The 576,716-nt window shown below is 36.6% G+C and overlaps 6 protein-coding genes, 1 long non-coding RNA gene, 2 other non-coding genes and 1 pseudogene across 10 annotated transcripts; 4 read left to right on the forward strand and 6 right to left on the reverse strand.

Moving 5' to 3' along the window:
* Nucleotides 1-28,961: 28,961 nt before the first annotated feature.
* Lrrc69 (leucine rich repeat containing 69) lies at nucleotides 28,962-133,233 on the reverse strand. Of its 2 annotated transcripts, XM_047530761.1 has the most exons (8): nucleotides 133,051-133,233; nucleotides 113,709-113,835; nucleotides 110,839-110,911; nucleotides 105,140-105,335; nucleotides 100,136-100,207; nucleotides 52,688-52,789; nucleotides 47,523-47,702; nucleotides 28,962-29,072 (listed from the first exon to the last, which is right to left on the reverse strand). In XM_047530761.1, exons 1-8 carry the CDS (start codon nucleotides 133,231-133,233, stop codon nucleotides 28,962-28,964), a joined length of 1,044 nt encoding a protein of 347 aa, XP_047386717.1. The 2 variants fall into 2 exon arrangements, with proteins under 2 accessions (XP_047386717.1, XP_047386813.1); XM_047530857.1 differs by lacking the exons at nucleotides 100,136-100,207; nucleotides 105,140-105,335; nucleotides 110,839-110,911; nucleotides 113,709-113,835.
* Nucleotides 125,923-126,029, reverse strand: LOC124968967 (U6 spliceosomal RNA). The gene has a single exon (XR_007105899.1). It is a non-coding gene; the product is annotated as a U6 spliceosomal RNA (small nuclear RNA).
* Nucleotides 133,234-149,227: 15,994 nt separating the features above from the next.
* Nucleotides 149,228-164,372, reverse strand: Otud6b (OTU deubiquitinase 6B). The gene is made up of 7 exons (XM_047521836.1): nucleotides 164,203-164,372; nucleotides 163,272-163,423; nucleotides 160,583-160,663; nucleotides 155,453-155,765; nucleotides 153,438-153,499; nucleotides 150,550-150,656; nucleotides 149,228-149,877 (listed from the first exon to the last, which is right to left on the reverse strand). Exons 1-7 carry the CDS (start codon nucleotides 164,282-164,284, stop codon nucleotides 149,793-149,795), a joined length of 882 nt encoding a protein of 293 aa, XP_047377792.1. The 5' UTR covers nucleotides 164,285-164,372; the 3' UTR covers nucleotides 149,228-149,792.
* Nucleotides 149,259-149,333, reverse strand: Trnag-ccc (transfer RNA glycine (anticodon CCC)). The gene has a single exon. It is a non-coding gene; the product is annotated as a tRNA-Gly (tRNA).
* A 235-nt stretch (nucleotides 164,373-164,607) lies between the features above and the next one.
* LOC124987449 (uncharacterized) lies at nucleotides 164,608-165,990 on the forward strand. Its single transcript, XR_007109190.1, has 2 exons — nucleotides 164,608-164,736; nucleotides 164,845-165,990. It is a non-coding gene; the product is annotated as an uncharacterized LOC124987449 (long non-coding RNA).
* A 13,503-nt stretch (nucleotides 165,991-179,493) lies between these two features.
* Pip4p2 (phosphatidylinositol-4,5-bisphosphate 4-phosphatase 2) lies at nucleotides 179,494-228,630 on the forward strand. Its single transcript, XM_047544142.1, has 7 exons — nucleotides 179,494-179,692; nucleotides 201,532-201,680; nucleotides 205,975-206,081; nucleotides 207,155-207,278; nucleotides 214,414-214,466; nucleotides 225,005-225,095; nucleotides 225,977-228,630. The coding sequence occupies exons 1-7, from the start codon at nucleotides 179,587-179,589 to the stop codon at nucleotides 226,118-226,120; spliced, it is 774 nt and encodes a 257-aa protein (XP_047400098.1). The 5' UTR covers nucleotides 179,494-179,586; the 3' UTR covers nucleotides 226,121-228,630.
* An 8,246-nt stretch (nucleotides 228,631-236,876) lies between these two features.
* Nucleotides 236,877-257,906, forward strand: C1H8orf88 (chromosome 1 C8orf88 homolog). Its single transcript, XM_047519918.1, is given in 7 exon segments — nucleotides 236,877-237,163; nucleotides 243,110-243,208; nucleotides 244,913-244,969; nucleotides 244,972-244,985; nucleotides 248,104-248,179; nucleotides 253,924-254,030; nucleotides 255,847-257,906. Coding segments are annotated over 6 exon segments (351 nt in total). The 5' UTR covers nucleotides 236,877-237,163; nucleotides 243,110-243,135; the 3' UTR covers nucleotides 255,871-257,906.
* Necab1 (N-terminal EF-hand calcium binding protein 1) lies at nucleotides 255,479-417,359 on the reverse strand. Its single transcript, XM_047519916.1, has 13 exons — nucleotides 417,103-417,359; nucleotides 410,141-410,165; nucleotides 389,802-389,910; nucleotides 352,999-353,024; nucleotides 344,829-344,926; nucleotides 298,230-298,366; nucleotides 291,524-291,645; nucleotides 288,550-288,626; nucleotides 283,948-284,001; nucleotides 269,871-269,983; nucleotides 264,407-264,484; nucleotides 262,916-263,007; nucleotides 255,479-259,168 (listed from the first exon to the last, which is right to left on the reverse strand). The coding sequence occupies exons 1-13, from the start codon at nucleotides 417,199-417,201 to the stop codon at nucleotides 259,140-259,142; spliced, it is 1,059 nt and encodes a 352-aa protein (XP_047375872.1). The 5' UTR covers nucleotides 417,202-417,359; the 3' UTR covers nucleotides 255,479-259,139.
* A 36,335-nt stretch (nucleotides 417,360-453,694) lies between these two features.
* Nucleotides 453,695-454,293, reverse strand: LOC124981150 (U8 snoRNA-decapping enzyme-like; annotated as a pseudogene).
* Nucleotides 454,294-504,815: 50,522 nt separating this feature from the next.
* Tmem64 (transmembrane protein 64) lies at nucleotides 504,816-524,785 on the forward strand. Its single transcript, XM_047555963.1, has 3 exons — nucleotides 504,816-505,804; nucleotides 519,304-519,459; nucleotides 522,815-524,785. The coding sequence occupies exons 1-3, from the start codon at nucleotides 505,007-505,009 to the stop codon at nucleotides 523,004-523,006; spliced, it is 1,146 nt and encodes a 381-aa protein (XP_047411919.1). The 5' UTR covers nucleotides 504,816-505,006; the 3' UTR covers nucleotides 523,007-524,785.
* The last annotated feature ends 51,931 nt before the right edge of the window (nucleotides 524,786-576,716 follow it).

Raw genomic sequence — 576,716 nt, forward strand, 5'->3', positions numbered from 1 at the left:
CTGATTTCTGGAAGCTTTTAGAATAATAAAGTGCTTGGATCTCTTGACTACTTCCCTGCAAGTACCTTCTCACATTGTTTTTAAAATGAAAGTGAAGAGCTACTTTTTTAGCCTCAAAGATGACACTTCTTGCTTTGTATTTAGTGCAATGATATTTTTCCCCAATTCAATGAATTCTAAATAAATGGAGGGAAGGAAGAGAGAGAGAGAGAGAGAGAGAGAGAGAGAGAGAGAGAGAGAGAGAGAGAGATTTTATTTCTATCTGCAAAAGAGTTTGATTAGTATTTGTCTAATTATTGACATTATATTAAATTTCCAAACTATTTTATATTCAGGTTTGAGACCTACAGAGAGCTTCATTTAGAAACTAAGTTGTAGTATTTTAATCCTATTCTTTTGGCATAAAGAGTGGAATCACCAGATAAATGTAAATCCACTCTTAATAGAGAGGTGATATTACTTTTCCTTTACAAATGCTACCTTAACTTTAAATATTCCATTCAGTATATTCAAAAACAAATTTAGAAGCTATATATGTACTGATTATATGAATTTCATAATAAAAATGAACACTGAAGATATTTTTTCCCAAACATATATGGGTCATAAATTCACATCTATGCTGCAAAATGAGAAAAATAATTGGAAGCTTGACTGAAATGATTAGTCAACACCTAATACATTCAGAATTTGTATAATTTCAATCACTTTAAAATTCATGTTTAGTCTTTATAACAAAGAGTTCACATGAAAAGAATTTTCAGAATTGAAGGTGAATCTGCCTACATGTACCCTAAATCACATCAGGGCTAGTGATTGTTCTAAAACATATCAAGACTGGGAGGGAGGAGAAATTACTATAATAAAATAGTTCTGAAGTCTCTCAATCAAAATATTCCTAAAAAATTGGAATAAATGTTTCTTAAATTTTTTTTCTAAAGTTTAAGTCTAGAATTCCAGTTCCAGATTTTTTCCAATTCCATATGCAGATACATTATTTAAAACTTGCCCACATCTCACTCTAGAACATGGTATCATTCCTATTTAGAATCAGTAATATCAAATAAAGAAAATCTTGTGAAAGAATTTCTTCATGCATATGAAATAAGTGGTTTGTCTGACCTATGCAATTCAAGAAGGCTAAATATATGTATTAAAAGTTTTAGTAACTAAAGGCAGTTTAAATATCAATATTACATACCCTCTGTAGGGGGCACACCTTTCTAAATGTCCAGGATAACACCTATACAAACAAAAAGACGAACTTACTATCTTCCATCTCACACATGAACTGACGGTAAAGTTCTGAAAACATCATTGATGTGTTTGAATTTCTGTTATCTTCAAACTCAAACTTAAACCTTTTAGGAAAAATCACGTGACCCTTCTCTCTTCCCCTACCCCACTGACAAGCTTCTGATCAATCCTACTTAACAAAGCAGGATTTTTTTTTTTTTTTTGAATCGGTGATGATTTGCTAGCCTCTGTGTGAGGAGCTAGAGAGGAGGAGGGGCAGGAAGAAGATACTGTTTCTATATTTGAGGAGCTATCATTTAATGAAGAAAATAGAAAACTAAATGACTAATTCAAGGCAGAATGGAATAAAGTGATAATCAAGTCACATAATAAATGATAGGGGAGGGGCTGGGGTTGTGGCTCAGTGGTAGAGCAAGACTTCCTAGCATATGTGAGGCACTGGGTTTGATTCTCAGCACCACATATAAATAAATGAATAAAATATAGGTCCATCAACAACTAAAAAAAATTTTTTAAATGATAGGGGAGCTTAGAAGAGAAAGAATAGCATTCCCACTGAGAAAACAAAGGGAAGGGGTTTTTCATTCTGCCTACATTTTCGAAATATTTATTCAGTATTTACCTCTTCCATGAAACCTTCCAGGTTTCCCAGAGTTCCGCCCATGGTGTATAATCAACATTCAAGGACTCCTCAGGCTATTCAGAGTGTAGTGCTGTAGCTATTTTCAGTTCATTAGTTTTCTTCGTTTAAATCTATTTCATGTGATTTTATTCAGTGTGGCTCATAAGATTGAATTCCTTATGAGAAGGGATTAGTCACATACTTTGCTTTGTCTCTTTCCTTAGGATCTAGAAGGAACTACAACCAAGGATCCACTCAATAAGTATGAACATACAATGTTCCTACTACTGAAGTACCCAAGAATCACTTAGTCTGTCTCGGTCTGATTTCTAGGCTGTGCTATTAAGCTGTCAGGAAAATAGATGAAGAGAACAAGAATTAGATACAGTAGGGGGAAAACAAAGAGAGACTTTATCTTTGATTGCTCAATTTCTCCCTGTTCTTTCCCAATCTAAAGAAAGTTCTTTCAACACAGGTCTGTCTCCTTATATGATAGAATCTGGGGAGAGGAAAAACTAAATGGGAAGTGCAGGAGAGAGGGAGGAAGCATGAGAGAGGTAGAAAATCTCCTGAATTGAGGTTACAGAGTTTTGGGGAGTTGACCTGTGGGAGCCCCTAGAGCAATCAAGAAGTGTAAGGGATTGGGCCAGGTCTGAGTGAGTAAGAGTCTTTTGAGAAATGTGCAGGGTTATAAATTGGATCTCATTTAATGGTTTTGAGAGACACATGTAAAAGATTGACATTCTTTTGATTTTAGCATAATACTTCACCTGTGCAGAGACTGGAACATTTAGAGCATTGATTTATACCAGAGTTACTTGGAAATAAAGGCTAATAAACCTTGGATGTCATCGATTTTTAATTCATATCTATTCAGGACATTGATCTGTGGCACATCTAATAAGAGGACAGTGCAAAAGGCTTCCATCTAAAGGGGAAAGTGGAAGCTGAAAACCACTTCTATTCACTAAGCCAGGGTGCACCCATACAGAGAGAGCAGCTTTATTATTAAGTCTGCCAGACAGAGTACCTTCTCCTAATTTACCCAAAGTTTCATATAGATTGGCATAGACCTGAATTCAACCTCCATTTAAATTTTTCTGATGACTGAAATTAACAGGCTTAGAAAAACAGCCCATTCCAACTTTCAGACATTCTGATTATTAGAACATTTTTTTCCTAATTATTGAGCCAAGATCTGTTATTCAGATGTCTACTCTTCAGTCATTATCCTATTTTCATTACAAACTCTTCAGCTCAGTTCTGATTAGTTCAGTGCTAACAAAAATAATAATAATAATAATAATAATTTTATTTGGTGCTATTCACTTCATAAATAACTGTCAGATTTAGTTGTGGATGCACACTTATACATCAGTTTTAGTCCAAAATGGTACAGTTAATATTTTTCTTATGACAGGCCAACCAGTACGATACATTGAGAAAAATTTATGCTCTCAGAAATAACTGTTAATGGACTTTATTATTCTTTCTTTGGGTTAAATAGAACTTTCCATTTCTGTTTTTTACCATTTTTTTTTTATTCTTCTTTCATTGTTTTATATTCGGTACTTTTTAGGGAAAACATACACACACACACACACACACACACACACACACACACACAGACATACACATGCATAGTTAACTATACTGTACTTTTTGACTCATGATAGGGACCAAAGGGAGATAGCACTATTAAAGTAACAACAAAAAAAAAAGCCTAGCAAAAAAATCACTCATACACTCAAATACATATTTTAAAATGAACATCAGATATTTTCAAAGATATACAGACTGAAAAAAGGGAAGGAGAAGAAAAGATTGAGAAAGAGGGAAGAGAGGAATAAAAATTAGCATTTTATTAAGTATTAGAAAAAACCTTTCTCATTTCTGACCAAAAATTATAAACAGCAAGTTAAGTAAACTATGACTGGGAACCCATCACAACCTAAGAACCTTTTAAGAGGTATTCTTCCAGTAATGTTGGAAATTTACCTTCGTTAAGTACTGCATGATTGTGGGCCTGAAACTGCTGCTTTAGTCGTTCTATATTTAGGAACATTAACCCTCATGCTAAAGGAAAAATGTGTATAATGGAAGATTGTGATAGTCCTTTTGTGTATTCTCATTTTCCAGCTACATATCCTATGTCCCTTTATTTGTTCCATATTCTTTTTTCATCTTTTTACTTTTAACCTATTTGCATCTTTATAGTTAAAGCAGATTTTTTGTAAACTGCTTATATTGGGTCTTCCTTTTTTAATCCAACATGACTTATTTAGGCCATTTACATTTAATGTAATTATTAACATGATTGAGTTTAAATCTAACATCTTGCTTACAAGATTTTTTACCCCGGCTAATGAAAACTCTGTGAGCTCCTAAGATCACTTCTTCTAATTATTTCCTCATATTCATGCACTGATCTTTACTTAGTAAGACATTCTGCATATGCAGATTTGCTCATACACTCTCACAGAGTGTATTTGTGAGAAATACACTCTCACCCAATCTATCTTCTGTCCCCACCCTCTGATTTTCTTCTCTGTGAAATCTACCTGCTATGTCCTCTCCGGATCTTAACTCCTTCTCTTCAACTTCTAAAGACTGCCAACTTCCAGGCTCCTCCTGGTTCCTCCTCTACCCCCACATTCTGCTCCACATGGCCTGGGAAACTTCCTAACAGAAGTCAGGATAATTGTAAGACTTGTTTTGTTTACTTCTTAGAATCTTAGAAATCTCTCTAAGATTTCTGTCCACCATTGACTGATGTCAAGAATATTGACACCATTGTTCCATATATTGTGTCAGTTTATTTTATTAGTTACAGGTAGGAAGATATATCTATAGTCCATATTACTCAAAACTGACAGGACACAGAGGTTATTCCTTTTATAATATGAGACAGTCCCGTGATCACCTTGCCCATGACTTGCATCAGTTTATCAACTTTCCTTTCATGTGTGACACCAAAATTTAACAAAACATTTAGCTGTATTCTGACTTTTAAAATAGAGGTTGGGGAGATAGCTCAGCTGGTAGAGTGCTTGCCTCCCAAGCACAAGGCCCTGAGTTCAATCCCCAGTACTGCAAAATAAATAAATAAATAAATAAACAAAAATTTTTTAAAAATGTAAATAGCACCACAAGGTTAAATTCTAACTTTTCCCAAATACACTTCTGTTAAGCAATATATTCTCTGATTTTTTTTTCTTCATTTTTTATTTGTGTATTATAGTTGTGCATAATGCTGGGATTTGCTGTTACATACTCATACATGCACACAATATAGCAATATAATTTGGCCAAAATCATTTCCCAATATTTTCCCTCCCATTTTTCTTTATGAAGGAGTTTTTATACAAATCTGAGCATTGCATTTTGTATTAAACCTCTTCTGATACCTTGCAATTGGGGGTTACAGTTTCAACATATGAATTTTGAAAAAAAAACAATTGGTTCATAGGATTACCCCAAAAAGTATTAAGTATCCTTGTATAACTGTTATTCAAGTCATTATAAATAAGAAAAACAGACATACCTTCTAGTCTTTATACTTCAGATTGAAATTCATTTTTTAATAGGAATTATTTGGGAATAGGCAGATATTTAGAACTTTTTTCCATTGTGTCCAAAAGTTATCTTAAGAGCTCTTATAAAACTTATTTCTTATTTGATTTCTTAATCAAAAATAAGTCATATAACTTATTGAGTCATATAACTTTTTGATATAGTGTTTCTATTTTCAAAGGATATTTGAGTTTGTCTAATAACTTCATTAGACTCGCCACCTGGATAGAGTCCCCATCCAGAAAAAATGATAATAGCAAAACACTAGATTATATAGAACCATTGTGTTAAAGAAAAATGGATAAAATATTCCATATAGCCCTTTTTTCTATAAGAATTAGTCTCCAAAAACAAATTTTCCAACATCATGGGAAATGAACTTATGAAATTACTGTTTTGGGAAATTTGAAGCTAATGTGCATCTTGTGTGTTGGTCTCATTCTCACTTAGAGATGGTATCTAGAGGTCACCCCTAATTTCAAAAACTTAAGCAATGTAGAAATCATTTACATAGCATATATGAGAGATGGTCATTTTGATTTTTATGCACAAAGTAGAATACTCTTATAACATTCAGAACTTGTGATTACTTTTAGGGTTCTCACTTGCAACAGAATATTTTTATCAAAAGGCAGCTAAGGTATAAATAGAAAAATAAACTCACAAAACTGAAAACCAAACTGCTCTCATGTGTGTTCTTTAAATTTTTAAAAATTTAGAAGTTTCTGCTCATACACTGCTTTCATTTTAAAGCTCCCTAGCTTTGTATTATGTCAGTATGAACAGGGCAAAATGCAAAGTGCTCACAATCAGATGTGATGTATTTTTGCCAATAGTTTCTTCATTTCTGGCTATTAAGCAATCAAATTACTATTATAAAATAGAAGATTTTGAAGAGTATAGGAAAGTGCTGAAGAAAAAGAAAAATATGTCTCACAATCACTATTGCTATTCTAGTTTTTTCCTATGGAATGTTTTTCTCTACATTGTTTAGGCATTACTGTATACATAAATTTTTTCACCCAGAATATCAAAAGCCTTTGCCAAATCATTCAAAATCCTTAGAGAACACTATTTTTAAATGATTGTACCAAATTCCTTTATGAAAAAGTACCCAAGTATATATACCCATTTCCCAAGAAGTAGACACTTTGGTTGCTTCCAATTCTTTTATTATTATAGATAACACTAAGGAAAAGTCTTGGAATAAATCTTCATATAGATTTATGATTATTTTTTAGAAGCAGAATTATTAGAGTTCCAATGTCAAAGAATGATTCCTAATTATGTCATTTTATTGGTAGATATTTTCCCATGCTCCAATGAGGGTTTTCTGGATCAACATCTGACAGGAGCCCAGATCTATAATAAACTCATGTTTGAGTGGTCTTACTCAAGACTGTCACGTGCTGACTTCCACAGCATCTCATGATTTCTGGCTTTGAGGATTAATTGACCCTCCAGTAAAAATTCATAGTACTCATGCTTAGACTTTCCTGGGACCATAAAGTCATGGAATATTTTCAGGTTATTTTTACTTGCTGATTTACATTCTACAACTGACAATGTAATTCAAATATGAGCTTCTGCTAATGTCTTGGCCCCCTACAACACACAACAACATCCAGAATTTCTCAGTGCTCTGTCTTATTTGTCTTGGGAAATGAAATTGGGTGGCTAAGTATAACTCAGACAGTGGAATGAAAGCAGTAGGAAAAGAGACGGTGAATGATTACAGCTTTATCATTTATCGGAAGATGTAGAGAAGTTCTCAAGTCACTTTAGTTTATTGGAAGTTCAATGTCTTAAGGGACTTTTTATACAAAGTGTTTCTTTAACTCCAAGAAGTAGCATATAGGGAATAGCACCAGGGTTTTCATTCTCCTCATTAATAAGTGGCATAACTAAAATTTACTCTGGAAGTGTCAGGAGTTACATTACAAAGAGATTGCAATGATATTTAGAACTATATTACCTATACTACCCATAGGAAAAATATACATATACTAGAGCAGATAAATCAACCCCAAGAAACATTATTTGTATTCACATCAGAAGGAGCATAGCAGAAAGGAAATATTTGAAGTGTTATACTATGGAGACAGACGAGCAACCAGCACATTGGCAAGCAAAACTGAAACTTAATGCCAACTTTTCAAGGTCTTTGAGGGAAGGACTTAGATAAGAAGAGTACCAAGGACATTGCTTGGCATATGAGAGAGGTATTGATAAATATTAGTTGTTAGCTCCCATAAATTGCTCCCATTAGTTGCTAAGAAAATTTGAATAATGTTCGAGTCTCTTGAGAGTTTTAAGTTGAGCTTTAAATATGACTTTATACATATGAAAAGCATAAAGAAATAACCTTATAAGTCTTACTTCCCATCATTATCCAATTTGAATGAAATATTTTCTTTTTCTCCTGGGATGGACAATCTTACCTAGTTTGTAATTTTCTGCAAACTTATTTCTTTAATTCAATCTATAAAATGAATAATGACCAAATCTGTTTCTATCTATGTCAATCCTGTGTCAATCCAGTTGAAATTTCTTGTGTTGAAATACCAAAATACATGACATAACGAGGAATTCTGAAGTAGTTCATCATGTTCAGTAAGAAAATCTGCATAGACCTATTAGTAACATCTGCCATGGGCATTAGTGGGAGTGACCACAAAAACTTTGAATTTACCATTACTATTCTAGGAGCTTTTAATCTAACATAATTTTCTTATGAAAATGCCTTAACAGAAATATTCTCTCATATTTTTTTCAATTGGTCACTTAACAAATTGACCATGAATCTCAATCCAATCAGTAGAAATAAGGTTTTATTACACTTAAGAACTTAAAAGTAGCACAAAAGAGTAGAGCAATGATCATGCTCAGTGGCACATAGTTCCTTACATCTGTCAATCCTTTTGGCTATCTATACAGAAGGAATTATTTTATGGGTTATCTACCAATCTGTAATTAAGTGAAAAGCTCCCTCTAATTAAATATCTATTGCTGAGGTCTTCTATCCTATGAACATTCTTATCATTTGGAGTCATTGTTCCAATAGGTTGCTTCAACACTTAGTATGATCCGAATGTTTTCTGATATATCTCTCTGAATTACCCATATTCAAGGAAGTCCTAAAAATGAGGGATAGTCATAGTTCAAGAGTTTTAGCATGATTGGAATTGTAAGACTCTTTCAAACCAAGGATCATATACTTAAGAGTTCAAGGTCTGGACTGCCCTTCTGCAACTGGTCATTGAAATTAGGAATAAGGCAGATTTGACCTATGATCTTTTCCACATACTAGTGAACATCTTGAGCAGATAATGGTCCAAAACGTGAATGCAATGAGAGTAGTTATACCATATTTATCAATCAAGCAGTTTCTGAACTTACTGACCCACTTGAGCATAGGATAAGAAAAGCATTGCTCTGCCCCACCTCCACACTCACAAGCACCATGAAAGAGCAACCAGTTGAAGGCAGAGAGTTATCAACTTAATCATAAGTCCTGAAGAATAAAAAATTCTATCACAGGAATATGACTTATTTCTGCAAAACCCAGTAGGATCATCAGTTAAGGAGACTGAGGTAGGGAAGTGAAAATACCATTCCTTTTCTGTTTATCTTAATTTTTTAAGAATTCTCTTCCTTTTGTCAATAATGCAATTGGATTATAAATCAAGAGAGAGATGCAAAAATAGAGGTGAAGCCATGTAATATAGCAAAGTACTTGAGACCAAAGAATGTCAAAGAGGAATGTTTTCATGTGGTTTGGTATGTGATGATAATATTATTACAACAGAGGTCAAGATTGGGAACCTTGGACTCTCCTGCAAAAAGGTGATTAAGTCATGGGAAATAATACCAAGAGTGAAATAAGGGATTAGAGATGGAACACATCAAATAGAAAGAAAATGAACAGAAAGATGAGGGCTTAGAAAAGCATGGAATTTAGCAATTAGAGAGTTGTTGAGAGACCCGTGAGAGAGGGGCTCTATTATAGTAAAGAGTGGAGGAATCAGACTGCAGTTGACTGAAGAGGGAACAAGTGGTAGGAAAACAGGGTCTGCTCCTGAAAAGAGGGTGTGCTCTTCGAGAAGTATAATCAAACAGGATGCGGAGGGTTTTTAAGGCAGAAATCTCTAATCATTTTCATAGATGTGAAAAAGACATGGACACAAAAAGAGTAAAAATGAGGCAAACATGATGGTACCAGAAGGAGCAAGTTGTTCCAAAGAACATGATTTCAGGAGCACCATTAAGAGGACAAGTGTATATTCCTCAGACAGGAGTGGAAGGGGAAATACAGAGAAGGGAAGAGTCTGAGTCAGAGAGGAAAGAAATTATGTGAATTTTGTTAAACTGGCTCAAATTAGAGTTAATCTGGTGTTTACAGGAATCCTGTAAAAATACAGGACCTAGTTAAATTGAAATTTTAGATAAAGGATGAACACACACACACACACACACACACACACACTTACACACACATCCATATAGTTTTGGAATGTCCCATGCAATTATGGGATAAACTTAAACGAAATTTAATGGCATTGTTTATCTGAAATTCAAATTTTTGTAAAATTCTGCATATGGGGTTTTTTAAAGTCACTTATCAACTGGATGTGGTGGCACACGCCTGTAGTCCCAGCAGCTCAGGAGGTTGAGGCAGGAAGATCAGGTGTTCAAAGTCAGCCTCAGCAAAAGCAAGGCACTAAGCAAGTCAGTGAGACCCTGTCTCTAAATAAAATACAAAACAGAGCTGGGGATGTGGCTCAGGGGTGGAGTGCCCCTGAGTTCAATTTCCAGTACCCACCTCCCAAAAAATAGTCACTTAACAAAAACACAAATTTAAATGAGCATTCCGCATATCATTGCAGAGTGAACTGGATATGTAATACCATTGCAGAGTTCAGATCATGTTCTCCCCCTGGCCGTGAGCATCTGTTGATGAAAGAGCCATAGTACCAGTCAGGGTTTTGCTACTAGTTTTGCTGCTTTTTGGCTTTGTCACTGACAGCAAATTTGGCTGATCAAAGAATTTAATGAAATAATTTGCTAAAGTACAAAGAACAAGCGTTGTTACAGAGCAAGCCATTGATAAATATCAGACATCAGTGCAGTGGTGAATGATTCTAAGAGCAGAAGCAGCAGTAGTTTGTTTTATTCTAAGTATCTGTACATTTTACATAGTAGAAAGTGTTGTCAGAATTGTTTGTAATAATAGTGACAATAAGTAATCGTTTGATTTCAGACTGACAAATCAGATTCATATTGAAACTAAACAATATATTTATAAGAAATAGAAACAAGAGTGCTTCCTGTGTGACTTTGGTAGGGGTAGTGGTGCTTCCTGCACTAACTCTTGAAGCAACAGTGTCACCTAGTGGTTATGAAGTCAATAACAGTAAGAACACCTGGATAAAGGTTTCTAGGCTACATCTGCCCAGAACTCTGTAATACTGATGGTAGGTAATAGTCTCCATCACATTAGATCAACTCATTTCCCTTTGCCTTATTAAAGTGACTCATATTCCACCAACACGAGGGCCTGGTACCTGTTGCCCTTACCTCCCCTTCTGTGGTAGTCTAACTGACTGTGAAAGAAACCTACTCATGCTGCTGGGAAAGTTTAATTATGAAATTACTCAGATGGATTTGTGACTTCTGGTAGCTTCTCCCAACTCTTACTCCCTGAAAACTTTGGCAGAGGGGTGAGGGAAGTGGGCAGAGCTGGGACTATGAAGCTTGAGGCTTTCTCAACTACCAGTTTCAATTTTTTTTTTCCTTCTATTTAGGTTAGAGGTTTCTATTTTCTCTCTCAAGCAGTCAAAAGGATGTAGGATTTTCTTTTGAAAAAGGAAGGAAACTTTCTTAAAATTCAAATTAAGATATAAAAAATCTATTACCAGTTTTGTTTCTGTATTAATTGGGGACCAGTGTCTATTAGAAGAGATGTGTAGCTTATAGGGTTATTCATGAAAGTAAAATTTTCAAAAAAGGAATGAATCAGTCAGTTTTTGTTCCTTTCCACAAATGTCAAGAGAAATTAAGAATCCCAAGTAGCCTCTGGGGGAGGTTTTACTCTGGGCCTATTTAATATACTTCTTCCATGAGAATATTATGGAAGTCCCAAGCTAGAATCCCAGGGCCTAGTGGTCAGCAGATGGTTAAATTGAGTAAACTTGGCATTAAAACAAGTAATTTATCAACTCAGATATGGCTTGAGAGTTATTAATCAGTGACTGCTAGAAGCACTTCCTGAGTTGTGAGAAATATATATATATATTTATATATATATATAAAACATAAATATATATATATTTATATATATATGTATATAAAACATAAGTTAGGAATAAGTCCTTTTAAAGAACCACTTTTATATATATATATATATATATATATTTTTTTTTTTAAATCCCCAGATGACGATTTTCAACTACCCAGTATTTCTGTGACTCCCAGACCTTTCACAGTTTTTTCCTCCCCCAAATTCCCCTTCACCCAAAATCTTTCATAAATATTTCACAGCTGACACTGTTTCACAATGTCCCTAGACTGGTGGGAATTCTGATTTTCTCTTTTTCTCTTGATAGGAGTGAGTGAAGATATGAACATGAATAATTCATTAGAAAGGGCATGCTGGAGTTTCTAAAGCCCTTTCTAAACATGAGCAAGAGTACATCTCCTGCAATATTTCTTTACATCTCCTGTAAGTCTTTTCCTCAGGGTGCTTATATTTGGGGCTTTAGGGACTACACTTAATGACCAGAGGTAGACAGCTTGGGCACAATCCTGCCCCGCAGAAATCCCAGGTCTAACAATGGAGCCAGAGCACTTAATCCCCCAAAGAGCTCCAACTACGTACTGCACACCTGGGAAACCAGCTGGCCAGTTCATCTCATATCTGTCTGCAGGGTCTCAGTGACCACTATGGTAAGGAAAGCTGCAGGTGTAATGACAGGGGACACGGAGCAGTCCTCCAGAACTCACTTATAAGTCAGATGAGGAGAGCGATGACATCCTTGTCTTTGGTTGTACTTCCTAGCTGAACATGTCAGAAAACCAAGCAGCAATGCAATGAGAGCTTAGCAATAACAGCATGTCAGCTCACTGAATGAGAAGACTATTTGCAACCATGATCATTTTCCATCTAAGAACAACAATCTAGGATTCAGGTTTGACTGTTTCATTTAAGAGCATTAAATACTCATCATTTAATTTCTCAGCGACTTCATAAGACTTAAGAATGGACCAGGCAGTTAATGAAGCTGAAATGAAGGTACACAGGTGCCCTTCGCTGCCAAGTCTCTCTGCAACATTTTCATAGAATGTAACAGAAGTGCCACCCAACAGTAATACGAGCAATATTATGGCTTTCTTAATTGCCAATTTCAACATTTTAGTACATGTGAACTTTCTGTAATTGTTTGGTGGTAAGCAACCACTCTGTTTTCTAATAGAACTCAAAGAGTTTCAAAAACCACAAACCAGTTTACTGAAGCCTTGCAGAGACCACCCTAGAAAATAATGAATTTGACCCTGTGAGCAAAAATTAAAAAGAAGTTTGTAATATAACCAACAGATCTGGTTAAATCCAATTGAGTTATAGAGCTAGTGACTCCAAAATATGTTCCTGACCAATACTCACACCCAGAGGGACAGTAGTCTTGCTTTGCAGAGCAAGAGAAGAATAGGTATCAGAACTTTCAGAGAACTGAGGATTATACCAGTTAGAAAGAAAGTAAACTAAGTATGCAAATGAATTCAGGATTTGCCACAAACCAGCAATAAATCTATCTTCTTATTGTCCCAGTCTCCTGCTTCTGCCATCTGATCTACTCTGAATAAGCAGGTGTTACTGAAAACTCCAATTTAGAATGTCATCCTTAAGAGTGTTGGAGAAGACATGTGGAAGCTAGAGAGAAATGGGAATTAAAAAAGGGAACTCATGAAAATAGAAGGGAGATCAGTAGAGAAGAAGCAGGGGACCAAGGGTGAGAGAAAAGGGGAGGCAAAGGGGAAGAAGTGGAGAATTGAATTGACCTAATTACACTATGTGCATGCATGACTGTATCCCAGTGCATTCCAATTTTATATGTAAGTATGATGCACGAATTAAAAAAAAAATAAACAGAAAGAAGACCAATTGAGGAGAGGAAGGGGATCAAAAGAAGGAAGGAGAAGAGGGAAAGGGATAGTACCGGGGATTTCAATGGAGAAAACATATTCATTTATGAATATGCAAAATATTCAATTATTATGTATAAGTATAATGCACTGATTTTTAAAAATTTTTAATTACAGATTTTAAAAAGGGTGTTGGAGAAAAGTTCAAGGACAAAGTAAAGGAGAGCCAAAGCTCTGTTCTTTGACAGGATTGGGGGCAGTAAAGATATAGTGTCTAAGGAGTAGTACTTGTGTACATGCCTGTAATCCCAGGCGCTCAGGAGGCTGAGGCAGGAGGATCAAGGCCAGCCTCAGAAACTTAGTAAGGCCCTAAACAACTCTGTGAGACCCTGTCTCCAAATAAAATATTTTAAAATGGGCTAGGGATGCGGGCCAGTGGTTAAGCACCCTTGGGTTCAATTCCTTGTATCCAAAATAAAATAAAATAAAAAGAGTAGCACTTGCGTAGCAACAAGGAAGCTAAACAGAGATAGTGTAGAACTCTGGCTCTGAGGACTCTGTGAGGAAGAGGGCACAGGCCGCTCAAAATGAAACACATCCAACTAAGCCAGGAACTCAGCCCTATGCTTTGCAGCTGACACTGTATGATTTTGAACAAGTTGCTTCACCCCTTTGGGTTTCAGGAACACATTTACCTGAAGAGTGAGGTGAGGTCGGTTAGAAGTCCCTCTGCCACATATTATATGGAAAGTCCGCCTGCTGTCCTTTCACACAGCCTCTGCAGAGGCCAACTCCCTCGCTGCTTTTTTCCTTCCTGTTTTCTCTTTTCCCCTCTGGGCTTGTCCTGTTTTGGATTATTGCAAAAATTGAACTCATGAATCTTAACTAGGCTAAAATAAATTACTGTTGGAGGGTTTCTTTGTCATCAGGGTCCCTCAAGGATACCCAAAAAAGCACAGTTTAAATATAATCAGGCCAGCTGATAGAAGCATCTTGCAAACCCAGGGTATTCACCAGCTTGGAAATATTCCCATTCTACTTCAGTTCTCCCGATGAACATTAAGCAGCTTTCTTGGCTACAACTGTCAAGCCTTAATCTGTTGGTAATCACCGGCTTTCAGAAACGCATAGCCTTTCTTGGAATCACAGGACTAAAAGGAGCCCCAAGAGATCACTTCATTCGGTCATCAGTATTCTCTGAATGTTTTTTTCCTAGAAAAATCAACGTTTTGTTTAGATTGAAGCTTCATAGAGATATATTATAAGCCTTCTAGGCATAGGCGGTACCTGATTCCCTTACAATACTTAGAGCCTTGGGGATATTCTGGCAACAAGTACTAGCCCCACAAAATAGGCCCCTTTAGGCTGTTTGGCAACATAGTCACTAGGCCCCCCTCCTTGTCACCTACTCAGGCATTCTGGAACTGAATTCCAAATCAAGTCACTTTGACTTCCTTAGATTCTCCTGAAATCCAGCAAAATATGCTCAACCAAAAGAACCAACTGGAGTATATTGTTATAATTTGTGCATATGTAAATATGTAACAATGAATTCCACTACTATGCATTATTGCAAAGCACCAATAACAAAAGAAAGAAAAAGAGAAAAAAAAATACAGTGAACTAATTATGGAACATGTGTCCTGGAAAATCTATCAGTACTAAGCAACTGGGAATATCCACAGTACTGTAAGAAATGTAACATAGTGGAAAAGTACATTTCTAAAAACAAATAATCCCTTTATGAAAAGAGAAGTTTAGAATTAACAGTAAAATACCTGGTGTCTCTTCCATAGCATAGTCTCTCAGTTTCTCTATCTCTCTTAAAACATTGTATCAGGCGATCCAAGATGGCGGCCTAGAGGGAGACTGCACCCCCAGTCGCTCCAGAACCCAGGAGGTAAGAAGGGGAGGCATTGAGAGACTCGGACTGAAATAGAGCCACGGGTGAGTCTGCCCACTGGGTAAAGCTCGGCCTGGGTGGCAGGCCCAGATAGAGGTGGCTTATTGGAGCCGGGCAGGGCAGCTAGAGTCATCCACAGGCAGCCCTGCGCACCCCTGCGGTGGGCCCCGCCCACACAGCCAGCTTCTCCAGGTTCTCGGAACGGAACTGGCCCGCTAGTGAGAGCCTTTCTGACCAGAACAAGCTCCGAGTCCCGGAGCCACTGCAGCGCAGCGTACTCCGGCAACGAACCAGTGGAGAGCCTCGATCTGCAAGCAGCCTCTGGGATCAGGGCAGGGCAGCCAGAGACCTCTTCAGGCGGCTCTGCCCACTCCGGCTGCAGGCTCTCTTCACAAGGCGATCAAAGATGGCGGCCTAGAGGGAGACTGCACCCCCAGTCGCTCCAGAACCCAGGAGTTAAGAAGGGGAGGCATTGAGAGACTCGGACTGAAATAGAGCCACGGGTGAGTCTGCCCACTGGGTAAAGCTCGGCCCGGGTGGCAGGCCCAGATAGAGGTGGCTTATTGGAGCCGGGCAGGGCAGCTAGAGTCTTCCCAAGGTAGCCTTCCACACTCCAGCAGTGGGCTCCTCCCACACGGCCAGCTGCACGGTGCAGGCCCACAGTGAGAGCATTTCCGCACAGAGCCAGTTCCAAACCGTGGAACCAGTAGGGGGCTAGGGGCAGTTTTCTTCGGATGAGCTGCTTTATCAGATTCCTCCAAGACATCAGGCTACTGAAGGCTGGGAGGTGATACACTGGAAATCTACCGGGACACTATAAGCCAATAGTGGAAAACTGCAATATCTCAGGGTCCCACTGACTACTGACCAATATGAGAAAACAAGGGAAGAAAATGTCCCAAACAAACCTAGATACTACATCAATAAAACCCAATGACAGCACAGCAGAAGAAATGTCAGAAAGGGAGTTCAGAATGTACGTAATTAAAACGATCAGGGAAGCTAATGAGGAGATGAAAGAGCAAATGCAGGCATTGAAGGAGGAGATGAAAGAGCAAATGCTGGCATTAAATGATCGCACCAATCAACAGTTAAAAGACCAAATACGGGAAGCAAGAGATCATTTCAATAAAGAGTTAGAGATAATGAAAAAAAACCAAACTGAAATCCTTGAAATGAAGGAAACAATAAACCAAGTTAAAAACTCCATAGAAAGCATAACCAATAGGATAGAACACGTGGAAGACAGAACCTCAGACATTGAAGAAAAATTATTTAATCTTGAAAGCAAAGTTGGCCAAACAGAAAAGATGGTAAGAAATCATGAACAGAATCTACAAGAATTATGGGATATCATGAAAAGGCCAAATTTAAGAATTATTGGGATTGAGGAAGGCTTAGAGAAACAAACCAAAGGAATGAACAATCTATTCAATGAAATAATAACAGAAAATTTCCCAAATGTGAAGAATGAAATGGAAAACCAAGTACAAGAGGCTTATAGAACTCCAAACATACAAAATTACAACAGACCCACACCAAGGCACATTATTATGAAAATACCTAACATACAAAATAAAGACAGAATTTTAAAGGCCGCGAGAGAAAAGAATCAAATTACATTCAGAGGGAAACCAATAAGAATATCAGCAGATTTTTCAATCCAGACCCTAAAAGCTAGAAGGGCCTGGAACAACATATACCAAGCCCTGAAAGAAAATGGATGCCAACCAAGAATCTTATACCCAGCAAAACTTACCTTCAAATTTGACGATGAAATAAGATCCTTCCATGATAAACAAAAGCTAAGGAATTTACAAAAAGAAAGCCAGCATTACAGAACATTCTCAGCAAAATATTCCATGAGGAAGAGATGAAAAACAACGATGCAAATCAGCAACAGGAGGCGCTAGCCTAAAGGAATAGCCAAATAAAGGAGAAACCAAATCATGTCAAAAACAAATATGAGTCAATTGACTGGGAATACAAATCATATCACAATAATAACCCTGAATGTTAATGGCCTGAATTCATCAATCAAAAGACACAGACTGGCAGATTGGATTAAAAAGAAAAATCCAACAATATGCTGCCTGCAAGAGACTCATCTCATAGAAAGAGACACCCATAGACTAAAGGTGAAAGGATGGGGAAAAACATACCATGCACACGGACACAGCAAAAAAGCTGGAGTATCCATCCTCATCTCAGATAATGTGGACTTCAAACCAAAACTAGTCAGAAGGGATAAAGAAGGACATTACATGCTGCTTAAGGGAAGCATAAATCAGCAAGACATAACAATCATAAATATCTATGCCCCGAACATTGGCTCATCCACGTATGTCAAACAAATCCTTCTCAATTACAGAAATCAAATAGACCACAACTCAATAATACTAGGCGATTTTAACACACCTCTCTCACCACTGGATAGATCGTCCAAACAAAAATTGAATAAAGAAACTATAGATCTCAACAACACAATCAGCAATTTAGACTTAACGGACATATATAGAATATACCATCCAACAAAGAACGAATACACTTTCTTCTCAGCAACACATGGATCCTTCTCTAAAATAGACCATATTTTATGCCACAAAGCTACTGTTAGCAAATACAAGAAGATAGAGATACTACCTTGTACTCTATCAGATCATAATGGATTGAAATTAGAAATAAATGACAGAATAAAAAACAGAAACTTCTCCAATACCTGGAGACTAAATAATACACTATTATATGATGAATGGATAACAGAAGACATCAGGAGGGAAATAAAAAAATTCTTAGAAGTAAACGAGAACAAAGACACATCATATCAAAATCTCTGGGACACTATGAAAGCAGTACTTAGAGGAAGATTTATTTCATGGGGTGCATTCAAAAAAAGAAGTAGAAATCAACAAATAAACGACTTAACACTACAGCTCAAAGCACTAGAAAAAGAAGAGCAGACCAATACCAAAACTAGTAGAAGACAGGAAATAGTTAAAATCAGAGCCGAAATCAACGAAATCGAAACAAAAGAAACAATCGGAAAAATTAACAAAATAAATAGTTGGTTCTTTGAAAAAATAAATAAAATTGATAAACCCTTAGCCACACTAACAAAGAGAAAGAGGGAGAAAACTCAAATTACTAAAATTCGGAATGAACAAGGAAACATCACAACAGACACGAGTGAAATACAAAACATAATTAGAAGCTATTTTGAAAATCTATACTCCAACAAAACAGAAAACCTCGAAGACATCAACAAATCTCTAGAGACATATGAACTACCTAAACTGAACGAGGGGGACATACACAACTTAAATAAACCAATTTCAAGCAATGAAATAGAAGAGGTCATCAAAAGCCTACCAACAAAGAAAAGTCCAGGACCAGATGGGTTCTCAGCCGAGTTCTACAAAACCTTTAAAGAAGAGCTCATTCCAATACTCCTCAAACTATTCCATGAAATAGAAGAGGAGGGAACCCTACCAAACTCGTTCTATGAAGCCAATATCACCCTGATACCTAAACCAGACAGAGACACATCGAGGAAAGAAAATTTCAGACCAATATCCTTAATGAACATCGATGCAAAAATTCTCAACAAAATTTTAGCAAATCGCATACAAATATATATTAAAAAGATAGTGCACCACGATCAAGTGGGTTTTATCCCAGGGATGCAAGGTTGGTTCAACATTCGGAAATCAATAAATGTCATTCACCATATCAACAGACTTAAAGTTAAGAATCACATGATTATTTCAATAGATGCAGAAAAAGCATTTGATAAAATACAGCATCCCTTCATGCTCAAAACACTAGAAAAAATTGGGGTAGTGGGAACATTCCTAAACATTATAAAGGCAATCTACGCTAAGCCCATGGCTAATATCATTCTAAATGGTGAAAAACTGAAAGCGTTCCCCCTAAAAACTGGAACAAGGCAGGGATGCCCTCTTTCACTGCTTCTATTCAACATCGTCCTTGAGACTCTAGCCAGAGCAATCAGACAAACCAAAGAAATTAAAGGGATACGAATAGGAAAAGAAGAACTCAAACTATCCCTGTTCGCTGATGACATGATTATATATTTAGAGGAACCTGGAAATTCCACCAGAAAACTTTTAGAACTCATAAGTGAATTCAGTAAAGTAGCAGGTTACAAGATCAATGCTCATAAATCCAATGCATTTTTATACATAAGTGATGAATCTTCAGAAAGAGAAATCAGGAAAACTACCCCATTCACAATAGCATCGAAAAAAATAAAATACTTGGGAATCAATCTCACAAAAGAGGTGAAAGACCTCTACAATGAGAACTACAGAACACTAAACAAAGAAATTAAAGAAAACCTTAGAAGATGGAAAGATCTCCCATGTTCCTGGATAGGCAGAATTAATATTGTCAAAATGGCTATACTACCTAAAGTTCTATACAGATTCAATGCAATTCCAATTAAAATCCCAATGATGTACCTCGCAGAAATAGAGCAAGCAATTATGAAATTCATCTGGAAGAATAAAAAACCTAGAATAGCTAAAGCAATCCTCAGTAGCAAGAGCGAAGCAGGGGGTATTGCAATACCAGATCTTCAACTCTACTACAAAGCAATAGTAACAAAAACGGCATGGTATTGGTACCAAAATAGACAGGTAGATCAATGGTACAGAATAGAGGACATGGACACAAACCCAAATAAATACAATTTTCTCATACTAGACAAAGGTTCCAACAATATGCAATGGAGAAAAGATAGCCTCTTCAACAAATGGTGCTGGGAAAACTGGAAAACCATATGCAATAGAATGAAATTAAACCCCTATCTCTCACCCTACACAAAACTCAACTCAAAATGGATCAAGGACCTCGGAATCAGACCAGAGACCCTGCATCTTATAGAAGAAAAAGTAGGTCCAAATCTTCAACTTGTTGGCTTAGGATCAGACTTCCTTAACAGGACTCCCATAGCACAAGAAATAAAAGCAAGAATCAACAACTGGGATAGATTCAAACTTAAAAGCTTTCTCTCAGCAAAGGAAACTATCAGAAATGTGAAGAGAGAGCCTACAGAGTGGGAGAATATCTTTGCCAACCATACCTCAGATAGAGCGCTAATTTCCAGAATCTATAAAGAACTCAAAAAACTCTACACCAATAATACAAATAATCCAATCAACAAATGGGCTAAGGAAATGAACAGACACTTCACAGAAGAAGATGTACAAGTAATCAACAGATATATGAAAAAATGTTCAACATCCCTAGTATTAAGGGAAATGCAAATCAAAACTACCCTAAGATTTCATCTCACCCCAATTAGAATGGCGATTATCAAGAATACAAGCAACAATAGGTGTTGGCGAGGATGTGGTGAAAAAGGAACACTCATACATTGCTGGTGGGGTTGCCAATTAGTGCAGCCACTCTGGAAAGCAGTGTGGAGATTCCTCAGAAAGCTTGGAATGGAAACACCATTTGACCCAGCTATCCCACTCCTTGGCCTATACCCAAAGGACTTAAAATCAGCATACTACAGAGATACAGCCACATCAATGTTCATTGCTGCTCAATTCACCATAGCCAGATTGTGGAACCAACCTAGATGCCCTTCAGTTGATGAATGGATAAAGAAACTGTGGCATATTTATACAATGGAATATTACTCCGCAATGAAGAATGATAAAATTATGGCATTTGTAGGCAAATGGTCGAAATTGGAGAATATCATGCTAAGTGAGATAAGCCAATCTCAAAAAACTAAAGGACGAATGATCTCGCTGATAAGCGGATGAGGACATATAATGGGGGGTGGGAGGGGCTAGCATTAGGTTTAGGGTTAGGTTTAGAGTTAGGCTAAGGAGAGCGGAAAGAATGAAGGAAAGAAGGACTGTGTAGAGGGAAAAGAGGGGTGGGAAGGGTGGGGGGAGGGGAAAAATAAAATAAACATCATTACCCTATGTAAACGTAAAAAAAAGAAAAAAAAAAAAAAAACATTGTATCAGAACTTGGGTTCATTACATTGACCCTCATACAAAGGAAAATACAAATGACAAATGAACAGATTCATTTGGTTAGAAATAAATAACCTTGAAAAGCATTTCATTCCATAAATATTTGCATCAGAATGGTGACCCTTTACTTGTTGACCATGTACTTTAAAATGCTTTTGGAGAAAACAAATGTACCTCAGATCAATTTCATTTTTCTTAAAGAGCAATTCTATTTCTCAAAGAACTCAGCTTGGAAATATGGAATCATTTATGTTCCATTTTACTCTAACAAAGTTATACAACAAAGCAGAAGAAGATTACATATACCTAATTTTCTAAAAGATGACATAAAGTCCCAGCACTATATGTGGAAAATTTTCATTAGAGAAGATGAAGACCATGATAGTCAGGCATTTCTCTGATCTTCAGTTCCTATCAGTGGAAATGAATCAAAACATGGAATTAAGACAATGTGTGTGCATGCATACACGCACACATGCACACACACACACAATTTCCCTGCATCATACATACTTGCCTCTTCACTGGAAATCAGGAAACTAATGACTACCTATTGGTTCCAAGTTTTTCCTTACAGTTTCAGTATTCAAAATAATTTATTCTAAGCTGCAAATAGGAACCGTGATTCAAAGTGCCAGAGTCTTAATCCTTCAGAAAAGAAGAAAAGGAAAAGGAAAAGAAAGGCTTTTCATGGCAGAGATAGCCCAACCTTATGAAGTGGTCCTCTGCAGACAATGCTGCTTCTGACTTAAACAAGTTCCTCATGTGTCTTTGACCTTCTCCCCAGTAATAGGTCCACCTGTATGTCTGCTGTCTGAGGCTACAGCATGTGAGGAAAAGGGTTAAATTTTCACTTGTTAGAATCCCAGTCAGGACAAGGCCAAAAGAGGATTTAGAATTGTGAGAGAGACCAAAGCATAGCATTATCTAAACTATAACAAGAAAAGCACTGCAGTTATCTTCTCCCCCTTGGAAACATAGACATGGGATAATAGAACAAAGTAATTCATTCCTTGTCAGAATCCATGCCTTTGATTATATTTTCCTTTCCAAAGGCCTGCTAGACATTTCCACCCATGCCCAGTTAGCACATCTTAGTTTCCCACATCTCTAATCAAACTCATCATTTCCCTCCACATCCAGCTTTTCTTGACTTCCTTACCTTGCACTTGGTACTCCAGATCTCTCCAGAACTCTAGGACACAAAGCTGACAGACATCTATGGTCCCTACACTGTGTTTAATCAGGTGTGCCATTAACTCAGCTCTCATTTGGTGCATGCATGTAGACTAATGCTATGAACCCTGATCTGCATTTTTCCTCTTTGCTTGCTTCCCCTTAATTCATCTTCCACACCATTGCTGTTATCTTCAATCATTCTCTGTTCTTTAGTATATAATATATGTCAATTTGAATACATTTCTAGAAATTCAAAGTTCTCCATACCATTATTTACAAGCATTGGCTGAACTCTCACCATGGTGCCAGGCTAAATGCTTTCCATGTACTAATCCATTTAATCCTCATGACCACCCCCTGAGAAGGGAACTTTTACTCAATGTTATAGATAGAGAAGTTAAGTCAGAGGCCCAGAGAGGCTAGAAAACTTGCCTCCAGTCACACTTCAATAACTAGAGAAGTGCGAGCAGGAACGAGCAGTTTCAGTTAGGAACCAGTAAGAGAGTTCCAGTTAGGGGGATGTGCATATAGCATATGCAAGGTGGAAATAGCACAGAAGCTTCCGGACCCCAAAAGGAAGATGACTAGAGAAGAGGTAGCTCAAGCAAAGAGTGACAAGAGGTAAGACCTGGGAAGAGGTAAGAAAAGCTAAATTCCAAAATGCCTACAAAGCATGTGGCATATGTCTAGAACTTTATTGACAGTCATCAGACATTTCTAAGAATGCTTTGTTCTTAACAGCTTATTCATAACATACAAAAACTGGGGGTGGAGGAACCAAGATGGAGAAAGAATGGATAAACTGTATTACAGCTACACTGTGGAATACTACTCAGTAATAAAAAAGAACAAACTTGTGATATATGCAACGATATAGATGAATCTCAAAAAACACTATGCTGAAAGAAAAGTCTTACAGAAAAGAATACATATTGTACGATCCTTTTATATGATACTCTAAAACAGGCAAAATCTATAGTAGAAAATCAGAAGTATGGTTGACTACAGAAAGTGGGGTAGAAGTTTACTATACAGTATGGGTTTCCAGATAAAATACAGGATTCTCAGTTAAATTTGAATTTAGGATCAACAACAAAAAAAATTTTAGTATAAATATGTTCCATGCATTTTTACTTATAAAATCTATAAATCCTATCAGAAAGGAACATGAGTAAATTTTCTAGGGTGGTGGTAATGCTCCACATCTTGATAGAGGGTTAGGAATGTATGTGCCAGAACTGTGTAAGTTTGTGCATGGAAACATATGCGAGTAAGAATAATAAAGAAGTAAAACAACTGTTAGACTCTGCTTAGTGATATTCCTATTGAAACATTAGAAGGGAAATTTACTGATGTTACTGATGTGCTGAAAGTGACTTCAACATCAAAAGGAAGATGGATTGATGACTGAATAGATGAATGAATGGATACACAGTAAGGCCAATATAATAAGTTGTTAATTATAGAAATTCATTAATGAACACATGGTGCAAAAATTTTCCAACTTTTCTGTAGGTTCGAGAAATTTTATAATAAAACAGAAGAAAAAAAATCTGCTCTGCCCTCTTGGAGTTATATATTATAACAGAGCATAATATACAACAAACAAAACCAGTAAGCAAATTATAGATTGAAATGGAAGATGATGAGGATTGGGAGAAACAGAATGGACATTTGTGCATGCTGGATGGGACTCAAAATATTCAGTAGAATATCATCTGAGAGGGACTTCCTGAAGAATGTGGGGAAAGCAGCCTGCAGACCACAGGGAGGAAACAGAGATGTGAGACCATCACATCATCACATTGTGTACCCCATAAGGGTGTACAATTATCAAGAAAGAAAAAGATGAGAGTGATGATGGGAGATGTCAGGTTTTGAGCAGAGAAGAGCTTGATCTGACTAATCTTAAAGGACTCCCTTCTCTGGTCATGGTCTAAGAGATGATATCTCATCCACTCTAAGTTCAGATAATGTCTTCCTTGTGGTAGGTATTGAAAAATACTTGTTGGATGAACAATTGTAAGCACAAGATGAAAGTCAGAGGAATATAGATTTTCTTTTAAGTGCTTACTTTTTCAAACCAGAATCATTTACTTGATGGGGGCATTTTAATTGATCAGTTTAAAAATGTAGTAAATGTACATTTTGGTCCTCTCAATGAAAAGATAAAATAATAAGCCACACACATAGCCCCGATTTCCTCAATTACAACAAAGAAACCATAAGCTCCTGTTATAATTGAAGTGACTAGGAGAGTGACAGCCAAGGTCCAGGTCCACCACTCACCAATACAGATATCATCTTCCTCTCTCCAAGCACTGTCAGCCAACTCAAGGGAATAAAAGGCTGTGATTTTCCATTCGGTGGCCCTTATGAAACTCCTGCCCCAAGGAGCCCCTGCATGGGGCTCTGTGCCTGCAAGCCATGATCCAGGGTCATCCTCAGTGTGAGTCTACAGTGATACTGAATGGCCTGGCCCCATCTCTCCCCTTGAGACCCAGTCTTGCCTTTGAAGGTGCCAGATCTCTTGTTGCCCTTGGATAGTGTGACTCTATGAAATTATAGATCCTTTTGCTTCCTCAGCTAAAAGACTTTCTAGGTAGCTTTGCTCTTTTAGCATTTATTGCTCATTCACTCACCTACTGAAAGCTCCCAAGTTTACATCAGTAAACCATCTTCACTCACTCCAGCCCCACACAGGCATCCTGGACTTCCTTCACCTCAGTTGAATTCTCTGGTCCCTCAGCGTACTCACGCTAGTGGGATGAGAACTATTAAGAAGTCCCCTCATAACCCAGTGTGCATGGTCACTCTCTGAGTCTCAAGGTTACTTTTGAACCTCTGGTCAGAAGTTATCATACAATTTGGAGCCCTGTTGCCTGCAGAAGGCCCCCAAAGTTCCAGTAGTGGATTTGCAAATTAAGCTGTCCTAGAACTTTCTGTGGCAGGAGACAAAACAATTCTTCAGCAAGAGCAAGTGCTGACTTCCAGCTATTTATTTATTTATTTTTTACTACTGCAGTCAGAAAATAACCCAGACAACAAAGTTTTGGTATTTTCAGATGTTTTATCAAGTGAAAAAAAAAAAAAAAGTCTACTATCATCATTTAAAACTTTTTCAATTTTAAGTGAAATATACATTAATAAATATTAATAAGTTAATATAAATATAAAATGTGCATTAAAAGTTTTTTAACATAAAAATCAAAAAAGCATATATCTTTAATTACTTATTGCTTAGATTATAGAAAAATAGTGTCAGTTCTCTAGTCATACCAATTGACTCTTTACCCTCAGGATTCAATTAATAACTTTCTGAAAGAGTGTCAGAAATTTGAAGCAACTAAATGGGAAAAATTCATCTTGGATCATGTATTCACATAAACATAGAGAATTAGAAGCCACATTTGAATTATGCATAATAACTAGGGACATAAATAGATTTCATTAATGATCCTAAAATAATAGTCTTCTATTTGAAAATACTTTCCCATGGGTGATAAGAGTTTACAACAAACAGTAAGAGACACATGAGTTTCTCATTTTTTATTCTCCTTAAGAGGCAAATGTGAGTGAAAATGAAAATTCCCAAGAATACTCACAGGAGTGACCAACAGGGAGAAAAAAATTGAAAGTAGATAATTCACAAAGAGTTAATGTCCCAGTTGCTTCAATTTCACCTAAATAAAGGTTGGTTGCAATTGTTGAATAATAAAAATATTTTGTTCCAGATCCCAACAGCAGCATTTCAAATGGATTACAGTTTCACATCCACATGGAATAAGATATTATTTCTGATTTAATTAACCAATGATTCAGGACACAGGGTAGCCCTATAGGGTAAAGGCAGATATGTATCCTTCCCTAGTATGATTCCCATTGGAGACACGTGATACTGACCATGCAGCCAGCAATACTAAACTTTCTGACATCAGAATCATGGTTTTTCCTTCAGTACACTTTCAGTTATTTGATGCTTTCTGATATCAACCTAACTTTTAGCCTTTCAATTACTTTTATTATGGAAATTTCAGACCTCTGATCAAATATTGCCTTATCAAACCTAGACTACCCTACATAAAGAGTATCCCATCATTCTCTACTCCTGAATCCTATTTTATTTCTCTTCAAAATTCTTATCACCATATTATTTGTCTATTGTTTATCATTCACCTCCCCCCATTAGGAAGCAAACTCCGTGAAAGCTGGGCCCGTCAGTCTTCTTCATTGTTATATCTTTACAACAGAGAATGGTGCTCAGTGATAGTAGCCCCTCAATAAATATTTGTCTAATAAATGAATAGATGGAAAATTAACAATTTAGTAGAAGACATTCTGTTCTATTTTAGATAGATTAGAATTAGAAGCTAGGAAAGAAACATGGGTCAAAAATGGAGAGGGAGATTGAAGAGTTGCCAATTCAGGTATGGTAAATGATACTGAATAAAACTGGTGGAGTAGTGAATTCATTCACTAAAGAAACAGTGCTAAGAGAAGAAAATGAGTAGAGAATCTCACAGAACACCAGTTTTTTCTTTTTTTTAAAGAAAGGTACAAAAGAGAAGTAGGGAGGAGAAATGAACCTAAGGCACGTAGCTTCAAGGAGACCACTGATCAATCATGCCAACCTGCAATGAGTACCAGCTATATTAAGAGCAGGTAGATAGGGAGGAAGTCACTGATGACCTATGAAAGGTCAGTTGTAGTAGAATGCTGGATCAGAGACCAGGCTGCAGTACCTTCAGAGATAAAGAAAATCAGGAAGAAAGGGAGCAAGCCAGGATCCTCTCTCACATCACCAGAGCTTCAAGGAAATATTTGTTGAACAATTAAGTATATACATGGTTGGATACATAGAATTTTTTCTTCGGAACCAAGAATTTTTTCTTCGGAACCAAAATGGCACATAAGTTCTGACTGAGGTCATGGGTTTAATATGGTGAACAAAACATTTTAATAGCATAGGTTATATTAAAATATTTCCCTAATCAAAATCAACTTAAGAGTTTTTCCTCAATAAACACAGTGTTTATTTCTGCAACTCATTATTAATGAGCTCTGGTCTTTCATTTTGATTCTGTTTCTAATTTTTGTTTAAAATTCATTGTTGGTTGATGGACTAGGGCCTGAACCTTGCTCTTTGGAATGGAGAGCTTCTCTGCTTTATGCCATGGATTTAGCTTCTCAGTTATGCCAGAGGCAACTCTAATACATAAAGAAGCATGTCCTGAATTGAACTCCCAAAGGCCTAGCTGTGAAGGTAACATGATAATAAATGCATGGAAGAAGAGACTGTGCTTTCCACTAGAAGAACCAAAAAATAATTACATGGAGAAATATATTTCCAGTGGAGTTTAAATATAAAATTATGATTAAATTTCTTGCTTTTCTGAATACACAGCAAACCAGACTAAACTGTGGTTCTCAAACTAGGGCACACAAAGAAATCACCCAGAGGGTTGTTGAAACGGAGATTGCTGGGCCTCACTCCCAGAGTTTCTGATTCAGTAGTTCTGAGGTAGAGCCAAATCATTTGCATTTGTAACAAGTTCTCAAGTGTTGTGTATGATGGTGGAAAAAACACACTCCCAAGAACCACTGGTCTATGCAAAATATACCATGCATTTGCATGACTTCTTTTCCTAGTTTTATGTTTTCTCTCAAAGAAAGCACTACTGTCCTGGCTTTCCTAAGTTTTCCTTGTTGAAAATTTTTTTAAAAATTGAAACTTTATAAATAGTAACAAAGTGATGTTAGGAGTTAGCATATCTGAGATTCAACCTTCCACTCATTTTTGGGTGGAATGAAAGTTTGATATTAGTCAATAGATGTTAGCACCTCAAATGAAATCATACAAACATAATACAAGTATCTAGCACTAAAAAGTGATTATCTTTCAAATGCAAAACATGCATCACATAAACACTTCTCCCCATCAAAGTCTCTTAATACTTTTCTAGAAAAGGAGAGTTGGTGGTAATAAAGTGATGGAAAAAAAATAACTCTGTGCCACACAGATTTTTTCCATTTTGCATTTATTCATTTATTCTTTTGGAGCCAAAAAGAAAAAAAAAAAAAAGCACACCTAGAAGGTGAACAATCTAAAGGTGTAATACTTAAATTGGGATCTTTGTAATTGAATTATTTGTCTTCCTTTGATTAATGTATTGATAAAGAGACCCGGTGCATTCTAAGCAAGGCATGAGCAGCCTGTGTGCAGAGCTGATAGAGTTGTCTAGTGAGGTTCTGAAAGAACGTCTCACCTGCTCTACACTTGAGCAATTCCAAAGAGGTCAGGGTCACGCCGATTAAAACATTTGTAAGAACAAATTAATACCTGGAGAGGTACCAGCTGTAGATTTCTGCTTATCTTCCATCTCTAAAAAGTAAAGATTAAAAATTAAATTAAGGCAGGACCCAATAAATATTTTTGATTAAAATAAATATGCATTCTCTCAGAGGTTTCAGAACATTGACTTCTAAAAGACACACTCTTTCCTTTATGCTTGATTTGCTCTTTTCCCATACACAAATAAACAAACTTAACGAGCTAAGAAAGGCATACTCAATACCAAACAAAATTCAAATGATAAAGGGTTATATGTGCTTTTATCTATATTTCAGCATACAGTACAAGCATAAAGTGTTTGGATGAAGGTGAAAATAGTGCATAAACCTGACTCCTGTTGGATGGGGCATCAAGTTTGTCAATTAGCAAACACTGACTGAACTTCCCTCTGGGCATCTCAGTTCTGCCTGTCCAGTAACCATTCCCTATGGAAATTAATCATCCTAATATTCTTTGTTCACTATCTACAATGTTCATTAAGAACTTCACTGGCTGGATTTCCAGCAAACTATTCAATGCATGACTTAAGTTTTTACACTTCAACAACCTCCATTTTTACTTCTCAATGTACAAAATAGGTAGTCAAAACGCTGCTACCCTGAATACTCAGGATATCCTGAATGCCCTTTATCCTGAATACTCATGTTTGAAATAATTGTAACAAAGCCCTGGGTTTGATTCCCAGCACTGCCAAAAGGAAAAAGAAAAAGAAATATTCACAACCTCAAAGGCTTACCATTTATATGCTTTGTATTCAATTTCTGAAGTCGACATAGCTCTCAGTGAACAACTCCAAAACAGAGATATAGAACAAGCACCTTAGTCAGTTAACAATGCTAGGTTGCTTTACCATGAAACAATTTGGCCAATATCACAAACCACAATGAGAGATTTGATTACTATTCTGTTCACTCTTCTGCAAAAGAACTTTGAGATCCTATTTAGAAGTTTGAACACATAAGCTTAGTTATTAATCCAGCCTTGAGGGAATAACAACCTTCTTAATACTGGTGAACTTTCAGTGAGAAACCAAAACCATAAGGCACATCACCTTCACACCCACCTCCAGAAAGGACTGTGAAGCACTATCTTAACCACAAAATATTTTTGGTGAAGGTAAAAAGATAGACTATCTACAAACCTGACTTGTTCTTACAAAGATGTTTAGCTGATCCATTAGCAAACATTTACAGAACTCCCCAATGGGCATCTTGGTTTTGTCTGTTCAGGGCCCACTGCCCATTCTGCTAGCACAAAAAGTCACTCTTTTCTTTCAAGAACCATTCACCTTCCAATTCCAGTGCCCACGTTGAGTAGTGACAGGGCCACTGATCCCAATCCCTGACCCAAGAAATGACCACATAACTCAGACTCAGCCAATGACTCAATCACTTCCTTCTGACAACACGATTAGTCTCAGTAATCACATGATCCAAAACAACCCAATAAAGTCAAGGAGCATCAACACTTGGACTTTTTTCTAGATCTACTGAGAGAAGAAAACTCTCTTTCTATTCCATGGGGAACAATTTAGGGAACTCCTACCTAAAAATGAAGCAAAGACAATAAGCAAAAAAAAAAAAAAAAAAAAAAGACAGATTTCAGATGATAAATTTGGAAACCAGATATAGCTATGACTAAATAATCAGCCAGACCCACCCCTGGCCTTCTTTAGTTGAGTCAATGTGTTCATTGGGTTTCTTTCACACACAACCAAGAGTCCTGATCAATTATAAGTAACCTAAAATCTGCATGACATTAGGCAATGTGCCATGAAAACAAAAATATGCAGCAAACAATCCCTCCCTTCAAGAAACTTTTTAGCAGTTGGAAAGACAATAACTAAACACAATAAATAACTAGAAACATATGGCTAGTTCTATAGTGATAAGTTCTATATGAATGCAGAGAATGGAGAGATCACCATAGGCTGTACCTTAGGTAAGATTTCATAATATAAGAAAAAGGCAACTGCATTTGGAAGGAAGGAGACTAGATGTGGCTGCCTATAGAGGAGGCCAAAGGACATTTTTAAAAGGGTAAACTTGAGAGCAGAAATTCAAGAATGTACTTAGAGTACTGGGGAAACAATACAGTACAATTGATAAATACACCATAAAATGTTAAATCATGGGATGTCAACAATAAATACATTAGTCCAGGAGTAAACAGAATTTGTAAGTATTTTTGTAATGAGAGACATGATATGTATCATATTTTGAATGTACTCTAAATGAGATAATATTGATTACTTAACTATAACTGCTAAGTGTTGAAATTGTGCTTGGAGAACTAATGGCAAAAATCAAAACGGAATGTAGTCTTTCCACAGTAGACAGCCCTCTCATCCAAACGGCTCTCCTGCCCACTTCTGTAACTTATCTCAGCGAGAACTACAGGACTATTGAAAATAAACAATGCCACATCAGTTTTACTCAGTTCCCATTTAAGAAACCAGAACAAACAACAGAGCCATGAACCAAGAGGGGCAGTTTAGAGAAAGAAGCAAAAATAAACCAAGGGAGCAAGTGGGGCCACACTGTTATCCAATGTGCTTTGTCCGAGTTTCTTCATGAGATGAAAAGTTTATAATAGAAAGTATTAAAGGCATTTTCTATTTCCACTGTGGTTTTAGCCATCTCCCTTGTGTCATTTAGAAATTGCGAGGGCAGAGTTTGGGTTGGCTCCTGTTGCAAGCAGGAATGCAAAGTGTCTGTGCCCTCTTTCCTCTTCTGGGGAAGATTATTATTTAGTTAATGGAACGAAATGTTTTGTTTCCATTTTTATTTTGCACAAGGCCGTTATCACTTTTGTAGTGAACATGTAACTTTGCAGGTTATTAATCTCTAAATTAATAACTTTTGTTTGTGGTATAATATTTCTCAGGGCTATGGACTGTTTCCTGGAAATTTTACTGAATAAAAAGTATCCAACATAACTCCTGAAAACACAGGACTCTTCATCCTCAGTAATGTCTGCACGAGAAAAGTTCTCTAACACCTCACTTTTGTATGCTCAAATTTCTATTTTCACTTGTGGTATTGCCTCACTTGTTTCTACTGGAACAACATATGTCCATTTGAAATGAGCATGTTACAAAGGAGAAGTGATACTCTCTCCTTGGAAGACCACTCCTCACAAACTTCAATTAATAAATCATCATGACTATCAGAGAAAGTTACTACTTTGTTTACAGACAGAAATTAAAACACAGAGCAAAATATCCTTTTTGCCAAGCCAAAGTCAGAGAAAAGAGTTTATAGGCATGCTTTTGTTTCGAAAGGATATCATTTAGTAAAAAAGCTTTAAAAAGTGAAATGCTATACTTGTTTAATTTCTCACTCTTCAACTATTTTTATTATTTCTTAAGGCAAATAAACTCAATTATATCCTCTTTTTACTTTAGGAAAAAGTAGTTTTCCATTTAAAATTTAAATATGCATGTTTTCTAAGTTTTATGTTTGTTGAATGGTAGTACTGGGATACTTTTTAGTAACTCAACATATGACTTGATGACAATGACTTCCACATTTTAAATGTTGAGAAATTAAAAATTTTTGAAACATATATGTAGAGCACACAGTGTAAAGTTCAGATAAGATTTCAATATTATGTGAAGCATAAGAAATAGAACGAAGAGTAAAATAACTCCCTGTTTTCTCAGGAAAAGATATCGTGGTAGATGAAACAATAACCCCATCCCAACCCTAGCAAAGATATCCACATCCTAAATTCATAGAACCTATAAATATGCACGTCACCTTACATGGCAAAAAAAGAATTTTGCTGATGTGATTAAGTTAAGGACCTTGAGATAGGTAGGTTATCCTGAATTACCCAGGTGGACCCAAAGTAAACATAAGCATTGTTAAAAGTAGAAGAGGAATGGAGCTGGAGAATATCATCTAAGTGAAATAAGCCAAGACCAAAAACCAAAGGCCTAATGTTTTCTCTGATATCTGGATGATGATACATAACAGGGGGCAGGGGGTGTGGAGAAGAAGGGAGGAACTTTGGATGGTGTAGAGGAAAACAGGGTGGGAGGGGGGTGGGGGATGGAAAGATAGTGGACTGAGACAGACATCATTAACCTATGTACATGTATGATTACATGAATGGTGTGAATCTACATCATGTACAACCACAGAAATGAAAAGTTATACCCCATTTGTGTACAGTGAATCAAAATGCAGTCTGTAAAAATTAAAATTAAAAAAAAAAGAAGAGGGAGGCAGAAGAGAAGGTTTAAATGATATGATATGAGAAGGGCTAGATCTACCACAAATGACTTTGAAGACAGAGCAAGAAGACTGTGCCTCAAGGAATGGTGGACAACTCTAGAAGCTGTACAATGCAAGACAGTGAATTCTCTCCCATAGCTTCCAGAAGGCAACTTAGCTGGCTGATATAATGCCTTCATTTTAGCCCAGTGAAACTGTCATTGGATTTCTGACCCACTGGACTATAAGATGATGAATTTCTGTTGTTAAGTTCCAAGTTCATGGCAATTTGTTACAGCATGAATAGATAACAAATAGTGGCATCATGTTCCAAATGAGCAGGATTTGTTACAAAGGAAGAGTGACACTCTCCTTGAAGGACCACACATGAGGAAGGCAGCTTCCTTTCCCCTATGGAATCAAGGCACCTGCAATTTAGAAGAGACTTTGGTCTATTCCCTTCATTGTCTAGATGAGGAAACTAGGTGAGATACAGCAAAAAAGTAGGTGACCTACCTCTGGCCTCAAGGTTCAAGACAGAGACGGGACTAGAATCTAAGTTCACAAGACTCTCTTAATCATAGTGTGTCTCCCAGCCCTTTCACTAATGAACAGTTCTGAATGCAGTGGATAACACTGCAGAACAGTTTGATAGAACGACCCATCGTTGGAAAGTGTGTGTTTTCAAATAATGTCCAGGAGAAAGAAACTGCTCTACGGTTCCTGCCTCGAGTAAATGATTTCACATGTTCACTTGAATCATCCAGCATCACTTGAAACTCCACATGTCAAAGATGAAATGGAGGTCCTACCTCAAAACCAGCTCCCCTTTGGATCGTCTTTCCCCTCCTACTCCTCAGAGGTGGCACATTCTGTCATCTTCCTTCCTTCATGGCGCCTCCCTTTGGTGCCCTTCCACTGCTATACCTTTTCCCCACACGAGACAACCATTCTAACTTTCCTTCAGCTTCTCTTCAGCCTTCAAGCACACTACTGCCAAATGACTCTAAAACACACATTTTTTTATATCATTGACTTGCACCCACACACTCAGTGGACTCCACTCAAAATTGGGTCAGTTTCAAACTTCTTAGTCTATTCTGTAATAGGTTTGTAGAATTTTACCCCAGCTTTTTTTTAAAGTCTGTTTCTTCTTCCCACTCCTGTACACAAACCAACTTTATTGGTTCACCCTGTGAGAATGATCTGTTCTCCATGCTGTTCTCCTCTCCTAACAGGTCCTCTCACCTTCCTTCTCCATCTGTCTAAATTCTGCCTCTTTAAAGGTCTGGTGTGTAAGTCCTGACACCTTTCTGGGTACTTCCCAAGCCAGACAACCTGCAGTGATCTCATATTCCACTTGGAAGCCCTAAATCAATTGGTCTCTATTACTCGTTTAGCTGTTAGCTTTGACTGCTAATGTCTTTTACTTTTTTAGACCTTAAACTCAGATGTTTAAACTGCTGGGGAATGAGTAGGTCCTCTGCTTATTTACATTGTACTTATCACCCAGAATTTCCTGCTTGAAGTCGGCCCTCAGATATTTATGGAGTAGCTAAAAGCAATTTTTTAAATCCAAGATGGAGATTCAGAATGACAACTCCTCTGAGACTTCAGTGACAGTGCCGGCAACAAGCACCACTCTACAGTTACTGCTCCATTTAGGAAGGGTTGCCATACATTTGGAGGCATCCGGGACAGCCCTGGTTTCTTGCTATCTTTCCAGTTATTAATAATGTTCACTTTTACTCCCAAAGCATCTTGGCTTAAATGACAAATTACATGGTCATTCTGCCCTTAGAGCATTTTGGACTGTGGTAAAGGCAGAAAATAGAAAGAAAATTCCATCCATGTCCCAACCATCCATTCAGCTAAGTGGCATTCTCTTTCCTGCAGACTGGTCCTGCTCACTGCTACTACCCCCTGCAAAATCAGTGACCTCTGAATTTCACATAGGAGGTTCAAACATTTTGATGATGCACAGCTTCAGATAAATGTACTTAAGGTGAATACATTTTTAAGATCCTTTAGAAGAAAAGAATCATAGATGCTGCATATAACTATGACTCTATCTAGTAGTTTAAGAACAAAAGGGAGAAATTTTTAAAGGGAAAAGAGGATTCAGGGAGTTCTCATAAGAGTAGAAGTAATCAAAACACAGCGTGTGAGTTCATTTATACTATAATTGTCTTTTGCTATTTTCTGAATAAAATAAGGAGAGTATAATACCATTTCAATTTTTCTGAACAATAAATACATATTACTTTCACAGTCACTTAGTATTCAAAATGTGATGCCTTCTGATCTTCTTAGTGTCTAATGTACATTAAATTGACTAACTGCTGCATAAATGTTTTAAAACCTACATTCATTTTCACAGTTGACTGGTTGAAATGATCAGTTTCATAAATGAATGTCAGTGGTATCTTAACAGTAATAACTTTTTACTGCAAAGTAAGATTTTACTCTGTAAGTAATGAGTAAAATTATTAAATGTAATCTTATATTATGTTTCATTACTGGCAGCTTGTCATAAAAAAGGGATTAAGGTTACAAATTTCATAAAGTAGATGAACGTTTTCACTCATTTGTAGTGAGACCTATTCAGTCTAATCTCTTTTGAGGGTAGTTTTAATTACATTACATCATTCAGTACAGGGTTGAGAGTTCATGTCCAAACTGTTCCCTCCCTAAACTCTTCAACTTTAAAGGAATCTGGGGAAATGTTAAGTTCAGCTAATGAAAACTATAAGAAATGAAAACTATCAAATGCATATCTTGGGCACAGGATCACTCAAGTGTTTGGAAAGGATTTTATGAAACTATTTAGGTTACTAGTCCAAATGTGGCCCAAGTTAGTAGTAACTAAAAAGGATTAATTTTTGTTGCCGTTTTAAAGATGTACGTCCTTAGTAGTTAATACTGAAATACCAATTACATTAGAATTATTGATAATTCTTTAATTGCTAAGGGCTAAGAACTCGGATGGCAGGATTATAATATCTGGAAAAAGACAAGAGCACCAGATGAATTATAGTAATGGTTAATAGTGGAGACTAAGCAACATTTTTCACCATGTGTTTTCCAGTCATCACGCTACTCTTACAGAAAGCAAGAATGATATAATTTCACATTCGCCTGACTATAAGCCATTCCAGTTGATACCTGGCTGTTTCAGTGTTTTATGTCAAGAATTAATGCCCCTCTATCACCCATGTTCTCCCTTCTTTGAATGCAAGCACTCACTGTTGGAGGCAGAACATTCTGTAAAGCACAGGGCAGTGAGACGCTGAGATTATCAAGTGGGATCACTGATAAAGTATTTACTGTAAAGGTCAGGATTCCCTACATTTAGTTCCCGAAGGGATAATCAAGAAGTTGATTTTTTTTTTGGGGGGGGAGGCTTCTAGGCAAACTAATGTTTGTATAATGCCTATCTTGTTAAGTGGAAAAGCAGCATAAAACCCTAAAGACAGATAAAAGTGACTATTTACCAACATGATGGCTAACTGATTATCATCCCCAGATATTCTGTGCATGTTTTCACTCTGTAAACAAAGAACTAAGCATTACAAACGCATGTTTCAGTGGCTTCTCACCTGGTAATACACATTCAAATCTCTTCATCAAGTTTTAATAGTTTCAAATATCCTTAAATTTGCTTGTAATAAGTTCTATTATTTGATAGATTTGACACTAAATACTCCAATTTCTTTGCCATACTCTTGCACTATCATATACTAACTAAATATTACCAGTTTAACTTTATAGATATTAATAGTGTTAGAATCTATGGTTATTTCAAAGCAAAACAATTTTCCTTTTCAAAATTTTTCTTCTCATAATTGTCTTACACTCCAATGTCTTTTGCCAATCAACTTTTAAGTCTAGATTTTTTAGTTATTTTCCCTTTGTGCTTTGCAGATATTATTCCATTCTTTTCAGCTTCTATTACTGCTAGTGAGAAATTTGCTTTCTGACCACTGTAATTTCTTTGTAAGTGAACAATATATTTTTAAAACATTTTATCCTTAGCTCTTAATAGTCTATCTTTGGTGGTATGCAGTTTTACCAAAATGTGCTTACATATGGATTTGTGCTTATTTATTGTACTTGACATTCATCATGTTTTTTCAATCTGAGAGATCATGTCTTTCTTCAATATATTCTGCCATTAACTGGAATCTACACCCAGGTGTCTGGCTTATTTATTTTAACTACCAAGTTTTTAACTTATGATATATCCTCATGCACTCTGTTGTTGTTTTTATAGTGCCCTCAGACATATTTAAGTAATAAAAAAAGAATTCTAACTTCTCTCTTAATTTTTAAAATAAAGTTATTGGATACCAAGAAGTCTCTTTATTCTCCTATTTTTCTTTCTTCCATCTTTATTGATTCTTCAGTGATAGTATTTACCACTCCACTGTGTGTGTGTGTGGTTGAAGTTTTGTAACAAAATTCTTCCATCTACCTTTTCTGACCTGTATACCTGTAGTTCTATGTTCCCATCCACAAATCAGTAGAAGAAAAGTTTTATCTCTCTTTTATATGATGGTCTTTCAACTGCATGAAGGTAGCTACTGGAAATAACTATATCACCATCAATTGGTGAATTTATTTGCATAGTCTCCTATGGTTCAAAATAAAAATGTGTATGCCACAGTGTGACAAAAAGAAATCTGAAGGTGATATCACAAGGAATCACATAAGCTTAAGTTCTAATTCTGTTATTTGATAGATTTGAAACTTGTGAAAAAAAAAAAAAAACTACTAGATTTTGTTTGGCCTTAGTTAGTTTTCTCATCTGTGACTAGAGACAATGAAAACCACAACAAAAAGTTAATATGAGGATGGGGAACTCAATTTACTCAAATGTTACCTCCTATGGAAAATTTCCTTTAAACCTCCTACATAGATAGATGCTCACTGTCTGTGATTCCATAGCATGCCTTATAACATTGCATTTAAAATAAACAGTCTGTGATCTGCTCAGTAGAGTGGACTGTGTCTGGGATCTGAAGAGCCCAACACAGCACCTTGAAAACAGTATTGAAAAAAACAAAAAGTAAAATTATTTTTAAGTGGAAAAGTACTACCACTGGTCATTTTCTAGCTATATAAAAACTTTGAAATCTCCTCTTCAGTGTATTCAATTCCTTAATGTAATAGAATATCCAAGGTCACCAAATTCTAGCCCTATTTATTCCTAAATGCATTAGGACACAATCAAAACATTAAAATCTTACTGAACTGATTTCAAGCTTCACCTTCTACTAGTTACTTCCACAGCCTATACTCAGGCACATATTCCCTCATCTCAAAGTCTTTCCTCAAACCTTCCCCACTCTCCAGGAAACACACTGTAGCTCTCCTGCCTTTTACCTCCACATTTGACAGAGTTTAGTAAATATTTGTATCCTTTGGGCTTCTGGTTAATGCAGCCTACTTCTAACCTTGCCACTTAGTGACACTAAGGACACCATGGTCCTCCTCCAATTGTCCATCATTTTCTTGTCTCACCTTAGCACATTTAATGATCTCATTGTGACGGGTTGACATGTTTGACTCCATGGGAATACTATAGGCCAGGCTATGTGGACAATGACTAAACAGACTCCATTTTACCCTGAGACTCCATGTTATGTAGGAAATGCTTCTCCCCACCTCTGTACTCATCAACAGTTGCTTAGCATAGCATGTTTGACAAGACAAAATGTCAATTCTTATATAATATAAAATCATTCTCTTTTTGATTCCTATTTTTCTTAGGCAATGTACCATGTCAACAGTGATTGTCTAGACGTTAGTAACCATTCTTTAACTTGTACCCAAGAAGATCATTTTAACCTACTTCCCCCTTCTGCTTATGATTTTAGATCTCATGATGTTAGTTTGTAGTTTTGAATCATAGCAACAGCTACTTATGATTGATGTACTGCAACCTTATGGTCAGGGCTGTGTGAGACAGTCAGCCAGTTAATAGAGACTCTCAAATTTGGACTTCTCAGTGGTGATCGGCCTGTTCTTAAGTTGTGCCCTACAACATCATATTCGAGCCTATGTGGGAGTAAAGAAAAATTTTCTCTTGTTCAGAGCATAACATGGACATGGTTGAAAGAAGACCATCAAGGGGACTTCAATGTCAGAACAAGAAGACGTGGGGAAACTGATGGAGAGACAGACATCAATGGGAGCAGACACCATCATGGAGCTATGACCATACTCAGGGTCTAGACAGGATAATCATACACCTCAAGGGATACCCACATAGAACAAAGGACACTGGCAGAAAATTCTGCTTCCACATCCTAATGCCATGACACTATTTAAGAGCTCCAAAAGATGGATAATACAGGAAGAAAGGGAAGGGAAGGAAATTGTTAATGATCAAAATTAAACCTGAAATAACTAATAACATCCTAAAATCAGCACATAAGCCTGGAATTAACTAGAACAAATTTTCCAGTAGAATGAGAATCCAAATAGGAGGAGAAAAAAGAAAGTCCTATTCCTTACACATCTGCATTTTAAAGGTGGACAATTAGTACACTTTCTACTAGTTTATGCGCTTCTGTCCTTGTCTTTTCTTTCTCATCCTCCTTTGCTAACTTTTCCCACCTTTTAAAAATAGTCCTTTTTTCCTGGTCTCTCTCCTTATTGGGTAAGTCTCCTTGGGCAATCTTCATTCCCATGACTTTAATAAGTGGTTTACTTATATGAAACAATCTGAAATCCACATCACCAGATTTGATCTCTTTTTGTCAAACAAACAATTCTTTTTGCTACAGCACCTATAACTACAGGCAGCTGTTAGGGACTAACACTGTGTCACCCAAAAATCAATATGTTGAAGTTTTAACCCCCAGTAGTTCTCAAAGAAACTGTATTTAGAGATAGGGTCTTTAAAGTGATAATAAGGTTAAAATTAAGTCAATTATGGTGGGTTCTAATAAAATATTACTAATATGAAGAGTAAATTTGGACACACGCATATACAGAGAGAAGACCATGTCAAAACAAGGGGAAAATCGTTCTGCTACAAGTAAGGGAAAAAGTCCACCAAGAAGTCAAGCCTTCCGACACCATGGCCTTGAATTTTCAGACTTCAGAATTCTGAGAAAATAGATTTCTGTTTCTGAAGGCCCCAAATCTGTGGTAGTCTGTTGTGGTATTCCTAGCAAACTAATGTAGTAACTTTCAAGAGTTAAGTTCCAACTTGACGCACAAGAGCCCACCCCCTCAGCCTGCTTGTGTTTCCAACCTCATCCCCCATACCTCACCTTCAGCGAGTTCCAGTTCTCCTGGTACAATTTATCGGCACAAGGTTAGCTTTGTGCAAGCAGTTGCTTCACCCAAAATGACCATCTGCTGGCCCATGATCTACTCTAATGCCTCCCTATTCTTCAAAACACATTTCCAAGAAATGCCTTTTAAAATAAGTTTAAACCATTATTGTGTATCCTCCATGTACCATATATAATCACTACACTAGGCCCCAGGTGTAGAACAAGGAACATCCCATTTAGCTGAGGTGCTTTCTTCTCATAGTACCTTGTGCACCTCCACATCTACTTATTACAAGAATGTCATCATTCTTTCCTGTTGAAGGCCTTCGATTTTTTTTTAAAGAACTCCCCTTATGAAGCATTTACTGTGTTACCATTATTAAGCATCTGCTATGCTAAGTATTGTCTATACCTTACCTTATATATCCCTCACCACATCCCTGTGAGGTGGACCCTATTATTATTATCATTCGATGGTTGAAGAAGCTTTGCCTCAAAGAGGAAATTAAGATTTCACTGCTAGCAAGCATTGGGGCTGTCCTTCAGGCCTAAATTGTCAGGTTCCAATCACTTTATTCTAATTCCACTTCTCCTAGGAAGATGAATTTTTCAAGGGCCAGGGTTCTGCATTCCCATCTGCCTGTCAAAGAACCTGACTCATAATAAGAAAAGGTAAATGAGTCTTAGTGAATAAATAAATAATGATGGCAGGCTTTTCAACATAAATGTCTTAAATTTGGTTGAAGTAGATGAGGAAAAACTGGGTTGCAAAACCATGAAAGATGACCCAAATCATCTGTTTGAGAACAGGAAGTCATACACCTGAGTTTCCTCCTTAAGAGTCTTTACCTGGTAGCTTTGAAGTTGGCAAAATTTCTTGACTTCTCTGTACTTGGAATTTCTCATTAGTGTCCTTGGTTGGTTGGACACTAGTGCTAAGTGTTAGCTGTCATTATTTTTATGAGGTTGCAATTTCTATAAAGGAGATTTGAAATGAGACTAGCAATTATTTATCAGATGGTTTTGAGATGGAATCTGTTAGAGTAAAAATGAATAGGGCAACTTGTCCAAGGTGTTCAGAACATGGCCAGTGGAAAGCAGGGTTTTGGACAACTTTTGCCAAGTAATCTGACATGTTGTAATCATTAAGTGATTCTTGACTACAATAATCCATACCAGATGGTAATGTGAACAATTCACAGATAAGTTACACATGTGCTCAGGATTACATATTTACTCCCATCTTGAGGACTAACATGAATTTCTATCTTTACTTTCTCACTGATGCTTTCTCTTTACTCTTGCTATTTAATTCCAGCTGGTTTTAAATTTCTCCTAACCCATTATTTCAATGTCCTCTTTGGCAATACGGTTAGTTCTGGGTCCAGGTTTTTTTTTTAAACCTTGACATTAGCCCTCACTGGTAGTAGCTCTGCCAGATTGTGCTGTATGATGCATTTGATGGAATACATCAATAACCTAATAAAAAGAAAAAGAGGAGCTAGTATTCAAATCCAGATCTTCTGATTCATCACACATTTAGTAGAAACCAAATATGTATAAGACTCTGTGCAAAGTTTTCTACATATGAAGAAGGGACCGAAATGGTCCCTGAATTCCTAGAGCTTAGGTTCATTGTAGACAGAGTCATTGAACACCAAGGAAATAAATGAATTCAACTTTTCTAAGTGCTATGAAGATTTCAAAACTTCTTGTATAAACGTTGACTTAACTTGGACAAAGACATTTCCATAGCAAGAGGATTAAAGTATTAAAAGACAGAACAATTGAAATGGAAGTTTCTTATTCAAAAAGAACTTCTGTAAGCACAGAATCATTAAAAGAGAGACTTATATACATGTCGCTGGTTTGAGGATGCTTTCTTTGATTAAATGTTTCCTCTTCTCAAATTTGTTTCTCTCAAGCACAAGTAGATATACCTAATACAGACATGATTTTTTTTTCATAACTGGATTAAAGGAGGGTGTGACTTAGCCTTTCTTTTAGGCTCCCAATTCCTCAAGCAAGTATTTGCAAATCTCTTGCCAACATGGAATATGGTGATGGTACAAATATCTTAAAATGATTTATATGAGGAATGAGACCTATATGCTTTCTTAATTATTTTAGCATCATTTATTTGTAATGAGTGAAAGATCATTCATAAAAAAAAAAAGTGGGCTATCATGTATAACATTTTTTTTTCTATTTTGGATAGTAGTCTTTGTTTCCTTTATTTATTTTTATTGGTGCATTATAATTATACATGACAGTGGGATTCATTTTGTGATATTCATATATGAACATAATTGGATCAATCTTGTACCATTCTTTTCTTTCCCCTCCCCCCTCCTCTCCATCCCCGTCCAGATTCTGTTTGATCTACTCCACTGATCTCCTTTCTATTATTTCTGTTGTTATGTTCATCTATGCATTATACTATATACATGAAATTCATTGTGGTATATTAGCACATAGACATAGGAGAATTTTGTAGATTTCATTCCCCAGTACTTCTCCATGCCCTCCCCCGTCCCTCCCTCTCTACTCTATTTGTGTTCCTCCTATTTTTGAGAGATTTCCCCTGCCTTTTTATATAACATGTGTAACATTTAAAAATATTTGCTTGACTCAAAAAAATATGGCAAAAGACATTGTGACAAAAATTTTAGAAGGTCTATACCACAACCATAGCTGGATTAGATCTCTTATTCATTACTTGCTCTGGGATCCTGTAGCCTGCTAGACAGCTTTCCAGAGTAAACACCTAACATCAGGAATTCTGAACTGCAATGAAAGTCCCCTGATTTCATTCTACAGAATTATAAATGACCTACTGAAGTGGTTCTTGTGAAATCTGTGTTCTGGGGCTCGGGTTGTGCTTGCCTAGCACATGTGAGGCCCTGGGTTCAATTATTAGTACTGTAAATAAATAAAAGAAAGGTCCATTGGCAACTAAAAAATAAAATAAAATGAAATAAAATCTCTGTTTTGCTTCTTAGAGTTGAACAGTTAGTACTGGGAACCTCTACAGCCTATTCACAGGTTACTACAGTTAAAATAACCTATGTATTTTCTGGAGGTTATTTCACCGTCATCTGGAGTTACTTTTGATAAAAGCTCTCTACTTGATATGAAGCACAGACACTTATTTATTTTCCTTTCTTTGAATCAGAATCTTTTCTTTTTATCCTAGAGAGTAATACAATCTCTCTAGGTAAGACCTTTTCTTGGTTTTTGTCATCCAATTTTTTCTAGACCAGATGAATTTTAAAGGCAAAATACAAGTGAAGAAACCCATGAAACAAAACGCTGAAAATTGATGACTTAGATTGAGAGTATAAAAAATGTCCACTGTATTATTCACTCAAGTTTTGTGCTGCTTTCAAATTCTTCAAAATGAAAAGTTGGTGGCAAAAAGTAGTTGTCCTTACTAGACTTCATCATGAACAGCACACACAGTTAATTTTATAAAAGAAATTCCCACAATTAACAGTTTTGAGACAGCTAATATAGCTCTGAAATATAAGTAGTGATGATCTCATCCAGCAGTTAGAAATGTAAACCTATGAAACAGCAACTAATAACACTAGTGAAAATATATTATCATCATCCACATAAGCTCCCCAACTGTCCTTGGGGAAGCAACAGCTGTGAGAGGCCTAATCCTGGCTCCACAGACACTCAGGAACACAGAACTCTGCTTCAGGAGCCTTTGTTCTGCTTCCAACAGGATAAATGAAAAGTCGTTCAGCATGACTTCCAAGAAGCAGACAGATGGAGAGAAAACTCTACAATGTGCTCTCAAGCTGCCTTCCTGGGGACTTACCCAGGTTCCCAGGTGGAGGCCATATGAAAGTATGTGTTTGTGGCCCGTACACACAGTGGATTTACCCCTTCACCATATCCCTCCTTTTCTTTTTTACTATTATTTGTATCTCACCCTAGTCACTATAGATCATTCATTAATTCATACGTTCAACCAATGAGTCTTCCTCTTAGCTATGTATAAGGCACTGAGGAGTCCTTGCTCACTAAAGAAAGACAGGTCCTTACTTAGTGCAGGAAGAGCCCTAAACAGGTAGGACAGAGATTCTCAGCCCTGACTGAACATGAAAATCAACAGAAACACTTGATAAAATTGTGTATGGCCAGGGCTCTACTGCCACAGATTCTGATTTAGTAGCTATGGAGTGGGATGCCTCTATTCTTTAAAAGTTTCATAGGTAAATTTGTTAAGTGACTAGTGATAAGATCCACTGAGACAGATGTAAGCAGATTCAACTGAGATCCTTTATTGGCACAAAGACTACTTGAGTTGAATGACACTTTCAGGCACTAACACTACAAAGTTTAGAATCAGATGCTGTAGAAATGGTGTAAAAGGTCATGTATTTAGCTCTGTACCAAACTCTGCCTCCCACTCCCCAACACACACACACTCAAACTCACAAATGCACAACACTGGATTCCCAACACACTGGATCAGTCTATAGCTTCATGTTGCTCATGGTCCCTGGTTGTAGGAATTTCACACTTCCCACACCCAAACAGAACTTGTATCTCTCCCTAACAAACCTGTTTCTCCCTTAGTCATTCCTATATCAACAAAAAGTCATCTGCATTCATGTAGTGATACAGGCCAGAAAACTGGAAGTCTAATTACTTCTTCCTACAAATATATATCAGATCCATCTGTTTCCATGATCACCACCATCATCATCTCTCACCCAGTTTGGTACAATAACCTTCTGCCTAATATCCTCGCCACCTTCTAATCCATCCTCCACTCAGAAGTTACCTTTTTAAAATATAAATCAGAATATGTCACTCTTATTTAAAATACTTCAGCTAAGTTTCACTGGATATTGAATAAAAGTCTAATTCCTAAATGAGGACTGTTTGATATTCTGTGAAACAACTCTTGCCTACCTCAACATCCCCATCAACTAATACTCTTGGGCTGGGGAGATAGCTCAGTCAGTAGAGTGCTTGCCTTACAAGCACAAGGCTGTGGGTTCAATCCCCAGCACCGGGAAAAAAAAAAAAAAAAAAAAAAAACTAATACTCTCCAGTCAGACTGAACTGTTTTTCAGTTCCTCAAATCAGAAGTGATCTCCCTTCTCAAAGTCTTTTTTTTTTTTTTTTTAAAGTGGGTTTTTTTTGTTTTTTTTTGTTTTTTTGTTTTTTTTTTGGTGTGCTGGGGATTTGAACCCAGGGCCTTATGCTTGCAAGGCAAGCACTCTACCAACTGAGCTATATCCCCAGCCCTTCAAAGTCTTAACACACACTGTTCCCACTCGCTAGCTGGACATGCTCTTCTCCACCTCTTTACTGGACCAACTCCTTGTCCTTTGCTCAGTGAGGTCTTCCTCTATCCCAGATTTTTAAAAAGGGACCTCTCTATTCCCTGTTTATGACATCTACATGTTATGATTTGAATTGTATCCCCTCCCCACAAAAAGTTGAATGTTGAATCCTTACTCCCAGTTCCTTAAAGGTAATCTTATTTGAAGACAGAACCTTCGCAAAAGTGGTCAAGTTAAAATGAGGTCATTAGGCTGGGGATGTAGCTCAGTGATAGAGCATTTGCCTACCATGCTCAGGCCCTGAGTTCAATCCCCAGTACCACAGTGGGGAAAAAAAAAAAAGAGGTCATTAGTGTGGGCCCTAATCTAATATGACAGATGTGAGAAGGAGAAATTTGAACACAGATACACACAGAAGGAAGACAACGTGACAAGACATTTGAATGAAGAGAGCCACTTACAGGTCATGAAGAGAGGCCTAGAACAGACTATGCCTCACAATTATCAGAAGGAAAAAAAACAACCAATAACTTGACATTGAACTTCAAGTCTCCAGAACAGTGAAAGAATAAATTTCTTAAGCCACCCAGTTTACGGTACTCTCACATCAGCCTTAAAAAACTAATATACTACTCCTCCATGTAACAATATTTGTCACAATTTTTAAAATTACATGTGTGTTCACTTGTTTAATGTCGGCCTCTTTCACCAGATGATGATCTTCAGAATGCCAGGAACTGCATCTGTGTTTGCTCAGTTATTTAACATTATCACCAACCATTGCACTATGTGCTGTCCCAAGAAAGGCCAGTATTCACCAAAAGTGGAGAGGAAATTATGACATCAAGAACAAATGTTGGATGGCCTAGAACATAGGAAAACTACAGTCCCCAGTCCAAATCTGGCCCACATTCTGTTTCCATAAGACACATGAGCTGGAGTTTTCACATTTTTATACAATTAGGCAAAAAAATATTTAATGATATGTGAACATTATATGAAATTAAAAATTTAGGTTCATATATAAAGTTTTATGGGAACATAAACATGTTTAATTACACATTGTCCACAGATGCCTTCATGCTACTAAGCATGAAGTTATGTAATTGTGATAGGAACCACATTGCCTAAAATTTTTACTATCTGGTTATTTACAGAAAAAGAAGCCTACTGAACACTGCTCTAGACCCTGAGTTATGAGCTCTAAACTGGCCAGGGGTGCTCAATCAACTTCCAGGTGACATAATGCTGTAGCTCACATCCTGGCAAACTTGGTGTTCTATAACATCATTAAGACAAAGAGTAACTTGTTTTCCATCCAAATGGCAATACAGACTACTGAAAAATTCTCCTCTCTGAGGAAACATAGTTTAGGTTTTATTAACCAGGTTGATGAACAAAAGGGATTTACTGATAAAAATTTTTCAATTTCCATGGAACTTTGATAGAATGTATGTGATCTCATAGAGAGTTTAAATGTAAATGGAATAGGTCATGATGATCATTGCAGATATCCAAATTTGTCTACCCCAAATTAACATTATAATATCATAGACATCAATTCTTAGATATAAATCTATTTAGTAGAGGTTGACTTCAATAAGGACAAAACAGAGTGGTGGATCAATCTTATGCTTATGTTTACACAAAAGTACCATTTACCTTTGGTGGAGGAACAAACCGAACACATTCCAGCCATATGGATAAAAAAAATTCTCCACATATTGGACATTTTTTTGCCTGAGAAATTAAGTTCCTGACCTCTGGATACTGTTCTATGGCACGTGTTAGGAAAGGATGTTTTCCTGCTAGCTGATTCATGACATATCTTGATGTTATTTCCTAAATTAAAAAAGAAGAACATGGTTTCTAAAATTGTTTTTGTTAATTTTACATTACATTGATTCCCATTTTACTAACTCAAATTTCTATCTCATTCCTTAGTTTTTGTTAAATGAAGATTCTTCAGTATAACGAATTATGTTGTAAATGACTGGCATTGTAAATACATTTGGTTTTAAGTAACATAAGTAAGCTGCTTCCATGGTAATATATTTATGTCTCTCACATATAAGGAATTAAAGTCACAATAAATTTGCATTACCTGTTTTATAAAGTAATATATAGTTTAAGTTCAAATTTGTTATATTTTATTACAGTAAGCAGGACTGCACAAACATTCTGACTAGAATAAAAAATTGAGTGTATCACATTCTCTAAGGTCTAAATCATTTTTATAATTATGGCTTACAAGTCAGTATCATCTGCTTCACCTGGCAGCTTATCAGGAAAGAAGAATCCTGGCTATATCCCAGTTCTGCTGAATCAAAATCTCAACAAAGTCCCCAAATAATCTCTCTGTGTGCATGTTAAAGTTTAAAAAGGGTTGGTTTAAGTGATTAGCTGTATTAAGTACCTGAACAATGCCACCTTGTTCAAGAGCAATAACCTCCATGAACTAAATCTCTGCATTCAACCTGTTTTAGACCTGTTCAGAAAATTGATTTGTGCAATCATAATATAATAATATTAAATAATAATAGAGGTAAAGGAAATGGAAGCTGCCTTTCACCAGGACCATCAGCAAGGTATCATCATCCTAAAGTAAAAATGTATAATATATAACATTGAATCTTCACTGACTGAGCAAAGAACACAAATATTTGCCTCATTCCCTAAATGCTGCCCATTGTCTATGCCAGTAGGATGGAAGTCCTGTATAAATGTTACACAAACACTACTTGAAATGCCAATAGTACATGGGGACACTTTTTTCCTGGCCGAACTGAAAGATTTCCCAGTGGGATCAGAATGGGCTCTGATCAGGCTCTGATGGGAATCTTTGGGAATATATGCATACATACATGCATACATACATACATATTCTTTCATTCATTAACCCCAACTAAAATCTAAAATTTTTAAAATAAAAACAAAATCCTACAAATTGCTATAGGTCTGTTCCCTGTTACCTTATCCCTCCCAGTTAACAAGAGTCTAGGGAACTGCTTTTATGCTGCAAACAACCCTGAGTGTGTGTTCCTTAAATGTCCGATCCTTCAACAGCACAACATTTTACCCACTTCAGCTCATTCTCCTGGATGGTTACAGGACTGAGGTCAGCTGGAAGGATAAATTTGAAATCACTAATATTACCAGGACTTCTTAACTCAGATGTGTTCAATGCCACCCTTTCTTAAACTATTTAAGCAGAGCATAACTGGGGATTCTAAATAAAATACTCACTTTAGAGTTACATTGTTAGCTACATGAATTCAGGGGCTAGGTCTCACTGTAAAGCTGCAGAAAATTCATGGACAAGTATTCACTACCCCCAAATAGAATTTGTTGAAATGCAGGGGACCTATAAATAGGTTTATATAGATCGCTTTTCCCGTTTACGATTGCTGGACCCAAACTTGTTTGTTGCACTTGGTATATCTTGACAATTTTAACATCAGCCTTTATTTATGTTCTTCTATTTACTGCCAATGTGTTACTTTGGAAAAATAAATGTATACCATTAAAATACAAAGTAAAGTTATTACCTGGAAATGCAAATATATGTAAAGTAAAATACTGTTTACCTGAACAATAGTATCTTTTAGAATACCTCTTAGAGATACATTCAATGAATTTTGGGGGCAATAAACAATTTAATAATGAGCCAATTACAGGGTTATTAAAAATTAGGAAATCTTATACGGGCAAATAAATTGTTCATTTTGAACAACTTACATGTTATTGTTAGAATATTTGTAAGCTAACTATATGCAGGTCAGTTATTCCTATTTCTAATCCATCATAAATTGGAATCATTTTCATGGGAACTTTTTTTTTTTTTTTTTTGCAGTGCTGGGGATTGAACCCAGGGCCTTGTGCTTATAACGCAAGCACTCTACCAACTGAGCTATCTCCCCAGCCCGCCCATGGGAATTATTTTATTTTTTCTCAACATGTTGATTATTTAATTTTTGTTATGAAATTTCACATCTGTGCATTGCATTTATATAAGGATAAAAAATTTTAAATGTAGAAACAAATATGAAATCTTAGAGGGAATGATAGACTTTGTAACTATTGTAAAAAAGCTGTCACTTTGTGTATGACGGGCATTAAGGCGTTCAGAAAACATTTAGTGTCAGAGTCAGACAAATACAGAGGTTCAAATCCTGACTCTAGGATTTATAAGCTATGCAACCCTGTTTGGACAAGTCTTTAACTTCTCCAATCTTGGATCCCTCCTTTAGAAAATAAAGATTTTTTGTAATACCATCACATAGAGTTTTTAGAACCAATTAGTTAACACTGGTAAAAACAACCTGGCAGCTACTAATGAAATATATTCTGGTTAATATATAATCTAGTTATGAACATTCAATTTTAGTTTACATATCTCTGAGGTGAAGAAGTTATTAAAAATTCTCTACCAATTCATAGACTATTTCCAAACTCTATAATTCTTTCACACCCAAAGGCATTTGTTTAATCAATAACAGTAACCAAATACCTAGTTAAAGTGACTGTGACTTTAAGTACAAATATAAAATGTGTAATCAATTTAAGTCACCTTTCTAAGAAAAATTCTTGGAGATACTTTTAAAAGTACCCAAGTAATTAATACATTGTAAGAACATAGTAATTTCTTATAAATATAAGCATGTATATATATATATATATATATATATATGTGTGTGTGTGCGTGTATATATATGTATATATATATATATATATATAATATGTGATACTTGTGTGCAAATAAAATTAGCTCTTGTGCTTCTGGACCTTATAATTTTGAAAATTAGAGAAAAAAATATTGCTGTGTCACCCTGAGTGTTAGAAACATTCTTCCCCTTGAGGGCTCTCTCAGAGATTACTGCCACATTGGGTTACCTGATGATCAAGCCTTCTCCACAAACCAGAATATCCTCCAACACAGAAATACCCAGTCTCCATTTCTCTCACCTTTTCATCCAATCTGAGGCAATATTGCAGTAGAAGTTTAAAGTTCAATTGCTTAAGTTGATATCACTGTCCCAACACTATTTCTGTGAACTTGAACAGGTTATATACCCTCTCCGGGTCTGTTTCGCTATAAAAAAGGGACCCTAATGATACCTACCCTTTCTAGTATTATTGAAGAACTGCACTATCCATTCCTGCTAAATACTTAGGACAGTGCCTTGCTCACAGGAAGCTTAAATAAGTATTAGTTGCTGATACTACTCAGAAATACTTGATACAGGAGGAAAAATCAGTTATAAGGAATTAAACAAATTGAATACTACAGTTTTTTAATGATTTAGGATTGAGTTTTAAAAGGGTATTTTTTCCACACCAAAGTATGAACTAATGCTTTTTTATGTAAACATTCTCTGTAAGGGCATTTGAAAAGAACAAATATGTAGAAGAAACCAAATCTTCACCACACCAATTTCATTCATGGAGATAATGTGGACATAAGCTAGACATTTACTCTGAGTATGGTCATTATAGCCTTGTCTATGAAGACCAAAAAACCAAAAATTAATAACTCAAATGAGGAAAAGTTAAAATTATATGATAGGACAGAATATCATATTTCCATCAAAAAAGATGTCTTAGTCTCTTTTTTCCTGACTGGAAAGAAATTCACAATATTTTGAGTGAAAAAACACATCTCTAATGTGTAGAGTTTGAATTCATTTTTAATTTAAAACTCACTCTATATGCATAGGAAGTTCTAAAACAATAATGTCACAGAGAAGAGTGGTTATATCTCTGAATGCCACAATTCTGAGTATTTTTATCAATTTCTAATTTCTCTACTCATGGTAAGAATCTTTTCCTAAAGCAGTATATTATTACTAATTTTTATTTTCTTCTTTGTCCATTTGTTATTTTCTAGTTTTCAGTAATAAGCATGCATGACTTATGCAAAAACGGGGAAAATGTATTTTAAAATAAATTAAGCCACTGAAAAGGGTTGTTTGTTTCCTACAGCAGGAAATGTGAATCCTATACAATTCCTGAAAGTCTTATGATGATCTTGCATGCTCAGCTACAGACCCAAATTGATCTGGGGGAAGTTCAAATTCATGATGCCCAAATATGAGAGCATTTGCAATCCATAATTTGTCAATTATGAATGCAATGCTCTACTATGCTTTCCTATTTCTTCTTTTACTATCACCAACATGGAGCTGGGTATGGTGGCACAAGCCTGTAATCCCAGCAACTCAAGAGGCTGAGGCAGGAGGATTGCAAGCTCAAGGCCAGCCTCCACAGTTTAGTGAGGCCCTCCACAACTTAGCAAGACCCTGTTTCAAAAATAAGAATGACTGGGTATGTGGCTCAGTGGTTAAGCCCCCTCTCCCTCTGCCCCCAGGGTTCACCCCCAAGTGCCAAAAGGAAAAAAAAAAAAAAAAAGAAAGAAAGAAAAAAGAAAAGAAAGTAAACTAAAGTAAACATGAGTTCTGAATCACATTCATTCATTCATCATGAATGGGGACGGATGAAAAGGGATGAAGACTCCACTAAAACAAATCAAATGCATCTTTAAATGGTACAGAAAAAGTAGTTAGAAGGCCAAAGTAAAACTAAAGTCCACTCTTTTCTTTTCATTGAACAAAATATTTCTCTATGTTTAGTCACTCTAGAAATCAGATAGGATTACACTGGATTTTGAAAGCAAGTCAAAAAATTATGTGTAGGATCCACATTGCCAATGGTCTTGGGTTACATAAATCATTTGCTGGCTTGGCCATAATGCTTTAAAAGAAAAGCCTTTTAAACTTTAAAACCATGGATTTAGTTCGAAGACTTATGTGAATGAGGTAAACCCTCACCTGTAGACTCCAGACGTCCTCCTGTTGCAGAGCAACAGTTGGCTGCTTCAGGAAAAGTGGGTTTCCCTCACAATAGAATTCTGTCAGCTTCAGATTGTGAAACTTTTAAAACAAAATAAAGAACAAAATGACAGATTTCACCTCCAAAGCTACATCTTCAATAACATTAGACTAAAATTATTTAAGATATTCTGAATTCATATTTTTAAAATGGGACATATTCTAGTCATTAGAAGCATAAGAATTTTAATGCTGGCATGAATGGGCAGGATCTTAAAGGTCACTGGTCACATCCCCCAGGCTGAGTGGCTGAGAACACAGAACTGGTGAGTGCTAGAACAGGTTTAATAACTCAAATGCTGAGAATATTTTGGAAATATATGTTAGAAAACCAAAGCATGAAGAAAAATATTCTGAAACACACCATACTCCAAATTTCAAAGATTATCTTATCATCCATTTATGTTCAGTGAGGAGCCCAAGAACTTATGTGGTTTTTAAAGTAAAACTCATTCAGAGAGTTACATTTCTGAACCTGAATCTCAGCTGTAAAATGAGAACAATAAGAATCTATCTTCAGTGTACTTCTGGTCAACCAGTTCCCTGGGAGAAAGAAAGGTTAAATAGGGGAGGGAGAGAAGGAAAGAAGAGAAGAAGGAAGGGAGGAAGGGAGGAAGGGAGGAAGGGAGGAAGAGAGACCCTGAATGCAGAGTTGGAAAGACATGTGCAAAATCTACTCTTGCGAGCCAGGATAAGTTGGCTCCGTCACAACACAGCATCTCACAAAATTTATGGGAGAATTAGATTTCTGTGATTTCAGCCCAGGATTTGAAAGATAGGGAGCACTCAACAAATTACAAATAATTGATTTAAAACATCTTTCCAGGGCACCATGTCATTAGGTTTCAAAAGTTACAGTAAAGCTTGTACAACACAGAAAAGACTTCTAAATAAAACATCCAGCTCAAGTCCTCTTTGGTATCACATTTAATCCCAGTTTCACCACAAGCATTCTAGTGTTCTTAATGCAGTCTTGCATGTTATCCTGCTCAAGGGAACAATCTAGAGAGTTGAATCCAATGGCAGTCATACATAAACGCTGGTTGCTGAAATTAAAAGGGGTACTTCCTGCACTTAATGTTCTACAAGACCATTTTTCCTTCTCTGTCTTAATTAGTATTATTCTATGACTTGTACCTAAACTCACAGTCCTTTTAAAAAACAAAGATTAAAAAATGAGCATCCTGGATATGTGAACAGCTTTAATATATGTAAACTTCATTCAAAATTGACCACATTTCAGAGGACATGCATTTCTCTTCAGGGTCATGTTTCTCTTCCTTCAGGTCCTGTCACTATTCCATCAAGCACAGTGAAAAGAATTCTCCATCTTGTCCCCCAGTACAAATAATATCTGAAAGAGTTTACCTTAATGGAAAGAAAAGTCAACGGTACATGTCTTGCCACAGATATGCTTCAATAACCTAAAGTCACACTGTTATGAATTAGATGTGAGGTGTCCCCTACAAACTCACACGTGACAAAAGGCAAGAAAATTTAAAGATAAAATGATTGGATTATAAAAGGGTTAACCTAATTAGTGCATAAATTCCCTGATGGGGATTAACTGTGTGGTAACTGGAGGAGGAAGGGTGTGACTGGAGGAGGTGGTCATTGGGGGCGTGCCTTTGGGGTTTATATTTTGTCCTTATTGAGCAGGGTGTCTCCCCCACTTTCTTTCTCTCTCTCCTTCCTCTTGGGTTGTCCTCAGGTGATTTCCTCCACCACACTCTTCCACCAGGATGTTCTGCCTCACCTTCAGCCCTGAGGAACGGAGCTGGCTGTCTATGAACTGAGACCCCTGAAACCACTGGCTCCCAAATAAACTTTTCCTCCTCTAATTAATTGTTTTTGTCAGGTCTTTTAGTCACAGTGGCAAAAGTTGACTAAAACCCACATAGGTCTCTTGATGTCCACTCTAAATATTCCCCAGAGTAACATCTTTCACATCCTCTTTCTTTATAACTACTGGGCTTCCCATCAGCATAGCTTCTGAAGAAAACAAAATCATTTGCTATCATGGTCACTCTAGTAGTAAAATCAGCTACGTTCTCCCCTGATTAAAAAATATATATATATTCCTAAGGGTTGTTCAGAGTCCCCGTGCATGCCTATTTAAACAGCCAGTGTTCTGAGTTTAGTCTCAATTGATACATTTGCAGACACACACCTGGCAGTGTCTATAGACATTTTGGTTGTCACAACTGGTAGGAGAAGTGCTAGTGGCATCTAGTTGGTAAGACCAGGGATGCTGCTAACCATTCTTCAGTACACAGTGCCCCAACAAGGTATTATGAAGCCCAAAATATCAACAGTGTTAAAGTTGTGAAATTTGGTTTAAAGGTAGAAGAACATAAGAAGACACTGACCCATTGGATCTGCAGAAGGGATTGGCAACTGGAGGATGCAACTGAGGATTTTCATTTTTTTTAAGAAGTCTTGAGCATGGAGAAGGTAAGCTTTGTTGTTTAGGTATGAGGAGTCCCTCAAGAGCCCCCATGTTAGTGCAAGAATATTCAAAGGTAAAATGATTAGACTGTGAAAGATGTAACCTAATCAGTCCATCCTAGTTCGAATGGACTGACTGGGTCATAACTGTAGGTAGGTGAGATGTGACTGGAGAAGGTGGGTCATTGTGGGTTTGCCCCGGAAGGGTGCATCTTCCCTTCAACCTCTACCCCTCTCCTTCCTTCCAGACCACAATGAGGTGCCTCTGACATGCCTTTCTTCCATGATGTTCTGCCTCATCTCAGGCCCAGAGCAATGGACTCCGCAAATCATAGACTGCACCTCTGAAACCATAAGCCAAAATAACCTTTTCCTCCTCTACACTGTTCTTGTCAAGTACTTCAGTCACAGCAAATGCAAAACTGAGAGTAAATGACAATATAGATAGATTGATGTAGAAGAGAAAGAAGGAATCATTGAAAGAGAAATGATCAGGAAGAGAACACAGATTGATCTTTGAATATTAACATCCTTAGTTATGTTCTTCTCTGTGGCCAGAGGAAAGAAAGTGTAAGGGCTCCCACGGATACATTTCAAGGTGTGGTATTGTATGGTTGAAGGAGTTTGACATTCCTTCTATTTTGTCTTTGAAATGGAAAGACTGTTAGTCAAGTTTGCAGCATGGTATCAATGTGGGAAGAGTAGGAAGAAAGTGGTGAACGTTTGGAACATGCTACAGATTTAGAAGAGGAATCTAGTTAGGGTAGATGGAGTTATGTAGAAATTTTACACAGAATTGCTGAGGAACCCACTGAATCCACACATTAGAGGTGGCCCCTGTCAGCATAATCGTCACTTCCCTTTAGCACCCAGTACCCCAGATCAAACACTTAGAATTTGCAGAATGGGTTTATCAGAAAATAAGGGAATTAGAAAATTATATGTTCTGAACAATAAAGGGTAGGACTGCTGTTTTATGGTCTAGACTAGATAGAGAAAGAAATAACACTACAAAGCTCTACTGGACAAAGTTTAAAAAAAAAGTAGAGGGACATTAAATCTTAATGACCTAAATGAAAAGACATGGCTATAAAGTAGTTACAGAGCTTGAACATAGGAAGAACCAGGGGTCAGATTGCCATTGGACTTTAATTCCTCAAATTTAGATCAGGTGAAGAGGATGTCAAGATTTAGACAAGACTATAGATATAGTTTGGGGAAGTGAAGACTGAGGAAGCTCATTGAAATCAAGAATTCAAGGAGTTAAGGGTATAGCTCAGTAGTAGAGCATTTGCTTGGCATGCATGAGGACTTGGGTTCCATACCAGCACCATGGGAAAGGAGGGAGGGAGGGAGAGAGAGAGAGAGAGAGAGAGAGAGAGAGAGAGAGAGAGAGAGAACATCAAAGATTTAAGGAACCTTAAGATTAAGATGTTTATCTCAATACTTTTCTGTATTAATTGTCTCAAATCTTTGGCTATCTGCTGGGACTCTGTAGCTAGAAGTCCCACGTGCACTTGAAATTCTAACATTTAAAAACTGAATTCATCTTTCTCCCAAATTTTACTATTTTCTTTTCCTTGTTACTCACATGAAATCTCTCACTCTGTCCTGTCAAGTGACCCTTCTTAAAACTTTGAAAATCTATGGAAGACACAGAGACAAACCCACATAAATATAGTTATCTCATACTACACAAAGGTGCCATAAACATACATTGGAGAAAAGATGGTACTGAGAAAACTGGAAATCCACATGTAACAAAATGAAATTAAATCCCTATCTCTCACCCTCCACAAAACTTAACTCAACATGGATCAAGGACCTAGGCATTAGACCAGAGACCCTGTGCCTACTAGAAGAAAAAGTAGGACCAAATCTGCATCATCTCAGCTTAGGAAACAAATTCCTCAAGACTCCTAAAGCACAAGAAGTAAAATCAATAATCAATAAATGGGATGGTGTCAAACCAAAAGCTTCTTCACAGCAAAAGAAATAATCAAGATGTGGGGCGATCCAAGATGGCGGCCTAGAGGGAGACTGCACCTCCGGTCGCTCCACAACCCAGGAGTTAAGAAGGGGAGGCATTGAGAGACTCGGACTGAAGTGGAGCCACGGGTGAGTCTGCCCACTGGGTAAAGCTCGGCCCGGGTGGCAGGCCCAGATAGAGGTGGCTTATCGGAGCCGGGCAGGGCAGCTAGAGTCATCCACAGGCAGTCCTGCGCACTCCGGCGGTGGGCCCCGCCCACACAGCCAGCTTCTCCAGGTTCTCGGAACGGAACTGGCCCGCTAGTGAGAGCCTGTCTGAACAGAGCACGCTCCGAGTCCCGGAGCCCCTGCAGTGCAGTGTACTCCTGCAAAGAACCAGCGGAGAGCCTCGATCTGCAGTCAGCCTCAGGGATAAGGGCAGGGCAGCCGGAGACCTCTTCAGGCGGCACTGCCCACTCCGGCTGCGGGCTCTCTTCGCGGGGCGATCCAAGATGGCGGCCTAGAGGGAGACTGCACCTCCGGTCGCTCCACAACCCAGGAGTTAAGAAGGGGAGGCATTGAGAGACTCGAACTGAAGTGGAGCCACGGGTGAGTCTGCCCACTGGGTAAAGCTCAGCCCGGGTGGCAGGCCCAGATAGAGGTGGCTTAGCAGAGCCGGGCAGGGCAGCTTGAGTCTTCCCAAGGTAGTCTTCCACACTCCGGCAGTGGGCTCTTCCCACACGGCCAGCTGCATGGTGCAGGCCCACAGTGAGAGCATTTCCGCACAGAGCCAGTTCCAAAACGTGGAACCAGTAGGGGCAGTATTCTTCGAATGAGCTGCTTTATCAGATTCCTCCAAGACATCAGGCTACTGAAGGCTGGGAGGTGATACACTGGAAATCTACTGGGACACTATAAGCCAATAGTGGAAAACTGCAATATCTCAGGGTCCCACTGACAACTGACCATTATGAGAAAACAAGGGAAGAAAATGTCCCAAACAAACCTAGATACTACATCAATAAAACCCAATGACAGCACAGCAGAAGAAATGTCAGAAAGGGAGTTCAGAATGTACGTAATTAAAACGATCAGGGAAGCTAATGAGGAGATGAAAGAGCAAATGCAGGCATTGAAGGAGGAGATGAAAGAGCAAATGCAGGCATTAAATGATCGCACCAATCAACAGTTAAAAGACCAAATACGGGAAGCAAGAGATCATTTCAATAAAGAGTTAGAGATACTGAAAAAAAACCAAACTGAAATCCTTGAAATGAAGGAAACAATAAACCAAGTTAAAAACTCCATAGAAAGCATAACCAATAGGATAGAACACCTGGAAGACAGAACCTCAGACATTGAAGACAAAATATTTAACCTTGAAAACAAAGTTGAACAAACAGAGAAGATGGTAAGAAATCATGAACAGAATCTGCAAGAACTATGGGATATCATGAAAAGGCCAAATTTGAGAATTATTGGGATTGAGGAAGGCTTAGAGAAACAAACCAAAGGAATGAACAATCTATTCAATGAAATAATAACAGAAAATTTCCCAAATCTGAAGAACGAAATGGAAAACCAAGTACAAGAGGCTTATAGAACTCCAAACATACAAAATTACAACAGACCCACACCAAGGCACATTATTATGAAAATACCTAACATACAAAATAAAGACAGAATTTTAAAGGCCGCGAGAGAAAAGAATCAAATTACATTCAGAGGGAAACCAATAAGAATATCAGCAGATTTTTCAATCCAGACCCTAAAAGCTAGAAGGGCCTGGAACAACATATACCAAGCCCTGAAAGAAAATGGATGCCAACCAAGAATCTTATACCCAGCAAAACTTACCTTCAAATTTGACGATGAAATAAGATCCTTCCATGATAAACAAAAGCTAAAGGAATTTACAAAAAGAAAGCCAGCATTACAGAACATTCTCAGCAAAATATTCCATGAGGAAGAGATGAAAAACAACGATGCAAATCAGCAACAGGAGGCGCTAGCCTAAAGGAATAGCCAAATAAAGGAGAAACCGAATCATGTCAAAAACAAATATGAGTCAATTGACTGGGAATACAAATCATATCACAATAATAACCCTGAATGTTAATGGCCTGAATTCATCAATCAAAAGACACAGACTGGCAGATTGGATTAAAAAGAAAAATCCAACAATATGCTGCCTGCAAGAGACTCATCTCATAGAAAGAGACACCCATAGACTAAAGGTGAAAGGATGGGGAAAAACATACCATGCACACGGACACAGCAAAAAAGCTGGAGTATCCATCCTCATCTCAGATAATGTGGACTTCAAACCAAAACTAGTCAGAAGGGATAAAGAAGGACACTACATGCTGCTTAAGGGAAGCATAAATCAGCAAGACATAACAATCATAAATATCTATGCCCCGAACATTGGCTCATCCACGTACGTCAAACAAATCCTTCTCAATTCCAGAAATCAAATAGACCACAACACAATCATACTAGGCGATTTTAACACACCTCTCTCACCACTGGATAGATCGTCCAAACAAAAATTGAATAAAGAAACTATAGATCTCAACAACACAATCAGCAATTTAGACTTAACGGACATATATAGAATATACCATCCAACAAAGAACGAATACACTTTCTTCTCAGCAGCACATGGATCCTTCTCTAAAATAGACCATATTTTATGCCACAAAGCTACTGTTAGTAAATACAAGAAGATAGAGATACTACCTTGTACTCTATCAGATCATAATGGATTGAAATTAGAAATAAATGACAGAATAAAAAACAGAAACTTCTCCAATACCTGGAGACTAAATAATACACTATTATATGATGAATGGATAACAGAAGACATCAGGAGGGAAATTAAAAAATTCTTAGAAGTAAACGAGAACAAAGACACATCATATCAAAATCTCTGGGACACTATGAAAGCAGTACTTAGAGGAAGATTTATTTCATGGGGTGCATTCAAAAAAAGAAGTAGAAATCAACAAATAAACGAGTTAACACTACAGCTCAAAGCCCTAGAAAAAGAAGAGCAGACCAATACCAAAAGTAGTAGAAGACAGGAAATAGTTAAAATCAGAGCCGAAATCAACGAAATCGAAACAAAAGAAACAATCGGAAAAATTAATAAAATAAATAGTTGGTTCTTTGAAAAAATAAATAAAATTGATAAACCCTTAGCCACACTAACAAAGAGAAAAAGGGAGAAAACTCAAATTACTAAAATTCGGAATGAACAAGGAAACATCACAACAGACACGAGTGAAATACAAAACATAATTAGAAGCTATTTCGAAAATCTATACTCCAACAAAACAGAAAACCTTGAAGACATCAACAAATTTCTAGAGACATATGAACTACCTAAACTGAACGAGGAGGACATACACAACTTAAATAAACCAATTTCAAGCAATGAAATAGAAGAGGTCATCAAAAGCCTACCAACAAAGAAAAGTCCAGGACCAGATGGGTTCTCAGCCGAGTTCTATAAAACCTTTAAAGAAGAGCTCATTCCAATACTCCTCAAACTATTCCATGAAATAGAAGAGGAGGGAACCCTACCAAACTCGTTCTATGAAGCCAATATCACCCTGATACCTAAACCAGACAGAGACACATCAAGGAAAGAAAATTTCAGACCAATATCCTTAATGAACATCGATGCAAAAATTCTCAACAAAATTTTAGCAAATCGCATACAAATATATATTAAAAAGATAGTGCACCACGATCAAGTGGGTTTTATCCCAGGGATGCAAGGTTGGTTCAACATTCGGAAATCAATAAATGTCATTCACCATATCAACAGACTTAAAGTTAAGAATCACATGATTATTTCAATAGATGCAGAAAAAGCATTTGATAAAATACAGCATCCCTTCATGCTCAAAACACTAGAAAAAATTGGGGTAATGGGAACATTCCTAAACATTATAAAGGCCATCTACGCTAAGCCCATGGCTAATATCATTCTAAATGGTGAAAAACTGAAAGCGTTCCCCCTAAAAACGGAACAAGGCAGGGATGCCCTCTTTCACCGCTTCTATTCAACATCGTCCTTGAGACTCTAGCCAGAGCAATCAGACAAACCAAAGAAATTAAAGGGATACGAATAGGAAAAGAAGAACTCAAACTATCCCTGTTCGCTGATGACATGATTATATATTTAGAGGAACCTGGAAATTCCACCAGAAAACTTTTAGAACTCATAAGTGAATTCAGTAAAGTAGCAGGTTACAAGATCAATGCTCATAAATCCAATGCATTTTTATACATAAGTGATGAATCTTCAGAAAGAGAAATTAGGAAAACTACTCCATTCACAATAGCATCGAAAAAAATAAAATACTTGGGAATCAATCTCACAAAAGAGGTGAAAGACCTCTACAATGAGAACTACAGAACACTAAAGAAAGAAATTCAAGAAAACCTTAGAAGATGGAAAGATCTCCCATGTTCCTGGATAGGCAGAATTAATATCGTCAAAATGGCTATACTACCTAAAGTTCTATACAGATTCAATGCAATTCCAATTAAAATCCCAATGATGTACCTCGCAGAAATAGAGCAAGCAATTATGAAATTCATCTGGAAGAATAAAAAACCTAGAATAGCTAAAGCAATCCTCAGTAGCAAGAGCGAAGCAGGGGGTATTGCAATACCAGATCTTCAACTCTACTACAAAGCAATAGTAACAAAAACGGCATGGTATTGGTACCAAAATAGACAGGTAGATCAATGGTACAGAATAGAGGACATGGACACAAACCCAAATAAATACAATTTTCTCATACTAGACAAAGGTTCCAACAATATGCAATGGAGAAAAGATAGCCTCTTCAACAAATGGTGCTGGGAAAACTGGAAAACTATATGCAATAGAATGAAACTAAACCCCTATCTCTCACCCTACACAAAACTCAACTCAAAATGGATCAAGGACCTCGGAATCAGACCAGAGACCCTGCATCTTATAGAAGAAAAAGTAGGTCCAAATCTTCAACTTGTTGGCTCAGGATCAGATTTCCTTAACAGGACTCCCATAGCACAAGAAATAAAAGCAAGAATAAACAACTGGGATAGATTCAAACTAAAAAGCTTTCTCTCAGCAAAGGAAACTATCAGAAATGTGAAGAGAGAGCCTACAGAGTGGGAGAATATCTTTGCCAACCATACCTCAGATAGAGCGCTAATTTCCAGAATCTATAAAGAACTCAAAAAACTCTACACCAATAATACAAATAATCCAATCAACAAATGGGCTAAGGAAATGAACAGACACTTCACAGAAGAAGATGTACAAGTAATCAACAGATATATGAAAAAATGTTCAACATCCCTAGTAATAAGGGAAATGCAAATCAAAACTACCCTAAGATTTCATCTCACCCCAATTAGAATGGCGATTATCAAGAATACAAGCAACAATAGGTGTTGGCGAGGATGTGGTGAAAAAGGAACACTCATACATTGCTGGTGGGGTTGCAAATTAGTGCAACCACTCTGGAAAGCAGTGTGGAGATTCCTCAGAAAGCTTGGAATGGAAACACCATTTGACCCAGCTATCCCACTCCTTGGCCTATACCCAAAGGACTTAAAATCAGCATACTACAGAGATACAGCCACATCAATGTTCATTGCTGCTCAATTCACCATAGCCAGATTGTGGAACCAACCTAGATGTCCTTCGGTTGATGAATGGATAAAGAAACTGTGGCATATTTATACAATGGAATATTACTCCGCAATGAAGAATGATAAAATTATGGCATTTGTAGGCAAATGGTCGAAATTGGAGAATATCATGCTAAGTGAGATAAGCCAATCTCAAAAAACTAAAGGACGAATGATCTCGCTGATAAGCGGATGAGGACATATAATGGGGGGTGGGAGGGGCTAGCATTAGGTTTAGGGTTAGGTTTAGAGTTAGGCTAAGGAGAGCAGTAAGAATGAAGGAAAGAAGGACTGTGTAGAGGGAAAAGAGGGGTGGGAGGGGTGGGAGGGGTGGGAGGGGTGGGGGGGAGGGGAAAAATATAATAAACATCATTACCCTATGTAAACGTAAAAAAAAATAAATAAATAAATAAATTAAAAAAAAAAAATAATCAAGATGTGATGAGAAATCCTACAGAATGGGAGAAAGTCTTTGCCATCTGCACCTCAGAGCATTAATCTTCAGAATATATTAAGAATTCAAAAAACTTAACGCCAAAAAAAAAAAAAAACCCAATCAATAAATGGAGAAAGGAACTGAACAGATACTTCAGAAGAAATACGATTGGGCAAAAATATGAAAAAATGTTCAACATCTCTAGCAAACACAGAAATGCAAATTAAAACTACACTGAGATACCCTCTCACTCCACTCAGAATGTCAATTATCAAGAATACAACTAACACGTGTTGGTGAGGATGTGGGGGAAAAGGCACCCTCATACTTTGCTGGTAGAAGTGCAAATTGATGCAACCACTCTTGAAAGCAGTATGGAGATTCCTCAGAAAACTTGGAATGGAACCACCATTTGACCCAGTTATCCCACTCCTTGGTATATACCCAAAGGATTTAAAATCAGCATACTACAGTGATACAGTCACATAAATGTTTATAGCAACTCAATTCACAATAGCAAAACTATGGAACCAACCTAGATGCCCTTCAACAGATGAATGGATAAAGAAAATGTGGTATATATACACAATGAAATATTACTCAGCCTTAAAGAAGAATTAAATTATGGCATTTGCAGGTAAATGGATGAAAATGGAAAATATCATGCTATGTGAAATAAACCAATACCAAAAAACCAAAGGCTGAATGTTTTCTCTGATAAATTGATGCCAATTCATAGTTGGGGATGGGTAGGGAAGAATGAAGGAACTATGGATTATACAGAGAGGAGTGAGGACAGGGGTGGGGCAGGTGGAGATGGAAAGAATGGTAGACTGACATAGACATTATTACTCTATATATACATGTATGAAAAGAATTTTTTTAAAAATTTATCACAAAGATACCTTTTATACATCAAAATAAATAAATAAAAGTTAAAAAAGAAAAATGTAAAATTAAAAAGAATATACCCATTTAAAAAAAGAAATCTTAATGAATATTTTTAAATAAATAAATATAGCTCTATACTGTTAAAAAAAAAAAAATTCCAGAATCTATCCTTTCTTTCCATCCCCCATCCCACCCACATCCCCACCAAGCTGCACAGTCTCATTCTACTCTTTGCCCCAGATCCTCCCCACCTTTATCAAGGACTTTCTATTAAGTGAGTGACTGTGTAGTATTCTGGGTTCAGTGCAACTGTCTGCAATCCTTTAAAATAAAAATACAGTCATAATGCAACCCAGCTTAGAGCAGTTCATGGCTCCCCTTTGCCCACTATCTCTTTGACCCCAGCTCTTATGGCATACCTGGCTCTCTCCTACATACAACCTGGTAGGCCCCACCCATACTGAAGTATGTAGAGAGCTCACAAACAGGTCTGTGTCTAATGGCACAATTATTTCTCATGCTGTACCCTTTTAATTCACTCCAAGTCTGGATCCTCTCCTTAGAACTAAAATACCATCCCTCTGAATTTTTCCAACCTCCACCAAATGTCTTCTTGTCTCCTCATTGATCCTTGTGTATAAATTAATCACAGCTCCTATAAACAGTTGAGATATTCATTGTTGAAAAGTCTGTCTTCATCTAATAGGCTTTGGTGGCTTTAAAAATTAAGTCTTAAGTGACTACAACATGTCCGTACCAAGTACAGAGCTGAGGGCCAATAAATAATTGATATATGAATTAACATCTTCTCAGAAAATCCTGCAAGAGACAACTCTCCTTGGGCACTCAATATTTGCAAAGGCCTTCTTCTCTAGACGTGGTAAATTACGATGACTGTTGCCCAAGGCCTCAAGAACTATATACACAGCCATCATACTTCAGACTAACCTAAAATCATGGAGGAGTCAAAAGGGAGAGAGTTTAGAAAGAGCATTTTTTATGTAAACAGGTGGGAAAGAGGCTGAGATTTCACATGGACTCAAAAATAAAGTTTATAAGTAAGTTACATCAAATGACTACACACTATTCAAACCATCTCAAAGCTCACAGGGTTACCCTTCAGGGAGAATTGGGATTTCTAAATAGGCTGATGGTTGAGTTGCAAGGAGGATAAGATTTAAGTGCAGGGAGTATGGCATCCAAAGTACAGATTTAAATACGAATTCTAAAAAAAGCATATGAATAAGATTTATGGCCAATGGAAGATTAAAGATGCTGAATGATAAACTTGATATCTAATCAGAATTGTGGAATGATTACGCTGATGACATCATTTGAACATAAGAAAGCCAAAAACTCTGTATTTGGAACCCCTCTCTCACACACCCTGCATGAGTAGGAGAGAAAATAGGCAGAAAGTGAGTTAGAGACACAATCCTTCAGTATCGGCCAGATACTTGTCCCAAGAGAAGATCGTCAGAGGGAGTTACAGAGCGGAGGCTCAGAGCCAAGCCTGGGAGAACAAGATAACTGGACTCGTGGGCTATAAACACACACACACACACACACACACAAACACACACACACTTTCCTAGTTCTAGTCATGAAGCAGCAGCTGAAGGCTCCCAAGCTCAGGCCCTACCCTGCCTTCAACATCCTGGGTCTTGAAGTTGAAGGGACAAACCTCCAGCATCCTCTTTGGGCTTCTCAGCTTACACATCATTGTAGAAAGAACAGACCTGGAAGGGTTTATTTGTATCATGTCATAGTCCTCAGTCTATACCTGCTTCAGATCCCACCTCTGCCCTTGAACTACTGGAGAATTAGTATCCAGAAGAGGCTTCTGCTTCTGCTCTGCCCTGTATATGCCTCTCCAGCAGTGTCAGCTCTTTAAAGTCAGATCACATCACTCTTCTGTTCAAAATCATCCACAGGTTCCTCATCTCACTCAAAATAGAATGCAAATTCCTCACCCTGGTTTCAGGGCTGTTATATTTGGACACTGTACTATCTCTTTGACCTCATCTCCTAGCATTTACTCTCTCACTTTCCCTCTATCTCCCTCTCCCTGCTCAGGTAAGACTGGCTTTCTTCCCAAGCATTCTCGACTTTGGGACCTTTGCATTATCCTCTTCTTAGAACACTTTGGACTCAGATTTGTTGAAAAAGTCAGATTATAATGTATTGGTTTGCAAGAAGTGCTTATGACTCCGAAACTCAATAACCAGATGAGGTTTCATTACTCTGTAAAAGCAACAGGAAGGGCTTCTCATATGTCCATGAGATATGTATCTTAACCAAAGAAAATTTATCAAGACACACAGTAGCCCCAAAAGAAAATAACAACTATAAGAATTTAAAGGATACATCCTTTTTGCTTGTCAAAATGCAAAGAATGAAAATGAGAATACCCACTACCCCACTGCAAAGAAAATTAGGGAAACTTCTTTGGAAACAAATTGGCAATGTCATTAAAAACCCTTTTGAATGTTGTTCTTACTGTTTGAGTAATTCTAGGAATTTATCCAAAAGAAATAGTGGAAATGGGAACAAATATTTCCGCATAAAATGTATCTCTCAAAATTGTTTAATTTTTTTAAAAGTCTTTTTCTTTATTATTAACAATTTTGTGCTACATTATGTTTTGTGCCTGAATCCTGGGATCCTCTGCCTTTCACTCCACATACCTTGAAAACAATCCTGGGTTGGCCCTGCCATTAGCTTTCTCTGCATTTGCACCCAACTAAACAAGTGCTGTTTGCAGTCACCCCTCAAGGCACACAGTCTCACCATAAATTCATGGTCACCAACTTCCAGTATGCCTTCAGTGGTCACTGGCAACTCTAATGTAGCCAGCCTGTCTCCTAACAGCATTTTCTTTGCTGGCTCACAATTCTTTACCCAGGCATGAATAGTGCTTCCCAGAGACTAGCGGACTCTATTTACACTTTATCTTCTTTCCTAGGGGCAATTTTATCTGTATCTACAACTATCTCTTTGGCAATGACTTTGGTTCCACACCCTATAGCCAACTGTGTAATCAAAATCTTCATTTAGATGTCTTAAATACACACCAAAATCACAGTGGCTAAGGAGGTGGATGCAGGAGGATGGGGAGTTCAAAGCCGGCCTCAGCAAAAACAAGGTGCTAAGCAACTCAGTGAGGCCCTGTCTCTAAATGTGGCTCAGTGGTCGAGTGTCCCTGAGTTCAATCCCTAGTACCAAAAAAAAAAAAAAAAAAAAAAAAAAAAAAAAAAAATACACACCAAAATCATTGAGTACAAGATTAAACTCATGATTTGCCTTCCTAGTTTTGGTCTTTTCTAGTGTTTTCTATCTCAGCCCATAGAAAGCTTATGAACCCATCACCATTTCAAATTTATCTCTGAAATAGCCATTGAATTTACTTAGGTCTTTCCACTGCCTATTACCTCACTTTAGACCAAATTACCATCGTTTCTTACTTGGCTTCAGCAAAAATCTACCCAGAATTCCACCCACATGTCCTTTGGCCTCCGTCTAGCATATGGACCACAGCACAGGGAAAGAACTTTACAAAATTCAAATCTGATTATGTCACCCTCTACCTAAAACACTGAGATTTCTATGGACCTTAATATAAAGATCAAAATCCTTAGAACACCCTACCTTCCTTTGCCCCAGTCCCCTCCCACCTGATCTCTGAATTCCTATTGGCCCCTTAAAATCCATTTCCTCCCACTCTCGTGTTTTCCATGTGTTCACTCTATCCAGAGTGATCACCTGATTCGTCATTACTTATTCTTCGGGACTCAGTCTGCATCACCTCCTCCAGGAAGGTTTCCCCAAGCTGTTTAGTCGGGCGTCTATCATCTTTCACAGACCCATGACCCTGTCTTTGAGTATATTGATTTCAGTTTGTAACTACAAATTCATGATGACAATTCCTTGGTTAATATCTATTTCCCTGTCTGTATAGCTTTGAGGGTGTGGAGACCCTTGCTGTTTCCTCACCTTATGGCCCCAATACCCAGTGGCAGGGCTTAGCATATGTTATAAAATGTAGGAACTTAGGAAGATGGATTTGGGAGTCAAATTGTCTTTTTTTAATTCCAGGTCCATACTTACTAGCTGTGAGAACTTGAACCATATTACCAAACCTCTTCAAATAAAATGGGAATAATAATGATAGCTTAATCATCTGGTCAATGTGATTATTAAAGGATACAGGCTCTGTAACGAATTAGAACAATGCCTCTGATAGAGTAAATAGTTAATATTGGTCATTATCATATCAGGTAGTCAACAAATAATTTTAACCAATTAATACTTTAAACATCTATTATTTAGTTCATACTTTTATTATAATAAGTTTTAGTAAATGTTTAGTTTAAATATCATACACTCAAATTTTATTCAAAATTAAAAACTAATAAATTTAATTAATGACAAAAATTTTCATTATAAATATTCAGTAAAGTAAGCAATATGCAAAATTGCTCTAAAAAGATAACTTTTAAGATATATCAAATATTAACACAAAGCATAGAAGTACTGAAATATTAGTAATTGTCATTGAAGGGAAGACTTTTTATGCACCTTTACATTTTCCTGTATTTTCCAATTTTTTCTATAGAAAACTACTTTACAACCAAAAGAAATAATGGAAGAGCCTTTCTTCATTTAAATATTGACAAATAGACCAAAAATTGGCCTCCTAATGTGAAATAAAAAATTACTCTGTCAATTTTCTAGTAGTCTTTTAATTTTTTCACCTTTTGTGGAAAAGATGATCATTAATTTTCTCTGTTCTTGGTTAAGACAAAATCTCCGTTTTGGGTCACCACTGAGTTTCTTTAAAGTCTGTGCTCGGGCTTTTACAACCCCTGGGCATCCTTATTTTACGTAGCACTCCTTTCTCATGAGGACCACCATGGCCAGCTTAGCATAGAGCTGATTCATTCACCTGATTCTTTCTCCTATTGGTGTTCCTAAGTTATACCTCTGTTTACTTTTTGTATTATCTAAATTCTGCAATGCCTTTCTTCACACAGAACTGATAAAATCTTGCCAGTTTATTTTTATGGGTTTTGACTCTTTCACCTCTAAATATTATCTTGGTCACACTTTATATTATTTTTCTCTGTGTAATTGTGCTGACCTACAAAACTAAAGCAATACATCCATTTTATCACTTAGTTTACATGTACTTTATGTCAGCTGTACATCTGATTGTATCCCTGATATCTAAACATGACACAAAATCTAATGAAATTGCTCTATATCTGCACTTTATGAAAGCAAATGACATCAGTGGTTTTATCTACCCCCTAAGTAATTCATGGGGGAGTAAGGCAATGTCATTTTAACCCCTGGTTTCATTATACATTTATTTTCTCTTTCTCATAGCTAAATCTGTTTATAATTTGACCAGCAATAATTGTAGTGATACAATTAATTGTTCTGTCTCTCATAACTATTTTATTTCTGAATAATTCATACAAATAACTTACGGCAAATTCTTAGATTTTTTTCAGAGATTTATTTTAAAAATCATCGGCTTTGCTCTTAAATCTTAATTCATTCTGTTCACCACTGATACCTTAATCACTACAAAAATGTCTAAAGTAGTCATACTGAGATACTATACAACAAAGACTTAAAATATAGTCCCTTTGCACACTCCCAATAAACCTGTTTGTTCATAACTAGTCAATAAACTGGTTCTACACCCTTTTTGTTATTGTTGTTGTTATTCTTTTAGATATACATGACAGTACAATGTGTTTTGACATATTATACCTACATGAAGTTTAACTTATACTAATTAGGAGCCCAATCTTCTGGTTGTACATGATGTGGAGTTTCACAGATGGGTGTATTCATATATGAACATAGGAAAGTTATGTCTGATTCATTCTACTTTCTTTTCTATTCCCATCCTTCCTCCCTTCCCTTCCTTCCCCTTTGTTTAGTTCAATGAACTTCTATTCTTCCCTCCACACTTCCTTGTTGTGTGTTAGCATTCACATATCAGAAAGAACATTTGATCTCTGTTTTTTGAGATTGGCTTATTTATTTAGCATGATAGTCTCCAGATCCATCCATTTGCCAACAAAAATCATAAAGTTATTCCTTTTTTATGGCTGAGTAATATTCCATTGTGTATATATACCACACTTTCTTTATCCATTCATTGTTGAAGGGCATCTAGGTTGGTTCCATAGTTTTGCTATTGTGAATTGAGTTGCTATAAACATTTATGTGGCTGTATCACTGTAGTGGGCTGATTTTAAATCCTTTGGGTATATACCAAGGAGTGGGATAACTGGGTCAATTGGTGGTTCCATTCCAAGTTTTCTGAGGAATCTCCATACTGCTTTCAAGAGTGGTTGCATCAATTTGCACTTCTACCAGCAATGTATGAAGGTGCTTTTCCCCCACATCCTCACCAACACTTATTGTTAGTTGTATTCTTGATAATTGTTATTCTGAGTGGAGTGAGATGGAATCTCAGTGTAGTTTTAATTTGCATTTCTGTGATTGCTAGAGATGTTGAACATTTTCTCATATATTTCTTGGTCACTCTCTACAGCCTTTTCCTCGAGTTATTTTCTTTCCTTCTCTTGCCCTTCTACTTTTTACACAATTATTCTAAGAATATCACTTGCTTTTTCTCCTTTTCCTCTCAGTGATTTCTTTTTGCTCTCCAGTCTTTCCCTACTGCCATCCTTCATTATCATTCTTTTTTGCTTCCTTCTTATGATTACCTAAGACCATCAGCAAAAATATCTCCAGGCTGTGGACATTCTTGCCCTACTCCAGACTCTTGTTCCCTCTAAACCCTTGTGCATTTTTACAATTCCTCTATCTTTGTTTTCCCAGTCTTCAGGATTTTATACATTTTCTGAAGTTCTGCTCTTAATCTACAAATTTCAAGAAGAAAAATATGACAGAACAAATTCTGTGCTGTAGTGCATTGTAGTAATTTTAAAACGTACCCACCAATTATTCCATACTCTTCCTTCAATAGATAAGCCCTAATCCTCTTCCCTTTGACTGTGCCCTGGACTTAGCATTTGATGTCTAATGAATAAAATAGAGATGTGCACAACTTCAGGGGCTAAAACATTAAAAGCACTGCAATTCCTGCTTGCTCTCTCTTATTCTTGGATTACTTAATTCCACAGAAAACCAATTGCTGTGATGTGAGTACCTATGCAGCCCACATGGTAAGAAACCTAGGCTTTCTTCTGGAAGTCACGTAAGTGTGTCATTTCGAAGCAGATCCTCCCACTCCAGTGAAGACTTCAAATGACTGCAGTCACAGGTGCTAATTTGATCACAACTCACGAGAGACCCTAAGTCAGAAACACAGCTAAGACACCCCCAGCTTCCTAATTCTCACAGCCTGTGTACAACAACAATATCTGTTATTCTAAATTGCTAAATCTTGTGACAATTTGTTACATGGTAATAGGCAACTAATAAAGCAAAACCAACAAACACCTTGATAAATCCCAGCATAACTAAGAACAAGACAGTATGCTAAACACCAATGGAAAGTGGCTTTCCTCCACCCCACCCTTCTGCTGTGATGTTCTGCCTCAACTCAGGCCCAGAGTTGAAGCTGAAGACTGATTCCTGCTTTTAAAAGTTTACCACTCTGTTGGATTCAGATAACATTAACTTGAAGCTCTAGAACTACACGTGTATTGCATTATAATATCCCAACTTAGAAGGGTACAGTGGCATATGCCTGTAATACTAGCAATCTCAGGACACTGAGGCAGGAGGATCACAAAAAATCAAATCTAGTTATCTGCTTATCAAAACATATGCATCAATTTTTTGTAAAGACAGTCCTTTACTTAACAATGGTTTACACTGCAATTTTTTTCAACTTCACAATGTGCTAAAGCATGCCACACAATCATTCTGGATTTGTTTTCAGTACTCAGTAAATTACATGAGCTACTTAACACCAAATTATAAAATAGGCTTTATATTATATTTTGCCCACCTGTAGACTGTGTTTATGTTAGGTTAGGCAAGATTATAGATTAGACATATTAAATGTTTATTTGACTTCTTATATTTTCAGCTTACAACAGAATGTAACCCTATTGTAAGTCAAGGAGCATCTAGATTAATTGTATCATCTGCAAAATCATAAATATTTTGTTGCATTATTCCTATGTCTCTTTCCTCTATTAGAAAGTCATCTAAGTTAATTAATTAATGAGAACAAAAGATCAATCAGATAAAACAAGTTAATAAGGGTCAAAGAGCTTATTTTAAGTGGTCCAAGAAGAGAAGGGGCCATTGCTGATTGCAACTTCTCAGCTGCTACAAACACAAATGAAATAGACCTCCAGTCCTGGACTCTTTCCAACCCATTTCACTCTTTCATCCATCATATTTCAATCACATTTCATCCATCATAGAAACTTGTGAATCCAGGGCACCATCTTTAGTGTTAAAAGACAATTAAACTTAGGATATTCGAAAAGATAAAGCAACACAGGCTTTTGTTAGCATCTACAGCTAGACATTACAGTCCCTTATTCTTCAAGAGTAATAGATTATTCTCTTTTCCATTTCTTCTTGTTCTCTTGCTTTCTGCTTTGAAAATAAAATTTTCTACATTCCAATTGGATTGTTTATGATATGTTGGGTGGCATGCTCACTGTTTGAAATATGATATAGGACTCTAGTACAACTGGCATCAAAAGAGCCATTCTGCTTACTGAATTTAAATGAACTTAACAAAATAAATAACCTTCAAACAACTGACTTACGCCCTGATTCTTATTAAATTTAAATAATTACTGTCAATTCCTATCATGTCTGATCAAAATAAAAGTTCACATGTAATAGCCTTAGATAAGGCTAAGTAACAGGTGAGATGGTGTTACGGTTTGTGTATGAGGTGTCCCCTGAAAAGCTCATGTGTGAGACAATGCTAAATGATTGTTAAATGATTACACTGAGAGTTGTAACCTAACCAGTAGATTAACCCATTTGTTGGAGTAATTTGAATGGGCTACTAGGTGGTAACTGCAGGCAGGTAGGATATGGATGGAAGAAGTAGGTCACTGGGAGTGTGGTCTTGGACTGTATATTGTCCCTGGTCTGTGTCTGTCTGTCTCTCTCTCTCCCTCTCTTCTTCCCCCTCCACCACACCCAGCCACCATAATGTTCTGCCTCACTTCAGGCCCAGAGTTGGCTGACCATGGTTTGAGACCTTTGAAACTATGAGTCAAAATGAACATTTCCTCCTCTAAGTGGTTCTTATCAGGTATTTTGGTCACAGCAATGAAAAGCTGACTAACACAGATGGAAAAGAAGTATACTTTATTGTCAGGCCCTTCATATAATACATTCGCTAATAATTTTAAGAGAAAAAAAATTATTTTAAAAACCTGTTAAAATATACCCTTTTACAATTAAGGTTATTCCTTAATTATAAAATTCCTTTATAATTAAGGTTATAATTAAGGTTACCTCACAACTCATTTAGGAATAACATATATAACATATATATACACACATATATATAAGTATGTGACAGAAATTCTGATACTCTTCATTCAATTTACCATCTATAGCACTAGACAGTACACCCTTTGTCTGCTAGTGAATCCATTATTGATTAAAGAATATTATAATTAGAAATAAAATAATTCATATCTGATTTCTCCCCCCCAAAATAAAAACTGTGGTAACCAATTTTTAATAAAGTGACCACATAGCTAGCTATGAACATAAGTAAACCAACATAGAACAATATAATAATGTTTCTAATAGTTTAAACTTATTTATTGTAATGGTTAATTGTATGTTCAATTTAATTGAGCCACAAGGTACACAGATTTTTGGCTAAAGGTTAGAGTGTTTATTTTTGAGGATGTTTGTGGAGGAAATTATCAGTCGAACTGATGAACTAAGTGAAGCGGATTCACCTCCCCACTGTGGATGGGTATCATCTAATCCACTGAAGATCTGAAAAGAACAAAAATGTGAAAGAAGGCACATCAGCCTTCCTGTGCACCTGGACTTGAACCTATTCTATTGGGCCTGAACTGAAACTATACCACTGACCTTCCTGGTTTTCCAACCTGCAGATGGAAGACCATGGGACTTCTCAGCCTCAATAACCATGTGAGTCAACAATTATAATAAATCTCCTCATAGATGTAGATAGATAGATAGATAGATAGATATCCTATTGGATCTGTGTCTCTAGAGAACCCTAATATATCTATTTCAGAGGTATCATGGAGAAGGATGGTGTCAGAAACGAGAGGTTAAAGAATCCACTAAGGAAAATGGCAGTGAAAATGTGAAGATAATTAGCAGATGAAAACAAAGTGCCATGCAATGAGTTCTGCAATAGAGATCCCACCAAATGTTAAGTCATCACACACGAGAGGTCAAAGGATGTTCACAAAAGAGGAAATACAGCTAAATGTAAATAATGCTCCTTTCCAAAGACCATCTAGAGTGGTCCTTTAGAACATGTCAGATCATGTCACCCCTCAGCTCAAAGAACCAAAGTGGTATTACATCTCACTCAGAATGTAGGCCTAGCTCTCAAAGATATTAAAAATTAATCAAGAATACAATTAAACATACACTGAGACCACTAAACTTTTCTTACTTGGCTAAAGCTATGCCTCCCTATGTACATGTTCTCTCCCTCCCCTGGCCTTTCCTTTTCTTTCTGTCCCTTTTTAATTTGTTTGTTGGTTGGTTTGTTTATTTATTTATTTATTTATTTATTGTGATACTGGGGATTGAATCCAGGAGGACTTTACCACTGAGCCACATCCCCAGTTCTATTTATTTTTTTATTTTGAGGCAGGATTCTGCTAAGTTGCTGAGGTTGTCCTAAAATGGGATTCTCATGCCTCAACCTTCCTAGCTGCTGGGATTGTGACATGTACCACCACACCCAGCTCCCTGCCGTCTTCCTAAGTGCAACCACCCACCCAGAGACCTTGTATCCTGCAGGTTTCGTATGAATCATCTACCACCATATGATTCTTCTGCCTGGAAACTGAGCTGACTGAGTGAGGCCTCGTCTCTTGAGCCAAAGAAAGCCAATCATAGCCTGCCCACAAACTCTGATTCAATCCTCTAGAATCAAAAGGACTGGCCTAATCATATACTTTTTTGGGACTATGATCCAAGAAATATGGAAATAATTTTCCTTTTATTTCTGGAAGCTTAAATAGAACAGCTGTTACGTCAGGGAATGAAGAATTCACAATGGGCTATATGTGTGTTGAAGCTATAAGGCAATGGAAACAACATTTGGAATATGGCTATGTATACCAATACATGTCATGACTAAATGTCCATGCAGCTGAGGATTCCAACCACATACTAATTCCGGGACACCTGATCCCTGCCCAGTTTTCCCATATTGTCTGTTTAAATTCCCACGAGATTCTCCTTACTCCTCCCATGTAACCTTAATTAAACTTCACTTATGGTATAACCAAAGAACTAGTTACATAACAATTCCAACATGTAATAAAAAATTCTCTTACCCCACTTACAGCAAAAAGACAAGTTTTTCCAATCTTTGGATCTCTCCAAATAACCTTCAAAACTGATTTCTTACAAACTTTCCTTTGTAAAACATACACATCTACTTCCTCTCCATCTAACTAATATTTTCATTCTTAGTCAATTACTCTTTAGACAGTCTTGTTTTTAGACTTTGCGAGCCACTTACATGATGAGTTCTCTCTCTGCTGGACAGGGGAGTGATATACCTAGAGACAGTCTTTCATCATATTTCAAACCCTCCAAGATATGGTTACAGAAAGAAAAAGCAAGAAGCAGTAGTAACCAAATTCTTATCAAGGGCAGTTTCTTCAGGGAATGCCAAAAACAAAAGTTCTCAACCTCTGGCCTGGGATAGTAGACAATTTAAACTGGAGAATTCCATTTTAAAATTTATTCAGACTAGGCAACAATTCAGAACAATGAGCTAGAAGAAAGATATTCAAGGATTTTGTAAAAGCTGTTTATGTTTTAAAAACTAATTGTGTGATCTTTGGTCTTCCATTTTTCTTATCCTGACAGGAAATTAAAACTTGAATGGCTGGATTCACAATGGAAAGTGCAGAAAAATGTCAATTTGTAGCTCCTAACTTGATTTCCACCCCGACAAGTCCCAATGTGATTAGGCCTCTCAAAAGCACAACACTTTTAATTGCACTCACTTTGTTCTTCTTTATTCAAGCTAGATATCAATGCTTTTCTTCACTTCCTCTTAAATTACCAAAATAACCCAAAAAAATGTTTTTAAGCTTTTTATATATCTTAATCTCTATGTAATAATATACTAGAGAAAGTCCTGGGCTAAATGGAAGGGCCCAAGTTAAAATCCATTTCTTTTTCTTTGTTTTTTTTTTGTTTGTTTGTTTTTTATTTGTTCTATAGTGACACAGCCACGTCAATGTTCAATTCGCAATAACTAGATTGTGGAACCAACCTAGATGCCCTTCAACAGATGAGCGGATAAAGAAAATGTGGTCTATACACACAATGAAATCCATTTCTTATGCACAACCTCTCTGTTCATGTCATTTAAAGCAACTGAACCTATTCTCTATAGGTAGAATGAGATCCATCTCATTATATCATGAAGATCAAATGAGGAATCATTAAAGTACTTGGTAAACTCTAGAAAATGGGGTAATATAGCAATCTACAGTCCATTAAAGTGAGAAAGACATATTTCTTTTTTCTTTCAACAGAAAATATTTGCTAGAATCAACCATTATTTTTCCTTCCTTTTATCATTACCATTATGATCTGAATATTCATGTGCCCCTCATTCCCAAATTGATATGTTGAAATTTAATAAGGCAGTATTAAAAGCTGGGACCTTGGGAAGTGATGGGGTCATGAAAGCTCTGCCCTTATAAATGGGACCAGTGCCCTCATATAAGAGGTTCACAGGAGCCAGGCACAGTGGTACATGCCTGTAAACCCAGGGGCTGGGAAGGCTGTGTCAGGAGGATTCCAAGTTTAAGGCTAGCCTCAACAACTTAGCAAAGACATGAAGCAACTAAGAGAGACCTGGTCTCAATGTAAAAAAATGTCTAAAAAAACTGGTGGGGATGTGGCTCAGTGGTTAAGAGCCTCTGGGTTTAATCCCTGGTACAAAAATAAAAATAAAAGGCTCAGGGAGGTTATTCACCTTTGCCACATGAGGACAAAGCTAAGAGGCACCCCCCTTGAAACAGAGAGCAAATCCTCACCAGATAACAGATCTGCTGGTGCCCTGATCTTGGACATCTCAAATTCATAAGTTACTTCTGTTGTTTATAAATAATCCAGTCTACAACATTTTGATATAGCAGACCTAACCGACTAAAACAATTACTTTGCTTCAATTCATTTTTACCAGAAGAGGATGAATTTCATATACTGAATGTGTTAGTAAACAGATAAAAATATTTACAGTTTCAAGATGGTTAAGCTAAATGCATTTAGTACTCTCCCTCTCCCATGAAGAATCCTAGCAATGATGCTACTTTTAAAATGGTAAATAAAAAGGCACTTAAAGACTGGAAGAAAATTTCCTACAGGAACAGAAACCATGTGTGGACAGTATCGAGTGAAGAAGGGAGCATCAAACCAAAATGAATATGGAAGCCCAGAGAAGAACTCTCACCAAAAAGTTATTAAGGGGATTCAGGGCACAGAGGCAGTAGAGGCCAGAGGAGGAGGAGGAGCTTGAAAAGCAGGCACCCTGTGGATTCCACGCCCACCCTTCGCCCCCAGAGTCACGCTCACGCCTACCAGCCTACTCTCTTCACCTGAATCCCACACACCCATAATCTGGAAGGAGCAGTGTTTTGAAGAGAGATGTGATGTGCCCCTGAGTGCTGGTGACACCAGATCAGCACGTGCTATACCTGGTGGCATTTTTCAAGCATTTCTGCCTTTCAGAGCCCTCTGAGTCACAACTCTGTTCTCTCCCACAACACGAACTGCCAAAAACAGTTGCCAAAATTTAGGGAACTCTCAAGGGCTCCAAATTAAAAAAAAAAAAAAAAAAAAAAATAGGTAAAAAAATTTTAAGTGATATTACCTGATAATCACTGAGTGACAACACCATTAGAGAAAATAGAATTTATACCAGAGGAAGTAGAGATGATAGAAAAATAACAAAATAATTAGTGTAATTAATATCTTTGGGGAAGTAGATTGAAATATTACGGAAGCAAGAAAAGGCAATTTTTAAAAACAACGAGAAATGTTGATTCCTGTAAGCTTTCTAAAGCTAAACTTGGTAACATTTATAAAAATCACTGTGTGCATGATTTTTGATTCAGCACCTACATAACTAGAAATCTTTCCTAAGAAAATCACTAATGATCTATATGAAGATTAGCTACACTGAAATTCATGGAATCATTTTCATTATGGTAGGAAGTCTGAAAATTTTTACCTGTCCAAAAATAGGACTTATTTAAATATATATACACATCAATACTACACAGACATTAGAAATAGTGATGTAGGAAATGTTTATAAAAAATTGAAAAGGCGTGTGATAAAACAAATATGTATTAATAATACACCAATATGTGTAAATAATATTAATAATATTGACACACAAACATGAATATACACTTTTTAAAAAATACCTATATGTCCATATTATATATGCACTCATACTCAAATATATATTTTTTAAAAACTAAAACAATAGTAAGAAATAAACCAATATGTTTATGGTGTGGATCCTGCCCCGATGGTATTAAGATTATAGATAATTTTTCTTTTTTATTTATCTGTATTTCCCAAATAATCCATAGTGGAGAAGAATTTTTAAGTTTTTCTGGGAATAATTAGATTCACATCACCTTAATTTTGATTAACAATCTGTAAACTTTCAGAAGAGAAATTTGGGAGAGAGCAATGGGAGTCCTATATTGGGGTAAAAGACTGAAAATACAATTTCCCAAAGTAGATAAAAATTTTCCCAGGGCTAAAAATATTGCAAGAGTTTCATGAAGTTATATCAACATCTGGGTGCTGATTCTAAGATTTTTCTCAGAAGTTTGCAAACCCTCCCACATATCTTGCCCATGAAGTAAAAAAAGTAGGAAATATTTTTTCAAGGTCTTTTTTGGGTTTTGTGTATGTCCATGAAAGGGGATAAAATTCCCAAGGAGTTGAAAATTGGTTTCTGGGAGAGATTAAAAATTCACAGGTATTATAAAGGTTTAGGCCCTCCAAAGTTCAATCCTACCTAACGGTACAAACGTATATAGAGAATATCACTGATATTAAAATTTCCTAAGGAGTTTGGAGAAGTTATTTAAAAAATTACTAAAAAGGCTTGAGGGTTCAGGTAGGGTGGGAAAGTAATGATAAAACTTAGGAAACTCTGATTCAGTTATGGGAATACAAAACCCAAATTCTTTTTTTATATACCCTCTCTTTTGGTTAGGTTGCAAAGAGCCTCAGCTCTGATGACTTTTTACACACACAAACACACACACACACACATTTCCTTCAGGAAACTACCCATTAACTCTTCAATTACTTGCTTCTATATTGAAGTCTCTATGCTAAAAAGGATGAGATTTTATAAAGTACTAGATTTCTTTCTAATTGTATTGTTTGCTATTTTTAAATGCAGCAGTGTGAAGCTTTGATGAACTGTGTACAGATAGTTATTAACATTAATCCCAAGATTTTAGATCAACAATCATTATTTTTATTTTATTCTGGAATCACTCATACTACTATGATTCTTGTTGTAAGGCACTGATTAGGGGCTCAGACTATGTAATTATTCTTTCTTACTTGAGTCCTTCATAATTTATAACATTTTTTTGTGCATAATTTCTTAAATTCTAGCAAGGGTTTTATATGACATAACTCAATTCATCTTCATTATTATTCCTATAATATTCTTTTTTTTTTTTCCTTTTGACCTGGCTTGCTATATCAGTTCCAAAAAAACAGACAACACATAGAATGTAATGTGTCATTATGTTGTGGAACAAGTCTGAAGAGGGCCAGTCCAGGAGATTTGACCAGGTCATACAGCAGCCAGAGACCCAAGCTTTCATCCATCATGCACATGCCTGACAAGCAAGCCACTCTTCATGGTTGCCACTTCACAGTCCTAGAATGGCTGCTAATTCTCAGTCAAGTCCAGGCAACAGAAAGGATCACATGTCAGCCTCCAAGAGAACCTTCTGGGGTTCCTTCTTGCAGCATTGAAAGCTCTGAGGATACAGCAGTGTCCATAAGACACAATCTCCTCTGCAGGTTTGTGGTGCTTTGTGTATTTCTTCAAAATACTGCCTAAATTTTCTGTCTGTTAACCTGTTTATTATCACTCTTCCTTAGAATATAAGCTCCAAAAGGTTAGGGAGTTTGTTTTATTCTCCTCTCTATCCTGAATTTAGAACTAATAGTTCCTGGCATTCAAAAGACCAAAAAAAAAAAAAAAGGTAGGCCACAGTGAGAATATTTACACCTTGGAAATTGGCAGATGCTAATGAGAGCCCCCAGCACCACCACCACCAGCTGACAGCTGGATGTGAAAGGTGGACCAGCAAACTGCTGGATATTTCCCAACCCACTTCCTTGTCTGTATTAATTGTGGAAGCACTCATATGATTGCCCCAGTTTCTCATCTTTCAGGGAGCGGTGTGCTATTTCTGTGGTACTCACCAAGTCTCCCGCTTAGTGCTCTCTTACTTCCTCCACTGTCCAACTCTCCATTGAACAAGAACCATAGCCCAGCAGGGGCAAGGCAAAACACTCACTAAAAACTGTGACTATTCTGCAAATAAATCTGGCAACATCATGAGGGTGTAGGTGGGGAAAGAGGACAGAATTTATTACCCAATCTGTGTCTATTAAAATGAGCTAGGACAGAAACTTTATTGTAAACAGCACCTGGGTGGCAGTTCTGAGCTTGTTCCTTGGAGGCATAAATCCCCTTGTTCTTTTTATATGAGGACAGGTAGTGCTGGATTGACTCTGCTTGTTGTTCCTCAAGGGTCAATCAATGGAACTTGTATCTAAAACTGAATACATAAATGAAAAATTGTGTATACCATAAAATATTTTCATAAAGTGACTTCTCCCACTCTCATATTTAATGCAAGTTACATGTTTACATTTTGACTTTTTGTTATTTTTATTCTTAGTTTATGGAGTATATATTTTATCCAGGAACATACATTATAATTCCTCTTCTTGTTACAAAGTTTTAAAAGGTCATTGCTAATATTAATTAAATTTCCAACAATACTCTTCAGGTAGTCATAGATTATGCTTTTTTGGTTTACTATTTTCAAACTCCCTTCACCCATTCATTTTCTCACAGTCTAGGTCATATTACTACAGAAGACTCCTAGATATTTAAAGGGCCATCTAAGGGAGAAAACTGGAAGAGGAAGCAATAAAGTATCTTTTAAGCACAGCCTGCTGAGGGTCCTGACATCACAGTGGCTGTCCCTGGGAAGACTAATTTGTAAATTCACCCCCCAAAAAATCCTGTCTTCTGTGAACAACTAAGAGATTTCTTGCAATGGGCTGTTATCTGAAGGAATCATAAGAATCAAATGCAAACATCAGAATCAGGATTCAAACTAGGTTTATCTAGTCCAGATATGTCTGCCTTTCTGCTATTTGAACCAACACAAATTCTTTCATTGACATAAAAAAATCAAAATAGATCCAATAATACATAAAAATGGAAAGTTCATTAACTACATGCATTGATTAAAGATGAAGGGGGAGAGGTGTGATTTTATGCTGCTATAATTCTTATGACAGAAATGCATGGAGGAAAAAGTCTCGGGTTCACAAAAGCACCCAAACACCTGGGGAAATCACTCCACCAAGGGATTCAAATTGATAGGCACCACATCCCTATCCACAAATATAAGAAGGGAAAAGTGAACAAAATTGTCATATTCTAAAATAAACAAACAACTACATGATTTAAAGCCTCACAGTTCCCCCATAACACCACAATCAGCTTCCCTCAATGTCACTTACTCTCCCCTTTCATAAGTTGGTTCCAGGACATCCACTGTGCAGCCTGTGCCTTCTACTGGCCAAGTGTCTTCTGTTCTATTTGGAATTATTTTTTTTTTTTAGTTATAGTTCTTCTCTCTGTAGTATATCCTCCTAGAAAGACACACTTGTAATTTCAATATCTACCTTCTGTCCTGGACCACAGGAAGACCAGTAATAGAGTCCAAGATGTGGAGCCTGAAACACTCCCAACCCCAGTATGCTTCCTTCTCTCAACCCTTAGGTTGAATGTTCCTTTTGTAGGGGGCCTACAGAGACTGCCAATGTTTCTCCTAATTACCAGGCATAAAATGTTCATCCAACAAGAGCTTTCAGAGTCAGCTAATATCAACTCCTCACCTGAAATGTGCTTTTAATAGCCCTAAAGAACACATTTCTGTGGGGCTTGATATCTATGTTCTAAAGTGAGCTAGGACCTATAGAATTAGGAGATATGAAGTGTTAGGAGGAAGCCTCACACATCAGTCCCTTCTCTGGCTACTTCAATTCATCCACTCCTTCCTCAACAATTAAAAGAACATGCAGTGAGGAACAATATATGACAATCAGGAACTTATGCAAGTTTGTGTATTTATTTATACATGTGACAGGCATGTATGTATATAAGTCACTCTAGTAATTAAGAGTATTTTGATTTGGAAGCAACCTAGGTTTGAATTTCAGCTCTGCTCTATAATGTTGGCAAAATACTTTAAATCTCTTCTCAAAGCTTCACAGTATTTTAATCTCTCCTCAGATCCTTCACATCCATAAAATGGGAATAGTAACAGTAACTGGCTCATGGAGCAATAGTACATTTTAAATAAAATGATATATTTGAGTGCTTAAAACAAAACCAAACATATAAAGTTCAAAAAATATTAGTCACTATTGTTTTTATATAGTAATTTTTACATAGCCCCTCAGCATAGTCCCGTTTCCAGTAAGCATCTGTGAACCAGAAAGAGGAAACCTTCACAAACCATCCTGAGCATAACACAGACTAAAAATTTGGCCCTCAGTGGCCTTTGACCAACTCCAATAACTGCCTTGAATCGTCAGTCCTCTGGTCAATGAAAATTTCTTGCCAGAATTTCCTGAAGAAAAGCTATCCTGGCTCTGAAAAATATAAGTGTTATTTTCCCAGGTCTAGTTCCCTAACACCTCTGGGTGGTTGTCTTCCTGACACAGAAGTGAGTCCCCACACACACATTATGTTGTAGAATTTTAGTATCAATAATCACTATACTTATCTTACCACTCTCTATACTTCTTCCTCAATCTACAGTGTGCTTTCCTGTACCTAAACACTTAGAGAAAAAAGCCAGAGAAATTTAACATTTATAAAAGAGCAGGTAGTTTTCTCTAAATTTATTTGATCTTTACTCATAAAAATCCTAGGAGTAATGGGACAATGGATCCCTCTGTCTCCTACCTTTACTGCTGACAACAAATCAAATATAGTGAAATATCCTGCAATTTAAAAATAGGGAACTTTAGAAGTACCTTGAAATATCCTCTCAATCAGAAGCTGTGTTTTATTTTTTTGTTTGATTTGCATTTAAACATATATTTTCCTATCCAAGAAATGTAGGTAGTTTACAGTGAAAGATACATAAATTGTGGCCCAAAAAAAAAATCAAAATTTAGAAAAAGGTGAGGATTCTAAGATTGCAAATTCTTAATTTTTTCTGAATTTATTGACAGTTAAGGCAAAAATTAATACTAAGTGGTTTATACAACTTTAATTATAGGATAGAAATTGAAAAGAATATAACTATAATATTAATGCATCATAGCTTTTAAACAGAGATTTACCTTTGAGTCATCTTGGAAAAGTGACGAACAGAGTCCCCATAAGGACAAGTGGAGCAGGAAAGCAATGTACAACCAAGCAAATAAAGAAGAAGTTGGGGGAGGTAGGGTCAAGATGGAGATGCATTCTTACATCAAGGTCAATGATTCCTGAGACCCTCCTAATACTTGTGATTCTTGGGCATGAGATTTTAAAAAAAATAGGGAAATCAGGCAATGGATTTGATCAGCCATTCATTTATTCATTCATTCAACAAATACTGCAAACTTGCCATTTGTCGACTAGTACTCTAAGCAATAAGAATATAGCAATGAATAAATGGGCAAATACACTGTTCACATAAGCCGAACTCTGAAGCTCAAAGGTCAAATGTTATCTCTCATCTGCAGAGCTGGATTAAAATACAGTAAAGGGAAAGGAAGGATTGGATAGGATAACATAAAGATAAAGGGAAGATTAATAATGTAGAAGGAGATCAAGAGGCAGAGTGAACAGATGGGTAAGAGGAGGCAATGCAGAATGAATTCTTAAAACATCATGCCACATGCATATGTAAATATACCACTGGGAGCTTCACCTTTATGTGTAGATAGAAAGAACCAATCAAATATAAATAGACTTGTGAAAAGAAGTCTAGTAGAATGAAGGAAGGAAAATGTTAGAGGGGAGGGAGGATGGTAGGGAAAAAGAAGGGATCATAAGCTAAAATCAAATTCCATGCATGTATAAGTTTGTTGGGATGAACCCAACTACTATGTATAATTATAAAGCTCTAATAAAAATAAAGTAAAATAAAAAAAACATATATATTGTTCTCATGATGACTTGTATTCTATTGGGTATAAAAAAATGAAGGATGGATACATATAAACAATAAGCAAGTAAACAAACATCTGTTTATAATAGTGGTAACTTTCAAGAAAAAAAAAGTTTATTGTGATGTAATAGAGTGATGGCTATTTTCATTGGTTGATCAGGAAAGACTATTTCTGAACAGTTGATATCTGAGCTGAGATCTAGAGGATTCAAAAGAACCAGCAATGGGAAGATCAAAGGAGAAACTATTCTTCCTGAAAGGCAGGAAATAAGGAGACCACCATACCGCTTAATCAGAAAGTCAGATCTCAGACCTATACATCAACAAGAGAATGGTTTGATCTAGAGTTAGAATGTTTTGACATTTGTAAGAAGAGTCCTAGAAATGATCACAGGTGAATTTTCATTAAGGAAAAGGAGAAGAAATGCATTGGTTTTTGAAGAAAGAAAATGGGTTTTTCAGAATAAAGTCACTCCAATTTTCTTAGTGTCTTAATGAAATCCTACCAAGTACTTCCAAGTCTAATAATAGAAAACCAAGTTAATTCAGACGTACCTCCGAGTAAACATAAGTAAAACATACACTAAAATCTTCATAAGATCCACAAGGACTTAAAAGATCATCAGGTATAGTCTAGACAAGATCTAGGAACAGACAGATATCCAAAGAAATGAGTCTCACCTTGAAAATCACTTTGGTTCCATGGAACTAAAAGGTGTTTTCACCTAGAAATTAAGGGTACATCAGAAAGTGTCCAGGCTTTCACAGTTAGCAACCCAGTGTCAGATCTTCTCGGTTCTCCTTGAACACTGAAACTTGATTAAATTGGTAATAAATAATTTCTCCACTGAATTAAAGTGATGCCACATTACTTTTTCACACAAAGTCAAATAAAAACTTCTCTAGGAATTTGCCTCATCTGAGACTGAAAATTCTTTTCAAAAATATTTTTAATTACAATGTCCAAGGCATAAACAAAGGTAATAAATTACATAAGAAAAAATGATGGTGCACTGGCTTGAATAAGGTTTCTGTGGATAACTATGACTGATATGGATGAATGAAACTGCACCAATAATAGACAACAGAAATGACCTAAAATGCACTCTGAAATATTGGATTCATTAGATTCACACATTAAACCAGTATACTTGCATGTTCATCAATTAAAAACCAAGTTTAATCATTACCCTATGTACACGAAGATTACATGAATGGTGTTACTCTACATCATGTACAACCAGAGAAATGAAAAGTTGTACTCCATTTGTGTACAATAAATCAAAATGCAGTCTGCTGTCATGTATAACTAAATAGAACAATTTTTTTAAAAAACCAAGTTTAAATTTAAGAAACTGAAAAAATACTTAAAAGTAATAATATATTTGAAAAAGAACCAAACAAATTGAATAAAATTGAAATAAATAATATAATGAATGGATTTAGGAGAACATATCTATAAATGAAGCATAGAGAGACAAAAGAATGGAAAATAGAGGAGAGAAAAGGATATGGGGCAAAAAATATATAGTGAGAAAGTTTAAATTTAGAGTTACAAAAGGAGAATGGGGGAGGCAGAAGCAATATTGGAAAAAACAATGACTAAGAATTTTTCAAAAAGGCCAATGTGATCCTACAATATGTACAATCAGGAAAATAAGAAATTACAGTCCCTTTATGTATGATTTATCAAAATGTATAAATGCATTTTACTATTATGTACAACTAATTAGAATAAATTAAGAAAATTATTTAAAAAGTTAAATACACACCAAAAAAATAAAATTAAATTAACTCTCAGAAAAAATAATAATAATAATGGAAATCATTGATCCCACATATTTAAGCAGCCCAATAAACTCCAGGCAGAAAAAGTAAAATGAAATTTATATCTAGAGACATCATAAGTGAAATGTATTATATAAAGGACAATGAGAAAATCTTAAAAGCTTCCAGGTAAAGAAAAACAGATTAGCTGAAGAGGAAAAACATGCTAATGTTTTGAGGATGGGACCAAGGCAGACGGCAGACCTCTCAGCAGAAACTGTGGAAGCTAGAAGATAGTAGAATGAAATTTTGGATATGGTAATATATGATATCGTCAATTTACAATTCTACACCCAGTAATAATTTTTTTTTGAGAATAAATCTAGAACTTAAATCAAGAAAAACTGGGTTAATGAACCACAAGTTGACTCATTGCCAAAAAGAATAACGAAAGACTAAAGAATATATTTTGAACTGGAGGCAAATGTAGAATCCCAAAAGAAAGATCAGAGACACAGGAAGAAATGAATAACAATGAAAATAGTAAAGGGAATGATAAATCTAAATGAACACCATCTATGCAAAATAATAACTTTTTAAAGTACAAAAAGAATTATAATACACAACAGAAATTATTGAAGAATGGAAGCAGGTAAAGTTCTTTCATTTTCTAGGATTGGGGCATAAGTATAAATTAATAAACATCATTAAACAAGGAAGAACTTTTTAAAATTTTTAAGGTAGTCAGGTAAAAACAGTAAAATTGTATAAAAACTTTTTCCTAAGATTTTAAAAATGAAGTCATAAAAATATCCAATCACTTCAAAAAGAAGAGAAAAGGGAACACAGAACAAGTAGAACAAATTTAAAATATATAGATACTGGGTTAGTTCTAAATAAATCAACAATTATGTTAGATTAAGATGAACTAATCTACAATTTAAATGCTACAATTTAAAGACAAAGATTATCATACTGAATTTTTAAAAATGAAGAGTCATGTGCTATTTATAATAGATATATCTATAAAATGCCAGGATATAGAAAGGTTGAAAGTAAAGGAGTGAAAACAGATATGTCATGCAAACATAAACCAAAATAGAGCTAATATAACTGTATTAATATCAGAAAACTAAACTTTAAATCCAAAAACTTTATTAGAAATAATTCAAAATATATGAGCACAGAGCCAAAATATTAAAATTTTAATAATCACCTATACTAATTCTTTTGCATCTGAAAACAAATTTCATAAGGTCTGGGAAACATAAAGCTTAAACCAGGTTTCTCAATCACAAAACTGACATTTTAGACCATATAATACTTTTTTAGGGGAGACTGTCCTATGTATTACAAAATGTTTTACAGAATTTCTGGTTTCTACTCCCTGGGTATCAGTAGTACTACCCCTCAAGTTTAGATAACCAAAATTGTCTCCAGACACTGCCAAATATCCCTAGGGTACAAAAATCTTTCCCAGTTGAAAACCACTGCCTTGAACCAATTTTTTTTTTTTATTACTAATAGCCACAAATCCATTTTGGGTTTCCAAACATCGCAAAGCAGTCATGTTTGTTATATACAATTCATATTCACCCATCCATTTACCCATCCTTCCATGTCTCTCCATTCATTCAGCAAGTATTTATTGGGTGCCTACTCTGTGTCAGTCATAGATCTCTCTGTTTGGAATACATTAGTGAAATGAAACAAAAGCCTTACCTTTGTGGGGCTTATCTAGGGAGGGGTGGTGAGAGAGAGAGAACTCAGTACCTAAATGAAGATCAGTGGTTAAACAGGCCACATGAGAGCCACATTACTGGATTTCAATCAGATCTACTCTTGAATAGCTGACTGGCTAATTGATTGATTGATTGGTTGATTTTTAGTTATTGTTTGTGGTGCTAGGGATCAAACCCTAGGACGCTTGCTATGCAAGTGCTGTACCACTGAGCTACATCCCCAAGACCCCCAGTCTCTCTTTATTTTATGTTTCATTTGTTTCTGTGTTTATTCTCTGAAAAATACTGACTATGGGTTTTGAAATTGTTTGAACTCCACTTGTGTGACAAGACAAAAAGGATGGAAGTTCTGACTCTGATTTTATGAGCAGATAACCATGTCCTTCTATTCTCTCAGCAAATGTAGTGGGTATTATTTAAATCTTGGAATGTTCTTTTATCTCCTGAATCATCAGTTCCCTTTTATCTCTGGAATCATCAGACCATTAACTACTTGGCTAGAAGAGTGAAATTTCCAAGTGTTTAACTGGTAATAGCTAAACACTATTCACTAACCACCATACCATGTGGCACAGGGTCCTTTTGCAGCACATAAGTTTTATAGGCACCCAACACTAGACTCTCTTCAGTTCCAATAAGATCACATATACAAATGGAAAGTCAAAATCCAGATTATTTAATTTAGCTAAGCAGAGAAAACCTGTTATAGCCCCTGATGTAACTGGGCACTCAATTCTTAGAACAGTTTTAGCAAAAAAAATCATCACTGCATCCAGAGTAATACATTTTCTCTTTGTTTTTCATTTGAAAAAGTCTAACTTGTGAAATTTTAGAATTAGTATAGTAAAAGAAGCAATAACATATAATCCAACACTCTCCTCTTTACCCACCCCCAAATAAGAAACAGCAGAAAACATGATCTCATTCTCATAAAAGTAGTGACAGGGAAAGCATTTAGTCAAGTTTTGGAACTCACTAATTCTATATTAGCTAAGCTTACATCACTTACATAAAACCACAGAGCCCACAAGGGGTTTCCATTAGGAAAGCATTGGCTTGCATCCCATTTTCTTAAAGGTCACTTAATGTTGTTCTAAATGTATGTCTCCTAATAAACTCAGCCACTGAAGGCAGCATTGACAACCAAAGAAAAATATACCATTTTCAAATCAAGGTCAAATTTTAGAGAGGCATTTAATGAGTTTCAAGGATAGAGTAGTAGTTTTCTTTAATATTCAACAGAGACAGAAAATAAATTATCAATATGCAAATAAGAACAAAGTTGATCTTTAATGTTGTTACTCCAGAGAAGCAAAATAGCAAACGGATCAAGTAGACAACTAGAATATCTCAGGGCTCTTTGAGCAAAATGAGTACTTCAGTCCAAACTGCTAGATTGTGGAGATATTTGGGGGTGTTCTTGGTCTCAGCCTTATGGATATTTTCCTGTGTCACGTTTTTAAATTTTAAGGGCTATTCTTAGCCATCTTATAAAGGAGTATTAAAAGTTTTGATAGTTTTTTTAATTAGCTTTAATTAGTTATACATGACTGTAGAACACACTATAATACATCATACATAAATGGAGTATAATTTCTCATTTGTGCTGCTAGGGATCAAACCCAAGGATGCTTGCTATGCAAGTGCTGTACCACTGAACTACATCCCCAAGCCCCCAAGCCTCTCTTTATTATCACACCAGTCATGTAGTCATACATATACATAAGGTAATGACGTCTCATTCATTCTACCATCCTTCCTAATCCTGTACCCCCTCCCATCCCTTCACTCCCCTCTGACTAATCTAAAGTAATTCTATTCTTCCATAGCTCCCTGCCCTTATTGTGAGTTAGCATTCACATATCAGAGAAAACATTTGGCCTTTGGTTTTGGGGGATTGGCTTATTTCATTTAACATGATATTCTTCAGTCCCATTCATTTACCAGCAAATGCCATAATTTCATTCTTGTTTATGTCTAAGTAATATTCCATTGTGTATACCACATTTTCTTTATCCATTCATTTGTTGAAAGGCACCTATGTTGGTTCCATAGTTTAGCTATTGTGAGTTGAGCTGCTATAAACATTGATGTGGCTGCATTACTGTAATATGCTGATTAAGTCCTTTGGGTACAAACTGAGAAGTGGGATAGCTGGGTCAAATGGTGATTCCATTCCAAGTTTCTGAGGAATCGCCATACAACTTTCCATAATATAATCGATCGAGAACTACATGAAAAAATGTTCAACATCTCTAGCAATTAGAGAAATGCAAAACAAAACTACTCTTAAGATTTCATCTCAATCCAGTCAGAATGGCAATTATCAAGAATACAAGCAATAATAAATGTTGGTGAGGATGTGGGGAAAAAGATACACTATACACTCATACATTGCTGGTGGACTGCAAATTGATAGAAGTTTTTGATAAAATGCAAGCATTACTGTTTCATTTTCCCAAAGGGCTTCTTCCCTACAATGTGCTTTCTAGACCACTCAAAGACATATTTGATCATGAACAGGTTGAAATTTGTAATTGTCACTCTCCAAGTGTTCAATTTCACAGGAGTATTTCTCTTAATCCAAAACTAAATGGTCTCCCTAGGAATGCCTTATAAACATGTCCTGCTTGTACATGGAAATGGCAGGTGAGGCCATTTGGAAATGGAAGAGTCATTCAAATATAAAATGGTTTTCTTTGCTAGACTTTTTATTGAACACAAAAAGGTGAAATAACAAGACACTAGAAGTATTTGTGAAACACTTAGGCTTTCTGAATTAGACAAGGATCGAGCAGAGATGACAGCAAACTAGTCTGTACCATAATAGATGTCAGCCCAGAATCTAGAGTCAAGAACACTATAGCAAGGAGTGCTTAGACTTGAGTGAGTCAAAATCAGTCAGCATTGCTTTAAATTAAAAGTACCCAAGAAAAGAAGAGAGACCTCGGGATAAGTAGTAGGAGACAAGACAAATAAAGTGCCTAAGACAAATGGAGATCAGTCATCAGGGTCCCCGTTTTTAGAGAAATACAATCTAGCAATCAAAAATCAAGTGAGCTGCCGGGTGAGGTGATGCACACCTGTAATCCTAACCGCTAAGGATGGTGAGGCAGGAAGATCACCAGTTGAAAGCCAGCCTCAGCAACTTAGTGAGGCCCTAAGCAACTCAACAAGACTGTCTCTAAATAAAATACAAAATAACGGGCTGGGGATGTGACTCAGTGGTTAAGCACCCCGGGTTCAATCCCTGATACCAAAAAAAAAAGGAAGAAAAAGAAATCAAGTGAGCTGAGAGAGAGAGAGAGAGAGAGAGAGAGAGAGAGAGAGAGAGATGAAAGGGATAAGACAGAAATAAACAGAGAATCAAAGGTGAAGATCTTGGGGAAAAGGAGACAGTTTGTTAGTTCTGTTTATTACATAATCAAGGTAGATTAGAAGAATATAAATGGGTCTGCAGAAAAAAAAATAACATGGAACAACTACTCAGGGAAGAGCACATGGAGGACAGGAAGCAGACCATGCTAGCAAAGCTATGTTCCCCTTATACACCCTTAGCCGAGATCGATGTTTACAATGAGAGTTGCACAATAGAATCACGCAGGTGATCATAGCGTTTTGAAATCCTGCAAATACAACCCTGAATTGGGGATGGGTTGAGTGATAGGTAGCTCAGATCAATCCTTAAAATGAAGGTAACATTTAATAAACATCTGTGCCAAGACACTGGTAAAGGGTCTATATACCTTATCTCATTTTATTATCTACTCATTCTATTTTTGCTAACCACCAACTGCTGCATCAGACACTTTCCCAATGGTATGATACAAGTGTTATTAATATCACAAACATACAGAAGAAAAAAGATGAGACATAGTGGAATTGGCTTATATGTCCAAGGTCACAAAACTGGTGAACTGTTAAGCTAGGCAAAATTGATTTTTGTTTGGGAACAGTGAATTCAAATCTTCTCTTCACTTTTCAAATGATTTGTGTTTCTGGGAAAGTCATTGCATTTTTTTTTTCTCCTGTGTTTCTCATACTTTAAAAGGGAAAAATGCTTTCACTATTCTCAAATTTGATTTATGGCAACATTAAAGAATTCTTAAAGGAAAAAGGGAGGGCGTTGATGAAATGGAATAGGTGCTATAACTATTATTCCCCATAAATAGTCCAAGCATAATTTTTCTCATGACAACACCATTGCATGAGACTTTTCTTCCTTGTATTTTTTTCTTGCAAAAACACTATGTTCCTGCAAACCTTAGGGATATAAAATTCTTAACTTTGACACAGAATCTGTTTAGGGAAGCTACAAATTCGAATGAACATTAATATAATGAATTTGAAAATGAAAGAAAGCAGCAACTGTGGAAAAGTAGTATTGGCTGTGATTTACATCTCTTTAAGCACATTTTTCAAGTCTATTCTCAGCAAAGACTATTATAAGCTGTCACATTGATCTGTATCCATGTAAATGTTTCAGTTAAACCTGAGTTTCATTTCGAAACTACAATGTAAATGGGGCACTTTATAAAGACAAAATTCATAACAGAGCCAGACATGGTGGCACATGCCTATAATTCCAGCTACTTAGGAAGCTGAGAGAGGAGGATTGCAAGTTTGAAGTCTGCCTGGGCAATTTAGTGAGACTGTAGCTTCAAATGAAAACTTAAAAAAGGATTGGAGATGTACTTCAGTGATAGAGCACTTGCCTGGCATGTACAAGATCTTGGGTTTAATTCCAACACCACAAAATAAATTTTAAAACATGGTGAAGATTGACTTTCCCAAAATTTCTTCAAAATAAAATTTAGCATTAAAGTTCCATGCAAAGAAATAAAAACCTTCTGATGATTACACAAATGGTATGCCTCTACTTCATGTAGAAACAGAGAAATAAGTTGTACCCCATTTGTTTACAATAAAAAAAAAACCTTCTGATGAATAAACTTTTTACAAGTTTTTTTCAGTGGCATATGAGCAATAAATACATTCACAGTGTGGCTAAGAGGAGTAAGTTAATTCCATTAAGCAACATATAAATCTCAGTTTCTAACTGTGTAGGCAATTCCTTGTTTTCACATACCAAAATCTCAGTTTCTAGGTGAAGCATTTTTCACAGTGCAGAATTCGATCGTTCAAGGAATGTTCCCTGAGTATCATTTTAGTCAAGGACGCACTGTAATTCTCTGAATGCAAACTCCCACTGAGATAAAAAAAAAAAAAAAAATGTCTTATTTGTTTGTGTAGCATAACAGAAACTGACCTACTTATCACTCCTGAGACAAAGCAGAGTGCTAAGACAGGAGGGCACTGAGCTTGCAGTTCAGTTTTCAGTGCAAGGTCCAGCTCTGTAATTCAGGTTAGTGTTTCTCCACCTGTGGTCCCCAGACTTGCAGCCTCAGCATCACCTAAGAACTTAATAGAAATGCAAGTGCTTGGGCTTTCCCAGCCTACTGACTCAGAAACTCTGGGAGTGGGGCCCAGTCTTCTGGGTTTTAATTAGCCATACAAGGGATTCTAATGTGAACTCAAGTTTGAGGGTAACTGCTTCAGCAAACTACTTCTCTGCTTCTCTGAAACCTCAATAGCCTCAGTTCCAAACAGTAATAATGAGACCTCTCTCTTCAAAGGATTATCTGATATAAATAGACTTTATAACATGCAAAACTTTTTGCAAAATTGCAAATTACTAGATAATTTCAAAGTATTAATCCAAAATGATAACTTTTAATGCTATTTCTCGATCCAAAAAGTGGTCATAATAGTTCAGGTGGCTAGATAGATTTCTAGTGGAGGATTCTGAGACTGTTACTGCAATGTGAAGTTTTCTGTTAGGTTTACAATGTTTTATACATGATATTTTGTTATAAACTTCACATCAAAGACAAACCTCACGATGCCCCCTGGTGATGATCATTAAAACTTTTCTCACTTTTGTCAGCTCAACTTTTTCTTCAAATGATTGCAGTTTGGAAAATAACTGGGCTCCTGGGGGAAAGAGGAGCCAGAGAAACAAAATCTGTATTTAAAAGATTTTTTAAAAAATTGTTTCAAAGGAACCAAAAACTCGGTAATTCATTTTTCTCCCTGTTGAAATGACTGACTCATAACTTCTTCAAAGACTAAATTTCCTACCCCTTATTTTAGAATCCAAAGAAAAAGACTGGTAACTCTTTCCTCCCAGAAATCCCAGTGACACCCTGTCCAAAGCTCTTCAGCAGTAAATAACTATGTTTTTCTTTCCCCATTGTCAAAAGTTGTGAGGGCAATTGGTTAATTTCTCCCTTTGAACTCTACAATGACATTACCACCTATCTACTCCCCATCTTTCTCCAAGTTAATTTATGTCAGTTTGTCTAATTTTTCTAATGTTAAATTTCTGTGTTTCTCTCTGTCTTGTGATCTCTCCAAGGTCCACTTTAATTTCCAGAGACTTCCTCAACATGAATCCCAAAGTTCCTCCAAAGCCACATCCATATTTCTTACCTCCCAGTGTCCCACAAAGGTGGGAGTTCTTGAATCTTCAAGCTCAGCACTTGAGAGACAGGTAATCACAGAGGAGAAACTCAATAAATATTTGTTGAATTCAATTTTTATATAAGCCTCACATAGAAAATTTGTATCTATTACACAGATACTAAATAGAATACAAAAATCTCAATATTCTTACCAAAGCAAATGATTGAATAGTACTCCCCAAATTTGTCTAACCAGAACCTCAGAATGTGACCTTATTTAGAAACAGTCTTTGCAGATATAATCAGCTAAGATGATCATACTGAAAAAGAGTAAAATAAAATTCAAGATGTTACATCCTTTCAAGACAATAAAACAGAAGCATGTTACTTTAAGCCCAGTTGGTGTACTTTGTTATAGTTTTTGCAGAATACCAATATACCAAGGATCAATGTTCCCTGTACTAACTAAACAACTGAGAGTATTTCCATAGACTATCCACTGTCCACCTCGGGCCACATTTTGCTACTGTTACTCTCCCAAAGAAAGATGCAAATAAAAGACACTTTATTTCAGATCACTTTTCTCAAAGGTTTGTTTACTCAAAATATAATCTAACTCCAGTAATAAGTTAAATGTAAGAAAAAGTAAACCATATGATAAGGAAAGAGTTAAACAGTGAATGGATAAAGAAAATGTGATATACATGTGATATATATATACACATATACACACACACATGCACATGCACACACACATGATGGAATATTACTCAGATTTTTAAAAGAATAAAATTATGGCATTTGCTGGTAAATGGAGAACACCATGCTAAGCAAAATAAGCCAAAACCAAAAAACCAAAGGCCAAATGTTTTCTCTGATATGCGGAAACTAATTCACAATAAGGGGTGGGGGATAGGGAAGAACATTTACTTTACATTAGGTAGAGTGGAGTGAAGGAAGGGGAAGGGGTATGGGGGAAGGAATGCTAGTAGAATGAAACAGACATTATTACCTCATGTACATGTATGACTGCATGACTGATGTGATCCTGCAATATGTATAATCAGAAATATGAGATTATACTTTATTTATATATGAGCTATCAAAATGTATAAATGTATTCTACTGTCATGTACAACTAATTAGAACCAATAGAATTTAATTTTTTTTAAAACTTAAAAATAAAAATTAAAAAATAATAAAATAAAATAAAATGGCAAAAAATAAAATATTTGAAAAATATTTGATTAAAGAAAGTGCTCAATATATACTGTTAAGTTAGAATAATAAGATACATACTCTATGAAGTATACTTTCAATTTTATTTTTTAAAGTGAACATATGAAAATGAGATGCTTGAAGGAAACATCAGTGTTACCACTTGGAGGTAAACTTAAAGTCACTTAGCATTTTCCTCTTTCTATTCTTATTTATTTTCTACATTTTGTACAATGAATGAATGATTTCTATAATAAGCTTCCAGAAAACTTCTACTTACTAAATGACATAGACAAGCAAGCTAAATGAGTAGAAAGACAATAATTATCTTAAAATAAACCTTAAAAATACCTGTTCATCCAAGAACCAAGGAAACTTTGCAAACTATTAAGGTGAACAATTTTATGTGTCTTAGAAAGCAATTTGATAACAAATAACTTTATGTGAAGAATTGAGAATGTACTAAAATTGCGCAATGATAAATCATATCAAATCAACCTAAGTTTTGGCTTCTCTCAATAGTAGATGGCTTTTTTTTTAAGATGACATCTTTTGAATATTTGGATAGTACATTTTTAGAAAAAAAATTATTTAAAAAATTGAATGTAATGAAACTGTTATGGGTTAGATATGTGGTGTCCCCCAAAAAGCTCATTTGCTTCTTGGTGCAATTTTCCTGAGCCACTTTCCTCCACCACATGCTACCACCATGATGGATGCTCTGCCTGAGGAATAAAGTTGGTCATCTATGGACTGAGACCTCTGAAACCACAAGCCCCCAAATAAACCTCTCCTCCTTAAAATTACTCTTGTCAGGTCTTTTGGTTGCAGCAGCAAAAAAACTAAAACAGAAACTAACCTACACATATTATAATATTTTAAAGACTTAACAAACTTTCCTAAAAGCATGCACATAGAGAGATCCTGGAATGAAGACTTTCATTTTAATTCTATATTTTTTGTATTGCTTGAAATGTTAAGAAAGATGCATTAAATTTATGTAATACTTAAAACTTTAAAAAAAAAGAAAAGAAAAGAAAAAAAGGAGATAAACTAAAGTCTTGATACCCTAGATTTGATTACATGGTAAAGAAGAACCAATTTAATTCCAAAACAACTACTTTACTATGTGATGCAGGGCAGAATTTTCTTAATAAATAATCCAGAAAGTGTTTTGATTCAACAGGTATGAACAAATATTCATAATGTCCCATTTTCTTGTTGGAGATTTCTACTTAATATACATTCTTATACAAAAGTCCTGATGAAAATTCAGTTTCAAATATTTAAAAACTATGTGAGTAAAAAATAAACTACTGTGAAATAACTGCATTTTCCAAGTGGCACACCAAATTTTAGGTCATAAAATTGTTAAACACTCTTAAGTAAAGATCTGTCTTTTTAAGAGGGAGTAATTGTAATGCAACAAAATAAACCATGTAAAGATAATTCTGCAGAAGACAGTTTCAAGTCTTGGAATTAAAGAATGTTTCAAAATAATGGCCACATAGATTTTCACTTCACTCTTCTTGCTGTTTTTATGTATGTTTGGATATTTTTATAGTAAAAACAAGTCTGAATTGTATTTTACAAGGTTAATGCTTCCTATTATCATCAGTAGATAGTGAATGATTGCTCTAATTATATATTACTGATTCATATTTAAGTATTGGTATATATTTTATATGCAATTTATAATAATGTTTCCCTTCTGTAGACACTATTTACAAGATGCTTTATAAACATTATCTGATTTAATTACCTGTGAGGTTAGTGGTTTAATATACCCATGTAATAGATGAGGAAACAGCAACTCAGAAATTAAGCAATTTGTTTAAGATTATAAATTCAGCAAATAAGATATTAGGCCTTTAAACCTATGTAGGTATGATTCCAAAGTTCATGTTCTTCATTTCTATACTATTCTGAAATTTAAACAAAAAAAAAGTCCGTGTTTTTAAAGTTCATTACTGTTCCTTTGAAACTTCTCTTTCACTGATAATCATGGGTTACAGTCATTTATTCTCTGTACTTGTCATATGTCCCATTAGTAACTCCATCTATCGAATGTGAGAAAATTATTTTGCACCAGTTGGTCCAAAATAATTTGAAGAAAATTATTACTTTTTATAAAAGAAAAATCATTTAGAATATTTTGAAGCAAATTATTTTTGCACCAAAGCTTGGATAAGTTCAAAGACTATCTCATTTTAGAGTGCTTATTAAAATTTCTGGAAGAGGTGCTCTAAAGGCAAAACTGACCTAATTATCTAAATTATTGGAACCTAACTCATGGTGTTTTATCAAAATTGTGACTACAGAATCACTTTGAAGAACAAACAATTAATAGCACTACTAAGGCGAACACAATATAGTTAAGGAAAATTATTTAGATTATTCTTTTAGAAATATATGTTGAGCTGATATTCAAGATTCTTCTAGGATAAAAGCTTTTAAAAATGTATTCTTCTTTTTGAAGCATACAGTCTAATTGAAGACAGATTTATAAAGACTCACTCCATCGTGTGATCCAAACTGCAGTGGCACCATGGGAGAATGGCACCACAAGGCTCCTTTGGAAGTCAGGGAGGCATCACAGGTACGGAGAGTTGAATTAAGACCACAGGATGAATCAAAGCATGTGAGATTTACCAGGTCAACATTAACAACATCCAATTGTTACTACATATTCAAAACTGTAAGTTTTGGAAGCAATGTAATAAAACCTTAAAAAATTCAACATGGAATTATGATTAGTAATACTACTTCTGAGTATATACACAGAGGGATTGAAAGTAGAAACGACAACCAATATTTGTATGCCTATGTACACAGATGCTTTAGTCACAATAGCCTAAAGGTAGAAACAACCCAGGTGTCCATCCACTGATGAATGAAAACAAATCATGGTACCTACATTCATGTGATTGAATGTTATTCAGTCTCAAAAAGGAAGGAAATTCTGATATGTTACAGCATGGAGGGACTTTAGAGACATTTTGAAATAATGAAATAATGAAAAATGAAATAATTTACAAAAGGGCAAGGGTCATATGACTACATTTACATGCAATGCGTAGGGTAGTCAAATTCATAGACACAGAAAGTAGAGGTGGCCGCCAGAGAAGGGGGAGATATTTTTAAAAGACAATTATTTTAAAATATGCATAAAGGCTTCTGAAACAGGTCCTACACAAAGGGAATGGGGACTGTCCAATGGACACAGAATTCCAGTTGGGGAAAGTACTTCATGTCACAGACTATACATTTAAGACAGTTTAAACAGTAAATATTAGGTTTTTATAAGTATGTGTGCATATATGTACAAACATACACATCACAATAAAAAGCACATATTTCCAACTCATTTTTTCATATTTGAATCACCTCAATATAAAATAATTTTCTCACAGGTGAAAAAGACTGAAATCTCAATTTGTAGTCAAGCAATCAGAAAAAATAATTAGTGGATCAACAGTTATTTATGGAGCACTCTCTGGATTAATGGACTTCTGATTGTCACCTTGAATGTTCAAGTATGTTCACTCAGATACAAAAAGAAAAAAAAATAAAATATGAAAAACTGGCATTTCTCTATCCCAGAAGTTCAAAGTTACCAAGTGTTTCTCAGTTATTAAAATAAAACAAGTTCAAAATTCACTTCCAAAAGGAAAAAAATGAATGACTTAAAACAACTAACAAAAGTGTCACTTTTGGACTAATTACAAGGGATAAAAAATTATGCCCTGGAAAGTAGTATTTTCAAAAAAATCCAGGTGATCAAAAGCAGTGTAATAACCAAAAAAATTAATCATAACTGATATATTAAAATATTTACAATAGCAATCAGAGTTCATTTTGTTCAAATAAGTTCAGCAGGCACAGACCACAAAGAATCAGAAAGAACAGGTTTTGAAGTTCTAGAACAAAGCAAATCTTTGAGTCATTTGTATACTGCAAGGTTCCAGTTACTGCAGCTTTTACCAGCTGCCCATATTTTTCTATTCCCAATAGCATAAACAAAATTATTTTCAATTATAATAGAAGTTGATTCTACTTACTCTTGGTGGAAATATCTGAATATTATTTCCAGCTATGTCTAGGATGCTTAGCTTTTTAAGATTACAAATTCCCTGTGTCAGAAAACAAGAGAGAAATGTTTTAAAATCTAATATCTAAAATCATAAGAATTTAATCTCAAACATGATGAAAGTATCTTTTCCAATTGCTTGATCAATTCCTCAGTATACCTTCCCTAAGAAGATCCCTATGGGATGCAAAAGAACTTTGAATTCTCCAGTTTTTCTGACCACTCCAGAGCAACACAACATATTATGAGTTAGACTATTTCTAGGTTCAGATATAACCTCTGATGGTAAATAAGTGTAACTGTGGGAAATTTTCTAAGTATGACTTCTTCATTTCTAAAATGGAAATGCTAATAGAAATCCTTACTTCAAGTAGCTGTTGCATAGACTAAATGAGTTGCTTGAGTGCTTACTAAAGGACCTAACGTGGTGAGCACTCAATAGTCAGTTATTATTAAAACAGAAAGAATCTGAGAAACAAAACAATCCTGGAATGTTTTCTCTATTGATAATGCCACCAAAAATGCATTATGAATATTTCTTTTGGTTAGCACTGGGCATACAAAACCCTTTTCTTACAAAGGAAATAAAATCTGACACTGTATCTATACACCCAATGTGACTGTGCATTGCCATAGTAACCACCTTGTTGTTATGGTGCATCCAAGTTCTAGTATTTCTACTAATAAGCAAAGGATAAGTAGGATTATTTTTTAAACTAAAACATCAGAAGCTTTTTTATCAATTGAAAAATATGGGTATAATTTACTAAATGATTTCAACCACTTATCAAGAAAATTCTGAAATGACCCTGTTATTTTAATAACCAATCTCTTCCTGGAGAATGGTATGTCTCTTTAGTTGTGACAACTGTCTATCTCTTTGATCTTATCACAGGTTTCATTCCCTGAAAGCAGATGTTGATGGAGTTTGGGGTACCAGGTGTTTTTTAGGGACCCAACCCTATAAAAGGCAGGGTCAATAAGTAGAATTGGCAAATGGAAAAATTGAGGTAGGTCATCAACACAATAACCTCCATTCAACGTGTAGAGAGCTCTAGTAGGTATTGCCGTCCAAACTGTTCTCCATCAGACAGAAAAAGCCATCTATTCATAACCCTGCCTTACTGTCAATCACAAGATTTATGATGTTCTGGGAAGAACGTGAGCTTGGAGAAGAAAGGAGGCTCTCTGCAACTTATAGCCAACAATTGAGGCTGTCTGACATCCCCGTTTCAACAGCAGGGTAGCAGGTCCTTGAAGGGAAATCTGCCATTTATTCACACAAAGTTCTCTTCCTAAGTCCCTTTCCATTGCCATGAAACTGTGGTTGTTGTGTTAGCTACAAAGACTTTCCAACTCTCAATATGCCCTCTGTATCTAAAAGTTAAAATAAAAGGGCTTTCCAACAACTTGAAACACTTGAGTGTACTAACTCTACGGCTCTTGACTTTCTTTTCCATTTGTTTGCTGTTGCCCTTCATGACTGCTGCTGTTGATCCCTCTTGATATTTTTGTTCTTGACTTGGTTTTGTCTTTACATATGCACATCCTCCATAATTCCTTAATCAAGAATTAAAAATTCACAAATAGGTGATGACAAAGTTGTGCTATGTGAATGGCAAGTATTCTAAAGAGTTAAAAATACAGAAATATGAGGAAAAATAATAGGGCATTTGGTATTATGAGATAAGACAAGTCTTTCCAGAAGAAATAAAGTTTAATCTGAGATTCTGTGATATCTTTGCAATAGAGAGTCTTCCATTAAGGGAAAAGAGTCCCTAGGATAGAACCATAGGGCATTTAGTTTGACCAAAAAACAGTAAGCAAAAAGGACTGAGGAAAGAAGTCAGATTGTGAAAAGTCTTTTATGCATGTCATATGTATTAGTTTCTTGGAATTCTTTAGATTGCAAGTGAATAGAAACCCAACCCAAACCAACAAATGGGTAAATTGAGGAAAAAGAAAAATTTTTAAATGTTGACATTGTATACAGCTGGTTCTAAGTATTCACTAGTGCCACTGTCTCTTTCTTTTGTGATAACACATAAAAGTCAGAGTCTCCTAAAAAAATGGCAAAATAGATACTAGCAGATCTGAGCTTGCATTCTCCCAGTTCACCAATCCCAAGACAAAGAATGCATTTACTTCCCATGAGTCCAGCAAAGTTCCTTCTCATTGGTGTAGCTTAAGTCAGATGCCTACCATTGACCAAGTCACTATGTCCAGTGGGATAGAATATTGTGATTAAGTGGACCTGACCTGACCCATGGGACAGGTCAACACTAAGCAAACCTCACAGAGTGATTGGGGAAAAGGGGATTTCACAAAGCTAAATGATGATACCATTATGAGAAGAATCATAAATTGATGCTAGGAAGAAAAAAGTAACCACATATTTAATGCCAGCTACATAATAATCACTGAGTTAAAAGATAGTATTTATAGTATTCATTATGACGAATAAAAACATATGAATTACATTCTTAAATTTTTAAACAATTGTCATTTGTCCAATGTCCCAAAGGCATATTCCATGGAATACTGTTATCAGGTGGGAAATCTAAGTTAAATTCAGGAAATTCTACATTAACAAAGTTAAGCAGCTTTACTGCAGGACTTCTCAATACTTTTAATATAGTAATACATTTTGTAACTCTCCAAGAAGGGGTTAATACACTTGTCTAAATTGGGTTGTTATGACAAAGTATCACAGGCTGGGAAGCCTATGAACAACAGAAATTTATTTCTCACATTTCTAGAAGATGTAAGTCAAAGGTCAGGATTCCAGCATATCCTCTCGTGAGTTGCAAACTGCTAACTTCTCAGATCCTCACATGGTGGGAAGAGAGCTAGAGAGCCCTCTGAGCCCTCTTTTATAAGGGCAATAATCCCATTTATGAGGGTCCACCCTCATGACCTAATCACTTCCCAAATCCCCACTTGCTAGTATCATATAGTATTGTAGGTTAGGGTTTCAACATATGAATTTTGGAGGGGCACAAACATTCAGCTTATGACAGCATCTTTGAAAACATATGTTCTCAAAAGAATACACAAGACTTGTACCCTTTGAAGAATGGTTAGGAGAAAGATATATTAGATCTTGTGTCGATCACTCTTATTTTAGTTCCTAATTATCTATCTTTGTTTATGAACTCTGAAATTCTTTTTTTGGAGTTTTCAAATTCTATTGCCATTGTTGCCTTATGAACTAGCTGCCCTACTTCTAACGCCACAAGAAGTAGCAGTCTACATTTAAGTAGTGCGATTCAAACATATTTCTCTGAATTATGATTGTTTAATTATCTAATTTCACCTATAAAATCTGTTTTATGAAAGCCAGTTCTGGAAAGCAAATAGAATATTTTTCTCTCTAAAGACCAAAGTATATAACATATGCTGTCTCTTTCAACTCTTCTGCTTACTAATATACAAACTCAAATACAAAGAGATTGTTCTTTGACTTCAACGACAAATAAAAGTGGTAAAGGTTTTTTCTTCTGAACACATTTTTTAAGTCCTAAGTCCATCATTTTCTCAGAGGATCATGTGCCTATCCTTCAAACTTCTTTAAGTGCCTGACCTACTAGGAAAGTGGTTAAAAACATACATAAAAGTGCACATTCATGACTGTGTGCAGATATATACATCATTTATAATGTACAAGAAATGATTCATAAGTTGTTCTTTATCTAAACAAAGTATTTTGGTAATACCTTATCATTTATAATGCAAGCAAAAGAAAACAATGATAGATTGAATCAAATTAAATGTCCAAAGATACAAATTATCCAAGGCATTATTTAGATGTAAGTTCGTGATAGGACTAATTATCATTTTAATTTTAAAAACTTATACTTCTTGGGATTTATAAAATTGCAATAAGAGGACAGATGTTTAAATCAGATAGGTATGGGCATGACCCCTTTTTCTGTCCTTTCTATACTGTATCCAAGTTACAATTGTTCCTGTTCCTTTTTCTACTGGTGATTATAAGAAGTGCTGTCATAGAGCTGTTATGAACACTAAAAAAAAAAAAAAAAAAAAAAATCCTTCATATGATCATGCTTGACTGCTTTTATTGATTTTTCCCTCAAATAAAAATTTATTTTTCATAGGTTGATTTTATAATTTTAACATTTGTTTTACATGTTTACAGAAATTGGAATTTTTAAGAAACTGAAGAATAAAATTTTTGAAAGATACTCATATATAGCCTACCACCATATTGTCACATCATTTTATAGTATAAATAAAAATTTTAAGTCATATTCTTGTAAATGAAAAATGAAATGGTAGGTATTTTCCACTTATATACATGACTAATCAGTTATTTTTTTATTCCTTGAGTTACTTTACAGCATGCATTCCCTGTCAAATTGTTTCTAATTTTCATGAGGAAGGAAGGTAAATGTTCCTGTAGAAAAGAACTCTCAAATTGGGAAATCTGAGGATAGTTTAGTAAAGGCACCATTTATAAAATTTAGACTAGTTTTAAGGAAGCTAAGGTTTCTCCAAACTAAGAAAAGTGGCTCCCTAAACCCATGAAGCTAGAAGCACTACTCTACCTCTAAAAAGGCAAAGGGCGGTATACATGGTTTATGAGAGGACCACCTGACAGGAGTTACAGTCTTCCAGGAAGATATGCACCCAGTCCACCCTGCCAAAGAGGGTGCCATGGTAATGGCATCTGGTACTCTCTCTCCTTATGCCCTTTCATTCCCTGCTAATGGATATCATTGGCCATATCCACAAAGAAGCCAGAGGACAATGGATGCCTATAAAAAATAAATTGTCCAGGCACAGGGCAGGTTGTAAAGAATTGACGACAGATAAAGAGGAAAAATGGAAGACATCCAGCACATATTTCAAAATCAAAATGAACCTGTAATTCATTCTATATAGAGGGTTACGGATAAAACATATAATTCTCACTTAAACAAAACAAAAAGATGAGGCTCCGTGTTTTGCTTACCTCTGGCAAAACTTCGATGTAGTTCCTGACCAGAAGAAACTTCTGGAGCTTCTTCAAGAACTTAATCTCTTCAGGTATGCAAGTGAGTTGATTGTAGTTAAGTTGAAGTTCACAAAGATCCTTAAGGAAACAAAGTTCTATAGGAATGCTGGCTAGCTCATTGCAGTTTACACTCAGATGTGTAAGACTTTTTAATCTAAAAAAAAAAAAAAATGAAGTTCACAATAAGAGAATCCACAGTATAGGCACAACTCATCAGAAGCCATGTGTCAGTTATTTTATGTATCTCATTTGAGGTTTACTTTAGTCAAGCATTTGCATCTACTGTAAATCATTTTAGCAAAAAATGTCTTTACTGAAATTTAATTTTTAAAGATTTTTTATAATCAGATGACTATGTCATAAGTATGTTATGTAATAAATATCTAGATTTAAAACAATAAAATTCTGTTTTCAGTCTTTACACATATACATTGGCTGTATCAAAAAGGAAGCCAGAGGACAAGGAAAGACATGTACATACATGTGGATGGATAGAAAAGATATAGGTATAAACAGATATAATTATAGATCAATATAATAAAGACATATCCAGTACCAAGCAGATGTGAGTATTAATTTATTGTTCTGGAATACAGAAAAATGAATCAATCCACAAATCCTGCTCTTCTGGATATTACAGTTTCGAAAGAAATATTAGAACCAGAAAGTGAAGATAAAAAATAAACTGGAGAACTAGGCACAGTACTGCACACCTGTAATCCCAGAGGCTCTAGAGGCTGAGGCAGGAGGATCCCAATGATCCCCAATTCAAGGCCAACCTCAGCAACTTAACAAGGTCCTAAGCAACTTAGTAAGACCTTGTCTTAAAACAAACAACAAAAGGGCTAGGGATATGACTCAGTAGGAAAGCACCCCTAGGTTCAATTCCCAGTAAAAGAAAGAAAGAAAGAAAGAAAGAAAGAAAGAAAGAAAGAAAGAAAGAAAGAAAGATAGATAGATGAATATTAAGGAAATCTGAGTCTAATATGGCAGATATTGTACTTGAGGTATATCACAAGTTTTTATGGAATTAAAATTAAAATTAAATTAGTTAAATTTTTATTTTATTCTGCCATCTCCTTGAACTCGACTGCCTAGCTTCTAGAACTGTAAGGAATGAACTCTTGTATACGAGCTACCCAGTTTATAGTATGTTGTTAGAGCATCCCAAATGGACTAATAGATAGAAAAATAAATCAATGGAACAAAGTCCAAATGACCCATAAATGATCATTAGGTTTTTGACGAAGGTGCCAAAGCAATTAGACTAAGAGGTAGTCTTTGAACAAAGGGTTCTAGAAACTGAATGAACTTTAACCACTGCTTCCCACCATACATATACAAACATTCATTCAAGATGGGTTCAAATGAAGATGGGTTCATTCAAGATTCATTCAAATGAAAATTAAAACTACAATCCTTGAAAAACAGAAGATGGAATACTATCTGAAAACTTTGGGAGAGGAAAAGATTTCTTTTAAAAGACTCACCAAGAGCACTAATCATGAAAGAAAAAAAAAATTATAAATTGTCATCATCAAAGTTCAAAATTTCAGTTCATCAAAAGTTACCATTAGGAAAATTAAAAGATAAACTGCAGATTAGAAGAAAATACCTGCAGTATATGAACTTGTCAATGTACTGGTATCCCAAATACATTAAAGAACTCTTACAACTCAATTCTAAGACACGACACAAATATTTTTAATGAACAAAATATTTCACAAAAGAAGATAGTGAACAAGATCATCAAAAGGTGCTTAAATCATTAGACATCAAAAAATGCAAACTGAAACTATGATGAGACTTTACTTCACACCCAGAAGAATGGATACAATTTTTAAAATCCTGATTAGAATGTAAAAAGGCATAACCACTTTACTAAAACATTGGCAAATCTTTCAAAAGTATCATAATACCTACCCTTTTACCTTTTGATTCTATAATTCCACTCTTAGTGATTAAAATGAGAAGTAAACATAAATTCACAAAAAGACTTGGATAAGAATGTTTGATAGCTTAATTCATTACAGCCCCAAACTAAAAATAACCCAAATGTGCATAAACAGAAGAAAAATCAAATGCTTTGAGGCACATTCAAGCAATAAAATGCCACTTGAGATAAAAAAAAAAAAAAAAATGAGCTATTGATAAAAGCACCATAAGATGAATCTGAAAAAAAGTATGTATATATGAATGAATATATATATATATACATATATATATGAGTTAACTAAAACAATACAAGCAAAAGAATTTGTAGGGGGCTGGGGAGATAGCTCAGTCCGTAGAGTGCTTGCCTTGCAAGCACAAAGCCCTGGGTTCGATCCCCAGCACTTATAAGAAGGGAATGTGAGGAAATTACTGGATGGTAGGAAATATTCTATATATTATTGGTGTTCGTATTTTTGCCAAAACTCATTTAAGTGTACCTCATAAATTTTATGCAATTTTTACTCAGCAGAGAGAAAATGCCATAAGATTTGGCTACCTTAAAGACATTATTGACCTTTGAAAATGATGTACGGTAAAATGGAGAGGGCAGGAAAGAATTTACAAAAACTATGGAAAAACAGCACTTTAGAGAGACAATGAGAGAGCTGGAGAGAACAGAGTTGACCAATGAAGATAAAGAGGTTGAAAGAAGGGAATTGAGACCCCTCAGAATTTTTAGTAAAATAAAAAGCAAAGTCATTTGCAGGGAGTATTAAGAGTCTTAGACGGCAAACTCAGATTGAAAGGGAGTGAAATTGGGTGGGTAGGTCCTGCGGAGAAAGGGACGAAGAGTTTTCTTCATTAGTCATTGTTATAATAATTGAAGGTGAGATAAAAGACAGTCAATGTAGATAATAAATAATTGGGTCCCATCAGGAAGATGGGGGGTGGTTGGAAAGGACAGGAAATCAAATGCTGACATTTCCAAAGTCCTGTACCAGGGATTGTTCCTCCCTGCAGGGAGTTGTAGGAGTTGTTAATTAATGCCTCCTGGGCTGTTACCTTCCAACCTGGATCAGTCTACCTTTTGGTCCACCTTTTGGGTCACTTGTCAGATACGTAGGATGGGGGAGAGGAGAGATGCAAAATAAGGGGAAAAGGAGAACATGCGAATAAAGGAATTCTAAAATGTATAAAAGGGACAAGACACCCCCACATCTCTGGATATCCAGCTCTGGGGTTCCTTGTCTGAGGAGAAGCCTATTTCTGTTCTATCCTTTAAATAAAACTTGTTTTCTACACTTGCCTTGGCGTTTCTCAGATGTTCAGTCTTCACATCTGGGGAAACGGAACTGGGCACTGTGTGATTTTCATCACCAGCAGTATCATCATTTGTTTAATTGACTTTACTCTGGATTACTACATGGGAATTGGCTTTTCTTCCTTTCTTTTTTACTTCAAGGCACTAAACTGAACTTGGAGTCTATTATAAATGTGTCCATCATGCACTTAGGGGAGTGAAAATGAGAGGGAGGAAACAAGTATCCATTACAGTTCCATTTCCACAGAGCAGGGAAACTATTTTCCAAAGGAAAACTTAGAAGGAACTACACTTAAGTTTCTTGTCCTCCTTCCTTCCCAGTGAGTTGATGAATGACTCACATAATAACCTCACTGATGGTGAATCTGGACAAAATTGAATCCTTTGACTTGGTCCCTTTCACTCTGCCTCTCCTTCTTTCAGAGATTCTGTCTCCAAAATGCCTACATTCTCCTGTTCGTGAAGCTGTGAAGCTCCATCTGTGATGGAGTCCTTCAGTGGTAAAACTCTCACCTCCCCGGGTTTGACTGCAAGTTCACAAACTGTACTTTGTAGCTTAAGCAAGCCAAAACACCACACTCTCTCTCTGCTCCTCCTGGGTTCTGAATACATTGAGAGATAAGATATGGGACTCAGAGGAGAAGCATAGAGTGCCCTGATCCCTCTCAGACTCCTTACTAGCCCTCTTCTGAATTGAACTTAAATTCATAGCCTTCCCTGCTGAGGTGATTTCTAACCTAACAGTGTGGCGAAAGGAGGTCACCAAGTCATGAACGTTCAGCACTTTTCCCGAATTCACTGAGTCACTCTTTTGTCTTGCCTCTGGAAAGAGGTGAATAAAGGGAACAGAAAAAGAGCTAGAATAAAAATACCTTCTCATAATAATAAAAGCTAACATCCACTGAGCACTTACTGAGTCCTAAGTCCTTCTTATGGATTAGTATATTTGAATCTCAAAACAACCCTATAAAGTAGGTACTGTTATCATCCTAATTGTGCAGAGGAAGACATTTAAGGAATGGGAAAGGGAAGAAACTTCCTCTGGGTCAGGAAATGGAATTCTGCTTGGGGAGATGACTGATAAGCTTGCATTTAGGGTCAAGCAAGAATACAGACAACCCAGAATCAGCTAGAAACCAACCTGGACTTGTACAGTTTACCATCCTTCTTTTCAGTGAAAGCTTTCTTTCACTTTTCCATCACCTGAGATTTATGATTCCTTGAATATTGTACATCCTACTCCAAACAAAAATAAGCTTTATAAATCATGAAATTACAACATTATAGCTGCAAGGACTTTGAAGTTCAGATTGTCAAACTTCTTCTATTAAGAGATGAGAAAAATGAGGTCCCAGGCAGTTAAATTACTTGCCCAAGGTCATATGGCTGGTTGCACAAAGATATGGCTTAACCCTCATTCACCAGATGGTTTAAGGTAACCCTGTTTTCATTACATCATCACCAATACATAAACCAGTTGATGAATAAGAGAAAAAGAAAGTCAGTTACTGGCATTTTAATTACTATATATATTTCTCCTCTATACAAATTAAATCAATTCAATTTTTTTCTAGGTGCCTGCCTTAAAATATTACTTTCCTTATAAAAGTCCCTTTGTAAAAGATAATACCTCAGCTGGAGGTATATACAAGTGAATTGGAACAGACTTTAAGTAGTGCAGAAAGCCCTGTGTGGAGGCCTGTTCATAGTTTCGTAACCTCCCATAAAATCTGGATGCTCTTACTTTGTAATGCATCTGTTTCTGTTCAACAGGCAATAAAGAGAGTCTCCAAAGTAAACCTGAACAGAGTTCTCTCTCCATCTGTCAGAGGAAAAGCCCAAGAGGGTGTGTTGCCTGCAGAAAGATGAGACCCTCAGCTGGCTCCAGAAAGTCACTGTAATGGCAGCTTGTCTGTGCAGATGTGCGGGATAGGAGAAAACAGCATTTTTGTTGCTGTTGTTAGTGATAATAAAATGGATTTTTTTAAAAGAAAATAACATTGTAGTTTTAAATCCTTTGCTTTTATATTACCTTTTCCCTCAAGCTCAAAATTGCTTATAACACTCATATAAAATAAAACTTAATGCCCCCAATTCTGTGGCTGAGCAAGTGCTAAGAACCCCAGAGTTGAGAAATCCATAACAACATCGTTTTTAGAACTTTGTTTCAAACCCCCACTTTTCCACTTAGACTACCAAGTCATGCTGTTTCTCAATTCTCTGAAGTGTTTGGGGGAATCATCTGCTTAAAATTATCAGTTTACTTCAGTCCTTCAGATACCTTTGTGCTGTGTATAAATCCCCCAAGGACATGAGGCCAGGCACAACCCTTTCAGAGGATACGAATGGGAATGGAGAGAAGGGCGCAGTGTTTAACCAAGTCTTGCCATAAACAAATTACCTGCCGATGTCTTGAGGAAGCCACGTAAGATGATTGTCGTTCAGATTAAGCAGGATCAAATTTTGTAAGCCATCTGTTAGAAAATAAGGTTTAGTTACTTATATATACACCTTTGTTTTCCCTCTGATTTCTTGCTTTGGACAAGGTTCCTTTGGTTGCTGGTGACAGATACCCTCATAGAGGCCAGGTCAGGTGGCACATGCCTGTAAGCCCAGCCACTTCAGAGGACAACAAGTTTGAGACCTTAGCAAAACTCTCAGGAACTTAGCAAGATTCTGTCTCAAAAATATAAAGAAAAGAACTGGAGATGTAGCTCAGTGGTAAAGTGCTCCTGGGTTCACACCAGACCAGAAGCTAAGTCATCGTGTCTGAGGGACGGAAGGTATTACCAGGCTCTCCACAAACTGGAACCAGAAACTAAAAGTCACTCAGATCCAAGGATGTACTCTTCCAATATCTCTGTAGAAGCTTTATTTTCTCACTAAAGCTTCTCTGAGTTTTGTAGTTTCATGTTTATATCCTCTCTCTTTGTCTCTGTCTCTCCCCACCTAATACATTCTTTCTCTTTTGAAGAGATTTGCTCTATTTTCCCATGTTGGACCATTCCACAGCTCCTGCATTTGGATGTTCACAGACAGGGCAGAGTTCTGCATCTCAACTGCCTACAGGAATCTAGAAAGCCTTATGCTTTGTCAGTGAGGGCCACCACCGTGCAGCCAGCTCCTTGCAGTTGTCATGTGGGAATGTGATTGCAGTGTTGTTTCTTTTAGAAACAGATAGAAAAAAGTTAGGTCTAGACTTTTTTGCGAACTTTCCTACTTGAAAATTTTGGCACCTACTTCAAAAGTTTGAAATGGCCAATAAAACAGAACCAACGTATTTATTTACCAGATTCAGTTCATTCAGTTTGCCTCAGGTCATGTGATTTTTCTCAGATCAGTTAAACTGTTTTAGACTATCACAATCCTCAAGAAAGAGAGTGTATGACTAACTCAACTTGGGGATGCATGTTTACCCTGGTCCATCTGCTTTGGTTAGGGGGACAGATTCCCATGTAACACAGCAAGGTTTCTAACCCACACTGGAAAGCACTCAACACCCTGATACCAAACCACTTCTACTCCTGGATAATCAGGGTCTGACATAGAATATCATTTAAATAAATCACAGGCAATTTTTCGAAGTTCTACCTTGAGAGCTGAGGCTATAGCTCAGTAGTAGAGCCCTCCCTAGCATATTCAAGGCCCTGGGTTCCATCCCCAACCTTGCAAAAAACAGAAATAAAGAAACTTGTAATTGTTATGTGAGAAAGTGATTGCAGATGATGTATGGCACCCATTCCCCCAAATTCCACAGAAATTCATAAATTCTATAACCGATCTCTAGTTTTGCCAATTAGGAACTGTTATTAGGAATCTTGAATATTCCCCAAGGCTTATGTGTTGATGGATTGGTCCACACCTGATGGTGCTATTGGAAGATGGTAGAACTTTCAGGAGGCAGGACCTAGTGAAAAGAAGTTAGGACAGTGGAGGATTGCCCTTGAGGAGGGTATTAGAATACCAGTCCCTTCCTTTCTCTCTATTTGCTTCCAGGCCACCGTGAGGCCAGCAGTTTTGCTCCTCACATACTTTCCACTATGATATGCTGCCTCACCACAGACCCAAAATAGGGCCAGGTGCCTGTTATGGTTTAGATATAAGGTGTCCCCCAAAAGGTCATGTGAGAGATGAGGCAACACAGTCTAGAGGAGAAATGATTGGATGATAAGAGCTTTTGCCTAATCAGTGCATTAATCCACTGATAGCAATAACTGCCTTGAGTAACCTAGGCAGGTAGGGTATAGCTGGAGCAGGTGGGTCATTGAGGGTGTTCCTTTTGAGTTTATACTTTGTCTTGTTGAGTAAAACACTCTCTGCTCCTTGGAGTCATGTCTTGACCCACTTTCCTCTACCATACTCTTCCCCCACAAGGTTCTGTCTCACCTCAGGCCCCAAGGAACAGAGTTGGTCATTTATGAACTGAGACCTGTGAAATTGTGAACCCCAAAATAAACTTTTCTTCCTCTTTTCAGGTCTTTTGGTCATAGCAGCTGACCAAAAAGCTGACTAACACAGTACCCATGGACTGAAGCTTCTAAAGTGTGGACCCAAATAAATCTTTCCTCCTTTTAAGTTGTTTACCTCAGGTATTTTGTCACTGCAATGAAAGCTAAGTAACACAGGAACTAATATACAAGGTAGTGAAGTACCTTACACAAGTTAAAGCTATACAGACCACCTGGTTCACTTTGTCATAAATGTGCCCTTAAACCCACTGTACCTATATTAACTAAGAGTGTCATATTGAATGGTGAACTATTGAGCTTAAGACAAACACAAAGAAAAGACGGTAAATCATTGAATCTCATATCTTTCCTTAAAAATTCTCCCTAAATTGACTTATATTTAACACCTTGATCAAAGATTGTGACTTAATATCTGAGGCAGAGAAAAAATGAAAAGAACAAGGAGAACAGTAGAGAGCTTCCCTCAGGTTTTCAAAATATTTCACTCTAGCTCAGGAAAAAGACCCCCCAAGAGTCTTAATGTACACCAATTCTGAAAAGGAGAAAATTAACACTAATTTGGTTTAAGCCTAACACTAACATTTATTTATTCTCTTAGAGTCACATGTAAATAAATGTTTGATATAAAAATTGAAAAGCAAAAGTGTTACCTCAAAAATGTCTTAATTTCAAGAACAAAAGTAAATAGCTCCAAAAACAAAAAGTGATTAAAGCATGAAAAATTCTTTCTCATTTTGGTCCAATATTGTTAAATATGAGGGGTTAAATTTGAAACTATAATGTCATTCTTTGACTAACTTACCACATGCTCCAGATGCAAATCTACAAATCCTATTTCCAAATAAATGAAGCTTCTTCAAGGAGGTAAGGTATTTCATCTCTTCTGGGACTTCTTCTAAAAGGTTGTTTCCTAGATTTAGTATTGTCAACTGCAAACATATAGAGATTTAATCAGCTCATACATTATCCACCTTAGGATGTAAAAATAAATAATTTAAGCCCCTTTGCTCAGATCTAGCTAACCTAAGGAAACCAAGATAGTCTAGAATTACTTCACTTACTCCTGAAAACATCTTTATAGAGTTCACTTGAGCTTCATGTTCAAATGCTATGCCAATTAAATCACAATTTAATTTTCAATTAAAGCACTCAAAATCATATTACAAGCCATTCTAAGGGCATTTAAAAATGCAACTGATGACCCATTCATAACTCACTTGAGCAACCTAGCAGTATCCTAACATTGTGACCCATAGAATCAACCATTAAAATCTCAGCAAAAGGAAATCAGAAAAGCTAAAGATCTGAGGTCCTCCAGCATACTATTCCCAAGTGAGCTATCCCCTTGGGTCAATAAGACTGCTCCAGTAGGTGGACATAGTAGAGGGTCTTTAACTTTGATATTCCTCTGTGTGATCACAAAGTTCACCAAGGCAACTACTAAAATGGTCTGAGTAAAGCAAAGAAGATGTGTCCTGGAGGTACCTGTCCTACAAATGACAGATTGGTCAGACATAGGAAGAACCACACACAGAAAGAGTTTAAAAGTTCCCTCTTGGTCCCCCAGTTCAATAAATCAGTGATACAGGATTGTTTTCTAAAACATGGCAGTTTTCTTTTTATTTTTATTGGTACATTTTAATTGTACATAATAGTGCATTCATTGTTACATATTTATACATGCAATATAATTTTGTCACTTTTGATTCTCATACCTCCCCTTCCACTCCCCTCCTCTCTCCCCCTGGTCCCCTTCCTCTACTCTACTGGTCTTTTCAAGAGACAAAAAATCTTTTCTTTCACTTCCAAATGTAGCTTACCATTCATGGATTAATTACCAACTTTGTGTAGTTAAGAATTTTTATACTAAGAGTAAACGAAAATGAATCATGGGAGCATTCTTTAATGTTTATTTTTCAGACTGCATTTTCTTTCATTGTATACAAATGGGGTACAACTTTTCATTTCTATGGTTGTACACAATGTAGATTCACACCATTCATGTAATCATACATATACATAGGGTAATGATGTCTGTCTCAGTCTACTATCTTTCCTTCCCCCATCATGGTAGCATTGACCAATGAATTTATGCAAGAAAAATAATTAAGGAGCAATTCGGGTAATTTAAATTTTTATTTATATTTGGTATAGATTTTTTCAATGATTTAAATTAATGTAAAAATGTATATAGACATTTTTACAATGAAATTTCTTATCCCAAGAGTTCATGGTAAAGGTTTCACTTCCATATGTGTTCTCACCTGATAATTGATGTTGTTCTATACATGTATACATATATACTAAATATATGCATATATATTTTCAAAAATGTATATGGAGAGAGTATATATGTGTACATGTATATATGTGTACAAGTACATTGCATTTATTAGTTTGGGGACTTTATTCTATGGTAAAGATGAAGTTCAAATACATTCTTGCAGTCATTTGAATGAAAAGGTTTATTCCAGAATCAGTGACTAAATTAGTTTCATATTGTTGCTGCAACAAATTATCACAACCACATCTTTGCTCTTTTTAATTTTTTTTTCCCCCGTCCTGTCCTTTCTTTACTACCTTACAGGTTTCTCCTGAGATAACTGCCTCAATCGATTACAAAAATCTGTATCTTGGGCTTTCCAGGGTATGCAGTGTTACATAAGCCAAGAGGAAAGAAAACTATTTCAAGAAGAAAAATGAGGGTCAAATCCCAGGGGAGGGTTACATTTAAGAAAGCACAGAAAAAGCCACTGGATTTAGCAACATGAAGGTTATTAGTGACCTTAACCATAGGGGTGAAGTGCTGGGCAAGAAAGTCTAATTGAAGTGGGCTGTGGAGAAAATATAAGAAAACAAAGACAATGACTAGTAGAAAATCCTTGTAAGAACTTTTGCTGTTAAGAAAACTAAAATATGAGGAAGGAACGGGACGGTTTTTTCCCCTCTCAATTCAAAACTAAAAAGGTAGTACAGCCTATTTTTATGCTGATAGAAAAAAAATCCTGTGGAAAATGAGAAACTAATTATATAAGAAGCGGGATAAGCACAGAATCAAATAATTTAGAAGATGGGACTCAAAATACAAGTGGGTGTTGGCTGGAGAGAGGAGTAGGAACTGGAGAAGTAGGAAGGTAGAGAAAGCAAGGGCAGGTAGGGAAGGGAATGAGTTTGGTAATGGAAAGATGGGGTTCCTGGCTGGCGGTGTCTCTTTTCCACATGGAATATGAAGTGAAGTTATCTGGTGGTGTTGTGGGAATCAGGCAAGAAGCGGCAAAAGGGAGAAACCAAACTTTATTTTATGCTGGCGAACCCAGGGCAGAACAGTACTCCAGATCCTGAGTGCCCTTTACCAGTTTTTCTCAACATTTATAGGCTATCTAGTGTCACAAACTTTTTAGTCTAAAATGATAAACGGTTGTGTGTTAAGGTTTCAAAAAAAATTGAAACATGATTTTAAGAGTTTTCAAGTGGGAAGCTGTTTACAGAAGCAGAGTGAGAAAAGGGGACTGGCTTCTCTTACAAGGCCTTCAACTCCAGCCTTGGGCCCAGAGCCTTCACAGGGGCGTTTACACTTCAAAGGAAAGGAGTTAGCTCCTAGGGAAAGTCCTTTACAATCCAAAAGGTAGGAGCAGCGAATGGTGCTAATTAGGTTCCCTGAAAACCCGCAGGCGGAAAGGGGAAGAGAACTCTCTCTCTCTCCCTTTCCCAGGAACTAATTTTCACCGTGTCCTTAGTTTATTTTGTATCCAGTCCTGGGTTAGTTACTACAGTGGGAGGAAAAGACATAAGAGTTGAGGAAAAGAAAAAATATATATATCATTGTAAAGAGTAAGCTAGAGGGCTGGGGTTGAGGCTCAGTGGAAGAGCGCTTGCCTACCACGTGTGAGGCACTGGGTTCCATCCTTAGCACCGCATAAAAATAAATAAAGTAAAGGTATTGTGTCCATCTATAACTAAAAAAATATTTTAAAAAAAGAGTAAGCTACAAATAAAGCAGGGCGACTGACCACCATGGTTGGTTTTTGATTCAGCTTAGCTCCCAGGAAAGTGTTACAGGGTTCGATGACCCAGAAAGGCCATCTTTACTTGACATAAATTAACTACATAGCCCTTCTGCTAGAAAAGTTTGCAAAAATTCTAAGCTCTATAAACAAGATCACAAAATGTAGAAGATAAAGAGGGTTTACCAAACACCTGAAAATGCAAAGGATTTCTAAATTTAAAGTGAAGAAAATGGAACTTGAGGCTCTTCCTTTTCTGTCTTCCTGTACTGGGAATAACCCAAAGGAACTTAACCACTGAGCCACATCCTCAGGGCTTTTTATTTTTTATTTTGAGACAGGGCCTCCCTAAGTTGCTGAGGGTCTAAACTTGCAATCCTCCTGCCTCAGCCTCTGGAGTCACTGGGATTACAGGTGGTGCCCCAGCACCCAGCAAGGTTATTCTTCATAGAGTGAGATAACAAAAGGAAGTCTCAATGGTGGCCTTTAAATTTATACATTTCCCTTAAAGGACAGGTGACAGTATTCACAGTCTGTTGCCTTGGCACACATGCAGGGTTCAGCACATGTTACTTAAATTACACATAAGGTGCACAGACATTGAGGCAAGGACTGCGTTACCTTGAGCAATGTCTCACAACCTAGATGGTTCAGGGGTTAAATTATATTTATGGCATGTTTATTGCATACCTGGAACTCTCTTCTGAATGCTAGAAGTACCACTTTGAACAAGACCCAAAAAATCCTGCTCTCATAACTGCTTATATGTTGAGAAGTGGGGCAGTCAACAAGTAAGTAAACAAACAAATCACCAACTCCCTTTTGTGTTAAGTGTTCAATATGAAGGAAAGAAACCAGGAAAATGGGATGAAAAGTAACGTGGGGTCAGACTGGGTTGTAAGGGAAGGTCTCTCTGAGGAGGAGATGTTTGAGGTGAGAAATTTAGGATTCCTTGATGAGGTTTTTCCAAATATTTTACTGAAAAGGTCTTCAGAAATAGCAGCCCCCTGCCAGGTGTGGTGGTGCACACCTGTAATTCCAGCAGCTCAGGAGACTGAGGCAGAATTACCAGTTCAAAGCCAGTCTCAGCAACTCAGTAAGGCCCTAAGCAACTCAGTGAGACCCTGTCTCAAATAAAATACAAAAATGGACTGCGGATGTGGCTCAGTAGCCAAGTGTCCCTGAGTTCAATACCCAGTACCAAAAAGAAGGAGGAGGAGGAGGAGGAGAAATAGTAGCAACACCCCCCCCCCCCGCCCCCTCACTCATTAAAGAGCTTTTGCTGTGTTTTATTAGTAACACTCCATGGTGTAGATAGTTCCTAAAGAAGGGTTTTGGTCACATAATATATAACCTAAAAGTTTTAAAGCCTGCTTTACTTCAATAATTATCTAAAGAATAAATTTCTGTTGGTATTCTTAGAAACTCTTCTGTCCTTTGGAAACTAGCAGGTAGCCTTCTGCTAATAATTTCTTATAAACCCATGACACAGGAATTAGAGCATCTCACAATTAGAAGTCATCTAGTCCAACCTAAAAACATAGTTGGGTATTTCCTCATGAATACATCAGTAACAGGTAACTCTTTTATCTTGTTCAAAAGTTCCATCTATCTATTCATTATCTTTTGTATTTTGATTTTCTGTAATTTCTACATAATTCTTCCACATCAAGAACAAAAAATAACTTTATTCCCACTCCTCTCTCCCACATAATAATCTTACATTTTTGAAGATTGCTATCATATTCTTCCTAAGTTTGCTGTATTTTCCCCTAACCATTTCCCTCAAGACATAATTTCCAGACCCCGGACCATCCCAGCCACTCGCTAATCTTTGTTAGTGCTCTCCTCTGAAGACATGGTGCCCGGGGTGAGGCAGGAAGTGAGAGCTCATAGCACAGATGCTGGCGGGACCACTGGGTCTCCCTAGGGCAGATGATCACACTCGTATTAATGCATTCTAACACGGCATGCACTCTTTCAGCAACAGGGCACATTGTTGGTGCGTAATTAATTCTGCCTGTGGCCGACAAAAACCCCTAAGTTAGCTGTCAAGCAGATAACCCACATCCTGAACTTGCGCAACTGAATTCTTTTCTTAACCTAAATGTACGATTTACATTTAACCCCGTAAAAAATCATATCTTGTTGGTTTTGGCTCCTAAGTCATCTCCAGAGGGTCACTCTTAATTCAAAGTCTTAAACCAGACAATGCTGCAGAACAAGCTAGATGTGTTTTTTCCCATCTCCACTATGAATAATACACCCATTATTCTGATAACACTTTGATGGTCGAACTTTGGAATCACCTAGAACTTTTTTTTCTTCTTCCAATTAATCAATCTGTCACCAATTCCCACCAACAAAATTCCTCTTAAAAGCATCTTTTCACTTCTATCGCTTAGTACTAGTACTTGTTATACCTGCCTATGGCATTGCATAGCAGAAGATGCAAAGAATGGGATGTATTATCACTTAAATCCCTCTTACCCAACTCCACTAAGTGATATCTAAATAACTGCCCAATACTTAATCTATGAGGAAATTTTCTACCCAATACATCCAGTTTCCAACCTCCCTATAGCCTTTTCTGGGTTTTATACACTTGCCACAAAGAGTCTCTCTCTCTCCCAACTCTTCCTAAATTCGTTTAATTCCAATGGCCCCCTCATAATTCTAACTTAACCTTGCTGTGACCTGCCTTGAGATAGGTATAGTAGTTCTTTCAAACTGGATAGGAGGAAAACATCTCAGTGTTCATTGATGCCTTTGGATTATAAAATCTAGGTTCAATATATAACAGTAGTCTTTGTATAAGTAGGAAAGAAGAACATACAAAATTTAAGAAGAAAAAGTAGCTGATTAATTTATTAATGACAATACTAAGAGCTAACACTTAAATGGAATTTATTGTGTGTTGAACAGTCTTGAACACTAATGTGGACCTCACAATAATGATGATTTTACAGAAAATTGAATCTGAGGCCCAGGCTGTGATTTAGAGTAAAATAATGCAGCTTCCCTCTATGATTTATACTCCTAACTTGAATGTTATACCATCTACACTGCCTATTTTCAAGAAGAATTTACTATTGCTCAAAATGTTCATACATGCATATATACACCTACAAACGCACACAAACAATGGAATTGTCTTGCATACGCTCATGGAACATACACTTTAAACACTCTTATTTTATTTGTGTTCATATTCTTTAGTCAATATTGTGCAAATGTCAATGCACAGGCTTTGGAAACCATCCCCTATGCAGTGTACTAACTACCTGATCTTGGGCAAGTCACTCAAGTTTGTAAGACTCTGATTCTTTTGTTTCTTTTCGAAAATGAGGATGTTACTAGTATCTTCTTCTTAAAACTCTTTAAGATTAGTGACAGTACTATGAGGTGCCTGGCAAACAGCAGATATCATTAACTACTAACTAATCTTTTAGGCCCAGGAGAAGATTCTGGGAGAAAATGTTATACATGGTGCAACTTTTTCTTAAAAGGCACGGGGCACTAAGTTTAATACGGTTAAAATCGTGATTAAATTACAAACACACGTTAATTATTTAGTTCAAGGTAAAGAACCATGCCTGTGAGGTTTAGGGGCAGGTACAAAATCCATAAATATGGAACAAGATCAGTAGGATCCTCACGTGCAGCATCGGTCATGGGTATAGGAGCAGCTCTGAGGTCAGCCTGCTTCACCCTAGTAACTCTCTGATCATAGTTGTGGGCCATAGTTACTAATGACAATTCTATGTTCTCTTCTAGTTTGACTGCATTTAGAAAACCATTTGATTTTTAAAATTACTAAAGGGGAACTGTCTAAAACTAAGAGACACTTAAGAAACAATTAGACTGAACAATTGAGAGAAACATTCCTGCTCAGTTTAACACTTAGAGAGCAACAGATGCCATTTGCAGAATTATGTCTAAAATCAACTTGAGCAATGGGTATGACTCATAGATGCTTTTCTAGGTGGTGTTGATCACAACAAAACCTTCAAATACAACCCAGAAGAGACCATAATCCACTAGAGTTGGGTACTGACTAGACTGCCACTATTGACTATGTGCGAGCCTGCAGTTCACACAGTCCTTCCATGGTCCCCTTCTCACAAATGTGGTCCTGCTGGGAAGTGAGTTGTCAACTTCCGATTAAAATAGATGACCCACAAAACACAATCTCATTCTACTATTTAGTATCTTTTTGTATCCATGGTACTCAAACTCTTTCTTGCAACTGTGATTGTGTGTGTGTGTGTGTGTGTGTGTGTGTGTGTAGAAATGGATGATTGACTCTTATCAAATTTCAAATATACAATATAATATTACCTTTAGCAATACACAATTTACAATGTAAAACTGAACATTTTACCTTTTAACCTACATTGCTTCATCTCCCTCTCCCCATAAACCCATGTAACTACTATTCTACACTCTATTTCTAAGAGTTTGAGTTTTTTAGATTCCACATAAAGCGACAGCATATAGTATGTCTTCCTATGTCTGGTCTTTGTCACTTAGCTTATCTATGAGTTTCATCCATGTTATCACGAACAACAGAATTTCCTTCATTCTAACACACACACACACACACACACACACACACACACACATACTTACCCATTCATCCAATGATGAACCTTTAAGTTATTTCCATATTTCATCTTTTGTGAATAATGTTATAATGAACATGGGAGTGCATATGTGTCTTCCACATACTGATTTTATTTCCTTTGGATATATACTCAAAAATGGGATTACTGAATTATAAAGGTAGTTCTATTTTTAATTTTTTGAGGAAATTTCATACTGTTTTCCAAAATGGCTGTACCAATTTACAATCCCACCAATAGTGCACAAAGATTGTCTTTTTATATCCTCACCACAGTTGGTGTCTTTCATCTTTCTGGTCATAGCCATTCTATCAGAGATGTAAAATGCAAACCCATTTTGGTTTTGTTTGCATTTCCATGATGATTAATGATGGTGAGCATATTTTTGTGTACCTGTTGGCCATTGGCATGCCTTCTTTGGAGCAATGTCTATTCAAGTCCTTTTACTCATTTTTAATCAGTATATATATTTGATATATATTTTTTTTGCTATTGAATTGCAAAGTTAAGTTCTTTAGTTCTTTACATATTTTGGATATTAATCCCCTGTTATGTACAGGATTTGTAAATATATTTTCCCTTCCATAGGATTCCTTTTCACATTGTTAACATATCCTTTGCTACGCAGAAGCTTTTATGGTTTGATGTAGTCCTACCCATCTGATTATTTTACTGTATGTTGGTGTCATGTTCTAAAAGAATAAATGCCCAGAGCAATGTCAATAAACTTTTCCCCTATGTTTCCTTCTAGTAATTTTACAGTTTGGGGTCTTATATTTAAATCTTCAATCCATTCTGAGTTGACGCTGGTATATATGATATGATATAAGGATCCAATTTTCTCATTCTCCACATGGATATTCAGTTTTCTCAACAAATTTAGTAAAGGGACTATCCTTTCATAGTTGTGTGTTCTTGGCACTATCTTCAAAGGTAAGTGGTCTACAAATGTGTGGATTTATTCCTGGGCTCTGAATTCTGTTCCATTGTTCTACATGTCTTATTTTATGGCAAAACCATGCAGTTTTGATTGCAATGACTTTGCAATTTATTTTGAAACCAGGAATTATGATTTCTTCTTCTTGCTCAGGATTGCTTTGGCTACTCAGGACCTTTTGTGGTTCCATAAGTACTTAAGTAAAATATATCAATGGGGTTTTTTGTTTTTTGTTTTTCTGGTACTAGGGATTGAACTCAGGGGTGCTTAACCACTGAGCCACATACCCAGTCCATTTTATATTTTATTTAGAAACAGGATCTCACTGAGTTGCTTAGGGCCTCGCTAAATTGCTGAAGCTGGCTTTTAATTCACAATCCTCCTGCCTCAGCCTCCCAAGCTGCTGGGATTACAGGTGTGTGCCACTGCTCCCAGCTACCATTGGAATTTTGATAAATATTGCATTTAATTTCTAGACCGCTTCTGGAAATAGGAACATTTTAATATTGATTCTTCCAATTCACAAACATGGGATGTCTTTCCATTTATATATCTTCTTTAATTTCTTTCATCAATGTTTCATAATTTTCAGCATACACACCCTTCATCTCTGTTATGTTTTAGATATGAGGTGTCCCTCCAAAAGTTCATACATGGAACAATCCAAGGATGTTCAAAGGTGAAATGATTAGATGATCAGAGGTGTAACCTAATCCATGGATTAATCCACTGATATGGATTAACTGGGTGATGACTGTAGGCAGGAAGGGTGTGACTGGAGGAAGCATGTTGCTTGGGGCATGCCTTTGGGATTTGCATTTTGTCTATAGTGAGAGGAGCTCTGCTTCCTGGCTGTCCTGTCCTGCACATCTTTCCTTCACCACCCACCTTGACATTCTGACTCACTTTGGACCCAGAGCCATGGAGTTGGCTGAACCTATGAAACCATAAGCCAAAATAAACTTTTCTCCCTCTGAGTTGTTCTTATCAGATCTTTTGGTCACAGAGATGCAAAACGACCTCTATGGTTAAGTTTATTCCTAAGTATTTTACTGTGAGTGGAATCATCCTCTTGATCTCCTTTTCAGATAGTATATAGGGTTGTTCCACATCACCCTGGAGCAATACCATATCACTAAGAAGTAAGTCTCAGGTGGAGTGCAGAAGCCTTAGTGTAAGCCCGAGCATAGAAGCAGATATAAGAAAGGAATGAAAGTAGCTTGGAGAAAAGGAACTCACTAGGTGTCCCTGTACCAAAATGGGATACAGTGAACCAGGATAATGAATCCCTGCTCTGATAGCCAGGCTTAGAAAAGAAAAGGAGCTATCTACATGATGGAGAAAGAAGAGTTTTTCAGTGGGTTGCACAAGAGAAAGACATGATGCTGATAAACCATACAAATACTATCAAATCCTCTCTGTTTAAAATTAGCATACTACAGTAACACAGCCACATCAATGTTTACAGCAGCTCAATTCACAATAGCTAGATTGTAGAACCAACCTAGATGCCCTTCAATAGATGAATTAATAAAGAAACTGTGGTATATAGACACAATGGAATATTATTCAGCCGTAAAGAAGAATAATATTATGGTATTTGCAGATAAATGGATGGAATTGGAGAATATCATGCTAAGTGAAATAAGCCAATCCCAAAAAAACCAAAGGCAGAATGTTTTCCCTGACAAGTGGATGATGATACATGATGGGGGTGGGGGGTGGGGAGTAAGAGAAGAATGGAGTAACTCTGAATTACATAGAAGGAAATGAGAGGGAGGAGGGGGCAGGGGTATGAAGGATGGTAGAATGAGACAGACATCATTACCCTATGTACATGTATGATTACACAAATGGTATGAATCTACATCATGCCCAACCATAGAAACAAAATGATGTACCCCATTTGTGTACAATGAATCAAAATGCAGTCTGTAAAAATAAAATAATCCTCTCTGTTTTGGTAAGGTTGAAGATGCCCAAGGAGGGAAAATCTGCCTACCATCACCCTTCCCCTATTCCTCTAACTCTTTACTCCATTATCTTAGCACTTCCACCTGATCACCTTCTCTGATTCTCTGAGTCAAGTCTCAAATAGCACATAGCAATTCTCTTTCATAACACTTTTCACAATTACAATTTTACACTTATCTATACATTTATTGCCTTTCCCAACTAAATCTGAGAACAGGGACACATGGATGTTTTGTTCCTTTTTGTATTGCCACTCCCTAGTAGAGTACCTAGACTCCTGCAGGAACTAGTTTTCAATTATATGAATGAATGAACAAAATAATTGGGTTGGGGTGATAAAGGACAATAAACATATGAAATAAAGAGATTGGGGACACAATAACAAATTTATGAACTATTCAACTCTGCTTTGAGTTGGTCTTATTTACTGTCAATTGTTTATGGTCAAATAAAAAAATTGGCAGACCATGTCTTTGTCCCAGGCAATCACTCATGTGAGCAGCTTAAGGGGAGTATTGCCACACTGCCGCTGAACCTTGTGATGCATGTCAACAATGCTAACACAATTAGAGATGATAGCTATTTGTGCATTTGGGGATTTTAAAACAATGGCTTATTTGCTTTTTTTTTTTTTAAATAGTCTTATTTATTTATTAACATAAGACCTTAATCTACATATTTTTTTATTGTAAACAAATGGGATACATGTTGTTTCTCTGTTTGTACATGGCATAAAGGCATACCATTTGTGTAATCATAAATTTACATAGGGTAATGTTGTTTGATTCATTCTGGTTTTTTTTTCCCTTCCCCACCACCCCTCCCACCCCTCTTTCCCCTCTATACAGTCCTTCCTTCCTCCATTCTTGCCCCCCTCCCTAACCCTAACTCTAACCCTAACACTAACCCCTTCCACCCCCCATTATGTGTCATCATCCACTTATTAGCAATATCATTCGTCCTTTGGTTTTTTGAGATTGGCTTATCTCACTTAGCATGATATTCTCCAATTTCGACCATTTGCCTACAAATGCCATAATTTTATCATTCTTTATGGCTGAGTAATATTCCATTGTATATATATACCACAGTTTCTTTATCCATTCATCAACTGAAGGACATCTAGGTTGGTTCCACAATCTGGCTACTGTGAACTGAGCAGCTATGAACATTGATGTGGCTGTATCTCTGTAGTATGCTGATTTTAAGTCCTTTGGGTATAGGCCGAGGAGTGGGATAGCTGGGTCAAATGGTGGTTCCATTCCAAGTTTTCTAAGGAGTCTCCACACTGCTTTCCAGAGTGGCTGCACTAATTTGCAGCCCCACCAGCAATGTATGAGTGTATCTTTTTCCCCACATCCTCGTCAACACCTCTTGTTGCTTATATTCTTGATAATCGCCATTCTAATTGGGGTGAGATGGAATCTTAGGGTGGTTTTGTTTCGCATTTCTCTTATTACTAGAGATGTTGAACATAAAAATACGGAACGCTTCACGAATTTGCGTGTCATCCTTGCGCAGGGGCCATGCTAATCTTCTCTGTATCGTTCCAATTTTAGTATATGTGCTGCCGAAGCGAGCACGGCTTATTTGCTTTTAAAGAAAGTTTTTCCTAGATGATTCCATAATCATGATAGTACTGTTTTTGGTTAAGTTGGACTTTTGAAAATTTCTTCCATTGCATTCCATTTGAGGTGACATTACATGGCTTACTAGGTACCCGGTACTAGGAACAAGACAGTTTTGCCCTCGAAATTCATTAAAAAAAAGTATTTATTTGTAAATTATTGATATCTCAGCATTTCAACAATCATAAGCTAAATATATTCAGCACAAATTATAAGAAATCAACTTATTTTTTTCTTACCTCTACAGGTAACTGAAATTTTCCAGATCTTCACTAGTCACATTAGCAAAAAAGGGGAGGACAATGAGGACAGGGATTTGTTTTCTTTAAAGAACCCACCTCCCATTTTTTTCATTATTGTTAGTTACATCATAATGGCAATACCAATTATGATAGCAACTAAAATGTATTGAAAAGTTCCATGTGCCAACTATGGAACCTTATATATATTAACATTTAATTTAGTCCCTAAACATGAAGGAAAAGCCACAGGTTTCTCACACCTGTGTTCTCAGGACCAGCATAAGCCCAAGAAAGTGAATGGGATATATTTGTTAAAAGAATGAGTATACAAATAGGAAGTGAGGACAATGCCACATAGTGTCCAAGCTAACCATCTTTAGGCAACCTGGTTCTTATTTTTTTTAAGAACTATAGATAGAAAACCATACTCTGGTAAATTTCACACTAAATTTATAGAATAATAAGATAATAGAACTGAAAACAACCTCAGAAGAGACCTCATTTGATTAATGCATTCACTGGTCGGGTGACCTTTGACTTGTGACTTATCTCTTCCTGAACTACACATTTTATTAACACCTTGAGAGAGCAATTCCCTCGAAGGATTCCATAAAATGAATGAAGATCTCCTACTGTTGTACCTGGCTCTCAATAAGGGGTTGATGTTGTTATTTTACGGGCTCGTCAGTGTAGAAAAGTAGAAGTATTATGGTTGTTTTAAGAACTAAAGAACTATCAAGACTATCTTAATATTTTGTATTCTGCAAAGGATATAACAAAAATCATTATAAATTACTTTAAAATTAACCTTTTTTTTCCTAGTCATTACAAGTGCTTAGAATTTTTCAGAGTTTCACCAAATTAGCAAAAAAAAAAAAAAAAAAAAAAAAAAATCAAAAAGAGAGAGAATTGGAATTCTCCAAAGAACTGACCTCCTTCATTTTATCATTGTAATAATTACATCATAATGGTTACACCAATTATAATAGTAACTAAAATGTATTTTAAAATTCCCATGTGCCAGCTATGGAGATTTACAAATACTGACATCTAATATAATCCCCATAGTAAACTGGACTTCTATGGTGATTAAAGAAAAGGTAGTAGAAGACAAGCACAGTATCAGCAAAAGTAGTAGATGGATGGATATTATTGAGAAAGGGTACAACTTACAGCAATGCAGGAAAGTGTTCAAACTTGTAACGTATAAAGTTGCTCTCCCTGCTCTTTCCGTTGCAGGCATTACCCGCCTCCCAACTACTGTCAGTCTGTGAATATCCTAGCTAGCTATTGGTTCATCAGTCAGCTTGCAAGTATCCTCTTCCATTATTGGTCCCCTGTTAGGCGGAATTCAACTGCTTCACGGTAGCTACCCCGCCATCTTTTCTCATCCTTCTCTCTCTCCTACTCACTTTCTCTATCCTCCTTGCTTTCACACTCTTTCTTGCGCGCGCCCTTTCTCGTTCCCTTTCTTTTCCTCTCATGAGAAAATATTACAATAAGAATTATTATGTTTACTGAAGTATGGCAAGGACACTTTGCAGCACATGGAACTCAACATTTCAGAAGGCTACCCAGGCCCCGCCCCTTTCCCTAGCTTTATATTTCTTCTGAGTACTAATCACCACCTTGCCTCCTAATTGGCTTGTTTATTACAACTCTTCTGATGAGAACGTAAACTCTGTGAAGGCAGGATTTCCATGTTTTGCTCATTGCTGAATTACCAGTTTCCAGGGCCTGAGGCACAGATGGTGCTCAAAACTGTTGTGGATTGAACAAATAAAGGCAAAAACTGAGGTTTTAAAAGTAGTCAGAATCAAAATGGAGTCAATTTGTGAAACCCTAACAGAAACATAAACAATAATAATAAATAGAGCTGGGAGATTATGAAGGAGAGAATTCTGTGCTTGGATGCCTGATAACAACCACCATTCACAAAAGACTACTATTAGGTCCAAAGCTTAACATCCATGCAACCATTTTAAATCCTTACTGCCATTTTATAAAATGTTTCATTTTCCTGCCCTGGAGATAAGTTTCACTTTCCTGCCCTAAAGAGGTGCTTGCAGAGAAATCAAAGTTAAAAGATAGCTTCCCATTACCCCTCCCCTTTGCCACCTGTTAACCGACCTAACTAGGATCATCTCCTCACTTTGTCCTATTAGCCCATCACAAGGCTTTACACAGGCAGCTCATGCAAGCTCACACAAGCAGCCCTATAAAATACCCCAGAGTTAGATTTTCCCTGCCCTCTCTCACCTCTTCTGAGAGATGGCCTTTGTCAGACTCTGACTGACAAATTTCTTAACTATGGATGTCTCTGCCTGGTTTCTGTGCTGATTGTGTGTGTGTTTCACTTTCCTTTCAACTATCAGAATCACAACCTTGCAAGAGAATACTCTGCCAGGATTCCTGTTCAAGAGTTGTCTGCTCAACTTTGGTGCCAGTCTTCTCATTAATCCTTGTGGCCAAGAATTATTCTATCAAAGTTATTTACATAATCCTCCTCATTTTGCCTTCTAAATTTTCCCTTTGCCTCAACTTCTTTGAAGACACAGTTTACCATGTCACGTGTATTTCTATTACAATACCCTACTATTCCCAGATAAATGTATTAATTTTTGAAGACTCTTTCTCTGTATGCTCTTCAGGTTAGCAAGACCCAGAGGGATTAAGTGCCTTATATTTAACTGTAAAGTGGTTGAACCCATCAAGTTATTGCCATACTTGCTTATTGCAACACTTCCAAACTCATTCAGGGCTCTTATTTTTAATTCTTGTATCTCCTCCCTCTCCCTCTCCCTCTCTCTGTCTGTCTCTCTCTCTCTCTCTCTCTGTCAAACCTGCCCTTTCTCTTAGCAGTTGTACGACTGAGCAGTATTTCTGAGTTGTGTCATAATCTATATTCATTCTTCAAGGATTTCTTGCACATTCTGTTGGAGCTGCTTCGAGAACTTCCATTACAAAAGAGAAACAGTTTTGTATTGCCTTTAAAATTCCACAATCTTGGAGACCCTATTAAGAAAAACTACTAGTTCTTGCACAGCTAAACTGCTTAATGCCATTAGCCTGAATCAGACTTGTAAAGTTCTTTAAAGATGCCAAAAAGTAACCTAGTCTCAAATCAGTTGAATTCATAGCAGTGTGATTTCTTCTTTAAAAATAAGAATTGATCTAGTACCCTATTGAAGAAATTGAGAGGGATTAAATTGAAGTCAAAACTTAGAGTGACTCCTGAATAGTAGACAGAATGAAGAAAGAAGCAACAAGGGAGTCACAAAATGAAATCAATGCAATGGGTAGTCAGTCAGACTCTTGCCCCCTCCCCCACGTAAGTATATTCTAGAACATGTAAGTCTTTACTACATAGCTATTAATTAAACGTAAGGCAAGAACACAGACACTTTCAGATATGAAAAAGATCAAAAAATTGAGCACATATCCAGGATAGGGTAATATCTAGAGAACTACTACCAAAAAAAAAAAAAAAAAAAAAAAAAAAAAAACAAGAATATGGGCTGGGGTTGTAGCTCAGTGGGGTAAAGTACTTTCCTAGCACATGTGAGGCACTGGGTTTGATCCTCAGCACCACATAAAAATAAATAAAGATATTATGAAAAGAGAAAAGGATTAATGGGACTACCTCTTGATAGGGTCCACTGAGGTTGATGTGAAGCTAGGAATTATGGCTCTAAGTGTCTCCAATTGTCTAGGAAGGAAGATTCCTTTAGTAGTGCTGGCACACTAAGGTAACTTCTGACCAGCTACTGACCCCAGTGCCCACATTAACATGGAACTGACTTGTAAATGAAGTCCCTCTAAATAGGATGGCCACCATGACAATCCTGAGAGGACCAAGTATAGTCAAACACTCCACCACCAGATGGGAAGGAGGAGTTGAACACCTGATTGACAAAGAGTAGAGAAGGTGGTCCCCAGTTCTCCTGGTCAACATCAAACAGTAATAAACTTGGGAGACAGCGTCGTCTCCTTTGTCTTCTCTGTTTGGAGATGGCCCACTCTCTTGGAAGTGCTCTCTGCTTAAGCCTTACTTTACTTTTATTTTACTTTCACCTATAATAAAGTTCTCTTGCATAACTTTTGGTGTCTGACTTTAAATTTTCTTTCGTCAGAACACAATAACTGAGGTTTGGAGTTTCAGCTCCCTATTTTTCTGTGACAGAACTATAAAAATGTATGTATAAAAAAACAAGAATATGAGGAAAGTATGGAATACAGAAAGCAATGGGTCCAATTCAGGAGAGCAGTAAGGGTGAGCCAGGGCAAAAGGAGAGTCGATGTAGGTGATAATGATTGTGTCAGGAAGATGCAGGCTGACTCAAAAGGAAATAAAATGCTAATATCTCCAGAGCACTTTCCCCTCTTCCAACCTGTTGCCAAGTTTACCTGCCTCCAGGGAATTGTTCCTCCCAGCAGGAGTTGTCAGTGAGTACCCCCTGGGTGACTCCTTTCCTGCCTGTACCCCTGGACCACTCCTTTCCTGCCCTTCTACTCAACCTTTAGGTCACATAGCAAGATAAGGGGAGGAAGGGGCAAAAGAAGAAAGGAAATTTAAAATCTATAATAGAGGCAGAACACCTCCACTCCCTGGGGCACCAGCTTTGGATCCCCTCCTCTATGGAGAAGGGTCTCCCTTCACTCCCATCCTTTAAAATAAAATTTCTTCTCTCGCCTCAGCATTTCTCGGGTGTTCAATCTTCAACACTGGAGAAACTGGACCTGATTCTGATTTATTTTCAACACCAGTTATCAAAGGGATGTTCTATCTTGACAGTGTCCAGCAAACCCAGATGGCACTCAACTCATATGGGGGCAGGAGTGTTGCCCTTGTCGTGCCAATCCAATAACGACGACACGGTTTTGAGAAAAAGGAAAAAAGAAGTTGTATAGCTTTCTTAGCAAAAGAGAAACACAAGGGACTCCTATCCCAAAGGTTGTGATTCTGCCCATCAGCAGGAATAGGGGAAAGGGGTTGATTCAAAGGCTCTATTCCATGTGTTCTCTGTCTGGAGTTGTAATTAGCTTGTTAATTTGGAAAGTAGTCACTTTTGAAATCTTCTGGTACCATCCCCAAAGTCTAGATTAATTTGTTCTTATGGTGGGTGTGTACTCAGGGACAGATAACTCTGCCTGAGGTAGAGAAGAAAAGTAAACCTGTTTCCCCTAAGATTAGGGAGGGGTAGAGATTAGGGAGGAGCCCGGGAAGAGGAAAAGAAAGAAACATGTTCATTTTAAAAATAAGTTGCAGTGGCTGTATTCAAAGCATAAAGTGAACCACTGTTACAGAGGATGGAAGCTATGGGGAAGACAGCATTTGATAAAGTATCTAACATGACTGAGTTTGAGATAAAATGAGGACTTGTTAAGGCAAAGGTAAAAAGGAAAGGAAAGGCAATTAAAAACTTCAGGAAAACAAAAATGATATCTAAAGAAAATACAATCTTAGTAGATTGACTCCATCTGAAAGGCATTTACTTATTAAAAATATACATTTTAGAATTCTCCGAGAGGGAAAATAAAGATTTGGTCAGGGTTTTAACTGAATAGGATGTAAACAACACAAATAATAAAAATAAGAAAAGTGATATCTAAAATGGGTAAATCAAGAAAAAAGGCATTAAAAGTGATTCTATATAGAGGTTACCATTGGGGATGGGGGAGCACAAAAATAGTTTTATATTTTAAGCTCTGTTTAGAATTTGATTTTCTTGAAACAATGTACAGTATTATTTCAATGGAAATAAATTCAAGCAGAGAGAATCCATTCATGGTTTAGGCAAACCCCAAATTCTTTTGCATAGAAAATCATCTGCCCATTAGAAAAGCTCAAATCCTTGCTGCCTTAGAAGTGTGCTATTTGAAGTTACTACCAAAGGGAGTAACTATTTCTTACAAAGATACAGTCATAGATAACAAGCTCAAATAAATTCTTAAACCTAAAAGGGCAATGAGGTAGAGTGAAGATAAGGTATTTATTTTTGTAATTCAAAGATCAGTGGGCTAAAACTGATGACACTTTAGAAGTGAACAAAAAGAAAAAAAACAAAGTTAATATCCCTGGCCTTCTCTCAACCTCAAAATTTTTCACAGCTGGAGATTCACATTGTTAGAAATATTTAACACAAGCATCTGGGATTCATTCATGTCGATTGTTGTTCCTTAAGAAGAGCATTCCTTATTTAAAATATTAACCTTCTTTTAAAGACTATTTCAGAAGAAATCAATGTCCCCTCCTTCCTATTCCTTGCCAGTACTCCATTCAAAGTTTTGACCTGCTCCAGGAAATTGAGAAGGAACTCCCTTCCTACACCCTAAATGTCTCTGCATTTCTTATGTAAAAGCTTCAGGACAGTCCTCAGGGTGAACAGCATTTCCTGGATCCTCAAACTTGTTTCCAGATGTGAGACCCCAAGGTAGAGAGCAGACCCAAGTTTCCGGCCCTTTTCCAGATGACAGCCTCCAGAAAGATGAGTGTGGCAGAGACTGAATCCCCTGATTCCAGATGTGGGCCAAAGAGCACATGAATAAATTGAAACATCTCTCCCCACCATGTGTAATTCCCTAAGCGAGAAAACCTTCTGATGCCTCTCCAACAGCACTCCACACTGGGTCTCCAGAGAGCTATGTCATCATCGATCAAAGTCTTACTGTGTTTCTCACCACTTGCCTCTCTTCCTACTTCCACCCTCAACCCAAAAGACCGTATTCCTCACCTGGGTCAAGGCGCTGATCTCCGGGCACACTTTGGAGATTAGGTTATTTTGAAGATACAGAGTTTTCAGGTCAGGCAATTTTTCTATGGTTGAGGGTATCTTTATTATCCTCTTCCCACTCAATGTAATGATATGAGTGTTTTTACCACCCTTTATTGCTCTTAATAATAACTTCTCAGCCATGATCTTTGAAGTAGAAAAAGAAGAAGGTAATGTCACATCAAAGATTAGAGTTCTTTATTATTCATCTTTAGAACCTTTAACTGTAGAATTGGTGTGTCATGGAAACAAAAACATTCTGAGATCCACCATGCTGAAGGTGGAGGCACCAGATGGTTTCCTATACAAAAGGCAGTGAGGGAAAATAGTTGGTTCAGGTTTGAGGCAGGAAATTTGCAAGATAAACCTTGAATATCTCAGGCCAGAGACATAGAAGTTATCAAAGACTAAAGAGATCACATCAAAAGGACACAGAAGCCAACTTCTAAGAGCTCCACTAGATTAAGATGAAAAATATTAAAGATCTGGGGCAGGGGATTAGAGTGGATTGAAACACATCAAACCATACATCAAAAGAGTTCCAAATGAATGTTTTTTAAAAAGAAACTCATTAATCACACTGGGAGTTGCTAACTCAATATGAAAACTGATAAGGGGGAAGAAATTAAGCTTTATTCTGCTCTTCCAGTACAAACTGCATTGGTATAATCTAATAATTAATAAAGCTGTTATTCATGGAGAAATTGAAGCTAATAAATAAGAAAATAGCTTTAGAAAATTAACTATTTTGCAATTTTTAAAGCAATAAAGAATCTATGTAAAAATCAAAATTGAATGCTAAAAGTATTAAATGAAAGGTTGCTAAGTGACTTTATAAGGAAGGGACCAAGTTAATAATTTAACTAACTAATCAATTTTAGTCATCATTAAAACTGGGGCAATCACATGTTATAAATCCTAAATAGGATGTAATAAAAAGTACACAGTACCACTGAAGAAATTTTCTTGGCTAAAACAAAAATTGAACCTGAATCTAATCATGGCTTCAAGATCTAATTAACTATTTTCTAGAGAGCATATTAAAATTCTTTTTAGGAAAGCACAAAGTCAATTCTAGAACATGGAACATTCTATAGGGCAAATGACACAAGGTTTCATCAACAAATCAATGTCTTTAATAAAAATAGAGAAAATCACTGTAAAGAAAATGAAACATAAGATGAATAACAGAGAGATGCCATGTCAGACCTGAACTGAATACTCATTTGAATAAAAATATCTTGGAGTCAATTGAGCAAACTTATTCATGAACTGGGTATTAGGTAAAGGAATTATTAATCTGGTTTTCTGTAATAATGATAAGGCATTATCACTCAGTTTATATGAACTTAACATTTAGAAAGGCATACTGAAATTTCCAGGTGGTATAAGATGATGTCTTGGGTTTTCTTAAAATGGTCCGGGGGGGGGGGGGGGGGAAAGAGTGAGGGAAGGAAACAGGTTGAATAAGACTGAGAAAACATTGACAATTATCATTGCTGAGTAGTAGGTATGTAGGAGTTTATGATATTAGTCTTGTTATTTTTGTGTACAATTGAAAAAACAAAAAGAAGGATGGGGGAGCTATAGCCAAAGACATTTGATTATTACCAAAAATCCATTTTCATCCAGATAGGAGGAGACTTGGAGTTATTTAGGTTACACATATATGTGACACATTTAGATTGCTGATTCCCAAAAATGTAAACATTATAAACTATATTCCACCCTGAAAATATTATAATTACAAGTCAACTGTTCCTTTATTCAGAAACCACTTTATTCATTTATTCAACATTAAATTTATAGCAATATCATAACAAACATTATTATCCTAACAGTAAAATAAGAGGCACTGATTAATAGTGACTTTCAGTTGTGAAAAGAACAGATAAAACAATTTTTAGCTACCTCATTACTATTGTCTTATCTCTTCCAAATCTTTCAAATAAAGTTTATAAGAATCAAGTTGTTATTTCTAAACAAAATTTTGTCTTCATTTAAAAAAAAAAAAACTCCCTTGACACCAATCACCTCTAAAATGACTGTGTAGCCAGCACCCCAGTTGACACTAACCACCACTGGCAATGTGTTAACTGTCGTGAGTGGGTAGAGGCCACTCCAGACTGATTGTTTTCTGTTCATTTGCTAAACCTAGAAACCCAGTTTGACTCCTTCTTCTCCCTTAGGTCTAACATTCGATCAATACTATTAATGCCATCTCTTCCAGTTATCAATGACTAGGAAACAAACCACCACACAACTTAAAAGAACATTTATTCGCCAATTCTAATTTGAACAGAGCTTGAACCTGTGGCAGGTCAAAGGCTGGGGTGGAAATCATCTCAAGGCTCATTTCCCCACATCTTGTGGTAGATGCTGGTTGTTGACTAAGACCTTTTGGTGGTCAGCCTTGACATGTGGCTTGGCCTTCCTCCCAACAGAGTGGCTCAGCTCTAAGGGTGAGCATTCCAAGATAGAAAGTGGAGTGGTTCCTTCCATAACCAAGCTTCAGAAGCCATGGACTGGGTATTAGGTAACAGGAATTACTAATCTGGTTTTCTGTAATAATGATAAGGTATTATCACTTATTAACCAAGCTTCAGAAGTCATGCAGCATCATTTCTACCAGAATTTTTAGTTAGAAGCAAATCACTGAGGCCAGCCCATATTTAAAGGGAGACAAATTAGACTCTGCTTCTTGATGGCAAGTGACAAAAAAATGTGGACATGTTTTAAAACCCCCACAATCCATCCTGTGGCCATAAGGTATTTACCTTTCTCCTACATGTAAAATAGAAACACTCTTTCTCAGCTCCCCCTTTCTAAATTTCATCTATTTAGAGCATCATGTCCAAAGATCTTGTCACCTACGTTAGGTCCAAAGGCAGACACAGTTCCAAAGGAGCATTTTAGTGAGTCCAGCTTGAATATGGTTCATCTTGATCTAAAAACCTATAAACTAAAGAGACAAGTTGCTTGTCCTCACATCAAAATACAATAATGGGTGAAAAACATGGCAGGCAAGACAGTCCCAATGAAAAATACGAAAAATCAGAGGGACAAAGTAGTCACTGGTTCATAGTAATTCTGACATCCAACTAGGAACAGATTTTCAGTTCCTTGGTTAGGGTTCAGCCCTACTGCCTGGGATTAGCTCTTGAATCCTCTTTGGGTTCTTGATTGTGCCCTCTGAATTTCTTTTCCACTCCATAAAATGTAGCCCATGTTTTCAAGTAGTTCACACAGATTTGCTTCCTGTTCGTAGAAACTCAAGGGTCCAAAGGCTTCTTCTCTTCAGTGTTTTTTCTTTTTTGGTAGCATAAATATGTTTGTGAAATACAATTCACATACCATACAGTCACCCATTTAAAGTGTACAATCCAATGTTTTTTCACCAAGTTGCATAATCATCACCACAATCAATTTTAAAAAGTTTTCTCTCCAGCCCAAAAAGAAAGCCTATAGCATTTAGCAATCACTCTCCATTCTTTCCACCCACCCCAATCCTAAACAACCACTTACCTACTTTTTCTCTATAGATTTGTTTATTCTGGGCATTTTATATAGATGGAATCATAAAATATGTGTCGTTTGTGACTGGCTTCTTTTACTTAAAATAATGTTTCTAACATTCATCCATTTTAGAGTACATACCAATACTTCATTTATTTTTATTGTCAAATAATACTGCCAGATGGTTTTCCACAGTGGCTATACCATTTTACATTTCAATCAACTGCACATAAAGGATTATTTTTTCATTTTGTACTGTCCCTCTCAATTCAAACTGATACAAATCCTTTACAAACTTCATGGGTCTCTTTTGAAACAGTTTGTAATTTCCTCCATCTGACAAAAGCCATATGCACAAATCCCTTTGGCCCTTCTGTATCTTGTATTCCTTTGTGAAACTGCTGGTACCATATCCTTAAAATTCTCAGAAGCCCTAAGATGTTGGCATCTTTAATTTTCCTGAGGTCTAAACAAATTATTACATAGTCATACCTTTCAGCTTCATCTTTAGACGTTATTTTCCTGACAGTTCCCTGAAATTGCTCTATCTAGAACACATTTCTTAATTCTAGCATAATTTACTGTCTGGAGAGGCTAGGAAAGAGAAACAGTTTCACTTTTTGTGGTTTAAATATGAGGTGTCTCCCCCAAAAGCTCCTACTAATGAAGGAACATTCAGAAGTAAAATGATTAGATGAGAGTTATAATTTAATCAGCCTGTACGATTTTGAATGCACTGAATAGGTGACAACAATAGTAAGGTGGGGTATGACTAGAGGAGGTAGGTCCTGAGGGTGCCCTTCCAGGGTGCATCTTCCCTGCAGTTCCCCCCCACCTTCCTGACCTGGCCATGAGCTGTGGTTTTTCTCCCCTGGACCCTCCCCCATGATGTACTGCCTTACTTTGGGCTCTAAGCAATGAAGTCGACTGTATATGGATTGAGACCTCTGCCTCAGTAAGCTCCAAATAAACTTTTCCTCCTGAAAGTTGTTCTTGTTGGATATTTTTGTCACAACAATGAAAAAGCTAACTAAAACACTTCAATTCTAAAGTAATGGCTCCTTTATATTTAACAATTCTTCCTCTGCTCACCTCTCCTCTTATCTTTTACTATAGGCAGTTTGAAAAATCCTAACAACACTTTAAACACTCTGCCTAGAAAGCATCTACCATCCAGTTGATGAGATATATTTTTTATTTTCCACTATTAATACTGCCAGCATTGCTAACTTTTTGCTACTATGTAATGAGTCGCCTTTCTTCTAGCTTCCAACATTCTCCTTCCTTTAAACCCTCACTGACAGCCTCCTAGAGTGATATGTTACCTTTTAATAGTCTCTCCAAGGTCCTTCTAACTTACATTCAAGGCCTGCTCCCCAAACTATAGCTACATGGCTTAGGTATTTTGCTGTTGCAGCAAATTCCTGTATCACATTTCAATCAGAAAATAAAAACAATTAGAAATTATATGGAATATAGGATTTATTATAGGAATTTGACCATATATATGGCTATTGCTTTTGTGCCTACTGCTGTGCCTGCCCCAACATTCAGAGAAGCTGAAGATCTGGCAGAAGTAGGGAGAAACTGCATGCTCAGCTGTGAATTCATTCCAAGGAGTGAGTTAACAAATCAGCAACAGAGGGCATGTTATTAACAATTGATGCCTCTGTATCTATTGCACTGATTTTCCAAGCTGCCACTTCACTTAGAGCTTCCAAATTTTGTGCATTTTGTCTCCTGTATCCAGGATTGGCCTGAAACTATTCAGGCCAAGAAGATCCTGAGACAAATCCAAGCTTAGCTAACAGATGCAGTACAAATCCACCACAACATCACCCTTCACATCTGTCTGCTTTCTTTCCACTACTAATGATAATCCAAAGTCTCATCATTTCACCAGCTTCCACTAATTTCTCCCATTCTATTCTCCCTGTCGTTCAGTCATCTTTCTATATGTGTAACAGAAAATCTTTGTACTGTCCCATATTACTTATTAATTAAAATGCCAGCTACTGAATTGAGACTGAAGACTCATGACAGGATAGTCCCAGGGACATCACATACCACTTCCTTACACAAAACCTGTACTCTGCTTTTAGAAAACCACTTGCTAGTTCTCAAGGACATCAGATATATTTACCCAATTGCTCATGCTGCTCATTTTGCCTATATGACTTTTCCTCTAGTCTACCTGCCCAACTGCTCCTGATCCTTTGAGGAACTTAATCAAATATTTCCACACTTGTCCTGGAACTGTGACCTTCTCTCCGGGCATAAATGCTTCTATATCTTTGTTTAAAGAGGACTTTAGACAAATTCCAATTGCTAATTTTGTTCTTTTCATATTTCTCCCTGCTATACTAAGCCATATTTGAATGGCAATCTCTAACAGTATGCTTGGCATAGAGCAGGCATTTAGTAGATGTTTATTAAATTGAAATGACAGTTGAGTCTGAGGTGTTATCTGAAAGAGCATGACATATAAAGTCCATCAGTGGCATAAAGTTCATGTGAACATAGGGAAAAAAAAACCCCTGAGAGGTCTAGAAATTAAAAACATCAAGTGAGTACTATATGTCCAAGATGCATAGTATAGCATTCTCTCTGGGTCTGCAGGTTTTACATTCATAGATCCAACTGCAATCACAAGTATTCAGAAAAAATAATTTTGTCTACACTGATCATGTACAGAATTTTTTTGGTCATTATCCCTAAGTAATACAGTAATAATAACTATTTACACAGCATTTTCATTGTATTAGTTATTATAAGTAATCTAGTATATGGGAGGGTATGCATAGGTTACATACAAATAATACAATATTTTATATAAGGGACTTGAGCAAACACAGACTGTGGTATCCACGTGGGGTCCTGGAACCAATCCCCTGCAGATTCTGAGGAACAAATGCACTGCCCTCAAGATGCTTAAATATCTAGATTGAAGGTATAAAAGTAAACAGATCAATTTTTTATTAAATACTAAGTACCATTACATTCCAGGAACAATTTTAGCACTGAGGCACTGCAAACACGCTAGCTGGCTTTTCTCATGAAGCCAACACTGCAATACAATAAACTAAATGCTACTTTAAATAAGTAAAAAAGTGGCAAAGAGCCTGATCCTGTTGGTTCAAGGACAATTTATTGCTATTGATGGCTGAGTGCCAGCATAACAGATTAAAAACAACTAACAAGTTGATGAAATAAATGTGGAGGAAACTATTTAATTAAAAGAATGTAAAGAAAAAGTTGAGAGGTCATGAGGAATATAAATAACTGTAGCACATACATAAAAAGAAAGGGGTGATGGGAAGCAACATCAGAGAGGTAATGCAGGACTAGTCATGAAAGGTCTCCTTTAAATAGCATAAAAATGGGTCTCATCCTATGGGAATGGAGAACCACTGTAAAGTCTAGGTTAGGAAGTATATTAACATATAATCAGGATTTGTTTTAATCGGGTATGGTAAGACTCACAGATATTAAAGAGAATGCCAGGAAGAAAGAAGCTTTATACTTAGTCCTTAGAAATAGGAAGCATGACGTGCCACATAGGGCCACATCAGAAGGGGCCAGCATGGGTGAGGAGGTGGTAGTATAGAACGGTAAAGTCTCAGAGCCTTAACTGGGATTTCCACTTAGAAAGACGAAGTAACCAGGGTAAATAGTTTAGGGTTGGTAGTTTGAAAATTTCCATTAATCTTTGGGTTATAAGGAGTGATCCCCAGTTCTGTGGTACCTGGCTCTGGGATGATTAAAGCAGAGGAATATTGCCTATTGGGGTGCATGGGCCAGACACAGGAGGACTGGTTAGTCTGAGAATCAGAGGCCCTTTGCTATATCTAAGAAATGGCTAATCCCAGGAGAAGAAATCTCTCCCAGCCAGAAAGGTTGTGGGTTTTGTTTGTTTTTGCACCAGGGATTGAACCCAGGGGCATTCAACCACTGAGCCACATCCCCAGCCCATTTTATTTTGAGTCAGGGTCTCTCTAAGTTGCTTAGGCCTCGATAAATTGCTGAGACTGGCTTTGAACTTGTAATCCTCCTGCCTCAGCCTTCCAAGCCACTGGGATTTCAGATGTATGCCACTGCACTGGTTCAGAGAGGTCTTTTAAGGTGACAAACAAACACAGAAACTTTTTTTTCATGTAAACAGTACAGGAAGATGGTAGTCAGATTTGCATTTCTGGCAATTCACTTTAGTAGCATGATGGAAAGAAAGAGCTGAAGGGAGTAAGCCTGGAAGCAATTGTGAGGATTTTGTGAACAAGAAAAAAGGGATGGAGATGAAATGATAGGTTGTATCATTTCTGGGGTAAAACTGTGACTAGAATGTTCTTTTCATAGGTAGATTAGATAGAATAAACCACAATTTAGGATGTGAAATGTGGAGATGAGAGTATTTGAAAGGGTAGGGCTGTGGCACACATCCAGGTTTATTAAGACATTAGAAATGAAGGATGAGGGATGAAGAAAAATGAAAGAGTTTGTTATTTCAAACTTTTGAGTTTTCACTTGCATCTGAAATTCATTCCCAATGGACAGGCAACTGCTAGACTGGCGACTGCAAATGCAAGTATTGCTAAACTCTCTGCTCTATAGACTGGTGGAATGTCAGCATCCAGAGCTTTCCCAGTAACCAGAAATCAATCTATTTGGCAGGAAAATTGAAAAATCACCAGGTTTTGAGATAACACTAGCCTGTAAACTTAGCACAGAACTAGGAACTAAAGTTGGATGCCAATCAACACAGTGACTTATGTAAACTTGTCAGTCAGATTGGCTATATCTACCTTCTCATCAATGAAACAACAAGAAAGAATAACAATCTATTCCTCTGAGATTGCATGGAAAATAGCTAACTAATGATTATAAACTACTTTGGAAGTAGAAGTGCTGTGAGAATGTGAAAATATGTAGCATTCTAGAACCTTAAAGACTTTAAAGTAAAAACAATCATTAATTTTAATAACACAGAAAAGACTTGTTTCATTTATTGACAGTCTATAATACAAGAGAATCTGGCTACTTCTGACAATAACAAGGGCTCCTGTGACAAATTAAAGGATTTTGAAAGCTGGAAAACTTCATGAAGGAGTTCATAAATATGTGTTATGGTAGAGACCAATGTACTTATTTGATTTGTTTTGGCAAAACTATTTTATGATTAAAGTGTGGTCTGAGACGTGGGGCAAAAGTTTTCAAATAAGCAGATACTTCATGTACTTGAAAACTGATATAGAAATTCTGTCCTGTAATAAAGAAGGGGATTTGGTTTCTCTTGGTTCATTTTTTTTTAAATAGGGAAATAGAATGTTTGATTATTAAGACTTTGGAATCACAAAGGCCTGACTTCTAGGGTTAGCCTTAAACTTACTAGTCATGTGGCTCAAGCAAGTTAGTCATTCTCAATCTCTTTCAAGTCTTATTTTCTTATCTCTAAACTAGGATTGAAAATGCCAATCCTTGCTTTCTGTGAAGAGCACAAAAGCCCACAAGCATATGTAAGCACCCTGGCTGGCACAAAGTGCCCAATGAAAGATAGTTAAGTTTTCCCTTGTATACTCTCACATACACAATTAAATCAAGATCTCCACCCTTCTTTTAACAAGTCCTGAGTGTGTAAGCACTACCCCTAGGCAAAATAAGGTGCTAACATGCCCACTACACCAAGGACCTGCCAACTGTGTGTCACTATCCTCTTCTTTATCCATTGCTGCTTCAACTTATTCCTTAGATATCCAAGTGCTCTCTTGTTAAAGGGGTTCAAATGGTAGGTTGGTGAGCATCTGTCAGAAATGTTACATAAAGAATACTTACACTGGCTATGAAGTTAGAAATCTATTAGTGGTTAAGACTTTAAAACAGGAAGTGATTTATGGGAAATAAAGTTACCAACTCTTAATTTTGCCAAGTAAGGTCATTTAAAAAACTACACTCCCAACTACTACCAGCATAATTTCAAAGAAGAAGGAACATTTTAAATCTCTCTGCTAAAAGAACATAACCTCCAATTCCATCCATTTATCTGCAAATGCGAATCAAAATGCAGTCTGTAAAAATAAAAAATATGGGGGGGTAATATCGCCTAAGAGTAAATTTAAATTGAATAAATATGCTTCATGAAAACTTCCCATCATATAATAAGTTTTGTTGTTTTGCCGATGAGACTAGCTTAGAGACCAGCATTTAATTATCTCAACTACAGGAAATTCTCAAGATTCTACTTAAAAAACACACAATACAGACACATATTTTTGTTTTTGGAAACTTGCACCAAATACTAAACACCAGAAGAAAGTAGCCAATCAAAATAAAAAGTAGCAATGAATAGATTAGAAAATTGAACACTAAAATAAAATCAAGACCAATAAGATAGCTAAACACACAGGGTCTAATTATGAAGGAATAAGCCAAAACAGGGAATATAAGGGAAACTATGTAAGACAATGCCAACATTATGACTGAGGAACTGGGCATTTTGGACTGAGACAAGAAGTATAGGTTTGCAGACCACAAGGAGATGGTTGCAGGTGAACAGAAATAATACACGTCCTATTCAAAGCAGACCACCAGTACTCGGTTCCTGTGGAGTGTTGCTATGAGGAAATATTTTTTGAATTTTTTTGAGAAGCTGGAAATATGGATTTTTAAGTGAAATCTCTCATTCTTTAATGCTACCTAGCAACATTTTTTTTTCTTTTAATAAGTACACGAGCCAAACAAAATATGCCATGAGAACGTTTACCTTATTTTATCCGTTACTCCTTGGTACTTCCTTGGTCTCATAATGTCACACTAGCTACTAGAAATTCCTTTGTGCTGACTACCAGTGGCAATAGTGAAGCCCCTCTTTCTAGCATCTCAAGGCTCTGCTTTATGAACCACCTTGACAGTTTCACTTTTTCAAAAGAGATTAATGTTCAACCTCCCTCCTAATAGCATATAGGCCAAAAAATAAAACACAAACACCCACAAAATAACCATTATTCTCAAAAATATATAGAGAAAATGTTAAATGTTAGATGGATTACCTAATCTTCCCTATTTATCATTATAGTTCTTCTCCTAGGAAAATATTATTATTCCCATTTCATAATAAGCCAACCAGATCTCTGAAAGATTAGTAAGCACCAAGGTCTAGATGTAGATGCAAGTCTGATCCCAAATGCCACTATTTCCAGCACATGTGACAACACTTAATAATGTTCACCAAATACTCCAGTTCCCTGCCTTCAGGATACATGGAAGGACTACTCTTCTGAGTCTTTTCCTATTTGTGCAAGGCCATGTAATTGCTGCAAAGCAATGGAAATGAGATATGTTTCTTCTTAGTCAGATTTGTTTACTGAAGTGAGACTCTCCAGAATGCTCTTCTAGAGAAATCCGAGGGCGATAATGCCAATAATTTGGGCTCTAGAGTATAGAAACATGGAGTAGAGTCCAGCCAACTTGCAAACTGTAGCAAACAAGAAATATTCCTTTGCTGGTATAAGACCTCAAGATTTTTAAGTTGTTACCACAGCATAACATAGTCAGTTCTGAATGCTATAAGTTATCTCAGAAGCCAAATAAACACATCCTACTGGAAAAGGATATGGAAAAGGAAAAAAAAAATAAGTTAAGGACTACTGAACTTTTCAGAGATTCATCTAAAGTCTGTCATTAGATAGTTGTCAAAGTCATGAAAAGCAGATGAATAACTAATGTGCTCAAGTTTTGTTCTGAATTAATTTCCTTAGAATTTTGCAGCATCATTAGCAACAAAACATATGATCCAATAAGTGGTTCTCAACTGGGGCAATTTTATCCCCAAGGAACCATTGTTTGCTCTTAAAACTCTAGAAGAGGGTGCCACCGGCATTTAGTGACTAGGGGCCAGGAATGCTGCTGAACATCTTAAAATAGGAAAATCCCTATTACAAAGAATTATCCAACTCAAAACATCAACAGTGCCACTGTTGAGAAACTGATCTAGGTGTACAAAGCCTTTGTAATTTCAGGCAGGGGCCACAGGGTGGGAGTGACTAACGTCAGATTCCAAAACAGCAAGTACTTTTCAAAAATGTGGTTATAATTTTTGTTCATCAAACTCATGCATTAGAATTCCTATTAATCCCCATGTTTATACTGTATTGATTGAAATTATAAAGAAGTCACAAAAAAGCTACTACAAGAGACAGAATAAGTCATCCTTATTCAGAGAATTGATCAGTTGAGCACCTCACAGAAAGGTAGTGATTTATTTCAGTAAGTTATATTAGTCATCCTTAGTACACGAAAATAAGACAACTATAAACATTATGGTCAGTCTATTAAGGCCTTTAACTTTGTAAAACACTATACTTATTTTGGATGATGCTCATTTTTTTGTAGATTCACTGAAATCAGACATCGTCTTAATTGATGCATAAAAGTAAATCAATGGTAATATGCCAAAGGTTGAAGCTTCCTTATCTGAAATGCTTGGGATAGGAAGTATTTTGGATTTCAGGTTCTTTCAGATTTTGGAATATTTGCCTAATCATGAGATATCTTGAAAAAAAGACTCAAATATAAACACAAGATTCATTATTTCATATATACCTTCTTACACATCTTATATAGCATGAATGTAATTTTATAAAACATTTAATAATTTTGCATATAAAACAAATTAATAATGTGGATTTTTGCTGGCACTCAAAAGTTTTGAATTTTTGGAACACTTCAGATTTTGGATTTTCAAACTGGGATGCTCAACCTGAATTAGAATAGAAAATACTTTGGGGTTCCCTTTCTCCCTTAAACTGACCAAAAGACTTGAAGAATTCATCCAAGTACATGCTAAATTAGAAAGCAGCAGCCCTTTTGTAAGGAAGCACAATTCTGTCATTTTCATCTCTCTATTCCCAGCCTAATGGCAATTCCTCAGTCATAAACTTTCTTCTTTAATATCCTAAGACTGTCAATGAACATTTATTAAGCACCTAATGTGCTAAATATTTTAACACTGGTCCACAAGAAGTTCTTTTTTCTAAGCATTTAAAAGACAGGGGAAAAAATGGAGAACAGTTCAATAAAAGTAACTAATTTATAAGTATATAGGTACTAGGAAGAAGCATGCATTAGACTGCCATACTTAACCTAACTTTGGTGGGAGGCATGAGGGATGTGTGCTTCAGGGGGTCCTTTTTAAGCTGAGACCAGGAAGACAAGTAAGCTAGGTGAAGCAGATAGAGTGAAGCATTCAACTCTGAATGAATGGTATGAACTACCATTTGAACAGTTCAAGGCCCACAAGTATGAGAGAACAAGTTGGGTTCCCAAAGCATCACAATGGTGCTTCCTAAAACTTGCATTAAAAAAGAGCTGGGAGTGGTGGTATGTGTCTGTAATTCCACCTACCCCTGGAGGCTGCAGCAGAAGGATCTTAAATTCAAGGCCAGCCTGGGTAATTTAGAGAGACCCAGTATTTGAAGGAAAAAAAAAAAAAGATGGAGTATCATAGACAGACCCCAGGTTCAATCCCCAGTGCCACACACGTACACACACACAAAACCATGAGTTTAAAGATGGATAACAACTATTTTAAATTAGACAAATTAGGAGAAAATAAAAGAAAAACCCGTAAGAAACAGGGAGAAAGTCATTCACATTTGTTTAAAAAATTTTTTTGAAGTATGAAATCACCAATTAGTCTCAGAAAATCAATTAATCTGCTTCTTCAACTAGTTCATGTCAACCTGTACCAGGAATTCTATTAACAATTTTGGGGGGCTGGGGTTGTGGATCAGTAGTAGAGCACTTGACCAGTATTTGTGAGGCACTGGGTTCCAATCTCAGCACCACATATAAATAAATAAAGGTCCATTGACAACTAAAAAAGTATTAAAAAAAAAAAAAAGTTTTGTGCCAACATCAACTGGGGGTTAAACCAGGGGTGCTCTACCAATGAGAGACGTTCTGTGTTCTTTTTACTTCTTATTTTGAGACAGGATCTCACTTAACTGCAGGTGCTGGTCTTGAACTTGGAATCCTGTCTCAGCTTCACCAGCTGCCACCCTGCTTGGATTTTCTTTTTTGACACTTGTGAATCTCACAATATTCTTAGAATTTATTCATCCTAAACAAATCAACATTCTAAAAAGTTCCAAGCTCCTACCTGGCTTCTAAGAGCCACAGAGATTATTGTATTATCTCTCTCCACCCTGTGCATAATTCTATGTTCACATGTTTATTGTAACTCCCTTAAATGCAAGAATCTGTGATTGCATTATTCTTAGTTATGTTATATGTGAAGACAAAAATAAAGGCTGAACAAAATTCCAAAGCAAAATGTGTTTTCTGTTTCTGAACTCTAAAATTGTTAAAGAATTACAATGTAAACAAATATTGATTTAATTCATTCATCTTTTATTCTTTTGGCAAACAGTTAACATGAGCAAAACTACGTTGCTCACAATAGTTACACACATTCTTTTTTTGCTTTATACAAGCTGTAAACATATTTAAGTGGATAAAATTCTTGGCTAAAGACATATTCCAGAAATCTGACATATAATTTTCCAAGTTAGGACAAAAGAAAGCTTATGTAATTTCCATTAGACCATCATCATACAGCAAACCAAATTAGTATAGGCTGCTTTCCCCCGCCACCCCACTCAGTGCTGGGGATTGAACCAGGGCCCTGCATATGCTGTGCAAGCCCTGCACCACTGAGCCATATGCTGCTTTTAAACTAATATCTACCATTTGGAGGGGGTGGATCTTGTTTTTTAGTCATACCTAAAATATTTATCTGTAGTTTTATAAAAGAACAGCTGACCAAACAAATCTTGTTCAGAATGGTACTGGCCCTTTAAAAGGTTTTTTTTTTTTTTTAAATTAAGAGGATTAGCAGGGGATAAGATAAGTTGGGGATATAGCTCAGTAGTAAAACACTTGCCTAGCATGCTCTAGGCCCTGGTAATTCAAAGAATAAAAATTAAAAATTAAAAACAGAAAAACATATAATCAAGAATATTTTAACTCTTCTTGTTTAAAAAAAAAAAACACCAGTTATTTTAGAATACTTTCGATGACAACAGAACTAATAACAACTAGGTTTCATAATATTTTATTATTTCTTAATGCTGATACTTTAAAGTAACAGACTCACTTCAAAATAAACCCAAAGCATTTAGTATTCATGGTTTCCTTCTTTTATAAACTTCAATGCCCCCCAAATTCATATTAAAGGTAACAAAACAGGTAGCCTTCAGAATACATTGTTTGGCAGGCAAAATGTACAACTTGCTCTAGTTGACCATGGTCCCAACCAGCTTCCCATAATGTTACTTGCTGGCCAGGTATGACTAAAGCCTTTTTTTTCTTTGATACTGGAGATTGAACCCAGGGGTGCTTAACCACTGAAAGCCACATCCTCAGCACTCTGTTTTATTTTGAGACAGGGTCTCACTAAATTGCTATGTCTGGCCTTGAACTTGCAATCCTCCTGCCTCAGCCTCCCAAGCCACTAGGATTACAGGCATGTGCCACCAAGCCTGGTGTGAAGTCATTTTTAATATTATAAACCCAATATTTCCTCATAAAAATTATACAATGTTATAACATTATGAGTTCCCAGATGCATGTTTGATTTTCTCATAAATTGTCATTCACCTGGCACATGATAAATGGTCAATAAATACTTAGTAAATGAAAAAAATTCCAAATGTTATAAATTTGATGCTAAACTTACCCTCTTATATTTCTAACTTGGGAGAAACAGGTCAATAGATTTCATTTTCATAATATTCCATATCCTTACCTAATAAATTATCAGATACATTTGATATATGGGTATTATCCTCTTAGAAAGAACACTATTATGACTGATCTGAAATTTAAATTAATCATTCACACAGAAAACTACTGCAAACTTATTTTACTATGAAATTCTTGGTGCCCAAACAGTGGCTTTCAACTTCACCCATTTACACAACATAAAAATTCTCAAATATTTGAGTTGAAGAAAAAGTGGCATTAATAAGAATAACAAACTAGTGACAAGGGCTTTCTTCCAATCCTAGAGAAAGAGCAGAAGAGGAGAGATTTTGTTGGACAAATTGGAAAAGAGGAAGAATGTGAAATAAATGTGGCCTTGGCACCTTTTGCACTCAATATCCTCAACTTGCACAAGGAAAAGAATGAGAGGCCACAAATTGTTACTTAGTGGAAAAAGTTGCAGGGAAAGCAAAACAACTGAGTCGTGAACAGAAACCACACCAGAAAATATAAAAATAGGAAGTTAGAAGAGAATCAAGATATGATGGCACTAACTCCAGTCTGAAGTTCAAAAACAGTAAAGAGTAACAAATGAATTAGAAAGACAATGCTCTGTTACATCTTGTTAAAGTTATACGCAAATAAAAGGCAAATTTCTAATTCTTTAGAGTTTAAATCTGATAGTGAACATCTCTTTACCTTTGACTTTGTCTCATTTCTTTAAACTTAATAACTGAGTTCCATCTGAATAAATATTTTAAAATTCTTAATTATTAAAGCAAGCTTCCTAGCTGCACTGACAAGGAATATAAAAAAACTTCACCCCACTAATTCCATCAACACTAAAGTTATTGCAATCAAGTTCACATTTTATAAGAATTTTTTTTTTTTTTTTTTTTTGCAGGGCTGGGGATTGAACCCAGGGTCTTGTGCTTGGGAGGCAAGCACTCTACCAACTGAGCTATATCCCCAGCCCCATTAATTAAATTCACCATACAATACCCCTTTATTACAATGACAGAAAATAAGTCATTTTACTTCCTCTAGAAAAACTACACTGAAATGCTTTCTTTGGAAAATTTTAGTAGTGGGGTGAAATTTTTAAACATTAAAAAAATATATTCTAAAATAGAACAAAATATCCAGAATACCATATAAATAAAAATGATAAAAATGTATCAGTGAATAGGGTATCACCTTGGTCTATAAGTGATATTCTCCACAATCAATTTATAAGTTTTAAAAACACCACTAAAAGGACACTGGTTAAAGTTTATCTCTGACATATTTCTAAAAAGCCTGGTAGTAAGCTTATTCTTAAAATTGATTTAAGGTAGTTGTGTTTTCAGTAGCATTTAGAACAATCTAGCACTTTGTAGGAATACGCAGATCAGCACACTGTACTAAAACCTAACTGTGTAACATTTTTTAAACTAGCTGCAATTTTCAGTAGCTGTGTTCACCAACCGTGCAACAGAATTATAATGTTCTCCTAAGCCATATGCATGTCTCATATATCTGAAATGAAAAAAAGAAATGAGTGATTTTGATTAACTTATTGTATATAAATGCTTATGCATATAAAACCAAGCACTCTGACAGTCCACAGAGGTATCATTCAATAGACTACATGAACATATTAATTGAGTTCAACACTATTTGCCAAGTATCAGCAGTCAGCAAGTGGTTTAGTCACAAGAGGGAAAATGGAAAGGCTGAGGTGCTAAGCATTCAATAAGCTTAAATTTTTACCTAGATACAAGCCAGTAATGACTACCTTAGTAGTTTCAGCTAATAAATACTAAAGACAAGAATAAATCCTCCATGCTGTACTTCAGAGATTACTCAATCATCCAAAATACTCTCACTATGAAGGGGAAAAAATCTATAAGAAATAAACAGGAAACATTTAATATATCTCAGCTTTTGCATGTGTTGAAACTTTAGTCTTAAAATTTGTAGCCTTTAGAAATGACTGCTCTTAACTCATATCCTAAATAAATTTCTTAAGGTTTAAACAATTACCTAAATCACATATATGGACAACACTTGCCTTTAATCTAAGATAAGAAGAATTAATTCAGTTAAAGACAGTGTTGATTAATCAACAAACATAACCTAAAATCTTTTCATATCACTTTTTGTCTTCATTATGAAAATATAAAAGAGTAAAAATTTCTAGGTACTTACACAAGTATTAATGGTTTCTTGGAATATTCTTCACCAACTATAATAGCAGGAGAATCTGCCTGTATTATCTCTATTGGTGTTTGTAAAATGTGAGACAGAGCTCTTAGCTATGGGGAAAAAATGTATTAGTAAGGAAAATAAAAATGTAAATCTTACCCCAACCATAAACTACTAAAGTACATGCATATAAACAGGGCAGGCAATCAGAACCAGGATGTGCTCTATTCCTAACCATACACCAAGAGTGGACAAATAAATATTTGTTGACTAAACAAATATATTTAATATTTATTAAATAACAAAAAGGGGGATTCCTTAAGCTCTGCTACATAGCAGCTCTGTAAAAACATCAACGTCAAAGTTGGTGAAGTGGTATGATGGGTAAATTGGGCTTAATAGACTGGTCTCTATTTTTTATTACACTTGAATATTTCCATAATAGAAAGATTTTTTGCATACCAATGCTTAAACACCAGACCAAAACTAACAACTGGGGAATGGACAGACAACCCAGGAAGTTTAGTTTTTAAAAGCTTTTCAGATGTTTCCAACAGAAAACCAGTGCGAGAACCACTGTTCTAAAATTTTCAAGGCAAGGTAGAATGATATGTATATAAATTGTATGACCCCAATAGAATTTCCATCTGATGAACACATAAAAACTTTTTAAGTAATTTCATAATGTACAATGTGAGATTAAGAGTTTAAAGATTGATGAATAAATTACTAATGAAATAAATGCTAACATTTTGTAGACTTATTATGACTAAGTACTCTAAGCACTTAAAATACTTTGTGTACTAATTCATTCAATCCTCACAATAACTTTATGGGCTAGGTACTAGTGTTGTTGTTGTTGCTGTTTTTGTTTTTGGTTTTTTAACCAGGAGATTGAACCAGGGGGGCTTAACCACTGAGCAACATCCACAGCCCTTTTCATTTTTTATTTTGACAGGGTTTTGCTAAGTTGTTGAGGCTGACTTTGAACTTGTGATTCTCCTTTCTCAGCCTCCTGAGCGGTTGCTGGGATTACAGGCATGCACCAACACGCCCAATTACTAGTATTATTTTAAAGAGCCAGAATCTAAGGCAGAGAAAGGTTAAAAGACTCCTCAAAGTCAAACATTAGGGAAGGGGGGTATAACTCAATTGGTAGAATGCTTGCCTCACATGCACAAGCACCACAAAGGGAAAAAAAAGTCAAACATTAGGAAACTAAGTAACCTGTGCTGAAATTAAGAAGTCTGACTCTAGAAAGCAAGTTCATAAACAAATTAATTATTGCCAATCTTTGATCACAGTACCCTGCTCTCTTTATTTGCCACTTTATAAGAACATTAAATCAAGAACATAGCCCTTGTATAACTTTTGAAAAAATGTAAGAAATTCTTCCAGGAATATGGAAAGGATTCGATGCTACACAGTGGCAAATATAATCCCATACTCTATTTTGTAAAATGTTCATTTGAACCACATTTCTTAGGTCTAAAGTAAATTTTTAAAAACTAATATGGAATGAAGGGTACAAAGCAAGTTCTAGAAATTTTAATATCCCTTCTAACTCTTCAGAAATAATAATTTGTTTTTAATAATGTAAATTTATTCCATTGTAAAATCAGCAATTTCTATTTAAAATGAATTCACAGATAATTCATGAGTAAATGTCCTTCAATCAATGTTTTTAAAGTTCTTCTCAATTTAAACAGTTGATTAAATCTCCAATACTCATAGTAATGAGTGACACTATAAGAAAGTTCAAACATCTTTATTCCTAACAGTCACAACAGTACTATGAAAATTTCCTGAGTTTCTGAGACCCAGCAGAGGCATACAAAACTAATGAGCACAGTTCCCTCTGGTGGAGAGGTACAAATATAGCACTGCTAAGAAAAAGATTTGAGAAACACCCCTTTCACATCTTCAAAAAATACAGTTCCTAAAGTGAATATTTAGAGTCGTAGACTATTCAAGATGACTATCACCATTATATAATACTATTAATAATACTGCTAGTTTCATCTACCTGGCACTTTATTTACAAACTTTCATGCATGTACTCCTTTATTTAATGATCACAAATGCTTGATGGAATACACACAGGAATCATTAGGCCTATTTGATAATTAAGAAATAAGCGGGTTGGCTGACAACCCAAGGACACAAAACAGAAATAGAAGGGAAAAATGAGAACTTGAAAACAGGACTAGACTTCTGAGACTGTCTTTCTGATATCCCAGATTGTCCCATCACTACTGGGTCTACTAGATGTTTTATTTTGTTATAATGAAACAAATTTAACAGTAAGAATTAAGAATTAGTGATAAAAAGAAATCTCAATGGCTCTTTATAAGTGACCAAACATACTGTTTTCTTATACATCAATTTTAATGCATCATCTAGTACTTTCAAATAAATTAACTATCAACTATGAATCCAAAACACAATTTTAATAGATGTGTTGTGGTAAGAGTTGTCCTGTAATTTCATATAAAAGTGTCATTTTTTATTTCTAATGTAAAGGAGAAGTTATTGTTCTAATACTGATTTTCATCAGCTGAGTCACTAGGGCAGATTTTATTAAACTTGAGTAAAATATTCATTTTTCTAAGTCCAGAATATCAAATATATTGCATTACAAATGAAACACCATTTCATCAGCTTCTCCAAGACAGAGATCTAACACTGAGCTCTTCTCTTACTTAAGGTAGATACCTTAATCAAAGGCAAAAGAATGTTAACTCCCTATTTCTTGGTCAGTTGAGAAATGGCAAATATATACAGAAATCTTCAAAGAGAAATTGGGATCAGGTAAAAAATGTCTTAAAACTATAGAAGGGATTCACAAATAATTTAACAATGCCAATCACTATAAATAATTACAAACTTACCTCAAGCTGACCTCCCCATGCAGCTGTGTTTACAATATCATCACAGTACTTTCCAAATTCTTCTGTAGAGAACAGAACGGAATATTTCACTTAATATTTTTCACACCTCGTGTTACAAGGATTTGTTTTTTTATAACTCCCACAATCCCTGATGAAAATGCCCAAGACATGAACACCCTTCTCTACCACCTCCCTCCACAATTTAATCTACTTCCCAGATGGAGATTTAATTCATCCCACTTTTCCACCACCATTCCATCCAAGAACAAAACAATGCATGTCTGCTTTTCTCCCTCAACCCAAGGCCCAGAGACCAACATAACAAACTTACTTCTTTCTTTTCATCTAATGCAATAACCCTCACCATATTCACTATCTTGACATGTTTTGAAGCCCAAACCTGTACCCAAAAAAACACTAGGGAAGACTAAAACATGTAGCCTCTCTATAACCATGCTTAACCACAGTTAAGTGCAAATGAGTTTAAACTCCTTTCTGGAGATAGTATCAAATAGTACCTCCCCAGTTATTTCAGAAGCACTTATATTATTTACATCAGTATCAGTATTACCCAAGGAAAGGGATTTTGGGATTAGCCCTGGGAGAAGAAGTAAAAGACCTAATCTGAATTTACAATGGGCATGTTTTATTTAGACACCTTTTTCTACAGCATGTTGAAGTGGGGCACAAACATCTTTTCTGCTCAGAGAGAGGAGGAGAAATTACTGCCATCTAAAAGAAAAACATGTTCATATGCCTCAATCACTATTAAATTCTTATGCTCAGAATAGCACCTCACATACTGCCTAGCATATACTGGCTTCAAAGAATATCAACTGAATGCAGATAATGAAGTCTTTTGTCTTTTTCTCTGATCAGTATAATGAATTGCTACCTCCTGTCAAATGTCCTAGTACAGGAAGAGTTATGGAGTTTCAGTTACTCAGTCATCATGCTGAAAATAAATTTATATGGCAATTTCTTTATATCAAAATATAAAGAAAATGTGTTCCAGTATCAAGGAAATTCTGGTTATTTAGAACAAAGCAATGACCTAAAACAGCAAGAGATATGAGAAATTAGTTGGCTACAGAATTTAATCCACTTATAATCGTATGTAGGCTATACTTACTAAAGGAGACCTAATCAACTGTCAGTGCTCATTCTTATCCATTCTGTATCATGCTCTACCTTCCTCTCTGGAGGGCAGACTCCATTAAAGGAAAATCAATCCTAATCTCCCCCTCTCCAACCTATCCTAGCCATATGATTTGCTTCCACTGGACACTATCAAATCTGCGATCTTGCCTCTATTCTGTTTTTTGAGGTACTGGGACCGAACCCAGGGCCTCATGCATCTTAGGAAGCACTCTACCACTGAGCCACAACCCATCCCCTATTTTTACTTCCCTGAAACCCTTTCAGATAATTTACTTGCTCTCCCCTTCATTTGAATGTACCTTTTTAAACTTCATTATAAATATTTTATATTAATTATCAGGAATATTACAGAAAATAAAGCAAGTTATTAACTCATTTGTTTTTGGTCTAGCAAAATCAAATTTTTCTCAAATAGTAATCTTCCTAATTATAGTTCATTGAGAATAACACAAATTTTCCAAAGTACAAAATAAAAGAAGAAATTAGTTTTCATAATCATTCTCTGCTTATAGTCTTAAATTCCTATACATATGTACATCCAGTGACTGTCAAAACTTACCTCCCATTCTATGTTTAACTTTATTAAATATGAACTTAACACATTATTTTCAATAATGATTAATCCTATTCCTACTTTTATCTCTCATAAAAAAATAAACAAAATGATCATGTATGAGATTTGAATAAAGTAAAATGTAATAGCATCTATTAAAATTACAGAAAGTTATTGTGCCTAAATTTTGTGATGTTTTCTCCTCATTAGGGCTATATGGGTTCTTTTTATGCTTAGTACCAGGAAGTGCTTTATTAAAAACAATAACCATTAATAAAACATAGTAAAGAAAATAAATTACCTGGAGTATACATATTTCCTGAATTAGGATTGGTTAAAAATGGCAAAAAGTCTTCCACATGGCTTTGCATATATTCAGCAGTTTGACTTCTTAAGGCAGCCACAGTCAGAGCACAGTCCTGTTCTTTCAGTTGATCCTCAATGGCTCTATACATACAGTGGCCATCAGATGGAATCTGTTTAATTTCCAACTCTTTGGCTGCCAATATTTGAGCAAGTTTTTCACTTTCTACATGTCTGGCTCCAGATAAGTTCTCAATTTCAGCTTCAGCTATCCTTTCTTCTCGTTCTTTTTCCAATGCAGCTTTCTTTTCCTAAGATGAGAATGTAGGAAAGTTAATTTATAATAATCAGGACTGATTCTCCCTTATTAAGAGGATTGAGATATATGATTCTCAAAATTTTTTTGCAATTTTTCTCCCACAACCATTATACTGACTATCCTATTACTTGTAGAATTTTCTACACTGTAAACTCCTTTAAATGCATACTATTTTACTCACTTATCTGTGGGTTCCACCATCTAGCTCTGTACTGGGACAAAAGAAAAGTCCTTCCTATGAAGTCTATTTAAAAAACACATGCCAAGGTTCTAAAAACTTTACCTGCTGATTTTAAAGTATTGTCTTAAGACTGAGTTATCCTAGGCCTTAAAGGACTTCATCATATTTAAGCCCAGGTTAACCTAACCTTCTTAACTTATTACTCCATGAGTATGACATTAATATGCTCAAATCTTTAGAAGGCAGACATTCTTTTTATCTAGCTTAAAAAAAAAGCATATGTATACATGTATATATAGAGAGAAATGTATATATAAAAACCTATAGATATCTACATACATATCTACAGATACCTATACCCAAATACATAGATCTGTAGATATATCTATATATACATACACATTTAATAAAGTAAATGATTTAAAAAGCTCATATTTACAAAAATTAAAATACTACAGATAGATCAAAGTGCTCCTGAAATACTTGTAGAAAATGTAAAACAAGTGTTTTAAATAAATGTTTTATTAACAAATGTTTTATTAACACTCGCAATTTACTTTACTTATTCAAACAACTAAAGGTATATTCCCAAAGCAGCCTGTGTAAGGATGGGATAGGATGAGGTCAATGAGAGATCTGTGACATGAGTGCTGAGGAAAGGTTGGAGGAGGAAACAATTAGCTAAACCAGTAAGGATCACAAGTCGACAGCACTGTGTTTCACAGGTAAAAACAGTTCACAGAGCTAAAGTACCACATAAAAGTGTCAAGAGATGATATGGAAGCTAAAAAAGATAGTGATATAGTTAATATATATAAGTCTATGCTTATAAAGCATACAAAATACCCCTAGAAATATATACCAAATATCTGGAGTACTTTTTTCTGGATGGTAGCATTATAAAATACATTGTATTTTAGTGTGTGTATATGTATCTATGTGCTTTTCTTTAGTTTCTAATTTTCTACCATGAGTTTCTTTTATTTGTACACTCAAGGAGGAAACCAATTTCCTATTTAAGAGAATAACAACAGTTAAATCAAATTCTACAAATCTTGACATTAATAGTGAATTACAGTGAAGGAATCTTAAACCAAGAGTAGAAAAAGATAAAAGACATTCCTACTTCTAGATTTAACTCCTCTTGGGGCTAAAGAAATGAATGGTAAGCAAATTTCAATTAATTCACTGCCACATACTTGTACCATCTGCCTATTATGTACCATGTTAGATGATCCTGAATTGATTTCTAAGTTTCCTGAATCAAAACAGTAATATCTCTCTAATAAACATAAGCCTGTTTAGGATTTTCCTCCCAACTTTAACAAAGACAGAAGTAACAGGAACTGCTTATCTACAATTCTGAATCACAGAGGCATAATATCTTAAAACACAAGATGGCACTATTAGTTTATAACAAACAACAGTTGCAGAGGGGAGAGGAAGAGTAAGCACCTTGGATATCTAATCCAAAACCCCTCATTTTCCTCTTTTGAGGAAATAGGTGCATAAATACTTCCAAAGCTATACTGCTGGTTAGAGCAGAGCCAGGACCAGGAACAGAGAGGTCCTTCTATTCAGGCACCTGTATCAGAATAAAAGTTGTAGAGGAATAGAACTATTCCCAAAACCCAAGAAGTTTCTAAAATACTGATCATTTCATTGTTTTTTTCCTTGTGTTTTGCTTCAGTACTCCAAAGTAATTGGGTTTCCTCTCCAGTATACCGGGTGGGAAATCCATTGCATTCTTTTCTCTGCAATTTAGTTTCCCAACAGCATGAGCCACTTTGTTTTCTAACATCATATTGAAGACAGAATGGTACCAATGACGTCTAATGAAAATGTATATAAAAAATAGCATGGAACTCAAATATATTGATTGTTAGTAGAACTAGAATCATGTTGATACACTAACATTGCAAAAACAACTCAAGGGGAATCTTAAGAACAGGAAAATACTCCTGAGTTTGTATCAAACTTTCAGTATGCTATTGGGGTAAACTGGGTCTTGTCTTTCCCATTTGTATAATAAAGAAATTGAACTAGATCTCACTCTAGGTCTCAAATTTCATATTTTTAGAGTTCAGTTCTAACTTCCACTTTGGACTTTTTCTACTACACCAAAAAGCATCCAAGGTCTTTGAGGTACTAAAACATTCCTGTCTTTCCTGATTAAAAGTAAATGATGTGCTCCACAATATTCTACAGTATTCTTATACAATAAATCTTCATGCATTTTTGCTGTGTCATCATCCAGAACTGTATCTTTTCCAAAAATAAACACCATTTAACTAAGTGGCTTTTTTTTTTTTCTTTTTTAATGGCTGGTGAGCACTGAGACTTTAATACATGGCATGATGCTCAGAACAACGGTAGGGATGGGCAGAAATGCAGGACAGCATATCCCACAGCCCAGGGACTGTTGCTCAGAAAGTAGACTTGCATTTCTCCAGAATATTCAGTAGTAAAGCCTTCTGGGGTTGTTCACAGGATTGGGCCAGAAGTGGTGTGTCAATTAAGTGGCTTTTATTCCTTGGTACTTCAGCTAAAAAAGAGGTTCCAAATAATATAATACCAATTGTCCATCCTGATTTCAGACTCCATTTCCTTTAGTATCATAAACTTTTAGTGTTTTCTGTTCTAGAATTCCATTAATATAAAAAAGTAATAAGAAACTGGGTATTATTACTTCCAGGGCATTTTTGCTGCCACGCATAAAGCAACTGACTATAAAAGATACTAAATTTTATGAGAGTATAGCTGAAAAAGGTATTAACTTCAGTTAAGAAAAAAGCAAAAAATTTTTGAGAAAAGTAAGGGACTTTGTTTTTGTTTTGCTGCCAAAGGGTCCAGGTGGGGATGAATAAGAAGAGTTATATTCTTATGTTTTCCAGAATTAAGTAGGCTACTATAGGATGTATCAAATAGTAATTAGAAGTAATTCCAAAAACAGTTATGCTACAGGTACACAAAAATTCTGACCTTTGTTTTTAATCTATAGAAACTAGATGACAATTGTGAAGTCATCACAAAAAGAAAACCTACTACAAATAGCAAGCTGAACTAGATAATCTCCAAGAGAGCATGAGATCTATATTTCATTATTCTTTAAAATCACAATCAAAATATTTACTCTACAGTCAAATTCTATACAAGTATGAAAAATGTTTGACCATGCACAACTTAATCAACTTCCAAACAAAGACAGGGTAGGGTTCTCAGGTTTCACTTTATGAGACTTACTATACTATAGTTAACACAGTGAACAACACTTTTGATTTGCTGACCCATTAGTTCTCCAGGCCTTGTGTTAAGGGTTCTGGTAGCATATTATTTAATATTCATAATAGTCATAGGAAATAGGTATTATTTCCCCCCATTTTAAAAATGTGAAACTAAAGTTTAAAGTTAAGACTCTTTTGTAAAGCAACAATAGTAAACGAAATTAAAATCTCACCTGGAACTGGACATGAGCCTCAGCTGTGGAGTCTTTTCCCAATATGCATGAGGCCCTGGGTTTGAGCCCTAGTTTAGTGTCAGGCAGGGGTATCTGTGCAAACACACACATACACACACACACACACACACCCCTGCCTGACACTCAACTCCATGCTCAACTAAATTACATACTACTACGATGCAATGTCAGCTTTAAAATATGTATTTCAATCCTAGAAAACATCAAGTATTAGTAAAATAATATTTGAGACTATAAGGATTGGTTTTAAACCTCTTTTTTTGTTTTTTCAAAGTAAAAGAGACTTACCTATCTAATCTCATTCCCATGTTAAGATCATTAAATCACTAATTAAAATTAATCAGTTTCTCTTAGCTCTTGATAATGCAAATTTCATTCACACGTTTGTTTTTATGCATCCTATTTCTCCTATTTGGAATATCCTAACTAAATAACTGTATTTTCTTCAAGTTCTAACTCATCACTTAACATAAGGAACTCTCCCTCCTCTGAATTTTTACTGTAATTAACCATTATGTAAATACCCACATAATTCTGTAAGGATTTTGTATACCTATATCTTGTTTAACTTCTAGATTCAGATCCCTCCTTCATCACTCAGTACTATAGTGTTTTAACCAGGGTTACACATCAGAATCACCTAGACCCACACTCTAAAGATTCTAAATTAAGCCTGGAATAATACATTTGTTAAACAAACAAACGCAAATTCCTTTGCACTCCCACTCCCCAATATCACTTTCTTAGAGAAGTGTAGACTAGACCATCTTATTTTAGGCCTATTTTTTTCTCTATAAAAAGGGGATAAGAAATCCTACTTCATAAGATTATTGTGAGGACTAAGCAAGCCTGCATGTTTCACATGAACAGCTTTACACAGTATGTGAGACACAGCAAGTACTTTTTTTTTTTTTTGTGGTGGTGGGGATTGAACCCAGGGCCTTGTGCATGAAAGGCAAGTACTCTACCAAATGAGCTATATCCCCAGCCCAGTACTTTTTAATGTTAGTTCTGGTCCACAGACAAGGAACTACTTCATGTTTTTTTGTGTGCTGTTTTGTTTTGTTTTCCATTCCCTTCTTATACAGCACCTAAGACAGTACTGAGCATGCAGCACTAACTTATGTACTTGGTGACATGGCATTCATACCCGTCTCTTCTGTGCTTTTGATATCCGAGGTGGCTGATTTTCAAGTACCAAGTTTGAAATGTTAACTGCAACAGAATCAATCTGAAGAAAACAAAAGTATTTACAGGTAAGTTAAAAATACTTTAAAATTATTAAAGGATTAGGTCACTAAATAATTAATGAAAATCACATATACTTCCAATTCACATTTCAAATTTGAATAGCAGCAGTAGATGCTATATTAGATAATATGGTTTGTCCTCTTTCTCTATTTTTATGGGAGAATTCATTAGATTCCCAAGAAATTTCCTTACTGTTCTTCAAAGATAATGTTCATTCTGTATGCTTTCCTTCCTTCCTGGAATGTCTACTCCATTAATCTAAATACTGTACTTCCTATAAGTGCCAATTCATTGAGCATTGGTACTGCTCCCTTCTCTGAATGTAAACAGAACATGTAAAATATATGTCCTATGCTCACTTAGTTCATTACTACCTTCATAAACTTAAATGTGGCAGAGGCCCTTCTCCATCTTAATTAGCCAGAACTTGATAAGCACTCATTCTTGACCCTACTAAAAAATGAGCTTTTTCTAGCTTTTGCTATCTACAAGTTGATAACTACAGGCAGAAAATGTTTAGTGTATCATTAGATATTACAACCAATTTTAATATTCAAATGGCTACACAGGTATTTGCTGAAGTAAGAAAATTAGATTCTTGACTTCTATTAGGATGAGTAACTAGTATTTTATTACAGTATCTATAAGTTAAGCTACTTTTTAGTATGACATATTCATAAAACAACTCAAGGCCTCTATGACATGGAGACAAAAATCTTCAAAGGCTGTATCTCCCAACTGATCAAAATATCAAAATCAGAGAAAGACTTCAGAGAGTGGTTACCAACTTTACTGGAATTAGAAATCTCAAAAAATTTTTCAGAAGATTCTGCTAAAAGTCACAATCATATTGACGACAGGCAAGATACAGAGAGGCATGTGAAAAATAAAAAGCAATGATATAAGAATTTAGGTAGGGTTCAAAGAGAAAGCTAGTTTAATTTAATGAAAAAGATAAAGTAGAATGGGAATTTTTACAGTTAAAGAATATGTAGTTTAATAATCAAACATTTTTATACTTGGAAACCTGGAGAAAAATCTAAATATTGAAGGCCTAAGAGAGCACACAAAATTATTTTGCTAATAGAAAAGATCAGAATAGAATAGTATAGTAAAGACAATTAGGAATATCACAATCATGACAACACAATTAAACACCTACAGCATCATGTCTTATTTTCTGTAGATAAAAGGATTTTCAGGACAAGGAAGCCCAGGATCCTGCTGACCAGCTAATAAAAGTTAAAGAAACTGAGACAACATTTACTAAAGACTATTATAAATTAGTACAGACAAGTTGTTTTCCTTGTCAATATCAAACCAAATATGAATCAAAGAAAATTTGACTGTGGCAGATAAGATTTTACAAAGACAATAAGAACTTCCTAACCACCAAAAATGGAGAGGTTTTACAGTCTTTGATTCCTCATATGCAAAACCCACGCATATGAGGGTTTATACGCATAAAGTGTAGCTCTGCTACACTATACAGAGCTATGACAATATTCAGAAAGAGTACGATGGTTCTGATTTTGACTTCTGGCATGGCACTTTATAGCTGTTGTGACTTCACAACAAAGTTCTTAAATCTCTCTAACCATGTTTCCCACAGGAACTGTGGGATTATCTACACTTGCTTCACAGATAATATATGATGTTATCAAGGATTAAACAGCAAATGTAATTTGTTAAACAAAGTGCTTGGCACACATAAGTTAGGTACAATGATAAATATTAGTTAAAAGGATGGAAGTTAGCCTGTTTCCATTTACCCAAGAAATAGTAACATTTCCTTTATTACAACTTGTTCATAAAGCACTTTGATAATTTAATAATGATTTCACATTAGTTGTCCCATTTGATTCTTGTAATGACTTGTGATTAGACAGAAGTATGTCATATATCATATGGGGAAATTTATACTCAGGGGGATTAAGGAACTTTGCCCAGGTTACAATGCTATTCTGTGCTAATTCTGGGACAAGAAGTCTGGTCTTCCAACTTTCACTTAGTGAAGCTTTATCAATCTATTCATCTTTTGGGTAAGTAAATAAAGCAGTGTACCCTTCTTGCTGATTTCCCTTACAAAAACTCATTCACATGTTATCCTGGCCTCAAAAACATTAATAAAAGGTTATGCATGAGTATTACTGAGTGATTCATTTCTTTATCAACTTCATGATTTTTTTAAATTTATTTTTATTATAAACAAATGGGATACACGTGTTTCTCTGTACATGGAGTAAAGGCATGTAATTTGTGTAATTACAAATTACATTTGTGTAATCATACATTTACACAGGGTAATGGTGTTTGATTCATTCTGTTATTTTTTCCCTTCCCCCCCACCCCTCCCACCCCTCTTTTCCCTCTATATAGTCCCTCCTTCCTCCATTCTTGCCCCCTCCCACCCCCCATTATGTGTCCTTCAATTGATGAATGGATAAAGAAACTGTGGTATATATATACAATGGAATATTACTCAGCCACAAAGAATAATAAAATTATGGCATTTGCAGGCAAATGATTTTTATAATGAACAGTTGTTTTCAAATGTTGTATACAAAGGTAAACATTATTTCACATACCTTATTTTCCTTGCAGGTCAGTCTCAATTGCTCCAGTTCCTCTTTATGTTTCTGCTCCATTTCTTTTTCCAACTTAGCAACGTCTTCAGTGAGTTGCTTCCTCCTTTTTTTGTCATTCTTGGGAACAGCATTCTTCATGCCCTGAATTTTGGCTACAAAGCCACCAAAATCATTAAGTCAAGAACAAGAGAAAATGGGAAACAGTAAACAATAAAGGGATGGGGAGGGGAGATGGGTACTGAAAAAGTAATTATAGAAGCATGAGGTCATCATATAAAAATCAGCTACAGAAAAGAGCCCAGATGAAGCTTGAGACCAGATAAAAAACAAAACACAGCCTTAATAAAATTTTGGATTGGTCTGATTTGTTTGGTGGGGCAGGAGGAGAAAAATGAAAAACAAAAGTAAGTGAAGCAAGTTTTCAACCATTCAAGTATCCATTTCTGAGACCTCCAACCTGAGGTGAGGCAATTCAAAACGTATCCAATCCGGGCCTAGGGCCGTAGCTCAATGGTAGAACCCTTACCTAGCATGCGCAAGGCCCTGGGTTGCATTCCAAGCACAGTAAACACACACAGAGCGCTCATTAAGATGAAGCATCGGTAACCAGGGCAGAAAAGGGGAAAGGAGGCAGAGGGGGGCTGGGAGGGAAGAAGGCTTGGTACAAGACTTTGTCTTCCAGGTATTCTCAGACTGGCAACTGGGGAGGCGCAGACTGGTGGTAGCAGGGTTCAGAAGAGAAAGCCTCTGAAGTCTTCGGGATTAAAGGGCCTCTGGGCAGGGGAGAGGGGGCAGAAGAAGCTACTCGTTACTTTGGGGAAGTCTGGGAGGATCCAAGTAAAACACGCCTTTAGATTCCCAAGAACCGACCCGACCCGCGCCCATCCCTGGGTGTGGACGGCTTCTAAATTCCTACTTCCTATCCCATCACCTTGCAATTCCTTCTTCTCTTTGCGATGCCTTCTCACCAGCTGTTCCTCCTCATCCAGCTCTTCGGTCAAGTCTGACTCCATGACGACCGGGTCGCCGGGCACACGCGCTGGAGAAAACGAGCACCACGAGCTAGGAGACACCTTCCACCTCTCAACCCTCACCCAGGGTGCCATTGGTTACCGCTGAGACCCAGCCCCGCCTTCGAGGCGGCACCAGATTTGAGCCCAGCCATTGGAATAAGGAGGAAAGTTAAGTGGGACCCTGCGCACGCGCACTACCGTGACCCAACTCGATGGGCGGGGCAGCGAGCGAGGAAGCGAGGAAGGGTGGCCCCTAATTGATTATCGCGCCGGAGCCCCGGCTGCCGCACAGCTACGTGCCACGCTATTGGCCCTCGCGGAGGCGCGGGGAGATGACGTAACGGGAGCCATTTTGGATGTTATTCAGTTTTGTGTGGTGCTTGGAAAGAGCTTCGTCAGTTTTGAACTTCGTTAATTTTTGATCTCCTTTGCTCAGAAGAGCTGTTGGAAAGGTAAGAAAAATAACACATTTCCGTAAAACTGTGGGTTATTATTAATGGGAATTTTGGGGCTACGTCAATTTTACGATAGAGGATTAAGTTCGATTTATTTTTTTCAAGGTCGTAATACCGCAGTTCAGAAGAACAGACCAAATCGGAGAAAATGCCTCCTCTTGAAGCGGATATACCGGTGATACCGGTGGAAGTACAAGATATGGAAAGTATTAAGCGTCGTATAATAGAGGAGATTAAAGACCTGTGCTTAGTGATGAAGAAAGTAATGTCAGAGCACTTGGAAGGTTTCAGGGAGTTCGAGTTAACAAAAATGTGTAAGCCGGATTGGCCACCAAATGAGACTACTGATGTAAATGCCAAACAAGAGGATATAGAGAAAAAGGGAGATGAAATCAAGATAAGAGGAGAAAAAGAGAATTAGAAGGGTGGTCCCCCAGATGCAGTCTACGCATAATAGAAATACCTGAAACAAGACAAAGCAAATGAAGCTGAAATAATTAACTAACTAACTGAGGACATTTTTCCAGAGTTGAAGAACAAACTAGGTCTGCAAATGGAAAAACTCACAGGGTTCCTTTAAATTTTAATGAAAAGGAAACAACGCCTAGACATATTCTGGTGACTTTAAATTTTCAAGGATAAAGAAAAATTTTTACATGTATTCAGGGAGAAACCAGGTTACCGATAAAGCGGCAAAATTCAGTCTGCCTTTAGGCTTTTTTCTTTTGCAATTCTAAATGCCGGAAGACCATGGAACAGTATCTACAAAGTTTTAAGGGTAAATCATTTTGAACCGAGTCACATATACCCTGCCAAGTTATTTTTTCTGTTCGCAGGCAATTGGAAGATAGTTATGCAGAGGTTAAGAAAATCTTACCAACTAAGAACCTTCTCTGAAAATCTTGCTGATTTACTGCAGTCAATAGAGAATGTGAGTTAATATAAGTAGGGAGGCAATTGTATTAAAGAATTAATGGTAAGCATTAAAACTAAAGAGCATTGCGTTTCAGTTGGTGCATGTAGGGTAATAAAGTTTAATACAAAAAATAGATTTGTAAGCAGCATGTAAATTTTTTAACTTTATAGTTTTAAGCTGCCAAAAGGCTTGCCAAATACTCAGATGTATTGGTCAAATAAATAGTTTTATTTTTGCCATGTAGTATTGTAGATAAAAACTCTTTGTTAAGCTAAGAAATACAAAGGCTTTGTCATTGTGGAAAGGAGATGTACAATAAAGACTGTACTTGTTAATCTGACAAAAATTGGAAAATTGCAGTTTTATTTCCCTAATGTTTAATTATAGAGAGTAAAAACAAAAACTCACAAGTTTTTCCTTATGTTAATAGTGATAGTGTAAGAAGAGAAATTTCAAAGCACTGGTGGGAAGGATGGAAAAAACCTTGTTTGTTTAATATGCTGGATTGAGAAAAACAAAAGTTACTCTGTCATACAGTAGTTGATATAAGTTAATTTGTCATGGAGTTATGGACAAAAATAGAATATATACATTTCAGGTCAATCTTTTATGCTGATGCATTGCCTGCAAACTTACAAGAAGTGCAGTATGCCGGGTCAATAACATTATGGTATTAGATTATGAAATACTAGCCAAGTATCTACAAGATTTCTCCCTTTGCACAATGTATCTTATGATACGGATACTCGATAATTATTAATCACTTTTGGTATTAAAATCTAGAAACAGTTTTGCTTAAGTACTAGTATTGTAGAAGAGATTCCATTCTTAAATTCTAAATTATTCCAGTGTTCAAATCAAAGATTGGGTCACATTTTCCAAATATTCCAAAAATAGAATTAGTAACTGGATGCAATGGTGCACACCTACAATCCTAGCAGTTTAGGATGTTGAGGCAGGATGATCCCAAGTTCAAGGCCAACCTGGGCAATTTAGTGACAACCTGTCTCAAAAATAATGTAGCTCAGTGGTAAAATGCCTCTGGGTTCAGTCCCCAATATGGGGGCTGGGGAGTGGAGGACTATGTGGAATTACTACTGAATCATGGCAACTGGAAGAAATGCAGAATTAAGTTCCTGGGAGACTTGTCATGTGATTTTTGTCAACCAATCAATGCCTTGTTTCAAGATACCTTAAATATGTTTTTGATTTATTAATTTTGAACTCACAACCAGCACTGTAACTTAGTCCCTAACACTTTAACAAAGTTTAAGACATAACCACCTCGTGCTTAGGGACAACTAGACAATACTGTGCTTGAAGGGAACATTATAAACAGCAAAACCACCCAGAAAAAACACAAAGTTGAAAAACAGTATTTTAAGATGATGTTATGAAAAACTTCATGTCATTGACTAATACAATTTCAGCAGTAAGAAAAACTGTTTGCCTTGTATCCTGTTAGATCTCTTGAGCTACATACATTTCTTGAAATACCATAGGTACTAAATATGTGTTTATAATCCATAAACAAAATAACTAAGAGCAGAAATTCTGCTTTAAAATTAAGAAATATAAGTGTGCACTAAATATAATGTTTATCTTCCCGAAATGTACATTTGGAAGTAGAAATTTACTTCTTATTTTTCCAGTAAAATATCAACCAAATAATCAAATCCCAGAGTCATGATAAGAATTACAGCCTTGTGTTTAGATTTTTCAAAATTTAGATTTTAAAAAATTCTCCCAACTCCACTGATGGGGCAGTTATTTGCAAAAGAAACAACTCACTCCTGACTCTGTTTATTGGTGTTATCTTTTGTTTACAGCACTGGGAACTGAACCCAGGGACATTCTATCACTGAGCCACTTCCCCAACCCTTTTTATTTTTTGAGACAGGGTCTCACTAAATTGCTGAGGCTGTTCTCAAACTTGAGATCCTCCTACCTTAGCTCCCAAATCGTTACAGATGTGCAGCACTGTGCCCAGCAGTGGTGTTACTTTGAACAAGGATTAGCAATCCATTCTGTGCCATAGGAGTTTACAGAATAGTTTGGAGACACCCTTGCCACCAAGAGTTGCAGTGTGAGGCATTGTTTAAAGCAGATGATGGTGAATTTCTGGTCCTAATATCGTGAAACGAAGAATGAGTGGCAAAGGAAAACAAGTCATTACCTTAGGTTAGTCTGCTAAAAATACTTCCTTATCAATACCTGAGTGTCCGCCCTAGTCAAAACTGCAGATGAGAGGTGGGTTTTGTCTTTAGTATTGTCTCTCCTCCCCTTTCATGTCCCTGCCCTGCCTTCTCATGCTCTTTCCTATAAGCTGCAGGCAAATAAAGTGTGTGCTACACTTTATCCAGAGGTGTTCTCTTTACTTATACTAAGCAAATCTCATGTATCCCAATTGTGTACACCTTTCTTCCTACCTAATCTCACAAACAAAAGGAGGAAGAAAAAAAGGTTCAGAGAAAAGGATGCTCCTACAGATTCTAGTTAGCTGTGGTGATCCCAGATGGTGAAAAGTCACTAAACCTATTCAGGACAGAATGAATGACCATAGCTAATAAATGTAGCCTCAACTTTTCTGTAACCTTTTATTTTAAGAATGATTGTTACTGAAGGTACCTCAATTTGGTAAGATTTTGAGAATTTAAGTGAACAAGTTTACAGAGGTAAGATAAATTATAAATTTGGGTGGTAGTCTTCTTGCACCCCTTCTTACACATGCTTTTTCATTCATGCTAAAATAGGTAAGAGTATTGACAGCAATAACTTGAAATTTTGATGATCTGTGAAAAGTAAATCCTAATAAAATTTTTTAAAAATAAATCCTTTCTAAGCACACTTTGGGTCAGATGAAAATGATATTAGCTGAATCTCATTATTTGCTTATTCCCTTCTCTTACCTCCCTTAGAAACCCAATTGACTTAACCTTTCTAAATGTAGGGCTTTTCCCTTTATTCTTCCATTTTTAAAATGTTCTCTGCTAGTGTTCTGAGATTTGTGATCAGAGACATGTCATTGTTACTGCCATTAATGCCCTTCACATCTGATGGGGAATACACATGGAGTAAAAGGTAGAAAAGAAGTGAGATTATACAGAAACCTGAGAATTTGGAAACAGTGATGAGGCAGAATACATTAGATCACAGAATTCATAACACAAAGAGTAGCAAGGATTCAAATAAGAAACAGAGAATTGTTGAAAATCAACTTCATTCCTTACAAAAATTAAACATATAGTGTAAAATTAGGCTTGGAAAGTATTTCTGACAGTCAAAATTAAGAGACAAACAATAAACTAGGAAAATATTTGCCTTATTGATTATAGGAGTATAACTTCCAAGTTTTCCAAGATTCAGGCTGTGCAATGGGGAGAAAATTCAAAGGGAGATTTTCTGAAAAACTGAAAACAAGTTTTTTAAAATATATTTTTATAATTTTATTTTATTAATTTTTATTTTTTTTATGTGGTGCTAAGATCAAACCCAGTGCCTCACACGTGCCAGGCAAGTGCTCTACCCCTGAGCCACGACCCCAGCCACAACAAGGTTTTATATGTTACAGAAACTGCAAGTTTGATGAGCTTTTGTAAGGCAGGTGTTGCAGTCTTTCAGAAAAGGAGTGAGAGAGAGATTTGGGTCCAATATGTCTTGTTCTTGGAATTATTAACTTCAGGAAAGAATTCAGAAGAGTAGATCAGTCTCAATACCAGGAAGGCCCTGGGTCACTGCAATCAGAGAATAACATCTTACATTTCTCCACACAGCAGTGAATATATGAAGATAAATTCTTTATAACTCTCTACATATTTCTTAGTAAGGAAACCCACTTCCTGCTGTAACTGATAAATCCCCCCAAATTTCAGTGGCTTAACACATAAAGTATTTCTTGTTCACCAAATCCTTCAAAATTACTGTTCTTAGTGGGCAGTTCTCCATAAGTAGGTAACTTAATGTCCCAAGATCCTTCCTATTTATGTCATTTTCGACAAGTGTGTTCCATCTCGTTGAGGGTCAGCTGCTGCTACCTAGCTTAGAGAAGGAGAGAGCATAGAGGATCCTGACCTTCCACTGGACAGAATCCAGAGATACTACCCCTATCAATGATTCTACCAATGATGGCTGGAAAATGTAGTTTATTGTGGTTCCCAAGAGAAAGAATAAGTTTTTATTGACTAAACAATTTAAAAAGAGAATTGTAATTAAAAATTTTAAGTTACAACAAAAAGACAAACTCCCCCAGTGGAATAAATTGCCAATATTAATGATACATAAAAATGTTAAATAATATTCGGAATCAGTAAGGATAAAATTAATTTGAAAAATAATGTACGTAAGGGTCAGTCAGACAAGATAGAATCAAAAAACAAAAAGTAAAACCAGATGTTCTATATGTCACCCGAGGAAGTGCTAGGAATTCCAATTTTAAAAGAGGTAGCAGTTATTTTTCTTACCCAATTGGTTTCTGAAGTCATAGGAAAAGGAAGTTTCTTCTAATAAGATGTGTTTGGACATTTATCAACGGCTTTTATGGTCTCAGTTTCTCTATGACATGTGTACATATGTAGGTATATACGTATGTCTTCAAGGACCAAAAGGCTTTTTAAAAAAGTAATTTTAGAAGCTGGGGTTGTGACTCAGTGGTAGAGCACTTGCCTAGCATGTATGAGGCACTGGGTTTGATTCTCAGCACTACATATAAATAAATGAATAAAATAAAGGTCTATCAAAATCTAAAAAAAATCTTTAAATAATTTTAGCCAGTTGGGAGACTGAGGCAGGAGGATCTCAAGCTCAAGAATAGCCCTAGGCAACTTAGCAAGACTCTGTCACAAAATAAAAATGCAAAAAGGGCTGGAAGCGTAGCTCAGTGGTAGAGCACCCCTGGGTTCAATTCCTGGTAAAATTCACACACATACACACACACACACAAGCACAAAGTAATTTATTTTATTCTGCTTGTGCTGCCATAGCAAAATATCACAGACTACATAGATTAAACAGTAGAAATTGTCTCACAGTTCCAGTGGCTGGAAGTTCAAGATCATGATCCAGCAGGGTTTGGTTGCTGACTGGTCAGGACTTGCTTCCTGACTTGTAGGTGGCCACCTTCTCATAGTGTCCTTGTGTGACATTGAAGGCATGCTTGTAGAAGGACTGAATGAACAAACTGTCCTCTCTTCTCATAAGGACACTGATTATGACTCACTGATCTAATAACCTTCTAAATGGCCTGTCTCCAGATACATTCACATCAGAGATTAGGCTCAACATATGAATTTTGGGTGGAAGTGGGGAGACACAATTCAGTGTATTTACTCTTTTTATTAAACAGGAAAAGAGTATTTTGTACCACCTCCACTAATTTCCAATTGTCTGAGCTTAATTTCCAAATGTTTCTAAAGATCCTAAGAATATACTGAGTTAAATTAATAACCAAACGTAAAGCTATTCTAGTTGAGACCATTAGTTTGGAAACATTAGCACAGAGACTTAAGTGGTAAAAATATTAACATCAAAATCACACTTTGTTAGTAGAAAGAACACACTATTCAGAAGGTTAAAACCTTCAATAAAGAATCGGATTACTTCTTAAAAACTCTTTGAACACTTAAACATACAAACACGCACATATTTCTCAGAGAAATTTGTTTGGGATAGTGAAACTACCTGATTGACACCTTTCAAGGCAGCAGCTGTAGTACTTAATTACATACCAAATCTAGCAGTTTAGGTTCTCTATAAATTAAGATGTCATGAAGTTACTATGCTGAAGTATTTTCCTCATACACAGGCAAAAGTGATTTTGACCAAAATGAATTGTTACAATGGTGACATAACAAATGGTCTTATTTTCAATGTATACTGGCAATCTTCCCAATCTCTTCTTGCATTGGTATTTACTGCCTTCATAAGAAGGAATAGTTTCTCTCAATATTGCTTCTTTTTTGTAGCCCCAGCATTTAATTCCAAATATTTATATTTATTAGTCAGAAATGTCTGAATCAAGGAGAGCATGACATGTGTATTCCTACCTACCCTCCTACTTACATATCTATTTCCATAGTTTATTTTCAAACTTTTTTTCAAGGTACAAGTTAGAGCTGTTTATAGTTTTCTCCAAATATTGCCCTAACAGAACCATTTTAAAATTCCCCTTGCCTTCTGTAGCAAATAGTTTATAACATCATCATATCTTAGGAAAACTCTAATTCCTGGTCGGTTTTGGTGATTAAAAATCCCCTAGACCTGTCTGGTGGTAGACCTGCAGTGGCCCATGTCTGTGATCCCAGCAGCTCCGGAGGCCAGATGTGGCTCAGTGGTCGAGTGGCCCAGAGTTCAATGCCCAGTGCCAAAAAAAAATTCCCTAGTCCTAAAAATCCAATTTCTTAATCAAAGATTTCTGATTTGATCACTTGCAAGCCTTGTGACTGGAGAGATCTGAAGTCAGAAAGAGATATACTCTTCTTTTTCTTCTCTCATTTCCTACCTTGGGGACATGAGTACATTTTGCCTCTGATTCTGAGCTTCTTCAGTCTTCTTCTAGATTCTAGCTTTTCCAGTGGGGAAACTCCAGAAGGAGTTAAAAGAATTCACTGGGCACTATGACAACCTTTCTTTTGCTATTTGACACTAATTCTTGACCAATATCGGCTATGGATAATGCCCTCTTGATGGCAGGTACTCACATACTTGACTTCTAGAGGAAACCCAATTTTGAGTTCTTTCAAGAGTCCTGCTTCAACTCTCCCAGCTCTCTTCAGCTCTACATTTACCGGTATATTCCATGGAATTTCTGTTGTTTTGTTTTGCAGTACTGGGGATTAAACCCAGGGGTGGTCTACCACCAAACTACATTTCCAGCCCTTTTTATTTTTTATTCTAAAAAGAGTTGCTAAGCCACTGTGGCTGGCAAGAACTTAAGATCCTTCTGCCTCATCCTCCCAAGTCGCTGGGATTACAGGCATGTGCCACCATGCCCCACAATGGACTCTTGTTGCTGATTATTCTTCACCCAGTGGTTAGCTGGGTGGTATCAGCACGATGGCATGAGCCCAACTGTATTTTTGTTACTCACTTGGCCTGCTGGAAATTCACGTGTTCTCAACAAAGCAGAAATGATAGCTGAGCTACCCCACGGGCCTCTCTGATTACCCAGCCATCATTTTTCACTTTTTCCTTGTTCACATAAACTTTGAGAAGATCATAACGTTTAAGAGGACACCCATAACCTGTGTCCTAACTTGATGTACAACTAGAAAATGAGATGCTAGTTTTCCTTTTTCCCAAATACTCCTAGACTTTGCAAATGACTCCTTCAGAGTCTTTCTCACCTGGCTTTTAGGAGGAGGACAGGAGAAAGTCACAGCAGTAACTTTTAAACAGGCAAATTGTGACTCCAATAATTCCCCTTTTTCCTTTTTTCTCATTCTTCTGCTTTAAGTATTAGAATAATTGTGTTTATCTAAAAGCCAGTTCTACTGACTTAGTATAGGGTACTTATTCTTGGTCCTCATCTTTAGACCTTAGCTGTGTTTTAGATCAACAACTTCCATTTATATATCTTCTATGTAACTTTGCATTCTACTTTTTCATTGCACTCCTTTCTCTCCCTCTCTCCCTCCCTCCCTCCCTGCCTCCACTCCGCCCCGACCCCACCACACACCCTCATGTTGGGGAGTTCTTAAAGAGTTTTAAATCTTATTTTACTCTTATTAACATCCTGTGAGACATAGGGCAGCTACCCCATTTTGCTGATAAAACTGATAGAAGCTGCAAGCTAGGACTAATTAATTTTAAAAAATTTTATTAAGCACCAGCTATGTGTGTGTGCTACCTTCAATGCTAAGATGGAAACAAGTAGTCTTTGTTCACATATGCATGTCAAATAGAATGACAACTATTTTTAAGTGATGTGAACATGGTTAAAAATTATCACAAAAATAGAACAGAGAAAAAATAATTCCAACCTAGCATGCATATGGAACTTTGAGGGACTGGCAAAACAACAAAGCACTGAACTCTGGACCAGCAAGACCAGAAACTTGAACTATCCAGCAATTTCCTGCAACATTAGCGCCAACAGAAATCCAGTATCCCTCTGGGAAAAAATTGCTTAAGTGAGAGGGAATCATGTAGCCTTGCCTTTTCCCATAAGTCTTGAGGTAATGGATTTCTTCTAATAGCCACTGGTTCACTTCACACCTTTACCTTAGCCTTCTTGAATCACTTCCTAGGATACTTTGCTGCTGCTCCAGGCTGTGGACTATCTCTAGCCCTCTGTCCTCCTTCCTGGGATTTCTGTGACTGCAGTTTAGTTTTTGAACCTTTCTACTATTTCTGCAAAATGTTGCACCCTTTTTGACTCCTGACATGACTTTATTCTCTTAGGATTGTAACTGTGCTGGAAAAGTAGATGGAATCCTTTGGGGCTAAGGGTAAAGCTATTCCCCTGGGCAGTTTCCCTAATGTAAGAACAGATTTCTTGCCTTTCCAAGGTATGAATATAATGAAGGGGCATAGCTCACCTTTTTTGTGAAAGCTAGATCCCTGTGAAATCTAGAATTCTGATTCCTTGGACTTGACAATGTCCTTCAAGACTTCTTAATAGGTATTTCTGAAAGACCAAGGAATCTTCACGTTGAATATAACCACTTAGGCCTGCTATGACAAACTAGAGTTTTTGCATTAATCATGAAGGCTGCCCACTGAGATCCCACCATATATCTGTACGGTAAGTATAAATACATTAATAGGCTAAAAATATAAACATATTCAAGTTCACTGTGTTCTGCTTTAATGATGCTTATTCCCTGATTTTACTTTAAATAGAATTAAAAAGAGAATGTGGTTAAAAAAAGTTCATGTAAATCTATGTGTTAAGCACTGGTGGTACATTCCATATATTTCCTTACTGAGTAGTCATAAACACCTCAAGAGGGAGGTATGTTATCTCTGTTTTATAGACTAATTAGACAAATAGCATGTAGAGTGTTTATGCTAACTTAACTCTACTACTCAGAGGTAGTAGATTCAAATATAAATTTATATTTAAACTTTACCGAGACGAAATTCCCTCCATCACATAAGAAAAAGAAATGTCAGGATTATAAAGTAGAAGCTGCATTTTTTAAAAAAAATTTTTAGTTGTCAATGGACCTTTATTTTATTTATTTATATGCAGTACTGAGACTCAAACTCAATGCCTCACACATGCTAGGCAAGTGCTCTGCCACTCAGTCATAATCCCAGCCCCAGAAGCTGCATTTTGACAGGGAAGCAGATATAACCTTTAGAAGAACATATACTTTATATTGCACAGATATTCCTAAACATACACTTCTCAGATGAACTTTAGAAGTTTGTATTAAACTTCTTCCCCAAACCATGGTGTCCCATGAGTAACTCCCCTTTTTCTTTCTCTATACTTTCTTTGCATGAAATGTCATTTGCATCTACAATAGTTGACTATGCAAGCCCCTCATGAATCCTACCTCTCTGTACTATACCTCTCTGCATGTGGCATTGTCACACCTTCCATCAAGAGACTGAATTTATCTTTCTGCTGCTTGAATATGAACTGGTCCTATGACTTACTTTGCCCAAGACAAAGTGTGGCAAATGTAACCTTGGGCATATTCCAAACTTTGGACTTATGAGACCTGCAGCCTCTGTTTTTGCACTCCAGGGACCCTATCCTGAGACTGCCATGCAATGAAGAAGCCCAGGATGCAAATGCATTTGAAGGGAGGTTTAGTCAACTAGCCTTCTCAGCTGAGTCCAGGCCCCAGCTGATCCACTGGCTGAACAGTCTGACTAAGAGAGTCTCTGCAGGCAAGACTTGGCAAAAAACTACCTGGTCAGCCCTCATAATTGAGAATAAAAATACATTGTTTTTTTAATCCACTAAGTATTAGGATAATGGATTCTTACAAAGCAATCCATAAACAGAATGTGGTACTGAAAGTACCAAGCAACAGATAATTTAACAGAAATTAGTACTGAAAGGACAAACTAATAGATAAATGTAACAGAAACTGGTATTGCTCTAAAAAAATCTAAAATAAATGGCATTGTCTTTATGGACAGCTATCAGGCCAGTGCTAGAAGGCAAGGAGAGGAGATAGTGAAGTTCGAAGAGCCAGAAGGAAATGATACTGGAAGCTAGAAAACAGGTGGTCCAGTTAAGGGTTTCTGTGGCAGAAAATGTACTGATGAACTTACTGATTTTAGTAAATTAATTTCCATGGAGAATTTTATAAAAAGTGATAACTTGCTTCTTTTAGCTGTGTTTAATAAGGTATTGTAACAGAAAGGTTGCATTTTCTACTGATGCCATTAAAAAATTACCACAAATTTAGCAGCTTAAACAATGTACATTCATTAGTTCTGTGCATCAGAAGTAAAATATGGCTCTCACTTGGTAAAATCATCATGTTAGCAGGGTTCTAGGGGAAGGTCTGTTTTCTTGCTCTTTCAGATTATTTGCAAAATTGAGTTCTTTGTGGTTGTAGGCTGAAACTCACATGTTCTTGCTGCTATCAGCTGAAGGCCATTCCCAGTTTGTGGAGGACATTTATTCATTGGTCCCTTTCCTCCATCTTCTAAGCCAGCAATAGTAAGTTTAGTCCCCCTCACACTTCAAATCTATCCTTCTGTGAATCTCTGGGGGTTCACAGCTGGGGATGGGTTCTCAGCTTTTAAAGACTCATCTGATTAGGTTTGGTCTATATGGATCATCCAGGATAAATTTCTCATCCACAGGTCTGAACACTATAATCATACCTGAAAAATCCCTTTTGAATGCAAAATGAAATATTCACAGATTCTGGGATTAGATTGTGGATATCTTTGGGGAGGCATTGTTTTGCCTTCCACAAAGGTGAACTAAAGAAGCTTTCAGTTGGTAATCAAATTTAGAGAAAATATAGAGGGTCCAAAACATCTTTCACGTAGTAACAGATTCTCAATGTAAGAACAGGCTTAGGATAAAATTCAAATCAAGGATGGATGCAATACCCTCCTGAAGACCTCTGAGAAATCCAGGGCAGTGACTTGGAGACTTCCTTAAATAGAGAAAGGACATCTAAGAACCACTGAAGTGTCCCAAATGTGGCCCGAATGTGGGTGATGGTGGAAGCCAAAGAACCCTCTAATGTCTAGGTCTTGGTTCTCAATCAAGGTCACATCTATCACATTTTTCCACCTTTAATTGCTTTCATGTTATCTATTGTGTATCTAGTAGCCATAAACCATAGTATTATGGTTTTAAGCTAGAATTTAAATTAGAATGAATTTAATAAAACTTTTTTGTTTTGTTTTGTTTTTACTTTTTGTGGAACTTGCCATGATTGAAAATATAACCTTAGTATATCCACTACATTTTATAGTGTCAGAGTAACTGCTATTAGCTTGGGATGAGTTCTAGTATGGATAGAGAAGCTATAGAAAGAAGGGGAAAAAATGTACAAATCATTATCTGGGCAAGAGAAACAGGTGTAGAACAACAAAACATGGAACAATAAAAATGTTGGTGAGTCAAATGGCAACACTGTCTTCTTCATCAAAAAGTCATGAAATGAACTGGGCATGGTGGTGTGCACCTGAGGCTGAGGCAGGATGATCCCTTAAGCCCAAGAACTCAGGGTGCCAGCCTGAACAACATGAGGCTCTTTTTCTAAAAAAAGAAAACAAAAACCTTGCTTGAAATGCTCTTAAACTTTTTCATGCCAAGGAATTTTAATAAGATTCTGGGACTCTGGGAGATTTGTGCACTCACTCATTAGTTTGTTTATTTGGCAATAATGTGCTAGGCATTATGCTACATACTATAGACATCATGACGAATAAGACACATATAGTTTTTGACCTCATAAAGTCAGTTGGGAGGGAAGGTTAGATGGGGTAATGCAAAGACAAATATTCTGTTACAGTGGAGTACAATGAGTGACATGATAGACTACTAGATTGTATTAGTCACCTTCACATCATGATAGCCAAATACCTGAGGCAATTAACTTATAAAGAGAAGTTCATTTAGCTTACAGTTTGCAGATTCAAATCGAAGATTGGATTGCCCCTGGGTTTAGCTTTTGGTGAAGGCCACAGGTGGCAATGGCAGGAGGTCACATCATGATCCAAAAAACAGAGAGAGAGACCGAGAGACTGGAATCCCACACTGCCTTTCAGGGTCTGTCCTCAATGTCCTACGGATTTCCCATGAAGGCCCAACTCCCAATGCCACCCTAGGGACTAAACTTTTAAATAGAGATCTTTGGGGACACCCACCCAAAGCAATCTGTTGATTCTTATAATTTAATTCAATAGCCTCTAGTCTGCAACTGTAAAAATGTTGCTGTTCATGTTGTAAATTACAGACATGACTGGAGGGAGTGCTACCTCTGGCTCTTTCACTTACCAGGTTTCAGAGACCTATACTGTGCCCTTGAGTTACATCATATGGGGATCCTTGTATCTTCATGCGACTATCCCACAAAAGATGCTGCATAAGAGAAAACACCATTCTTTAATTTTTCTCATAGGATTTACAGCTGATGTCTAAATGGATTTTCTGGAATAAATAGTATGTCTTCAGAGAGTAAAATGAGGACCCTTTTTAATGTAATATGAGAAGTAGTTTCAAATGTCTAAAGTCTGTTTCTCCTCATGCCAATTGAAATCTATAGCTAAGACTACCAGCCTCATTTTTGATTTTCAACTGTAGTACCTGTCAGGTATCTTGAGGACTGAGACCATGGTCCAGATATCTATGTAGACCCAGTAAGCAAGTAATACATATTTCTTGAGTGGCTTAAAAGAATCATTGCAGAACTGTTTTTCTATTACATTTTTATTTGGCATGTTCAAAGCTTCGTTTTGTTTTTGCATTTATATAAACCATTTTAGAATAATAGGAAAAACAACTCAAAGGCTGGGGTGGGGTGTGGGTGGGGCTTAAAAATAAAGGAAAAAAAATAAGAAAACAAGGTAAAAACTATGAGGAGCTTTTTTTTTTCAACTTTTGATGAGCAAAAGATTATTTTAAAACATTATCTTTAAAAACTTGTTTTATTTGCATAGATCTCGTTATTATACATATATCAGGAACAATACAGTACAAAAACAAAACTAAAATGGCAACCTGTTTTGTAAGATGAAATTTGTGAAAAGACAACACATATGATAACTTTAATAAGGTACTGTTAATAGATAGAGTGCCAAATGGGTAATGCCAACACTCCTTGTTAGAAACAATTGCCAAAGGAAGTAGGGAATGCCAACACTCATGCAAAAATCTGCTTTCTCTTAGACAACTGAAGTAGAACAAGTATCTCCTAAAAAAGGAAGAACCCCTCAAGAAGAAATTGATAACCTTAGCAATAAGCTTTATATAATTGCTGCAAAGTTTGACAGCAGAGTCAGTTCCTCCTCCTCCCTAGAGGAGCTAAACTTGATATCTGTGTTTGCTCCAGTTCTCCTGTAATCAAGTCATAGGCCTTTTCTCTTAGCCCCTTTCAAGCTGCTCTTTATCCACCTTTTCCCTGGAGAAAAAGACTTGTCATCCCCCAATCTCATTTACCCTCCGCCTGGTTACTTGGCCCCTCTCTTTTCCCGCATTTCCCAATCAGTTCTAATTTGCTCCTTTTTCTCAGGCTGGCTGAGCTCCTGATTCTCCACTTCTTCCCCTCCTCCTCCTCTCCCGGACTCTTTCTTTCTGCCTCCCCTCCCCTCCCCCTGCAAGCCTCCCGGCGTGCTTCCCTTCCCCCGCCTCTCCGTCCCGCACCCTCCCCTCCCCCCGCCTCCTGCCTTGTGACACATCCCGGGCCCTCCCGGAGGCGGCAGCAGCGGCAGCAGCGCTAGCCGCCACCTCCACTGAAGCCGCAACCTGGGCTCAGCCTCCCTTCAGCCCCGCAGCTGCTGCAGTCATGGCTGCGGATGGGGTGGACGAACGCTCGCCTCTGCTGTCAGCATCCCATTCTGGAAATGTCACTCCCACCGCCCCGCCGTACTTGCAAGAAAGCAGCCCCAGAGGTAAGGCCAGTGTAGACCTTTCTGCTTGGCAAGGAAAAGCCTAGAATATAAAGACGTGGGAGCTCTAGCTTAGAGGTGGAGGCGAGTCTCTCACTGGAGCTGGGGAGGAGGATGCTGACCATGCCTCTCAAGCAGTGTCTGCCTGTCAGATAGCTTCGCCGCAGGGCTTTCCTGCTGCTGCTGCTGGTGGAGTGTGTGTGCATTTCACCACTTCTTACCCAGGGGTACAGGATGTGACATGAATTTCCCAAGCTGTACGTTGCTGTTTTCAGAACAGCCCCTCAGTGCAGCGGCGAGGTGGTGCAAATCTTTCACAATCATTCACAAATCCTTTCAGGTTGCTGAGAAACCGGGCAATACTGCTCACCTTGGCATCTGTCCTTGAAAGGACTTGAGGTTGAAAATATGCATCTCTTACATTCACCCCACCAGCACTTTGTTCAATCAGGAAATTGCCCTGCCAAAATGAATATAATTAATCAATATTTCTAATATGTCTGAAATTCCTGCCCTTCAGTATTACTCCTGCTTGTAAGGAGTATGTGTTAGCTTTAATTGTGAATAAGAAGGAAGAAGCTTACTTCTGATATAAGGGAAGATGGGATATTTTTGATGCATATCTGGGTGAGGTTGAAAATAACTTCTAAAAAGTAACTCAAGTTAATACTGCATATATTTCCATTTTCTTCTCGTTATAAAATAAATGATTTGATCAAATGAGGTCTGAAGAAAGGGGGATCTGTTTTCCAAACTATTCAATTTATGTAAAAGATCTGTCTTTGTTCTAATCCTTTTGGATGATTACTCTAGGAGAAATAAGGTGGAGTCCAGAGTTATAGAGAATGGAAGGCAGGACTTGGGAAGATCATCAAATATGGCACTTGCAAATATAACTTAAGAGCATCCTCTATTTTTGCTGAATGTGAGTGAAGTTTAAAAAAACCAAGGAGGCAAAAGGTAATGCTTTTGAAAATACAGGCAGGTCACATTTCTTGTAACACAACTTTTTCTATGTTCAAGTCTGAATTGGAGTAGCCTTAGAGCAGGTTGAACTTGTCTAGTATTTAAAATTTCCATCTCACACATTATAACTTGAAAATTAACTATCTGGATCTTAATCAAAACTTAACAAGATGCAAGACAAAGGACAAAGATGTTTAGCTATGAATAATTCAGTGTGATTGATGGCTTGAGAAGTAAGGTGCAAAATGGAACAGAAACTTCCCCACGAAAAACTCCAAAGTCATGTCTGTTGGTCAGCATTAATTAAATTTGTATCAGAGGACATCAGGTAGGGGGATTTCTTGTAGTGGGCCAAATTGATTTTAATATTTTCCTGTTATATAAATTGTTATTCATTAATTTCTTTTCTGTGGTGCTTAGGATTGAACCCAAGGTCTCTTGCATGCTAGGCAAATGCTGTCACTAAGATATACTACTCCCAATCCTGATTTGTTAATTTCTTTGTGAATGTTTCTACTTAATTAAGTCAACCTTTTAAGACAAGATATTTGACAATGAATAAGTTTGGATTTAAGTAACTGATCTAGAACCTATTTTCATGCACTTTCTCAGACCCATATTTTTGTATTTATAATCAACTAGTGGTGATATTATTACAAAAAACAGGAATATTCATGGACCCACTTGTGGACTTTGGTATTATTTTCCATAGATTTCTTTAACCTGAACAAACTCCTCAAAGTACACAGTAAGTAGAATTTCCACTTTCAGCTACTGAGAAAAAGTAATTTTGTTCTAACAACAGAGAAATAACAATGGTTTAGAAAAAAGTTCATTCTGCCTTATGATAGGATGAATTTTTTCTTACTTGGTGAATGAGGTTGAATAATTAGTCACTAACTTCATATGATATAAAGCTATGAAACCAGAAGCATAAATGAGAAGTAAAGCCATTTTGTTTCCATTTTTGATATAATATCTTTTCTTGATGAATAACAAATAAGTTCTTCATAAATATTCTGAGTAATATACCAGATCTAATTATTGAAGACAGCTGCTATCCATTCATTCAATAATTTATTGGGCAGCACATTGCTCTAGGTGGAATAAGACTGACCAACCACGTCCCTCATGGAGCTTATGTTGTAGCAGGGGAGAAAAGATAAATAAATGCATGACTGAATTGATTCTGATTCTAAGAAAAATTCTAATTCTGTCACTAGATTAGAAGTTAATGCTGAAAACATTGGAGTTCAGAGTTGGAATTCAGAAAACCAGAAATAGAATGTTCCTTTTGATAACAAACTTTTAGTTTATAATACCATTTATAATTACTAAAACTTATATTAAAAACAAGTTAAGAGCCACAACTAGTGAACATTTTCTCCAATCTTATTCATTGCTCTTTGTGTCACTTTCTAAGAAACATAAATATTAGTTCTCACCCTCAAGGTGAAATATTCCATTCTGGGTTGAAACTTGTTTAGTGTTTTTTTTTTGGGGGGGGGGAACTTATTAATATTGTAGTAAGGAGAGTTAGCATTGTGCATCAGGTTTTAACCCAAGAAGGATCACATGTGTGTGGTTTGTGGTGGGTCCACTGTCAGCACTGGATCCCTGAATAGAGTAGGCAATCACCTTTCTCCTGATGATAGTGCTCCCTTTGGTATACCTGCCTGCTGTTGCTTAGGCTTATAAATTAGAATCAAGGACAAATTTATGCTCATTTGAGAAAAAATTAGAATAAAAATATCACAAATTGTGCACCATTTGGGTATATAGTTGATTCTTTTGTACATCTAAATCATATTATAGGCAAGATATGCAAAAAAAAATGACCTTTGCACTGGTTTCCTCTGTAAAAATGTTTTATATTTGGTGTTGTCTAATTATCTATGCATGGTACTGAGTATGGAAATGTAATTATATACTTCACTGTAATTCATAAGGAAAAAAGTACTTTGTTGTATAGCGGAAGATAGTTTGGTTGTCTTAGTCTCTTTTTCTATTCATTCCACATATAAATAGTTGAGCACTAGTCAATCTCTGTGTTAGTGGGGGGAAAACATACTTGTCTTTTCTTTCAGTGCAATGGGGGATATTGAAACATTAATTCCATAATCCCCAAATCAATGCAAAATGAGGACCATGCTGGAAATTTGTCCAGTACTGTGAGGGTATATATAATGATCTAACCTAGTTAGGAGTCAGGGAAGACTTTCCTGAGGCTTGATCAAGATCTGAAACTTAAGCAGGAATTAATTTGGCAAAAGGGATATTGGATGAACATTCTATGCAAAGAAAGTGCAAAACCTTGGCAAGATGGAGTATGGCAGGATGGAGTATGAAGGAAGTCCCATTGGCTAAGGTGGAAGCCACATAGGGAATGTGCTGTAGAATGGATTGGAGAGAAAGGTAAGACTGACATTCTTCAAAGACTCTCTTTCTCCTCAAAAGAACTATGCTTTCAGATATTCATGCCTTTTTCACTTTCTCCCTTTGAATCTGGATTGAAAGTATGACTTGATTTTGAGCTGTAGAATAAGGTAGAAGATGGAATGACCTTGGAGGCTGAGTCAGAAGAGGTCTTACAGTTTTTGCTTTCAACTTTCTCACGAAGAGCATTCTGGAAAAAGTAACTTGTCATGTAAGAAATGAAATATCCTGAGCCTTTCATGCGTTGAGGAATCTAAAACCAGCCACATGCAGAGGATACATGGAGAGAAAGATGCCAAACTAACACTCAGGATGTGTAGGTGAAGATGCCATCTTGCATACCAGCTCAGTTGAGCCTTCAAGTAACTCAAGCACTAGCCAAATTCTTAACTGCAACTGCTAAGAGGCCATAGGGAATAATACCCAACTGAGGCTGAACAACCCACAGAATCATGAGTGCTAATATTAAATTAGTCTTTTAAACCATTGAAATTTTGGGTAATTCATTCTGCAGTAACAGATGACCAGAATAATAAGTACAAATAAATCCATCTAGGGCATTGTTAGTCATGCTAAGGAATTTTCCTTTAAGCAAAGGGATGACTGGGTTAGATTTTTATGCTTTTTAAAAATCACTCTATAGATTAGATAATGAATTCCAGGTTTCACTAGAGTAGATGAGGAGAGATGACTTCCTTGGCAAATTTAGTGAATTTTGATGGCAGCTTGGACTCGGTGGTATAAATGGCGAACTGAGGGAGGATGTTAAGGAGGTAGACTGAAAGGGGCTTGATGATGAACCTCACATGAGAGTAAGAAGAAGGTGTCAAGGATATCTCCTAGAATTTTGACTTATACATAAGACTATGGCATGCTTACACACACTAAGACATAGATCATAGATCAATGGTATGAAGGTTTTAACAGGAGAACAAGTTTTGTAGAGTACATTATGAGCTTAGTTTTAGACATGGGTACATTTTCAATGCTTTCAAATATCCAAAATGAGATATGGCAGTTGAATTTTGGTGGTAGCCAAATAGATGCATATTGATTTAGGGTTTCACAGGGTTTCACAGTGTGCTGGGATGTCTTGTAGTGGAACATACATGTGCTAAGATGTTGATTAAAACCTTCATACCATTGACCTCCGGATCTGAGTAGCCATACAAATGTTGTCATTTTTCCTGTGTACCACAGCCTGATATGCACTGGGAGGCTCATGCAAGATCACCTAGAGAGGAAAGGGTAAAGTAGGAGTAGAAGAGAGCCTCAGCAAAGCTTTGAAAAACCACCATGTTTAAAGACTAGATAGAGGAAGATGAACCTAGGTGCCAGCCAGATGGGATGAAAACTAGGAGACAATAACAACACAGAATCAAGGGGAAGAAAATACTTCAAAAAAGAAGAAATCAAACATTTCAAAAGCTTCAAAAAAGAACAAAGAAGATAAAGGCAAAACATGTCTTTCAAACTTTGTGTTATTGGAGCTCATTAGTTACTTTACTGAGAATTGTTTATAAATGTTTATATTAAAGGCCTTTTTTAAAAATTGAAGAAATCTTTGTTTGCATCTAATGTTAATATTCTAATATACCTTTGCTTTAAGTGCAAAATTGCCTTGAGGCAGTTTTTAACATCAATGAGGAGTTTAATATTTCATTATATTTAGGATTTCAATGAAGTATAATTGTGTTTTAGAATGCACTGCCATATCTTTTCCACCTTTATTTCACTTTTTAAAAAGCATAAATTTGAAATTGCTTGAGGAAATGTCTTCAGTGACTGAAATAATAAAATAAATTTTACTGGTTTGAGAGATAAGTTATTTAATATGTGCTTTGTGCTTTCTTAGAAATGCTGCAATAAATGAGGTATATGTTTGGTGACCCCTTACACTCCACACCTGGAGATAAAATTTAAGTGGTTGTGAAGTCTTAGTTCACTTAGAATTATATTCTACATTAGACTATCCTTTTACTAATTTAGAGTCTTGAATATCTATTGGAGTCTTACAGTAAATTGGAAGAATTTAAGATTGGCTGTGAATTGTTAAGAAGAAATGATATAGACCCAAGGACCCATAACATGCATATAGTGTGCTGTGAGGCTAGATTAAATTTTCATGCTGTTTGCCAAGGATTCTGAGACCCTTGGAGCCAGGTTGTCACAATGAGCAAGAGAGATGCAGTATATTTGAGAGCTGCTTCCTGAAGCTCCTTTAAGGCCTCAGGAGGGTGTGTACCAGCTATAATTCTCAGAAGTCAGGGTCTTGCTGCATATGAGAAGCTTAATTTTGTGCTAAGCTAATGCTAGTGCTTCATTTAAAGGAATTTTTTTCAAACTGGTTCTTAATCAAAATTTCTTTCATGAGGCCACATCTTCATGAAGGGAAAACAGGACCTGAACATTGATGAAGTGTATCTGCTTTCATCTTTCCAGGAGGGTGACAAGCCCATTTTCTATTAGAATCCTTTTCCATTATTCTGTAGGCATCAGGCTCCAGGATTCTTTTATTCTGCTTTATAATGGCCACATTTCCTTCTGGCTTTATCCAGCATCTTTAAAACATTAATCAAGAAATGTTTCATTCATTCTGTCTTCCTTTCAAATATTTGAGTGTCTATTATACTATGCCAGATGCTGGGGAGCTTACATTTTTATGAGAGATACTAAGCATTGTAATTTCAGAATGAAGAAAATAAAACAGGGTCAAGGATACAGACTAACTGGGCAAAATGGGAGTGTTTCAGATGGGAGTTCAGGAAAGACATCCCAGGGATAGCATTGCTCTGAAAAATGAGTCAGAGTCAGGCACTGAAGATGTACGGGAAGAGTGTTCCAGGCAATGGGGATGGTAAGTATAGCCCTGTTGTTCTAAAAACAAGGAGGATTGGGGATTAGGGTGAGGACCTATAGGAACTGTGGTAAAGCAATCAGAGGAGTAGACCAGGGGAGACCAGATGAACTTTGTAGGCCACCATCAGAAAAAGGGACAAAGGATAATAGGGAATGGAGGTTTTGGAACAAAGGAGAGACAGGACTCATTTTACTTTTTAAGAAGATCACCTTGGTGGGTATATAGGGAATGAATTTATGGGGTGAAGATGAGAAGATACTAATGATTAAGTCATGAGACTAATCAAGAGGACTTCAAATCAGTAAGAGGTGGTGGTGGTCTGACCTAGGACAGAAGTGACGAAAGCATTGAGATATGGGTGGATTCAGGATTATTTTAAACACAGAACATCAGGACTTGCTGATGGCTTGAATCAGTGGAAAAGAAAGGAGTTACAAGTTTCCAAGAACGGCATAAGTAGTTAGGTACAAGGTTGTGCTTTTGTCTGAGGTAGACAAACAGGAGAATGTGACGTGTTGGGGGAGGGCTGTGGAAATCAAAGCTATTTTAGATGTATTGAGTTTGAAACATTTTTATTCATCATTACAGTGGAGATGTCAAATAGGCAGTTAGATGTACAAGAATGAAGGCTGAGGAAACATTGGAGCAGGAGGGTAAACTTCATTCAACAATTACATATTCAATGTATGGTAACGTTTCCCTTTGGTGTGGGATGATGCTCTTGACTTCCTGTTTATTTCCAAGGATCATGTAAACTTTTTCCAGGAATGTGAAACTTTTAGGGTAGAGCATTCTGCTAAAATTTTGCAAGATTTACCATATGGCTATAGATATTGGAGAAAAAAGTTAGCAGGATGAATGTTCATAACTATGCCAGAGGGCGATATACCACTATTTGGGAAGTGATCCAAATAGAAACCCTAATCCTTCCGTTTTGGAGAAAAGGAGACAATTCTGGTTGAGGCTTTGTGCTCAGCTGTTTTGGGTTTCATTTTTATGATGACTGAGAGGTTTAGAATAGATGAGGAATGATATCTCTTAAATAGCTCTTCAAAGGGAGTACATTCTTCTTGCAGTTTTTTGTTTTGTTTTGTTTTGGGAGGTCTTTTGACCTTGCTGGGTATCAAACTCATGGCCTTGAGCATACAGGGAAAGCAAAGAAAGCCTTCTGCAGATGACTGCACACTTGGTCTTTTCCTCTTTCCTTCCTACTTCCCTTTCTTTCTTTGTGGTGCTAGAACCCAGGGCCTTATGCATGCTAGCCAAGTGCTCTCCCATGGCTATACATACTCAGTCCTACCCTCTCTTCTTTTGAGAGTAGTTCTGTGGGTTTTTGTTTGGTTGGTTTTTATTTTTTTAGGGGGGGATACAGAGGAATTTGTGTTGCTTTTGCACTTTTCTTTCCTCCAGTTGCTGTTGTAAAGTGTGTTTCTTTTTTCTTTTTTTCTGTAAGAATAAACAAACAAACAAACAAATGTGAAAAAGAAGTGAAAACCATGGCTCCTTTTCCTGGACTTTGGGTGAGTTTCTCCAACATTGTTAAGTGAATCTCTTCATAGTCAGAGAAAATCTGCTATCAAGTATTGTTGGGCCTGGAAGAGTTAAGATTTTTTACTACCTGTTTGACCATGGAATGTTACTTTCCATTTTAGGGGAGTAGTTTCCCACAGTGTTATATTACATTTCTTTTGGTTTTCAGATTTTATGACACAGTTGTTTTTGTAAAGAATTTGGATGCACCTAGGAGAATACATCCATGGGTTGAGTATTTCTTAAATGAAGTGCTCAGAACTAGAGTTGTTTCAGATTTTGAAATATTTGCATAGACTTTTTACTGGTTGAACATCCCTAATCCAAAAAATCCAAAATCCAAAATGCTACAAAAGTCATGTCAGCACTCAAAATGTTTTGGATTTCAGAACACTTCAGATTTCAGATTTTTGGATCAGGACTCAACCCATATAACTTTAAAACGTAGATATTTATCATTCTTTCTTATTTCATTCCTTTGCTTGCAGTGTCCCCTTTTCAATGAAATTACTATTTCTTCCAGTTCATTTTTGGAAATGAGAAAGATAGTGTATTGAACATTAGAGAATGTTATATAAATTTTTTTAGGAATTAAAAGCCTACCAAGCATGCAGTGTTTTATTCCTCTGTAGAATGTATTTGCATTTGCTACATGACTGAATAGGGCATTTCATTCTAAACATAATTTCTAAAGTCAACATTAAAAATTTTCTTCTTAAAGCAGTATGGAGATTCCTCAAAAAACTAGTAATGAAACCACCATGTGACCCAGCTATCCCACTCCTTGGTGTATATCAAAGGATTTAAAATCAGCCTACAACAATGTTACAACCATATCAATGTTTATGACAGCACAATTCATAATAACTAAGCTAGGGAACCAACCTAGATGCCCCTCAACAGATGAATAAATACAGAAAATGTGGTATGTACACACAGAGGAGTATTACTCAGCTATAAATAAGAATGACTTTATGCATTTGCTGGTAAATGGATGGAGCTGGAGACTATCATGCTAAGTGAAATAAACCACAAAAAACCAAAGGTCAAACGTTTTCTCTGATATGCAGAAGCTAATCCAAAATAAGTGGGGAGGGGGATAAAAAATAGAAGATCAGAGGTGTAGACAAAGGGAATGAAGGAAAGGGTGGGAAGACAAGAGAGGGAGTCAGTGGAATGAATCTGACCTAACTTTTCTATGTACATATATAAATATACCATAGTAAATCTCACCATCATATACATTCACAAGATATTAATTTTAAAAAAAAGTACAAGTAAATAGCAGAAAGATTAGTAAAGAGAGGGGAACAGGGCGTAGGAGGAAGGGACTGGAAGTGGGAATACTGAATTAGAACAAAGTATATTCCATGCTTTTGTAATTATGTCATAGTATATTTTATTGTCTTATATAACTAAAAAGATCCAATAAAAATAAATTTAAAAAGTTTTCTTCTTGGCAGTGGGGGTGTCAGTCAGTGGAAGAACACTTACTGAGCATGTGTGAGGCCCTGGCTTCCTTCCCTAGTGACCCCTCTCCCCACTGAAAAAGCATTACTCTAGGGGTATAGAGTGTAGCTCAGTGGAAGAGTATGTGCCCGGCAAGTGCAGGGTCCTGAGTTCAAGTCCCAGCACACCCCATCCAAAAAGTTTTCTCCCTCCCATATTTTATAGAGATATTTAAACTGGGTAGACTGATAATATGGATTTCAAAGTAGTTTAAAAGAAAGTTCTTAATGGTTCAACATTGGAACATGTGATTTCTACAGAGGAAGAATTTAGGGAAAGACATATTTTACATGATGACATTTTATAATTTCAGAAATTAGTGAAGTGTCATGATTAAGTATCTGGAGGAGAAAAAGTATATAAAAATTACAATAAATAGATTTAAAATGAGAAGAATTTCAGATACTTCTCATGTCACAGGACATTTCCCTAATAAACAATGGTTTTTACTAAGCTGTGTAGATTCTACAAACTAACACAAAATTATTCTAAAATTTTTGTAATGAAAGCATTTTCCAAATTTATGGTTCAGGGGTCTTGTTCTACTCAATATAGAATACATTTTCAGGTTCAACTAACTCAACTACTGTAGTATTTGGATTTGATGCCAGCCCCCAGGATGACAAAAGTCACTGTTAAAACTATTTAGATAGTCTGAATACAAGATGATCTAAGTTGAAGTCATATTTTTTTTTATGAACTAGTCTCAAAAGTCAAGTACGCGTTGTCACTTCTGCTACACGGGTTGGTAGAAACAGTTGTAAACCACCTGGACTAAAAGTGGAGAAAATTTCGTATTCACCTCTCTGTGCAAGGAGTGATCAAGAGTTTGTGGTCGGGGCTGGGGATATGGCTCAGTTGGTAGTGTGCCTGCCTCGCAAGCACAAGGCCCTGGGTTCAATCCCCAGCACTGCAAAAAAAAAAAAAAAAAAAAAAAAAAGGTTTGTGGTCATGTTATAAACTACCACAATAAATCAGGGCATATGCAAAGTGGAACACTATGCTGCTAGAAAAGAAATAAGACAACTCTATGTATACTGTTATGGGAAGATTGCTAGGATATACTGCAAAGTAAAAATGCAAAATGGAGAAGAATGTATGAGGCACACTCTCTTTTGCATAAGAAAGAAGGAGAAAATTAGAATATGTGTATGTGTCTATTACCTGTACTATCCTAAAGAAACACTGGAAGGATAGATAGTTAAGGCAATAATATAAGGGGAAATCTCTGATATAGGACGAAGTGGGTGGGCACAAGCATTGGAGTAACAATTCTGAGCATGACTTTTAAACATTTTAGTTTAAGCCATGAAAATATATTGCTTGTAAAATTCAATATATCAGAAAAATAAATTCTGCTTTAGTCCCATTATACTACTGATCCTTGTAGAGTTGATCCTCAATTAGGATACTCAACACATACATTAATGAAAGCCAATTTTAGTCCATGTTTCTACATCTATGTACAGGTTCTTGAAATTTTACCTAGTACATTCCATTGTGTTTGATTTCACCCACCACTGTGGCCTGTCAAGATCTTAAGAGGAAGAATTGTGTTTCCAAACAGAAAACTTATCACTATATCAAACACTTTTCCTTAGGCTCTTACTCCAGTATCACTTATTAGCTATCTTTAGTCTTTTCCTATAGATAAACAAACAGGAATGGATTCTGGAAATTGTAATATTCAATTTTATCCATTCATCAAGGCCTTGTCTTTGGTGTGATCTCTTCTAATCTCTGTTGCTGAAAGATATGTGTTCTCAAAGCAATGTCCTGCAACATTTCTAACACGTATCTTTTTCTTTTTAATTGATTTGTTCACTTTTTTTTTTCCTGGTGGGTTTTTCTTTTCTTTTTTTCTTCTTTTTCCGGAAAGGGGTATCAGACCCAGGGTTTGGCAAATGCAAGGCAAGTGCTTTGCCCCTGAGCTGCATCCCAGCCCAGCCCCTAACACATATCTTAATACTTGTTTGCATACATGATCCAGGAGAGACAAGGAGGGAGATAGGGTTCCTGTCTCTTTCATCTCTCTTGCATCTGATCTCCTACATCTAAGTGATCAACACCTATCCACTGAATGATAGACTGAGAAAAAGGATGGCATGATGGTGATGGTGAAGTAACTCAGGGAGGGATTGATTGACAGGGAACTGGAGAAATGTGAGAGCAAAAGACAGAAGTGATCCAGCAGAGGATGGGGGCAGATCCCTTTAGAAATCTGTGAACTTCATGGCTGTAACCTCTGCTGGCTACAATGGAGAACTGCCATTTTAATAATTTGATTTCTATATTTGCAATCTCTGATTTTGAAATGAAATTTAGTTAACTTATTGACAGAAAATATGTAGGAAAGAGAATTTATAGGGTTTATTTGTTAAATATCTTTTAGCCCTTATTATATACCTAAAAATTAATTATTGATTATAACAGGCTCATGAGATCCCATATATGTATTTGATTTTGCTCAAATTTATGGTGAATATGACTAAAATTCCAAAATTAGTAAACTTTGAATTTTTATCTAAAATCAATTAATCCTTAGGTCTTTTGAAAAATGAGTGAAATATTTCAAGTTAGAAAAATGTAGATTATAATATACTAATTCATGTATTTTACCATATAGAATACCAGATCTTGGCATTGTATTATATCGTTTCATATATTGAAGCAAATGAAATATTACAAATCCATTGAGTCGTTCTCCCCTTTTCACATAACTGAAGTCTCTTTCTCATATTCTCTCTTATGTAAAATGTTTTAAAACAAATTTGGTTGTTGAGATTGTAGCTTAGTAGGAGAGTGCTTGCTAGCATTCACAAGGCCCTGGATTTAATTCCCAGTAACACACACACACACACACACACACAATTTGTGATCAATTATATATAAGTACATCTTGTAACTGTGATTTATGAGTACTTATAATTATTTAATGTGAATATCTAATTTTATCAAAGCACTGTCTTACGCCTTGGAATACATGCACAATCTGTGTTATTAGTGTAATGAGCTGCCTAAGAAGAGTGAAAGAATAGGAAAATAGGAATTCTTTACCTCTTTAGGCTATAAGAGGAACTTCTTCATTTCTAGGCTAACATTGTTTTCCCCCCTACACTAAATGAGCATCTACTTTTCTCGAAACATTCTGAAAACAGTATTATAAACTACAAACCTAGAATCTATCCATGCAAATTAGCAATATAATTTTAAATAAGACAATGTCAGAAATTTTTGCATTTTAAAAAAATAGAAACAAACCCAGTAATAGGTGAAGTGAGAGAATGAATGTAAACCAGTGCCATGGTGAAATACAGTCTTAGAATAAGGTTGAGATTGCCTGGTAAGAAATGGAAAATTCAGCACAGAAGCTGTTGCCATCCAGGAATTGATCATTGGCAGGTCATTGTGTATTTCTTGCCAGTGTCTGCAGACATATGGCAGTTTTTGATACAATCCAAATGCCTGGGATCACTAAGGTCAGGAAAGATAGTTGAAGAATAGCTTACAGTGATACTCTACCTGCTATATAAGCACACCTGGTTTATGGAGTCCTTAGGGTCTACCCTGGGTTCATGTGAGCTTCTATAAGCAGGACTGGAAGTGTTAGGCTGTTTAATGATTCCAAGCTGATATTACAATATTCCAAGCCACATCTGAGGTATGGCTATTTTTCTAGAACTGCTGTTTGGAGGAAAGCCCTAATGGTAAAAAATATATGGAAGCGTTGTTGTACTCAAAGAAATGCTAAATTATGTCCAGAAGATGATGCCAACAACTTTCCTCTTCTCTCATTCCCCCAAACCCAGACACATGCTCTGTCTTTGCCAGATTTAAATGCTGTTGTCTGTACTCCCGAAGTCCCCTTTGTCATGTTCATTTGAGGACACTGAACACACCAAAAATCAATGTAGCTTTACCCTCTTTGTTATGTTTATAGAATGTGAGCTCTCTGAGCCCTGGTAACTGTGAGAGACCCCAAAGTAAGCCTCATCCTCCTTGGTATCTCTGATGTGCATCTAGCCCAGTGGCGGGCACAGAGTATATGCCTGGGTACTTGTGATACACTGGTATGTTAAATAACTCCTAGGCATTCTTCCTGGAGTACCTGGCAGACCACTGCTTCTCACCTACTTGCAGCTAAAGGCCTCTCAACTTTCTCTGGCAATGGAACTTATAACTTCTTCAGTTAAGAAACAAGGATTGCCCTGTAGCAGCAGTCAAATTTACAGTAACAAGTGTGTTGAAGGAAGATGTGATAGCTATCACCACCCCTGCAGCTTTTTAATCTTTCATGGTGCACTAATGTCTGACATTCCCCCAGGGATGTAATGTTGTCTTTGGTATAAGTTCCAGGGACTTCCCCTTGGTCCCCATTCCTCTTGGGCCAGAGAACCAAGTTGGCAGTTTTACTGGTTGCCAAGAATGTCTGTTCAAATTTTATATCTTTAAGGGACTAGGATAATAACTTCAGGGTGTGTCCCCAGATCTATTGGATTGGAGCTGGACCTGAGTTAAAGTGAGTTGGACCTGAGATAAGACTCCATCTATCACTTGATGGCCATTTTTTTCTGAAATTAGCACTATTTAAGAGTCAGTTTCAGCCAGGCACAGTGGCGCACGCCTGTAATTCCAGCAGTTTTGCAGGCTGAGGAAGGAGGATCTCAAGTTCAAAGCCAGTCTCGGCAAGGGCAAGGTACTCAGTGAGACCCTGTCTCTAAATAAAATACAAAATAGGGCTGGGAATGTGGCTCAGTGGCTGTGAGTGCCCCTGAGTTCAATCCCTGGTACCAAAAACAACAACAACAACAACAACAAGAGTTTCTAGTAATTGTTGAACAATATGGGTATTTTTTTTCCCTCGGTAAGCAGTCTAGCTTAGGTCTATTTTTGGAAGGTTTGAAGGAAGGTTTGCAGGATATATTATGGCAGTGCTGCTGGATCCTTCCTCCATCCCTTCAAATAGAGATGCTCTGAGTCTATGAACCTACATTGCTGGGAACTCGTTGAAAGAGTATGACTATTGCGTCTATTCAAGTTAGGTTGCTGGTTAATATACTTGGAGTTTTTTCTGTCATATGCAATCAAATAACATTTTTGCAGGTTACCTATTTATCTAATCCCAGGTTAATTTCAATTAGTTACTGCCAATGGTCCTTGTGGGTAAAAATATTTGAATGTATACTATTTCCCATTATAGGAAATGTACCCACTTTGTCTTTGATGTTTAAATGCTACTAGTTGACTTATTAGTACAGAATCTCATAATCCCCATAGATATCAGGCACTATGACTCAAGGTAGTCGTCTTGTATTGTATGCTTGGTCTACACTGGACAGCAACCACAGCAGGATGTACGTGTTCTTCTAAATTATATATTTATAGATGCCTCAGTGAGAGAGTATGCTCTGGGCCTTCTCAGGGGATGTAGTGGATTGTTGGTATGCAACTTTCATGTGATAAATCCACTCCAACATTCTCTACTCCCTAAGCATTTGATCACTTCTCCTGAATCACACCAGGGATATTTTGATATCCTGGACTCATTAAATGTAAGACCACACCTCTTTAAACAAAAAATAAAGTCTTAGGATCACTTATTTATTTGTTTACTTTTAAGTACTAGGAATTGAACCCAGGGACACTCTACCATTGAGCCACATCCCAGCATTTTTTATTTTTTATTTTAGATAAGGTTTTGCTTAGTTGCCTGGATGGCCTTGAACTTAGAATCCTCTTGCCTTAGCCTCCCGAGTTTCTGGGATTACATTGTGCTCGGTTTACAGTGTGAACCAGTGTGCTCTTGTTAAAACAAACATTTAATCCAGAAACTCTAGCTAGTATTATGTTCTATTTTCCTTAGTTTGTCATCCTTAGAATCTACTCACAAATATTTTCCAGGTTTCCAGATATGCATATTATCAAAACTTTGTAGTTCTCTTAATGAGTACATTTCTTCCTAAATTAGACTTTGTATTTGTCTTTGTGGAGCATGTTAAGATTTGACCCTAATTGTGGATCTTGAGGCAATGAAGGGTCTTGATGATTAATCTTAAGGAAAATGGTCATCTCCTTCTAAGGCAACCATCCCAGTGAGATCATTGCAGAGTTTTCCAGCAAGGGAAGACTGGACTTCTCAGATACAGAGGGAAGGCTATTTTCTTTTGGGAGGGGATCTCAGAGTGACTCAGGGATTTAAGATTCTCCACTCTGCTTGGGTACAACCACATGGCTTCGTTCCAGCTTCCAGAGTTCCACTCCTTTGCAATTGATGTCCTGGCTTTCAACAAGAGATTTAGTAAGGCTGTGAATTTATCTAACATGATGATCTTGCAATTTGCAAAATGAAATTTTGCTTGATTTCTAGCAATATAATCCCTTTCTTAATTAAAAATATATGATAACTTTTAAGACTTTGCTGGGGATTCTTTTGTTCTCTAACCCATGTCTTGAACTGAGAGTTTAAAGACCTATGCCTCATATTTTCTTTCTGTAAGGGTCAAGTGCATTCATGAGGATCCAACTACATCATAATCCATACAGTAATTTGTTCAGTAAAAGAATCACAAAATCACAGTCAGATGCAAAGTCTAACCCGATTCATCAGGACAGCACCATATGTTGTGGCTTACTACCATCCTATTTCCCATTGGTAAGAAGCTCCATATGACATTCAAACCCAAGTTCACCCAACCACTCCTCCAGTGCTATCCTTGTTTCCTGGGATCACTTTCCATATGAGCTTCTGTTTCAAGAAGGACCTGATCAGAAGAAAGAAATCACAACATAGAATTTAATGTAAAGAATTGTTAATTAGGCATAAGGTTATTAACTAGGTAACTGAAATGTAAACTTGTTATTCCAAGGTATCGAGGAAGCAGCAAATCAAAACTACACTGAAATTTCATCTCACTGCAGTTAGGATGGCAATCATTAAGTATATAAATAATACTAAATGCCGGTGAGATATGGGGGAAAAGGTACATTGATACATTGTTGGTAGGACTACAAATAAGCAGTATGGAGATTTCTTAAAAGATAGGAATGAAACCACCATATGACCCCGTTATCCCACTCTCTGGTATTTATCCAAAAGAACTAAAATCAGCATATTATACTGATGCAGGCATATTAATGTTTATAGTAGCTCTATCACAATGGCTGACTTATGGAACCAACTCAGATGCCCATCAACAGAGGAATAGATAAAGAAAATGTAGTATATATACACAATGATGTTATAGTCTGCCATAAAGAAGAATGAAATTATGGTATTTGCTGGTAAATGGGTGGAACTGGAGAACATCATGCCAAATGAAATAAGCCAAACTCAGAAAATCAAGATCAAATGCTTTCTCTCACAGCAGAAGGTAGAATGAAGTAAGGTGGAAAAAAGGGAAGGGGTGGATCTTATTAAAATAGAGAGAGGATCAGTAGAGGAAGAGGATTGTGGGGGAGGGAAGAGGGACTGGAAAAGGGAGGATCTGCAGAATGAAATTGACCAAATTATACTATGTACATATATGAATATACCACAGTGAACTCCACCTTTAAGTGTATCTATAAAGCACCAATTAAAAACAATAAATAAATAAATAGAAGGGATACCAGTAAAAGAAGGAGAATGGGGGGAGGAAGGAGGGAAAGAGAAAGCATTAGGGACTGAAATGGAGCAAATTATATTTCATGCATGGATGATTATGTCAAAATGAACCCCATTATTATGTATAACTATAATGCACTAATACAAACATAAAAGAAAAAAGAAAGCAGCTGCCACTGCTGCAGTGAGGGAACAAAAAGAAAAAAAATTGGAATTTACAACTCAGTCACCGAGAGGAGGAATCCTACAGAGTTGGCACAGGACTTCTGATGAGGCACCTGCCAGCTGGTTCTGATATCTCTAAGAAACACTCGTGCACTTGAGGAAGGAGGACTGGCTAGCTGTTACTGGGTTTTTGTTGGAGGGGCCACTGTGAAGTTGGTTCTAGCAAATGTCGAAAATTTGGAACTGGATTCAGTGTTGCTATGGAAACAAAATGCTACTGCCAGGGTGAAGTAGTACTCTCGAGGTGATATTTAGAGAGACAACAGGTAGATCAGAAGCTCATAGGAAGCAAATAGAAGGAACATGTCTTTCCTTCCTCCTTCAGCTTTGCAGGATCACTCTATCACCTATTAATGGATGGTTAAACCTACGCATGGTTTGCAGTATTCCAGCGTCAGCATCCCAGAGCAGAATAGAGAAGGGTGGATTTGGAGTTGAGCGTCAGGAAACTGATCCCTAGCACATTTACATTCTAATCTGAATATTGCTAGGTAGAGCATCCTGGGAAAGTCATGGGTCTGGGAGAACCCAAGAGTGTCTTGGAATGGTTTTATTTCTTTGGTTTCAGATAAGGGGAAAAAGAGAAACTAGTTTGGCGTTCTCTGTGTTGAGCTGAACTGGAGAGGTCTGACACAGGAAGCAGCTACCCCATAGTGGCCAAACTCGCTCCATCTCTAACCCACATTTTCCCAAAGCTCCTAAGGGAAAATGAATTCCTATAATGAAAATTGGAGGAGAAAAAAAGCCAGGCTTTCCTCACAGGCTGCTCCTTCTATAACAGTATCCTAAAATATCTCTCATTTTAATCTGATGCCATTTTTCCATTTTGATACATTTTTGTCAAGGGCCTAGAGGACTGAAGATAGAGAGTATGCAAGTGAGGTAAGTAAATTAAACTGGCAAATATTGCTGTGGAAGAGGCTAATATAGGTGAGAGCAATGCAGCAAAACAATTTCAACCTTTAAAATGCTGGAGGATGTATCTGTGGGAAAAAATGAATTATGGATTAATACCCCAGGATGAATTAGCAAGACAGAGGGGCTGTTTGGCATGAAATACATAAATTATGTTGATGTTTGTGATGATGGGAAAATGTAATCTGATCACTTGCGGGTTTATGGAATTGTAATGGTTCCTTTTGAGTGTTTTAGGCAGAACATTATGAATATCTGTGATCCATATGCCTTCATTCTGCCCCTTTTTTGACTCAGTTTTTTGATGAAGTTTCATTGTTGCACGATGGTGTGTTTCATACCCTGCTCATTGTTTTCTTTTCCCCAGCTCTGATTTTCCAGACCTGATTTTTCAGAAATCTTCACTGCTGAATTCTTGCCTGTTTCTACAGATTCATCTCATTAGTTCTCACACTTTGCCCTGCATTAAGTCATTCCTCACCAAGGGAGTTGGCTGTTGTGCAGAGTTCTCTGCAGCAGGGGTCAGATCTTGGCTTTGCTGAATGTGTAGCCCTTCGAAGTTCAGGACTTTGGACTCTGGGCTTTAGTTTCTTTTCCATAAAATAAAGAAATTGGACAATATAATTCCTAAGATTGCTTCAATTTCTAACGAACAATTCTGGAGATTTGAGAGAGCGCTTTAGGATGAAGGATTATTAGTCTAACAAACACGACCCACAGGGAGGAAAAAGATGTTTTATTCTTTTATTTATTTATTAAGATTATTTATTGATATTATTTATTAAACCCCATAGAGAAAATGACCATTGTTCAACTAATGATTAAGACTCTTCAAAATGAAGAATTTTTGTGAATCTTTACTATCTAATGATACCAAATTCTGAGATTGCAGTGGACTTTTCATCTAGTGCAGAAAACTTAAAACAGGAACTATGTTGGTGATCTCTTGCCTGTTTTAAAGTGAAAACAGACCCCACGAAAGAATATAAGTTGCTGATTATTGTAGGTCTGCTAACTGTGGAACAAATTTCTGGAATTACAAGTCATTTACAAGAGAAGATAGATAAAGGTTTCCTTGGGGTAAAGTCCTAGTGTTAGGGCAGGGCCAGTATAAGAAATAACTAAATTGGCTTAGTGCTGAAGTAATGGGCAGAAAATTGAAATGAAAGGCCTAGAGGCAGTGTTTAGTGGAGCAATTATGCTACAACATCTGTCATTCTATTGATCTCTTGGACTGATTCCATGTATCTGGTCAGCCAGACCAATATCCCCTGCCGACCTCACCTCTTTCAGTGCATGATTTGAAAAAGGGTTCTTCCATGAAGGAGATAGCCATGTTTTTCAGTCAAGTTGCCCTCTTCTGCTAGGTCTCCAGCTCCTCTACAAGGAGACTAGTAGTAATATTCTTAATGTTATTTTTGGAAAAGGCATAGATGCATCTGAAGAATTCCAGTGATTCACTCAATCATTCAATCATTCAAAAAATATTTAGTAACCATCTGTCATAGAGCAGGCATTATGACAAGTTCCAGGCATGCCCTCGACCTCATGGGGCTTATAGTCTCTCCCATTTTATTCTTCCACTCTTCTCTGGTTATACCCTTCCTCCACTTCCCAAGTCACCAAAAGGGTAGATTTGAACATCCTTTTGTCATTAAAGGTTTTTCTTTTTTGACAGATCAAAAGTGCAAATCTTTGAGGAAATATCCACGGGGTTCTGCAGGGTCTGGTGCAATTCAAATGATTCTTAAGATCAGCATCTAAAGTTTTCCTAGGGAGTCCTTTGAGCAATCTTTTTGTTTGTTTAACTGGATGAATTTTAGTGTCCTTTGATTTCCTAGCCATGTATTGACTCCTCCCCTCACCCCCAGTGTATTTGGCTTCATTATTTTTTTTTAATGAAATAATCGTGACCTTAAATTGCTCTTCTGTTCCATATGTAAAACAGAGACCTGGGATTATAGGAGAATTAGTTCATTTGACTTTATAACTCAAAGGGAAGATAAGATTCCAGGTTTATTAATAATGCTAATAATTGTTTGCATTAATAATTATTTGAAACGAGTCAGTGAGTCTTGAATTTCTAGTGAGTTCTGTGTTCTTTTCCCCAGGATAATGGCTTCTTTATTGAGATCTGATAAAGCACTTTGCAAATTGCAAGACCTTAAATGTATTGTTGACTCATTGTTCCTTTAACCTGTTTTTGTCTTCCTAACGCATTACAGGTCACTCTGTATCAACCTCACATTCTTTCAAGGATTTAAGCTATTTTTATAATTTAAGGCATGTACAGCTTCTTTTCAAATTCAGTGTTTGGCAGTATTCTGGTATAAGCTTCCCAGAAATGTAAGCATATTGTCATTTCATAGTGGCCTCTTTCAGAGTCTTGGTTGCTGCAGAAATTTGACTTATGAATTATTTGAGTGAATAACACTTGTTGCTAATCTTTTGAAGTCTGAAAAACAAAGTGTGTGATAAATCCCAAGGATGCCTCATAATAATATGTAAATAATATGTAAATTCTGTGATATTAAAATACACAGAATCCAGAATCTAATAGAGTAGATAGAAAACCTCTATTTCATAAATAGCTCTTTTCGTGATTAGGTATTGTGCTTGTATTTTGTAGTGTTAGAACTGCTTCTTGAGATATCATCAGTTCTTTTTAGTGGCACTTCAATCATGTGAAAGGGTGTGGCCCTTTCTAAATGTCCTAAGATGATACCTTACATCAAAAGGACATTCTCTGCCTATAATTGAGATATCTACACCGAGAGATTAGACAGTGTCCTTTAGAAATCACATGCTAGAGTAGTTTATCAGGGTTCTTTTTCTCTGGTTTTTCTAACAATAGACACTTCAGATGCACACTTGATTCTGAAACCAGTCCTCACCCTTTACCCACTCAGTCAAACTTAAACTTCTCAACAAGATAAACAACAAACCCAGCATGTGTGCATTTGTCTGTGTTTTGGAGTTATGGGAATTTCCAAACATCCACAAAAGTAGCATGAACAAGATGACCTTCTGTGTCATTATATTCATCAGTTATCAGCATTTGCTACTTCGTTTCATCAATTTCCCCATTCTTTTCATTGTGATTGTTCTGCTAGGGTATTTAATACCACCATCACATTTTTTTTATCCATAAATACTTAAGTGAATTTCTTAGATCTTTCATGGCAAAGAGAAATTTGAGACTAAATATTGTTAAATTTACTTTATATCTGTCTTGTGTCTGCAATTAGTATACTTCCATTTTTGTTCTGCACCGATCAATTTAATTTTCCTAGATTTATTTTTGTCTCTACTTGACTGTCTCCAAAATCTCCTTTTATTCTTGTCATGGCCATCCTGGGTCCAGAACAGAGAAAAAAAGCATGGCAGTATACAATTTATGTATAAGTGATTTTAAAACTTCACTTTTGGTGACCACTTTTATTTCTTGGTAGTCAGATCAATAGTGTGAGATTTTTAGTTTAGGCATAGAACTCCACTCTTTTGTGAATTTACCCAACAGAATGGAGTGGAGATTTTGAGTGTACGTTAGTAAAAGGAAGTTGCGTCATTGGAGAAGACCTAAGCAAACATGATTTGGATTTTATCAGAGTTAAGAATTGTTCTACTTGACAACACAGTCCCATATGTGTTTATGCTCTGAAACTAGGGCGAATTGAGCAGTTTTAAAACATAAATATGGATGAAATTTTTGATAGTTTCTACTTCTATTACTTATATGCTCAATTTAGCCATAGTCTTTTCCCAGTGACTCTGATTCAGCAATTCATTTCTTTTCAGCGGAACTCCCACCCCCATACACCGCCATTGCTAGCCCAGATGCCAGTGGTATTCCTGTAATCAACTGCCGCGTGTGCCAATCGCTAATCAATTTGGATGGCAAACTTCACCAGCATGTGGTTAAGTGCACCGTTTGCAATGAAGCTACAGTAAGTGGAAATTTCCATTAACAAAAGCATAAACTGTTACCTGACACCTTATTCCTAAAAAAAGTTCTTCAATAATGTTACTTAAGAGTGGATGGATACAAATAGAGCAATCTTTTTTCTTTTGTCTTTTTTTTCTTTCTTTTGTCATATAAGAATTTCTATTTGTATTTAAGCTAACCCCATTAAAACATATTTTGGGAGAATTTACTTTCTAAAATAGAACTGGCAGGTATTTATGATGATCTTTAAGTATCTGTTTACATCACAACTAAATCCCTTCTGGCTTTCATTAAAATGTAAAATATATTAGACTTTAAGGCAAATGTGAACTTTGTCCTTCTGATGTAGAAACAATTTTAACTTATTTTATGTCTGCAGGATGTCAGTATTATTTTCTCTGAGCTTTTATGATTATGTAATTATTATTAAAATCTGAGTCAAAGTGTTTATAAATACCTTGACATTTTATTCCATTTGCTAGATATTAAGTCAGTGAAATGTTAAAAAATTTGAAAGACACTTCACTTTTTAAAACTGGACTTTGGGAAGAACAAATACATTTTAAGCAAAAATTTTATAGTTTCAAATCATATACAGGTAAATCATATACTTCCTTAGATGAAATGTGTTTCTACTTTCATTGTTAGACTTTATTTTAAATATTTCAGTCTCTCAAAATCTGAAATTAAATATTAGTTTAGCTTTTGGAATTTGCACTTTTTCCTTTTTAGAAAAGTCTAAAAAAGTCAGCTAGTGATACTTGTGTCTCACAAACTACAAATCATGAATACTGGTCTTCATATATTTGATAGAAAAGTCATAAAATAAACCCAAAATCATAAAGCAATATATTTCATTGTAAATAGTTTTTTTTCCTCCATAAATGGTATCATTTGGAGAAAAACTTTATTGTGTAAATTGGAGATACCTACAGAACTAGCAGTTTTCTTTATAAGTTGAACACTGAGTAGCGAATTTTAATTAGCATTAACTTCTTTAGTACTCTTCGGCAGAGTTGGCAAGAGAGTAAGAGTTTGTGAGTGGAATAAGAGGAATAAGAGTTGGTAGTCCCATGAGTCATAAAAGCAATTAAAATAACAGTGCCTTCAAGGGTTCCTTGAATCTCATGTTAGTGTTAATATCTTATCTGAATCCTTCACCCATATCAACTCCTGTTCTTTAGTAAATAGAAAAAGAGAGTTATAAAGTTTTATAACTCTTGGAAGTGAACCGAACAGCCTAGTCCATTTATGCAGAAATCTCAAAGTGCAGATTTAGCAAACAGGGTCACTCTGGCTACTTGGAAGTGTTGAATTCATACAGGATCAGTGGGGTTGGCTATAAGAAAACTACCTCTGAATGTGAGGGAAATTTTGCTGAAATTGTTACATGATTATTGCCTCCTGTGAAGTAAAGATATACAGTGGTGAAGACTCCAGAGTGAATAGTATTTAATTTAGATTGCCTTGTTTGGTATTAGTAACATGCAGAGGAGAAAAAAAAAAAAAAAGACCTTGAGCATGCAGCTTGCTAATATTTAAAATGTAACTTGATCTTAAATTCTAAATGAGGAAGTGTTAGGTGACTAGGAGCTTCTTTGGAGATATTCTAGGCTGAAAATACAAATATAATGGGCTAGGTCCAGTAGTCCCCTGTTGAGTTTCACTGTGATTCATTCTCCTCATGTCACCTAAAACGGGTATCAGTGTATCTGTTCTCTTTAATGGCAGCCACTCTGATAGAAACCTGATAGGACTATGAAGATTAAAAACAGAAAAGAAAAAAAAAAAAAAAACGGGAGAAAGAAATCCAAGGTTAATAACAGATGTCCTTTTTCAGCAGACTGAATAGGGAAGTAAGGGGCGCATGTGTGTGTTATGTGCCTGTACACATGTGCTAGCAAGACTTGGAGAAATACAGAATTAAAAGTTAAAGGAGAAATGATTTCTAGGACAAGTTAATGGAAAATCTGAGATGTCCTGGAGAAAGAGTGGCACTAGTGTAACTGATGGGGAACCTGCAATTCAGAGACTGAGGCCTGGTTTTGAGTCCTAGCTCTGTCATTTAGTAGCTCTATTTCCTTGGGAACGTCACTTCTCTAATCTGTGATTTCCGCATATAAAGTGGTATAGTAAGAGCAATTCCTGCTTCCTGGATTTGCTGTTGGGACACAGGGGTAAAAAGCCTAGCACAGTGCCTGGCACCTGTAAATCTATTTTGCTAAGTAAGAATTTTCGCACTTATGCATAAGGACATGTCTTTTTTTTTTTTTTTTTTCACTTCACTGCAGACTGAACATGACATGGCATAGGCTGGCACTGAGGACTAGTGCTTGAAATCTTCTAGTTCAGTTATCTGGTATCATAAGTGAAGGAACTGAGGTCTAGAAGTAAGGTGGGAATAAGATATTTAAAAAAAAAATCCTGTGATTTGTCAAAAAGTTTTTTAATGACAAATTTTGGATATACACAAATTAACTTGTCTAGTCTATTTTTCTCAAAACTTAAGATACTATAGGTATACATTCTGGATGTTTGTGAATTTTAGATATTCAGAGTTATGGTTTAGTAAATCATAGGTGGTTTATTGTTAACTTTCATATATTTCTATCAAGGTTATTTACTTAAAATTTTTTAAGCCCTTTAAAAAATATTATACACAAAAGATTAAATAGTTAAAAATGATAGTATATATTATTTTTGTATTAATACTGAATATAACCTGAACTTCCAATGAGATTTTGTACCAATTATCCCATTGGAAGTTTAACATGTGGGCAATTGAAAAAGCAGTAATACACCTAACCTACCAAATATCTCAGATCAGTCGCACAGTTCACTGAACAGTATGGGTTGTTTCTTTTTTGAGATTGACTGACTGACTGGGAGCTACAGTTCATTGTCACTGCCCAGCATCTTAAAATATCATACTACATATCTGTAGCCCAGATAAAGCCCAAAATTCAAAACTCTAAATATGATTTCTACTCAATGCACATCACTTTCACACCATTGAAAAATCATTAAGTAGGACCATTGAAATTCAGGGGCCATCTGTGGACAGATGAATTCCTATGTGTCTATCACTCACAAACTCCCCAGATATTGGCATTATACTACATTAGCTTTTCCTAAGTAAACTTCTAGTCTAAATTTTCTAAAACCAAGGGGAGTCACTTAAACAATTATAGAAAAATTATCAAATGTAAGAAATTAATATTGATACAATATGTTATCTAACATTTTGAACTAATTCATGTTTCCCTGATTGTCACATTAGTCCTTTATGAGGGAAAAAGAAATTTCTGTTCCAGGAGTCAAACCAGAATCACATGTTGTGTTTGGTTGTCATGTCTCTTTACTGTTCTTTTATCTGAAACTTGCTCTTTGTCTTTTATTTTTTGAAGATTACAGGCAAGATATTTTGTAGAATGTCTCTCAGTTTGGGTTTGTCTGATGTTTCCACATGATTAGCTTCAGATTATACTTTTTTGGCAGGAATGCTACAAGAGTGATGTTCTGTTGTATTCAGTGTATCATAGATTATTTAGTTTAAAAAGCTTAAGTTATTGCAAGTGATGTTTCCTTTGATGTTATTTATTCTCATTTTAAAATTTACTATGAAATTTTTTTTAAAGTTAGTCTTTTTTTTTTTTTTTGGTGGGCTGGGCATTGAACCCAGGGCCTTGTGCATGTGAGGCAAGCACCCTACCAACTGAGCAATATCCCTAGCCTAAATGTTAGTCTTAAGAGCAATTACAAGATTTTAATTTAAAGTATGTTGTAAAATTAATCACATATTCTATTGAGTGAAGTTTGAGAAAAGTTCAAATGTATTCTGAATTCTTCTTTTCCCACTGTTCTTACTGAGCTGGCTTTTCCTGGAGAGGGGCAGGAATCTTCTGTGAATGCTTGCACCTGATGAGAGAGAGAGAGAGAGAGAGAGAGAGAGAGAGAGAGAGAGAGAGAGAGAGAGAGAACCTTGTCTTGTGAAATTTAAAGAGGAAAAGAACTCTTGGTGTGCTTTAAATATTCCTCTCATATTAAAAAGTCAATATAAACTAATTTTGAAATATTCCCTAAAAATTAATCTCTACAGCTCCCAAAATGTCAGAGTGCTTTGCCAACATTTATGCTATTTGAAACCACTTGCAATGCACCTTTTATTAGGTACTTTGGTAGCATTTTGGGGAACTTTAGTTTTAAAGGAATCATTTCCTTGTTAAACACAAAGAAGTTCTGACGATCTGTATTTTGGTTAATTTGCTGTGTTTGCATTTTGTTCCCTTATGTAGCCAATCAAAAACCCCCCGACAGGGAAGAAATATGTTAGATGCCCTTGTAATTGTCTCCTCATTTGTAAGGACACATCTCGGCGAATAGGATGTCCGAGACCCAACTGGTAAGTGATAAAGATTCATTCATTTGTTCATATGTTCATTCAACAATTATTTGTAAAGGCTCATTATGTGCCAGGCTTTGTGCTAGACAGTCTTTGCCCTTAAAGTGATTATAGCACCTAAATTAGTATTGCTTTTTTTTGTTTGTTTGCTGTTTGTTAATGGAATGGCATGCTTAGAACTTGATGGTCATGGATGTTTGTAGGATATAATATTTTTGAATGCACAATGGATGTTTGTTGTTGTGTTATGCAAGCACTTAATGCACTATAACAAACCAATGACTCATTGAACTTATTTAAAAAGAACCAGTACCTTTGATGTAGTCAATTTTAACCCAGAAATGCATTTGGTTGTTATTGTATATCTCATTATATGCTACACTAGTCTCTGCTGAGCATAATACATGTAATAAATTTTGGAATTATTTGCCTGTGCCAAATGCCATTATGGATGTGCTTAGATATAGATAAAGATATAGACATAGACACACACACACTTACCTGTTTTTTTTTTTTTTCAGTAATTTCTTTGACTCTTTGATCATTACTTGAATCATTACAGGCCCATCTGATGATAGTCTGGAGAATAGAAAGGAAAAGTGGTTCTCATTTTACTTTCTTTCCAGTTCTGATTAAACAGGTATCAAAGAATACTGGACTTTCAGGGAAATTTAGTTGTAACTCAGCACTTCGATACTTTTACGATATACACATTTTTGTTGATGTAGAATATTTCTAACTTACTTAGTCTTGTATAAAATGCAATTTGTGTTCTAGAATAAGAACTGTATTCTGACTTGGAAATGGTAGTTAAATGGTTCCCAAGATTGTTGATTAGAACCTGTGCAATAACACATGGTTTCTATTCCAAGTATAAAAAGATTTTTTAAAAAACTTTTCAGACTACTGCTACTTCCTGTGATTTTGACTCTAAAACTGGACATTAATTCACTTAATTTATAAAAAAGTATATTTTCACTGATAATATTCCATGTTTTTGGCTATATATTGCAGATTTCGCCCTCAGTCCATTTGTGGGTTAGTGAAATACTTTCCTTTTTTTCATTCCACAGTAGACGCATAATTAATCTTGGCCCAGTAATGCTTATTTCTGAAGAGCAGCCAGCTCAACCTGCATTGCCAATCCAACCAGAAGGAACAAGGGTGGTATGTGGACACTGTGGAAATACGTTCCTTGTAAGTAATCGGACGTTTGTCATGGGACATCAATCTGTAAATAGGGGTCATGATCTTATAGCTTTCACAACTGCTCATAGTCTTAGAGTTTGTCCATGAGCAAATTTTTCAAAAGTAAAAGAGAGCCTTATTTAGGAAGATAGTCAAAGGCACAGCTAGGATCTACTGCATCTTTTGTGAATTAGACAAAAGATTCATACTCTGATTGGTCTACCGAATAAAGAGGAGCTTCACTGGATAAGTCAGTGAGAAACAGCACCCTCTCCAGGTTTAACTCTTTGGTATCTTTTTTTTTTTTTAAATCTGCGAGTATCTTGATCTGGTGAGCAAAAGAATCTTAGCTCTCCTCCCACCTACTTGGCAGAACACAGAGTGCACAATCTCACACAGTAGCCCTGCTTCATGGCTTCAAGATTCAAGAACAATTCTTATAATTTATCAAAAGTGTTCTGAATTTTAAAAATTAACTTTGGTATCCATAGATAGATAAACCATTGGATAAAAACTAAGAAAATATAAGTAATTTGCTATGAGCAAAAGTTATTGAAATTATTGTTTTACTACTTTTAATTTCAATTCAAAGTTTGATGTCAAAAAAGTTAATTTCATAGTGACTTACCCTATCAGGAAGAATAAGAACAGGTTTTCTTTTGTTGCTTAGCCTTTATGGGAGACAAAAGATTTTCTTCAGAACCTCAGTATTAAAGGTCCCTTCCAGGATATAAATAAGACTTGCTGTCATTAAGAAATGAGTATGTTGAGGAAAGTGTGGGTGATTTGGTTTTTCTCCCTTTAAATTTTTGCTTTTATTAAGATAACTCACATGCACAATTCTAAGTGTCAAATTAGACTGCAGTCTCCTAATTTGGCTGACCTCCAGTTATCATCCTCCAGTTGCTATACTGATACTTACTTCCTTTTGTTTAAAATGTTTGCTTATTCTTTTTCTTTTTGATTAAGCAATTTTAGACATTACCTACTAACAGGTTAACCTGTAGATTTTAGCTCTCAAACCAGCCTCCCATTCTTATTCCTTTACCTGTTTCCATATTCCTAGTAAAGTTATAATGTTAGTGTTTACTTTTTTGTGCTTAGGTAAATTATGTTCACAGCCTAGCCAAGTAATATGGTACATTTTTCTCATATGGCTCTAAACATTTTCTTGGATATATAGATAACTGTAACCTCCCCGTTGAATTTGTTTAATTTTTCATGTACAAATTATTAGTTCTTCCCATATTCTTTTACAAAACTATAAACTTCCCATCAACATAGTCCAATGGGTCAGGCAATCTTTTATTTAGGGTCCCTGCTAATAAGCTGTCAATCTTGACCATCATCCTAAAAATTCCTCTTTCTCCTTCCTGGTTTAAATCCCACACTGACCTGATTTTTCTTGGCTTATTCCTTTAATCCAGTGGAGTAGGGTCTCTCTTTGCTTTCTGAGAAAAGAAGCAGGGAAATGAATTTGAACCCTTTTATTTCTTACCTGATTTTTGATCTGACATCACATTGACTTTGTGATTCTTCAAGATGTAGAATTTGTGGTTGCTAGTTGTTTCCTCTCAGAAACTTGAAGGCTTTGTGCCACTGTTGGAGAGAAAAGTGGCTGTATTATGACTCCTGATATTTTCTATTTGTTTCTTTCTCTTTATTTTCTCTTATTTTTCCATTCTCTTATTTCAGTGTTTTCACTGTCCCAAAATTCCATGAGAATGTGCCTTAGTGAGAGTCTTTTTGAACTCACTGTCTGGTTCCTCAGTGGACCCATTTTTAGTCCACTTGATGTTATCTGTTCCCTTCCAGAACTCCTTAGACCACCAGAATTGACCGTTGACTTTCTCTCTCCCTCTCTCTTTTTTTTTTTTTTTAACATTTTCTTTTTAATTTTGGCTTTTTTTTTTTCATTTACTAGGAAACTTTTTCAAAATTATTTTAAATTCTTCAGTCTTTCTAAACTTAATTAAAACTTTTAATTTTAGATGATCTAACTTATTTTTTAATTACCAATAGCCTTCATTCTTGGATTCCTCTCTTTTTCTCTTTTTTTTATTTGTAGAATTCTCTTTTTTGTGGAAATTTTCAGAAAATATTAATTGTATTTTTCTAAGGCATTATTTTTGCATATGCTTTGTCTCTGTTTCCTTCCCATTTTTCTATTGGTTTTCCTCTTATGAAGGAAAGAAGTTTTACTCATAGTTCATTTACATTTAAGAGTAATTCACTAACTGGATTCTCTGAATAGGCAGACAGGGGCTAAACTACTTCTTTCTTTTCCTCCTGTCCCTTTTTCTTTGAAGAGCTGTCACCTATTAGTATCCATAAAGTTTTTGTTGTTGTTGTTTTTTGTGTGGGAGTGAATTTTCTGGGGAGGGAATCCTCTAATCTCTTGTGATAGATGGTCCTGGAGGACAGCATTCTAGGAGCCAAGAGAGGTAACAGGGTGAAGCTCTTAACCATTGTTCGGATGTGGACTTTAATGCCTTTGCTTTTAGAGTAGTATTTTATTCTTGCTTTTTGCTGTGTCTTGTATTCCTAAGTCCACAGGCTCTCCGGTCCAATTTCTCTTCAGAGTAAATTACCTTTTTCCTAAATGTTTTAGGGGTGAGGAGGGGCTTCTGGTTTTGTGTTATGGAGGAAGAATTCAACCAATACTTTGGTTATTAGTTTTTTCTAAACTTCCTGGGGTATGAGTCACAAGCAGGAAATTGTATATATTTAAAGTGTAATGTTTTTATATATGTTAAATATAATGTTTTTAATATTTAAAACTTAATGTTTTTATATATGTATATATTATGAAACGATCACCACCATCAAGCTAATTAACATTTTGATCACTTCATATAGTTACTTTTTTGAGGATGTGTGGTGAGAACATTTAAGATCTACTTCTGAGTACATTTTGAGTATGTAATACAATATTTTAAACTGTGGTTGTCACACTACACATTAGTTCCCCAGAATGTATGCAGCTTGCCTTACTGAAGCTGTGCACCCTTTGGCCAACACCTCCTCATTTTCCCTGTCTCTTTTCCAACCTCTGGTAACAAAGCTCTCTTCTCTACAAGTTCATCTATCTGAGATGCCACACAGAGGGGTCATCACAGTGTTTGTCTTCCTGGGTTTGGATTTTTTTTTCTCTTAGCATAATGTCCTCCATGCTCATCTGTGTTGTCACAAATAGCAGGCTTTCCTTTCTTTTCTAAGTTCAATGTATGTATGTAGCCACAATTTCTTGATCTACTCATCTATCCACAGACAATTGGAGTGTTTCTTCCATTTCTTGGTTTTGTGAATAATGCTGCAGTGAACATGGCAGTGTGATGCTCCTTGCTTCTATCCCTGCCCCTAACCCCTACCTTCGAAAGTACCTGGTGGTTCCAGCACTTGAACAAGTGTGGGGCTCCTCACTGGGAACCAGCCTTCATACATGGCATGTCCTCTTGACAGCTGACACTTAGTCAGTTGTCAAGTCTTTGTCTGCTTTCCACTGTCCAAAAATTTGAAGACAGAGGGTATAATTCAGTGGTATAGTACTTGCCTAGCATGGGTGAGGCCCTGGTTTGTCCTTGACTCTGCAAAAAGAAAAAAAGAGAATGAGAATGAGAAAGGAAAATTCAGTGTAATGAAGAAAATATTGTCTATGAAGCTCTTCGTTCTAGTTTGCAGCCTTATCCTTATTATTAGCTGATCACAAGTAATCTTATACTGTATAGTATGTTCTTTGTCCTTCAAACTTTTAACTATGAAGAATATTTATTTACTCATTCCCTATTTTGTTTCAGCTTTTCAATCAATTGTGGACTTACATAACCAAATAGCGAATAGTTAAAAAGATAGTTTAATAGAATTGAAAATAGGAAAAAAATGTAGAGAATGAAAAATGGGGCAGAAAAAAATGAAACGTGTAAGAATGTAAGTATGCATAAATTTAGTCTGACACAGTTGATCAAACTAAGCTGAATCTTAGTTATACATTTTCTAGAGTCAATACAAGGAGGGAAACAATCTACTGTAATATATTTATGATATTTTAATAGATAAGTTCACATAGATACAGCTGTTTCTGAAATACTGAGATATGAGAGAGAATTCTCCCATGTGTTGAGATAAAATAATAATAATATCATGTGCTGTGTTTTCAACAGCATTCTTCTATTTAGCCCACAATTTTTTAAGTATATCAATATTATCAAGTTTAATTGACAAGGACTTCACACTTTAGTACAGTTTATTGCACAACCTGGCTAGAACCAAAAGTACAGTTTAGAAAAGCTCTATTTGTGTTTCAAAGTACATTCAAGGGCACATTCATTTAATAGGCTAATCAAAGGATTATGTGAGTAAAGAGTTCCACAATCATTGGGAACTTCAAGGATAAACAATAAACAAATTAAACAGAATTTTTTTAGTATTCTTGAGCACTTTTAGTATGCATCATTGTTAATATCTAGAGGAAGTTTTTTTTTTTTTTTTTTTTTTTTTTTTTGCTGTGCTGTGGATCAAACCCAGGACCTTGTGCTTGTAAGGCAAGCACTCTACCAACTGAGCTATCTCCCCAGCCATGAGAGGAAGTTTTAATGTCACATATTGAAACAATTTTTATCCTCCAAACCATTTGAGTGGATCATATGACCAGAGTAATGTATTGAGGGACATTGTTTAGAAATAGCTTCCCAGAAGAATGAAGTAAACAAAAAGACTCTAGCTAGTCTACCATGAATGTAAAGAAGTTCCTTCATGTGCTGAACAACAGAGTTGGATATTGCTATTGCATGCTGTTGAATGAAGGGTCTGTCTAGATGCTTTGTTAGGCAACACCTATCTGAGGAGTTGGTGTTCTCTAATAAAAAACTACACAACTCACAAAATGTGCTGGATCAAATCTTGCCCTGAAGTGGGCCAAGTGACCCTTACACTCAGGAGGGTCAGATTTTCTTCATTAAAACACAGACAAATGGGTGGATGCCATAGCAGAGAGGGACAATAGCTTTAATGTAAATATATTTCAAAGTAATTGTTAACCATTGTCTATTATGTCTATTAAAATATATTCTAGTATGGTACTATTGAATTATTAATTTTAGATAATATATCTTTTTAAGCCTTTTAAGATAAATTTATATATATATATACATATATATGGAAACTGTCTATTAAAAATTGGTTAGAAATAAGTAAAAATGGGAAGACCTCTAGAAGTGATTGGGATTGAAGAAAGTTGCTCTTGAACTTTTTTGACAGAAATAGGTTTTGTTTGCTTATTGAGACTTCAAGGTTTGGCAATTAAATTCTGAGTGTAAAGAAACAATGTTTTAGATAGGGAAACAGTTGTAAGTCAACTTTTTTTCAAAAGCGCAGTTATTTGCATTCAGTTGAGTAGATTATGACAAAATCATTTCTAATAACAAATGCCTTTCTGTTCTTAGTTTGCTGCATTTAAGGGAGTATTCAAAGATAACAATAAAAGCAAATGTGTGGATTCAAAGTTACTCTTGACTCAGGGGTTTTGCAGATGCCTCCCCAATCTTTTTGCTTCTTTTAACTATGAAAAACTGAAATTTGTTATATATAGGTAATATCTGATATAATATTAGAAATGCAGCAACTATGCTAAATGTGGAAATATAAAAGAGCACTTAATATTTTTATATTCTTCCCTTACTTAAAGTTCTGTTCCAATTTCTGTAAAAATCTTCATAAATCAGTTTGGCACATTAATTCTAGAGCTATTACTGATAAAAATAACTTCAAAATAAGTCAAGTTGTTACAAAGTATAAGTAATGACAGGAAGTTTTGCTGTTGTTTCAAAGATTATGTTGCCTTGGGTTGACTTTCTCAGATGTTGAAAAACAGTAATCTTGAAGAAAGTGAACACTCATGTGAATTTTTACTTCTAGTTTCCTTGTCTTAGGACTCTATGTTCCTACTGCGATTGAGAAAGAAATTATCAAAGTTCACTAAATTTCGTGAGATTTGACATAAAAATGAAGGAGTTCAAGAAATCCAAAATTTTAGTTCTTTTCTTACATCTAATCATGAAAGAAGAAAAAAGCATGTTTCATATATTTTCTGAAAATTATATTGTGTGGAAAACGTTTAAATATGCATAAGCTATTGAAACCTTGCTACCTACAATTTGTAAGTCTTCTGAAAAGAAAAATTGGTGACCTAGAATCCTATATAAAATTAATTTTGATAGAGGAAAAGTTGTTTAATGATAAATTACTAAAGTACTTAAAGAAATTCCCCTAAAGCTATAAAGGAAATAATATTCTTACTTTTTCTAGAAGATATGTAGAAAAATAAAGAAGGTGGAAGGTTACAAAGCCATTTTGCGCAGGGAGTGGGAGTGCTTCAGAGTGAACCAAGGGCTTTGCACATGCTCAGCTTATATGTTCCACCACTGAGTCACAGCCACAGCACCTTAGAAAGTCACTTTAAAAATATATATTATGGGGCAAAGATTTAAATTTTCATTACACTTAAACCTACTATCAGCAAGTCATTTTGAATCTCTGAATAATATTCCTGTGAAGAAGGTAGTGCATTCTGTCTCCTACATTTTTAGGAAAGGAAAGGAGAAAATTGTACCAAGGAGTATTGTGTTTTTGTTACATGGTGCAAACAATGACAAAGGAGAAGCAGTTTCCTGGTTTCAGTTCTGCCAGTATCTCGTTTGTGTGGTTTATTTACTTTGTGGCTATTCACATAACTAGAATAAATAGTTGCATTATAATAATGAATCTAACTATTCAGCAATTTCCCTTAGTCTGATTCTCAAGACTAAAGGAAAAAATCTTGGAAGGTACACGAAATACTCTGGAGGTGAACTGGAAGGTGAAGAGCAAAGAGATGACCCTAACTACCTCATTGCATTCAGCTTTCATTGTAAAACTAAACTAGATTGCGTCAGAGCCTTGGAAAAGTCATGGGAACTGTTTCAGAGGGGGATCCCAAACTGTATTTTGAGGGCAGGAGAGAAGTGTTGGAGGGAAAAACTCATGTAACCATGAGAAGGCGACCGCTTCTGCTGTCGTCCCTGATGACATTTAAACTAAAAGAAGCATTTTATCAGATTGGATGGTTTCCAGTTGTTTTTCTTTTCAATCCCTCTTATTTATTTTACAGTGGATGGAACTGAGGTTCAACACTCTGGCAAAATGCCCACACTGCAAAAAAATGTAAGTTTTCTGCCATTCGAGATACTTATTGAGAAGAACTTGAAAATAGTTTAAGGAGTTCAGAATTCTCACTTAAGTAGAGTTGATTTTAAGACAAGGTATGAAATACGCATATGCTTAATATATTGCTGCTTTTCAAAACTAAAAATAAGACATTTTTAAACTAATTGAAATTAAAATGATCATACTGGATTATCATTCTCTAAAGGGAAATTGATTTCTAAGAATGTAAAATTGTTAAAATTGTCAATTACCTGGTAAGGATTTTCAAATGTCCTAAGAAGTTACAATACGAAAATAAAGAAAAAAAAAAGTAAGTTACAATCTATTGCTAATAATTTATAAAAGGAACTGTAAACTAGGAGAAAACCTAGTTTGTTTTAGAATTCATTGTTAAGTAATATTAGATCTTTTCATTCCCTGTTGATAAGTTTATTATTGATGGCAGCTTATTTAATTATTTCTTTATCTCAGTTATTTGGTTTACTTCTATTTCTAAATCATTGTACTTAAGGAAAATAACAAAAACCAATATAAAAGGTTGAAACAACAGGTGATATTTTGATTGAAGGAATTTTATGGTCTCTATTATTGGGAGTCCACAAGGCCATGCCAAGATTTTCTAGGAGAACTGAGGAATTACTATATAGTGGTACAGATATGATTTTTTACAACAAAAATCAAATAAATAAATAAAGCAAAATCAATATAGGGAGAAGGTGAAAGAGGCAAAATCCATAGGACACCAGGGCTAAGCTTCCAAGAGCCCTCTTCCGGTGGAGTCCTCAGTGGTGAATTGTTACCTTGCATGCAAAATCTTATCTACTGAGAAACATGGAGCTGGTCACATAGACACCCATTACCTCACACGTACCAAAATTCCAAACACCTAAAGGAAAGTGGATGTTCAGCATAAGCCATATTGTTTATTTACACGGACAATTCATATCTAGTTAGTTGCACTGATCCGTCAGGGAATAGTGCAAACTCTCTCAAAATCTTAAGTTAAGGGCCAAAGTTGTGTGCAGGGCTTTCTAAGGACAGCAGACTCAGGCCTGCTAAGTTAATTCTTTAATGCACAGCTTGTATTTGGATCATGAATTTTCAATTAAACTATCCTCTACTTATATGTGTGAATTATAGCTTAAGCAAAGGAAATTGGAATGTTTCCAAAATTCAATTTTTAAAATTGAGAATATAGGGATAGTAATTTTATTTGTCTGATCATTCGTATATGAATATCTTATCTAGTTTGAGAGTAGAGAAATCCCAAGAATGGTTCCTAGAAGAAAAGAATTAAGTGGCTGAAATGTAGACTATATGTAATAAAATGCCTCCATTTATCTGTTAGGTCTGATTCCAACTAAATTTAGCCCTAAGAGAATGACTTCTTTACAGCATATTTTTAGCTTCCAAAGAACAGATATTTCCTTTTCATTTGTGAAATTAATCATCTAAATTATTAATTCAGTAGAAATCTTTACATGGAGAAAAAAAGTAGATGACCCTGAATAAATACACAGAAAAATTCTTATTTGAGGGACATACCTACACACCCCCAACATATGAGAATATGCATGTGAACGATACATATTTCTGTATATTATCAGCATTTTCACAAAAACGAACAAAACTAAATTTCAGATATCTTTCAGATATCTAAATTGCAGATACCAAAAACATTAAATTGGATTAAAAATGATAGACAATAGAAAGCAGAGACTTCTTGTGATAGCAGAGTCTGTGCCAAGCACATAAACACTAGCTCCAGTCTTTACAGCCGTCCTGGGATGCAGGGATTTCCATACTCATTTTACAGATGAGGAACTGTTAAAGAGAGGTTAAAGAAGTTGCTCAAGGGAAATTATTTTGTTAATTATTTTAGCACAATGGCAATATTTTTGCTGGTAAAAAAAAATAAGTATTGAATGTTTAGATGCTCTGATCACAAGACAGTGGTATTAATATAAAGAAGAATTTGTAATAATTACTGGGGAACAACTTGCTTAGAAACTCACGTAGAATAAATCAGCTTACACATCATTTGAAGAGGAAGGTTTATGGCCTCAGAGTCACATGCTAAGCATGGGAGGACTCAGGGCAGTCATTACTTGTTTGAGGGCAGATGCTGTTATCACATGAACATTCATAGCTGATATTTAGATTTCTTTTATTTTTTTATGTTTTTCTTCATAACAAAGGGATGGGTCAGTTGGAGTAACAATATGAGACAGAATTTTATTTCTTTAACACAAATATCCCAAATTTACTTTTGAGTTACAGGAGGTCATAAATCATTACTTGGAAACTCATGCATCATTTATCTGTCTCATGAACATGTAGGGAAGCTTGCCCCAGAGGTCCAGAGATGGAGAAGCATTTCCTCAGTTACTGCTTCTTCCTCACACAGTGGCTGGGGTGCTGTAAGTGAAGGTGATGTTTTTCTTTTAATTGGGCAGATCATAGCCACTATCCACCTGGAGAGGTAGATTTAGCATTCTGAAAAAAATGCAATCATGCAAAGGTTATAATAGACCTAAGACTCACAGAAACATTGTTTTAATCCATGATAATGCTCCTTGAATATTGTTTCTTCTACATCATTGATGAATAGCAGACTATTACTCTCAAATGCTAGCCTTTTAATTTGATTTTGGGAGGGGGGTACTGGGGCACTCGATCACTGAGCTACATTCCCAGCTCTATTTTTTGTATTTTATTTAGAGACAGGGTCTTACTCAGTTGCTTAGTGCCTCACTTTTGCTGAGACTCGCTTTGAATTAGCGATCCTCCTGCCTTAGCCTTCCAAGCCCTTGGGATTACAGGCATGGGCCACTGTGCTCGGCTTAATTTGCTCTTTAGTACTATCTTTTAGAATTATTCATTAATTCAACAAACAGTCCTGCGCTAGGTACTGGCTGCTCAAAATAAAAGACATAATCTGGGGCTGGGGAGATAGCTCAGTCGGTAGAGTGCTTGCCTTGTAAGCACAAGGCCCTGGGTTCAATCCTCAGCACCAAAAAAAATAAAATAAAATAAAAATAAAATAAATAAATAAATAAAAGACATAATCTTGCTGTCAAGGAACTTAGTTTTATGGGCAAAGTGAGAGAATAGATAATTACAGTGAAGTTTTAAGTGCTTTCAAAGAGACATGGCCAGGATGCTCTGCTCTGAAGATGGGAAGAAAGGGGGAGTGTGAGTGAAGGCTTTCAGGAGGGAGTAATGTATGAACTAAGTTATGGAAGATGAGGGGGAATCATGTAAAGCAGGACTTAGATGGTTTAATGCAGAAGGAGCTGCTGTGCAAATGCACAGAGGAGTCAAAGCACAGAGGAGTCAAAGCGCAGGTGCACCATTCAGGAAACAGGATAGATGGGACTGAATGTGAAGGCGTAGGGGAAAGAAACTGGGGTCTAGGATGACCTTATTTCAGAAAGGCTATGGAATCATCCACTAAAATGGGGAATTCAGGATCTAGAAGAGGTGTGTTTGAGAATGATACATTCATTATGAACACAGATATTTTTGAGTCTCCTAGGTTTGCTAAAGTCTTTGTCCCATCTATTTTTTCATATTCTTTTTTTTTGCACAATATCTATGTTGATAACAATTATCCATTCCCCTACCAGGATACCTGAAAACTGAAAAATTTGGTATTGATAAACTCTTTATAAAAGTACAGCTTCACCCTTTAGCTAATGCCTTACTCTAGATTCCTTTTTTTGTATCCTTGATTAACTCTCTGCACTATTCCTCAAACAGCTATCTCTACATAGTTACTCTTCCTCTTTTTTTTTTTTTTAAAAACTCCCTCTTAGTCTCTCTGCTCTCTCGGTCCCTGCTGGTAAGTTGCCTTCTACTGCTCTGAGATGACTGGGACTCTCTGTGACTCATGCAACTTCACACTCCTACCTATAAACCTAATTCTGTCTATGCTCACTTCATTTCCTCTTCTTGGACAGAGGTAGGTCTCTTCTTTATAAGGCTTTTGCCTTTATTTGATTGTGTCTTTCCACTCTCTCTGGAGTAAAACACCACTAAGCCACTGAATTTGCCCTGAGGAAAGTCACGTCCAATTGCAAGGTCCTATAATAGCTCAGTCCTTATCTTGCTTGTTTGCTCTGAGTACTGTTGGTCACCGTGGGTGTTTTTTCCCTTAAAATTTGTTCCTTTCATGGTTTTCAGATACCATTTTCTCCTGAGTTTTTCCACTTCTCGGAACACTCCTTTGTTATTTCCTTTGTTGCTCTGGTTTTCTTTTCCATGTTGTTAAACACTGCTGTTCTCCAGAGTTGGAGCTTGACCACGTTGTTTCTGGGTTCTCTCATGTTTCTATGTCACTTGTATGTCATCATATCATTACAGACCCCTCTCTGGAACTGCAGATATAGATATATGATCTCTATTAACTATCTTACCTGTATGTATTTCAACCTGTTATCTCACCAATATCTTAAACACACCATGGACAATTTCCCTACCCTATTCTCCAAACTAATCTTCCTTGTGTATTGATGAATATATTATACTAATGCATATTTTCCCATCTACCTACCCATCAGAAATATGGGTATATTTTTTCTACATTGCCCATATCTAAATGATAATATTCTATCAATGCTGTCTTTTGACATTTACTTTTGTCCTCTTATTCTTGCCATTCCTATTTTAGTTCATGCATTCAGCATCTCTCAGTAGGACTAATACAGTGCTTTTCTAAATTATCTCTTGGCCTCCATCCTTGAAGTTCTTCATCCATTATTAGAATAATGATGCCCAAATATCTGTATGACTTTAAATTCTCTGGCTTCAAATTTTTCAGTAGCTCCCAAGTTGACTGCAAACCTTACTACTTGTGTAGATTGCATACTGCATAACCCAAGAATACAGTATTTCCATTTTTATCCTAGGATTGCCTATTTAATGGCACATAAATTATTCTGAGAAAAAAGCTTATTTTTTTGGAAGAAATATTCTACATGTTGTACCATAAGCATATTGCAGAAAGTCCTAGATTAAACTCAGATATTCTTAGCAAGACATATACTGCTCTCCAGGTCTAAGTCTCTGCTTAACTACCCTAGTGGTATCTTTTCTGTTCCACCTTTATACAGAACCCCTGTGTTCCAGTCTCAATAAATTCTTATACTTCCTTGGAGACGTTAGACAGTTTCTTTCTAATGTTCTGTAATCTCATCTTTCTAGGTCTGGGACAGCCTGGCTATTCCCTTATTATCTTCCTCACCCTTGCACACCTAGAAATCACTCATGTGACTTCACCGATTAGCTGAAATATCCCTTGCTTCTACTGTTCACCTGAGAAACCTCCTCTAGCTGAAAGGTTATTCTGCTTGTTCCTTGAACAAAATTCTTTTCTTTTTTTTTTTCGTACCTGAACACACTATTATCAGCTAAAGTGACTTACTCCTCCATCTATTCACATCTTGCTCTATCCTTAAACCTCACTGAATTACTGTTTTCCATTACTGTAAAGAAATGCCTGAGACTTCATGCTTTATAAATAAAAGGAGTTTCTTTTAGCTCACATTTGGGATCCAAGATCAAGAGTCCACATGTTGGGTTGGCCGCCTTTCTCTTAGAACCCTGGGGCATTGCAGAGTATCACAGCAAGGGACAGGGAAGTCTGTCTGACCTTTCTCCCGCCGCCCCTTTTTTTTGGTACTGTAGATTGAACTCAGGACCCTGTGCATGCTAGGGTACTCTAGCACTGAGCTGCACCCTAGCCCTCTCCCAGTCTTCATAAATCTACCAGGATTCAATTATAGGGTTCTACCATGATGACCTTATCTAGTCCTGATTGCTTTCCATAGGTCTTGACTATGCATACTATCCAGATTAACTTTCTACCCTCTTTCTTTCTACCACACCAGAGAGAGTAAACTCTAACATCAGTTTCCAAGGGGCTAAACTATTTGCAAAACATAGCACCCACCTAATGGAGCCTCCATGGTTTCCTCATCTGAATATTAAGAGAATATGGTGACTGTTCCCTTATAAATTTCTACAGCCTTAGCCACACTAGCATTTTCCAGGGCTCCCTCATAATCCTTGTGTTTTATAGGGTATTTTCATGAATGAGAATATAAGTAATTTGGAGAGTGAATCATTGGATCTTTGAGACCTTTCCTCTTGGAAATTCACTCTTTTCATTATTGTATATGCTTTTGCCTTTTAAATCCAATAATATGAAAAAAACAACTGTAACAAACATCAAGATGTATAATTCAGTTATATGAGAGCTAAGATTCCAGGGCCCCAAAGTGAAGATGAAATGATAACTAGGAGTATGCCAAGGGTGTTCCAGTAAGAATGAGAGAGGTGGCCTGGCCTTGGGCTCACAGAAGGTGGAGAGGTTGGAACACTCCCTCCTCATGGTAAAATCCTTCTAGTAGTATTCAAGAAAAGAGTAGGTCAGGAAAAAAAAAAAAAACCTACCACAAAAGGAAGAGATGAAAAAGGTAAATTGTATCAGCAAACACCTCAACAACAAAAATGGAAAGTCAGAGAACAAGTTTAAAAATACTGAGAAAGTATCTGTTGAACTGGGTTATAGACCTATCTAAAACACACAGTAAAAGGAAAGTAAAATAAAGATCTTTTTAGATACAAAACCAACCAACAAAGACACTCAGAAAATACCATCTTGATGCATCACTTAAAACAACAACAACAACAACAACAAAAACTTCTAAAAGGTGAACTAGAGAAAATGGAAAAATATTCCAGAAGAAATTTCTGCAATGAAAGAAGAAAAGGAAAACCAGAAAATTACAAATATTACTGGGAACACCAATTGTATAAAGTAGTAAAACATTAATACTAACAAATTTGGAGAAAATACACATAGAACTTAAATATTGCATAATAATAATATGCAAGTTGGGACTGGACTGTTTCAAGTCATGCTTTCTAAGATCCTTATATTTACTGTAAGGTACTTACTAGATGGTTTTCATTTTTAAAAGTATATTAATGTTAAAATTTTAAGGGCAACTTGAATGAAATTGTAAAACTTTCAAAGTAGTAAGTGGAAAGTGAAATAGAAGAATCATAATTAATCCAAAAGAAGTCTGGAAAAGAATGTGGAAGAGTACAAGAAATACAGAAAAAATCAAAAGCAAAATAAGGTGATAGAAATACTCCATACATCAGACTAATCTTGACAGTAAAATTTACTTGAAATTATCAGGCCAGACTTAAAACACTTATATAAAATTTAAAGAAGAAACACAAAATATGAGAACATAGGATAAAAGTAAAAAATTGGAAAAAGATACATATTGTGAAAGATAAAATCTGAACTTGAACACACCAAATACTATAACTTGAAAATGTATAAAATTAACACCAGGAGTTATAAGGACTATATTATTGTGGACAAAGACATAAATACATAAAGCAAAATTTTAATACTTTTAAAAGATAGAAAGCTTTCTTTGTGACAGATGTTAAGAAAGAATTTACTTAATAAGCCACAAAAAATCAAAAACCGTAAAGGAAAAGATTAATAATTTTGACCATATTTGAATTACCTTACATTACATTTTTTTAAGTAAAAACTTCATCAAAAGATGTTATTAAAGTAAATTTAAAAAACAGACTATAAGAAGATATAATCAGTATATACAGGCTGCCTGGGATAGTATCCAGATTATGCAAATGTCCTCTGTGTATCAGTAAGTAAAAGGCAGCACAAGACAAGGGGCCATAGATAAAAATAAACAAGTAACAGTGAAAGAAAAGGAATAGTCAACTAGCATTTGAAAAGATGGTTAACTTTGCTAAAAACCAGGGCTTTACATACTAAAATCACAATAAGATGTCATTTCACCCATGAAATTTTAAAAAATGAGAACAATACTAAGCGTTGAAGTGTCATGAGAATTTGAGTGACACAGTGGTACCACTCACATAGTTTTTCTGGGGATATAAATTTGATACTTATTAAAAATATGCTATGATATAGCATATTCCTAAGTATATGTTTGAGAAGTGGCTGCAGATATAAAATGAAGAAACATCAAAGAGTGTTCAAAGTAGCATCGTTGCCAGGTGTGAATAGCACATACCTTAATGTGAATGACTTGGGCGACGGAGGCAAGAGGATCACAAGTTTGAAGTCAGCCTTAGCAACTTAGCAAGACCTTGTCTCAAAAATATCTTTAAAACTATTTATAAAGCAACATTGTTATATTAGTAAAATATTAAGAAAAAACCTGAATGTATGTCAATAGGGAGAATGACTAAACTACATTATATTCATAAAATAAAAGGTAGTTGTGAAAATGAATGTACTACACCTTCATATACCAATACGGAAGTCTTATGCAGAGACATTATAAAAAGGGCAAATCACAGATGCATATACTTCAACACACATACACATAAAGTTTTACCCACACACAACAATTCTAATGTTGTGTACAGATACTACATCTGTATTAAACTTGTAAAAGATCTGTTATTCAGGCCTCAGTGTTTGTTGGTCATAGTCCCGTCTCTGGGGTGACATAGCACTTTGGTTGTGGAGTAAGAGTAGATTCTTTATTTTCTAGGAGATTGTTTTAGTTAATTTTCATACCCAACAATAACACCTTAGAGGAGGGAAAATGTATTGGGGGCTCATGGTTTCAGAGGTCTCCCTTCATGTATGGCCGACGGCATTGCTCTGGTTTCAAGGTGAGGCAGCACATCATGGGGGTAGGGCCCAGTGGAGAAAAGCTGCTCAGCTCATGGTGGGGTCAGGAAGGTGAGAAGAAAGAGAGAGAGAGAGAGAGCGAGCACTTCCAGGTCATGCCTCTAGTGACCCACCTCCTGGTTACATGCTCATAATTTGATCATTTAACCTTCAATATTCCTGTATTAGCAGGAACTTTGTTTGAGGGGACATCTTATATCCAAACCATAATGAAGACTTCAGAAGTAGTGACTGAGTGATGATGAAAGGGCACAGGTTTTCTAAGCAGAATTCACAGTCTGAAATTGGTGCACTCAGGTTATTCTCTTGGTCCACAGAAAAGATGCTCTACTATGCATTTAGAACCTTTGACTTTTTCAGTACATAATTCTAAGAAGCTTAGGTGGTTTCTGATGCATGGTAGATTAGACTGCCAGAGGGAGGTACACAGGTAGTAATGAGAAACAACCACCAGCTATAAGGTGTAAGGCAGGAAAACCCACTAAATGGTTGGACAGAAATTGGAACCAAAATGAATCTAAGGCTAAATAAAGCATAAAACAGTAAATTTTGCATGCCCTCCTAACTCCTGATAGAAATCTGTGCAACACGGTAATTAATGATGACCGCTAGGTCATCCAGATGTTTATGTATGGGTTTAAATATTCAGAAAATATATGATCTATATTTGTAGCAGATTTCACTGATTTTAAAAAAGATGTAGGTATTAAAGGAAATGGTTTTGTTAGGCAAAATTAACCTCTTTGGACTAGCACATTTCTAAATGATAGCTAGTGAATGATACATTTCTGTTTTTCACTTATTCAGTTACATTCCTTAAGAGATTACAGTGGATTGGGCATGATTTTGACAGTGGCTATACAAAGATGATACTTCATAATGTCTTTCACTAACAGTGCCTGGCAAATGGTGTGTTATTAGATGTGTGTATTCTTAGAGAAAAAAGTGCTAATTTGGTTATTTGATCTCTGTTATACTTGTATCATTTTGTAAACTACAAATATCAGAAAGTGAGAAAGCTAAATATTATTGCATTTGGAATTTCATTTGAGAAGTATAATCGTAGCATATGCTTTTATGAATTTCCTACTGGCTTTTTGGCAGAATATATTAAAAGTCTTGAAAAGTTTAATTCCTTCATTTTTGTCATCCTAATTCTAAAAAAATTTAGGAAAATGATGAAAAATAAGTACAACTCTTAAATGAAGCTTAGCTGGCATAATTTATAATAAAGCGCTCTAAGTATGTACTTGTAGGGAATAGGCTAATTGTTCAGTTATCAGAATTAGAGTTTGAGAATACCTAATGACATAGGAAAATGCTTTTGCTATATATTGATAAGTAAAACCAATCACAGGAGGATATGCCAGATTGTTGATTGGTATATTGTGGTGGTGTGATTATAAGTAATTTTCCTTTTCTTTTTTATTCTTTTCTATTTTTCCTACACTAAACATAAAGCATTACAACTGAATTAAAAATCAAATGCTATTATAAGACAGTAAAACTTTTCTATTCCTGAAGAGATTCTTTGCAAACAGATTATCTTGTTATGTCATCAGGGGTCACGGTGTTAGATACTGTCAATGACCAAGGCTTGAATTTTGTTTAAAGCATAATTATATCATAAATGCATTTGTATGACTTTATCACTCATTGAAAATGACATTTTCATGCATATTGTCTGTCCAGGTGAAGAAATGAATGAAAGTTTATAAATTAGTGTTACTAAAGCCAGAGGTAAGAACTCACAAAGCTGAAAGAAGAATTTTGATGTAAATACTAAATGTTCTCTTTTGCTGTCGTGAATTTGCAGCTCTTCAGTGGGTAGTGCACTTCCACGAAGACGCTGCTGTGCATATATTACCATTGGAATGATATGTATTTTCATTGGAGTGGGATTAACTGTGAGTACTAATTTGCTGTTAGAATTCTCTCTTAATTTTATCAACATAAACCAGTGATGAGGTCTGGGACAACCTTTAGTGACCTCTGAGAATGCTGCCTCCGCAGGCCCAGGAACTTCTGAGGGACTATGGGCAATCAGAGGCCCATCCATTGACCTGGTGTTTTGTTTTGTTTTGTTTTGGTTTGGTTTTTTGTTTTTTCCATGGACCAGATTTTAATGACGTTCTCCCATCCAGGTAAAAGGATGTCTTTGGACCCCTCTGAAAGTACTTAACATTGGGAGATTTACCATCCATTAACAAAAGCTCATTTGTTTTTATTCAGTGACAGAACCAACTTTGCATGGCCATGGAATATCTTATATTCAAAACAATAATCATTCTGCTATGGAAGTCTGAAAAATCATTCTTCTCTTAATCCATATCAAGCAGAGATTTATTACCAATATGAGGATGGATTCTTTTTAGAGGACACTGAAACAGTTGGCATGGGGATTATGCCAGGAGAAGAGGAAGGAACTGATCTGTTTTGTGATCATTTGCTTTTCATGCTCCTGTGTTCTGCAGTTAGTATACTGTCCCATATTACTAGCAATGTTCTACAGTGTCACAGGACAGTAAAGAGTCACATAGATTAAATACCTCGTGGAGGTAACATATTTAGTGTGGTTTTTTTGGTTTATTTCATAAAATTTATAGTTAATGTAAGTCGTAGTATGGTTTGTTAATTACATTCAACAGATACACCTTGTGTTTTATAGAAAATTTGTGGCTTCAGTTTGGGGATGTACTTTATATGAATCACACATAAGTTGATGCAGGGTGAACAGATAGTTTCTTGAAGTTTCTAATCTTTTGTTTTATATTGCTTTTTATTTTAGGTTGGCACCCAAGACTTTGCGAGACGATTTCATGCAACCTATGTTTCTTGGGCAATTGCTTATCTTTTAGGTTTGATCTGCCTTATCCGAGCTTGTTATTGGGGAGCCATAAGAGTCAGTTATCCAGAACATAGTTTTGCATAAGCTTGCTTATGATTCAGTGATGCAGGTGAGAGCGTCTAGCAGTTCTTGATAAGCTATTCTGGACATCTTTCAATCGTTTATCCTAATGGATTCCATTCTGGTTTATGTTTAATAGTTTCAAGACTTTGGGAGCCTTTTATGAGTAAATGCTCATTGCACTGCATTTTATGCAAATAGTTTGTTTTGCTGCTAGGTTTTCAAATTCAAAATAACAAAGCTGTGTTTTTATGTTCTTTTAAATCAATTAAAGATATTTTTGGATGTCACCAAACATAACATAATATCACTCTTTCTTATGTTCAAATGTGTTATTCCATTAATTGCTGATCTGTAAGTATTTCCAAGAAGTGTTTATAAATGTTTCTACAATCATTTCACATTTATACTTACATCTTAATTAAACAGCATCAAAATTGCTTGCTTTAAAATGAAAGCAATATGCATTTGCTTGAACTGCTTACAGTAATTTTAACCTAAGATTATAGTGACCTTATTCAGGAAAAGAATTGAGTGTACTTTCAAAAACTCAACATTGTTGTCAGAGAAACATTTCTAGATAACCGTATGCTTGTTTTTTGTTGTTTGTAGAAAGATACAATATTTTGGTAGTAATTTAAAATACAAGAATGAAAATATTTATTTGTTCACAGTTGAAAATGTTGGATAAATGTCTTTTCTCAAAGATCACAGGATTTTTGCCTTTCTTTTTTTCTTTTTATTTACCAATTTAAAAAATTCTGCATTTATGTAATTTAATGTTAATCCACTGTATGTATTCCTTTATAGAGACTTGAGGAAGTATTTCACATGACATATTTTATAATACTGAACCATTTAATCAAAAATATTTACATTGGGTTATGTTTCTTTTCATTAGATCATGGGGAATTTTTCTTGTTGGGATAATTATGTACCACTTATATGTGAAAGGAGCCTATGACATTTTGCACTAGCTAAAATGTTAAGATTAGAGGTACTCTTATCACTCTTCTCAAATATAACTGACTAGACAATTACCCAATTAATTTAAGAAAACAGATCACAGATAAAGAGAAACATAGTTTCTAAGAATTCACTAGGACTTTCGGAATCAGCTCTTGCACTGCCCATCTTTGCAGTTTTGAAAAAGAAATTGCTTAATTGAGAAGTAATATTCTGAAGTCTTTCATGTTATAGAATTAGCTAATGAGATGATCTGAGTAAATTAATTGGTGATACCAGGGATAAGACTAATATTTTAAATTATTTATGTTCCTGATTAGTATAAAAGTGTACTCACCAGAGAGTTTGGAGCAAAATACATGTAAACTTCAAAGAGTAAATGATAAATGTATAAATGCAGTAGCTCAGGATTATATGTACCTTTGAAACTACACTAATAAAGATTATTGTTCAAAAATTACTTTGTTCTAGTCCATTTTAAAAATTAAGATATCATTTCCAAAATTGCCTTGAGATCCCACTCTAAAGTTTTCATGTTTAAGAAGATATAGTATTTTATATATTTGTTTTTTCTACTGTTTTCATGAATTAAAAAAACCATATTTTAAATTCATTTGTAATGTGCTTGATGTTCAATATGAAATACTCTAATTTTTTCTTTTCTTAATGATTAACTAGTTGCAACAACATCATATATTGAATAGTCAATACCTTCTTTCCCCTTAGATTTGAAATCCCACATTAAATTATATAATACACCATCCAATTCCTTCTGGAATATAACTCCATGAGAGAAGAAACCTTGCAAATGTTATTCACTGCTTTATTCCCATTTAGAACAGTTCCTATTATATATGTGCTCAGTGTACATGAACGAATGAATATGCATGAATGAATAAATGACTGAATTTTATTTTAAACATGTGTGTGTTTATGTTTTGTGCCAGAATATATAGGTAAATATTATAATTTCAGGTTTAGGAAAAGCTTTCTAAGTAGAACCTAAAAGCAGAAATCATATAGTAAAGGACGGATAAAGTGGGTGACTGAAACCAAATGAACACCTCAGAAACTACTATGTGAAAAATAGATAAATAAAAACCAAAGAAGACAAAAGACAAACTGGTGAAGATATTTTCAAAACAGTGTTAATCTATGTAATAAGGGAAGGAAATAAAGGCATGAAAAGCAATTCATGAAGGAAGAAGTATAAATAATCAAACATGAACTTTTTTCAATTTACTAATAATCAAAGAATGTAAACTAAATAAAGTATTTTTTATCTACCACATTAACAAAGAATGAAAAAGAGCAATAATATCCTTTTAATTATGGAGATATGAGAAAACATACATATGTGTGCATGTACACAGTCACACACACACACACACACACACCTTCTATTTTCTTTGGAGTAGAAGATAATATATGCACAATGAGGTTTATCACATTTTAGTTTATTGTATGTATTAAAACAAAAAAATAAAACCATAATGGGGGATGGGTAAAATAATTTGGTATACTCATACTATGTAATAATATGCAGACACTCAGAATATGATGAAAATTTTTATCTACTAAATTGGAAATGGTTAACAAAATATCATATGACAAAATCAAATTATAAATTAATATGTGCAGTATGATTCACTTTGGATAAAAATAAATTTTGTGTATGCATTAAAAACTAAGGAAATAAAACAACAAAAGTTTCAGAGTAATTCTCTTTATGCAGAGATAAATTTTAAAAATTGTTTTGTACTAGATTTGTAATTGGAAAGTTTGTTTTGCTCTTGATAAATAGGTAAGAATGATATGTGATGATCCCATCATTATTTGCTATCTTTTCATTTAGATTTGGAAGTTTTAAAGTAAATTTTCTAAAATTCAGACTAATGAATTTCACTAATAAAAAAATCTTGAGGTTCTGTTGTTGTTGTTGTTGGTGGTGGTTTTGTTGTTGTTATTTTGTTGAACTGGGGATTGAACCCAGGGTCACACTACCACTGAGATACAATCCTAGCACTTTTTATTTACTTTGAGATGGGGTCTTCTTACATTGCCCAGGTTGGCCTTGAACTTGGGATCCTCCTACCTCAAACTCCCAAGTCACTGGAATTATAGGCTTGCTCCACCATACCCAGCTGATTAAACCTTTACAGTTACCAAATACATAGTTAAGCTTACTCCTATATAAGGACATAAAATTTTAATTAAATTCAAATTTATGAGACTTTATATTCAAAGTTGCTTTTAAAAATAGAGCATGTCTTCCAATGCCTAGTAACATAAAAAGTGCTGGGGAAAATGTTATTTGAAATAATACACCATAGCCACTAACCATAAAAAAGGAACAATTAGTCCTCTCCTGTCCAATGTAGAGAAAATTTCTTTAGTTCTTTTAGAAAAGAGAAAAAATGACACCAAAATCAGGTATTCTTGATCAAGGCATTTGTGAATATACATATGTCATTTTAGAAAAAAAAAAAAGTAAAGGAACCTACTAAGGACATGGGCCAGGTACAATGCTACTAGTTTCATAAAATGTACTGTTTAAATATTCACAGTATCCAAGGAAGTAAGTATCCTTGTTCTCTTTTATAAGAGGATATGAAGGTGTTTTTTTCATAGATCTGAAAAGCTAGATTTAAGTAGGACAAGAATCTGTCTTTAAAACCAATCACTCCCAGATAATTATATTTTCTGGATCATATCCTGAAAAAACACTGTCATTATATACCATGTTGAAAGAATATGCATATGTTTACCTTTACTTTCTCTGACACTCATATTTTCTCATATAGGAAAAACTGCTTGCATTTGAGTAAAGAATGCCATTTATTTGCTTAGTTTTATTTAGTTTTGATATGGCTCTTCTGTCTATAATCATGTCCATGTTCATGATCTGCATATATTGCCAAAAAGTCTAAATTTCCATTTACTCATTGTATGTTCTGGTGTACACATACACATGTGTGTAATAAGAAATAAAGAAAAAAGCCCTAGTGTTTATTGAGCCATGTTACATATGTTAACATTTAATCTCCATCATAATTATTATTCTAAAGAGGTTAAATCATTAAATAAAGATCACTTAGCTTATATGTGATGGAGTCAGCTGGAAACAAACTGCTACTTCCAAAATCTATCTGCTTTCCACTATAAGAGATTTTATTGTGCTTCACTTTATAGTAACTTACTTTTGAGTTTTGTGCCCCCTGCTGTTCATTGTCTGTAGCTCACCTGTGAAAAGAAAACTAATAGAAAAATTTATCCTAAGTATTCATTTCAAAATAAAGAATACTCAAAGTATTTTTAGGAACTTGATATTATATACATTAATTTAAAATATGTTAATTTATATAAATGTTATATACCAATTTTCTTCTTAAAATTAACAAAATCATAGACAATAGTAGTATTATGTATTAAACATGAGGAAATTGACATGCAACGAACATCAAATAATATAATTTCTTTTTATCTTGTGATGGCAAATTAATTAACATGACTGTAAAATGCACAACATACTAGTAAAAAGATAAAGGCCTTTAATTTTTAATTCATTATACATACAAATTTAAACACTATGCTCTCTTTATTTTGCTTTATGTGCATGTGTTTAACTTAGGGTAGAATGTTACATAAAAAGCAGGAAAATAAAGAACCCATATTTTTTGGAACTTCCCTGCAAAATATGGTATCAGATCTAGGAAAGGAGTATTTTGTAATTTAGTAGATGAAAATCTTCGATCTCCCATAGTCCTTTCAGTTTTGTAATAGTCATTTAAGGTAACTTAGTAAATAAGAAATTATCATACACATTTCTCCAATTTTTTTAATACCCTGAGTGGATTATGTGTCAATAACAGCTGAATATAGAACTTTAAAACTTTTTTCTGAAAAAAAACTTTGCCTTTTCTGATATTTCCACATCAAATTCAACTTTGGCTTGAGTTATTAGACATTTCAATAATTATGGACAAAATATGTTAAGATTTTTATTAATTATTAAGCCTTTGTCTAGAATTTTAGAGATGTATGGAGAATTCCTTAGCTTATATAATGCTATTTTTTCCTGGTCTCTTCCTTCATGCTTGCCTTCTTCCTTCATAGCTTCCTCTTTCCTTACCATCTTCCATCCACAGATCTCTTTTTATACCCTCATTATCAATGCACTTCAATTCCTGATTTTCATTCTTATCATGTGTCACTGATTTAAATGGAAATGGCCTACTGCTATAGTCTAGACTCAATTCTTTGACAGTTAAAACCTAAAAGTCTTGCTGCTGTCCACAGTAGGTGTCTTTCTCCTATATCCATTCCCTGATGTCTTCTCAGGAACATCACAATATCTTTTAATTGAGACCTATATCCATCTGGGTGCCCCAAGTTAATAGCTGACATTACCATTTTCACTTCTCATTCTCATACTGTTTTTTTTTTTTTTTTTTTTTTTTTTTTTTTTTTTGTACCAGGGATTGATCTCAGGGGCACTTAACCATTGAGCCACATCCCCAGCCTTATTTGTATTCCTTTTAGAGACAGGATCTCACGGAGTTGCTTAGCACCTCACTGTTGGTGAGGCTGACTTTGAACTCACAATCCTCCTGCCTCAGACTCCCAAGACACTAGGATTACAGGTGTGCACCAATACACCTAGCCTCATTTTCATACTCTTTACACTCTAGCAGTTCTCCCTTATGCTTTCAGCTAGGTGCACTATTCTTTCTTCATGAAAACTGTCTACCTCCCTTATGGCACTCATATGCATTGCCTGGATTACTGTTAAACTTCTGAACTAGTTTCCCTGCCTCTCTTCTTGCCTTCCCTGCTTCCTACCCTCTTCCAAATCCATTTTCCGCTGTTACTTAAGTAATTCTTTTCCAGATGGACATGTCATGGCTTGGATATGAAGTGACCCTCCAAAACTCATGTACTGAAAGCTTGGTCCCCAATGCAACAATGTTCAAATGTGGCGCTCTTAGGGACTGATTGGATCATGAGGGCTCTGACCTCATCAGCAGAGGGATTAATTATCTGATGATATTATTGGGAGGTGATAGAAACTGTAGGAAATAGGATGGAGTTGGTATGAAGTGGGTCACTTGGGGCATGCCCTGGAAGCATATTTCTTGTGCCCAGTCCCTTCCTTGCTCTCTCATGTTTCCAGCTGCCATGGTGAGCAGCTTCCTTCTTTTATGCCTTTCTGCTATGATGTTCTGCCTCACATCAAGACCAAAGCAATGCAGACAATTGGTCAGAAACTGGGTGCCAAAATAAATCTTTCCTCCTTTGTTTTTCTCAATTATTTGTCAATGAGACAAAAACTGACTAATACATATATTATTACACCCAAACTAGAATCCTTTAGTGTTTTTCCATATCCTTATAAAAGATATAAAAAAGGCTTCATCCTTTTTTTAGCTTAATATTAAGCTACTACCAAGCAATCTCTTGTATATTAATGTTTCTGTAGGATAGAATCGCTGGTGTATTCTTGTACTGACTGCTGTTTCATTCCTATACGCCTTTGGGCTTGTCTTTCTGCCTTCAAAAGAATATCCTTTCCTAAAAGTGGGTAAATTTTTTATTCTTGAACATCCTGCTTAGACATTATCTCTTATACAAACCGTCCTGTGATCCCTCTTCTCCCACCATTCAATAGAATTATGTATTTCTTTGTGATACTTTGGTTTTCTGTAAAAACTTTCACTACATATACTACCCTCTGTTTTAATTATTAGTTTGTAGGCACTATTTTTTTTTTTTGTGGTCTGGGGACTGAACCCAGGGTCTTGTGGTAGGCACTATTATTAGACTATCATTGTCTTCTTAATTGTGCATCAATCATAATAGTTTTATTTCAGTTCCTCTTTGTATCCTCAATTCCTAGCACATAATAAGTGTAGGCCTTCAAAATTTTTTTTGCTTAACTAAGCTGAACTGAATCATACCAGCTCTTTATTATAGCATTTAACACACTGTTATTCAATAATACCTATCCCTTTATTTATGGGGGATATAATCCCAGATCCCCAGTGGGTTTCCTGAAACTGCAAAAATCATTGGATCCTATGTATACTGTTTTTTTTCTTATACATACATATTTATGATAAAGTTTAATTTATAAATTAGGCATAGTAAGAGATTACTACTAATAGTACTAATAATTAGAACTAGTTTTATTGTTATAGTTTATAGGAATAAACTATAACAAAACTTCAAAATCATTACTCTTATGCTTTGGAACCATTATTATGCAAAATAAAGGTTATTTGAAAACAAGTCCTGTGATACTGAGAGCATCTGGTAAGTGAGACAGAAAGTGATTAATGGGCATGTAGGGTGTACAGCATGGATACACTGGACAAAGGAATGATTCGTGTCTGAGATAGAACAGAGCACTGCTCAAAACAACATGAATTTGAAACTTACGAATTATTTCTGGAATTTTTCTTTAAATCTTTAGATCACTGTTGACCATGAGTAAACTGAAATTGTGGAAAGAAAAACTGTGAATAATTCTAATTACTGTAATAATTAAAAGTGTATGTGTGTGTTTGTGTGTACAGTCTCCATAAATTGTTTTGAAAATCTTTGGAAATAAATGAGAGGCAAACTTGGTAGGAGGTTGGTAAGAAGATAACTTGGTAAATAGAGGGCTACCTCTTCAGTTTTTCCTGAACCCCTAGGTTAAGACAAAGTGACTTAATCATAACATTGGGATTATCCATTTGGAGCTGTTGGTTTGTATATTTGGACCCTCACTAGACAGTGTGTACCAGAAGAGTGAAGAGGTAACTAAATGGTGTGTGTGTACGAGTATGTTTGTGTGAGCATGTGCTCATGCTACTAGTTCTATGTACTTTGTAGTCCTAGGTACTTTCTATGAAAATTTGTGAATAAAATACTACTTACAAGTACTGACACCTGTTAACTGTGAATTATTATCCTTCTAACTGGGAGTCCTATTTTGACTCTTCCTTTTCTTGCATTCTTCTCCAAGTCTTTTTTGTGGGGGTGGAGGGCAGAGATGGTGAAGAGGCAAAGCAGATATCCACTTAGAACAAGAAAAGCAATGAAGCCAATTTTTAAAAGAATGACAAATGCCACAAACATAAAAAATTCAGAAAAGTATTTGAAATTAATTGCCTGAAACACCACTGTTTTTTAGCTTTAAAATTGCTGATTGCTTTATCATTTGATAATTATCTCTAATGAGAAAGGATAATTTAGTATTCTACCGAAATTATTTTAAGCTTAGAAAATTTGATTTTCACAATTTGTTCACATTATTTGTCAGTAATAATGTCAATTTTTAATGTTGGTAAATTTGGGAAAATCTGTCATAAATTTGTGTGAACTCTGATTTCAAGGCACTTCAAGTCTTCTTGGGCAGTAACTAACCCTGAGTACTCTTTAAATTGCTAAGGGTCATTAACCTGTTTGTCAAGTTCTTGTTGTAAAGAATTTGTTGTATTATTTCATTATCCTTAAAGATGCCAATATTTCTAGTTTCAATTATGGGGTTCATTTTCCTTTGTCAAGTATAAAAATTGAGTCTATTATTTCTATTTAAAAATTTATCTTTTCCCTTCAATAAATTACTGATTTTACCTGAATTTTTTACAATAATATTGTTAAAATAATTTCTATTAACTTCACATAATAATACAAAATAATTTTATTGTAAAACGTAAAATGTGATGCATTGTTAAACATATTCCTGAAGAAGAAAAACATCTATTTTGACTAGATTGATGAGAACTGAATCCTGAGCTTACAATTTTCTATAGCTGGGGGCTGGATGAATGCATTGACTCCACTGTCCACTGACTTCAGGTACCTTACTCTGCAGGATAAGTTCTTATTAGGACCCATCACCTGATCCTGCTCTGTAGGCTCTGATGCCAGGTGAGTGGTCTCAATAGATAGCAGGAGTCTTTCTCGGAGCCACTTCTACACCAAGATATCTAGCAATAACCTGACCACACGTGGAAGTGCTTTGGAATGCCACAGTTTTAAGTACTAAACCCTATCATATCAGTGTCCCACTTGGGACCCTTCAATGCATCCCAATATTTTTTTTTAAGTAAAATTCAACTTGCTTAGTAGTGTCTATAAAACACTGCATGATTTTGGCTTTTCCCATTTCTCCAAACTCACCTTCAACATTTCCTTTTTGCTTTCTCAAGCCCAGTCATACTGGTTTTACATTAGTTTCAAGAAGATGCCATATTTCCTTTTTTTTTTTCTCACCCAGGCCATGAATGCCTACCATTCCTTTCAACTTAGGCTTTGTGCTTATTCTAAACCTGCCTTCAAGACTAGAGATCCCTTTTCAGAGACCTTCTTCAGTCACCCATTTCAATCAACCTTTCTTTGCCTTTACATATCCTCCAGGTTTCTAGTCTTCTTTAGAAGTTGACTTTTGACAACTGAATGATTTTTTTCTGGGATGTGTAACTTTTTCTTAATCACCATTCTTTTCCTAATGTTCCAATGCATCTATAATATGCCTATGACAGGTGTGTGTCTATATATGCTATATATGTGTATTGATATATATATATATATATATATATATATATATATATATATATATATGTTTAGAGCTTTATGGATAGCTCAAACATCCTATGTATAAGTCCCAAATTGAACTCATATCCTTGCCCAAACCTGTTATGCCTTTGGTGTTCCCTATTTTATGCCATCACCACTGATTAGCTTGTTTGCCCAAGACAGAAACCCAAGTCACCCTACCTTCTCATTTGCCTCTGCCATCCAATCTGTCACTGAACTGTATTGATTTTCCCTCACTAACATCTCCCAGATTTATCCCTTCTTCCCTACTTGGCTCAGGCATCTCATTTCTTCCTGGAGTGATCATAAATGTCCTCCAGGAAGTCTTCGAGTGGCCTGCTTAATTTTGTAGTATCTTTCACCCTATCGGAACGATTTTTCAAATACTCAATTTTGATCATGCCAATACTTTAAAATTCTTCAAATATGGGACTTCACTTATAAGACGAATTACAAATTAGGGCTGGAAGTCGGATTCACGCTCACATCTCTGCTCAGCACAGTTCACCCAACTCCACTCCACACCAGACAAGCTTTGTTTCTTGTTGCACTTGCTATGCTTTCCTTTTTCTCCCAGCCAACTGCAACCCAAGGGCCGGGGCAGGCGTTCCCTGCCCTGTGCCCGTGCGCCTCCGCTGCTCCGTGGGTGCCGCGGCCCAGGGCTGCCTTTTCCACCCCTGTGCCGCCCGCTCGCCCCCCAGCACCGACCCACGGGTGTCCTCAGGGGGACACTCAAATGGAAGAATGACCAAAAGAAGGAAAATGAAGCTTGAAAACAAAGAATGTGGATTCGGATGAGCTGCTTCAACTGATCCGAATGGTGGTCCTTTCGGGACTGTGCCCTGTGCGAGGCAGTATTCCTGCCGGACAGAGACCAGGGCTCCAACGCCAGCCTCGGTGCCCACGCGAATCCCCGCACGCCTCGCCGCGTGGCGGGAGTGCGGGCGGCCGGCCGCTCTGACGGGACCGGTCGTCAGCGGCGCGCGGCCTGGCTCACAGAGGCGGCCTGGCTCACAGAGGCGGCGTCGCTCGCGAGGCGGCGTCGCTCACAGAGGCTGCCTGGAGCCCGCCGCCCGGCCCGGCGCAGCGCAGCGCAGGCGGCCGGCCTCGCGCCTCCGGGACTGGGGTCCTGAAGGCTGTGGATGCGGGCGCGTCCCGTCCAGAGCCAACCCGTCAGCCGCTCGGAGAGGCCGTCGCCGCCTCCCGCGCACGCCGCGACGCTCCCGCCCCGCAGGCCCCGCACGCCGGGCCAGCGCGCGCCGTCCGTTTAACGGTTCTGGCCCCTCCGGGGTGCTACCGCCCTTGGGGCCCGGCGCCCCAGGCCCCGCCCCGGGCCCGCCCCGCGCCCCCCGCAGCCGCCGCAGCCCCTGTCCGCCCCGCCCCCGCCGCGTCCCGGCGCCGCGAGCCGACGCGCGGCGGGAGCCGTTCCCCGACGGGCAGCGGGGCGCTCGGCCGCCGCGTCTGGGCTGAGCGCCGTGACGCTGCTGCCCTGAAGTCCTCCCGGATCTTGAGGCGGTAGGTCCCCGCGGAGGATCAGCGACACCCGGGCGAGAGTGATGAGGCGGGTGGGCGCCGTCTCCAGTCCTTCACGGGGAGAACTGGGGCCAGGGAGAAGCTGGAGTGGTGGGGACGGGTCGCTGGGGACCCCCAGGTGGGATATAGAATGGGATGGGATGAGCACGTCGGATGAGGGCGAGAGACAGCGCCGAGGATGGGGCACGGCCGGCTGGGATCCAGTGGCCCAGGGACACTGGGGAAGGGACCACCCGAACAGGTGAATTGAGTGCGCATCGACCTGTCTGTGCCCGGAGCGGCCCAGGTGCCAGGTGCTGACTCCCCACCCTGCCCCCGCATCCCGCGGCAAAAGTTGTTCTTTGCTGGTGATTCAGACGGATCAAAAGATAGGGATCGTTTATATTAGGGTAACCACAAACAGTTTTGCCTGAACAGTTATTTTCCCAGCTGAATGTTAAATAGTGCTTGCACTGAAAAATGCTTCGAAAAAAACTATTTATTTAAGTTACAAAGAAAAGGCATGAAACCTGCGATGGAACTTACAGCATTGTGATATTTTGCATTTTGATTCTTCCTAAATGTCGCAGCCAGGCTTGTAGAATGTGAAATGACTTTCAATTCCTAAATCATGATTGGTTTATCTCTAGTTCTGTATTTCCTCCGTTGCTTCTCACCTCTAATTGTATATGCACAGGCAGCAGTTTTGTTTTAGGAAACACTAACTTTGTAAAAGTGATGTTTACAAGTTGGAAATTGAGATTAAATCTTATCTGGTTACCACATAGCAAATATACACGAGGTAAATGAAAATAATCTTATTTGTTATTTGTAGCAGAACCATCAGCACTTTCCAAAGAAGTCAGAATTAATTATTTTAAAATTTTTCAGTTCTGGGTTTCAAGCCCAGGGCCTTGTGCTGTACTTGAGCTGTACTACTGAGCTCTACTCCTCTAGCCCTAAGAAGTCTAGAAGTTAAATTGGAAAATTTAAGTAGAGTAACCAGTTTCTAAAATCAGTGCATAGTATGTTTCTTATGTCATGACCTATAATTAGTATGGCAGTTGACCATAAGGAAAACATAATACCATAATTTATTTAATATTCTAAGAGAAATTGTAAATTGAAGGTAAATGTAAATTTTTTAATTAAAAAAGTATTAACTTTTTTTCATCAAGACTTTATGCATAAATATTCCTCCTCATAATTGATTTTTTATTCATGAATGCAGTGCCTACATGGAATAATGGATAGTCATGTGTCTTACAAAACAGGCAATTTTAGAGACGATATAAACTTTGTAGTCACATTTTCACTTCTAGGCACTTACTAGTTGTGTAGATTTGGGTATGTCTCTTTATTTTTTGAGCCTCAGGTTTTTCATTAGTAAGGTGGAACTAGTAGTATTTTTTCCCCCCAAAATTATGTGTGGCTCAAAGTGTAATGAGATAATATATGTAAGAAATTTAGCATGTGATAGGATCTAAAAAGTGGTATTTTAATTAAAAGATATGTGCTCAGTATTAAGATTGTGTCTAGATTGATCACTTATGTGCTTATTATTCCCCATTGTACTGAATTTGAGAAAAATCTAGGTTCACTTATAATTTCAGAATTGGTGGGGCCAATTTTCTTAAAACAGAAAAGGATCCTAAGATATAGCTGATATTGCCCTATGTTTAATAGCAAGTACAACTTCAGTTTCTTAATACTCCTGACCAATATTCTCTTCGTACAACTTGGCCTTTTAAGATGATTTGTTAAGTATGTGTGAACTTAGGGGAAAAAATCGCTTTTATTCAGCAACCATTTTTGTATTAATACATGAATATTTCTGATATATTAAATCAAAATATTTTAAAAATATGCCACAAAAATATATATTTATATTTTAAAAGACAACTTTCTGATAGGTCCACTACTTGCTACTAAGTGTTATAGGTGGGATTCTGTTTGTTTTGCAACTGTTTTCCTTTTTTAGCAGTTAAAATAAATGCCTACTCCAGGTGGTACCAGTAACATTAGGGAAACTTTGAGGGTGAGGCAGGCAGTAGAGTTTAAGAAGTTATTTTGTTTACTGACTGTATAGTTCAGTTAAGCCTTTAGGTTATAGTTTGTGGAGTCCTGTTTTTATTAAAATCCCATAAGTCAATTTTATAATTATATCTTGTGACTATTTAATTTTTTCCATTAACACACTATGATGGTACAATCTAACTTATTCTGTATAATGTCAGTGTTTCTATGCAGGCATAGTTTACCTTTTTTTAACATAATAAACAAAAATATTGTATGGCACCATCTTTTCTATTTTTCTTGATGTGGATTTATGTATGGGGAGTCCTAGCTGTTTCTTTCCTATGACAAACTGAAAAGTTAAGTGGTACTAAAAGAACTTTAATTTTTTGTTTACTTGTTTTTCAAAATCATATAATAGAGGTCTGTAACATCCCAACTCATGAAAATCCCTAGTTTGAATACTCTGGATTTGCCTTGCTCAGCAACTGGAAAAGACTTTTCAACCTGCAATTCAGTTTCAGCTGAGCAATGAAAAACAAGGAACTCTGTGCCAAAACACTCTATTCTTTTGTATTCCAATTCACTAGTTTCATGAAGGGAAACAGGATGGAAAGTTACTGCATACTAGTATTAGGGTACTCATTAAAATGGCTAGGATAGCAACATATATTAGATCACTTTTTCGTCCTTAGTTTAAATATTCCTTTCCACATAGAATACATTCAGTAAATATTTGTGAGGGTTTTCTTTATACTTAAGCTTATAACTGTTTTTGGTTCCTGTTACATTAAAATTGTCTTGACAATAACTACAACTTATGTTTTGTTTAGCAGGTTATTAATAATCATAGTAACCAATTAACAGACATATTACAAAGCTAGATTGTTATTAACTTATAATTCTGACTGACTTATCTCCATATTTCAAGAAAAGGTTAGTTTTCCTGAATTTAGTTCTCATTGCTAACTTTGAGAGGTCATTTTTAAGTTTATGTTTTTAACATTTGGATTATGTATACTCCAAATTAGGTTTTAATAGTATATAAAGCATTTCTTGGAACTGAAAGGGAGTTACTAACCCTATCTTATATTGACCCTAGGTTTATGATTTGTTGAGGTTGATATGATTAAAGTTAATTTTGAATGAACCAGTACAAAGCTAAGTGAGGTTTTACTTTTGACTTATCTTGATGGACATCAAAATTTAGAAAGTGTGTGTCCCACATAGATGTCAGAAAATTTTAGTTGAAAATTTTATGTGGAAGAGGTACTTATGCAGCTTATTTAATAAAACCAGTTATGTTGCAGGTACTAGAATACAAAGATAAATAAGGTATAGTTTCTGTGGCATCACCTAACTCATTCTAATTAAATAGGCATGCAATATATTTATTATGGTATATTTAGAGACACTGACACTGATAATGGAGGATGAAAGTAAGAAAAGAGAAATTATTATTTTACTATTAACTAATTTTTAAGAATTACAGAATTTCAGGTAAGCTATTTTATTTAATGTTAGCTGTTGAGACATGAAGATATTTTCTAAAGCAATAGCAAGAATTTGACCTTGGTCTTTAAAGATCTATGAATAGTTATTTGGGTCAAGAGCAGGAGGGAAGATGAGGGAACTCCAGACAGAGAACCTAAATGTCCAGATATGTGTAAATAACCTTAATTTAACAAGTTTTGAATATCCACTGTGTACTAGACACTGCTGCACACTGGAGATATGAACTTTAACTTGTGCAGTAAGTACCATATTGGAAGAGGATGCAGGGTTGTTTGGTAAGATATAAAAAGATACTTAACCAGAACTTGAGTAGGTTAGCATGGGTATGATATGGAGAGAGGTTTGGGGATAGTTAGATTGTAGGGTGGTATCAAGAAGCATGGATATGAGCCTACTCCTCACTTCTTAGACTCTTGACCCTTGGGTAAGTTACCTTATTTCTCTTAGCTTCATCTGTAAAATGGGGATAGTACTATTAACTAATGTTGACTGAATTCTTATTATGTACCAGGTGTTGTTAATTGCTTTTTTGTTAAACGTGTTTTAGTTTTTCATCGTTGTGACCAGAATGCCCAACATGACTGACTTAGAGGAGGGAAAGTTTATTGGGGGTTCACGGTTTGAGTTCATACATGACTCCATTGCTTTAGGCAGCACATTATGGGGGAAGGACCCATTGGAGAAAAGCTGCTCAGCTCATAGCAGGGTCAGGAAGCAGAGAGAGGAAAAGGAAGGAGCCTGAAGGGCAGATGAACCCTTTCAGGGTACAAACCCAGTGACCCACCACCTCATCCATGACCAACCTGCCCACAGTTACCACTCAGTCAGTTCTTTCAAACTAGGATGGACTGATTAGGTTTTAACTCTGTTAATCTAATCATTTTACCTCTGCATATTCCTGCAGTACAGAGGAGCTTTTGGGAACCACTTTATATCTAAACCATAACAATTATTTAGCCTTCATATCAAGCCTAGGAGAGACTGTTGTTATCCATAGTTATATAACTAGGTGATAGAACCATGGTATGAACCCAGGTAGGGCTGACATGAAACCTGACCTCTGTTAATACTACCTGCTTTATAGAGCTGTTCTGAGTAATATAATGTGGGTAAGTGGTATTATGCATACTCTCCATGGGATATTACCTGTTTCTGTTATTAATAATCCAGGAGATATTGGTGAACTAGAGTTTTTAAAGCAAAAATAAGTATAATGAAGTCATGGTTTGAAGAGAAAAGATACTGTATTTATCCATTTGTTCAGGGAGTGCTTGTTTTATCCATTGTGGACTCAGTCTAGGTACTGTGTTAACTGCAGGGATGTAAGGTGAATAAATATTGTTCCTCACTTTAAGAAGAATCTGCTTTTTTCTTTTGTCGCATGGAAAATAAATAAAACAAAGTGTAGTACAGTGTTCTATAACTGTTTTGATGTAAATATATCTTGGGCCTCAGGATCATAGAGTGGAAGCATTTAAATACACTTAAAAAAGGTGATCAGAAAGATGAATTAAGAACTACTGTGGAATTAAGAAGGTAGATGATGTGGAACCATTTGCAGTGGTGCACACCTATAATCCCAGAAGCTCGGGAGGTTGAGGCAGGAGGATGGCAAGTTCAAAGCCAGGCTCAGCAACTTAGTGAGGCCCTGTGCAACTTAGCAAGATCCTTTCTCAAAATAAAAAAAATAGAAAGGGCTGGGGATGTGGCTAAGTGGTTAAGGGCCCTAGAAATAGAATAGATGGGCATGAAGAAAATATGTGAGATATATTTTGAAAATAAAATGGACAGGAATTAGAGACTTAATTATAGAATGGGGACTATAATTTAAACTGTCACATTGAAGGTGTGTGCCTTTAATGAAGGGTAATCTAAGACACTTGGTGATGAATTTAAGAAATAAAGGAGGAGGGGCATATTTGGGATCAAAGTAATTTGATTTTGGATGTTTTAAATTTGAAGTACGTATTGATAATAAATTGAAATAGCATGAGGCAATTAGAAAAATGAAGCTGAAACTTAAGAGAGGTAAGTGGTGAAAGTCTACATTAGATCATGTTTATCATATGCATAGGTAGTTACAACCATGAAAATAGACGAGATGAGCTAAGAAAAAAACCAAACTTAGTCATTCTTACATTTAATTGGAGAGCAGAAGAGGCAATCAAAGAAATAGGAAACAGCCAAAAAGGATAGACTCAGGGAAGTTAAGGGAGGAAACTGTTTTAAAGAAAGTTCAGCTGCAGCAAATGCTGTTAAGGAAGTCTGCATATCATTTTAAATGCTTTTTTAGGTTTGTACTTTCCACCTTAACTTCTAAAAAAAATCTTCAAGTGAGGGTTTTGGTGAATTGTATATATGTAAAATATCTTGGTTATCTTGTCCAAATGATAAAAATTTGTTTTTCCCCTCTAAAAGTATGGAACCTCAAGGTCTTTGTGACAATGGAAACCAAAAAGTTGATTGGTAAGCCGCTTCAACCAGCAAGACCTGTTCGTCATCTGACTTCTCCACCAGGTAAGTAACACAGTGAACAGTTCATTAAATAGTAGCTTGTTGATGCCTAATTAGTATTTAAAAGACTAAATAATATATAAAATAATTGTCTGAGGTGGATATTTAAAGAAATAATAAAAACTAATGATCTGTTGAAGAGTTTACAAGTATTACCAAAAGAAAAAGATTTCTTAATCTACTCATCCAAAGTCTACCAGACTGGAAAGGATAGGAAGAGTATAATAGTCCTTGATTGAAAGTAACTGTGTGATTTTTTTTTCCCCTCAAATATTATTTTCATAGTTAATGGCTTCTGGTCAAAATGATATTCCCAATACAAATTGTGCCCTGTGATTATTACCATGCAGAGTGGTCATGCTGGAGAATTAACCTTTTGAAAGATGTACCTATGTGCAACAAAACAAAACAAAACAAAAAACTCAAAAATTTAACAAACAGATTCTTTGGTGGTCATCTCATACTTGTACACTAATAGATGTTATGACTGTGCTTGAGTTTGAACATATCTAATTTCAGAAAATCTAAACAAAACAACAAATTAAAATGTTCTTGTGCCCTTAAAGATACTCTTGAACAAATTCTTAAAATACTTGATATTTAACTACTGAGTTGAGATATTAATCTTTTTATTCTATTCATTATTTTTTGCTAGAATGTCTTCTATATTCTGACTTAGGTGATATACATATAACCTGTTTGAATTCTCTTTAGTCCATTTGTTCAACTGAATTAACTAACAACTTAGAAAAGAAAAAAATATAACCCCTTTTGTTGGTACAAAAATGAAACAGAAAAGGTAGAAACAGAACTAGTTCCTATCTCCTGTTCTCTCATCCTTGGTTCCTACAAGGAACATTATCTCCATTTTGCTTGTTTCCTGTCAACGTAGCTGTGATTTAGGATGAACAAATGAAATTAATGGTTTTCCTGGACTGTACCTACAAAATGCTGATCCTGTGTCCTTCTGGTGTACTAGAAGCGCAGTGTAGGGTCATGTCTCAGATTTTTCCTTAAAGGAAAAGAGGACATAACACCATTGGCAGCACCTCCTTTCTATCACCATTCTTTTGCCAGCACCCCTCTCTGTGCTCATCTCTGCAGATCCAGGTATTCACTAATCCCTTTCTTCCAAGGCTGTTAAATAGGTGAATGTGAATGGATGTGGAATGGGCGGGTACCCCTGCTCTCTCATTTAACTATAATCTTCTTAAGATCAGACAGTGGAATAGGGGCTTATTAAATAGAAGATTTAGTAAATTAGAAATTGTTTGACCTTTCTCAACACACTCTATTCTCTCTGAACAACTCAGGTCCCCAGAGAAATCTTGGACCTATATTGAATTGCACCCTTTTCATAAGCCTTCCTGATACCCCCAAACCAAATCTGCTCTCTCCTAGTACCTTCTCTAAATATCACATAACTTACCATATGTCAAATTATAATCATTATTTAGGAGTTTATCTTTTAAAGTAGACTGTGAGACCTTGTATCTCTGAACTCTTTTCATGCTTGTGTACCCATCCACTAATACAGAGGCTGACACCTCATAGGGTTAAGTAAATACTTGTTAAATAGATGAACTATCAGAAAACATTTTAAGACAGTGCTGCAGCTATCCTAGATACTTAAGCTTTATAGGTGATGTTGTGTTATTTATTGACATCATGGATATTTAAAATAGTTTTTTTTTCCTTTCCTGACAGGACCAGTGTTTCCTTTCAACTTTCAAAATGAATATCCATGCAACACTCAGTGCTTACAAGTGGAGTTAGCAGAGTAAGTCTTAGATTATAATAAAATAAGCCTGGAAATGTAGCTCAGTGGTAGACCACATGCTTACTATGCATGAATCCCTGGGTTCAATCCCCAGTGTGCGAGCACAAACACACGAATAAAATCAAGCCTTGTAGACTGGAAAGTAACACTTGCTATATGACTGTTAATGTCAGATTCTGTACAGGCTGATTTATATATTTGTGAAAATTTTTGATGTATTTCAAATATATGCTAAAAATAGTATATCATCCTTGTACCTGCCACCTGCAATCTTCAAATGTAAACATTTTTGCTACATTTTTTTTTAAATTTAAAGGAAAATCTAACATAGTTTTAAAATAATTGTATATCTTTCACTATCTCTTTTCCTTCCCATCCTTCCCAGAAATTACTGTCTTCAGGTTATTTTTTTCATGAATATATTTGGTCTTGTTCTGTTTTATAATTTTTTACAAATAATATTGTACCCATACTTGGTTTTGCATGTTTTCCTTTGCCATTAGTTTATATTAAAAATTTAAATATTTTGACTAAGTAAACTATTTATGAAGTGTAAAATTCAAATATACAAAATGATATTAGGGGGAAGTTTTCCTCTAGTCTCTATCCCCATGTCACCTGTTTCCTCTGACCATAAGTAATCATTCTTATTCAGATAATACCATAAACTGCATGTACAAGCATTAGTATATTCATAAATGGAATACTAAGCAATTTTACAATGAATAGACCAGTTCTATACAGAACTGATACAGAAAAATATTTTAATATAAGTGAATGCTATGTTATTTTCATTTTCTGTTGAAAGGCATTTGTTTCTATTTTACAATAAATACTATAATGATTATCCATTAACATGTTTCATTTTATACAAGTTAGAAAGGTTCCCTGTGGTGTAAAACTAGAATAGAGTTACTGTGTTAAAAAGTGTTCTACCTTCATTAGGTACTACCAAATTACTCTCAAAGTGATTTTTGTGTGCAGCACATGAGGGTTCTACTCTGACTATTCTGTATCCTTACTTTGTTATTGTCAGATTTAACATTTTTTTCTTGTCCAGAAAATATATATATATTTATTTATTTATAAGCTTATATATAAATATATATATATATTTTAATTTTTAGTTTTCTGTTTCTTGTGAAGTGGAGCATCTTTTAATGTATTTAGTTTGGCCATTTAGATTTGTTTTTTGTGAATTACATTCCAATTCCAGTTATCCAATTATTGTTCTTATATGCACAGCTGATATTTTCTTTGTGAGGAATTCAGTCTGTGAAAGTCATTTTTTTTTTTTTTTTTTTTTTTTTGGGTGAGTTTGTGAGTCTTGAGAACAGATACTGGAAAGTCATGTTTATCCTTGTATTTCCAATACAAAGAATACCACGGGCACTCTGTGTTAAATAAATGTATTCAACAGGGCCACTGCTGCCCATTTGGTATGTACAGTGCAAGAATTAAGAGGAGGTACAAAAATTTTAGAAAAATACAGATTTTATTAGAATAAGATAGTTTGTTCCCACCTGCTAAAAAGTCTACACCAGTGCTGTGAATGGTACCCTTTTAGATGTACCACCTACATGATAGCCCCAAGTTTTAAAACCTAGCTCAATTCTTTTTTATATATATGTTTTGGGTTGTTTACCAAGCCCTTCTGGTATTTACTTTTCTCATCTGCAATCATATTTTTCTTATCACTTACATGTTAATTACATAATTATGATAATTAACCAAGATAACATATAATTACTTTATGAAAGTTTTAGTAAGTTTACTCTTCTACTTGCTGTGAAAGATTTTAAATGATCAGTATTTTCATTTTTTAATGTCTGCAGACATGACAAAATATAGTTTTACCTTTGATTTTGATTTAAGTAAAATGCCATATAGTTAGCGAAATGTTCATCTGCTAAAATTTTCAGATATATGAAATTTTTCATGCTTAAAATGTCCTATTATAGTTAATTATATTTAAGAGTCAGAAATAACTTTGGGGAACCAAAATCTCTGGCATTTCCTAATTTTTTCCCATCCCTAATTAAAAATAAATTAAAAAGCTGCTAATGTTTTCTTTTTTTCTGAAAACTTATTTTGACGTCTTAGTGATGGAGAATTATCATTCCCTTAGTTTTTGTTGTGTCATAGCACTAGACAATTAGTCCAGCCTTTAGGCACTGCTACTTAGGTAGCAAGGAATGATTTATAACTTGTCAAGAGAGCAATTGAAGCAAAGATATTTATTTTTCAATATAGATGTCTCCAAAGAAATCATCTTAGTGAGTTATAATAGTTAGGGACTATTTGTCAACTGAGTTTTTCAACTACAAGAGGTCATCTCTTAGGGATTGGGTTGACCACAGACGGTTGTGAAACTGATTTATAAGATCAGAGAATTATTATTTTATAATGAGCAATCTTGTTGTTTTGTCTTCTGAGATCAGTCTCTTTTTGTTATAAATTTGCTGCTTCTAGGGAGATTTACAGGAATATAAATTGTAATTGGAATGTTTCTTAATTAACATGTAATCAGAAGAAAAGCAGTAAAAATGAATCTTTAAAATCTCGATTAATTTAGCCAGTCTCACAATAAAGATAGTACTTCAAGTAGGATCAGGAAACACTGGATTTAGCTTCCCTCCCCTCAGGACAACGTTTCTAATTTTCTTTTCTTCTTTGGATGAACTAGTTGTTTTCCCCCCTATTTCCAAGGTGTTATGGGAAACAGTTCATTTACTTACAAACTGACATCAGCATCTACTTTGCATGAGATCAAGAAAGTAAACCTCTAGTAATTTTGCAGGGTTTTGTGAATACAAATGTGTTGTTTTCATCAATTAAAATAATTTAATGACTTTGGATCTATTTATGACCTTATAATTCATCTTTTAACTTACATTACCTTTCAGAAATAACCATAATTATAGCAAAAATTGTTTATATGTGAATATATTTTGAAAAATGTTTTTGTTATTTATTTTTATTAAGTAATCCTACAGTGGTTGCCTATTCTTTGGATCCAAATATTCCTCAACAAATATTTTGATTATTGGGAAAATATTTTGGGATGGCAAAAACAGGTTATATAAGTTTAAAAATGTATGTACTTCTTGTTCAACAGTGTAAGACGAATGGAATGCAAGCCTTTTCTCAAGGTCTTAATGAACAGCAGCAACATCAGTCTCCAGTTAAAAAAGGTAAAAATTTATCATAATTTCTAAATTTTATCACAGAATATCTTAGTATTTATTAAAGTTGATGTTACTTTGTTGCTTACCTGCATATATACCTAATGTACTTACAAATTTTTGTTATATTCTTTTGAGTTGATTTCTGTCTGTATTAGTCAGGCTATTGGTTTTACAGCCCAGAAGGAGACCAGAATAAGAGTGGCTTGAACAAGATGTAAATGTATTTGCTCTATCCTGTAAAATTGTGAGCTGGTGTACAGGCTCTGCTCTGTAGAGTAACTTCTGCCCCAGGGTTCTCTGCCTTATTTCTGTGCCATCCTTGACAAGTAGCTTCCTTCGTTTTGCCCAAGGTAACTGCATCTGTTCTCAACCTCATATTCTCATTCTAGCCATCGGGAAGGGGGATTGATCTCAAGGACTCAACCACTGAACCACATCCTCAGCCCTGTTTTGTATTTTATTTAGACACAGGAGCTCACTGAGTTGCTTAGCCTCACCAAGTTGCCAAGGCTGGCTTTGAACTCAAGGTCCTTCTGTCTTGCCTTCAGAGCTGCTGGGATTATAGGCGTGTACTACCATACCGGACTCATACTGTCTTTTTTTTTTTTTTTTTTTCTTGTATTTTTTTTTTTTAAATTTTTATTTTTACAGACTGCATTTTGATTCATTGTATGCAAGTGGGGTACAACTTTTCATTTCTATGGTTGTACACGATGTAGATTCACACCATTCGTGTAATCATATGTACATAGGGTAATAATACATAACATTTTAAACTTTGAATGTAGCCTGATTTATCTCTTTTTTTTTCTTTTGTTGCTCGTGCTTTTAGTGTCATATCTAATAAATCATTGCCAAATCTCAGGTCAGGAAGACCTGTTTCCTTCTTAGAGTTTTATAGATTTTTTTTTAGATCTTACACTTAGGTCTTTGATTCATTTTTAATTAATTTTTATATATGCTGTGAGAGAATAAGTGCAGCTTCTTTTATGTGGATATACAGTAGTCCTATCACATTTGTTAAAGAGACTATTTTTCCATTGAATGGTTTGAAACCTTTGATAAAAATCTGTTGGTGTTGGAATAGATGTTTATTCCTGAATTCTCAATTTTGTTCCCTTGTTCTGTATATCTGCCTTTGTGCCAGTACTGTTTTAATTGTTGTAACCTTGTAGGTTTTGATACTAGGAAATATAAATACTCCAACGTTGTTCAAGATTGTTTTGGCTATTTGGAATTCTTTGCAATTCCATGTGATTTTTTAGGATTAGCTTTTCTATTTCTGCAAGAGGTTATGGCATTTTGATAGGTACAGCATCGAATCTATAGATTGCTTTAGGGAAAATGTTGCCATCTAAACGGTATTAACATTTTGCACCACACAACAAGACGTGCTTTTCTTCTTTAGGTCTCTAACTTCTTAGCAAAGTTTTACAGTTTTTAGTGTATGAGTCTTATATCTCCTGAATTAAATTTATCCATAAGTATTATATTATTTTTGAAGCTGTTATAAATGGAATTTGGGGGGATTGTTCATTGATAATGTAATATAAACTTATTTTATATGGGGATATTGCTATGAATTTATGGAAATAAAAATATAAGAGAATATTATGAACTATTAGTTGTATGCTGTATTAGTCAGCCCCCTATATCATTATAATAAAATAACAGATAATCCTATAAAGAGAACACGTGTATTTTGGCTTATAGTTTGTATGGGGTGTTCCAATACATAATTATTTGGCCTCATTGTGATTAGGACTCTTTTGGGGGTGCCAGATGATAGTAGTGGAAAGCCTTTGATGGAGCAAACTTCTCACTTCATGACCAGGGAGAAAAAGAGGAAAAGGGAGAGCGAGGCCAGCATACCATATTCTTCTTTAGGACATTCCATGGACCTTCTAAAGTTTCTACCACCTCTCAGTAACACTGCCCTGAAGGTCAGTTCTTTAACACATGAACTTTGGAAGGAAACCATAGCACATGCCAAAAAGTTAGGTAACCTAGAAGAAAAAGAAAAAATTATTAGAAAAATTACAAAACTAACAGGAATAAATAAAAAATCTAAATAAAATATAAATTATATGATTAAGTTAGTAATTAAAAACCTCCCAACATAGAAAAGTCTAGGACTAGATGACTGCATTGTGAATTCTGGTAAAAATTTACAGAAGAATTAACATTAACTCTGCTCAGACTCTTCTTTCCAGTTATCCTGTGAGGCCAGTATTATCCTGATACCAAAGCATAAAAAATATAAAACTACAGGGCTAGAGTTATGGCTTAGTGGTAGAGCACTTGCCTGGCATGTCTGAGGTCGTTTTCGATCCTCAGCACCACATTTAAGTAAATAAAACTAAAGATCCATTGACAACTACAAAATATTTAAAAAAATAAAACTACAGATAATATCCCTTTGAAAAAAAAATATATATGCACACACAAAGTCCTCAAAAAAATAGTAGCACATAAAACTTACTAACATAGTAAAAAGAATACAACATGACCAAGTGGGATTATTCTCAGGAATGCAAGGTGGATCAATATGAAAATTAAAAGTAAAATACCATATCAACAGAATGCAGGAGGAAAAACACATTTATCTCAATTGATGCAGAGGAGCATTTATGAAATCTAGCACTCTATTCCAGATAAAACTTGTTACTAAGTGAGTAGCAGAGGTTCACTAGCGAGGAACAGATGGGAACTTCCTTAATACAATGCGGGGTATATATAAAAACCTAACACTAATATGCTTGGTGGTGAAAAACTGAAGTCTACTTTCTAATGTCAGGAACAAGACAAGGATGCCCACTTTTACCGTTTTTATTTAACATAATACCAAAAACAATTAACCAAGAAAAAGAAAAAGAAATTTAAATTGGAAAGGTTAAAATAAAATGATCTATACTCATATATAATAAAATCCTAAATATAGAAAATCCTAAGGGAATACTCATAAACTGTTAGAGCTAATTAATTCAACAGAGTTGCAGAATTGTTTATCATTGTTCATGATTTTAATAATTGGGTCATCTCTTTTTGTCTTAATTGGACTAGGTAAGGTTTGATAGTTTTTATCTTTTCAAATAACTATTGGTTTTGTTGATTTTTTTGCCCGTTACTTTTCTCCTATCTACATTTATCTCCACTCTCATCTTTATTACTTCCTGCATTCTTCTAGCTTTTGCTTGAGTTTGCTGTTTTTCTAGTTCTTTAATGTTAGAAATTTGCTTTGATATAATTTCCCTTTTCATTGTAAACTTAGCTCTGAGCACTGTTTTGACTATATACCATAAGTTTTAGTATATTGTGACTTTGTTCTCATTTGTCTCAAGTATTTTCTAAGTTCTCTATTATTTATTCTTCAATCCATTGGTTATAAGAGTATGCTTTAATATCCACATAATTTGCATTTTCTGGTTTTACTTCTGTTACTGATAACTAGTTTCATTCCATTTTGGTCACAGAAGATATTTTTTATGATTTCAATGTTTTTAAATTTATTGAGTCGGTTTTACAGCCTAACTTATGGTTCAAATGTGGTTTTTCCCTGCCAAAACTCCTATTGAGACTTAAATTCCCAATGTAATAGTATTGAAGTGGTGGAGCCTTTAAGAGTGGTGGGTAGGTCTTAAAATGTGTGAATACTGTCTCTGTGGAGTTCTAGCTACTGTGGCGCACTAGATTAGTACTCAGGACAGCAGATTGTTAAAGTGAGCCTGTCATGTCCCCTGCATCCCTCTAATGTATGTGCTCTGGCTGTTTGATGCTACTTGCCATCTTATAATGCAGCCAGGGAGCTCTTGCTAGACACCATGCTGTTTGTACTTTCCAGCCACAGGACTCATGAACCAAATAAACGTTTTTCTTTCTGTGTTACCCAGCATCAGGTATTCTGCTAAATCAACACAAAATGGACTAAGACACTTAATAAGAATTTGTTTCCCTTGAAGCCATGTTTTAACTGTACTCCAAAAATTTTGACATGGTGTATTTGAATTGTCATTCAGTTTAAAATAGTTTTAAATTTTCTTGTCATTTTCTTATGAATTTTTTTGAAATGTATCATTTAGTTTCTAAGGTATTTTTTTCTGAGTATCTTATTATAATGGATTTCTAATTCAATTTTGTTTTCAGAGAATATAATCTATATGAGATTGAGCCTCTTTAATTTATTGAGACTTATATACTAGTATATAGTCTATAGTCTGTTGACTGTACCATGAGTACTTGGAGAGAACTTGGATTTTGCAATTATTGGTATAGTTTCTTATATTTTAAATGAAAGTCATTGATAGTATTGTTCAGATTTATCTTTTTACCAATTTTGTGTGTCTAGTTCTATAAATTGCTGAGGGGGAGAGGTTTTTTATATTAATATTATTGTGAAATTCTCTATTTCCCCTTTTATTTCTCTTAATATTTGCTTCGTGTATTTCCAAACTCTGTTATTGGCACAATACATTGATAATTATATCTTTGATATTTATCACTCCAGCCTTCTTATTCGTAGTCTTTGCATTATCTTTTTACACACACTTAGTTTCAACCAAAATGTACCTTTGTATCTAATGTGTGTCTCTTGCAGACAGCATGCATTAGGGTCATCTTTTTTTATCTACTCTGTTAACTTGTAGGCTTTAATGCAGTAGTTAATGTAGGGTTCAGAAAACTATGGCTTGCAGGCTAACTGGCAGTTTGTGTAAATAAAATTTTGTTGAAACAGAATCACACTCTTCACGTATGTTATCTATGACTGCTTTTGTACTAAAAGATATAGAACCAAATAGTTGTGACAGATTTTATGACCCCCAAAATCTAAAATAGTTTTTGTCTGTTTACAAAAAATATTTACTGACCTCTGGTTTAGATTAACATTTAATGTGATTGTTGATAGAGTTGGAATTAGACCTAGTACCTTATTATTTGTTTTTTGTTGGTATTTTCTGACTTTTATATGGTGGTTTTCCTTTTCCTCTTTCGTGCCTTCTTTTGGATTTTTTTTTTTTTGACTTTTGTTAGTATTTCATTTTAGTTTATTCATTGGATTTTGGCTATGTTTCTTTTTAAGTGGTTGTTCTAATATCTCTCAGTTATATAATCTAGGATTTATAATATATCATCTCACTTTTCTCCTTGTGGTTAATATTGCACTACTTCTAGCATATTGGTGATGGTGCAATCTTGCAACCATCTGCAGATCATTTCCCTTCCCCACACTGCATATCTCTTACCTTGAAAACCATACCTGACCATATTAGAATTTCTGCCCTCATTAGTAATATATATTTTAATAAAATGTAGGAAAAAGATTAATATCATGAAAATTATTTTTACTGTTTATCGGGATTGGATAGGTTCATTAAGGCTGCATTTTGGCAGGATCTAAATTGACCAATAGATGTAACTGCTGTTACACTTTTATAATACTAGTTTTTTTTACTAGACTTGAGTAACCATTTGAAAAAAGACCTGCATTACCAATTTACTCAAACAATTCTCTTTCTTCCTTTTTTTCCTTAATTACTTGGCTTCCTTTCTCAGTAAAAGGGAAATTAGAGGTGTCAGATGCTTTTCAAAACTTTTCAAACCTTTCTAGTCTTTGCGTAGTCTGTTTTGCATAGATGCTATTCATGATTTTATAAAATAACAGGTAGTTCAGGGACAGCTAGAAAGAAGTGAGCCAAATAGTGATCTAGAAGAGTTTTATATTTTGCATCATTACAAATGTTTAATATCTACAGAGAGAATTAAATACAGCAGAGATTTCCTGTTGAAGCTCTCAAGTGTTTCCATCTGCAGGAAAAAACCAGACTTTCTGCCTGATCATCCCATTGTACTTCAAAAACCAGTATGTAGTTTTCTAATTTTATATTGTATTATTTATTGTCTTTCAAATATTTGTCTTTAACATTTTCATTTGATCATAAATTTTTAACTTTTCTTATGGCATAATATTAGTGATCCAGCAAAAACACAAAAAATCTAAATGTACATTGTAAAATAAATACCATTGTTCTCAAGAACAACAGTGAAATAATTATATTTTGTTCTTGAAATATTTTTCTATTGGAAGATCATGAAAATATCATTTCATATTCTTAACATTCTATTTTGGTTTTCAATTAAGTTCTATAATCCACTGTATGATATGGGGTGGGAAGGTCAAGTCTTTTTTTTTTTTCTCTATGAATATCTAGTCTTTCTGGCAATTTTTTATTGAAAGAATAGTCCTCTGACACTAATGTGGTGGTATATGCATAGTCTCTTTGTGGACTTTCTAGTCTGTTTGATCAGTTTTTAATACAATAGAACGAGTCATACCAGTTATTTTTCTTCAATGTATCTTTGCTGTTCTTAGCTCTTTATATTTCTGTGTAACTTATCAAATTCCATCAGAATAAATACACACAATAAATATGCATCATTTAGGATATTTATAATAAAGGACTTGGGTTTTGACATCATCCCTAGGTTCAAATTGTAGCTCCACTCTGTGTACTAGTAATTCAAACTTGGACAAGTCACTTAATCTTCTTGAGCCACAGTTCTACAATTACAGATAAGGATGTAAACCTCTCCTAGTTAGAATTTAATATAATAATGTATGAGAGGGCTTAGTATGATACTTCTTATTATGTGTACAGTAATCATTTCTACCACTATGGTCTCTACTGATGTTTGACTGAAATTTGAGCTTTTAAAAAATATTCTTATAGACACTATTTTGTACAGGTAAAGATAATGATGATTCTGTTGCAGTGAGTTCACAATATGGGTGTGCTAATAATGGCTCAAATATGAGATTGAGTACTACCTTCTATTTCCATTTTTTGGGATTCTTACCCTTGAAAACCATAGTGTTTATTTCCTCAGTTAAATTTTTTTAAAGTTTTCTGTTGTCATAGTTTATATTAATATTTTATAATTTAAACTCCATAGAGACCACTATCCATTCTTCTTAAAATTAAATCAAATCTAAATTTTTAAAAAATATTTTTAGTTGTAGATGGGCACAATACCTGTATTTTATTTATTTATTTTTATGTGGTGCTGAGGATCAAACCCAATGCCTCATACGTACGAGGCAAGCTCTCCATCACTGAGCTATAACCCCAGCCCAAATCAGTAAATATTTTTAGTGATATTGCTCATAACGGAATGTTTAATGAGGAAAAATGTAGTTGATGATATTTGAATTTTCTCACCTATTCGAAGATTTTAGGGACATATAGTCCTTGGTCCATAGAATAAATATAAACAACAGCGCTATATAAAATAACTTTTTCATTTTCAGACTTTCCAATTTAATAACACTTTTATTTTATAAATAAAAGTTTGACTTACATTTTCTTATGAACAAACATACATTAGAATAAAGTTTACTTTTCATTATGCATTAATAACATTTATAAAACTAGCAACTACAGAAACCCAACAACAGACTTGGAATACAGTTTAATATATTTAAAAATGAATTACATAAGTTTAGTGAAACAGACTTTTTTTTTATTTGACAATTCTGGTTACCTTACTAGTTTCAATAGTAACATGCATTTAGAGCTGTAAACACATAAGTGGATTCACAGTATTTGGTTTGATAAACTAATTTGTAAAAACTATTAAGTTAATGTAGTTGATGATTTAATTCTTTCTTTTTGTTACAGGAAAACAACCAAAGTTTTAAGTAGCATTTTAAGAACAGATGAATATGAAGATAAAGAATTATTCGTTTTATATTTTGGACACCTGAAAATGAAGTGGATCTAGTAACAATAACTGTAATGGACTGTGACAATTCAATTTATTTTTAATTTTGATGGTTGGCTATTTGGCTTCTCCTAAAATGAAAAAGAGATATTTTAATCTATAAAGAATTTTCTAATCAGTTTCAGCTTTGCAGGAAGTTTCCTGCAAAAATTGGGAAGTAACACTGGAAAGTAGGAATTTGGTTAGTGAAGTGGGAAGACTGTTTATAATTTGCATGCTACTTGCAATTTTTTGTTTTTCATCACTTGTAATAATGGAATGGAAATGTAAGCTGTAAAGATTCTCAAATATAAAGTATTTGCTACGATGTATATATGGTACATAATTTCTTGTTGCTTTTAAAGTTGCTTTTGTTCTGTTTTGCACTGATTTCCTACCAGCGCTTGAACAGATCATTACATTCTCTCCAAAGGCCTAGAATGATTTGGTGTTGGCAATACATAGTTGTCAATGTCAGGAGGGAGAATTTTTTAATAGACATTTCTTTTCAAATATGATTGATGTCTAGGTTTTTTATAATAACATTGTCTTAGATTCATAATTACTAGCAGAGATTGACAGTCGAAAACAGTGGTAGTGAATGAAACTGAAGTTGAAAAATAACTGCTACTGTTTTGACCATATGAACAGTGGAAGTTGAGCAATACAAAATAAAACTCATACTTTTATTTCCAAATGAGGAAAAATTTAGGCATTTGAAAATAATTGAGGTGCATTAAGTTTCAATTCTATAATTTCTTATAATAACATATATGGATACAGAATTTGGGGGTTTAAACTTTTAATTCCTAGAAATTTTATACAATAAACCTTCTGCAGTTTTTCCACTCTGGATGTTACTGTTATAAAAAAATAAAGTTTCTCCCAGCATAGTGTCAAAAAATTTGCTGATATAAAGGTAAGTATAAACTTTCTTTACTCCTGTTCTTTCAGATCCCTGGATCTATTGATGTTTAAGGCCATCATTTGGCAGTAAGTTTTATTTTTCTCTGAAATGTGAACTCCTAAAACCAGAACCTTTTTCTTTAGTGGTTTTTGGGCTTGTCATCCAGATTCAACTTTTAGTCCATAGGTCCATCTTGCTCTTTCAGTATGCTTTTTTTCATTACTTTGTTCCCCAGAAAAAGGATTGTTGTTTAAATAGGAACAAAAGGCCTTTTATTAACCATAAATATATTGCTTACTTTTAAATGAGATATTTATTCTTAGGGCCCAGTTTTTTAATTTGTGTTTTGCCCTACTATATTCCTTCTATACTATAGGTCCAATATATAATGTATGTGAACACACATACCATGCACACACACACATACACACATTCACACACTGACAAGCATACAAAAATATACTTCTAAAAACTGGGGTCAGAATTACCATACAATTAAATTGGTTTGCTTTATTGTTTGCCTATTCTCAAGTCTTTTACATTCTAGTTTTAAAAAGCTGGTAGAATGCATTCCAATTTGCAATCTAGAGAGCCTTTCCACTTAGCACTGTTATCAGGCAGAATTCTTTTTCAGTCATACTACCAAGTTATTTTGGAAACTGCCTTATACCCAAAAGACGTTATATGCTTTTTGAGTTGGATACTGAAATGGACCAACCAAAGCAATGTTATTATTTGATTTGTTATAATTTGTATTTTTGAAACTATTTAAAACAAACATTTTCAAGAAGCATTTGTATGCCAGAAGTCCCTTAAATTTCAAAGTCTTGATCCTTTCTTACTACGTATAATCAGAGTAAGAGCACAAAGACTGTTTTATTATTGCCTTTGTACATATGTATAACTTGTTTGAATAATCATTGTACATCTCCATTAATGTTGTTCTCTGCTTTGTATATTTATTAAAAGAGTTGAGCCAGGTGGTGTTTCCTAGTGCTTGTCATCTTTAAAACTGACTAGAAAAAAAAAAAAATGACCAGAGACAGATGGACACACACACACACACACACACACACACACACAAACACCCCCCCACACACCCACACATGCATGCACTCATGCATGTGCGTGTTCTAGGTCATATTTTATATTTATGAAATAAAATTTTAACTCACTTTTCTCCTGTATTTTCCAACAATGAAAAAATAGGAAAATTTACCTTATAGCTTCTTTCCTTGAAGACCCAGGATTTCAAGGAATTTGGACTAAGAATAATATTTGGTAACACATTTCTAGTTGTGTTGTATTTTTATAAGCAGGATTTATAACCAGAATAGGAGATTTTTACTAAAAAGATTTAATTTCTGAGCTTTTGTAGAGAAGACAATGTAAGGTTCATAGTTTCAGTGTGGAAACTTCTGCCCTGAAGTTTTGTGCTTGTTTTATATTTCCTTTTTATTCATTTGAGTTAAATTTTTATTTTTAAAGCACTGTATTTTGAAATACTGATTCAAATGTAAATATCTATTTTTCATAAGAAAAATTAACTATATGCCATAAAATTTGAGCCAGATTTTGCCAAAGTAAAACTCTCCTCTGTGCTTGATAATGTTTAACTTACATTCAGGGAATTATGAAGCTAATAAATGACACTATAGTGTTATATTACTAATTGATTCCCTAACTTGTCACAGAATCATACACTCATGAAAAACTAGTTTATAATCTGATACAGGGATAGAGATTCTATAGGTTCCAGCCAAGGTTGTTTTATGCCAACCTATTAAATTTTTAAATAATGTAAAGAGAATAGTCATAGGATCATGTGTTGGGAATAGAGTAGATAACTATTGAAGAATAAACCTCACTCAAGAAAGTGTTACTAAAAAAAAATGGCTAAACATTGATGGTAACCCTTTATAGTATATAACAAACTACAAAATCTGCCCTATGAAGCAATATTCTAAAAGTTCTAAAAGTAATGTTTTATAAGTTTTTTCTTTACAATTTCTTTTCACAACTTTTTTCTATGTATACTTTTTTCACATATTAGGATTTTGTCACTAGATGACTTTAGGTTGGGTAACAATGTAGCAAAGCAATTACCATCAAATATTGAGAATACTGAACTTTGAAAATTGAGCTAAAATTCACATGAATGATTGATGAGAATACACTTTTGAAGAGTGCACTTAAATATATTAAACAAAAGTATACAGTAGATTAACAAACAAAATTTTCTGGCACTTTCAATAGTAACACTTGTTTTTCACTTGGAACCATAAAGAAAATGTCTAGGAACATCTAGTTGTTGTTCAGGACCCACCATGAAGCTGAAAAAGAGAAAAACAATTTTTTAAAATAAAGAAAACAATTTTCACAGCAAAGCAAGTTCAAGTTGTAAAGGGATCACTTCCCCTACCTTTAGTCTGCCTAAATACTTATCTTTCTAGTCACCACTTTCAGACTCCTTCAGTTAAGATTGAATTCTCCCTATGTGATTGATACTGGTATCACATCTTTTAGCACTTTGGTGCAGTCTAAAACTTTTTGTTGCATACAAATAGGGCTTGTCTTTGCAATGAGATTATAAATGCCCTGATGACAAAATCATGGTGCTATTTTAATCTACCCAGTACTGACAGTAGTTAGGACAGTAGTATACATGAGATACTTCTATATGTAATTTCAGAAAATTGAGTATAAGCAAGTGGAGGTGTTACAAATAGAATTTTTAGTGTATCTTTATTTTAATATTGCAATTGTTTTCCCCAATGAATATAAATATTCCAAAGACAAACCCAAAACAAAGAAGTATGGTTGGTAGAATGATACAAGAAACATAAATAGAAAGGAATGAAATGTGCTTTTAAAGCTGTTTAAGTAATTTGCTGGCAATAGGATTTTACTTTCTTGTGTATCCTCTTTTCTCATAACCAAAGACCTTTCTCTTATGCCAAGGAATATTCTGCCTCACAGACCAAGTTTTCAAACTCTTTTTGTCTGAATGGTTTGTGATAGCTAATGCACCTGTGCTGCCATATTACCATGATTCATTTGATGCATTTTGCATTTGAGTGTTCACAGGAATATATTTTCATTTATATTTTTATATCTGGATGCGGACTGGTTTAGTTGCTTTATTTCTTGAGATGTATCTTAGGTAAACTAGTAATCTTAATAAACTATCTGATTAGAAATTATAATTTCTGAATTAAGTTAAAAATAAAACCCCTCTCCTCCCATGTTTCTAAATGTAATAACTTTTTTCTTTCAGATTTTAATTTTAGGGCTAAGTATGGGCAGGTAATATATTTTTAATTGTGTTTTATTAACTCTAAAAACCCATATAACATGTAATATGCACAAAACTGATTATTAAAATAGTATTAAAAGTCATGGCAATTAAAACCCATAAATAATATTTGTGTGCTATTTCTAGAGTTTTGTTCAGGGAAGTGTCCTGCTGTTGTATCCATGAAACTTTAAAAATAGAGTGGAATGCCCCATTAAATGTTAAACTCTTGTTTGAGGTAGATTTAAAAATTGTATTAGAAAAGCCTGACTTCTTTTTGATCTATCAAATTCCAGTTATCATTTTTGAAATTAGATGTAATTATGAAAATTAATGCAAAATACAGCAGCAATTAAAAGTCATCAAATTGTACTGAATTTAGTTCAGAGAACAATCGATCCAGTTTTATTTGTGCTCAGTTTTTCTAAGTTAGGAAATTGCTCTGAAAGAGGATAGAATTTATGAACCATGGACACTAATAATGCACAGGAAGTTAATCCAAAGTAAAAATGAAGTGACCAAAGTTGGGCCAGAAAAATCCTATCAGATTACATTTTCAGTAATTGCAGTAGCATTCCCTCAACTGTTAACTCAATAGCCTCCCCTCCTATACTCTCTATTTTTGTTCAGATGTTTTCTGATCCAGAAGGACTTAGGACACCAATAAGAACAATCTTTGTCCTTTCTACATTGCTAAACCAGAGCTTTCAGGAGTGAGACAGCTGAAAAATGGATATAATGGCAGATGTAAAAATGATAAATGTAGAACTTTTGGGAGATTTTTGTGCCCGAAAATCAGTGCATTTATGATGTCGTCAAAAGTTCATATTCATTCCTTCACTTGGGAAACATCGATTGTTTTGTGCTATCACTAATACGTGATATGAAGATAAGATTTGTATCTCATTTTCCTGCATTCTTTGTACAAAGGCTGCAGCAGTCATATTTACAGATTTAATTTATTAAGCCTTTTGAAAATCCCCACTTAGAACAGTCTGTTCAAACCTGGAATAAGCTAGAGCTAAGCTAAAGCTTTCTTGGGTAAATTGAAGGCAGTCACTGAAATCTGTTCCTTAATAACTTGCAGCCTTGCCCACCTGCACCTTTCTTCAAGCTATGATGCCCTCTAATAGAAACTGCACGAATCAGTGTCTATTCAACCATGTCAGACATTTCAAACATTCATAACTTTTTATTGGAGGAAAAAATTTCAGCTCTAAAGTGAGGGAAATTCTACAATTCTTAAGGCCAGACAAGACCCATCCTTAAGAGCCAGAGTAAATATACTACTAGCTCAGGCTCAGACTGTAAGGGCCAAGGTGTAGCCACTCACACCTGATCTCCTTGTGTCCTCACCCTGCACCAATTCCAGAATACTCTTTTCGCTTCCTATTTGTTCCCCAATCCATCAAAATCTACTGTTATTTTAAATTCTTACCACTCTATTAAAATTACTCTCATGAACCATGATCTTGTCAAATTCCATTTTCAGCCCTATTTTCTCAGTCACTCTACACACCCCCATGGAGCACTGTATCCCTGCATTTCACTCTTCTATTGACACCTATTATTACTCTGATTCTCCTCCATTTGATTGGTGCCCATCATTATTCTTAATACAAAGGAGTATTTTCTCTCTCCTGCCTTTTAGAGTAAGGCATTTCCCCAGGGTTCTCTTAGATAATTTGTTTTTAGCCACAAGCCCAGGCTTCAAACTTCAGTCTCGTGGTTAACTCATGAAGTCCCAGACTTACTGGTAGCCTGTAGTTTGGGTGCTTTTCTTCCCTGGGGCAGCTCATTGCCCTGCCTGATTAATTTCTCTCTGGCCCACGATGCCTGCCTTTGTTCCTGTCAGATAATGCTGACTAGAGCATGCTATCATCTGTCTCAGCAATCTTCAGTTGCTCTAATTATTATTCAGATACTTCATATAAGATATTCTCAGTCTAAAGTTGAGGCTCCATCTCCTTAAAAACTGTTAGATTAAGGTAGTAATCACTTCTCCAAGTTCACAAAGCACATTATTACCTTTAAGGGTAACTTCTGTCTTATGACCAGAATCAGTTTTTGTCCTGCACACAATTCTCTTTGCAAATATTCCTATCAAACTGGACAGACAGCACTTTATAAGTACCCTCTTTAGCTCCCAGCACAGTGCTTATTTAGAATTAGAGCTCAATCAGTGCCAGGAAATAGGCCAAGCACCCCAGTAACCCCAAATTTGTGTATATTTGTCAATTGAATGGATGGGTAAGATGAACAAATGAATTTTTTGTTCTTAAGATTTGACTAAGCCAGATTTCTTAGACAACTTTATTTTAAACTTTCCCTCTTTCTCTTTTTCTCTGTCTCCTCCAGTTCTCCTTTCCCCCAACTATAAAAATTATTACGTTATTCTATTATAATAAAAACATTTTTAATCTTCAGCCTGTGTGTCACTTATTTTTAATTGTATTAATACACCAAATTATAGTATGGCAAAGCATTTGAAAAAAATTTTAAAATATTATGATTTGACTTGTACTTCAAGATTGTTCAAGTTAACCACAAAACCACTAAAAACAGGTTTAATATAGCCAGCAGTACAAATAGAGCCAACCAAGAACTAAAGACTATACAACGAATATCTCTTCTTCCCTCTTCCAATTCCCAATTATAACATATATAAAGAAATGGTAAAGAGAAATACCATTGATAAAGTGTGATGGAAAAGAACATAGGATCCTAGGGAAAAAAAAAAATACAATACACAAGGACCCAAGAATTTTGAATCCAGTATAATTACCAGGAACTAGCATAGTAGATGTGAGTTCTGGAGTTTCCAAGAAATCCACATTACTTCTTTGGAATGTCTTGCTGTAATTCGTCTGAAGGTGGCTGTATAAATGATCACAGGTTAAAGCTCTGTATTTGCAACCTTCCTAAACAGAGGGCAGCAAAAATCAAATGCAATCAAGATGGCAAGCTTTTGCTTGATGTGGATCAGAAGTAACCTGGTTAGGCTTAATAAATGAGATTAACTTAACAATTGTCATCAGAAGATAAAACAATAGGAAGTAGACTTTAATATCTGCAAAAAATTTTAACAGAAGAAAGAGTATCTTGGCCATATGGGTGTTTAAAAAATAGCATAGCTAAGGGTGTAAATTTTCCATCCAGAGTGGATGAATGAAAACTATCTTCTAGTGTAGGCCTGGAAGCATGGAGTTGAATAAGTTGCCTTTAAGGTTCCCTTCTACATCTGAAATACTAAACTACTATTGGTATCATTTTGCTTTCATGAAAGCACAAAGTGCTACTTTTCTTGTTATTTTGTCTGCAGTGCTAGGGATGGAACCCAGGGCTTGCTAGGCAAATGATCTGCCACTGAATTTATCTCCAGTCCCTCAAAATGTCTTCTTGGAGGCCAGAAAAATAAAATTTTAAGGTGAAATATGCATCAATTTAATTGCCAGGTGTTCTGTTACTTCCACTACTATATTTAATACACTCACAAAATAGGCTTATTGGGGAGCTATATCTTCTATACCATTTAAAACCATCTGGAACTCTTTATATGTGAATAGAAAAATTTTCCTTTATTCCATTTTTTATATATTAGTTATTGGTAATCACTTTCAATTAAAAGTTTGTTTTTCACTTTGCCAAACAGTACCTTTAATTTTCCCCTTTATTTGTAGTATTTAAAGACATTTGGGAAAATGATGGTGATCTTAGCCATTTTATGTAGTTTTATTATAAAGTAATAACTGGTAGTGCACATCTGTCACCAGCAGCTCAGGAGGCTGAGGCAAGAGGATCTCAAATTCAAAGCCAGCCTCAGCAAAAGTGAGACACTAAGCAACTCAGTGAGACCCTATCTAAAATACAAAATAGGGTTGGAGATGTGGCTCGGTGGTTAAGTGCCCCTGAGTTTAATCACTGGTACCCCACCACCACCAAAAAATTAAGTAATAACCAAAGAAATTATGAAGCTCCAACCTCACCATCACCTCCACCTTCCTTAGACACCCCTGTCCCTAATGTAATTCTCATCTGAAAGCATCGGTAAGATGGTAAGACTCAAAGTCGGGTCAATACTAGAAGTATCTGTCTGTGCTTAGAAGTGGTTCCCAATCCGCCAAATAAACTGAAGTGTGGGAATCAGGGTAAAGGTCAAGACCGTTTTTAAAGTGAGGAAAACAGAATGAAGCTTTTCTTCCAAGTCTGAAAATTTCGTCATGTATATAGCCACCTCCTGGCTTCACGAAGCAAATCTGCCTTGCTCACAACTTACCTATTCCACACACTACTGTTCTCCCAGAACTCATAAATCATGTAGCGGGGTTCATTTGAAAGCTTCTGTATAGAAATACTGAAGAGGAAAAGAAAAGGCGTAATTTGCCACTGGAAATTAAAGAATCACACTAATTTTTCTAATCATCTTTATATGTGTTATGAAACAATCGTCCATTTGTATTAGGTGGAAAAAAAGAACCTGAGGTGCCTGCAGAAAATTGAACAGGTTTGTCAAGAACTAATTTAATATGCTTTTTAATACCCTCACCCCACAACTTTGGATCAAATTTGAGAGGCCGCATTCTGGCAATAATTGCAGGTTTTTTAAAATTACTTTTTCAAATTGAGGAAGATAGGTTTTTTCCTTCTACATCTTTGTTGATCTTGAAGGTGGGTCAAAGTCTATACTATGTTTTAGAGGAGTGAAGAAAGGAGGTTAACAAAAAAGAACTAGATTTAATCTTGTATCAAGAGGAGTCACTGATACAAAGGCAGACAGTGCCGTGGTTGCAGTTGTGTTTTAAAAGATCCTGCTGATGGCACTGTGGGGTGGGAAGGAGAAGTCATGCAAAGCAGCGAGAACAGCAAGGAAGGTAGTGAAATAGCTTAGGTGAGAGGTGATGCAGACCAAAATCATGTTGAAGTGGAATAAAGAGGGACACATTCATAAACTTATGAAAAAGTGGGAAATAAAAATATGCCTTTAAAATCTTAAAATACAGCTTTTTTAGCCTAATGTATCATAATATATTCAGATTGAAAAGCAAAACAAGGAGTTCGGAAAACAAGGATTTTGAATTTACCAGCAAAATAATGAAAATTTAGGATTTTGCTAAGTGTGACCAGCAGGTGGCAGTAACCACACACAAGACTTTTATCACTTTTTTTCCCCCTTTAGTTTGTACTTGTGTTTTTCATAGTTATCATCTAATTTGGTTCATTAAGGTATGATGTTACAGATATTGTAATTAACGCAACTTTAGATTTTTCTGATCAAAGCTTTACTATAGGGTCATAAGCATTGAATTAAAAATGAAGTTTGTGATTTTCTCATCCCAACCATTCATGAAAGAGATTTCTGCAGGAAGATTTCTTAAAATCTCTGCAAATTAATGTGCACATGGGCTTTTTTCTTGGGGAGTCTATAACTTCCATCAGAGTCTTAAAAAGGAGCCTATAATTCCCAAACATTACTTAATAAGTAATGTAATGGACAAATTTTAATCCATGTCTGTTTTCTTTAGGATAAAGTTTAAAGTACTCAAACTTGCATTTCAAGATCTTCAATTGCCTCTTGCAAACTAATTTGTATTACTTATTACACTGAAGACCCACTTATTATGCTACCTGAGCCTTTCATTTTCTGGAGTAGCCATGAGACCATAAGAAATTCACAAAATTTTAGCAGAATTCTGAAATCTTTGAAGGATTCAAGAGGATATCACAGTGTGATATGATAGTAGTTCAAAAAACGGCTCATGGAACTACCACTCTACTACGGATTAACTGTGTCACCTCAGACCCTTTACTCAACCAGTTTCCTCATCTGTGATGACGGTTTTATGAAGCTTATGGGACCCTCCCTTCCTCTCACCTTCCTCCTGTCTTTGTGTATGTACCCTGCCTCAGCACTCAGAGCCTAACTAATGAAGAAAAGACAAAGGAAGGACAGTCCCCTCACTCTCCATAACGAGCTCAGGTCACCAGTTAATTTTATCCACCTATTGACAAATAGTTAATTGCTTAATGCACACCCATTAGTTCTTAAGGCTGTCTCAGGGCTGGTTGTTACAATATAATCCACATTCATGACATGGAGTTTTGAGCACATTGGAGTTCTAGAATTTTTTAGCTGAGAGTGATTTTGGAAATCATTTTGTTTAACAACTATGAAACTTTGGACAAGAACATGGTTTTCATTGCTCACTGCCTTCATAAATGGAGATTAGATTCTAAGATCTTTGAAAGCAGAAACTTTTGTTTTCTGGTGTTAAGCTGGTTCTGAGAGTATACGGTGTATACCACATTTCTTCAACACCAAAAGAGGGGCTAACCAGCTTTAGTGATTACAAAAATAAGTGAAGAATAGCATCGTGTGTGTGTGTGTGTGTGTGTGTGTGTGAGTGTGCATGACACGCGCCTGTGTGCGTTATACACTGGTTCACACAAATGACGTGCTTGTGTGCTGAAGTCTTTCAATAACTTGGCTTTCTAAAACCTCAGTCGACTCTTATGACAAAGCTTCTGTCATTTCTCAAATGTCCAAGTCTCTTAGTCAAATACGTAAGAGGCAAAAATGCCTCTAAATCATTTTCCTGAGTTTAAGAAATCAAGACCTTGTTGTAATTGGAACAGGAAGGATACTGTGTATTCTACCACCATTCGAGAATCTCTGAACTTCACCAAACACTGACAAGTATTAAACATAGGTTTCAGAGTCAAACTTGGTCCTTGTTTCTTTCTAAGCTGGATGGAATAAATACCTCTTATGATTGCTGGGAAGACTTAAGTAATGGATACCAGATGCCAATCGTACATCCTCAGTAATTTCCATTTTTTATGATGGCAGCATTCTGTGTCTAACCATGGTGAGACTAAGCTAAAAATCATGAAAGAAGAAACTGCAAAAGTCTGATAATCCACTGAGCTTTATTTTGTCAGTCAAATACTAGTTAACTGAACTGGCCACATGGAAGCACAACTGATGTCATGAATGGTGTTTTAGTCAGCTTTTTGCTGCTGTGACTAAAAGACCTGACCAGAACAATTTTATGGGAGGAAAAGTTTATTTAGGGGCTCACAGTTTCAGAGAGCTCAGTCCATAGCCAGCAGGCTCCATTCCTGGGACTTGAAGTGAGGCAGGACATTATGGCGGAAGAGTGTAGTAGAAGAAAGCAGCTCATGTAATGATCAGGAAGCAGAGAGAGACTCTGCTTGCCAGATACAAATATGTACCCCAAGATCACACTCCCAATGAACCACCTCCTCCAGCCACACCCCAGCTTTCAGTTACCACTCAATCCCATCAGGAGATTAATTCACTGATTGGGTTAAGGCTCTTGGAACCCAATCATTTCTTCTCTGAATCTTCTTGCATTGTCTCACACATGAGCTTTTGGGGACACCTCACATCCGAACCATAACAAATGGCATTTGATTTTTCATTGGTTGATACAGGTAGAGGATTGAATTTAATTAACCAGGACAGCTGAAAACTTGACTTTAGACAAGCACACTGGCATAGCATGTTCCCCACATATACCATTGTGTGTGGTAATTCTCTGATGCTCATTCCATCTGGCAGTCTATACTCTGGTAATTCCAGTCAAAGAAAAATTAGTGGAAGCATCAGCAATAAGAAGTGAATGAAGAACCATTAAGAAACAAAGCAGTCTTGCAAAGGAAAAGGAGAAGCTGAAGAGTCTATTTATCTTACAGGAAAAGGATGCTCTCCTTCCCTCTCCTTCACAGCAGGAGCTGATGGAGCAATTTTTCATGGTTATTGAGAGAACAGAGTTTGCAGCAGGCAGCAGAAATCTATCTACTCTCTTACGCTCCCACAATCTGTTTTCCTCTCCCTGGGGCCATTCTAGTGGCTTCAGGTCATGTTCCCAACGCACATTAAAATAGTGCTTCTGAAACTTAAAAAATGAATCTTGTGCCCTTTTTATAAATGTAAAACATCTCATCAATCCCTGGAGACTGTGATATACTAAAATGCACTTACCTTCTTCATATCCTCACTAACCAAAAAAAGAATTTACTGAGCTCTGTTTTCCGCAGTTTACGCTGTGGCAAGTACATGTAGCCTCCTTTTGCATTTTCCAAATGTTGATTTTAAAAACTGCATATATCCCTGTGTTGGCAAATCTCTAGTTGCTTAACTAAAAGAATTAGAATTGTGGTTTTTTTCATTTGTGACCTTCTGAGACTGATGTGAATCAGGATAACACAATAATGGAAGCTCAGTATTTCCCATGTCCTGTTACAAAGGGACTGCTGGGAAGATGTGAGCTGTCAATGACATCAAGCAAATACTCATACTCCAGAGGGGTCAGCACAGAAGCAACAGCACAGTGACCCTGCTCATGTTCCATGTCTTCAGTGGTGGGAGGCATGGAACTGAGCACATGGACTATCTCTCTCCTTCATGCTTATAGTCATATCATGGGGCTCTTGATGAGGAAACAGGCTGGGAACCAGGAAAGGTCTTTCCCAAAACCACAAAATTAGGGCAATCCTATGTTTAATTCCAGAGCCAGACTTCTTAGCTGGGAAAATATTCTGCTTTAGTATGAATAAAATATAATTAATCACTAGAAAGAAGAGCAAAACATCCAGAGAAATAAAGTATGTGTTTATATGCACACACACAGAGATGTACACCCACATAAACACACATCTGCTGAAAAGCTTTCCCAAAGCAATATTTGAAGAGAATTATGAAATGCAGTTTAACAGGCTCACAAGGTAGGGGTAAGTTTGGGTGAGGAAACTTTCTAAATACAGGTGATTTGGGGCAAGGTTTTGAACTTCAAACAGAATGCAGACCAGCAGAGACCTGCAGCTGGTTGCTCATCTCTGGAAGGGCAAGTGACCAGATCTAAGGCACAGTAAGAATGAAAAAATATGCTGGAAAGTCAATAGGCAGATATAGGTAAAGCAGAGTATTTTAGGTAAGGGGAATAAATGATATCAGGCATATGGATTCCTGGGTTGGTTGCAGGGTAAACATAAGGTCAGGACAAATACCTACCATTTATTAAGATATTCATTAGAGAGTCACTGCAGGTTCCTGATTAAGGAAATGCTATAACTGTTTCTGAGAAATTATTCTAGTAGCTGTTTATTGGACTGATTGGAATAGAAAAACTCAAGATGAGGAATAGTGCATTTTAGTGGTCTCAGATAATAAAAGTCTGACTTGAGTAGTTGCTGTGGAAAGAGGAGAGGAAGGAGCTGCTGATGCTGTGTGAAAGAATCAAGATCTGCTCTCTTACTCCCCCACAGTCTTCTTCCCTCTCCCTGGGCCTCTTGCATGGCCTCAGAGACCCCTGCAGTTTCACGACAGTGGAAATAGTCATTAGTCCACAGCGCATGCTGCAGTCAAATCTAGAAGCCCTGGAGTTGAGACCTCATCTACAGAGATGATTTTAAATGAATGCTGGCTGCCTGATGCAAAAGGGGAGAATTTCAATCTATTTGAAACTCCTCATTCAAATAGTTCTCCATCTGATGTCCCTTGGTGTCTTTAATGATTAAATCAAAGTAAGGTCCAAAGATCAAAAAGAAAATACACAGTTAAACTCTGCAAAGGGCATCACCCAGAGGGCTGGAGGCTCAGCATAATTTAAAATAAAGATTCTCAAATGCCTGTCTTCTGGGCTGCACCCTCATCTAAAGCGGGAAAAGCTTTAACCCGACTGGGCAGGGTCAGGCAGGTCTTGTGCAGGGGTGCTCACCGCAAGCATCCACTCTGGGCTGAAGCGCTCTCCACGTAGTGTTTCAGAGCAAGCTGGAATTCTTCCAAGTCCTCTTCTATCACAGACATTTGACGCTGCACAAGCATGATATGCTGGTGAGAGGAAAGGGTAAGGTTACTGAGGTGGCTGTCGGAACTTCATTCAAGCTGACCCCTGCTGCCCAGCCCACTCTCCTCACAACAACCACCATCCAAAAGTGTGACCAAGGAAGCCCATGACCATTCCAAGTAAAAAAATTATATCAAGGCTATAATACAGGGGGATGTTTTTCTGGCCTCTAGTAACAGAAGCTAAAGACAGCATCCTTTACAATGATGTATTTTCCTTTTAAAAGCAGTGATGCAATTAGAATCACTGGAGAGGTTTTAAAATTATTTTTATATCAAAATCTCTGGGATTGGGGCATAGGCACGATTTTTAACGACTTACTTAAGTTCCAACATGTAGCCAGGCTGTAATCACTGGCCTAGAGTCACTTGCCTAAATGTACAGAGAAGTCCTATTGTGTGCTGCACAGCTCTAGCTTCTTGGGTTATTTTATGATACTAGAGATATTGTAAAGATAATCACAAACAATCAAATTTCAAAAACAAGTGTTTACTGATGCATTTGCCATGGTGCATCAGCTGTAAACAGAGTTCTCAAACATATAACCCACTTACAAGAGGCCCTGTTTGAAATGCCATGGCTTTAGGTAGAGGCCCTGTTCAATGGTCACACTGGGTCTGATGCCACCTGCTTCTGTAACACGCTATTGCCATTATAGCAACTGTAGTTTGAAGATTTCCCTAAATATCTGCCTCTGGGCTTCTAATGGAATTTTAGATTTCAACATGCATCCTTTCTTTTTCTTCAAGGTTTGGTAAAAAATTATGAAAGTGCAAATAAATATAAGAATAGGCATCAATCATCACAGTAAATAAAACCCCACAACAAAGCAAAAACAATCTAGAATATAAAGAAAATCACTTTCAAAGTACTATCAGCCACATAGCATATAAGACCAAGAATAAGCTCCCGGCCTACCATGCCCATTTTCAGTGAATTTACCACTTCATGTTAATAGCTATTTGTTGAACACCAATTATATTGCAGTCACTATGTCAGGCACACAGTGTGTTTCAACGAATGTTTCCAGTTGTGACAGAGAACTGGCTGTTGGGTTCTGGGTATACAGTGATAGATCAAGATAGAATTCTCATGCTCACAGGGCTTAGTAAAAGAATAAATCAGGCTAGAAAACTTAAGTAATAACATTCGGTGTGGTACCTGGCACATGTAACTTATAAACTGATCAGAAGTCTACCAAATTTTTGAGACAACGATATTGTTAAAGCTTGACCTCAGTATTAGAATTCTTTGACTGTTCAGGCCTTGATATATATGAGTAGGAAGCAGGTTATGAATAAAGCATTCCCCACCAAGAAGGGTAGTACCCCCCAGTGGGCTATTTCAGACGGTCATGGAGGATAATGGACCAGGAAGAATCTTTCAAAAGAACAATGGGCAGCAGGGGTCCTCCCAGAATAGAGATCCAGCGTCTAATCAGAGAACTCCCTCACTGAAAAATACCTTCCCAGCAGGAATTCATCATGGCAATCAACCAGTGAGTGCTGTGTGTTTCCCATTCATCCCTTTTCTGAATGGCAGTTTTTGCAATATTCATTATGGACCAGGTTTATTATTGTGTATTCTCCCCCACCACTGTGTGTGTGTGTGTGTGTGTGTGTGTTGGGTAGGGAGCACTTACCTTGTTCTTTATTAGTTTGTCAGACCTCAAAGACTGCATCCTGACCTCACAAAGAAGACTAAACATCATCCAAAGACTCTAGATTTTGAGCTAGAAATAGTAACAGTAGGAAACTTTGGATGATCTCCCTCGTAGTGGGGTCTCTGTGTGTGCTCTATATGTGAAAAGAAGGATGCAAATGAATAGTTGGTGATTAGAAGGCAGGAGGTGTCAGACTCCAAGCTGCTCATTCCTCTTCTCTAGGTGTGCTCCTGGTCTCCATATTATATCCTCCCTGGCAAGTTCACTGTGATCAGATGAGTCTTACCAACGGATATGACCAGACATACTGTGTGCCACCTTTGAGCCAAGACTTAAGGATATGAGCTTTGTCCATGCCCTTTTTTTCCTTTTCTGCGGAGGGATGAAGGCCTACCTGAGGAACTGGTGAACCACAAATCAGAGGACCTTGGGGGCTCTGAATCATTTTGTGGACTATTTATTGGACAAGGGAACAAAGTTTTATTGTATCAGAACCATTCCCTGTGTTTGGATCCATTTATCTCCGCAGTCTACTTGGATAGGTTCAACAAGTTAACTGAGCTTTGTTTAATTATCTTTCAGGATCAGGGATCAAGAATCAGAAGACAGAAATCTAAAATCACCTCCTAATGTTTTGTGGTAAACAATCAGCATTCCCTGTAAACTCTCCCAGGCTCAGGGTTTTAATATTAAGAACTAAGCAGGGTTAAAGTTAATCTCTGCCAAAATAATGTGAATATGTCCTTTTCAAAGAAATTGGCACATTTCTTAGTTAGGCATTTGTGATTAATAATGATTAAGCTGGTTCTCATGGGCTTTCCTAATAAGACATATAAATATATCTACCAAACCACCATAATTCTTTTAGTCTGAAAGCAATACTTATGTGATCCAGTAAGAAGGGCTGTAAAAATGGTCAGAATCCTTTACTCACTCAAAGGGTTGAACCCAAGCCCTTCGAAGTATGAATTTCCTGCTTCTGTTATTAAGACATGAATTCTATTCCCACCCTTTAGATCTGGGTTAGTTTTCTAACTTGCTTTAGCTGATAGAATGTGGCAGAACTGATAGTGTTCCAGTTTCAAGTTTAGTGCCCAAAAGACCTATTAGTTTCTACTTTTTCTCTTGGATCCCTGAGACTGTCATGTGAACAAGACCTGCCGGAACAAGGGTCAGGAAACTTCTATAAATGAACAGATAGTAAATATTCTAAGCTGTGTGCAGGACCTGCTTCCTGTTGTAAGGACACAGATCTGCTATTGTAGTGAGAGAGTATATAAACAAATGTGGATGACTGTGTTCCAATACAACTTTACGTACAAAAACAGGTGGCAGGCTGCTGTTTGCCAACCTTGGTACTAAAGAATTAACGACCATGTAGAGCAGAGTCCCTACACATATGAGAAAGCTTCATCAAGATCAGCAAGACTGACATGTACCTGACTACAAATACCTAAGAGGCCACTGAGACTGTATGAACCATCCAAGGTTAAATTTTCTACCTGCAAAATTGTGATTATTGTTTTAAGTCATAAAGAGTTTAGGGTGGGTTATTATACAGTAATAGCTAACTGATTTTCATTTATATGTACTGTTGAGAGTATGGTTTGGAAAATTTAAACTCTTGGCTTCTAGATTTTACTTTGCATCCCAAACAAGACATATCTTTCCCTTCCCTGCCTCAGATTTTTCACAAGAAATCAATTTGTGAAGCACAGATATTCTGCCTAAGTTTGACTTTTTATAAGTAGAGCCTTTTTAGTTGTGGGTTATGAGGTTGGGAGAGGGAAAATGTCCTGCTGTCTTGTTGGCATTTCTGAATATCTCTTCTGTCAAACAGACAGCCTTCAGTTTATCAAAATCTGGTATCCCAAGGTGTGAAGGGTCAGTCCAGGGCACTCAACCATGGTAAGATGCTCTTTCATGATGCTACATTTTTGCTTCTCTGCTACAGAAGTATATCTTTAGTATTTACCTTATGGAAATTTGTTGCACTGGAACTATGATGGAATGCTTGGAAATTCTTGAACTTAATCTATGTTTGCAGAATTGTACTTGCCATAAGGCATAAGTACCACAAGGCATCTGCCTTTGATTTCTCGGGACATTTCAAGAAATTTTACCTTTTTAATCTTAGGAGACAGATATCTTAAGTGCAACTTATTTTTAAATGTTACTGGCTCTATTTACTACACTTAAAATTGTGTTCCAAGTGTGTCTTTAGAGTTATCACAGCCATTCCTGTGGAGTCTAACTGTATCTCTTAACAGCTATTGCAAAGCAAGGCCATCTTTTGATAGTCCCTGATAAATCAGCTGGCAATAGCCCCAAACACTTAAGGGGTATGGTGGAATTGATTAACTTCACAAGACATTCTACATTGGCTTGATGAGGGTTGTGAAGCACCAACAGACATTAGATTTGTAGGCAGACTTCTACCATGTGATAAGCTATTTTAGTGTGTAATAGCAACATGTAAAGAAAAGTTTGAGTTTCTGAAAAGCACAAGAATGTGCTCAAACTTTGCTTAAAATTATCATGACTTTAAAAAACTCCTTTCAAATATGGAATATATCTGAAAAGAGTCCTTTGATAAGAAGGGCCATACAAGGCACACAATAGCAATAGGCAGAAAAGATCCAGGTAGATCAGTACAGTGGGCCAGATCCTGGGTGGTTGTTCTGGTTGGAGTGATTCCTTTAAGAAGCTCACATTGACAGGTTGATTCACAACCTGTCAATTGCTTACTGCTTGACAGCTTCAAGACCATAAACTATCCCTGAATTTTCAACAAATATTAAAATCATGGCCTAGATCTTCAGATTCTAATTTCTCTCTTATTTATGTTTATTTCTTATTTAACTATAGCAAGAATAAAATTGTGAATTATCAAAGTTGTGGTCTCTATAATATGCTTATTTATAAATAATTTGAAACATGTTAATGTTTTTGTGTATCATTATAGTGTTCTTTTGGCACAATATTAGAACAAGTCAAAATGTAGTAACAAATCAATGCTAGAACAAGTCAATGTTCTTCATACACATACCTATATATAATTTTTCAAAAATCCTACATACTCTTCCTGGTTTTGTCTTAAATATTTAATTCTAAAAGCCTTCTTTGGACCCCTAGGTTGGATTGTGTCTCTTTGTTGTGCAAAGCTATACTTTTCCATAGTAGTTTCCATCACATTTTAGTATAGATTCTTCTTCTTCTTCTTATTATTATTTTTGGTACCAGGGATTGAACTCAGGGAAACTCAACCACTGAGCCACATCCCCAGTCCGATTTTGAATTTTATTTAAAGAAAGGGTCTCAATGAATTGCTTAGCACCTCACTTTTGCTGAGGCTGGCTTTGAACTCGAGTTCCTCCTGCCTCAGCTTCCTGAGCAGCTGGGATTACAGGCATGCACCACCACACCTGGCTTCTTTTGCTTTTAACCATCAACTATGATTAGAATTTTTCTAATAAATTTTATTTATTCATTCATTTTAAAAGAGAATTTGAAATGGTCTTGAAAACTCTAGGGTACTGCACAATTTTTGTCTATCTCCATCATCTCATTCTCTCTTCTTTCTTCTTCTTTCTCAAGAGCATGAAGTATAAGTTAAAAATTAAAAAAGAATCAGCTTCACTTTTACTAGCTACATGACCTTGAACAAGTTACTTAATCTTTCATTTTAAGTCTTCTGATACAAAAAATTGAAATAATGGCATTTATAACACAAAGTTTGGGAAGACTAGATAGAATAATGTATACAAAGATCTTGTGTGTGACAGGTTTGCAGTAAGTGTCACTTCCCTTACTTTGTGCTGAGAAAAAGAATAAGTGGGCTTAAAAAAAGAAATCACATCCTAGACTCATCATTATATAACGAATGGTTCATTGCTCAGAACACTAGATACGGCAGCTCCTAGGGTTCAGGACTTTCACTATGTGTTCAAACAAGCTTATTGAATAATCTATTCTGCTCTCATTTGGGAAATCTCAAGGAACCATCATGTTAGCCCACAACCTCACTAGCAAAGCACGGCTCCACTGGAGTGGCTAGAAATCTACAGAACACTTGGGTAGGAAGTGAGACCGGGGGTGGTAAGTGTAGGTGTTGGACAGTTGGGGATCAGCAATAGTATTTAAGCCTCTCTGTACTTTAATTTCTTCATCTGTAAACTGAGGTCAACCATAACAGCACCTCATTCAGCCACTGTGAGGATTAAGTGAGGTATAGGTGGGAGCGGTCAACCTCGCATTGGCACATAGCGAAAGCTCAGTGAAGATTTGCTTTTTTAAAAAAAATGTAATACAGATTTATTGTTTGCTTTCTAATGTGGAATTTGTTTTTCAAATTCTTAGGTATTCATTAATTGACAAGGAATGATTTCTTCAGTCAATAAATTGTAAAACTGGGTTTTGGCACCAGGATTAACCACTGAACACTTAGTGAGATATAGTTATCAGTATGAGCTGTGAAATAAGAGTGAAAAATGGAAAACTGAGTATAAGAGTTTTTATAGGGATTGATGGTAATGTATGTACTACATCTAATGAAAAGATACATATTTTTTCATAAATATCTTATTGGTAATTCTGAGAATCTAATCCCAAAGAGCATTATTAGTTTTACCTCTATACATGATTGAAGATAATTAAGGAATATTCCTTCCTGCTTCTAAACAATATTGATAACTAAACCACTTTGTCTAGTGTCAGGAGTGGTGACTGAATTATGGATCCCAAACTGTCCTGTGACAGAGGCGATGCCCCTTTAGAGAACTCTCAGTGCTCCAATTGAGATAGCCAGGTTGCTATGTCTATGCCCTGTTCAAAGGGAATTCTGTGCCAGCCTCAGAATTTTATCAGTTTCAATCTTGGGTTCAAATGCTAGCTGCCCAGAGGCAGAGAATCATGGGAACAAGCTGATAGTCTTAATTGGGCTGCTTTTACTTCAACTTCAGTTCTGTTTATCTTGAAGAAATTTTAAATCCCTTTGATGTTAAAACCTATATAATTAACATGCTGAGCTAGCTCTTGGCCCCTACTTTCCTAATAGGTTTATCAGTGATCCACTAAGTCCCAGCTTTTTCTCTATTTTTGTGTCTGTTTGTCTTTTCTTAATCCCCCTCACTGCCTGGTCCTGCCAGCCCTGAATAAACTGTCATGCAGGATGCGACAGTCTCATTCTATTTTTCTTTTTTTTTTTTTTAGAATTTTTCATGATCATGCATTTTATTTTATTTTATTTATTTATTTATTTATTTATTATTGTATACAAATGGGATACACGTTGTTTCTCTATTTGTACATAGAGTCAAGGCATACCATTTGTGTAATCATACGTTTACAAAGGGCAATGATGTTTGATTATTTTTTTTTCCTTCCCCCCCACCCCTCCCACCCCTCTTTTCCCTCTATACAGTCCTTCTTTCCTTCATTCTTACCACTCTCCTTATCCCTAACCCTAAACCTAACCCTAAACCTAATGCTAACTCCTCCCACCCCCCATTATATGTCCTCATCCGCTTATCAGCAAGATCATTCGTCCTTTAGTTTTTTGAGATTGGCTTATCTCACTTAGCATGATGTTCTCCAATTTCATTCATTTGCCTGCAAATGCCATAATTTTATCATTCTTCAATTGCGGAGTAATATTCCATTGTATATATATATGCCACAGTTTCTTTATCCATTCATCAACTGAAGGGCATCTAGGTTGGATCCACAATCTGGCTATGGTGAATTGAGCAGCAATGAACATTGATGTGGCTGTATCTCTGTAGTATGCTGATTTTAAGTCCTTTGGGTATAGGCCAAGGAGTGGGATAGCTGGGTCAAATGGTGTTTCCATTCCAAGCTTTCTGAGGAATCTCCACACTGCTTTCCAGAGTGGCTGCACTAATTTGCAACCCCACCAGCAATGTATGAGTGTTCCTTTTTCACCACATCCTTGCCAACACCTATTGTTGCTTGTGTTCTTGATAATCGCCATTCTAATTGGGGTGAGATGAAATCTTAGGGTAGTTTTGATTTGCATTTCCCTTATTACTAGGGATGTTGAACATTTTTTCATATATCTGGTGATTACTTGTACATCTTCTTCTGTGAAGTGTCTGTTCATTTCCTTAGCCCATTTGTTGATTGGATTATTTGTACTCTTCATGTAGAGTTTTTTGAGTTCTTTATAGATTCTGGAAATTAGTGCTCTATCTGAAGTATGGTTGGCAAAGATGTTCTCCCATTCTGTAGGCTCTCTCTTCACATTGCTGATAGTTTCCTTTGCTGAGAGAAAGCTTTTTAGTTTGAATCTATCCCAGTTGTTGATTCTTGCTTTTATTTCTTGTGCTATGGGAGTCCTGTTAAGGAAGTTTGATCCTAAGCCAACAAGTTGAAGATTTGGACCTACTTTTCCTTCTATAAGATGCAGGGTCTCTGGTCTGATTCCGAGGTCCTTGATCTATTTTGAGTTGAGTTTTGTGTAGGGTGAGAGATAGGGGTTTAATTTCATTCTGTTGCATATGGTTTTCCAGTTTTCCCAGCACCATTTGTTGAGGAGGCTATCTTTTCTCCATTGCATATTTTTGGAACCTTTGTCTAGTATGAGAAAATTGTATTTATTTGGGTTTGTGTCCATGTCCTCTATTCTGTACCATTGATCTACCTGTCTATTTTGGTACCAATACCATGCCGTTTTTGTTATTATTGCTTTGTAGTAGAGTTGAAGATCTGGTATTGCAATACCCCCTGCTTCGCTCTTGCTACTGAGGATTGCTTTAGCTATTCTAGGTTTTTTATTCTTCCAGATGAATTTCATAATTGCTTGCTCTATTTCTGCAAGGTACATCATTGGGATTTTAATTGGAATTGCATTGAATCTGTATAGCACTTTAGGTAGTATAGCCATTTTGACGATATTAATTCTGCCTATCCAGGAACATGGGAGATCTTTCCATCTTCTAAGGTTTTCTTGAATTTCTTTCTTTAGTGTTCTGTAGTTCTCATTGAAGAGGTCTTTCACCTCTTTTGTGAGATTGATTCCCAAGTATTTTTTTTTTTTTGATGCTATTGTGAATGGGGTAGTTTTCCTAATTTCTCTTTCTGAAGATTCATCACTTATGTATAAAAATGCATTGGATTTATGAGCATTGATCTTGTAACCTGCTACTTTACTGAATTCACTTATGAGTTCTAAAAGTTTTCTGGTGGAATTTCCAGGTTCCTCTAAATATATAATCATGTCATCAGCGAACAGGGATAGTTTGAGTTCTTCTTTTTCTATTCGTATCCCTTTAATTTCTTTGGTTTGTCTGATTGCTCTGGCTAGAGTCTCAAGGACGATGTTGAATAGAAGTGGTGAAAGAGGGCATCCCTGCCTTGTTCCAGTTTTTAGGGGGAACGCTTTCATTTTTCACCATTTAGAATGATATTGGCCATGAGCTTAGCGTAGATGGCCTTTATAATGTTAAGGAATGTTCCCACTACCCCAATTTTTTCTAGTGTTTTGAGCATGAAGGGATGCTGTATTCTATCAAATGCTTTTTCTGCATCTATTGAAATAATCATGTGATTCTTGACTTTAAGTCTGTTGATATGGTGAATGACATTTATTGATTTCCAAATGTTGAACCAACCTTGCATCCCTGGGATAAAACCCACTTGATCGTGGTGCACTATCTTTTTAATATATATTTGTATGCGATTTGCTAAAATTTTGTTGAGAATTTTTGCGTCGATGTTCATTAAGGATATTGGTCTGAAATTTTCTTTCCTCGATGTGTCTCTGTCTGGTTTAGGTATCAGGGTGATATTGGCTTTGTAGAATGAGTTTGGGAGGGTTCCCTCCTCTTCTATTTCATGGAATACTTTGCGGAGTATTGGAATGAGCTCTTCTTTGAAGGTTTTGTAGAACTCGGCTGAGAACCCATCTGGTCCCGGACTTTTCTTTGTTGGTAGGCTTTTGATGACCTCTTCTATTTCATTGCTTGGAATTGGTTTATTTAAGTTGTGTATGTCCTCCTCATTCAGTTTAGGTAATTCATATGTCTCTAGAAATCTGTTGATGTCTTCGAGGTTTTCTGTTTTGTTGGAGTATAGATTTTCAAAATAGCTTCTAATTATGTTTTGTATTTCACTCGTGTCTGTTGTGATGTTTCCTTGTTCATTCCAAATTTTAGTAATTTGAGCTTTCTCCCTCTTTCTCTTTGTTAGTGTGGCTAAGGGTTTATCAATTTTATTTATTTTTTCAAAGAACCAACTATTTATTTTGTTAATTTTTCCAGTTGTTTCTTTTGTTTCAATTTTGTTGATTTCGGCTCTGATTTTAACTATTTCCTATCTTCTACTACTTTTGGTATTGGTCTGCTCTTCTTTTTCTAGCGCTCTGAGCTGTAGTGTTAAGTCGTTTATTTGTTGATTTCTACTTCTTTTTTTGAATGCGCCCCATGAAATAATCTTCCTCTAAGTACTGCTTTCATAGTGTCCCAGAGATTTTGATATGATGTGTCTTTGTTCTCGTTTACTTCTAAGAATTTTTTTATTTCCCTCCTGATGTCTTCTGTTATCCATTCATCATATAATAGTGTATTATTTAATCTCCAGGTATTGGAGAAGTTTCTGTTTTTTATTCTGTCATTTATTTCTAATTTCAATCCATTATGATCTGATAGAGTACAAGGTAGTATCTCTATCTTCTTGTATTTGCTAACAGTAGCTTTGTGGCATAAAATATGGTCTATTTTAGAGAAGGATCCATGTGCTGCTGAGAAGAAAGTGTATTCGCTTTTGTTGGATGGTATATTCTATATATGTCTGTTAAGTCTAAATTGTTGATTGTGTTATTGAGATCTATAGTTTCTTTATTCAATTTTTGTTTGGACTATCTATCCAGTGGTGAGAGAGGTGTGTTAAGATCGCCTAGTATTATTGTGTTGTGGTCTATTTGATTTCTGGAATTGAGAAGGATTTGTTTGACGTACGTGGATGAGCCAATGTTCGGGGCATAGATATTTATGATTGTTATGTCTTGCTGATTTATGCTTCCCTTAAGCAGCATGTAATGTCCTTCTTTATCCCTTCTGACTAGTTTTGGCTTGAAGTCCACATTATCTGAAATGAGGATGGATACTCCAGCTTTTTTGCTGGGTCCATGTGCATGGTATGTTTTTCCCCATCCTTTCACCTTTAATCTATGGGTATCTCTTTCTATGAGATGAGTCTCTTGCAGGCAGCATATTGTTGGATTTTTCTTTTTAATCCTATCTGCCAGTCTATGTCTTTTGATTGATGAGTTCAGGCCATTAACATTCAGGGTTATTATTGTGATATGATTGTATTCCCAGTCAATTGACTCATATTTGTTTTGACATGATTTGGTTTCTCCTTTATTTGGCTATTCCTTTAGGCTAGCGACTCCTGTTGCTGATTTGCATTGTTGTTTTTCATCTCTTCCTCATGGAATATTTTGCTGAGAATGTTCTGTAATGCTGGCTTTCTTTTTGTAAATTCCTTTAGCTTTTGTTTATCATGGAAGGATCTTATTTCATTGTCAAATTTGAAGGTAAGTTTTGCTGGGTATAAGATTCTTGGTTGGCATCCATTTTCTTTCAGGGCTTGGTAAATGTTGTTCCAGGCCCTTCTAGCTTTTAGGGTCTGGATTGAAAAATCTGCTGATATTCTTATTGGTTTCCCTCTGAATGTAATTTGATTCTTTTCTCTCGCGGCCTTTAAAATTCTGTCTTTATTTTGTATGTTAGGTATCTTCATAATAATGTGCCTTGGTGTGGGTCTGTTGTAACTTTGTATGTTTGGAGTTCTATAAGCCTCTTGTACTTGGTTTTCCATTTCATTCTTCAGATTTCGGAAATTTTCTGATATTATTTCATTGAATAGATTGTTCATTACTTTGGTTTGTTTCTCTAAGCCTTCCTCAATCCCAATAATTCTTAAATTTGGCCTTTTCATGATATCCCATAATTCTTGTAGATTCTGTTCATGATTTCTTACCATCTTCTCTGTTTGGCCAACTTTGTTTTCAAGATTAAATAATTTGTCTTCAATGTCTGAGGTTCTGTCTTCCAGGTGTTCTATCCTATTGGTTATGCTTTCTATGGAGTTTTTAACTTGGTTTATTGTTTCCTTCATTTCAAGTATTTCAGTTTGTTTTTTTTCAGTATCTCTAACTCTTTATTGAAGTGATCTCTTGCTTCCCGTATTTGGTCTTTTAACTGTTGATTGCTGTGATCATTTAATGCCAGCATTTGCTCTTTCATCTCCTCATTTGCTTCCCTGATCATTTTAATTATGTACATTCTGAACTCCCTTTCTGACATTTCTTCTGCTGTGCTGTCATTGGGTTTTATTGATGTAGTATCTAGGTTTGTTTGGGACATTTTCTTCCCTTGTTTTCTCATATTGGTTAGCTGTCAGTGGGACCCAAGATATTGCAGATTTCCTCTATTGGCTTATAGCGTCCTGGTAGATTTCCAGTGTATCACCTCCCAGCCTTCAGTAGCCTGAAGTCTTGGAGGAATTTGATAATGCAGTGCATCCGAAGAAAGCTGCCCCTAGCCCCCTACTGGTTCCAGGGTTTGGAGCTGGCTCTGTGCGAAAAGGCTCTCACTGGGGGCCTGCACCGCGCAGCTGGCCGTGTGGGAGGAGCTCACCGCTGGAGTGTGGCAGGCTACCTGGGGAAGACTCTAGCTGCCCTGCCCTGCTCTGATAAGCCACCCCTATCTGTGCCTGCTGCCCAGGCCAAGTTTTGCCCAGTGGGGGAGACTTGCGTTGCGACTATATTTTTGTCCAAGTCTCTCAAAGCCTCCCCTTCTTGAGTCCTGGGTTCTGGAGCGACTGGAGATGCAGTCACCCTCTAGGCCGCCATCTTGGATCACCCCATGGAAAGAGCCTGCGGCCGGAGTGGGCAAAGCCGCCTGGAGAAGTCTCTGGCTGCCCTGCCCTGATCCCAGAGGCTGCTTGCGGATTGAAGCTCTCCGTTGGCTCAGGGACTTGTGGCTGGCTCTATGTAGAAAGGCTCTCACTTGGCGGTCTGTTCTGAGAAGCTAGCCTTGAAAGGCACCTCCTACCGCAGGGGTCCAGGCTGCTTGGGGAAGTCTCTGGCTGCCCTATCCTGGTCCCTGAAGCTGCTTGCGTGCCGGAGTACGCTGCTCTGGCTCCGGGACTTGGAGCTTGTTCTGGTCAGAAAGGCTCTCACTAGGGGGCCTGCTCCGAGAACCTGGAGAAGCTGGCCGTGTGGGCGGGGCCCACCGCCGGAGTGCGCAGTACTGCCTGTGGAAGACTCTAGCTGCCCTGCCTGGCTCCGATAAGCCACCTCTGTCTGGGCCTGCCACCCGGACCGAGCTTTACCCAGTGGGCAGACTCACCCGTGGCTCTATTTCAGTCTGAGTCTCTCAATGCCTCCCCTTCTTAACTCCTGGGTTCTGGAGCGACTGGGGGTGCAGTCACCCTCTAGTCTGCCATCTTGGATAGCCTATTTTTCTTAATGTATGTGTCACTGAATTAGTAATGATAGATGTGCTGATCTTTTAGAAGTGGTAGTGACCTCTCTTCTGTCAAGGCCAGCAAATGGCATGACTGCCACCTCTCACAAATGATCCTTGGATGATTTTTTTCTCCCTCATACACACAGACAATAATGTCACATTAGGAAATTATTTTAAAATAGATCATTGTCTCTCTCAGTGTAAGAAAAGTCACATTCATTTCTTTTTGACTGGAGTATAGTTTTCCCTCCCTGCAAATCTATGAGATGATAACAGACACATGATCACAAGGTTAACAGTTCCTGTGTCTATAGACTGCTTAAACTGGCTCTTCTTGGTATGGGTGTTCCATACCTCACTCTTACTTTTCCACTGAACTTGATCACTTTAAAATTCAGGGCTCCTGATGAATTAACACAGATCACATACTTGTCTTGATTCAAGTACTGAAAATGTGAAAAAAATATAGCTTATGTCAGGTGAAAGTGTGCACATCTACAGGATTCTGATGATAATAACCATTAGTAAACTTTTATGAGAATCCCCAGGGCTTCCTCTCAAGACTCCCTTTGTGTTCTAAGTTATAGCAGATGGGCAGGAGTCAGAGACACGGGTCAACAAGACCTTCTCTGAAGTACATATTAGGTTTCCATAAGTCACAATTTATGCACGCAAAATAAAACATGTCCATGTGCTATTTAATTTTTCAATAAGATAATAGTTTTTGAAGAAATTAAATCATACCTTGAAAATATATATTTCTAAAATTTTAACCTGGAAATATACTTACAGATTTAGTATTCCCTTCAATAATTTCTTCTTCCAGTGGTTCCAGTTTGAGATCCTTCAGTTAGAAGAAGAAATAGCAAGAGAATAAAACCAGAAATTAGATAATTGAAACCAACATTATATATTCATAAGGTAGTTCATTCATGATCAATATTGAACCAAAAGAACCTCATTCCCTGAAAGGAGATGAAAAAATTCTGATATTTTAAAAATTGAACTGTTTTAACAAAGACTTCTTCCACCCATTTATATATCAGTTGTAAGGATTTATTTTAGATGTGTTCAATTTGTTATTGCTTTAAGTTTACTTCAGTGATGTCATTAGAGAGCTACGTTTAGGAGAGAGATATATGAATACAGAGAAGGGAAGCACAGAAAGGTAAAAAGAAAAAGTTAGAATGACTAGACCTAACAGGATCGTTTCTTTGGCTGTGAGTATTGCCACATTTCTACATTTCTAGGGAGGTCATTATAGACATTAGTCTATTGTTCTAATACATTTACACAATAGCACACATATCGCTATATTAAAAAGAACAGTAATTAAGAAGTAAATGAAAATACTATTGATAGTCACAAAATAAAGGACTTCTATAAAGACCTTAGCATCTTCTGAGATCAGCAATGGATAAGACTACTGTCCCCTATGAAACCACAGAACTTCATTCTGTGAATATATATTCTAGCATTTCTTCCAAGTGAAAATTATGCACTATAATTCTTTCAAATGGATAAGAAATTCATTTGAAAGTTCTAGAAATTCTATCTGTAATAATAAGCCTGTTAATAATGGTGCTATGTAGCTCTAGCTGTGTGGCTGTCCTGTGGTGGGACTTCAGGTAAGTGATTTAACTTGTGATTTTGAACTTGGTATTTACATTTACTATTCATTCTGCCTTAAATTCTCCTGCCCTAGGACTTCCTCTAACTGCTGCTTCTCACCCTCTGCCATCTCAGTTCAAATGTAACCTCCTTATAGAGACTTTCTCAGATCACTCACTTTGAGGGTTCTGCCCTCCATCTTGATCTTACTGTCCTACTTTTCCTTCACGGCATTTCCCCCTATCTGATTTTACCTTGTTTCTTTTATTTGTTTGTCTGTCTCTCCAGATACTAAAGATCCTACAAGTTTGATCACTGCCATATTCCCACTGTCCGAACAGTGCCAGAACCACAGTAGATACTCAATGAAAACTGAAAAAATGAGTGGCTGGTTACATGCCCTATCTAAGTCAGAACCTTTCCATGAGGGAAAAATTAAATAATAAATATAGATATAAATTCAATATTCAAAATCATTCAACAGATGGAAACTTTGACATAGTAATCACCTTGAGTATTTTCCTGACACCACCTACTTTTCAGTTCTACCTTCTTTGATCTAAGGTAAGAAAAGCTTAAAACAAATTGTATAAATTGAGGTCTTCTATTACTCCCCTTGAAGTGAGAATGTCCTAGGATCTGATGATAGGCTGAGGACTTCATGAAGAAGAAAGAGGTCTTATTATTGTCTTTGTCCCTGTTTTGTTCATTTAACATTAAAGGAGTTTTCTGCAACATTCAAGCAAAACTTAACATAAAACCTCAGTATATCCACATAAATACAGAGGCTGGAGAAGACAGAAGGAAAATCTGAAGAAAACCTGGAGAAAAAAAACAAGTGTTGTTTTTCTGCCACATGAATGGAATTAGGCTTGGTTTACAGTGTAGAGAGAATTAGTCATAAATTCTTAATGGACAGAAAAGACAGCATATGTTCCACTGCAGGGACACTGCTTTTTAATGGGGAGATTAAACCCAGTGTTAACAACTGCGGAAAACAAGGCAGCGGTGAGATGACATGCTCTTGGCCACAGATGGCAATTGGGTAGTTTTCCTCTGAAAAAACTAATTCAGCACAGTACAGAAAAAGTTGTAGAAGAAAACTGGACTTGGACTGCTTCTCACTTGTTAAGATGGCTCATGCTGAGCTCCACACAGCTGGAGCCCAGGGCTGGAAACCATCCCCTTCTACTTTCAGCAGGACTCCCAGACACAGTTCTCCAAATAAAACTTCCTCATAGGAAGGGAGGGAGACAAAAGTCGGGGAAAGAAAGAGACACGACAATACCTGAATTTAAAGTTGGAAGAAAAGAAGTAGAACAAAAGAGAAGACCTAAGCGTAATCCATTCCTTTACAAGTAACTGTATAAATTTCAGACACCAAATAAAGGCAGTTTTGCAAAGTATTTCAAAATCACTTTAAAAAGAGGTATGTCTGCTCTTTAAATTAATCTAAATATGTTTAACAACAGAATGTTTATATTTTAATAGGGTTTCTTTTTCAAAAAGGGGTCCGAATTTTCAGGGCTTCCAACAGTAGAAAACTAATTTTCATAGCCAGTGTTTTTCCATTTCGACTCATATATCGATTAATGAAAAAGAAAGAAGGGAAGTTGATTTGCATTGAGCTCATTAGTTTAGGCATTTTTTCTAGTAAGTGTCCAAACTTAATTAATGAAGATGCCCTGTCAGAGGGACTGGAGCTCTCCACAGTAACTGGTCACATCCCCTTGACCTGGCTCTTCTTTGACAGAATCTCCTTTTCAGAAGCCTTTCCCTTCCTTAGGTTCCTGAGCTTTCATTTGTGTGAAGTTAGCATTTAGGACCTTAACCTGTTGGCCTGACTTCTCTCCTACTAACCGGGTACTTCTGTCTGAGTGTCTTACTACACCTTGAAACTGATGCATCTGAAAAACTAGTTTTCCTTCTCATGACCTAAGAAATTATCTTTCACTTGTCTCTCCCTCTTCCATTAATGGAATAATTATCTCAGACATTCTGGTCAAATCCTCAGACTCTTACCTGAGTTCCTACCATGTCCATTCAATGGTGCTGTTAATTCACTTCAAGTCTTTCAAATCTGCTTTGTTGTTGTTGTTATTATTTTGTTTATCTTACTAACTTGATCTGGGCCAGCTCATGCTATCCCTGAGCCCAGTGGGTTTAGGTGCACAAACTTGCTCTTTCATGCCATAGTCTAAGCTGGTTTCAGGGGGCTCTTAACCTAGTCTTCTCTTGTTTTAATCTGTTCTCATTTTTTTGATCCAGTTTGCATCTTCCTGCCTAATTTTCTACCTAAAAGATCTTTTTGGCTTGTCACTTATAATAAATGTCTCCTGTAGTCTAGACCACATCTACTTCCCTTAGTCCATTACACAAGGCCACTCATGACTGGCTGCACTCTGTTCATACAGCTTTCTTTGTTACTACTTCCCCAGATAAAGACTCTGAACAGAGTGGATCTAGTTGACTGCTGTTCATGCCTTCACTGTAGATCAATGTTTTACTTCTCCATAGAAAGTATTAGTTTTTCATCAGTTTTTCAGCTGATCAGCATTTATTCCAACCTTAATGATGCTTTTCTTGGAGTGGACTCTCCTCTCTGTTTCACCTAGTGCTCTAGGACTGTTAATTGAGGTGTTCTCCCCTCCTCTATACAAGAGGCCAGCATGTGACCATAATGAGACCAAACTCTCCCTCCTGGGAAGTGGAGTCTTGAGCAGAAGGTGGAGAGACTGGAAGTGTCTAGAACTCACTTACTCCAGTAGAGGTAAACTGAGAGGTTAAGTATTTCTTGTTACATAGGTCTTAGGAGTTATCTTCTGACTTTTCCTGAATTCAGGTCTCTAGACTATCTGTTGATTCTGTGGGAAATTCCATATACTTCCAGAAAATTCTCAGTTTTATTAAATTACATTGGTGATTTCTGTTGCTTGGAATCAAATTCCTAATTGATTCATCAATTTTAAAGCTCAGTTTAAACTTTCCTGCACACGAGACCTTCCCAAGCTTGCAGTGACATTCCCTTGGGTGAACACCTGTAGATGTTAGCATCTGATGCATTCCTTGGGCACAACTCAGACAGTCAGCAAGTATTTACTGAGTATTATCTATGAATTCAGTTTTGTGCTACCCACACATTTTTAAAAAACACTATCTTTTAACTCTGTGTCTTTAAGAATACAGCCTTTTTTTTTTTTTTTACAAATATATTATGGATTCTTTAAAGTTAGTGATTCTCTCAAACATAAATATTCTTCCTGGGTGCCTAGCATTCGCAGAAGACACATTTTATTACTGATTTACAAAGGTTGCCTCTACCATAAAACTGTACTATCACTATACTATCAGGACTTTTGATATGAACTAAGACTAAACTAAAGACTCTCAGGACTTCAACTAGGTCATCTCTAAAAGCTGCCCTAAGCATCATTCAAGGTATCCAGGTCACTTGATGACCCAAGAACCAGGAAGTGTAGCTCATTTAGTTAATTCCCAACCCTGTATCTTATTTTAGATATAACTGGCAGCAAGAAGAGTAGAGAGAATTAATGTGAGCATTTGTATTTGCTTTAACAAATAAATAAACCACCACCATAACATCATCATCAACAACAACAATAAAACAACAACCATAAATTACTACCAAGCAGTCATTCTTGATATTGCTGGAATCCTGTTATTCTATTCTTCAGGCACCCATGAATACTGAGGCAATGAGGAAAACTGGGTTAGAATAACTTGAAAAGTAGAAGAGAGAAGAAATAAAAGAAGCACACACCTTCTTTTCCAGTCTATCAATTAATTTCTGGAGTCTGTTTATCTGGGTCATCCACTGGTTGTCTTCTTCTAGCAAGCCTTGGGAGGAATCGGGAGGGTCACATGTTAAATGTTAGCGTAGAGATGCTTGGTTATCTCTCCTTTTACCCAGAAGGAGAAATGCAGTGTCACTGACTTGTAAACACATTTTAAAAAATGTATTCCTGTGAGTATTTTCTTAGCTATTGATTCACAGAGGTGTGCGTATTCCAGTGGATTAATTTCTACAAGACTGTATTTTTTTGCTTTTGTTTTTGTTTTTGATGTTGTTGTCTGTATTGGCCTTTGATGTTCAAAAGCACAAATCCTGCTGAGCCAGTTTTACTACCCCATAGGTAGTTATTTTTCTTTTGGAAAAAAAAAAAAGGGAAAGAATCAATAATTCTAAACTTACTTGTAGGGGCCTGGCAGGAACCAGGAAAAACAAACCTCTGACCACAGAGGGTATAAATTGCTTTAATCAAGAAGGAAACACAAGAGCAAGATAGCTGGTGCCTCCTTTCCCAGGGACTAATTTGAGTACACAAGGACTCTGGTCCCTAGTCACAGCTTGTCAGTTCAGTGTGCAGACTGGAGACTGATGCTTTATAATCATATATATGAAACATATATGTATGTGGTATATATTACATACATATATGGATGCATGTATATATGCATATATATTCATACGGAATATATATTTGTGTATCTAGCACCAGGTTCAACATTACAGAAACTCTATAGCTATTATTATTATTACTTTGCAAAGACTCAAAGGGAAGAGGTGTGGTCTGAGACCCCTGCACAAATATCCTGGCTCCGTTGTGTATCCTTATTTTGACTCAGAGTATTTTCACAGGGGATTGCTGAATTAATATTATTTAATATTTCTTGAAACGAGAATGTGATTGAATCCAAAAATATAAAGCCTTGTTTCAACCTGGAAGGAATGAAGACAAGACTTTATAAAGGGGTGGAGCTTTACATCAGAATTTACTTCTCCAGCTAACATCTTGGGGGAAATACCCCTCAAAGAACACCAAATAAATTATGATGCAAGAATGAGCATTAAAACTGCCACACAGGAGTGACTACGGGGGGTGGGGTACACGTGGTTTAGGTTTACTTTTTAATTCACAAATTAGTTCACGTATTTCCAATATAGGTTGTTCCTAAAAGCATTTAAGGTGGCTGTCATGTCAATGTCCCTGATTCCAAATGGTGAAATGTGAAGAATGATCTGTTTTGCCTCAAGAATCTAGCATTGTCATTTTCAAATTAGGCTTGGCAGACTGTATTTTTCCCAATTCTTCAATTTTTTTTTTTTTTTTTTGATACCAGGGATTGAACCTAGGGGTGCTTAACCACTGAACAACATACCCAGTCCCTTTTTAGATTTTATTTGGAGACAGGGTCTCGCTGAGTTACTTAGGGCTCTGCTAAGTTGCCGAGTCTGCATTTGAACTTGCAATCCTCCTGCCTCAGCCTCCTGAGTCTCTGGGAGTACAGGCATGAGCCACTATGCCTGGTTCAACTCCTCACTTTTTTCCTGCTGTGTATATGTATTACATACCCTTTACTGGCAATTTTTTAGTACTTCCCAATACAATGGCAGAACATATTTCCCTCCCCATTGTTACTGTGCTGGGTATGTGATTTGTTAGGCCAATGGAAAGTTCGCAGACGAGATGTTATCTGTGGTTTTAAATGTGCTTGTGTTTTGGTCTGGCTTCTTGTGTTTCTGACACCAGTAATGAAAGCTCTCCAGCTGTCACTTATCCCAGAAAAGGGCTAAGTGAAGAGCAGAGCAGAACTCAACCTACTCTCCTGGAGCCATATACAGCTGTTCACAACCCAAATCACAACCTACCACAGAACCATGAGAAAGTAAAACAAGTATTCGCAGTTGTAACCAAGGAGATTTTGGAGTTGTTTCACAATAAAAATGGCCTGATATTCTATGTGATCTCAGACAGTTCATTTAACTTTCTGAGCATTGGTTTGACCAGCTGGAAAATGGAAATGGATTACATCTATCCTATAAGATGTTGGGGTAAAATAAGACTGTGTTCAAGAAAGCAACCTGTTAACTTTCAAGTGCAGCCAGAATAATCAAATATATATACTTATTGGTACTTTTATTTTCTAAAATAAATTGCAGTTATTTAAAGATTCATTTGTGTTAAAATGACATGTTCAAGTGAAAAATGCGCAAGTATATATGCCTGCCTTATACACCTCACTCCAGTATTTAGCAACGTTTAAGTTTCTTACCTCAGGTTGCTTTAAAACAATTAAAAATGATATGCTTAAAATGTAATAACCTAAGAATGAGGAAAGCGTTTTTTTTTTTTTTTTTTTTTTTTTTTTTTTTTTTTTTTTGTGGTGCTGGGAATCGAACCCATGGCCTTATGCTTGCAAGGCAAGCACTTTACCGACTGAGCTATCTCCCCAGCCCCTATAACCTAAGAAGTATTAGTAAAAATTAACCCAATAAATCTTATGTTGTTTATGAACTTCATAAATACCAGCTATAACTAATCTTAATGTTACATGAGACAAACATCCTTTCCCTTAGATGAACTGAGGGCATGCTTAGGGAGGCCTGGAGATCTGGAGCACATTAGGGTGGAGCCTAAAGAGTACTTCTGGGCATCAGTTGTAGAACTAGAGGACACATCTTTGGGGTATGAGCAGATGGAGTGCCTTCCTCCTTGCTCAACACCTCTGTGTGCTTCCCAGGCCCAGCCACTAGGGTCCGACAGAACTGGGGGTCAGGATCCCCACCCACTTTGCAATGCCCTGCACACTTTACCACTTCAGGGTCAAACTTATTTGGTAGAAAGGCTGTGTTCCATTTCTCCTGATGTCTGAGCTGTTGTCTGTTGGATGATCCACTGGTAAATGCAAATTACATGGAATATAACAAAGAAAAACAACACAGGCTGCATTACCTGGACCACTGACATTAAACTGAGGGCTGTTCGGAGAGAAGCTGTTGTGTCTCTGGACTCGACGGCTGGATCGCTTGCCAGGCCACTGAATGGACAGGACTTCTGGCTTGGCTGGCCCTTGCCTGGGACAACAGAGAGAACATTGAGCCTCATTGTCAAGCCTTCAGCACCTTGCTTCCAGGAACAGTCTCGAAGCATCCGTCACAAAGGTTTTCTAGGGCACTGAAAGCTTATGAGAAGTACTGTTTGCAGTTGTGCTCCAAAGACACAGGGTGATTAGGACTATAGCATGTGAACCTGAGGAACAGAATTCTGGGCATTTTTTATTTTTAAATTTAAAAACTCTTAAATAAAAACAATTTTGTCATTTGTAAATTAAACAAAACTTTTCTTCATGGACCAAGTCATTAATGGGGAAAGTAAGTGTGCATAAGCTGCTGTTGTATTTTGCTCAAATTGAGAACACCTATGGAGTTTTCTTTCCTTAATCCATTTTTTAAATTTAATTTTTGAGCCAAATTATCTATCTGCATATTTTAAAAAAGTCTTATTTCAACAAACAGAAGCTCATTCCTCCTATGTCTAAACCTTACCCCTAGTCCTCTTTCACAAAGGCAAGATTTTTTAGCAAGTTTATATATTGTGTTTACTCTTTTATCGGTATGTAACATGCTTAAATTTCCATCAATTTTTTTAAATTTTAGGCTTTATCTATTAACTTCCCAATACATAAAGCTCAGGCCAATGATATATACATGGAAATGTCACAGGAAATTGCAAAAGGTCTGCTTCAAAGGATGGATTCTGCTGGGAGAGAAGCCTTTTTCTTTTCCTTATTCTTTGCTGATTAGAATGTAGATATATTGGTTGGAACATCAACAACCATCTTGGATCATTGAGATAAACTTGAGAGTGGAGGGCATGCATTCAAGATGTGAAAAAGAAAGAAGGTTAATGATAAATATGTAGAGATGCTATGCTTGCCTTAGGCTGCCCTTACAGATTTCTTTAGTAGGAGATAATAAAATTTTAAGTATCTAAGTCACTCTATATAATATTTTCTGTTATAGGTAGACAGATCTAATACTAATTTACTCATCTAAAATCTTTATTTTCTACCAGCTAGAGAGTACACCTTCAGTTATTCTACTCTGTTGGCTTAACCCTCCCTCCTTTTCCTGAATGCCATTTTTCCCTTGTTTTGGTGGAAAATATCCTTTAATTGTTTTATAATGTCACTCTTTAAAAATCTGGTGTTTCCTTGATAACTTGTACATAACCTGGTTTTTCTCTCTGTGGAGTTTTGCACACTTATCTTTGTCTCTAGGATTCTGAAATTTCATAATGTTATGCTTTTGTGTTGTAATTTTGTTATTTGTAATAATGGGCTCTTCAGTTCTATTAAGCTGGAAACCAATGTCCTTATTCTGAGACTTTTTCTTCAATTATTTTATGATTTATCTCCTTTGTTCTTTGTCTGGAAATGCTATTTTGAAAACACTGGCCCTCTTGGACTGACCCTTTAGTTTTCTTATTATATCTTTCCTGTTTTTCATTGCTGTGTGGAGATTTTGTTACATTTTTATTCTGAAATCATTCTCAGAGAATTCCATTTTTGCAATTGTACTTATAATTTCCAAGGGTTCCTTTGTGAGTTCTGAATGTCCTTTTTAAAAACATCATCCTGTCCTGAATTCATAAGTGCAGTATAGCTTATTAGCTTTCTGAGGGTATTGATAATTTTCTTTTCAAAGTTTTCCTCTGATTTCTGGAAAATGTTTCCTCTGCTTCTTTCTTATGTTTGATTCGTTCCTTTGTTTGTTCCCACACGTTTCAGAGGGAAGAACAACAAGCCTGACTGGAACCTTTGTGTGTATGGTGGGGATTGCCAACTCATAGCTTCCATGATGGAACGGACTGGCTGGGTCCATTTATCAGAGGAACCTGATCCAAGGTACCATAATATCTTTTCTCTTGGATTAATCATGTTCTTTAGAATAACATCCCAACTGGAGTGCATGAGCCTAGCTATTAATGATTTGGAAGCTGAACATGCAAAGCATTATAGTATAGCTCTAGAATGTCCCCCAAAGGTTTATACATTGACAGTTTAGTCCCCAGCTGGTGGCACTATGAGAAAGTGGTGGAAAATTTAGGAGGTAAGGTCTAGATTTTGGAGGAAGTAGGTCACTGAAGATGTGTTTCAGGGTTATATCTTGTTCCCACCCCTTCCTCTCTTTCTCTTTGCTTCCCAGCTGCCAGGAGGTGAGCGGTGTTGCTCCACCACACTCCCTGCCTTGATGTTCTGCTTCAGCACAGGTCCAAAGTGACAGCAACAAGTGACCATGGACTGAAACTTCTGAAATTGTGAGCCAAAATAAGTCTTTCTTCTTTGAAGTTGATTTTCTCAGGTGTTTTGTCAAAGTGGCGAAAAGCTGAGTAACATAGGAGGTTTCAGATCTACTATTCAGTATCAAAGTCTTCAGCTATACGGTCTTACTTTTCAGTATTGTGCCCTGAGTCCCAATTGTGCCAGGTTTACTTCTGCCCACCTTCTTCAGATAGCTCAGCTCCACAGTTCTTTAGATTGGGGAGGGGTGATGATTTACGGCTTTTAAAAACTTGTCCATCCTTTCACCTCACTCTCAGTTGCATATGGCATGGTCATTTTTGAGCTTTTCTAGAGTTTCTGCGATGCCCATTGCATTGCATTGGCTCTCATGCCACCTACTTGTTTCAGCTTTCCAAGAACTTTTAAATCAGTTTCCAATAGATTCATCTTCCTTCCAGTTTTAAGTTTTTACTCCTCGGCTCTTCTGTCCTGCTTATTTTTAAGGGATGATGTTTTGTATCCAGGTGCTTTTAATGTCGGGTTGTGAAGGGCTAGGGAGGGAGCAAAATAAATCATATATGTTTGATCTCTAATCTTTTAACTAAATCTCCCTATAGATCTTCCTGGTGCATAAGAAAACCCAACTTTCTGCAGCTTTGGTGGTCACAGGAATAGGTGATTATTTCTTTATGTTCAAACTACAATAGTACTGTGTGAGGCTTTATAATCACTTATAGGGGAAAATAAAGCTTTTCTGTCTTTCTATAATAGACAGCTATTGAGAGGAGGAAAATAACTTCTAAGCCCAGAAGGAATCATTCATATCCCTGGATAGAGAAGAACTCTGGAAAAGAGATCAGACTTGTAGATTCCATTACACAAAGGAAATCTACATGTAATTAAACTGGGTTCCCAGGAATGTAGCTTGTGAGAAAGAGAGGTTTATGTAAGAAGACAGGGGTCCTCTAGAGAGAAACTTCAGTATCATGTAATGATTATTCTTGTCATTGGCTATTAAGTTCTTCCAAAAGACATGGAATTAAAGTGGCTCCCGCTTAGTCAATTTGCCAGTACAGATACAAAGATCGTTATAGGATGCCATCTGAAAATCTCACCTCTGTGGCATTCCAGCTGCACACATCCCTTCTCTCTGAAATTGCCATTTTCACATGAATAGACACAGACTTTTTGCCCAACACAGCATGTCTAACTCATTACCGCAGGATGAATGATACTGCGTGATTCTGCCCTGGGGCTGATAGATAGAATAGATGACTTCTCCAAATTTGCTATATCCCAGTAAGTCTTTGTATCTCTAGGTTTCACAGATATTAAATCCCAAAGTAATGTTGATGTTGAAAGGGAAGCACATTATTACAACTGAAGGGATTTTAATGAAGCCTGTGGGTTACATCCCTTGACTGTGCAGAACATCATGGAATCTTCCTTTACAACATAGAGACTGATGAGTTTTTGGATACACCGATTTAACTTCTCTTTGCCACATGTGTTCTCTGTCCTCTTTCTTAAGTGTCTCCCACCTACATATCATAGTTAGATTAATTTTCTTTAAAACTTGGTTTCATTAAATTGCTCTTTTGCTAACAACTACCAATGACAATCTCTGGTAGAATTAAGTCTGAATGCATCTGGCTCGTTTTTAAGATCTTTTAAAATCCCTGAAGCCAGTTACATTAGTCCCCTCGCTGTCCCAGGTCCTTACCAACTGCTCCTCTGAAAGGTTCCCTTTACTTAGAATTCTCTTGAACCAAGTGGAGTAGGATAATGTAAAGTCCCTGCTATCTGGAAACTCAAAGTCTAATGGGGGAGATAAAGAAGTAAGGGGCTGAGTAGATTTGAATAGAGGATACCTTGGAAGAACTTGCTCATACAGTGGGAGACATGAAATCCTATTTTGAGAGCAGTAAAGGCTTCCAGAGAAAGTATTGTCCAGTGACCCAACAAACTAGGAGGAGTTAGATGAGAGGTGGGTAAGATGGGATGAGTGAAGCTACAGATCACCTCAGATTATCATTGTGCCATTCAAATTCATCCTATTGACCCAGTGTGTCTTTAATCCCCATAATGCTTTCCATTGGCATCTTGATGGACATCCTGGGAAAAGGACAGCTTTGCTCTCTGTTTCACTGGTGTGGGCCATGGTGCTCTCTTCACTTTGGTTTTGGGTAACTAGCCAATAGGAAGTCGTAGCCGTGGGAAAGGAGACACAACTCCTTTAGGTTGGGGTTAATTCATGTGCTTCTGGTTCATTAAAGACTTCACATCTGATGTTAGGGTCACAAACCCAGAGTGGTACCTTTTTTGTATTTGCTTATTTATGCATTTATTTAGAAACCTTCAAGAAGGAGTAGCACAGATTTGGGGTGGAATTTGGGCATCCCTGGAAGCCTTAGTCAAATAGCATACAATAACACTCTGTACACTGACATTAGATCTGCAATAGTTCCCATTTGTTCAAGTTGGCTTTGAGTGAGAAATCTAGAAATAAAAGGTTTATTAATCCTCTAGTTTCTTCCACTTTCCTTAAACTTTGTATTATTATTCTCCTCTTCAGTAAGCACAGCTGATATGCAGCTGTTGGCAGCAATCACAAGAGTTCAAGGCTAGCCTGTGGCCTAACACAAAGAACAGTTGCTCATTAAACATTCATTGTGTGGTGATAAATGCACAACACAAGTTTATAGGAGAAACCAGAGAAGGAAACCAAAAGTGCAGATGAAGAGGAGGGCGGAGGCTTTTTCAACTTCTTCTCAGGTGGTAAATGATTGATTCTAAAAAAAGGAGAATTAATTTTATTTCCAGAAAATCTAAACAAAAGAAACAACAAAAGAGGCGTCACTTTCTTATTAGGAACATGAAATCAATTTCATTGTGCTTCAAGACATTCAGTTATCTTCTGCTCAAAGCTGAGAAGTTGGGTTGTTGCTTTTCTAAAACTAATTGTTACTTTTTGCCATTTGATATGAACTCACCCAACACAGTGAGAATAGAGTTTGTACTGTGAAGAATGATGTACAGATCCATTGAAGGGTACATCCCTGTGTTCGTCAGCTGCACAAGCTCATTAGATTCTGGAATTATAGGCTTTTTTGTTAGAATTTGGTGGTGCTCACTCATTTTGACACTGTAAACACATGGTTGAAAATTTCACTATTTTCTGGAGATGTCCTAATAATTACGTATCCATTAATTTGTTTAGAAAAATTGGTCCTACAAAACAGTCTATGATCAGCCTGTTCAAAAACTTACTGTGTTGTTCTGCACAATTTAGGATGCAAAAGTTAGATAAGGCACATCTGTAGGTTTAAAGGGACATATCAGCTAAAATATGTTGCAAGAGCAAGAGTTTGCTATGCCCTTTTCTAGCTTGCAAGGTATGAACAATAACTTAAGAAAGCACCAACTGTTGGTTAGAATTATTTTCATGAGGAGGGCAGAGGAACATGGCAAAATGTAACAATTAGTTTTAGAAAAGCAACAACCCAACTTCTCAGCTTTGAGCAGAAGATAACTGAAAGTCTTGAAGCACAATGAAATTGATTTCATGTTCCTTTACAAACTTATTACATAGATTTCTCTTTAGTATCATTGTCTTTATTTATATAGCTATTATAATATCATTCTTATTCTCAATGAGACCTATTGGTGGCACTGAATTTTAAAATCTTTCCTATCATTTGTTTTTCTCCATATTCTAAAATAATTAGGTTTATTAAATTCTCAAGTCTCCATCAAGGTTTACTTAATCTGTAATGACCTTTCCCATCATTTATACTCATTTGTAAGACAAGTCTCATATTGTACAGAAACTCTACAAAGTGGATTTTCATTCTCTCTCTATATTTAATCTTTTACTTTTCCAAAACTCACTGGCAATTTCCCTCCCTTTCTAAATATTTATGACTTGGTACTATATAGTTTTGGTGTCTGTGTCCTATTTATATTAGGTTTTAGACTCCTTAAGGATTGATATCATGTTAAATATATCTTAACAACGTCTACATTTCTTTTAATGTCTTTTAATGTCTTCTCCATCTATTTTTTTTTTTTTTTGCAGTGCTGGGGATTGAACCTAGGGCTTTGTGCTTGCAAGGCAAGCACTCTACCAGTTGAGCTATATCCCCAGTCCCATCTATTATTTTTTAATGAAAAATTTTTGGATAGATGATGAACAGAGGAAAAAAAAAGTAAATGATTTTTTAAAAAAGATAAATAATAAAGCAAGCACCCAGTAGAGGTTCTTGTTATTCCTTTTAAATCTATGAATTCTCAATTTAGTTTTCACTAGTATGAGTATAATGACTGTCTAGTTTTCCACAAACACAGAGACATTGTATTGAAACATTTAGTTGCCTTTCTTGACGTGTTTGCTCCTCAGTAGTTTCCATGGCACATTCCAGGGAATTCTGGAGAGACTGCAGCTGATTCAATGTCTCCTTCAACAGAAATCGAGTCACGAATTGTTCCAAATTGGAAGCTTCTTGATAGTCCTAAGGCAACAACAACAAAAAAGGCAATCAGAAGTATGGAGTGGGAAAAATAACCAGGGATAGCTTTTCCTCTGTGTACCTTTCGACCTGAGACAAATCCTGGAAAGGGAGGGTGGAGAGGAGAGAAAAGATGTGGTGCCTTGGAGGAGCTCTATCCATCTATCAGAAAAGGAGTCAAAGAGCTGCAGAAAAGACTGGATTATATCACTGCTCATTGCACCTGCCCCTCAATTAAGTAAAAGAAACAAAAACCAAAAACAAAAGAGAAGAATTATGAAATAGATATTGGTAGAAAAGGAAAACAATAATCTGTGAGAAGAAAAGATTGGAGCATGGCTGCCGTGTTTCATTTAAATGATCACCATGCCGTGTTTTTTTTTTTTTTTTTCTCTATTACCAACAAAATGCAGTCATGTTTCAGCAATTGGCTTAATTCCATCCTGATATATTTATTATGCTTGATTCGTATTATGATGAATCCAGAGGAAATGAGACTGTTTACTTTAAAATTCAGTATGTAAAGTCTTGGAATATTCCAATGGTTTACTAAATCTGCTCATGTCTCTCAGTAATTTTACCTGAAGCTCATTTGCAACTGTCTCAGCCAGGAAAGCATCATTCTCTCCTGCAGCCCTGGGTCTACAGGCAGATCACTGCAGTCTTGGTTGCTGTACTTGCTGAGCTCAGCAAGGTAAGTGGGGGTGTGAATAGTACCACCAAACAACTCTACCACCCTTTAAAGTCTCAGGGAGAATCAAGGAAGAAAACCTGATTAGCAAGAAGGAAAGGGCAACAGAACCACTCTTTCTGTTCATGGGACCAGTCAGTTAAATCTATTTTCTATTGTTAAGTGGGAATGGTATACATTCAAGTTCAGCCAAGGAAAAAAAGATTTATTTGGCTCTGTTCCAAACAAAAATTAATTTCTTTCTTTCTTCTTTCTTTTCATTTATTTATTTTTTTGTGGTTCAAAATACAAAACTGAAAGGAATGATTGTGACAAGGTAATGCCATGAGTCCTGATGTACCGAGGCATAGTTATAAATCCAAAAAAACAGCATTTAGTTATTTAACCTCTGTAGGTCTCAGCTTTCTCACTTATAAATCAGGCTAAGTAACTTCAGCATACATTCCAACTCAATAATATCCTGTTTTTTTATCAACTCTAAATTATAAAATATCGGAACATGACTTCTTGTATAAATTTCTTTGGAATATTTTCTTTTAGCAGAGAAATTTAATGTCACAGAGAAATCTCATTTCTTTCTTAATTTGAAATAGAAAAAGGTTTCAATCATCAGTCTCTCTTTTAGCCCTTTCTTTTCAGGTAAACAACATAGGAATTGTCTTATCTACCCTACAAATAGTTTTATTTGAAAATTAAAAATTGAAGTGTCTAAATTCTATTTAAGAAAATAACCGTAAATGGTTATAAGGATTTTTGGTGAGCTAAATCAAGTTAAAATATACAAAATACTGAATTTGATTACACAGCTTGCTATTTATTGGCGATAAAAATTTCAAAAAATCATTTCTCAATGTGTTTTCTAAAATCAAGGAAAATTTTACTTTGAGATAGAAAGAAAATATGTTGATAGAAAAGAGCCTGTGTTTGACTCTTTCCCCACAGTTATTTCCATTTGACCAATGTATATTTTTAAAAGAAAATTTGTTAAAATGAAGACAAAACATAATTGCATAGTCAGATATTATGCCAAACATATTTGCATCTCAGCATACACTATGACTAATCCTGAGTAAAAGGTAGAGAGTTTTATACCTGTTGGTAGAAAGCACTGAAAAGTGAAGGAGGCATACATCTACTGAACAGAGAAACATAGAGTTTGCCTTATTCATTTTTCTTTTAAATGTTAAATATCTGTCATTGTTATGTCACAGCTATAGAAATTAAAAAACTTCTGTCACTGCAGCTAGATTTTGGCTTCTTAGACCCAAAGGTCAGGTCTTAAATGTCTGTATTCCTCATGGTGCCCTAGGTAGATCCTCATTTCATACCTGATTGTTTTGCAGATAAACTTCAGTCCTAAGAATTTATCACATTACTATTGTGCTTTTAAATAAAGAATTTGATTCAGATAAAGTCAGATATTTAAGAATAAAGTTAACAAACAGAAAACTGGTTACTCCATCATTGCGCTATGTAGCAAAACAGGAAATTATCATCTTGACGCTTTTATCTCACTTGGGTGAGAGTTTACTCTGCCCATTTGTGACTCTCCAGATAACATTAAGAAATACCACATCCCCGTTGGTAGATGTATTCGACATAAATACTGATGCCTTGACATTGAGAGGGATGTTAGGTGGGGATAAGGCTCTGGGGGATTAAGTTTTTTGAATCAATTATGAAGGTTAGCTGCTATGTGCTGCCCCGTGGTGATAAGGAGAAAAGAGACTTGTTTTCTAATATTCCCACTTATCCTTTGCGACTTAGCTCATGGCACCGTGTCTACACCGCCTTTTCTTCTCAGAACTGCGTGAACCACAGTTCCTTCCCCTTCTGTACATTTCTGTAATACCACTTTCCTACCTAGGACATACAATTTGTCATTTTCTATTGTAACCTGTCGTTTACTTGACTTTCTTCCTCATTTTAGGTCAATGCTTTAAGGACAAAGATTATGTCATGTTCATCTCTGTTTCCAGAATGCCCAGAACAAAGTCTGGCACTCAGCAGCTGCCTCATAAATGCTTAAAGAATATGTGAGGAACGGGAGACCATGTGGAGATGAAGGCACCGGAGGGAACGTCAAGCCCTAGGAGCTGTTCTTGCTGCTCACCAATCACCAGCTGTGTCCCTGCATCTGGCCCTTGCTGTTTGCAGACGCTGTTGCCCAGCTTGCCTGGTCACATGGACTCTGCAATAAAGGGAAACACAGCTTTGCTCTTAACAGACTGTTTGTCCTCATTTCACTTCCTGGACCATTTGCTGGTCTTCTCCCCTTCCCTTACTCTGGATCCCAAGCTTTGGGACTGCAGACGCAGGTGGCACAGATCCAATCTGCTTCCCTTATTTCAGATATGCAGCAGATGTTCCTTTGGAAGGCAGTGGTGAAAGAGGCAGATGGAAAATTAAATAGATAGCAAGCTGGAAAATGTCAAAGCCGGGTCCTTTTTATTCTCAACAAATGTATTGGTTGTGAAGGTACAAAAAGAGATCTTTGGATTGCTAACTCCCCAGAAGATTGATACGTTGGTGTAAGATGCATGTTCCTTTGAGAGAATGGTAGAAAGAACTTCTAGTGGTCTAAGAAAGCACTAAAAATCAAATGTACAGATGAAATTTCTTTTTTATTTTTTCTTTTCTCAGTTTAGTCCATTATGCTTGTTAGAAAGGATATGGCCAAATGAAAGCTAACAGGGTATTTCTCAGATCTCAGCAATGTTTATTCAAGTCATTGATAAGGTCAATTACAATTGACAATTGATATATTGGTTAACAATGTAATATTAATACTTCTATTTTTGTCTTTGAAAAGCCAAAATGTAAACATTTCAATTTTTACATTTCCTTTTACAGACCTGGAATAGGGCTAGCATTTGTTCAAGTAAAAATCCTAGCATTCAAAACATAGTACTTTGAAAATGAGGTTTCTTGTGGGGACTGCCTGTGGGTCTTAATTGTCAGATCATTTCTCAGGAAGCAAGCTCTGCCCATCTGGTTGATGGAAGAGTGGAGATCTTAGTTATTAACCCACTATGAATCATCTGAATTAATTAGGAAAATCAGAGCATCAGACTTCCTTGTTTATATTTGCCCTATCTGAAAATTAATCAAGCTGGTGACAGCCAGTCTAGTGTCTTCTTGTTTACAAGGTCAGATACAATCATGTTTCACTGGGGGCAATGCTTCTAAATGCCTGTGGATCCATACTCCTGTAGCTCTCTCCAATCTCCTGTGAGGCATCTGTGCTAGATTCCATAACAGGAAAGAATCACTCTGCAAAGATAAGGTTATCTTTTTATCCTTTTCTATCCTTCCTCAAATTGTTACTTTTTTTTTTTTAAGTCTAAACTAGCTTGCACACATTACCTATGTCCTACTTCTTTTAAATATTCTTGGGTTTTCTTATTTTAAATAGCACATTTTTTTTTTCTAAGCTGGTAGGACACCATATCAAATTTAAGACTTAAAAAAAGAACAAATGAAGAACTGGTCCATAACTGTTTTCAAAATGGACTGAGGTTAATCCCAGATATGCCTTTGGAAATCTTAGATGGCAAAACAAGAGATCAAAATAATTTCAGATTACAGATTCCCAAGGATTAAGTGAATTATGCAGCCTCAAATTAGAGCATGAACAAGCTTATAATTTTGGAATAAAGTATTATTAAATAATCAATATTTGAAATCAGTCAAATATCCCATTGTTTGAAATCTGAAAATACTTTAAAGATAAGTTATATCATTTAAGACCTTCATATTGACATACTCCATTGTAAAAGGCTCATCTCAAGGTTCTCAAGGATTGATTTTGTGTAGGTTTCTTTCCTCTAGATCTTTCTATTGCTGTTTCACACCAGGAGCTGATAGCATCCTAGATGTCTTTCTCTAAAGAATGATTCCATTCTCCTGAGGTGTAATCCTCTTCAAACAAGTGGATCTTTAGGAAAATGCACTTGTGTGTAAGTATGTAGACATTCTTGGTATCAGCCCACATCTGGAGATTAACAGGCAATAGGTGAAGACCCAGGTCACATTCACAGGCACCTAATAACATTGAAGCGAATTGGCTGGGAGCAGAAGCAAACTGAGCAGTACAAGTTCGCAAAGACAAAGAAAAGAAGACTCAGACAAAAAGTGGGGAGAGGGGTTTAGGACCCCAGCCTGCCTGTGCCCCACAGGGAATCAGTGGCTATGCTGTGGCTCCCTACCTACCAGCACGTTTGGAAGCAGGTGGAGCCATCTTGGATTATCTCCAAAGCAGAAGTTGACATCTTTAGGTGGGGCATCCACCTAAAGGGTGTCCCATCCTGAGACACCTGCTGGAGTCTGGAAGTTCATTGTCAGGTACCTCTCATGTATCAGGCTACTGAAGACTGGGAGGATTGAATAGTATATGACTGTTACAGTGTAGATTTTTTTCTTTTTAAATTTTAAATTTAAATTTTCTTTGCTCTATTTTAACTGTTTCCTCAGTCTCTTTCTTCCTTTTCTCATGCTAATACCCAACTTCTTTTGATTTCATTTTAATTCTTCCTATGATCAAGTACCCCTATATACTCTCTTCTTATCCCATTAACAGTTACGTCCTACACCTCTTCCCATTCTCTTTGTCCACCATTAGAAATTGTAGACCTCCTTGCAAACCTATTGGTTATACTGTTGATAATAATCGAACTCATCCTCTGTTTATTACAATACTATTAACGTCTTCATGGGGCTATTTGGCTTATGGCTGCCTATTGTTTGTATTGGGTGTTGCTAATATTGATCTCCCCCTTAAAGGTGAGGTATCGGAAACCTGAAGGGTCACTATAATCTTGAAAATAAACACAGAAGATGGTAAGAAATCATGAACAGAAATTCCAAGATGAATGGGATATCATGAGAAGACCAAATTTAAGAATTATTGAAATTGAGGAAGGCACAGAGTTACAAACCAAAGGAATGAACAATATATTCAATGAAATAATATCAGAAAATTTCCCAAACCTGAAGAGTGAAATGGAAAATCAAATATAAGAGGCTTACAAGACATCAATGTACAAAATTACAACAGATCCACACCAAGGCACATTATAATGAAAATGCCAAACATACAAAATAAAGATAGAATTTTAAAGGTTGTGAGAGAAAAGATCAGATTATATATAGCAGAAAACCAATATGGATATCAGAAGATTTCTCAGCCCAGACCCTAAAAAAGATAGAAGGGCCTGGAACAATGTATTTCAAGCTCTGAAAGAATATGGTTGCCAACCAAAAATCCTATACCCAGCAAAACTAAACTTCAGATTTGATGATGAAATAAAAACCTTCCATGATAAATGAAAGTTAAAAGAATTTACAAATAGAAAGCCTGCACTACAGAACATTCTCAGCAAAATATTCCACGAGAAGGAAATGAAAAACAACAGTGTAATTCAGCAAAGAGAAGAACTACCCTAAAGGAAAAGCCAATCAAAGGAGAAACCAAGTCAAGTTAAAAGTAAAAAATAAGCCAAAATGACCACAAATATTAATCATATCTCAATAATAATCCTGAATGTTAACGGCCTAAACTCATTAATCAAAAGACATAGACTAGCAGATTGGATTAAAAAAATAAGACCCAACAATATTCTGCTTTCAAGAGACTCATCTCATAGAAAAAGACATCCACAGACTAAGGTAAAAGGATGGGAAAAAACATACCACTCACATGGACTCGGTAAAAAAGCAAGAGTTTCCATCCTCATATCAGATAAAGCGGGCTTCAAGCCAAAGATAGTCAGAAGAGATAAGGAACAACATTTCATACTGCTTAAGGAACCATAAATCAGTAAGACATAATGATCATAAATATTTATGCCCCAAATAATGGTGCATCCATGTACATCAAACAAATCCTTCTCAATTCCAGCATCCAAATAGTCCACAACACAATAATACTAGATGACTTTAACACACTATTCTCACCACTGGATAGATCTTTCAAACAAAAACTGAATAAAAAAAACCATAGAACTCAATAACACAAGCAATAACTTAACAGACATATATAGAATATTCCATCCATCAATGAGTAAATAAGCTTTCTTCTCAGCAGCACATGGATGCTTCTCTAAAATAGACCATATGTTATGCCACAAAGCAGTCCTTAGTAAATACAAAAAAATACAGATACTACCTTGTATTCTATCATATCAATGGAATGAACTAGAAATCAATGATAAATAAAAATCCGGAAACTACTCCAACACCTGGAGACTAAATAATACACTATTGAATGATGTATGGATAACAGAAGACATGAGGGAGGAGATAAAAAAAATTCTTAGAGGTAAATGAGAACAATGACACAACATATCAAAATCTCTGGGACACTATCAAAGCAGTACTTAGAGGAAAATTTATTGCAAGGAGCACATTCAAGAAAAGAATAAAAAGTCAACAACTAAATGACCTAACATTACAAAGCCCTAGAAAAAGAACAGATCAACACCCAAAGTAGTAGAAGACAAGAAATAAAAGAAACAATTAAAAAAAATGATTCTTTGAAAAAGTTAACAAAAGTGATAAACCCTGAGCCACACTAATGAAGAGAGAGAAAACTCAAATTACTAATATTGGTGATGAAAAGAAAATATGACAGACACCACTGAAATACATAACATAATTAGAAGCTATTTTGAAAATCCACACTCCAACAAAATAGAAAATCTCAAAGATACTGACAAATTTCTAGAGACATATAATCCTCCCAAAATGAATCAGCAGGACATACACAATTTAAACAGATCAACTTCAAGCAATGAAATAGAAGAACCCATCAAAAACCTACCAACCAAAAGAGCCTGGGATCAGTTGGATTCTCAGCTGAGTCCTACAAGACCTTCAAAGAAGAACTAATACCATACTCCTCAAAGTATTCCATGAAACAGAAAAGGAGGGAACCCTTCCAAACTCATTCTATGAAACTATTATCACCCTGATACCAAAACCTGACAAAGATGCATCAAGGAAAGAAAACTTTAGACCAATATCCCTGATGAACATAGGATGCAAAAATCCTTAACAAAATTCTGGCAAATCATGCACAAAAACATATTAAGAAGATAGTACACAATGATCAAGTGGGATTCATCTCAGGGATGCAAGGTTGGTTCAACATCTGGAAATCAATAAATGTAATTTATCACATCAATAGATCTTAAAGTTAAGAATCATAAGATTACTTCAATATATGCAGAAAAAGCATTTAATAAAATACAGCACACCTTCCGGCTCAAAACACTCGAAAAAATAGGGACAGCAGGAACATTCCTCAACATTGTAAAGACTGTCTATGCTAAGCCCACAGTCAACATCATTCTAAATGGAGAAAAATTGAAAGCATTCCCTCTAAAAACTGGAACAAGACAGGGAAGCCCTCTTTCACCACTTCTATTCAACATAGTCCTTGAAACACTAGTCAGAGCAATTAGACAAACTAAAGAAATTAAAGGGATACAAATAGGAAAAGAAAAGCTCAAACTATCGCTGTTTGCTGATGACATGGTTCTGTATTTAGAGGATCCAAAAAACTCCACCAGAAAACTTCTAGAACTAATAAATTGATTCAGAAAAGTAGCAGGATATAAAATCAACATTCATAAATCTAATGCATTTCTATTCACAAGGGATGAATCCTAAAAGAAATTAGAAAAACTACTCCATTCACAATAGCCTCAAAAAAATAAAATACTTGGAAATCAATCTAACAAAGAGGTAAAGGACCTCTATAATGAAAACTACAGAACACTAAAGAAAGAAATTAAAGATCTCCCATGTTCTTGGATAGGCAGAATTAATATTGTCAAAATGGCCATTCTACCAAAGGTGCTATACAGATTCAATGCAATTCCAATTTTAATTCCAATGATGTTCCTCATAGAAATAGAGAAAGCAATAATGAACTTCATCTGGAAGAATAAGAGACCCAGAATAGCCAAAGCAATCCTGAGCAGGAAGAGTGAAGCAGGAGGTATCACAATACCAGACCTTAAACTCTACTACAGAGCAATAGTAACAAAAAAGGTATGGTATTGGCACCAAAATAAACAGGTAGACCAATGGTACAGGATAAAAGATAGAGAGACAAACCCACATAAATGCAGTTATCTCATACTAGACAAAGGTGCCAAAAACATACAAAAACATACAATGGAGAAAAGATAACTTCTTCAACAAATGGTGCTGGAAAAACTGAAAGCCATATGCAACAAAATGAATTAAACTCCTAACTCTCACCCTGCACAAAACTCAACTCAAAATGAATCAAGGATCTAGAATTAGACCAGAGACCCTGCACCAAATAGAAGAAAAAGTAGGCCCGAATCTTCATCATGTTGGCTTAGGACAAGACTTCCTTAACAAGACTATAGAGTGCAAGAAATGAAAACAAGAATCAATAAATGGAATGATTCAAACTTAAAAGCTTTTTCTAAGTTAATGACACAATCAATAATGTGAAAAGAGAGCCTACAGAATGGGAGAAAATCTTTCCACATGCCCTTCAGATAGAGCACTAATCTCCAAAATTTATAAAGAACTTAAAAAACTTTATGCTAAAAATACAAAGAACCCAATCAATAAATGGGCTAAGGAATTGGGCAGACACATCACAGAAGAAGATATACAAGCGATCAACAAATGATATGAAAAAGTGTTCAACATCTCTAATCACTAGAGAAGTGCAAATGAAAATCACCCTAAGATTTCATCTCACACTAATTAGAATGGCTATTACCAAGAAAACAACAATAATAGTTGTCGGAGTGAATGTGGGGAAAAGGCACACTCATACATTGCTGGTGGAATTGCAAATTGACAAAGCCACTCTGGAAAGCAGTATGAAGATTCCTCAGAAAACTTGGAATGGACCCACCACTTCAACCAGTTATCCCACTCCTCAGTTTATACCCAATGGAAAATCAGCATACTATAGTGATGCAGTCACATCAATGTATAGGAGCTCAATTCATAATAGCTAGATCATGGAACCAACCTAGATGCCCTTCAGTAGATGAATGAATAAAGAAACTGTGGTATATATACACAGTGGAATATTATTCATCTATAAAGAAGAATAAAATTATGGCATTTGCAGGTAAATGAATGGAGTTGCAGAATACCATGCTACATGAAATAAGCCAATCCCAAAAAGCCAAAGGCAAAATGTTTTCTCTGATAAGCGGATAATGATACATAATGGTGTGGGGTGGGGGGAGTCCACAGGGTGGGGGGTGCCATAAGAAAAGAATAAGGGTCCTTTGATTGTGTAGAGGGAAATGGCGGGGGAGAGGAAAGAGTGGCCTGAGACAGACATCATTATCCTATGTACATGTATGATTACATGAATGGTGTGAATCTACATTGTGTACAACCATAGAAATGAAAAGTTGTATCCTATTTGTGTACAATGAATCAAAATGCAGCCTATAAAAATAAAAAAAAAAAAAGTGGGGAGAGGAACAGAGCCAGGAAACCTGAGAAGGAAAACCACCATATTTTTCAGTACTAGAAAACACCCACTTCATTTTTTTTTTAAATTTATTTTTATTGTAAACAAATGGGATACATCTTGTTTCTCTGTACATGAAGTAGAAGCATACCATTTGTGTAATCATACATTTACATAGGGTAATGGTGTTTGATTCATTCTGTTATTTTTTCCTTCCCCCCACCCCTCCCACCCCTCTTTTCCTGCTATACAGTCCCTCCTAAACATCCACTCTTAATAAGAAGTGTTGTGAAGTTAGAAAAACAATTCTGAACACAACCACCTTTGAAAAATAAAGGAAAATAATAATAATAGCAATAAGAATCATAAAATAAAATGTACAACAGAAAATTACTAAGGTCAAATTCCATACACTGTTGTAATAAGAAAGAGGAAAGTGAGGAACAAGTTACCATCCCTGCTGACAATAACAGCATACTGAAGGCCCACAGATCAGATCAAAGGGGAACCAAGTATTTACAAATGAGGTAAAAGACCTTATGAAAAAAAATTCAAGAAATGGAAAAAGCAACATATGTCCAAATTAGACATAAGGTGATAAAATTCAGGAAAGAATTAGAAATAGAAAGTAAAAAATAATTTCGTTAAATTGAATTAAGAAGGAACACAGAAGAAAAACAGATAATACCTTAATGAAAAGGAGAAAACTTTAAAAGATAATAAAGAAACAAAGGAATTTGAGAGAAAGTGACAAATACTGAAGATAGTCAAAGCGTATCCAACTCATTGATAACAGAATGCCTGAAGCAGCATAGAAACTCACAAAGGAACAGAACACTGTTTTCCTGAAACAAAAAGACTCGATATTAAACACTGAAAGTGCACCATCTATACAGAAATATAAACGCAGAACAAACATATGAGGACATATTTTAATAAAAAAAATTGAACTTTAAACAACAATGTAAAAATTCTTTGTGCATTGAGACATAAAAAGCGAATGATTTTTTGTGGGGCTAAACACAAAACAAAACAACAACTAGATTCCATGACTTTCCAGAAGCAATGCTGTTACATCAGAAGGAAGTATAGTTTACACATTTAAGGTGTTTAAAATAAAATGGATCCAAGGATTTTCATATCAATAACATCCGACTTTTAAGATAAAGGTCTTTTTCTTTTACCCCCACAATTATCAACATGCAACAACTCAGGCAGCAATTTTCGCATGAGCCCTCCTCACAAAATCTATCAGGGTGGTGTAGTGGTGCACACTTTTAATGCCAGTGACTGGGGAGGCTGAGGCAGGAGGATCGCAAGTTTGAGTTTGTCTTAGCATGTTGGTGAAACATTTAGCAATGTTGTGAGAATGCTCTTTAAAAAAAAAAAAAAAGACTGGAAATGTAGCTCAGGGGTAAATCTTCCTGGTTTCAATTCCTAGTACAGAAAAAAAAAAGTGTCAGAAAGCCAAAATGACCAGAGTAACTGCAACATAAAGATTGATAACCTAGGCTGTAAGTACAGGCAAACCTGTAGAGACCTAGATAGCACATATTCTAGCCTTCGTGAACAAAGACCACACCTCCTGCTATTGGAGTTATAGATTATTCATAAATGAAAGAGTGTGCTGTATTCATAGACCATATAAAAGACATGGTTGGAATTTGGTCAACAGCTGGAGTTCACTGGCCCCTGAGCCAGGTCTTGAGCATCAAAGACTGCCAACGTCAGAGACAACTGATACTATGTGATTCCTGAAGAGAAAATACACTTCCACATACAAGTCTATGAAATAAACCTCTGGATTCAGTTTAGAATTTGTGGCCAGAACACAGGTCAGAAGATCATGCTGAATTGTGCCATGATAGACAATCAGCAAGGTTGAAACTGTGAGCACTTCTGTGGGTTCTGCCACAGATAAATTGTATAAATAAATAAAAGTGAATTGTGGTAGTAACCTGAAGATTAAAAGAGTTGTAACAGATATAAAATTAGATACAACTCTAATTCTAGGAATAGACATTTGTGTGATAAAACCATAACAAAATGCAGGGAAGTGATTAGTTCAAGGACCAGTTAGGAGAAGAAGGGGTTATGATGGAGCACACTGAAGGTGGTGATTGGTTGTTTTGGTTTCTTGACTCGGCGGTAGTCTGAAGAGTATTTGCCCTAACAATCATTAGGTTTTACCTTTGGTTTGTATGCCTTTCTTCATTTCTGTCTTATTTTACATTATAAATGTTAATGTATGTGCAGGAACCAGTCTGATAGAAATAGACTATCTTTATATGTCTGAGAAGCTGTGGGTGTAGTTAGATATAGGCACTAAAATACAGGACTCTGTGTCAGGCAGAAGGATAAGAAAGTCTGTAAACACTTCCAAATTAGTAATTTTCATCACTTTTCATATACTATTTCCTCACCTGCTCCCCTGACCTCCTCCAGAGTGTAACACAGAACTGAATGTTACATTTTTCTTCATAAGAGCACAGAATCATATTCCCACATAAAGTGGCCTCAATTTATGTTTGTTGATGTTGATAATAAAATATCACCAAAATTTCTTCCCCATAACTATGCTATTTCCCACACATTTTTCTTTGAGTATTATCTTTAAGGTCATGAAATAGATATAAGACAGAGTTCAAGCAAATGATAACAGTCCCTTGTAATTGGAACTCCCTCTTAAACAGTATATGTGTCAGATGGATAGTTCTATTTTAACCATATTTCTATAATATGTTGAGTCAATATGACCACATTACTGAATTTGTGTGGGATAAACACATTTTAGTTCATATCAATCAATGCTTTCGATGACAAATCCTTCTCTTTGATCTAAACAAATTCTGTAAAAAAAAAAAATTGAGTACTAAAATATTATGAGAATTCTGAAATATCATAGTGCATGGGAAATAATAGAAACTTAATAAATATATGAGCACTGACACCTTTAGGGATTTAATTTGCCCTTTGAATTTATGAATATAATGCCATTTATGAATATAATGCCAATGAAGTCAAGTAACATTTTTTTCAGGAAAGAAAAGCCTTGGGAATAGATAACTTTCTTAGAATAATAAATAGCCAAGAGTTTTTCTAAACAACAAAATAGTATATTTCATCAATATAAAACACTGTTAGGTGCACCCTTATTTTGGTATTTTGTACACCACTTGTATATGGTCCATTGAACTGGAAAACAAAATTCAGTATTAGAAAGGCAGGGTATCAAAATTTCACAGGCAATCAGCAAGAAGGAACCACTGCATATAAAATTCTCATTTTCAAAATGAGGTACAGACAGATACTTGTTCAGGATCCTTAAGAAGTACACTTGCTCAGGACCAGTCTAGATAAGTATACAGGTCTCCTTTCCTGTCTAAAGGTATTTAAAACACAAAAATAAAATAATCTTGATCATTCCTAGGTTGACTTTAAACATCTTTGGAGGAACAGCAGGTGCCAGTCCCAAGAGGCTGTAAGGGCCATGATTATAAAACTGTCCCCTAAGGGCCCCACCGAAGGGAAGATTTTCAGGGCTGCAAACTAGCAATTAAAAAAGGAAGGGAGACATCATCTAAATTGCATCTGAATTTATATTTAAGCTGAGAATAGCAAAAAGGCAGCTCAATTTCTATGAACCAGTTTGTTGTGAACAGGAAGACAAATCATATCAGCTTCAGAAGGTTTTCCTCAGAAAAGTTATGACTTAGGCAAAGATTTATCAAAGCCTATGCTGGAAGGAATATCTCCAGACTGCCAGTTATTTCCTTATAAATTTACCTTCTTCTTTCATATTTGAGAAAGGCATTCTGTGTTCTGTATGGAATCAAGCACTCAAAAACATTAAGAATGAAAGGTAAACTGCAAATTCTAAAAGAAACAAATGTAAGTTATAAACCTGCTATCCATCAGTCTATTTTTTTCATCACTGAAATCAAAACATTCATATATTTAGAATGATTAAGGCACATTTATGTTATGAAAAAAATCAGGAAACTGATGGGAACAAAATTAATTCTCTTATTCTATAAACAACAAAAAGCAAATTTCAAGTAGGCACTTCACGCTCCAGGCTTGGGGTACTATGGAGAGTGAAAAAGACTATAAGACAGTGATGAAACCCTGATAGGGATCTTGATTATTTCTTACAAAAGTATTCATTTTAATCAGAAGCTCAGATTTTGCTCCTTTGCCATGGCAACAGATGTAGAATCCTATACCTGGAAGGTTACAGTGTTAATCTTCATTTTCTTGGAAGAGGCCTGTGGTAATAGTTAGTGATTGGACTGGAATGAATTAATTGAGTATTTCTGAATAATATTTTTTATCTTTCTGGAGGATAAGATTTTATGTGCAGTGACAGGCTTGACCATAAACCTCTAATGTGACTGCAGGCAATCCATCAACGGTCTGTGTTTGTTTCCTCAAATCCATGAATGGGAACACAGATCCATTTTCATCTCAGAACAGGCCAAGAATGTTTTTCTGTGGTTCATCTGGAAGCCGGGTGGGAAGGAAATAACCATTTTTTCCTTTGCTTTCTTTGAAGGCAGCAGTTTTATGGTACCCTGTCTATTCTTCTCTTGCTGTTATACGACCTCAACAGAGACCAGCACCGGGGGACAAGGAGTTCACAGAATGATGCTGTTTGCATCCTGACATTTCATGGGACCCTTGAAGTTTCATATTTTAATGCATAAGGACCAAGGCCAGCTGTTTGTTCAACAGCAACTTATTTTTTCAATGAAACAAATATGATTCTAATAATGAAAATGCAGAAACAATAAGCAGACTACAAGAGAAAGCCGGGAAAAGGTTTAATTCTTCTGTTCAAAGAGGGTGCCTCTCCAGGATGGAATTAAGCACTGAGGTGTTCCTCGAGGCTCCCCCGTTGAATATCCTGTGTCTATTTAGCAATGTTTCTCAGCTTTTCTTGTGTCTTTGACTCTCCAGAGGAAGGAATTTTGGGTTCCTTCTTACACACAGTCCATCCTGAGTCCCAGAAAATTTCTAGAACATGCCAGGAACGATCATGCTTAACCTTATAAAATACTTGGGAATCAATCTAACCAAAAAGGTGAAAGATCTCTACAATGAAAACTACAGAACATTAAAGAAAGAAATTGAAGAAGACCTTAGAAGATGGAAAGATCTCCCATGTTCTTGAATAGGCAGAATTAATATTGTCAAAATGGCCATACTACCAAAAGTGCTATACAGATTCAATGCAATTCCAATTAAAATCCCAATGACATTTCTTATAGAAATAGAGAAAGCAATCATGAACTTCATCTGGAAGAACAAGAGACCCAGAATAGCCAAAGCAATCCTGAGCAGGAAGAGTGAAGCAGGAGGTATCAGACCTTAAACTCTACTATAGAGCAATAGTAACAAAAACAGCATGGTATGGGCACCAAAACAGACAGGTAGACCAATGGTACAGGATAGAAGACATGGAGACATACCCATATAAGTACAGTTATCCCATACTAGATGAAGGTGCCAAAAACTTACAATGGAGAATAGATAGCCTCTTCAACAAATGGTGCAGGCAAAACTGGAAATCCATATGCAGTAAAATGAAATTAAACCCCTATCTCTCACCCTGCACAAAACTCAACTCAAAATAGATCAAAGATCTAGGAATTATACCTGAGACTCTTCACCAAATTGAAGAAAAAGTAGGCCCAAATCTCCATCACACTGGCTTAAGACCAGAGTTCCTTAAGAAGACCCCCATAGGGCAAGAAATAAAAGCAAGGATCAATAAATGGAATAGATTCAGGGGTTTCAAGATGGTGGACTAGAGGGCGGCTGCATTTCATGTTGCTCCAGGACTCAAGATTCAAAAGAGGAGATAGTGAGTGACTTGGGACCAACTCAAAGCCGCCGGGTGAGTTTCTCCCATTGGGGAGGTGTCCTAGATGGGGCGGTAGCCCCGGAACGCAGGGAACTTTGTGAAGTAGAGTGGCTCGGCGAGACGCCCCTCCCCCCGCTGGAGTGGTAACACAGACAGCAGGGAACATTGCAGAGGAGGCCGCGCAGCACAGCGCTTGGTTTTGGAGCAATCTGCCGGGGCTTCAGCAGCTGCCAGAGGAAGAACTGGGCGGCGAGCTATTTGGACTCAGCAACCGCCTGAACAACGGGGAGGGGGCTGTCCTGAGGAGGTGGAGGTGCGCAGTGAGTTGCTTGGTCTCCAAGCGCCCACACAGAACACCTGGTGGCTGCCTGGAGGAAGAGACAAGCGGCGGGTCACTGGGCCTTGGAGCATATGTACGAAGCTCCAAGTGACTGCTCAGAGGACGGGTCGCATAGCCAGGCGATTAGGTGCAAAGCACGGTCTGGTCCGGGGAACTAGGCACCTTTTGTTGAAAGAGCTACACAGAGACAAGCTGAGGGGTGGAGCGAAGGTTCCAGGACTGCAGGCAGCTTCTTTGAGGAGGTGCTACCTAAGGAGACTCGTCTGCGAAGGGCAGGGCTCCCAGGCCCAGGAGGTAGGTCCAGGCCCCTGGGAACGTTGCCTGGGAAGGCTGCCCTGCCCAGGTGGTAGTTGTGGATTGAGGGGAACCTCTAGGAGGGGAACTGACCAGTGAGACCTCCCCATCGGGTGAGTCTTCCCCGCCAGGTGAGGTTTTCCCACAAGGACGGTAAAACCAGAGACACAGGTCCAAACAGGCCTTGCCTCAGCCCGCAGCCTAGTTCCCCTTTGGATGATCATTGGTCAACAAGTAGAGGCACCTCCGCCCACTAGCAGGGAATATACCCCATCTGAAGACCACCACCCCTAGAGAGGCAGCTTCCTTGGGGAACACCGCAGTATCAAACTTCCTCTAAGACTTCAGGCTACTGAAGGATAAGAGGGGATACACTAGCAATTTTCAGGGACATTACAAGTCAGTAGAGGAAATCTGCAACATCTCAGCAGTCCACTGATACCTGAACGACATGAGAAAACAAGGGAAGAAAATGCCTCAAACAAATCTGGATGCTTCATCAATAAAATCCAATGACAACATGGCAGAAGAAATGACAGAAAGGGAGTTCAGAATGCACATAATTAACATGATAAGGGAAGCAAACGATGAAATGAAAGAGCAAATGCAGGCATTGAATGAACGCACCAATCGACAGTTAAAAGAGCAAATACAGGAAGCAAAAGACCATTTCAATAAAGAGTTAGAGATACTGAAAAAAAACCAAACAGAAATCCTTGAAATGAAGGAAACAATAAACCAAATTAAGAACTCCATAGAAAGCACAACCAATAGGATAGAACACCTGGAAGACAGAACCTCAGATATTGAAGACAAAATATTTAACCTTGAAAACAAAGTCGAACAGAGAAGATGGTAAAAAATCATGAACAGAATCTCCAAGAACTATGGGATATCATGAAAAGGCCAAATTTGAGAATTATTGGGATTGAGGAAGGCTTAGAGAAACAAACCAAAGGAATGAACAACCTATTCAATGAGATAATTTCAGAAACTTTCCCAAATCTGAAGAATGAAATGGAAAATCAAGTTCAAGAGGCTTATAGGACTCCAAATACACAAAATTACAACAGACCCACACCAAGGCACATTATAATGAAAATACCTAACATACAAAATAAAGACAGAATCTTAAAGGCTGTGAGAGAAAAGAACCAAATTACATTCAGGGGGAAACCAATACGGATATCAGAAGATTTTTCAATCCAGACCTTAAAAGCTAGAAGGGCCTGGAATAACATTTTTCAAGCCCTAAAAGAAAATGGATGCCAACCAAGAATCTTATACCCAACAAAACTTACCTTCAGATTTGACGACGAAATAAGATCCTTCCATGATAAACAAAAGCTAAAAGAATATACAAAAAGAAAGCCAGCATTACAGAACATTCTCAGCGAAATATTCCATGAAGAAGAGATGAAAAACAAAGAATCAAATCAGCAAAGGGAGGAGATATCCTAAAGGAACTCTCAAATAAAGAGGAACCAAGTCGTGTCAAAAATAAATAAATAAATGAATAAAATGAGTCAAATGACCGGGAATACAAATCATATCTCAATAATAACCCTGAATATTAATGGCCTGAATTCATCAATCAAAAGACATAGACTGGCAGATTGGATTAAAAAGAAAGATCCAACAATATGTTGCCTGCAAGAGACTCATCTCTTAGAAAGAGATACCCAAAGACTAAAGGTGAAAGGATGGGAAAAAACTTACCATGCACATGGACCCAGCAAAAAAGCTGGGGTATCCATCCTCATTTCAGATAAAGTGGACTTCAAGCCAAAGTTAGTCAGAAGGGATAAAGAAGGACATTTCATACTGCTTAAGGGAACCATAAATCAGCAAGACATAACAATCATAAATATCTATGCCCCAAACAGTGGCTCACCCATGTATGTCAAACAAATCCTTCTCAATCTCAGAAACCAAATAGACCACAATACAATAATACTAGGTGATTTTAACACGCCTCTCTCACCACTGGACAGATCTTCCAAACAAAAATTGAACAAAGAAACCATAGATCTCAATAATACAATCAATAATTTAGACTTAACAGACATTTATAGAATATACCATCCAACGAAGAGTGAATACACTTTCTTCTCAGCAGCACATGGATCCTTCTCTAAAATAGACCATATATTATGCCACAAAGCTAATGTTAGCAAATACAAGAAGATAGAGACACTTCCATGTATTTTATCAGATCATAATGGATTGAAATTAGAAATAAATGAAAGAGTAAAAAACAGAAATTACTCCAACACCTGGAGATTAAACAATATGCTATTATATGATGAATGGATAACAGAAGATATTAGGAAGGAAATTAAAAAATTCTCAGAGGTAAATGAGAACAAAGAAACATCATATCAAAATCTCTGGGACACTATGAAAGCAGTACTTAGAGGAAAATTTATTTCATGGAGTGCATTCCATAAAAGAAGCAAAACTCAACAAATAAACGACCTAACACTACAGCTCAAAGCCCTAGAAAAAGAAGAACAGAGTAACACCAAAAGTAGTAGAAGACAGGAAATAGTTAAACTCAGAGCTGAAATCAACGAAATTGAAACAAAAGAAACAATACAAAAAATTGACAAAATAAATAGTTGGTTCTTTGAAAAAATAAACAAAATTGATAAACGTTTAGCCACACTAACAAAGAGAAGACGAGAGAAAACCCAAATCACCAAAATTCGGAATGAACAAGGAAAAATCACAACAGACACGATTGAAATACAAAACATAATTAGAAGCTATTTTGAAAATCTATACTCCAACAAAATAGAAAATTTTGAAGATATCAACAAGTTTCTAGAGACCTATGAATTGCCTAAACTAAACGAGGAGAACATACACAATTTAAATAGACCAATTTCAAGTAATGAAATAGAAGAAGTCATCAAAAGCCTACCAACAAAGAAAAGTCTAGGACCTGATGGTTTCTCAGCCGAGTTCTACAAAACCCTTAAAGAAGAGCTCATTCCAATACTTTTCAAAGTATTCCATGAAATAGAAGAGGAGGGAACCCTCCCAAACTCACTCTACAAAGCCAATATCACCCTGATACCTAAACCAGACAGAGACACATTGAGGAAAGAAAATTTCAGACCAATATCCTTAATGAACATCGATGCAAAAATTCTCAACAAAATTTTAGCAAATCACATACAAAAACATAGTAAAAAGATAGTGCACCATGATCAAGTGGGTTTCATCCCAGGGATGCAAGGTTGGTTCAACATCAGGAAATCAAAAAATGTAATTCACCATATCAACAAACTTAAAGTCAAGAATCACATGATTATTTCAATAGATGCAGAAAAAGCATTTGATAAAATACAGCACCCCTTCATGCTCAAAACACTAGAAAAAATAGGGATAGTGGGAACATTCCTTAACATTGTAAAGGCCATCTATGCTAAGCCCATGGCTAATATCATTCTCAATGGTTAAAAACTAAAAGCATTCCCCCTAAAATCTGGAACAAGGCAGGGATGCCCTCTCTCACCACTCCTATTCAATATTGTCCTTGAAACTCTAGCCAGAGCAATTAGACAGATCAAAGAAATTAAAGGGATATGAATTGGAAAAGAAGAACTCAAACTATCCCTATTTGCTGATGATATGATTATATACTTAGAGGAACCAGGAAATTCCACCAGAAAACTCTTAGAACTCATAAGTGAATTCAGTAAAGTAGCAGGATACAAGATCAATGCTCATAAATCCAATGCATTTTTATACATAAGTGATGAATCTTCAGAAAGAGAAGTTAGGAAAACTACCCCATTCACAATAGCCTCAAAAAAAATAAAATACTTGGGAATCAATCTCACAAAAGAGGTGAAAGACCTCTACAATGAGAACTACAGAACACTAAAGAAAGAAATTAAAGAACACCTTAGAAGATGGAAAGATCTCCCATGTTCCTGGATAGGCAGAATTAATATTGTCAAAATGGCCATACTACCAAAAGTGCTATACAGATTCAATGCAATTCCAATTAAAATCCCAATGATGTACCTTACAGAAATAGAACAAGCAATCATGAAATTCATCTGGAAGAGTAAGAAACCCAGAATTACTAAAGCGATCCTTCGCAGGGAAAATGAAGCAGGGGGTATTGCAATACCAGAACTTCAACTGTACTACAAAGCAATAGTAACAAAAACGGCATGGTATTGGTACCAAAATAGACAGGTAGATCAATGGTACAGAATAGAGGACATGGACACAAACCCAAATAAATATAATTTTCTCATACTAGACAAAGGGGCCAAAAATATGCAATGGAGAAAAGATAGCCTCTTCAACAAATGGTGCTGGGAAAATTGGAAATCCATATGCAACAGAATGAAACTAAACCCATATCTCTCACTGTGCACGAAACTAAACTCAAAATGGATTAAGGACCTCGGAATCTGACCAGAGACCCTGCATCTTATAGAAGAAAAAGTAGGTCCAGATCTTCAACATGTCGGCTTAGGACCAGACTTCCTCAACAGGACTCCCATAGCACAAGAAATAAAAGCAAGAATCAACAACTGGGATAGATTCAAACTAAAAAGCTTTCTCTCAGCAAAGGAAACTATCAGCAATGTGAAGAAAGAGCCTACAGAGTGGGAGAAAATCTTTGCCAATCATACTTCAGATAGAGCACTAATCTCCAGAATCTATAAAGAATTCAAAAAACTCAACACCAAGACTACAAATAACCCAATCGACAAATGGTCTAAGGAAATGAACAGACACTTCACAGAAGAAGACCTACAAACAATCAACAAACATATGGAAAAATGTTCAACATCTCTAGTAATAAGAGAAATGCAAATCAAAACCACCCTAAGATTCCATCTCACCCCAATTAGAATGGCGATTATCAAGAATACAAGCAACAACAGGTGTTGGCGAGGATGTGGGGAAAAAGGTACACTCATACATTGCTGGTGGGGCTGCAAATTAGTGCAGCCACTCTGGAAGGCAGTATGGAGATTCCTTAGAAAACTTGGAATGGAACTACCATTTGACCCAGCTATCCCACTCCTTGGCCTATACCCAAAGGACTTACAATCAGCATACTACAGAGATACAGCCACATCAATGTTCATTGCTGCTCAATTCACCATAGCCAGATTATGGAACCAACCTAGATGCCCTTCAGTTGATGAATGGATAAAGAAACTGTGGCATATATATACAATGGAATATTACTCAGCCATAAAGAATGATAAAATTATGGCATTTGTAGGCAAATGGACTAAATTGGAGAATATCATGCTAAGTGAGATAAGCCAATCTCAAAAAACCAAAGGAAGAATGATCTCGCTGATAAGTGGATGATGATACATAATGGGGCGTGGGAGGGGTTAGTTTTAGGGTTAGAGTGAGGGTTAGGGAGGGGGGCAAGAATGGGGTAAGGAAGGACTGTATAGAGGGAAAAGAGGGATGGGAGAGGTGGCGGGAAGGGGAAAAATAACAGAATGAATCAAACATCATCACCCTATGTAAATTTATGATTACACAAATGGTATGCCTTTACTCCATGTACAAACAGAGAAACAACATGTATCCCATTTGTTTACAATAAAAAAAATAAAAATAAATGGGATAGATTCAAACTTAAAAGATTTTTCTCAGCACAGGAAATAATCAATAATGTGAAAAGAGAGCCTACAGAGTGGGAGAAAATCTTTTTCACACACACCTCAGACAGAGCACTAATCTCCAAAATTTATAAAGAACTTTAAAACTTTACACCAGAAATACAAAGAACCCAATCAATAAATGGGCTAAGGAACTGGGCAGACACTTCACAGAAGATATACAGGTGATCAACAAATATATGAAAAAGTGCTCATCATCCCTAGTAATTAGAGAAATGCAAATTAAAATCACCCTAAGATTTCATCTAACTCCAATTAGAATGGCTATTATCAAGAATACAAGCAAAAATAAATGTTGGCGTGAATGTGGGGGAAAAGGAACACTCATACATCGCTGGGGGAGTTGCAAATTGGTGCAGCCACTCTGGAAAGCAGTATGGAGATTCCTCAGAAAACTTGGAATGGATCCACCATTTGACCCAGTTATCCCACTCCTCAGTTTATACCCAAAGGACTTAAAATCAGCAAACTACAGTAACACAGCCACATCAATATTCATAGAAGCTCAATTCACAATAGCTAGATTGTGGAACCAATCAAGATGCCCTTCAATTGATGAATGGATAAAGAAACTGGTACATATACACATGGAATATTACTCAGTCATTAAGAAGAATAAAATTATGACATTTTATTCTGGTGAGGGCACTGTGGCTGCCTTATAATGGATGAAGTCAGAAAATATCATGCTAAGTGAAATAGGCCAAGCCCAAAAAACCAAAGGCCGAATGTTTTCTCTGATAAGTGGATGATGATACATAATGAGGTGGGGTGGCAGTGGGTGGGGGAGGGGGGGAGAAGAATGAACTTTGGATGGTGAAGAGGAAAGTGGGGTGGAAGAGGGTGGGGGATGAAAAGATAGTAGGATGAAACAGACAGTTTTACCCTATGTTTATGTATGATTACATGAATGGTGTGAATCTACATTGTGTACAACCATAGAAATGAAAAGTTGTACCCCATTTGTGTACTGTTAATCAAAATGCAGTCTGTAAAAATAAAAAAAAATTTAAATGTTGGTATCAGGAATATGAACTCACCTGAATTATGAATTTCCTATAATGAGGAAAGAAGTGCTGTAAACCTTTCTCGATCAAAGCATACAAAATCTCAAATGTGCTGTTCATTCAGAGGCTGAGGCAGGAGGACAGCAAGTTCAAAGCCAGCAACTTAGCGAGGTCCTAAGCAACTCAGTGAGACCCCAAGTCTACATAAAATTGAAAAAAATAAAAGGGGCTGGGAATGTGGCTCAGTAGTTAAGGCCCCTGAGTTCAATCCCTGCTACCAAAAAAATAAAAAAAGGTGTTGTACATACATCAGTGTCAAGATTTGAGCATATCACGAGCTATGGCAGGGCTACCTCTAGGTGACTGGTTTTGCGGCAGCACTATCCCTTTCTGTACCCTTCTCTATCCCAGAGAGTCTCACCTTCCTCAAACTTAGATAAACTTGAGTTCCACCCTTTTACTCCTAGCAAGCTTTCAGTTTTTTTCTGTGCTATGGTTTGAATGTACTCCCCTGAAAGTTCATGTGTTAGAAACTTTGTTCCCAAAATAATGTATTAATAGTTCTTGGAGGTAGAAGGTAATTAGGATTACATGAGCTTATTAAGGTGGGATCCCCATAATGGTACTACTGGCTTCATAAAAGACTAAAGAGAGATCAGAGCTAGCACACGTGTTCTGTCTTGCTATCTGATACCCTCATCTTTTTTTTTCTTTTCTTTTTTTTTTTTGTAGTACTAGGAATTGAATACAGGGCCTTTGTACATACTAAGCAAGGGGTGCGATGAGCCACATCTCAGTCCTCTTTTCATCTTATTTTGAGACAGAGTCTTACTACGATGCTCAGGCAGGTCTCAAACTTGTGATCCTATTGCCTTTGACACCTGAGTGTCTGGGATTACTGGCATGCACCACCACACCTGGCCCTGCATCAGATTATAAGGCAGGCACGGTACCTTCACCAGATGCAGAGCAGATTCTTGGCATCATGCTCCTGGACTTCCTACCCTCTGCAACCATGAGCCAAAAAACCCCAATTCTTCATTAATTATGAAGATGCAGGTATTTTGCTATAGCAACCGAAACTTATTGCAATAAGAATCAATTATAAAATACCACAATGATATATTTTTCAAAAATAAGAATTTTAGTTCTTTTCCTTACCAAGGATATTTGCTTTTTAAAAAAGCATAAATACTGGACTCTTAAAGACTGAAAAACCTTTAAAAGTAAAAGAACTGCATCTTTAAAAGTGAATTTCCTAGGATTCTTGAATTTTTTCCCATGTTCCTCAAATCATATTCTAATATATTAGAGGGACTTGTGCTAGAAATGGAGGTGCCTTGACTTCCTTAACAAGATCCCTCAAGTTCAAGAAATAAAACCAAGAATCAGTAAGTTGTATGCCGCCAAATTAAAAAGCTTCTGCATAGCAAAGGAAGCAATTTGAGCGTGAAGGGAGAGCCTACAGAATGGGAGATCTTTGCCTGCTACTCCTCCAACGGGGGACTAATATCCAGACCATATGAAGAACTCAAAAAGTTTAACACCAAAAAAATCAAATAATACAATCAATAAATGGGCAAAAGAACTAAACAGACATTTCTCAAAAGAAGAAGCACAAATGCTCAACAGATATATGAAAATATATTCAACATCTCTATCAATCAGAGAAATGCAAATCAAAACTATACTATAGGCTTACAGGACCCCAAATATAAAAAATTATACAAGACCCACACCAAGGCACATTATCATGAAAATGCCTAACATACAGAAAAAGGATAGAATGGAAAAAAAAAAAAAAGTGACAGGTCACCTTTAGAGGGAAATCAATCTGGATCTCAGCTGATTTCTCAACCCAGACTCTCAAAGCTAGCAGGTCTTGGAATAATATATACCAAATTCTGAAAGAAAATGATTGCCAACCAAGAACATTATACCAGTAAAATTAAGCTTCAGAATTGTCAATGAAATAAAAACCTTCCATGATAAACAAAAGTTAAAAAAATTCACAACTAGAAAGCCTGCACTATAAAAAATGTACTCAATAAACTATTTCATGAAGAAGGAATGGAAAATAAAACTGACAACCAGAAAAGGGAGGAACTACACTAGAAGAATAGTCAATCAAAGAAGAAACTAATTCAAATTAAAAACAAAAAATAAATCAAAATGACAGAGAATAAAAGTCGTATCTCAATAATAACATTGAATGTAAATGGCCTAAACTCATCAATCAAAAGACACAGACTGGCAGATTGGATTACAAAATAAGACCCAACAATATGCTATCTCCAAGAGACTCATCTCATATGCAGAGACATCCACAGACTGAAGGTACAAGGATTGAAAAAAAACATATCATTCATGTGGATCTTGTAAACAAGCAGGGATTTCTATTCTCATATCAGATGAAGTGGACTTCAAGCCAAAGTTAATCAGAAGGGACCAAGAAGTTCATTTCATACAGCTTAAGGGGAATTATAACAACAAGATATAACAATCATCAATATTTATGCCCCAAACAGTTGAGTACCTACATACATCAACCAAACCCTTCTCAATTTCAAGAATCAAATAGACCACAAAACAATAATACTGAATGAATTTAACATGTCTCTCTAAGCATTGGAGAGATCCTCCAAACAAAGACAAAAAAAAGAAGGTATAGAACTAAAAATATAATTAATAATTTAGACATAAAAGATATATATAGAATATATCATCCATCAATGACAGAATACACTTTCTTCTCAGCAGCACATGGATCCTTCTCTAAAATAGACCACATCTCAGGTAACAAAGCAACTATTAGAAAATACAAAAAAAAAAAAAAAAAAAAAAAAAAAAAGAATAAGACCTTGCATTCTACCAGATCATAATGGAATGAAATCAGAAATAAACTATAAAATAAAAAAACAGAAGCTATTCTAACACCTGGAGACTAAATAATATGATTGAATGACCAATGGATAGTAGAAGAAATAAGGAATTAAAAGAAAAAAAAAACTTAGAGGTAAATGAGGATAGCAATACAACTTATCAAAATGTTTGGGACACTATGAAAGCAGTTCTATGAAGAAAGTTTATTGCATTGAGCACATTCTTTAAAAGAATAGAAAGTCTCCAAATAAATAACCTAACATTACATCTCAAAGCCCTAAAAAAAGAACAAATCAATAGCAAAAGCAGAAGACAGAAAATAATTAAAATCAGTATCGAAATCAACGAAATTGAAACAACCTCCCAAAAATATTTCAAAAAAAATGATGAAACAAAAAGTCAATTCTTTAAAAATAAATAAATAAAATTGATAAACCCTTAGCCAAGCTAACAAAGAGAGAGAGAGAAAATTCAACTCAGTAAAAGTCAGGATGAAAAAAGAAATATCACAATGGACACTGTTGAAATACTGACAATAATCAGACCCTACTTTGAAAATCTATTCTCCAATAAAATAGAAATCATGAATACATCAATAAATTTCTAGAGACATATGATCTGCCCAAATTGAATCAAGAGGACATAGAAAACTTAAACAAAGCAATTTCAAGCAATGAAATTGAAAACACTATCAAAAGCCTATCAAGAAAGAAAAGTCCAGAACCAGATGGATTCTCAGCTTTCTGCCAGACCTTCAAAGAAGAACTTACACCAATACTCCTCAAATTATTCCACAAAATAGAAAAGGAGGGAATCCTTCCAAACTCCTTCTATGAAGCTAATATCACCCTGATACCATAACCAGACAAAGACACATCTAGGAAAAAAACTTCAGACCAATATCCCTGATGAAACCAGATGCAAAAGTTCTTAGTAACTAGCAAATCACATGCAAAAAGATATTAAAAAGATAGTGCACCACGACCAAGTGGGGTTCATTCTAGGAGTGCAAGGTTGGTTCAATAGATGGAAATCAGTAAATGTAATTCATCACATCATTAGACTTAGGGACAAGATCCACATGATTATCTCAATAGATGCAGAAAAAGCATTTAAAAAATTCAGCATCCATTTATGCTCAAAACATTAGAAAAACTAGGGAAAGTAGGAACATACCTCAACATTGTAAAAGTTACATATGCTAAACCCAAGGCCAACATCATTCCAAATGGAGAGAAATTGAAAGCATTCCCTCTAAAAACTGGAACAAGGCAAGGATGCCCTCTTTTACCACTCCTATTCAATAGTGTCCTTGAAACTCTAGCCAGAGCAATTAGACAAAAGAAAAAAGTTAAAGGGTTACTTAACAGGCAGTCTCTAGCTGCCATGCCTTGGGATCCTCTGCATGTTCATGCTAAAACCATATTCTCTTCAGGCAACTCCCCTCCAGGGACTGGGCATGGAAGTTCTGGGTCTAGGACATTTCCACCCGAGCTGGGATTTCTTTTATGGGCTGTTTTTGCTCTTAGGTACTCTACTGGCCAAGTCAAGACTTTCCTTCAGGCTCTTCCTGCCTCATTTCTTCTTCATTCTCAGGTAGCTGACCTTCACGGCAGGTCAAAGGTTTTGGCTACTTCTCCTGCTCCCTCTTCCCTGCACCCCCATATGCATTTCTCCCAACAAGTCTCTTGCACTCTTATTTCCAGCTTGGCCTTTGCTTTCCAGAAGATTCAAGCGGACACAGTACTTCATCAATATTTGCTGTGTCAGATGAAGAAATCTCCACTGGGATGAGACTAATGAAACACGGGAGGTGAAGAGAGAGAGACATGAGGAAATGTGATTGAGCACCTACTGTGTACCAGGTGCTTGTCTATGAGTGACTCAGTGCAGTTGGGCTTAAAAATTGAGATGTATTTGCAATGGATGATATTAAATTCTCAATAAAGAGCAGTTATTTCTATTAATAAGAATTACATTGCGTTATGGACAGGTAGGCATGAGAGATGGAATATGCAGAGAGCCAGGCAAGAGAAGAGGTCAGGAGTTTGGGACCAGGGAGCATGTTTCAAACAGCAAATTTGGCCTGGAGGTATGTCCTGGGAACTGCTATTTCTTTTGAAGTTTAAGGTTTTTGGAGTCCTTCAGTCCTAGGTGGCCTCAGATATTGTACTTGTTCATTTTTTAGACTCTGTGGTTTCACTTATCTCTAAATGGTTAATAGACTATCTGGTCTCAAGAAATAGGGAACATTGATATTGCTCCATAAGTTGTTCTACTCCAAATCTAAAGACAAGGTTGTATTTTCCATTTGGATTTGGGGTCCTGAGTGATGGTGGGTTTAAGAGGGAAGGTTTGAGCCACTAGGGCTGTGTGGGGAGGCCTTGACTTCCTCCCTATCTAAACTTACTCTCACAGAGGACAACTGGATTTACAGCTTTTCCATCTGCTCAAAATGCAACCAAATATTCAACTGATTATGGGTTTTTCTGAACTGTAATTGGATTAAAGAGACTTTTTACATGTAAGACACAATTTTGAAGCCATATTTTTTACCTCCTCTGATGATACAGGATGTAACTAGGAAAATGCAGAAAATTACAGAGGATAAAAAGCTTAAAAAGAGATAACAAGTAATTAATCTCATCCTGTAGCAATAGTAAATATAAAAAGGAATTATTTTCTAAATCAACTGATTATTCCCAAAGCCATCTCAACCATCTGTCAGCGGTGACTTATGGGAAGCAGCCCCTGACGTCTCTTAATAAATTAAGCCTACAAATGAAAGCATTCCTAATTCATTGCATGCCAGTATGTTCACCACCAACAAAATTAGTTATCTTGCAAGAGTGTCATTTTTGAAAGATCAATAAATTCATCCACATTTTCGCCAGAGCTCCAGGTGTTAATTTTCACTTGTCTATGCATGATATAATTCTACTGTTCTTTAAATGCAACAGACTTATCAGAATAATTAGCAGTTTGTTTTGGTTTTTAAACATAAGATAGTATTGCATTTTAGCATTGCTGAGGCATACAATCTGATTGTTTGAAAAAAAAAAAAAAAGAGAAGATCTATTACCATACCATATATAACAAGATAGCTATCAAAATTAAATCTTTTATTAAAACCATTTGGGCCAAATGCATTTCAAAGTTCAGAACTTTTTAGAATCAAGAGAGGTAATAACCAGCATATGCCATACATCATGCCCACAGCAGGATCTAGACCATATTGATATTTTTTGCAGTAAAATCCTGAAAATTAAAATAGGTTTCACTATGAAATGGATTTTGGTGCTAAGCTTACCAAACAGCAGAAGTAACAATAACAACATCAAAACTAAAACATTCTGTTTTCAGAAGTTTGGGATTTTGGAATTTCAGATAAGGAGTAGGGGAATCGAAGTGAATTTGCAGTCTAACTACCCCTTAAAGAATTCTTGCAAGGATTATGGGAATGGTAGAGAGAATTGCCAATATTTTAGCATGCGATAGGGCATTTTTACTGTTGCTTTTTACCTGTTAATTCTTTAAGATGCATCCATAAAATGTCTCTTAGGCTACATAAAATACAGACTACATAACACATTGTCTAAAACAAGTAAGTTGGGAGAATTATCCTCCTACAATGATCAGCTCATTGAGCTTTAATTGTGTTTCTGATCTGCATGAGAAAAATATAAAATAGAATAGAGAATAAGAAGTAAAGTAGGAAAACATTTCCTTCTAATTGCTACCACAGGTTGACTCTGCATAGTACTTCTCTGTGAGGTACTTTCCCTGTGGCTACAGCTGATTCCTTAGAGTACTCTCTGCAAAGAAGCTGAACACCCAACTACTTTGCATTAAACCTTGCGGGGTAGGGAAGAGGGTTCACATAACTTCCTAGTCTGTTTCTCAACTTGATAATCACTTGTTCTATCTGCTGAAGAAAAACCTGTAGCAAAATGACAAAGACAGTAAAGTTGCCACTAATAAAAATGTTTTTATTATCATATCATTTTTAGAGAATAGTTGCTAAATTTGGATGCCTACTGTGTTCCTTGTGAGTCAATCAAATTGGGTTGTTGGAACACCTGCCCTCCACATACACAACTCTTATTTGTTTATTGCTTTTGAAAAGGTATCTGTGCTTCCTTGGTGCAAAGACAACCTTTTCTGCTTTCTCTTTGAGTTTCAGAGGCATCAGATTCTGTTCCAGGAGCTATTTATAACTCTGGTAGCTAGGTCCCACATACCGCCTTTGTGCTTCCAAGGGAGTTGTAGGAGTATATATTCTGTCACTGCAGATGATCTGTTTTGATCACATTAATAGGAAGATGGCTGACTAGCAGTTTTGCTTCCTTTTCAGTTATTCCCCTATATTTTATGAATTAATTTCTGTTGAGTTTTGATAATTCTCTTATTGATAGACATTTGCACCTCCACACTATCTTATGTCTCTCTTCTTCTCAGGGGCAGCTCGGTCAATCACTCAGGGAAATGCATGACTCTCTATGCATTCACCAGACGGAACTTTTCCCAGAAACAAGCCTGTGTGCTTCAACTACTGACTTGGTTTTCCTAAGTCAGCTTCGATATGGATGAGAGCAATGAAAGAAAGTTTCATGAAGCACTCTGTTTTAAGTATTCACTTTTTACAAGAAATTTAATGGTCAACTTCTGGTTTAAAATTTTTTCCAGAAGATGAACATTCCAAACTCTTATTTAAATTATTAGCTGCCTGCTCTTTTGAGTTCTCTCCTTTACTTTGTAGAAAAATATTTTGATGGTTACTCTAAGAAAGAATCCATCCTATCTGTATAAAGCACCAAGTCACATGCTCAGCAATAGTTTCCAAAAACAGGGCTGAAACTTGGGACTGAACTTGGAAGTAACAAGATTTAACAGGTCTAATTTGGTTCCCTCTTATGGCCCCTCTGCAGTGCTAGACCTCCTACATATATTTTCTCAGTTTATACTCCCAACATCTTTGAGAAGGAAACATAATTATTCATATTTAAGAAAGAAAGAAACAGAGGCATACACTAGCCTAGCAGAGCTAGGAACGAAACCAAGTTTTATCTGAATATAAGATTTGTTCTTTTCAGAAACATCACTGCATTTATTCCACGTATCCTGATTTGCATTAGTTGCAGGGGGTCATTTTCTATATTGGATTGGAGAGTAATGACCTATGCAGAACTCAAAGGCAGAACTAACAAGGAAATAAAATAGGTTTCACTCTTTTGTAATATCATGTATTTCTTTATAGACTAAGGGAGAATTAGGTTCTGCTTAGCATCATCATTATTGAAAATATTTATCTGTGGAAAAATGTAACCGTTGATAATATACAACTAAATATGTTATCAGTCAATTTTATACGATATTTATGCTATATATGTCTTTCTTTTTCCTCCTTGCTCTTTAGATTATCAGCATAAAAATGAGGCTTCTGTTTCTGAGAAATTCTAAAAATATTACTCACCTGCGCCTACCATGTTCTGCCACATTATAATCTTGGTTACAGCTCTCAAAATGTCAGAACACAAGATCCTGAACTGAAGATGTGTCATAGTCAAAATTGTCTTAAAGGCAAATTCAGCACAACGGACTAAGGAAAAAATTCCAACTGTGAGAAAACTTGATGCTGACCTACAATTTTTAAAAATAGCATCCTTTACAAAAACACTAAATTGCATGAGAACTGTGATTAAAACTGCTAAACTTTTCTCTTATCCTGACCTCTGCAGCTGGGCACAAGATGCATTTGGACCCTTGCAAGTGTCCCTCACTGCCTCTAGCACCAGTAGAATCCAGGAGGGCTGGAGATGGACAGTTTTCACTCCATGAGGTAGTGAATTCAGGAGTATTCTTTTTGCTTTGGGCAAGCAATCATTCAAACAAATTGAAACAGTCTTGGATGGAAATTCTAGGAATCTGCTCCCTCTTCACATTCTCCTTGGTTTCTTGGAATGGACGCCCACGTTGGCTCTTTAACCTGTTTGGAATTGAATTTTGCCCACCCAGTGTCCCTTTCCTTCCAGTTGATTTGTGTTTGGCAGTGATCTGAAACATATCCTCAGTTCTTCTGGGAACCAATATATATTTTTAAAATTTTCTGAGTGCCTTCACTAGCACTGGGAGTAATTGTTGATGATACAATGAGATACAATACTTTGTGTTAGTCAGTTTTCTGTTTCTAGAACAAATACCTGAGATAATCAACTTATAAAAAGAAAAGCTTATTTTGGCTCATAGTTTTAGAGGTTCCAAGTTTATGATTGGGCAGACTCATTGCTTTTAGGCCTGTAGTGAGGGAGCAGCACATCACAGCAGAAGCATGTGGCAGAGCAAAATCATGAATCTCATGGCTGCGAGGTAAAAGAGAAGAGGAATGGGGTGGGTTCCTAGCATCTTCTTCAAAAGCATGCCTTCAATGACCTAAAGACCTCTCACTAGGCCTCACCTCTTAAAGATTCCACTGCTTCCAATAATGCCACAGGGTGGAAACCAAACCTTCAACATGCACTTTTTTGATGCATGTTCTAGATCCACACCACAGTTCACTTTAAGACAGTTGGGTGACATACAGATACAAAGTGAAAGGAGCTGCAATGGTAATATGCATGAGATACTTTGAGAAAAAACATCCTTTCCTTGGAGGATCAAGAAAGTCCGTCCAGGGGAAGTGAAATTTAAGGAGAATCCCATGGTGTCACCAGGAATATTGCAGGACCAGACAGATGAAGAGGGAGTGAATAACTGGTGTCCTGATTAAGGACCTGGAAAGAGGCAAGGAATGTCATCCACAATGAAGGACCACTATATGGCAAGGTTCAGTTGGGAGAGAGATCATGGGGAACTTGGAATTCAAATGGCCAAGTATGATGGGACTGAAAACACATGGTTAAGACTGGAAAGAAGAGGGACTAAAAACATGGGCATATGGGCATATGGGTACCAGATGCAAGAGGTGGGCTCAAATTTTGGTGAAGCTTGTGTACTATGAGCAGTGACTCTGGACTTTCTCCTAAGGGTACCAGGGAGTCATTGCAAAGCTTTAGGCGGATGAGGTTTTGTCTTATTTTTTTAAAAAACATTTCTTATCCCACAGGGTGGAGCATGATCTGTAGACATGTAGATGATCTACAATCATCAGAATCAAAATAATGAATTAATATCTGTGATCAGGAATCCTAGTGAGTCAGGGTGACCCAACCTAACATGGTCCAGACAGCAGGTTGGGAGGGAAGAGGATGGATGGGAGCACCATTTAAAAGATGAAATTATTATGACAGAGTGATTGGTTCAACTACAGGGAATAAAGGAAAGAGTAGAAGGAGAGAAGAATCTGAAGAGGACACAAACATGGAAATGGCCCTTTTATTTGGGTGACAGACGTATGAGTCATTTCTCTTTCATTTAAAATATTTCTGTATTATTATATTCACACTATTGTACACATTACAAAGAAAATTTGACAGGCATGATATTTAATGATTTTAAAAAGATATATATCATGATAGCTTCAAATATTTACTATAAATGAATAGTTATTGTTGCTCATATTTGACTGATCATCAGGTAATGCATTTCTCTCCCACAATAGAGATAACATGTATGAGTTAACCCCTCAGCTGCCCCAATTTCATTTACTAAAATACTGATATTCAGAGTCACATTAAAAAACTACATGACCATGTGAGGAGAGAAGCATGATGAGCTATGTATTTTGATTGTTCCTGAGAAAAAAAGGAAAATCTTTGTTTAAAAAATTTTCTGAAAATTTTGCATAATAGCTGTTTTGTTTGTTGTTGTAAGCCAAAAATTCTTGGCCTTTATCTGCTGTGTTTGAATCATGTATAAATATACTTGCACAGAAAAACACTCAGTCCTGGCAACCTTGGCTTTGTGTTTCTCAATTCATTCCATGACTGTTAACAACCAAAGGAGAATCAGATCAATAGTGATATTTTTAAAAATGAGAAAAATTCATTCTACTATGTATTTTTTTTTGTAGAAATAAGTAATTTTTGTTGAGAATGGTGAATTCATAAAAATGCCAAGAATAACATGTACTAAACATACATGGAATGTGCACAATAACCTTTCTTTCATAGAATAAAGATCAACATGGTGACTGGAATAAACTTTCCCTCATTTGGGGGGTGCCTATTAGGAAACAAGCAACCATGAAAGAAGTAAAAGTTGTGACCAACTGTCTATTGCTTCTTTTTAAAACTCTCAATATCCTGCTGGGTTCAAAGATTAATCTCTAAATTTCCAAGAAAATTTGCCTTTCAGCCTGAACACGCACATGCTCAAAACTGCTGCTGCTTTAAAGATGCTGTATTCCAAAGATTTCCACAAAGATGATTGTGTTTCTTAAACTTTTGTTTCTATTACTTCTTTTCCTTAAAGTGACTTCCTTTCCTACTCTATCCCAGCAATCTTGACCCATAGACCTTCTTTCTGTTCTTTGAAGCTAAGTTGAAATATTGTTTCCTCCATCATACTTTTCCACGTTAGCTGGACAAACTGATGCTTTCCTAATTTCTATTCTTACTTCCCACTGAACCATTCCTATCAAATCGAAAGTTCTGTGTTACACAGTCTTGTATCACCCATTCTGCTCTATGGTGAGACTCTTGAGTGCCCTGGATTACAAAACTGATACTCCTGTGGTTTGGAACTTGAACATCACTCAAGATTCTATGTGTTGAAAGCTTGATTCCCAGCTTGGCACTAATGGGAGACAGTAGAACCTTTAGAGGGTGGGGCTTAGTGAAGGTCTTAGGTCATTGGAATCATGCCCTTGAAGGGGATACAGGAACCTTAGCCAATCCTCTTCCTCATTCCCTTTGCTTCCAAGCTACCATGAGGCTAACAGTTCACTCCACTGTGTGCTCTCTGCCTTGATGTACTGCCTCATTATATGTTCAAAAGCAATAAGTCCGGCTAACCACGGACTGAAATATCTAAGATTGTGAGCCAAAATAAACCTTCCATCTTTTTAAACTTATTATCTCAGTTAATTTGCTACACCAATGGAAAGTTGACTAATACACCTTTCAATTTCCCAGTGTGGTATTTCTGCTGAGTCAGTGACTGAACTTAGGCATTCTTCAGGGACATGGATTTTTAGTCATTGAAAATCTGGAATCCTCTTTGAAAGCCAATCTTCAAAGTATTTCTTTAAAAACTTTTTAAAAGAATAGATGTCTTTAATATTAGCTTAACTCAAACTCAGGAAATGTATTTTTAACTCATTATATATGTTTTTGACTCTACTGATAGCTATCTCATTATGCATACATTTGTATATGTAGCTTGGGGCATAGTTCTAAAAAATGAAAGAAAATTGCTATTATCTTTCAGCATTAGTAGAATTCAATTAACATAAGGAATGGATATACATGTCAGAATTTTCAAAATAAAATTTACTTATTTTAATGGGAGCAGATTTTAAAGGAGAAAATAAAAGATAAAGACTTCTTTCTACCACTCCACCAAACACACACACACACACACACACACACACACACACACACGGGAGAGGGTCGGGAGGGAGTTAAAAGTTGACTACTATGGTGGTTTTAAAGATAGGTACACAGAAATGGAGTTTAGTCCCCTGCTACCTGGCTATGGACTGGACTTACTGATGTCCTTCTAATGAATAGCATATGATAGGAGTGATGGGATGTTACTAATAAGATTATATATGTCCTCTCTGATCTCAGTCTTGCTTTCTCTTTATATCTCTTTCTCTTTTTCTCCCTTCTCCTTCTCCTTCTCCTTTATAATCACTTTTCTTGAGAAAGGCAAATGCCATATCATATGAACAGCCTTACAGATAGGCCCATGTGTGAGAACCTGAGCACACTTGGCCAACTCTGCGTTTCCCTGGAATGTGCTAATGACTAGATGAGTAAACTTGGAAGCAACTCCTCAAGTCCCTTCTGATAACTTCAGTTTCAACTCAAGCTGGACTGTACCACTGGACAATCTCCATCAGAATCACTCAGGTAAACTACTCCTGGATTCCTGGTCCTCAGAAAACTGAATACAATAAAAATGTTGGTTGTCTGAAGCTGATAAATTTTGGGGAAATTTGTTATAAAGCAGTAGATAGCTATTACAACCAACAAGGTCTAAGATAGTTTATGTCTACTCAGCCATTATTTTTGTTTTCTTTTAAAGAAACTGATTATAAATCATAATAACTTCAAACCAAGAAAGGCTAGACAGCAATTCACAGGGCATCAGTTTGAGATCGCTATCTAAATATCTGTATGGCTAGATGTGTTACCAAACTTTCCACCTGTTTATATATCCTTTACAGGGATAATCACAGAATCTAATAAAAGATTAAAATAAAATATGTTAACAAAATAAAAGATTTGAGTGTCTTTTTGGTGAGTAGTAATGGTTCACTCACCACTGAGTGAGTTGTATTGATTGCATTATTACGTTATTATTTTGATTCAACAAGAAAAAGACATCTTCTGAATAGAAATCCAGTCTCAAAGAGTAATAATATGTAGTCAGCATTCTGATATCCATTTGTACAACTAATGAAATTATCTCCTTCCCATACACTTGGAAACCAGGCTGCTTGCTTGTAGGACAATTGGTAGTCCTGAAAAGTGACTAAGATCCAAAACACAAATTCAAATGGAAGTTTATCCAAATTTAAAGAAACTAAGAGTGTTTCCTGGAGAACCAAGACCTATGCAATAACCCTGCAGAGCTGATAGAGGTGCATTCCATAAGTCATTACACAACTGAGAGGTCACTGAATGAATCGCTCCAAAGGGAACATATTGTACACCATTCAGTGGCCATGAGCTCTCCTCTTCTGTAGACTCACAGAGGGCATCTATAATAAACTTTTGCATACATTTATTTTCCTTACAAATGTACTATCAAAATCATGACCTTGGTAAAACTAATTAATCCTCAAATAATATTTAGTATTTTTTGTTTGTGATGGCAAACCAGAAAGAGAAAGAACAGCATTAACATGATAATTGATGTGTATCAGATCTGAGAAATACAACACAGACCAATTTTTAATCTTTCTCTCTCCCTGCACTTTTCTACTTTAGGCAAAAAAAAGAAAGAAAGAAAAAGAAAGAGCCATATCAAACTTGATTCTCATGACAGAAGGAATGATATGCTGTGTTGGGTATCCTCCTGATACTTTGTATTGACTTTTCTTTCCTCTGTCTAGTTTTTAAAATTTCAAAGATCAGTTCTTTAGAAATAGGGCTGGAGTTCATTTGGGCAATGTGGTCAGAACTATACCCTAAGGCAAAGTAAACCAACTCTTCTGTTAAAATAAAAGAGCATACTTTGTACTCGTCACTTGATTAAGCAGAAAATTAACAATCATTTTCTGTTAAGAACATAAGTATTTCAGGTAGCAATTTAAGAAAAATAGAGTAAAAAAGATTTCCATGAAGAAAATAGCTATTCGAAATCATAGGTATGTGATAAAATAAAAATAATTTATCACTGTCTTATTTCTGATTGGGGTAGGGAGGGAGGAGGAAGGTTGAGAGTATTGTCTAAAACCGGAAAGCAATCATGAGAAAGTGATTATTAATAGGGACCCTGTGGCTTTGGGGTATAGCAGATATCCACTTGGAGGCTCTAATTGTCACAGCTCTAGTTGGTTGAGTTAGTCACCTCAATGAACAGTTATTTGCAAGATCACTGCTTGGTATTTTATGCTCATTCAAGGAAGAATAACAGGATGGCATCCTGCAAACTACAGTCAGCCTGACCTGATCCACTGTCCACAAACCACTGCTCTTCTGAACCTGAAAGAGTACTTCTGGCAGAACTAGCCCTCAGAACTGTAGTTATTACTGCAGGCTCTTCTATCCTCTCTTGGTTAAAAATCTACCCATTCTTTGAGGCTTATGGAAGTTCCACCCCTTACCTGAAGTTTTATTTGACTAATCAGTTAACACTGACCTCTGCCTTTTTTGAGCATCCATTAATCAAGTATTAACAATTAGTTTAATACACTATTTGTCCACTGTTTTATTGTTTTGTGCCTTTCTTCATTGGATAAAAATATACAAAGAATCTATTAATGCTTTATAAGTTTGTATTTGTAGTACTTTGTGACTTATCCTTTTTTTCATTTTTTGCTCCTGGGGATGAACCCAGAGGCACTTTACTACTGAGCTGTATCCTAGTATTTTTTATTTTTTATTTTGAGACAGGGTCTTGCTAAGTTGCCAAGCATCTCACTAAGTTGCCCAGGCTATCCTTGAACTTTCTATCCTCTGGTCTCAGTCTTCAGAGTCACTGGGATTACAAGTGTGCACCACTGTGCCAGGTGTGAATTAACCTTTTTGAAGCTAATTTGGTATTGTAGAAAATGATTTTGTTCCTCTAAGGTATAATATTCTAAATTGTAGAGTCATGCTTTATTATGGCCTATGTACTGAAGTAGAATTTGAAACCTTATGAACAACAATATAGTACCATTTCAAAGTTCAGATCAGAAAAATAGGGAAGATGCCTCAGGAAGCTGAAAGCTGTGTACAGATTGATTGACTGATTTCCCTGGAAGACAGATTGAGGTGGGTTGGTTCCTACAGTGGCAATGGATCTCCATGTCAAGCCTGGATAATCAGCAAAGGAAGATAAATGGCATGTCATAGATGGAGCAGCTACTCAAGATGGTAGCTAACCTGGTTACTAATATATGCAAAAAATCAATCATTTTCCAATATCCCACCAATATTAAGTTAAGAAGATGAAGAAAAAGACAATTCATAAGAGCAACCAAGATATAAAATATTTGTGGATTGATTTAACAAGAAATGTTTTGAAACTGTGTCAAGTATCAGAAAAATTTTAATGAGACATAAAAGGAAGTTGAATAAATGGAGAAATATGCATGTACCTGTAAGGGAAGAAATAATAGCATAAAGATGAAAATTCTCTCAAAATTACTTGATAAATTTAATGAAAATCCAATAAAAATTCCAATGAAAAATTTTCTTAGAATAAGGAAAAGTAATTACTAAACTTGTGTAAAAATGGCAAAACAAAAGGAAAATATTTTGGGAAAGTAAGAGTGATCAGGGAAATCTTGTACTTTCACATTTTCAAACATATCTAGGTATTCACAAATTAAAGCAATGTGTTATTGATACTGGAGACAAAATCACTATCACTAGTAAACCTTGACACAAAACTAGTATAAGTATTAAGCAAACAGTAAATGTGGCATTTTAAGTGAGTGGATGAAGAAAGGGTTGTTCAAGAAATAGTAGTGGAATAATTAACTATTTGGAAAAAACAAATCAATGGGACTCCTATTTGGATGCTTTCAGATCCCTTATAAATCTATCCAGAGCTCAGAAGGACACTGATATTTTTTGCTTATTGCTCTTGAGTGTATTAGTGTTTCTTTTTGTGATATATTTGACTCTTCTAGTATACAGGAAAGCTCAATATTCCTTGTTCAACATGGCATGTAACTTCTCTAATTTTTTAAAGTTCCATCTATTCATCATCTGACAACAAACTATGTATAAAGAATGTATAGCACGCCCTTCCTAGAACTTTGCTTACATATTTAATCTTTTGATTTTAACATTTAATTATTATGTCAGCACTTAATTATCATCTATTTCAGTCCATAATTCCTTTCATGTTTTTCACATATTATACTGAGCTTTGGACACCTACTTATTTGTCTAAAACACACCTTAAAACAATTCTAATTAGGAAACTGTAAATCTCTGTGACTGTTCATACATAACTTGGGAGAGTTCAATTATTTAAAAAAACAAAGTTATCTAACACCAGAATTGCTTGTGTGGGTCATGATTTCAACTTGGAAATGCATGTGTATAATATGTTCAATGTGGAATCCCACATATCTTAAATAAGAAATTGGAATTACTTCATTTCAATGTCACTATCTTTATGATCTCAGTAAATCAACTAACCATGTTGTGAATCAGTTTCCTCATTTTGAAATGGGAATATTACCATTTGTCTAACATTCTTCTCTAGGAAGTTATAAAGAGTAAATAAAATAATGTATATTAAAGCTCTTTGACAATGATACACCATTTAAGCACTAGTTGGCATCTTTTGTTATTGCTCATCCCTTCTCTGTTCATAGATACTCAAGCCCTAAGCTAGCAAGAAGGAAGAGTCACTAGGTTTTGTCTGATACCTTGACTCAGGGAAGTCACAGATCAGCTGCCAGGAGTTTGGTGGGGCTCCAACAGTGGCCAGGAAGAACAAATGACATGGTTGCCAGGTGGGTGCCAACTCGTCCTGAGCATGACCAGATTTTGCTATGAGACTCTGTCCTCTATCCCCCAACCCTAACCCCCTAACCTCCACCTTGCTGATCTTCTCATGAGCCTTGCAAACCCAATCAGTAGCCTCAAAGTGGCCTCTTTTTGCCTTTAAGTTACTCCCAAAGCCACGTTCATATGCATTAGAAGGACTTTGCCCACTCCTTGCCCAGTCAGATGTGGTAGGTTCCTTTGCCCAGGCCCTGAAGAGTTCTTCAGGAGAGCACCAGTTCTCTCTGAGAGGACAACATCCTTGTGATTTTATTCAGCAGCCTTTCCTGAGGCCTGGCATTCCCCTTTGCTAGATGCTGGGAAGAAGCCTGGCCAGTATTACAGTATTCTAAGGCTTAGGCCCAGCTCAGGGCTTCTCTCCAATTGGGCCAAATTAGCAGCCTTAAGACCCTTCCTTCCTGTTTCCCATGCACTCTTTACCTCCTCTCTCAGCACCCTCATATCAAAGAGAGATTGTTCCAAGGAACAAATAGATTCTCAAATAAGCTTTTTAGAAAATGTGTTTTTATGGTTGCTCTGAAGTTCAAGAATTATTTTTCCTTTTATTTTTGATGAAAACTTATAATGAAACTAAAGATTGTAATGAAACTACAACAAAGAATGAAAATACCTGTCTTCTGCCGGGCACAGTGGAATACATCTGTAATCCCAGCAGCTCAGGGGGCTGAGGCAGGAGGATAGTGAGTTCAAAGCCAGCCTCAGCAACAGTGAGGCACTAAGCAACTCATCAAGACCTGTCTCTAAATAAAATATGAAAAGGGGCTGGGGATGTGACTCAGTGGCTGAGTACCCCTGAATTCAATTCCTGGTAAAAAAAAAAAAAAAAAAAGCAACCACCAAAAAAAAAAAAAAAAAAAAAAAAAAAACCCAAAAAACAAAAAAACAAAACAAAGCAAAACAAAAAAAACCTGTCTTCTATAAGCCTAAGAGGGCATTTCACTCTGATACCATTTTAGTTCTGATATTTTGCCTGAAAGAAAGGACATTTTTCATGGTAAAGCCTACATAAACTTGTAGCAATTAATGATATTTTCCCCATACAGGAGTACTGAGATCTACCCGTATTTCTTCTTTTTTTATAGTAAAAGTCATAAAATAAACAATTTTTACCTTTACCTAGTAAAAGGCATATGGGACCCAGGGAGACCTGGATGTCAAACACAAGGAGACAATGGTGGAGGAGGGATGGGAGGCTGAGGCGAAGAACTAGAAAGGCCAGCCCATGAAATCACATAGATCCCAGAGAGCAAGAGTGATGATAGAGGCCCAGTTGGGCTTGAGCTCTGATCTGTTTCTTCCCTTACATTAAAATGGATTATAAGATATGCTTGTTTGAAAAATAACTTTAGATAAAAACTATACACACATTTAATTTTGGAAATTTTCATGTCTCTACTCAGTCAAGTGACTATTGAACCCTAAATAATTATTTAAAGAACACCATTCTGGGGGGGTGGGAGGGGTTAGCGTTAGGGTTAGGGTTAGAGTTAGGGTTAAGGAGGATGGTAAGAATGGAGGAAGGAAGGACTGTATAGAGGGAAAAGAGGGGTGGGAGGGGTGGGGGGGAAAGGAAAAAAATAACAGAATGAATCAAACAACATTACCCTATGTAAATTTATGATTACACAAATGGTATGCCTTGACTCCATGTACAAACAGAGAAACAACATGTATCCCATTTGTTTACAATAATAAAAAAAAAAGAACACCATTCTTCCCTTAAGTTATAATGACCTCCTGCTACGTTTTACCAATAAATGGGAAAATTCCATTTACGTGTACATAGCATAGCACATAATGGAACTTTATCTTTAGCACCAGAACTCTACCTTTATTTTGAGTTACAATCACCTCATATACTGTAAGTTCATTTATCACCTACTCCATAGAAAGAAGAAAATCTGACAAACCTAATGGGTGTGAATGTGTGTGTGTGTGTGTGTGTGTGTGTGTGTGTGTGTGTGCGAAAATCTGAAGTTAGACTTTAGGGTTTTCAAATGATCATTTGGAATTTAATCTATGATGTTTGTTCCAAAAAAGTAAGCAAAGTAAAATAATCAAGGCAGCCCTTGAGGATGTGTCAAAAGTCTTGGATTCAGAAGGAGGAGAAGGGAAATGATGACACGTTATTCCTGTCCTGAGTCACCTCCTGGGGTTTTGGTCGAGCAGTTGGAACCCTTTTAATCTGTTCTCTGACACAGCAAATAGATGTACTGCCAGTCGAGAGAGACCACGAATGGCTTGTATTTCATTTTTCATAAAAGCCTGGAATAGTCAGCCCTTCCTATTGAGACAGGACTTTTCATCTGGGTAAAAATACACCGAGATTCTCGAAAAGAATCTCTCACGCAGAAGGCTTCATTGTCTGGACGGTATGGAGAAGGCCACAGAGCATCAGCAGCTTGAAAAATGTCACAGTTCCTGCATGTAGCTCATCTTTGAGCATCACACTGAGGGACCTGTTCTAATCTTATTTGCTACCATTTCTTCTTTTTTCCTTTTTTTTAAAAAATCAAAGACACATGTTTTCTTTAATTAAGCTTAATTAAGCAGTAAGGCAATATGAATCAAATGCATTTCTAGGCATCAGTACCACCCCCAAAAAGATTTTTGTAGCTTCAGAGACCAAAATAACAGGTTGACCTCAATTTAAATTCCACCAAGCCTCATCGTATTCATACAAAGAAAATTGATTCAGTACACATCTGTGAGAAAATAAGGAAGATCACATATTTGCTTTTCCTTCATATTAAAAGAAATCTTAAAGTTTCATGAATGGACTTAGGGGAGATTTTTCTTGAAGGAGCAAAAGTTTTAGCTTTGGGAGTTGCATGAACATTCATTGAGTGAATAAATTTATTTAAATCATCAATAAATTTTTGAATACATTTTAATTGTCAGGTGCTGAGATAGGCTGAGGGTAAATGTGTTCAGCAAGAAGTGACACTGTTCTTCTTTCTCCCTACAAAAAATAAATAAGCTGTGTAGTTACTCATTCTGACAATTACAAGAAAAAAAAAATGAGATCTTCCTAGAAGATGAACTTTTTAGATAGGTGGGCAGAGAAGACCTTTCTGAGGCCATGGTATTCAAGATGAGACTTAAAGAATGGGGATAAGAAGCCAGCTGCACCAAAAAGAGTTTTTAGTTTGTTTGTTTGTTTGTTTTTAAATAGCCATTCCTGGAGAGAAATTCCCAAGAGAATTTATGCAATTTCCAAATTATGCAATTTCCAAATTCTTTTTGTTTTTTTGGTACCAGGGATTGAATTCAGGGGCACCCGGCCACTGAGCCACATCCCCAGCTCTATTTTGTATTTTATTTAGAGACAGGTTCTTACTGACTTGCTTAGCACCTCACTTTCGCTGAAGCTGGCTTTGAATTCTTGATCCTCCTGCCTCAGCCTCCAGAGTCACTGGGATTACAGATGTGCACCACTGTGTCTGTCGCAATTTCCAAATTCTTGAAGAACTCAAAAGAAAATGAATTCTGATTCATCTTTTGTTCTTCCTCTCTGCAATTTGGTGTTTGGGTACAGGGCATCCTACCCTCAGTCCTTGATTTTCTGTTTTGCTTTAAATTTTGGGAAATGTTCTAAAGGATAAAATAATATTAAGGATAATATTTTTTGAAGTTTTCATCTTCCCACATAATCCCCTATGTCAACTCCTTCCTCTCTCCCTCCCTTCTTTTCTTCTTTCTTTCCTTGTTTGTTTGTTCTTCTTGGTCTCTGCCCTTCTGGACAATGCAAATTTACTGGTAGGTGGGCTAGGAACTGATTGATCAGTACTAGAGAGGAGGAGAGGGAGATCTGGCCAGGCTCTCATTGTAGGAAAACCTGTAGATTTTTTTTCCTTTTGTGTTGTTAGGATTTCTGAGAGACATCTTTCTATCTACCTGAAGGATGTACTGCCAAAGCTCTGGGAGTTTAGTAAGAAAAGAGAACTGGAGATCTTTTCATTTACTGCATAAATTTTTACTTAATTCCTCAATAGTGTCTGATACACTGCCCCAGAACACAGACCTTCTTTACCCTTTTCAGAAACTAATCTGTTTTCAACCTGGGTTGACAAAAAGGCCATTGATCAGTGGAGTGAAGTAGAAGAAGAGAGCTGGGGATTTAACTGCTTCTTACTCAGGTTCCAGCAGGTCACTCCACTTTAGCCTGTACCCTCCTCTTCTGGTGGCAACCGGTGCCACTGAATCTGGAGCCTTCCCACGAGCTAAGCTGGTGACTTTCTCTTTCCCACTGCAGGAAAAGTAGTTCAATGTCTCAAGTCTTCTTCCAGCTATCACTTGTGCATCTGCTTTCCAGTTTCTAAATTTTGTTGCCTTACCCTTGCCCATTTAAAGAATCTCATTCCAGCCTTTTTCATGAGGCTTCATAAACAAGCAGAATTCGATGGATGTATAAATCTGTTGTCTTATTTCAGAAATTCCATCTGTGCTTTCAAAATTTATATTTGTCATACATCTTACATGCTAAAATGTTACTTGATTCACTGATAACAGGAATTTTAATTTTCATTTCTTTTAATCTCTACATAGTAATCACCACTACTGACCATTCTCTACTTCTTGAAATATTCTCTTCTTCAACTACTGGACACTACACCTTCTCGGCTTTTCTTACATTTTTCTGCCCAATTCTGACTCTTTTGCTGGCTCTTTCTCCTCCTCCCACCATCAAAATTTCAAATTTCTTATGACATAGTGTTATATTCTCTCCTCAATGTACTTTTTATTTTCTCTCTTGATAGTAGCAATCAAGTCTTTCACCCTAGTACTGGTAATTTATAAATCCATATCTCCAAGTCTAGACCTCACCTATGAGATCTAGATTTCTGTAGCCACAGGTTTATTTGACTCTTCTCAGATGCCTCTCAGGGAGTTTAGATTCAATATGTCTAAAAGAGAACTAATGATCTTACCTTCTCAAACCTGGTCCACTCTCAGTAATCTCAGGGTAGGGTCATGGCTCTGGTACACAGGTTAAAAACTAGGATCCCTCCTAGACACATTTTCCCCTCATTCCCCAGCTTCAGTCCTCCTTCAAATTCCGTTTTGTTAAATATATATGCACTTTACTCTCTGTTCCCCATATCTTCTTCCAGAATCTCCAAATGCCAACATCTTTCACCTGGACTTGTGAACTAACCTTACTCATCTTCCTGATTCCTCCAATATTCTCATCCCAATTCCAAACTAATTCTTACATGGACCTTTGAAAGACCACATACATTTCATATATCTGCTTAAAATATTCACTATTTTTCTTTTGTTTTGTTTTGCATCCAGGATATAGGCTTCAATCCTTAGCTTTGTTGACATAATGAAAGGTGTGTCCTCTTTTCACTCCAGTTTCATCTCACTTGAAGCCATTCTTTGGCTTTCTTTAATACATTCTTTTGTCCATTTTCATTTCCTTGAGTGCCCTGTGTCCCTGCGGGTACAGACCGTCTGCACATGCTCTTCCAGGTCCAGTTCTCCTTTGCCTAGCTATAATATTTTCTTTATCTCTACATCCACAGGTGCCATGCTTTCAGCATGATTTAGGTATCCCGTCTTGTGCTCCTCTCTGCATACCGTAAGGTTATTATTTATTTACACAAGTGTGTCCCCACCAGACTAAGAGCTGCCTGAACAACTTCTTGTATCTTTGTATCCTCGGTACAAAGCAGTCTCTTGCACATACTTTGTGTTTATAATTATGCCATAGTAAATAAAATAGAATCCTTTAATATCAAGAAAAGTAAGTTGCCCATGATAAAGAAATCTATACTTTCATGACACATTAAGAAATAGGTATGATTTTTCAAGAAAATTATTTTTCAAAGAAAAATATTTTTATAGAAAATAAACAAATAAACACTGGCATTTCCTTACTTTCTTTGTTTTTCCCATTGCCTTCAGGATGGAGAGATTCAGGTCTTCCAACGCGGCTAGCACATTCTCATACTCGCCCAAGTGCTGAGAAAAATATTCTGAAGAGGGAAAATATTGAAATACATTCATGTTTGAGTTCAGATTATCATAAAACAGAAAAAAATCAATTGATACTTTTCTTCATAAACAAGTAAAACAAAATATTGACTATAAAGGAAAAACGGAAGGTTTTCAAATGAGACAAAGGGACTGATATACTAGATACATTTTAAAAAAAGAAAAAGATAAAGACAACTGGATGGTTACCATTATCTGTGCAGCAATGTTCTTTCCCATGAAAAACAGGGGAAAAAATGAATCTGGATTTATTGACAGGGCTGTTTCAATAAAAAAATTGTTCTTAACAGTATATTATTGTAGATCTCACTGGGATAGTAATTTGAGAATAAAGTTAAGCTATATCTTATTATTTCTTCTGGGAAACATTCAAGGAAGCTAAGCTCTCTCCAAGGTTAGGAATCAGTGATGCTGCAAAACCCAGGGGAGGCTTCCTCTGGCACCGTCATGAAACTGTTCCTGGCACCCTGTGATTTTTTTTTTTTTCCAACCATCTTTTTCAAAGAGCAGAAGTTATGTTTATGACATTTTTCAGTTAACAGAAATAAACAGTGTATTGGATATTATGATGAAAATAAAAAGTATGGCACATAGACTAAATATAGCAGAAATAAAAGCAGACCCTTATATTTACTTTTGGAAATATGTACATTTCTAAAACAAGAGATCTAAACCTAACAGAAATCCACATGTTGAAAAAAACATAGACATTCTAGCTACTAGAAAATAAATAACCCTCACTGACTTATCTTTGGATGAAAGTGTAGATTATTATTGTTTCTCTTTGTTTATTTATTCATTTATTTATTTTAGTACTAGGGATTGAACCCAGAGGCACTTAACCACTGAGTCACATCCCCAGATCCTTTTTATTTTTTATTTTGAGACAGAGTGTCACTAAGATGCTGAGGGCCTCACTAAGTTGCTGAAGCTGCCTTTGAACTTGAGATCATTCTGCCTCAGCCTTCTGAGCACTGGGATTACAGGCGTGCACCACTGTGCCTGGTTATATCATCTCCCTCTAATGTGCCATAAATATTTATGAAATTAAATTGAAAGGATAAAAAAAGAAACCTGTAAGCCACCTGAGATCATGGGGATACATTTCATTACGTTTGATGGAAACTGCCTTGATTAATGTAGTTAATGCTCCAAGTGTAATTATTTGTTGACACTGATATTAATAATAAATAGTGCCTTTGACACATTTACTAGTCAATGTGAAGACTTCCCTGAGAAAAATGAAAACACAGGTAAACAATGATTAAGATTGTCAAAATATAGTCTGTGCACACATAGGTTAAAAGTAAAAATGCTGAAAGCAAAAATGCGTTCTTGATTATAAAATCCTTAAAAACCATATTGGTGCATCTCTTGAAAAGATTTTTTTTTTTTTTTTTTTTTTTAGGAAGGATAGAGTTAAATGTGAAATAAGAAAATACTCCTCAAATGTCTGCTTCACACGGCATTTTAATTCCTGGTTATGGTGTTGATTTTCTGATAGGGTCGACGATGATGCCTAACCTTGTCTGTGCAATTATTTGTGATAAATGAAGTCCCCGTGGACAACACTCTTAGGAACCAGCATGAGGTTAATGTGGTTGCAGAATATTCATAAGTTGGAAAAATAATAAATATCAGAATAAAGTCTAGAATAAGTTGAAGGAAGCAAAAAGTGTAAAGAAAAATACAAAAGGGCAAGTTAATATATACATAATCTCAAAGAGAATTATACAGGGGTTTTAAATGCAAGTAGCAGAAACATACAAAGTAGAAAGGAGAATTTGATAGTAAACAAATCTTATAAAAATAAAACGAGATAATGCCACCTTTTAAAATAAATATTTCTTCCTGAAATAGACAAGATATTTGGCCTAGGTTAAGGTCAGTTAAGGTTTCAGCAGAGAATTTAAGTTGTCTTTCCACTTGGAAATCATATGTATGCCAGCACATACAGACACGTGCTGATAGAGCACATGAGAAAAACAATGAATCGTGGCTTTGAAGTTAATTCATCTGAACTTCATCCACTTGCTTATCTCAATTCTTCAAGTAGTTAGGGAGAAAACAGCAATTTCCCAAGCAATAGCCTAAGAAGCAAAGAACATAATTCTGAGAAGGGAGAGAACTACAGTATCCAAGTCCTAGATTGCAGTGTAAACTAGAAATCTACAGGTCAGGGTTATTTTGAGGAGCTGCAGCTTAGTGTGACTCTAGCTCTTTGATGGCTTCCTCACTGAGGGATATGTGCCAGGGATATGAATGGCATTGCAATGACTCTAAGAGGGATGTTAGATGATAGAGTCAGAGACCTCTAACATAGTTACAAGGAGATAAATCCCTTCCACTTTACTACAGTTAGTGTTCATTTACTCATTTGAATATAGAAAGCATTTATCCAGTGTTTCTTATGTGCCAGGGGCTGTAGTAGGAGTTTGAATGTGAGATGAACAGGCAGACCCTCTACCTTTGAGGAGACTACAAACAGGTATAGGGGATGAACATTACAACAACTGAAATATACATGATCATTGTTCAGGACAATGACTCAATAGTTCAGGTATAAGATACAATCCAAATAGATGGCCAAGAATGCCTGAGTCTACCTGGGTAAGTTGGAGAAGATGACATAAGAGTGATCAACAATAGATCAGTAATAGCTAAATAGCAACTAATCTGCTGGCCAACCAGAGGGGAGGCAAGGAAGTACGTGATATCTTGTCATGTTGACTGGACTACATGTATTTCAGCATTACTAGTACATGAAAGGCTGAACTGGGGGTATTTGAGGATGGGAGATAGCAAGATACTAAAAATCAGTGGTAATAGAGGAAGCCAGATGTGCTGGGAGCATTCCTTGAAAGGTTCTCTAACTTTATCTGTAGGTTGTGGTCAGTGTTTTTCACCATCTCCATCAGAATCCTCTAGTGTCTTTGCTGTTCAAAGTGTGGTCTATAGACTAGTAGTTTCATGTTAGAACTTACTGGAATATAACATCTCAGGTCCACCCCAGACCTGCTAGATCACAATTTGCTCATTTAAAATGTACTTATTTATTTGAGATGGCATCTTACTATGTTTTCCAGGCTTGTCTCAAACTTCTGGGCTCAAGTGATCCTCCTGTCTCATCTCCCAGGTAGCTGGGACTATTGGAGTACTGGCTCTCACCACTGCTCCAGGCTACAACTTGCATTTTAATAAGTAATTTGTAGTACATTTAAGTTTGAGAAGCACTGTTCTAGGATATTTGTTGGGAATTAAGATCACTTATAAGGTGATCTTGATTCTAAATCAGAATCAGAATCTTGGTGTTAAGGTCCAGGAATCATCATTTTTACAGGTTCCTAGGAGATTATGATATGTAGATTAAATTCGAGACTGTTATGGGCAATGGGAAGTCATGGAATAATTTTGAAAAGGACAGTGATTGTCTTTTTAGAAAGATTACCCTGGATACAATGTGAATGATTTAGCGTACATTGGTGACACCATCAAGAGAGACAAGATTAGCAATGATTGCCAGGACCACTTTCATCACAGGACAAGGACCATGGCCATGCTATGGGGTAAATGGAGAATAGTGGTTTAGAACTTCAGCAGTCTCTCTATACACCCTAAGATGTAGTAAACAGGGAGAGGAGGTCAGAGATGGCTTTGGAATGCAGAACTTGAACTAATGGTTTATTCCAGTTATTGTGCCTCAGGTTTTTCATGTGAATCACAAAATGTGAGTCAGGAAAAAGTGTTTTGTCCTTAAGTCATGGCATTAGAGAGAAATAAAGATTTGGAACAAATATTGGTTCTTTGGAATTGTTGTCTTTGGGTAACAACCACTTTCTGGCAAAAAAAAAAAAAAAAAGACCTACTTTTATTGAAAACTGCATGTGAGTTCCAATTATGGGCCTGGGCTTAACAAAGTCATATTGCACTTATGGAAATGCATGAGAATCAGTCCTTATCAGTTTAAGTGAAAAAATCTTTAGAAAGTAAAATGAGTCTGGATACTGAATATAATGAAAGAGTAGAGTACAATTTATAAACAGATGTATTAAACAAGTTATCTGTCAGAAAGCAAATTATCTTCTCATGCATATTCAATGAGACATCTTCTGTAGCAAAATGCTAATGAGAGGTTAGTCTCTCCCTTCCTTACTGCACTTAATCAGTGGTGTTGTGTCATCAAATGACAGGTTTTATTTATTTATTTTTTGTTTTTATTCTGCACCTTGATCCTCAATTGTTGAGTTTTCAGGTTTGGCTTGAGAACTGCAAATCAGAACCAAAGGACCCAGGGCTGCCACAAAAGTTGCACTGGCAACTGGCTCTTACAAAGCACTTTCAAGAATTTAAATGAATCCCACAGTGCCTTGTTGGAACACCTGAAGTAGTAGACTAGAGAGGAGAGAAAATAACTAAGATGACAGGGAGTTAAAAACTCCAATAATCTGAAAGAGGCATTTGTTAGCAATCCAGAATATGGGTTATTTTGAGGAGGTGCAGATCACTGTCACTCAATGTGTTTATGATTCAATCACCTAGTGGCACCTGCCAGGTAGAACACCAGCTCTAACAGCTTGGAAGAGGACAAACAGTTCTCCGATTTCCCAGCACTCAGTCTCACTGACACAGGATCTCTCAGCACAGCCCAGGCTCTGGAAAAGTAAGCTCGTACAGTTGTGCAGTATGACCAGGCGTTTCCAGCGCTCCAGTGTGATCAGGGGTTCCCAGCACTATGGCATGATTGGGGTGTCCAGCACATCACTACTAAAAAGAATATTGCCCATGAAGCTACTCAGGTTTTATTCTGGGAGTTTCCTATACCATCGGCTTTTGTTTTTCAACAGCAAAATCACAGACTTCATCTATCTTTCAAAATAATTTAACATTTGGTAGGTAACAACCAACTAGATGAGAAGTCACAATAGTAAATATATTCTACCTAGGCCACAAAGTTTTCATGCAGATGATTTCAGATCAAGCACCCTAGCTATGTGAACTTTCTTTGCAAGTATTCTTCACTCATCTATAAATATCTCAAAAGTCTCAGCTACCAAGTTCAAGATTTGTAAAAGGGTTCAGTCAAAATGAGAAGGGTTGTGAAAATAGTCATCAACTGGGTAGGACTGGGAAAGTAATGATCATACTCTCGATTGTTCAGATTGGAGCTAAAGATGGCATGAATATAAAACCAAAGACTCAATGTTAGAATTCAGACACAATTGTCTAAGTAAAAGCAAGTTGCTTATTGATTGATAGAGGTGAGAGGGCCAGAAGCTGCACTCAGAAAGGACTTTGTAATTTTATGTGAAAAGTGAATAATCTTGGCACTCCTATGGACTGAGGGTGTGTGTGCATATTGGAAAAAGTTTAATTAGGAAATTACGCTTTGCGGAATCCAACATACAGAACTACTTGAACAAGAGTGCAAAGATAAGACATATGGGACTATTTACTTCGATACTATTGTTCCAGTGAAGAGTTGGAAATAATCCAAAAATCCATTAAAAGGGGATTTAATCCATTAAAAGGGGAAAAATTAAGGTAAATGGGATTCTATGTACATTTTTTAATAAAATGAAGTAGAAAAGTATGCAATTGTATCCATCATATAATGTGATTTTGATGTTGAAAAACAATAATATATACATACATATCAGTGTCAACATATGCATAAAACCATTTGGAAGAATATGTTTAAAGCAGTTAGAACAGATCAAAATGGGGGAAGAGAGACTGATATTTTAATTTATACACCTACATGGTTCTATGTTGTTAAAAATTTTAAATAGTAATTAAATCTTACTTTCATAATTAAAATCACAAAGAAATTTTTTAAAAAATCAATATTTTAATAGATTTTTATTTCTGGGCCCATAATTGGGTAAGCTGATGAATTAAGCAAAAACCTCAAATTAAAAGTCTTAGATACCTGGAATTTTTAATTGGCTTCTAGAAGAAAGTACATGAAACCTCCTTTCTGTGCCAATCAAGCACTCCCGCTCCCACGCGCATGAGGGAACTTGTGCAGGGTGTGAATCCACATATTTCACTTGCTAGCATTGAAGCATTTGGCTTTGATTAGAATCCAACTTAAATATTTACTTTATATTCACAAAATAATGAGAAATGAAACTACACTCTGGAAATTAAAATGCATATTCTTGAACAGAGAGGGGGAGGATTATAACATGATTGGGAATACAATCACTGGATTTTAAAAATATAGAGCAACTCTATTGAATTAAAGCCTCATCTACTAGTTTCTTAACAAGAACTAAGGAGGAAAAATCATAGTCTTCTTCTATACATACAGGGTAGCTTCCTAGTCAAGTTCTTTATTATGGAAAAAGAAAATTCCAAAAATTTTGTGGATGATCAAGTGAAGATACACTACCATACTTTAAAATTTGTAATATTTTTAAGGGAAGATAGTTTAATAGAATATTCCTTAATGACAATAGATAGGCAAGATAGCAAATAAGGAAGAGATACTAAATGTCTTTATCTTAAAATTCCCCATAACAATCTGTTTTCTCATCAGCTGGGTCAACCAGAAAAAGTTAAATGGAAAATAAAATGAATTATGTAAATGATTTGAGGAAATGATTACTTTGGTCTGACATATTTTGATATTTGCAGGACAAAGGTATCCCATACCTTTGTGTAATGATCTAGATAATTTTCTCAGTTTTCCACTTTATTTCCCTGGTAGGGGTCTTTTACACATGGATGAGAGTGAACCGTGACTTGACCTTTATGGTGATTGCTGTTCAACATGAAACTGGTGGCATGGCCCACAGGGCTCTTCTGTCCCCTTGGCACATGTATTGCCATGCATGAAGGGGGTCACTGCCCAACCATGTGTGAACACTTGGCAGGATTTTCCCTGCTGGTGTTTCATAACTAACTAAAGAAAGAACTGCTTAAATACCAACGTACCTTGCATAACCCTATCTTGCTTTTTCAGATGGATTCCTCTCACTGAACCTGGGATGGACACTATATCCTTCCTACAGGGAGCACAGTTTTTTTTTATGATGATTGGAAAGTCTGAAAAGTTCATAGTTGGTGATAAGGGTCTTGTTTTGTTCAATTATGGTCCCAAAATCCTGCATTCCAAACTTCATTCCAGAATCACATCTCTTACCTTTGCCCAACTACTTTGTTAAAACAGAAGAATACCACTTCTGAATTATAAAATGCCCTTTTTAAAGGTTTTGATTACCTCTAAAATTATAAGAATTATAAGACTCTGGAAGTACTTCTGATTTCAATTAGAAGTTCCAGAGAAATTCACTTCTAACCACCAAAAAGTTCCAGACTGCCTAAACAATAAGACCAAACATGAACAAAAGTATTATCTTATCCGTTTATCTTAAAAGTGTAAAGCTTCAGACCTTCCAGTATTCAGAGATAAGGCTATTTCACATTGAATACTCTCATAATGCTCTATAATTGTGCCACAACAAAGAATAAATTTGAGATATGTTTACCCTTGCACATTTCTAATCTTTGATTTTTGTTCCCAACTACAAAGATGAAGAAAATAAATGAAGAGGCCATTAAACCAGGCATTTGTAAAGATTCATCTCTCCCATCTGAATCACTTATTTTCTAAGTGACATTTAAAATTCTAGAACAGTTTAGGCAGGTATGGGACAAAGTTATTTTTACCTTTCAAGGAGACAGCTTTGCAAAACAGTAACAAAAGGCTCTGCACATTATATTGTGAAGAGAATAATGAAGTTGTATTAAACACCAATTTAAAAATATATTCAAACTAGTGGAGACTTAGCTCTTGTGAAAATAATGCACCGATTACAATAACAATTCTCCTTCCATGAACAAATTAATGAAGCCCAACTCTTTTTGCAGTGAAACGCACACTTGAGAGAAACTCATGGTTACAGAAAAATCCCTTGAGATCTTTGATTTACTTTGCAGAAGAATACCTAATATATAACATTAATTTCAAGGTGTATAGAAATATATCAGATAATTTTTTCCCCTTCTAAAACAAGTAATGGATTTGATTGATCTAAAAGTAACTTACCACATAGTTCCTCTGTGTCAAGATTGCTGAAAAGATGAAAAGAAAAAAGGTGTTATTACTTTGATAATATTTTTCTTATAAGTTTTCTTTTTTGTGTGATGCCTGGGATTGAATTCAGGGCCTTGCTCTTGATAAACAAGTTCTACCACCAAGCTATACCCTCAGCCTTTCATTTAAATTTTTTAACAGTTAAATTACACTCATTCTCAAATCTATATTATTATATTAATAAATAGCATGTATTTAGGATATTGCTCTTTAAGATTTTGCATTGTTTATAAATAGTCATAGGTTATTAACAATACTATATCAGATTCTATCTTTGAAAAAAATAATTCCTGGAATTTATGATTCTCTCTGTAACATCCTGACCAGATAATACATAATGGTGGAGAATATAAGCCTTGGGACCTGAATACCTGAGTTCCAATCCTGCATCTACAATTTACCTTCTCTGTCACTCTGGGTACTTTACATCTCTGTGTCACAGCTTTTCTGCCCCAAGACAGAGTTAATAATAATATTTCCTATGTTTTAAGTGAGTTAATACATAATAAAGAATTTGAGATTCACTGGCACAAAGTAAGCATTTGATAAATGGTAGCTATCATGATTCCTTATCTGACAGAACTTCTAGAATGTCCATACCTAAATGCAGTGTCCGAGATAAATTTGATTCAATTGTATTTCAAGTGATTTCTAACACATAAAGGAATTACATGTCTCAATATTTAGATGTGCATATTAGAAACTTTTTACTGTTATGAAGATAAATGCAAAATTCCAAGATGAAACATTAGCATATATAAAACATTATTATCAGAACACTCATGCCATTGACCAGGAAAAGGATGGTATAGGAATGTAAAGATGGTTCAATATTAGTCAATATAACAGACTGCATCAAAATTCCAAAAAGGATAAAAGTCACCATATTAATAAGTGCTAAATTTAATAGTTTAGTAAGAATTTAATAATACAATAGTAATTCATAATTTTAAAAAAGCTTGAGGGACTGGGGAGATAGCTCAGTTGGTAGCGTGTTTGCCTCACAAGCACAAGGCCCTGGGTTCAATCTCCAGTACCGCAAAAAAAAAAAAAATAAATAAAAATAAATAAATAAATAAATAAAAAATAAAAAGTTTGAATGGAATAAGAATAGAAATAAAACTCCTGAAGATGCTAAAGTCTATTAAAATTCAAATGCAAAATCAGTTAATTGAATGTCTTTGATTTATACAGTTACTACATGTCAAAGTTCAGTGTAAATAACCTTTATAAACCAGTTCTCCTTTCAATAGCAGTAGGGTTGCTGTACAGAGGGACAGTGGGACGAATATTCCAAACTGGTACTTTAACCAGTTCCACCAATCATATTGCTACATAATTTTAAACTCAAGGTATCATTCTATGTTGCTGAATATTTGATCTTGGATAAATATCTCCATACTTTAGTGAACTTTTTTGTAAAGTAGCATTTGCCACCAAATAGAATATATAAAGTCTTATGCAACAGTTTTGGTGGGTTCCTAGACATTCATTCATGTAATCCACAAACATTTATTGCTATGTGCTAGGCACTGATCCAACTGCCATCAATATATGAGGTTGCAGTGGATACCAAAACTATATCAGATTGCTACTCTCTAGGAGCTTAAATAACAGGTAGACTCAGACAATAAATAACTATTTAAATTATAATGAAATAGTTGATATGGGGAAAATGTGGAACTGGCAAAAAGTGTCAGTAATAGCTCATAGAGGATAATACATCTGAGCTAAATCTCAAAGGTTACATGTGAATAGAAAAGGCAGGCAAAAAAAGAACTTTCTGCTTAGAAAAAACAAACAAACACAATTTGCAATAAAAATTAAAAGTGTGCAGAATATGCCATTCAATTCCAAAATACAGAGTGGTTCTTTTGACCAAAAGGTAGGTCATTAATGAGGAAAGTGGGACTAAACAATGAGAGACCTGATGCAATAATTTAAGAAGTTCTCCTTACCTTTTTATCAACTTGCAATCAAAGAAGAATTTTAAGAAGGTGAATAATATGGTAGGATTTACTCTTTGAAAAGGTCACTGACAGGTGAACTGAGATTGGACAGAAAGAGTATAAAAGGAGGCCAGGAGTCCACCTTGCCTTATTACTACATTCTGGGCCAGTTGTTGAGTGGTACATACAACCCAAGGGGTGTGCAAGGTCATCCCTGGGGGTGGGGGTGGGGAAGAAGAGATATTTGAACTTCTGTTTGTATTGATATTTAATCTTAAACTTCTAAATTCATTTTTGTGTCATTAAAAATGTACAAATACTAGTACAAAGGTCCATTTATATAATTTATTTAAAAAATCAGTATATCTATATTTGCATTAGAAGCTAAAAAACAGTACATAATAACAGAGCCTGGGAGGGAGGCAGAAAAGAACAGATATGAAGGATTTTGAGGTAAAACCAATAAAACTTGAAAATGTATTGGCTGTAAAATTAGACAGCTTAGATATTTTTAATAGTTCTACTGCAAACCTTTTGGCCATTAAAATACATCTTTTGTAATCTTAGTGTTTTTATAGAACTTCAGACTTGAGAAAAACATTAAAGGTCACTTTATTTTTCTGTTTTCCTCAGAATGGCTCAAAGGTTCATAATGAGAATTATTTTGAATTTTCAAAAGAATGAAGAGCCTCGATCCATTATTGAAAATTAAATTACTTGGATTATAGCATAAAACAGCAGTTCAGAATAATGTGCAAGACAGTAACTCTGCTTGTTTCTCAAGATGACTGTGTCTGTCAAATGCTAGTGTGTGGTCTCAAACACGCCTTCATCCAGCTGTTTTTGTGCTGTTGTTAGTAGCAGGTAGCAAGACAGTTCTTTTTACAGTGGGCTCACATGAATGAATTCTAGTAGAATTGATTTGGGGTGAATTCTAGTAGAATTGATTTCATATGGAGATTTATCTCCTTCCTATGGTAACATGGAATTTCCAAGGAATAGTAAGCCATAGACATACTTAGAGCATATCTGATGACTGTAGTATTTTACTGTTTTTTATCATGTTTACAGCAAAAAACCCATACTATTTTAATAATGCCATTGTATTACATGAATTAGAGAAAGTGTGCTAAATGGAAAGAACAAATGCTAGCTTTATAAGTCATCATGTTCTTACTGAAACAGAACCAGAGGGACTATACTCTGGGAATGAATTCTCTGCTAGATACCAGAGAGAGGTAAAAAACAAAGTTATTTACTGAAGCCTGATTGGCAGTAGTGAAAAAAAAAAAAAGAAAAAGAAAAAGAAAAGCAAAACATACTAAATGTTCATTAGATTAGTAACTATGTAAACTGTATACCATCATAGAATCATTAAAATGTATCCAAAAAATTGCCTGTAGCTTGGGGACATGTTTTTGCTAAAAATTATATAAATTCAGAAATAAATGCTATATATAAATATAAACAGTGCATTTTTTTAAAGCCCTGGAAGAAAATAAGTAATAATATCAATAGTAAACTACTTTGCTTCTGGATGTGGGACTTTGGCTGGGTTTGTTTTTCAGTTCTTCATAATTTCCTAAATTGTTGTTTTCTTTATTATTAGAAAACTTCATTTATAATGGGAAAATAAAATAACTTTGTGGTTAAAAATGGAAAAAAATCAGAAAAAGTAAGAGGTGTTAAGGATAATAGGTAAGGTTCATAGTGATTGTGTTCAGATTACTTAATTTCTGATGAATCTATCTAATATAAATTGCATTCAATCTATCAGTTGAACCTGGTGCTCAACACACACAATTCAACACTATTCATTTACAACACTTCGGGGTAGTGGAAGTTGTTTTGACTTGACTTTTCTGTGTTGGGCACTCTAAATTGTGAAGAAACCAAGTTCCTGTCTTAAGAACTGTGTTTGCTACTCAGGAAAAGAGAGAATATTGGAGATAGGCAATCTGATTTCTGTTGGGAATTCAGAATCTCTGCTCTCAAAACAGTTTCATACTGAGCCCAACTTTCTTAGTTATCTTTCTGACATATTTTCCTACACACTTAGCTGGCTTTACCCTTCCAACTTATTATAAATAAGAAAAAAGAACTGTGGCTTTCTTACTCAAAACCCACCATTTTATACTCCTCCTTTGCTGCTTCTTTTTTTTAGTTTTCCCTTCCTTTTTTAGTTTTCCCTTTTCAGATTGAGATTTCCATACACTGTGGATCTTTGCTGAAATCTTTAAATTCCTAATCCTAGCTCATGTTATATTGAGCTCCCTGATGCCACTCACCGGTCTGAAAATTACCAGTGCAAAAGAATTTCTTGTTTTCAGTTGGCAAAGTAGTTTGCTAAGCACTGCTAGACTTAGTAATAGACTGAAGGAGTTAATTTTGGTTTATAAAGATATTTATTTCTCAACAGTATTTGAGACAAGAAGAATCTGACTCAGTGAGCAACACGCTTAGATATTCTGATGAAGTACTATATGCTGCATACATTGGTTTACTGGCAAACTAGCAGACTAAGCAACAGATATGCTCAGCCTTCATTGTGTTCTTCATTTTACAAAGTCACATTATGATCTCTCAATTCACTAAGGATGATCTGAGTGCGCGCACGCACACACACACACACACACACATACACACACACAGAGATTTTTTTTTAATCATCAGGGCAAATGTCTTGAGGTAGTTCCAGTTTTCCAAACAAAATAGTAATGAAAATCAACAAAAGCAAAGTTGGGAGATTAGAAGATACTTGACCTTGAAAATATTTTTGACTGACATTTAACTCTATGAATTATATTTCCAGTTGGTTACACAAGAATTTGGTTATAGGAAAAGGACAGGGTGGATTGTGGGAAAGGCTAAGACATGGGATTAAATGTGCCTCTTGCAATAGATAGATGCTGCAGATAGCATCTAAACTGAGTTGAGCTCTATGAACTGGAAGACTTTAACCCAAAGGAATGTGGTGACATAACAGATAAGGGCCAAAGGGATTTGAGGAACAGATGTGATTCACATAACCCAATAGGCAGGAGCCAAATGTTTTAGTTACCAGAAATCTGAGCTTGCAGCAGCATGAACACAAGCCTTGTGTCTTGAGGGATGGGGATCCTACATGCGTTATCAGATAGGGGTTTGGACTGGACTGCTCAGTGATCCCAGAAAACCAGAGCCAGGGCAGAAGTTGAGATTAATTTTTATAATGAAGACAAGTCCTCAGTTCCAGATACAAGATGATATATAAGGCCATACTGTTGACATAGTGTGACTTGATACTGGGCCCCAGAATACAAGTAACACCTGGTGACAGCTTTTTAAATACCTTCTGTGAAGACCATACTCATTCTTAGAATGCAGAGTGGGTGAGAGACTGTAATCCATAGGTCAAATGACCTAAGTGTATGGAGATGAGGGCTATAGAGACTTGCATCAGACAGCTCTGGGCAGCCAGTTAGTTTGAAGTGTGGGCTATGGAGTAGGAGTTCAGTCTACAGGAGGTACTATAAGCAAGAACTTCTCTAATACTGAAGTCAGTTAAGGTAAGGCTATTTTTCACACATAAACAGAGGCTCATATATGAGAGACAAAATGGAATTAGAAAAACATATTTGTCTTAAGCTAGAAGTAATTCATTTTCTCATCCAGGATATATTAATCAAACATTTTCTATACACATTGTAGTGAGTTGACTGATTTCTCCCATAAAGACTTATTCAATCTTAAACCTGGTACCTGCGGATGTGATCTTATTAGATAGCAAGGTCTTTATAAATATAGCCACGTTAAGATAAGGTCTCTTTATAAGAGAAAGGAGAGATTTGGATACAGAGACACAGAGAGAAGGCCACGTGAAGAGGGAGATAGAGATCGGAATTATGCAGCCACATGCCAAGGTACACCAAGGATTGCTAGCTACCGCCTGAAGCTGGAAGAGGCATGGGAAGATTCTGCTTTGGAGACTTCAGGGGAGCATGGTCCTGCCAAAACTTCTTTGTTGGGCTTCCAGCCTTCAGAATTGTGAGAGAATAAATTCTTGTTGTTTTAAGATGCTCAGTTTGTGGTACTTTGTCACAGCAGCCCTGGGAAACTAGGAAAAGCATGGTCCTATGTGCTGAGCAGTTCAAGCAGCTATACTTAGGGATGGCATCACCTTTTGGCTGTGCATCACTTTGCTATCCTTTCAGCACTCTGTGAACTAAAGAGCTAGTTCAAAAATTGTAAGTTACTATGCTGCATTAGATCAACTGACATTTGGTAATTCAAAATGAAAACTTTGGTATATCCTACAGGGTCCATTATGGGGAAAAAAAGAAAAACACATAAAAATTCATAGTTAGGGGCTGGGGAGATAGCTTAGTTGGTAGAGTGCCTGCCTTGTAAGCATAAGGCCCTGGGTTTGATCCCCAGCACCTCCCAAAAAGAAATTCATAGTTAAATGCAGCTAACATGCATGGACAATGCTAGATATGGTGTTGAGAATTTTATATGATATTCCTGTTTCTGCAAGGACTCTAAGACTTAGAAACCATTAATCCTATTGTACAAGGTGGGGGGACTAGGCCTTAGGTCTAAAATAAATTGTCTGAGGTCACCCATCTAATGAGGAGTGGGTCTAAGATTCTAAACCAAGTATGTCTGACTTAAGAATTCTCTTATTTACTCATAAAGAACTGGGACTCAATGATAGATATTTGGAGTCAGTGGCACATGGGTCCTTGAGCCACAGGAATAGTTAAGCTACATAAACTGATTCAAGTGAGGACCACAGGGGGGTCATGGAAGAACCTACCATTAGACTCTTTATGCCACATCTCCAACTCACATCTCCATCATCATTACTAAGATGAAGATAGTGAAGTCACTCTGTCCCCACCGACTCCAAGTTATACCAGGGCAGGGACTAGATCTCACTCACTGGATATACAAATATTGAACAGAGCAATTAGCACCAGGCAGGAACCTGGCCGATGCTTTTGGAATTGAATCAATCACTTCAGACACTGGTGGAGGAAGAGGAGCTGCAAAAGAACTTCAAGAGGATGGTCAGAGGACTGGAGTCTCAAAAGTCCAGGAGGAGAGCATTCTAAGACATCTAAGTATTGAAGAAAATGCATGGTAAGGACTGGAGAAGAACTACTGCAATTTACATTTAGTACTTTTGGCAATTTTTGACACAATGATTTCAATCCTTTCCTGAAATGTTGAGCCTTGGCAATGCAGGCAGAGCCTAACAATGACTCTGAGAAACAAGGCATGAGAGCAAGAAATGAGGCATGACTACGGAGACAGAGGGAGGCGGGTTCAAATGAAGGAAGAAAGTCAGTCATATTTACAGGCCGGAACCAAGAGGCTTAGAGGAGAGAAGGTAACTGTTGGAGAGGCCACAGCAGAGAGATGGGACACCATTGCCAGACTCCACCTCTTAATATTATCGCTCCACACTATGTCTTCATGCAAAAAACAGCATCCCTTCCTTAGCAATGAAACATAATCTGTGAAGAATATCTGCTGTACCATAAGTGGAAACTTAAATCTATTATAATTATACACTCTTGTTAACAGCAGTAAGTTCAATAATTATATACACAATAATATACTCTGTAACTCCTCCATTTGGCTCTTTGGAGATCTTAATTACATTCAGCAGAGGAACAAAAACTGTTTATGCAAAAGGTCAGTCTCCAAGTGACCATAAAATATTTGACCTTACTCTCTCTTAAGTCAGGCATGAAGCCTAACATAAACATGTGGTTTTCGTGGAAATTTTTCTAAGGTCTCATGTTAAAGTACCTCTGCATCTTTTCCCTTAGAGCTTATTTTCAACATTGCATCAGTTACAAATTGATGATAATCTTTTTATCTTTAGTCCTGTCTTTTCCCTCCAACTCCCATCTTTTTTTTTAACTTGGGCATTCTGCCATTAGTTATACCAGTGCTTCTCAAACTTTGTGTACATAAAAGCATTGTGGAGGGCTTGTTGAAATACAGGTTCCTGAGCCCCATGCCCAGAGATTCACCATTGTGAAATTTCTCTCAAGCTTCCAATGCTGCTGTTACTGGTGATTCCAAGACCACAATTTGAATGGCAGTGGTTGACACTTCAATAGTTTATTGGAGTTCAGCATCTTTCTTCTTGGTCCAAGTTTGATTGACAGTTTCTATAATCCCAGCATCATGAAACACTAGCAGCACCTGTGAGATCACACTACCCCTGCCTCATTTGAACCAACTCACTCATGGCATATAAAAGAGAATCTTCCCTAATTATTTCAAGTGTTTACAAATAGATGATTCAGGAGCCTACCTTGAGAAGATTCAAATAAAAAGTCAAGGTGCAATTTTATCCAAGGCTCTGGCTTTGAACAGATTTCTAAATATAAAGTTAAAAACTGCATCTTGAATGTTATGTTAGTTATAAAAGTTGGACTTGGCACCAGTATAATGGTCTAACATTTAAAGATATTCTTTTGCAATGGTATGTCATATTCAGAAAATAAAAGAAGCAGTCTGAATTTACAGTTATACATTAAGGTAATTCTGGAGAGAGGGCAAGGAGAAATAAAAATAAAAATATACTAGATACTGTTTTCAATAAAATATGCTGTATAATTGCTGATGCATGAAACAACTGACAAGGAGTTGCTGCAGCTTAGCATTGTATTCTTAATTCTTTGAGAATTTTGCAGTTCTAGTTGGCTATTTGATATCTGTTGCCTTTCAGAAGTGAAAAAGCCCATCCAGGAGTTGATGCTCTCAGAGGACAATATGACTTTCCATGCACCCTCCACTTATTTTTTCTGTTTTCTCTCTTTAGTTCTCTGCTGCTCAACACCTCCATTCTCAACCAAATCAGAGCTTCCAGGAGTGCCATTTCCTTTTTCTTTTTTCTGATTGACTTTCTCCTTATTTCTTCCACCTTCTGCCTCTCCTCACACTTTGCACTAGGTAGAGCTTCCCTTCTGCCCCCACATGGTAGTGGAACAAAACAGAAAAATTCTGAGAGAGAAACCAAGAGAGAGGATAAGAGAAGGATGATTGGATAAGAATGATGGCCCCAAATCCACAGAATCCCCAGGACAAGCTTCACACCAGGAGTCTTCAGTTACACAAGTCAGTGTTGTTTCTCCCTCCCCACCCCACCCCCGCAACTTCCTCTCTCTATTTCTCTCCTCTCTCTTGCTTAAGATGGTTTGAGTTGAGTTTCTGTCTCACGTGGCTGGAAGAAGTCTGACGTAAACAGAGAATTCATAACCAATCAGAGCTATCAAAGGGCAACTTAATCTCCCCTTCACATGGGACACGGGCTTTTGCTACACTCAGCTGCATCTGTTCCTGGGTATTTAAGTTCCTCCCTCTCTCTCTTCCTTTTCTCCTCTCTCACTTTTTTCCTTCCTTCCTCCTTTTCTGCACCCAAGAATTCTTTATCTAGCTCTTCCCCATGAAATTCTTCTAGAATCTCACAAATCTCCAGAGTGGAACTTCTCACACTCTGGTGAAGGATGAGAGTTTTGCATGTCCAATTCCCATCAAACTGATATTCTTATAAGACACTATCAAAATGAATGCCTAGCTCATGTGCTTGGATATCACAGCCATATCAAAATGCTATAAAGGTCTCAGCATTCTCAGGTTTTCTGCTTATCTCCATGTAGATAAGTAAGTTCGTGCATGGACTTTCACCAGCCTGTGGACCACATTTTGAGTAGCATTCATGTAGGCAACAGCTACAGTTCAAGTGGGTTTTAATACCTTTATTTTGAATTTCAGAACTTATTTCTAAGAAGTGTGCTTCGCACCTGTACAACGTGGAATAAAACTTGGTTCTACTTCTGGTTCTTCCATGAATAAAGTGTCTCCATTTTCTAATCTCCTAAAATAACTAGATATTTGGAAAACCCAACTTTAACTAAAAAAAACAGAGTCTATGACTCTAGGTCTTAAAGATTTAGCAAATAATGTCAAGAAAGTATTAAGCATATTAATAGTCCATCTCATCTATTATTTAGTGGAACTTTTATATAAAATGTCTTGGCATCATATAAAATTGTTTCACTAATACATGGTTCCACAAAATGGGTGGGTCTAATAATTAAGTCTTGGAAAACTCATGCTCACAGTTTTGTAAATATAAAAAAATGTATCAGAAAATTGTGCCAATTTAGAAAGCTTGATATTACTAGGAATGTTCAAAATTTCTTAAAAATGAAAAGAATTCAGAGAAATAAAAAGATGGAGAATAGGAAAAATGATGGGTTTGGAGCTTCTTTATAGCTTTCTTTTTAAGTGATAAAATTGTTATGCATAAATTCTGAATCTTGCATGCCTCATAAAATGCTTGATCTTTTTTTCTATTAATAATTCTAAAATCCAATTTGTGGACTTATTTCAAACATCAGTTGCCATTTGAGAATTCAATCTTTGTCATCAGACAGACAGAATAAGAAAGGCAAGTAGAAACATTCTAGAAAATTATTCAATACAGTTCAGAAAGACAGTGTTGGGAGAAAAATGAATTCCTCCTTCCTTCTGTCTTTGAAAATCAGTATCATGGTTTTACCAAAATCCATTCAAGTATTTGAGATGGACATGAGGGGATAGAAATTTCTAGAATTTACATATATTAATGTTATTGAAAAGAAAAGTGTTACAAACTTAAGCATTAATTTAAGTTAAAAATAGAAAATGCTAACTACAAGTGAATAGGAGGAAATTTTGTGAAACCAAGATACCTCATATTTGGATACTCTGTATTTTGTATGTGAATTGAAGGAAGGGGTTAAGGAAAATACTTTACAAAAACATCGCAGACTTGGCATACACTTTATATCTCTAATGTTCAATAGAACTCTTTCCATTTTACTTATTAATTTATCCACTTAAAATATAGCTAAATAGTGATTTTATATTTTACAAATTTAGTCCCAATGAAAAACCATATAAATTCAAACATAAGTAAATACAAACCTCTGTATATATATGCTGAACAATATATTCCTTCAACAGCCTGCATACCCCTCTTCAGGACCAGTAAGTGGAAACTGACTCATTGGTTTGACTCATAAAATGCCTCACACTACTAAAAAAATTAAAACTAATTTTACAAGTTTATTTCAAACATCACTGTTGTCATTGAGAATTCTGTATTTGTCATCTATATAGAATATCTATTTGTTAGAACAGGTAATAAATGTACATGGAGTCAGGTGCAGTGGTGACCCAGGAGGCTGAGGCAGGAGGATTGTTAAGTTCAAGGCCAGTCTCAGCAACTTAGTAAAACCCTATCTCAAAAAAATTTTTAACTTAAAATGACCAGGGATAGTGGTAAAGCATTTTTGGGTTCAATCCTCAGGACCAAAAACAAACAAACAAACAAACAAACAAACCAGCATAACTATTCAAAAGGCACCTCCAGTGAAGTCTGTTTCCCTCTCACTTTCTGTATCCAAATGGGGTAGCTCTTATTCCAAGGGACACTTAGCTAATTATGCCTCAGCAAACTAAAGGGGTTCTTAGTTCTTTGTCATGTGATGGTCTTTCCTTTACCTGTAACCATACAGAATCAGCAACCTGTAATCAGGAGAGGATGATGTGGCAGGGTGTATGCCATTCTGTTCCTAAGTGATAATTTATACAAATGACAAGAGAAAGAGAGTAAAGGCCTGAGATGCTCTTTAGTCTTTATATCTTGTCCTATGTCAGGGAAATTTTTTATTCCTGCTTCTTTCCAAAAAGCTCCAACAGAACAGCAAAAGATGGAATTGCTTGTTCTCTCTGCCAGTCACACTGGGTCACATTGGTGAAGGGAAGTTCCTGTTTTCAGTGTGTGCTCCTGGATGAACCTGCCCGTGGCAGTGCCTTCTAACATGGGCTAGCAGGACATTGTGGGGAGTGTCCTCAATTCTCCCTGGACAGTTACAACTAAGTCCTCATATCACAAAAATCTGAGGATCCAGTGAGGTGACATCTGACTAGTACTGAATGTGAGCTTATAGAAATTAAATGGATTTATAGAACCATCTTTTGATCAACTGTTGGTATCTTCTTTGCTAAAATTTTCACCCAGTCTTAAAAAAGCAACCCATTGAGAATATCTTTGCCATTCATACTTCAGATAGAGCACAAATTTCCAGAATATATAAAGAACTCAAAAAACTCTACACCAAGAATACAAATAACCCAATCAACAAATGGGCTAAGGATATGAACAGACGCTTCACAGAAGAAGATCTACAAGCAATCAACAAACATATGAAAAAATGTTCATCATCTTTAGTAAGAAGAGAAATGCAAATCAAAACCACACTAAGATTCCATCTCACCCCAATCAGAATGGCGATTATCAAGAATACAAGCAACAATAGGTGTTGGGGAGGATGTGGGGAAAAAGGTACACTCATACATTGCTGGTGGGGCTGCAAATTAGTGCAGTCCCTCTGGAAAGCAGTGTGGAGATTCCTTAGAAAACTTGGAATGGAAACACCATTTGACCCAGCTATCCCACTCCTTGGCCTACACCCAAAGAACTTAAAATCAGCATACTATAGAGATACAGCCACATCAATGTTCATAGCTGCTCAATTCACAATAGCCAGACTGTGGAACCAACCTAGATGTCCTTCAATTGATGAATGGATAAAGAAACTGTGGTATATATACAATGGAATATTTCTCAGCTATAAAGAATAATAAAATTATGGCATTTGCAGGCAAATGGATGAAATTGGAGAACATCATGCTAAGTGAGATAAGCCATTCTCAAAAATCCAAAAGACCAACGATCTCACTGATAAGCGGATGATGACACATAATGGGGGGTGGGAAGGGGCAAGAATGGAGGAAGGAGGGACTGTATAGAGGGAAAAGAGGGGTGGGAGGGATGGGGGAAGGAAAAAATAACAGAATGAATCAAACATCATTACCCTATGTAAATGTATGATTACGCAAATGGTATGCTGTTACTCCATGTACAAACAGAAACAACATGTATCCCATTTGTTTACAATAAAAATAAAAAAAAGAAAAAAGCAACCCATTAATTAGTGTGTAGGCTGGAAGGAAGAAAAAAATTCATTCCTGACATTTAATAAAAAGCTTTCCCAAGGATCCCCAGGGCAAGAATTCTCTCACACTACACGGAAACCAGTGGGCATCTTTCTAGCTCCATAGTAGCTTCTGCTACTCTCTGGACCAGGGAAAGCCCCTTCTTTCCCTCCTTAATTCTATTGCTCTTTCTCCCTCCCTCCCTTCCTCTCATCACACTGGGCCCTTTCCATGACTGTGTATGTTCCATCTTCTTCATGATGCTGTTTCTGTCCACTCAATCCCTGTTTGACTCTCCCTGTTCCTGAACCGGAGCTGTGATTCCCAGCCTTTTCTGTATCAGGGACCTTACTGAGGCTCTGATGAAAGCTGTGGATCATCTCCTCATTCATTTATCCATTTATTGACCCAGTCATTGTGCACAAAAACTAGTATGGTAGTTTGAGGGCCTCTTAACTTAGTCTTGAAACCCTAGGTCCCACAGGTTTCTCTCCACATCAATCAGCTTGGTACTGCCTTGTATTGTTATTTAGCTGATGAAGGTAATCTATGTGTTTGTTTATCTCTAGGCTAGATCAATGAATTCTTAAACACATGGATAATAAATTTCTTAACTTACTGACATTATTCTTCATGTTCTAAAAATATCTCTTAAATAGTGGCGTCTCCCAGGAGTTTGGAATGTGCCAGGAATGGCAATAGGTCATGCAGCAATTCTCAACACGGGCTGCCCAAGAATCACATAGAAAATTTTAAAGGCCCTTATGCCAGGCCTCATCCACAGAATTTTCACTCAATTGGTCCTGGGTACAGCATTGGCCTATATATATATATACATACATTTAAGCTCCCATGTGATTTTCATACATAGGTAATGCTGGGAACCACTGTGGGTGGTAAACAGTGAAATCTTCTGTCAGACTTAAGAAGTTTGACTCTTGGCTCTTCTTACACAGTCTTAGTCAAGTAAATTAATTGCTGGGAGGGCTGGTTTCCCTGTCTTTTTAGTGAAAATAATGGTCATTTTAATCTTGCGAGTTGTTGAGAAGATTTAAAGAAGATAAATCTTGAAACATTTTGATAGTATCAGGCAAAGAGTAAGTGCTTGATAAGTATTAGCTGCTACTTTAAAATAACAAACATCGACTTGAACAGACAGTGTAATACACACATCACAGTCCAGGCCTCAGTGCCGTGCCCTCTCAGAGACAACACAGGAGACTTCCGTGTAATTATCGGTCACTTCCTACTGATGGACATTATGTCAAGGGAGTTTTCTCCATGCTTTTGCACTATAGCCCATCTACATCAGGTGATCCTATTTCAATAGAAACAGCAGAGAAATCCTCAGCTGAAATGAGTGGAGTAAGCTTGGGCAAGGGTAACACACAGAGAAAAGGTCTTTGAAGTTCATATCCCTGACCTGATAGTCCCACCAACTTGGCCAGGTGTACTGTAGGGCACATGCAGCATTTGGCCTTCACAACACTCTCAGAGTTCTTGTTTAAGAGTTCTTCTGTGGAAGTTTTAGGGGAGATTTTCTTGAGGATATTTTTGTACAATAATATTTCATGTATAACTATGTTTTTCTAAGTTTCAAATAGTATTATCTTCATTTCAGGATTATTGCAAATCTAAAAATGAAAAGAAATGATGCACCAAAGATATGTTTTAGCATTAGAAAAAAATGCAAACTGTTTCAATTGGATAGATAATATTCACTTCCCAAAGTCATTCTATAAAGAAGAAAATGAATAGATGAAGCTAAGTATGAATTTTAATCTCATGTCCCCTCCCACAAAAGGCCCCCAAAAACAAATACTCTAAGAAGTACCAGAGAGTTGCTATTAATAACAGAATATGGATTAGGGAAATGGCTCAATCAATCTCAATCTTAGTTTGCTCAGTCAAGTTTAGGGTGGGTGGGAAAACAAAGTCCTCAAAACATAGTACTTTGTTCCTTTTAATGTTTCAATTATTTCTGATACAACTAATGTGTGGACAACATTATTAGGGGAAATATAAATGTTGAAGCTACAAAGTCCCAGTTCCATCCCTGATCCATCCTTTACAAGTTAGGCGACCTTGGGCAAATTACTGAGCTTTCCAGCATCTTGACAGGTGGTGGTAAACTCAAAGGAGGTAATAGCACAAAATGTTTAGAACAGTGTTTTTCACAAACTACCATTGGCAGATGGTAGTTTACACCCTTCCTGAGGAATGTTTGTGAAAAACGAAGCCAAGTATTTCCCCAAAGTGAATGATTATGAGGGTATGAGGGAGAGACTTTGACAGATGCATTTCTCCAAAAATGACACACATCCTCAAAATAAATCTTAAAACAACTATGAAATCAGATTAATTCATCTGAGTTCATTTTAGTGAAGGGGACACTGAATTAAAGAAATAAAATAAAAATGTGATCAGCAGTGAGGGAGGGATAAATAGGCAGGGCACAGAGGATTTATCAGGGCAGTGAAACTACTCTGTGTGATATAATGGTGGATATAGGTTATTATAAATTTGTCCAAATCCAAAAAATGTACAGTACCTAGAGTCATCCCCAATGTAATGGGGAGGCTATACCTATGTGGGGAAAGGAGGTACATTATAAATTTCAGTATCTTCTGCTCAATTTTCCCACAAACCTAAAATGCTCTAAAATTAAGGTCTATTAAAAATGGTAATAAAAGAACACTCCCCGCTTTTCAGTACTCACATAATACTTCTAAAAAAAAAAAAGGTATGTGAGTTTTTCTCACATTAAGTAATTCTGCAACTCTCTGGACAAAACTGGGTGTTGTGCAATTCATCTATGACCCTAATTACCAGGAGTTAGCCCACAGGCTAAGGGCTCACTCTCACAAGACTGGCCCCCATGTCAGTCAATTGCAAGTGGTGGGTCCCCAGGTTTTTCCACAACTTCTGATTACCTTGCTACCACTCAGAGGTTCTCAAAACTCTCTTCAGATTTGATAATTTGCTAGAACAACTCAGAGAACAGGAAACCAGTTTACTTACTATTAATGGTTGATTATAAAGACTACAACTCAGGAACAGTCAAATGCAAAAGAAGACTAGGACAAAGTACAGGGACACAGAGCTTCCACACCCTGCCTGGATGTACCTCATTCCCGGGAGTTCAGAAGCCCCATGTGTTTGCCAAGCATGGGAGCTCTCAGAACCCTGTATGGAAGCTTCATTTCATAGGCATGATTAAATTGTTGACCACTGGTGATCAAGCCAACCTCTAGTCCCTCTCCCCTCTTGGAAGCCAAGGGAGCTGAAAATTATAAACTACTGACCATGGGGTGATTCCTCTGGTAGTCCATTCTCATTCTGTGAGAGTTATTTCATTTAGTGGAAAGGGGCTTACTGGGAATAACAAAAGATATTCCCCTTACCCCTGCCACTCAGGAACTTCTGAGAGTTTTAGGAGCACTGTGCCAGGCACCAGAAATAATGAATATATATAGTATATATACATATATGTACATGTAAATATATATACACATAATGTATATGTAAAAGTACACGCATGTATCTGTAACATGTATATATTTTTACCTATGACAAGGAATTTAATGATTTTAATAGAAACAAGGAGAGTTGAACTCCACTAATAAGATATAGGCAAAATACCAAACCCTAGTCTTCCTGTTTCTTACTCCAGTCGTCCAATAAAGCACATTTCTTTTTTAAATAGTATTTCTGTATCACATATCCTATATTTATCATCTGTCTGTATTTATGACAAATGATTATTATGTAACTCATCTTCCTCTTCTCTCCAAGGTTTCCTATCTGTTCCAGACTGCTGGATCCCCAGATCTCTCTGATATTACATCAGATTTCTTTAAGCTTAAATCTTCTTTCCATTCTTCATTAATTTTACACACACAAGTGGGAAAATGAGCTGCTTTAAGCACACAGCCATTGTTTGTCAGTTATTGAAATGAATAGTGAGAGATGTTATTAGCCATAAAATAATTTTTTCTTCCAGAGCAACCACATCAATCATACTGAATTATTTTTGCATTCAAAAACATGAGCCATAAAAGCAAAAAAGCAATTTTTTTCCTGTCCCTATCATATGTGCTTTTATCCCTCTGATTTCTCTTCTCCACACCTCCATTTTTTATTTTCCTCTCTCTGTTCCTTGTGGACAGTTAGAAGTTTAAATGATTTGAAGTTAATTGGAAACTACTCTGTTTGATAGATTATATTTTCTGGCATGTAAAATTACTGTCAGACCATAATCCTTTCTCTTTCTGATCTGGAGAATTCAAGCACAAAAGCAAATAATTTTATTATAAAGATGGAAATCATAACTAAACACAATGATCAACTGTAGCTATTTTGTTAATAGTTTTATTAACAATAATCAATACTGGAAATTTTTTAAATAAAAAAACTATTTTTTAAAAATATTATCCCATAATAATATCAAATCTGAAAAATAACAATCCAAATTATTCTGTTATTTTAAACTCTAGGTCTATCTTATTTTAGACAGTTTGGCATATAGCAATCACTCAGTGACAACTGGAGAATAAATGAGCAGAAAATAGCAAAAACTGAAAAAAATTCTGATTATTTGAGCCATGCAATCCCATTACTGAATGTGCTTAAAACTAAATTCCCATCTTAAATCTTTTGCTGAAAGACTGAACTCTAAACGCTTTTTGAGGCAATTTTTGAGGCTTGTAGAATTATCACAGTTCCATCTAAATGGAGATCAAGTGAAGTTCATAGATTAAATCTATTATGACATAATTACTGCAGTTTCCATTTTGATGACAATAACATGTCTGTTATTTTCTATTTCTTTCTGAAGTATCAAGAGCAAGTTTAAGCATGCTCTCGGTGAAATAATTGCTGCTGCAATTTCAATTGTAAATCAAAAGCTATTTTCTTAGAATCACAAGCCAAGGAAAACATTAGATATCAGTGGTCAAAATATGGGCAGCCACACTGATGACATGGGAGCCCAAAAGATGCCCACTAAAATGCAAGTTGGCAACACGGGTGGCGTCATTGCAGTCCTGAAAGGTTACCTTACATAACTCACTTGAAAATCCAGCACCACCTCAGATATGTGCAGTGTCGCATTAAGGCTGGCATGAAGATAATTAGGGATCATTCTCTGGTAATTAAGGATATGCCACTTTTGTTCACTTAGCCCAGCTTGCTCTCTGCTTCACAGAATTTATGATGTACCAGGTGGCACTTCACTGTAGAAAACCCTGTAGTCTTGCAGTCACTCAACAGAAGATGTACGCATTGCTCTGTTGGCTTTCAAAAATCACTCAGAGAAAATCTACTTTAAAACGTAAGAACACAGATGTCACTCAAAGAAGAAAAACCATCCTGCTGTTTGGAGCAAAAAAGAAAAGAAAAGAAAAGAAAAAAAAATATTGCTCACCTTGGAAAATGTTGTTGAGAACTTTTACCAGACTAGTGACCTTTGATTTTAAAGATTAAAAAAATGCCAGTTTCAATAAATAAAATTTTAGAAATCAAGTTAAATAAATGCAGTTATTCCACATTTGTCTGGTGATACCTGTTTTCTTGGTGATAAATATTTACAACTTGCATAGCTTTCACTTGGAGACATAGTGTTGCATTGTGTGTTTTAAAAATAAATCTTTTCAATGACTGGAACTTACTGCCTAATTGTACAAAACACTGTCATCAATGGAAGAAGAAACAATGCCCACTTTCTAGAGGCTTCTTTTATTTATTTTTTGAAGACCAAAGATTAACATCTGCAAAAATGAAAATGTACTTATGAAAGTAGCATACTGAGAAGGTCCAATTAATAAAAGTCAAAAAATATATACATGCCATTGTTATGCATGGAAGGTATTAAAAAAATTATGAACCAAAATCTCCCTATCTGCTTTTACCCTCATGACACCTGCTGTTATTTCCCTGTACTGATGAGGCTACCATTGTCTTGGAGGACCAATGACAAGGCAGACAACAGACAAGAGAGGGGTGTAATTTATATGTCAGTTTGGCTAGTTCACAGTGCTCAGCTATGTGGTCAAATGTTTTTTGAATTGTCCCTGTGAAGGTGTTTTGGGTGAGACTAACATTCAAGTCAGTAGACTTAAAGCAAAATGCCCTCCTCAGTGTGCCTGTGCCTCATCCATTTAGTTAAAGGCCTGGCCATAACCAAAGACTGACTTCCTCTGAGCAAGAAGGAATTTTCAAGAACCGCAAAATGGGTTTTCCCTGAGTCTCTAGGCTAATGACCTACACTGTGGATTTTCTTTCTGCAAACCCCTATGATCATATGAGCTGATTCCTTAAAATACATCAATCTCTTTCCATATATATGTGTATTCTCCTGATCTGTTTCTCTAGAGTTCTGACCAATATGATGGGTCAAATACTTGACTTTTGAATTTCAAAAGTCTAGGCCCAAATGTGAAGATATAGAAGAACACAACTCAGTAACAGCCACGCCTTTCCATCCCCTGACGAAAGATTTCCAAGAGTAGAACAGGGAGACAGGAAAAGTGATGAGGGCTTAGATTCAGGTACCTCCCCGAGGTTATGCTACACTGTCTTCCCCTAAGGTAAAATCTGTGTCGGAGTGGGGGAGAACCCCAGAGTTTAGACAGAGACTACAGGGGCGCTCTGGCAATGGTGACGTTTGTTACCCATTTCCATAAAAAACTATGCTCTCAATTGACAAGCGGGGAGCAGTAGACACATCTGCAAGGTATGCCTGAGCAGAGGGACTTAAGACAATTTGGCAGAATTGCCTGCACCAAAGACTGATTTGGGAAGACCAGGGACTCTCGGGATATGAGAGTAGTATAGAATGGCACAGAGGGCAGGTGGGCTTGGAAAAGGCTAGAGATTAAGAACAAAGGAGGATAAACGGGAGCTTGAATGATAATGGCTTGAACTACTAAGAAAGTTGGGGTGGGAATGAAGACACAACTGAGGATGCACCATAGAGAACTGAGCACAGAGAGGAGGAGATGCCCCTCCTGTCTCATGATTTTGCACTAAGCGATACACCAGACTCTATGCAACCCATAAGTAAGGAGGAGAGTGACCCTGAATAATAATTTCCACCCTCTGGCAGAATGAAGACTCAAAAAGAAATTTAGAAGTTAGAGGGGAAAAAATGTTATATTTCCCTTTCCTACCCACTTGAGTTTCATGGGTGTTGCACTGTATGTAAAGAGGTGGTAGGAACAGAGGGCAAAGGGAAGGAGAGATTCAGGAGACATGGGATCAAGTCCAGGCTCAGTCAGTCATGATTTGGGGAAGTCAGTCTCTTTGAGCTCAGTTCAAAAGTAAAATGACAGAGTGAGACCAGAAGGTTCCTGACTGAGCGAAAATTTTCTTTCTCTTGATGTACATTGTCAGGAGCATAAAAACATAAAAGGAGACATTCATCTTAGAAGGAAGTATTGATGTGTCCAGAAATGATGCTAGATTTGGCAGTGGCATATCTTCTATCTCACAGTCAATGCTCAATAAATATCTTTTAAGTGAAATGAAGCAAATCCCAGAGTTCATTGTAGAAATTATCCTTGGAGTTCTGTCACCTAGTTATGTCTCACTGTTCTGGTTGGTGAGCCTGTAATAGTTGATTATCCCTAACACTAGACAACAAGGGCTATAAGTCATCAAATGCATTTGTTTGTTATCTGCTAAGCAAAAGTAAAGACCTTCCATTTATGATCTTGCAAATCACAACTTTTACAGAACTTAAAGGGAAAGAAGAAGAGGAGGAAGCATACAAAGATTCTTCCCTCTTTTCTTTGCTAGAAGAAGTTTACCCATAACCCTCTTGGATATGAAAGGGAAAAGAGAGCAGTAATCATCCCCCTATTCAAATGAAGGATGATGCTGATAAGGGCACACAACAGTAGTTCAAACTTTACATGTTTCTGTCTATCCCTATCTGGCACATTCTATGCAACTTTTCTAGCACTTACAGTCAATACTCATGATGATTTGCATGACCCATAGCAACTCTGGTAAAACTCAAGGTACATACCATAAAAATCAATGTGCAATGTTGTGACACATATCCAGAGAGACAACAGAGGAAAAAAATCCTCTGACCATCAAATGGCAGCATTGTCTTGGCTCTCCATGGTGTTATAGAAAATGCCCTACATAGGAAAAGCCTCCGGGTGTGGTTCAAAAGCTGTAATGGGCCACAGTGCAAGGTTAGACAGCTCAAGACTCATTTGAAGAGCAAAGAGCTCTAGGAGACAAGCTGTTCCAGCCCACATAAAACAAACAGTGAGCAGCAACCAATAAGCCCACCCACACACCCAGGCCCTGGCGAGCCTACTGAGGATCTTCCCCTGCAATTTCTACAATATGAGATGCAGCTTATCCAGTCCTCCTCCTACCTAGCACTTGTCTTTAAGGAAACAGAGACAAAGTAAAATTTCTAAAAGAGGCAACAACAATACCACATCTATTATTTGTTAGGTATATGGATTTTATGGAATACAACTTGGAGCCTGAGGACAAAAGATGACCTTTGAGGTTGGAGATAGATGCACCTCTTAGGTGGCTCACTGTGGTCAACTTGTAGCACTTCCCAGTCTAACTTTGGAGAACTGCATGAGCTCTTAACTAGTAAGTCCTCCAAACTATTGCTCAGGCCTGAGCTGCTTTCTGTCTTCTCTGTCAGGATTCAGATTGTTTTCCCTTAGATCTCAGAGCTGCTACTTCCCCATTACCCATCAAGAGTGCTCTTTCCTCACAAGGCTGAAACCCAGTATACTCAGTTCCTCCTTTCCTTGATGTCCTTGAAAATCAGGCTTAAAACAGTAGGAAGAGACGGAAGGAGGCAGAGTCCCAAACATGAATGGCAGTTCCTAACTCCCTTTCTTGGGACAATATCCCAAAGTCCCAGTGGTCTCCAACATTCTCCCATTGCTACCCAAGTGGAGGTCCTTTCAACCCCATCCATCCATCTTTCTACTATGCTCATCTCTGTTTTCAAAGAAAGCCCATGTTACAAGATACTTTTGCATCCTGAGGACAGCATGAGGAAAAGAAAGTTGCTGTCAACTGAAATTCACATTTCTAAAGCTCTTCAGAAAGGGAGAGAGTAATTAAATTATATTTTTATGGATATATAATGAAACCCACCATTCTATATAACTTATATGTACCAATACAATTTTTAAGAAAGGAAAGGGAGAGATTAATCTTGAACTCTGCTCAAGATAGGTCATTTCCACACAGTTTTCCAGTCAATTCCTTCAACTACCTGGTAGCTTTTTTTATAAGCTTATCATCACTATTTTATGATTCCTTGATAACACCTCTAGAACAATTAGATGTCTATTGATTGAGAATATCCATATGAATACCAGCAACTTCCCCCAAAGAAAGTTAGTATGCAGGAACTAGGAGAATGATGTGACTCCAGAGCCACTGCCATTTTCCCTGTCCTGAACCCAGGAGGTAGCAATGAGTAATGAATTTGTGTGTCATGTAGTTCTCTATTCACGAGTTCTACTAACCCTAGTCAAACAAACTTTGCATATTTATGTAGCACCTTCCTTGGCTGGTAGACTAAATTGCTTAACATTTGTTCATGAGCTTTCACAATTTTTCTTCCAGAACATATTATTAGCTCTACTTAATATTCGAAGATGGTAAAGCATTGAAAATTTGCTTGGCGGAGGCCTTTGGAAACAGAATGAGGATCTGTGCTCTGCCAGACGGCAAGGCAGTGCACAAAGACCCACCTAACAGGAGGCTGCCTGGAGTAGAGTGGTTGGGAGACAGACTGCCCAGTCTTAACTCAGTCTCCGTATGACTTTGGGAAAGTTCTCAACTTCTCAGTGATTGTTTCCTCTGGCACAAAATTGGGCCAATTACAAATCTGTTGTAAAGATCAAATAAGTTAATGAATGGTAAGTGCTTAGATCTGGCACATGGTAAACAATACATAAATGTTAATCATTATTATTGCTCTATAGCACAGGTAATTGTCATCCAAAAGCTTTCTGGATCAGAAAGATTTAAACTGACTCAAGAAGACTAGAGATTCTTCAAAATGATGGTTCAGGCAGTATTTTTCAAGGACAGCTTCAGCAGCCTCTTAACTTGTCTTCTTGTCTCCAAAGTTGTCACCTCCCATCAATTCTTTTCACTTTTGGGGGAGATCCATCTTTCTAAAATGTAAACCTAGTCCAGTCACATCTATATTTAAGAGCCTTTGATGACTCTGCACTGACTCAAAGGTAAAAATCTGAGTACCCACTAGTTCTCAAGGTCTTCACAGTCAGGGCCCTGCTTGCCCTTCCCTCTTTTAATATGATAGGCATGCTCAATGTTCCCAATCTCCTTCCACACACCATACTCTCTGACTTAAAGGTTCCTCCATGTGCCCTTCTCTTTGGTTGAAAACTCCTCTCATCTTCACCCCCATCCATATCCTCCTTGAAAATACTCATGACCTAGTTTTAAAGTTTCTTCTTCTAAGAGGTCTTGCCTAACCCTTCAGACTAGCTTCATGTACCACCTTCCTACAAAGCACTACATTTCTGTGGCCTAATTAATCAAGTTACTACTTATCTACTTCCTGAAATTATAAATTTCTTGTTCATCACTATATCCCCAGTACATGGCCCAATAATATCTGGTACACAGTAAACGCCTCAGTACCCTTTGTTGAAAGAATAGCAAGTTCAGTTGGTATGAAAAAGACAGAATTGACCTCACAGGTTGAATTAGACATGGGTTGACTTCAAATTAAACTGAGTTCAAATTAAACATCTTCCTCTTTCCCTAACCCCTGAATCCTCTCCCCAAATTCCCAAGAAACTTCAATGGACTTTGTAGTAAACTATTTCAGTTAAACTTCCTTTGTTACAGCAGGGCTAATAGAAAGTGATTCATAAAAGGCTGATGACTTATTCCATTTAGGACTTGGAAGATGAGCATGTTTCTTTGCTGTTCTGGAACATAATATTGAAAATCTGATACACTATATCAACCAGTCTTCTTCAATTTCCACCAAAATAAAAGTATGCAATATCTATAACATTTTATTTTGAGTGTCCAGGATTGATGTTAACCAGGTTAAAAAACCTTGCACCAAAGACTTTAAATAACAAATTGAGGATATAAATTTTTCCTGGGCAATCCATGACTATTGGATTATTGATAGAATAATTAAGGTAATAATTTTTTGTAAATTTAACAAAGGTAAATAAAAAACACCCTGATCTTTTCACTGAATTTTGTCTCTCTCAATATGCTCTATTTTAAAGATAATCTCATGAGTTTTCTTTAGCCAACCAGTACTTAGACACAGCTCCATGGATAATAAAGAGATATTTTTTGAAGTCATTGAAATTGCAGTGTTTATTATGAATGATGTCATTACCTAGGAAATGGTCACCAGAATCATATTCTTTGTGATAAATAATTCTTTGAAAGTAATAACATAAACATGTTAAATTTCATTTTATCACCAAGAATTAAATCTTGTGAAGATCCTGGGTCAAAGCACACAGATGGAGCTATTCATTGACGAAAGCTTCTTCTCATGCTCCTTAATCATAGAAAGTAGGAGCCATTATTTCTACTTAAAAACAAAAACAAAAGAACTGTCTTCCATGAGACATTTGGAAATCAATTTATTTTCTACGCATAGGTAGTTTTGCTTCCCTTAAATATGAAGTAATGTTTATTCATTTATTCATAGCACATGGAACATACTGTAGATGATTAATAAATACTGACCAAGTAAATAGGTAATTATTGAATAAATGTCAATTTTCTTGGAAGCTGCAAACTCAACTAGAATAATTGTCATCAAATTAGGCACTCTGACAATTTGAATCTTCACTTGAAAACTATTCACAATTCAAAAGGAAAAGAAAAGAAGGGGAAATTCAGGAAAAAAGAAACCCTGTGCCAGTCTCAAGTCAATATATATTAATTTCAACCTGATGGCAGGGAGGATGGGATGATGGAGAGGAAAATACTTATGAATAGTCAAGACCCTGTATCCCAGCAGAGGTAGATTTCTAATTATTCTGAATCACTGTGTTTAATTTAAATTTGATTAAAAATAGTTTCCCAGAAAAACTTAAAATAAAATTAAACCACTAAACCCATTAGTGAATGAGACAAGGACAGTAAACATTTAGCTGCTACTCAAGTTCTCAGCTTTCTTTCTATCAGATTTTAACTGCTAAGGCTCTTGCTATTTAAAAGTCTGTTTTTTTCCCCACAGAGAAACCTTTTAAGACCAGAGAAGAGAATATAATATTCTATGTAGTAGGAACTTTTTAAGCAATGGAAACATTTTTACATATAAATGAAGAACCTTAATTATATTAAGAAAAAGAGAAATTCTTCATTTGTGCATAGTCTATGTTAAAATTTAGAAGCAATTCACACTTATATTTAAAATTATATTTCATGGCTTTTAATTCACAGAGTAGAGTACTATTTTAGAAGAGAAATAACCTTTGGTACTCTTATGTTTAATTCAGAATCTAAAGTCAAATTTATCATTTACTCTGCCCCCAACCAAAAACAGTCAGTTCTCTTTCTTATTTCATAGAATCTGTCCATAGCATTACCCTTTTTATATATTAAACCAAAGTCTCAACTCCAAGTCACCAGCAATATATCTTTGTAGGCCTTTCTCCTAGTTAATCAGTACATCTGTTTCTATGTCAATCAATCAACTAGCCAAGTACTTCATGAACATATAGCAACTGTTAGAAGTAGTTGAAAACAATGGGTCTTTGCTTCAAAAGAATTTATAATTGGATTTGGAGATAAGATTAACATACTAATGAAACAATTAGCAAAAAATAACAACAGATATTACATAATTAAATGATACCTATGAAGGCATAAATTAGAATAACAGAAATTTAAAGAAAGAAGATGATCCAGAGCCAGGAGCAGTATTGCATGCCTGTAATCCCAGCAACTCATGAGGCTGAAACAGGAGGATTTCGAGTTCAAACAGCCTCAGCAACTTAGTGAGGCCCTAAGCAACTCAGTGAGACCCTGTCTCTAATGAAACATAAAAAAGGGCTGAGCAGGTAGCTCGGTGGTTAAGCATCCCTGGGTTCAATCCCTGGTACCAAAAAAACAAAAAAACAAAAAAAAACAGAAGATGATTGATGATCCAGGAGAGCAGGGAAGATTAGTGAATACATCTTAATAATCATCACCATTATTTTTGGCAAGTATTTATATATTATTATTAAATTTTGCAGAGTGGGTTCTTATATTGTCTCCCTTTTATAATCCAATGAAGAGAAGTGATCAAAGTTCTTTTAGCTAAACAGTGCAGGGATTTAAGTCCAAGTCTGATTGGTTCTTTCTACCTTACAATGCTGGTTTTTGTGTAGTTGGGTGGATTTTAATGAGTGGAAAACTATACTATGCAGAAGGGTGGGTTATTCAAACAAAGGACATAGCTTTGGATATGGAGAAGCAGAAATTTATCACTTCTCACTCAGAAATTTGTTCAGCTCATAATGAGAGCTAGACACTATGCTAGAAATCAGTGGAAAGCAAAATAATTGTGACCTCTGCCTTCACAGAGCTTGGACCACAGGAGAAGAACAATAATCAAATAAACACAAGACATATAAAATTGTAACTGATACACGTGCTGGGTAGAGACGTTCGTGTTACAAGGCAAATGCAGAACAGAAAATTTAATCTAATACAGAAAGTCAGGGAGGCTTTCATGAGACCCAGAAATGTGTATATGATTACATAAGCTTGGAACAAATGACATGGGACTTTTCTTGATGTGGTAAAGATTGTGGGGGTGGGATAAGGGAAGACAGTGGAAGAAGGAAAGAAAGTCAAAAGAAAATAGTTCTCCATGATTGAAATAGAATGTGTATATTAGAAGTTATGTAATCAAATGCTACTGGAGATTATCTCAAGGCAGTGGGGTTTCAGGTGCTGTATGTTCTTTCTTATGATTTTCTGTATTGTTTCAACTCATTTTACAAAATCATGTGTTGTTTATGTTATCTTGTTCATGAATGTCTTAGTCCTTAGCTGCTTTAACAAAATACCTTAGGTTGATTAATCCATAAAAAACAAAATTGTATGGCTCAAAGTCTGGAGGCTGGGAAGTTCAAGAGCAATGCCTAGCAGATATAGTGCCTGGTAAGGGCCTGTTCTTCATGGATGGTGACTTCTATGTGTCTTCACATGGTGGAAGGTGTGAATGGGATCCTTCAGGTCTCTTTGATAAGAGCACTAATCCCACTCAAGAGACTGGATGCCTCATGTCTAATCCCCTCCCAAACACCCCCACCTCCAACCATCAGTTTGAGGGTTTGGTTTCAACATATGAATTTGGGAGGACACAAGCATAAAGATCAAAGAAGCATGTGGAAATATTTTTCAAAATAATAGCTCTTGAAAAACCTTTACTGCAAAAGTGAGCAAGGTCTTAGGTTATTTGTAATCTACATTTATTTAAGAATTCTGAAATCTTGAAGAGTCATAGAGAAGAACAATTGTACCTGTTCCACCAAACGAACTACTCTCGAGAGAACATCATTATAAAAGATAGAAATCTGGTATTTAGGCAGTGGTGTGAGGATTTAAAAACATAGAACAAAATGTGCTGTTGTATTGAATATGGAGAGAAGAAACTGTCCAAGAAGTGAGTATTGTGTATTTTAAAGGGATGGGTACTACACTGTTTCTGAGTTGATTTCATCCATTTGGTGATATTTATAAGGTTAGAAAGAACCCTGCATTAATGTGAATAAATAATTCAACCTCAAAAAATCTTCATTTTGGGCAGTAATTGATTTTACTTCACCATTAGCAATTGTACCATGGCTGATGGGAAGAGAGAGAGCTAGTTCTATTAAGACTAAAAGAGAATTCAGGTTCTTTATTGGGAGAACAGTGACAAGCAGAAAATAATTCTCTCTATAAGATTAAAAATATATTAAAAAGCACTGAAAAAGTTTGAAAGTGAAGTCCTTTAATACAAATGACTAACAGAAACAATAAAACCATGAGCCCTCTGAAGAACAATGGGAAAACTAAAGCATTGAGAAGTGATGGAGAGGAGGGTGGTACAGACACCAAGTCGAAAGCAGAAGATGAATTCCAGGTATAAAGGTAGGAGAGAGGGAGGGGAAATGTGCAAGGAATGGAAATAATGTCCAAGGTAAGAAGAATGGCATTTCTACATTGCAGCAACGCCCACACCGTGAAAACCCTACATACAAGATATAAAAAGAGAGAGATAAAGGCAGCAATTAAAGTAATTACCTCTATACTGTACATCCAAATATATTCTACTGCTGGAAAGAATTAACCACCTTTTCATCAGGAATAAGATATCTAAAAGTGATGTTTAAAACTGGCTTTGGAATATTTTGATTCCTGATATACAAAATAGCTAAAAATATACAATTTTATAGAGGTGGCATAACAACGGAAAGAGTTTAAGTTGTTTTCAGGCACAGCTGGGAAAAATCCCAGTTCTTCAAACATACTAGCTGAGTAACTTCAGGCAAGTTATTTAACTTTCGATGTTAGAGTGCTTAACTGTGTACAGGCTGTGAATAATAACACCTTCTTATTTGGTTTTTGTGAAGATTAAATAAAATGATGCAAGTAAGCGCCTGGCACATCGTCACTCAATAAATGCATTTCCCTATTCAACTAGAAATTGCATATTTCCTTTAGAAATTAAATATTTTTTAGAAATTACACACAAAAGTTGGCTCCACGACCATCATTTGTCAGAGAAAATTGGAACCAATTTATTTCTGAAATTATAACTAAGGATAAACCATTTTCATGTCACTCGGACAAAAAAAAATCTCTTTAAACTTCTCTCCTTTATAAATGTTCCAAACTACGCTAATCTTTTTAATTATAAAGTAAAATCATGTTTGTTGATTTCATACTCTTCCTCCAAGGAGGAAAAACCTCTGCACCAATCCACACTTGATCTAGGAAGAAATGGCAATAGTGCCAATGAAGTTCTCTCATGGGAAAGAAGAGAGTTTCAAAAGTAACACAGAAAATAGGCTTTGTCTTTTTTTTCCCCCTCTACATGTTTGTGAGGTAGAGAAAAAGATACTCCAAACAAGTAAATGGACTTGGGTAATTAATGAAGTGAAAAACACATCTAAAAAATGGGTGAATAATAAGGAAATCTCTGGCCACAGGTTAATTCTAGTGGCAAAATGGAATAGTTACCATCAGATCAGATGGACACAAAGGGTAAAAGTGGAAGGCACGGGTACCCTGGACAATTCAGTGATGTCAATGCTCCCAAATTCCCATCCTTTCCATTACAGTAACTTCAGATTTTCCTGAACTCTCTAGATATCAAACTCCATCAAGTCTCTTGTCTTCTTGGGTAGGAGGAATACCTTTCTCTACAGTATGGGATAATAAAGAGAGACTAAGTAAGCCATCCTTGGATCTGTAAAAGACTAAATTTTTGCCTGCCCAGAATCTATTATTCCCCTTTATTCTGAAATGGCATCCTGGTTCCATTTCATATTATATTTCCTGAAAACTGATTTATTTGGAGATGTGGATGAGATCAAGGCAAGCTATCACAATTTAAGACCAGGATTTTGCTGGGTCTATTGGGAAAGAAAGGCAATCTCTCAGAATTCATCAATTCTGGAAGCAACAATATGAACCTTGAGCTTCTCTTAACCATCCTGAGCTATCCGTGAGAGGTTCTTCCCAAGAGAACAGCCAACCAAGAAAAAAGAAACAAGAGATGACAGAGAATGGGCTCATAGCATTGCCACTGCCATTTCAGTAACTAATTCCCACACACCTGAATCTTATCTCTGGAATTTTCTGTCACATGAGTTGGATAATGACTTCATTAAGTCAATATAGCCTATGTTTCTGTCAATAATGACCAATGAAGTCCTCCCTTCTACCGTAGCATTTGCCCTGCTAAGACTTCTGCCAAGTGGGGCCTAGGATAATCTGAGGAAAAATCTTAAAAGAATGTTATTCCCTTCCTCTGCAGTTTTATGGTCCCTCTGACTCCATCCCTTCCTCATTTTGCATACACAGTAAAATCACATTTCTGTCTTGAAAACAGCATATGTCTGCTGACTTTAATCTGCTTATTCCAAAAAGGCTACTTAAAGTCTGGATAGAGAATCAGCCCCATGCCCAGTTCCTGCAGCTGAGCTTTGAACATGGATAGAAAGAAATAGTCTGTCTGGATTCTGTGGTCTCTTCTAGTTCTTCATGACCAGTCTGGGTCTTGTGTGAACACCTGTGGGATTCTCCTGCCAGAGCTTCTCAGTCAGGTTTGCACTGTTAAACTCAGCCCGAGCACACCAGGCTGTCTACTCCTTTTGGTTAATGTACTCAGGACTTGCTGTTCACTTTGCTCTCCTGACACAGCCCACACTACCTCCCCGCTCTTTTCTGTTGTTTTGTTTGTGCACCTTTTGGTCACACCATACCTGCTTAGCTAGCACCCAGGATTATGACTGTTCTGTGCTCCAGGTATTTCAGTCTTTAGGCTGCTAAGTCTTCAGATATGATTGAAGATGTTATAGGCTATGCTAATAGGGAGAGCTCTTTTGTTGACTGTGGGAATTGCAGTCTGCTTTCTAGTTACAATGTCATGCAGGCTGTGTGAGATGCCCTTCAGACTAATCTGCTGCTTATTTCATGCTTTCTCTCCCTACTGCTCACAAAATATGTTGACTTTAGCAACATGATGAGTAACTCAAGAAAGAAAGTGGCTTCATCAACCAACTCATCAAGCTTTGGGATTTAACTGTCATGAACAAATACAGGATGGGCAACTTTTTATGTTTCAGAAGGAACAGAACTCTGCCATCTGAAACAAATCCTTTGATATAATTACTCTCCAATTACTATGGGACTTTATCTCATCATTGGTGCATGAAAACTGTCCTCAAATATTTGAAACATTTGTCACAAAACATTTGTATTCTAAATAGCACTAAGGAGTAGAAAGAAGTGGAAATTTAGAGAACTAAATTTTCAGTTTAGTTTAGCAAATAGTTTTTTAAACTTCCAGGGCTAGCTCTTTTTAGTAGGTGGTGCTATTTCTATCACTATGGTGTACTTCCATGATTTAACAAGCCCTGGGTTGAAATCCCAGGGTTCAGCACCCAAAAAGTTATTTTAGTTTGGAATAAAGAGCAGTTGATCTGAATGCATCAGTCATCTGTCCCTAGTCACAGCCTCCCATCTGAGGACCCTGGGACACTTTTTTGTATGTTCAGATTCTGACCCAGGAGCAAAGTTTCCATCTGGTCTACCATTTGTTCTAGCCTGACAATCTGGATCTCCAAAGTACAGTGTACTGGGAGAATTGTTTTTGGTCTCAAGGGGATCTTTCCCTTTCCCCCTTCCCTCTGCTATGATTAACACCACAAGGATTTATGCTAAATGCTTCATGTTTTCCTCTGACTGCCAAATACAGATAAGCTGGCTTTTTTGACGAGGGAAAGCACTTTCTATGAGTGATGGAAGACCCTGATGATTTTTCTTCAATTTATTCTTGCTTTCTCACTGGTGTGGTGGCTCCAATTTTTAAGCTACCAAACTGTAGGTGTTGATGTTGCTAGTATTGTTTTACTTTTCAAACAAAAATATTCAGGGCTCTAAGTATTCTTTTTTAAACAGTAACTTGTAGAAGTTGAGAAAGACCTGTTTAAAAACCTTTAATGGAGCTGGATAAGCCTAACTGAAATGACTAAGAGATTAACAAAATTTTTAAGACAAATTTTTTTAAGAAAAGGAAAGATTAGGCATATTTGTTCCAGAAAGAAAACAGGTAAGAAGAGACTTAACAAAAATCTCTGAAATTATGTAACTTTAGTTAAGATGGATAAGCCCTCTTTCAGAATATTCTGAAATATGATGATGGCATTCATTTCCTTTAGCATTACAGAAAGTTAAAGTTTTCAACAATATTTTTCCCTGTTAACAAATACTTATAAAGTGACCCTTTTCTTTGCCACACTGCATATCCTAAGCATGATCAACAGAAATAAATTAGTACTTTGTTCCACACTCAATTACATAAGAAAAATCTCAGGGAAACATTCCAAATGTCCAAAGAGAAAGGAAAAGACCTATCAATTTAAAATGATAGTTTTAAAAAGTGGTGGAAAGTTGAACTTCTGATGCCTTCAAGTTTCTCCTCCTTTCCCTGGGGTTTTTATTCACTTCTATGGTCTCTGCTCTGAGTAAAATCTTTAGAGTGAACAGATCAGGAACATAATTTCTGGGAAAATACTCACCATATTAGGAGTCTAATACAGCATTGTTATGGTTTGAATGTGAGGTATCCCCCAAAAGCTCACATGTGAGACAATGTGAGAGAGAGTTCAGAGGGGAAAGGACTGAGTTGTGAGAGCCTTAACCCAATCAGTAAATTAATACCTGATGGGATTAATTGAGTAGTGGTAACTGAAGGCAAGTATGGTGTGACTGGAGGAGGTGGGGCATTGGGGCATGGCTTTGGGGTAAATATTTTGTATCTGGTGAGCGGAGACTCTCTCTGCTTCCTAATCATCATGTGAGTTGCTGCCCTCCACCACACTCCTCCACCATGATATCCTGCCTCACCTTAAGCCCAGAGGAATGGAGCCAGCCATTCATGGACTGAAACCTCTGAAACCATGAGCCCTTCCAATAAACTTTTCTTCCACTACAATTGCTATGGTTGGTTCTTTTAGTTACAGCAGGGAAAAAGCTGACTAAAACAAGCAAGAAGCAAGTGGGATGGCTTCTGGAATTCTTTTTAGAGTGAGATTATTCCAAGTGTTGAGCACGAGCTTGTGCTGGCGTAGACTGGACTGTGACCACGCTCACGGGGCACTGGACTTGCACAGACAGTGGTCAGCAGTTTGGTTTTTAAAACACACTAAATACATCCTCTCTGACTCAAACCAGACATACTTTCAACCTTGGTAACAGTCATGTGCAGAAATCATTACACAGTCTCAGATGTCTAGGTTTTTATGAAGTAGTATGCATTTGGGTTTGTTTTTCTGTTTGTTTGGGTTTACTTTTATTCATGAGAGGAGATCTGTTGGAAACGAGACACGTGGCTCCAGGGCATAGAAAATTAAAAATGCAATGAAGTCTTCTTAAAATAATTTATCCAATGACAATAGCAATGTTCAGATGGAAGGACAAAGTACTGAAATGAATAAATGAAATGAAAGAGAAAAACCAGTAGAATTATATTTGAAAATTAAGACTGTAACCTACTTGTGTGTGATGGAGAAGGTAGTATACATATTTTTTATTTGTCAAAATCTGTTTTTGAATCACTGAACCACTCTATGCTTATCCATTTAAAAGTTACCTGGAATCGGAAAAGGTGACACAAGTCTGTAATCCCAGCAACTCGCGAGTCTGAGGCAGGATGGTAAGTAAGAGGTCATCTTCAACAACTTAACAACACCCTGTCTCAAAATAAAAATGTAAAAAGGACTGGGGTGTCACTCAGTGGTAAAGAGCTCCTGGGTTCAATCCCTAGCACCAAAATACAAAGACAAAAAAAGCTACCTGTAAGAAATGACCTCTTGAAAGGTTTACCTTGTAGTTTTGCTAAAATGTCCTTTTACAAGAAATAATTTGCTTAATTTTAATACTTAAAATATGTTCATATTACTGCATTATAGATACTGGCTATAATTATACTTCTTGAACAATTTGCTTCTCAGGATCAAGAATAATATTTTAAGAATATTCTTCATGAGACAAAGGGGGTAAATTAAACAGCAAGATATGTTCTCAGCTTTTCCTTTTTTCTTTCCAAATACTTTCAAAATGGATATGTCATTTTTCATACATGGCAAATATAGTGTTTGTAGCAAAGGGACTTAAATTTCCACAGATGGCAGGAGTGAGCTGAAGTAATACTGTCTTAGAACATACTTTTGCAAGGGACAGATGCTTCCTTGGAAAAGCTCTGGAAAACAGTGTATAAAGCAGATAATGAATTAATGGGTTCCAAGGTGAAGTGAAGTCACCAGACATCAAGAGGAGCAGGAACTAGGCAGCCATGGGGGTTCATTGAATGTGTTCACAGACTCTGACTCTCAGGGTCCAAAGGAACAGGGTGAGACAATGGATCTGGTTTGTTCCATCCAGTCTACGGATGAACTGGCTGCTTTAGGACAGATTGGGCTCCTGATAAATTAGAGCGGTTTGGGGATATTAAGAAGTGTTTGGATTTAAGAGCATACTTTTTCTTTTGGTACTGGGGACTGAACCTAGGAGCACATTACCACTGAGCTACATGCCCAGTTCTTTTTATTTTTTATTTTGAGACAAAGTATCCCCAAGTTGCTGAGGTTGACCTCAAACCTGAGGATTATAGGCATGCACCACCATGTCTGCCAAAAAGAGCATACTTTCTTATGTGTGTGGAAAGGGAAAAAATAATTGGTATATTTAGTAAATCACTCAAATAATTCAAACTTAGATCATGCAAAGATAAAAGTTATCAGTTGCTTAAAATAAAGCTCTGAAATTTCTGTGCCAAAGTTTGAATTAATCTTTTAAAAAGATCAAAGGCTAGCACTGATACCCTTTTTTTTTAAAGGAATTTCATGAATATAATTCAGAAGAGTCTAACTAATATATTTAAGCTCTAAATTAAATTGAACATCCTTACATAAGAAAGCACACACTGTTGTTACTAATGCATATGGGAATAACAAATAGTTATTATTCCTTGAGATTTATGGTATAAATCACTGTATGTACTTTTTAGCATTTAGTAATCTTAAAGCTATACCAAATTCCAATCTAATAACTATGTAAATAAAATAGCAAAACCAGGCCAACAAGATCTATAGAATGCTTTAATTTTCATTAACATTTGTAAATATGTATTGAAAAATCTTCATGATAGCAAACTCTGAAACTATGACTCTCAACAAATGTTCCCAACCCAAATTGAAATTTCCATAATAAATATAACAAGAAAGAGATAATTAGTATCCTCAATGGAGTATTAGCATTCCATCTTCCAATAACTGGACCACAAAGGGAGCCTCTACTTTGTTTTTGTTTTTTTCTCACATATCATTTCTCAGAACGGTACAACATGGCTTCCTTTCTTTCATGCATGAAAATTCTCTCTCAGTAGCAATTTAAGGATAACTAAAATTATCTGCTGTGTTCCTCCATCTCTCCCTCTTTGAGTCTATCCTTCAGTAGAACTATAATGATAATCAAAGATGTCACTCTCCGACTCAAGTTTTTCAATAGCTTCCCCTGGTCTACAGGATAAGGTTGAAGCACTTTTGTAATTGCAAAATGCAGTTTTTTTCTTGACCACCCTATTCTCTACTCTCCAAATTTGTCTCCCTTCACTCTTAGCCTTATAGTTGACAATATAGCAGTAAGAAAATCTGTGTCAGTCCTATTCACCTTAGGCTTTTCCTCTCTGATTGGAATATTCTATCTGTTCTTCTTTATCCAAGCAATCTTTACTCTTCCACAATGACTCAGCTCTAATGAATGTTCCCTGAGCCCAAAACTGGGCTAAAATGACCTTCCTGGTAATCCCAGGACATTCCAGCATACCTCAATTACAGCATTTATGATATTATATGGAAATGATCAGTTGGAGAGTCTATTTCCCTATTAAACTATAAGCTGACTCCATGTCATAACACCAATGCCTACTAGAGATTGATGCACAGATTTTTGAACAGACTGGAACTTCTGATTTAGTTACCCATTAGTACTATTTCTGACAACAAAATACTTAAGCCATTTCCTAGAGAATGAAAAACCCCACTGAATTCAAAACTTGCAAACTGGTTGTTTAACAAATATTCAGCTGCTTGCATAAAGTGAATTGAATCTTTTAATTTTTCTTAATAGTTTGCCTCAAGAAAATGTCTGTTCATAGACGTAGCCCAAGAGCATTTTCCTAGCATATTGGCTCACTGCCTGGAACAATCTTAACACTGCCTATAGTGACATGGTGATTGTTCAAGCAATAGACACACTGATGGCTCTCAAGACAAGACTGAAATGGTGCTTTTCCACATCAGAATTGTATAATCTCAACTATTACAAATAATGTGATTTGGTTCAATTACCCAAAAAAAAAGCAGCACATTTCTGTTGTTCTGTATCCAAAAGTTCTTATTATTTTACATTTTTAAGCACAGGAAGACTATGACTATGACCTTCATTAATGTTATGCTAATGCAAAAATAAATCTATATAGGTAAAATAAATACAAGGTACTGTATGTGTCAATTCTGCAGAGATAATCCTGTGTCCTTCATTATCTGCATCTCTCAGGTAACAGTGATTTTAAATTCAGCATTCTTGAATTGCCCAGATAACTGCTACAATTTCCTCCATTTTAATACACTAATATAAAATTGGCCTAAGGACAGTTTTTAAACAAAGAAAATTGAGATGAAGACAAAGTAATAAGGAAAAATTCTACTTGCTTATTAATGATAGAATAAGAATTGCTTATCATGTCTACTTTGTTTTATATTCTACAAAAAAGGACCTATCTAAAACTACTTCAGGAGAGCTCTCTAAAGATCACTGAGTTTTTCAGAAATTTTCATTTTTTAAAGACAGGGTATCTCAGAATTAAACACAGGTAAACATTATAAAATGTACCCTTTACATCTTTTCTTCCACATTCTTTCATGAGGAACTCTCTCTACCTCATTTATAGAATCCAGTGAATTAAAAACTCCTTACTTAGTATTATGTGTATCAATGGTATGGAAGAGTTCATGTAATTCTTCTCCACTGAGAACACCATCTGCAAAATATGCTTTGAATTCTTCAAAGGATAATTTTCCATCATCTGAAATGATAAGAACAAACAGAAGAGAAGCAAATCATTTCCATTTTACATTGTTCTATCTTTGATTTTTTAAACTTGGCACAAATGCTTGTGTGTGTTTATTCATGTGGGTAACCCACATGTATTCCCACACCCTCCAAAAAAAAGAATAGAAAAATTCAAGGTGTTAAAAAGAAAAATGAGAACATTTTTGTAGTACATAGCATGCAGATTGTACATTCTAATGAAATATTAGTCCATGTGGTGTTGAATACTTTTGATTCATTTATTCCCATGACAAACATTTAGATTTAACAAAGCATTTACCTGGCTATACAAAAAGGATATCCACACAACAAAATAAAGAGCCTAACATGGAGTCAATTATTTGTATGTTTTGCCTTCATGGTACAAAGCATAAGCAGGACCTAGTAGACCACAGGATACATACTAGATTTTAATTCAGTGAATATTGATTAAGTAGATACTTGCATGTGGATATGACAGTTATTATTACAATCAACAAATAGTGTCCATTCTTCTATTCTTTAAACTAGTGAGTACTTTTAAAGCAAAATAAATTTTACTTTTGTGGGTTATAAAAGTGAAATACAATCGGAGAACCTAATAGAGAGATAGGATATGCAAACATAATTTTAAGTCCCTTACATAGTAGGTCACAGCAAATGTTCTAAGAGGCACTTTCAATGTATGGGAGTTTGGATAATAAATTGTTTTCATCTAGGGGCAGGAGGGGCTTTAGTAGCATGTGCACCTAACTGAACAAAAACTCTGGTAGACGAAAGAAACACACTAATGATAGGCAAAATATTTGTAAAGACACAGAAGCAGCAAATCTAGAGAAATGAATGAACAGGAAGAGAGAGAAAAGCAGCCCTTCCTCTATACAGGAGCTAATTTGTCAGTTTTCTCGGATAAACTGCAGAATGACTATAAGTGATAGAATAAGCCTTCTATTTACATGAGGGAACTGAGGTCTAAGGAGGAAGAAATTTGTGCAGGGCCACAAAACTCCTACAGTGTGGTCCTACCAACATTATTCTGAACAAACCAGCATTTGTCTTTGCGTAGGAGAAAGTAAAATTAAAATGATTAGATCTCCAAGATACATTTAGAGCATTGTTTTTTTCTTGAAAGCTGGCTCACAGATTGCCTAGAGTAGTGTTAATACGCAAGTTTCTGGGCCCTACCCCACAATCATTCTCAGAGAACACAGAAATGTGGGCAAACAAGAAATACAAATTTTGAACGTCTGGTGTGAGACGTTTCTACACTAACACTCCACAGGCATTACTATCAAGGATATAACAGACCTAATCACTGAACTGCTTTTTTTTGCCAGGGTAGGGGGAGGGCGCTTAAAGGCTGATATATTTTTAAAAAACTTAGTTGCAAAATACAAAGACTCTGAAACATTTTAAAACTGTACTTCATTTTGTTTTTTAACTTACGAAGCACAATATACCAATTTTCTGGTTAATTCTTGTTAAATAGTTAACTGGGAAGACATGGCTATCAAGGTGCTAAAAATCATGAACTGGATCAAGTACAGAATGAGTTCCCGACCCCAGTGTTTGCCTGGACCAGGATTGTTCAAACACCATAGCAACCCAGTACAAAATGAAATTGAATTCACGGGCGTTATCAATCCTCTAATTTGTGTTTCTCTTTTTATTTATTTTCAGTACTGGGGATTGAATCCAGGGGTGCTTTATCACTGAACTATATCCCCAGCTGGTTTTGTTTGTGTGTTTGTTTTGTGTTGTTTTGTTTTGTTTTTGAGACAGGGTCTCACTACATTTCCTAGACTGGCCTCAAACTTGCGATCCTCCTGTGTCAGCCTTGTGTTTCTGTTTCTAAATGAGTTATTGCAGTTTCAAGCCTCATATGGCTATTTTAAACTTTAGCCTCGTGTAACCTGTTTTATATCACAGACTAGACTTCATGCAGTTTTTCTGCTGGGCACCTCCTTACTTTGATGAAAAACATATTGCCAGATTGGAGAATTGGGTATAAAGTAGATGTAGGTACATGTCAAGGAAAAGGAAAGATTGTCCATCTATTTTTTAAAAATGAAAGAAAAAAAAAAAAAAAACAGGAATCAATACACTATTTCTAATGCCACCCATGATATGTATTAATGGTAGATACTTGTTGATGTTGGAGTGTGTTTTTTGCTTGTTTGTTTTTTTGTTTTTTGTTTTTTTTTTTTTGGTGAACATGTAATATTCTCAGGTGACAAAACTCTGGTGGCCTGTGCCTTCTGTGGCTGAGGGAGGCCTCTGTAAACCTGCTGTATAACTAGGATAGGTAAGTGACTCTAAGTCATGCACATATTATCAAGAGAAAGCACTAAATAGCAAGTTCAGTGGTTGAAAAAGAAAAAGGAAAAAAAAAAAAAAAAAAACCTCTTACTGGAAAAAAATATAAAAAGAAAAGGGAGGCATTGAATTAATTGAATTACAGCCCAGTTTGTAGGATAGAAAGTATGCTTTAAAAGCCTGTTTTTACCACATGCAGGACTCCTGAAAGTCTTCCCTTCAAGGTGCCACAATTTAAAACAAGCAACTGCAAAGATTTACTTTTGAACAGTTGAAGACTAGTACTTAATGGTAAACAAAAGTATTACGTTTTTTCAACAGAAAGGGAGAGAAAAATTCCGTGTACTATGAGTCTGTATTAATAGAACAATTATAATTTTTATTAAAATATTTTATTTCAACTTCAGTTTTCCTGCGGATTGCTTTTGAAATGGAACAACACAGTGAAACCTACATTCCTACAAGTGTGGCTCACAGAGGAGTTGAGTCTTATGAGGTCTGATTTCCTGTGGTGATAAATCTTAACTTATCAATAATGGCACAGGTTTTTCAACTCTTTCTTTTAGAATTGCATGCTTTGTCTGAGTTTGTCCCAAGCATAGTTGGCCCCTCTCTGCTTTCTTTTTCAATTATTCTGGCCTTGTATTCCCCCTTCCATTAATTTTCTGAGATGGAGGCATTAGAATGCAATTGCTAGAACATAGTCTTAAAGCAAAGCAAATCTCGTTTTAAACATGAATTTGCCATTTACTAGTAGAGCACTTTCATCCTTTTCCCTCATCAAATATTTATCACAATCCTACTACATGCCAAACACTCTGTTTTGTGCTAAGAATGCAGGTAGATGCCCACTTAGAGATCTTATCATTGTGATGGGGGAAACAGCAAATGAACAGCAGGCATAGTTTGATAAAGGCAATCCTCGTGGCTCTAGGTTGATATGAGAGCATTTAGTAATATCCTCAGATGTCAGAGCATAGGGAAGTTTTCTCAGAAGTGTCATTTCTGTTGAGAAACAAATGAAAAATAGGGGTTAGCAAAGGAAGATCTTTAAGGAGAAAGGGTACTCCGGGCAGAAGAAATGCAAAAAATAAATCGAGAAGACAAGAAAGGATACGGTTTGGAAACTGAACAGAAAAACCAGACTTGGTCAAAGAGTATGCCTCTGGAAGGAAAGAAAAGTCAAGAGTTAGATACAGAGAGGCAATATCATACGAAGCTGTAACAATCATTGTAAAGAGTTTTGAATTTCCCCAAGAGATCTCTGGAGCCACTGTCCCTTTTTTAGAAAGCTTGGTGGGGTTGTCGCAAGTGAGTGGAGTACAATAAGAAGACCTATTAGGAGAACATTGCAGAGGAACATTGCCAGGAAAATACACAGGATGGCAGAAACTTTGGTGGTGATGGTGAAAACACAGAGAAGTGATAGATTTTTAATCTGTTTAGGAAAGAGTCACCACAAATTGGTGATTAGTTAGAGGCAATAGGTGACAGGAGTAATTGCTTTCTAAATGGAGTGACAGATGGATGGCGTCATCTCCATTCATTGAAAGAGAAAACACTGGGCAAAAAGCATGAGGCAAAGTTAAAAATGATCTTCTGGACATGTTGATACTAGTGGGGCCTGTGGACTGAGCAGAGGCCTCTAGTGGGTGATGGATCATGTGACTCAAGAAAAGCAGAGGAGGGTAGAGGCTAGAGATGCTGGCTTGGGATTTATCAACATATAGTAATGGGGTCCCAGTAGTGAGTTCTCTTGGGAGGACACCTGTAGTGGGAAAGAAAAGGGCCCAGCACAGACTTTGAAAGTGCCAACTAAATTCTTTTAAGTTTCAAATTTCATAAATGCCAGACTATTAAAAGGACTAAGTGAGAGGCTATATAGAAAACACTGAGCGCATGACCCAGCACATAGAGCACATAGTAAGAGGTCAATAATGGTAGATATGGATTTAAGAATCCAGTCTTGATAAGTAAATATCATTTATATGTTTTTGACTCCCATTTCCTACTCCTCCTTGAAAAGTACTTATTGAGTATATACAGAAAATAGTATTTCATACACTCAATGACAGAAATTTTCTATTTATTCTCATAGGTAATTAAATTTGTACAGCCTAAAACTGGTGCTTCTTTTATACAAAGGGCTCTTTAAACATTCATTTCAGGTCTCCAAGCTGCTTTCACAAATTTGCCAATACCTAGAGCTCTGATTTCAGTATTGCCTCTCCCCCAGGGCACTTTTTATCTAGTTCTTACAAGCATTTATAATAATTATGTTTTCAACGCATTTATGTGTTACTTTAACATTTTTGAAGACTTCAAATATTGTAATTTATCAAGAGCAAAATACCAAAACATGACTATCTTCAAAAATAATAGCAGAGTCCCTGGTAGAAAATGAATACCTGGAAAGCATTACCAAGTTACATATGAAAATGACAAAGCATTCTTGGCTTGCACATGCACATTTTAGAAGCACAAATAAAAAATGGCAACCTCATTTCTAAGAAGAAGTTCAGTTGTAAATTCAGAGAAATTGTAATGATATTCACAATTTATTAAACTTAATAGATAAGACATTATCAAATGTTCACAGTACCTTGTACAAGCCATTTAATATCATTGTACATCAACCTCTTTAACACTACATCACATCTCTTTTTCTGTTCTGACCCGAGGTTAAATATAAAGGGATGGAGAAAGAGATACCATACTGATAGATCACTTTAGAAAAAGTAAAATTCAAAAGATGGAAAATTATTACTGTTCAAGGGCACATCACCTAACAGAGTCAATTCTTCCAGAAGACAGCAATCCTAGGTTTGTATGCACCTAACAACAGAGTGTCAAAATACATGAGGCAAATACTGATAGAGTTGAAAAGAGAAATAGACAAATCGATGCTATGCCTAAGTTATTACAATACTCCAATATAATACTATTATAGCATAGAAATGAGTTACGAAGCTGTTATGGTTTGGATGGGAGGTGTCCCCCAAAAGTTACAGGTGAGACAATGCAAGAAGGTTTAGAAGTGCAATGATTGAGTTATGAGAACCTTAACCCAATTAGTGAATTAATCCCCTGATAGGGAATAACTGGATGGTAACAGAAGATGGGTAAGGTATGGCTGGAGGAGGTGGGTTCTTAGGGGCCATGCCTTTGGGGTATATATTTGGTGAACTGAACTTAGTCACTCTCTGCTTTCTGATCATCATGTGAGCCACTTCCCTCTGCCATTATGTTCAGCTTCACCTTGAGCCCTGAGGAATGGACCTGGTTGTCTACGTTTTGAGACCTCTAAAACCATGAGCCAAATAAACGCTTTCTTCCTCTACAATTGTTCTGGTCAGGTCTTTTGATCACAGCAGCAAAAACTGACTAAAGCAGAAGCTATGGAAAAATGGGAATGAATCTTAATGCATACATGGTGCTAACTTAAAGAAGCCAGTCTGAAAGACTACATATTACATAATTTCAAATTTTGACATTATGGTAAAGGCAAATTCATAAAGACAGTAAGAAGACTAGTGGTTGTCAGATGTTCACACAGACTGGAGGAAGGGTTGATTAAAGCAAGCACAGAGGAATTTTAGGGTGGGGAAACTATTTTGTATGATACAGTATGATGGATGTATGACATTAACATTCAGTCCTTAGACCCTTACAGCACAAAGAATATACTGTTCAATTAACTTCAAAGTATGAAAATTCTTGGAAAGTCATGTAAGAGTTCTGGGATCCCAGGATGTAATGCATGAGTAACTTTGGAAATGAGAGGAATCTAAAAGCTAAAGGCAAAGAAATCATAAATAGTGTTATGACTTGCATCTGGAATGTCCTCCCAAAGTTCATATATTGAAACATGGTCCCCAGTGCAGCAAGGTTCAGAAGTGGGGCTTTTGGGCAATGCCTGGATCTTGAGGGCCCAGATCTCAACAGTGGATTAATCCAGTGCATTAATCCACTGATAGCCAGATGGACTACTGGGATATAGAACCTCATTGGAGGAAACAGGTCACTGGGAAATGCACTAGAAGACTTTAACATCTCCCAAGCCTCTTCTCTCTCTTTCTCTTTCTGTGCTTCATAAGCCAAAAAGATTTCCTCCACCATATTTCTGTCTTGGAGTCAGCTGACCATAGACTGAATCTTGAATCTGTGAACCAAAACAAATCTTTCCTCCTTTAAGTTGTTCTTGTGAGGTATTTTGAAAACCCAACTAACATACATAGTCTCTGTGCTATCATTGATAAAGTTGTTTCCCATTGAGGCATGAGTAATCATTCTGACACTGCTATGCATGTAGACGGGAATTGAACAATTATGTATATGAATGATTGACTCTAGGAGCTGAATTTTTCAATATTGAAATAATGGATTATAGAAAATTAAAGGGAGAAGTTTAGAATAATCCATGTGCTAATAAATGAGAATCTGAGACCCACAGTGCTTATGTTTAACTTAGCACAGGTACATAAAAGGACATAAAGAAATATTTGTAAATATGCTCATATACATAGTTGGTATGTATATATGTATTTCCTTGCTCCATAAGCCGAGAGGATTAGAAGCCACAATGAAACCTCACTAACACAGCTATCGCCCAGATCTTAGCTTTTAATAGCATTCTACAATGAAAAAGACTAGGGCTTCTTGGGGGAAATGGTGATTCTAGGGGTGGGAATTATAGAAGATGATCCTGAAGCATCTGATAGTGCCAGAAAGCTAGGGAGCACTCAACCCTCCTCACCCACAATGGAGGGTATAGAAAAGGCACAATGGAGGGTATGGAACAGGAGTCAGTTGAAGGTGCTTCCATGACAAGAGTGGGAATAACTTGAACAAAATGGAGTCACATTGAATTATAATCCAAAGTAGATAATAGTCATGAGTCCATAGTGTTATAAATAAATATTGAATAATTAAATGAGAGAATGTGCCAGGTGCACATCTGAAATCTCAGCAGCTCAGGAGGCTGAGGCAGGAGGATTGAGAATTCAAAGTCAGTCTCAGCAACTTAGTGAGAACTTGTCTCTAAAATATGTTTTTAAAAAAGGGCCTGGGACGTGGCTCAGTGGTTAATTGTCCCTGGGTTCAATTCCTGGTATCAAATAAGTAAATAAGAGAATAGACAAAAGTCCCATGGCAGGAGAATTCTAAAGATCTTATGCAGACACTCAGGCTTTGAAGAGGCAGAGCATAACTTCCCACTCCTTAGGTGATAGGGTGATAGTTGGGCAGAGCAACTTTCTTCCAAAGGATGAAGTATGGGAAGGGGGAAAGAATAAACTTTACAGTGGAGATCAATGTCAGCAAGAGCAGTCATAAATTAAAATTAGCATGTGCCCTTGAAATGGCATGACAGCATTTTACTTTTGTGGTATTCTTCCCCCAAACAATCCCAGTCTAGTCATGACAAAAACATCAGGCAAATCCCAACTGAGGAACATTGTGCCAAGTGCTATTCCTCAAAACTCAAGAATGTCAACCCAGGAAAGTCTAAGAAACTATTTCAACCAAGACAAACCTAAGAAGATGTGATTACTAAATGTTAATATGGTAACTTGGATGGGATCCTGGAACAGAAAAGGTATATTAGGTAAAAACTAATAAGGTATTCTTTAGTTAAAAAGAATGAGTCAACATTGGTTCTTTAATTACAACAAATGTACCACAGAAATGGAAGCTGTTAATAATAAAGGGGAAATTGAGAGTCAGGTACATGGGAGCTAGCTTCACAATTTAAAAAAAATGTATTGACCTATTATGTTGCAAAGGATTTTTACTCTAAATTTTATTGACTACAGTTCTCACAATAGTTTCTTGAAATAGTTTTGTCTTCTTAGTTTTCTCAGAAAAAAAAAACAAAACTGAAATGCAAGTTTCAGTGACTCAGACGAGGTCCCTGAAAGCATATCTCCTGGGACACACTGCTAGAAGATCATTAAAGATGCATATAATCAGAAAAATAAGAGATTACACTCCACTTATGTATAACCTATCAAAATGTATAAATGTATTCTATTGTCATGTATAACTAATTGGAACAAATAAAATTTAAAAAAGATGCTTTTGGTTTAAAATCTACCAAGTGCCATATATCATTCAAATAATTCAGTCAAATGCTTGGCTTCTTACTGACCTGCCACCAAATATTTAGACACTTTAGATACTTTATCACGAAACTTATTTGTATGTTGAACTATTTTCATCACTTGGAATTGTCCTAGAAATAGATAAAATTATATATATACACACACACACACACACACACACACATTGAGGGGAATGAGTATATATTACTTTTTAATGGTTAGAAAGGATTTACTTTTAATTTAGTGAAAAATATCCATTTAATGTCACTTTCATGTAGAATTATCCATAACATTTTATGTGAGACTAGAAGAAAAGCAAAAAATGAAAAAGAAACCTAAAAAAAAAAAAAAAACACCCCAGTTAGTTACTCAGGCTTTCGTAGAACAACAGATGAAATATTTGTTGGAGGAGCAGTTAGTCATTTGTAGGATGGTGATTTAAAATTAGCACACTCCATTTCTAGGCAAATTTCATTGGTAAATGAATATTAAATATTAGAGATAGAAAGAAGAGTACAATGCATAATTGAATTGCTTTCTCTTTCTCTCCTCCTACCTTCATTCCCAATGGGTAATCACAGTGTTTAAAACTTGTGTACCCTGCTCAACTATCTGTTCTCCTATCTTCAAGTAAAAGCTATGATTTTTTTCATGTGAGGAATTATCTGCCTTCTCTCACTCTAAGTTTTGTAGGTGCAGCTTTATATATCCCACCCCACTCTAGGGTGTCTACATAAGTGAAGTCCAGAAAATCAGTCCATTCCATCTTTCAGTAATTGTGTCAAGTGTGAGCATTGATTAGTTGATCAATCAGAGAAAATCTTAAGGTTTTTGCTAAAGTGTTTATAAAAGAGAAGTTCTCTCTTATGACCTGTTGAATAGGTGACTTGTATTCCAGGAGTTATCTTTCTATACTTGGTGAGAAAGTGCACCTGGAAGGAAGACCAAAACTGAAATGGCAGGGTTGGGGGGAGGTGGAGCATGGACTTCTGAACACCTCAATTCAGTTAAACCAATTCCTGGGTACTTCAATGAGAAGAGCCAACAATCTCCCAGTTCTACTTTAACTAATCCAAATTGGGTTTTCGTTACTTCAGTTGAATTGGTTCTGATAAATCATCTTTCTTTTTTTCTTGTTATCCTAATTTTTACTATCTTCAGAGATATAGCAGAGGACAATTATTCCACGAGCCTTCCTGAACCACCCCCACAAGGAGAACACTTAATTCTTTGAAATCGTATACATTAGTGTTTTTACTGCTTGTTTGGCCCAGAGATGCCTGTCGCATTGTTGAGGACATTATGATTCAATTTTCTCTGTTTTATGACTTTATCAATAAAGACACTAAGCTCCCAGAGGATGCCATTGTCCAACAAACCTTCCCCACCTCAGACCGCTGAGTTTATAGTTATTCAAGTTTTCTCCATCTAAGTGTAAAAACCAAAGGGTAGGTTAATTTCACAGATATATAATTTGTCCTAGTAACAGAAAGCCTAGTATAGGTTCAAAGTTTGCCTTCCATAATTAATTAACAAGTAAAGAAACTGTACCTTTAGGGCCCATAGGGAATTAGTGAAGGCAAAAGAAAACTGACATGTTTTGATTGTGATTATTCATAAAATGCTAAACACCATCCTTGGGGCTTTACCTACAATTATCCTGCTTATTCCTTATAATAATCCTGCAAAGCAAGTATTATTATTCCTGCCTAAAATGAGGAAATTGACTCAGAGAAGATGAGTAATTTGTCCAACATCATACCCTAGAAAATGTACATTAAATTTTGTGTATTCTTTTGTCTTTGAATACTCCCCAATCCCCACCATCTGTAATAGTATCTGGACACAAAGATGTGTAAAATATTCAACACATTAATGAATGAATGAAAAAAACAGCAAAGTTAACATTAAAGTTTGTTCTTTTTGGTTCCAAATCTCCATTATACCATGCCCCCTTCAAATGTGATGATAGCCAAAACAATTCTATATTTTATCTTTTGTTTTTAAATTATAATACATCATTCAGTATGATTCATGTGGTAACATTGGTATTTCTAGATTTGAACAGTGTAACTGTATTACAGAGATGAAGTACAGCAAATGGAGCATTCCAGTTAAGAGCTAAGAGTTTTGGAGTCAAGGGTTGTATGTTTTCTTTCATATGTGAAAGCTAGAGAAGAAAAAGGAAATAAAGGTGGAGGGGGATATCATGAAACTAGAAAGGAGACCAATAAGAATGGAGGAAAAGGAACTGGGAAGGGATAGGGGAGGGAAAGGGGAAATACTGGAGAATGATACTGACCAAATTACATTGCATTATCATGTGCAGGTAAGAGTATGTAATGCCAAATCCTCCCATTATGTATAATTATAATGCACCAATTAAAATATGGAGAAAAAGAGAAGCCATTAAAAAGACTGAGTTATGATGTTTGGGTTAGAAGGAATTCTGGATACAAATCTTATCTACTCATTCCATGTCCTTGTACAAGTTACCTATGTCTCAGATTGCTCATTGATAAAATTGGAAGAATGATAGTATCTTTCCTTTTAAGATTGTTCTGGGGATTAATAAAATGATGCTTGGCATAGCATCTAGAATATGGTAACCCTTGGGTTAACATGGTAAATACTATGGTTATTTACAGTGATTATTATAATAGTAATTTCCTTTGAAGTCTGAACCAATATTCTCATGGCCATATAAGACCTAGGCCATACAGGCTCTTAAATTCTTCAGGCTTTTTTTGTCTTAACAATTTAGGTTTTATTTAGAACATGTTTAGAACATAGTTGGAAACATTGCTTATAAACAAACAGATCAACAAATATTTATAAGAAAACTCATTTCTAAAAATAATCCTAATATCACAAAATTAAGCTTTTAGTATTATGAGTCTTTCATAAACATACAGAAGTTAACAATCTTACCTACCCAGTTATCTAAGCCAGAAATTAGACGACTGCTCCCTTACCTCACTGTGCACATGGGTCATTAAGAATCTCACTGTTCTGATTTAACACCTCAGTTTGTCAGCAAGTCTTTGCTAATTATAAATCAAAAAACTCCCTTTCACATCACTATCTCTTCTACCCTTGATTGATGCTTCAATATCTTTAATCTGGAGGTTTCTGCAGTATTCTAGGCAGAGGATTATAGAGGCTTTAACTAGGGTGGGAGATTTGGAAGCAGGGAGAAGTGATTAGACTTTGAAGATGTTTTGGCAGTGGGGCCAACAGGACCAGCTCATAGACTTCATGTGGGTTATCAGAGAAAGAGAAGGATTATGAAAGTCTTTTGGTTACAGCAACTGCTTAACAGTGGTGACATTCTCCACGGGAGATGCTGCTGAGGAACTGGGGAGCTAGGATTATGAGTATGGTCTCAGATATGAGCATCATAGAAGTTTAATATTTATTCTTACAAATTGAGAAATTTTGTTCAGTAACTAATTCCTGTTCATTTTTTCCAGTTCTATGCCTTTGTTCTTACCTTTCCATATACCTGTAATTACCTGTCTCCCCACCCAACCCACACTTACTGAAATGAATTGCAACTCAAGAAGAGCTGTCCTCAACACTCCAGGTTCACCTTCTCCACAGCCCTGCAGCAATTTATTAATGTTTATGAGATACTAACCATAGTAAGGAATTGTAACTAATTGTAACTACATATACAAAGATATGCTCCCTGCCCTCAAAGATCACACAACCTCATAGGGTAATATAGCCACAAATTTGTGCAAGGTCATAACTATATGACATCCAAGATGTTGTAGATGGAAGAATGGTGGGTAATCTGTTAAGGAATTAATATTTATTGAATGTGTATGTGTCACATGTGAGGTCTTTGTTTTATTCCATTAATAATCACATCAGCCCTATGAACTAGGCATAGGGCACAAGAACCTACCCATTGTTATAGAGCTTGCATTATGACAGAATGAACTGACAAATCGACCTGAATGCTAAGCTATTCCTATTAAACAATTCAGAAAAGGTTCTGGGAGGGATAAACTTGAGCAGAAACCAGAATCTTGAAGGTCATTCCCAGAAGAAAAAGCTGTGCATGTACAGACACAGAGGGAGGGAGGATCTGGAGTTTAAGTCCTCAAGAGATACTGGGGGAGATGAGGCTGGGCAGGCAATACCATATGAAGAAGTCTGGATTTTATCCTGTGGGCTATGGAGTAGCAAGTGAAAAATTCTGAACACAGGAGTGATAGGATCAGATTTACACTAAAGACAGATTATTCCAGTATAGCACCTAGTGAAGACTTCCATCACAGCATTTATTACAGTGTGTTATTTTATTATTATTATTATTATTATTATTATTATTATTAGATGTGGATTGAATCCAGGGGTGTTTTACCACTAAGCTAAATCCCTAATCATTTTTTTTTAAGACATGATCTTGCTAAATTGCTGGAGCTGGCCCCAAACTTGCAATCCTCTTGCAAGTCACTGGGATTACATCACATTTGGTTTGTATACTTATTTTCTAATTTATGTATATCTCCCCTTTAAAGTGTGAAGTTGCCACGTGTGGTGGCAAAGTTCAAAGCCAGCCTCAGCAACTTAGTGAGACCCTAAGCAACTTAGCAAGATCCTGTCTCAAAGTGAAAAATATAAAGGACTTGGATGTAGTTCAGTGGTAAAGTACCCCTTTGGTTCAGTCCCCAAAATAAGAAAGAAAGAAAGAAAGAAAGAAAGAAAGAAAGAAAGAAAGAAAGAAAGAAAGAAAGAAAAGGAAGGAAGGAGGGAAGGAAGGAAGAAATTCATTAATTTAATCTAACTGATACCTGCTTCATTCTGTGTAGAGAGTGGGGGAAACATTATTTGTTTTACTATTTTAGTGCATTACATAGGTGTGGCACACAGTAGCAATGCACAGAAACAGTTGAAAAAAAATGAAAGAAATAAAGGTGGAGGAAGAGACAGAGGCCTAAGACTAGTACTGAAGATCTTTTAACTCCAAACTACACATAATTTCTATGTATAATTCTCATTATCTTTAATGAAGTTTTAAAAAGTTCTATAAAAAATTAAAATATTGCTAACTTTATAGTAATACACTGACCCACTGGTTATTTTGGCACCATGAAGACAAGGTCATGATAATCTAGCCTGGCAATATTTTTCATACCATGGTAAATCTCATACACATAATGTATCACATAATTTCATTTCCCCAATTCCTTTCATTCCTTTATGTAAAAAAAAAAAAAAAAAAGATGAATTATTCAGGTTTTTTTTTTAGTTTTTAGCATGGAGCATAAAACCCAAACAGTGTCTTGGGCATAAAACACCAACTCTAAGGAGGCACAGCAAACTATATTAGGATTACTGGTGCAAACAATAGGGAAAGTTAAATGATCAAGGCACAGGCAGGACAAACCCCAGAGTAGCTCTGGGGTCTTAGTAAGGTCGTCAAGGACAGAAATTCTGGGCACTGCAGTGTGAGCAATTCAGCACTAGTAGGAGGGTGAGTAGGGCATTGTGATTGACAGTCCCACAAAGCAAGAATAAGAATTTTAGACAGGTCAGGTACTTTCCCAAGAAATTTCTGGGTATTCTCTTATTTAATCTTTCAAAAAAAAACCTGTGGGGGAAAAAAAAGCACTATCTTTATCTCCATTTTTCAGATAAGGAAGCTAATTTAGGAAATTATTCAGGTCACACAGGAAGTGAACAGGGATTTGAAACCAGTTAATTTGACTGCAAAGTCATAAACTTGGCCACCATGCTACATGCCTCTGGGATCTAAATGGAGTAGAGAGGATGACTTAATTGCAGGTACAGAAAAAGGAAAGACTGCTGGCTGTCAATCCATAGATCTCACTGCAGACAGAACTTAAGAAGCCAGGTTTTGAGGTAAGTACCATACTCTGTATGGTCTAGTATCTGCTATCAGAGCAGGACCTGATTTCTGAGCATTTTGCAACCCATAGCATCCAACCTTGGACTCAGGAATTTGAATCTAAATTTTCTTTTTGTTTCTGCAACAGCTGATATGCCTAGCTATGTAAAGATTAGAATTTTCACAGTTTTTTGCTTCTGAAAGAAAAGTAACATGTGAAGAGTGTGAAACTACTTTACATTTTAGAAAAAAAAGATTTTACTATGGAAATACAAAATTTGTTTTCCCTTATTCTTTTTTTTTTTTTTTTTAAATCATTATAGCCAGAATTTGCACTGCAGATTGCAGTGCTTGCTGAGACACTGAGACATTCCTTCCAAAAAGGCTGTTGTTAGGGCAAGAGGTGGGGTGTTTGTTTGTTTGTTTGTTTGTTTATCAATCACTCCTAGTAGACTTTGCCTTGACTTTGCCTGGTAGATACATTGAAGAGTCTGCAAATGCCTGAAAGTAAATATGAGAATGAAATTATCTGAAAGCCCTGTTAATCTGTAATAAGTTATCTAATTCTCAGTTTTATTAATTTTTCCTATTTAAGAAATTAGTGAGGAATTAAGAAATGAAAACAAGTATTGGGCTAATAATCTGAATTTCCAGAGTATATGCCTCAATCTTTCCATTTTATTTGGGACCAGAAACCCTAATTACAAGATAAAAAGGGCTGCAAAGCCTGATGGGGCAAAGGATGAAACTTGACTATATAGATCACACAAAGCAGTCTGATGACCAAGGTACAGAAGACTTAGAATTATAGACCTCTATGACACTCTGAAGGTTGCTGGATAACCCAGCCTTTCGGAACATACTCTTACTTACTAAACCTTTGTTTCAGTCTTTACCTAAGATCATACTCTCAGAGGTAAATAGAACAAACCCAACTTTGGGCAGCCAAACTGAAAGGCTTTTATTATAACCAATATTCATTGATTATAACCCAAAGAAATCTTCTTAAATACACAAACAGTACATGAACTCTTCTTAGACTAGGAGTTTTTATTGGTAATATTATTTTTTGGAGAAGTTAGTCATTCGATCATAATTCCTTCAGATCACCAAGGAAGCATTTAGTTTATTAAATCAATAAATCTACTCTGTGTTGGGGAACCAGAAGATCATCTGCAAGATATTTACAAATCCTAGACAATTATATTTATGTTTTTGTAGACTAAAACATATACATAAGTGCATACACAACAAAGAGGAAAGATCAGTTTGGAGTCAAATAGATCTGAGTTCGCAATCTTGGTTCTGCTGATAACATAAATGTGACAACTATGTAATTTCTCTAGCTTATTTGCTCCATTCAAAAATGAGGATGTTAATAAAATATAGCTACAAATATTGAAAAATTACTATGTGTGAAATCAAAATGATTGAGAGGCATAATCTCTATTAATTCTCAAGGCAACTTTATGAAAGAAGTAGTATTTTATCCCCCTTTCACAGATGAGGAAACTGAGGCACAAGTAAGTTAAGTAACTTGTCCAGTGTTATGAAGCTAGACAGTGGCAGAGCTGGGGCTCTGGGACTTGTTTAACCTCAAATCCTGTGTTCTTCCCTCTGCTCTAAACTGTCCATTTTAAAGATTTTTCTATATTGATTAAAGATAATGTATATCAAGTACCTAGGATAAGAACAGGCCCATAATAAGCCCTCCATAAATTTTGGCCAATATTTGTTATTAATAAACAACAAACACAACAACAGGGCTTGGCTTGATTAAAGGATATGAAGGATTATTCCAAATTTTTAAGGTCAAATTATTAGTTATGTACTTCTTACAAGTAGATTCACAAATATTTATTGAGCACTTGTGTGGTGGCAGCATTTTGAACCTGACATCTCCGTCTTCACAGGATGATCAGGCTGCTAGATTGGGCTAAAGACCAGAGAAGAACCGAGCCCCTTAAAGATATCAGTCATGACAAAGCGGTCAAAAGCATCACCCACACAGCCCACCTGTCTGCTGATGAGAATACAGCAGAACCGAGTAAGAGCAAATCAGCAAGAGGCATCTGACGGTGTTATTCACTACTACGAGCCTTTTCATTTTGCCTTTTACTAAGGCTAAAAAAATCTTCTGGCACAGACACAGAAAGAAAGATAACAGTATGATCTCACTTATATGTGGAATCTGAAAAAGCCTAACTCAAAGACATGGAAAGTAGAGAGGTGGATGCCAGGAGCTGGAGTGGGAGCAATGGGGAGAGGCTGGTCAAGGGTACAAACCTCAGTAATAAGATGAGCAAGTTCTGGGGCTGGGGTGCACAGCCTGGGTGGTAATGGATGTGTCAATTAATCTGATCATGCTAATTATCACACAATGCATACTTAGATCATCACATTGTACACCTTGAATATATACAATCTTAATGTGCTAGTTAAACATTTCAAATAAAAAGTGTATAAATTTAAAGAATCTTTCTGCAAATTAAAAAAAAATACCCATGTGCCATTTCTATTTTCATTCAATCTTTGGGAAGGAAGCTTTTTCAGAAGTTTTGCATTTCTAGGTTTAATTCTGCACTCTTGAGATCAAAGCACCAGCATCTCCACTAAGCAAACCTATTTTCAGCTCGATCTTTATGTCTAGGATCCTAACCCATGATTTAAAAACAACCAATCCCCCACCCCCAAAAAAAAAACTCTCTCCAAGACACCATTGTTATCGCTTAATCACTAATCATGTGTTTTCCCCTCATTTATCCAGCAGTTTCTCTTTTATGTCAGATAAAGTCCAAATGCTAAATCTGTCCTCTGGCAGGGTAGCTATCATACTGTTCATTGCCTCTTATTCCTTTCGTTATTCCATTGCCAATTAAACTGTCCACAAGAGATTCTATCACATGAGGGTCTGTTACCAAGAGATCAAACACATGTGGCAGCTGTTTATTTACAAATATAGAATGCAATGAACACATGGAACAGGAAGATGGCTGCTTTGCATTCACATTTACATTAGATCATCTACCCTCCTTTTCTCTTTTCAGTTCTTCTTGTATGGTGAATAGCCTTATGTTTCTTTTCTACTAAACTCCACTGGCAATAGAAATAACAGAAAAGCACAAATAATCTCAGATAACCAAACCATCGCAGCACAAAAAACAGCTCAAATTTTCAATACTAAGCACTTACAGTGTGTCAGGCATTGCCCTAGAGACTTTATGTACATTGTCTCATTATTACTCAAAACAACCCTAAGACATATACCTCGTTACTAGGTGGCATAGCTGTGATTTAAGCATGGGCCTGCCTGACTCCCTCTCCCCTGGCTTTACACAAAGAATGAGGAAGAATAAGGTGGGATTAAAAACAGGAAGAAGAATAGACAGATAGAAGGGAGATGGATAATGGAGCAGAAAATTCTCAATCATTACTGATTTAGTAAACATCTATTGCACACCTATTACTAGCTGGACAGGTCCTTGTCCTGGAGAGGCATATTTGGCTTAGAGAAATAGAATCTCCAGCAAACAACTGCTGTCCTCCACCAGGAGGGCAATAATTGATATGTGCAGAAGTGTGGAGAGCAGAGAGAGCGAGGGTGGAGCCTTGCTGAAGGAACTGGGAGTCCTTCCAGATAAGGAGCCTTCCGAGCAGAGGTGTAACCACACAGAAGCATCCTCAAGCTGAGGGTGGAGTGTTATACCAGGAAAAGGTCAAAGCAGGGCAGCATCACAGAGGTGTGGCAGTTGGCGAGATGCTCAGGGAATGAAGTGCTTCCACGGGCTGCTGAGCAGAACTCATGGTGAAGATTGTCAGAGATAAGAACAGAAGAGGAGGTACGTTTTGATAGCACATTACCATTTGGTATGAGGAAAGGAAGCAAGGAAGAGAGAAGCATCACATGGGAGAGGAGATGTGAGGAAATACAGGGTAGGGGGCTGCCAGTGCAAAGGACCACTCTGCATAGCGTAACACAGGAAGTAATCATAGGCCCACAAATCACTTAAATTGATTTTCACTTGCTTTTTATCCTCACTATGGATTAGGATGATTTTGCTGTTTATTATGACTATGAACCATGATAATTTCAATGGAAAGAACAGTGACAGGAAGGTACAAAGGTAATAATGGCCCTTAATTAGAGTCTTAGGGTTCAAGGAGATGAAGGTACATTCTGAGAGAACCAGGATCTTGGGTGAAGGGGTATATAAGGCACTTGTGAGCTTCAGACAGCTGCTGAAGCACAAGAAGGTGGCCTAAAGATGGACCATTGTACTCTAGGTACTGGGACAGGGTGTCAGGCAAAAGGCGGAAGGTCAAATGAGAAGACAAGATGATAATGTAATATTACCTCTGTTCTAAAGAGTTATCAAAAGTTTCAAATGAAAAAATTAAAAAGTACTTTTGATTCAGTAATATAGTAATTATCACAATATAATGTGTAAAATATTCTGATGGCCAGGCACAGTTAAATGTTATGTGGATTTGAGATTCTATTTCATTGCTTCTTTGGTTTTTAATTTGTTTTAATTAGTTATACATGATGCACTTTGATACATCATATATAATGGGGTACAATTTCTCATTCTTCTGGTTATACATAATGTAGAATTTCATCGCCATATAGTTATATATGTACACAGGGTAATAATGTCTGATTCATTCTACTGTCCTTCCTATCTCCTTATCCCCTCCCCTCCCTTTAATATTCTCTGTCTAACCCCAATTACATCTATTCTTTCCCAGCCCCCAGTTCCTTTTGCGAATTAGCACCCACATATCAGAGAAAACATTCAGCTTTTGGTTTTTTGGGATTGGCTTATTTCGCTTAGCATAATATTCTCCAGCTCCATCCATTTGCCAGCAAAAGCCATAATTTCATTCTTCTTTAAAGCTGAGTAATATTCCATTGCGTATAGTGTATATATATATATATATATTATATATGTATATATTTTTTATCCATTCAGCATTGCTTCTTAGATTAATGTATTTTCTTTTGTGTAAAAATATGCATAATGTCAAGTTTTTCTTGATCTGGCTGCTTAAGGACAAACTAGATAAGAACTTCCATCTTTAAACTGTCAGATCTGAACTCTGACTATAACTTTCTCCATTGAAAAATGGGATTTCAAGAAAGGAAAAGAAGACTTTGCATTACAAATTGTCAAGGAACTCTCATGAATAGCATACCTTCACTATAGTATGTATACTATAGCAGCAGAATAAATAGCTCTAATTTGGTATTCTATGAAACAAAATTTCTAGGAGAATAAAGGAATAAAAGATATGACTTGTGCCAGTTCATAATTGTTGGATTTTGTGCAGCTGTCACTAAATTGACAGATGAGTTTTTTTCTTTTGGTTTGTCCTCTATATTTCTCTGTCTCTAAAGATTATCACCCCCAGTGCATATGCTACATTGGGAGAGTGAATATGGGATGCATGGTATATGGTTTCCAGGCAACCACTTTGGGTGCAGTAGCACCCCTAAGATCACTATGAAGTTAAGTGTGGAAAGCGTCGACTTCAGTTTCAAATAGGTTTAGGTTCAAGACTCAGTTTTATATTTTAATAATACTGAGACATAATGCACACGACACAACCAGCCCACTGCTTGGCACACAGGAGACACTCGATGAACAGAAGCTGTTGTTGCTGTGAAATTATTTTTTTTCAAGCATTAAAGGGAAAAGCCAGAGCCCAATTATGACAGGGTTCCCTGCTTCGAAGGCATAAATTCCGCCTTCCTGTCAAATGTAAATTCCTCTGCCAACTTCTCATGAATATTTGGAACCATAAACTTGCCTAAAATTGGGACTAGCACAAGAAACTCACATTTATACATCAGTTTCTGGGGGTTTTCTCATTCTCTATTATTCTTTATAAGGCAGTCTAAAATATGAGATTAATAAATAGAAACCGTAGTATTTGGGTCTTACCATTTTTGTCTGCTCGCCTCAGTATCTGGAAAGAAAAGAAGAAAACTTTTATCACCTTTTTTGGTAAGTATTACAGTGAACATTTTACTCACATGTAATTCATATATTAAACAAAAAGAAATTCCAATTTTGGAGTAAATGTTTCTCAACTGAGATCTCTATAAAAAACAAAACCTGAAAATGACCCAAATGTCCATAAATAAGTGAATGGATAAACTGTGGTCTGTCCACACAATGGAATAATAGTTGGCTAAAAAAGAGAACCAGATATTGATACATGTAACTATTTGGATGGGTCTCAAAATAATTAGGCTTATTAGAAAGCCTACTCACAAAAGAATACCTATTGTATAAATTCATTTATATGAAACTATAAAAAATGCAAAGTTGAGACTGAAAGCATAATAAGGTTACTTACAAATGTCCAGGGTGGGCAGAATGGATTATAAAAGGGAAGGGGGAAATTTTGGGGGGATGATAAAGATAGTTATCACTTGATTATGGTAATGGTTTCAAAGATGTCAAAACTCATCAGATTTATACTTCATATACATAGACTTTAATGTAAATAAATCATATATCAATAAAACTGGGAATAAACAAAAAGAAAAATAATAAATCATGAGTAAAGAGGAACCCACATTTCTGTATTATGTCTTACTTTATTTGTATGCATTAACTATATTATCTGGGACTTATTTTAAACTGTTTTTGATGTACAGGAACTGTTTGTCCATCTGGTATTCATTACTCTGTGGTAATAATTTCTGATCTTTCCTCCAGTGTTGGCCTGCACTACCCAGGGCTGGTAAGCGTAGTTTGGCCTGGCAAACAAAGTTTCACATTCTCTGATCACAATGATTGCTGAGTCATGAGCACTCAGGGCCAGTGAATGACAGGCCATGGTTTTGCTTCAGTTGTTAAGAGAGAGATGCATTTTCCTTTCTGCTGACTTTGAACTTGGGAAGATAAAGGCAAGGAGCTGCTGTAGCCATTTTGTCACCATGTGAGCTGCAAGTTGAGTGGTATCTCCCAAAAACAAATATTGAAGTTATAACCTTCAGTACCTGTGACTGTGACCTTGTTCAGAGGGCCTTGGTAATCAAACCAAGATGAAGAATTACTGGATTGGAGTGTGTCCTAAATCCAATAATTGGTGAACTTATAAGGAGACACAGAGGCACAGAGATAGAGGGAAAATATGCCATCTGATGACAGAGATAGATATTGGAGTGGCGTAGCCTCAAAAACCATGAGAAAGTGCTGATGTTTAAGTCACCCTTGTGGCAGTTGTTATAGTACTCATTGGAAATCTATACAACGTGTAACTTGCAAATCACCAACAGACAAGAGAACAGTATTCAGATACTCAGAGAAATGATCCTGATGGCCCTTTCTGAGCCCCTCGTCAAGTCCCTTATGAGATGACCTCTGCTTTTCATCATAGGAGCTGGCAAATCACTATATTTTTAAATTTTAAGACATTTTGGATTTGGCTTGCTTTTATTTGTTTATTTGTTTGTTCGTTAGCTGCAATCAAATTAACCCTAACTCATATGTATACTGATAGCCGTCTGGATGATCTAATGTAGAGCTACATTATATGCAGTATTGACGAACGTGTCCCTCCACCATATTGCAAAGACAAACTTTAATCACTTGGAAAGCACCCTTGAGGACCTTTTTTTTTCCCCCTGAGTAATGTGTAGTTATAGGTAAACAATCAAAACATTTTTTTCTATTTTGATCAGTGTTTCTTGGTAGCCAGCTGAAAAAATGAACAGTAATTTTTATCCCCAAATTGTCTGTCTTACTGCTTTCTACACAGAAACATCCTTCTTTCATTTGTTTCATTTGTGAGGTATGGATAAATCTAACCACCACCACAGTGTGCTTAATTATAAAATACTAAGATTACTAAAAATCTCACCCATGAAACTTTCCCAGTGACAAACTAGTGTCACCTTGACCAATATGCATAAGACATTGGTCCTCCTTTTCATTAAATTGATTTAATTATTGCAGGAAGACTGTTTTCAGTAGTAAGAGCTATGCTTCAAGTAGAATGATACCCACATTCTTTCTACTCTACAGAGGTAATTGCTAGTGGGGCTTGGGGGATCTGTTCCTCCATCATGACAAGATTCTCCCTCTACTCTAAAACTAGAATGACCTAGCTGCATCAAGAGACAGGAAGCATATCTTATCCTTCACTTTTCATATACTCTAAGATTCTATTTCCAGTTCTATTGTGTCCTCAGGAGTTAGAAGAGACTAGAATAGAAATAACCACATACCAGAGTGTTGGTCCAGGACTTCCATCATTTCATTTCATAAAAAAACATTCTTAAATCACATTCAGCTTCTTAAAAAAATTAAGACAGCAGCTTGTGTTATTAAGATAGTTCTTGTAATTAAATATGAACAGAACTGTCTCTGCTGCAAATTTTGCCTCGGAGTCCACAAACTAATAAAAGCTGTAGTGCAGATGAGAATCAAGTTCATTATGTTATGCTGTCACAGTCATCTGGGTCAGCTAATCTAGTGACAGTTTGCTGTCACTAGAGGCATAGTAAATAAATTTAAATATTATGGTTAGGCTTAAAGTTTAAATACAAGTAATCCTGTGCTTTTGCTATACTTAAGAATTATCAAATAGACTAGTTACCTTAAAAGACATTCTCTGATGGACTTGATTGAAATTCCTTATTCCTCATCTTAAATTATTAAAGGTGGGTGTCAAAATTTAAATATTATCCTGAAGCATAAAAAATGGACAGAATCACCATTTACTGAACTAACATTTCCTAAGTGTCTCATAATGAGTTAACAGGTTAAAATTGAAAATGAAATGGGCTAGTCAGCTACCTGGTAAACTCCTGAGGAACTAGGATGTAGGCAAGGAGCAAGGCCTCACCCAGAACACCCAGTGCGCCCAGAAAGGAAGACCTAGGAGGTGAGTCATGGTATGTGGGCCTGAACATCCAGCAGGTAGTTTTGGTACCAGTCCACTAGTCACCCTGAGATAGGATGCAGGAAAGTGATTATGGAAATTGGATGGAGAAAAGGTAATTAGCATATAGGTTTTTATCTTACCAATTTTTGCCTAGGGTAGGCCCTGTGTGGGAAACAAGGCAAATTTCATCATTGCCTAGCCTAATTTTCCTCATCAATTAGGATAGATGATGTGATATTAACCACCATTCTGCCAACTGGACAATCTCACTTAAATAATCAATGATGCATGTGTGACTAGGTGAGCTGGATGTGTGGTTATATCAGAATTCTAAAAGCTCTGCTTTAACAGTCCTCCGTCCATCTCACCTCTAATACAAATGAGAATACACAGGGCTTCAGAAATTATTGCTACATAGTTTTTCCAAGTTCCTGACCAACCAAGCTCTGGGTCTTGAGTTCAGGATATACACTGGCATGCATATCTAGATGGGGAAGCAAGGGAAGGCAAAGAGTGAAGTTACCTCTCTCCTTCACAACCTCCAGCCTCACTCCTGCCTCATCATTGAAATGAGGAAGGGCCCCTTCCCTCCTAATATGATGTAAAAGGAGAACTGTTGGAAGAGGAAAGTGGCAGCAGGTGGGTGGAATTGCAACTAATTTCATTTGGACTTGTCTTGCTTTGGGGGATGTCTTACTTTTGCATGGCCGCAGAGTTGATTAATGTAATGAATCAAAAGAAGGTCCACATACTCCAGATCCTAGTATTCTAAATTCAAGTTTATTCTCTGTTATTTGGAATGCAGTGACCTGGGGAAAGATAGTACACTAAGGGAACTGTCACCCTCCTGGTCCTTCAGTGTTGCTGCACACTAGACCCGGATCAGCCCCTCTCCTGTGGCTGGCAGGCGTGCCCAAAGCAAGTGCACAGCCTTAGTATGCTGCCACACCTTGGTACCAGCACTGGATTTTCTAACCTCTTCAGAAAATTCATGATAAACTGATATTCAGTTCTGTGATTTTTTAGATTTACAAATTAGATTTACAAAGATACAGTTCCTTGCATTAATTTGTGGATTTAGTTACTGCTTCTTGTGTCTTCAATATGGAACACTGGAATTGACCATAGTATTTCAAATTTTCATAGTACATTATCTTTTTTTTTTTCTGTTTTCTAAACTGTGAACTCTTATTCCCTATTTACCTTGGGAATTAAGTATTAGACTCATTATTATTACTGATTTAGAGATAAGGAAAATGCAGTAAGAGTCAAGAGTTGAGCTAGGTGTCCTCCTGGTTTCCTCATCAAATGTCCATGTCTGGTTTTCAACCAGCTGGACATGTCTAGTCATGTCAGTCACAAAATTCTCAGCAGGAGTTTAAATCACTTATTAAAAGATTGAGTATTCTAATGATAATGGAATATAAACATTGGGAATCAGTTTTCCTCTAATTTGGAAATTAGTCTGTGTGATGCAGAAGGCCCCCATGATTTCATTTCTGTTCCCCTTTGGAATAGGTAATATCTATCTATCACTTATTTATTATGATCTGAATAGAATTTATAAAGCAATCTTTCTTAGCAGCACTACTAGAATATATTAAATCTAATCAAATAAAATGATATATTTATATTTCACATTTTATTTTGCTAAAAGCAACATGATCCAGAAATGAATAATTCAAAAAAAATCCCGAAATAACAAATCCTTTTTCATGTCACATATCTCACCAGAGTGTTAGATTTTTCACAAAATAACTCAGAGAAATGTGTAAACAAAATCTTTTCTATTCCAGACAAAATCCAATGGCGGTTATTTTGGGGTAGACTCTAGCATTTTACTGACAAACAAGCGTGTCAACACCTCTCGTGTGGAATCAGTTTTACATTTTTATTTCTTTAATTCTAGAAATACATATAAAAAGGCAAGGATGCCCTATTCTTAGATGACAAATTCCTTCAGGACTTGATGCTGTTTTATTTATAGACTCAGGAACAACTATGTGTATAAAATAATAAATGAGATTTTAATTTATTTTTTCTTTCTTTTTGTAAATTGCAGTTGAACACTTGAGCTGAGATTGGTGTGTATGTTTGGGAGGCTGAGTTCCCATTTACACAGTTTCAATTCATTCATCTCCACATTATTACCAGAATTTGTTAGCTGTTTTAAAGAAATATCATAAGGACACATCTGATATCCCTGGGGAGCAGAGGACAGATCAGGTTAGAACAGAGGCCCTACTTGCCCTCCAAATCATGGCAGCTTAGTTGTCAGCCTAAAACTGACATGACTTTCAGGGGTCCCAACTTTCTCTTGGCCCTGAGGATTTCCTTCTCAGGTGTGCTACCTTGCCTATCCCTTCTCCCATCTCAGTTCCTCAAGGGCTTTGTGGTCCTGAATAGTAGAACATAAGGGAATAGTATCAGCCGGTGAAACCATTAGCATCAATATCATGATCTTCTTGACTCAAGTCAAGCAGAGATACCGTGGAAGAATAAGGTCCTTAACAATCTGATAGAGTCAACAAGGAGGAGAGCAGACACTTATGTTTTGGTGTGAAGAAGATGGCTGGCCCAAAGTTCCTGGATCCTCATTTGGAGCTGTATGGTGACCAGAAGAGAAGGCTGCCCCACACAGTTGAATCCTCTGTCATGTGGCTTGAACAACTTTTAATTATTGATAAGAGTTTCTCTACCACATGAAAATATCCTAGCTCATCCATTCAAATAGAGTCAGGAGGGCTTCTTGCCCCTCCTTCCATTATCTTCATCATCTTGACCTCACCATTATGATACTAATAATTTGATTTCCTCATATTTTCATCTTTCTACAAATAAATGCATTCAGCCTCTGGCCCACCTCTGACTCACTTCAATTTTAATAAGAAATGATAGCTTGGAAAAGGGTAAGGGAAAGAGCACACCATATTCCTAGATGCCCTTTGCCTATTTTCTATCAAACAAGCAGCAGCTAGAATTGTCCCCACTGAGTCAGACACTACCTGGGGGAACAGCATGAATATGACAACTGAGGGGCAGGGAGAGCTTGGGAGCCCGGCAGGCAACTGAGGGATGGAAAGATCAGGAAACCCAAAGGCAGAGAAAAGAGCTGGGCAGCAGGGTGAAAAATAGAGAGAAAGAAAACAGCAGGAAGGAAAAGCACAGCAAAACTGAGAAACCAATAAGAACTAAAACTGCTATAAAGATAGAAATCCACAGCATGATGACAGAAAAAAATAACACGAGAAGAAAAGAAGGAATGATCATCATATCAGAGAAATGGAGAAAGGAAGTCAATCCCAAGCAAGAGACAGGATCAAAGGAAAAACAAATCAAAAGCTAGGACTGAAGATAATAATGGTAATCACAACTTGGAAAGGTGCAGGGAAGGGGAATGTATCAGGGAAGCAGGTGGGAATAGAAAGTGGCAGTTGGGGGGGGGCGGGGGGGAAAGAATGATCATGACAGAGATCTTGTCCACCGCTGGAAGATGAAAAACAAATGTATTCAAAGTAACTGTTTTCCAGGAGAGCTGCCAGAGGATCACCGGGGCCTCACAATCTCTAGCGCTTGCCTGGGTTGGTTTAGAGCACGAGCGAGGTTGCCTATCAGCAAATGGGGTACAGTAGAGTTGAAATAGGACCCCAAATCTGGTAGCTCTTTAAAACGTTCTATTCACCCCAAATGGAGACTGTTATATTTACAGTTCCGCCACTACAAACACCCAAGCTGTGGAGAAATCTAACTTTTGGAATTTCGTCAAGGGTTGTTAAATCCCAAACTGCGGGTCTGGGACAGACCCTTTTACATATTGCATAGCAGATCTTTCTACTGCATTTGCCTTGGGGGTTGATTGAGGATGGGGGGATAGGAGGTCATTTTTATCTACGTTCTAGGGGCAAAAAGTTGATCAACACCTGAGCCCTCCCGTCCCCCGCCATTCCCCGGGAAAGTGGCGTGAGGCTGGGCAAGCTCCCGCCTAACTCCTTCCATCTGTACTTACGTCGAGGAAGATCGACATGCCCTTGGACAGCTGCAGGGCAGAGCTGAGCTCTTCCGAGGAGTTGTTGGAGGACGGCGACGTCTCCCGGGAATCTTCCATTCTCGGGAGCCCTGACGCCCGCGGGCGGGACCAGGCTGGGCGGATGCTCCGACTCGGACAAGGGCGCGGCCGCAGATGCTTGCTCGCCGCCGGGCTCGGGATCCAAGTGAGTGCTCGCTCGCTCGCGCGCCTCCCTCCCTCCGCGCTCTCTGCGCTCGGTCTCCTCCTCCCTCTCTCCGGCCTCCTGGCTCCAAACGCTCACTCTCGCCGCCCCCTTCCCTCGCTGACGGCGCCTGGAACGGACTCCTCCCTGCACTTAGCAACGCGCGGCTCCCCTAGCCGGGAGAGGGCTCTGCCCCACATGGCCTCAGCCACCTGCCAGAGATAACCCTAAGGGCCCCTGCCCACCGCACGACAGCCTCACATAAAGGCAGGAAGGATGTTGTCCCGATAGAGAGACACACCAGAGGGATAGATGGAAGGGTGTTTGTCCTGAGCAGGCAAAACACGAAGACGCCCCTAGACTCACTGCAACTTGAAAACCATGAGCCCAGAGAGATTCAAAGACACTGTGCCTACTTTCATTTTTGTCCAAGCAGGGTTGTGTTCCTTGCCCTCTCCAAAGGCAGGTGGGGTACTGGATACCACGAGGAAGATGACCAGTTTCATGTAGGGATCTACCGATAGCGTTTTTGCATCTACTAGGTCTAAGTTCCAATTTAATTACTTGGTTGTCTTGCAATCTAGCAAGTTACTAAATCTTTAAGCCTCCATTTTCCTTATCAGTAAAATGGCCACCGTAATCTACTTACCTTAAAGAGCTCTGAGACTTGGATGTGGCAGTGCTATCAGATCTATAGTGATATCACCCAGGACACAGGATAAGGAGATAGTGGTTCTGAGGCCCTGCCCTGCACTTGCAAAGATCCTGAGATCTTTCTTATTCACCTCACTCAACTTCCAATCCTGCTATGTTTTTCAGTGCTTGCAAATAATGAACTCAGTTGTTCTTAACTCTGGCTATATGCTGGAATCCGCTTGGGTGTGTGTCAACTTTACAATGTAGCTACAAATTCATTGCCACTCTTCTTATAAAGAATGGGCCTCCTTTCTTCTTTGAATGTGAAAGATTGTGCCTCTGAGGATAGGTGCTAAAAAAGGTCTTACAATTCCTCTTCTTGAGGGAGTGCAATATTTGCTTCTGGAGTCCTGAACTTCCCTGTACAAAGTTTGGCTACATTAAGCCCACACAGCTATGTGAAGAAACATAAATAGGCACCTTGGTGGCAGATTTGACTGAGCAGTGTCTTTGCATTATCCCAGCCTAAGTAGCAGAAATGTCAATAAAGAAGTGTCCAGATGATCCCAACCCTGAGCTCTTTGAGACATCCTTAGCAATTTGGGATGTCCCAGCTAAGACCTGATACATCACAGACATAAAGATGGACCCCAAGACAATCAGCATTATGCTCTGTCAGATATTTTGACCCACACAGTTTGGGAACATAATAAAACATTTACTGACTTACACAAAGACGTCTTTGGGTTTGCTTTCTAACAATAGATGATAAAAATAAGGAGTTAGAAACCCCCATAAAGTCCTGGGGATATAGTTCAGTTGGTAGGGGGCTTGCCTAGCATGTACACCCTGGATTCAATTCCCAGCCCCACCCCCACACACAAACATCCTATAAAATTAAAACAAAGGCAAATTTGATGTCTGTGCTTCACCCTAGATTCATATTCAAGTAGCAAGTAGAGGTTCCTTTTCATAATCTTTTTAAAGCACTCCAGGTGATTCTAATATGCAACCAGGATTAAGAACCATTAAACCTGAATATACTATACATGTACTAGAGAAAAAAAAAAGAGTAAAATGTCAGAAGATAGGCAGAGACTGTAGGATGAAGTCCTGTGAAGTCCAAAGATAGGACTATGGACTTAATCAGGTAGAGTTAGAGATATTAGCTTCAATCAGGGGAGATAGTAATTGAAGCTGTGCTTTAAGGAATATTAATTTCAGATCCTTGTGTGTTTTGCTACATTAAGTGCAAATTTCCTTAGCTGAACAGTTAGAATAGACCCTTCCCTTTCATAACTGCTCATCAAAAGATAATTTAAAAATCATTTAAAAAGTCTGGCCTACCCATCAAATGGACACTGGTCATTCAAATTACTGAGGAGGAGGAGGAGGGGTTCTGACCCTGAAAATTAAGTTTGCTGAGTTTGCAAAAATAGCACATTATTTGTTCTTGCTATTGTCTGGAAGACTAAAGAGATTTTTTGGCAACAAGTGCATTTAAGCCTGGCCCCTCTAAGCTGTGTGGATCCATCAGTCCTCAAATTCAACCCTGTAAGTGGTAATATTTTTATGCCAATCCCATGGTAACAAGAACAGGTAATGAAGAAGACTTTCCCTGACTATAAATGAAGAACGGGAGAATAATCAGTAGTCATCATTCAGAACTGGGGAACTATTTGTAATACTTCAGGAAAGATGTTTCTTTTACTGACAGAGCATGACATTTTCTGTACCTGTGGCTTTGCTTATTTTCCCTAATGGTCTATCAAGAGGAAATGTAAATTATTAAACAGCCAACTAGTCATTATTTATTTTTATGATTTCTGTGTGAACTCCATGATGCTATAGCTGGCTTCCCTTTATAATGGAAATGTAATGTTCATGGAAGGCTCCACTAGAAATGGATGACAATTAGATTCCCATTCACAGCCAAATTCAATAGGTTCTACAAAGTGGTAACCAAACATATTTTTAGTTTTCTTTTTATCTAGACAGTGTGCATTTTTGAAAACTGTTTTCACACATCATTTTCCTGAAACACAGATGCTGTACTGCTGTGCATAGTATCAGTTACAAATGGGAGACAGCAGACTTGGGAGAGGAAATGCATCTTCTTAGCAACTTCTCTATAGCAAAGTCAGAGGGGAGGGAAAGAAGGATGGAGGGAGGGAGGCAATTATAGACTGTAATTCTCAAGCTTCCTATGCTAAGACTTTGATGTAAAGGTATTTCTAAATTTTCAGGAGATGATGGCCATTGGGAATGTATTATATTTCAATCCATCTCTACCTCATGGAAGAACTATTATCTAAACCATTTCAGACCACCAGGAACCTGTCTTATTTACATTTTAAATTCTAAGGAGGGTTATCCTTTTGAGCAATGATTCAGAATTCTTTTTGTCAGTTTAATAAAAATTTCCATTTATTGGGCAACCTAGGATATAAACCCTTTTCCTCTCTGGGGGACTGTTCCGAGGTATGTGTCCTGACTAAGGGCAGGACCACTCCCCCACCAATTCTGAGGAAAGGAAGATGATCTCTCTCCCAGTCTCCCAGCAGCTAGAGTACAGACTGAGATTTAGACTCAGCCAATAGGATGCTTTACTCAAGACTTCAAATCTGTATAAAGGGACAGGAAGGGAAGTATCTTAATGACAGTGGGCACACACAGGTGAGTGTCAAATGGCCACAATACTCATGGAGCCCACAGACAACTTAACCAAATTGATAAAGGAACTTTCTGATTTCAGTAGCCCTGTGCTTCAAGCAATCCTTCCCATACTTCCTGAGAACTGCTAACCTTCCACAACTTTTTCTTCTTATTCACCTTAGTCAGTTAGTTTTGGAAGTTCTGAATAGTTGAACTCTGACTGATAAATTCAGCCTAAATTCCTCTTGCTATGGTGGGCCATGTGTTAAGTCATGGGTTAAAAATGAATTAAAAAGTAATTGTTTTCAGATATTTGTTAAGAGCCTGCTTACTTCAAGGCAATGGACAGGTATAGCTGGAGAAATGATGAAAAACTCTGGTCCTTTCCTCGGCAGAACACACACAACTTAAAGAGACACAGTTTTAATGGATAATGTTAATGCAGTGAGATAAGAATAACAGATTAGGTTTGCATTAAGGGCTGGAGGAAGGATAGAGGAGGGAACTTCTCCCCATTAGTGCCATTTTGCACTTCTCAGGCTGAAATATGAATCTATGGTCACCAGCCTATGCACAGTTAATGTAACTGTAGATGGCCAATTTACTAATGTAACTGTAGATGGCAAAATTAGGACTCAGGAGTGGTAAATGTCCCGGGCCAAAATTATTAACTAATAATGGTTATTACTTATGAGCTATTTTATGCTGAGGATAAAATTTTCCATTATGCCACTGTGTGAGAAAAATAACATGCACAACTATTGGCTTACTTAACTTAGAATTCTTCCATCTTGAAAGAGCAGAGTCCTAAGTACCCAGTATCCTCCCCCTGTGTTGCTACAGTTAGTGTACCCCTCCTCATCTTTCTCATGGAGAAGTTTTCTCATCTGAAAAATAATAATGAGGTATTGTGTGAAAAGGACTTATCAAACACCAGGCATTGCTCCACCAACTTAGTCCTGGTCAACCCCTCCAGCATCACTGCTTTGCAACCATGGAGTGAAGACCAGAGACATCCCATGAGTTGTGCAGAGCAGTGTCTGCCCAGAGGGGTTCAGTCAACAGTGGTTTTCACTATTACTATGATATCACTTTTATGGCCCTGGACCCCATCTGTTGCTCCCTCCTTCTTGAAAACCTTAGATTAGCTTTCTAATCATGTCTTTCTTCTTCTTCTCAGCCTTCTTCATGGAATCTTTGAATTTGTCTAGCCTTCTAAATGCTGTTCTCTTCACTGAGTTCCTGGTGCACCTTTTCCCCTCTCTGACTCCCATTCTTACACTCTCTTTCTCTCCCCCATATGCTAATATTATCCAATTTCATAATTTCCATACGTCTGTAGGCTGGTGACTAGATTCATATTTCAGCCCGACTGGTACACATCTCCTTATGGATGTTTCTTAGACATTTCAAATTGAGCATATCTAAAAATAAATTCACTTTCTCCTAATTATCCTATGTTCCATATTTTGTTGACAAATGTCACCCTTCACCAATTCATCCAAAAGAGAAGCCCAGGAATAATCTTAGACTCCTCCCCTCACTTCCCTCACCCTGCCTTTACCCTATCATCACCCACATCCAATCAGTTGCAAGGGTTATCTTTGGAATCCACCCTCTCCTCTCCATCTCTACTGCCACCATATGAGAGACCAAAACCTGTCATCTCTCTCCAGGAGCAGTGCCCCAGCCGCCTGCCTTGTTTCCCTGTCACCAATCTGGCCTCCAAATCCGTGCTTCACACTTTCCACAGAGTGAGTTTTTTTAAATGCACATCTAAGCATAGCATACACCTGCTTAAAATCTCCCTAGAGCCTGCAAAATAAAATCACCTTTACTGCGTAATCTCTTGCCATTCTTTCCCTGCCTTCTCCCAGCCTCAATATTCTGGTCACACAGAATTACTGGAGTGGAATGGAGTAGTAAAGCAGGCAAATTATAATATCCAAAAGGCTTGGGCTCAAATCCCAGCTAGCTTTTTGTTATCTTTGGATAATACCAAGCCATGTCATTTCACCTCTATTGTTTTCAACTCTCAAATAAAAATAAGAATGGCATCTACTGCAAGGGATTTAAATGAGGATTTAGTTAAATAATGTATATAGGATGCTTAGCATGGTACCTTGCAAAAAAAATAATGGCACAGAAATGTACTATTTATCATTACATGCAGATCCCAAATATGTATTGCTCCCCCGTTCCTGGGCTCTTTCCTTCCTCATTATCTGCCCAGAATACATGTCTGTCTTAATCAACCTGCCCATCAATTAGTTGGGTTTTAAGGAATAGCTGAGACACCATTTCCTCTCCAGAAGAACCTCCCACCTCATCACTCCCATCAATCTCCAGAGTCTGATTCATTTTCCCTCTTTCCTGTTTCCATAACACTCTCTGCATACCCCTTTCATGTCCCTTATCACATCTAAAATAAGTCAGATTTTAGTAACCTCTCTGCCTGCCTGCACTCTAAGATGCTAGAGAGTAGGAATTGTATTTTTCATCTCTATCTCGTGCCTGGTAAATTGCTAAACATATGGTAGATGCTCAATAAAGGTGGAATGAACAAACAAAAGAAGATTACATAAATTGTGTCCTTAATGTAGACATCAGGGTAAAAGGATATATGTTACTGCTTCCTTATTAATGTCCAATTCCATGAGTTGATGATAAATGATACAGAGACAAAGCAGAGAGAGGGGTCTTAAAATCTAGAGGAAGATTTATAAGCATGGAGTGCTAGTGTTGGGTTACCTACTGGTATACTAAGGGTGAAATTAGAGACCAAACACAGCAAGGCACCCCATCTCCTGAAAAGAAAAAAAGGCTCAACTTTGATGAACCTAGCTGCCATTTCATAATCAGAAAGTGTGGGAAATAGCTATGGTAATTTTAATACGTGTTTTTTGTTTTTGTTTTTGTTTTTGTTTTTGTTTTAATTCAGGATTGTAGGAAGGTGACAGAGGAGACCTGGCAACTCCGCAGAAAAGCCCTGTGATTCCTACCCAGGTCCTAAAGTCAGGCCTCATTTATTTCTGAGTTGGCCTTTTCATGCAAATGGGGACATTTGGAATATCATAATAAATTCCTGGTGATTTGTCACTAAACCTTGGAGAACCAGATGTAGAGACTGTAGCAGGGAGATTAGGGTGCCAAATCCAGCTTTACTAGTTACCAGCCATGGAGTCATGAGTAATTCACTTTATCTGCATAAACCTCAATATTCTCACCTCTAATGATCATATAATAATAGTTACTTCATAAGATTTTTATGGGATTAATGGAAATGGACACAAACTTGGCAGTGAGAGCTTTGTGGGAAGACCCTGTCTCTTTTGTTCATTACTATGTGTCCCACTCTTGGTGAGTTCTTGAATAAATCAGCAACCAGTGCACAGTAGGGTCACATGTGTAGGACAGTGTGAACTTTACCAACTTCAAAGGGGTGCAAAGAGAGACAGATGCTCTGTAAAATGAACACTGTGAACCTGCCCACTTCTCACCTGGGCTAAAACTGTCACAGCAATAGGATGTTTCATTGCCTGCAATCTTAGAGAGGGTGAATGGTCCCTAGTTTCACCCAGTTTAGCATTTTCCCCTGTTGGTTGCTATTTTTTATATGACAAAGCATTTTGGTAATGCATTTATTATTTCCCTTTAGAAATGAAAATGAGCTTCTAATCAGGGAAATATAGAAGAACAGACTAACCACTTAACAATGTTCTTAAAACAACCTCCAACCCCAAAGCTAAAATATGTTAACTAGATAGGAGGTGAGCCAAGGTTATTTGAAACAATTTTTCAAAAGTGATTTTTAAACTAAACTTATTAAACTACTTTAATATTGCAGAAAAATAGAAACCATATTCTAATCATGCAACTATTCTTATAGACATTTCAAAACCCACAACATAAGCCTGTTATAATATCTTTTATAAAGAAAATTAGTCCTTTTGGATCATAGTACACCCTTGAGGTAAGTAGATTCAATCCTATGTAAGTACCATATAAAATACACCATTTTATTTATGTCTTAGGGAAAGTTTTCAAAAGAGTCTAATTTACAAAACCAATTTACAGACTTAATTATACTTAGGAAAGTTCTCAGAGCTTAACAACAGCAGAGACTTCCTCCTTCCAATTTCCTCCCCAACTTCAAATTTGTCTGCTAGGAAAAAAAAAATGTAAAGGGAAGGTTCTGATTTTTAAATTGGCAATAACAATCATTTTTAAAAGAAACAAAAAACTAAGAAGGGTTTCTGGAATTGTTCCTTATGGAAAACTGTGAGGATTAAATGAGCTATCTCAGGTCTGGCTTAAAATGGTTGCTCAATAAAGTTAATTTTCCATATTTTATGTAATAAGCCATTTTAAAAATCTCTTTATAGTTCTCTGTTAATACAAAGAAGAAAACAGGACATACTTTGATAGAACATCTTAATGTTTCTTTTTAAAGAAGAATAAGAATCAACCTTGACTCCCTTTACCTCTCAGGGATCCAGTCATATACCAGGTCTTATGGATTCTAACACATAAATAGTTCTGAATCTGTAATTCTCCATTTGTCTGCATTTTCTGCCCCAGTTCACCCCTAAAGCACCTCATCTCTACAGCTATCAACTCTTCCTGGAAAACCCACTTCTCATATTACCTCTCTCTATCAATGTTCCAAACCCTTGCTCACAAATGCTCTGTGACCACCCTTGACCTTGGAAATGAATCTAAAAGTCCACTGTGTTGCTCTCAAGGCCCTGTAAAATATAGTCCCCCTGAATCCACCTTGCAGATACACACTCATACATGCATACACACACGATAACACACATACTTACCTTTCTGCACACACATGCACACTATTTGTGTGTAAGAGACACACATACACATACACATATACACATTTCCTTTAGTTCCTACCTCCGTGATTTAGATTAGATTCACTTCTTTATGGGAAGTCTTAGGAAGCCCTTTCTTGACTCCATATTTTTCCTATCAAAATACTTGCACTGTACAAACTATCCACTATGATGTCTTTGGACTGTAAACTCAGGAAAGGCAGAGACTGATGTACCTTGCTTGCTTTTCACTGTATTAAAAATAACACATTTTTTGTGGCTTAGAAAATATTGTTGAATAAAAATTACATAACAAATTGCCATATTCATTTTGTTCTCTTAAAATTCAAAATTTAGCAAATCAGTTTCATATAAAATATTTAATCTAGATGAGTTCTATGCTCGTTTCTTTCATGGGAACAATGCTTGAGGAAAATTTCCTAAGCTAAATGTTGCAATGTACCATTAAACATTTTTCTCTAAGCTGAAATGTAGTGAGCCATTGAACTTTGCTTTCAGAAACAGTTATAAATTTAATGTTAGTTTTAGCAAAGGACAAAAAGGACTAAAGATGAATCCTCTGTTTTGGATGTGGTAGGCCCTGCCAAAACTCATTTTGAAATTTAATTGCCAATTTGGTGGTGCTGAGAGATGGTAGGACCTTTAAGATGTGATTAGGTTATGGGGACTTCACCCTCATGAAGGGATTAATGTAATTCCCATAAGAGTGGGACAGTTGCTTTGAAACTAGATTAGTTCTCATGGGAATGGTTTAGTTATTGAGAGCAGGGGTATTACAAAGTAAGTTGGGCACCTCCCCTGCATCTCTCTCACACATCTGTATCCTTCCGTATGCACCTGCTTGCCCTCTGCCTGTCTGCCGTGAGTTGAAGCAGCATGAGGCCCTCACTAGAAGCTGACAAGATTTCAGTGTCTTTGCAACCGTCAGAGTCATGAACCTAATTAAGTCTTTTCTTTATAAATTTGTTACCCTGACTCACACATTTTGTAATAGCAATAAAAAAGGGACTAACTGATGAAGAATTTATTTCACATCTATCATTTTCTGCTTCCAGTTGATGAGAGGGGAATAAGTTAACTCAACCTCTGGGGAAGGCAATGTGGCAGCTTCTGTTAAAGCTGAATTGTGTACATCCTTTGGCCTAGTAGTTCTATTTCTAGTGCTTCTCTCTAGCACGAAGATGATATCTTAATCCAGATTGCCTGGAAAATAGTGAAGTTTACATGGCCAAGTTTTATTGGGAAATGTAGTCCTGGGACAACAAAAGTGACAGAAAAAGAAAGCCAGGCAGAGAGGAAGCAGAAAACAATGAGACTTATTAAGGTGGCCACAGTTTTACAAGAAAAATACAACTGGTCTCTGGATCAGGCCAAACTTCTCTAGTCAACTGTGTGGATCCACTGAACCTGGGGACTCTCCGCAGGTGGGAGAAGGAGGGGAAGAGTTCACCTGCCTTTTCCTTTCCATCTCCTGACTTTTCCTGGTCTGGTTTTCCCACCACACCACCCTCCACATACTAAGTACTTGTGTGCTTCCAGATTGTGCTGTATGATTAATCAAAGCAGCTTAGGAAATCAGATCAAACCTCCCCACACAGCCCCCAGCTCTCTGCCTTGTGTGATTTAGGAAGCAGTAAGAGGGCAGAACCTCCAAAGACCCCTTGCATCTGACAAGTCACTGCAGTGCCATGTCAAGCAGTCCACAGGTGACTCTCACCTTGGAGGGAGTCTGAGAGGGTTCCCAGGGCTAGAGGGTTGGGCAAGTGCAAAGACAATCATGCCAGTCCCTGAGCTCCACTGAGAAAGCAGCTGTCTGGCAAGCAGAGGGAGCTAGGGAAATTTGGGGAAAAATATAACCTAGATTAAATGTAGACATAACTGTATGTTTATTGTAACATGGTTTATGGATGCCGTATTTTTATACAAACCTAGTATTCATGAATAGGGGATTGGTTCAATAAACTTTGATATATTTAAAATAAAATCAAAGTCAGGTTAATGTCAATATTGATAACATAACATATGCAATTATGTGAAAAGAATGTGACTGAGTGTGTGTGTGTGTTTGTGTGTGTGCACGAGTGTGTCTACAGAGATATGGAGAATAAAGGTCACCAGAATACAAAATATTAATGCCTGTTTTATATGAATGTAATATTTCAAGTGACTGTTTAGTATTTTTCTTAGTATGTTCTTTTATTTAAAAAATACAATAAAAGTATAGTGTCTTACAAATTGAAACATTGGAAAGTTAAGTTTTAAGCATTTCACATGAAGAGAGATGCTTAAATAATGATAACCTTGAACTCATAAATAAGAAGAGAAGAATTTCCTTTTCTGGATCTGCCATACTCTGGTAGGTCCACTCAAAAGGTCTGGCGTATGTACCAATACGCTACAACATTCCCTATATTTTTATCATATACAAACTCTTTTAATCAAGAGTTTGTTCTGAAGCAACGGGATGAAACACAGATATGTTGGAAGTCAACTATTCAAAAACTTCTACAGACCTATTAAATACTATCTATTTAATTACATATTTAGCTACCTATTTGGGCTGTGTTCCAAACTGGACAGTAGGTATTCTTCACACTAACCCTGTCCTCTCCCTTTCTTATACTTTGCCCATTCCATTCCTTCTCCAGTATATCCCATGATCTGCTCTCTTCCACCCTATGTCTCCACCTGTGGATTTTGATTCAAGTACCAGCTCACATGTCACCCCTCCTATAAAATCTCCCAGATCAGGCTGGGCATGGTGGCACAGGCCTGTAATCCCAGAGGCTCAGGAGGCTGAGGCAGGAGGATTTCAAGTCCAAAGCCAGCCTCAGCAATGTAGCAAGACCTAGAGCAACTTAGCAAGATCCTGCCACTAAATAAAATATAAAACAAAAGGGCTGGGGATGTGGCTCAATGGTTAAGCATCCCCAGGTTCAGCCCCAGTACCCTCCTCCCCCAAAAAACTTCCCAGATCAATGAGCTTATTTTGCAAATTCTGTGATTCTTAAAATTCAAATCCCTTCTTAAACATCTCAATAGAATTCATACTATTAAATATTGTCAATAATCCCAAAGAAAATTTAATTTGCTTACATAAAGCATGAATAGCTAGATTTGCAATTCTAAATGCATAAATGCATAAATTTATCATTTTATGTGACAAGAACAAATCATGCTTGAAAATGACATTAAACTGCAAAATTAGAGAATGATACAATAAAAATATATTCTAAATTGCTGAAGTTGAAAAAATAAAATGACAGTGACTGTGAAGACTCTTACAATCTGAAGCTGGCTCTCTGGCTTTATAATGCCATCAGTTCTTATATTAGTCAGCTTTCTATCACTGTAATAAAATAACTGAGCTAATCCCCTTAAAAGGAGGAAAGGTTTATTTTGGCTCACTCTTTCAGAGGTTTCAGTCCATGTTCAATTGGCCCCATTGCCTTTAGACCTATGGTGACACAGTACATCATGGCAAGAGAATGTGCTGGAGGAACTACCTGCCTCACGGCAGCCAGGAATCAAAAAAAGCAAGAGAGAGAGAGAGACAGAGAGAGAGAGAGCAGGGTTCTAATATCCTCTTCAAGGGTACACCCTCAATGACTTACCTTCCTTCCTACTAGACCTCACCTCTTAAAATTTCTACCACCTCCCAATAGCACCACAGGTTGGTGATCAAGCCTTTAACACGTGGGCCTTTGGGGGACATTCACAATTCAAACTATAGCAGTTCCAAAGCATATAGGGCACAGGACACTCCACTGAACTCTTTCTAAGGGAAAGGCCACTTCCTGCCAATGCAGACTGAGTGGAAGTGAGAGGCACATGAGAGGTGCCAGAATGTGGTCCTAAATCTGCTCCCTGGAAGTGGAGGCCAGCAACCTGGTATCCAGAAAGTATCAGGCAGCCCTTGCCAGAAGAGACCAATATGATGAGGGGTTGAGATGGGAAAGCACTCTTTTCCAACATGCAAGTTGTGTGAAATAGTAGAGAATCTAGAAAGAGGTGATATTCAAAGGTCCAAAGAATCAGCATACATTAAAGACCTTGTACCATCATGATAAAAACAAAAATTGGTAATTCTGTAAAGGTCATTGTGTCAGGGACTATTCAAAGCAAATATATTTGTGGAAACTCACTTTGTACTACCTACTATGTGGTAGGTATGATTCTTATCTCTATTTTTTTTACAAGGAAATTGAGCCCCAGAAATTTATATAATCCCTTATTTGTACAGCTTCTAAGAGGCCTAATTGCAGACAGATGACTCTATAGCCACAGTGTTTCTGCCATGTCTGCTGGTTTGAATGTAGACCAGTTCCTTCTTCCAAGAACTAAGCACCATCTTGGAAGCATATTAGAACTGACTTTGGGTATCCTTGACAAGACATAGTTTCCTGGAAAACATATTGACAAATTCTCCTGCATCCAGCTTCACATTCACATCTGTCAGTTCACTCAGTTCCCTCAGAATTTTTCTCAGGCATGCTTCCCATTCTTCCCATTCATACTTGTGTGGCCTCCTAAGTCAACCCTACTGAGATTTGATCATTATACTACTTCAGTAGCAAGTCATTGGGTATGTGATGCTCTGGGAACAGGAAATGTAGTTAGGCAGTTCCCCTCAGCCAAGGGCAATTGTCTGAGAAAGGATGTAATTTGAGTGATGATAGTCAATTCCAAAATCAGCTGGAGAACTGGTGAAGGCCTGGTAGAGGGGTCCTGTAGGATACCAAAGGACATGTGCCAGAGCCTTTTTCCTAGAGGCAGTACTGGATCTGGATTTACATTTAAAGTCCAAGATTCAATAACTTGTTCAAGGAAATTATGATACTCTCTCTTTCCACATACCAGAGCTCTGCCATACCAAGACCCAATGTGTAGTAAAGTCCTGCTCTTTATGTAGGTGACATAATGTAGTATATAGAAACATTCTGATATTTGAATAGGTAGGAATCAAAAGGTGGAGGAAAGTGGGTATGCTTCTTATTTATTATGTAAGACTGGAAAAGTTACCTGCTGACTTCATGGAAAGTTCCAAGAAACACTCTCCATTTATCAAGGCAATAAAGAATGCTCTAAGGAGGGAGATTCTATAATCCTTGATAAGCTCAAGGGTGTCTGCCCTCTATAATCAGTAATAGAAGACATTTACAGAACTGGTATTCTTACTACCGATGGGTAGAATGGATCTCAAAATAGCAGAAGTCAGGCAACAGAAGCTATCAGATATATTTAATTACTGTCATGGGCAGTAAGGTCAGAATGGTGGCCAAGGGGGACTGACCTTCAGGAACCTAGGGAGATGGCTTATTCTTTGGTATTCTTTTTTTTGCGGTACTGGGAATCGAACTCAGGGCTACCAGCTGAGCTATCTCCCCAGCCCTATTCTTTGGTATTCTTAGAGACAGATATATGGCTAGCTGACAGGATACACATACACACACACACATACACACACACATACACACACACTTCCCCAAAGGAAAGGGCATGATCTTTTGCTCAGTGTTCAAACTTGAGACAGTCTTGACCCATTAATTATTAGAGAAGAGAGGTCCTCTTGAATAAAGAGCCCACTATGCCACATAAGTAGTAATTCCCAGTGCTTCCCCAAAGGGACCAACACATATTTGCAGTGTAATTGTATGGGGGGCGAAAATAGTGTTATCTTTTGAAGCCTGTTTGACATAGACTCAGAGTAGACACAGACACTTGGAAACTCTGAATGCATCATGAGCTCCTGCCTTGGCATTATAATAGCAATGAATGGAGGTCAGATAATAAATAACAAATTGTCTTGGAAATATCACATTATTGGTCCAAGAGTTCACAGACTTACCCAGTGGTCATTCCCCAGTTTCCAACAGTAAAATAAGAAGGGACATATTTAGTGACTAGCAGAATTTCCATGTTTCTTCCTTGACCTATGGAAGAAGAGCAACAGGAACAGGATAAGTCAAGCAAGATTCCTGAAAACTTCCCTTTACAAGTCAAAATAATAAACCAAAAACAATATCACATCATGAGTGAAATGACAGGAATTAATGACACTCTCAAAGACTTAAAGGATACAGAAGTGGTGGGTTCTATAAGACAACCATAAATTCATCAGGCTGGAACCTGCAGGAACTAAATAGATTATAGTGGATAATAGTGCACACTATAAATTTAGCCAAATCGCCATGTGTGCCAAAAGTCTTGTCATTATAGAAAGAGAACAGTATAACTTCTAGTATGTGGTATGTGGCTATTAGTCTGGCATATGTATCCTTCTCTAGCCATCAAGGAGGAGCTGAAACTATTCACAAGGTCATTGGTATAAGTGGAATACACAGGAATATATATTCATGGTTTTGCTCCACTGTTAGTTAACTCTCTTAATAGTTGATACAAAATTGTTCAAAGCAGTCTGGATTATCTGGCTATCCCATGGACAATAATGTTGACCCATTATATTGCTGACATCATTTTATTTGAACCTAATAAGCATCAGGTGACAAGTTCTCTAGATGCCCATGATCCAGAACACAGGAGATAAACCCTAACATATTTCAAAGGCTGTTACATTGGAAAAACATTTAGAGGTTAGTAGTGTGGATTATGCCAATCATATCCTTCATAGTAAAAGACAAGTTGTTTTACTTGTCTCTCCTACCACTAAAAAAGAAGCATAATACTAAATAGGTCTTATGGAATTTTGAAAGCAATATAAATTCTTATGGGAATTATTCTTCAATTCACTCATCAGGTTATATGAAAGGTTATCAATTCTGAATAGGATTTGGAATAGGAAAGTATTCTTTAGCAAGTCTAGTCTATATATAATACAAGGAGTTCTGCCAATTTGGCCATGTGACCCAGCAGGTTCCATAGTACTGTACTGATCTGTGTAAAGTTTCTGACAATGCCTCATAGGAAAATCATCATACAGACACCTAGGGTTATGGAAGAATGTCATGTCGTGTGCATCAGAGAAATATTTGATGATACGAAAGATATCCTTCAGCATGTTTCATAAGCCTTAGTGAATATGAGCTTCTGCTGATGGGAGATTAATTGGGAGGTTAATCAGATCTAATGTGGTCTGAGTCCTATCAGACTCTTATGTCACATGACTGGCAAAAATCCATCATAAAGTGGAGGTGGACTATCTTAGGGCTTAAGCATGTGAAGAAGGCAAGAATAATCTACAAAACAGATGAGCCACACCCCACATATCAAACACTACTGCACCAGCATCTGTCCTTCATTCACAATATGACCCTAAGATCAATTAATGGGGGAGGAAAAAACTCAGGCTTGGTTCACAGGTGGATTAACTCAGTAATATCAGCATGTTGGAAATGAACTAGTGATGAGCTGCATTCTAACTCAAGGGTGAACCTGAAAGACGGTGGTGAGGTGAGAACCTCCCAGGGGACAGAACTTTGGGGCATCATCCACTTGTGTGGAAAGAAAAAAAAATGGCCTTAGTTAAGAAACTTCTTATATACAAAATCATGGTCAGTGGTGAATGGTTTGACTGATTACTTAAGGATCTGGAAGAAGAAAGATGATAAAATTAGGGAAGAGGTAGTCTGGGGAAGAGGCTCATGGATGTCCCTAGAGATGTGGGCAAAAAGTGTGAATATCTTTGTATTCTACATCAATGCCCACAAAAAACACTGATGTAGGAGAAGAACTAATACCCATGCAGACAGGATTGTTTATCTGTTAATTTCTGTTCTTGTCCATTCTTCAGCTTGTGCAATGAGCTCATCAATGAAGTAGTCATGATGGCAAAAAAGGAGTCTATGCTTGGTCCAAAAAGTATAGGTGCCTTCTCACTAGGGTTGATCTAGCTAATATCATTGCTAAATATCTGGCCAATAAGAAGGAACAATCTCTAGACCATGGTATGGTATTATCCTTTAAGAAGGCAAACCAGAAAGTTGGTAGCTAGTTGATTATATGGAACCCTTTTGCCCTTAAAAGGACAACAGTTTGTCCTAAGGTAGCAGTAGGGGTTTAGCCTTTCTTCCCACATTGCTTCAACCAGTGCCATCACAGGGAATACTAGATTTATCTTCATAGGTTCCTACACAGCATTGCCTTGGACCAAGAAACCCACTATCAGCTGAGGATGTGCAACAACCCATGAAGATGGGATCCACCACTCTTCCAATATTCTAGCTTACAAATATAGCATCCCACTAATGTGAGGTACTCTCCTCCAGGACTCATTGTATGTCCTAAGACAACATCTCTTACATACTATTGTGTCCCCAGTAAATAGAACACATGATTTCAGCACTAAGGCACAGAAGTACAAATAACACCAGTTACCATCATTCCCAGTAATGTGACTTCTTTGGAAATTTATTTTTCCTGTATATGTAACTTTAGTCTCTTTATAAATAAAGATTCTAGTTACCAAACAGGGAAATTTTCTACAACACAAGTGTCACTAAACATAAATTTTTGCCTACTACCTGTTTATTTTAGGTTCATTGTCCCAAAAGACCAGCAGACAAAGAAATGAGATACCATATGGATTATCATGAGATAGGATTGGTATCATATAAGAGAGGCAAAGAGAAATATGCTTGGCACCCATATTATCCACGGGGCAGCTCTAAGTAGACTCCCATGCCCGATTTTAATTTAAACAAGCACATATAACTATGCCCTGAAGAGGACATGGTAATCAAGGTCTCTGAATCCTCAAATTTGTGAGTCTAGTTAAGCCAGCAGGCAAGCCACCTAGACCATTCGAAGTGTAGCAGGTGTCAGCTACTGACAAACTGCTAATGAGAACTCCCTCACTCAAAGGTATACCAGTTGTAGACCTGATCATTGAATGTGGCTCATATCCAATGACTGACTTATGTGCACATACCCCACATGCCTCTGGAAGGCATAGAAGAGATTAGGCTAAGACCAGGCTTCTTAAACTGTATCTCCACCTCCTGTGCTATTCTGATGTTATTACTCTTTGCTAAGTTTCTCTTGAGAACATTCCCTCTTTGAATTATTTGCTTGAATGTCCCCTTTCAGAATCTGCATCTAGGCTACCCCACCAAAGACAAGCCTGTTTTCCAAGAAAATGTTAATATTTTGGTGCTGTATAACTTTTTAGATGATTGAATTACAAACCTCAGAGTCCTGAACTAGGGGTGCTTCAGTCTATTCAAACTGGGTACCCTCTACACATGGAAACTTGTTTGCAGTGGGTACTGGGGACTAGAACAGAGGTAAAAATGAATGAGGAGACGTGGCAGTGGGAAGTGTCACTGTGAGGACTACAGGTATGCAATCACCAGAGGGCTGCATGGTAAATTAAGGCAACTGGTATTCTCCAGCCAAGCCAGAAATAAACTGAGCGGACTGGAAAGTATAAGCCAAAGGAATAAGACGCCTCTGGACTTGGGGAAACTGCCCTGATGAGACCAGTTCCCTAATTGGATCAAAGAAGTGAAGAGGGATCTGGTGTCTTTTCTAAAGGCAACTTCCTACCTTCACACACACAAATGCATTCAGCCAGGCAGAGAAAGGCACACCTCCTAGTGACATCAGCCCTACAGTTATAGATTTCCAGTAATGATACTAAATAAACATTTGCTCAGTGTATGAATGAATCCTAATGTTCTCAATGTCAGCTTGTGTGTATCTGAAGTGCCTGGAGTCTGCTTATCACCATATATAATATTCATAAAGCATTCTGAGCCCCATGACAGAGGCTTTTTGCAGAAAGGGTATGGTTATCTCTCTCTAAAGGATACGGCAAAGATTAATTAGTTAATTTCATAAATGCTTCAGGGATGAAAATCTCTTTATACTAAGTAATTATGAATATCACACTGTGGGCATGCCATAAATTCATACCTCTGAAGTTGAATGAAACTTTGTCTTATTGCTATAAGGAATACTTAAAGAGTCAATATGCCATTTCTTTCTTACACCACTTAAGATTATTTTGCAGTTCAAAATGAGTATCAGATCACAGAGGCAGTGGAATCTGGTTGTGCAGTCAGGGAATTAGCACTAACTATTTCTCATTTGGGGCTCATTTAACAATTTAGACATAGCCTATTATCATTTAAAACACATTAAATGTAGAAGAGTTCTTATCCTTACTCTACTGTGCACCAGCTAGGAGTCTATGGCAAAATCATTAAAACTCTCTGTGTTATCTTTTGTCAAAGAATGGGACAGAACTCTTGGAAGTAAATGATACAGTGCAGATGAAGACTAGCAAAGCACCTGATTCATTGGTAGCCCTCAGTAATTGCCAGTGTAGCTACCAAGTTGAACAAGCATGACCAGAAGTATATAACCAAAATAATTTGTATTTGTTGCCCTTAAATTTATTGGGTTTTTTTGTTTGTTTTTTGTTTTTTGTTTGTTTGTTTGTTTCTTTGCTTACTTGTTTTTTACCGTCCCATTGCATTAAAACACCTGGCTATTCTTGCAATTTTTTAGCTCCTTTTTAGGTCACTTAGGTCATGATACAATCTCAACTTGGCAATTAGAATGACTATTTTTGTAGCAATAAATTTAGAGATGAATCCTTCTTTTCAGAAATAGCACAAATGTAGCTGGACTGACTGTTTTTTTGTTTTGTTTTGTTTTGGTTGTTTTGGAGAATGATCCTGAACTTTTAGCCATGAAATCAGGTGATCTATGCTTCATATCTGGTCCTTCAAGCCTGGAAAAGATCTTCTACTTATTGAAACAGGCCCTTCTGGCATGGAATCTGGTCTTGCAAATTCACAGCAGGGGAAAACAGAGGTATGAAACCTGGCCCCATGCCTCGAATATGACCCACCAGTGTGGAAATGTACCTTCTAGGCATGGAAACCTGGTTTGGGTCATAAAACCTGCCCTCCATACATGGACTCAATCCTTCCATGAATGAATTATATCCCCCCCAGTATGAAATCTAACTTCTAGCTTTCCAGACATGCAAAGAGGCTCTATAACCACTGTAGTCATATAGCCTGTCTTTGTACTACAGAACTATAATGCATGTATGGAAGTTGTCACATGAGGCATGAAGTCTAGACTTCCAGACATAACTCAGGGCTATGGTTTAGACGTGTTTTTCCCCCAAAGAACCATGTGTTGGAAGCTTGGTCCCTAGTGTAATGATGTTCAGAGGTGGTGGGACCTTTAAGAGATGGAGCCTATGGTGAAGTCTTTCGGGGTGCTATTCTCAGAATGAATTAAGGTAGATCTCATGGAACCCCTTCCTGCTCTTTGGCTTCTTGTCTAGTCATGTAATCTTTCCCTCTTGCACGCACTCCCACCATTGTGATGCCATCCACCATTATGTGATATAGCCAAAGGTGCCCTCTCCAGAGCTAACACTATGCTGTTTGCGCTAACACTATGCTGTTTGCACTTTCAATCTCACAAATTGTGAACTAAATAAACCTCTTTTCTTCATAAGTACCTAGCATCAGGTATTTCATTATAGTAATGAAAAAATGGACTAATATAGCCAGCCTTTATGGCATGAAGGATGCTCAAGCAATTGTGAAGCCTGGTCATGGGGCACGAGATCTGGTCCTAAGCATAGAGTTTAATACTCTGAATAAGGAACTTCAACTATCATATGGAACATAATATCAGAGGAAATGAACCTGACCCAATTATAGAATCTGCTTTCAGATATTAATTTAGGTCTTTTAGGTGTGAATTTTGCATTTCCAAACAAAAGTTTTCATTTTCCTCCAAAGAATCATTCTTCTAACCATGGGTTCTCAGGAGTAGAAACTAGCCCTTTTTGCATGAAATCTGACCCTCTAGGTATAAAATCTGTTCCTTCAGTTATGAAACTTAAACCTGTAAGGATGGAATCTAAGTTCCTAACAGAAAGTGACTGAAGGGGCTGGGGTTATAACTCAGTGGTAGAGCGCTTGCCTTGCACATGGAAAGCACTGGGTTCAAGCCTCAGCAGCACATAAAAATAAATAAATAAAATAAAGGTATTGTGTCCATCTACAACTAATTTTTTTTTTTTTAAAAAAGTGTCTAAAATATGTGAATCTTGTTTCTCCAGACATAGAATGTGACCCTGTAGGTATGGAATTTGGGCTTCTACCAATACAAGAAACTTTGTCAACTTTTCATGACACATGTATAATTTCAACATCCAAACAATGAACTTGGCACAATGAACACAAAACTGATACTCCATGTAAGGAATCTCAGAATATGATGTCTGACTCTAAAAGCATGGACATGCCACTCCATTTGTGCAAACACAACCTCCAGTCATGAATTCTGGTCCTACAAACTTGGCATTCATGCATGGAATCACCATGTATGGAATGGTGTATATTTACCACTTATCTGTGGTAAACATTGTATCTCAGACTTGGAACCTGGCATTTGGGTTAGAGAAGTTGTCTCTAAGATATGGTTCCATGTGTCTCAGGTAGGAAACTTCACAACACACATGCATGCTCAGTATCCAAATATGAAAACAGGCCCATCAAGCATTGAATCTAGTTTTCCCTGTATAAATTCTCAAATTCTACATATAAACCCCACCTTTATAAACTTTAAACTTGGCACTTCATAAATGGAATGTCAATTAAAACATGGAAGTTGGTTCCACAGTATGGAACATAACACTCTAGATATATAACCTTGTATTTCAGTCATACCCATGGATTCTCAAAACCAGGAGAACTGGTCTCCTGGTCATGGGTCCTGGAACTCCACAAATATAATTTCTGTGTCCATGCAGAGAGTCTTCCTTCTAAGCATAGAGAATGACATCACATTTCCTGCATAGATTTTGACTCTCCACATATGGAATGTAGTCTTCCTGGCAAGGAATGAGGAACTCCATGTATGGAAACTCAATATCCGAGGGTAGAATATGGCCCTATAAATATAGAAGCTGTCATTCCATGTATGAAATCCCAATTTCCAAGAATGGAGCCAAGATCTACAAACTTGGAAGATGATGCTCCAAGTGTGGGTGGCGAGCATTAAACATGGCCAGAAATGTTTGAAACCTGGGATCCCAGACATAGAAACTGGCATATCAATCATAGATGCTGACTCCCAAAAACACGAAAACTGCTCTCCAAGACATCGCACCTGGCACACCATGTGTTATAGACTAAATTGCGTACTCCCACCCCCAAATTCATATGTTAAGGATCTAATTTCCAATCTGGCTGTGTTTGGAGATAGGGTCTTTAAGTATATCATTAAGGTTAAATAAGGTTATAAAGATAAGGTCATCCGATAAGACTAGTATTCCTATAAAAAGAGGAAGAGATGCCAGAATTTAATCTCTGATTTTTATCTTCATATACCCAGAGGAAAGGTCATATGAGGACATAGTGAGAAAGTAGCTTTCAGCAAGCCAGGAAGGGAGCCCAGACCAGAAACTTTGTCACTGTTTTGATCTTGGTTGTCTATACCACCTAATCTGTGGTATTTTGTTATAGCAGCACTAGCAGACTAATATACTGGGAAGGAATTGAAATTTCCAAGCACTATAAACATTTCAGTCACAGAAGTTGACTTTCTCAGAAATGAAGTCTGGTCAAACTGGGATTCCATGCAATGAATCTAATCTTTCAATCACAAAAATTTCCATGTCGTATGAGATACTGTTCCTTCAGGCATGGAATAGGGTCTTACAAGTTTGGATTGGGGCCTTAATAGCATGGAAACAAGCACTTAAAATATGGAAAATTCTTTTCTAGAGAGTTAGATAAATACATATATAAATCAAAAGGAGATAACAATTTTGTCCACAAAATAGATAAAATTTTATGACTTTTGCAAACATTTTTTGATGTTAATATCTTATGAAAAGAATAAAATGAGTAATTCTAGTAATGTTTTTAGAACAATCCTTGATAAATAATAAGCACTTGGAAAATACTAGGTAGTGTCACTACTGTTGCTATTACCACTATCTGTTTTAATCATTTAATCTTTCATTCATAAAATGATCAATTTAACATACATAGGACTCTACATATGTGTTGATTTGCTAAACAATAAAAGTCCTTATTTGCTAGTTTGAATAAAGTTCTGAATGAATTTTAATCAAAATATATTTTCCATTTTTATAGTAGCCATGAAGATGTGACTCAGGTAGGAAACTTTATGATAAATTCTCTTTCAGAAATTGGTATCAGGGTGCTATCATTTGTACCTGCTCAGTGAATCTAACCTCTACCCAATAACAAGACCCTCTTTTCTTCTATGAACTGTGGAGTACATCCCTTGCTCCTGGCATCCCCTGTTACCTCAGATGGGACAGCTGTCATTCTGCATCTTTGAGTGTGTTGCCCAAGAATTCATGTGCTGGAGGCTTGGTCCTCAGTGTGGTGATGTAGGAGCTGGTGGTCCTTATTACAAATTGTGAATCACAATAAAACATGAAAACAATGTGCTTATCTAATGAAAATGAAAGGATGGAATAAATTAAGGTACATCCTACACTAGAGCTTTATGCTGCTATTATGATCACACAGAACAATTTTAACACCACAATGCCCATCACATGTTGCTAAGAGAACGTGGCAGTTGGGATAGCAGTTTACGTCGTTGATCCTATCAGACAAGCTACCTATACACATGCACCAGGATATTGGCAATAGTTACCTCTGGACTGTGAGATTTGGATCGGTTTAGACAAAAATTGTGTGCGTGTGTGTGTGTATGTTACATTTTTACATAGTAACTACATAATCTAAAAGGAAGTAGACATTTTCACAGGGAAAATATCCTCCTTTTTGACAGGAAAAAAAAAGAACATTACATAATGTAGATCCTGGTTTATAATGCAATCCTTTAAGGAAGTCCACAGTCTATTGTACATAATTTTCCATTGCTATAACTCTTATGCCATCTTCTGGTCTAAATATAATTCAACTATTTGAAAATGTCTAGCATCCATAGTTAGTACCTGGTGCTATTCCAGAAACCTTACTCATCCTGTTTATGATTCAAGGATGTCTTTGCATGTCTAGTATAAAAATTTAAGTTGGAAACACAAGAATTTATTATTAGATAAAGCAAGTTAGGACATAGCAGGAAGAGAACATTGACAAACCTTGTTAAAATGTAAGTTCAGAGATAGACTGAAACAAATTCACCCTTGAATCTTCACTCTTTAATCTACATAAATCTAAACTACAATATTAATGTCATTCTAAATGCTAATTTAGATATATTATAGAAAAGCATAGGATTTGGAGTCAAAAAACTTGGAATAGAATGCCACTTCTGCCACTATTTATTCTACGATCTTTATAAATTTACTCGCCTTCTCGTTTACCTTATTTTATACCCACTGAATGAAAATAATAACATCTGCCTTTCTTAACTACCTCTCTTAAACTTCTAAAACCCTATAAATACATATTGCTAGCTGCACACTAAGGACATAATAAGAGATTTTAGTTTAGGAAAAAGATGAGCCAGTATCTTTGCAGAATAGAAAAGAAAATAGCTGTTCAAAATTGCTTGATAACCTAGAAATTATATTCTAGAATTTTAAAAAAATACTGATACTCTACCTATGCTGAGATACAATGGATAAGAATTAGTAAAATAACTTCCTTTTGTTTATAATGAATAGTGAAATATCACAGATCTGGAGAAAACAGAATTCTGTAAGTGCCAAAATTGAATGAGAGCAATATCGTCAAAACCTAAAAAAGTATAATAATGAAGTTCAACTTCACACACACCAAAAAGGTCACTCTCATTTCCTAATGACAGTTTTCAAAGCCAAAACCTATGTGCACAAAAACTTACAGTTTGCCACTGCATTTCTGATGCACAAAGAGAGCCTTGAGCTTGGTGACTATAACCTCCATCCACTAACTAGACCCTCTTTTCTCCTATGAATGTAGAGTTTATCATTTGCTCCTGCATCTGCGTCTCCTATTATCTAAGATGGGTTATCTGTCCTTCTATATTTATTTTGGAGTGTATGTAATAATTAATTAATATCTGTCCATCAGCTCAAACACCACCAACACGGATCAGCATCAGGAGAACAGGCACCCATTTTTGGTTCACCTTTAAGACCTCAGTACCATGTCTGGAACATGGTAAATGCCCAACAAACACTGATTTAATAAATATAAAAAGTAAAAGAGAGTTAAATAAAAGAAGACAGGTATACAAGTTCACTTTTCATTACCAAAATGAAATACCTGAGTCTCGGTAATTACAAAGAAAAGAAATTTATATAGCTCACAGTTTCAGTGGGTTTCAGTGGGTAGAAGTGCAAACAGCATAGTACTGGCTCTGGAGAGGGGCCCCTTGATGCACTTCATGGCGAGTGGCTACACAGTGTATGAAAGAAAGATCACATACCTAGGAAGCCAGAGTGAGGGGAAGGGACCAATATCGCTACTTCCCACTAAGCCAACCTCTTTAAGTTCCCACCACCTCTGAATAGCACCAAACTGGTGTCCGAACACCACACATAAACATTTGGGGGCTCTTTCAAACTGTATCCAAACTGCAGCAACAGGAAGAAGAAAGATCTCTGCATTTGCTTCATATTATGTCTTTCTGGTGACTGTAATATTACAAATGTCTTATTTTATGCTTCTTCATGGTCAAAACAAAATTCTAAAATAAAAAAGTAAAGAAAAATTTTTTCTGAGGGTAAATTTGAAAGTAGGAAAAATTACAAAAAAATACAATAATCACTCCCCTCCAGAATTTCTCCCCATAATATTTTGGTATATTTTTTCTCAGTATGTTTTTTGTGTATATACTCAAAAATAAGTACACTGTCATTTTATTTCTCAATTATCTTAGAAATTCATAATTATTAAAATAATAATGATTCACAAGCTAAATTTAAGAAAGAAATTGCTTTAGATATGGTGACCTTGGTAATGTATGTCCACAACATCAGCTTCTGTATTTAGAATTATAGCCAACATACTCAATAAATACAGTCTTGATGGCAATACTCAGTAATCAAGAAAAGTTTAATTTGTGATTTAAATTCTGTATCCTATGACCCAAAAGGGTAGATAAACAACATGGGATAGTCAATAGTCATTTCCAACTATTAAACTTCAGATTTTATTTTAAAACTGTTTTGGAACAACGTACTTCACTATAGTAATAGCTTACATTTTCCTATGTCATGTAAATTTTTATAGACAGAGGAAATTAGTGACTGACTCAATGTTCTGTCCAAAAGCTGACATTGGATTTACTAATTGGTTGTTTGTCTGAAATAAACATGTAATTCACACATGTTAATCAGGATGTTTCACTGAACTGATCAGTGTTTGGCTAATTGCAAAGACACTTCAAGACTCTTACTCTAGCCCAAGGTGATAGCATCCTGTACCATCTGCTTGGGGTCTTGAAAGGCAAATTACGTGGTCGGTGTGGAACTGGTGCTGACATGGTAGAGGCTCTGGTCCACCTGACCAGATTGTCACAGTCGACAGCTAACAAAATCATCTTCAGAATTGGAGAGACCCAAATGACCTTCAATGTCTCATGGATTCATTTCTGGAAAACTTTGACAAATTCTAATTTTCAAGCTGTTTTTCAAATGTAGTGAGTGCTATAATACAAATATTTCAATACAACTTGTCTATAGTTCCCCAGTTACCACCCCCCTGACACACACACATTCTAGAAAAACAGAAGGGGAAGAATTTAAAGGAAAAAATATTTCAAGATAATTGCTAATAAATAAATAATATGTTTCTAGCTTTGAAAGGGTCCAATGATATCCAACACACAGTAAAATCAATCCCAGACCAAAGCCAGTTAAAGTGAAATAATGAGACAAAAGAGAATTGACCTGAAGAGAAAGTTCTAAAAGCTTACAAGATTGAAATTAATATATGTATATTATATATATATATATGGCGTCAGATGTCTGAAGAAGCCAAAGGCAACACTGGAAACCAAAAGGCAACATTGCACTGTCTTCAAACTTCTGAGAGAAAAATCATTTGCAATCTAGAATTGTATATTCAGCCATCTTCACAGTACAGATGGAAAAATAGATTAGTTAACTACAATGGCTAACTTGACTGGGGCTCTGAAACCTGAATGGATGGTCAACATCATTTGTATATTTCTGTAAGGGTGTGTTTGGATGAGATCAAAAATTAAACCAGTGCACTTTACTTCTCCATAAAGTGGGTGGGCCTCATCCCATCAGTCGAAGACCTGAATAAAATAAAAAGATTGACCTCCTCCAAGACAGAAGAAATTCTCTAACTCCCAACCACCCAGCTGACCAGCCAGCAGCCTTTGGCCTTGAATTGCAACTTTGGTTCCTTTCTGGGTCTCCAGCCTGCCAGTCCACCATGCACATTTTGGACTTGCCATCCTGCATAATTGCCTGAGACAATTTCTTAAAATAAATCTCTTTCTACACGTCCATACCTCCTATTAATTCTGTTTCTCCAGAGAATCCTGACTAAAACAATAAGCAAGATATCAAAATCTTTTCCTTCGGTATTCCTTTCCTTGATAAACCATTGAAAAAGATGCTCCAACAAACCATGGAGTGAACAAAGAGAGAGAAAGACATTGCAATTCGAGATATAAGGGAATCCCCAGGTTAAAAGGGAAGGAGGAGCCCACAATGAAACCACTGTACAACAAGACCAGAAACGGTCATTTCATCAGAAATTTCATCACTACAGACACCAAACAACTAAATCTGCATAGTGGTAATTCCAGAGAGATAAAAATTTCTATTTACAAAGACAAATATAAATCAGAAGCAGAAGTGAGAGCTCCAGAAAGGATACCTCAGACAGAGACAAGGAAGAGAGGCACAAAAGGAGGGAGAAACTCAGGTTGATGCAACTCAGGTTGCATCAAGAGATGGATTTTGAGGATAAATAATGATAGAAACAGTTGGCCTTCCATATGCTTGGGCTGCATCTCCATGGATTAAAGCTAATGCTAATGGATATTATTTTTCAAAAAAATTCATCTGTGCTCAACATGTACAGAGCTGCTTTCATTGTCATTATCCCTTAAAGAATACCGTCTGGCAACTATGTACACAATCTCTACGTTGCAATAGGTTTTATAAGTAACCTAGAGATGACATAAAGTTTAGGGTTGCACAGGTTTTATGCCAACACTACTATTTGATATATGGTACTTGAGCATCTGTGGATTTTGGAATGAAGGGGGCTCCTGGAAACCATCCCCAAAGGATGCAAAGGGATGACCATACAAAGAAAGTGAGCCACTGGAATTACAGGTTGACGATTATTTCCTGAGGAAGCAAAACTAATACAATAAAGGAGAGGGAGCCACAGCCCACGACACAGCTCATTTGTGAAAAGGCAAACACCAAATTTTGATCTTACCAAAAATAATGATTGGTAAATTGTGAAAATGGGGGAGAAGGAAGTGTTAGTTAAATTATTTTCTTTCAGAATAGGAAATCAACAAATCAAGAGATATTAGTTTAAGTATTTTTTTAAAACGAAGGCAGTTAATAGAAAAAAATTGCCAAATGAAATGAAAACCGTTGCCTCCTGGTAAGCACTGAGGAGCTAAAGAAGTGGAACAGGAAATAGTCTATGTAAAATTATAATCCTGGTAAGATTTATAGTAATACATGTTAATTCTGTCTTGCACTTTAAAACATCAATCTTAAAATTTTCAAATATTCCAAGATTTCTCCTTTTTTTTTTTTCTTTTTTTTTGGATATTTATATGCAATGCTGAATTTTCTTCTATGACTATAGAATTATATCAACTAAAATTAAGAGACACTACAGACACCAAACAACTAAATGTGCATAGTGGTAATTCCAAAGAGATAAAAATTTCTATTTACAAAGACAAATATAAATCTGTTTCATCATTCATTGGATTATTTTAAAAATATTCCCTCTACTTGAATGATATCCTATTACATGGGATTACCAATAGTTTTCTTCTCTACTTGTATTTTCCATGTGATAACTAGACTCTTTCTCTGATTATTGACCTCACAAAGGTCCTACAGAATGGTGTAAATCCTTTCTACTTGTTTTTCCTCTGATTAAATGGAACTCTCATGTATCCAAGGCGAGTGCTTGACTGTGCTGGACCTCCTGTACCTACTGATTTTGTTTGACTTTATATAAGCAAGAGTAGGAGCTGGGCAGAAATGAGAGTCATGCACATGGTATTTTCCAGCATCAATGCCAAGTTGGCTGAACAACCGGCAACCTACTCGGTGAACTTGAGTCCCAGGCAGCACTACATGAGAATCTAACACAAGAATCAAGGACAGTACTAGGACACAAAGTCAGAGAGTCTGTTTTGGCAGAAGATTAGAAAGGTTTCAAAGGAAGCAGAGAAAGAAGAAATGAGGCTCAAGAGCTCTTGTCTTCCTCTATTTCTTCAATTTGTTTGCCCCTCTCAGGAAGGTTAAGGTCTCTATTTGCAGTTTTTGTTCCTTTGTGTCAGTTTACTTTGTATTTAAAAGCCATTAAAGAATGAACTAATATTTGTCTGAACGAGGCAATGATTCTTTAAATTACTGAAATGACAGTGATGCTAGCTATAATAATTTCTGAACCTTTTAGGTGGGTAGCACATTTTTTCTTGACGAAAGCTACAATATTATAATAGAATTTTTAAAATAAAAGCTGTTTTATTTTTATAAACTTGTGAAGAATGACTAATATTTTAACACTTCCTTAGTTCAATGAGTAGGAACAGTAACACAGATGCTCAGCACAATTAAACATGTTTACAGTGTCTTTTAAAATCAAAATCGTAAAGGAGATCTGCAATCATATAGAAGCCATTAAAGTATGATGAATCATTAAAAGGTTACTTTTACCAACTTAAGAGTTTTTGAACCTCTAAGCTGTGATACTATAAGCTGTTGCTTTAGACTAATACACTTGCTGCCCCAGATGGAAGGGAGCAAGCAGAGAGGTTGGTGAGTAACTTAGACTCAGGAGAAAGATTGCCCAGGTTCTGATCTTAGCATTTTCTAGTTCTGTGACCTTGAGAAGGATCTCTATCCATTCTCTTAGGAACAGTTTCCTATGTGAAGTGGGGATGATTCATAGTAAGTACCCTATAGATTTATTAACTGAAGGAATCTAAAATGGTAGCTACCATATTACAAACTCTTAATAAAGAGGGGCCACTGTTATTCTTGTTTTTGTTGGTGGGGGAGGCACCAGGGATTTAACTCAGGGGCACTCGATCACTGAGCCACATCCCCAGCCCTATTTTGTAATTTATTTAGAGACAGGGTCTCACTGAGTTGCTTAGTGCATCACTGTTGCTGAGGCTGGCTTTGAACTCACGATCCTCCTGCCTCAGTCTCCAGAGCCACTGGGATGACAGGTGTGTGCCACTGTGCCCAGTGGGCCACCATTATTCTTATAGATGAACCCAAGAGAGTTCTTTAATTTTCATGATATCAGAGGTATGAACTTCTAATTTCAGAACTTTTGGCAAGCTAGGAGGTTATGAAATGTCCTGCCAAAATTTGGGAAATAAGAGAATAAGGAACAGAGCAAATAAAAATAACAAATATATGTGAAGTGTTTGTCCCATCCTTACCTTATCTACCTCAATGAAACTCATTTCTGCATATTTTCTACTTTGACTCTGCTAGGTTTCCTTCTCATGTCTGTCCATTTTATTTACTTCTATTGTGCTGTTTTCTCCTGCTTAGAGGGTCCTCCAGATCTTTTGTAATGGCCAGGGTACGATATGCTTCTAAACCCATTTCAATCAACTTATAATTCTACTTTATTAACACTTTGTATAATTTATGCTAATTGTTCCATAGAGGAGACCTATTAACATTTTGAGAAAAGTTTCATAAGCTACACATGACCATGTGTCATGACCATAGTATTTCCTGATTGAAAATGTGGTAGTCCTTGATAAATGAATTGATGAGACCCCATGAAATATCTCTGCTGTTTTTCAGAGTCCTGGATGCATAGGTTGGAAAATGGTTTGAACACTTATGTCACACATTTATTTTTTCATGTCATCCTGTGAAAAAATAATTTCTCAATTAGATCTTATTTCCAAAGAAATAACTCTACTTGAACTACTTTACACCTATATTTCCAGTGTGTTATATATGTTAACTAATTATTTGCTGAACAAGGAAATAAATTACTTAATTTAATTATTAATAGGCAAAGATATGGTGTGTGTTGTTCAACTATAATTATATATGGTCCAAAATACTTTCTGGGGCTGGGGCTGTGACTCAGTGGTAGAGTGCTTGCCTAGCATATGTGAGGCACTGGGTTCAATTCTCAGCACTATATATAAATAAATTAATTAATTAAAGGTCAATCGAGACAACTAAAAAAAAACAACAAAATAACTTTCTGGAAGTGAAAATAATAAGGTACTCTATAGAAATATGGAAAGGAATTCCTTGACAAGGCCACCAAATAATAAACCACTACATATGCTTTCTAAATTTTAAGGCACATACAAATCCCATGAGATCTCATTAAAATGCAGAATACAATTTAGTTAATATGAAGGTGGACCAAAAATTTCTCAAGTGATGATAATGCTGCTGGTCTATGGATCACACATTGAGTAGCAGGGGTCTAGTGTTCCTGGATTCAGCTAACTTCATTTCCATTATACCTAAATAGAGTTCTTTATTGAAGCATGGGGGGGAGGGAATGGCAAGAATCAAATGCCAGCCTGGGTATCAATATAGATTTAATTAATAGTGTTTCAGTTAACTAGCGAGATATTCAAGCCATGTCTCCCCATCACTGAGCGAACTTTGATGTGCCTTCCAGACCTCCTCAGTATTCCTTTGTTCAGCATTCTCTTCAGTTCAGAAATTTTGCAACTTTTTTTCTAAATTTTATGTAGTTCTTTATCACTAAAGGGACCCGCAAACTATGGGTTGTTGAATAATGATTCAACAAATATTCTAAAAAGCAAAGTCTTTCTGAACTTATCTATAAATTACTCATAAGAATTGCTGCTGTAGTTACTACCCTGCTTTATAGTTCTTGGTCTTCCTGATTGCATTGTTTAAATCCAAATAACAACCTAAATCTTATAGTTTAGAAGGTAAAATGTCATTTTTTTTGTCCAAGTAAAAATGATTCCCTGTTCTCTATGAAAAGGGAAAGGTAATGTGTTTGCTGTATGGTTTGGTATAGGAAAGATTGGCCCTGAATCTCATTTTGGAAAATCTTTACTCCTCAAAACCCAAGTATACCTTTCTTGCATTGGCTATCTTCCTCTCTACTTTAATATATTCCACTGATATCGAATGTCCCCTAGTAGAGCAGATAATCAAATAGTGTTTGAGCATCTTTCTTGTTCATATTCACAACTAACTTACTCATGTAATAGAACATACAAACACTTGGCAGAAGGGGATACATCTTACATCTGTATTCACACAATGCACTGTGGTTTATTTTGTGAACTTCACTTAGTACTTGAAGTGGTGAAGCTTTCACTAGTTATACATTTCCCCCAAAACATACCATATTAAGTCATATTACACCATACCACAACAAGGGCAGGTATTATTTTTGTATTTACCTTTGTTTGTGGGCAGTGCATAGTTTTTGGTGAAAATAATCAAATCAATTACCACTAGTTTGATCATCTATAATACCCTTTTAACCATAATAATAATTAGGAATATCAAGAACATCCTTTAACCTTGTGGAACATTTTACAATCAGAAAAAACAAAAGCACAATTCTAATGGGAAGAAAATTAGAAATTTCCCCCACATTCTTACCACTAATCTTCAACCTTTCTCTTTGACTCTTTTTTTCTACCACTAACTAACCCTTTAATGTGGACTAATACAGAACTTATTTTCTTCTCTCTCTGGACTCTCTCTCTCTCTCTCTCTCTCTATCCAGTTGCATTTGGTCATTACTGAAACTCTATAGCGATAACTCCTATTTCCCTGGCAGGATCTCCTCTCTGAGCTTAAACAGTATGTCTTATTTCCTACCAGATAGTTCCATCTCAATGTCTCATACACATAACAAATAAAACATATTCTAAGGTGTATAAGCCAAGTGTTCTTATAATATCCAAGGTGACTAGTGAGATCAACTTCTTCCTGACTGTATTCCAAGAGTTATTCTAAACACTTTTATCTCCATTACTTCTCATATCCAATAAACCATTAAATTTTTTGCATGTTTTTAAAATATTTTGAAATGTCTTGTTTTTCTTCATACTCTCACTCCTCTAACCCAATCACTCATCATTTCTCTCCTGGAATTTTGCAATGTCCTCTTTAATGCTTTTCCTACCTTGAAGGTAACACTCTGCAATTCATCTTCCATACAGCTTCTAGAGTGATCTTTTTTGTCACTGTCTAGCTTTCCATCATTGAATAGCTCCCCACTAGCTATATGGTGAAATATAATAATTTATCATTCTGTCTTTGTTTTCTTTAGCTTGAGCTCCTCTTTTCTTTCCAGTCTGTATTTCTTCCTTTATTATAGATTTCCATTCTTTCCTCTTCTTCCATTCTTATATATGCACTGTTCAACTTAAGGATCCTCCCCTGTTCAACTTAAGGATCCTCCCCAGTCACTGGAGGAACACTACTCATACATTGAGTCTCTGCCTAATTCTCATCCTTCTGTGGAAGAAGAACTGGGTCTTTTCCTGTCACATTATCCTTTTAACGTGGTTTCATTATAATTCTACACTGCTGTAAGATTACTTGTCTGTTTCCATGGCATAGGACCATGAATATTTAATCTCACATGCTCCCTGGGCCAGAACATCTGCCCCCCAAAATATCTTAAAATTATTCACGTGATTCTGTGCCCTTTCCATTTTAACAACTTACTTTCCATACCAGATTTAATGTGTCTTGTCATTCATGGTCAAAAATATATCCCGTCTCATTCTAATTTATGTATTTATGTAAGTGGCTTCTGAATAAGGACCCAGAGCTCATATTTTTCTCAGATAAAAATAAATGCCAAGAACAGCTGTACATCTCCTAAACAATTGGTTGTTTGTGAATCTGCAAACAACTGTTCATAGTATTGTGGATCTTGAAACAGATTGTATTTCCCTTTTTGCTTCAGCATTAAAAGAAATCCAGAAACAAAAGTGTGGTTCTCCTATGAATATGACAGAAACTTATAATGAGGCTTTATGTACACTAAGTTCTTATTTCATTTTCTACCATTATTTCTTAATCAGATATCTCCTTGGTTTATCTTTCCTACCTTCGTATGCTTTTGTAAGAGATATCAAATTTTTAAATATGTGACAGTAGTGAATGATATTTACTTACTTCTCCTTAATTAAAATGCTCCATGCTGTGATATGCAATCACTTTTATCTTAATCCTGGTGGGGAAAGTGTTTTGAACAACATAATCCATTTCTCATTTCTTTGAATTATTTATAATGTGTTTACATTAAGCCTTGATCAGCGAGCTAATTTCTAGATATCTTTATTTTGCTCCACCTAAGAGAAATGTATACTATACTTGGAATTAGTACATTATTTGAGATAAATTTATCATTTCTTTGTATGTAGCCCATAAAACCTTTAGTTTCTGTGTGTCTATCATTGTAATTAAGATTGCTATATTCCACTGGGTTATAAAAATCATTGTTGAGAATATTAGTAAAATTTCTAGAATCAGATATTTTTGATTACAATTAAGTCTTTACCTTAGAGATAACCACTGAATATTCAATTTGTAATAGTTAAGTTGAATCTATACATTGTATGAGTTCTAAATGTATCATATTTCCCAATAAAAAAATTCAAAACTAATATTGCCAAAAGTCTAGACAGATATTAACATTAATTATATGTACACTGTGGGTGGTATATGAATGAACTTATAAATGATGAAACTACATAGTCTGTTTGGTGTATTAGGTAATTTGAATATGTTTTACTGCTAAGAAAACTAGAAAAATCTGATGAAAATATTGTTTTTAGAAATATGGGACTATTCAATAGTTATAAAGGCAGAAATGACTCTTAGGACCAAAATCTCTGGAGGAAAAAAAGCAAATCTGACATTTGTACCACTTCCCTCCAGAGACATCAATTCTACAATAAATAGTTTAGAGACTGGGAAGCTAAACTGAGTTTTCAACAGCACTGTGAGTTTAAGAGAATAAAAATGGAATACAGAGACTTCTAAGAAGAGTGCAGACCTTGAAAATTCCAAGGATTTAGATTGGGACTCCCAAGGGCCACACCTGAAGAGGAAGAATGAACTAAAATAGCCCAGTCCTCACAAGGACTGGAGCACAGTTTTGAATCAGCCCAATTCCTGACTGAATTATAGTGAGCTAGTATTCTTTTTATACCAGCTATCTGCCAGAAACAAATGTAAATCTTATTTGGGATGAAGATAACTTTATTTTAGTCCTCAAATTACCTCTATAATTTTTCAAATACCACAAATGACATTGAATTTAAAAGATCAGGCATCCAGAGAGAACAAAATGCCATGGAAAAAGCAAGGAAGACAATAGACAAAATAACAGATGCTTAGATCATCCAGTGACATTTTAGATGTGGATTGTTCAAAGCACAAGCAATAAAATGTTTTGGGTGGCTTATATCATATGTAAAAGTAAAACATACAATAATAATAGTACAAAGTACAGAAATGATATAAGTCAAAGTACAATTCAAAAACTCCTTACATTATAGAGAAATGCTATAATATTAATATAAGAGTAATTTAAAATAGACTGCTAAGTATACCTATTATAATATCTGGAGTAATCACTAAAAGGAGCTTTAGATAAAAATTCAAACAAGAAGATAAATGGAATACTAAAAAAATTGGTTAGTCAAAAAGGAGATAAGAAGAATGGAGTCTCAAAAATGGAATAAACAGAAAATAAGAAGCAAAAAGATTTTCTCTTTTGGTATTATACCTTATTTTTTTCCCCATGAATACTTAACAAAAAAAATGTATACATAAATAAATACTATTAATTTTATCTTTCCTCATAAAGCAGATATTAGTAAGCTATGAATCAGAGGCTAGCCAACTGCTTTTTTATTAGTGTCTTATTGGGACACAGTAACACATATATTTATGTATTGTTCAGATATTTGTGTGTGTGTGTGTGTGTGTGTGTGTGTGTGTGGTGTTGGAGATTAAACTCAGGTGTGCTCTACCACTGAGCTATATCCCCAGTGTTTTTAAAAATTATTTTATTTTGAGACAGATTCTTGCTGAAGTTCCAAGGCTGGTCTCAAACTTACAATCCTCCTACCTCAACCTACTGAGTAGCTGGGATTATAGACATGTCAACAGGCTTGGTTCTGTACAGATAGTTTTGACACAGCAGAGTCACAGAGTTGCCATTGAAACCATGTGAGCTACAAAGCCTGAAATATTTACTGTCTGGCACTGTAAGAAACCCTGTCCATCCTTTATTCTGGAGTCTTAAAGATCAAGGACTACGGATCTCTATACTTTTTATGATACCTGGCACATTTAGGTATATAGTATTTGTTGAAAGGATCTAATTTTTTTCATTGCCTACCTATCAGTTCTTCCTTTCTGAGAACTTTTTGGTAGGGCAGGGTAAGTCAGGGGCTGGCTCAGTTCCTTTCTGATTTTCCCAGAGACTAGGGCAGCTCAAAGATGAAAGGCCTAGAGGACAGACACCAGGACTGACACCAGCTCCAAGGTTAGCCCAAGAAGACCTAGACACTTTCTGACTCTTTATGCTGAGTTTCAAGGGGAGAAAAGGTGAGGTGTCCATTAGGCCCTCTACCACTTTCAGAAGCCAAAGGCAATGGTTAATCCTCAGGTAAGGGTGGGCATATCTCAGGGAGCAGGGGGTCCTCTGCTGCTGCTCTCCCTGGGCTAGACCCTGGAGAGCAGTCTTTCAGGACAGGTGCAAGAAGGAAGGAGCAAGGGTGGTGACAAGCCAGGTTCCATAAATGCCCCTTCCTGGTTATACTAGCCATCATGGGGCAAATGTGTCAGGCTGTATACGGTTACAGATTGTACCTGTGCAAGCCTGGAGCTTCCAGGCTCTGTGTGTGCACAAGTACAGAGGAGTCAGATCCTGAGGATCTTCCAGGGTCACTGGGCCATGAGTAGGAGGGCCCTCTGCACACATGTCTCCTGCACACACGTCTCCTCCTGTTAATCTGGTATCATCTACCATTTATCAGACTCAGAATAAAAGAATATTCCCTTTTCCCTGTATTCCTCCCTCCCTAGCACCAGGTATCATAGATCCATGGAGGGTTGCCTCTAGAGATGAGCTGGGGTCCTAAGGTCTAGGAGAGAACCAGATTCCAGGAGTCTCAAGTACTGGAAGGCTTCCAGTAGCTGTTCCTGAGCAGCACCAATAAAAGACTTCTCCAGGAAGGTTGGCAGGTCTCCCCTGCCATTCTGCAGAGTATACAGAAGCAACCGAATGCACAAGGTCCAGGCCATGGTCCTTGACTCATGGTACACCAGCTTCCACAACCTGCAGCTTCTGTAGAGTCAGATGCTTGGTGTAGAAGTGGGTCATCATGTGCGATCTGGTCCCCTCATATGAGCACCGGTAGTCAGTTCTATGGAGAAGGCAGACACTGCTTCACAGAGCTCTTCGAGCAATTCTCGGTTCAGCCAGTCCACCAGGCTGCTATCCTGCGTGCCCACAAAGCTACCAGGGAAGCCCAGGTATCCATGCAAGCACATGTGCATCAGTCCTGTGTGCCGCAGCGGCTTGCAGTGGAGAAACATGCAAGCATGCCCCAGTCAGGCCCCAATGCCGGGCCCTGGGCCAGCTCTACCTTGTGGCCCTTGGCCAAGGCCGTAGGCTTTCTCTTTCTTTGCAAGATTGTTTTCTTAAACCAAACCATATTGATAATCATATAAAAGGTAAATGAACGAGATACTCCAATTAAAAAGTAGAAATTATTGTGGTAGGAAAAAAGCAATACCCAACTATATGCTATTTATGAGGAAGCACTTCAAATATAAAGTCACAAATGAGTTAAAATATGGGGAAAACATTAAGCATAAGAAAGGAGTAGTTATATTAATAAGATAATGCAGACTTCAAGAAAAAGAGTACTACTACTACTACTAGTAGTAGTAGTATATCAGCATTACATAATGATAAAGGAATGTATCATTGAAAATGTCTAACAATTCTATGTCCATAATTAGGAAGAATCGCATGTAAGCTACTCTGGTCTGTTTCTTTTCTTTCTTTAAGTTAATATTTATGAGAACAAAGCCAAGCTTATTTGTTTGAATATTATTTATGTCTGTTTTCTGCTTTGGTCCTATCAAAGCAGAATTTGGTGTTTCTGTCAGATATTTGACCCTCTGGATTAGTCAGCTTTCCATCACTGTAATGAAAAATCTGAGGCAATTAATTTATAAAGAAAAATGGTTTATTTTGATTCATGTTTCTTGAAATTCCATTCCAAGATCAAATGGCCTAATAGCTTTGGGCCTCTTGCAAGGGCAACACATCATGAAAAGATTACCTGGTGGAGCAAAATGCCCACTTAGAGCCAGGAAGCAGCAAAAAAGAAAAACAAGAACAGGAAGAGACCATGGTTCCATAATCTCCTTCACGGTCACACTTCCAATGACCCAAAAACCTCCCACAAGGTCCTACCTCTTAAGGTTCCACCACCTCCTAATAGTGCCACCCTGGGGACCACACTTGTAACACTTGAATGTTTGGGGACACACATTCAAACCACAGCAAGCTCAAAGTCAAAAATATTTTTTGACATTTTTTTTAGAAAACCAATTGCCAACCTTGCTAGGCAAGCTAATAATGGGGTTTCCAAATGTAAGAAGAAAAAACTAGCATAAAGAGAAAAATAAATCTAAATACAAAGGTATTAGGTAGTACATTTCCAAATTATCCCTGAGCCAATCAAAAAAGAAGAAATTTAAAAGATAGTATAAGATAAAATGATAAAAGTACCACATTAAATTTTGTTGGATGTCACAAAGCAGTACTTAGAAAATTTATTATACATTTAAATCTTTTTATTAGAAAAGAAGAATTGCTGAAATTAATTATGTAATATTTTACCTTAGGAAACTAGAAAAAGAAAATTAAAACCAAAGAAAATTGGAGAAAATCAGAAACAGCATTAATTAATGAAATTTAAAACAAGAGATAATAAATCCAAAATTGCCTTAATGAAAAGTTTAATAAAATTGTCAAACTCATTCTGCAATTAGACACAGATAGAAACAGAAAAACCAAAAACTCTATACTATAATTGCATTTACCAATCAACAGAACTAAAAAGAAAAAAATCACAAGGACATTTTAATAAGTCCGAAAAAACACACTTGACAATTCAATATATGTTGAGGATTTCAACTTAAAATATAATTTTTTTAAATTTGCATATTAATTTAGGAGAGAACAGTAAACCCTACATATAATATTTTATTTGTTCTTCACAATATTTCTAATAAAGCAAATGTTATTATGCAAATTTTATAAATGAAAGGCCAGTTTCAGGAAGTCTGAGTTAATTGCCCAAGATCATTAGATGGTGAGCAGCTGGAATAGACTGCAGTTCAAGTGTGCCAGTCATAATTTCTTTCCTAACCATTTTGCTACCTGACTTCAGAAAATATGCTCTTGACATCTTGATAATACATTTATTTCAATACTGATTTATGACTGTTTAAAATCTCGGAAAACTAAAAATGCAAGAAAATTTCATTTTAATCAAAATCATCTACAAAAATTCTATAGCTAACATCATACCCATGGTAAAAGACTGAACGTTTCCCCTAAGTTTTGAAGCGAGGAGAAGATGTTCTCTTTCGCTACTTACATGCAACACTGTACTAACCAGTATAATAACTCCTAACCTGTTCAACAAAGCAAGAGAAACAAACAATAAAAATTGAAAAGAAAGAAGTAAAACTGTTGCATGCAGTGGAACACACCTGTAATCCTAGCAACTTGAGAGGCTGAGGCAGAACTATCACAAATTCAAGGTCAGCCTGAGCAACTTACAGAGACCTTGTCTCAAAATAAAAAATAAAAAGGGCTGGGGATATAGCTCACTGGTAAAGTGCTCCAGGGTTCAATCCCCAGTACTGCAAAGAAGAAGGAGCTCTGTCTTTATTTGGTAATGAAATGGTAGTCAATTTAGAATATTTAAAGGCATCCACAAAGAACTATTGAATAAACTTGGCAAATTCAGAGGATACAAAGTCAATATAAAGTCATTATAAAGAAATCAGTTATATTTTTATATATAGACCACAAATTGTTGAAATTTTAAACCAGATTTATTTTTTATGGCTTCAGGCCATTTTCATTTTTATTTTTAATATTTTTATATTTTAATGGTACATTATAATTATACATAATAATGGGATTCATTGTTACGTATTCATACAAGCAATAAGCAATAAAATTTGGTTGATATTGTCTAAAGTAGATTTCAAATACCATATAAACCTTAAATACGAGGAAAAAAACTTTGACATCCATAAGACTTTTTAAATAATAACTACAAATCAGACATAAATTAAAGTAGACCTAAATAAAATAGTTATACCCTATGTTTATCCGTTAGAAGATATTGCTAAAATATTCTCCCCAATTTTATCTCTATATTCAAGTCAGTCAAAATGTAGCCAGTTTTTTGTTGAAATGAATAAGACAATTTTAAAATGTATATAAAATTTGAAGGACATAGACTATCTCAAAATATACCAAAAATATATTGAAAACTAAGAGCAAAGTAATGGAATTAACTAATAAGCCATAGTAACAAGGGAATGTGGTGTGGGTGTAAGAAATACAGGTAGATTAGTGAAACATAAGAGAATCTAGAAATAGATTCCCACATGATACATAACACATCAAATGAATTTTTTAATGCCAAAAGATCTTAAAGGGTACAATTTTTTTTCATAAATCATAAATCTTTTTATATCAACTGCGTATCCATGTGAAAAAAATATGAACCTCAATCTCATATCACACCAAACAAATATTTTAAGTTGAACCATAGATCTGAATACAAAAGCCAGAACAGCAAAATTTCTAGGAGAAAATATTGGAATAAAATCTTTGTTACTTTTGAATAGGACAGATTTCTTTGACAAGACACAGAAAGAACCAACCATAGAAGAAAAATATATAAATTTAGTTCATCAATAGTAATATCTGTTCATCAGAAGATCCTAATAATAAGTGAGTAGGCAGTCGGTAGTTTTGAAGAAAATATTCATAATACATATATCTGACCAAACACTTGTATCCAGAAAATATAAAGAACTATTGAACTCAGTAATTATACAGTACAAACCATGGGTAAAAGAAAATTCACAAAAGATAGACACATAGCAATAACTACATGACAAAATTTTCAACATCATTCTCTATGAAGAAAACGTAAGAGACTAAATCAAACTTGAAATAGTAGTTTTAAAAATTTATTGAAGGGAGTAATTATAATGGCCTGGAGTAAAAAGAAAGGGAAAGAAACTAAAAAAAGAGAGAGAGAGAGAAATAGAAAAAGAAACCAAAAGAGTTACAAAAATAGTGATAAAGAAAATGGGCAATAAGATTGAATATATATATAATTGGAGTTTCTAAAGGTGAAAAACATCACAATGAACAGATCTAAGACTTGAAACTATAATCCAAGAAAAATTTTTGGACATAAAAGAAGACCTAAAACTATGTATCGAAGGAATTAGTCAATTCCAAAATTAGTTGATGCTCATTGGATTTCCCCCCTCCTTCCTGTCTACACTAGGCCCTCACCACGTTCTTCATGGATCACTGCATCCTTCACACCAAAGACCCTGTCCAGCCCTGTATGTCCTTTACTGCAGTCACGGTGTCTTCAAAAATGTGAATCTAATTAAACCTTCAGATCCTGCAACCCTTTCCAGTGGCCTTGAGGACCTACATATATAGTTCTTTCACAGAGCTTAAAAGCCCTTTGTCAGCCAGCTGGGTCTTACCACTCTGGTCAGCATGAACCCATCTCCTCTAGCATCTGGGTGAGATCCTAGAGGAGATGTCGTTCTCTCTTCTGCCATTTTCTGTGAAAAGGTTTCACAGCTGTATATTCACTAGACTACAGGCTCCTGGAGGACAGTGTCCCTGACTCACAGCAGTAGTTCTAGCAAATTATTGAGAAAATAAGGATACCTCTTTGAATTTGAATATCAGATAAATGGCAAACAATATTTTAGTGTAAATACAGACCAAATATTTCATGGAACATATTTATATTAAAATGTAAACATTATTTATTGGAAATTCAAATTTAATTGTGTGTTCCACATCTTTATTTGTTCAGCTTGGCATCTTACCAACTAGGCACCCAGGAAATACTTTATGAATAACGTAATTCTGGTTTTACATGAAGTGAATTAGATACCTGTGGAGGGAAAATGTTCAAGGATCAAGAATTAAATTATCATTAAGGAAGTGGTTGTGATGCTACTATTTTGATGCTTTCAAAGAAACAAGCATTTTAGAAACGTTGCTTTAGTTTTCAGGCTTTTAAAAAATGTCATTTCTCAACATGAATGGTGTGCATGTTTTCGAAGTAGAGTTTGAGATTATTCAGCATATGTAAAGAAGGGAAGTTTTAGAATTTTTTCCAGTTATGTTTTCCAGTTCCGTTCACTGTATAACTGTAATCAGGTGGCAGAAAGTTTGCTTTTACATAGAAAACCCAACTTCAGAATGAGGTTCAAGGAACGACTAAGCCCCAGAATACTGAAGGACATACTAAGTCTAAGGATTAAAGTGCCACAGGAGTGCAGCTCAGTGGTGGAGCACATACATGGAAGGTTCAAGGCCCTCGTTCAATTCCCAGCACACACACACACACACACACACATACCCATGAAAAAAAGAAAAAGAAAGAAAGAAAAGAATAGTATAAAATGAGGACCAGGACTTCAAGCAAGTAGTAATGGGAATTTAGCTAACTCAAGGAATAGGAACTTTGTCATCCTCCTAAGGAAAATATTGGAGAGCTAGCAATGTAACTTAGTGATAGAGCACTTGCCTAGCATGCACAAGGCCCTGTGTTTGATCCCCAGTGTAGAGGAGAGAGAGAGAGAGAGAGAGAGAGAGAGAGAGAGAGAGAGAGAGAGAGAAATGGAAATATGAATATCAGTTTGTTACAATGGTATGTGTTAGTGTCACTCTGAATTTTCTTAAAAAAATCCATTGCTTATTGCCTTGATAGACTGAGTTTCTATGTAATACAAAAATGAAGGATTGTTCTTTAGTATTAGATACCGGAACTCAACTACTAATTAAAAAGGTGTGGTAGAATGTATTTCTCAAAGATGGTTGTAATTAGTAACTCTCGACCTGCATTTTCTTTTCTGATGTGAGATTGCCACAACCCACCATGAGGTGGCGTCCATGTCTCCAGGTCCTGAATCTTGACAGGTACTGTAATTACTTTGACCATTAGGATATGGTAGTGATGTTAATACCAGTTTCAGACACTGACTTAACTGGTCTGGCCTGGCCTCCCTCTCTCCTGCATATGAATGCCAGCTTGCCATTTAAGGAGTGCAAATACTCTGAGATCTCCACGCTGTGAGAAGCTCCAACCATGTGGACAGGCTGTGGAGGATGAGATACCATGCAAAGAACGAGACGTGCTAGGGGATTGAGGTGCCAGTCATGTAACCAAGAAGTCTGCTTCAAAGTGGCTTCTCCAGACCCATAAGCCCAGCTGACACCACAGGACATGAAACAGACAAAACAAACAGCCAGGTTCTTCCTGAATTCCTGACCTCAAAATAACAGAAGCAAAAAAAAAAAAAAAAATTGTTTCAAGTTATAAGTTTAGTTTTAATTTGTTGTGAAATAACAAATTTCTGGGATTTAGAATTTTGTGTTTAAATCCTTATTGTGTCACTTACCAATTGTGTGACATTGGGAAAGTCACATAATTTCTATAAACTTCAAATACTTGTCTATAAAATAGGGAGACTGCAATGTCTACTTACTGGTTTCTGATAAGAATTTAACAAGATAACATATTTAGGTACCTAACTTGATACATTAGTGACATTATTGCAATTAATGATATAATTCATGACCGATCTCCATAAAATTCTAAGCACTCTAATTTGAAAGATTACTTATTGTCAAAACTATATCAGAAGTTACATTGAAATAATTTTATCATTTTATATTTTCTTTTGCTCAATTTTCTTTTTAATTTTAGGTAGAATTATAAATTTTGATGTAATATCTTGACACCTAACATGCTAACATCAAATATCTAAATATTCCTAATGATTATAAATTGTTGTGCAATTTTAAATAATTCCCAATTATACTACCTTAGTTTGATCTCATGACTCTAGCTGAATGTCAGGACCAACTAACTTCCAGAAGATAAAACTGGGCCAATAAAGACCTATAACTAGAAAATGGAAGAAGGAGAATTAGACTCTATGTTCTCATTTTGTTTTCTTCATTATTACTTATTAGAGGGATAATGGAAACTTTCTTTCCTATTCTAACCACAAAAACATCACCTATTTGAAGTCAGTTTCAAATGCCCTCTCATTATTAGATTCTCCTTTGATGTCCCCAGTTCAGGAGAGATTCCCAACTTGAATTCCCATAATTCTCTGGTTATGTGCGCTGATAACCCTCATGACCTTTGACATTGTATGGCAGATCTAGATGTATCTCTGGGTTGACAAATGCCTGGAAGAACTGCTACAGTGAGAGAAGTCAGTCTCCTCTCCCTTCAAGCCCGCACATTCCATGAAAATAGGAGCCATGTTTGTTTCTCTCCCTGCTATTCACCTGAAATTTAGCACAGTGTAGGTATCCAGTGAAAGAGATTGAAAGATTAAATGAAGGAGAGGAAGAGTCAGAATAGAAATAAAAGAATAAGTAGAAGTATAAAGATCAACTAGAAGGTTTTCAAGGTGGGGACATCCCTGGCAGCTGTCAGGGAGAGAGACTGCTAGAACCAAGAAGTGGGCAATGTGAACATGGTATCTTACACAGGGCAGGCAAGGAAGCATCTGAAACCAAGATCAAATTGGTCGTTTAATTTGGAGGATGAGTGATATTCAAAGAAGCATACCCACCTTCACAGGCTCCTTCCCAAGGTCCATTATCATGTTCAGGACTGAAAATGGAGAGTGACTGAACTCCTCTTTATTTTCGACAATGTCTTATCTGATTAGCGTCTCAATTACTGTTTGAACATATAATGAGAGATGGAAAAACTTACTTTGGGACAACTACAATTGTTTTGTTTTAAACAAAAACAAAAAGGAAACCTTGATAGAATTCATTGGAGGTTGGCTGTTACGAAGCGTGAAGAGTAAGAAGAGTGTGTTGACTGCAAGTCTGCAACACAGGCTACGGTGAGTTAGCATCTCTGCAGGAGAATTCCATACAGAGAAAGAAAGAAGCCCCTACTGAGAAATCAGAATGAAACTCCATATGAAAATTTATGATGAATTTTAACTGTGCTAGATCAGACAAAAATTATGTAAATAAGCATTTCAACTAAGAAAATAGTATTATAAAACTGGATACTAATGGCCCCATTTTATAATACAAAGGTAATTGAATAACTAAATACTCCAAAACATGAATTTTTACATGAAGTACAGTATGTGCAGACAACTAAATAATGTAGTAAAAAATATTACATATTTGACTGAGTGAAATGGTCATAATTTATTAGGGTGCCCAAAACGTTGTTATATTATATATACATGTATATATATACATACATATACATAGAGAGAGAGGGAGAGAAAGAGAGAGAGAGACAAATGTCTCAAAAATCTAATCAAAATCAATCACTAATTTGTAGATTTATGAGTAACTTTTTTTCCTTTCTATTTTAGTCTATATTTTCTAATTCTTCTACAATGGACAAATAGTACTAATGTAATAATAAATGATCAAGGTTTAAAGTTTAACCAAAGCAAAACAATAATGTGCTTAGAGTGTGCTTATGCTGAAGGATTTAAGATGAATTATGCTTTTTGTTCCTAGAAGTCATAAAAGCAAAGTAACATTTTAAATTAACCTCTAAAATTAATGTGAAAGTGCAAACTATTTTGGTAATGCATTTGGTATAATGCAATGCTCATTTGAATTACAATGGTAGGACTTACACTACAAATAAAATTTTAGTTAATGAATATGACTTTTCTTCTCTATTCATACATTCTGTGATGCTATAAAAGGATTATATTGGAAACAAATGCATGGTTTGAAAGGAAATGCTATCAAAAGGAATATTAAAAAAAGGAATATAGAATTCTTAAATTCTCATAGAAAAACAATAAGAAAAACTATTTCTGTTCATAGTTCAGGAATGCTGCTAGTCCAATTGAATAAAGGGATTGGGATGGACATTTTATCCATGTGTACTATAAGGTTCATATTTTATGAATATTATTTGAATCTTTTTAAAATTTTTTATTTGTTCTACATGACAGTAGAATGCATTTGACACATCAGACATAAATGGAGTACAACATCTCACCCATCTGGTTAGACATGATGTAGAATCACATCTGTCGTGTGACCATATATGCACATAGAGAAATAATGTCCAATTCATTATTTTATCCTTCCTACCCCCACATCCCCTTCCCTCCTTTCACTCCACTCTGTCTAACCCCAAGTACATCTATTCTTCCCTAGCCCCAACCCTTATTGTGAATTGGCATTCACATATCAGAGAAAACATTCAGCCTTTGGTTTGGGGGGAATGACTTATTTCACTTAGCATGATATTCTCCAGCTCCATCCATTTACCTGCAAATTCCATAATTTCCTATAACAACTTTATAAGGTGGATTTTTCTTTCTACTTTACTAGAGAGAAGAATGAGTTTCAGAGAGGTAATTGATCTGAGGAAGGTCACATAATGATAGTAAAACCAGTAAGCCATCTGATATTCATCTGAATCCAAGTTTTGATACGCCTACTCATTAACTGATTTTCTCCTAGAAATACTGATATTACTTTTCAACCAGTACCCCAAAGTATCTCTAATGAACCATAAACTAAATATCAGTGTATAGTATTATATAAATTTCTCTGATTTATATAAAATTCATTGTTAATTTGAATACAATTTTATCTGCATTATAAGTCATCCGAGGCTACATCTTTTCTCATATCTTCAAATTTACAGTATTATATTTCATAAATTTTCTTTTTCCTTGCTCTACTCAGGGACTACACTAACAAAAGTGTAACATTAGGAATTGAGAATATACAAAAGGTCACAGAATCTAGAATTCTATGCTTTTGGCAAAAGTATTTTTTTAATATGAAATAAAAACTCAGGCAAAAACATGACCTTAGCAAATAACTCCCTCATGAATTTACTGCATTCCTTTGAAACAGAAAAAATATGTATGACGTATATTAGAAAAATATATTCTAATTTACATTTACAAACTAAAATGAAATAGGTATATGGTGTCACTTATTATATACATGCAATAAAGATCACATCTCCTAAATCAAATTTAAGATCTCTGACCAGTGGGAGATGATAAAATCCAATAAATAAACTAGGGGTGTCTGCCCTTTTGTGACATTTTTAAAACCTGAACTTCAGCATTAGTTCAGATCTTGTTCCCAAACTTGCCACAGCAGCACTCTAAGGAGGATTCACCTGCCTTTGTCTCATTGCAAGGACCCAGTGTCTCTGTGTTTCTCATAATGTGATCTGATGACCACCTGAACCACAATCACCTGCACTCTTAGTTAGAGTAAGTACTAAGGAGCCACCTCTTAGAACCGAAAAAATTTCCAAAGCCCTTGAATTTGCCTTTTAAAAAGCAAAATGTTCCTCCGGTCATCCTCAGACCCAGTAAAGTTTAAGAACACCATCTAACCCTCTGAGAACTACATTCTTTGTGAGAAAGCCACCAAGAATGTTCTACTCATGATTTTAACAAATTTATTATCAAGATTCTCAAGAAATTTACACATGGAAAATTTGGATTTTGAGGAAAGTATACCAAATACTTAAACCTATCTCTTATTTAGTAAACAAACAAAGAAAACAACAAAACACTTCTTTGAAACATAAAATACTTCTTTACCCCAAGAAAAAAAATTCAAGGTACAGAGAATTTCTCCCTGTTCTAGTGTTCCTTTCTTAAATCCACTCATAATTACTCTCCTGACCTGTACCAAGAGCTGATGTTTGTCCTATAAGCCAAATGAAGAATAAATGAAACATTCCACAGTGATTCAAAGTGGAATAGTGATTCCAACAGACATTTTCTTCTCAACTTCTACATGCTCTTTGCTTTCGGAAACTGTTCACGGTTGCCAGTTCAAATCTTATCCTCTCTCATACACCAGTGCTTCTAGGGTCCCCTGACTATGTGAAGTTTGTGGATCACCCATGCCAAAGTATCTGATCCTTCACTGGGTTTGATGATATTACATTTGCCATTCAACTTTCCATATAGTTCCAAGGTAACTCCACTCATGGTAATTAAGTTTTCTTGTGTGAGCATGGTCATTTCAATGTTCTTTGGATGAGATGTATACAACAACCTTGTATACATTTGGTTAATTTGTACCAATTTATGAACAAATTTCCATTTTCTTTTCCACCAGATCAAGGTTCAGCAAAGTAAGGCTTGCTAGCCGAACCTGGTCAGTCACTTGTTTTTGTGGAAAAGATGTCACTGGAACACAGCCACCATTATTTCTTTGTGTTGTTTACAACTCCTTTTCCAGTACAGTGATGGACTTGAGTAGTTGTGACAGAGATGGTATGACTTTCAAAACCCAAGCTATTTACTACCTGGCTTTTTACAAATGTTCTTTGATGTATGTCAAAGTCCTACTTGTTTCCCAGAATAAGGCTCACCATTGATAGGGAGAAGGTGGTGCCTGGGAAGCAACCACACCCACTCATATTCTGCTTTAATATGATTACTTTCCCTACACAGTGGCATGTGGAATTCAAATTTTCTATCATAGCAACTTTGATGATATGTCACACAGATGTCCACAGGTGCTCTGAACTCCACTTCTTCACCTATATCCACCCAGAGGCCAAAGATAGAGAGTAGCCCAACCTGGAACTGAGATGCCCACACGTCAGCTGCCCACTTATCACTGACCTTTTTACTCAGTCCAAAGAAGTGAGGCTGCTGACACAGGAACTGATGTTTTGCTACCTTCCCTTTATCATTTAAATTTTCCTGTAGCAAACCTAGCTATTCTAATTACTACTTTATATCAGTTAGCTTTCATTAGGTTATACTGTAGTAACAAGCAACTCCCCCATCTTAGTGCTTACAAGAATGAAGACTCACTTCTTGCTATGCTACAAAGCATCTCAGGGTTATCTCAGAATCTGCTTTTAGAATGCAGGTGGAAGGAAGCATTTTTCTTTGATATAAGTCATTCTAGGGGCTGATGGAAAAGAGCTATGGCAGACACATGATGACTCAAAACTTCTTCTCAGACATCCCATATTTGTCCCCCTCACATTGTACTGACCAAAACAAATCACCTGGGCAAGTATGAGAGGAATGAAATGGGAGAGTACATTCCTTCCACAGGAAAGACACTACTAGAGTCACATAGAACTGCACAGGATTACAATCTCTTAATAGAGAGGATGCAAAAAAATTGAGAGTGATAAGCAATTCAAAAAAATTGGGAGTGATAAGCAATTTTTGACACATTTTTTATGCATTTTAAAGTTGAATAATTTTCTGATTTCTTAAGCTGTCATCTCATCACAACCAGGAATTTTATTTGGTCTCTGACATCTTCTAATCCATGAATATAATCTGGACATATTCCATGACCCCTTCTTGGAAGGGTTAACAAACCTTTGAGCCCTGTCTTGCCTGGTACCCAAACAGATCCTAAAACCACAACCACAAAAGTTTCTATTTCAACCTCAGCTTCTACAAGTTCCTGTTAAAAATCAAAATCTTTAATAGAACACCATGTTTTTCTTTGATCATTTTCAAAGATTTTTATGGATGGGCAAATGGTACAAGAGATAATGATAAAGTTCAAACACTGTTCCCAGACCCACATCCACCTACTGTCCCTGGGGAAAAAGATAAATTAAATGAAATATTTTGTTATCACTGATGACTTCTAAGCTAATGGCTCTTGCTTAAAGCATTCAAGAATTTGTTTCACAATGGACTTAGAGTCAGTTTACCAGACACAGTGAAAAATTAATGTATGATATGCCACAATGAAGCCTGCTATTGCATGTAATTAACATGCCTGAATAAAAAATCAATGTCACCAGCATATGTAATTATAATGTATATTTATATAGCACTGCATATCTTGAAATAATGTTTGCATGTATTAACCTCATTTGGAGCTTAGAACAACACAGCGACTCTACTCTTCATCCACACACACTGCTAGGGTACATATTGGATATAAAACAAAATATATTGAAAGTGGCCCGTGGTAGGTATGAAACAAAAATCTATTGCATGAGCAAATGAGTGGAGATGGAATAATACATATAGACGAGGAAACAGCAGAAGTAGTACTTTAACTATTAAGGTCCTGATACTGGGGATTGTTGATGTCAGATATCAAGCCTGCATCTCCCGCCAAATTCTGCTGCTATACCAGCAACACCTCACTTCCTGTTTCAACAACTAGTGATTACAGACACCACCAACAACAGATCAACAGAAGAAAAAATAAGCCTTCTCTCTTTCCTAGTGATTATTAATACCAATGGGACAATGATATTCTCTTCACAAAACTTCCTTTAAAAGAAACTTTTTCTCAAATAATTTATATCTGTGTGCATATTACAAGGGTAACTCTTTTGAAATTCAGAAAACTGCTTTAAATTTAAGCAACCTGATTAAGCTTTTTTCAGTGTCTTTAGAAGGGAAATTTCTAATATGTGATGATAAATTGAGGGAAGAACACATAATGAAAAGAAACCTCTGTGATTAAAACAGGAAACATGATTATTAGGGTGATTGCTGAACAGGTAGATTTGCAGAGCTTGTTATTCCTTATAAACAAAGACTCACAGAACCAAAAAAATGAGCGAGTGTGTCTTCTGAAAGTTAATCAGAATACCACCAGAGGTGTCTATGGAGTGACCAACAATTGATAGCATAGCCTGAACAATTACGGTAGGATGCTGGTACTGCTGGTGATTTACTTCCTTGTTCCCTGTTTTAAATGGGACTTCCTACACCTGCTTGCCACCTGGCAACATTTATCTCTGCACCTGGGTAAAAGGAAGGGTACTGGATGAAGTAGAAAATTTCCATTGTTTATTCATTTCAGTGAGACCTACCAAGTACTCCCCTCAAAAGGTTACCTTGATATAAAACTACTTCCTACTTCTGCATTTCTCAAAGTGGGACCTATAACAATCTGCATCAGAATTGCTCAGAGTAGTTCTTTTAAAAGCAGAATCCTGTCCGCTACCCCATATCCACTAAAACCAAAACATCAGAGGATAGAGCCTAGGGATTTGTATTTTAATTAGTAGCCTGAGTAGTTGCTGTCCACACAAATATTTGAGAATCACAACTCAGTGATTTAGGCAAATTGTTCCTCTAGTGTTACAAGTTGTAAATGGATTCAATTTTACAGGAAAAGCTTTGAACTATATCAATTCTGCAACATGATCCCTAAATCTCAGAAAATTACAGAAAGTTGCTGTTGCCTAGCAGAACTTTGTGTCCTTCACTGAAGTAATTTATAGTCTAATCTCAGTTCCCAAAAGACTAGAATATAAAAGCCAGAATCGATCTTAAAAGGGAAATTAATTGGTTCCATTGTTATCTTTCTCAACTGAGGGAAAAGTGTTTATTAAGTGGAATTTAGAAGACCAACAGTCATAAAGAAGCAAAGTAACAAAGTTAATGCTTACAATCGATACAGAAATTTGTGTCTGTTGATGGATATTTAAAATACACATTAGACAAATTCTGGATTTATTTCCAAGGTACTACATAAGAAAAAAAAATACATTCTCATGATCCTTCTGGGTGTCTCCATCTATCATCACCTGCTCTTGTATTTCTCTCCAAGATCTTTATTATCAACTGTCTAGTGAAACTAGAGTAACAAATATCTTTAATTTAATAACACAAATATCCAGAATAGTTTACCATATGAAACATATGAATGCACCAAGTAGGATTCACTTCCTTATTGCTTGTGGATTACAATAAAGTCCTATCTAATAGCAGCCACACCTGCACACAGGGTCAAAGCTGTGACTTCAAAAATTGCCTTCTTTAAGCACTGTCTTCAGTATCAGTCAACATCTTTACAAAGCCAAGATCAGGTTTCCCCTGTACTTGTAGGTATCCTAGATTTCAGCTTGCTACCCATGGACAAAAGGTGTTTGGTCATTCCAGTCACGACAAATATTGCAGGGGTTCTAGCCTAAACCTCAAGGGAGATGTCTACAGTTCAGCATGGAAAGGCCAAAAGAGGGGGATGCTCAGGGCTCCTATTCCACTCCTACTTTCCCCAGAACATCTCAGGACTTTGTGCTTGGATACCACTTAAATAGAGGCCTGCTGCTAACAAAGACCTAATGTAAATCACTGTCCTACCCAGTGTGGCAGCTGACTAAAGGATCAGAGGAGACCAGTGAGCTATACTACTTTTTTTCTAACTGCACTTCATCCAACTCCTATGCTATTTCCTCTTCCTACTATCCTTTACTTGTGGTAACTCCTCAGGATTCAGTGATTTGTCCTCTGTTTACCTGCTCCCTATTACAGAGGTGATCCAGTCCATAACTTCACAAGCATCTTCTCTTTGTAGGCAATCCTTACATCCACCTTCCCTTGCAAACATTTAACACAACTAGTTTGTCTAGAGAACTTAGCTTATCTGCTCAAGGTCACTCACGTAGCCTTCAAGAGGCAAAGCTAGCTGGGTTATCATCGCCTTAACCTCTGCTTCAAGCCCTGTGCATCCGTGATTCAAGGCTTTCTCTTTCCTGAGCCAAGTTAGGTGTGCTCACCTATGTTTTAGGCACTTAAGATTGGAAATCTTGACATTATGTCAAATTTGAACTATTTACAAATGAAGTCGCTTTCCCCCACAAGGGAAAAAATCCTTCCTCCATTTGATCTTTCTCTTATTACAGTGGCATATCATTTTATCAAGCTTCTAAACTCAACCTCAAAAGAATCAAATAGTCAAAACCAATGCTCTTATCTTGAAATAGATCACAGCTGCTTTATATTGCCTTGGTCACTTTGATAGGTGCTATCACTCTGTGCCTAGACCAGGACAGTCTCTTAATATGTACCTGCACCACCCACTACTGGCTCTCAACCGTAGAAAACTTTTTAAAAATACAGATTCCTGGGCCCACCCCAGAGGTGCTAATTTAATACTTGTGACAAAAATGCCCAAGAGAAACCCTTGGGCTTCTGTATTGTGAGAAGGCATTTTTCTCACAATAATCTAATTTACATGAAAGTGTCAAAACTATTCATTGTAATTCTAAACCACAATTTTGAGAATGTGTGTGTGGAAAGGTGAGGATAAGGACTGAGAAACTTATAAATGATTATTAAACTCCTTTGGGGTTGGTGGGGAAAGACAAATGGAAACAGCTAGCTATTTTCTAGAAATTAGTCTTAGGGGCAAATGCTGCAAATGCTCTGGAGAAGAAAATAAACAGTGAGAAAGAGGTTAATAAAACATAATTGGTACCTTATAAGAAAGTCTTTGTATACAAATGACTCACATTACTAACACTGGAATGAATAATTCAATCAGGAGATTTGGTAAAATGTTGTATGTAAAATAAATAAAGTGCTCACATGATAGTCCAAAAAAAATTTCAGGTAGATTAAAGAATTCAAATTAGAAGGAAGCAATAAAAAAAAAAAATCACATAAAATTCGGGAAAATTACAGGCCCCATTTCTTCTGAGTGGTGAAAAGTTTTCTCCACAGAAAGATTATGAAGGAAATCACATAGGGAAAAATTTGACTTCATAATTATTTTAAAAATTCAAGGTGCAAAAAAAATCCTAAACTTACAAGAAAGGCACATGACAAACTAAAAGCATTAGGCACACATCTATCAAGACGATATGTTCTTACTGAAGAGATATGATGATTGATCTGAGACCGTGTGCAAAGGAATAGATGTTTCCAAATTCATTTTACCAGTATAATTTATTTTTCTAGTGAAAATGTAAGTATAACTTCAATTTACTAAACTGCAAGTAGGCACTGCAGTGATGGAAGAAGGGAAAGGCTCTGAGCTCCATGGCCCCTCCAATCTGCAGTGGGCCAAGAGCCATGCCTGGGTTCCCCACCCTGCTCCCCAGCAGCACTAGAACAGACTTTTGAACTCCATCCCTTGTAGAGCAGACACAGAAGCACACACAAGTCAGAGCAGAGAGTATTTGAGAACCCATGGACCACCAGCACCAGCATCTTGGGTACAATGACGGATGCTTCTGCAGCATGTGTTCCATTTTAAACTGTATGTAGAAAATGAACCCAACTTACTTGAAATATTAATGGAAATAAGATGGGGGAGCAGATAACCAAAATGTTAATAGAAAATATTTTTAAATGGAAAGCAAAATAATTTTTTTAATAAGATGCTATTTCAAAAATTTCTCAGCTGGGCATTTGAGACACCCAACAACCCATCAACTGCACCTGCAGACATTTCCCTAAATGAGGCCCCTAAGCAGGCCCCAGTCACTTTCTTTTCATTATTGTTTCCTAAAGATGTGTGTCCTTGCTCCTCAGCTTGATTCATATCCTTCCCCTAGTTTCCTCCCCATTCAAATTCTATTTAATCTTTCTAAAGGCTAAATTTCCTTCTCTCAGAAAGTGTTTTCTAAGCTCTTTAGGACACTGTGATTTCTTCTTTGAAATTGTAGCACTGGTTTTCTGTACCACTTATATGGCAAATAGACCTTATAATCTCTCTTGTATTGTTCTTTACCTTAAACTATGCCCATAAAAGCAAAGGGTATATGTTATTCTAAATCCCTTGTCCTTAACTTAATTCTGTGTTCACAGTGTTGGTACAAAATGGATTTGTCCAAAGAAGTTCAGTGGAAAGATCAGGCCTGCAGGTCAGACTAATGGGTGGAATTTATTCTGAACTCTTACTTAGATTTTGTCATCTGTAAAATGGTGATGATAATTATATTGTCTAAAATTAAATGAAACATGAAATAATATGTCTAAATTTACCGAGCAGTGTCTGACATAAAGAAGGAATTTGACATATCATAGCTATTATTTATCAACTTCCTCCTCCTCCTCCGAATCATCATCATCATCATTGGGTATTAACAATGTCCTTCAGATCAGAGAAAACCAGATCTGCAGTATAACCCCACACAAGTATTCAACAAGTGATTATTATGGTGTCTGTTGCATGCCAGGCACTACTTGTCAAACATGGCAAATGAGTTCTTATCCTCATCGCACTTAGAGTCTGATGTGAACTGGTTTTTATCTTAGGTCCAAATCTTAAACCATCAGGACAAGAAAGTCATTTCTTTTTCAAAGAACAATGGTGTTAACCATAAGTCAAATTTCTCTGTTATGAACAATAATGCATTTATAATAACTATAGTACATTATATCATTTAATCAATTCATTTTTCTTCATAGAAGTAGAAAGCAATTTCACATATTTATATACACAGTAATTATAGTTGAACTCTATTTTGCATTTGATAATATTCAATGTCACTTTTGCTGTACCTCTGATGTTCAGCACTGAAAGGTGTAAACACTCAGCTATAGTAGCAGAGAAAAACCTCTAAAGTACCCGAATCTCACACACACACACACACACACACACACACACACACACACACACGCAAACACACTCCACTCCTGGGCTTATGGACTGTACACAATATTTTTAATGGTACTTGGGATGTCAAATGAACTGGCCCAGCAATAAAATGAGGAAACTTCTTTTCATTTCCAAAATCCCTACAAAACACAGCTCTCTTCAAAGCAGCCTTTCCACCTGTCAACAGCTGTTGCTGAAGTTACCTTCTGACCATCAGCTGAATAAACATTTAAAATAATAATAATAATAGAAAGGCTGGTGCACACATTGACTCCTAGTTAAACTAGTTCTTGGAATCTGAACTATAAATTTAGGGTCTCATTTTCCCACAGCACCTGTTAAAATGCTTCTTAGGTAAATGAGTCAGCTGGTGGATTAATATTTTTTCCATATTAAGAAAATATTGTGGATAGACTGGTATGTGACCTGTGTGTATCCATGAAGGCCAAACCATGAGAATGAAATGAACAGGACTAGGAAAAATACAGCAGTTACAGAACAGGGCAGGGATAAAGAGGACAATACTTCACTTGCCCCTTAGATTTGGAAAACAACTCTTACTTTCACCTTTTAAAAATTATTTATGTGTTATATAATGCAGCAAATTGAGCCTCCTCAATCACAAGCTTAAAGGGTTAGTCTGTGATTGTAGATTGGGCTTGTGCTGTTTTGTTTTGGTTTTGTCTAACAGTGGTATGTAAGCACATTTGGAATTTTGTACAGGAAATTAGGGGAAAAGAGCTGCAGGAATTCTTTTGGCATAGCTGAAAGGACTTTTCTGGAAAAGAGAAGAGAAATATTTGATAGCTCCAGCAGAGAGTGGAATCTTGGAGAGAGAGATTGTAAGAGAGGATTTTTCAGAAATTCTGCATTATTACAGAGCTGGGGCCTTATGGTGCAAAGACCATCCTTTAAACCCTGATTCTTGTGATCAAGTCAGAAAGATTTCAGACATGCCACTCAGAGTAATAGGAATGAGTCTATTGAAGGGATAGGAAAAGGGAAAGGGGACACTCTCAAGGGAGAGAGTGGGTCCTCTCATCAAGGAGCCAGACAATGTGCCTCTCCTGCACTCCAATTATTTGGGGATTCCAGAGAAATTTCCAGAGGGTACCACCAAGGTACACCTCTTGACTTTTGACTAACAGCAAGATGACATCAGACTTTAAAGTCCCCACTGCTCTGGCAACTCTAGGTCACCTCTGCCCATGATGACTGCTTCTAATCAAAATCTCAAGATAACTATCCTTATCTCCTAGAGTTTCAGGATCTGGTTACATAAGTCTTCCCCTTCAGGGTAACTTAGGTTTCTCTTAACATTATTTTGAGCTTGCCTTTCTCCCATAGTTAACAGGTAGTTTGCTATGGAATGTGACATATCCTGTCCACTTAGGCCAGACTGGGCAGTAGGTAAATTGCTTCTTGGAACAGAAAGCATGGGGTCAGCACAATGGGTCCTATTTCATAGAATTAATTTCTTAACCTTGTTTTCCCACCATTTGCATCTGTCTGTCCCCTAACATCCTATGCTATGGGTTTGAACTCTCCCCTCTTTTGGCACTCCCCACTGACCACTTCAGAGACATGTTTGAATGGGGGAGAGAGGCAGTCTACAAAATCAGGGCTGGTTTAGAAGGAGCATAAGCAATGTGAGAACTGCACTGCTTGAAAGGGGGATCTTGCCATTCTTTCACTTAAAATTTCAGTTTGATTGTTCTTTCATCTAAAAAACATTTAAGACTCTAGTAAAACATCTTAGAGTACCTACGGTCTCAAGCCAATTTTCTAAATAGTCATTCAGTATTCACATAGCTCAGATAAGCCACCTGAAGGACATATTATCAAGCAAACAGATCAGTATTCATGATTTTATTGATTTTTATTTTTAACCTGTGTCATTTTATACCTTTTGTGCCTATTTATTTTCTGAAGTCAAAGGTACTTAGTTGTGTTTGTATTTGGAAAGTAATTATGAATGGGATAGAATCCTAATTTTTAAAAATTATTTCACATTTATATTATTGTTAGGTTCTTAATTCTTAGGTTTATTTTTCAGGGAAAAGTTTCAGATCTCCTTTTAGTCTTCCCCTGCAAATGTATTTCTGAAATTATTTCTGAAACCCTATCCCAGACTATTCTTGACTGCTTGTCTTGTACTATGTGAAACCTACTTCACTATTAATCTTGCTGAAATGAAATGAAAAAGAATTATCTGCCCTTGTGGATTCCAGTACATTGAATGCAACTTTAAAGTTAAAAGAGAATCATTTTGGACTTTGTGTTATTATTCCCCAGATTGCACGAATAACTAAGACCCAACAATATTCATATTTAAAATTTTTTAGACCTCACACCTATTTGGAAAAAAAAATATCTAGAAATATCTAGTTCCGACTACTAAAGAAAAAGAAGAAAAATAAATTACAAAGACGAATATTAAAAGTCAGGAAGAGAAACTAATTATGTTATTGTTCTTTTCATATTCAAAATGACTTTCAAATAAGAAGGAAGTCTTTCCCAGGAAATCTCTAACGCTTCCTTCTGCACCTGGCTACGGTCAATGGCTTAGCCAGGCTGCCCATTGGTGAAAACTCCTGTTTCCCACTTCCTGCCTTTGGTCTTTGTCTACATCCTATCAGTGCAAAAGTCAAATAATAAAATAAGTAAAAAATTCAACAATTTTTTATTAGTAATAAAGAAATTCAACAATCTTTTTATTATCATTAAAGAAAATCATCTCTCACTGAATTTAGATGACATTTATTTTTTGCATCACACTCAAATAAACTACCCAGACAATAGAAATTCAAATCTTTCCATTCTTACTTGGCACTTCTAATTCAAGCTAAAGAATGCTTACGTCTGTCTGTTTTTCTTTCCTTCTTTATTTCCATCACTATGGTATTTTTTTCTTATTGTTCCTTTTATACAGAATCATTTGCTCTTTTATATCTTTTAAGTTAGTTTTCTATTCCTACTCAAAACTCAAAATTGCACAAAAATGTACTTATATTTCTACAGGAAGTTTATCCTGAATAACCTAGTTAAGTTCAAATCATGCAACCCATACCCCACTCAAGGATTTACCTTCTGGAAAATGTTTCATTCTTTCATTTTTCACTCACTTGACTCATGAAATGTTTATTGATTTTACTATATCCCAAAAATTAGAGAGAAAAATTTTACATTAACATGATTAAAACCATGGGCTTCAGCTGGATCCTAACTACCACTCACTAATTATGTGACTGACTGGCAAGTTACCACTTTTCTATACCTCAGTTTCTTCATCTATAAAATAGGCAAAGAACAGTAGCTTCCCAGGGTTGTTATGGAGATTAAACAAAGTATCTATACAAAATGCTTTAGCCTAGTGACTGACCCATGTTAGCTATTTTTATTGATCTGGAATTTCTGTGCTGACATGAGTCAATATGAACTGGACATAATACTGTTTTAATTTCTTTGTTCAGGTTGAAGTTTATCTTTTAGAATAAAGACACCAATAATCAGGCCCCACCGGCTTCTCTGGCTCTCAAAAACAATAAAACCATTGGGAAATATGCCTATATGTCTGATGTAATAGAATCACGACCTTCTAAGAAGCAGGTTCATTCTGATGAAAAAAAATATCTAGGGCTAGGGTCAGGATGGATAAGGGGGCACGCTAATACTTAAGAGGATCCCAGAACAGTTAGAGGCTGTCATGAACTTGCTTTTACCGTGATGGTGAAATCCTACCCTTCAGGCATGCAGTGGAAGATTGAACCCTATCCTTTAGGAATGCACTGGAAATTCAAGGGACCTGCCAACATTTAAAAGAGCTGTCGTTATGGCTAACATTGCCCCTCCTTGTGTCTCAACAAAGAACGCCCATATGTTGCAATGCCCTCTCTTGAGACCAGTGGAAGAAGGAGGAGTGTAAAAATTCGGAAAGAAGAGATGCCAGACTTTTCCTCTCTCTCTTTTTAAAAATCCATAAGACCCCTGCCTAGACATATTCCTGTGGTGAGTTAGGAAGGATTTTTGATAAATCCTTTCTTCCCTGAGTCTTCTAGGCTGATTCAGAGAATCCATTTGTACCAGTATGAATTGATTTTTTTTTCAAAAATCAATATTTCATGTACTTTGAATAGCTGTTATACAAAGCAAGCTGTCACAATGATTAAAACAAATACTCTAAAATGAAGGAAATTTGAATAAAGAGTAAACATTGGTTAAAATTAAAATATATTTAGGAAAAAAGCAAACAAAAACCACATTCATGCAACCCTATTCTCAAATTTGGCTCTTTTTTGTTTAATTTTAATGGAATTTTCTTGTGCTCCACATTGAAACTCAAAGCTTTGTTTTTATTTTTTAAAAAAATCACCTGTTTTTTCATAGTCAGCTAAATGTAAGGGATGAAAGCAAGGTGGCCACCTGCCACCTAGTCAGTTCAAGTGCAAAGTAAAATAAACTTGAGGGAAATCATTAAATAAAAACAAAAGGGTACACACATTAGTTCTAAAATGATCTCCTGCTCATCTAAAAAGAGAAAAAAAATATGAATGTCCGTCAATAGGTAATAGTTTAAATGTTATAACACATAAAATAATAGAATATTATATACCCTTTGAAATAAAAGCATAAGAATATTGAGAATTCATAATTACATAGTAGTAGGTATAAATAATAAATATGGTAGAGTTTATATTCAATAAATTCAAAAATTTAAAGGAAAATGAACACATATTATAGATGTTTCTGAAGAGTAAGATCTGTTATTCACTTGTTCACTGAAGCAGTCAATGGTATTACCATGAAACAGTTAACCTTTTGTGTGTTAAAACTCTTTTAGTGAAGTTGTTGAGTTAAAGAAACAAATCAGCATGTCATCTTTTCCAAACCTGCTAAATCCAAACATGTTGCCTCAGACCCATTACCTGTAATAGCAGGACCTGCCTTTCTACCCGCTTTTAAGCTTCCTTGTAAAATAAGCCAGCCATTTTGTGTACAACCAGAGAAACAACAGTTTTACCCCATTTGTGTACAATGAATCAAAATAAAGAAAGAAAAAAATTCAATTCAAAATAAAATAAATAAATAAATAAATAAATTAGCCGACCATGATCTTGGGATTCCCTGACATGAGGAGAAAGTCTTCTTTACCTCAATATGCATTTCCATGTCCTTGAGTTCCAGAATTGCCTGTGCTTTCCCCTACATTTATTTTTCTGTCTCTTGGTGTTAGGTCCACTCTCCTCCACTAAACTAAAACTCCTCAAGGAGGAGATCACACTGTTCCAAGCTATTGCTGTTATTTTGATCAGTGAAGGTCAAAATTTAGTCACTAGTATTGAATAGAAATGATTCTCTTTTTCCCTGTACCTGAACTTCTCTGGAGAGTTTTCATTTCTATACATTTGTAATCTTCCAGTCAATGTTACAGTCATTATTTGCATTAACAACATCTCATAGTCATTCTATTTGGATTTAATAGAGCAAGAGAGAACTCAACATTCTAAATTTCTATTAAAAAGGAATATTGTAAATTCTAATAACATAAGTGATTTGGTTTGCAATTGAAGACCAAGCTTTTGAAACTACTGTTTATACCTAGTGATTTCAAAATTAATTTATAAACTGAATTGACCTTTTGCCTCTTGATTCCTTTTGTCTCCTTTCTTTGGGGTAATAAAGTCACAGATGTACTCTAAAGAGGACTTCAGAGTACAAAGATACTATGAAAAGGAAAGTTACGTTAAATACTTCAAAACGTTATCCTCAGTCCACCTCCATAATCCTCCCTTCTAGCTTCAGTTCTCTTTGTTTTTGGGGTGAAAATCGGTGGATTCTGAGCACAAAAGTGATAGTCTGGAAAGTAAAGTTAAGCCTTTTTTTATCATTAGAAAACTTTTCTACTGAATTATCTGAAATTACATGGTGGTCTTTTGCTGGTTTGGTTTATTTGGTTTGATTTTACATTCTCCATCAGAAGGCTATTTTTTCTAAATGGTTGTAATGTTCCTCACCAAGTGGGCAGCACAAGAGATAGCACAAAATAGAACAAAAGAGCCTTGGAAATGATAAGGGGGGAATCTGGAAAAGTTATATGAAAAGCACTGAATGTGGCTGTAGGCTTGGCACATAGTCAGAACTCTTATGAGCACATTTTGGAGGAATGCTAAAGTATGAGTTCTCAAATATCAGGAACTAGATATGTATCAGAGACTCAATTCTTAAAACACATTTAAAGTGCAGTGACTTCTGGTTTATCCATTTGGCTGCACATTTGACTTACAGAATCCTATAAGAAGACGTTCTGCTGAAAGCACCAACACAATTTGTTGAGATTACCATGCTCAAACATCCAGTTCTTCTAAAACTCAATTTTAATTTCATTGAGAATCTTTACCTCCTTTCTAACAAAATCAGAAACCAAAGGAAAAAATGATGATTATTTCTATCCTCACAAAATGCTTAGCCTCAACTTTCAATTTTTTTTCCTTTTTTACCAAATTCAGCCACAGGGCTACTTTATACATTTAGATATATTCGATATGAACGTGTTATCCATTTGGATGGTATTTGCTAGTAAAGAATTGAGTAGATTAATGAGCCAGATTGGAGCTGGGGATATAGTTTACTTGGTAGAGTGCTTGCCTCACATGCACAAGGCCCTGAGTTCAATCCTCAGCACCACATGCACACACACACACACCCACACACACATACACACAGAGATGAATCAAGCAAGGGAGAGCTACTCATAGGAATAAGTGACAATTATCACTCCCCACTGTTCACATCATACAGGACATAACAGGATTCTGATGAAGAAGAACCCGTTCTTCAGCCCAGCCCTGCCTCACGCATGCTCTAATATTCTCTCTTTAGTGCCACTCTTATTTATAAACATATTATTAAAAGATAAATGCTGAAATTCAACTACAGGAAATTAAGTGCATGTTTGTTTAAAGGTTGGCAAAGAGATTTTTTCATTCTTGCTTTTCTTTCTATTAAAAGCTACTTTCCTCCCTCTACATTCTCTCCCTACAGGGCCTATGTGCCACCATGGAACCCAATTGTTCATCCCACAGTGCTTATTTCCATAAGTGAAACCTGGCCCATCACCCACATTTTACAGGTAAGGAAGACATTTAGAGACAATCCAATACAGATGACCCAAAACAGAATGAAAGAAACTTAAGAGGTAACCACCTGTCCTCTGCCTTTCCTTAACTATTTATGAAAGCGATCTCATAGCCTCCTCTGGCACTTCAGCAATTTCCATTGGCAAGAAATATTTTATGTATTTCCTAAATTTCTCCCTGATTATGCCATTTCAATGTGCTTTTAGTGAATATGAATAACTGCTCTTTTTTTCTTCCAGAGTTTTTTGTGATATACTGGAAAAGGCTGCTTCATAACCATTAGAAAAAATGACCCCTGAAATTACATGGAGATTACTCTTACCATATTATCCAGTAATGGCCTTGCTTTATATTTATCCAGAGGAGTTAAAAACTTAGGTCCATAAAAATATCCTGCACATGGATGTTCATAGCAACTTTATTCATAATTGCCAAAATTTGGAGCAATAAGAACTTACTTTTATAAGTGAATGGAAGAGCTGTGTTACATCTAGATAATGGAATATTATTCAGTGCTAAAAGGATAAGAGCTTTCAAGTCACAAAAAGACATAAAGAAATCTTAAATGTGTATTACTAAGTGAAAGAAGGCAATCTGAAAAAGCTACATATTATATGTATGATTCCAACAGTATGACATTCTGGAAAAGGAAAAATTATGGAGACAGTTAAAAGATCAAAAGTTCCCCAGGATTGGGGGAAGCGGGGAATGACTAGGCAGAGCACAGACATTATTTCAGGACAGTGAAAATGATACTATAATATGGACACATATATACAGCTATCTGAACCCATAGAACATACAACACAAAGAAAGATAACTGTGAACTTTGGGTGATTATTGTCAATTTAGATTCATTGATTTTTAACAGATGTACTCTCTGGTGAGGGATATTGACAATGAGGAGGCTAGTATGTCTGGGGTAGAAATTATGTAGGAAATCCCTGAACTTTCTGTTACATTTTACTGTAAGTTTAAAACTGCTTTTAAAAAGTTTTAAGAAAATAAATAATTATACAGAGACTAATATTTGGTTTTCCATCGATTTTCTTCTCTTATCAAACTTAGGACATGATCTTTGAGTTTTATTTATTTATTTATTTTTTTATTTTTTATTTTTTTGCGGTGCTGGGGATTGAACTCAGGGCCTTAGTGCTTGTGAGGCGAGCACTCTACCAACTGAGCAATCTCCCCAGCCCTTGAGTTTTATTTTAATGTCTGTGTGTATATAAGTTATATGCTTCTTTGGCTCTCAGTGAGTCCTGACTCAAAAATTTGTATCTTAACTCAATTATAAGATTTATATGTTTTTTTCCTCACTGTGGAGAATAGGGCAGTTCATGTGATGATGGTAATAGTCATTCATAACTGATATTGTGTCTGGATCTGGGCTGTGTGCTGCCTGACACATTATAAGTGCTTAACAAAAGACTGTTAAGAAAAAGATAAATTATCCATTGTGATTCATGTATCATTCTCAAGTTCATAAATCATCTATGAAGGATTTCACATTCAATAATGTTATGATTTGGATTTTGAATGTCCACCCATATGTTGAAGCTTGGTCCCTAGTTGATAGTGATGTTGGGAAGTGGTGGAACCTATAGGAGGTAGGGCCTAGTGGAAGGAAGATAGGTCACTGGGATGTACCCTTGATGGGTATGTTGAGACCCCAGCCCCATGCTCTGTTTCCTAGCTTCCATGAGTTGAGCAGCTCTGTTCCACCACACATTCCCCAACATGATACCATATCTCAGGCCCAAAGCAACAGCACCAAGAAACCATAGACTGAAACCTCTGAAACTGTGACCCAAGCTACACAGCCTAGGCTGCCTTATCCACAGGTCCAAACACATGGTGGCCAGTTAATGCTACTTTTTCTGTTCCACTTTCCTGGAAATCCACAACACATGCACTACACAACCATCTGCTTTCTCTTCCCTATTACAAGACTGCAGAGTACTGTTGGAGAAAACCATAATATAGTACAGGTTATACCTCTACATGTTTATAATCTCTCTTGTCATATACTATTCTTTTCAAAGTCCCTGACATTCATCTACCACCCTCATTCTCAACAGATAAATTTGCTTCCAAGCATACACACACACACACACACACACACACACACACACACTGGGCCCACCAATTGGTCCCAAATTTCTTTCCTAAAGAGTTTGTGTGAACACAGATACAAGACAATTTTTCCTTGGATTGAGGTTATCTGGTTTGGTTTGGCAGGACTGGAGAGGTATTTCTTTTGGATATTTTTGGGGGAAGATCTGTTTGCTTCCTGGTCCACCTCTCATACTGCTGGAGCATCCATGCTGTAGGAAAGTCTCCTGTATCAAAAGGAGTCAGTCCAACTTACACCAGATCTGAAGATTAGAGGGAGGAAACCAGCTCTTCAAAGAAAACGAAACATCTACTATCCATTTTAAAATGCTCTTTTAGGTCATCCCTATCTGCTCCAGTTTCCTGGTTCCTTATTCCTGTGCCAATCAGAAGGTACTCACCACTTGTCAATTTTGTTATCTTCTTTCTTGCAGCACATGGTATCAATTAACATGGAAAGTTCCCTCATCTGTGAGCTCTCTATAGCCTTACCATTAGGAGCTTTGCCAGGGTCAAGCAGCTGCAGAAGCCTCTTTTAAAAACAGTTTGGAATATTTGCTGAACTTGGCAGCAACTTAGTTTGGAAGCACCAAATCTAAAGTACTAGCCAGTACTTGATTTGATTTACTAAAATCTAGACATCCATTTTGCTGATTATGTTCCCATAAGCAAGCAGCTGTTGTTAAGGGCCCCTGCTCTGGTTTGATGAGTCGAGCCAAGAAATTCATTCTCTGACAACAAAGGCATGTCAGGAACAGCCAGGAGCAGTATCAGAGCTTGGGAGTGAAGGAATGTTCTGGTTAATGAGAACCAGATGAAAGGAAATCTTTGATATTTTATTGTATTTTTTAGCTTCAACTAATATATCCATTTCTTTGATGCTAATAAAGGGTGCTTGCATGTTGTTTTCAAAATCCCCAAATAGAAAAAAAAAATCCCCAAATAGTTTGAAATATTTGAGCCATTATGCAAGTCACCCACCACCTTCTCTTGCTGCAGTATCTCCTAATGAGTGTCTCTTCTTTCCTTGCATCCATTTTTCCATGGAGTGGTAATTCTATAAGGCAGATTTATTCACGGAATTCAGTTGCATGAAATTTCCTAATGGTGTCCTATTGTGACTATAATAAATCCAAAGTCCTTATCCCATTTCACAAGGATCTGTCTGATCTGACTACTGCCAATCCGTTTGCATGTCTTCTTTACCCACAGTGTGCCAAGCACACTGCTCTCCTCAGTTTAGATTTAGAACTTACATGCTTGCTGTTCTCTCTGCCTGAAAGCCCTGAATGATTTCCTCAATTAACTTTTCTTGATGTTACTTAAAACTTACTGGTTCTAGTAAACAGGATTAGAGCAAGCCTATGCTTATTTTGCAACCTTTTCTGTAGATGCAAACTCAAGTTCATAGCCTGCTTTCTTAGCAGCCATGCTTGGAATGTATTAGTAACATAACCATGCTGTCACATTACTTTATGTTAGAAATTATGTTGTGTTTCTCTCTAAGAAATAAAAGTATCTATATCTCATAAGTTGGTTTGTACGCTAAAGACTTCAGTAGGCCAAATTCCTTCTACCTCTTAGATCTTCTAATATTGATTGCTTAAGGTCAAACCAAAATAATCTTGACTTTTCAGATAAAGGGTAAGCTTCTATAATAAAGAGCCCCAAATCTACAATGGCTTAAGTGAAATAAGTGTTTATTTTTCTGCCACATAATAGCACAGGGTAGCATAGTTGTCCAAGTTGGCTCTATCAGGACTTTTGGCAACTTAGATTCCCTATATTTCTGATCTATTAATCCCTGAGACTCAGTCCTCCTCAGTTGTCAAGCTAACTTGTAGCCATATCTAAGATCCAGACCACAAGAAGAGAAGAATTAACTTTCTTTTAAGCAAATGAGGTGGAAGTTTCACTTGTTGCTTCTGATCATTTTCTATGGTGATGTAAGTTCTATGATCATTTGGTTTAGGGGTGCTGGGAAAGATAGTCCTCCTTGAGCATCAATGTCTGACCAAGAATGGAAGGATTGGTTTGGGGAACTCACTAGCAATCTGCCATACTTACATAATCAGTGCTACTTGATTAAATTATTGACTAACCAAGATGACACTCCTCTCTCCCACCTGACACTGATGTGATTGAAAAACAAAAGAAGAGAATAACAGAAACCAAAGCATCATCTTTATTACTAACAGAGTCCAGGTTGAAAGTGTGGCTTTATATCTTTTAGCCACAAGAACTTGATAATGCCAACCCTCAGAATAAGTCAGACTTCTTCAAGGCAGTTTTGGACAGAGGCAAGTCTTCTTGTGTGCTCCCTTGAAGGAGTAGGGGAACATTTGCTTTCTGAAGCAGACTTCTTCAAGAAGGAAGGATGACTGAACTCAGCCAAGGATGCTCATTTATTCTAATAAAATGTCCTAAACATATCATTTGATATGCTTCTTCTGAGATGGTGTAAGTGAAGGAACAGAGACACCTGGCATGCATTTGCTCTTAAGAGTAAGAATAAATAAATAAAATATCTGATTGAAATAGTTAATGGGTATCAATAATTTCTAAAATCCTCATTCTCCATCACTCCTTCCTTTCAGTCTAAACTAATATCTTTACCAATCCTTCATACTATATCTCTGCCCAATTTTATTTTATACCTGGGATTAAACCCAGGGGATGCTTAACCTCCCAAGTCACATCCCCAGTCTGTTTTTATTTTTTATTTTGAGACAGGGTCTCACTAAGTTGCTGAGGTTGACCTTGAACTTGCAATCTTCCTGCCTTAGCTTAAAAAGTTGCTGGGATCACAGGCTTGTGCCACCACAACCGGCTATCTCTGCACATTCTATCTCTGTGTGTACATTTCTGCTACATCCATTTCCCCCTTTCTCTTATCTTTTAGATTTTTCTACACTGATTTATCCTCCATAGGTAAATGTGCTTCTTTCTTTCCCATCTTAAAGAAATTATTTCTTTGGTCCTGACCTCTTCTAACTAGTACAATCTCTGCAAGCCTCTTGAAAGAACAATGTGAATTCATTTCTTCATTGTCTATTCATTTCTCTACCCATTGAAACTGACTTCTGTCACCACCACTAAATGAAACCATTCTTAATAATTTTCAAATTCAGTAAATGTAATATAGTAGTTCATTTCTCACCTGACCCCTCAGTAGTGACAGTCATATATATATATATCATATATATATATATATGATATATATATATGTATACATATATATGATTCTCCCTTTCTTAAGGTTTCTATGACAACCCTCTGTGGTTTTATTTTTTTAAGTGTCTTTATCCCCTTTATTCCACAAATATTGGTCTTCCCTGCAATTCATCCTTCTTCCTCACCTCCCCCATTACAAAAACTCTCCTTAGATAAACATTAAAATCACTAATATGCTGATGATTTCTAAATTATTTCTGTAAACCTTTATCTGTACATCTTATTACATACCCTACTGTCCACTTGATATCTTCCCACAAATGTGCTTCATGCAGCATCCCAAAGCTGTATTCATCATTTCCACTTCAAACCTGGACATTAATGTCCTCAGGCACACCAATCAAAACCAGGAATCAGCTCCCACATTCCTCATTTCTTCAAGTCTCTCATTTAATTCTATACAAAAACTACCCTCAAGTTAATCCCCTTTTTATTCCTGCTACCATTTTCTTACAGGTGCAGACCTTGTGCATGCTCCCAGGACCTTGGCTTCTACTCTCTATTTTGGTAGGGACAATGATCTTTCCTATCACTACCAGAGTGGTTGTTCTAAAATATAACTTAAATACCAAGTATTAATAAAAAGTCATAGAACAACCACTCCTACCAGTATTTTGTTTCTGGTACTTCTAGATTTATCTTTATAACAAAATGTCAACCTTTTGAGACTTTACCTTCTCTGTTCCTATGTTCCTATGCTGAGGATGCCTGTGGAAAAATTATGTAATGTCATGTGTGGATTGGCTTCCTTACAAATCCACAGCCTCAACTCAGCAATCCTTCTCTGATTCTTCCTTTTATGCAGCATCAACTGGGGATCTTTAGCACAACATTCTTCAAGCTCTGACATAATCACCTCTCAGCTCTCCTTGGTAGATAGCCTGACCTCCTTCAGAGAGGGGAACAAGTTCTGCCCAATCTATGGGTTTTGTTTAGAGTAGTTAATCCTAAGGTACACTTGGTTAAACAAATTAGGCAGCAGAACCTCTGTCTAAATCCCTATTAGACTGTGAAATATTACCAGGATGGAGGACTCTCTATGTTCACAACAAAGTCTAAACTACTTCATATGACATAAAAGGTCTTGCATGATTTGCTCCTGGAGCTTTCTCTCTACCTGTCCCTGGGACCTAACAAACTGCATCCTCCACATAAAACCTCCTGTAGCCTTTGCAAAAGCTCAGTTGAAATACTCACTTGTTTGGTGGAGTGACACCTTTGAAGTATCCAGAACTTTACCTGATCTTGGATCCAAAGCTATCACCATGATTACCCACATAAACAAAGGTGCCCAAATGGTGTTTAGTGCCATGGTTGGCTCCACCAATACTACTCCATCCCCCAGTACCAACTATACCCAGTAGCCACACTCCAAAACAGTTGGGGGCAATTCGAAGAAGTTACTATATAACTATATTCTAAAGTAAGGAACTAAACGATAAATTCATTTCTTTCCACTCTTTCATTTGCTTTGAAATATCAGCTGATGTAAGATGGCCCTGTATTAATTCTAGAAGAAAGTGAACACTGACTTGAAATAAAATGTGAGTAAAACAGTATTTATTTTAGTATATAGGGAGATATAAAGAAAATATTAAGTATTATTGGTATAGAATATGTGTTCTATTATAAGTGCAACCTTCCGATCCATTTTATGCTGCTATGTAGGATACCCAAGACTGGATAATTTATAAAGAAATGGAGATTTATTTCTTATGACTCTAGAGGCTGGAGTCTAAGTTTGAGGGTCCTTCATCTGCCCTCAGCCTTGGACTTCATATACTTGATGGAATAAATTAGGTAGCAGGCCCTCTGTCTCTGAGGGCCTTCTTGCATTATTCCATGGCAGAAGGCAGAAGACAAGGACAGTACAAACCAGAGAGGACAAGAGAGGCTAATGTGCTTTTATAACAACCCACCACGGAGAGACCAATCCACACCCATGATAAAAAACATTAATCATAAGAGCCTCCCAGTATTTAGAAGATTTTGAACTGTATTAGCATGCCCTGATTACCAGTCTGTATCCTCTAATTGACTGTACACACCTTAAAGGCAAATTTTCATCTCTGTATCTCCAGAGTGGAAAGAATGAGCCCCATGAATAATTAATAATGAAAGCTCATAGAGCTACCAGGGTCAAGGTTAAGAGTACTTAATCATGTAATTAGTACTTCAAAGGGCATGGGAGAGCGTGTCACATGCTGTACCTGACAGCTCAAGTTACTAAAAGGTACAACCAGAGTGTTTTATGCATATGTTTCTCACTTCTGTTCCTTTGCTACTGTGTGAAATTTACTATTTTTTATATTTTCACTTTTCCTGTCTTCTGCTTGTCTTTCCTCCACACGACTATTGCTATATGGAAAGGAATTATGTTTATTTATTGAAAGAAGCTGAGTTTTCCAGGATTGAATACTAATACTGTATTTAAATCAATATTATTTTTTCTCAGAACAGAACAGAAATCTTTCTGTACTGCATTGATTTGAGGGCCTTATTAATTTGATAATGTTAATTAAAAGATACCTAACATGAAATAGTAAATAATGCTTTTTTACAAACCACATATATTATAAATAAAATTTTGATGTTCTCTTCTACTCTATTTTCCACTTAGAGAAATAGAAAAATTTATTAAGAATCAAGTAACAAGTGACTCTTATAATTGACTTTTCAAGTTTGATTTATCTTTTAAAATTAAATACAAGGAATAATATTCTGGAAATTAAGTAATTCAAGAAATGTGCTGGGCATGGTGGCACAAACCTGTAATCCCAGTGGCTCTGGAGGCTGAGGCAGGAGGATACCCTGGTCCAAAGCCAGCCTCAGCAATTTAGGGAGACCCTGCCTCAAAATAAAATATAAAAAAAGGTCTGGGGATGTGGCTTAGTGGCTAAGTGCCTCTGAGAAAACAACAACAACAACAACAACAGCTTGCAAAATGTGAAGAATGTCTCAAGAGGGAAAGCTCACAGGGCTGAGAGAGGATATATTGAAGACACTAAGTCAATCAACCCTTGGTTATAGGTTTCCAAAAATTCCCAGAGAACAGCTCTGCCTTTGGCACCCTTAGCACTTTATGGGGATTTTGATTTTGCTGTTCTTTGCCCCATGTAGAATGCGTCCTTCCTCATGGTTTTTATATTAAAATTCTCTCCATCTCCCCAACACACATACACAAACACACACACACACACACACACACACACCAATTTTGACTGTTGTTATAAAACGAGGCAACTTAGTTTGATTTGTTCTAAGCATAAAGGAAATTTGATCTTTTACCAGTATTGCTTTTTTCTAAAACTTGATTTTTCCTCTTGGTACTATTGAAGGAGCAAGACTCTGAAGGGAAAAAGAAGAGTGTAGACCTAGGACAGAGGAGTCAAAGAGGTCTCTGCTTTCTTTTCATCCAGGCTTTGGGCCAAGGGCACAAAAGGAGTCCTTGTAGAACTCCATGACTCAGCCTTGCTCACTAGGGCTCTGGGTTAGCGCCAGAGACATATTGTAAAAAATGTGTGTGCACTCGGGCTTTTTCCCTGGGCCCCAAGGAATCAAAAGGAGAACTGATTTCTTATTCAAGGACTTGAAAGTCCTAATAAAGCCTGTTTTTCTTTTTCTTTCTTTCTTTCTTTTTTTTTTGTCAGAGATCTAACAGAAAGCAAGAGGAATATAATACATTGTTTTCTTTAGGAAATGTGCTCTAATACTTGAAATATTTTTGTTCCCTCCTTAGATATTTAACTTCACTTTACATTCACACTCTTTCTGCCAGTTTCCGGAAGAGGGTCGGTTGTACAGCAAGTTGATTAAACTGCTTTTTGGGGTCAGTGTGTCCAGTGAGATCACACAGGTCTTTCTTGCTTTCAATCAGCTGGCCCGCAGGACAGGGTGAAGATGGGGCGTAGGAATGGAGGGACTGGCGTCTCTTCCTTCTCCCTCTTTCTAACTTTGGAACACATTCTAGTCCTCTCCAGCAAATAGGCCCTCCTGTTTGCTTTTCTCTGAATTTCTGTTAGGGCCTTCTGGAGGCAGTAGGGAAGAAGAAGGAAGAGAGACTAACCCTAGGAACTCAGTTTAGCCTGAGGCTGAAAAAGAAAAAAGGCTTTCATGAGTTCGATCTGGTTTACTAGAGCTTTATATTGTGGCTAGAAGCCAAATTCCCAACTAATAAAGTTTTTTTTAACTGATGTTTACCCCCTTGATTATTTCTTTGTGAGAATATAAATCTCAGAGGTATCAGGAAGTAGATGATTGGTGAAATTGAGAGATATTCTTAGTACTCCTTGGCAGAACACCATTAAATAGTGCACCAATCTCTCTCAAATTTTTTAAAAAATTGTAAGCATAAAAAACTGATTTCAAAGTAAAAACAGTACTTTTCTTTGCAGAATACATTTTAATGATACTGGTGTCAGTAAAGGCCCTGAGATTACCTGTAAACAGTACAATGTAACAGAGCAATAAGATATTTACAAACCAGTCCATGGAGTTCACCAAAATCTTGAGAGAACCCGAGACTGCCTATGCTGAACAAAGGAGACCCATACTTTCTACCCACACTGTTCTTGGGCCATTCCACTGACTGACTCAGTTTGAAATTACAGATCTGCTAAACATTGAGAAAGATGCTAAACATTGAAATGATTTGAATGTTGGTAATAAAATGTATCTACCACGAGTCACACTGAAGCCATGTGGTTCAAACTGTGCAATGAATAGAACTAATCACTGCCAGAAGTTTCAACAGCAAATGCTAACATAAAAATTTTCCATTGCAATCATGTTTAGAAATATTATCTGGTTCTAGCAAGTATGTCAGGTACATTCTGACTGAGATACTGAGCCCCAGAGATCTCCACCTATGTGGTTTCATTTGGTACTCTTAGCAGTCTTGTGAGGTGGGCAGGCCAGTCATGATTATTCTCTTTGTAGAGTATCCACGTTCAGCTGGCTGCTTTTCTTATTTGTCAGGGGCTTTGCATATATGGCTGAAAATGCATATTAAATTTTATGGTACAGTCACATGTCACTTAAAGTCTAGGAAACATTAGTTTACTGTGTCATTAGCCAATTTTGTCCTTGTTCAAACATCATAAGATATATTTAATAAACCTAGATGGTATAGGTTGATTACTCAAGGTGGCCTCTTGATGCAATCAAGAGATGCAGGAAAGATGAGATGTCTAAGGCTGCTGCTGGCATGATGCAGCATACAGTTTTATAGCAAACAATTTTTATTAGTAGAAGGAGCACATGCTAAGAAAATGATAAAAGGAATACTGTAGTAAAGTACATAAATCAGGAACATCATTATTTATTATCATTATCAAGTATTACATACTGTACTAATTATATGTGCTATGCTTTTATGTGATTGGCAGCCTAGAACATTTGTTTACACCAGCATCACCACAAAAGCGTGAATGATGCATTGTGCAACAATGTCACTGGGCCATAGGAATTTGTCAGCTCCATTATAATCTGAGAAGACCGCTATTATATATGTGGTCTATCATCGACCAAACCTCAGTAACTATACATGACTGTAATTTGAAAATGAAGTCAAAAATATTGGTTTTGTAATATTGACCACAAAAACAAAAGCTGCAACAATGTAGATGTTGAGGTTGATTCTCCATGATCATGAGGCAAGGAAAAGGTGTTTATTCAAAAGGCTTATTCGTGGATCTTAGCTGACAAAAAGGTGCTCTACTTCTTGAATGATCTCCAACCATTAAAATACTGGCATCTGCTGAATTTGCATCTCTGGGATGGACTTTTCTCCCAGCTTTTAACTGGTTTATTTGCTTACTTAACAAGTCCTTGAGGGGGAAAAAAGCCCACTTGATTCATATCTTCAAATCATGAATGGGTCTGGTCTTGCAGGCTGAGGTTCCTCAGCAGCATGTGCAGATGAATAGGCTAAGGGAGGCAAGCAGCAAGAGCAGATGGCCTCCATCAAATCCGATCTGTTCAAACTGCTCTAATTTATTCTTTATAACACATTTTATCTATGTGTGAAAGTAACATAGTTTGTTTTCAATTCCAAATTATTTTTGTTTTTTTTACCATCCCCCAAATCAGTAAGATAAACAAACCATTAAGTTAAACCCAGAAGACTTCAGATAAACACAATTTACTAGTGGGTTGCTCTATGGCAGATATTAGCCCTCTCACAGATGAAAGAAATATCTATGCAGACATTGCCAAAATATGACCTGCAGTTGTCTAGTGTTATGCTAATAAGTAAATATTTAAACAATAATCACAAATCAGGTTTGCAAAAGCAAATATAGTATCTAATGGTTTACATCTAAAATAGTGATCATCCTCTCATTTATTTAAGAAACTGGTGTTTCAAAAATTAAATCAGGCTGAGTGCAGTGGTGCCTACCTGTAATCCCAGTGGCTCAGGAGGCTGAGGCAGAAGGATCAAGAGTTCAAAGCCAGCCTCAGCAATTTAGCGAGGCACTTAGCAACTCAGCGATACCCTGTCTCTAAATAAAATATTAAAAAAGAGCTGGGGATGTGGCTCAGTGGTTAAGCATCTCTGGTACAAAAAAATAAAATTAAATCAGTAGAAAAACTGAGCATAGAAACAGAAATTCCTGTTTAAAATAACATGAAAAGAAGATATAGATGTGAGACTTTAGCAATTATTAAAAACCTTTATTCTAGTTAGAAAGGTATGAATGCATGACTCGTACTGATTTTAATAGACAATACCTTTGTGTAAACCCAGCACTAATATTTACACACAGAAAGGTATTTTTCCAAGGTTATTTCTGGCAATATTTGCAAAATAATTTTTTTAGTATTTGTCTAGTCTTGCCCTTTTTTCTCATTTAACTACATATCATATAATAGAGAACACTCTTTCACCAAGAGGAACACTTCTCCATTTGTTTAACAATTTGTGTATTTTTATATACAGATGTTATATCCGTAAAACAATGCAACTTTATTCAAAGTCCTATTTGACTTTTTCCTTTGTGTGTGTGTGTTGAAGTTGAAACTGAACACACATTACTGGCTTGTTATGTCTCCACTTCTCCACTTACATATTTTATTTTAAAATAATCCATATAGAAACTTGCCTAAAAATATGAAAAAAAAACCACCCCAAGAAGTAAAATGGTTTCAACTCAACAAAAACCTTCTTGAGAAAGAGTGAGGAAAAAATAAATAAATAAATAGCAATGCCAGTCCCAAACTGATTTATATTTTGCACTACCTGAATAATTTTTGGAAAAGTGATTTCTGGCTACTTAATTTAATAGAGCATCAATGGATTTCAAGTTAACCTTTCACATCAAACATTAAATTTCCAAAATCCAATACTTCTGAGATAAGCTATACATAGAATTTAATGGCATAAAAGATAATTTGTTAAAATGCTAAGCATCACAAATGTATATGGGCATTTTCCAAGTCTCCATCTAATAAATTAGTAACCACCAAACCACCACATGGCATTTTAAAATCACAATATATATACCTAGGCATTTAAACAAAGATGCAATTTCATTATAACTTTTTAAAATTTTTTTCAGTTACTGTGACCCCATTCAGTGTTTTTCTTTCCATTGGAACTATAGTTTCTCAACATCATTGTAAATATTTTTTTTTCTTACAATGACTTTGGACTGAGAAACATGTTTAGAAAGGTGACTGCTATTTGCCTGTGTGCCTTGGGAATTAGCAAGAAGCATAAGGACTCTTTCATACTGCCTTTGCCCCAAGTAATTAAAAAGCACCCCCTAGCTCCCAAGAGAGAACCTAGGTGGGATCTCTGGTTTCAAAACAACATAAAGAGGTAACTTGAACAATAGATTCCACATTGTTTTATAGTTTACCAGTAATATCAGAAGGGACAGTTTTTAAGACACCCTGTAGCCTATAGTACCAATATAAAAACTAATCTAGGGAAAAACCTTAGATTATTCATACTGAAGTCTAATTGCACCCCAAGGAATAATAGTCAATACATTATTTCTATGTGATCATGGGACTAATTTGTTTTTTGGCTTTCTGGCTTTTAACCTGAGGAATGGCTCTAATACAAATATAATTTTGAGATTGGTCCCTTATTTATGGGTTATCAGAATATTTTTCAATGTGTTTTATAAACTGGGTATATGAGAAGCAATTATGCACAAAAGCCCACCTACAAATGTCTTTATTAGATTTTCAAGCTTATCCTAAACTGATTTTTCACTGGTTAGAAAGGAATGCTATTTCATCAAATTACGTATAAAGCATTAGAGAAACAGAAGTTCCTATCTATAATAATCTTAACTTTTCTTCGTGTGTATCAATCTGAAAAGGAGGTTGGTCAGATTTTTTGTATCTGTGCCACTTGAAGGAAATTATTTAACCATGGTATTTTAAAAATATTAGTTCTATTTTACAAAACTGTACTATTTTCTACATTTATTGATAATTTCTAACTTACTCCAGTCATTTCTCCTTTATTTTATCAGTTTTATGAGATTATTTTTTCCAAAGAACATAGAGAAATTAACACATATGGCATTAAAATAGTGTTCACATGATTTACTGGCACTCAAATCTCAATAGATATTAATAAAATTACAAACAGTATTTGGTTCTTCAAGGCCATTTCTTTTATTTTCATATTAAGATAGTGCTCTATTTTATATATCTTTAAGTATTAACATTTCTTATGAATTAAGCTGTCAAATTATTTTATTTCTAATATATTTCTCAAGTCATCAAATAATAGTTAACAAGCATTTAGCTAAATCAGTAGATATTTTATTTAAATAAACTCTTTTGTAAAGTAAATTTCTTTTACAAATAAACAGTTTTTAAACGATAGCTTTTACCCTATTCACCAGCCAGAATTATCACTGAGGGACAAATTATATATTTGATTTACTTAGTCAAATTTATTTATCCAACAACTTAGTGGGTGATTTTTCTCATTGCCAAGTAGCTTACTTTTTTTTAAGTACTAGTTATTGAACCCAGGAGCACTTTACCACTGAACTACCTCCCTGCCAAACTCTACCCCCTTTAAAAAATGTTTTTGACACAGGATCTCACTAGCTTGCCCACGTAGCCCTTGAACTTGCAATCCTCCTGCCTCAGTCTCCATGCAGCTGGGATTACAGAAGTGCACCATGGCACCTAGCAGTGGTCTACAGTTCTTACATAAAATTTTTTGGTTTCTTTTTTAAATGAATCAAACAATGATGTCTCAATAGAGCTATCTTCTCCAAGAAAACAACAAACATTTTAGGGCTTGCACTGTGTTCCCCTACACCTTTCAGTGGTTAACACAGTAGTGTTCTGTGCTCTTGTCAGTATTTTGTAGGAAAATAAATTGTTCTTTTTATTTCTCTATGTTCAGCTTTTCATCTTCATTAGTAACTTTTATGAAGTAGTTTCCTAGAACTGTCATAACAAATTGCCATATTGCATGGCTTAAAAACAACATAAATTTATTTTCACAATTTTGAAATCGAGACGTACAAAAATTAAGGTGTTAGCTGGGCCATGCTTCCTCCAAAAGTTCTAGAGGAGATTCCTTCCCTGCCTCTTCCATCCTCTGGTGATTCCACGGCTTGCAGATGTACCACTTGTATCTGCTTCAGTGTTCACTGGACTTCTTTCTCTTTTCTCTTTCCCTTTCCTGTTTTGTAAAACAATGTGTGTTCTTGGATTTAGGACCTACCTGGTTAATCCCATATTACCGCAGCTGGAGAGTCTCATTTTGATTATATCTGCAAAGACTGTTCCCCCTCCCCCGCCCACGCAGAATAATCTCACATTCACAGGCTCTCAGTAGGCATCTTTTGGAGACTACCATTTAACCACTTCGGTAATTAATTGTACAGATTTCAGTATTACAAATACTGCATATTTGTACTAGATCGTGTAAGTGTTAAGCTGATACCTAAGAAATCCAAAAAATCAGAATAGAATTTCTCTGTCATCTTACAGTCTAGCCAGGCAAGACTGATGGAGCAGTTCTGCTCCAATCAGCTATGAAGGGCCCCCCTGCTGAGTCTCTGGCATGTCAGGGCATTTGGCTCAGGAAGGAGGAAGTGGAGAGAAGACAATTCCTTTTAAATATGTAAGATTGGAGTTGCACACATCACTTGGTGATGCCATTCTGTTGGTGAGAATGTAAGTATTTATGTCGCTTCCTTCAGCCTCCAGGAAGTCTGGGCAATAGCATCTCCAGCTAGGTGGCCATGCCTCCAGATTTAACTCCACTGCTATGCCCAGATGAAGGAATGGGTTGGAGAACTAACAATATATGACAGTTTAAAAGCACCTTAACTTTCCTAATTGTATCATTTTAAGGTTAAATACATCATGGGTAGTCCACATGTTACAATAGTTAATCATTTTCATTTGTAGCCTGAAAAATGAATACTGATTCTCTTGGTTTCTTAAATTCCATAGTTTGACATTATCTTTAAAGGAAGAAATTATTTTTCTGTAGTTCAGAGGTCATTGTTAGACAAGGTTATTGTTAGTTAGTCATTGCTATTTTCTTTCAGCTGTCTTTAAAACTCTTTTAAAAGCAGCAGCACAGGGGCTGGGGAGATAGCTCAGTTGGTAGAGTGCTTGCCTTGTAAGCACAAGGCCCTGAGTTTGATTCCCCAGCACCCCCCCCCCCAAAAAAAAAAAAAAAAAAAAAACAAGCTAGCAGCCCAAAACTAAAGAAGAGTGGTAACCAGAACCTGGACACTAAGAATGGCATTCAGAGGCAGAGAATGGAACAGAGAACGTTCCTTGGGCACACTTAACTAAGCTCTAATAGTTGCTAGAAGGAGAAATGAAACTAAAATCATAAGTTTTCATTAACATCAAAGTTTAATTATCATCCATTTCACATGAGAAGAATCAAGGTACTTGTATGTATTTCTCTTTTCATGTTTGTGGCTTTAGCTGGTCTCTATAAAGTCCTACATATAAGGTCGAAGTTCCTATACTTCCTAGTGTATTGAGCTTGAAAAGACGACAACTGATACCTGCACAGGTTCTGGTACTGAGAGTTGGCACTCCTGGGTGGTGTTTCTTTAGGTGGACTTTCTTCAGTGTGAGTGGTTTTATGTCACACGCTTATGAGGTCTGACTGCTGAATGACCATGACCAAAGCTATCTCTTTCTTTAGCTCTTGAGGCCTAACCATGACATTGGGAAAAAATAAATCTAAATTTTTATATGACTTGTTGAAACCTATTTTTACGGTTTTGGTAAAGTTAAGATTCTTTGAATATATATAGTATTTCATTTAAATTATGGATATAATTTGAACATCCAGAATGCTCTTATTTTAATTCCCCATATTTAATAATTCCAAGTAATCTTGATTGCACCTCAAGTATAAACTGTTTAAACCTAAAATCGACTTCTTTCTTTCTCAAGCTATAAAAATTTCAGATACTCCCAACTGACTGACTGATCCATAAATCCGGTAGTGGTTCTTAAAGTTTGGTTCCAAGACCAAGTGCGATAGAATCACTAGGGGATTTGTGAAAACTGCCAAGCCTTGCCCCACTTCTACTCATAGCCACACTCAGTAGAACTAAAATCTCTTAAGAAGGAGGCCCAATGAACTACACTTTTAAAAGTGCTCCAGGGGATTCTAATGCAACTTAAGTTTGAAAACCACTGCCAGAGGATGGCAAATATGGTTGCCACTTCCCAAGCATTTCCTGCCCTTTTCGCAATTTAGTACCTTGGCACTTTCTGTTCCTGAAGTGCTGTTCTAGTCTCCCACTGTCAGGGCAAATCCTACAAGACACCATAAATCCTTTTGAAGTGAGTAGGATATAAATAAGTATACACTCAACCTTCAACACCCAGCTCAAATATCACCTTTGCTGTGAATCTTCCTCTGACTCCCAAACAGGCTTAGTCATTCCTTCCTTCTGCGCTCCCATTGTAACTGACACTCGGTGCTACAGTTTTTTGTCTTCTCATGGTGGAAGATGGGTTCTTGAAGGCCCGCCCCCAATGCGTCCTTTAAAATGCTGGGGTCACAGTGATATTACTGACAAGGAATTGTTGAGTAAGAGCTTATTGGTGATTTAACAGGCAAGCCCATGTATTTATTCCTGAGCTTCCCCCAACTCTGCCTCCTTTATTTAAAAACAAATCTACTATCTGAGAAAGTTTCTCTCTTCTTCCTTTTCAACTGAGAGTACAGAGTTGGGAAAGAATGTAATGAAGAGGTAAGTGAAGACTATCACTCAGATCAGTCACATTATCCCTAGATAGAGGTAAACAGAGCATATCTTAAGTCCCTAATTCACACCTAATAAGTGAAACAAACAATCTTGATGTAAATTCAGGTTCAAGTTCAAATTCTCTAAATTTTCTCTAATCTTAGACTTTATTTGTTTAAATTTATAAGAAGAGTTTTTAAAAAGCATTAAGTATTTTTAAAAAGCAGAAAACATGCAATTTCCCTTTGTATATGTGATTTAAAAGCATGGATTTATTCTGTGGAAGTAATATCAATCTCAATTATATTTTCTTTATTAGAAAACAAAGTTATATTGGCTATAAAATATTTAAAATTTTCCTTTTTCTTATATTTGTAAACAAAATTTATAGGGAATGTTTCATACTTATTTTTCTCAGCATTTTCTATAGTGTTAAATGGTGAACAGCAATTTATATGTACATGAACTTGTACAAAAACAGAATTATAACAACTGCAAGACTTGGTATTTTCATTCACCATCAGTAAATGAAAACAGCTTTCCCCTTGGAATCATGAATAGATTAGGATTCTATAGATTAGAATTTCATAGGATTAGATAGAATTAAGACATCAAATCTTTGGATTTTTCTGCACTGGAAGTTACAACACAGAATCAAACCTGTCATCATCCAGTATCTTACTGTGAATAGTAATTAGGTAAACAACGATTACTTAGCTGCTATGAGTTGGTTATTCCCCATTCTCCCCTAAGCCTTATCTGTCACCTCTGTGAAGACATCCTTCTTACAAATCAAATATGTAGTGCAGAGCAGCGTTGTTATAGTTTGGATGTGAGATGTCCCCCAAAAGCTTATGTATGAGTTAATGCAAAGGAGGCTTAGAGGTGAAAGGATTGGGTTATGAGAGCCTTAATACAATTGGTGAATTAATCCCCTGATAGGATTAACTGAATGGAAACTGTAGGTGACTAGGGTGTGGATGGAGGAGGCAGGCATTGGGGGCATGACTTTGGGGTATATATTTTGTATCTGGTGAGTGGAATCTCTCTGCTCTCACCATACTAATCCACCATGATGCTCTGCCTCACCTTGAGCCCCAAGGAATGGAGCCAGCCTTCTATGGTCTGAGACCTCTGAAATTTTGAGCCTCCCAATAAACTTTTCCTCTTCTACAATTGTTCTGGTGGGATTGTTTTAGTCACAGCAGAGAAAAAGCTGACTAAAACAAGTGTTAAGCAGAGAAATACCCTTCAGGAAGACAAGCACTTGGCAATGTATAGGCAGACCTGTAAACATAATAATGGCAGATAAGGCAGGCTGAGACTGCAGCATTTCCCACTATTGTGATAATATGGGAGGGGAGACTTCAACAAGATTGGTTATTTTCACAATTAGTTCAGGTTCTCAAGTAAGCCTTCAGTTGGAAGTACTGAGATAAATACAGCAAAGGTACAGAACTAAGAGCTCCATTTGGAAGTGAGCACACCATTAAAAATACACCTCTCCTAAACCCTCGAGCAGCACTCTGATGCACTCATCACATAAGCTCTGTAATGGAGTTAGTCTCTTCTTAACAATTGGATTGCATTCCCCAAGGTAGGAAATGCGTTTCATTCATCTTTATATTCTCAAGGGTGTCTGCTAAAGTATATTCCCTCAGTATCCTCTAGTTAAACAAATAAACTGAAAATCCATCATTCAGAAAGAATTATTTACTAACACCAAGAAAGCAATTTTATATAGGCTCCAAGGGTCCAGATGTACTCATTTAAATTATACAGCTTAAGCAAACCTGAGAAGAAAAGGCACTTGTCTTCTGTAAAAATGCACCAAATAAGGTGTTCCAGCTCTTGTCTTGCTAGTTGGAGAGCCCACTGAAGATCAGCACTGTGTTTCTAAGGCCAGTATTTGATGTACTTATACTTTCCTTTGGCTGCCAGAGTAGTCATTGAGGGATGCTGGCATTTGTATTTATTTGGTACAGGGTTTCCTGAGGAATTCAAGACTTCTCAAAACCTATTATAAAATAAGTCACATTCTAATGTTGAGTCCAGAACCCTAAAATCTGTCCCAAAGGTTTAAAAGGTCAGCAAAGAAAGGAGGAGGCCACCAAACCCAGAATAAAGAGGCTTCTAATTCTTCTTGAGGCTTAATTTGATAATAAATCACGGGGAACTTAGTTTAATAGCTTCAATATCTGCATATCAAACATGCATTTATTTTATAGATGTACTTAAATTTGATGGAAGGTATTATTGTATAGTATATGGAAATTCAGTTATAGATAATGTAGAGTTTAGACATTAATTTACCAAAAACTAATAGCTTTTAACAGCATCTTCCCATTTTGCATTTAAATATGATTAGTTAACAAGGTTTGATTGGATTCCCCCTTCTAATTCCCAGTCGTCACAATGCTGACAAAGGCACATCCAAATCAGAGGTACAGTGGAAAGTCTATAACAAGAAGACTGGATACTTCTGTCCATTGGATGAGTGACAGGTGAAGAGCTGAAAGGACAGGATTAACCCTTATTTATGATCAAGAAAATTCATGGAAATTAAGTTCCAGTCTAAGTGGAAAGAAAAACCATCTGTATGTCCCCAACTACATTCAAATAAATTCTTAAGTGACAGAATCCATTACAATTAGACACAGCACTGGCAAATTTGCATTCACCTCTACATCTTTTCCTTTAATCTTAGAGGAAGCATCTTGCCCCCTGACTAATCCTTTTCCAGTATCTTAATCCCATTCTTTCTCACCTCTTTTTGAACTTGGTTTCATCACTTATTTCCTCCCTTAACCCTTCTGGCTCCGCTGGTTTCTAAACATCAATTTATAATTAACACCTGGAATATCTAAGTCATAATATTCTCATCTTCATCACCTGTACCTTGTAGTTGTCACCCTTTCCTTTCTTCTTCTTTCATTCACTCTCAAAATCTCTGCAATTCTCCCTTTTCTAGAAGCATTTTCCCTAAGGCCCCAATGGTTACTTTTCAAAGAAATGTCTAAGAGACATTCATTGGTCTTTCTCTCACCATGAGCACTTTGCTATGTTGGGCACCATGGCTCCTTCCTTTCTTCTTAGCATTCTCTTTTCCTTGTACTTCTATTATAATAGTCTCTCTTGATTGCTTCATAATCCCATGAATTTACTTTTAATTTGAAATGTGGTTCCTCTACTTTCTCTCTGTGGTGTGGGGTAAATTATGTGAAACCAAGTGTTGATTGTACTGACTGGTCCCACTGTGTTAATCAAGGTCCCAGCAGGCAAAAGAACCAACAGTTAAGACAGTTAGGATCATTAATTTTGGTTGTCTACTTGACTGAGTTGAGAACACTCAGAAAATTTGTTAAAGTGTACATCTGGGTGTCTGTAAAGTTGTCTCCAGAGATGACTGGCATGTCAAACAAGTGAACTGGGTGGGGAAGACTTACCCTGAATGTGGGCAGCACCCCCAATTGGCTAGGGGTTTGGATAGAATAAAAAATAGGAGGAAGATGATGCACATTCAACCTTGAGTGGGTGTGGTTTTTGACGCTGTGATCACCCATGGACATCAGACTCAAAATCCTGCAAGCCCTGAAAGTAGACTTGTACTAGTGGTTGTCCAGGAGGCTTTCAGGCCTTCAGCCTCAGAGTGGGGTTGCATGAATTTGTCCTTCTTGTTCTGAGGATCCGACTTCTTGAACTGAGCATCTGTTGGTGTCCCTGGTTCTCCAGTCTTCAGATGACTCTTCAACCTGATTGTACATCAGTCTAATAAATACACATATATACATATATGCATATACGTATATGCAAATATATGTATACACACACCCCCATCTATATATTCTGTTGGTTCTGTTCCTCTAAAGAACCTAATACACCATCTAATCAAGGAGGTATTTAAGGGATGGTGAAGTTTCAGGAAACCAATACCAGAGCTGGGAAAGAGCTGGAAATTTAATAAACAGCAACACTATGGCCATGGAAGAATACAATTACTGCCAAAACTACAGAGAAACTGGGTTCAGAACAGGAAAGCATCCTGATTTACTTCATTCCTACTATACTCGTCTTGTACTGGTGCCTCTCATGACTCAAAACTAACTGGAAACCAAGAGCATGAGAGAGTCTCGCCGATGCTCTTGAGGTCCATTTTCTAGTAGCACAGCAAAGCAAGGAAAAGTGGAGACTGACCTTGGTGGAGGGTCATAGAAACACACTGTTCACTGTCTCTTTCATGCACTTAAAAATATCTAGTGTACTAACTATTCCAGAGAATCAGAGTACACGAGTTCATAAGACAGGAGAGATGTCCATTTTCATGGTGTTTTCATTCTATCAGGGGGAGGCAGTTAAAGAATAAACATAAGGCACTAGTAGGTGGTGATAAGTGCTATGAAATAACAAGCAGTACCGAGACTCTGAGGTAGAAAGGGCAGTCTTTTACATGTGGGTAATCTATGAGATGACAGAAAAGTTAAAATGAAAAAGAGGAAAGCCAGACTTTCTAATAAAAGCCAAGAGAGGACTGCTGAAACAGGAGAGATCAACAAGGGCAGAGTCCAACATCCTGAGGTAGAAACTTGGCATGTCCAAGGGAAAGAGAGGAGGCTGAGGTGCTCAAGTGTGAGAGAGGGAGGGGGACAGAAGGTGAGGGAGGAATAGCAGGCAGAGGTGAGGTCATAAAAGGCTTTGCTGGCCAGGGAAGAAGTTAGGTTTTTTTCCCTAATGTAACATAAAGATTTTAGGCTGATCACAGTGGATTGGTGTGTGTGAATTAAGATATATCTGGCATATTCTACTTATAAAATGCACTGCAATATTCTGTGAAAAATAAATTGTGGTGAGACAAGAGTTGAAATGACCCATTGCAGTTTGCAATTGCTCTGGTCAAACCTCTTGTGCCAGGACAGTTAAGTGGTGTTTGGGGTAGGGGTGGTGCTGTTTCTATCAAGATGACCACTTCATCTAAGAGTGGCTCATCCACAGGCTGGCTGGCAGCCCAAGAAGTGGCTTAGTGCTAAGGGCTCTGCATTTGAATTATATTCTTATGGAATGTGGATTACAGGATAAGAGCAGGATTAATTAGCAAGTTGGTAGTATGCGAATAGATTAGGGATAGAGAACAGAGACAATAAGAAGAGGAGATTATCCTTTGTGGTGCCTAAATTCCTATTAGCTACTCATATATCCATAAAGATATTCCTGTCCCTCTCTCTTATAATTAAGGCAGTCTTTTTGAGTCTTTCCTCACAAATCCAAGAGACTACAAGCACATTAATGCTCTAAGATTTCATTCTTTTTCTTTTTTGGTACTAGAGATTGAACCCAGGGGCGTTTAACCACTGAGTCACTTACCCGGCTCTTTTTATTGACTTTTTTAAAATTTTGAGACAGGGTCTCACTAAATTGCTTAGGGCCTTGCTTACTTGCTAAAGTTGGCCTCAAACTTATGATCCTCCTGCCTCAGCCTCCAGAGTCCCTGTGATTATAAGTGTGTGCCACCATGCCCAGTCAAGGTTTTATTATTAAATCTTATTTTCTCATTCCAATCAGTCAGGAGTGACAAAGACCAGCTCTGGTTAACTCTCAAATTTCAGTGGCTTAAAACAAAGTTTTCTTCTCACTTACTTTCCATATCCACCATAAGTGTTTAGGACTCTATTCTGCATTCTTCCCTCCAAGACCAACAATGATAGAGCACACACTCCCTAGAACATCACTGATTGCCAAGGCAAAGAGAAAATGGGTTCTGGAAGGTCTTGCATCAGCAAATAAATGCTATACTCACAATTCACTGACAGAATGTGTCATGTAGCACAACCAAACACAAGAAGGCTAGGATGCGCAATTCTTCCATATACCTGAAAGATAATAGGAAGTATTTGGCACACCTACCACTATTTGCTTATCCATAAACCTGCTTCTTATATACCAAGGTCAGAATTATAACTCCATGTTCATATTTTTAATCAACTAGAATACCACACTGGATGGTATCATAAACATCTGAAGTCTCAGGACTGGACCCTTCTTTCCCACAAAGTTTTTGTATTTTCTTTCTTCGTCAGTGGCTCCATTATTTATGTACTACTTCAAATAAAGAATCTAGATATTATTCTTGATTCCTCCCCCTCTTCCAACACCTAATCAGTCATCAAACCCATAGATATTTCTCTGTAGTTTATCCCCATGTTACTAAGCCCAGGACTATGACCCTATTTCAGATCCTCACAGATCCTTGCTCAGGCAACTCTGTTAGTCTCCTTTCTGTGTTTTTCTTTCTTTAGTTCTTTCATTTCTACAATAATTTGTACTCTGAACATTGTTTCTTTGATTAAATAAGCAATGGGCCTACCTAGAAGAAATTCAAAGTCTGAAGAGGGAAACTGTGATGTAAATGGAAAATTACAACACAATGGGACAGATGTGATAACAACAATGTAGAAAGGTAACCCGGGAGAGGAAATTCCAAATTGGGTGTGATGGTAGTGGGAAGGTAGTGTGGGATGTTTCTAGACAGGAAGTGAAAATTCATGTAAATGAGGAGGGAGCAGTAAGACCAGGTCCTGCAAGTGAACCACAGGAGTTGGAAAAGCAGGTGAAGGAAGCAGCATGTGTCCAGCACCTTGGAGGGACTAGCTGAATCAGGCAAAACAGGGAGGATTGAGGATAATGCTATGAAGGAGCAAGCATGCCCCTCATCTGCAAGAACCCAAAAGTGTCCGGTTGGTTATTTGACAGAGAACTAGACACAGGGTCATCCATTGGGGTGAGAAACTCAGAAGAGGAGGTATAGGTAAGATGATACTTTCAATTATAAATACCATCACATAACATTTACTGAACAACGATTCAGGCAACCAGTTAATCATCTTCCTATTTTCAATTTGCAGTTTAAAAAAACACTGAGATTGAGGGATTAACTACTTGATCAGTCACATAGTTGCTAAACGTGCTTTCCATCACAACGCAAGCTGTTATCAATCAAGTTATGCTGAGTTTGAAAAATTCAATCAGGATGTGTACACAAACTAAGAAAACCGGGGGAACACTAACATTAAAGGCGTACAAATAAGCAGTTAGTAAAAAAGAGTTTGAGAAGGCACAACCCCCTAAGAAATGTCCTCCCGTGAATTTTTATTCCAATGCCCCTAGTACAGTGGTACTGGCACTCAATAAAGAACCTCTGGAGTAAGAAGGGACATTTTGTCAAGAGTGGTATTTTATACCCAATTTCTTCTTCAGCTCCTAAAAGAACAAGTTAGCTTAAACCCACTGGGAGAACTCTTTACAAGAAGGTGGCGGTGGTGCAAATCTAAGGGAGAGAAGGAAGGGTGGAGGACAATTAGCAAATCCTCCTCCAAAGACACCAAGAACCCTTCTTCCCCACAACGTCTATCAAAGCAGCTATGGATCGAGGTGCCACAGACCTGCCAACCCAGATCAGGGTTTAACAGCGGAAACCACCAGAGGTTTGGACGAGAACCAACCAGTTCCCAGACAGGGGTCTCCTGGTCTGAGAGGAGGAGTGCGCGCCCTGACACGCAGGCAGGCACGCGCGCGCCCGTCTGGGAAGGCGGGGATCGCGCAGGTCCCCACCCCGCCCCCAACTCAGCCAGCGTCCACTTTCTGCCCCACTGCACCCCCTCCCGCCCTGGTGCGCGTGTTCCCGCGGCTCTCCTCTCCTCTCGGTGGATAACCTGGGCTTCAGGCGCTGGCTTGCCAACGCAGACGCTGCTGGCCCCTCAGCCTCGAGGGCAGTGCGTCACGGGGGCGGGGCCGGAACGCGGCTCGTACCCGCCCCCGCGGCCCCGCCCCCTCTGGCCGAAAAGGGGCGGACTCGGCCCCCGCCGGCCGGAGTTCCCTCACTCTGCCGGACTGTCGCTCCGCGGCCGTCTCCCGCCCCCCCAAGCGGACGCTGGGAGTCGAGGCCCGGGGTGCGGGGCGCCATGGAGGGCTGCCGCCTGACGGGCGCCGTGGCCGAGGGGCTGGCCGGCTGAGAGGGCCCGCGCCGGGCGGAGGCATGCGGAGCCCCGGCGGGAGTCTGCTCCAGGCGCTCCCCCGGCTCCTGCAGCACGCCGTCCGCCCGGGCCGCGCCGAGCTGCCGTCCGGCTGGGCCCTGGCGCGGGCGGCGGGCGGGGACGACCCGGCGGACCGCCTCCCCCGCGGGGGCGGGGCGAGCGCGGCGGCGGCGGCGGCGGCGGCCTCGGGCGCCCTGCTCGGCGCCTATCTGGAGCGCCACGGTCAGCCCGCGGCCTCTGAGGTGTCGGCGCCGGGCGGGGCCTTGGCGGGCGGCTCCGGGAGCGGCGGCGGCGGCGGAGTGGTGGTCGGGGTGGCCGAGGTGAGAAACTGGCGCTGCTGCTGCCTCGGCAGCACCTGTTGGTGCCGGAGCCTCGTGCTGGTCTGCGTACTGGCCGCCCTGTGCTTCGCTTCTCTGGCCCTGGTCCGCCGCTACCTGCAGCACCTCCTTCTCTGGGTGGAGAGCCTTGACTCGCTGCTGGGGGTCCTGCTCTTCGTTGTGGGCTTCATCGTGGTCTCGTTCCCCTGCGGCTGGGGCTACATCGTGCTCAACGTAGCCGCCGGCTACCTGTATGGCTTCGTGCTGGGCATGGGTCTGATGGTGGTGGGCGTCCTCATCGGCACCTTCATCGCCCATGTGGTCTGCAAGCGGCTGCTCACCGCCTGGGTGGCCGCCAAGATCCAGAGCAGCGAGAAGCTGAGCGCCGTTATTCGCGTCGTGGAGGGAGGAAGCGGCCTGAAGGTGGTGGCACTGGCCAGATTGACCCCCATACCTTTTGGGCTTCAGAATGCAGTGTTTTCGGTAAGTGGTGCCCTACTGGTCTCTCTCCAGGTCTGTTCTCGGGCCATCTTTTTGCGCTCCCAGGGAGGGCCCTCCATCAGATAAATACCAGCGGAGAAGTGACATTGGCAATAGGAGTTAACAATTACTTTGCATAGTATCGATCCTACAAATAAATCTAAGGTGCGTTCTCGGAAGGAGATCGAGTAGCGAAAGAACTGTTCCTTTTGGAAATTTGAAAATGCATAAAAAATGGAGAATCCTTTTAACTTTGAGTGGGGCATGAATGAAAATGTCCTTTTTTAACATTTGTTACCTTATTTCTGTAGCAGCTTTTGCAGGAGTTTGGGAGTGCAGCCTCAGATCCCTCGTTTTCTCTCTTGCCTGCATAAATGCATCCAGGGTTTTGACTCAAGTTTTTAGTGATGTGGAGTTGAAGGCCGTGATTAAGTGAACAATGAATTCTCCCGAATTTGGAGTTTTCTACATTTAAGAGAGGCTATTCCCCCCCGCTTCAAATAATTTGTTGTAATACCATGTAAAGGAGAAAATTCTCTTGTTTATCCTTCTTTGGAGGAACTTTATCTTGAAATTACTAAGTGGTAAATAAAATAAGAAAAAAACCTTTCGTTCAGTGAGCATTTATTTTCCTTTATAAACAAACTCTAGACTTTTCTGTCCTTATATACATATATTCTGCTTACTCTATTTAGGTTTCTGTATCTAATGTGCATTTCTTCTTTGCAACTGACTTAAGATACAACTAGTGAGGAGACCATTCAATTGGATAAAAGGAATCTGGTCTTTACAAACTTTGTGACCTGGGAACAAATTATTAAACTTATCTGACTTCAAACTAGATGGCTGAGTTTCCCAAATTCAATGATTCTAAACTACAGGGTTCATAGAGTCCCAGGATCTCAATCCTTCAGTTAAAAGAAAACAAAACTATGAAGTAAAGTGATATAGCAGTAGTTTGGTATAGTTTCAGCTCTAATTTTTTGCCTTTTCACAGCCCCTTATAATATGAAATGCACACATGAACTTTGACCCAACCTTGGGTAATAGATTAATTGTCCTGAGACTTTGAAAGAAGCTTGGCACTAAGGAAGCTGTATAGATTCAGATAGTTCCTCTTTGTCCTGCAGTATAACTTGTATACTTGTGCCTTTTCTCGTTCGCCTACTCTGTGCTGTCATTCTTGGATCTTTCCATATATTATTTCCAATCCTTAAGCCAGCCCTGCAGAAGGTGATTATGCACTTATTGTACACTGTTAATTGTCTACTAATGAGGAGCACAGGGCTGAGACTCTGGAGTCTGCCTGTCTTAGAATCTGATTGGTCAAGTTTCTTATTTTCTGAGCTTCAGTTTCTTAATGTAAGTGGGGAAAGTAGTTGTACCTATTTGATAGGGTTATTGAGAAGATTACATAAAATTAATATATGCAACGGAACCTGTCTTAGCAAGCACTCATATGTTGGCTTTTGTTTTCTACTGTTCTTGTTTCTGTTATTAACCATGGTACCTAGCCAGTAAATAGATGGTATCAAACTTGGAACTATGGTCTGATGCTCGGTCTTAACCCATGGTCCTGTTTTTTTATTGTGTATTGTATCTTCATAATTCATGTATTTATTACTTGACAATAGATTTTCATTTGATAATGTCTCACATATTAAATATGTAAGAAACTGTACTTTGTACTTGGAAATAATTTAAGGTATTCATGTGGTTGAAACCAAGTTTGTTGAGGGGCAGCATTTAATTTGACATTGTGGGGTCAGAAAAGAAGAAGAAAAAAAGGTCTATTGAAGTAAGTAATATAGTCATCAGTTTTCTGAGAAAGAAATGGAGACTCAACCATCCAGGAAATTGTACTACAGAGTCAAAAGGGCAGAGGTGAGGTTCGAACCCAGAATCTGCTGATACAGTGAGTGTGATGGATTGAAATTCTTACTCATAGCATTAGCAGGGTGGCTTATGAAGCCACTGGGTATGGTCTGTTACATATTGTTCATCTTGCGTCTATTCTGTCCACCTCATGGCTGCCTACAGCTGCCTTCTTTCAGGGCATATTTCTCGTGTTTTCTACTTCTCTACTTACTGAAATTTCCATTTTAAAAGAAAATTCCAGTTAAAACTAATTTTTTTTTCAGTGTCCATGATTAAAATAATTTATCAGAACTTATCCTCAAAGACAAAGTTAGGTATAGTGATCATATAAGGCACAAGCTTTGGAAATAGTCCTTCTTTAGTCCCTGCTATGTGGCCTTCTCTTCTTATATTTCCTCATCTGTAAATGGCCGTAGAGTTATATGGGTTAAATAAACCAATGCAGTGAAGATACAAAGTGTTTTGTTTTTTTTGTTTTTGGTACTGGGAATTAAAACCAGGGCCACTCAACCATTGAGCCACATCCCCAGGCCTTTTTATATTTTACTTAGAGACAGGGTCTTGTTAAGTTGCTTAGGGTCTCACTAAGTTCCTGAGGCTGGCTCTGAACTTGGCAGTCCTCCTGCTTCAGCCTCCCAAGCCGCTGGGATTATAGGCATGTGCCACTGTGCCCAGCCAGATATTGTTTTGCCTGGCATATGGTCACTTCTTAATTGCTAGCAGTTATTATTAATGGTAGAAGTAGTTACATTTACATTTTAAAGGCAGAATCTGGTTGGAAGAAGAAGAGGCTTCCCTTGTTTTTTTGTTCTTAACCATAAGACTTCTCCCATGTGTGCAAGAAAGAGATAAACAAGCTGAAACACCATTTTTGAAACTCAAAATACAAGATATGTACCTAATAGCTTATAATATATTGGTTCTTAAACCATATAAAATTTTACTTCTCAAGATTATGTTTAAATTTTTTTTTCTTTGAAAAATGCACTCATCATTCTGCAGTGAAATTGGTAAAGCTTTTTTTCGTGTTTTCATCTTGTATCTACAGGTCTTGCTGCCCATTAAGACAGATTTCTAAGCCTATAGTTTGTGTTTCTAAGTTCTTATCTGGACACATCTTGGATGACCATTATTACTTTCTTTCTAGATTAGCCAGAATAAGCTTGAGTTGTGCTGGCATAACAACCATCACATCTCATTAAAGGTATATTTATTCTGCTTGACCCAGGTGCAGGTCAGACTTGATTTGGGAGAAGGGAGGGAGGGGTCCTCTGTTTTATGTCAGTTTTACTCTGAGATCCATGCTGACAAAACCACCATCTTACATTTTGTCACTGTGACATGGAGGATTACATACTGACTTTTTAAAAGTAGTCTCATTTTTCCCTGGCCTGAAAATGTTACTTGGCCACAGCTAAATTCAAAGTGTTGATGGGTCTGCCAGGAAGGAGCAAGAACTGGAGCATGTGGTGCAGTTTTAGTTACTGGCACTTGACTACCCCTTCCTTCACTCTCCATGTCTAGTCTTTGCTTTTAAATTCTCTGGATTCTGCCTCTTAAACACTCAGTCCAGCTCACTGCCACTGCCTTCTTTCATCTCTCCCTCCACCATGCCTAAGTTCTCCCAACATTATTTAGAAAAGATCTTTATAAAATTCAAATACATCTTGGTACTTCCCTTCATGAAATCCTCAAATGGATTTTCTTTTCCTGTCTGGATGAATTTCATATATTCTTGGGCTTATTTAATTCATTTAATCCTCAGCACTTTGAGATGGACATATTTCTGATTTAAACATAGCAAATGAAATCCTTTCTGTGACCTTCAAACTTCAGGTTCTCTCTTTTATCAGTTGCTGAAAAAAAGAGTCTGGATTGGTAAGGAGGGACCCTTGGGGTAGTTGTAGGAGATGAAATTCTAAAAGATTAAAACCATCTAGAAGAAACTTGTTGATAAAATTGAAAATAACAAACTCTGTGATGCCCCTTTGGAGTCTTTTAAAGTCACTTCCTGTAAAATGCCATCTATGGTCCAAAAATATTACATGCTAATTGGTTGTTATGGGCAACAGGATACATATTGGTGCTTGCAACTTCCAAAGGGGTCTGATGTTATTGTTAACTTGCTCTATAGGAGATCCTAAAAAACATTCTCTCTTTTAACTTTGGTTGAAGAAAAACTTTAGAAGTCAAAGACTCTAGTAAGTTCTTTCTCTTTAAACAAATCCACATGGGAAATTCAGTCATGTTTAAGTTTTTAAAACCTAAAATTAAAACCTAAAACATAGTGTGAAAAATTCTCTTATTCATACAATGTATAGTACTTTCCAACTTGCAAAGCAAATTTACATACATAATATTCCTTAATCACCACAACAGTCTTAGGAGACTGAGTTATATTGAGAACAGATAGCACAAACTTGAAATCAGACTTGGTTCTCAGTGTTTACCTTGGCATCTTGAGGTAGTTACTCTTTTGATCCATACTTCCTGTTGTTTAATAACACCTGTTGTGAAATTGTGATAAAATACAGTTTGCTCATTATTTTTCTTTTCATCCTCTGTAATCCAAAATGAGCACTTTGAGGCTCAGTTTTTTTTTTTTTTTTTTTAATGTAGCAAATATTTTTATTTCCTGTACTAATTGCCAGGCAGTGTTCTGTCATGCATACATTACTTATTTAATGCTCATTTTAACACTAATCCTCTTCTTATTGCTGAGGGAGTTGAGATACAAACTGGTAGAAGAGCTTGCCCCAAAACCGCAGGATATAGATATTTAGAATCATTAACATGCCTGTGGTACTAGTATTGGTCCAGAAGAGCTGGGTTTCTCATATACCTCAGGATTCCAATTTTGGATCACTAGTTCTAGAGTGCCTTGTGTATCAAAACACTAGAGGACCTCCCACATGTCAGGTACTGTTCAGGGTTCTACACAGGGGCGTTGGCTCTCATCCTACGATGTTAAAGCAGGGGATCAGCAAACTGTAGCCCAATTGTGTGGCACACAAACTTCTTCCAGGTTTAAATGGTTGGAAAAAAAATACCAAAAAGAAGATTATTTGATGCACATGAGAATTATATGGAAGTCAAATTTCAGCATCTGTAAACTTTGTTATTGGAATACAGCTATGCTCATTCATGTGTGAGCAGTCTCTGATTTCTTTTAAGCTAAAACAGCAAAGTTACATAGTTGGAACAAACCCTGAGCCTCCAAAGCCTAAAATATTTACCACCTGACACTTCATGGAAAAAGTTTATCTACCTCTGTGTTAATCACTACAGCCCAATCACCATCAGGCATGAGCCCTTGTGATTGTAGAAAGAGTCTCTTAAGTTACCTTTTTTTTTTTTTTTTGACAGAAACAATATATTAATACTGTTAATAAAATGCAAACAAAGTAGAAAAACAGAACTGAGTATTTTAAAAGTCCAAGGCCTTGCCCATCCCCCTGGCTCATTTCTCAGTAGAATCACTTAAAATGGTACTGTTACCAACTGTTTCTTGGGTTATTTGTCTGAGATCACAAAAGATTAGAAACAGCAATAAAAGATTTTTGTTTTTGAGCAAAGGGGCAGAGAACTGTGAAACTGGCAATGACCAAAATATTGATGGCAAATGATGTTATGATAACTTGAAGTAGAGGAAACTATTCTTGAATCAGTTTCCTTAGAATCTGCACTTAAGAGTCTTGACTTACCAAGAAAATGTTATTTTTAGTAATTAGTTCACAAATGAACTGACATTTATTACAATTTAATAAGTTTTTGGCATATGACTAAGGCCACAAATATTGTAAAATCTTAGCTTGTGGACTCTGGGAACCCAAGCTCAGAATGTCTCAGATCCTGTGTAACCTTGATGAACTCACTTAATGATCTTTTCTCCAGTTTTCTTATTTGTAAAATAAGAGTTAGACAAGGTCTCAGAGTTTGCTTTTAAAAAGGCATATGTTCTGAGCAACAGTTTAATATTTATTCCCTCTAAAGTGTTTAGTGATAGCACATTATGTAAAACAGGAAAAAGTTGTGATTAAGTTTCTATTCTGTATAATAGGTAAAGCCATAGATTCAGATAAGGATGATAGGTCATGATCCCTGTCCCTGCACCAGTGTGTCAAGTGATTATTTCTTATTATTGAAGTATACTGATTTGCAGCCAGTGGTATAGTTCAGGCAGAATAGAAAAATGAACAATCTGCTTTGGAGGATCTTGGAGTCTGAATGATTAAATAGGATAAATAGGTTGATAAATGTAGTGTCATCTTAGTTTACTTTCTCAGACCTTACAGGACCACTTAATACAGTTAACCATTCAGTATTTCCTTGAAACTGTTTCCCCCTCTTTGTGCTACTTCAGTTTTCTCATCAGTTTGAGGTTTCTTTGTGTAATATATATAGGCTTAGAAGGCACAGATTTTTATCAGAGCCTATTATAGCAGTGTATATGCAACATGTCATAATACCCCTTCCTAGGTTAAAAAAAAAAAAAAAAAGTTAAAAACAGACATCTTACTAAAACTTATTTTAACAGTATCTGTATTTTCCATTTACCAAAAAAGTGTTCATTGTAAAGAACACTTTGAAAGTATGGCAGATACAATGAAGAAAAAATCATGAACATTTTAATGTTTTTTTCCTATTAGCATTTATTGGTGTATTTTTTCTTTATGACATTGTGAATTAATGTTATAAATGATTTTTGTGAAATTTTACTCGATGTAGTTGGTATTTTGTTATGTACTGCAATATGACTTTTAATGACCACACAGTTAGCTGTAGTTTTAATCTTTGTACTTTTTTTATTCCTGGTTAGAGCTGGTCCTTTTGTATAAAGGTATTTGACAAATTTTTGCTGAATAAGTAAAAAAAAATAAACCTATAGTTTTTCACATTCAATAAAAAGCTTTTCAACTTATTTTCCAGAGATCTATACAATAAAATGTGTATTTTTTTTTGTTTGTTTGTTTTGTTTTTTGTTTTTTGTTTCTGCTGGGGAGAAGATTCAGTGTGTGTTAACCATATTCTCAGATGGATTGTTGAACCCCAAATAATTTGTGAACCATTAAAAGCAGTTCCTGATTTAGAAACATTGAGCTAATGAAAAATGTTGTATATATGAAGATGTTTTCTTCTTTAGGAAGGCATATTGACCAAACCATTTCTGTCGGTGGAAGTAGAAGCCTCTTTTACTTGAGGCCATCTCCAGATATTAGAGTGAAGTCCCTCAGATCCCTGCTTTGTTTTTTGTTTTTGCTTTCAGTAGCAAAATTTTTTGCAGTCCTCTGAGGGTTACCATCTAACTAGAGCATCCTTGACATTAGGTTCACCACTGGAAGTACTTTGTTTTCATTCAGTATTCATTCAGCAGATAACTGGTAGAGGCTGTGTACCTGTTGCTGTTCTAGTTGCTGGAATTGCATAGTAGTAAAGCAGTCCCTCAGGTTGCTAGTAGTCCAGTGAAGAAAAAAGCACTAGTTATATCATGGTGTAAATTTTGCTGATAATGAGTTCATTTCTAGTGAAGACATTTTTCTGTGTTAGGGCTGTGGTATTCTCAGTTTCTGTATAGCCAGTTACAAATAGAATTGTCATCTCAATCTTTTTTTACAAACTAGCAACTATCATTAGTCTCCACATTTATTTTTTAAAAAGCAATTTTGATGTTGATATATTCATCCTCCAGTCAACATATATTTAGTGTCTAATATTTGGTAGACATTGTGCTAGGTCTAGGAACATAAATGAAGGAGACATAGGTCCTTTCCTTCACAGAACTTGCAGTCTGAGTGAGGGGCAAACAGATGATGAAACCTTTGATCACTGACCTGTGTGAGGGGACAGGGAGGTTCACTGTTTCCTCAGAGTCCTTGAAAGCATATTTTGTGCAGATTTGGGGCATCAGGGAAGCTTTCCTACAGAAGTTGAAGACTGGGTAGTAAAAGATAGTTGTAGAGTAGAGCAGAAGGAATGGGAGGAAGCATGTATGTGTCCTTGCTAGAAGGAGCAATATAGAGAGGCCTAGAGGGAAGAGAGCACGGAATGTTCTAGAAACCCAGAGACTTTTGATGCATCTGGACTACAGTGTGATGTGAAGTTTGAAATGGTCAGATCGTATTTTGCATGCTGAAGACCTGACCCTCATTCTCATGGCAGTAGGTCAGAATTTAAGCAGGATTGAATTTGCATTTTTAAAATTTTTTTCTAAGATTTAGCCTAATCTAGGTGTCAAGACTGGAGAGGAAACACTAGAAATAGAACCAGGTGGTAGATAGATTCCTTAGAAATTTAAAAGGTGCAGTTGACAAAGATAGGAGAAAGTCAGATGTGGTAAATGAGGGAGAAGCTGGTTGATATGGTCTCAGGGGAACTGAGACTGGGAACATAAAAAGAGAAGAGGTATTTAGGAAAGGAAATGAACATTTAATGTTTTTCCTTAATCTACTTTTTTAAAGAATTACATTTTCTCTGAGAGTGAAAGCTAGTTACTATTTCTGAATTTTTTCTCTTCTACAACTTTTCTGAAAGATTGTGTTTTTCAGATCATGCAATAAAATACATAATTTATCAATAAGATGCAAAGATCAAACTATAGTCATTTAATTTCTTTTGACTGTTCCTTTAAATCATCTTAAGGATTTGTGATTTTTCTATGAAATATTATGTATTATATAATACTACATAGCAATATTATGTTCCATATTTTAAATGGAATTTACATAGTATACCTCAATAGTAGATTTGTCAATAAAGGCATTCCAAATAAATTAGTTTAGGACTTGGCGGGGAGATGCACACCTGTAATCCCTAGCAACTTGGGAGGCTGAGGCAAGAGAATTGCAAGTTCATGTCCAGCCTCAGCAATTTAGCAACACCTTTCTCAAAATAAATATGAAAAGGACTGACAGTGTAGCTCCATGGCAGAGCACTTCTGAGTTCAATTGCCAGTCCAAAAAAACCCCTTAATATATAAATCTAGAAACATAAACTATGTAGGAAGGTATAATTTGTCAAGGCTAATGTTAGTTATGAATAGGATTTGAGGTTTTTTGAACATGGATTATCTTTAAATTCTTTGTTGCATCCATGTCAGTGAATTCTGTGTAAAAAGAAAAAAATAGTTTCTTTATGGATTAAATTAAAGTCAGTAAAACCCTTGTAAACAGATGTAAACTTAGAAAATGAGGAACTGCAGGGCTGCCTGGGAGCTCAACTTTATGTTGTGTCTGAATGATAAATCTGGGAGTTCTTTAATGGGCTGCTCTGAAAATACCCTGTTAGGTGGTGAATCAGTACTTCCTCTTCAGATTTAAGGCTTTTTATTCCTCCCCATGTACTCAGATTGGTACTACTTTGTTTAAAGAACTTTTGATATAGTGGAGGAATGTTTTATATTAACCCCTAGTGATTCAAATAAGTAAGTTGAGCCTCCAAGTAAATCATACTACCTCTGGGAATAAGGGTAAATATAATCAGATGATGTTTGCCATCACTGAAACTCATTATATATCTTTTATGGAAGTTAACCAGCAGTATGACATTCATATCCTAGGCTGAGATTTCTACAGATTCTTTGGATTTGGAGGACAAGTTCTGAACTGAGATCCGAGGGTACTTAGGAATTTCAGTAGGATGGCCTGAGGCTCATTTTAATGTCTTTCTGGAACTTTGGTGAGGGCTTACTAGGGAGAGAAGGTTGGTTAAAATCTTTGTGTGGGAACAAATATTAAAAATTGTGGAACTGGGTGGAGGTTCTGGATAGGATTTTGACTGATAGGAAATGCTAAATTAAAATAATTTATAGTCTTTATGTTAATCAAGTTATTAATAGTTTTAAAATCATGTATATTATTGCATTGTTGTACTGATTAAATCATTGAACACTCCAGTAAAACTGCTTACAAAGATTAAAACTAGGTTTTTGCTTTTTTTTAGGTATTTCAACTTTACAGAAAGGAAGTATGTATATATAATACGTAATACTTTCTCCCTAGGATGAATTTGGCCAAGAGAAATTTGATAAACTTTGATTTATGCATTGGACAACAGCATTGTTAAAGAATTGAGAGTTGTTTCAGATTTATTAAATTCATTTTTAACATTCCAATTTGAATATTATTGATATCATTCCTACATGTCAATTATGTGTTCTTATCTAGAGAAACTTCATTACATTTAAAGCTATGGACTGAAACTTTGCATTCTGAAATTTTTTAATATAACAAATATTTTGAAGATAATTTTTATGATGTGTAATGCTTTATTGTTAATTCTAACATGGTAATTTTTATGATTCATTTTGTCATTTATTCATTTTATACATATGACATTTTTATTCTAAAGAAAATTCTCTCCTCCTGTAAGTAGACTTGCCAGAACTCTTCCTCTTAGCAGAGACTTGCTCCTTTTCTTTCAAGCTCCTAACGAGTATCATGTCAGTTACTTTTCCTGTCTTTATTTTGCAGTGTTCCTTTGTGGGTGCCTTAAATAATCCAAAATGTATTGCCAACTTCATTAGTACATCCTGTGCCTACCCTGCCAAATTGCTCATTTTCTTCCTAGAACACCTACCTTCTTCCTCCTGCCTTTGCTTGCCATGTGTAGCTTTTTGTGTCTGTTCTAAAGGCCTCTTTTGCCACAGAATTGCCCTTTGGTCTCCACTCCTACATCTGATTTTAATTCATCTCTACTCTTTTTTTTTTTTTTTATGGGAACAGGTATTGAGCTCAGGACCTTGCACATGCTTACACAAGTACTCTACCACTGAGCTATACTTTCTTTTAAATTTTAAGTTTTAACAATCCTCTGTCTCAGCCTCCCAAGTAATTGGGACTCCAAGATATATGTCTGTGTACCCAACCTTCTACTGTTTAATGCTCTGCACAGTTTCCAAAGGCTCCCTTTCTGTCTGTGTCTAAGGTATTTGGTGTGTACTTGTCAGTGTGTAAATTCTTTGAGGGTAGGTATTGTGTCCTACTTTCAGTCTCAACTTTCCAGCATTTATTAGAACATTTTACAGACATACTGAGACAGTGATTGATAAATGTGAATTTTTAACAACCTGTTGCTGAAATATCTTTCCAGACTGGCAGTCGTGCATTGCCAATGTGCCATCTATAGAAATGAATGTAACTTTAATGAAATTATGATATACATGATTATTAAATTAGAATGTAGTTATAGAGAAACATATAGCTGATTAAAATACCAGATCTGAAAAGCAGTTAGAAAAAAAGTTTAGTATTGTAGCCAATACCTTTCATATATACTGGTAATATACAGATGCAGGTATGGAGAAATGATTCTTAAGGCCAGTGACTGATGACAACAATAACATGAAATACTTAGAAATAAATGAGGAAATGCATGATATATGTAAGAAAAAAAACCAAACTTTAGTAAATAACAGTAAAGAACAGTTCAGCAAATAACATTTTAAGAAATTTAGAAACATTTGTGGATAAGAAGACTGAATATTATGAATATTTCAGCTCTAATCAGATTAATTTTTAAGTACACCTTAATCCTAATAATTTACTCTTTTTTTTCTTTTTTCTTTTTGAATGACAGAATGATCTGTGAGAATAAATAGTAAGAACTGTAGTGGCAGTTTTAAAAAGAAGAGTAATGAAGTGGCTTGAAGGAATTTGGAAATTTCTTGCCAAATATTAACTGATTTTGGTTGTAATGTGACATTTGAAATATGGATGGTTAGTAATAGAGCCCCTAATGTGTCCTTTCATATACACAACTCTTTATAACAAATATCATAAGGAGGAGCCTACTGATTATTTAATATGTATTGCTAAGAAAATTGACTATGTAGAAGTGGGGAGGAGTAAGGCTGTATCCTCATTTTAGCCTGAATAATTTCCAGAAGAATTTAATATTAAGTATTAGAAAATAAAACAATCAGAAAAAAAAAAAGTAAAACTAATGGGATCTAAATAGAGTTTCTAAAACTAAAAGCAATGGAAAAATTGGAGGAAAATATTGATAATATTTGATTATATGGGCATTTGGAAACCTTATATCTCAGCATAAAAAGTGAATCAGACAGCAGGATCTTTTGAGGCCAGCCTGAGCAACATAGCAAGGCCCTAAATGAATGAATGAATAGAAGAAAGAAAAAGGACATTAAGAAAGAAAGACACAGAGAACAAAGTACAGACTTTAGGATAAGTATATGCCCATAGAGTAAACCAAATATTATTCTTACTACAAAGAGTTCTTATAATATGTAAGAAAAACACTTAAGGTACCAAGAAAAAGAGGACAATGTGAACAAATAAAGCTGCAGAAAAATGAAGAAAACTCATGTCACTTTACATGAAAATAGTACAGATTAAATAATGATGAGACATTTTTACCCAAACTAAATTATATTGAATTTTAATAAGTTAGTAAGAGTGTGATGGACATACTCATGTTATTACTGACAGATATGTAAATTACTGTGAACATTTGGGAACAGCAGAAAGTTTTTACTGTTCGAGTTAGTAATTCTACCCCTAGTGATCTATCCTAAAATAACTGAGATGTAAAATGTATTAGTCATTTATTTTGTTGTGTAACAAATCACTTCAAGATTTAAAACATTAATTGTCTCAGTTTCTGTGGGTCAGGAATTCCTGTGCAGTTTAGCTGGGGCCTGTGACTTGGGCTTCCTCACAATTCTGTAAAGGTGTAAAGGTGTTGGCCAGGGCTGCAGGTATCTTGAGACTTGTTTAACTTAGTCCATTTCCATCCTCACTCGTGTGGCTTTTGGTAGACCTCAGGTCACTGCTAGCTCCTGGCTGAAGGAATCACTTCCTTTCTGCATAGGCCTCTCCATAGAGCTATTTAGAATATGGCAGCTGGCATGCTCAAGGAAGAGATGGAAATCCTGTTTTTGTAATCTAATCTTGGAAGTGACATGTCGCTTCTGCTATAGTCTGTTTGCTAAGAAGTAAGCATTCAGTCCAGCCTACACTCCAGGGTAAGGAATCTCACAGGGCAGGAAAACCAGGAAATTGAACCATCGGGAATATTTTAGATGCTGCCTTCCACATAGGTTAATATACAAAGGTTTTTGCTACAGTTTTGTTGGATTTAATAAATAATAACAAGAAAACAAACATAATTACATAGACACAAATAAGGAAGCAATGAATTTTTTCTGCATTTAAGATGATGATTATTTTTATTTTACAGATGAAAACTCATAAAGACAGAGTAGCTCATTGAGTTCTCAACACCGAAATGCCAATCTAGGGTTATCTGGCTTCAGGGCCCAGCAAGCACACTGCCATGTAAGAATGCTTATGAATATTTAATGACATGAGGAAAACTTTAGACTTCTGATAAAGTGATCTGTGTGTGGATTTTATTTACATGTGAGGAAAAAAATAGTCACAAATGTCGTCCTTTAGTGATGGAATAATAGAATGTTAAAATTTTATTTGAACTTTTATTTCATTCTAAATTGCATTCTATACATACTTCCTTGGTAATCATTTTTAAAAGTCAAGATACTTTGTGTGTTCTTCAGTTCTTTCCTGCCAAGAAAAAACACTAGCAAATCCTTAGACACACTTTTTTATGTTATTTTACTTGGTAACAAATCATTCCTTTACTTCTAGATTACTGATCTCTCATTACCCAACTATTTGATGGCATCTTCAGTTGGACTGCTTCCTACCCAGCTTCTGAATTCTTACTTGGGCACCACCCTGCGGACAATGGAAGATGTCATTGCAGAACAGAGTGTTAGTGGATATTTTGTTTTTTGTTTACAGGTGAGTTTAAGACCAAATGTTATCTCTTTTTCTCTCTTATGTATTGCCTTGCTGATTTAAACTTAACAGATTATATTGAATGTAATTTAAGAGAGGCATTTTCCTTTTTCAATCTTCCCTGTTCCTTTAATACTGCTTTATATTTTGACAACATTTTTTAATTGTTTGGATATGTGGAAAAGTGTATAACTGAACTGATAATTGTTAAAAGTCCTCTTGAAGAAGAAAATACAGGAATGATAAAAATAGGATTCTTTTTGTAGTAATTATTTTCATAATCAACCCAATTGAAGGGCTTACATTAAGAAAAATTTTGTAGTATTGTTTGCCATTCAAGGAATCGTCGATTTTTATTTTCCTTTACTAATTTTTCCCCCAGAGCTATATTTTCTTTAGATATCTAGATTTAAAGGTTGGATTACATTTGGTTTATTTCTATTATTTCATTTTATCCATTGTCCCAGATGTGGAACACATACAAAAACTTAAATTGGGCAACAAACATGCCACTTATAGTGATTTTAAAATAATATTCAAGTATTTATTAGGTTTACAGATTTGAAATCTTAAGACTTACAAGTTAATATGACATGCTAATTACATAATGTTAAACTTACTATGCATTAAATCCACAGTATACTATATGTTGTAATTTAATGTTTATGATCATCCCAAGGTGTTATAAAATTCTAAATTACACTGCAGTCTCATTTTGGTGAAGCTTAGCTAAAAGTCAGTAGGGTAAGTGTATTCATAAGGTTTTTATTTGCTAGAAATGAGCCACAGATTTGCATTTGAGCTTTATAGTCACCAATCTAAAAAGAATCTACAGTGTCAGTAAAATTTTGGAAGCAAACAAAGTAGACATTCAGAGGAATCCACAACTATTCTTGTACTGATGTCCAACTTAGACTCCAGTCTGTCTTCCTTTTTAATCACTGTTTTCCATGCCCTATATTTTTCTATGTTGCTACCGATCAAAACCCCAATCCTGAATAAGTCCATGTTTGGTCTGCTTTGTACCTGTTCATTTGAGTGCAAAATCATACAGCCAAACAGATGAATAATATTTAATTCATGGTTGTAAATTTTCACCTGGTTTCTCAACACTGTTGTACATCGCCATTTTTTTTGTCTTCTCACTCCTCTGCTATTGTCTTGAAATAGGTTATTTCTAGCTATCTTAATTCTCCTCATAATTTTGATCCCTTTTCATTCTCAACAGATTACTTCTCCACTTTAACAGAAAAGTCAGATACTTTCAAATGGCAAACACCTGAGTTTCCATTTGAGAAATCTGTTCTTGTGCTCCTGCCCATACTCAACCTACTTTCCAGTTAATAGTAGAAGTGCTGCCTGACTTTCTGTAGGATGCTTGTTCTTCTGCCTATGTTTGGTTCTTTCACTTTCATAGAGAAACATTTAGAAATATGTCTATACTGTTTTTACTGATTTTTTTTTCTTTTTTTTAACACCTCAGTAGGCTAAGGAAGAAGTGAAAGCATGTTAAATAGTTACTACAGATTGTCAGGCCCAAGAATCCAGGAGGGCAGCTGGGGAAATTGCAGTGTATAGATGTAGCCAGTTCATGCTTGCTGGAAGCTTGAGAAAGTTGTTCACTGGTTTTGAATTAAATCTCTGGCCCCACCATGTCCTCCCTTCAAACTGCTGTTTCTGAAGTCATCGTTAACCTCATCTAATTCAGATGCATGTTCCATTTGTAATCTAGCAACCCAAAACTCTGTTGACCATGCCTTCATTATTAAAACTTCCATCTCGTTATACTCTTGTCCCACTTACCCTACTCTACCCTTAACTGGGTTACATTTGTCTGCATGTCTTTAATCCTTGTTTCTCAAGATTCTAGTCTAAGCTTTCTAGTGTCATGCTGAAAACTTTTTTTTTTTCTTGACAGACCCAATTACTATACTGGCTGCTATTGTGTTTACTTGTATAATGAAAACCCCCCTTCTCTGCCCTAGGACTCATCTTTAGTTCAACCTTCTTTCCATAGCTTCAGATGTTCATTAACTGGTCTGGATGTCTCATAGGTACCTTAAATTCAGCATGTCTGAAATAGAACTTAGTGATCATTCACATACACTCACAATTAATTTTCTTGACATTTTCTTCATCTTTTTACATGGCGTTACTGTCTACTCAAACGTATCAATCTTAAAAGAGTTTTCAGTGAGTATATCTTTGTTTCTTTAAGAGAACTAACATTAGAGAGTAATTGCAGAATTTAAAAACCCACTTTAATAATACCTAAGTTACTTAGAATTTTATTGAGAAATGGAAATTCACTCAGTGGTACTCTCTTGCATAAGTTCCAGGTTTTTCTCCCCATTCCATCCCCAGTTCTATCCCATCTGCTTCTACCCCTCCCTCCCACCACCCTCAACACTTGTATTTAGAATTCTTTTTTCATAGAGTTAATGTTATAATTATGATAGATTTGATTGAAACTGTTATATTATGGGGTCACTTTTGGTTATTTGTAAATAACCCCTGTTGCAACTGGTTTACAAATGAACTTTGGAATAAAAATCATTTAGAATATATGGAATGCATAGACATTCTGATGAACTAAATTCCTCAGACAATGGAAACTTAAACCCAAATATTTTAAGGGACTTTCCTGAAATCAGATCACTAGTTAGATAAACCAAGACTAAACACTGACTCAGTTTTATCAGTTTGATGCTTTTCCTAGTATCCCTTTAATTACCTTTTTTTTTTATTACCGTCATGTTTTGCTTTATTTTTGTTTTTCCCTAAATACAATTTCATGTTCCCAATATCTTGTTAAATTTCTTTTGAAGCTTATTGACATTTCGGTTTTTTAAAGTGGTCCTTAATACTTTTAATTTTGTTTGCATAAATTAGTTCTTTTGCAAATATCATTGCTTCTAAGTAAGGTTGGAAATGCTGGTAGACAATTATAGTTGTGCTGATGTACATAAGATTACGTTAATTACACTAGTAAAGTTTAACCAGCTATAGTCTGTTATAGACATATTTTGTTGTTGTCATTGTTCCTTCAAGGAAGTTTTTTAGTACAAAGAGACGAGTTTGACTTGTATTGAGCACACATCATTATATGTACCAAAGGGATGTGTATTTTTGTGTGTTTACTTGATACCATATAATGGTTACTTACAGATTTTGGCCTTCCATTCCTGGAAGAAGCAATAAAAGGGAGAATTAATAACTGTGTTAACCATTTGAAATATGTAAACTCTTACATACCATACTTAAGAAACATCCTGTGTGAAGCATTTCTAAGCCACGTATATATTTATCTTTTTTCTGTATATAATACTGATAACTAATATTTTATTTTTATTCACAGATTATTATAAGTATAGGCCTCATGTTTTATGTAGTTCACCGAGCTCAAGTGGAATTGAATGCAGCTATTGTAGCTTGCGAAATGGAACTGAAAACCTCTCTGGTTAAAGGCAATCAACCAAATACGAGTGGCTCTTCATTCTACAGCAAGAGGACCCTAACATTTTCTGGAGGTGGAATCAATATTGTATGATTCTAAAGAAATGTATGATTGTCAAGAGCCTAGCGTGCTGTCCAAGGTCTAGCAGTCACTTCACTAATGGGCAGAGACAAGTTCTATTTCTATTACGGCACAAAAAAAAACTGACTAGTTTTTAATTGCACAGTTTTTTTTAAAGCAAGAATCATTTTCTGGATATATAAGTGTAAATGTAGATGCAATTTTGGCTGCACCTCTTTATCATGCCTGTAATGGCCTATAGGTCTGCACTTTAGTGTTTTTTAATTATTTTATTTCTGGGTACTTATGAACAGAGAAATAACCCAAATATTTTTTCTGCTTAGTGTCTTTATTTATAAAGTATACATCTTCCTTACTTATAAAACTGAGTTAAAGTATGCAGTCTTAAATGTATAATATTATTGGATGTTCTTTGCTTAGTCTTCGGAAGGAATAAACAGTGTTTTTTATTTTGTTTTGTTGTGTTAAGTGGGACCACTTTGTTTCCCTTTTCTGTGTTAGAAAACAGACATTAACTTTCAGTTGAATGTATTTTTTGCAAGCATCACATAATTGCAGGGCCATTTACACCTTTTCATACAAGCTTAAATCCTACATTGTGGGACTGAAGTGCTCTTAAAATAACCTTTTTTATTTTCACTGTGTAATATGCAAAGCAAAAGGGAAATTATTTAGCGGGTGGTGGCTGAAAATTAGAACTCATGTTCTAATTTGATTACATTGGCTTTACCCTCCTTAGATCTTCCATCAAAGGGCTGTCCCATTGCAATCTTACTAAAACATTTTATTAAACTTTTTTTCTTTTTATATTAATAATTAGGCTTTGAAGTAAAAATATTATTCCTTTAAAATGGTGGGCTTGCCATCATTGAAGATGTCACTCAGGTGGCCTTGTTTAGCCTTTTTTAAAAATCAAGCTTTAAAATCATCTTTATAGTTCCATTGAAGTACTTATATAATTGTCCCCACAGTCTTCAACTTTAGAACTATAAATATAATATTAATTTAATGCCCAGATTTGTGTTATTTACCTTACTATAGGTAAGTTCATTTTGTTTTGTTTTGTTTTGGTATATGTTTTTCTCTGATAAGACTCAGGAATTCTGAAATGTGAAATTAAGTGTCTCAATTCTTTCTCTTGTAGCATGAATCAAGTGTATTTATTAGTAGCACTTATGACTATTGACACAGTAATTCAGCATATGATTCATGACATGTGCAGCATTCATCAGTCACCTTTATTTTTAAAGTAGTTTAATTGTGAACTTAATGATGAGTTTATTTACAAATAAGGTTTTAGACATTAGTGCAAATTTTCCAGTAGGTGTCTCTTTTTTGGCTATGAATATTTAACTTATCAGAGATCTCTCATTTGCCTGTTAATTAGGGTGACACCTTTGCCCTGTTTAACTGAAATACAAAGTACCCTTTTGGAAACAAATGATTATATTCCTATGCTACAGAATTTGATCATAAGGCTTTTTCTTTTTTTTTCCCCCTATTCAGGTACAATTGTTTTCCTTTCCTTCATAATGAATACATTCTCTTACCTTTAAGTAATGGTAGAAGACTTTAGTGCACAATGTTCTGAGAGACACTTGGATCTCAGCACTTGATTGGCCCAGCCTTCAAATTCTTCCTTCTATTATTGATAGAAAAAAACATTACAGATAACATTGAAATATTCTTTTTCATTTATTTGAGTCCTAATACTTATTTAGATTTAAAAAAAATGATTTTAGTGTAACAATCCCAGTGAACAATATATTTGATTTATTCTTTTCTGTCTGACATGGCAATATTTTTCTTGTGCATCTTTGTTTTTTGGTTAATTTTTGTTAAAGGAACCATTATTGAAGATCATGGTTTCCATACTTGTTTTGTACTTCATGTATTTTGAAGTACATGTATTTACTTTTAGTAATTGTGACTTGAATAACTTCACCAAAATGAGTACCTTTTGGTAGTTTGTATTGAGTTCTTTAAAATGTTATATACTTTGCTCGATACTTGTATTAAATATGTAAAGGTAAAAGAGAAATAATTTTTCTGTATTCTGCCAATCATTTTATATAATAAATCATACATTGTTTTCTTAAAACACTATGAATTGACTGTTTCTAAAATTCTGATCCATAGCTGCAGTTCTCCTTTAATATTTGCAGCCTCTAAGAAAACAGCAGCCCATCACAGTCAGGCTATTTGACAGGTAGATTTGGTTGCTGGGTGTTTGGGTTGTACCCATTATTAGTTGCGCAAAGCATCACCATGCCTTATTCACTCTGTCTTTAACGCTGCATCCCAGACATGGCAGCAGCATGTTTCCGGAGGATACTTTTATGTTGCCCAAATAATGCCTCCAGTTATATATATGTATTAAATGCTTCCAGTCACATGTATTTGTAGAAATGAAAATGCTTTATAATGAAAAATGCTTTATACTCATTTTAAAAAGCATATAATGCGTCTAATTTCCAAATCTGATGAATGATGTGTATCATCTTTAATTGTTTGGGCCTTTCCACAGTTTTCCATATTCTGGTTTATTGATAATTTTGTTTACTTCTTGCCAAATTTTATCATGTAAATTACTCTAATAGCACCTTCTTTTAAAAACCATGTATATACTTTACTATTTTCATGTCCATTTCTGTTAGATCATCTGATGAGAAAAAATTTGAAATTTGTACCCTTTGTTTTACAAAAATATTATAACCAAATCTCCATCATTAGAATGTGCATTTTGAGTTCATGTTCAGAAGAGACTGGATTTAATCAGAGCCATCCATACTCTCCCTTGATGCATTATGTAACCAGCTACAAACCTTTCTAAGGTGGCTTTGAGTAGGGTTAGGTATATGACTTATAGTTACCTTCCTCCCTGTGAAGCGATTAAGTTCAGTCATTACTCTTATTTTTTCTTTATGTAACCCAGCTCACTGGTTGACGTATACACATATTCCTGGCATTACTGTTTGTTAATCGCAGTGCTAATTTGGACTGTTCTTGGGGATAGTGCTGTGACAAATTTGTCAATATTTGTTAGCTGTGAAGCTGTTTTTTAGAATGCTCCAGAAAGTCACTAGGTGTGACTAGTTGGTAATGTGTATGGTAAGTCCATGCCATTTACTTTGCAGAGAAAAAGATGTTTGTACTGCTCTCAGGAACAAAAGTTTGACCTGGGTTGATAGCGTGGTAGAATTTTGTTTCAGTCAGATGCTATTCACTGTCCCAGAATGATGGTCAGTGTTTTATTGTCCTGATTTTAGATTGGATGTTGCTGATATCTGTTGTAATAAAGTTTTTAGCACATAATTTGTTTTAAGGTCATTGCTTTAAACTGAAAAGCCATTTAAAAAGGGAGAAGTATCACTGTTTCACAGGATATTCAAAACTCAGGAGTTAATAAGCTCACACATTGAACATAAACTTTTAACTTATTCCACAACTCAATTATAACCTGGTACTTCTGAACTACAAAGTGATTGCTGCAAATTATTTTCAAAGGTGGCCGAAGATTTAAAGTAGAAAATTCTAAATGTGAATTAGTAAAATGTCTTGATAATTGGAATCCCAAATCACTTGTGTGCCTGAGAAAATAAAAAGTAATATTTTATTTTCCTTCTCTCTTCTCTTTCTTTCCCATGGATGTAGAGACATGTCCCATGGGAGGAAGCAATTCAGGGGAAAGGGGGGATGTGCTCCTAAAAATAAGAATGCTGATAATGGACTGTCTGTGGTTATGATTATGGTGGAGGCCCTGTAGAGAAATAATTCTGGTGTCTTAACACTATTCAGGGTTTTTCTCCTGATACCCCTATTCTTAACATGCCATCTGCCAGTCATATAATTGTTAGTCATTTCTCCTAAGCCATGGTGATATGTATACTTTCATAAAGTCAAAGGACTTTCACCATTCTAATTTTCTCTTGATTTCTATCTCCTTTTCATTACTGTTTCCTTGAGGACACATTCCAGCTGCCATAAAACTTTCATCTTAGCACCCAGAATAATACCATCCTGGCTTATCTGTACCAGATCCAATACTGTTGTACACCTTTTGTTATCCAGTTGGAGTCAAAACTGTCTGCCAAGACACAGAGGAGTAACCCCATGCTGCAGACTGCCTTCAGCTGGGCTGGTGCAGTGCTGTCCTCCCCAGAGAAGCATATGGGCATTGCAGTGTGCCAGTCATCAAGGGCTGCAATACGTCTGCCATGGCTGCCCTCCTTGGTTGATGCCAGAATGCATGTCAGCACTCAAGTGTGGAGAATGTGTGATTTAGCATACTGTATTATGGCTTAAATATCGAACATTTTTAAGCATAGCATTATGTGCGTGGTAATGTTAAACAAGTGTGTGTATATATGGTAACTATATTTAATCACTTTGCCAAGTTTTAACGAAGTGGATTATCCAGATTGAGTAATTACTTAAAAGTGACTTGGTGTTCTGTAAGGTAGTGTGCTGGGTAAGAAATTTGAAAATCATAAAATTTACAGTAAAGTTGAATAGAAAAGAGTACATTGAATATATACTGAACCAAAAGAATAATTGTAAATGATAAACTTCTTAGAGTGAGTATAAAATTATAGTGATTCACTTTAAGTATATTTACCCTAGGATACATAAAATTCATGACTTACCATAACATAGTAGAGGCTAAGAGAGAACTCCTTGATTCTGAGTTGGTTAATAATATCATTTTCCATATCACTGTTTTGAAGCTTGACCTGAATACTCTCTTATCTCTTCGAGTCCCATCTGAAGTTCACCTTGGCAGGGAGGGTAGGGAACATTAAATGTTTTCAGTTTGCTACTCTGGTTTTAAATGAATTAACTGGTTTTGTGCCATAATATTTCCACTTTATACAGTAGAACAGCTTTGTTTGGCATCAGTGTTTTTAGGTAGGTTTCATAGCAGTGCATTAAATTATGAGGTGGACTTGGAATACATTCTGGAAACATTGAACCTGAGAACATCTTCCTTTCTTTCCTGCATTTGGCTGCCGGGTACTGATGAGGACTTACTTACAAGTGGGGTCTTGACTCAGAAAATCAGGACAGGTATTGCTCCTACGTGGGTTGGCTAGTGTTGGAGGGCAGAGAGACAAGATCCACAAATGCCAAGAAAGCTTTGGCTTTCAAATCCATGGGTTTCTGAAGGGAGATTTGATATTGACCCACTAAAATGTGTCATTCTCCCTGACCCCAATGAGTGGCAGAGGAAAAGATGAAAAGCTTCTGCTGCCCAAAAATTCAGGAAGACCAGAGGAAGAAAAGCTTCCTCCCAGAAACTCAGCCTTTCTTTCTTCCTTTCTTCCTTACCCTTCCTCCTCCCTCCCCACTTCTCTTTCTCACTCTCCAAGGGTTGAACCCAGAGGTGCTTAACCATTGAGCCACATCCCCAGCCCTTAAGGCCTCTCAAAGTTCTGAGTTGCTGAGGCTGGCCTCAATCTTGTGGTCCTCCTGCCTCAGCTTCCCAAGTCGCTGGGTTTACAGGTGTGCACCACCCACCCAGCTTTCCCACTGGCATTTCTGATGAGTTACCATATGTTAAAGGCAGCATTATGCTGAGTGTTAAACAACTGGAAACAAGTGAGCACAATGCATGAGGAGAGGGTTGACAATCATGACACATCTCTACCATGGAAGAATGGACAGCCATTAGGATGGATGGACTACATGTATACCAATGAATTAGTGGGATTTCCAGAAGCCTTGTTCTGTGAAAGAAACAAGATGCAGAAAGTTGTAAAAGTAATGCATTTCTGAGAAAAGTCCTATCTCCCTGTTGTGTGTGTGTGTCTATATCACCTCCATGTAGGATTAAGTGAGTAGAGATAAAAATTCGGAAGGAAACTGACTAGTTTGAGATATATTACTTTAGAGATGATAAAAAACTGGAGTGGGGGCTGATGTGGATGGAATGAACAGCAGACTAAAAGCAAACAAAGGAAAGGAAAAGAAATCACATTTTTAAAAAATAAATGGACCTATATTCCTTTCATTGTCACAGGAGAAGTCAGCCTCTGTTAAAATAGCCCAGTTAGTCTGGTGATGTAGCTCAATGGTGGAGTGCTTGCACACCTAGCATGTTCAAGACCCTGGATTCCATCCCCAGCACTGCAAGAAAACAACAACAAAAAATAAACAAAAACAATTGATAGGCAGTCTGTTCAAGTACTTGAGATAAAGCAGTGCAGCACTGAAGAATATTCCTTAAGGCCAGCCAACTGAGGGGTCCATTCTCAGGGTCATTGTTTCTTAGATACGTAATTCTGAGAAGTTCAGTTACTTAATTCCTCTGTGCTTCAGTTTCCTCATCTGGGCAGTAATAATTACCCCTTCATGGAGTAGTTGTGAGAAAAAGGTTCAGTGCTTTAGTAACACATGGTAGGTAGTAAGTACACATGAGTGTTAGCTAGTATTACCCCAACCCGACTCGGAGCTGTGGAAAGCACTTTGTGTATCTGACAGACTAAGATGAGCTGATCATTTAGGGGCCGGGCAGGGGAGGACAGAACTTTTACCTGGTTCCTGTCTTTACAGAGCACACAATGAAGTTAGACAACATGAATAAAATAACAAGCCCTCAGAACTTACAGTGTAAGAGATCAATATAAAAATCCTCCAGCATAAATAGTAATTAGCCAAAGGGAGGGTTTAGAGAAATCATTGCATTTGGGGGAGTTTCTAAAGACACATTTGTTACCTTGTTTTTTCAATTTTTCAGGTAGGGGCCATGGTACTCAAAGGGATCTCTGACCAAAAAAAAAAAAAAAAAAAAAAAAAAAAAAAAATCAAGAAATGAGGTAAAAGGCAAAAATGTTGCACAAACAGGAATGAACTTATTTTGTTGTTTAATGTAGGAGTTTTCAGGTCAGTACTATTTTCCCCAACTTGACTACTACCTCCATCAGAAGCTTTTTAAATACAACTTAGACTCATTTGAATTTGTACCGTTTGAGTTATGCAAGTTCTTTCCTTCATAAGCATTTGATGCTAAGCTTACTATATTCTGTTTGATGCCAGTTTTTCTTTTGTCAGCATAGTTTTTCCCTTCTGTTAGTTAGAAAATTAAGATTTAAGTTTTCTGTTCATTCAGTCAGTGATTTCTTCAATAAATAAAGAAAAAAATCAGCTAGATACCAAGCACTGGCTAGACTTGGGTTTACAGAAATAGGAATGAGACAAAAGGAAGTGAGGAAGGTAGAAAGCGAAGACACAGTGGCAATATAGTGTGAGCAGGTCCATGATAAAGGCTCATGCTGTGGCCCCAGAAGGAAGGATGAAGTAGAAACAGGAGTGGTGGCAAGGACAGAAGTCACTGGGATGCAGGGGGACAGGACCAGCGTTGGAAGGTATGCCATGGTTAGTGATTGCTGAATTGAGTTTGGGAGGATAAATGCAAACTGTCCAAGGGAAACGGAGAAGGAAGGTCGTTCAAAGACAAAAGCCCAAGAAAGCATGGCAAATGGTTCTGCACAGCTAGAACATGCAAGGAATGAGGGGGATTATTGAACTGAGGCTGGAGAACTACATAGAGATTTTGTTGGGGGGCAATTATGAATGGATCCATATGCAATATCAAGAAGGATGAGTTGGGTTTTTGTTTGTTTGCTTGTTCGTTGCAGTACTGGGAATTGAAACACGGGTGCTGCACCACTGAGCTATGTCCTCGGCCTTTTTAATTTTGAAAAAAGGCCTCACCAAATTGCCAAGGCAAGCTTCAAACTTGTGATCTTGCCTCGATCTCCCAAATAGCTGGAATTACAGGCATGCGCTACCTCACCTGACTGACATATGGGCTTTATATTTATGGATAAGGAGATTTTGAAGCAACAATAGGTGCTGCATTTGAAATCACACTACAGATTAATTAGGGAAGAAATGAAGAAGGTCAGACGTAAGACATGATAATACAAGAAGTTATGCTTGAGGAATATAGAAAATAAATTTGGCAAGTATAGGACATAGGTTGGCAAACGAGGAAAGAGGCTCCTCAATTTTTGGTATGGAAGGTGATGGAAAGCATCATCAGTTTGGAGGTAGGGAGGCAATATTGAGTTTGAAAAGTCTCTGGAACATTGAGATCAAGAGTCACTGGGTAAATGGATTTATGGATCTGAAACTCAAGAAGAGATAGGGGCTGGAGGTAGAGGTTTGGAACTCTTCAACACACTTAGTATGTGAAGGTTTCGGTGTGGATTTGGTGCCACGTGAGAATGACGGTGACTAAGAATAGATCCAGCCATGAGAAGAGTCCTGCAAAGGAGACTGACAGCGGCCTGAGAGGGAGAACTGAAAGCAGGAAAGGAGAAAGTTTCTCAAGATAGAATGGTGTTGAACACGACAGAGAGGTGGAAGACATTAAGGACTTAAGCAGGTCCACTGAACTTGATAACTTGGGCAAACGATGGTGGCTTGGTGATGGTCATTACAGTCAAGTAGGAGGTTAGAAGCTATGCTACAGTGCGTTGGGATGTGAATGGACCCAAGGAAGTGGGGTTGCCAGTGGAGATGCTCCGAATAACCTTGACAGGAGAAGCAGGAAGAAGACAGTAAACCTTGAGTCTAGTTGAGAGGGACCTGCTTTTCCAAGGGATTTGTATTTCTTTCCTCTAAGTTTTGCAAGTCTTTTAAAGCTTTCATTCATGTATTCATTTTGTCATTTAAAAATTCTTAAAAAGACACAATGAACTAAAGAGGAGAAAGCAGTAATTGGGGAGTGGGGAAAAGATAAAAAAGACTGTATGGTTTTCTACATTAAAGTCACCTAGCGAATTTTCCCAAATTGCCCATGCTTGGCCCTTACCACCTATTAATCATAATGTCACCAGGTAGAACCTGGGCATGGACACTTTTCCCAATGGCTCCAGTTAATTCTGATGCCTAGTGATGGTTGAAAACCACTGAGAAAGGATTTTGCTAAGATGGAGTGACTGAAGCCCATTTAAATACTCAGGGAAATGAGCCATCATGTAATTTATAATACTATGTTATAGCTCATTGATTTGAGATGCCCTTGGCTTATATCACAAATGCCAGTGTTATAGAAGTAAATAGAGCACTGGCCTGGGACTTGTGATATAATGCAATTTATTTTTGTCTGTTGCTCATTTAGCTACACGGTTTTGTGCTAGTCGAAAAATTTCCATATGTATACAGTATGGAGGCCATGATCATTTTCCTAAGGTCCATTTCATTCTTAATGAAATGCATTGCTTTTGCTTTTTAATCTAACAAAATGATGCAAAAATCATCTGCAATAAATGGAAACTGTCCAGGAAAGTTTTTTAAAAATGTAGCAAAGAAGCACTTAAAACTCTCTTCTCTGGCAGAATCATGACTCTCTTAAGCAACCAGTTCATATCTGTGGCTAAGTATAATTCCAACTCTAATTAATTTTGGCTGGTTTTTACTGTTTATTCCATCTTCGAAATAATATCAAAAAGCTCATAGGATGAACCAGATTTAAGATCATCCTTAGAGAACTGCAAGGCTTATAGAACACTTGTTCTGTGTTCTCCTCTACCCTCAAGGTTTCTAGTCGAGTGAAATTTGATAGGTTAAGTGAAATAAACCAGACACAGAAAGACAAATACCACATGTTCTCACTCATTTGTGGAAACTAAAACATCAATCTCATAGAAGAACCAAGTGGAATAGTGGTCACTAGAGATGAGAAGGGCAGATGGAAAGAAGTTCAATGAAAGACACCAAAACACAGAGGAGGAATTAATTCTAGCTTTCTAGAGCACAGTAGGGTTAGGTTGCTGCAATCTACAGCTTGGTTATAATAGTAGGGTTTGTTATAACAGTCTACGATGCATTTCAAAATAACTAGAAGAGAATGAAACCCCCAACACACAAAAAAGTTAACCTTTGAAGAGATGGAAGTGCTTATTATTACTCTCATTAAAAATGAAATTTTCAAAAAAGGTGTTTTAAAGCTGAAAGGAATGAAAGATCATCATCAATTCAGTTTTTCTCAAGTTGAAGAGAGGACATTTCTTGGGAGCAAAGAAATTTAGTGGCAGAGCATCTTCTTGACCCATCCTAACTTTCTGCACTATGGCAGAAGGTGGCCTGGGAAGCAGGGACAAAGCCTCCAGCCTGAGTTGCCTTAGTGAGATGAGGAACCCCAGAGCACAAGACCCAGGGACCCGATTTAGTGGAAATTTATTCCACGACCACTTAATCTTGGTAGAATTTGATTAAGGATCAATCCTTTAAAAATATTAAGTCCTACAAAATTGCATATATGATCGTAACACAGTTTTAGATATGTATATGTATGTATATTTCAATCTTTTAGTTTTAAATTTTTTGCCATTGAGAAGAATGATTTTTTTTTTACAGCACTTAGATAAGATAATGCCACTCAGAAAAGTTTATCTTATATCAAAGTAGATATGATTTTCACCCAAAAAAGAGAAACACAATCTTTGGAAATACAGAGACATTTGTAAGAAATAATCAAAAGGAAAGGAAAAGTATTCCTAAGTGGCAGTTGTAAACATTTTCTTATCTCTCGACTTTATAGTAGAACATGAGGTCAGAGAGAAGCTAGAGTCTGCTCCACCATTAGTCTAAGTCCAAGATTGATGATGAAACTTCTGGAGTTCCATGTGGTCATAATAACTTCCAGGGTTAAAATGTGCACTTAACACTCAGGAGCAGAATAACTATCAATGTCCACTTAGTTTGTGATCTTTTTGTAATTATAGGCAAAATTAGAACCAAAATAATATTTATTCAAACAGATCGAAAGGATCCGTTTACAATTACATTTGACTTATAATTGGAGAGAAAAATCAAAGCACTTAGACTATTACAAATCCTTTAGCCTGAAGTTCTGAATTAAAGTGTTATTAACTCAGATAATTCTAAAGGCAGGAAAGTAGCAGTATAGCTTCTGATTTAATTTTTGTGCTGCATATCCTTCCCCAAAAGTTATTAAGTGATAATAACTGTGCAGAACCAGTAACAGACACTTAAGAAATGGGAGTTTCTTCCTCACTGCTACCCTTTCTGAAGTGACAGAGTTAATTACCATTTCACCGGGCAAGCAGCAGGGTGAGGATCCAGTGGAAAAGGGAGGCCCAGATATTTTCACTCAGGTATGAGACTGAATAATTTAAAATTATGTCTCTGTTGGGTGCCAGAGTTACTGTCTGCTCAAAAGTAAGAATGAACCTGTTGAGGTGCAGCTATACCATTTGAGTACACTGAATTTCTTGGCTCGATACTTAATGACAAATGAGCTGAAAACTATTGATTTAACTTCAAAATTGATAAAGCATTTTAGAAATTGTAATCAAATTAGAATCACCTTTCTCCTTATCACTTATTCTTTCATATTACTTAAAATAAAAAGGAAAAAAATGTTCCATTGTTTTCCTTAGGAGGATTGTTCTACAGGTAAACATCAGTGCTAACTTTTAGTGGGGAATGGATGAGCAGGCCTGTGCACATTCTGTAAGGTGAGAGGCCAGTTGATGCCTTGATCAAATCGCACATTGTGCACTTTCAAATTAGCCTATCATTGTGCTTGTTTGTAATTTCACAAAATGATGGAAAGATCATCTACATTAAGTTGTTGGAAATGATCAGGAAAGTTTTGAAATGTTCAGAAATGTTAAGGAAAAAAAAGAAAAACTGATAAAGAGGAACTTCTGGTACCAACTTCTGGTACCTTTTTATGTATTACATGAAAAGATGATATTGATAAATTTCACTGGGAAAATGAGCCATCTTTTGGAAAAATTAAAGGTTTATTAAAGATTTAAAATGGAGAAATAAAGCAACATGGATAAACTTAAAATTTTCAACTTGAAAATTCGAGCCTTACTTTTACCTTCTTAAAATTAATTTCTTTTTTATTATACATATTACTCAATGCAGAAATATGTGTTCATTACATTTTATATTCCATTTTATCTTAGTGTAATTACATTCTTATATGTAAGTAGAATTTTCAGTGATTTGACTGGTTACTTTAACAATTCTTTTTTTTTTTTTGCAGATATACATAATTCACTGCCAACACTTTAGCTTAAAAGCCTTTAAATTTTTTTTCTCTTTCTGTACAAATATGTAAAAATATGTGTGTATTTGCTTCACTGACAATAATGGAAATCTGCCATGGAAGCTATTATTTTAAATTTTTCTTTATACAATATATTATAGAAAAAGATGACCTTTAAAAATCATATCATCTAATCAAGTTCAAAACACAAAGATCTGCTATGAATTTATTTGAAAATCAAACTGTAAAAAGTAGTTTTTTCCTTTTAGTTACCCATTTTCAAGAACGTATTGCTTTCTGCTGGATTATTTTCTTTTTTGTTTTTCTCCGACAAGATGAATTTTTATTCCGATTTTATTCTTTAATACATTGAAAGTCATTTCCAGTTGTAGCACTCATCAGTGATTGTTTTTATGCTTGTATCTTTATCTCTTTTTCATTGTCTCATATCCTGTTCTTTGAGAAGCACCTGACACTGAGTAGATGCTATATGATTATTTACTAAATGATTAAGTCAATGGAGATCTCTTGTGTCTTTCAGCCTGTTTGGCACTTTTCTGACCTATTATTTTCCCTTGTTTTGTGTTTCTTCCTTAAGTTTCTATGCTATTTTACTAAATTCCATTTGGATAGTATCGATTGGATGGTTTGTTCCAATGACATACAAGTTGTATCAAAATCTTGGTGTTTCAAAAGCTTATTGAGATGGAATGCAGCAGTGTCCCATGGGAGGGTCAGGAGCTGTTCAAGGAAGGAACCCAAAGTGGGGCGGTGACCTAACAAGGTCATGAGATGCTTGGTGATGAGAGCTGAGAAATACACTGAGTAAAATGGAAGGTGAGTTTCTCATTATGAGAGGATGGAATTACAAATATGGAAAGCAGAAAACTTAGAATGAACTTTTTGGTGTGAGATTGAATTTTAATCTCATGAGTTTCTAAGTAGAGATTGGATAGATAGATTTGTTTAAAACTGTTCATTGAGAGGGCCCAGGAACAATGATATGCCAATGAGAATACCTATTACCCAGACAATGGTTTCAAAATACTCTTTGGAGGGCTGGGGAGATAGCTCAGCTGGTACAGTGCTTGCCTCGCAAGCACAAGGCCCTGAGTTTGATCCCCAGTACCGCAAAAAAAAAAAAAAAAAAAAAAAAAAAAAAAAAAAAAAAAAAAAAATACTCTTTGGAGAAAGGACTAAGTGTAGAACCTGAACAAGAAAAGTACAAGTGTAGTCTGTAGCTATTTTCTGTGACCAAAATAAGAAGTGCTAGAGGAGTGATAGGATACCTCAGAAAGATACAGGTGCCACCCTAAGGGGACTTCACTATTTGATAATGTCCATAGATGCAGAAAAATTTTAATCTATTTGATGAAGTCTAATTTATTTATTTTTTTCTTTCGTTGCTCATGTTTTTGGTGTCATGTCAAAGAATCCATTGCCAAATCTAAAGTCAAGAAGATTTACCTCTGTGTTTTCTTCTAAGTGTTTTGTGATTTTTATTCTTATATTTAGGTTTTCATTCCATTCTGGATTACTCTTTGTAATGGATTACTCTTTGTATATATGGTAGGAGATAGGGATCCTACCTCATTATTTTGCATGCGGATGTCTAGTTGTTCCACTCTCATTTGTTAAAGACACTATTCTTTCTTCAGTGAGTGGTTTTGGTACTTATGAAAAATCAGTAGGCCACAGATATACAGGAGGAAGACACTTTGTGAGAATTTTGGCAAATCAATCTTGTGCTTTTATTTTCTCACCTATAAAATGGGGATGATAAGCTCTTTATCTCCAAGGTCTTGTCAGGATTAAATGAGATGACATATGGAGAGTGTCAGAAGTAGTATCTGGCAGATAGTAGGTTCCCTAATGAGAGAACACCTGTGAAAGAAAGAGGGAAAGAAGGGTAGGCAGGGAGAGCCTTCAGATCTAGGTACTTATCTAACTGTGAAAAGGGAGAAGGAAGGGAGAGACTCCAATGGCAGTACAGTTCTGAGAAAACTTCAGGCAGGCTTCCGGGGCAATTGGTCAACCTGAGTGCCAAAGAAAAAAATTAGAATAAATCACCCTTCAGCAATAACCATACCTATAGTGGAGAAACCTGGCAAATACCACCAGTGACTGTCACCAGAAATGATATCAGAACTGTGTACACCTGTGCTGTGGCCAAGAGGTACCCTGCCGAGAGTGCCTCCTGAGGACTTGCCATGGAGACACCAATGTCCCCATGAATTCTGAGGGCATGCTTTTCCCAGGATGCTCCCAGCCAGTCACTGTGTGTGTTCATGCCTGTTCATTCCTGCCTCAAGTGGGATTCCTGCAACAGGCAGCTGTTTGCTTGGGGACACCCCATGAGCCTGCCTAAAGTTTTCTCAGAACTGTACTGCCATGGGAGGTTCCTTCTTCCTTCTCTCTTTTCACAGTTAGTTCAGGACCTTGATCTAAAGGCTCCCCCTGCCTGCTCCTGTTTGGTCACTATCTGTCACAGATATTCTCTCAGTAAACCTCTTTTGTATTGAATCCATCTTGGCATCTACTTCTTGGAAGACTTGAACTGACACAGACAGATATGATGCAATGAGAGAAGGGGTGGAGACAGAGAGAGACAGAGAGAGAGAGAGAGAGAGAGAGAGAGAGAAACATCACATCTATAAAATTTCTTCCAAAAAGAAATCTCAATCTTTTCATGAGGAAATACCAGATACAAACTGAAGGTCTTTATAGAAAATAACTGGCATATAGTCTCAAAATGTCAGGATCGATACTAAAATTTGGGAACCATTGAGATTGAAGAAGTCTAAAGAGACATGACAACTAAGGGACATGGCAATCAAGTGCAGCATGTGATCCTGGATCAAATCTTTCAGTCACAAAAGGCAGTATTAAGATAATTGGAAAATTTAATGGGTCCTCTATATTAGACAGTAAGTAATATCATACTAGTATTTATTTCTTGGTTTGATGGCAGAAGAGAACACACTCTCTAAAGAATTCTGGGATGTCTGAAACCAAGTTCAGAAAAACTGAGGTCTTTGCACTCTTTCTGCAACTTCCTTGTAAATTTGGAAATCCTTTTTTTTCTAAAAATAAACCTGGTTGAATGTGGAAAATGGATTGGAAGGGGTTCAGAAGGAAAGGTAGGAAGCTATTTTAGGTGTCTAGATTAGAATGTACCAACAGTTTTGGCAAGCAGAGATTCAAAAGCAGATTCGAGTGACATAATTAACAGAACTCATTAACAGATTGGCTATGGGGGATAAGAAAAGAGCGTTGTTACATAATTATTTTGTTTCTGACTTGAGCAATGGGGCGAATGCTAACCATTTAGTATAGTAAGGGAGAATAGAGGAATGTTTAGGAGGAAATTTCAAAGTTCTGTTTTATATGTATTTTAATTGAGGAAACCATGAGATATTTGAGCTGAGATATTAGCAGGCAGTTGGTCATATATCATAGAAGTCTCAAGTAGAGATGTAAATTTAGGAATTATTAGCATATTGAGCATTGAGATGAATGAGAGAAGTTAGAGGGAAAGAGTAGATGTAGGAAAGAGAGGCCTTAATTAGACCCTGAGGACCTCCCACAATCAGATGAGTTAGAAGAGGAAAAGCAGCTGAGAGTCCAGTAATGATGAGACAAAGTTAAATAATTATTCATCGATTCACATCCTGACATGTAGTAAGAGAGGTTGTGGCATGTTTAGCCAAGAGGAAGGCCAGCCAGGTTTCTGGATTTCTCAGCCCCTCTCTTCTATCCTATTGTATAATTTCCCTCAATTGTACTGTATAGTTCTATTACACTTTTCCTCAGGCTTCCTGGCCCACTCCTCCCTTCTGTCCATCCTCCACTGTAATAGTGACTGAAAACAGTGAAGATGAGTTCCAGACCTGGTTTTAAGTTTGCACATTAAGATTCTCACTCCCTAAAAGAATTTTGAGAATTACTCTGATGCTCTTGGAAGTCATTAGAAGTTTCTCGGGTTAACAAATGGGTAACTCTTGCCTTACTAGAGAGAGAAGGCTATATTTATATTCATTACAATTAAAGGGGGTGGGGGAGTGTAATCATCAAAGGGAGTTATGAGAATTTTCTTAAGACATACAATAAGCTTGTGACTACTTAAGTCCTCTTTCACACAATATTCTCATTTAAATTCTTTTAAGTGATGTGTCTTTGCAAGATAGCAAAGGGGTTGGTTTTAAATATTTTATTTTCTGTTATGCAAATTAAATAATATAGCTGACATTCTGTAGATTAGAATCGGCAATAGACCTTTTAGGGTACCTCAATAACAGATGAGGAAAGGAAAGACAGAACTAAGTAGGCATGAAAACAATCCTTCTGAGGAGCAGTAGAAATGGAGTCAGGGAGTCCTTGATGACATTTAAGGGGAGAGTTTTAGGAAAATGGTACCAAGTATTCACAGTGACTCCAAGGAATCTGTTTTACTGTCCTGTCAGTTACATACTTAGTATAAATCTTACCCAAGATTGTCTTGAGAGCACTTCTGAGAGTCAATGTGGAAAGATGTGAGGACTCTTACCTGATCCTACTGGTTTGACAGAGGGAGCTCTGTCTGAGCTGTCATTAATAGGAAAGCCTTCAATAAATGGACTTTGGCCCTCACTTTCCCCTAGGTTTTCATTTTTGATCCTTCTTACTTTGTAAATAGACTTCTTGGCTCCTAATCTTCCAACATGTTGAAAGTGAAATCTCTACTGTAGCATATTGGGTTACTTGGATGATAATTACCATTTGTGTTAGCTTTTCATCGATGTGACCAAAATTCCTGACAAGAACAACTTAGAGGTAGAAAAATTTATTTTGGCTCATGGTTTTGGAGGTTCGGTCTATGGTCCACTGATTTCATTACTTTGGCCCAAGGTGAGGGAGAACGTCATGGGAGGAGGATGTGGTTGAGGAAAGCTACTCTGCTCATGGTGGCCAGGAAACAGAGAGAGGAGAGAGAGAGGAGAGAGAGAGAGGAAGGAACCATGGGACAGCAAGTTATCCCCAAAGGCACAAAACACCAGGGACTCACCTCCTTCATCCATGCCCCACCTGCCTGCAGTCACACCCAGTACAGTAGTCCTTTCAAATTAATATTCCATCAAATGGATTAATCTACTGATTAGGTCACAACTCTTCTAATCTAATCATTTCTCCTCTAAGCATTTCTACATTAATACAGGAACTTTGGTGGGGATGCCTCATATCCAAACCGCACCACTGTCACACAGAACAAAAGAAACAGTCAACTAGAGAAAGTTCGTCTTCTTAGTCATGCACATGTTCTTATGCACAGTTGCCTTTCTTACCTTTCTTAGAGTAATCTAGCAACTCCAATTAGGGCTCAGATGAATCAAGTATATGGAAATAAAACATTGCACAGAGTCTTAGAGATACATGCCAAACTACACTCAATTGTCTTTTTTCAACATCCTGTCTTCTCAGAAGCATTTGTCTTTTCTGTGTCCTGTTCGTTACTTTATGGTCAGCACCTAGTACAGTACCTGGCACCTAGTATATACACTGTGTATGTTCACTTGCCAAATAGTAAAATTAATATCATCAAGAGTCGGTGGAATACTGTTTGCTTACTTTACTGAATTTAGTAAATATCTTAAAAAGTTAACACTAAAATATTTTTCAATTTTCACACATGATAGAAATACCAAGAGATATAATTTAATGCTCACAAGGATCCTGCTTTTTCTAGGTTACTGAAAAGAAAAACATCAATTTCTTAGGAATTTGATAGAAACCTCCTGTATTTTTTTTTAGAAATTAACTAAGGGTTAGAGTTCAGGTATAATGAATATGGTTAGTGGGGCTTAGGAATTAATTTCCTTTATATGAACAAGCATTCTAATTCATAAAGTATCACTCTTTTAAAGGTAAGTAAAATAACTTCCTGACTTCATTTAATTTGCATTCAAATTTATAAAATCTTCATAACAGTTATTGTGTTGCAAAGCCCATGTTATCCTAGGCTCTTAATGAGGAGATAATGGTATGGTCAAAATAAGAAATAGTTTAGATGATATTTTCTTTAGTGTAGAAACAGTCCCTTGTCAAACAGGGATTGGTGCTGTAAATCCCATAAGCTAGATTCTGTTTGCTCATTGACTTCCATTACATGTCTAGAGTTATTCCTTGGAAAAATGTATGCAGTCTAATTTACCCTTGACTCTGCTCTTAGAAGCAGAGCAGGGAGATTGCCATAGTAACGAAGTAGCCTTTTCTCTAGTGATTGGCCCCTCATCTCCTGGGAAGCCCAGTGCCTCTCTACTCACTGCAACTGATCTGGGTTACTCAAAAAAGTCTACTTTTCTGGATAGTTCTGATAAAAGCTAACCTGTTCGGAGCTCCCACGGTGGATGAGGCACAATTTCAAGCACTTTACAGGGATGACTTAACCCTATGAGGTAGAATTTATTAGTCCTCTTTGCAGATAAAGAAACCTAGGGGAAGTGGACTCTCACGGTAGGAAGTGCTTTGGGACATAGTTTAATTCCAGAACCGAGTTTAGGATCACTATTATTGCTTTCCTACTTTCTAGAGTAAAACTTTTCAATCATGAATGTGCCACAAATTTACCCAGATATCAGTCCCCTCAGCCCTTGGGGTTGCTGGCAATACCTGGAGCCCAGCATCCCAGGTCTCTTACAGCTTCAAGCAGTGCCATTCATTTAAACCAGTTGCTACACAGAGATGATTGTTCTCACCCATGCCAGGGTGCATAAACTTTTGACACACATGCTGCCCCAGAACAAAGAAAACATTTACAGGCAAGTACATTGAATATATTTCTTAATCTGTAACTGATATTAAAATAAATGTCAGACTCAGCAATCCTCTGACAAGGAATAACTTGTATACTTACATAATTCTTTATTTTGCTGCTTGTCCAAGTATTACATGTGGAAAATGGTTTGAGAGCAAAGACTAATAATATCTTCCATGGATATCATGTTATGCTGAACATTAGTTGTTCTTAACAGTTAATTAGGTAATACATATCCTCGGTAGAGTTAAAATGAAGTCTTATCACTAAAACTGAATTTATTCAATTACATTTAATAAATTTTTTCTTACCATTTATATGAACTACTTATTTTCCAATTAATCAGAATTGGCAAATGTTTAGGCTTGAATACTGAGGTCTATAAGGGTACATGAAATTAAAAAAGGGAATACTTTCAAAAGCAGTACTGGTGGGCTTTGTCATAGAGATATGATGGAGATAATCAAACAGGGAATGACATGGGTTGCTTGAGAGTCCTTGAATAACACTGAAGAAATACTGCAGACTTCACATCCCTTTAGTACCTGGAATCACAGAAAGACAAAATAAGTTTAGAAACCCTGGGCATAATAGGAACAGTTCAGGGGAACCCAGTTAGCTTCAATAAAAGGGTAGTGACACATAAGCATTTGCAATCAATGTTTTCATTGCATTTAAAATGATTTGCTCACAATGCATTAATCATAGTAGCTTATCTGAAAGTGACTTGTCTCTCCAGATTTTAGCTCAATAGAGCACAGTTTGTTTTTCAGGTTCAAAACAAACTGTGTTGCAGATGTCAAAAAGAGAAGGAAAAGACATATTTTCCTTTTGATTGTAAAGGAGACTTGATTTCAATAGCCAGGGAATGTTGCCTACTTACATGTCTGATCCAGTTTAGTACTTTGGTGGGGGCCATCTTGAGAGTGCTGACTACTGGCCATCTGAGTACACATGAAATGCCAGGGCATGGGAACAAACGTGACTCTGAGGTTGTGAGTCTCCAGGTCCCAATAATAATGAGCCATTGTCAGAGAAAGTATACCAGGAAGAAGACCTGGATGGACAGGTGTGTTGGTGACAGGGAGGACGATACATTCTTTGTAGAGATGTAGATCTAGAGGAACCAGATGGGGATCCAAGTGGAGAGTTCATGGAAACAGTTGAAATATCTTACCTGGGACTTTGTGGAGAGATTAGGGTTGGAGGTTGACTCTAGTCATAGGCACTCATAGCATAAGGGGAGAAAGAGAGACCTCCTGAAAAGAAAGCATAAAGATAAGCTGAAGGATTTCATCATGTTACCTGGGTAACCATTTTTAAAGGAGAAATTCTGGCAGCAAAGTAGATGCGCTAACCAGCCTCCTTGATGTTCCGGAACCCATCAAACGCCCCCTTACCCTTTCTTGACCCACTAGAATGCTCTACCCTCAGAGGTTGGGGCATTTCCTTTGTGCTACCATAATGCTCTCTGTGTTCCCAACACTGCGTTCCCCAGAGTATACTTATTTGATCTGGTTCTCATATCATTTGCTACACAAAATACTCACTGAAGAAATGAGTGGGACAAGTGGAATGTGAAGCAGTTGTGCTCTCTGCCTCATTTCAGAGATCAAGATCTGAGAGTTCTGATAAACTGGTCTGATGACATGATATTTCAAGGAAAATATAACTGGACTCCCCAATGTGTACCAGGCATTCCTGGAACAAAAACCAGACATTCTTAAAGTCCATAGGACTGCCTCCTTCTCCTGACTCTGCTTTTCCAGGAACTGGAATCATGTTTCAGTTCCATGTTTTTCCATGCAAGAGCCAAAATTCATGCCTCCAGATTGATTCTGTCCCTGGTGGCATCCCTTGCCTACCAAGTAAATGGAGCCTCTGATGGTAAGACTGAGACCAGAAACCTCAGGAGAGAGAAGGCTACAACTTTGAAAGCAGAGTGTGATATGGGGGCAAAACAGTTGCGGAAGTCTGTTCTAGAAACCATAAAGAGATCATCAAGTGCTTGTGGGTGGCATAATGTCTCAAACCAAGAGTGGAGAATGGCAGGAAAAGGGGAGTAGATTCACTTTTCTACTCCCCAACTTATTGTCAAGGTTACGATCTATGTCAGAGAGAACACAAGGCTGGAATTGCCTTTGCTGTGTGTGAGGCTCCATGGTTGGAACATCAGAGAAAAAGCCTCTGAGGAGAATGAAGTCTTTTGCCAGTGTTAGAAGATTAAGCCTCAGGGTTTCCCTCAGCCTTTGCCCATGGTTTGATATGAAAACATAAGTCAAATGAGAATTTCATGTAAATGGTCCATGAAGTTCTATAAAGTTCTAGAATATTTCATGATACAAATAGAACGTGGACTGTGGAAATAGAAGCGAGGCTAAAGCCAGCTCTGCCATTTGCTATCAGTGTGGTGTAAGCAGATGATCTAAGATTTTGCATCTCATTCTCTTCAGCACTTACCTTAGGGGTTAGATGACATGAACGCATGAAAAGCATTTAGCTCCTAGTCCAGCACCACATTCAATACTGGCTGGCATTACAGGCTTTACTGTGGCTTAAAATATTTTTATTGTAGGAAAACACATATAGTATAAAACACCATTTTAAGTGTACAGTTCAGTGGCAGCAAGTACATTCATGTGTTGTACAACCATCATCTCTACCCATCTCCAGAATTTTCCACCTCTCAAACTGAAACTTTGACCTCTTTCAAAAATAACTCCCATTTCTCTCTCCTCTGGACCCAGATAAATCACCATCCTGTATTCTGTCTCTAATTTACCTATTCTAGGTTCCTCCTCTAGGTAGAATTATGCCATATTTATTCTTTCGTGTCATGTTTATTATGAATTTTTTTGGTTTTAATTTTGCTTTTGTTTATCTAGACTTTTTGGTCATTGATTGCTGGGGTTTCTATTCTGCATGGGTCCCAGTCCTCTGCATGGGTCACCATCTTCCTGATAACATCTACTAATTTCAGACGATATTATCAGGAGAAACCATCTCTACAGGGCATATTTAGGTGTCCAATTTATTCTAACAAGCATCAGAAAAGCAGAATATTTTTTTAGAAGACTGTAGAAAAGCCGAAGACATTTCTGAAATGTAGATCTTAAATTCCTGAGTGCTTTCATTGTGGATGAGGATGAACGTTTTCAGTCTGAGTACAGGACCTTTTTACTTACGAGCATCCCAAAGTGACTAAGTTATGTGGTTGAGAAGCAAATAGTTGGCAATGAGTAAATGTTTGATATATATTAAAAACGATGAAAGCCCAAGGCAAGAGATAAGATTAGTTATTCAGGAAAAGCTCCCTTTGAAAGAAAATTTCTCTCACAGATGTGTAGTAATTACACAACCTGTTTCTTTTTATCACACATATGAGCCATTTCCCTATGCCCTCAGTTCTACAAATGATGACAATTTGTGGACATGGGTAAGAATCAGAAAGCCAATAACCCTCAAGTACCAAGGAAGTGACACTGTGATCAACAAGGGAGAAAAATATTCCCTAAGAACAAGAGCAAAAGAAATGTATTTACACGAATCCTGAGCTCTGTTAGAAAAAGCAATGTTAGGTTCCACATGTATTTTTATTTCCTTGAGCAGTTTTGCTAACGTTTTATATTTCAACAGCTCAGGCCCTGTGGGAAGCAGCTCACATTTTATTTAGTCCAACCAACCATCAATCCTGCGAAGTAGATGCTGCCTTTATCTATCTTATAGGTAAAAAAATCAAAGACCTAGGTGAAGTAACTTGCCTAGCTTCTAACAACAAGTGGCGGAACTGTTTCAAAACCAGTCAGTTCTGAGCGACCACCATCTGACCACCTTGCCAGGGTATTCAATGCCATGTTCAAATGCAGTTACTCAGTCCAGAAAAGATAATGCTGGATCATTCCTCTAGGAAGCATCTAGAGGGCTCTTAACAATGGTCCTTGTTATCACATTTTCACACTCTTACCCTCCTTATTTTCCTTTTATTAAGGCCCTGAAGGTTAATTTTTAAAAATACTAAACCCATTGTTCTTCTCTGTTCCTTGCAGAAAGAAATATAAGGCTTTGGGAGGGCCACACAACTATACACAGTTGAAATTCCTTGCCAAGGACTTGGCAACAAAACATGTTGAATTCATTCAAGAGTAAATGGTGACCTCAGTGATTCTGGTGGCTGGAAATTTTCTTTTATAATCAAAAGATTAAGAAAGTTCAATTAACCTCCCTATAAAGATGCACCTGTAAATTAAGAATGAGGAATGCTCCTTGCTCAATATTTTATTTCTTCATGTCAAAAATTAAAAGTCTCATGTGTAGAATTTACTGCCAATATGAAAAAAAAAAAAAATCAGGATTCACTTTATTAGGTTTCATATGGATTATTACTGTGGTCTCCAGAGAATTTCTATTTCTTCCATTAAAACTTTGATTTCTTCTTTTCTTCCTGAATTTCTTTTCTTTCTTTTTTTTTTTTTTTTTTTTTTTGGTGCTAGGGATTGAACCCAGAGGCATTTTACATTGAACCATATTCCCAACCCTTTATTTTTTATTTTGAAAAAAGGTCTTGCTAAGTTGCTTAGGACCTCAAAAAGTTGCTGAGGCTAGCCTTGAATCTGCCATCCTCCTCCCTCAGACTCTCTAGTTGCTGGGAATATAGGCCTGCATCACCACACCTGGCTAAAACTTTTAATTTATATTTTTTTCAGCTCATTCATTTTTAATTTCTATCTATATATACATTATAAAATGTCCACATTTTATAATGCCTGGTTAAGTCCTCCTCCCCGTTTCAGTCCACAAATGGCCTACATGTTCAATAGTTACATGTAATTTATATTTGAAATTTTATATGATAGCTAACACCCACACACACATACCCAAACACGTATGGTATGATACCTGCTCAAAAACCTTTTTTGATGAAGCAAGTGATCAAACTCACTGGGATAGTGATCTTTTGAAAGTACAAAATATTAGGAATTCTCATAAATCTGGCAGTTAAACTTCCAACATTTCTAAAACATAACAAGCATTTACTTTTTGTAATCCACACAACTGATAGTTCACATACCCAGAACTTAAAAAAAAAAAATACACCATTTGTGTAAGAAAAACTAAACCATTGAACATGTATCAGATGATAAAGTTAAAAAGTCACTTGAACAACATGATAGGTTCGTCTCCATTAAAGAATAATGATGATTAAAAGTCATAAGCATATCTTTAGGGCTTTGCCAAGTTCTTAATTATTTTCTAGTCTAAATTATCTTAACTGCTTTCAGTCTAAAAGTAAAGTTATATTTAGTGTCGGCCCTTGGAAACTGATTTATTTTTTTTTTCGAGTTATTTGGTTATAATTTCAGTGACTCCCCTTGCCCCTGGTGTGACCTATAGGACCTTCCTGTGTCCTGATGCTCCAGTCCTACCTCACTGCTCTCCTCTTCTTCCCTCCAAGTCTCTGCTACTTTCACTTCTCCTTTAACACTTTCCTTGCTTTGGGTATTTACAGAATCCATTTCTGCTTTCTCAGAGAAATACTCTCCCCTGCTCTTTGCCTGGTTAAGTCCTCCTCCCCGTTTCAGTCTCAGTTGGCCTGTAGCCATTGTCTCCCGCATGTGTTCCATGGCCTCCTCTCCTCTGCTCTCTTCAGGGCTTATCACATCACTTGTTCAGATGTCTCTCTTCCAGCTCTACATTTGTAAGGCTTACCTTACAATTTTGACAGATCGGGCTGTCTGGTCTCCCTTCCCCAGACCTGTATCTCCAGGAGAAGTGCTGCTGTGTGACCGCAGCCTCTTCCTGGATGTGTCCCTCCAACCCATAAATGACACTGTACTCTCCCTTGTTAGTGGTTTGAGCTTTGTGTGCTGTGTATTAGGTGCTTTGATAGTTTCAATTCGATCAACCATTTCCTCACAAGCTTCCTTTCTCCCTTCCCCTCCTCTTCCTCTCTTCTCTCTTTTGTTGGTTAGACTAACAGGTTAGCCTTGCTAAACCTTCTGGGCTTCCTCCATATGCCTACAATCGACAGGAAATTACTCTGTCTTCTGGGCAGTGTCATCAAAACTTAGGTGCTGACCCAGAGAGGGACCAATTGAGGAGCGATGTTCAGCAGAGCAAGAGGATGCACTAGGAACAGGGAAGGGGCCAAGCTGATTTAGAGCAGTCTAAATTTTAAAGCAGACTTAGGATATTTGACCCTTGTTCCACCACTAGTCTTTTAACGCAGATTTCCCCTAATTCAGGGAAAGCAATGGATTTTTCTTTTTCAGTTCCTCATCTGTTTTTTTCTAAGCAAGAAACTGTATTTTCTCTATCCTTACATTCACTTCACTCAAGAGAGAACAGGTTAGAAATTCTGCTGTCAGCAAAATTGTATTTGATTTGGAAGACAAAAACATTGCAGAATTATTTGAAATTCTATTTTGGTTATCTCCTAACTAAAAAATGACCTTGACTTTGTTTAACTGCAATACATTGTATACTATAACCATTCATCAGTCATTTTTTCTGGATCATAAATTTAGATTCATATTTTATTCCTGTTAGATTATTTGGAAAGTTGTCTTTGGGATAAACATTTCTTTTGTGTATCTGAGTTACAGCTTTCCTTTACTCATCTCCAACCTACACAAAATAAACAGACGGTTGTAAAATAGGCACCATCTTAGAGATTTATTTTTATGGCAACATTCTGTTGCCTCTAGTGCTATTGTTGGTTTAAATATCTTCTTATAACTGTGGAATATATACACAATGGACTATTATTCAGTCATAAAGAAGAATAAAATTATGGCATTTGCAGGTAAATGGATGGAGCTGGAGAATATCATGCTAAGTGAAATAAGCTAATCCCAAAAAGCAAAGGCTGAAAGATTTCTCTGACAAGTGGCTGATGATACATAATGGGGGTGATGGGGAGGCAAGAATGGAGGAAGGATGGATAGTATAGAGGAAAATGAGGGGTTGGACAGGGGTGGGGGAAGGAAAAATAAAATGTCATTACCCTATGTACATGTATGATTACTCAAATGGTGTGACTCTGTGTACAACCAGAGAAATGAAAGTTGTACTCCATTTGTGTACAATGAATCAAAATAAATAAATAAATATATTCTCATGATAGTGCCTTACAAAGTGTAGAACATTAAGTTTGTTGATTTCTTACTGTCCAGAACTTTTCTTTAGATCTGTAATAGGAAAAATTAACCACCAGGAAATTAAAGTGTGAAATTCTTATTTAAACATATTGTTTGCTTTCTAATTAAAGTGTGAAATTCTTATTTAAACATATTGTTTGCATTTACATGAGAAAGTAAATGTCCTCAGGCTCGTAAATTTAGAATTATCACTGTATTTGTCAATACTTTGTTTCAATTAAAGGTACAGATTATTGGGAGACCATGTATAATGCAGAATCTTGTTTTGCTAATAACACCTACAATCCAACTATCTGGAGATGACCATGACCACTGTTAATATTCTAATATAAGTTCTCTTTGTGATCTTTTAATCTAAAATTTTGTGTGTGCTGAGGGTTATAAGTGGGGGGAAAAGGAAATAGTATACAAATAGGATGTATGGATTACCTATTTGTTAAAAATGAGAGAAAAAATTATATACACAGGCACATTCTTATCAATTCTTTTTTTTATAGAAGGCATCCTAGTTTTTAATACTCAAACTTTATAGAATATACACAGATATCCGTGTGTTATATATGTGTGCATACATATATTCAAAGCTTCTTGAGAAATTTTAAACAAAAAATACATATTTATATCCTTGAAACTAATTATAATAATTTTAACAAAGCAGTGTCAGTTGATCATCTGTATTCTTCAACAAATTGCTTGATGATAGCTTGTACATTTATCTACTAGGTTGTTTATCTTGGTTATTGATTTGAAGGAGGAACTTAATATTTTCTGAGATACTGTTTGCTTTTATCTATGACTCATGTAGTTTAATTGTCTTTTACTGTATGGATATTTCAAATTTTTTATATAATAAAACCAGCAAATCACCAAATATTTCATATGTGGCAGCTGAACTCTAGGTCAATATTATGATATTTTATCTTCAAGATACAAAAGTATTTACCTGTATTTTTCAATATAGTTATATACATTTATATGTCTGTGTATATATGTATATAAAAATATCAAAGCTCAATATATACACATATATGTTATTTACCACTATATTAAATTAGATATTTAGTACATATCAAATGAATTTTCTTAAGTGATTGCGGTAGGTATCTGTTTTTTCCAAAATAGTCCATTTGTCCACTTTTCCCAAGTGTGATCATTGATACATTTGATTTTCCATATGTATCCAAGATTATTTTGGACTTCTCTATTCTGTTCTTTTGATATATTTATTTATTATAGTACCAGTGCCACATTTGTAAATATTTGCACTATTATTTTATATTTGCAAACCCAGTAGAACAACCTTGTGTTTTATTATAATTTTTAAAAAGTTCTTGAGTAAGCTAGAATATTTACTTAGAGCCGAACTTTTGAATAAATTTGACATCTTACTCAAGTAAGTTTCCTGATTCAAATATGTATTTTGCATCACCACCAATCTGAACTTTTACAGTGTTATTTGAAAATGTTTTAGAGCTTACCCCTAGATATTTTGCATCAGAGTTGCTGGCGAATGAAATCTTTCTTTTACAACTTACATCATTACTTGGATACAGGTGTCATGTAGGGAAGCTATTATCTCTTGTAGTATCTATTAGGGAGACTACCTTATCTAACATGGCTGTTTCCAAGCAGATGATTTTGGTTCTCTGTCCTATGGGAGGCTGAAGGAGAAATGATCAGCAAGTTGGACTATGGTTGGGGATGCCAACGTTTTGGCAACCTCTGTCTCTTTCCAAGTTTGCTCAGAGTAGGCTGTGATTTTATGTGACCTATTAATGCACCAGAAAAGGGAAATGAGGTGGGTTCCCAATACTCTTGACTGTTCCAGGAAACTCTTGAGGACCAAGAAGTGTTGATAACATACATTTTAAAGCAAATTAATCACTAATTGAAAATAAATTAGGATGTTGGCATTGCAATCTCAGAGGGCAGCAACACTCAATTTAAAGATCTGAGGAAAAGTGAATATGCTCTCTGCTAGGAAGGATTATATTAAGAGGCCCTGGTTTGAAATATTTGCACTATGATTCAGCATTTTATTGAGGTGGAATTTTAAGAAGTTAATTGACCACCAACTTGAATCAATGAAACATTTGTTTTATACACAGCAATGGGATTGTAATACAAAGTTAAAAATATCAAAGCAGCTCATTTGTAAGCAGATTCTAGCAAACATTTATTTATTATAACCACTGAAATTTTACAGAGCTTTGCAGTTTACATTACTCTCTTATATTTTTTTAGGTCATTTAATCTTCACAAAAATCCTGTGAATTGAAAAGGGAGAATGTAGTTTTGTTCTTACTTAGCCAATGAAGAAATTAAAGTTTAACAAGGATAAATAGACAATCCAAATTTGTATAACTCTTAAAAGATAAAGTCAGGTTTTACATTCGGATTTCCTGGTGCATTGCAGTCCACAGTGCTGTCTCCATAAGACTCAGCTTATTTTGAAATGAGATATGTGAAATATCCTGTCTTGCCTTTGATCAGCTCATCACATAGTAGTGCATCCATACCTGACATTAATTTTGCAAGCTACACATCAATGTTTTACGAGGCCAGTCTAATGATTGCTGTCTGTCAAGGCCGGTGAAAGATTTTGTTAAATTCCTCCAACCTACTTGGTTTATTTTGTCTACCTATTAACTTCATGCTGGAGAACTGTGTGCCATATTATAACCAATTACATAACTGTAGTAAAAAATTGTTAGTTTTTGCAAACTAAGTTTAATGATCTCTACCCTGCCATTGGTAGGACAACTTGAGACTGAAAAAGATTTGATATTTCTGTGACTTTTGGAATCTAGAATATTTTAAAGTGTACTTCTAGTCTTTTATTTCCTTAACAATTTAATTGTGAGACTTTAGAAAGCCTGAGTATTATTTTCCTATCTCAAATATCTTCTCTGGTAGAAAGGATCCAGGATGAAATAGAGTGAAATATTAGGGATGACCCTTATCTAAAATGGTCAGCACTTTTTTTTTTCAGAGAACTCCAATGGGTATCCTTTGGATAGGGAACATAGTTTGAAATAAATTAGGTCAATGGAATTATCTTTTCTTCAAAATTCTTAAAATTAAAAGTAATAAGACCTGGCCTGTGTGTACTTATGTCTTGAATCATTCAAAAATTTTCTATCTTGTTATGATTTTTACCTCTTATTTTTCCTCCGCTTGTTCATTCTCATCACTTTCATATCACTTTTCTCTCAAAATTTTCAACAGATCCAGAGGACTCACCAATTTATTCGAAGCCATCTTTGTTTAAAGAAGTATTAGATGACTGATGTGAAAAAAAGATATTGTTGCTAATATTTCAAGTTGAGGAATTTTAGATGATAAAAGAACATCTTGTTAAGCATTAACTTTAGGTTTCTCTTTTGTGCTGGCTCCTGTCAAGCTTCAATAATTTGAACTTTGAACAGAACATATGACTGAAAATTAGTAATCAAAGTGAAATTTAAAAAATAAACTTTTGGTGAAACTCTCAGAAGATTCAGGTCAAATAAGGAGAAGTCAACCAACCACACTGTTTATCATGTTTTCCAGATTCCACGTCAGAGTTTAACACGGCAGACTGTCAACCCAGATTAAGACTGGGTGAAAAGCCTTGTGCAGACCTGTGACTGCAGTAAGGACAGAGGAGGAATATCACATTTAAATGCTTTCTGTTAATAAAAGACCCCCATGCACAGAATCTCCATCTTCATTTCATGCTTACACCTCAATTCATTATAGAATAGCACATTGCTAGGTATTACTTCTCCAGTACTCAGAGAAAATGTTATCTTACTGAGATAAACTACCCATTTAGAAATGTTGTGCAATGAACACTGACGTGTCTTTCTCTACCATATTCTAGCATGTGTATAATTTTCTCATTTATTTCTCTGAGTTGTTTACTGTTTATTTGGTTGAAGAGTATGATATTATCATAATGGGCTAGAATAGTGTATTCCCTCATTACCGATGAAGAATTCTCTAAAGATTTGGTTTCTTAGCATCAGTTTTTACTTGGCTATTAGTGTTAACAAGATGCTCAGCTGTCTTAAATGATGTTAGAAACAAACCATAAAAGGATTTAATTAGATAATAATTTCAATATGAACATCCACCCCCTATATTTCTCCACCAGTATAATATGATAAATGGCCTCTTTAACATTCAGTGTCCACTTTGGGGGTTTTCTCTATTTTTGAAAGAGTGAGCTTGCTCAAAATAGTAACACTTTGAAATATATTGGCATTTAGTATTTCCCAGACACTATGCTAATTTATACCACTTTTACAGCTAAGAATCATCCTAATGTTGTATAAGGCAGCAGAATATGTAAGTGGTAGAAACGAGAATCAACCAAGATCTATTTCAATTTAAAGCCTGCAGGTAAGCCAGACACACAGCTGAAGGAGAGTAGAAGGCTTCCTCAGAACATACTCCTCAAAAGATTTCTTCTTTCTGGGGGTACCAGGGATTGGACTCATAGCTTTGTGCATGCAACTCAAGTGCTCTACCACTGAGCCATATCCCCCAACCTTTTAAAAAATTATTTTGAGACAGAGTCTGGCTAAGTTGCTAAGGCTGGCCTCAAACCTGCCATGACTCTGGCTTAGCCTTCAGAGTAGTTATCTTTTAAACAAGATGATTAGAACATTATGATGATGTGTTGGCGGTTATGGTTATGACAGCAACAGCAGTGTGGGAATAATATTAGAAGCTGGCAACAGCCTTGTTTTCCATTACTACACTGTGACGCTTCCCAGGACACTGGGTACTTCATCATCAGGATGGCTTTCTTTTTTTTTTTTTAATTGTGTCTGTCTACCCATTAGCTGACTATTTATCGATTACTATTTATCACCTCATACCTGTTTTCTAGTTTTAGAAGGGAATCAGAAGTCAGACATTTTTTTTTTAACTCCTCACAATTGGAAAGGAAATATGTGGTTTTCTTTAAATCTTAGAAACTCTGGGGGGACTGGGTAGCTTTCTTTCCCTACAGTAATGATCCTGTCTTCCACATGAATATACTGTCAGTAGATCATGAAAGGGAGTTTCTTTTCCTGCTGCTGGTGGAGACTACACATATAGTCCTACCATTTCTCTTTGTAGGGAACAGTTTCAGGATATCAGGTAAGATTCAGTAGATAGAGAAGCTTGCAAATAACCTTGGAGTTTTTAGGTATAATTTTAATGGATGGAATATGAATGCTTCCATACAAGCATCACTACTGGAAAAAATTCAGTGTCCCACATATTTAGAATCTCATTCATAAGGCTTTCAGAAGCCAAGACTTTCTGCTTCTGAGTAGTCGATCAAGAGTTTGGTCAGGAATTAAGTACAAGCTAATGCTTGTCACATGCTTGCTTAAGACATTGGACAATGCCCCAGTCATTCAACCAGATGCCCTAGGTCTGCATCTGTGTAGAGACAACTCATTTGCAACTGAAATATTTATCCCATCTCTTTTTGGTCTGTTGGGGGTTGAACTGTACATCCCTCTGCTCAAATTCATGTTGAAATTCTAACCCCCAGTACCTCAGAATGTGTCTTTGCAAATAAGGCCATTGCAGATGTAATTAGTTAAGTAAGGATGAGATTATACTGGAGTAAGGTGGGCTCCTAATATAACTGGTGCCCCTTTTAAGGAGAAATTTGGACACAGAGATGTGCATGTGAGAAGACCAGGTTAAAGCAGAATTCAGGGTGCTGTGTCTACAGGTCATGGAACCCCAGATCACCAGCCAACCAAAAGAAGCAAGGAGAGCAACATGAGGCAGGTTTTTTCTCACAAACTTCAGAAGGAGCCAATCCTGAACCCAGAGCTGCTCTACCATTGAGCTATATCCCTAGTCCTTCTAATTTTATTTTTGAGACAAGGACTTGCTAAGTTGCCCAGGCTATCCTCCAACTTGTGATCCTCCTACCTCAGCCTCCTGAGTTGCTGGGATTATAGGCCTGTGCCACTACATCTGGCTTGGTACCTTAATCTTAGACTTCTGACAATAAATTTCTGATATTTAATCAACCAAATTTGTGGCATTTTTGCTATGAAAGTCCTAGAAATGTGTATGTGATCCTTCACAGAAAGATATTTATTGGCTGGGGAGATAGCTCAGTCGGTAGAGTGCTTGCCTTGCATGCACAAGGCCCTCGGTTCGATCCCCAGCACCCAAAAAAAAAAAAAAAAAAAAAAATCAGAAAGATATTTATTGAATTGGAATGAAATATATTTATCTATGCCTTCAGAATGCTGATATGTGAATGCTCTGTTTAAATCAGACTTTTTATTCTGGCTCTCCCTTCTTCCTATTTCCTGAACCGAGCAGCTTTCCTCTGCCACACCTTTCCACCATGATGTTCTGCTTCACCCAGAGTAATAGAGTTTGCCAACCATAAACTGAAACTCTGAAAGAGAAAATGAATGGAACTGGAAAGCATCAAGTTATGTAAAATAAGCCAGACACAGAGAGGTCCTGGGACCCACAGCATCAATTTCTCTTGAGGTGTGGTCACAAAGGCAAAATTTCAAGACCAACTCAGACCCACTGCATCAGAATCCAGCATTTATCAGAAAGTCCACATGATTTACATATGTAATCAGTTTGGAAGCACTACCCGAGCAGACTGGAAGACTCTTCTACCAGCGGCATACGTCACTGAATTAGTACCTAAGGGAAGATTTACAGCAACATTCCATTCTATGAGCCATCCTTCATTAGAGCATGAGAAATTGCTAATGACCTTTTAGGGTTCCTCTGTCCCCTAGACAGTTAAAAAATTTAAAGGTAGCTCCATTATTATCTGAGATAGTAAATCTTGACTCTGGAAGTAATATTTTTGAAAAAAATGGACAGAACTGGGGGGGGGGATCCCCTTGGTTGGATCCTAATCCTGTCAAGTCCTGTGGATGAAATTAATGAATAATAACTACCCAAACTTGAAAGCAACCAAGATATCCTTAAACAGGTGAAGGGATAAACTGTGGTGTATCCATGCAATGGACTATCACTCAGTGAGGGATAATGGATAAACGATATCAAGCCATGAAAAAATATGGAAGACATTTAAATTCATTTTGCTAAGTGGAAGAAACCAATCTGAAAAGGAAATATACTGCAAGATTTCAACTATATGACATGCTAGAGAATCAAAACTACAATTAAAAAACAATAAAGAGATGAAAGGTTACAGGACTTGGGGTGGGTAGGGAGATTAACAGGTGGAACATGTGAGACATTCAGGGCAGTGAGACTACTCTGTTTGATACTATGATGACAGGTACATGACATGTATTTGGTAAAACCCCCAGAACTCTACCACATGAAGAGTGAACCCTAATGCCAACTGAAGACTGGGGACTGAGGGGAAAGACTCTATGGGAACTCTCTGTACTTTGTGCTTCATTTTTCTGTAAACTTAAAACTGCTCTAAAAAATACAGTCTAGTAATTTTAAAAAAAGATTTTATATTTTGTAACACTATTGTTAATATACCAGTGTGCTATAATAAAGACCATTATAAAAAATTCCTACTTGAGTTTAGTTGCAAGAACAGTTTGGTGGGCTAATGTATATGTTTTGCTTTTTTAAAGTACAGACAACCCCTGATTTAGTGACAGGTTCAACTTATGAGTTTTAAGATTTTGCTACTGCATAAAAGCACATCCATGCATTCATTCTGGTTTTCAATTTCAGGACAGTATTTAATGAATTGCATGAGGTGCTCAACATTGTATTATGAAATTGTCTCTGTGTTAAATGATCCCGCCTAACTGTACGCTAATGTAAGTGTTCTGAGAACATTTAAGGTAGGCTAGGTTATGCTGGGTAGGAGGTTGGGTATATTAAATGCATTTTCAACTTAATGGTATTTGTAATGATGGGTTATTTGGAATGTGACCACATCCTAAGTTGTGGAGCATCTACACACGTCTTAATGTGCTTTCCTTTTTTACTCTAGCATGCCGCAGAACTTAGAATCAAGCACATTGCCTATCTGTGGTCCATTGTACTTGTGTGCCTGAAAACATCTGCTTGACTCCTTTAGATTTTCTCCCTTATAGCCTTACTTGTCTCATCTTTAATTTATTGAGAAGCAGTTTAAAAATGTTTCATAAATAAAAGAAAAAACAATTTCAAAATTTAAACAAGAAAATGATAGCACATATTCCCTAGAAGTTTTTAATGATCTGCAGATTCCAGAGGAATTAGAATCATTAGCTATGAAATAGCATTTGCATAGTCTTGAGCACCAATCAACCACTGATTTAAAAAAATAGAGAAAACATTCAACCTTCGACTTTTGGGAACTGGCTTATTTTTTTTAGCATGATAGTCTCTAGTTCTATTCATTTACTACAATTTCATTCTTCTTTATGGCTGAGTAAAACTCCATTGCATATGTATGCCACAGTTTTTTTATCAATTCATCAGTTGCCTTCAACTTCACTTAGTTTGATTTCATAGCTTGGCTATTGTGAATTGTGCTGCTATAAACATTGATGTGGTTGTATTCCTATAGTATGCTGATTTTAGATCTGTAGGTATATACCGAGGAGTTGGATAGTTGGGTCAGGTTGTGGTTCCGTTACTAGTTTTTTTGAGGGACTCTCCATACTACTTTCCAGAGTGATTGCACTAATTTGCAGTCCCACCAACAATGTTTGTGTGTGCCTTTCCCCCCACATTCTCACCAACATTTATTATTGTTTGCATTCTTGATAATTGCCATTCTGCCTGGAATGAGACAAAATCTCAATGTAGTTTGGAATTGCATTTCCCTGACTGCCAGAGATGTTGAAATTTTTTTCATATATTTGTTGAACATTTATTTGTATTTATTCTTTTGAGAAATTCCTGTTTAGTTCTTTTTCCCATTTACTGATAGAGCTATTTGGGGTTTGGGGGGGTTATTTTTTTATTTTTTGGTGTTAAGTTTTTTGAGTTCTTTGCGTACTCTGGGTATTAATGACCTATCTGATGAGCAGGTGGCAAAGATTTTCTCCCATTCTGTAGGCTGTTTTCAGGCACTTATTTCCTTTGCTGTGCAGAAGCTTTTTAATTCGGTGTCATCCTATTTACTAGTTTTTTACTTTACTTCTTGCACTTTAGTGGTCTCCTTAAGGAAGCTGGTTCCTGAGCCAGTTTGTTGAAAGTGTTAGGCCTACATTTTCTTCTGTTTGATGCAGGGTTTCTGTTCTAAATCCTGGGTCTTGCATCCATTTAGCTTGAATTTTGTGCGTGGTGAGAGATAGAGGTTAACTTTCATTGTATTACATATGGATTTCCAGTTTTCCCAGCACCATTTGTTGAAGAGGTTATCTTTTCTCCAATGTATGTTTTTGGCACCTTTGTCTAGTACAAGATAGCTGTATTTATGTGGATTTGTCTCTGTGTCTAAATTTTTCTCTGATAGGTGGAAGCTACTCCAAAATGGGTGAGGGGAGAGAGAAAATGGGGAAAAATAAAGGGAGAGGGAATTTAATAAAAATACAGGAAAGCTCAGTAGAATAGATGAAGGAGATTGAGGAGGAGAAAGGGGGGATGGGGAAAGGGAAGAAGAGTGGAATGAATCTGACTGGATTTTTGTATGTACATACATGAATATAGCAAGTGAATCCAAACATCAAGTATATCCCCAAGATGCTGATTAAAAAAAGAAAAACTAAAAATAAATTGTAGAAAGATAGACCAGTAAGATCAGTAAAGTAGAGGGAGAAAACCCGGGGGAGGGGGAGAAAAAGGGTAAGTGCTGGGGACTGAATTAGAGCAAATTATATTCCATGCTTTTGTGATTATGTCAAAACGTATCCTAACATAATGTATAACTAAAAAGAATCAATGGCGGGGGGATTGTGCCTTTGGAGTCCAGGAAAACTCCTGTGCAACCATCCATATAAAGCAAATAAAGCAAACAAGATTTTTCTCTCTCTATGGTAATTGGTCAGTTCCCAATAGAATTCCTTTCTAAATTCATTCATGTCTGTAAAAGGCCCACCTTTTTGTGTAAATGCTGAAATGAGTATAAATGGTGCATAACTGAAGACTTTAGGAGGAACAAGAAACAAGCCAGCAGAAGAGCAGGGAAACATAATGGTGATTGCAGAGCTGCTGATGAGCAGCCGATGATGTTAATAGTCAGTACTGAACACCAATTGGATAGATCTTCAGTCTGGTATTGCAAACTGCAGCTTGCACCCTGCACCAAAACCCATTCAGTCAGACACACAAATCAGAAATAGAGAGCATCAGTAGTGATGTCTCACACCCCTGTGGGCAGGGAAGATAGGGTGTCAAAGGTCACCTAAACTTAATAACCCTCAGGGGAATCTTTGGACTGTAGATGGTAGGAAACCAGGGCATATCAACCTTGTGCCCCACACCCCAGCAATCTGGTGATAGAGGCAGAGGTTTGTAATTACCCTGGCTGAATACTCCCTAGCTGTGTGGTCACTCCATGTCATACTCCCTCTCTTTCAGCCACCAGTGCTGTTGCACATAGGGCTACATGGACGCCATATGTTCCAGGCCGTTGGTCTCCTACAGCCCTCACAATAGCCTATGAAGTAGATCGTATTTAATCATGCTTCAGGTTAATGAAACTGTGGCTCAGAAAAGTTAAGTAACTTTCCTAGGGCAACCTAGCTGTTGAGTGGCAGGACTGGGATTCGAACTTAGGGTTGTTAGTGAAAGTGTTCCTACTCAGCCTTTCCAGGGGAATAATCACTGCTATTCATAATGTTAACTCAGTCATTGTCACTGTCCAGAAATCTCCATATTCAATATTGTCTTACATACTTTTCTCCCTTGGGAGAGTTTCCACAGTTTTCAGCATAACACTCTCCCCCACTTTCCAGTTATCTTGCTATTTCATTAATGTTACTTATTCCCTCCCTTCATGGTGCTGTTGACTGCAGCTTTGCTTTGGGTTCTGAAGGCTTTCAGGAGAGGACAGGTAATTATGCCCCCTTTGGAATCAGCTGCAAGTATGTCTCCTGATTTCTACCCTATTGGCTTATCCCTTTGCAAAGTCAGGGATCCAGAGTCACAACTAGTAAGGTCTGAACTTGTTCTATGCAGAAACTTCAGTAGCTCTAGGTTGACACAGTAGACAATGACAAGATGGGCCTTAGCAACAATAGAACACGTGTCAAGGAATGCAGGGATGCAGTTTTGGAAAGCGGAAAAGGCAAGAAAAGGGAGTCTCTTCTAAACCCTCCAGAGGGAGGGCAACCTGGCCAGCACCCTGATTTTAGCCCTGGGAAATGAATTTCAGATTTCTGACATCCAGAATAGTAAGGGAATAAATGCGTATTGTTTTAAGCCCTAAACTGATGTTCATTTACTAGAGTGACCATAGGAAACCAATTCACTCAGATTTTGAACTTTGAATAGAATGGGTCTACAATATCTAGAATGTTACCATCTGTTTTGTTAAGAACCCTTCAAAAAATAACTTCACAGCATTCCACTCAGTTTTACTAAAAGGGGCTGAATAATTATCACTGGAAGTCCTGTAATGGACGTTAAAAAACATGTCACCCCTCTTTTCAGGAAAAGAGTGAGTTATTATGAATCATAAACTTTGCCTTTTAACATTCTTTCTTCGGTTGGCATCCTGTAGCTGGGTGTCATGTTTGCAAGATGTGGCAGAAAGAGCTCTTGCGTGTCCTTGGGTATATTCCCTCAGGGATCCATTAGTGCTGAGGGTCAAGCTACAAACTGCAAATGTATTTCTTTGTTTAGATTTCATATTATTCTCTTCTGTATACCAGGTCTGTATTAGCTGCTTATTTCTAGCATCTGGGTCAAATAAGAGGTCTGGAAAATTGCCAAATGGCTCTATACAAAGGTGGAACAGATAAAAGATTATCAAAGAATGCAAACAAATGTGCATACTAATTACACTTCTTTTTGTGTTTACTAGGTAAACCAGTTAGCATATTACTACTTTTCCTTCTGCCCCTTCCTGTGGCTTATAGAATTTTAGAGTTAAAACCTCAACTCCAGTTAGACTTCACAAGAGACCTTTGGACTCAGCTATTTTCCTTTTCAAATTTCATTCTCAAGAGAATGGAGTTAATGATTGCAGATCAGTGTGGTGGATATTTTAGAGAGGTTCTTAGACTCATGACCCAGTTCTGCTGCTACTCAGATTTCTAAATTCTACTTGGAGCTTGGCCAAAATCACTTCAAATCCACCTCCCCTTCACCAGGGTGGTTTCAGGGTCTGATGGCTCAGGTTTATTTCAGTAAGTCTAGTCCCTTGCTCATGTAGACAATGAAAAAGGAAACACAAAGCTGCTTTCAAGCCTTATTAAAAATGACTTAGAGCAAGATGCCATTTGTTCTTTGTGGCAAATGTTCCTGGTTTAAGAATATGCAACTCTAAGCCGTCTTCTATTTTTTTTATTCTAATTATTTTTAAATTATTTTTATTTTTACAGACTGCATTTTGATTCATTGTACACAAATGGGGTACATCATTTCATTTCTATGACATTTTTTTTTTCTTCTCTCTCTCTGTATGTGATTTTGGGGACTGAACTTGCTTATCAGGTACTTTACCACTGATCAAACCAGACTTAGTCTTCTAATTTTAACTAGAAGTTATTTATTATAATTCAGAAATTAATGATTGAAAATCTTTGAACACTTTGTCCTCAATGACTATGTGAACATTTGTTCTTATCTCAATTGTCCCAATAGAGACACTTGAGTCAAATGGAACTCTGACCATATTTGAATCTGCTATCAGTTAAACTTTATGTATCAGCCACTTGGGTGCTGTCTTCATTGTGTAACTTGAAAAGCAATTATCAAATTTGGACCTGAAGTTGCATGTTCTGGGTGTGTGGTGGAGACTTTTTCGTAATTCCTTGTGTGCACACTTCAAGGCTCAGTGGAAATCTAGAAACACTAAGGAGTAAAGGGAGAGACAAGAGACTTAGCCTATGGGTAAAGTATTGGGTAAGTTCAGTTAGACCATAGGAGGTATGAGCTGGGCAGAAGGGCTCAATTCAGAGAAGAAACTGCAAATTCAAAAGAAAAAAAAAATGGAGGAGGATAATTAGAGGCACAAGTTCAGAAGAGAAAAGGGGTTCCAGGGAGGTGAAACTTATAGCAGAGGAGGGGTATGTTCTTGGAATAAGAAAAGGGCAAGGTGGAGATAAGTATCAATTTGACAACTTTTGAGATGAAAGTTGAGGGATCTCAGATGGCACATACTGTTTCAATAAGAAAAATACAAGTGAGACTCAAGTTTGAGGAGTGGACAAGGTCCGTTATAATACTTGTGAGTAACAAGAAAGAAGTGAGACCATTGTTGAGCAGAATGAGTGCTGGGGTGAACTGCTTATCCCAAGTCTGTCCTGGACCTGTCAGACCATGCTTCTCAAACTCAGGTATGTGCTCCCTAGGGCCTGTCAACCTTGTGCCTAGGATACACAAAGCCACAGGGACACAGCAACTTTCTCTAGCATCAAATTTTACTTGAAACATTTGGAATGAAATTTCAACTGCTTAACGAAATACTTTAAAATTTACTTTAATACAAAAGCATGGTCTAAAAATCAGGGTAAATTTCTTCAGGTAGATGGAAAATTTAAAATAACGCCATGATAAGCTGCTCTTGATTATAACTCCCAACCTTCCTGAACTGTCATGGGTGTCTGATGAGTCTCTGTTGCAATTGCAGGACCTTTGTGGACAGGTTTGAGAAGTTGGAATTCTGTTCTGCACAGTGTGTAGACAATGTGAGCAGGAGTAGAAAAAAAATGGAAACTGTGTTTTGACTTGGGGTTAGTTAGCAGCAACCCTGTGGCTCTTAGATGGAAGAGCTGAGGCTTTCCAAACTGCTTGTGTAAAGCACTGCAAGAGGCCCTTTCTTCCATGGGAAAAGTGGTTCTTACAATTCCTTTGACTTACATTGTCCCTGTTTGAGAGATTTTGAACCTGAACCTCAGAGTGGTGAAAATTTTGCCTAAGTCATACTGTTGATCCGTAACAAGGGAACTAACAGAGTGTGAGTGGGAAGACTTTAGTGGCTTTTGCAAGACCGAGGTGTTGGAGGAATTGCAGGATTGGCTGTAAGCAGAGCATGGCCAATGCAGAAAGATGGCAAAGAAAGGCAGTGTTATTTACTGGAGGGTTGATGTTAATGTGATGGCTTAGATTTAACAAAATTGTGTCTGCCTTATTCAAAACTTCACAATGGCCTTAAACATCCAACCAGCTGTTCAGAGCACTTGTCACTCTGCTTCCTTTCCTTTCTCCTCTTTTCCAGCTGACAGAAACTGCAATAATGCTGAGGTTTCCTTGATCACACAGAGATTTTCTTCCTCTATGCATGAATCACAGATTATACAGACTTTAAGAAACCGGAGTAAGCTTCATAGATTAGTTTTAAGAAACTCAGTTTTTCTCCACACCATCTACTTAAGGAAAAGAACAAACTCTAGCAAATTATATATATATCTTCCTGCTTCTCCTCAATAACAGGCGTAGTAACACGAAGAATTTGGAGCCCTAACCCCCCAGCTACATATCACTGAGCCTAGTCTGTGTTTAGACTGTTTTATAACTTTAAACAACCGTTTCCCTGTTAACACGAAAAGGAACTGTTTCATTCTCTTGGAATTATAAATTATGATTGTTGTGCATTTAATACTACTGAACACGAGCTCCATTTCCTACATTTTGCTACTTTTTTTTTTTGAAAAGGCACCAAGAAACTTATCCACAACTCAAGGATCATCTTTAGCTGCTACCTAAGGTACCTCTAAATCAGCTCTGAAACCATTTGCTTTCTGATACATGGAAATTCTAAATTAATAAGGTCAAAACAGACATAGTCACTCTATGACTACTAACCCTACACCTTCTTCCCCAGGGAGGCTGCTGAGACTTCGTGATGAATGAATGCCAAAAAACATCCCTCTTACAAACCCAGAAGAGGTGAGGTGAATGCTAGTTAGAAGGTCTTGTCTTTTGTGAACTCAGAATTCTTTATTAAGAGCAAGGAGTAATCTTCGTCTTTTTTTTTTTTTTTTCGGAACTAATATTTCCAGATTCTTTGGATATATTTTGTCCAAACAGGGGAGGCTGATTGGAGATATGCGACTGATTTTCAGATTAAGCAAGTTAATTGTTAACCTAGTACAGAATGGTTAACCTAACAAGCATGCATTTGAATTGACCAAGATGTCCTCACCTCATGCAAGTCAGTTTTCACATCGAAACAATTTTTTAGAACATCATTTTGTGAAAAGACATATGAGTTGGTTTTTAATGGAAAATACTAAACACGAATAAGCCTAAGACGTGTGAATGATTCATGACTGGATTTTGAAAACAAGTTGCTAAAAGTCCCCAAATTATTGTTATTCAAAAGGAATAGTGCAGAAATGTCACAAGGATCGTAAACATTGAATTCATAAATTACCATCTGACAGACATTTCAGGGGAACAGTAGCACTGTGATTTAAACAATAGCAGCCCCAGCAATAAACCCAGGGCCTCCTGTACTTTTTGCTGGAAAGCAGCTAGCAAGTCTGAGGGTATGAAAATTTATCAGCATGACTTTCCCCTCCATGGATTCTATGGAAGGGCAGAGACACAATTGCATGCTGTCCTTGGTCCTTGCGTGTAGTTATTGAGGTTAAAAATCTTCTATAGGAGCAACAACTTCAGTAAGCATTTCAGTTTGTGAGTTATGTTCCAAGCATTGAACTTGCTCTGAAAATCTACAGATTCTATTTTTCAATCATTAAATAGAAAAAAGGGGGGTTTAAACAGTGGAACAATGTGAAAACAGCAGTAACAGGTATTAACTGGGAACATAAGAGAAAAACCAAAAGGATTTCCTAACACCTGAACAAATTCAGGTATGCATAGGATAAGAAAGTTAGAAATCAAAAATACCATGTGGCTGGGTTAAGTCTGTTAGCACAGATATAAGGGGAATTTAATTTTTTTATTAAGTCAAGTTAGGAGCATAAGATTTTTATTTAAAAAGAATAAGAATGGCATGCATTAATTGAGGTCATCTTACTGTGAGCAATTACTGTTACCTTCCTTTACCTCCAAATTCTGTTTACTTTAAACTTGCTAGGTAGAAATGCTTGTTATAAAGGTGCATTCCTGTGGATTTCAATTTTCTCTATTCCTTTTGGAGATGTCCGACAGCAGATTGTACTAGGGAAAGCCACAGTTGACTGATAATTGAAAGTCAGTGGTGAGGGACATATCACTCAGCTCTTCTGGGTCCACCTCACCGTGTCCTGCAGCCTTAGGGTCATGATAAAGCATAAGCATTGAGAACCGTGGCTGCAAGATGCCTCTTGAATCCACCAGCACTTCAGCAGATGCCCCACTTTAAGGCAAAAAGCAATATATTCCTGTCCTCACTGAGGAATTGACCTTTAATGTAACAATTTATTCTAAATTTATACTTCACCAACTTTACACTGGAGACTAGAGATGGGGTTATAATAGCAACTATTTAACTTTTGTTAATCTCTGGCATTCAAAAAGAGAGGTCCCTTCCCTTGAGCAATTTGTCATCTAACAGGTGGAAGAAAAATTTAAATGGGAAAGACATTTCAACACTGTACTCAAAAAGGTTTTCTAAGTGAATAACATTGAATGAAGATAGTAACAATGAGAAAATGATAGCTAGGAGAACGAGGAGGAAGGCAGGTACTAACCTGTGTCCTTGTTATGAGCTAGACAAGACAGGCTACTTATAGGGGTCACATCTTCCAGTCTTCAGTTTAACCTCATGAGGTTCATCCTATTATTTGAGTTCTCAGGTGGGGAACCTGATGTTTAGGATTAAACATCTTTGCCCAAATCCCACAACAAAAGAACAGAGAAGCAAGAACCAAATTCAGGCTGTGTGCAACTTTCCCCTACATTTCACTATTTGTGCCTACTTGCTAGATTGAAGGCAAAGGGAAGTAAGGTATTATTATAAAATATGCACAAATAGTATCTGGGAGAAAAGAGAAGGTCAAGATGCGAAGGGAAGACAGATGGATGAAGAAAGAAGAATAAAAAGAGGTCAGAAGAAGAGGAGGAGGGTTATCAGGGCAGAAAGAGGTGGTTCCAGAGTGCTGTTGGAACCATAGGAAGGTCGGTTTCCAATCCTGCACCTCCTCCTACATGTGTCTTCCTGGGTCATGTTATTCTGTCTCTTGGGTTTGTTTCCTTTTGGGAAGCCATGGGCCTAGTTTCATATCCCAAATTGGTGGCAAAATACTTCACCTCTCAATATCTTAGTTTTCTCATTTGTAAAATAAGATAAAATGAGTACTTATTTCACAGGGTCATTATGCAGATCAAGAGGCCACATAGAAAATACCTATGTGTTCAAAAGCAAGTTCACGTTCTTATACAAAAATTGGGAGTCTCAGTATTGGACATCATGAGGAGAGTTAGATACCAATTCTACAGCATCAAGTAAGAATACAACTGAAGATTGTCGTTTCTGTGCTGATCTGCCTTCTCTCCCTCCCTCCCTCCCTCTCTTCCTTTTCTCAAGAGATCTTCCTTTTTCTACCCTTAAATCAATGTTTGCCATCTTTTTGAGTTGCACATTTTTAAAATCTGTCTTTACCAATGTAACTTCTGATCTCTGTACATGATTCCTGCTCTCAGTAAACCAGTTTGACAATTTAGATTTAAAAACTCAGATCAGTTGATACCACCAGCCCCCTCGCACCACAAAGCAAATGTGGAATGAAAACAGATTAAAGATCTGAGCTGACCTCTGCCAAACTGTGACAAATTTACCTATGTCTCACATTGGGATCTTTTGTTTTTATTTAGCATGTTGTAGAAGATGTAAATCAGATTGTGAGAGACTGGAAGTGGGAAGAGGCCCAGAGAGGCAGGTGAGAAGCAGAGCTCCAATCAAAGGCAAAAAACAAAAACAAAAACAAGAAGAAGAAGAAGAAGAAGAAGAAGAAGAAGAAGAAGAAGAAGAAGAAGAAGAAGAAGAAGAAGAAGAAGAAGGGAATAATTCAGAGAGAGGTGAAATGAATGTAAAAACAGGAAGAGACAATGTGTGCAACATGAAACCATCACCTGGTCTTCTTTCAAACTTGAAGTAAATAGTAATGTGACATAAAGCTTAAGTTACCTTTTATTGGCCAATTAAGTTCACCAGCTAGAGTTAAATGTTCACATTGCATGCTCCGTCTGGCTTAAAAGCTGGATGGAGAGCAAACCACAAGTTCTTGAGGTATTTCCAAAATCCGACACTTGATGGTTGTTGGAACAAAATGCTAGAATGTATAACTGCATCATTACTTCTGTAACAGTGCAGGTGACCCTGGGGTTTTTGGCACCATTACTGGTGGGGACTGTGGTGAGTTATTCTAATTGCTTGACTCTGAAGGTGACTTCTCACTAGATTTGGGCAAAAGATGGGGAAGGAAACACTAGTAAATAAAATTTAGAATAATCATTCTGGTCCTTCAGTTTTTTATTGACATTCTATTTTATAGGTCTGCTGAAATGTAGGTCTAATGAAATTCAGCATGAAATACATATTCTAAAAATAAAAACCTATTATCTGCCTCTACTAAGTTAGGCAGAGGTAGAGGGCAAACGATCCAGGTGATAAGAGGCTCTATTCCTCATGAAGCTCAGTGGCTATGTACAGTCTTTGAGATTCTTACATTTTCAAAGTATCAATCTCAGTCTGTTAGTTAAAAATCAGTGTTGTATTTAGAGTATTAAAATAAGATTTTTTTCCACTTGGATTTATGTTTCTGTTTATTCAAATGGAAAATATCTAACTTATTAAGATGTTACCTTGTGACTTTGGAAACTATTGACTGGAAAAATCTTCCAAAAATTAAAAAAATTGAAGCAGTCTAGTGACAACATTGCTATTTTAGGATCCAGAATCAAAGGGAAGTTTTTTTTTTATTTTAGGAAGAAAAAAATGTTTTACTTTGGATTGCTTCTTTATGTTCTGAATTGTTTTAAAAGTTACTTCACTCCTGATTCTGAGTTTCTGATAATTTGGGGACATTCACATAGAAATTCTAAATGAGGCAATGCTGTAGTACTGGGCAAAACCACAGGATGGCAGGATGCTAACACTTTTGACTACTTCACCAACCCTTGCTTTCCCATCTTAGAGAATTCTTCTCACTAACTTTATTTTTCCAGAGGAGGAGAGTTTAAAAGAATATATACATATGCACAAGTATAAATGTTTGTTTATGTATTAGTTATAAGTGGATAAGTGTAATGACAATCAAATATTTGATTTGCAGGAATGCATTCTTACCAGTCCTGACATAAATAATAAATTCTTATGCATCTCTGGACCAAATGCATCCTTATCCTAAAAATCCAAAGACTAACCTACTTGGAATCATTTGTGTGTCAGTTAATTAGTGAAAAATATTGCTCCATTTCTCAGGTAAGATAGAAGAAAAATAAATACATTTATTGATGCTAAATTTTAGTGTTTTCCTAAGGAAGAGAATGAGAATTTGCACTGCTTTCATTTTCAAAATGTATATTGAAAAAATAATTTTCAGTGTTTCCATGGAAACTGAATTCCATGTTACTGAACTGATTGAAAAGCAGAAAATAAGACATGTGGATTTCAGAAAGAAGCATCTCTGCTGGGTTCTCCAAGGCTCAGGATTAAAAAGCTTAATGAATTTAATTTTAAATGGGATTTTGGGAAAACCTGAGTTAAACTAGCATTATGTGTGAATTACTCCTTGAAATAATCTCTTCTACATCTGGTTAGAGTCTCAGTAGTTTTCTAATCTTTTATACTTTTATAACAACTTTTATACTTTGCACTAGTATAATAACAGTTGGAAAAAAGAGAATTCTATTTAGAAAAAAATATTTGAATGAAATTGGAGTACTAGCATACAAAAATCAAAGTTATCTGAGCAAGGTAACATAAGACTTTCTTTTGGTCATGTTTTCCTAAAATGATATTATTTTAAGCTTTGTTAGTTTTATTGTATGCTGTTGCAAATACAGAGGTAAGGATAAGGAAACGTAAAGTATTTAATACACAAAACTACCAAGTAGAGACCAAAAAAAAAAAAAAAAGAAAAGAAAAAGAAGTTCTACATTAAGTCATGAATGAACTTGTAAAATTCAGTTTCACATTTTTACATTTAGCATTCATTAACTTTATGTAAATGTTATAGCATAAATATATGTTTTGATATGTTTACATGTGTGGAGTGTTAAAAATTGTAATATATAGTGAATCTGAAGTTTTCTGGTTATATGTACAACCAAAGGTAATATATTTTTGATTCATCTACTACTTATAAAAGCAAAAGAATGTCCACAGAGGATAATCTATTTCTAGAAATGTTTATGTAGCATTTTTTCAAATAAATTTTTATTTGTAGATGGACAAAATACCTTTATTTTCATTTATTTATTTATTTTTATATGGTGCTGAGGATTGAACCCAGTGCCTCACACATTCCAGGCAAGTGCTCTACCACTGAGCTACAACCCCAGCCCTATGTAGTATTTTTAAGATGTTATATCTTAAAAATGCAAAGCTCCTCCATATTAGAACTGTCCTTGATTTTTGGACTATGAAATAAATTTTGTACTCTTACCTTGATCATATGTCTAAGTTTATACATTATTTGCAATGATTTAAAATATAAAACACCTTTCTATTTCCCAATTCTTTTCTCTCCTTAGTTTTGTGTATTTTCTGTTAACTGTCCCAGTATAGAAAGCTGTTTTGCAGAAGTGAAAAAGAAGCAACTGTGTCTATCTGTTACATAGACTCAACTACAGTTCCATACCTTGCTGCTCTCTGGTCAGTCACTTATCACATGCTATGATCATGTATTCATCGCTGGTCTATCTGTTCCCCTTACTTAATCATGAGCTCCGTTAGGCCAAGGCCATATCTATTTGGTCTACCATTGTATCACCAGAGTCTAGTGCAGTCCCTGAAGCTTAATAAATGTCTGCAAAATATTTGTTGAATAAATGGTTTGTGATTGGTAATTATTGCATAAGAACGATACAATATAATTTGCTTCTAAGATCTGGACACCTGGCAGTCCCCATGCTCCGTCCTTGACACTATCAACTCCATTTACAACTCTCCCAGGAACACTGCTCTATGAGAAAGTTAAGGTAGTTAGCAGGTTTTTCATGATGAAAATTCAAGAATCAAGTATTGTCTAGGAAATGGAAATCAGTTGGTCATCCGCACCTCTGTACCCACTGCTTTTATAATACCTGGAGATAACCAACTTGCTTAGGGTTGCTTTTCTTTGGAGAAGGAATGAAATTTTGAGAAAAGAAGAAAGAGAAACAAAAGCTGAGCTATGTGCTTCTGTTTTCACCTGAACTATTCTATATCCTTTCTCGATGCACCTCTGGACACCTGACCCTTTGATGGCTCTCTGTCACATTCCATATTCCATCCATCAGCAAATCCCGCCAGCCTCTTCTACTGCTGCCCTCTTGGTTGGAGCTACTATTGCCTCCCACTGAAATTACATCAATAACTACCTGGCTCAGCCTGCTGATTCTGCTGATGGTCCTTTTTTTTTTTTTTTCCCCCTCAACACATTACCTCTACTTGCTTCATGTTCCAGCTGGACCTAAGGATCAAATTGACATAAGGTAAATTAACAGGAGAAAAGAATACAAATTTAAGTTTTACATGATGTGGGGAATCTCATGCAGACACGAATACCCGAAGAAATGGCAAAAGGCAAAACCTACATGCTTTTGCGTTAGTTTGAACAAAAAGAAGCAATTATGGAAAAGACAATTATATAGGGAGGACAAAGGGCCATAAGAATTCTTTTAGCAAGGTCTGTAATTCTCTCTGCTATGGTTCTCCATTGAAGCATGATTCATCCTCTAGCTACGGGGACAGCATCTTTCACATGGGGGGCTGCCTTCTTTCTTTGCAGGAAGGAAGGGGGAGATTAGAATGCTCTACTTGCTTTCAGTTCAAGTAGTCCTTTATATCAAAGTGGCACATTTTTGGGTGGCATTTTCTGCCACTCTTCAATAGTGTGACTCAAAGGCTGAGTCAGAGCAGCACATGATATTTTGAAGGGTAGACCAATCTTTGTTGTCAGGTCATCCTACGCACAGCTTAGGGAAAAAAAAGGATCGCTCTCTTAGTTTTGCTGGGTCTTCCAACTGGCATCCTGAGTTGTCAAGAGCTCAGAATTTGCTGTGATTCTACTGGGAATCAGATAGGCTTCTGTTAGAATCGGTGGAAGCAAGGGTGCTTTCTAGTCCCTTAAAGAGAAAGGAAATACCAGGATCAAGTGTTGTTCAATGTCTAACTCTTTCAAAATGTGCAGTCTCCAGTTGTTTTCCAAGTTAGGTTGACCTGGAACCTCAAGTGAAGCTATTGCCAAAACCGAACACTCCAGGTAAAAATGATTTAGATGGGAAATCTTCTAAGCAAGAGTACTGAATAAGTTACCGAAGAATTTACCCAGGTCTAAACTGATGTTGTGGCCAAGGTGTACAGGATTGTAATCAGACAGCAACTAACAGAGAGCCCCTGATGCCCCTGGCACCCTGTAAGGACAGATTTACCATCAATGGAAACACAAATCTGTTAAGAAAGGAAACAGGATAGCTATTTCATCTCCAGGGAAAGCAGAGGGACAATGGTAAGGAAGAAAAAGGGACAATGCCACCAACTGACCACTAAAAACTACTATCATTATCTATATTTATAAATGAACAGAAGATGCTGGGCACTCTTTCATTTGGTTGAGGAACATGAACCTTTTCTCTGAAGAGAAAAGGAAAACTCTGAACGTTGAGGTGTATAAAAACACGAGAGGGAGGTAAAATTGCCAGTGACCAGGACAGAAAAGGCAAACTTATGCAAATTCACAACTTTACCTAGCCTGGGTCCCACTGGTACCTGGTGCAGATTAGGTTATCAGATTCTCACAAACTTTCACCTGGATGCCAATCCCAGTTAATTTTTTATAGCTTCCTAGAGCACAGATTGAAGACATAAAGATATAAAAGATTTCTACTGTCCAAAAGAGTGTGGGTGACCAGCAAAGTATTTCTAGGAAAAGCAGGAAGAGGAGATAGTTACCAACCTGGCTACCAGCAGTTTGGTGGAGCTTTTTATTCATAAATGAATTTGAAGCACCATTTTCAAAGTTTATTCTTGAAAGCATTAAATGTGGTCACTATATTTTCTTTTTTTTATTAACTTAGAGGTTTTGATGTTCATTGCACAATAAATCATAGTATCTACCGGCAAGGTAGATACTATGTGCTTGTTTTTTCCTTGAGTTAAAAAAGTCAAGGAAGATATGAAACCCCATAAAATTATGCTGGGTACTGAAAGGGAGCTCTGTGTGTAGAGTTGATGTAATGAAGATATATATACATCCACCCAAGGGATATATCCATCCCCCTATTTGGTGCAATTGTCACGAGTGTATGCCCCAGGAGCCATCGCACAATAACAGGGCATCCAAGGTCAGAACCTTCAGCATCAGCAGTCCATGTGCTGATTCTCTTGTTCTGAAATTCAGTCTCTAAAGACTCCATATTGGCTTTCTCCCAATCTTCACACTCCAGTTTGAAAGTCTCTGTTCACTCCACCATGCTCCTTTCTGTACAAGCCTGTTTGCATCTTGCCTACTCCATTCTCCAGGGACCTCATGGGTCCTCCCAGGTTACCTAAACGTGTGGCTTCCCCTTGCTTCCTCCACCTTACTCCTTACTCTCTCATCACACCCTGTCCAATCTCCTCTGTCAGTGCCCCCAAAGAGCTATCTAATAAGCCTATCACTCCAAGGCACAGAAGCAACTAGAGGTGTTACCTCTAGCTGAAAAGGTAAACAAGGAGTTAGACTACACTCTGCCCAATGTCAAATGGGGAAGAAGGATATTGGGCTGAAGGCATGCTGCCGTGGTACCTGTTAGTGCATTAGACCAGTCTTTCTAGCACCCCTCCTGATGGTCAGAGATCACAAGTTCCTACTGCAAAACATTAATGAACAAAAGTACTCTGTTTTCCTCTTAGAACTATGTGTCAACATAAGCTGGAGGCAGAAACAAAATTTCTTTAATGTTTTTTATATTTCTTTTAAGTACCTCAGGAAGCTTTTGTAAACTACTGGAACATGAGTTTTAAAAGGTTCCCTTCTGTCTTGGTTCCCTCACCACAGAAAAATCTTCAAAACATTTTGGGGAAAAAAGGCAACTTGTCTGTGAAGAAAGGATTTTAAAAACTAAAGAACTATAAAGAAATCAGATTTTAATGATGGGAAGAGGCTAACAGTGGAAGAAATTGGAAGATTTAACTTGGAACGTAAAGCAAAAAATAGATGTGAACAAGTAGAAAAGAGAAGAACAAAGAAGTAGAACATTAAGGCACTTACTTTTTAAATCCAGAATAAAATATAAACCTGGATATTATGAAGAGAAGCAAAAGGAAAAAAATAAATAAGAGGAATTTGGAGAAATCTTCAAGAAAAAAAGGCATTAAGATAGTATTGTTATAAATCTTTTGAATTTTATTTTTTCTGAAAATTTTAAATAAATGAGGTCATACTTGAGGTTAAATTGGATTTGTTTGACTGCAACATTTTAGATTTATGTTGAAAATTTGAACCAGTACCTGACTAAAAACCCCTTCTTGAAAAGACAGCAGCCCCAGGAGAGGAGATGACTTGGAGGAAGGCAAATTAAAAAGAAAGAACAATATCCCAATTACAGAGGTTGATTTGCTGCATTTGGGAGGAAGTACTGAGTCGTGGCTGACATTTTTGTAGTTAGCTACGTCTGATTTAAATGCAGACTCTGGCACCAAATGGTAGTATGGCCTGTGGACAATTTATTTAGCCTCATCTGTCTGCTCAGCTCTGAGTTCTCTGTCTGGAACAGGGCCTGCCACACAGAGGGAGAGAAATTCGTGTTTGTCAAATGAATGGGTGCATGGATGGATGAATGACTTATACAACATATATAATAATTCATATCTGCTGGGGTTGGGTAAGAATTCACTTGGAGAACATCTACTAGCTTATTGTGAATAGACGAAATTCTATTCTGGGTAATGTGGAGCTACACATCATGGGGCAGCTCTTCACAGGCCATTGACTTGTATCCCAAGATCCAATCATGGGGTACAGGTCCCTCAGAGCTTCTGCTATGTCATCACCTCATGGATGGGCCTTTTATTCCATCAACCTCTCACCCTGTGCTGGACATAGATAAATAATACACATCTCAGACATGAATCTTGGGGATGATATGAGTGAACAGAGGAAGCTAACAGGGAGACAGACGTGTTCGAACCCCATTGCCAAGAATCCCCTGGTAGCCCATACAACTCTTGATTGACTGCACATCCTTCACTTGTTAGATCAGCACAGTGGCAGTGTGGTAGGTCACCAGTCAATGGATTCCTAAATATGCCCATCTGTACTCAGATTACACTTTGGTTAAGGTCCAGATTACTAGTTCCCTTAAATCCAGTCATTAGCTTCTAAGGTAAAATAAAGTTTGGGAGATTGTGGAGCATAGATAGATAAAAATACATAAATTCAAGGGAAGTTTGTTATCAAGGGAATGAAAATTGACATGATACATGGGAATTCAAATAAGGGGTAAAATCCTTGTAGTTGAGGTGGACATGGAGCTAGCACAATATTTGCATATCCCCTAAACCTATGATAATTATGGAGGCAACATGGTGGACTCAGCAGATGTGGGAATTGCTGACCTACCCCTCTGCCTTACTACTCTATACAAAAAGAAATGCTGAATAAAGTAGGTGTTGAAGTGTCATTACTTAGACAAGTTCAAATACAAGAATAGCACTAACTAGGAGTCTGATATATGATGAATGAAAGTTGGAGATGGTGATCCTTGGCCTTGGTCCATGTGGGATGGGCTGATCTTCCCACAGCTACAAAGTGTTAGGAAATTGGCACTGTACTCTGAATAGCAGAACTTTGAGGACATTTTCAAGTCCATGAATTATGAGTGGATTATTCTGCCCATCGTTAATAGCACTTGGGAACTGCTAGATGCCAGGTCACTCTACTGGGCTATAAGATACAGACCTTCACAAGAAATCTGAGCAAAGAGCCTGTGAGGTCTGAATGCACACTTCTTGTACAGGACAGGGATCTGATTGAGAAACCAATGTTAAAAACTGGTATGGAGCAAAACTTTGGTGAGCCAAGTGTCAAACAGCTGCCCCCTACCAAATCAAAACACGGGAAACATTTGCACAGCTTCCTCCAGAAATGAGCTGTCACATTATAAACCACACCAGAAAATTCACCAGCAATAGCGATTCAAAACACAAAACTACGGTGACCACTCAAAGCCAGACCTTTATAAATCATAGGAAATATATGAGATTGTTAAAACAAATATTTAAAATCAATAGATAAAGGAATGAATGAAATCTGTAGAATAAATTCAGCATATTGGAAAAAATGACAATTGGATTTATTAAGAACAAAATAGTAATTCAGAGGATAACTGAAATGTGCTCCCTGAAATTAAAAATAGTTAATAGATAAATAGTAGAGTAGACCCAGAAGGAGAAAGCATTTGTGAAGAAACTATATCAGAGGAATTGCCTCAGAATGCAATACACTGGGAACAAGAAATCAAAAACATGAGAAAGAAGTTATATGAGACAGAGAAAGTAATTAAAAGCAATGAAAAAAACTTCTGAAGGTGCATACAAGAAGAATGGAGTTTCGCATTGTCTAACGATGGCTAAGACTCCTCCAGAATTGAAGAAAAATAGACAAGGACAGGGAAAGGGTTTCCCTCAGGGCTGGATTATTTCAGAGAGTCTTATCTGAGCTATCTGTTTTCTGACTATAGGCATTTTTGTCATAGATACTAACACTCTTTGGGCTCAGGGATGACTTCTTATTTATCATTTATATCAAGTGCCTAATATCGTTAGCACGTAATAGGAACTCGATAAATGTATGTGGAAGAAACAAGGAAAGAAAGGGAGGGAGGGAGGGCAATAGAGGGAGGGAGAAGGGAAGGGGAAGACAAAAGGCTGATACAGGGAGAGAGAGAAAGAATACAATTGATCAGCATTAAATCCAAAGACTGCTTGAAAATTGATATGTATGTGTATCTATGTATATAAACACACACACTCATACACACTGGCTATTGCATAACAAAACTGATTATTTTACATATGAGTCTATTAATTGTTATATAAGAGACTTTATTTTCAGAAAGGTGGAAAAACAGTTTCCAAAATTGGAAATGCTATATATGCAACATCTTTTCAAGGTTCAGTCATGATGAATAGTTATGAGTAACCAGTAGAGCAAAAATTAGTACAAAACTTAAGTACAGTGAATGCTCAGTTCTTGCTTTGCAATTGACATGCTGCCTGACTTTTTGAATGTATCTTGTAGTTTCAGGTGATCAAAGTATTTTAACTTCCTATTTAAAACTGAACCAAGCTGTGTCTGCATATCATTTAAAAACTGACATATCCTACTTCAGAGACTCTTGATGTTTCAGTGGTAGTTGACTTGATAAATGCTGATGTTCAATTTATAAAATAAATTTATTTAAAAAAATGAAAGTTAGAAGTTGTAAAATTCATGAGAAAAATGTGGAGGAATTTTAGTATTTTATATTGGATAAATTTTATCTTTTATATATTTGGTATTTTACTGATGCATTATAATTATACATAATAGAGGT

This window comes from Sciurus carolinensis, chromosome 1, assembly GCF_902686445.1.
Source record: "Sciurus carolinensis chromosome 1, mSciCar1.2, whole genome shotgun sequence".
NCBI classification, from domain to species: domain Eukaryota; kingdom Metazoa; phylum Chordata; class Mammalia; order Rodentia; family Sciuridae; genus Sciurus; species Sciurus carolinensis.

Excerpts from the sequence above, each read along its gene's own strand:
- Lrrc69 (XM_047530761.1), bottom strand. The coding sequence starts at position 133,233 with ATGGCTGAGAAGTTATTATTAAGAGCAATAAAGGGTGGTAAAAACACT. Across the intron at positions 113,836-133,050 it reads AGATCAGCGCCTTGACCCAG|TTGACAATACTAAATCTAGG; the intron begins GTGAGGAATACG and ends ATATGTTTGCAG. Across the intron at positions 47,703-52,687 it reads AGGACGTCTGGAGTCTACAG|GAAATAACATCAAGATATGT; the intron begins GTGAGGGTTTAC and ends TTTTTAATTTAG.
- Otud6b (XM_047521836.1), bottom strand. The coding sequence starts at position 164,284 with ATGGAGTCAGACTTGACCGAAGAGCTGGATGAGGAGGAACAGCTGGTG. Across the intron at positions 163,424-164,202 it reads AGAGAAGAAGGAATTGCAAG|CCAAAATTCAGGGCATGAAG; the intron begins GTGATGGGATAG and ends GTGGCTTTGTAG. Across the intron at positions 150,657-153,437 it reads CATGGGGAGGTCAGCTTGAG|CTAAGAGCTCTGTCTCACAT; the intron begins GTAAGTTTGTAA and ends TTTTCCCCATAG.
- Pip4p2 (XM_047544142.1), top strand. The coding sequence starts at position 179,587 with ATGGCTGCGGATGGGGTGGACGAACGCTCGCCTCTGCTGTCAGCATCC. Across the intron at positions 201,681-205,974 it reads CCGTTTGCAATGAAGCTACA|CCAATCAAAAACCCCCCGAC; the intron begins GTAAGTGGAAAT and ends TCCCTTATGTAG. Across the intron at positions 225,096-225,976 it reads TCATTGGAGTGGGATTAACT|GTTGGCACCCAAGACTTTGC; the intron begins GTGAGTACTAAT and ends TTTTTATTTTAG.
- Necab1 (XM_047519916.1), bottom strand. The coding sequence starts at position 417,201 with ATGGAAGATTCCCGGGAGACGTCGCCGTCCTCCAACAACTCCTCGGAA. Across the intron at positions 298,367-344,828 it reads CAATGGGAAAAACAAAGAAA|GACTATCAAGAAGCTTCCAA; the intron begins GTAAGGAAATGC and ends TTGTTGCCTTAG. Across the intron at positions 269,984-283,947 it reads TTGAAGGGAATACTAAATCT|CATATCATGCTTGTGCAGCG; the intron begins GTAAGTATATTT and ends TCCTCTCACCAG.
- Tmem64 (XM_047555963.1), top strand. The coding sequence starts at position 505,007 with ATGCGGAGCCCCGGCGGGAGTCTGCTCCAGGCGCTCCCCCGGCTCCTG. Across the intron at positions 505,805-519,303 it reads TTCAGAATGCAGTGTTTTCG|ATTACTGATCTCTCATTACC; the intron begins GTAAGTGGTGCC and ends CTTTACTTCTAG. Across the intron at positions 519,460-522,814 it reads ATTTTGTTTTTTGTTTACAG|ATTATTATAAGTATAGGCCT; the intron begins GTGAGTTTAAGA and ends TTTTATTCACAG.